The sequence below is a fragment of the Melopsittacus undulatus genome, chromosome 5 (genome assembly GCF_012275295.1).
Source record: "Melopsittacus undulatus isolate bMelUnd1 chromosome 5, bMelUnd1.mat.Z, whole genome shotgun sequence".
NCBI lineage: Eukaryota > Metazoa > Chordata > Aves > Psittaciformes > Psittaculidae > Melopsittacus > Melopsittacus undulatus.
In genome coordinates, this window is record NC_047531.1 from 56,805,187 (window position 1) to 57,361,829 (window position 556,643).

General features: G+C 41.3%; 5 protein-coding genes across 7 annotated transcripts; 2 read left to right on the plus strand and 3 right to left on the minus strand.

The window, feature by feature from the left end:
• Window positions 1-2,372: 2,372 nt before the first annotated feature.
• On the plus strand, window positions 2,373-450,483 carry CACNA1C (calcium voltage-gated channel subunit alpha1 C). The gene is made up of 51 exons (XM_013127834.3): window positions 2,373-2,661; window positions 29,081-29,404; window positions 33,041-33,144; window positions 247,773-247,912; window positions 255,295-255,434; window positions 275,987-276,148; window positions 277,886-278,082; window positions 298,168-298,271; window positions 304,672-304,844; window positions 327,788-327,878; window positions 337,513-337,539; window positions 339,650-339,810; window positions 340,603-340,828; window positions 350,192-350,399; window positions 351,210-351,330; window positions 353,295-353,409; window positions 354,510-354,630; window positions 354,758-354,827; window positions 363,029-363,161; window positions 364,807-364,936; window positions 368,510-368,569; window positions 368,706-368,765; window positions 372,187-372,293; window positions 373,804-373,891; window positions 375,047-375,154; window positions 375,840-375,892; window positions 376,000-376,146; window positions 377,040-377,241; window positions 377,697-377,855; window positions 380,682-380,792; window positions 397,810-397,893; window positions 398,525-398,608; window positions 417,738-417,770; window positions 420,751-420,879; window positions 424,387-424,452; window positions 427,555-427,646; window positions 428,444-428,609; window positions 429,478-429,605; window positions 431,260-431,356; window positions 433,489-433,591; window positions 436,210-436,311; window positions 437,675-437,802; window positions 438,952-439,086; window positions 439,732-440,084; window positions 441,384-441,410; window positions 442,740-442,868; window positions 443,250-443,359; window positions 445,361-445,464; window positions 448,148-448,471; window positions 448,740-448,872; window positions 449,102-450,483. Exons 1-51 carry the CDS (start codon window positions 2,613-2,615, stop codon window positions 449,131-449,133), a joined length of 6,450 nt encoding a protein of 2,149 aa, XP_012983288.2. The 5' UTR covers window positions 2,373-2,612; the 3' UTR covers window positions 449,134-450,483.
• A 7,277-nt stretch (window positions 450,484-457,760) lies between these two features.
• IL17RA (interleukin 17 receptor A) lies at window positions 457,761-480,964 on the plus strand. 3 transcript variants are annotated; one of them, XM_031044951.2, is made up of 13 exons: window positions 457,761-457,928; window positions 466,998-467,022; window positions 468,742-468,888; window positions 470,075-470,199; window positions 471,022-471,148; window positions 472,268-472,315; window positions 473,304-473,461; window positions 474,860-474,937; window positions 475,372-475,447; window positions 475,532-475,546; window positions 476,406-476,507; window positions 477,327-477,368; window positions 477,972-480,964. In XM_031044951.2, the coding sequence occupies exons 1-13, from the start codon at window positions 457,803-457,805 to the stop codon at window positions 479,483-479,485; spliced, it is 2,583 nt and encodes an 860-aa protein (XP_030900811.2). In that variant the 5' UTR covers window positions 457,761-457,802; the 3' UTR covers window positions 479,486-480,964. The 3 variants fall into 3 exon arrangements, with proteins under 3 accessions (XP_030900811.2, XP_030900812.2, XP_030900813.2); XM_031044952.2 differs by having other exon boundaries at window positions 477,975-480,964; XM_031044953.2 differs by lacking the exon at window positions 475,532-475,546.
• A 4,070-nt stretch (window positions 480,965-485,034) lies between these two features.
• Window positions 485,035-486,549, minus strand: TMEM121B (transmembrane protein 121B). The gene has a single exon (XM_005144411.2). The coding sequence runs from the start codon at window positions 486,547-486,549 to the stop codon at window positions 485,035-485,037; it is 1,515 nt and encodes a 504-aa protein (XP_005144468.2).
• A 7,458-nt stretch (window positions 486,550-494,007) lies between these two features.
• Window positions 494,008-502,806, minus strand: HDHD5 (haloacid dehalogenase like hydrolase domain containing 5). The gene is made up of 8 exons (XM_034063204.1): window positions 502,656-502,806; window positions 502,297-502,497; window positions 501,870-501,982; window positions 500,674-500,767; window positions 500,154-500,187; window positions 499,573-499,747; window positions 499,065-499,253; window positions 494,008-498,486 (listed from the first exon to the last, which is right to left on the minus strand). Exons 1-8 carry the CDS (start codon window positions 502,749-502,751, stop codon window positions 498,117-498,119), a joined length of 1,272 nt encoding a protein of 423 aa, XP_033919095.1. The 5' UTR covers window positions 502,752-502,806; the 3' UTR covers window positions 494,008-498,116.
• Window positions 502,807-509,791: 6,985 nt separating this feature from the next.
• On the minus strand, window positions 509,792-530,442 carry ADA2 (adenosine deaminase 2). The gene is made up of 10 exons (XM_005144364.3): window positions 530,276-530,442; window positions 528,895-529,220; window positions 525,807-526,032; window positions 518,848-519,058; window positions 515,802-515,929; window positions 514,590-514,680; window positions 514,183-514,291; window positions 513,038-513,195; window positions 512,042-512,244; window positions 509,792-510,875 (listed from the first exon to the last, which is right to left on the minus strand). Exons 2-10 carry the CDS (start codon window positions 529,205-529,207, stop codon window positions 510,767-510,769), a joined length of 1,548 nt encoding a protein of 515 aa, XP_005144421.2. The 5' UTR covers window positions 529,208-529,220; window positions 530,276-530,442; the 3' UTR covers window positions 509,792-510,766.
• Between the last annotated feature and the right edge of the window lie 26,201 nt (window positions 530,443-556,643).

Consider the following 556,643-nt stretch of genomic DNA (forward strand, 5'->3'; position numbering starts at 1 on the left):
GATAGCTTGTATATGTGGCTGCATAAGTATGTGAGCTGGCATAAAGCAAGGCTCTGTGGATGTTAACTATTTAACTAATACTGTATATAAATCCTTAACTAACTGAGAATGTGACCTGACAAGGTAGGAAGAAATATTTACAGGTGCCCCACTGGTGTTTGGTTTCTTACACAAATGATCAGAATACACTTAATTACATCTCTAGATATTATGTCCATGCAAGGGTGAATCATGCAACTCTTGGTTGACGCATGGCTGGAAAAATGGAGTTAGCACAATCCAAAATGGCAAGGATTTGTGGTCACAAGGAGAAAAAGAAAATGCATACTTACACAATAAATGTAGGCAGTGAAGGATTTCATTTTCAGTCCTTCTTAGAACAGTGAAGGAAGGACTTTTTTTTTTTTTAAGAAAAAGGAAGTTGAATTGAAAATGAAACCTAACATATTGCCATTCCACCTTTAGCAGTGACTTTGCTTGCTCTAAGCAAAACTTAAACAGGATGAGTGTATGTGACATTCTTAGAGAAAAAAATAAGCAATAGAGAACAGAGTATTTTAATTGCTCAGAGGAACTCTTTCTCCCAAGTCAGGAATAAAGCTGGGTCTCTACATGCTCTCAATGGCATTATGTTGTTGGTGGAGTACCCTTTGAATAGCATCTAAGGCAGAAGTTGTGATGATCAGCAGTTATTAGAAACCAAAATGGCCTTTCTTTAGCACAAGTGCTTTAGCTGCATCCAGTTCTTGTTAAGTGCTTTTATGTTTCTATTCCAGTTTTTCTTGTAGTTCCAAGTGAATGTGTTTTCTTGTTTCTTTACCTGAATCTGTTGGGTAGTGTTCTCTACTATATTTTGAGTTCCATCTGAGAGGCAGCTCATTCAAAGTGGCGGGAGGAATATCTCAGAAAGAGACAACTATCTGATCACCCCCTGAGATCCAGTTGTAGGGAAGGCATTAAGTTAGTTCGATTAGGGGTATTACCAACTTGAAATACTCTTTTTCTAGTTGGAATGGAAAACCACTTGAAAGGAAAGAACCACTGTGTTTTAAGTCCCACAAACAATATCACGTGATGTTAAATGGATCCTCTGTCATCATGAAAATTTACAGCCAGGGGTTTGCAGGCAGGACATGGCATTCTGGACACTCACCTCTGCATGCGCCAGAGTGGTTCAGTTGCTCAGGTTTTGGTAGTTCCTGCAGTTCCTGAGAGGTGGTTTTGAACCCTGCATCTCTTGTTTAACATGGCAGCTCGAAGAGTCCAGCTACGTTTAACATGTACTGAATTCAGTTCACATTTCATTTGGAAGGAGTCATTTTTGCTCTCTGTGGAGGCTTCAATTATAGAGGACCAAATGACAGGCGTAATTAAGGGAAGTGGTGGGATACCAGCAGAGCACTTTGGTGTTTCCACCAAGGATTTTGCAAATCCAAGCTTGATTAATCTGTTTAAACATCTGTGCATCCTCTCGTCTGTGCAACTTATCCCTGGGTATCTCTTTCCCTTCCACCGCCTGCCTGCTTGCCGTGCCCGGCTTTGCCTGCTCCTAAGGGGCCGGACCCAGCCGCAGCCCGCTCCACCGCTTCGTTACACGCTCGCACACGATGCCCCCCTGGTAGCGCTTCAGCCAACGACACCGCCCGCCTCAAAACGCCGCTCGCACTCGCATTCCGCGGCGGAACCGCAGGGCAGAGCCCACAGTACCGAGAAACCGGATCGAAGCGGGGCTGGGGAGCGGCGGCGGCGCCGGCTGCCGCGGGGTGCGCGGGGCTCTGCCACCGTGCCACCATGCCACCATGCCACCGTGCCGCCCCCCCCCCAGCAGTGCCGTGCCATGGGTCCTTCGGTCTGTCCCCCCACTTGTGGAGGCCGTCGGCTCCAGCCCGGCTCCTTGACGTCATGTCTGTGGCGCGGCCCCGGCAGGCGCAGTGAAGGCGGGCGGGTACCGCGTTAAACTTTCAGATCAAGTCCGGCGGCGGTTCCGAACGCCGCGCGCGGGGGGCTGCGTGCAGCCGCCGCCACCGCAGCTGGAACATCTGGAAGCGTTCAGTGTGTCTGTCTGTCGGCGAGAGGGAGAGAGCGGGGAGCGAGCGCGCTGAGGGAGGGGAGGGAGTAAGGGGCTGGGACTGTGCTCTCTTCCTCTGCAGAAACAGCTCTCTGCCAACACAACGCGCTCGGAATGGCTTTGAAGAGGAGGAGCAGCAGCGTTTGAACATCTCTCTTCCCCCCCCCCCTTTTTTTTCCTCCTTTTCTGACTCTTGTAGTTGGTGGATTTTAAAAAGACATTTAACCCTCAGAGGTTTGCCCTGGATGCTTTTGCTTTTCCTTTTTTTTTTTTTTTTTTCCCCCTCTCTCTCGTTTCCCCCCTTCCTGTTCTTTTTTATGGTTTAACAGCCAGAGGTGCTGTGCTAAATTCTTGGAAGGGGCCCGGATGTACTGAGGATGCATTGCAATTTCACTAAAGGAGGCAGTAGTGGAAAGGATCAGTTTTTGGTGTTTGATGCAATAATGGGAATCAGGTAATAATAAAAGGGGAAAATCTGCAGCTCCATTCTTCCGTGTATTTTACCAAGCCGATTTTCGGAGGGATTAATCTGGACTCGTTTTAAATGGTCAATGAAAACAAGAGGATGTACATCCCCGAAGAAAACCATCAAGGTAAGCCTGAGATTCACCTCTGAGGATTTAGCAACCATTCTCTCCCCTACCCTTTGTCCGTAATCTCTCGGCTCGGTTCAGCCGCTGCCCCAGCCAGCGGCAGAACGTAGGGCCGGGGCGGAGGACAGCCCTTGCCACCGCTTCCCATTCGGGGGACACAGCTCCCTTTAGCCAGTTGCGCTGCAGGAAGACCCCCGCAGCCCCTCAGGGAGCCAGGGGTTCATAGAAAACCCCGGCCAAAGAAAAGTTCCTTTGAGTCGCCGTCACTGCCTTCCAGGGCGGAGGGGCTGCGCGAAGCCGCCCGTGCCTCCGTGTCAGGGGCAGATTAATCGGTAGCGCTGCCAGGTTTATGGGATCTTTCCCAATTAATGCCCTCCCGATCCTCCTAACCCCCATCTGGGGACGGCTTCCTAAAACACCGGGAGAGGAGCCCTTCCCTTCTCTTACGCTATTTCTAATCTCTCACACGAGAGGGGAGAGGAAGGGGGAATTAGCTGTTTACACACACATACACCACACACGCTCACGTAACCGAGAGGATGAGGGACACCGGGAGGGCCTGCATTAAAATCAAAGTTGGGTTTTACTTGGGGCAGTGATGTCTCGACAAGCTCTTCTCAGGATCGCCCGCATCATGGATACCAACCCGTACTGCTGCTGCTGCCTCTGGGCATTAGCAAACGTCCCCCGCTATTCCCTGTAGTAAAACTTTGTCCAAACTCCAGAAGCCTCTCCCCCCACACCCCCGACCCAACCCCGATCTTCTGTCCCTGAAGTTATTTTTATCCTGTTACCTGCATGTTGTCCCCGCTCCCTCCCCAGCAGCCCTGCTGCACACACACGTCGGTGTTGCACAGCAGACAGAGCCATTTCCTCCCATCGGCAAGAGAGGAGCAGCACACCGGCGGGAAGCAGCCGCCCCCCTCTTCTCCCCAGAACCCCCTAGCCGAGCGCAGCTTCTTCTTTATTCCCCCATCCTGCCTCCTGCCCTGCCCTCCACGGCACCTCCCACCCTTGGCCGGGGCCCCTGCCCTCTGTGACCGGGCACCTGCACTGGGTGTGTATGGGGTCTCAGCCTCGGGCAGCTCCGCTGGTGCCCCCTGCCCTGAGCCTCTGGCAGGGGCAGCCGAGGGCGCAGCTGAGGAGGTGCGTTAGTGCTGTGACAGCCCGTAATGGTGGAGAGGCAGTGGAGACAACACCATCCTCCTTCCGATTTAATACAGATTAAAAAGAGAAAACCCCTGACACCCCAACAGCCCCCTCCCCTAGCCACTCTATCGAAATGAGGTGGGAGGGGAAAGGAAGCAGCCCCTGATGCAGAGTGCTCCTTCCAAGTGGGAGCGAGCCCGCAGCACATGTATTCAGCAGGCGTAATTGGGCTGCTCTTCCTGGACCAGAGCTGATAAAGTGGATGAAGAGCTCAGCCTCCATAGCAATATGCCAACACTATGGCAACCTAAATCCAGCTCCTTCCTTATCAGCTGCAGTGATTATATAATTGAAGGAACAGTTTTGCATCTGTCTCTTGATGTGGGTTGTCATTACTCCCAGGTGAAAGGGCAACTTCTAAAGCAAACAGAAAATCAGCCAGGTGGAAGAGTTCTATTCCCTGATAGTGCTCGGGCTGCCATTTATTTACAATCTATTTTGATTTTGTGCAAACAGTGCCTGAAAGGTTAAACTGATCAGTAATCGAGAAAACCTGGTGACAAGGAGGTGGGAGCAAACCAATCACAATGTGGAATGGAGTCGTTAAAGCAACCACAGAGTCTCAGTTGCAAGGTAGAGATAAAAAAGAAAAAGAGGATGGGTAGAAGGTAAAGCAAGATGTGTGATCTTGGCATTTTCCCTGTTGGGAAAACTGACTTGAATAAGTCCTTGTTCTTGCACACTTCTCAGTTGCTGGCAGCAAGGTGAACATTCCAGGTACTGCTGATACAAGGCAATATTTTTATATCTGTTCTTGAAATGTGACTGACAGAGCCAGGCCTTTGCCAGCAGTTGTTTTTTGCACATGTCCACTTTCAGTGAGCCTCTCATCAGCTAACCTGTACAGCATTTAGTACTATAGTCTAGGAGGCAGGGGAGCCACTTACTTAAAATAAAGAAATAGAGCATGCTAGAGGCCGTTTGTTAGGTAGTGAGGACTGTGAGGAAGAGAAATTGTATTTGAAAATGCTTTGTTGGCTTCTCAACTGCTGACTTGGGTAGGTTTGTAATACACGTGTTTTACTCTTTTGAATGTGACTTTGTCCACTGAAAGGCTTTCATCCTAAAGTAAGAATTTCTGATATTTTTTGAATGTTAAAATATAAGTCTACCGTGTTTTCATTGCAGTCTTCTGCTGCACAAAGCAAGGGGAGCTGATGATATTACTTGTTGATGCTGAGACACTTCTTAGCATTTATTTTTGCTACACAATAGAACATATTTTTGTAGCAATTAATTATTCATTATTACCATAGAGCATGTGTTTATCTAGAAAAACTTAAAAACCCACCCAACAAGAACCAGAAAAAAGCTTTCAAAACTACCTCCATCACGCTTAATGCACATGTGGGACTGGGTGGGATCCTAGATGGGCATCTTTAATGCGTTTCCCTCATAATATTTTGAAAACTCACTCTCTCATAATAGAAAATGGAAAATCAGTTTGCAAACCCACGTTTCACAGCTCTCTCAAGGGAGGGACCGGTGTGAGTCAACCCAGCCTGTGGTACTGCGAGTCTGAATCTCAAGCATAGCTTTAGCATCTAGTTGAATGTGGATGCTGGACATCCTGCTGGTTGGAGCGGTTTCGGGGTGATTTGATGACCAGCCAGGAAATGAAACGAATCCAGTAGCTTTGCCATGTTTTTTCAGTCCCGGGGGCTTCAGGGGGCCGGGAGGGTAGGTCCCAGTACTGCCTCTCCCGGGAGGTGGCACTGCGGGGCCGCTGAGCCCGGAGCCGTGCCGACGCTTCTCGGTCTGCCTCATTTGTCCCCTGCTCCTCAGGAGGACAGGCCAGATGTAGCACCAATAGATAAGTATCTACCCCAGAATAAAATTCATTAGGATTGAAGAGCCCCTGGTAGGTCACTTATTTCATATAGTACTGATCCTCTGAGTGAAAAGCCCTTTCTGATGCCGTGTCTGAACTATCCTTCCTTCAATTTCAGAGAATGCCTTTGGGCTTTGTCCTTATTGCATATTTTGAACAGATTTCTACCTGCTGCTTGTAGAAAAGAACCCCCTTGTGTATTTGTCAACCATAATTAGGTCTTCTTTCAACCTCCTTTCCTAACCTGCACATATTCTGTTCTTGAAATCTTCCCTGTAAGACACTCTTTTCATAGTCCTTGTAATCTTTTGTATCTGTTAAATCAGGAACTAATTAGTATATCCTTTATTTCTCAGAAGCCTATTGATAGTGAGAGGGTCAAGTCACAAGCATGGTCCCTAATGCATTTTCTGACCTGAAATGAGGGTCAAACCCACAAATACTCCCCTTAACTCTGCAGGTATAAATAAAGATGATTGTGTACACTTCACAGCTGATTTCAGTCGAAGGATTGAAATCTGTCTCGTGCTGTGCTACAAGACAAAACCATTGGAGATGTGGACTAGAATTTATTGGGTGTTTGCTTTAATTTTCTGCTCTATTTTCAGAATGCCACTTTTATTTCCTATAATTTCCTGGGGCAATACTTTAACATATAGGGGAAACCATGCTCTTTTCATGGTGACAAAGTGATCAGACCTAGTCTTCATTTTTGAGCATTTGTTTTTGTGCTCTCATTTTGCTATACATGTTTGTCAGAATAGGCATTAGTTGTGGGGCATAAAGAATACCTCTAAGTGGTTTGACACTTCAGGATTTTTTTTGTGAAAAAAATATCTGAATCACTGTTTTAAAAACACAGTGCTAAAATTCCAACCCTCACAGGTTTAGCAATAAATGCTTGTATTTATAACATATTATTTTCTTCCTCTAAGTACTTGGGACATTCAGTAAGTGTTGAGTGCTTCATTCAATATGAAATAGCAGTGTCATGTAAAAATAGTTAACAGAATGTTAAATAACTCCTTAAACATTCTAAGTAATATAGTGCACTGCATTTACTTGTGGAGAAGACTAGTAAAGTCTTTGGGAAAAGTGCTTAAGTGCATTCAACCTTTTTGTATCCTTAAAAGAATTATTTTAAGTATCCTGCTAAAGACATGGGATTTAAGGTATATACTCTTGAAAGCTTTTCTTTGAAATTCTCTTCAGTCATAGAGACCAGTTTGGGTTAGGTCATCATCGGTGTTCCTGCTGACTGGTTCTTCCTGAAGTCTGAGTTTCTGCCATTATGAACACTTACTTCTGAAGAGCCAAGCTGGTGCCCTCTCTGTAACCAAGGCACCCTTACAAATCCACTCATAGTTGCATCTCTGCTCCTGAATGTATTTTTAGGGTTACATCTGTGTAATTCACTGCAGCAGGTGTGACACATCCTTGCCACGTGGAATTAATTAGAATCATACAATAGAACTATAGAATCAGCTAGGTTGGAAAATGTCTTTAAGATCAAGTCCAACCATTAAAATAATTTATCCTACTAAGATATTTACTTTTAGTTATTTGTCTTAATCTTTTTGTTTTGTTTCCTCACTTTAGTTTAAAGAAAATGTCATATACCTGCAATATTACCATGTATGCTTAGGTTTGGCTTAGTTTCTTACTATTTTGTGGAAAATGGATTTACATCTATCCTTACAAAAGGATCAATCTGAATAGCAATCATTCTTAAATTTACTTTTTTGCCTGCCTGTGTACATGTGTGCGAATTGTCATCATGGCCATCTGACGTTAGAAACTGTCTTGTTTAACCCTTTCTGGGAATTAGTACAAGGAACAGTCACTGAAGTTCAGGAACAGCAAATATAAGATCTCTTTTGAGCAAATGTGCTGTATAAATTTATTGTCTATCAAACAACTTAACAGATGTGACCATGTACAGTAAAAGTCTCTTGAATGACTGAAAACAACAATAGGATCAACACTGAAGAAAGCTTTTTCCAATGGCAGAGATATGATTTACAAAACATGATATTATTAAATTGTTCAATTGCCTATTTTTTTTAAGACTGTAGAAAAACACGATATTTTTTGGTTTTGAGTCAATCTTTTCATCTAAAACACTATTTCTTATTTAGCTAATGGGGATGAGATGAATTTGAGAGGAAGTATACTAATTAAAATGCTTATTGCTGGAATTTGGCATCAACAATTTTAAGAAAAGACAACAATATTAAGCATTCAGACATACTGGTTGCCACCAAATACTTTTCATTTTGACACAGTTCATCTCTTACCTAATATAATATTGGCATGTTTTGTGTGTAATTTTACTAATGGAAGCTAAAAAATATATAAAATTATTATTTACTGTGTTTAATCATTTTTACTTTGCTGGAGTAAAAGCATTTAAGCTACCTGGGATTTTTTTTTCCTCATCCTGCCCTTTGTTTTTTATGCAAGAAGAAGTCAGTCAGTGCCGCGGAACGGACTGTCTCCACAAGTCAGTCTTCTGAGCAGAGAGTACGGTGATGGGCTTATGGTGCTTCTGCCAGAAAGCAAGTGTAGTTTTAGGTGTTAGCATGGTCATGCTGGGAGCTCTGAAATACAATGATGAAGTTGTATGATCCCAAGGGCACCTGTTGTTATTGCAAGGTTGTCATAGAATAAGTCAGGGTGCAGTCAATATTATATATAAATCTTGGCATGAAAGAGTCCTTTAAAGAGTTTCTGTCCGTTTCCATGGATGGGACATAATGATGAGAGTGATATAAAGATTACTCAGAGCCACATCCAGTCAAATCTTTAATGTCTCTGAGGACAGGGCTTCTGCTGGGCAGCCTGTTGCTGTATTTAACTACCCTTATGGTAAAAAGAAAAAACAAACTCCAAACAAAAAAATCAACACGTTTTTTCCTAGTATCTGCTCTGTATGTTGAAATCTGCATACTTAAAGATGGAGAGCTAATTTACATATGTCAGCCGGGAGCTAAGCTGCAACCATGTTTCTGTGTTTAATCGGACACTGTGGCTATCTGTTGAAACTTTGAGGTTGGAGACTTGAGGAGCTTTTGCCTCTGTGCAGCACACCTTTTTGAGTAGTTTTCTTGTTTTTATTATAGTTTGTATTGTAGGTGAGGTGAGGTAAGTCTGGAGTCTCAATTGCTCTTATAGGCACACTGAGTTCATAAGTGGGTTGTTTTCCTGCAGTGTGCTAGAACAGCTTTCTATTTTATTCTGTGGCTAGAGTCAGAGACCGGCACATGTAATAATGAGGTAATAGAAATCTATGAGTAGTTCAATGTTTAATGTTCCAATACATGTTAACATACCAGGTCAATAGATGAATCCTGCTATAATTTATAAACATTTAACTGAATCTGTAGGGCTTGAATCCAAACAAGATTAGGGTCCTAACTTGGATTTAGATTCTTCTTTTCCCAGTGGACCAAAGAAAATTGAGATAACTGTTAATGGATGTTCTCTGGTATGTTAGAAGCTTATGAAGAAGTGCTAACACTATATTTGTAGAAGACTTTGCAATTCTCTTTTTTTCTCTGTGTGTGAGAGAGGCTTTTTTTTAGTCCCAGTTATTAAATTCTAAATCTCAGTTGCTGTCTCAGCAGGCAAAACATTTAGAATCCATGAAAAGAGACCAGCAAGTTGAATCTCCTTCAGCAGCTGGGAGGAGTTATCCTGGTACCAGTTAAAGCCTTGCCTGTGGGAAGAAACAAAAAAAAAAAGGTTATTTAACCTGACACCTGTAAGGAAATAAAAGAAATCCTTAAGATTCATCAGTCTCCTGAGCTGGGCACTGACAAATTTAGCACAGTTAAGAGGGAGAGAAAATTTTCTGCTTTGATAAAAGACAGAAGATTAAAATAAAGTAAATCTTAAAGGTGATTGGAGACTTAATGGTTTTCAAACCAGACTGAGGAATGAGACCAAGAAATCTGGCTGTCTTTCCATCATGTGTATTAATCTTATGAGCCAATTATTTTAAGGAAAATATTGTCTGAGATCCATCTAACTTTAAAAGATGCTTTATCATATGTTTAAAATATGCTTCTCTAAATGGAACTGTTATTTGTCTTAAATTTCTCAGGTTTTCAGCCTATGATGTGGATGGTTGCCTTTGGGTATTTTGGAAAAAACAATTAAATATGACTGAACATGACATTATAATTACAAAGTAAATATGCTCTAATTAAGTAATTAACTCAACATTTCTTCCTAAAGGCATTGTAGGAACAAATTCATGTTACTGATCAGATTTCAGATTTTTTATTCCAAAGGAGGAGAAAAAAGATTTCTGTTCTTCAATGTGCTTGGCTAGATGTAAGACTTCTTAAGAATCTTCAGGTTTTGAAATTTAATATGTGGTTTTGATACATCAGATATTCCTTTAATGCTTTTTGTCAGATTAAATAGTCTTTAAATATACAAAAAAAGAACCTGTGTCTCTTTGCTTGTAAGTCAGTCCAACTCTGTTAGGTACCATCTATATCCTGCTTAATGCTTTATTGACCAAAAGAGTAATTCTGAAATTGAAACTTGTATGATATAGCTGTTAATAGTAAAATTCATGAATTTTAGATATAGAAATGCCACAGTGGACTGTGTGAGAAGCAAGGGAATCAGGTGAGTTCGGGAATTGAAATTGTTGTTTGTTGAAGATAGAAGAAAGACGTATCATTGCATTTAAATACATTGCATAGTGTATTGATGTTGAACTTTACGGTTAAATCTGATACAGATTGACAAATATCAGGAAGCTGAAAGTTAAGACTTAGATGCCGTGCCAAACTTTGCTGTGTTTCCTGTCTTTCATATCGTTCACAAAATAACTTTTTGCATGCAGACCCTGTATGTAAATCTTAGAAACCTGGATTTAGTTAAGTACAAAGGGGTCTGATTCTCTTGGGGTAAATTTAGCACATTGACAGCAAAGTTAGCAACTTAAGTCACATAAGCTCAAGTGCCTTCAAGAAAACAGAAGAAATCCATGATATTCATTAATTTCTTGAGTTGTAAACAAATATATATAGGGAGGAAAGCTTCACCTGTGTACTGAAATTCCTATGATGCTTAAATTGCCTATTGCTGATTTATAAATTATATAAATGCAGAGTGTTTCAGGTGTAATTTAAATTTGTATTGGTGTCTTTAGAGAAAAATAAAATATATTTAGAGAGCAAAAGTAGAAAGTGATCAGGTTTAATTGTGATTCAAATGGAACCTTTATGTGACTGGAGCAACAGGTGGGAGTGAGTTATACAATATTTTTATATCACTTTCACCTTAATGAAAATTGTAAGTGGAAAACCTGCGATTTGCAGACATCAGTCAGGTTTGGTCAGGCAGTGTCAAAACTTAGTTCTTCAGTTAGTGGATGGCTTGAATGATATAAATCTAATATCTTTTGCCTGCCAGATTCTCACTGGCTTTGGCTTAATTGCATAAATCCTGTGAGTGCAAAATGTTTGTTAGCAGGTGTTTGGTGGTGGTAGTCCTGTACCTAGCAGCATACTCTGGTGAGCTGAAACACATTTCTGCACAATTTGTGATTTGAGGGCAAATATAATGACATAGTGGTGACTGGAATATAGAGACTATCACTTGTCATTTGGCCATTATAACAAAAGTCAGAAATAATAGCAGTGTGTGAAATATTAAGATCAACATGGCTTGAAGACTTTTATCTGCTTAAAGGCAAAGGGTGTCAACAAAGATCATAAGAGATGAAAACTCGTGTCCTAATTCGCATGCAGTGCTAAAAGCTGTTATGCATGTCATAAAGTCAGTCAGAAAATAACTAGCAGTACTTGCTTCTGACAGTTCCTAAAAAAGTCAGGTATCAAGCTTCAGGAGAGTATGGAGCTCTACAGATGCTTGGCAGAATCTTTGGGAAGGTATCTAGCACACAGTCAAACCTGAAGTGCTTTATAAAGGATCATGTCTTAAAATGCAAGTAATTCAACAAAACATAGCAAGAAATTTTTAATGCTGATAATGCAATTTCTGTGACTTCCTATGACACATCATGCTTAGGCATCATCTTAGTGCTTTTAATTTGCAGTGTGAGTAATGCAGTATAGAACATTTCTGTCAATAGGTATGTATTTGACTAAATCTACATTCTTCTGTCTTAATGCAAAGCTTTTACTGAAATAAGTTTTCCTTCAGGTTTTACAGTACATACAGGTCAGCAGTTTTCTATCTGTTTTCCTAGGACTTACCATTCATATTGAGAACCTGGCTGTTGTCTTGCTATCCCTTGATTACGTTCTTATTTCGTCACAACAATTTTGGAATATGCATTTTTGAGATTTTTCTGTTGTGCTTTAAGGTGGTTTCTCCTGGGGAAAAATAATGCATAGAATACACAGCTAGATTTAACAGAATGTTGCTTAAGATTTTGGCATGCATGCTGTAGGGCCAAAGGATGTGTTATTTATGAGACATGGATGGAGAAACCCTATGTGGAGTCAATTCTACAAATATCAAAGGGCAGGAAATGTATTCTTACTGCATGCATCAGTGGTGTTTGATACTTCAAGAGGAATGTGGTGTAAGCTCATCCAGGTGGCTTAATATATTGGTGAATGTCAGTATTGAAATACTATTTTAAAATATCATTTAAAAATACAATTACCGTAGAAGATGGAAAGCCCCACTTGTCATCTTAGGATTTAAACATCTAGTTCATGTAGCTAGTTATTTTAATAACAGCAGTAGAAAGTATCTAAACCTGATTCTGCTGCTACAAAACACTGGACAAAGATTTGACAGATTGTCAGGTGCTATTTGAGAGATTAATGTAAAGACTAGAGTACAGACATTAGAGGATCAGACTGTATTTTAATTTATTTCTGTATTAGGATATAGGCTTCCAGAATGTCTGCCAAACCTCCACAAAGGTTGTGTTTCTTTCCTTTTGGAAGGCTGGCAAATAAATATTTTCTCTGAAGTTGCCTGGCCATTTTCTTACATACTTACGAGGTCATGATATCTGTATTTTGAGCAACTCCCAGTGTCAAAAACTCTATTGCTCGTCCCAATGTGCCAGGTCAATAGGATTGAAAAAATAATTTTCATTAACTATGTTCTGTGTGCTTATGTGAAGATACTACTCTCAGAGGTGCAGGCAAAGAAATTAATAAGACATTTAATTTTAGTGAGATGCATGTTATGAAATGGTATGTAGTTACTGATGCCATCAAGCCTGTAACAGACGTGGATATAGCAATACTGGGATGCTTGATCCATCTGTCTGGATGCCAACAAGAGAAAACAGCTGCTGCCCTAGTCCTCCTGATTTCACAAGCAGGTTTGAAACATGTGTTGTGGTCAGAACAACAGGTTGGTTTGTTGTAGAAGTCCAGCTGTGGTGATTAAGGGCAGGGCTCTTGATTGGTCCCTCCGTACAACTGTTGTCCCATGACTTGTATTATTCCTTTTCAGTTCTGATAGCTCTCATTTTCTCTGCCTATGTGCCTCCCCTCTCTGACCAGTCTTCTCCAGAATAAACAACCCACCCTTGGTTACCTTTTTTCCCCACTAGTCCCAACTTTTCTACATCCATAACCAGATTTGGTGTTTCTGGCATTGGTATTTTGTAAATCTGGCCTCATTTGGCATTCCTGACACAGTTACCCGGAGGCTGTTGGCCTTGCAGTACTCCCCAACAGGACTCCAGTACTTCCCTTCAACTAGCTATGAAGTTTGGTCATCTCTGACTCCTCTCCTTCTTAATGGTGTGTGAAATCTGGCCATTCCTTATAGTGCTACCTGTAATCCATGTCAGCATCTGACTATGTTGTCACATCTGGTAATTTCTCATGTCACATCCAGTAGCTTTCCATGTCTTGTTCAGTTATTCAGGCCAGGACTGAGTCATCTGCCTGCAGCCTTAATAAGTACTCTGAGTAGTTCTAAATACTAGGTCTAAACTTAACTCACCATGTGGGTGCTGTATATTAACAAGTAAAGGGGATTCTCTTCCTTGGAAGAGAAGGCGGAACTTTGGAAGAAAAGCCTGTGCTTGAAGAGTGGGCTAACAAGAACCTTATGAAGTTCAAGGACAAGTCTAAAGTCTGGCATGTGAGTAAACACAATCCAGGAGTGCAGGACAGGCTGGGATCTACCTGGCTGGGAGCAGCTCTCTAGAAAGGGATCTAAGGGTCCTGGTGGGGACAGTCTCAGTGTGAGTGAACAGTGTGCTTCTGCAACAAAGATAGCCAACAAAATGCGGGGTTACATCAACAAGAACATCACCAGCAGAGATAAAGAAGTCATTATCCCCCTCTACTCAGTTTCTGTCAGGCTACACCTGGAATAGAGTGTTCAGTTTCAGTCCCCGCTGTACAAAAAAGATGTGGGCAGGCTGGAGAGGGTCCAGAGAAGAGCCACAAAGATGATCAAAGGACTAGGAAGCCTGCCATGTGAGGAAAGGCTGAAAGAACTGGGTTTGTTCAGCCTAGAGAAAAGAAGGCTCAGGGGAGACTTTATCACCGTGTTCCAGTATTTAAAAGATGGTTATCTCTCTTTTTGCAAGGAATTGCATGGAAAAGACATGGGGTCATGAGTATAAGTTACTCCTGGTGAGATTCAGACTGGACTTAATAGGAAATTTTTTCACAATGAAAATAATCAGCCATTGGAATAATCTCCCCAGGGAAGAGTAGGTTACCCAACATAAGACACTTTTAACATTCAGCTGATTAGGCTGCTGGGGCAGATCATGTCTAGATCATGCTTTGCCAAGAAAGGTTGGACCAGATGATCCTTGAGGTCCTTTCCAACCTTGTATTCTATGATCCTTTGCACTTATATTTTTTCAATGGCAACCAGCAGTTTTATAGTTAGGGGAGACAATGGCCATGGAAGGAGACCAACATTACAGGTAACTGAAAATAAATAGATCAGGCAGGTTTGGTCAGAAATCTATAGGTTCATGAGGAGTCAGTGCAGAGATCTTGGTATGAATTTTGAATCAGATACTTTATCATCATGGTTGTGTGTTTTCACTCAGGTATGAATTGCAGAGATAAAGTGTTCTTCTCTTGAGTGTTACTATAATCAAATGTGAATCTAATAGAAAAGGGACTTCTGTCTGGTCTTTCTCTGGGACTGTACATATTAGTATGTGATGTGTACACAAGCGCACTTGGTGCTAATGGATAAGAGGAGTTATGCCTCTCTTCCTTCCAGTTCTATGCATACTTATCAGCAGGCACCTCCGGGCTTGAATAGCAACCTAGATATACAGGGACTTCTTTTTTTTTTTGTCTGCCATCTTTAAAGTATGTATATCAAGGGTATTTTTAATTTTGTTCTCAAATAGTAAAAAAAAAATGATCTATGCTCTGGAACCATTAGAATGTCTCTGAGATGTCTGCAGCTGCACTGTGCCTACACAGTTGTGTGTGTGTGTATAGGTAGAAGTATAATATGCTTAGTGGACCAGAATGAATAAGTGACTGCGGTTGGAAGGATCTGTGTTAAAGAAGATTTGGAAAGAAATAGAATAGTATGAAATGAAATAAAATAGTCTGTTTTCAGATTGTCATTTTCCATATAGCAAAAATAAACATTTGTCATGGATGTCATTTTACCTCACTGTGGTTGTTTAAATTGTCTAGTTGGAGCTAATCATCTACAGTTCATGTGTAGTCAGTGGAGAGGAAGGCAGCCATGGCTGCAGAACATTACAGATAACTAAAAGAGGTGAGGTGGGCTGCTTTTTTGGAGGAACTTCACTGTGCCTTAACTATATAGATAAAGAACTGATAACTAAGACTACATGTTGGATTTTACATTGCTGGAGCTAGGGAAGTGAGCTCTACTTTCTGCATGTGTGTTGATTTCTAATTCTTGTCAACAACAGAAGTATAATGTGGAGAAAGGAGTTATGTGTACCTATAGCAGGTTTTAGTAAGTCACCTATCTTCCAGGTGACCTGCGTGAATGAAAATACAATAAATGTATGCTTCCTGTCTGAATGTATGCCATTAAGAAAATAAATTGTTAAAGAAAAGCATGGCAATAAAAATAATACTTCAGGAAAAATCCCTGTTGGAAATTCACGGAAGCTGATTCTTGAAGAATATCCCAGTTTTTATCTGGGGTGAGAACAATTAAGTTTTCTCCAAATTATGTTTAGAGTGGAGAATATTGTGAACACAAAATAGGTGGCTTCCGGAAGGAGAGTTGGGGCTTTTCCAGGCAGTGTCGGAAGGATGGCAAGCATGCCAGAAGACACAGCATCAGTGAAACCATGCTCTAATCAGTTCAATCTGCTTCTCCTAACTAGTGTGCATGGTTAGCTGTGCTAGCTGGAATGTACAAAATGTACAAGGAAAGATTAATAGTTAAGTAATAGCAATGTAGGGAGAGTTCTCTGCAGTAACTCTTCTGTTTGTGTGTTTTGTGCTTTTTGGTGAACAAATACAGCATGCCTGATTTTGAAAGTGTCATTTTTGAACTATTGCAAACTTATACAGTAACAGGGTCCCAAAGAGAAGATAAATTGAGGTGCAGAATTCATTTGGTTTTGTGAATTTGGTAACTTTGTTCAACTGTGTATTATTGGCAAATATGCTGTGGCCTGCTAGAGCCTGGATTACCAGGCAAAGTGTGCTGGGTCCATGATTTCAGCCAGAGGGAGAGCATTTGTCCCTCCAGGATGCAGACAGAGGAGGAATAGAAAGGTATTTAATTCTGGTAGCATCAAGAGAAAAGGTTAACCCATCTCAGCAGGGCAAGTTTTTATCATTGTATATGAAGGGTGTCACACACTTTCTTTATACCTTTACAATCCCAACGAACATGCATCTTTTCAAAATTTCTTCCTGTCATTCCACAAGCAGGGACATGAAGTCTTTATGTATCATCCTGTTATCTCCTCAGAGCCTCTCTTCCCAGAATTTATAGCCTTGACTCTATCATGCTGCCCTTTGCATAAGCTATGTAGTGACCAAACCCTGCCATGGCCTGGAAGCAGGGCTGTGCTGCAGCAGCTACAGTATGTGGAACAACTATTATAGCTTCCCAAAGAGCATCAACAAGAAATTCTGCTCACAGAAATTGTCATGTGTGATGGGGTAGATGAGTTCAAAGTGATACTTCCCCTTCTTATGAGGTGCTGATAAAATAATTAAACTTTTTGAACTCAAATTTGAAAACTGAAGCTCAAAAATAGGAAACAACGGGATTTTTTTTCCCATGAAATATAACAGTTTTTTAAGATATAGTATTTTCCATCAGTGGCTTCCAGTTTAAACTTCCTATGCAAACCACAAACATATGTTATGATGCCTCTATGGAAAGCTCTTCTGTAATTTTGCATGGGGTTGTCTATGATGCTTTCTGTCATCATTTCACCATTTGCTGTTGAATGCTCTTTTACTGCCTGTGCCTGCTAATGATACAATGAGTCAAAGCTTGAGACATGAGAATGTTTCAGGAAATGTATAGATTTAAGTGGGAGTAATTTACTTAAAATAACGTAACTGGTTTTGTAGCACTACTTTTCTGATTGAACCATTGTGCTGCAAATAACTTGAAAAAAGACAACAATAGGCATTCCTACTCTATGTGAAAATCTTGTATTTATTACATTGCAGACCTCAATATGTTGTAAAAGATACCATTTTATAGAGGAATTTCTGACTGATGTTTTTTTAAATATCATCATAATTGCTTCATGTTTCCTACTGTCCTTGGGCTGTCTGTGGATAACAGAAGCCAAGCTGAAGGATCTCTCCCAGCAGTTTCTGCATCCTGCTGTTTGAGTATCATAAGGGACATTAGAAAAATACCCAGGCCTGAGCTGGGGAGGCAAAGTGGAGGTGACCCCTGACATTTCACATTTAAGTTTTCCACTGATTTGGCCTCCTCATTGTTAGCAGTGTGTAACTTCTTAGACATCTGAGTTTGCTTAGTTACAGCTACCAAATATATCATTTCATAAGGGTTATTCCAGTTAGCTGAAAGGGTCATGTGATGTCAAAAATCTTTTGCATGCTCATGTTTATAAATTCTGATAAATTTTTTTTTTGCTGTCTCTATATAAGACTAAATGATTCAGGTATATTTAGTGTCTCAATGTAATATATTATCCCATTCTATGTTTTCTTGTACTCCTTTTTCTTAGTTCTTTAAACTGTTTTATTCTTTTTGAGATGTGGAGTCTAGAACTGGGGCCTGTGATGTGTTCTGTAGCAATGCTCTGTACAGCCACATTACCTGAACTTTGAAGCTCGCACATAGATTGAAACTCATTGAGGTCTATGCTGTCTGTGTGTTAGTTCACTCTGACCATTAGTTAAAGCCAGACAGCTGGCTCTCAGGACTAAGCAGCTCAGTCATGAAAGAGGAGTTAACTTGCTTGTATGCCCTGCCTCCAGACAGGGAGGGCACAATTTCATGGCAAGCTCTGCAGGCAGTGAGAGATGCTTACTCCTTGTAAATAGGCTGGATGTTTTGGGGTTTTAAAGTGTTGGTTGGTTGGTTGTGGTTTGGTGGTGGTGGGTTTGGGTTTGTTTTTTTTTTACTCCTAGCAAGCAGAAGAAATGCAGAACCTCTAGACCAGTGTTCAAATGCTATCAGAGTAGATGGTTTGTAGAAAATCTCAGCTTTTTTGTGATGTGTATTCTATGAAGTCCAGAGAGCCCCAAAAATGGAACACACAAGCCTCAGCTTTCACTGTGTCTGATGTGATCTGATAACTGTCAGAAAGGTGGGTCTGGAGCAGTGGCTAGAGCACTGATGCAGTGGCAGTGCTAAAATACTGCCCACTGAGATCTAAGCAAGTGCTCTACAAACCTAGTGCGCATCTGCTCTTGCCACCTTTGCTCTGGTGTGTGTCAAATCAGTAATGATCAATTAATCTGCCTTTATATAAGCAGGATTCTTTATTTTTAGAAAGAATCTATAAAGACTATCTCAAACACTTGCCTGCATCCACTGCAGAAAAGGTCACAGAGAAGCTGGTTAACAACGTTTGGATAGACAACCAGTGACATAAGGACTATTTCAGGGTTATGTGTTACAATGTTCAACCTAAGATATAAGCCAGATGCTGTTTATTCTCCTACAGGTGCTTACAAAGATTGTCTCTTGCTAATTTTTCCCACCTTTTGTTGTCCCCTCCTTTTTTGCTACAGTTTCATTCTTCTGATTTAGTGCCTTATTTAGTTTGGAAATGCTCTTCACTGGCAGAGCAAGTCAAGAGTGCTTGTTTTTGCATCTGGATATTACACATGCTTAATATTCAGACTTGGAACATTCCCCAGGAGGATACCAGTAAATAAAAAAGAATGTCAGAGAAAAGTCTGCATGCTAGAGATAGAATATAGTACTTTAGATACCAAGCAACTCAGTAAAATGATTTTCTTCTATGCAAAGTGACTTTAAAAACATGACTCTAAATCTGTTACTGCTGCAGTGCCTCGAGATCACAAATGTCTGGTACGAGGAAAAGTGGTTTTATTATTTTTTTTTAAATTGCCTTTTAATATCACCCTGAAGTTGAAACAAGCACTGTTTTCCTTTGTTGTATAGCATGGTTTGTATTCATGTGGTTAGTAATTTTCTGTGGGTTTGCTTTAATGGAGGTTTGCAAGGGCTTCCTCCTTCTTGTCTTGCAGAGCACGTTGTATATTGAGCATCCTCTTGAGATTCTGTAGATGAAAGGAAACAGAAGGATAGGACTGAGGCAGCATTTTTTTTTGTCTTCTCTCAGTTTCAAATTTGCCTTTTTTTTTGCATGATCTCTTTCTAGCACCTTGCTGGTGCCAAGTTACAAAGAGTCCTCCCATTTGAATACTTTAATTTTGCCCCAAAATTATTCAGAGATAAGATACCATTAATTAGATGAGTGAAACTAGGAGAAACCCTTGACCTTACCTGTCGTTGTCTTAATCCTTAGGATTTGGCAAAACATTTTTATAGTCTGTTTTAAAACTTTCCTCTGCAGTTGCTTTTTCTGATCTTCTGTTGGTTTTACTTCAGGCAGCGGGGGGGGGGGGGGGGGGGGGTTGAGGAAGTAATTGCATTTTAAAAATGGGAAAAATGTGGTTTTTAGAACACTGAGATTAATAGGTGAAATCAAAGTCAATTTTGACACTTGAAGTATCTTTTAATATCTTTTCCTTTGAAACTGCCTGCATTTCAAGAAGGGAATGCATCTTTAATTTATTAGGATATTGCATGCCTAATCTAATATTGGGTAACTGCAGTTTAAAATAAATTCTAAGTCTTGCCTTTGTGAAAAACAATAAATAGTTTTTAGGTGATTGTTTTGTGTGAGTGCTAATGATATGGTTTATAGATGTCTGGCTTTCACAAAGTATTATGTAATAAGTACCTTTTTAAAATTGGGTATATACTATTCTCTTAAGCTATATACCCAATATCTGGGTTAACCCTGGATTTGGGTGCCTGCTGTGGTCAGTTCTTGCAACGCTACCCACAGACTCAAGAGACAGCAACAGTGGTGCAAGCCATGGTGCTGGAAAGCCAAAGGGGTTGTTGAAATTTGACCACTTTGGATGAGTGGGCTAAAAAGGAGGAGGGATGTGGACCAGATGACCTTCAGAGGTCCCTTTTAACTTAAGACATTGTATGATAATGTGGATTAACGACTTCTTGATGTGGGTATCACCAGTGAGAGGGAGGGCTAGCAGGGAGTACTTATGGCTTGTATAGAAGCTTAGATATCCACTCCTTTTATACACTTCCAAAGAACATTCCAACAAGCTCTGCCTGCTGTCTGGATTTGTGCAGCTGAACACTGACTCCACAAGCAGCAAGAAGAAGCAAAAAAACCTCATCCTCTAAGAATTTGCACTGTGTATTGTTTGTCAGGGCTGATCTCCATTTAGAGCTGGATGCTGAAGGGTTTGTTTTGTTTTGGTTTGTGTGTGTATGTGTCTATTTTTACTGAAATTCATATTGACTGTAACTCAGATACAGACCTATATAGAGATTCCTTTGTGCTTTCTAGTCATCAGCTGATGTACCTGGGAACACAGTGCTATTTGTGGCCTGAGAATACTATGAGTTGTAGAAGAATTGTGATTGATTTTTCTAGGATGATGTATCATTGAAATTGCAGGCTTTGAATTATTTAGATATCATACAGTTGCACATATTTTCCAAATTTTGTCATGTTTTGGGCCAAAAGCAGCTACAGAGTTGTTCTGTACCTTGTGCAGAAACACATGTGCATGTATATACTCCCCACACATAAGTGGAAGTCATTTCATCTCATTTAATCCACTTAAATTTCATGTGCAATTAAACTTATGTTTTAGATTACTTCTGTACAATCTGAAGAGAGATTGGCACTTCTAACAGCTGGTTTCACTTGTATTTCAAACATCTGTCTTAAGAATGGAAGAAATGGTCCTCTGCGCAGACCACAGGGGGAGCTTCAACAAGATCCCATTTTAAAAATGATTTGGGTAGGGTGAGGCAAATCACATTAACAACTTTGTATATTTGTTTTTGTCCCGTTCCGCATTCTCAGGTAAAGAATCTGGAGACCATCTATTACAGCATCTGATACATTTTAAACCTGTAAGAGTTTTATTTCTGTAAATAAGTTATATTTAGATTACTCACAAATAAGAAAATGATGAGTAGTTAAGTTGACAAGTTTTTCAGAAGGATCCAATCTATTGAGTTATGGTTAATCTCCAGAGGGATTTTGCTGAAGTTAAGGAAATTTTACTGAATATGTACTTGATCCTGGCATCTTTAATGATGTAACATTAAATTAGATAAACGGTGCAAAAATAACATGTTTGAACAAGAAAGCTTTCTCTTGGTGCCTCCATTTGAGGATCTGCGCCTGGAGTTTGTCCAAGAAGCACATTGTTCTTCCAAGAAACTCACTGTGACGTGTATACATATTGCTACAAAGGTTTTGTACTGATAGGTACCCTAAAATACTTTTAAAAGATGTATTAATGCCCTATACCATGATAAGTTCATCTATTGTTGCCACAAGTGAGGAACCTTGGTTTTTAATTTACATGCTATTTGGTATTAGAAAGGGCTTTGTGTTTTGTGTTCTGTGGCATATTGCATTATCACAGCAGAACCACCGTTTTATGCAAAAGCTCTTCCTAGCTGCTCCTTCAAATATGTGGTTAACTGAGTTCTTTCAGGATTATTTGAGATGAATGCAAATACTGGTATTAGTAAAAAGGATTTTTATGTCATCAGTCCTGTATTGCTATTTTGGAGTTTTAACAATGTTTCAGTGAGCTATCATTGAAGGAAAGTGTTGCTTGGCTTGATTTCCAAGAGCTTAACTTAGGTGCCACCAGAAACATGCCTCAAGAAATCAAGGAGTCTTTGTGGGTTTCTTTGTGTTTTCTGTTAGCTTGAAAGCCACAAGAAAATGCAAGTGCTTCAAAGGAAATTGGACTCTTAGCACCCCTCCTCCCCCAGTCTTAACAGATTTGTCTCTTAATAGAATTTGTAGTCCAGCTGAGTTGCATTATAGACTTCTCTGGCTCTCTTAGTATCTGTGTCAATTATCAATCCTTTAATATTAGACACTTGCCTTGGGGCTTAACATTTATGAGGTTCCATGCTTTTTTCTCTTCTTTCTCCTCTCTAAAAAAGAGACCTTACCTCCCAGACTAGTTCTCTTCAATCTATAGTTACAGGAGAGAAAATCAGAAACTAGATGGATTTTTGTGACTCTAAGGATTTTCGAGCTTGTGGCTCTTCTGAGCAAGATTTGACATGATGCATTTGTGGCGAAGTAGGTGTAACAGACTGTTGCTTTACTTTGTTTTGTTTCAGAATGTTAAAATAGAACTAAAGTTGTCCTTTTACTTCTCGAGATGAAACCTTCATGATAGCTTGTTATCACCTACTAATTAGAAGGGGAGGGATTCTATCATTTGTGTTATAGTAGACTGAACTGTAAAACCTCCAAATTGCCAGTAAATAAAAATATTATTTGCTTTTACTACAAGTATAGGATTGTGCCTTTTATTAAAAAAAAACTCCAATGCCACCTACCCTGCCCAAAAAAATCCAAACAACAACAACAAAAAATGCCAACCCCAAAAAACCCACCCAAACAAAAAAACTCAACCAAAACAAAAACCCACCCAAGCCCCTGAACTGTGTTTATTGAAAAACAGGGCATTTTCAAGCAGAAAAATAAGGGAAATGTTAGACATTTGTATCTCAGTGCCTAAATATTTTGCATGTGTAAGCACATAGGGAGGAAAGAGCTTATCAGGAAGCAATGGGTTTGCATCATGCTTTGAAAGAAAGTATTTTTACATGGAGAGAACCATACATGTGATAATTTCAAAGGAAGAGTCATCTCATGATTTATTCCAGTGTTGGTAGGGAATTATTACTGCTTGTATTCTTGTTGTGCCTTATTCATGAGCCAGGAATCTGTTGTGATGGATGCTCTACTAATATAGAATAAAAGTCTGTCCGTTTCTTAGAAAATTCAAAATCCAAATAGTGTTGGGAAAGTTATGACAACTTCCCGTGCAACGTCCATGGGTAATTTTCAAGTGTAAATATTTAACTTGGAGGAATTCAGTACTTGAAGTGAGAGGAGATTGTGCACTTGCTCTTTTCACTGAAACTGAGTTGCTTTTTTCACATTGCTAGTAGCTTATTGTGTCTTCTTGAGTTAATGGAATGCAGCAAAAAGGCCCTCTGTTGGAGGGGGAGATAAAGGAAAACAAAGATCTAGTAGCAAAATGAAGCGTGGTTCTTGAATAAGTTTTGGGGTTTTTTATTTGTTTAGATTTTAAAAAATGTTTAGTCTTAACTGTTGCAAACAAATTGTCTTAAATCCTGTATCTTTTATGTGTGTGTTCTGAAGCTCCAAAACAATTTACAGGAAAAATTCTTTAACTCTTATCTGGGGCTAACAGCTACACACTGTGTTTTAGTCTGACATGATGTTTAAAAGTGTATGTGTATATTATAAATTTTGTGATAGAAAAAGCCATAGTGCAGGTTGCAATCCAGCTTTCATTACAGCTCCTATCTCTACTTACAAATTACCTACAGAAAAATCTTCTTTTTGAAAAAAAAAGTAGTGTCACTTTAGCAGGTAGCTGTTAGAATTAATATTTTGTCAACTTAAAAAGGGCAAAACCAACCAAACAAAAACCACAAAGACCAGGGAAATAAGGAAAACCATCCTCTAAAGAAAACATGCTCTAAAGAAAGTGAATGCTATGTGCGTGCAGCACTGCATTCACTAGGGAAAATTTCCAGGGATGTCAACTAAAAAGTTAATAAAGATTTCTGGAAAAGACTTTTCTCCAGGACACCTGGTCTAAAAGACTTGGAGTGCGGGAGGTACTGCCAACAATCCAGGAAGTCAGTAGATGTGCTTCACTGTCTCTATGATTAGAAAGTGTTTTCAAAAACACATAATGAAGTTTTCTTACTGCAAAAACATCACTTCTGTTTATTCACTGTATGGTGACTCCTTTTCTGTTCTTTGAAATAAAACACACATTTAGAAATATATATTAAAACCATAAATATATATGTGCATATATATACAAATATATATATACACATACACACACTTGTGGGTGTAAAGAGCCTTTATCTTTGCGAGCAACAATCTAAGTTCTGGCATTCCCATTTCTGTCACTTTGCCTCATAGTTCATGTTTTCTAGGCCTTTGGTTGGTCTCCTTGCTCTCCTCTGAGGCTCAACTAAGCCATATTTTTCTTGACGTGTGGAACCTGAAACTGCCCTCTGTATTTCAGCAGAAGCCCAGCCAATGCTGAGCTGAAGAGAAGGATTACTTGCAGTGTTGCACAGATTTTACCCCTATTTATATACTACATTGCAATGATTGCATTTTGTGGGAAGAAAGCAGTATGACAGTATCAATTTCTGTTCTGTTGGGGATCCAGTATAACCCCCAAGGCTTTTCTGGAAATAATTTAGGCGGATGATTCATTTTGCTTAAACACTTTGCATTTGTCCCTGCTGAACTCCATTCTATTTTTAAGACTTTTTATCCAGTTTATGAAGTTCATTTTGAATTCAAATCCTGTCCTTCAGTGTATTTGCTTTACCTCCCAAATTCACAGCTACCTGCTTGTTTAATAACACCATTCACCATTTCATCGTCCAGGTCATTAATGAAAGCACAGAACAGAATTGGATCTGGAGCAGGCACTTGGATAGCTCCGTGTGTCACATCTTCCAATTTAGAGTGTGTACCAATAATAACTGCTCTCAGGCATCCGCTGGTTCTATACTCATGTTACAGCAATATTTTTCTTGCTCATATGTCCCTATCATCCTTGTGAAACTGTCATACAAGTCATAATAAAGTCGGGAGACATGGCACCTACAGCTTCCATCTTGCATGTGAATTCTGTTACCCTGCTCTGGAAGGAATTAGTTTTCTTTGCCACAGTGTATTCAGGACAGGTCAATGTCTGCTGTCCTCCAAGTACTGGCAGACATTTGTTTATTTTACTTACTTTAGATCTTTTTCTGGAGATGGAAGTTCAACTGGATTTAAATTTCTCCCTTTCCCACCTTTTTATGTGGGAAATCCATTCACACTTCCTCAGTCCTCTGAGGTCTCTCCTGTCTTCCATGAAGTCAAGCAGCAGCTAACAGCTTTGAGATTACTTCTGGAAGCTCTATAAATATTCTAGGGTATTCTGTGGAATGGTACCTAAGTAGCTGAAACCATGGACATTTTCTAAGTACTTCCTAGCTTGTTTCCCATTCACAGTTGGGGATTAATTGTGCTATTCACCTGCTCTTGAGGGATTTTTCTTTAGTAAAAATTGATGCAAAAAGGTCATGTAATACTTAAGCCTTTTTACAATCATCTGTCGAATGCTCTTTAATCTTTAAGGTCCCAACCCAAATCATTCTATGAGTCTATGAAATTTGTTCATATACATGGGCTTTTCTGTTTAATTTCTATTCAGATGCTTAAACTCATGAACCGTAGCACTGAAGTCCTGGAGAGAAAAGAGTTTTGTGCACCAGCTGGACAGAGTCAACAGTAAAAATTCTGCTAAAGGGTGATAAGGATTAGTAGGGTGATAATGCTGTGGATCACAGCGCTTAGTGAATTATTGCATTTGGGTGGGGGATGAATCTCCATTTCCCAGTTCTGGACAACTTCCAGCTTAATAACAGTATAAACAAATATGATTAAAGTGATTTAGGTATCCTGAAACTTTATTTCTATTAGGGAAATGGAGTGAAGTATTTTAACTGCTACACTGCAGAATGAAGACAGCAAATCCAGTAACTGCAGCTCTCTGGTTACAGCAAAGTTTTGTGGTGTGGGAGAAACAAATGCCACAGGTGATATTTAGCACAGTGCCTTGTAAATTCAGTGTGAACTGTATTCTGCTTGCTTCCTAGGAATTAACACTAAGCATTTAGATCACAGGGCAGAATTTCATTTGCCCTGAAACATTGGCTATGGTGTCTTTGAAAATATTTCACTCAGTTTTTGAATGTACTTTCTGTGAAGCTGTGAGCTTCACTCTGTAATTTAAGCTATAAAACTGCCAGTAGATCAAGTCATTTGTCACTGCCATTAGTTGTTTAGTACAGATAGAGTCCGCAGCCTCTGAGCTTCATAAAACAGACAGATCCTTATCAGTAATCAATATTTGTAATATTTGTTAATATAGATCTGTCACTACTGACTCATCTTTTGAAATGAATTTGGGACAAAGCACTTTACCATGAGCACCAGTCCCATAATAGAAGCAAAAGCAACAAAACCACTGTAAGTTGTATCCTTAAGTTTGCTGGCACATCAAGTCACAATGCACAGACTTGAATCCTCATATGAAACCTAGCTAATAAGCAATAATAATGAAGAAGCTTGACACATTCCCAAATTGCATAAAAGTCTTCATTAAGATGCAGCAGCTGTTTATTTCCAGGACCACATGGTCTAGTCAGCATGATAAGAACACAAGTGGTGATGGATCAGCAAGTTTGCTTTTACTGAAAAACACACACATCTTTCTTATCCACTCTAATGGGTCAGTATTAAAGAAGGGCTGGAGTTGGAGAATAATTAGAGTAATTTTCCATTTATTTGTCTTTCCAGCATGCCTCAGGCTAGGGAGGTCAAGTAGATGCTAAAGAGGAAAAACTGCATCTGAAACTGGTCTGAAAATAAATACATATCCCATGAGTAGAGCTGTGTACAATTTGCTTAGCCTTAGAAAACTAAGTTTGTCCGCCAGTTGATTGCCTGCTTCATCGAGGAAATCTGCTTAGGCTGAGCAATTCTAAAAGCTCTTTTTCTTCAGTTTCAAATTCTTAGGGGTGTGAATTAACTATTTCCCAATTTCTTGTTTCTTTCAGCTTTCCCTTTCACATATCAGAGTCATATTACTCACCAGCTTCTTTTGGCTGGTTTGCAACTAGGAGGGTTTTCAGTGAGCAGAGACAAGCTCTAGGTTTTCCTGCTCTGCAACGAAACTGTCAGCCTAGTAATCTTATGGCAATGCCTGACATAAAATAACATCTGACTATCATGTCCTTTCTTGTGATTGAGATGAATTTAAAAATCTTGTATGCTTTCTAGGTAGAGGCATATCCTGTTGCATTCTGTGTGTCAATGGAATTGTATTTATTCTACCTGCTTTAATTCATTTTAGTACAGTCATTGGTCATTGCTGTGATATCTTGGCACTGCACATGCAGCTATGAAATATTCATCTTGGGTAATTATTTCTGCTCAAGAGCAGCTTGCCAGTTCCCCAGTTTTGAATGTCTTTCATCTATTTTAAGGAAAACAGTGTCATGTGGTCTTCTGTTTGCTTTGCCTAGTAGTCCATAGGATTCCATCTGATCTATTTAGTAGAATCAGATTTCTATGCTAATCTGAAGTGGAACACCATAAATAGTAGACTTCGAGCTTGCTTTGAAATGTAAGGTGATCAAGCAAAGTACTGAGTTTATACTATCTGCTGTTTGCATGTACATTTTTTTCTGAAGCATAGTCTCTGCTGATCAGAAAACACAATCTTTTGACTGTGCAGTGTTTTGAAACTGAATTCTGTGAAGGAATAAGGTCTGGAAGTAGTCTGGCTTCCTTTAACCTGTATCTCAATGTATGGGCCATGGGCAAGTCCACAAAAAAAGTTCAGTAGCCTCTGAACTCTTACATGGCATACCTAAAAAGGAAGTTCTTTCTAATTAAAGTTTGCTGTTGTGACTTTGTGTAGATTTTATGTTGCACTTATCTAACATGGCTTACATTTTCTTCATACAATGAAGTGTTTGTGGCAAAATTAAGTTAGCCTTTCACAGGTTCTCATGTGTCTCAATTGAAGCATATTCCAAAGAGGAAGGGAATCTGAAGTTTAAAAATTCACTCATCTTGAAGTGATGGAAGTTTTAACTTGTACTGCTAAAAAAGCCTCATTGAAGAGGCACAGGTGACTTCACTGTCTTTACTGAAACAATGGAACAATTGCACTAGCTTGAAAGGGTGACTTTCATTTTCTGTACTGCTAAGACCTAAATATCAGCCACATGTCACCTGACATATATATCCTATTACTGTGTGTAGACAAAAGCGTATACTCCCTTAGTTTTGGGTAAAAGATGCACAAAGCTTGAGACTTCTAGGTCTTAGCAATCTTGTTAATACATGCCTTTTAGATGTGACTCCATTGATTTCAATAGTTCGGCTATCTTAAAATCAGCTTATAAGGAGTTAGTCACAGTTTCTAGGTATATTAGTTGGCCTAAACTGCTTGCATGGCATCCTATAGAGCACAAAAGCCACAAGCCCTTCCTTTGTGTTCCAGTTTCTGCTTCAGTGTACCTTCTAGTCAGGCTGTTCTTAGGCTTACTACAACAGCCTGCAAACAATACATACTGTTTGCAGAGAGAATTGCGGTCATTGTTAAAATTTCACTTTACCTTCAGGCATTATTGAAAACCTAAGTATTTTCATGACAGGACTTGAGAACTTCATTTGGGTTGTTTGCCAAATAATAGCATAGTGCTGCATGTCTGTGTAATAAAGTGATGAGAACTAACATCCCCTTTTGAGCTTTCAAGCAATCCAACTTGCAAAATTGGTGAATAAAAAAGGAAAGAGGACTGTTTCTTTTTAGTGAATCCCTGCAGATTGTGTTGATTGGAGGTGCTTCTAATAGCTAAATGCTTCTAATGTCTGTTGGGTCTTGTTGGGAGACCTGCAAGACAAATGATTATCCTGAACCCTAGTTCTTCATTTTACTGATACTTAAGATACTGATACTTGTGTTTTTAAAAACTGTTTATTTTTTATGCTGTTAAAAAGTGTCTGTATGAATTTCTATTTTTTATCTTTTCCTTTCATAGGTTCCAACTATGGGAGTCCCCGTCCAGCTCATGCCAACATGAATGCCAATGCAGCTGCAGGGCTTGCCCCAGAGCATATCCCTACTCCAGGGGCAGCTCTTTCCTGGCAAGCTGCAATTGATGCTGCCAGGCAAGCCAAACTGATGGGTAGTGCTGGCAATGCAACAATATCCACAGCTAGCTCCACGCAGAGGAAACGGCAACAGTACGGGAAACAGAAAAAACAGGGTACCACCACAGCTACACGTCCTCCCCGGGCACTGCTGTGTTTAACACTGAAAAATCCCATCCGGAGGGCATGCATCAACATCGTCGAATGGAAATATCCTTTTTGATGTTCTCATTTGGAAAACAGCAATTTATTTGTGCACATCAGGCGCTATTCATAAGTGTGAAGAAATCAATACATTAAGTTGAAAGGCACCACTGGGAACATAAAGTACATGAATAGTTTTTGATGTCTTAACTAAGATCATTTATGCTGGGGAAAAAAAAGAGTTTAGAGTTTAGGACTGAAGCCTTAACTGTACCCTGGTGTAAGAAACAGCTGGAAGTGTAAATGGTAAAGGTTAGGGGTTGAAATTTGCTTTTTAAAAACACATGGCCAAGGCTGAAATTGATGGGAAATATGCAAGGTGTCTGAGGCCACAACTGAAGTGACTTGATGAGATTGATAGCAGCTGCAGGCTTTCCATACCTCTTTTGCAGGCACTTAGAGGTGCCACCAGTTAAACAGCTGTGGTGTTTTGAATCATATGTTTTTTTTTGTTAAACACATGGCATCACACTTTCTACAGTATGGAGAAAAGAATGGGACAAAAGGAGGAGGAAAAAAAACCCAAACATGTAATACGACCATGAAACAGGGCTAAAGTCTGTTGATTATTTTGGAATTCCACTTAAACTAATAAGGCTCACTAATGTATGGTAAGAGATGCCAGTTATCTAGAAGCAGGGTAAAAGAAAGACAGTTGAAGTAGTCCTGCAACATGTACAAGTGCAGTATAGGGTCAGATCTAGTAGTCTGAACAAGAGACAGCCTGTCAGAGGTGATAGATAATCATCACTGACACAGAACTGCAGAATGTAAGGGTCAGGGCTGCTTCCCTGGAAAGTCAGCGGGAGTTTGGCCATTGGTTTAATTATGTGGAAGAAGAAAATCACCCAAGTCTGATCAAGCACCAGCTGGAATTTAAGAATTTGGTGTGAAACACAAGCTGAAATGCAGTACACCTGCCTTACTTCCCCAAAGGGAAACCGAGCCTTACCCTGAACAGTAATTGTCAGTAAATCAGAAGCTAATGGGCTTCTTCAGAAAATACAAAAGAGAAAACATGTTGTTAGGGATAGATAAGCACATCAAGGGAAGGCAGTACAGAACTTGGCAGTAGTTAATATGATAAAAAAATGAATGATGGCATTTAGGACAATGTGATAATATTGTTCCTTTCGGGGTCTGTTGGGACATTAGAAAGATGAAAACAGAATATGATTATTATGTCTTGCTGACACAGGCATATTTTCCAGATTAAGAATGTGTTAAAATGTTCCTGTCAGTTTCTAGATGTCCTTAAACTACCTGCCTGCCTATTCCTTTCTTCAGATGCTAATTTTTGATCCCTCTGATTAAGTTTGCGACTTTTTATCCCTTTGGACGTAGCTCTGGTATTTTAAGTGCAAGAAGATGGGTGATGACTAACAGGATGAAGTGAATATTGGTTCACTTGCCAGCACCCCAGTAACCACATGTCTTTAGGAAAAAGAGCAGAATGACATTTGATAAATGAATAAGATCGGCAATGAATGATGGGAATGATGTGCTGTAAAACAGGATACAGCACTGCTGGGATCAAGAGAGGACCAAACAATGCACTTAAAGCAATCCAAAGATGCTGATGATTGCATTTTATGGTTTTGTTTGCTTTTAGGTGAGTTGATGGAAGCATTTTTGTTTTCCATCAGAACCACTCATTGGACGTCTAGTGTTTATAAATGTGAAACACATCAATCACAAGTAACAATATAAAGAGTTGTGATGAAGTTTAATTATATTCTGTACTCTGACTTATCCTACTTGCTAAAAACTACTGAGAAAAGCTTAGTTTAATTTGCTGAACCATTCAAGTCTAAGCACAGTAGATATTAAATATCAAATGGTCCTTCTGCAATGTTTCTGATCCAAGCATTAAGAGCCTGAAGGTGCAACTGCACATAAGAAAAAGTGAAATGAATCAATTGCCTTATTTTGCAAAGATTTAGCTGTTTATTTAATTTTCTGCTCTGTGTGCATTGTATTTGTAGAGTTTACACCATTTTATTTTTACAGCACAAAAAGAAGTTGAAGAAAATATGCATAAACAGTGGTAAGTGAAAAAGATAACAATCCTGTCAAAACCAAGAAGTCTAGGAAAAAAGTTATTAAGAAAAGGAGAGCATATGGAAAGTCAGGTGTTTGTACTGTAAACGCTATATATACAGCCTGAACTTTTTGAGAAGACCCATGGGTATCACCCTCATCTGCTTTTCTTCCTCAGTATGGTCATATATCTCCTATTATTAATAGGTTTAAGCAGGGTAGTCTGGCAGTTTGGAATACTTGACTATTCCATATGTGAAATGTAGAAAGTATCTGAGCATACGCAGTGGCCAGGTGCCTGGGATTTGTGTATATCTTGCAGTTCATGCTGCTGCACATCCCGGTTTCCAGTTCTTTCTTGCTAAAACCTGCTGAGAACAGTAGTCTGCTGACCAGAATCATACATGCTGTGTTGACATTTGGCAGTGCTGCAAAGCCAGTCCCATGGTATATAAATTCATGCTCAAATGCACTCTGTGGCACAGGTTATGCTTGGCATTCTCCCTGTCCTGTCCTGCTTTTAATTCCCCTCCAGAGTACTGGTGAGTTTTCCCAGATCTAGCTTCCAGGATATTCTTGCAGGCAAGTAAACGTAGACAGGCTGTAAATCTGGTCCCTAGTCTGAGGTTGGAGGCACTTCACAACATTTAAGTTTAAGAAGTCCACAAAAGTAGATGAAATACAGTGCCAGCAAACTGGTCAGTAGGAAAATGTCTTTTGATCCCAATGGATGGTCAGTGGGGCATCAAGGCTGTGCAGGATTTGCTTGTTGAACATCCCATATGATTATGGTGTTTTCTCTAACAAAGTTGATGCTGGTCTGAAATGCCCTGGAATTGGTGCTACTTTCTCTGTCATAAGAATTCTTAGCTTCCTGTTGCACCTAATATACTGAGTAAGCACATTTGTTTTCCCTATGAATACTAAAGGATTTCCAAATTAAAAATAAATACTGCCTAAAATTATTCTTAAGCAAAACAAGCATACATGGCAATGTGCAGTATAAGCACATTTTGGGCAAAACTTTTTTCTTTTGCCTTAACAAAACTTATCAACATGTAAATGTCTTCTAACTGAATGTATGCATGTATTTCTTGGGCCCTTGCATTTAACTTTGAGATATCAGAGAAAGGCAAAGGGGGGAGGGGGGGGAGGGGGGGGAGAGAAATACAACACCAAAAAAAAACCACCCAAAACTTTGGCTAAATTTGTTTCAGGGTTTGTAAATGCAGATGGAAAAGACTGAGGGAAGCTAATTGTAAGACGAAAGATGACAGTCCTTCTAGAACAGGCTTCTGCTATTAAAAATAGTACAGCCACACTTGAAGGAAAATGGGGAAAATGCAATCTAAATAAATAAAGGAAGAAAAAACTTTTAAGAAATCTGTGTTTACTCTGGCACGCGACTGGCCTACACTGCTTTTGACATATTAGGAAGATTCTTGGCTGGGAGCTCCTAAAAGCACTTAAAAAGGCATATGTTTCTTTTCAGAATATAAGGGGCTTGGAATGTTTTCTTTAAACAGAATTTTTATAAATCTTTTTTTCTTTTTTATTTGTGTGTGCACATTTTGGAACAATTTCCTTAACTCCATTCCTCAGACCATTTGAAATAATTATTTTACTGACTATTTTTGCCAATTGTGTGGCCTTAGCTATCTATATCCCCTTTCCAGAAGATGATTCCAATGCCACCAATTCCAATCTGGTAAGTCCTTAATGGTGTTTAGTTTTACTATTTTGAAAGTCTTTTTTAGAACTCACCAGAGAGACTGTTGAAGATAGGGAACATGAATGTACCTACCAAAGATGAGAATGTAATACAGTAAAAGTTGGATTGGAGTGCTGTGTCTCCTCTTCTATGTTAGTATCCATTTCAGTTGAGCTGGCTTTAGAAAAGAATGTTCCAAAAATTGCGCGGGTGCTGTCTGTGATGTGATTTTGGTTAACAAATTTCTGCATGCTGCAAAAGTGCTTGGTAAGTTTTAAACTGCAGGTATTTGTGGAAGAAATCTTTTAATCAGGGATTATATGATGGATTTTGTCTTAAAGTGCCATTGTGAAATTGATCCTGTCCTTGCCTCAGGTGATACTTGAGAGCACAGCTTGATGACTAATTTCTAAGGAAATACCTTAATTCTTGCTTTTCAGAGACGTGTGTGGTTGGACACTGTTTGTTGGTTTGAGGTTCTTTTTTGTTTATTTGGGATTTGTTTTTTCTTCCCTGTTGTTGAGGAAAATAGCTTTTCCTCCATCACCATTGATGCAAATGTTGGTACTTTGGGATATAACTGTCTATATAAAAAGGCAAGAGTGTTTACTTTTGGCTTAGCATGAAGCCATAGCAAAAAATGCTGTTCAGTACAGACACAGCATAAACCAGTTCTGGAACACAATTCATTGAATTAGCAGAAAACATTATTCTTTCTCTCAAATATGTGAACAAATCTCCCATTTGTCTGGTTGGATCAGGATGAAAACTTTCTCCCAGAGTTTAAGAGTTGGGATGCTCCTTCCTGATTAAAATTTAGTGAGACATAAGAAATTTAAGAGCAACAAAGGAGGAAAACAAAAGCCATACTTCCAAAGTAGGGACAACTGGGGTGGCTGACAGACATTGTAATTAAAATGATCCATGCTGTTCTTGGAAGTCAGTCACTTGATTAAATATCTCTTGGAGTTACACAAAGCAAATTGCAAACTTCAGGACTTTGCTGGAATAGAACTTCTGTGTTAAAAAAGGGGATAAAAGATTTAATGCTTTTCCTCCATAACTCCTTAAAGAAGTTTAAAAATAGGAGCAGGAGGAGATAAGTGATTGTTAACTTTTAACTATTCTTTATATTGACAGGATATGTGATCTTGTCTTATTTCTCTTTTGCTGCTGTCTTTTTGTTACCTTGACTTAGTGATTACCAGTGATAAATTGTGATGTGTATATTTAAGACAATTCAGTATGGCACCTTTCAAAATGAGTATCTTTTAAAAAACACATTCAATTCAATCGATTCTGTGGTGATAAAAGACAGTATGTTCATTGCACGTTCTGACTTCCAAGGTTGGGATATGAAAACAGAGCAGAGTTGAAGTTTAGAGAACTGTTTAATTTGTCTTGAGTTTAATTCTGTGGGGGTATTTGTCTTACTTCAGTGAGGAGACTGCTGGCTTATACTGGGTTGGGAGTATATTCTTAATTGAATGAGGTTTGTTGAAACTGTTCTTCTATCAGAAAATATATGCACTTCTGTGAGCTGAATTGCTATTTTACATCTGTTTTCCAAGGCATCTTTTGCATCATTTGGTCAGTCTACCAAAACACTCATGTTATTTGTGAGTAGGAGTTTAAAAAGCCCAGCCAAGCAAGAATCATCATCTGAGGAAAGTTTAGAAATGTTATAGCAATGAAGGTGAGGAGGCGTTGTTAATTTATCTAAATAGCAGTTTCAGAGAAAGAGGGGGAGAAGAAAGTAAATGGGGAGTCTGCTTGACTACACATTGTTCTTTGGGTCTTAATGGAAAAAGTAATTAAAAATGGAAAATGAGATACTTAGTATTCCATGAAGAGGTTGTGCTAGTGGAATTAAGACTGCATATTATAGAGGAAACTCTGGACCTCCAACTGCCAAGTAGCCTTTGGTCCTGTGGTATTGTTAGTCCCTTGTTGTGGTTGTTTTGTGGGATTTGTGGTTTTGTTTGTTTGCTTTCTCAGGGTGATATGCATATATCTTGGCATGTATATACTGCTGTTTGGAAACACAGTTTTTGCGTATGTCTTATGCTGCATTCTGAAACTTTTTACAGAATTGTGAAGAGTTGTGTGTTGTGATGAGTGAATAAAGTACTGAGCAATAGGGAGGGGAAATGGAGGCAAATGGATGAAATAAGGGTGAAAAAATGTGTTAGTTGTGTTTTGGAATAGGATGAAAGCTTAGATGAAGTGCAGAGCTAAAAGGAACTTATTCCAGATGGTAAGAACTGCAGAAGAGTTGTTGTTGTACTCCCTTCTTGTTGTACTCACTTGTTTTTTGCTTTTATTTTTTTCCTACCTGTGAGTATGTGTTTTGCAATCAGATTTATTTTGCAGCCATGAGTCCTAAACCTCTAAAAGCTGAAAGAGGAAAGGAGGGCATGTCTTCAGTGTGTGCGCATAGGTTAATAGCATGCACAGTGCAAAAGTGTGAGTTTGCGAAAATGCATGCACAATCTTCCTATCTGTCCAGAAGAAATTTTCACTTGTGTAATTCTTGATTCATTTCCATTTTGCAGTTTAGTCCTTTTAGGGGTAAAGCTACCACAGAACCTCCCACATTCTGTTTCCTGAGCCATCCTTAACTTCCTGAGACATGAAGGAACTATCTACAGAAAACATGATGGATAGTAACTGTTTTACAAGGTCTGAAAGTGGCACAACAGTTTTTCAATAAGCTGCCACTTTTCCCTTAGGGTCTGACTATTCCTTCTCTAAGGTTTCATCATAACTTTTCAAACAATGTTTTCTTTGCAGGCTGAGGTAAAAATTCAGTCGCTTGTTTTTAACAGGGTAATGGAGTAGAAGGTAGTGAGAGAAGAGAAAGAAGTTTTGAACTGTGGGAGTTGCTTTTTTCCTTCTCTCTCTAAAAGCAGAAAATGACAGCTGAATAATGTTTTGATGAATAGTTTAATTTCACAGATGTGATCAGCCACTGGTCAAATAGGGCTTATTTATTGCTTTACAGAAGTCTTCACGAGAAACATGTCTCATTTACCTGTACAAAACCAGGAACCTATAGTCATATCTCCATCTTAATCAGCCTTGTCTTTAGGTGCAAGATCTATTCGATATGATGACACATTAGCATAGTACAATCAGTATAAGTATTGGAAATAAACACAGAAAAGTCCAATAAATTCCTTCCTTTTTGTGTTAGCAAGGAATTATGATTAGTTGTCATGTACTACAAGTTTAGGCCGAATAGCACTCAAATGTTCTGTATGGTTCACTGCAATTTGGTTTCCTGTAATAATAATACTTCCTGTAAATCCTTAAGCCATTTTTATCAAGTCTAGGGATGGTAACTTGGACTGTGAAGCACTTTCGTTTTTCAAATGCGCATTTATACTAACCTCCCGATTTCATATTTTTATGCTTACTGCAATGTTTTTGACACTGGCTATAAGAAAAATGCCAGAATAATATAATATAGTTGTAACATGCTTGAAATTGCTTCAGCAGTTTCTGTGTTTTACTTGTGCAATGTGTTCACTGGAAAACTGCTGAACTCTCACAAGTGAATGAGTTGTAGTAGGTGCAAAAAAGTTTTTGTAAGAGTGAACTCTGCTGAAACCTTTCTTAAATTTACAAGTAAAGCTCATGCAAAAACCAGTAATGTGTTCTCTTGATGCAGTCAGGAAAACTGGAGCTAGTTTGAAGGGAATTAAAGTTAGCCTGTGTGAGAGGCTGTAACTGATACAGAGGCTTTCTGCTTCTTATCCCTGCAAATTATGCATTAGAACAGAGATAACGTACATTTAGGAATAAAACTATGGACCGCCTAAGATAGGAAGCTGAGAGGAAAATGCTTCTGTCACTTTACTGGCAATTGCAAATGACATAAGCCTGGTCAATGTCACAGCATGACGATAACATAATGAGGTTAAGACCAAGGTTTACAACACGTTCTGTGGAAGGCAACTCGGTTGTTTATGCTTTAAATAAATAGCAGAAGATTCCTTGTTTTGTTTTGATAGCTCTGCTGTCCCTCCCTTGTCCTTATTGCAGGAAGGAAATCCTGTTTTATACTAGTTAAATTTAAAAAAAGATCCCTTGTGTTTATATGTGAGCTTATAAGGGATGTCACCTTCAGACTAATTTGTTAAACCTCAAATAGGGCCCTGTGAAAGGAAAAATGGGATTTCTACTTGCTTGTCTGTGTTTGTGGAAATGCCTGTCTACAGAAAGAAGGCTTGCCTTTCAGGAAGGTATGGCTGCTTTAGTAACTGGTGGTTATGGTAGCATCCAGTTGAGCAGATGATTCTTGTGCAAAAAAGAATAAAGTGTGTTTAATCTTTCTGCGTTTGCAACAGACTGACACAATAGGTGTGAATATGGCTTTATTATCTTTCTAGATACTGGCATAAAGAACTTCAGCATTTTTTTTTCTGTCAAAGATTTCTGGAGCCAGCATATTGAACAGTCTTATTTTTAATTGTGCAAAGTCAGAAAAGTGTTGTAGAGCAGAGTGGTGGTGAGGAGATCAGGAAAAACAGGGATGGCTTTTCTGGACAAGGATAAGGAAGAATACTGCACAGAAGCTTTTGATTCTCTTGTGTCACTGCTGTCATCCTCTTGTGTGACAGTTCCCAACTAGTAAGTGAATACAGTAATGAGATTTGTCAACGTCAGAGGTCAGGTACAGGGCAGGATAGAGGAGATACCCAGCTAATAAGCTGTGATAGGTTTATTAGCTTGGGCCTCATGCCAGTACTGCCACAGCTAGGGGAGGTTATGGAATTTGAAAAGTGGGGAGTAAGGGACAGGAGATGGAAGAGAGGTGCTGAAGAGGTTGGAAAGGGTATGGGATCAGGATGAGGAGAAGAAGAAAGGAGGTTGTTCCAAAAAATCCTTGAGGGCTTCCTCCAGAAAGATTGTGAATCTCTGACCTCTGTGATGCTAAGGAAATGGAAAATCATGGAATTCAGGCTCAACATTTCCAGAAGTCCTCCGAAGCCTTGCCTCTGGCACAGAGAGGCTGATACTCAGCATCTTTGGCAATAGTGAAGCACAGTGTGGAAGAATAAGCTTTATGTTTGAGAAGACAACATTCAGGCTGTCTGCTGGTTCTGCTGCTGACAAACTGTGTGGCCTTGGCTAAATTGCTGTCTCAGTTTTCCAATCTGTAAAGTGGGTTGGTCACTGCTCTCATGGTGAGATGTCCTAGTCAAATCCCAGCTTTCTGCTTCTCTTTATACCAGTGGTACCAGTGTCCTTACCCAGTTCGTGCTTGTTGTTGATCTCTTGATCTCCTCTGAGATCTCTTATGTCTCTGTGTCCTCATTTTTGTTGCTTTATAAAATTTATTATCTTTGCTTTGCCATGTAATTTTTCTCTTTTTCAGTCCAGTTTGTATCAGATCTCTTGCTTTTGGTTTCTGTTTTCTCTCCTCCATAGTGTTTTCATATGTTACTTGCCTGTTTTCTCATTTGATCTCAGTGCTATCCTTACTCAGGTTTGGCTCCCTGACCACTTCTGTTGTTAATTCTGGTCTTAAATTCCTTTCTACTCCAGATCTGGTCTCTGTAACCAAGTAACCCCTAAAATCTCCATGCTCTTTCCAGCTGCTTCTTTGTTATTTTCCACCTCCATTCTCAACACATCAGTCTCCCAGTCTGAGCCCGTCCCTGTTCTTTTAGCCCTTTTGGTTTTGAAGTCAGTATTGTCCTTCCCAATGTCTACCAGTGGTAGAAATACTGGGAGAGCAGACCAACAGAAAACTCACTTTCTTTATTCCAGCTTGATTCAGACCAGCTGAGAACAGCTATTACATAGGTCCTTGAAAGCTTTTGTAGCCCTTGCTAGCCTCTGTGGATGTGACACATACATTTTGTTTTGCAGAAGCTGTAAGATGCCTGATTAGTATTTGTAATAACAGTTTGGGTGTAAAGTCTTAGCGAGTCTCTGTGGAGCCTGTGCAGATGGAGGTTTTAGGAAGCCAATCTGGCTAAACTTAAATGGGTAGACAAGGCAAAAGATGCAGCTCTGACACAAAGGCCATTAATTTGGCAGATATATGGCCTTGTTGCAAATAGTATGATCACTAAAGAAAATAGTTGAAATGTATTTTTTAAATTGGGATCAATCAATGGATGGTGTTAAATTGTTTTGTTTGAAATAGTTCAAAAATATTCAGCCTGAAATAGAAACCAGCCTGGGAAACTGTAGGATTAACAGGTAAAGTCACAATTAAAAGGAGGTGAAAACAGTATCTTAATGGAAAATAGTGGGTAGCTTTAACAGAAATAGTGCTAGAGATTCACCTCCATTAATATCTTCCATATTAAGATGTGTCATAGTGTTTCACTGAATCAGTGAGATAATGTGAAATGGCATAATAGGCTTTTAAAATTAAAGAATAAATTATAAATAATGCTGTAATGTTATCAAGTACATTTACATTATGCAGTATATAATGTAATAAAGAGAAGAGGATAAAGAGATACAGACCACAGAGAAGAAGTAGGTTTCAGATAGGATTTGAAAGTGAATGATGTGCCTTTGAGGCAAAATTCAACTATTTGAAAAGGGCTGTCCTTGGTTTAGAGGAGTTGCAGAGAAAGGACCTTTCTCTGTAGACAAACAGCTACAAGATTGGTAGCAGAAATGGACATTCCTATTTGCTTACAGTAGGCCTAAGTTTTGTGTAAGTAGGACTATAAGTGTAAGTAAAAGAAAACAGCTATACAAACTAATCCAAATCCATGGAAATAGCAACTTGAAATTTGCAGGTTGTATGTTTCTGTGTGATTTTTGAAATTTTAACTATATGTTTTGGTTCTGATTGACAACTCGTTTATTGACTTAGTCCAAACATGAAGCCATTTATCCCATTTCTTTAGACAGCTCTGATTACCATTTTCCCTTTCTTTATGTGTAAGATTTCTAACTCGCTTATTAATTCTGTGTTAGCTTTTTTTTTTTGCAGGTGGTAATTATTCTTGTTTATCAAATTTCATGTTCACTTCCCCTCTTGTTCAGGAAAGACAGGAAAGATTTGGAAGCAGGACAAATAAGAGATTTTAAGTACTGTTGTTTTCACTGTCGTCTAATTTCCAAAATGACAGGTCCTTTTCCTGAGTCTTTTTGGTACAAGTATCCTTATCCCTCTGCAAATCTTTAGGATGGTAGACTTCTGTTCGTAAATTTAATGATGTTGGGAAATATGCATCTCTATCTATAAATTAAGTAGATGGATTTATATCCCATTGACTTCACTGGAGTTTACTTGACTTTCACCCAAATGCATCCTCTAATTTAGTGCATGCTATTGACAATCATTGGAACATTGGGCTTTGCAGACATCTACAAAATCACTGACTCTAAAGGCAATACTCCTGGTACTTGGGAAAAATAGAAAAAATCCCAACAACTTTTCATAATTCCGTTGGAAATAAAAGAATGGATGTGCTGCTTGCCAAGGGACAGAATTGCCCAAAGGGAAGAATATTTTGTATGTCTGTCAAAGTTTTGACTGGCTATTCCTCTGGAGGACAATTCTGATTTTTAATCTCCGTGTTTTTTATCTCCTAAAACATGAAGGCCTGTATTTCCTAGCAGCTCTTCAGTCCTGGCTGAATGACAAACAGCCTGTACTTCAAAGCAAGCAAAGACCATCCTTGAATTTCACTTTTGGGAAATGCTGGACAATTTATAAAGGAGTTTGTCTGCAACCCCATAAACAAAATCTCATTTCTTGTACAATAACTGTGAAGAGCCTATACTTATCAATGATATTTCTCTATGAAGTTCACCAGTTAGGGGAAGAGTTCTGGTAAGCAGCAGGAAAAAATTCATTAATATCTCCACAGTACACTACAGTTCTGGCAGATGCTGGAAAGTTGGCACAGCAGGTTATCTCCTTAAGACATCCTTTAGAGAGTTCTCGTTTACCTAAGCCAAGGCAGGAGAACTGGACCACTTCTGGACTGCAGAGGTTTGCTAACATTTTGCTTTAACCTTAGTAACATGTGATGGTCTGTGGGGCACTAAGGAATGCAGATTTTGCTTGGTTTAGACACTTTAATGATGTATACCTGTAAAGTTTTATACATGCATGATGCAAATTGATGTCTTGATGCTCATAGTGACTTCATCCATGCAGAACTTGGACTCTAATCATAGAATCATAGAATAGTTAGGATTGGAAAGGACCTCAAGATCATGAAGTTCCAACCCCCCTGCCATGGGCAGGGACACCTCACACTAAACCATATCACCCAAGGCTTATCCAACCTGGTCTTGAACACCATCAGGGATGGAGCATTCACTACCTCTCTGGGCAACCCATTCCAGTGCCTCACCACCCTCACAGTAAAGAATTTCTTCCTTATATCCAATCTAAACCTCTGCTGTTTAAGTTTCAACCATTACCCCTTGTCCTATCACTACAGTCCCTAATGAATAGTCCCTCATCAGCATCCCTGTAGGCCCCCTTCAGATACTGGAAGGCTGCTATGAGGTCTCCACGCAGCCTTCTCTTCTCCAGGCTGAACAGCCCCAACTTTCTCAGCCTGTCTTCATATGGGAGCTGCTCCAGTCCCCTGATCATGGCCCTCCTTTGGACTTGTTCCAACAGTTCCATGTCCTTTTTATGTTGAGGACACCAGAACTGCACACAATACTCCAAGTGAGGTCTCACGAGAGCAGAGTAGAGGTGCAGGATCACCTCCTTCGACCTGCTGGTCACGCTCCTTTTGATGCAGCCCAGGATACAGTTGGCTTTCTGGGCTGTGAGTGCACACTGCTGGCTCATGTTCATTTTCTCATTGACTAACACCCCCAAGTCCTTCTCTGCAGGACTATCATGAATTTCCTTTTTGCCCAACCTGTAGCTGTGCCTGGGATTGCTCCCACCCAGGTGTAGGACCTTGCACTTGGCATGGTTAAACTTCATGAGGTTGGCATCAGCCCACCTCACAAGTGTGTCAAGGTCCCTCTGGATGGCATTCCTTCCCTCTAGCGTATCAACAGAACCTCACAGCTTGGTGTCATCGGCAAACTTGCTGAGGGCACACTCAATTCCATTGTCCATGTCAGCGACAAAGATATTAAACAAGACCTGTCCCAACACTGATCCCTGAGGGACACCACCCGTTACTGGTCTCCAGCCAGACATTGAACCATTGACCACAACTCTTTGAGTGCGACCATCCAGCCAGTTCTTTATCCACCGAGTGGTCCACCTATCAGATTGATGACACTCCAATTTAGAGACAAGGATGTCATGTGGGACAGTGTCGAATGCTTTGCACAAGTCCAGGTAGATGACGTCAACTGCTCCACCCCTGTCCATTACTTTTGTAGCCCCGTCATAGAAGGCCACCAAATTGGTCAGGCAGGATTTTCCCCTAGTAATGCCCAAGAACATCTGGCCAAAGGAGCATACCTGCTCTTTGAAAACTGTTACCATCCTGTAGTAGCTGGCAGTACAGTTTCTTGTAAGTCTCTCAAACAGTGGTGTCAACATGTTTAGCCCCATGCACTATATTTGGGTAGCTGGGCTGGCAAGTGTGCAACTGTTTTTCAGGCTGTCCTTATAAACTTGCAGTGGTGGAGAGTTTGGGGTGTTGGAATTTTTCCTCTTCTGCTGGCTTGTTATTGTCTGTTTCTTGTAAAAATTATGCTTAGGTAGCTCATATTAGGAACTGAAGCAGTTATCTTTTGCATATGATTATTTTCATCTGGTATGTTGAAATGTTTTTCTATTTAGCAATAAAAGTGCTTAATCTCTTAGTGTTACTCTTTGATCTAAAGTGTAGTGAATGCTTTTCATGTGGACATTTTGAAAAGTTTTAGTTCTATTACATACCCTCAAATATAAAACATCACACAAAAGCAGAGCTTGCATGTTATTTTATTGTCATTATTATCTTTACCCATTGAATACCACTCACAATGCTGTTATCCTTGTGTGGCCTTATTGTTTGAGTCACTTTAAAACAAGAATCCCTGATTAAATGAGATTATACAGCCAAACATGAGGTCACAAAAGATTTTTAAAGATCTAGTTGCATAATTGTTTAACAGTCTAAACTTGTACTTAAAAAACAAAAACAGAAAGCCTCTCCTCATTATGGTCACCAAGATAATGTCTGAATCTGAACAAGAGGCACATCAATGACCTTCAGGAATAGTGGGCTGAGATGAAAGACTGCAAGATGAAATAACATTGGAGAGAATGAACAGCTCCTATTCACCTCCAGCTGTTTAAGCTAAATCACAACAATAACAAATGAAGATCTTAAGCACACATAAGATTTGTATTGCCATCGTGATGGGTTTGGGGGCATTTAACTATTAAGTTTTGTTCTTCTGTAGAAGGAGGAAACTGGATGCCTCTGCTCTTAAAAGCCACTGCTGTCCTTGCAACAAAGGGAAGAAAATACAGGATTCCAGCTTTCCAATGCTGTTAAATGTCTTGGGTACCTCCCGAATCCAAGAAACTACCTAAGCATTTGTTTGTGCGAATACCAAATAATCATGTGCAACCGTAGTAATGGAGAGGTACTATATTTTCATCTGGAGTTTTCTATAAATCAGTGCTGTATGTCGAAAGAGGGAGAACTGTAGATAAATTTGGCATCTGCATGTATATAGCTGAGCTGGATGTGCAGCTGTGGTGCAGCTTGTATCCTAATTTTTATAAGTCATTAATCAGCATTTATTCTTCCCTTATTCAACCTGAACACAGTTTTAACCAAAAGTCAAGTCACTGACTCTTTTTTAGTTAGCTCTTGTCTTATTTAACATTTTACTGTATCGTAATTCTCATTTGACAATTCTATAATTTTTATCCATCTCAGGGGTGTGATGTTTTCTTCCTGACGTAAATAACTTCTTGATAACTGTTCAAGCTCCAGCATTACCTTTTACTTCAATTAAATGTTTAACCCATTTAATAACACACTGAAAAATTACATTCCAGTTTCAGCCTCATTTTTATATTTGATATAAATATTAATGTCAAAATCTATTTTGTTTCCAGTTTTCATTGTCCCTGTGATAAAACCAGCACTGCTGCTGCTTCGTTTTTCTTTTGAAGCATCAGGATGCTGCATGCAAATACTTGACAATTCATAGGGGAAAAAGGAAGAGCAGATGAAGCAAAGCTGAATGTTTTAGCCTTTCAGAAATCATGAAATATGAGAATGTATTTGAGTCTTTAAGATTTTTTTGTTTGTTATTTTACTGAAATCTCATGGAGTGAAAGAAGAAGGGAGGAAACAAATGTATGACAAAATATATTTGTAAGTCTCAGAAGGTCTAATTCTGCAAAGTTTTGAGCATGTACATAGCAGTCACCTTACCGAGGATATGGCTATATGAGGGACATAGCATTTTAAAGGTTTAAAGGACAGGAGCTAGTCTAGGGAAAGTGCAATACAGTATTTGAGAGAAGTAAGTGCTGATACAACTGTGGAAATTTTTTTTATTATCTCTTGAAATAAATTCAGTGCTGGATGACAGCTCCATTTGGAAATGTTTACCTTTGCTTTCACATTTCAATACTGCATTGAAAAAGGATACTACAGAGGTATTGATTCCCCCTTTCAGAGGAAAAGAGATCACAGCTTGTACTCAGGCTGCTGCTCATGTACTTCTCTGTGCTGTTTATCTTGGTTACTCAAGTCATTTTCCATGCTAGGCAGGTAAGATTGTTGGGCTCTGGTATGAATCTGAAGGTATATATTAAAAGCAGTCTGTTCCTTGTGGTTCATTCTCCCCATCACCCACCATCAAGACCTAAACTAACATGGCTCCCAGTCTGTGTGCATGCCAGTGCTCTTCAATGAAATACAAATAAAGGTTTTATTGCATGATAACTTACTTAACTTACATGCTTTCTTAATTTTCTCAATAATAATTTCCAAAGAGGGATTTTTGAATCACTGGTTATTCAGTATGTCTTGGTTTTCTTGTTTTATTTTACTTTTTAAAGCCTCTGTTGAACTAATACACTGAAGCAGAACTTAAGAGTGTGGTTCCACCTATGCTAGGATCCACTTCTGAGACCTTTTTGGGGACCACAGTTATGGATGTTTCTGTGTGGTGCTCATAGTGGATGTGTAATTGTCAGAGGTAGGCTTTGTCCCTGTCATTCCCCACCTTCCACAAAAGTACACACTCATACTGACACAGACATTCAGGGTAACAAGCACCAGTCTGGAGGCTTCTCCCTTGTCTCTGTGTGCAGACACAGCAGCAGCTGTGTGTGTAGGAGGAGTGCCTCTTCCTTTTCCTTGCACCTTCCCTCCTGTCTGACTGGGATGGGTAGCGGGTCCATTTCACAGTCTGTGCAGGAAAGGAGGCTGTTCTGCTTTTGAAATAGTGGTAGAGCAGGTAAGGCCTTTCACTGTTCTCCCATGGGTGACTGTTATAAGCTTTGATCAGGAGAGTATTGAAAACTGCTTCTAATCAATGCATCTGCACATGCGGACAGAAGGCTGAAAGCAGCTAAATACAGTGATAACCATGTTGCCCTGTGTGCCTCTGTCTACGGAAACTGATGTGCATTCACTGTTCTAGCCCAGAAGACAAACTGGGCTCAGCAGATTCTTTGACCTTTTGAAAGCATGAAAATCCACAGGGAGCTGAAAATTATTCCTTTTTTTTAAAAATTTTTATTTTGTTTTGTTGAACTGCTTAAAATAAAGTGGCCTATGGCCTTTTGAAAGTATGTCTGACCCTGTGGGACTAGGGAGAGACCAAATGAAGTAGACTATAGCAGGACCCAGAGGTGAGCACAAACTTAAAGCTGTAGGCAAGCTCCATGGATCAGATGATATTGTAAGGTGGGAGGTGATGATTTCAAGTGTCTAGTCTTGTTTTCCACTGGTCATATAATTTCATGAAGTAATTCCTCCCTCAAGAAGAGGGAAGATGTGATTAGCATATGTGTAAGAACAACCTTAATTCTAATTTAAAGCTGCTTAAGAGTAATACAACCTGAAAATAGAATGCTTGAGGGTTTTTTTGTGTGTTTTTTTTTTCTTTCTTTGTTTGGGTTTTTGGTGGGGTTTTGGTGTTGTTTTTTTTTTCATTCCTCCATGCATTCTTCCACTACTACACAAATTTACAAGAAGAATGAAAACGTCTTTCCTGTCTTTGCACAAATTCTGATAGATTATGCTTGAGTTATGGCTTAATTGTCCCCATTATGAGGGCCACAACTTTTTCTCCATTTTCACTATTTCCTGATAACAATTCTTATGATTTTTCTTTTCTCCAGAAAGTGCTTATCAGCATCATCTTTGAAGGATGGGCATTGGAGGTAGATAAAGTTTTCAATAATATTGTCACTAGCACAGCACAGAAAGTTAGTAATTCTTCTCTGGTTCAGTTTTTTCTCCTTGGGCATCCTAGAATCTTATTAACTATCTTGTCCAAATCTTTGCCCTGATGCTTGTGTTTGACCTTGGAAATGATCTGGAAGCCACCTTAATGAACTGTTGCTCCCCAGTATATGTGTAATGACAGTTTAGTCAATTTAGCCTACATTACTTCATTCCAGACATATGCCTTTTTTCTGGCTATTTTGCTATGCTAAAACACTTTGTTCAGTAGTTCCCAATTCTCTGATAAATCCTCTTCACCTTGCATTGATTTAGCACAATTGGAAGCATTCAGGTTGATCTCGGTAAGCAAGTCTCACTTGCACAGTTTGCAAACAACATGTTGTTTCTTCTGCTGTTAGTGCTGTTGTTTCTCTAAATCTTCTTTCCATCTTACCTGATGGAGCCTCACATTGTATGCAAAGTAATTATGTAGTTAGTCTGTCCTGCTATCAGTACATAGTTTTTAATTGGACTAGAGAGCAAGAGAAAGTGACTGTGGGCTTTGAGTATGTTGTATTTACTTGCCATATTGAAACCTGTTACTTTAGATCCCTTGGTCTGAATCAGAAAAGCAAGAACTGAAAGCTTGTAAACAAATCCACATCTTGCTTCCGAAGACACAGATGAGAACATATTCTCCCTCATCATATGTAAGTGAGAAAAGTCGTGATGACTGTAAAGCAAACACTGAGGGGGAAATGGCTCACAGAATAGCGTACAAAAAAAAAGCACCAAATGAATTTTAAAAAACCCTCATGCTATATGTGGCCAACAAGGATTGTACAACAATTTGTTGAGACATTTAATGTCAGAAAAAGAAATTGCTTCTGCTTCAGGATATTGCCATTTTCTTCACAATAGTGCGATACTGTATAGAACCCAAAATGTTTTAGAATCTAATCTCATCATGTCCATCAAATGACCATGCTCGAGGTATTTATTGATGAGGTTGGATAAATCCTAGCTGAAGAGAACACCACTTGTCATGGAGTGAGTAAAATCCTGGGCATGATGCCAGGTTCTCGAGGCCAATTTTGCCTTGATGGTGTATAGTGATTTATACTTGTCTTTGCTTCCATCGCTGAGTGCTAGAGCAGGGAGAATGAAGGAAGGAGGAAAGCAAAGCATAATTTTCTCACAGGGATGTTATTTACTTAAAAATTAAAATCTTTTCATTACTTCATTGTTTTCTGAGAGGAAAAAAAATAGCCTACTGTCCTGGGTTCAGCTGCAGCTGAGTTACTGGCTGGCCTTAAACCACAGCACCTCCTGACTTTATTTGAAATTATATAGTCTGTGCATGAAATGGACATGATGGTTGTGATGGGACTCACCCTAAACACTTTCTTTTTAATGCTGAAATTCTCAATTCCATGACAATAGAAGGTAGTTTATGTTAAATAATCTTAGACTGGACCTCTGATAAAGATCTTGGTAGAATTTTTCTTGCTACTCAATGATATTTGTTTCAGTGAGCAATAGCTCATTTTGCAGTTGGTTTTCAGTGAATTGTAGAGAAGCCTATACACTTTAAACATGGAAGATGACCAACATGTAGAAGCCTTTTATGACTTTCAGTAAAGTCTTTTGTTTTGCTGGCTTATTAAAATTAATTGTTGCACTAGGGAGCTTACTGACCTGTGCCAGGAACAGGGGTTTGCACCTATGCCGTGTAGCCTCACAGCATTCCTGGACTAAAGTTGAGTCAGGAGAGAGAAATGACTCATTCTTTGTACCATTCCCCTCTGACATTACTTCATGAAAAATCAAGAGGTTTAGTCTGAAGTGTTGCTGTTGTGTAAGAAAACAGAAAGATTACATTAACTTTAGGGGAGAATGGAACAAGGAGGAAGAGAGGTCCATTGAGAGCTAATAAATAGAGAAACTGTGTCAGGCTGAGGAAATCCCTTGAGCTAAAAATAATTGAAGGCTAGGAGAGTATGTGGGAGAGGTACATGCATGTGCTTTTGTTGATCTTCCTTTGGCTTTTGATTATGGTCACTCTTGGAGGCACAGTACTGAGTTAGATGAGCCCATTTTTTGTGGGGTGGGGAAACCTGAAAACCAGAACTTTGGGATTCAACATTCAGAAAGGGTCCAAGACTTTGTTTTATGGTTGTGCAGCCAACCTTCTACTGGAATGGAAGGGAAGGAAAGAAAAGAAACCCATGTGTTTTAAATATCTGAGACTTATAAAATAGTTAGGGTTGGAAAGGACCTTAAGATCATCTAGTTCCAACCCCTCTGCCATAGGAAAGGACACTTCACCCTAGGCCATGTTGCCCAAGGCTCTGTCCAGCCTGGCCTGGAGCACTGCCAGGGATGGAGCATTTACCACTTCTTTGGGCAACCTGTTCCAGTGCCTCACCACCGTCACAGTAAAGAACTACTTCCTTATACCTAACTTGAACTTCACCTGTTTTGATTTGGAGCCATTATTCCTTGTTCTATCATTACAGTCCCTCATGAAGAGTTCCTTTCTGGAATCCCTGTAGGCCTCCTTCAGATACTGGAAGGCTGCAGAAACTGTCTTGTAAAGTCAGCAGTCTGTGCATTTTCAGAGAACCATAGAATGGTTTGGGTTGGAAGAGACCTTGAAGATTGTCTAGTTCCAACCTCCTGCCATACCTTTCACTAGACCAGGTTGCCCAAAGCCCCATCCAACCTGGTCTTTTAGTGAATTTGGTTTAACAGAGCATTCCTGTAAGTGAAGCTGAAGATTTGTGCCTTGTTATTGTGATTAAATCTGAGAAAAAAGGAAAGTTCAAGGTTGTCAGCTGAGAAGACTATCCTGAGACAGTAAAGTAAGAGCCACCAAACTTGGTTAGACATGTGAAAGTACACTTTTGCCTCAGACTGCTAATTTGTTGGCAATAAGATGTGGCTTCATATATATTGTGGACATAGATCCAAATGAATTTGGGAAATGAAATCTGAATGTGACTAGTAAAACTATTTATAGGGATTTTTCTTCTTTCACATCCATTCACATGGAAGAACTCTTCCCAAGAACATCACTTTAATTCCCAGTTACTGGTTTCTTAATTAGGCTGGTCATCAAAGATATGGCTTGTAAACCCAAAGCTCCAGAATCATTCCTTCCATGAGATAATACTGTCCAGGCATATATTAAATTGGCATTGCTAACAGCAAAACTAAATTCTGTGCTTTCCTGAATCTTTCAGATGCTGTTATGGATTGTCTGAAGGTGAAAGTTGTCTTCCTGTTATATAAAGTCTTCAGTTTGGGAGTTTAATAGTTGTGAAAGCATATTCGGGAAAAATTCTTCATCTTGGGATGGTACAGAAAGCTAGAGTGGTATTAAGCTGAGATTGCCATTTTAGCTAGAAATTGAGGGGTGTGAGGCAGATAATACAATATTGGCTTGTTCACAGTGATATAGCCCTCTATTCAAAATATCTTTTAAAATCTAATTCTGTTTTCACAATGCAGTTAAGCAAGAGAAATTGGAAATCTGTGAAGTGACACCACAAGTCCTGTGTTAGTCTTGACAATGTAGGGTCACAAAGAAGCTGGCAGCTCACCATCAGAATTGTGACACCTTTTCTATTCATGATGTCCTTCACCAGCTTTATTTCAAGGTGTTTTCAGTGGAGAGTCACATACAAGGACGATAAAAGAGATGGCAGGACCCAAGACATTTCAGTCTCTCTCCAAGGAAAACAGACCTAGCGGCACGGTCTAGATACTGACCCTATTTTCATGAATTCCCTAGCAAATTTGAGTCCAGATATAAGTGTCCCAGATATCAGAAAAATAGATCTCTCTAAGCCCTCAGAAGCCTTGTCTGAACAAAATCCTCTCAGTCTTTCCAGTAAAGTTCCTGATTAGGGAACTTAGAAGACCACTTACAGGGACAGGCTGATAGTTGTGTACAGTATCAACAGGTGCCAGCTCTAATCATGTAGGGGTATCCTACCCATTTTTACCAAGGTGTTTGCTTCCCTTTTAGTATCCTCACTTTCTAGGTAGAGGAAGCACAGCATCAGTTTGATGTTTTTTCCCAAGGTGACTTAACCAGCCAGTTTAGCAACTATGCAGAGGTGACAATGTAAGCCGTTCAAAACTGGCTACATATGAACTTTGAGGCATCTGCATTTATTCTATATTAGTAATGAAAAGGAATTTCTCTGGGCGGAGGAACTAGCCTGGGATGAGCTCTGTGGCATCTAGGTCAGTCTTTAAGTGCTGTCTGAATTGAAAGTCTGAATGCTGACTCTTTATGTTGGAAAATATCCTGCTGGTTTTGCATTTGTTTTTGGCATTTCTCAGATTCTCTAGGAAGACAGTTCAGCAAAATTATTCTGAAAGCCAATAAAAAGAAGCTGAAAATGTTTTGTAGGTTTTTTTAGCACATTAATATGTCACCAAGATGCCATTAGAATCCTGACATTGATGCATTTCCAAATCGAGATCCTTTTCTTTGTACACATGCTTCTCTTAAAATTTGCTGTTAAATTTGTTTTGTGCCGATAAGGTTTCTTTTACGGACCACTGGTAGTTTCTACTGATCTCCTGAGGATCTTAAAAGTAATCTAGTGAAACTTGGAATTGCAGTTCTGAATTTCTAAAGATGGGCAAAGCAAAATGGAGGTGTTACATAAGCTGTGTTGGATCTACTTGACTTCTAATTGGCCATTGTTCTCTGTGTCAGCAGATGTGGAGGCTGATTAGCATGAACCACTTTCTGGTTCAGTGAACTTCTGAGAAGTTCAGACTCACAACAGGACAGAACCGTAGGGACACACCACATAGGATCATGAGGCTACTGTAGTGACTCTTCAGGTAGCTAGACTCTCTTCTTGCATCTACCCTAGATTCAATCCCTATGTGAAAATATTGATGAAACTGCTTTTTATATGGCCTAGAAATCTGACCAAAACCTTTCTTGTTATTTCATTCCCATTTTCACAACTGTTCTGTGTATAGAACTGTCATGCAAAAATAATCATCCAGTCATAACTAATAAGGAGATGAGAGGTATGCTAATTGTTTTACCACATTTGCTTTCACTTCCAGTATTTGAGTTGGGTACTTGAATTCAGGACAGGCAGCAGATTCTGTTTGACACTCCTTCAAAAGAGGAATTTTAACAATATCAAGAGAAGGTTACAGAGCTCATAGAAGTATCACCTTTGAGGTGTTACAGTATTTTCCACTTGTAGATACAAGTGTATGTATCATGACAATGCCTTTGTCATTTTAAATAATAGTTAATCTAGTGATTCGAAGAAAAGCAGTTTGGTTCTATTAGGAACACTAATTACACACTTTTGAAAAGACTCTGATAGTACATAGGACAAAGCAGTTATAAGATGGTTATAAAAATCCTTGAGTTAAAACTTTCTGGTAAGTGCTTCAAACTGATAGCTCTAATTCAAGCAGCAGAAATAAATACAGTAAAAATATATATGATCTAAATATCACTTGTTGTAGGCTCTGAGAAGGCTCTAACACTGATAACCACTTTTTAAAAGGCTAATACCAAACTGCAGACCAAATGGTTAATATTTTTCTCTCCAAATTAAACTATGACATTAGCAGAAAAATATTCACTAGCAATATAGATGTGTGTTTGGTTTTTGAAAGAACTTTATTGGAAAACATTAGGAAATTATATTTACTAATATAAAGCTGTTTTTTTTAAGCAATGTGGAACTATAACAGATAAGACAGGATAACATGTAAATACTGATTTTTGAATTGGTGCCAACTGTAAGTTGGTTTGTTGTTTTTAAGTGATACTGATGCTTTCTGAAGCGCTGTGTCCCTTCTGTTAGGTAAACAAACATTTGTGGTATGGTTGTCGAGGTGTTAGTTGTGAAAATGTATCAGTGCTTGCAGTTTAGGCCAGCATGTTTGTGTGTGTTTGGAAGGGTGGAAGAAGGTCTCTGGTAATCACTGTTCAGATGCTTCTGACAAGGGTCATATTGGAGGAGTAGGTTTAATTTCATAGAATCATAGAATAGTTAGAGTTGGAAAGGACCTTAAGATCATCAAGTTTCAGCCCCCCTGCCATGGGCACTAAACCATGTCACCCAAGGCTCTGTCCAGAGTGGCCTTGAACACCACCAGGGATGGAGTATTTTCAGCTTCCCTGGGCAACCCATACCAGTACCTCACCACCCTAACAATAAAGAATTTCTTCCTTAGATCCAGTCTAAACCTCTGCTGTTTAAGTTTCAACCCATTACCCCTTGTCCTATCACTACAGTCCCTAATGAAGAGTCCCTCCCCATCATTCCTATAAGCCCCCTTCAGGTACTGGAAGGCTGCTATGAGGTCTCCATGCAGTCTTCTCTTCTCCAGGCTGAACAGCCCCAACTTTCTCAACCTGTCTTCCTACATAATATCAACAGCCTGGAGCTGATTCTCGACGCATTTTGTGTATCCTCATGAAAAAGTATCTTCAGTACAGATTTAGGTGATACTCTCTTTCTCAGGTTTGCTGTCTTGAGTTAGTGCAGCCACATAGTGAAACAACCCTTTACCTCCACAAAGCATTTTCATGAGTAGCATAGACTCGTGCATAGACTGATCTGTGCAATCTATGCCATTAGACTGCAGTAAAATCATTTAAGGAATCATAGGAGTATTAGTGGTAGGCCAGATCACATTGTGCTAGGCATTATAGAGAATAAAAGATGATCCCTGCCCCAAATCTTTCAGTATAGTTCTTCAAAGAAGCAATCTGGTGTAACACAGAGAGTTTTTTCAGTGCTAGGTTCTTTTCCCTGAATGTGAACAGAGGATGTATATATCAATACAAGCTGATATCTGAGTGAGTTTGAGTATCAAGAGCTGTCTTGAGGCAAGAGGCATATCATAGCAAGTGGCATATATCATGGTGAATTAATGCTTTCATGCCTTTTTTAAGAATGCGTAAGTTTACATAACGCTTTCAGTTTCTTAAGCTGTGCAAAGTTATGAAAATAGGAGGAGGGAGATTAGGACTACTCTGTCATAGCACTAAATTTGTCAGTATAATACTGACTGTTTCTTAAGTTATGTTTTCTTAAATGGTACAATGGGAAGGAGTCTGTGTCTTACATGTCTAGAAGCACAGTTAAGTACCATTGTCTTGCAAGTACATTACTTTTTAAAGAAGCATTGTCTTGAGCATGTAAGAATGTCACTGGATTTTTTTTTGTGCTGTATGAAATTAGTTTTGAATTTTGATAGCTATGTTTTCATGAAGGTAAGACAAAACGTATGGGGAAGAAAGCTCTAATAGAAAATATGCAACATTATTCCAGTGATCTTACAGTATTCTCAATAGAATAGCTTGTAAGCCATGTTTGTTTTGTGAAGAGAAAAATGATGCTAGTATTATATTCAGGCCACACTGAATGTTACTTTCCTTCTTTATTTTCTTCCTCACCGGAAGATGAATTCTGCAATACCTGATACCCCACAGTAACGTTTTGTGCCACATTTACCGCACGTCACATTTAAATCTAAGGCAGCTGACTGAGATTCGACAGATGGTGTTGCTTCCATGCACTGTTAAGCTTGTTGCTCCCGAGGTTCCAGCCAGTGGCGTGTGCAGGTGTTGCTTTATGTCTTACTGTGAATAAAGCTAGTTAGGGCTCTGAAATTGCTGTTACATACTTGTGGGACCCTCGTCTCCCATGTTCTCTCTATAATGTTTAGTATCCCAATTATCAACCATTCTGAAAGCTACCATATTACACATGACCGCTGGCTTGAAGTGAGCTTTGACAGAAATGGCCGTGTTTTCATTTTAGAACTTGCTTGTAATACTCTATATGATGGCTTGACTTCGCGAACGAAGATTTGGGAATGGCTTTACCCACACTTGCACGTGTGAGTAAACCCTTTGGGCCTGCACAGTGTTTTTAGCTGAGCCACAGCATGCTTGGAACTGGCCCCACCCTTTACACCTGAGGTTTATTTGCCAGGGCCCAGTGATCTTGGATGGTGACAGCAAAGTCTTCAGGTTATAGGCTTGGTTAGAGTCTCCTTCTCTTAGATGGATGGCCTTACAGGGCTAAACGAGCTCCATCTGCCTGGTTTGAAGTTACAGTTGTCCTTCTCCTAGGATGGTTGCCTGAAGGCTGGTGAGCCCATCCTGCCCATGGACACACTTTGTCTGACCCTTCAGCTGAGACCTGTCTGGCATGGAAGACCCTACTGGAGGTGTATGCCACCACCAGCATAGCTCCAAACCTCACAAGAACAGGCAAGCTCTTTCCCCACAACAAGGAGGTGTCCATGAAAGAGAATACTCCATATACTTATTCAGCATGTGTATGGGTAGAGCAACATGATAAGACTGAAGGAAAAAATGTCATTTACTTTACAGAAAAGGGGGAAGTAAACTTAAACTAAACCAATAAAATAACCCCCAAAACCATAAGATGGGATTTTGTCCCATCTTTACTAACCCTTTCCCTTTGCCTGGAATAAAAGTCATGAGACTCCACTATGTTACGTGGCTGGCAGATGTTCGGAACTTGTGTATCTAGCCCCATATCAGCTCAATGAAGAGAAGAGCATTCCCATTATAATTACCCAGTCCACTTCCTACAGATTTTCTGTTTAAATTTTCTATTCAGATTCTCCTTGTGCCCAAACCTCGTTAATTTTTGTGATTTGCTGTTTGAGCACTATCACAACTCAAGCTGATTAAGCACCAAGAATCATGGATATACCCACAGTATTTTGAAATTAATTCATGAATGTTTGGATGAGACTGTGTCCAAAGTGTTACACTTTTTAATTTACCAAAAAATTTCCCATATTACGGCGCTGGATTTAAAAATAATTCAGGAAAATGGTCTAGGTGGAGAGAAGGAACAATAGGCATGAGGGCAATGGTGTCTTGTTGTCTTCAGATACTTTACCAATGAATAAGATAAGCTGCATCTTTATTTTGTGGCCCTTCCAGTTTTGCTTTCCCCTCCCTTCCTCAAAATCTTACAGCAAATAGGATATATATGCTTTAAGTTCCACATCCTATTCCCAAAATCTAAAACTTAGGGGGAGATTTGTTACTGCCCACTTACATAGTATAAAACATGGATGTAGGACCGGGACAGGAGTAAGAGCTTTCTGCTAAATGCAGTGATTCAAATCAAATAAAAAAAAAATAATAATTCAACTTTAGTCACTGTACTGAGTCACTGTCCTGAAGACTTTATGTTCTGACACAGTAGTGGGTTAAGGGAGACTCTTCCATCTTTTCTTCATGCATGACAAGTCATTTGGAAGAACTGTGCAGCTGGCAGAGAAGAGGTGTGAGCATGTCTATCTCCTTGACATGCCTGACATTCTTCCAGCTACATTAGGTAAAATTAACTGATTGACTAGGGGCAACTTCTACTTTGTGCCAGGATAAGGAAGAACACCTTGAGCATCATTTATCTTAATTTTGTTTTCCATAGACTCTATAGTACGTAATTGTGTTAAGGGTAAACATACTTGTTAGCAATACAAGTATTTTTGTTTTCTTCACACCTAATTGTGTTCATAAATTTGTGAAATGTGTTTTTATAATGTTAAATTGTAGGATTTACTGATAAAATGACATGGTAGCTGGGCTTTAATGAAATAATGTAATGATTATCATTTTAATTGTACCACACACTTTGATATGAGAGGTTTGCCCATGGAAATCAGTGAAGTTCCTTGCATCTCTGTACTTTCCACATATTTACTTTCTTATCTCATTCAAAGGTATGATGGAGATTGTGTGTTTTCCTATGAAAATTCAGAAACTGGCTACTACCCAATATGTTATCAGACTAGAATCATGATTTGACTCTATTGGATATTACATGGTTTCTTAGATTAAGTTATTTTATTTTCTTCTCTGACTTCCTATGTGTTGTGTGGTGGAACTTTTTTCCTGTAGTTGTTATTGAAATTCTGTAGTATGAATATTGTTGTCTGATCTGGTACTTCAAAATTTGTATTCTTACTAAGCTCTTGGCTGTATATTGATATTAAGACCAATAAAGAAGAATATATCTATTTTTGTGTCCACACATGGTGCAATCTAAGAGCGATTTTTTTAACTTCAGAATGGGAACATGGGATTTTAAAAATGAGCACGGAGACTTGAGTGCTACTTCATGAGGGCATTGCAACTGCCACATTACATTGCCTGTCCACTGTCCTTCCTTTGGTAGAGGACTGTAATGGTGTCTGAATAGAAGAGTGGAAGAGGAAAAGCCATTATGATGTGCAAGCATATCTGAGAAGGAAAATATTTTTCCTCATACTGGTTGCTTTAGGCTCTAAAAGAAGTCTTATTCATGTGCATTCCTTTTAAAACCTCACTGAAGTTCTGATCTCCCTCATTAATTGTGGCAATGAATTCCAGTGTTGATATAAAAGCTTTTACTTATTTAGTCAGGCTTTTCTGCTTCACCCATCAAATTTTCTAGCTGTATCATGAAAAATAGAATCATAGAATCATAGAATAGTTAGGATTGGAAAGGACCTCAAGATCATCTAGTTCCAATCCCCTGCCACCAGCAGGGATACCTAACTAGAAGCAAAACTTGTCAAATAAACTTTGAAAAACAAACTTTCTTAAAAAAAAATAAGGAAAAAAAATTCTTTATTTATTCATCCTGGAAGTTATAGTAGGAGCTGTGTGCTCAACACTTTTGAATAAGCCACTGGTTTAGATGCCTAAGTATAGGCATAGAATGCTAACTTCAAGCACGCACTTTACAAATTCTTGGCTTTGGTTACAAATGTCAGTTAATACAGGTAATAGCAGAAGTATACCACATCATGCCAGAATCTAAATAATGAAAAGATCCGTATGATAATAGATTAAAATCTATTATGAAAGCATGAAAGAGTTATAAGTCTGTTAAGTGACTGAATAACACATGAGGACATATTTTAAAGAAATACTGTCTTCCAGTTGCTCCTGTCCATGCAGGTCCCAAAGGATGCCTCCCCATCTGCTGCTTTCAGCTGCCCATTACCTCTTTCTTTTCCCTGTGCTTATACTATTGCTGTCAGGATTACAACTTAATTGAAGAACTGGTTGAAGAGATGGAGATATTAGGGTGGTAACTATTTCTTAGTGATACTTAGTGATACCATCTCTTAATGATGGTAGTTTTTACCAGCTTATAATGGCAGAGATTCACAGACCAGTCCTCTGTACAGAGGGTTAGGAGTAATCTATTAAGTGAGAGAACTCTGATTTATTGCCAGAGGTGTTTGATATGGTGATCAATGGTTTTGTTATTGTAAGGCTTAAAGGAAAGTAGTTAAAATCTGGTTGAAAGTTAGATGGCAAAGAAAGAAAAATCTTAAACTAGAAAATCATCCTGGAGAAGGCCACTTAAATACATTTTGCTACCAAAGCAAATTGAATAACAAAATAAAGATACAAAGTTGGACACAATAAATCAATGAAGAGAATTAATTCATTAAAACCTAAAAAAACTTTAAAAATTGGAAATTCTGTCCAAATGCCATCAGCAGATTGGAGCACAAGTTATGACACAACCTCAAAATAATATTTATAAAAAGAAAGGAAAATAAATACAAACAATAAAGTGCTCTGAAGATTTGACATAAGGTAACTGACTATATAAACGGAGGCTTCTGCCCTAGTAGCAGATAACCTACAGAATCCTCTGTATTGCAGAAAATATTGAGGACATTGCTCATTTAAAAACATTTTTAAAGAGCGAAATTTAGTGTGGCCTCAACTGAAGATAAAAGCTTTGGAATAGAGTTTGTGTCTCTTTATATATTTGCAGTTTGATCTGCTCCTTGACAGGCTCAGGATTGTTTGGATTTTTTTTTGGATTGGGGTGACGGCAGCTTGCTGGTTTTTAATTATCTTTTCTTTAAGTACTTGTAGGTACTTAAATCAGAATATAGGGGGAAAAGAAAGCACTAGAATCCAATTATGTTCACAGAGGCATTTTGAACAGATGGACAACAACAGAGAAGTTTGGATCTATATTCCAAAATCTGGGATGATTTACGACATTATTTCCAGTCAGTCTCTAGATCTAAAGCATGAAAAGAAAGAGCAGATCTGGGTGAGGAAATGTCATGGATCCACCAAAACAACTGTGATCAAAGACTTGAATGTGAAAAATAAAAATTAAAATCCCCAAGCTGTTCAGACCCTGAATCTATTTAAGGACAGAATTGTTTAGAGACCTGAAGTCTGCTTTGACCATGTCTTTGGGTAGGAGGTTGGGTTGGATGACTTCCACAAGTCCCCTCCAACCTAGAATGGGTTTATAATTCTTTGATTCCTTCTGGTCTGTTTTACAGTAGGCACAGAGAGGTACATTTTACCTTGGACTTGTGCCAGATGAACTCAAAGGCACTGCAGCTTCCCTGGAAATGCCTCTTTGTATGGTACAACTCACCACATGTCAGTGTCCATCTTGGGGAGCATGCTGACTGGTATGCATGTCGGCAGTAGGCCTGATCCCCCCTCAGCAAGGCAGCAAAAGGTTGATAGGGTCACAAGATGGTTGGATGTACAGCCAAGAGCTGCAAAGATGCAAATGCTTCCAGGAATGGAGTAAGGATGGATGGGTTAGGATTTGGATTCCCATCCTACAGCAGATGCTTTGCAAGTGAACCACTGAGCACAAGCTCAGTAGGGATCCTGAATGCTATTTAATCTTCCTTTATTTGGGAATTAAGCATGAGGAGTAGTGTATCTGTAACTGTTAGTGTGTTCATCTATTATGGGTGTTGTATCTGTTTTTGAAGAGTAGGCCAAGATGAAATAATTTTCTTTTTTGAATAGTTGAGGTAAAAGTGTTTAAACTAGCCCTGGGTTTTTAATGACACTCTATGTTTGTCAGGACAATATCTAAATCTGCTTGAAACTTGGCTTGTTGTAGTCCGCTCTGCAATGTTCGGTGCCTAGCAACCATCATCAGGGCCAGTATTTTCATCCACTTTCCCTTTAAAGTGTTTTCCAGTTTCTTCTAGCTAGGGTATGAAATAAAAACAGCCTGAGAGACACTTACCTCTGTTTGTAATGGCAATAGCTGATTTTATGTACTTCAGGACAAGCTTTACCATGGTAGGAAGCTCTCCAAATCATTCTTTATTATTCTAATATTATGATTTTGAATCCTTGAATTTCATCTCCTGGAAAGCCTTCCTGTGCATGCAGTAGGAAGATGCAAAAATTTGTGTGCTCTATGTCACTTAGAAAAAATCACAGGTCATTTGGAAGGAAGAAGAGAAATCAAAAAAAATAGTGCAAAAGGGTTAATTTTTTCCAAAATTGTTCTTCAAATGTGTTATCAAGAAAAACATTCTTGAATGCTTTCTAAATAAGCAGACAGCTTGCAGATGCAGTTTTTCATCTCCATGCTGTGCAGACAATAATCCTATTTTCTCAGTATTAATAACTGCAGGGGCTTTAGGGGAAAGCCTAGTCTTGCAGCAGATGTTAAATGAAAACTGCATAGCCTAGACCTTATGTGCAAACTACTCTCTTTCTTTTCCAGGTTTCAGTTGGAAGGTATGTTTTTCAAGTATTGTCCTTTTCCTTCCTCTATTAGGAAGGTATTGTGCCTGCATTACTTGAACAGTGTCTTGTATATGTATTTGTAAGTGCCATTTGTCTGTTGCATAAGGCTGCTTTCCTGGATAATGGCTTAGCATGATTATTCCTCTTTGCAATAACGTAAAAGAAGGAAATAACAACTATATTTTTTGTTTTCTTTTAAATCAAGTAGCTGTAAAATTGATCATCCCCATTACTAGTTCTATCATTTAATTTCTTTACAGTATAATAGCTCAGCTATGGTATGCTGGAGCTTGTAGTTCCTATAGGCTCTGCAGAGGCAGTTCAGGCCATGATGCAGGACTCACAGTTCACTTGGACAATAGTGGTGCTTCCTTTAATGAAAACACAATTAAAACCAGGCAGGAGCCCCAGGACTGCTATAAGTTATTTAATTACAGTTTATGGAAAGCTGGTGAGATGAGATCATTTCTGCCTGTATGAGACTCTTAAGGTGATGAGCTACTTGTGAAGATGAAATGGTTTACAATACAAAATTAAAAAAGCACCAGTGTTGGAGCTAGGTGCTCAGAGGATGTAAACTGGTGTAACCCCACAGATTTCCGTGGGACTAGTTTGAAAACATGGCTGTCGCATTAAAAACAAACTTAACTGTAGGGAGAGTAGGAAGCAACCTACCTATAAGCTTCTCTTCTCTTGGCCTTTCCTTAGTTTCCTTTTCTACTTTCCTGCAGTCTTCCCACCTGTATAGTCTTTTTTCTTTAACAGCCATACCAAGGAACAAAATCTATTTGTGGAGTTACAATACATTTCAGGTCACTACTCAAAGACTGGTTGACATAGCAGAAACATAAGCTAAGGGTGTATTATCTGAGTCATATGAAGTACACTGAGTGAGAAAAGATCTTCTGCAAGTATTCTTTTGGATGGTGAGTGACCTTTGCCTGTGTAGTTTGTGTGGAGTTGGGGTTTCTTATCCAGTTACCTCACTTTCCTGAAATGTTGTACTCCAAATTGGAGTTCAGTGTTTCTTAGGCAAATTTAATGCTTACAGCTGTGAAATTAAATATTATGGATTAAAGTCTGTCTGTCTTATCCAATGAGAAATACATGTATGTTATCTCTCGCTGAGCCAGTGCTTGCTCTGTCTCATATGCACATACTCTATACTTGTCAGTATGTATTTTTAATTCATTTGGTACTTACTGCTGCTCAGTGACATCCCAGGTAAAATTATTAAATATTAAGCTTGGATATATGTCGGTAAAAGGTCATCTGGGACATTTGTTGTGTTTATTTCCTTTGAAGTACCAGTTCAGTTTCAGAAACACCTTCAAATGTTAAAAAACATTGATAAAGTTATAGCGAATTATATAAAATAAGCAATGATATTCCTTGGTTTGCTTGTGAACTTTAGTTTTGGAATGGCCTACTGTTCCAGTTTTGGCTGTAGAAGAAAAAGAATTTAATGGTATAGGGATAGGAGATCATTCCTTTTGCCAGCTCCATAATCTGTGTGTTCTTCAGTGCATGAGGAGCAAGGAGGTGAGCAGCATGATCATCAGCGTGTGCTTGTTAAAATGATGTGTGGAAGGAAAGTGGTTGACAGCAAATATGATCATATTTGCTGTTATATTTCTCTTCATATGCCAGCTTTTTAATTGGGACATCTAGATTGTTATAGTAGCCCGTTTATACAGAGATGGAGGAACAAAGGCAGCAAGTGAGATTTTTTTGTGATAGAAGCCTCATTTTTAAGACAGAACAACCATCAAGTGTGTCCTCTAACTCAGATCCAGCCTGGAGAAAGATGAGTTTCCAATACGTAGGTGGCATAAATGTCAGACTGGATTTTTCTGATTAACGCATGTGTCACCATGTGCACTTTTTATAGCAGTGTACACTACCAGTTTCTGCAGGAAGAGCTTCTAGGTTCAGAGTGGAATTTATAGTTAAGATGAGAAAACACACAACATGAAACAGCCACTGAGAACTCTAGGGCACTCACTTGATGGGGGTGATTCAGATTCATGTCTTTGAACAGCTCAGCGACTTAAATGGTATCTCCTCTGCCCAGCAAACATCCCATCTACCAGGTTACATGATCATTCTTGGCTTTTTACCTGTCAGAGAGACTCTTGGTGAACATAATAAAATACAGTGTGGAAAAACGGAGGGGGACTGAATCCATGTCCATGGCTGGGACAACCAATAGAGAGATGCAAAAGACTTTCAAGCCTGGTCTGTGATGAGTCAATCACTTATACATAATGAGGTATCTGCAACAGGAAACCTTGAGAGATAATAATTCTTTTATCTAGTTGCTAAGACATTCTTAAAAAATTGAAGATTCACATCTTTAAATAAGCAAAGATCTGTATTGGGATTTCCCAAAGCAAGATGAATACTGTAATCAGCTGCAGAGCTACTCGTTATGCAGTGGCTAAGGATACTCTATTTTTTTCTTCTAGAACACCATCATCCCTAAGAAGAATTTGTTTCACTTAATTTCAAACTCTTGATTAGGAAACTAGGGACCTATTTCATGCTTAGATTCAGTTCTTTGCGTCTAGATGGAGCATTACATAGTGCCTCTATGTTAAAGATAATAGGTGGCTCCATTCCCTTGATGTGTACGTTCTTCTATAGCTGGTGTTATGACCCTCTGTAGACAAAAGATGCACAACTATGTACCAGTCTACTTGTAGCTGGCTTCTCTTTGCAGTTCCCTTTATAAATGGTCAGAAAGAATGATGAAAGCCAGTAATAACTGCAATACTGTTCGCCTTACTAAACTACCCTCATTGTTTTGAAATGCCTCAAGTGTATAGCAACATCTATAACATTAAAAAATTCAGGAAAAGGGCCATATATGTTTCACTGGGATGTTTCAATTTCTCTAACCCTTATTTAATGAACTACACTAAACTAAGTGCTTAAAAGCCTTATAAATTGCTGCAAAGATTGTAAGTAGCCTTTTTGAACCCAAAGCAAACTAATGAGAAACATTGATTTAAAGGAACCAAATAACTTTGACTCAAATTAGTAATGAGACAAGAGAACATTTTATTGCTTCAATAGCTTGTGTGAAATGAATTGGTGGCCCCAGTCCAGTTTCTAGTAAATGTTTCGCTGCTACAGTAATAGTCTTTCTATAAATCATCGGTAGTGCCCACATCAGAAAAGTCACCGCTAATATTTGACCATAATTGGCTGAGTGAATATGTTCATGCAGGATTGTCCTCAATGCCTTTCAAAGGAGTTTCTCTTTGCTAATGTTAAGAAGTGTTGGCAAGGAGTTTGGGGGAGAAAGGAGAGGGTTTGTTGAGTGTTGCAGATATTCTTTGGGTTAAACTCCTTGATTTCTAATTCTGTAGAAGTTTTCTTTTTGTCCAAACTAAAATCCAATGAAAATGAAGTGGAGGAATATCAAGAAAGGCATTGAGCTGCATAGTCCTGACATTCTCCTGTTGTAATGGCTGATGTTTCAATTATTCTTATGCTGCTGCCTTTTCGTTAGATGGACAATAGTAGCAGTGCTAATTGTATTTCTGGGTGTTCACAGAGAATGTATTCTGCAATTCCTTACTTTGCTCTAACACTCACTGGTGCTTTCTCTGCTCTTAACCTGTTGTGTACTCTAAGAGTTGTTCCAAGTTGGCTGCTATTTTAAGTTTTTCTTATGAGACATGCTGTCTTGCCTGTTGTCCTTTGCTTGCCCTAGGGCATCTCCATAGTATGTTCCCCTTAATGGAAGCTAGTAAGATCTGCTTCATCAAGCTGCTAGTTTGTCAGCAAAAAAACCTCTTCAATGTCTTAAAAATCTGACATCTGTGTAACACTGCAGGTATAAGAGCCACGGGACTGTGTTATTAGAGCACGTAGGACAGCCATTACAAATAGGTGAATCAGTCCAGATAAAATTAGAACTGACTTTGTTCTTTACCAAGTCCTTGAACCAAACCTAGATCAGATTGTTTTTGAAATAATATCAAAAAATATCAAATCTATCTCAGATTTTTAATTTTAATCACTCATTCAGGACTCTGATACTTCTATTTTGTTGAGCTCTCAAAGTTAATCCATTTCTGTTCATTTTTATGCACCCTGCATATTCTTCCTTGTTCTAGTGATGGCCCTTTGTGCAAAATCTGCATCATAGAAGGGTAGCTATTCCAGCCAGACCAGACTTGGGAGGGACCAGAAAATTCCTCATGGAAAAATAAAATCAAACTAACCAAATACAATAAATCCAAAAACATTTCCCCACCTTTCCTCTTGAAAGAATTCCTTCTCTGTTAAAGGATGAGAGCTGTGGTAAAGGTTTGGGTAATCAACCGTTTGGTGTACTTAACAGAACCTCAAGCCTCCAGTGGTTTGACTGTCACTGTTCAGAGTTTAAAAAGGCTTTTCTTGCTAGAGTGTACTATGCATATGTAGTAGTCAGTCTCTTTTTTAGTGTGCTTCAGACACAGTGGCATGCTATTAGCATTAGCAGACAGTTCTCTTAAAGGTCAGATGAAGTCAGAGAAGCATATTCTTCAGTGATAAAATAAAGCCAGAGCTGACACTTCAACAGTGCCAAGGAAAATGCAGTCTCTCTTTGTGTGCAAGCATGCACATGCATCTCAATCAGAAAGCCAGTCTCTGCATTCTTATAGAACACCATAGTAACTTCATAAAAAGTAGAGTCCACACAGAAACATATTTACACTTGAAATGAGAATTATTTTTTTTTCTTGAAAAGCTAATAATATCAGTGATCTCTGTGCTGCAACTAGGAAACTATGGTTGCATTTATATAATCTTTCTGTTTATGACAGATTAAAATAATAAAATCATTGAAGATATCTGAAGACTAATTCATTAGGAAGGAGTTGAATAAAATCATAGTACTTTTTGTTTTGCCTCATGTTACTTTATTTTTATATGCTATTCAATATAATTAGTGAGTAAGACTTCAGAGTGGTGTAACAGACAATGCTAGGAATGGTACTTGGATTAGGTTATTTCATCATTTACTCTAAAAACATATTTAGTCTGATGGGGCAGTCAGGTAAACATTGAAACAAGCAGGAAAAAAGAATGGCCTAAAAGCACTCTTTTAACAGAAAATATTTAAAAGTTGGATTGTGGAAGGCTGTTCTCTCACTCAACACTACTGATCATGAAGTCCTAACTACAGTAAACCACAGCAGTCTAACTCAGTCAAGTCTACTGGGTTACACTATAGCCCATTATCTGGTTATGAGTTAAAAACTATAGGAGTCTCCTGCATTGTAGAAGAATGAAGCCTAGGAAGTGCACAGAACTGGACATGAATTGCTTACCACCTGTACAGATACATCAGTGGGGCATCAGAAGTAATCATGTGGTGGTTCTCACACTGGAGATAAGTTAGCATTGGTGTGCCCATTGACTGTTTAAACCAAAATTACTTTATTCTAAAGTTTGCTTATATTCCCTGGAGCAGTAGTTAATATTATTTGCATTATCATACAATCATAGAATCATTTAGGTTGGAAATGACCTTTAAGATCATAGAGTCCAACTGTTAACTAGCAGTGCCAAATCCATCACTAAAACATATTCCTAAGTGCCACATCTACACATATTTTAAATATCTCAAGGGATGGTGACTCAACCACTTTCCTGGGCAGCCTGTTCCAATGCTTGACAACCCTTTCAGTGGAGAAGATTTTCCTAATATCCAATCAAAACCTCCCCTGGTGCAACCTGAAGTCATTTTCTTTTGTCCTATTTCTTGTTACTTGGGAGAAGAGTTTGACATCCACCTCTCTCCATCCTCCTTTCAGATAGTTGAAGAGAACAATAAGGTCCCCCCTGAGCCTTCTCTTCACCAGAGTAAACACCTCAGTTCCCTCAGCCCTCAGCCATTCCTCATCACACTTGTGCTCCAGATCCTTCACCAGCTCCTTTGCCCTTCTCTGGCCCTATTCCATTACCTCAATGTCTCTCTTGTAGTGAGGGGCCCAGAGCTGAACACAGGGTTCCAGGTGTGGCCTCACCAGTGCCGAGTACAAGGGGGACAACCATTTCCCTAGTTCTGCTAGGCCACGCTATTTCTGGCACAAACCGGGATGCTGTTGGCCTTCTTGGCCACCTGGCCACATGCTGCTGGCTAATACTCAGCCAACTGTTGACCAGCAGCCCCAGGTCCTTTTCCTCCAGGCAGCTTTCCAGCCACTGTTCCCCAAGCTTATAGCATTGCATGGGATGGTTGTGACCACAGTGCAGGACCTGTCACTGGGCTCTGTTGGATGCGTGTTCTTCCTTTCACTCCCATCTAATATATTGGCAGATACTTATCTTCAGAAATTAAAGCTCCTTCCAAATAAGGCTAATCTTTGGAAACTAATGGGATTTGTAGTACATCAGTCTGTAGGAAGGTAACTGTCACATCACATCAACTGGCCATTTTCAAAGAATAAATTGTCTTCTTATGTATAACAAGACCTTCAACACTAAAAATGTAAAGATGCTAGCAAAGCTGGAGACAACATTGGTGTAAGTCCTTTGAATGCGTATCATTCCTACCTCTTGTTGTCGATGCCTCTTATCTCACATGCTTGTGACTTCCTCAGATAGCTTCAAACTCGTGATCTTCAGAGGTCTGCAGCTACCTATGACCCATTTGAATCACAACACAGAGTTGTTTGTTATGCTCCCTTTTCTGGTGCAGGTGCAATTGACTGAATGGGACAGAAGCACAGAGCTGCTCCAGCCCCTCCACCCTCTCTTCAGGCAAAATTCCATCAGGGTCCTTCCTCTTCCACAGCTCTAAGGTGTGCGAGATGATAGATACACACAGAAAAAGAGGGGTTGGGAACTGTAGTTACAAAAGCAGAGGAAATACTTCCATTCTAAATAATCTTTAGGTACATTATGAGAGAAGGCAAACGAGGTGTCTGAATATTTAGGGAATAGACAACTTTTTCTTTAATTCTTAGTATTCAGAATCTATGTGTTTCTTTGAGGCACCAAAATGGAAGGTGTTATTTCTTGGCTTCTTTTCATTAGGATGAGGTTTTTCATGAACATATAAGCTCATGTGATCCTAAAATTGCACTAAAGAGATGAACAAAATCCAAAACAATTAGATGTAATATTTTTGTGCTAATATATACCTGTGAAAATCATACCGTTCTCTGCAGCAGCAAAGCTTTTGTATAAAGGAAATCATTATCTAAGTATCTTTTCAGTGTGTCAGGAATTAAATATCTGTATGTTTAACTCCATTACGTAGGCAGTGAAGGACTAGAAATCAATTTTTCAATTTTTATTTCAGATTATTCCTATTTAATGGGTTTTATACCAAAGGTTTTAGAGTAATGTGTCATTTTCAGTTGCAATCACATATAGATAACAAATGCTAGAAACATTTCCTTTTTTTTTTGTCCTTTGGATGGCTTCTAGCAATGTTTCATGGTGTTTGCCATTTTCTGTGTGGTAAATATATTTACATATCTATATATATAGATATTTTGTGTGCTTTTGCTTTCTTGAGAGAGACTGTTCTAGCTAAGCAGCTTTCCTTCTTATGTAGGCATCTTTTGCACCAGCTCCTGAATTTGACCTTGGTTCACCTGTGCTGCTGCTTCATCTGACTAAATTTTGCTAGAATGTATCTGCTCACTTTGCCCTTTCTTTAGGGAAGGAAGCATTCACTTCATGTTAGGAATATTTCAGTTCATAGCCGTCATCGGTTTTGGATGGTGCCCATGTTCAGCACACACTGGATGACTCCTTTCTGTAAACATTCCGAGTAACAATAGTTTTCCTTCTCCCCCGTTCCCCCTCAAAATGGAACTAATGTGAGCTGCTTGTTATTTGGATGATACTGGAAGGGAGAGTATCATGAAGGTAAGTGTCATAGCTTTAGGAATGAAGATGCAACAAATAATGTGAAATAGATTATCTGAGGTGCTGATGTTCTAGTCATGTGGGAAAAGCCATTTCATAGAAACTGTCTTGTAATCTTCAGAAAGAATACGATCACAGCTGGAATATTCCTAGATCTTCCATCATCTCTGTCATCTCCTTAAAACTCAGGAAATAAGTTTCTTTCATTCAGGGCTCTTCTAGATGTGCCCTGAAAATGCAGAAAGCATATATGTGTCATCTAAATTTAATGAGATAGCAAGTATAATTAGAATGCTTAACATGCTTGTAGTTGCCAGTACATCATTAATCTAAGATGCAGTAGTGTGTGACCAGTTGATTTGGATGTAAGTGACCCAACAAAGTCTTTTAGTGGTTATGTCTTTGTGAATTCTTTTATGGAGTAGGAAATGAAGAAGACATACAGAGATCTCAAAATCTGATCTGGGAATTTAAACTTTATCTTCCTTTGGTGTCTTAAATTTAGTTAAGGAGCTGTCCTATTCCCATGGCAAAAGACCCACAAAACAGGAAATCATTTCCAGGATGGGTGTATCAATTAATCCTTTCTTCCTGTCAGACTTGAACATAATTGATTGGTTTGTAAACTTCTATTGGCTGTAGAGATCTGTTTCACCCTGGAAATTGCTCATTATATCCACAGTCCTTTTTACAGTATGTATTTTTCAAATTGTGTGGTCATTGATGGAAATACCTCTTGCCTTAATGTGGAATCTGTAGCTCTCTTATGATTTTATACTTAAGCATACTTTTGTTTAGAGACTAGCAGAGATATTGTGTTCTTTACACTTGATGATGCAGAACATACCCTGGCTTGTATACAGTGATTGGCACCAACCACATGTGAGGCAGGAGTTAATATCTGACTTGCAGGACTGTGCCTAGGAGATACGTGGCAGGTCTAACAAGCTCATGTCACACAAATGGAAACTTAAGGAATGCTGTTGCTACACTAAGAGGTAAAGCAACAAGCTTTTATTTTCAGGATAATTATGATAAACAAACATTTCTTGCTAGATGTACATACATATATTGACACAGAGCTAGTCAGAGCCCTAGATATCTACAACAAATTTTTATTAAACTATGAAAGTACCAAGAAGAAACCCACTTTGTTTAAAGGATAATTTAATGGTTTGTAACATTTCTGGGGAAATACTTTATCACACTGTTAAGCCTTGTTTTAAATTAGTATATGACTTTATATGGAAAAAGTAGGCATTTTTTTCATTCCTCATTACTACCCAAACAAGCACCACTTATTTTGAAGCAGAGAAGATAGTAACTGAGGCATGAATAGCAGTGTCTTCTACATAGAACTGTGAGATTTGTAGTGGTTGTCAATACTAGAGACCTTCAGCTGTAAAATGATGCCTATGTTAACAACAGCACAGTACCCTCTAAGAGCTTGTCAGATCAGTCATTCAGTTATTGGTTTATCAATACTGGCTACTGTAAGAGAAAGCTGTGTGCTGAATCATGGCTGAGGCTTTCTGCAAAGATCCTGTAGAGATTCTGCTGTGTGCTTCCTACTATCTCTCTTAAATAGTTGGTATAACCCCAGACAAACTCAGGAATACCATTATCCTCAGATAGATGGTTTAAGTTATGCCATTGTGCAAGGTCCTTGCTACAAGCCATGGTACCAGGTGGATGATAGAGACTGACCTGAGCAGAGGGTGAGCATCTTGGGGAAGTAAAAGATGCTCAGGTCTGTGAGTGCTGAGGAATGTTCAGCTGTTACGTACAAATGGTGACAGATTTACATCATTTTCACAGCTTATCCTAGTTAAACTGATGTCCATGTTTATCTTTAGAGCAGCAGAAATATAAATAGTATATCGTACACTTGGAGTGTCCCATTCAAATATCGTGGACAGCACAACTGATTTGGTTTTATATCTAAATAGAGTCCAAAATCCATTACATCTGCAATGTGACTTGAAGTAAGGTTTGCTGGTTTCTCAGGGGTTGAAGTAAATTGAATATTGGTCACAACTGAAGTGAGCTCATCTAATAGATGCTGTAACTTACAGATTTCCACCAAACCAGTTTGAATATGTTCTCCAGCATCCTCTTCCTTGTGAGCAATAATGGTGCTAATATCTCAAGGTCACTGATTTGGGACACAGGAGAAATGGGTTGAAGTTTTCTGCTCTTTCCTACCGGGAAACTGAGGCTGGATTTCAGTTGGAATGGTTCAACTGCTGGAAAAGTGCATCTCTGTCCATTGTAGCAAGCAGGTTAAACTCAGTTTTCCTCATCCCACAAGAGACTCTTAAACATGGGGCCCACATTTGTAGGCCAGGCCTACTGGGGTCTGGTGGAACTGCTCTGATAAAGAAAGGGAAGAGTGGCTTTGCTGGGAGGCTTGCCAGACTTGTCAAGGATGCTTTAAACTAGTTGTGTTGGGGGAGGGGAGCATCATTCTGTCCCAACACACCCAGTCAGTTGCCAGCACCTATAATAAATACTCTGAGCAATGTAATAATATTCTAGCTGCTCCAGCCACTGAGCTGGCTTCATTTGGAGCTCGGATCAGATGCCTCTATACAAATGCCCGTAGCATGGGGAATAAACAAGAGGAATTAGAGATGTGGGCACATCTACGGGGCTATGATGTGATAGGCATCACCAAAACATGGTGGGATGGCTCCTTTGACTGGAGTGTTGGAATGGAAGGTTATAGGCTTTTTAGAAAAGACAGGCCTGGTAGGAGGGGAGGGGGAGTTGCCCTTTATGTTAGTGATAGGCTGGAGAGTATGGAACTCTGTCTGGGGACAGGTGATCAGTTAACAGAAAGTTTGTGGGTCAGGGTTAAGAGGAAGTCGGTGATGGGACACATTACTGTGGGGATATGTTACAGACCGCCTGATCAAGAGGAACCTGTGGATGAAGAACTCTACAGACAAATAGGAAAAGACTCACGCTCGCAGGCCCTTGTTCTCATGGGGGACTTCAACCACCCTGACATGTGTTGGGGCAACGGTACGGCCCGGCACAAACAATCCAGGAGGTTTCTCGATTGTGTGGAAGACAACTTCCTTCTGCAAGCAATAAAGGAGCCGAGGAGGAGAGGTGCCCTGCTTGACCTCGTGCTCACCAACAGGGAAGGGCTCGTTGGAAATGTGACTCTCCAGGGAAGTCTTGGATGCAGTGATCACAAGATGGTCGAATTTGAGGTCCTCAAGACAGTGAGAAGAGTGTGCAGTAAGCTCACTGCCCTGCACTTCAAGAGAGCAGACTTTGGCCTCTTCAGGAACCTGCTTAGCAAGGTTCCATGGGATATAGCCCTAGAGTGCAAGGGGGCCCAAGACTCTTGGTTAACATTCAAGGATCACCTGCTACAAGCTCAGGAGTGTTGCATTCCGACTAGAAGGAAGTGCAGCAGGAGGGCCAGGAGACCCCCTTGGATGGATAAGGAGCTGCTGAGAAAAATTCACAGGAAAAAAGAGGCTTATAAAAGGTGGAAACAAGAACAGGTGGCCTGGGATGAAAACAGGGATGTTGTCAGGGTAGTTAGGGACGAAGTTAGGAAAGCTAAGGCCCAATTGGAGCTAAACTTGGCAAGGGATGTTAAAGATAATAGGAAGGGATTTTATAGGTATGTAGCGGCTAAAAAACAGACTAAGGACAATGTAGGCCCCCTCCGGAAACTTTCAGGAGAACTGGCTACACAGGACTTGGAGAAGGCTGAGGTTCTGAATGGCTTCTTTGCCTTGGTCTTCACTGGCAAAGGCTCTGACCGCAGCACCTGAGTCTTGGAAGGTGGACGCAGGGACTGTGAAAACCTAGACCTTGGGCCCACTGTACATGAGGATCTGGTTCGAGACCATCTTAAGAACCTGAATGTACACAAGTCCATGGGACCTGATGAAATCCATCCGCGGGTCCTGAAGGAGCTGGCGAATGAAGTTGCAAAGCCACTGGCCATCATATTTGACAAATCATGGCAGACAGGTGAAGTTCCTGATGACTGGAAAAAGGGAAATATAACCCCCATTTTCAAGAAGGGGAAAATGGATGACCCAGGGAATTACAGACCAGTCAGTCTCACCTCTGTGCCTGGCAAAATCTGGGAGCAGATTCTTTTGGAAGGCATGCTAGGGCACATGAAAAACAACAAGGTGCTTGGTGACAGCCAGCATGGCTTTACTAGGGGAAAATCCTGCCTGACCAATTTGGTGGCCTTCTATGACGGGGCTACAGAAGTGATGGACAGGGGTGGAGCAGTTGACATCATCTACTTGGACTTGTGCAAAGCGTTCGACACTGTCCCACATGACATCCTTGTCTCTAAATTGGAGTGTCATCAATTTGATAGGTGGACCACTCGGTGGATAAAGAACTGGCTGGATGGTCGCACTCAAAGAGTTGTGGTCAACGGTTCAGTGTCCAGCTGGAGACCAGTAACGAGTGGTGTCCCTCAGGGATCCGTGTTGGGACTGCTCTTGTTTAATATCTTTGTCGCTGACATGGACAATGGAATTGAGTGTGCCCTCAGCAAGTTTGCCGATGACACCAAGCTGTGTGGTTCAGTTGATACGCTAGAGGGAAGGAATGCCATTCAGAGGGACCTTGACACACTTGTGAGGTGGGCTGATGCCAACCTCATGAAGTTTAACCGTGCCAAGTGCAAGGTCCTACACCTGGGTGGGAGCAATCCCAGGCACAGCTACAGGTTGGGCAAAAAGGAAATTCATGATAGTCCTGCAGAGAAGGACTTGGGGGTGTTAGTCAATGAGAAAATGAACATGAGCCAGCAGTGTGCACTCACAGCCCAGAAAGCCAATCGTATCCTGGGCTGCATCAAAAGGAGCGTGACCAGCAGGTCGAAGGAGGTGATCCTGCACCTCTACTCTGCTCTTGTGAGACCTCACTTGGAGTATTGTGTGCAGTTCTGGTGTCCTCAACATAAAAAGGACATGGAACTGTTGGAACAAGTCCAAAGGAGGGCCATGATCAGGGGACTGGAGCAGCTCCCATATGAAGACAGGCTGAGAAAGTTGGGGCTGTTCAGCCTGGAGAAGAGAAGGCTGCCTGGAGACCTCATAGCAGCCTTCCAGTATCTGAAGGGGGCCTACAGGGATGCTGATGAGGGACTCTTCATTAGGGACTGTAGTGATAGGACAAGGGGTAATGGGTTTAAACTTAAACAGGGGAAGTTTAGGTTGGATATAAGGAGGAAGTTCTTTACTGTGAGGGTGATGAAGCACTGGAATGGGTTGCCCAGGGAGGTTGTGAATGCTCCATCCCTGGTGGTGTTCAAGACCAGGTTGGAGAGAGCCTTGGGTGACATGGTTTAGTGTGAGGTGTCCCTGCCCATGGCAGGGGGGTTGGAACTTGATGATCTTGAGGTCCTTTCCAATCCTAACTATTCTATGATTCTATGTTTTTCTGTCTCTGTTATTACTTACTCATACAAAATAGGACTATTACAACAGGAGACACTAGAAAGGAACAGCTGTTGCTAAGTCTTCAGCTGAGTTTAGACTATCTAGGATTAAAGTCCTTATTACCCTGGATGTGTGTAGGGGTTTTAGCTCTCACATTCTACATTTCAGAGGCATTCTTTGTCCAGTACCTACATGTATCTTACTGTATTCTGATTCTTTTAAAATAATAATAAAAACCCTGAAATATTTTGCTTTTTAATCAGTTTCTAAATCTTAAAATTCATGACATTTTATAACATTTCTGTCATTCTTTACAGCTGAATTGTTGCTTCCTGAAGAAAGAATATTTCACTTGAGTCAGGAAATACTCTTTATATAGTCTGTAGGGACCATTAGTGGACTATGGGTTATAGTTTACAAGTCACTGATTTCAGTTCTCATCATTGTAGACCTCTTATTGGTGCTACAGCTGGAGAATCAACAAGATGGAGAGCAGAACCAGTCAGAAAACAGTTAGGTACCTGAAATAACAGAAATGAAAGCAGGTAACACTGCAACAAGTGCTGTTAAAATAACACATTTTTCAGAAACTATAGCTGTTTAAAATGAGGCATTTACCACACAAAATAGATTTCTGATATAATGGATTTAGGAGAGTATTTTCAACTGTGCAGTTCCTTTCTTTTGAATTTGATGTATATAAACCAGAAATTTAAGAAGGAGGTTGTGGTCTGTTTTGCAAGGAAGGTCTTCAGACCTTCTTTTTGGCTTCATTCAAGACTCTGATGTGCAATATATTCAATGAGAAGAGGCTGTGTGACATATTCAATCTGTTGAAAAAACATTTGGAAGAGAGAGCTTTGTATTTATTTTTAACATACTAAAGAAAGTTTTGATAGAAAACTAGCAACATTCTTAATTGTATATTTATTTATTTTATACTGAATTATTAATCAAAGTGTTTAAAGGTAACAATAGAAACAAAATCCTTAATCACACTGGAAAAATCTTATCAAAGGAGCTGCAGCAGCATTTCAGTAATTTTAAAAGCTTTCCTGCCCTCCACCTTTTTATGGACTGCATTAATCACAGAATAGTTTGGCTTGAATGGGATCTTAAAGCTCATCCAGTTCCAACCCCCTGCCATGGGCAGGGACACCTTCTGCTAGACCAGGTTGCTCAAAGCCCTGTCCAGCCTGGCCTTGACACTTCCAGAAATGGGGCATCCACAGCTTCTCTGGGCAACCTGTGCCAGTTTCCCACCACTCTCATAGTGAATAAAATATCTTTCAGCCAAGTTTGTCCCATTTTTTAGTACATGTTCTTATTTACCTTTGTTCTATAAAGAAGGTGAAGTTCACATCCTCATAAAAGGACCAATGCAGAGCCATAGCTTGTTGAAAAGAAAAAGGCAAATAGCATGTTTTTGGTATAGAAGGGAAAGAGAAAAGGGGAAGAAAGATCGAATAGGAAAATATGGAATTTATGTTGGAAAAGACCTTTAAGATCTATTCCAACTGTTAATCCAATGCTGCCAATGCCACCACTAAACCATGTGCCACATCTACGTGTCTTTTAAATACCTTCTGGGTGTTAACTCAACCACTTCCCTGGGCAGCCTGTTCAAATGCTTGACAACCCTTTTGGTGAAGAAATTTTTCTTAATATGCAATCTAAACCTTCCATGGCACAACTTGATGCTGATTCCTTGTCTTCTATTGCTTCTTTCTTTGGAGAAAAAAAATAACACCCACCTCACTACAACCTCCTTTAAGGTAGTGTTATGGTCTCCCCTGAGCCTCCTTTTCTCTTGGCTAAACAACACAGAGTGTGTGTGACAACACCCACTTCTGTGAGTGGTGTATTGTATGACCTTGTGCAAAACACCTTTCAATTTCTGGTAACTGTATATCAATCTCTAGCTGATTTCCTCAAGGAAAAAAATATAATAAGAAAAGTTATACTGAATTAGAGATGAGTTTTGTGGTGAAAGAATAACACTATGAATGACAGCTCTTTGAACTGTGTTTTTTTGCACGGGTTCTTCAAGAAAAACTCAGAAGTGATAGCACTTTCTGTCAGTCTTCTTTTAATAAATTTTGAGTTTGTTGGCAAATTTTAATGAAAATTTGAATGTAGACAGAGATCTCGAAGGTGTTAAGTTCCTAAAACAATTATCAAAAGGGGTGGCTGACTAAAGGAGAGAAACCCTGTTAGTGGCCCCACTGAGAGAGTGACAGAAGCTCTGCCATTACCATCAAGTTTGGCAACAGCCAGTTGGGCAGTCAGCACCCAGTAAATGCTGACAAGTCTGGCAACCAGCACATGAACAGTACATCAGCAACGAGCATGTGTGGCTCCAAGCAAAATAATGCATTGCCTTGCCCAAACAAGGAAAGTCAACGAGTTTTAGAGCAAATGAGGAATATTGCTACTGGGAGATGGGGTAAAGGATCATTGAGAATAGAACGGAGAATTCATGTGAATATGGGGAGGAAGTAAAGGTGGTTTGTGGGTAGCTCATGTTGCAGATATCTGGGGAAATGTGGAATATCTAATATAAGTACAACAGAAGACATGGGTAGAGTTGAGCTTTTCCATGGAAGTGGAGGAGGCAGAAGATGCCTGGTGAAGTTGTGTTGGAACCTTGATTTTATCAGTTCTCCTGCCTCGGGATCCATTCGTTCCCTTTTATTGTGACAGGGGCATGTGTGTGTGCAGTGTTCCTCTTTTTAGGTAGAACTGACTATGGTAGAGGTTTTATGCTTGCATCTTATCATAAGAGTTCTCATCTCAAAGATGGATTTAAATTGTACAAGGTTTATTTTAAATATTGTGCATATTTGCAGACTCCATTATTGAGGAAGAAGATAATTTTCAGGTTTGACTATATTTTGCTTGTCTCATTCTAATTTTCTTTCAGGATTATAAGTTAGAGATCTGTGCTGTGTCAGAAACCTTTCAGAAGAATCAGAAATATCCATATTCAAGAACCTGATGTTCTTTGGATGCTGATCAACATCTGTTTTTTCATTTGTGTCTCTTATTAGTTGAAGTAAAAGGATGTGTCATGCTACCTTTATTTTCATTTTTTTTTAATCTTTGGGCTGTGCTTGGAAGTCAGTATTTAATTTATCATCTCATGTTGGTTTATTCCTCACATAAAGTCATAATTAAGGCTGATTATATCTTTTATTTTCTCCCCAAAAAGTAAGATGTTTCAGTTTAGATGACATATACATGAAACCTTGGGTAGAATTTCAACAAAAGAGGTATGGATTAGTGTAAATTAGTGCATACACAAAGTGTGGGAGATATGTGATCAAGTCCTTCATCTGCTGATCAAAAAAAAAAAAACCAAAAGAAATAAAAACTTCAAACACTTTTAAGATGTAAATTTGTTGTTTCCTGACAGCCTTACTAATATTCTGTATGGATAACAGTTTGTTGTTTGAAAGTGAGAAGCCTGTTTCAGTGAGATCATCTAGGATAATAAAAAATAATGAACAGTAGAAAATAGAGATCTCTGTGATCTTGTGTTCTTTGCCTTTCAAATGGTGTATCTAGTTTTCAAAATGCATTCATTCCTATGTAATAACACCCTGAATCATTTTGAGGAAAAATCCCTAAAGGGTGGACCACTGTGAGTGCTGCATAGAAACTAGGTTGAAGCAGTAGAGTGGAGAGACAGGAATGAGGCTGGCGGGTTTCCCGGCCTCTCTTACGAAGTAATTCTCAGAAGTGAAATGGTGCAGGACTGCTGCAGCAGATCAACAGGCTGATTTCTAGCCCTTTTTTGAGAGCTTCCCAAGAGGTGGTGATCACTCCTGAAGGACAAAGTTCTGTTCAGTTCTGTATATCTCTGAGGTAAAGCCATCCTTGCAAAGGGCCTATGAGATGACTGACATGAAATTAAAGATACCTTCTGGAGCTTTGCATGTTCATTATGCCCACTTTCTGGTTTCATAACTGACTTAGACCTGAAAACTTGAAAGACTCCTTAAATTGCAGTTCTTCTCAGAAATGTGACTTTGTTTAAAAAGAAAAAAGATGTGATAGGTTGTCATGTTTCTCTCTATATAACTTCAGATCAAATATATTTAGATTACAGATATTTTTGCTGTCAGCATTGCAGACTTAGCAAAGAAAGACAAGCCTGATTCTTTCCCACTTGTGCATCATCACCAGTAATATTCTGCAGCATAGATTTGACTCTCAATGAAACTTATACAAGCCCATTGTTTCAGTTTAGTTTTACTGTTCCATAAACTTCCAAATCTGGCACTTCAGTGGAAACTTACAGATTGATACATATGCCAAAAATGAACACGTCTGATCAACACATTTTTTCCTCATTGATAGAAAAAAGAAATCTAAAGAAGAACCTAAGGCAGTTAGCTGTAACAATGTTGTACAGCGAGTATTCATTTTGATAGAATTACTTTTATGGGCTGCTTTGTGGAGGAGAAACCAGAAAGAGATTTGTGAATCTTTCAGGTATATTCGAGTCAATTACAAGCTTTTTAGTGGAAATTAGATGCTATTCAATGATTCTAAGGGGGATTTTACCATCATTTTAGATTTAATTAGAGTTTAACTGTCAAAAAGCTTGTTCACACCAAAATGTGTGAACATGTGTGCATGTTCATTTAAAAAACATTTGAGATATGTACTTTTGGGTCAGAAGTTCTGCAAGGGGCAAGAGAAGAGGATACTGTAACTTACTGAATTAGTCACAACTGAGCAAAAGCATAAAAAGAGTTTAGTGAAGGAAAAGGACAAGCATGTCCTCATGGGAAGGCATTCTAGAATATCTATTTTATTTTAAATTGACTCTGCTGCTATACTCCATATAACTCCTGTACATACATAAATGCTGATGTTTTAAAGAGATTTGGTCTTCTAATGGCTAAGTACTCCTTTCTTCCTAAGAGTGTAAGAGATAGTCATGTTACTTAATTATTCAAACCAGAGAAAGTGAAGCAGGAGGTAATTCTAACACATTTAGAACAAAAAAATACTTCCTCCTATGATATAACACTTTTACAGTGCATTTAAGGTGAAGTTTTCTCAAACTGAACAATGCTCCAGCATAATTTGAGAGACGAGATCAGTGCATCCTCATTCTAGTGCTGCACAAGAATGAGATCTATGTTCTGATTTGGCTACAGGTGTCATTAGCAGTCCTTCCTCCAGTATGAAATCTCTACATTTTGGATTAATAGAGATGTTTGTTGTGACTTGCATGCTGCGTGGTGTGGGACTCCAACTAGATGCTTTCCCCCATTCCTGTCATTCATTATCTGAAAAGAAAGCTTTTATTTCTATTTTGCAGTGAAATAGGTTCATGTAATGGCAGGTTTTTATTTTTTTTCCTGGGATAGCTATTGTTTTAACTGTAATATCTAATGTAGATACAATAAAATAGTAAAAAAGGAAAAAACAGTAAGTATTATAATAGTATATTATAAAATAGTATAGCCTTCTTGAGGCTAGAAGGATATATACGGAATTGTTTGAATTTGAATGGTAGTTTCATGTCAGTATTCTGGAGATAAATTAATAATCACTTTTTCTTGAGTGTGTTCAGTTTAACTACTGCTCCTGGGCTGCAATTGTACTCCCTAAAAGATACTTGTGAATGTGTGACAGCCATTTGTGTCTAAAACACCAGGTTTTCTCTTCCATAGGAAATCCCAACATTTGAGTAGGAAATAATTTCAAGTTGAAATAGACATCCAATATTTTTGGAATGAAGACTCAAACTGCAGCAATCAATTCAGTGGTATCAATACATTTTGATTAATTTCTACTTTTATATTGTGCAATCTCACTAAGTATAATATATATATTATTTTTACATATACAATTACAATTAAGAGTTTAATATAAGAAGATTAATTGCTATGTTCAGCATATGAAGTGAAAACCTTTGACAATTTTATGTAAAATATGTGATTGATATCAACATGTCTGCAAAACATTGCAATTTTCATAAAATTATTTTTAAGCAAAAGAGAACTTTTCTGCTTTTGTTCTTTTTTGATTTTGTTTTGGTTTTGGGGGGCTTTTTTTGGTGTTTTTTTTGTTATTGCTGTTTTTTTTAAGCTTTAAAAGATACCAGAAGAAATGGAGTACAGAAGTGCTGCAGAAATAAAATAGGAAAGGCATGAGAACACTTGATGGTGGCTGTTCTCTTATTTTCCTTTAGCACTGTACATGTTAAAACTAGAAATAAGAGCTCACCTCTCCCTTCTGCTTCCTTCCACTGCCTCCCTTCCCTCCTTAACTGCCTTTGTGATACTAAATGGGAAAATCATGCTACAGCCTAACAGGTAGCCAGCCATTGCTGGGCTTTGCTCTGTGTATCTTAGGCAGTTTGGGTGTTGTTGAGAGATTTGCCATGGAAGACTAACTGAGGAAGCACTTCCCCCTAACTAGTTAAGCTCTGTGGAGGCAAATGGAGTCTCATGTGTGGCACAGAGAACAGAATGTCTTTATAAAGTCATGCTACTTCATGTTCCTCTTCAGGGGAGCTGCTAACTGGCACCTCCATATATGCAAGGACTTGGCTAAGCTCTAGTTATATTTTAGAAACAACATTAAGAAACTCAGAGAGTTCAAAATAAGTCCTTTGAAGTTCAGAAAACATTGTATCTCTGGAAACCATCCCTGGATGAGTATTTATATTTCCCAAGAGGATACAACAGGATAGGAAAATCAAGTCAGATTTTTTTAGTATTTGAGTTTGTGGCTTCCTTAAATGTTGTCACCATATTTGTAATTGCTTTGTGTTTTTATGGGAGTTGAAGCCCATCTGGACAAAAATCAATTTTTAGGCCAAAATCAGTATCGTTAAGACATGGTTATATTAAATGTTCTGTGTCTCTGGCTATGTTTGTATAAACTGACTTATCTGATATTCAGCAAGTCACAATGTATAAAATTCAGTGATGGGTGCCAGAACAAAGGGAGCAGGATAAGAATTATTCTTCTAACTAGAAGAGACATTTTAATTTCAAGTCCTTTTGCAAACAAAGACTGGTTACTAGCAAGAAATCCAGCTCACATTGTTTTGGCTTTCTTTGTATTGTTCCTGTTCATTTTTGGAGGTAATTTTCCACTCAGATTAGGCCTGTTTTTATTTAGTGCCTTTGTAGGGTGGCTGAAAATATGTTCTTAGAATATTCTTTCTAAAGTCACTGCTTCTTTATGTCACTGTTTGAAAAGTCCCTATGCACTAGGATGTTATTGCTGTTTCTCAAATGCACCATTCAACTATTAAGTGTTTATTGGGACATTTTCCACTTGCCATTGATTCCTAATATATATTGAAGGAGAAATATTATTTATTGAAAGATGGGGAATAAAAGGAAAAATGAGAGAATAATTTTCATAGTACAGCTGATGGGCTGTGTATTTCTAAACACTGGGTCATGTACAGCATAGAATTTAGGTGGAAATATTGTCTCAGGTGTTTGAGATAGAAGAAGACTGAATATTTTGATGAGATTTTCCTGCTGCTGAAACATACAGATTTCGCAACTTCAAGATGATTTAGAAATTCCCTTTTTGTTGCCAAGTTATTAATTTGAAGCAACAACGTTCAAAACCTACCAAATGTTTCATTTTAGCATTTTAAGCATTGAAAGTTTACATTATTTTAATCTGAAATTATTTTCCATTTCATAATTCCTTTTTGTTTTATGTCATTGCATTCTGTTTTCAGTTCATAAAAACAGAAGGAAAAAGAATCTTTCCTGGTAGAAAGATTAATGTTTCTTCAGATTTTCCTTACTTGAAATGGAGGAAAAAAAAAAAAGAAAATCCCTTTTATAGTTAACCCAAAGGAACTGTTTATTTTGCACATTGAAATGGGCTCAGACTCAGTATTTAATTTTTGTTGTTTAGCTTTTCTCTGAAAGGAGTCAGCTGGACAAGCAGTTTGTCCCAGTCCTGCTATATTTCTGCCATGGGATTATCTCTTGAAACCTGCAGGAGATGGTTCCCTGGAGTACAGTAGCACCAACCCATGTAGATCTTGGAGTCAATAACTGTAAGATACTACTGGCTATGATCAGACTTGATTTTGATATTTTAGTTTACAGGGTCTCATACAGCTTCTCTCCTCTAAAATACTTGCTCCCGGGAAGAAAGGTGCTGCAGATCTCTTTCTGTGTGACATGTGGTTAGGTTTTGGGTTGTTCTGGTCATGTATCCCTTTAGTGGCCAGGAGGAAGCAGTGAAGAACACATTTTATTTTCTTAGTTGCAACTTCTATTAATTTCTGTTGAAGAATTTTTCACTTTAACAGCCTCTCTTTCCTCAGTGATGAGTCTTTGCAATATTAGCTTTCATCAACCCTGTTGCCATTAGATGTGGCATATCTTATATTCCCATCATGTCTTCAATCTGAGAATGCCAAAGCCTAGTTGCACAATATTCTAAGCTGCAATTTCTCTTATTTTGTAGGTTCTATATGCCTAGGGAATGTTTATGGATGAAATGAAATCCATTTTTTTCTCATCCATTAACTACAGGACAGTTCCTGCACATACGATGTAAACCAGCAGAACTGCTGTGTCTTCTGACTCTGCTGATTTAGAGATTTTAAAGGGGTTAAGCCTTTTATCTGTCAGTTTCTTTGAATATTCAGAACGGTTTATCTCCTTCCCTGCTTTTTAGTCTCATGTTGTCATTGATTTGGAAAATCTTCCCACTGCCATGTTTTGGTTAGTTTTGTTGCTTATCAAAATGTGCTTATTTTAAAAGGTGATCAAAGCCTACGGAATATAAACACCCCGTAACTACCGAGATCTTGAGGGAGTTTTATTATTATTTTGCCTGTTACACATGAACATCTAGGAAAAAACCCCGACACCTTTATTTTTAGGCCTCGCTAATTCTCAGGCTTCTCTTAGTTGCAGGCTACCTGGCAACAGCTGATTGCCATGGCAACGGCGCGCTGATGAGCGAGGCTTAGCCTGTCTCTTCTGTCTCTGTCCTTCTGATAGATGGAGAGCTGCAGTAGCTTTATGGCCACTGAAGGGCATAGACCAACAGGCTGTTTGCTCACTCAAGACTCTGCAGCGTTGCCAGGGACCTCCTGTGTGCTGTAGAGGTGGAAGCAGAGGGAATGAAGGAAGGAAGGAGCTCATGGCCTGGGGTTCAGATTTTTGTTGGAAAATAGAAAGCTATTCCTGTTGAATTAATTTCTTCTTTTGAGTTACTATCCAGACTCTCAATATGGTTGTTATCTTTGTTCAGTTCACAACTGCAGTAGCGCTGGTAGCTGTGTTCCTTATCTGCTTACTGAAAATGCTTTGACTTTGCTCTGATTTTTCCTCTCAACCAGAGGCACCCAGCCCAATGCTAGAGCATGTCCTGATTACATTCAGTTCGTTCATGCCGTCTTGTACCTTCTTGTACAGTGCCTTCCATTATAGCTTCTGCAAGTCATTGGTGGCAGTTTTAGGGCTGAAGTTGTAAGCCAGAGAAGAATTTTGATCATTTAATGTAATGAGGTTAAACTAGCACAACAGAAAAGAGCTATTCATCCTTTTGTAAATTGCAGTAATACCTAATGCTAGTTCAGAGGTTAGATTTCTTACTACTGTTTGTGTTGATGCTACTGAACACTCAAAACATGAAATATATGGTTTTCTGATTTCTGTGACTTTCACATGAAAGTTTGCTAGAGAAAGCTGTTAGACCATTCTCTCCCTTGGATGTTAGGACACATTGCTAGCTTTAATCCCAGTTTTCAATTGCTCCAACTTCCATATATTGGTTTTAACTCAGTGGAATATGACTCAGGCCGAACCGCTTTTCTTTGCAAGTTTGATGCAAATTAGAAGTGATTGTCACCTTTGCATTAAAAAATGTTTTTATTGAACTTTTTCTCAATGCAGCTTGAGGAGGAGTGGGTGGTTCCTGCAGGGGAGCAACTGGCTGCCCAGCTGGTTTCAACATCAGAGATTCTGCTTTTATGACCATGGGATCCTCCTTAAGTAGCAAGGACTGCTAAGGAGAGATGAGATCCACCTTGCCTAGTAGGTCAAAAGCATCTTTGCCAACAGGCTGGCCAACTGGGTGAGAATTTTAGGATCAATAGGGTAAAGGAATCAAAATGCAATCAAGTGAGGAAGAGGTGGACTGAGTTCGTAAGCAAAGGGTGCATGGTTTTGCAGACAGTAAAGAGCTCTTAATCCATAATAAGATCCTTTCCAACCCTAACTGTTCTATGATTATATAATGCTGACGGGGGACCTCGTGAAGCCTATGCGAGCAATAAGGAAGTGCCTACAGGGCATTATTACAGGGACAGCTTTCATACACTTTCTGGGAAATCAGCATGACCAAATACATATCCAAAGAGTCTGTCTGCTAATGCAATAGTGCATGTAGAACAGTCATCAGGAGTTAGGTTTCAGGACTATGATCTCATCTGTATTGCAGAAATAGTGGGATAGTTTACACAAGAGTAGCACTTTAACAGATGCATACAAGCTCTTTAAGAAGGATGGGTTAGGACAAGAGGGGGGGTGTTACCTTTTGTGTGAGGGAGCACTGGGAGTGCACAGAGCTCTGCCTAGGAGCTATGTCTGACAGCTGGCAGCTTATAAGTTAGGGCTATAGGGAAAGCCACAGGTTTGGCCACCTTGCAGTAGGGGTCTGCAGCAGACCCTCTTATCAAGACTAAGAGGTTGCTTTGGTGGTCATCAGACAGCTTAAGCCTCACGTTCAAAGGTACTGGTCCTCATGTAGGACTTAAACCACTCCAATATCTTTTGGAAGGGTAATACAGGAGGCCACATGCAATCCAGGGATTTTCTGGAGTGTGTTGGTGATAACTAACTGCCAGAGGTGATCGAGGAGCTGACAAGAGGAGGACATTGATGCATCTCATACTTGCAAAACAGGAAGAACTAGTCAGGGACATTAAAGTTGGAGGCCACTTGGGTTGCAACAGCCATGAGGTGGTAGGACTTCAGGATTCTGAGAGGGAGCAAGACAAATAGCAGGATCACAACCCTGGATTTCAGGAAAGCAGACTTTTTTCTTGTGAGGAATTTGCTTTGAAGAATCTTATGGGAGACAGTCCTGGGGAGAAAAGGTATCCAAGAGAGCTGGTGGGTTTTTTCCCCAAGAATTGCCTCTTCTAATCTCAAGAATAGTTGATCTCTACACGCAGGAAATAGTAGGTGACTGGAGGCTTGGACAGATGAACGCAGAGCTCCTTTTTAAAAAAGAAAGCGTCCAATAGTAGAAACAGGGTCAAGGGACCCAGGAAGACTATAGAGGCACTGTCCAAGCATGAAGTGGTGGGGTTAGGCAAACCAAAGTCCAGCTAGAGCTGAATCCAGAAACAGATGTGAAAAGCAGCAAGAAGTGCTGCTTCCATACCAGTATATTACCTGTAAAAGGAAGAGGAGGATAAATGTGGACCTGCAGCTCGATATGGCTGGTTACAAAGGACAGGAAAAGACAAAGGTACTTGATGCTTTTTTTGCCTCAGTCTTTACTGGTAAGACTGCGCATCAGGAATCCCAGGCCTCTGAGACTGGTGGGAAAGTCTGGAGTGAAGTGGAAGAAGTAGGGAAGGATCAATTTAGGTAGTGTGTTGACAAAATACACATGCAAGTCTATAGGACCTGATGGGATGAATTCACAAGAGCTGAGGGAGCTGCCTCTGTCATTGTGAGACTCCTTTTGATTATTTTTGAAAGATAATCTCAGTAGAGGGATTGCTGAGGACTGGAATATGCTGTTTTTTCTCTCCTCTATAGTGAGGAAATGGATGGATATGCTAATAAGAACAGAAGGAAAAGTAAATTTAAGAATGCCCTGAAACTGGTAACCAGAAGCTGATTTTTCTCTTGATTTAAAAAAAAATCAGAACCTACTAAACAGTGTACAATCAAATTACCTACAGAAAAGCAGACTTCTTGTCTCGGAGAACTTGCTGGCTTCAAAACTTGATTTTCCTCACAGAAACTTCTGTGGGAACTGAAAGGCTACTGTCACCAGGACTCGTTTAAATACAATACCTGCTGGTTTGCTGTTCCTTTTGGGCTGATGTCAGTGTAACCAAATTGATCAATAAACAACGAATCATGAATTCTTTGAGGCAGTTCACTGCCTTTTTGCATGTGTAAGGGAGCTAAGAACAGATTTCCTTAGAGCAAAGGGGGCAGCTTAAGGCATGTGTGCTAATGGTCAGACACAGCAGGTACTAAGTTGCAGAGAGCAAGAGCCAGCACAAAGGCAGATCTAGGGCACCAGGCACCCTCTAAAAACATGTGTGAGGGAGAATGCCTCCCAGGGCCAGCTATCAGAACTCAGTGGGAAGCTTTGCCTAGTACTCATGAAGTGGGTGATAGCAATGTATCTTGGGTCCTGCTGAGTCTTCACCAGCATATTCAAGTATTCAACATCTTACCTAGGAAAGATACACTGTTCTTGGTAGGCAGTTCACTGGAGTTTCCCTTGAAATTTCTTATCTTGAAACCAAATTAGCATTTTTGGGAATTTTTTCTTATTTCTTTTTTTATTTGTGTTTTGTTTTTTTATATTTTCTAAATGCTACTATTTGTTAGCTGCTTTGAAGGATTTGATAGTGTAGAAGTGAAACGTTTTTCATTTTTACCAAACTAAACCCAAATGGACGGTATTAAAACCCAGATATACTTCCTGGCACGTCACTGTGAGGGCCTATTGTTGCCCATAAAAGCAGTGATTGATATGCTCACTTCCCTTATCTGTCAGTGGAATAGAATACTCTGTGACTGGTCTGGTATTTTAGTAACTGTAATCTTGTACCTTTGTAGCAGTAGTAAAATACCAAGTGCTAATGGTCAGTTCTGTACTTGAACTTAACTGAATTTCCTGGGTTGGTCCAAACTAAGGAAGTGATGAATTTGTACAATATATATCTTGACTTAGAAAATATTGGGGTTTTCTCATTTTGACATTCTTTTGGGGGGAATTTGAGCATGCAGGTACATACATGACAAGAAATTACGCGATCTAACATTTTTATCAATTATTTTGCTTTCTACAAAATTCATAATTCATTGGTGAAATTCTGTATTATGTGTGAAATATGTTGATGATTTCATGCATCTTAGAAGCAGCTGCACTTATTAATTTGGACTGAGTTTTTTAAAAAAAAAGACTTGCTATAAAGCTACAGATGAAATTCTGATTCTCACTGATTGAAAGTATTATGTTTAGCATCAGTGGGAGTAAAAACAAGTTCCTTGGTCTTGGTGGTCTCGGCATTGTTGAACCCTCGAATTGAATTATTTCCTAGCTCAAGATAGTGACCTACTTATGGAAAATTGCTTTTTTAAATAAAATGTGTAAAAGCAGTGAGTTATAGTAGATTCCTTAGCTATGTGATACAGCAGTTGTTAAAACCTCATTCCATCAGTAATTGATCTTTACGCTGAGTCTAGGTTTCACTGGCAGATTGCTGAGGTTCTCATGTAAGGATCTTTGGAAATAATACTAAATGAAAATTTTAAAAACATTTATTTATCACAAAAGTATTAAAAAGGTTCAATCAAATATTTATAAAAACATTATTTTTTATCAAAAAATTACAGTACAGTTTTGAGCTACTGGAGGGCCTTTGAAATCTTCCTTAATAGTTTTATGGTTTGTTGATCCTGTTCAAGCCACTGGAAATGTTAAGGTTATCTTATGTTAAAGACATATTTTACTCATTAGCTACTTCCAGGAGTCTTATAATTTTAACACTTAAAAGACAAGGTTGTGATTTTTGTTGCCTCTACTTCAGTTTCTACTCCAGAAATCAGCCTAAGCCCATTACACAAGGCTCGGGAACATTAGGGGTCTTTTTGGTATCTGTAGACGTGTTACTGGAAGCCTCAGCCAAACTTTGTAGCGGCAAAAATATGTCTCCTAATATTGAGAGGGAGGGAGCTATTGGAAAGAATACATAAACCAAAGAGAAACAAAAGAGAAGCCTCTAATCATTCAAATGCTTTTCCAGGATAAGAAGTTGGCAGCACTGGGCTGCATTGTGTTCATACTGATAAGATAGAAGATGACTGACACTTTTGGAAGATAGGGGGGGAAGGATAGGCTGCTGTGAGCTTTGCTGCAGAAACTTCTTTTAAAGTTGAGATTATTCATACAGGCAGCCATCATTATTTTTAGTATGTAACTCAGTTTTGGGAAGAGACTTTATGAATGTTCATGTGAGTTTTTTTCCAGATATAATTACTCTGCTGACATAGTAAACACTTTATTCTCTCAATAACATAATCTGTCCAACAAGCTGTCTGCAGAATGGAAGCTGCTTTAGAATACATCCAAACTACAACTCTTGTTACAATTGCAGCATTGTTGCAGGTGGCTGCTTGTAGTTCCTCATTCCTTTGGGAATAAAAGCCTTACAAATTTACAGAAATATACAGCTATTATGAATAGGAGCATGTTGCTGAGGGGAACAGGTAGGCTCCTAGAAATGTATTCAGAACTGTGACTTGTGACAGAGCCACAATTTGTTCTCTCTTGGCACCCCAGGTCTTGAAGCTGAATGCTTAAAAAGTAAGAAATGCTGCTTCTCTCTCATTCCGGTAGACCTGGCAGTACCTTCCTGTTATGAGTTTCCCCTGCCAGCTACATGGAGTTTACTACCAGTTCCTTCTGAATTTTGCTCTGTCCTGCTCTGTGTCTTATCCTGAAGTCTCTCGCCATAGCTGGGTATAAATGCAGCTTGCAGATACACAGCACTTCAAAACCAGGGGGAGCACTTAGGAGAGGGGAAGGGGATGGGAATGTTTTGGGCAGAATCAGAACCAGGAGTGCATTCCAATAGTAGCTTTGATAGTTTTCTTTAACTTCTCATCAACTTCCTCTAAGCCAGAAAAGCAGAAAACAAGGGGGTGATCTTTCTTATTCCTAATCCATTAAAGTCACTGGGAGTATAACTTGCCTAAAGAGAGAGCCGGTGGGTCTTTATGATTCACAGTGCTAAAACAAGGAATAAATACTGAAATTCTTTAGGAGAATGCATCTGTGTAACTCTTCATTGTAAATTACAGTTATGGAGGAGAGCCTGAATCCTTTCATTTTTAACTGTGAAGGGCTGACAGTGTGTTACATAACCTCAAAATATTGCCCTCACGCTTTCCTTGAGCATCTTACTTAAAATCCAAGAACAAAAGCATATGAAAACAAAGTGCTTTGCAGTGTTGTATCCTCTGTACTGTGTGCTCTGTAAGCATCATCTGGCTGGACTGAATATGCAATGCTGTATACTGTTGTTGTCAGAGATGCTTTTTTGCAATCAAAAACTTCCCCTTTCACAAGATGAAAAGATACTTTCTTAATGTTCATTACAGCGTATTAAGACATTAGTGCTCATACACTTTCAGTGCATTAGACAGAACATTGTCATTCTTTTTTCTCATCAGATGAAATAATCAGTTATCTGAAATTGCATTACCTTCAGATAAAAGAAGAATATGGGCTCAAGCTTTGACAATCAAGACTTGCTTTAGATAGTGCAGTTAACCACTTGAAATAGCAGTGAGACATCTGAGCCATTCTCATGTAGCAAACCAACAGAAGATGGTGATGCTTTTTACTTTTTCTACAACACTACAACAGTGTTTACTTTTTCTACAACACTACTAAGGCAAAGGTCAGTCTACTTGTGATAAACTTTGAAGTTGACTTTGCATTAATAGGTGAGACAGAGATGAGAAGCTGTTAAGAAAATTAAGAATATTGTATTTTCGTTCATTTTTAGATTTTACACAGAGCCACAGATGTTTGTAGCACTCTACAGGCAAATAAAACAACAGGTCCTGATACTGAGGAATTAAGACCACAGTGAAATTTTATCCAGTAAGGAATGACAGTATTCACAGGGAGATTAGAAGAAAATGTTTTCACAGGAATGAATTATCTTGAAATGTGTTTGCAACACACATTTTGAAGTCTGTCTAATAAAATGTCAAAGCAAAGCTATAGTTAATACTGTAAGATTGTAACTGGTGTCCCAGGATTAGGGTTGAGCTGAAGGTCATTGATGGAAAGATGCCTGAGAAATTTAGAACTATCAGGTATCTCAAGGTGGGAAGATGAAAGACAGGATCTGGAGTAAAGCTGCAAACAATGGGGAGGGCATGGTAGAAAAAAATTATTGTATTCTGGTAATTGCCAGAGGTTAAGACTCAGACTAACTGTATGTCTCTGAAATTTTAGTTCTGATTCCCATCCTAGGCTAAAGAAATTGATCTGTGTCTTAGTGCATGGTCCAAGGCTATTCCAAAACCCCATTCACTTCCACTGTCCTATGAAATAAGCATCTGTTTTCTTTCCCACTTCCTTGCAAGTGGAGAGACAGATAGTCTATCATACAGTGGTGGAAGTGACCAAGCAGTCAATGGTGGGAAGTAAAGAGCAGGAGACAGCAATGATCTGCTTTCAAGCAACGGAGCTTTTAAACCATTTAGGCTCTATGGAAATAAGCAAATTAAGCAAAGTGGGAGAGTTTTCTAGTAACAGCTTACTCAATTGTGGATTTTTCCAAATGTATTTTGAATCAATAGTCAAACTTCAGAAAGCACTTGTGGGGAAAAATGTCTGCTTTCCTTCAAGCAACTTGTAATGGCTTTTCTTTATGTGTCATAGAGGCAAACATGCGCAGTTTGGTTGGAGATGTTCAGTTGTGCCTTCCATGAATTTCATGATTAAACTGAACTTGCTACCTTTCCTTATGAAACAGAAGGACAGAGAATGTTTTCCAAGAGTTCGTGTTTTACCTGTTGCCCAGGAACAGAAATAAACTGTGTTCATATAAAAGAAAAATCTCTTCAGAGATCTGCTGTTTCTTAAGAAATATTGCTTCCTGTTTGATAACTGCAGTGCTGAATGTCTTTAAAGAGACTTCATGGTGATGTGTAGTTTGTTTATTCTTGCAAATCCAAATGCATGAAAATCAAAGATTGAATTGACGGCATATCTACATGACTTGTAGGGTATTTGAACTTGGACAAGAAAGAGTAGTATTATCAATTTGCAGAATTTTATGTACCACAAAATTGATAGTGTTTATCATCTGCTTAACATTAGCTCTATATTCAGATGAGGATGGGGAATGGAGTAATGAATGTATATTACAGATAAAATTATGAATTTAAGTGGATTTGAAAAGCATTGGAGACTGGCTATCATATGTAGTTTAGTCAAAATAAATTAATTCATCTGCTTTAGGGAGACGTAGTTAAGAGATGTGATTTTTTAGACACAGGTGTTGAACTGAAAAAAAACCCAACATTGTCATGATTTTCTTCTTAATGTATTTTGAACCCAAGAATCTTTAAATTTTGATATTATTTTATTGTTTTTAATCAGTCTGTCTAGAGATGCTCCTAAAGATGTTAGGTTTTAAAATAGCTAAAATTAGCTCAGAAAATTAAGCTTATCAAAGAGACAAAACAACATTGTTTCATTCCTACATAAATACATTTGGCATGTAAAATAATGGCTGAAATGCATACTTTGTGCTGCTGAGAGGTGTATTTAACTAAGAATAATCAAAGTCTGCCAAATCCATTTTATTGCATGATAACAAAGATAATCTCTGAGGAAGGTCATTCTCTTCATCCTCCACGTGCACAGGAAAACTGCTTTGCTGGCTCAGTCCTGATTTCCTTAATTAGTTTTGACTTGGTCATTATTTAAACAGAAACTTCACTAACTTTGCATTGGCTGAAGAAGGAATGAATAAAAATGTGGGAGGCTTCTTCATGGTCATTTAATATAATATATGTCTTGGGATTAAGAGAGAAATCCATTGGAAGAGATGATGTGGTTTTGAAGTAAAGAAAGTACAGTTAGCTATCACAGAGCATTCTCCACAACAGTTTGCATAATAATAAATAATTTACACTTCTATAGGTCCTTTAGTCAAGAATCATAAAGTTCTTTATGAAAAAGGCCACATATTATTATTATTATCCACACTTTGCAGATAAGAAACTGAATTAAATAGTATTTGAAGTGCATGTTGAAGGTCTCAAATACAGCAGGCATATCCAAGTTCACAAACAAGCTTCCTTTTTAAACTGTGAGACCATCCTGCCAATCCTTATGACACTTCTTTTTAGCACGTAAACTTTAGCAGACTGCAGTGAGATTCTTCTAAACTGACAACCGTTTGGGCTTTACGGTGTCTGTTCTTAATTATGCAAATTTACAGTCATTGCACAAACTGAGATTTTGGACTAGTTGGCAATTGTATATTTTCAAAGTGCTGCCGGGCAGTCATCAATGCTTTTGGATGACTGAACAGATTCACACTTGTGTGATTGGTTGACCTCTATATGTGAGCTACTGGGGCTTTTTTCTTTTCCCTCTTTACTGCCCTGATAGCTTTACTCACGAGTTTTTCAGTGCATGTTTTGTGAGTTTGTTATCTTTATGTACAATTTAATTTAGATAATATTTCAGTCACTAATTTCCACACAGAAAAAAATGCATAAATTCTACTTGTAAGAATGCCTGAAGCTGAATCTGTCACAAATAAATTAAATTCTTGCTGCACACTTTCACTGTCCTTCTGAACAATTGCACAGCACTGTATTTGAATGGACAATTTCAGATTTAAGTTCATGGTTCTGTATTAAAGACAGGAGATCTAACTTCCCAAACCAGCAAAAACAGGAGCCATAATTTAAGTCTAAGCTTCCTGATATACCTTATTTGAAGTCAGTGGGAATGCATGAGAGCAGATTAACTGTTCCTTCCCACCATTAGCAACCTTCAGCTCCACTCTCAGCTGAAAGCATGTTATATCTTTGGTTTACAATCTGCCAATTCTCTTCTGGTTGGTGGTTACTTACTGTAACTGTTTTATTGCCCTCAGGTCTCTTGCATTTGTCTTCCTTGTCCATTTAGCATCATAATATCTTTAAGGCAGGGACTGTCTCAGATGGGACAGTCAACGAGAAACTGAACATAACCTGGCAGTGTGTGCTCGCAGCCCAGAAAGCCAACTGTATCCTGGGCTGCATCAAAAGGAGTGTGAGCAGCAGGTCGAAGGAGGTGATCCTGCCCCTCTACTCTGCTCTCGTGAGGCTCCACTTGGAGTAATTGTGTGCAGTTCTGGTGTCCTCAACATAAAAAGGACACGGAACTGTTGGAACAAGTCCAGAGGAGGGCCACGAGGATGATTAGGGGACTGGAGCACCTCCCATATGAAGACAGGCTGAGAAAGTTGGGGCTGTTCAGCCTGGAGAAGAGAAGGCTGCATAGAGACCTCATAGCAGCCTTCCAGTATCTGAAGGGGGCCTGTAAGGATGCTGGGGAGGCACTCTTCATCTGGGACTGTAGTGATAGGCAAAGGGGTAACAGGTTCAAACTTAAAAAGTGGAAATTCAGGTTAGATATCAGGAAGTAGTTCTTTACTGTAAGGGTGATGAAGCACTGGAATGGGTTGCCCAATTAAGTTGTGAATGCTCCATCCCTGGCAGTGTTCAAGGCCAGGTTGGACAGAGCCTGGAGCGACATGGCCTCATGTGAGGCATAGCTGGCCATGTCAGGGGGGTTGAAACTGGCTTATCTGAGGGTACATCCCAACCCAAACAATTCTATGGTTCTCTGATGTAGAGATCTGATCTCTGAAGTGATGGAAATTGAATTTCCTTAAGCACTTTAAGTAGTAAAAAGATAATGCTTTAGGAAAAATAATATTTTCTGTATCTTAGCTGATGTGGAAAAGTATTATGCAGACTAGAACTGCAAAACCTACTCAAGAAAATACTTAAGCCCTTGCTTAAGTCTCTTTGTCAGACTGCTGCACAGGCCTAAAGTTAATAATATTCTTAAACACTCTTCTGTATCCAGTGCCTGAATTGTATTCTATTTCTGTGTCATTATTTTTTTCAAATGAAAACCTGCATTGAAATGCAAGTTTTCTTTACTATTATCCTTTGTTATTTGGTGAATTACATATAGAAGTCACTGGAGAAATAAAAGCCAAAAGGACAGGTAAAGTGGCATAATTGACAAACACAAAGAAAACCCCACTGAGACTAAATCTCATTAACATTGTTGTAGAACTGAACTCAGTAATCTCTTTTCTGATTTCCATTTTGCATAGGGAGACAGTTGTCATGTACATTAGTAGCAGAGAAGAATCCCAGCCATGCAGTTTAAGTATTTTCTTTTTAACCTTTAGAAGGTCTATTTATGCCCTGCATTGTTCACTTGTATGCAGCAAAGTAACAAAAAGGAAATCACTTCTTAAAACAATAAACTTCAAACAAGAATCCCTCCACATCACTGGGGAGGTTTCTGAAGCTGGGAAAAAACTTTGTTCTGAAGCCAAACTGAACTGCTTTTGACCTATGCATCTGTAATGGCACTTTGCTATTACCTTTGCTCTTAGTCTGTTAACTTTCTGAACTTCAAAAATAAACTTGATTTGCTATAGGCAGGCTGCATTATCCAGCCTCTTGATATAACCATGGTTGGTTAATCTGGGTTAGCTAATCTGATGGATGATGTAATTTGCAATGATACGATAGTGATTTGTTAGATGCTTCTCTGTCCAGCTGAATTGTGCTGCGCAAACAAGGTCCCAGTGGTTTGAAATGTTAAAACAAAATAGGTCAGTATGTAAAATACCAATGACACATCTGAATATCATCTGAATATACAGTTTATCACATAGATTTCAGTTCTCTGTATTCATGAATGTAAAATATAACATATACATGAAGTTTCCCCCAGATTTGTAAACACAAATCTCTTTGTCATTAGATGAGCATTAGCAGTCCGCATTCAATTCAGAGAGCAACCTGATCTTACATAAGATTAGGTTATTCTTAGTGAGTTTATGGCATCTGGGATTAGGCATTCTTTTTCATTCGTGGAAAACTGAAAAGAAACACTCATTCATCATCAGAGAGAATGGCTTCTGTGGAGCTGTATTATTATATAAACCTACCAGAAATTAATTCACAAAGGATGCCTGCAGAATACTGCAACAGGAAATGAGGACCAAGGAGACCTTCTGCACAGTTCTGTTGAATTAGTGGTGCCAGGAATCAAAACAACACACGTGTCTCCTTGTTTTCATGGGTAGAAATAGAGAATTTGCTGAACAGACCCTTAAGTTTCAATATGATCTCTCGCATCTTTTGTTTATCTGTTGCTATCTAGTTTACAGGTAGCGTGTTGAATTTGCTGCTATGGCAACTTAGGATCTGAAGCCAGCAGAAATATTTCTGTTTTGGAGATTTCCTTTTGCCATTACCATTCTCTCCATACTTCCACCAGATCCATATTCTGGAATTATATTAACAAATAAGTCAAAATAATCTAAAATTGTGTGTGTTTTTCCAAGTGAGAATTAACTAGGCCAAGAAAAAGGTGGATAGATTAGTCCAGACTGAGGAAGCTGAAGTGCAGAAATATGTGTTGTATGTCTCAAGTGATGTGTTGTTGTGACATTATTGGAAAACAATTCAAGCAGGGTCCTTTCAAAGGTCTGCAGGGAAAAGATGACACTAAGAGTTATATTTGCAAATCACAAGTTGTCAGTAGGGATTATATGGCACATGTCCCAAACGGCCAGGCTTACAGGATTGATTTGGACTGACCTTTATTAATACAATAACCTTAAAATCAACTTTGTTAGCACCTCCTTATTTGGTTCCCTTTCCTGGAAAAATAAGCAAGTATAGTTCACAGAGTTGTTTGTAAAATCTTATCCATTTCAAAAAAAAAAAGAAAAAAAAATGAACAAACTTGTTTAGGAGATGGAAGAAGGTCTGTTTTTTTATCCCAACCTAACTCATTCACAAGTAAAATCAGTTCCTTAAAAAACCCCTATATATATTTATACAATGACTCCCTGGAAGTTGATAAATATGAAGGATGAAACAAAACAGCAGCAAAACCATACAAAAAGGTACTAAAACACATCCCCTAAATCATTATATTTTAGGGGAGAACTGATGAAGAACAATCTTAACAATGTATTTAGTACTTGATAATTTAGAAATAGATGCTGATAAATTTAAAAATTATGATTTCCAGCACTGTATGCTCACATTAGCATGAAATTGAATCAGTCTTTTTCCTGCCTCTATTCTGTCTATATTCTCTACAACTAGATTCTCTTAGTCAGAAATAATCCCTGTCTCATAATGCTTTCCTTGCTGTTACACAAATCCTATCCCTCTTCACAGTGAGGTAGAATCTGCTCTAATTCTCATCTGGTGCTGGAATGTTTGCTGGAGGAAATAACCCAATTTTATTTTTCTTTCCTTTTTTTTAATAAACTCCCTAAGTTATATCTATAAGTTTCACATCAAGACAACTGCTACCCAATCATGACAGCTTCATTTATCTTTCTGAAGATCGTTATAGATATTATTTGATCTGGACTTCAGAAACAATTAGGAGAAATGGGCAGAAAAAGCTCTCTTCCGTGAGATGTTGCACCATTTAAAATATTAACTCATTCTGTACATGGAGAGGTCTTTCAAAGAAAAGAAAGATGCTCCTTCTAGAGCAGTAAGACAGGTGCTCATTTTCCATGTTAATGTCTATGCTTGCTTGAACAAAAATTTTAAACTTCCCTCTTCCGTTAGAATAGAATGAGTTATTTTCTACTTATCTAGATTTCTCTTACTGCCAAATTGAGCTTGGTTGAGCCATTCTTTTTTCAGTTGGAGAATCCATCTTTGTTACTACATACATAGATGTTAATTTGAAATTTTTACTTAAATTTATCAACATTTTTCTGGAAAAAAAATAAATATTTAATTCTAAAAACTTTAGCCACTTTTCAGAGATACTATGGTTGAAATGCCTCCTGTCTGGTGACTGGAGTCAGACCTACTCTTAGACAGTGATGTTTTTCCTGTGTAATGGAGATCATAATACCTGCCTGCCTCTTGTAGAAATTACGAGGGTGAACAAATTTATGTTCATGCCTTGCTAGGTGTTCTTACTAAAGCTAAATGCTGCCTGAGAATGAGAGTCCTGACCTTGAAATTAGATGTAGTACTGTTATAGGCAAAACCTGCCACAGAGCAAATGTGCCAACCCTCTATCACTTACCCAGCTGTTTTGCTAAATTGCAGTTCCTTTAAAATTACACTCTAATTCATCAATAATTCAGCAATGAAATCTTACGAAGAAAACACTAGATGCCATTTTAAATAGCTCCGCTATCAAATGGTAAGCTATTCAGAGAAGAGAGTGGGCATACTGCTGAGGTACTGTGTCTCTGTTACCCAGGGAAATTCAGTTAACATTAGAGAAAGCTACAACACAACAGGGCTCAGGAGATTGTTTTACAACAGACCTTTGGTAGACACATAACAGTATGACGGAAAGGAAGAGGAAAGCCTGTGGGGTAAATATATCGATGTGATCTTCTTGCAGCTTTGTAGGCTTATCTGGGTATTTAAAACACACACAAGAAAAGCAGATCAATGCATAAACCAGCGTATTGCGCATGAGCGCAGGGGCTGGCATCCCTCCACACTCTGCCAACGCTGCAATTAGTCAGTGTGTGCTAAACAGATGTGTGTGTGGTATCCCTTCAGATCAATGCGAGGCTTAACTCTTTCGGGATGGTTGGCACAGCACAGGGTCTAAGCAAGGGCCTTGGTTCTCTGTGATTATGTCCTGGTCTGTCCTATCTACCAAGTGCATCAACTCATTGTGCAAAATGCTGTAGCAGCAATGGTTGCAGCAATGTGTTTATTTTTCAGTTTTGCCATGGCAGGGTAATTTCAGTAGGATTTATGCTATCTTGGAAGTCTGTCTTCTCTCCTACTCCCTTTTTCTCTGCATGTGTTACTGTGTGACGAAACATTTCTAATTATGTATCTGGACACAGGCTCGTTTGTGCTATATCCATACATTAATGCTATAGTAACACTTAATGGGTGACACAGTGCATGTTAAATCATATCTAGACCAACTGGGTTAAATCATTGAAAATTATTTACTTTCTTAGGTAATTCACCTACCTTCCCTTTTTGGCTTGCACTGAAGTTCTGACAGGCTTTTAAGCATAAGTGTACTTTTGAAAAACATCCTAAAATACTGTAAATTTTCTTCTAATGTAAACATATTTGTGAGATTATCAGAGGATTTTGGTAAAAAATCCTGCATGTTTGTAGCTCCAGCCTTTTGTATTATGGAAGATGGAGAAGTTCTTTACTGTGAGGGTGGTGAGGCACTGGCACAGGTTGCCCAGAGAAGCTGTGGCTGCCCTATCCATGGCAGCATTCAAGGCCAGGTTGGATGGGGCTTTGAGCAGTCTGGTCTAGTGGAAGGTGTCCCTGCCCATGGGAGGGGGATTGGAACAGATGATCCTAAGGTCCCTTCCAACCCAAAGCATTCTGTGATTCTATGAAACCTTCTCACAAAAGTTTTCAGGAAATAGCTGAACCATGGAACCCACTCACAATTCCCTGCAACACTGCAAATCTGCCCCAAGGTGAAAGCTGCACTGCCAATGGCCTGTAGAGACCTGGGCATTCCCGTTTGAAATTTAAGGTCTTACAGAAAGCAAAGTCATAATTTCCAGTTTTGCTTGTGCTTCTTGTCCACTTGATCCTAGTGACACTGGTCTGTTGCCAGGAATATTTCCCTCTATGCTCTCCTAAACCACTCATTTTTTAAAAACTTATCTACCTCTTTTTCCCTTATTCTTCCCAGGGGATTTGCTTCTTGTTCCATACTTTAAAGAGAATATCCTTAGTGACCCTGGCCTGGGTAACAGCTGCATTTTTGGTTTACAGACCACCCTGTAGATCTGAAAAGAGCAGGTGCTATTTAGCTCTTGATGGGGAACACTGTTGCCTCAGTCTTGGGGCTGCTACCAATGTTAACTGTGGTTACTTGTATATGGTAATGCCTAAGAACAGGAGCCCCATCCTAGACTATCATTTTCATGACAACAGAATTAGAATAGTGATCTTATTTATAAAGCACTCTCAGTTTCTTGTTTTATTCTGTTTGTTGAAACAAGAAATTATTCATTTAAACATACAAATTCAGTGATACTAAATAAACAAGATAGTATTAAAATGCAAACAGATTAGAAACAAAGGCAGCATCTTACTATTCCTCTCTCTCCTGCACATTCATAGGCTCAGAAGGGAGGCCTGGAAAGATGTAACATTAATAAACATAAGGCCAGCAGCAATCATTAAATAAATATAATTTTAAAAATCCCCTTGATATTTAAATAATGCTGAAGGCTTTTGTTTAATAAAAAAATAGGTAGGAATATAAAACAAAATGGGTACTGTAGAGTAGTGAATTTCACTATCAAGAAGTCTGCTATGACAAAGTACAAAGACCAACTGCTTCAACAGGTACCCGTGGAATCCCTGGAACGAGGATGATGTCAAGTCAGTACAGAGGTTCCTATGTTATATATGTATGTATTATAGGTATATATATATGTATATGTTATATATATATATATATATATATATATTTCCATCTGGGCTTTTAAAACTTAGTGAGATCACCTTCAAGTCAAAATACCACTCTGAGCAGCCCACAGAAAGCACTCAGGGCAGACGAAATCTGACAGCTCTTTGCTGAGCAGAATTGCAGACAAGCTAATCCATTCTGAACAACCTGAAAGCTTTGGAGCTGCTCTGCAAATGCAGAATTACAGCACCTTCAGCCATGTGGTGACCAAAGCATGTGTTGATGATGTGAGGTTGCCATGGCATAAATAAGGCCACAGCATCTGCAAACTGTGCAACAGGAAAAACTTTTTCCATCATATATTCACATCTCTTTCCAGAGAGAGTGATAATTGATGTCGGGATGCAGCTCATTTGCTTTCAGCTCTGTGAAACATTGGAGGACCACAAAAGAGGGAGCCAGGAAAGGAAGTGGTAAATTGTCTAGTTACAAACTGAAGTGCTGGCCTGATATGTTCAAGTCTCCAGCAGCTTTAAAGAGAAGTAAACCTGTTTTGAGACATTCTGAGGCTTGTAGAGTGGGAGATAACTTTCCAGATACACACCATGTGAAGACTCTTGAGAGTTACAAGACTCAGAAGAAGCTTCTCGTTTAATCTAAATAGCTGATACATTTCAGAACAGCAGCTTGTGCAAAAATAGCAGAGCTAGGTTTAAAACAGAACAGGTTGACTGGCAATATCTATTTAGTCATAGCAGGACAGAGTTCAACTCAAGATAACTACCCAAGTATTTTCTGGGCTTATCAGGAAAGCTTTGCAGCTTGTTTGGCATTCTGGGATTCCACAGCTGTTTTCATAGCAGAACATCTGTAAACTATGTGCAGGCATAACTGTTTGAACATGGCTGTATGAATATCTGAATACATGGAAACTAGTGTCGAGATATAAATTGTAACTACTTCTGAAAATATAGTTCCTAGATATAGCACCACTTAGGAGTGGGATCTCCGTATACACATTCATTCTCTGCTGGAAAACCAAAGTAGTTTATATTATTCATTTCTCCGCATGTGAAAGATAAGTTGGAATGTTTTACAGCTACTGTGAGCTCCATATATAGTGGAAACTCAAAACTCTTCCAAATGAATATGTTGGTGGTATTCCTGGCATCATATAGGCAATAATTGATAATAAGGAGCATTTTTGCTCATAGATGGTGTGAATCCAGACCGTTCATTTATTATAGATCTTTTATATATAATTGACTTTTATTGTACCTACAAAATGGAAATGCATTAAAGAGCATCTCCATCTTGCTTATAAGACCAATAGCCAATTTTCTATTGTATCTTTTGAGAATTCATAATTGTCTTCCATTATTAGATGTTGGGAGTGTAAACAATTACATGAGATTATAAAAGGGTTTGGTTTTTTTTAATGCAAGTTATAGTGTAAACATCTAGGTGTTCGGTTGCTGCATCAGTATTTTCTGTATTTCCTTTTGCATTGAAGTTTGCTTTTGTAATCCCTATGTCTTGTTCAGTTCTGAATAATTTCTTAAAAAGTAAATTATTAGAAATGTAATAATTTCTAAATTTACAAATTATGTGGTACTCACAGTTTTTAATGAATCAGTAGGATATCAAGACACTCCAAAGGAGGGAATCACAATTTTTAATGTAGGATAGTTACTGTTCTGTAGCATCTGGAGACATCAGAACTCATAGTTTTCCTGGGTTTTGTCTTTTTGGCTTCCCCCACAAAAATTCCATTGCCAAGATTGCACTGCTATGCTTTGCAAAGACCTCACTTAGCTGAGCTATTCTACAAGACAAGAAACATTTATATCATCCTCCATACCAAAACCAGGTAGAAGAAGAACTTTCCCAAGGTATTTTTATTGAAATGCAGATTTCATACTATTCAGTCTATTTGGGTGCATGCAACAGTTCAGTTCTGTAGAGGTTTGCCTTGAGTATTTTATTTGGAATGACAGTGGCTTTCATTTCTGCCTGAGATTCATTACACAAATGGAGGTAATAATCATACTATATCCAACTTCACACTTATTCCTTAGATGTATTATCAACCAGAAGGCTAGGATGTAAGTCTTATATTAAGACTCATTCATCTCTGCTGGTTTTGAGGGACTAGTGATCTGTCAGTCCATCCTGTCTCTCCCAATGAATAGATCATCCAAGCTTTGGAGCTGTAGTAAAGTTACTCAAGTAGAAGATCAGATAATGTTTGGACAGCCACATGATACAACTTTGCTCTGAAGGTCTCAGCTGTAGGAAGGAACAAATTAGTTCAAATAAACCTTAAATTGGACTTGATGTGCCATAGAAACAGATCTTTGTCCCAAGGTACTTCACATTGTTGCTGTTGCTTTATAACATATGCTGAAGCATGCATTTTTGTCAGACTTCCCCTTCTTTCATTCCCCTCTTTCTCCCTTTGCATAGTAGCTGATTTTCATAGTAGTTATTAAGGCATGAGAAGGAAAGACTTTGTGCCCCATGATGGATGAGCCCATGCAGTATGCAAAGCACATGCTATATATCACACTTCCTCTCTTCCACTTTTCCTTGCTTCTGTAACAGTTTGGCCATATTTCATTACAGTTAATAACATGCTTTAAGTACAGCAGGCCCTGCTTGCATCAATAATAATACCTCCTTTTTTTGAAAGGGTGGTTTTAATACTAGCAAGTGGCTGCTCCTGTGATGTTTTCAATATGTTGCTAATCTGTAAGTACCTGCTCCTGTCAGTGGCTGAGGACCTCCTGTGTCCTGGGTAGTGTGCTTGGCTTCCATTGATTTCAGAAGAAGCTGAGGATAATCAGTGCCCTGCAGGACAGGCCATAAGTGAATGCTCCAGGCAATGGGGGCACAGAAGGGTAATCACAGTGCTAATGAAAGCAATAGGTGGCTGTCTGTGAAATATAGGTTTTTGCATTGAGTTTCTCTTGAGAGATTAAGAGAAGTTTTGCCTGAATTAAGTGTGCCTAAAAAGAAAAATAAAAGAAAAAAAAGAAGAGAGATTATTCATATTTCAAGTTTTTGTTCTGAAGCTGCCATGCTAGGGCTGCTCAAAGGAAAAGTCACTGGAGTTCTTAGACACAGAGGAAAGAATATTTTCCCACTGGCTAATAGCACAATTATTTTGGCTGAAATAAAAAATGCTGCTTTAGGGAGGATGAAAAATTTCTAGCTAGACAAGTGCATGTTATTAATGAGCAATGGAAAGAGTACTTTTTAATATGAAGCATTTAGGAGCCTTAAACTAGGTGTTGCTGGCCAGAGTATTGCCACTTCTGATAGCTCGTTTGTCCAATAGTAAAGAGCAAGTGGGGAAACAGTAGAATGATGTCAATCTAATACTGAAGAGAACATTTTTAGGATGGAACTAGAGGGTTAAATAGAGATAATGACAGGAAATCATAACAGGGTAATTTTAGACCTGAGTGGAATAGATTGTGGAACAGAGAAATGTTGGGAGCTCTATTGTTGACACATTTAAATATAGACTGGACAAAATGTTAATAAATGTACAATAGGGAGCAATTTGACATTGTGCTCAAGGAGATGGAATGGGTGTAGTAATGACTTTTAGAAAGGACTGTCAGATTTTGTAATACACTTTATTGTGAACTTTATCTCACTCTAAACATGTTTATATTTAACATAAACACAACAAAATTTGTCCTCTTTGTCAAAAGAAACGTTACTTTTGGGGGTTCAACTCAGTGTCCTTGGTTGTCCAGTAGGGCATATGGGGCTCTGCTGATTTGCACCTTGTGAGTGCACAGACAATGATAATATATCTTTTTGTACACTAAAGGCACTGATCTGTTCAGTTTTAATAAATCACTCAACAAGTAGCTCCACAGAATGGAATGCCATTCAAATATGGCCCTCTGAATAAAAAAAAACACTGAAACTGTGGAAGGGAGAAATGTTCATATGGAAGCAGTCAGCAGGATCTGTTAGATACTGGTCTTGATGTTTTCTGAACTTCCTGTCAGTATCCCACAGTCACAAATCACCAATCTTAAACTGCTAGAAAACAATCAACACTATTGAAAAGGTCACTTTTAGTTTGCAGGCAAGACAGTATGAGAGTGGTGGAGCTGCCGTCTAAGGAGAAGATACTATTTTTTATATGATTGAGTTGTGCTAATTTAATTTATCCTTTTAAACTCAAGCAAATCTTCAGAAAATTGTGTTTGCTTTAATATAACATGTTGAAAGATAATGGTCCTTGACATTGAAGTTGTAGGTCAAGTGTAAGAACTTAGAGTAAATCTAGGGAAAAGTACCTTTGCAATGACATATAAAAATAATTTGTATTTGGTACACTTCTTCATCCTGGAGGAGGTCCAGATATTTTGCAGCTGCCATGGATGTGGTAAGGTCTTCACTTCTCACTAACAGGAATTTATTGTTTGCAAATTGTTGGTATATAAGATATCCTTGACTTTCTGTAGGTACAGGAGAAGTCAGTCGTTGTCAGAGAGCTTGTATGTTAGTGATAAACATGGTGCAGGAAGGAAGACATGTTAAAATGAGATTGACTAGTCTTCAGGTTGTAACATAGCTGAGTAGAAGTATTTAATGTAAAAATCTTTTTAGAAAACATTTCTCCCTACTATATTTGCCTCAGCTTACTAAAATGATTTTAACTTTTAACAGGATATCCTTGTTACTTTTTGTCACTACTCTGACACTGCACTTCTCAGCACATCCTTCCTGCTACTCTCCTTCCTTCTGCTTGCCACTGAGCTGGCCTCTTGTTTTGGAGCTCTACCACAGGCCTTGTTGAGTGAGGAACATCACAGATTGTAAGTTAAAACGGAAAGTGAGGAGTTCGAAACAGATTAGACGTTATGCTCGCTATTTTAATGAACACAAGAATTCTGCTGCCATTCTGAAAAATTATGGCTTGGCTTTACAGTTGTATGAGTTCACAAGAGAGCTAGTAAATGAATTGACGACATTTGAGAGCTTTATGGCAAATCTAATGGAATTACCTTTCTATGATACTGTATGTTTTGAGATTCATAGACATGGTGCTGAGGAGGAAAATGTGTTCTCCTGTTCATATATAGCTTTTATTATCTCTAAATTATATATAGCAAAATTTATTTCATGCATTTCCTTCCTTTCTTAAAAGATTTGACAAGATTACACGGTAGAAAACAGAATCACAGAATCATTCAAACCTCCTTGAAATTCTGTATTTATCAACAAGAGAAGAAGACAGAGTAAATTTTATCAGAGGTGTGATAGCACAATTTTAACCCAAGAAGCAAAATGAAACCAAGCACTGACACCATTCAGTATTATACTTCCATGAACAGACAATCCTCTGAAGCAGGCTTGTGGAAAATTAACACTCTGTCTCTTAATTAATTTTTTCTCTTTACCTTTCTTATGGTCATACCTTTTAATGAGAGAATACAAGATGAGATCCTGTGCTTAAAAGTGATGGTACGGAAGAGTTTTTCCTTCTTTTAAACTGAGTTGAGCACTAAGACATGAGCTGCTCATGCTAAATGGAAAGCAGTGAATATTCAGCTTTTCTCAATTCTCAGGAAGTGAGCATCCCATGCCTCAATTCTGAAGCAGAAAGAACTTTTTTTTTGTGTTGAAAGGCCTTTGGATCTACAAACATTTAATCTATGGTCTCTCAAGCAGTCAAGGTTCCAGCTGCTGTCTGTTTGAGATAGTGGCTCTTCTAGGTATGTTTTCACCTGGCACATTTCAGTAGTGAGGGTTGAAGGAGGGTCTGCCTCACCAGTGTCATGCCTACATGGTATAATTGATGCACTGAGCCTATAAAGGCTTTTTTTTTTTTTTTTTTGTGAGGTTTGTGGGGATTTCTGCCTTGGTAAGCCTGTAGAGAGAGGGTATAGGGCAGGCAGTTTAACCTGCTCTTCAGCAAGTCCGATGGAGCTGAAAGTGAGTCTGTGAACATGTACTCCAGGGCTTTTGAGTCTTTCATAGGTTCACAGAAAGAGAAGGAGAAAGGTTTGAGGATGCCTGTAAGCTCAGGAACCATGACTGTCAAGTATGAAAGATTTGAATTTAGGAAAAAAACTGAGCAGTGAAGAGCAGTTCTGATCTCTGGAGGCATTACATAGGAAGAGGGAAAATGTTTGGAATTGGGTGAGTGTTGTTAGCTGTAGTTATGGAAGGGCAGGAAATTAGGGACAGCCTGAGTGCGTAGGACACTGTATTAGACAGGGCAAGACTGAATGAAAGGCTGTCTATTGCTAAATAGTGATTTCTGTAGCAGGAGCAGGAGCATAAGCAGATTGAGGGGAGAGTAGACAAGATTTAAAGTTGTGTTCTGTACTTTGCATTAATTCTAAAAATGTGTGAAAGCAGCTGTGTAGCAGCCAATTCTTTGTGTCACCTCCTGTTCACCTGCCCTAGAAATGCTTTTATTAAATGACCCAGATATATTAATAATACCACTTAAAAGTAAAGGGAGGGGGGGGGGAGAAAGGAACATATCTGTGTGTGAATTCCTTAGCTGAGAGGAGGAGGGGAGCAAACAAACTGACAATGGATACTCAGTTTTGGTTTTCTTTTTGATAGCATAATTGCCATTAGTACAATCTTATTTGAAAGAACTGCTGCTCTTGAGTACCTTGTGATAACAGGCTTTTTGTGGCACAGTGCTTAGACACAGCTTTGTTGCATTCATGTTTGCAGGCTGGTTGACACTCAGTTGAAGGAGACAGCCTCAGCCTGTCAGAGCAAAACCACTGTATCTTACTCTCATTTGCATTCTACATGCCATGTTTCAATTTTTCATCATTAAATAATAATTTGTAGCTATGTAGAATCTTTTATTAGGGATCTCAGAAAGCTTTATAAATATTGCATGAGTGAATGGAGCCTCGCAACATGCCTGTGAACTACGGCTAGGTAAGAGTCATTAGCTCTGTTTTATGCAGGAGCAAGATAGGACATTAAAGCATAGGCAAATTAAAGCTCTGAAATTTGCCCCCAGATTCTGAAAGCACTTTCATAGCAAAGCAGTCAACTCTTGAGCATGTATATTTGCAAAAGGCTTATATATGTACAACAGGTAACTTGAGTGCAGTTTCAAATAAAAACCTTTTCTTCAAGGTCATGTAACGAGCTTAATCAGAGCGAGGAAGAAAACTGATGTTTTAACTCTCCCTGTACTGTATTTTAAATATAGAGCTATTAATCCTCCTTGAAAGACTGAAATTACCAGGGAAGTTGATATATCCCAGTGAGGATTAATCCTACTCAGAGCTTCACGTAGGCTTCTCTGATTTGTTTTTTGTGTTTGCTAAATGTTTTTTTCTCACATTGTCTTTTCAGTTGGATTGTTCCCCGCTGAGTTAAAAATAAATGTCAAGTAATATGACTTAAAAAAAAAAAATCTGTGTGTTCCAGAGCAGCCTGCCTTCCCCAGGAAATACTAGACAATTAATAAAGCAGAATGAGGTTTTGCCTAGGGAGCCATCGTGAAATAAGAAGTGTGTATAAATACATGCACAAAGAAACACATACAAACCCATTAAAAGAGCATTTCATTTGGACAGGATCTACTTATCAATGTGGAAATTTATGAGGCACTGTAGAGCATGGACAAAAACAAATCATGGGGAGGATGCTATTTTGAAAGGTTGATGAAGTCTTCAGTGTAGTTTTTTTCTGCTGCAGCAGGAAGCATCATGAAGACCATGAAGCTGTTATTGGTTAAGTCAGTGCAGCAGAACTTCTGAAGCAGTTGTTTCCCCAGAAACATTTAGGAGGATGTTATAATTAATTTATATACTACCATTTCCATACTAGAAGAAATTTCTTCATGTCATGCAACTTGAGTGTCTCTCTCTGACAACCTTCAGTATCAGTTTTACCTTTTTCTGTGGTGTTCTGCTCTAATATCTGATTATGCTTAATATTAAGATATTTCCTTATTAGCTAATGAGATTTCTGGCTAAGAGTCAAAAACAGATTTTATGTATTGACTCTACAAGTTGCCTGTGTTGTTTCTATGTGATCGCTGCATATTATATGCCATGGACATTCATTTTCAGATTATCCATCCTTCTCTTAATCTTCTCCACCTGAAGGCTGGCAAGTATCCTAAAGTGAAGTTATCACAGCCATACCAGGTGGGAATAGGCTTCTTAAAAGAAAGACTCACCGACACAAATGTCAGACTGTTAAAAGGAATATTTCACTTCCTGAAATCTTAGGGATTACTAGTGGAAGAGGCAGTAAAAATCTTCTTTAAAGTGATTTGTGAATTATTAAATAAATTTCTTTCAAACTGCTTTATTACTCATAGGAATTGTATCAATCAGCAGTGAGAGCTAAATTACTAGATCAGTCAGAAAATATTGTTGCAGCTGAAGAATCAATGCTAATTGAATCATTAAGGCATTATTACATGAAACGCAAATAGCTCAGGATGATAACTCTTTGCTCTGTTTGATCTATAGTCTGCAAAAAAAGACATAATACCAACAATTGTAATTCTTAATTGTTCTTCTAAGCATCATATTTTCTCAATACACTTTTTTTCACTATTGTGCAATTTTGCTCGTAAATCTCTTACTAGTGAATTTTTAAAAAAACAAACCTCCCCTGACTTTAGATGAATGCAGTAAACATTTTCTCTGTAGTTTGAAGGTCAAACTTTCTTCAGATCTCTGATCCTTGCTTTCAGTGAAGTTCAGAGCTGGGGCCACTTTTTGCTTGAACTGTTTTTGTACTTTTGAGGAGCTTTCTCAGTGTTGCCTTCACTATATTGGCTGAAGCAAGGTTGGATCTGATGGAAACTTCTGACAATCTGTAATGTTAATTAAGGGAACTCACTGACTCTGTGTTTGTGATTTGTCCTGGTTCACTCTTCACCAATAGTCAGAAAAGTTTGCTGTTAATGCAGGAGATGAAGGATGTGGGTGCTGTCCCTATCTTTGAGTTTATCAGGCTCTTGTCAAACAGGATGAGCACTGATGGTGTGGTATCTTCTGCTTGCTGTCCAAGCCCTCTAACACATAAAGAACTGCAGCCAATTTGCTACATTTAGCTCTCTTGCTCTGAAACCTGATGAATGTTTGTCTGTCTTTTAGCTGTTGTAACATTGTTTTATCCTAGATAAAGCATAGTGACAGTAAGATCAACAGCCAATGGATTACATATATATATGTGGGTGACAGATAAAGCGAGTGTATGTGAGTGATGATGCATATGTGCTAATGTAGCAGTGGTGAGGATAGTATTTAGATGAAGGCTTGCTCTGGTAGATGGGAATAAGAGCATCTATGTGAGAAAGAACGTGTGTGAATATGTAGGTTAGAGTAGGTTTGAGATGGTGTTTTTGTTTTGCTCTTCCTACTCCTTCTTTTTTCCTTGAAGAAAACAACTTCAGGTTTAACATATGTGCTTGCAGTCACAGCAGGATTTTGATGTATGGGGTATGATTTTTCCCCACCTTGTCCCAGCAGTAAAACATGCATCTTGTGTGCCAAAGAAACCTAGAGTACTTCCAGCATCTTGATTTCTCATTCTTCTGGATCAGGAATATCATTTTAGCATATAAAATATGTTCTTGTGCAAATTAACATCTTCCACACTCGTCAAAGCTTTAGAGTAGTGTAAGTGTGTACATATGTGTGCATATAGTGATCAGATAAGAGTTGTATGGAGCTGGAAAAAAATAAGTCAGAGAATCACAGAACCCATGACATTCTGTAGTTCTGAAGTTTATTAGCTGCACTGGAAGATTACTGAATGAAAGAGCTTGGTGCCAACAAAAGGGTCAGAGCACAGCTTCTGAATCTGTGTTAATGTATTTTAATGGATAGAACAATATGGCTGTGTCACTTCTCTTTTCTGTCTTTTTTTTTTTATTTGGGGTTCTTTGGGTTTTTTTTTTTCCTTCTTCTTCTTTTCTCTTTTAAAGTAAAAATTCTGTTTTGTATTCATTTGGTGGCTCTGCCACAACCTATCCAGTCAGTTTGCTTCCCAGTCCAAGGTATCAGCTGGGAAATTTATGAAGTGCCTTTTTTAGTTTCTCTGCCCTTCCCATATTTCTGCTCTTCATCAGTGCCACAAGTGTGTGGTCACCAACTTCTGTAATCACAGGACTGTGGATGATCATCATCCCAGGCTGGTATAATGTGGTGTAAGGTGCAGTGGGGAGGCAGCAAAACATCATGCAATCATTTTCGTTCAAGTCAAAGGATATCCAAAGTTTTGTTTCTTTTCTTTTCTTTTTTCCTTTTCTATTTTTTTCCTTATTTCACTTCCATCACCCCAGTTCCCAGGCCTGTGTAATCCAAGATGACACAGTGTGATAGACATCCGTTCATATTTCATCCAAGATTAGTTCTTCATCACTCTTTGCAAAAGTTGGGTTTGTCTGTTTGGCAAATGAACATCTCTGTGTAAAGTCACCTCCATAGAGAAATAGAGCAATTCTTCTAAGTACCTTAGAATAATTTTAGGGGAGATGTTTCTGGGCATATCAGATAGTTAAGAAATAATTCCCTAGGCTGAAATTCAGCTGGAGTACCAGGCCGACAAACACACCCTGTGAATATATGGGGCTTGTTCGGAGAAACAGAGATTTGATAGCAAGCCTCCTGCTTCAAGTGTAGCCAAGTTCTAGTACTAATTCACTAACAATTCTTGCAGTTAATTTTTGCTTTGGATAATGTCAATTTTTTTCTTTGGATAATACCCATTCATAAGTGCTCTATTCCCACCTTATTCAGCTAGAGGTACCACTACATAATACTGTGAAAATTGTATGACTGAATTGAAAGATTCTCAGCCATTTGGGGCTAGTCCCTCTGTCTTGTGCATTTTTATTTTATTTTTTGGGGGCTTTCTAGTAAGGACTTGTCAGCAGTTTCTTTAGACCCCTGAAATTTATTCCATGGGGTCTGTGTAATCCTACTGAGGTTTATTCCAGGTTTTTAGCAGGGAGAGGATTTGACCTGTAAAGAGCAGAAACAACATTTAAAGGAAAAGAAAGTATCCTGAGATCTCTTTCAGGTTAGTTACAGGTGTAAAGCTCTAATGTACAGAAAAGTGAGGCCAAGGATAAAATGGAAAGAAAGTCCTGCTCCTGAATACTGAAGAGTCTAAACATAAGATAAACAACATCTAAAGATGTAGGAATCAACAAAGTATTTTCTATCATTGGTGATTGTGACAAATCACAAAGCTCAAGTTCCCTTTACAAGTATGATTACAAGTATGATTCAAGACCTTTTTTGCTCTAAAGATTTTTAATTTCTCTCATGAAAATAAGTATGTTCCCCAGTTGATTTTGAGAGGTTTTATTCCCTCCTGCTGTGCTCCATGTTTGGATAGCAGGGTTCAGAAATATTTTGCCTGTTTCTACGTGAAAATGAAAAACCAACTAAGAGGAGTGAGATGTGTTTATGAAGAACAATGAAAATAAGTACCTGTTTTGGAGGTACACCTTCACTCTATGCCCATTTTCCACATCTTGCACTTAGGCCCTTCTTAATATACATATGAGAGCTGCTGTGAGGATTCAAGCCGTACGCTCAGATAAAGCTGGAGATGGTTTTGCCTCCTAAAGTCTAACATTGTGAACTTAGTAGTCTTCCATTCTTCTTGCTACCTAGCCTCTGCTCAAAAGATGCATTATCTGTTGGTTCCTGCTCCGAGAGGCATTTAGTCTATGCAAATTTTTTGACACATATCTGGAGGATGGCTAGCAGAGGACATACAAATCTAAGAAATGTTCAGAACATAAAAAGGCTGCATATTTTTCTATTCCTGTTTTTACCCTGCTTTCCTAATTTTTCATTCTGTCTCGTGGTTCTCCTCCAAAACCAAATCTGGACATTTCTTCAATTTCTGAAATGCTTTGATTTTAAAGGCTTCTTCCAGCAAGTAGACTTAACTCCCTATAGTAAATCCTGAAGAAATTCTCAAAGAAAACAGGTGATTGAATTTTTTAGTATCAGATTCTCAGAATCTTGTGGACTACAAACAGACCATCTAGGCCATGCAAACCGAATCTCACCTGAATTTCAAATCTAGTTTCTAGGTAGTTTGAAAATAGCTGTTGAATTCACCCACCATTTTTATTTTGGATCAGCATCACTGTTACAGAGAGATAATAGGAAGCATTTGACTCTGCCTTTGTTTCCCATGACTGTCCCATTCTGTCTCCTGTAACCTGTGAGTGATCTGTTCAGCTTTGTCTTGTCTCCTCATAGTTGCAGCTGTATTAGAGCGGTGGAAGATGAGAGTTTGGTTTCTCTCTGTTCTGCACCCTACTTCCTTCCCAGGCTATGGATGTCAAAGGAAGACAGTAACACCTACATCTTGGGGCAGTGGTGCCTCTGCCACAATGAAGACACTCTTCTTCTCTACAGGCACCTGGAGTAGCTCAGGATAGAGGATAAAAGGAGAACAGACTGATGATATGAGATCTTGGAAGCAGTAGCATTTGGTTTAGTCACACCAATAGCTGAAAATGCAACCGATCTGCAAACTGTATCCTGAGTACCCTACCTTCTGCTGCTGTTTGCCCCCATCTACAGAGATCTGCCCAAGCACTCAAGTTAGTAGGGAGCTCCTTTGTCTTCGTACCTTGGGCCCAGCCCTCTGTGTGTATTTGTCTTTGTGGGCTCCCTCTCTCTGACCCTACTTCCTACATCCTTTTCCCAAGCTGAATATAGTGTGATATACTCTCTATGTCCCTGAATCTTGTTGGCAATCTTGGTATAGAGTATAGCAGCTCTCAGGGATCTCTAGCATGAGCCTGTTAGCTTTGATTTTTAAGGACTTGCACACTATATGGCATACAGCATGGTGCAGTTCTCTTCATCTCTGATTCCTGCAGCTCAGCCCCCTGGCTGGCTGGATGCTGGCCAGGGCAATTCTTTGCCTGCTGGTGGCTTCCTCATTTAAATACTGTTGTCAACAGCTTGGTGGTAGAGAAATAGTCCCAAAGTATTTACTGTAAGCTTTTCAAATCAGTTCTATTAATGCTTACTGTGAATTGATGAGCTTCTTTTTTTTCAGGATGGTACGACAGCACATCATATTGATGTTGGGACATTGAGATGCTTCATTATATAGAGCTGCATTTGCTATCTTTCTTGCTGAGTGTATATGTAGTTGGATATCGGTCACAATCCTCAAACTCTAATAGTTTTTGCTTTGCCTGAAAATGGATCCTGTGACAGTACTAATTAAAACTTACAGGTTTCAATAATTTAGGTACAGATTCTGCCTTCAGCTATATGTGTGCTTTTCACAAACAAGAGCTCTGTGTTTATTTTAGATCCATCTGTCCTCATCTTCCTTTGATTTTTCAGAAAGGCAACTGCCATTGAAATTCAGTGCAAAAAATACAGAAAAGAAAAATATAGAAACCTTCTTTCAAATTCAGCTCTGGATAAGGTCCTGAGTTTTACCCTTCTGATTCTACCAGAGCATGCCTTACGACGCTCAGCCCCTACAGTCCTGTCTCAGGAAAGATTCATATTTAGGCTTTAACACTCCTGAGCTATTTTGAAATCTAAAAGCACCTAAAATGGCTCAGGCAGAGTCTCCATTTCAGGATAATCATCCACGCATTTTGCATTCCTCCTCAGATTGTTTATGCTGAACATTCTCTTGATCTTGCTCGCTGCAGTGCCATCTTCTTCATAAGAAGTAATAAATCAAGCTTGTGGTGTTCTCTCCTTTGCCCCCCACCTTCAGTCCAAGGCCTGTGCAAGAGTGAGCAGATCCAGCTGTGGTGATGGTGCAGGAATGCCTGGAATCTCTCTGATCTGTTTCCAAGGAACAGTTCCCCATGGCATGGCCAGTAAGCAAGAAAACTTTCCTTTCCTTTGTAACAAAGCTGAAGCCCTTCCTCCATGCATGTTTTTCAATGTTTAGCTTCTAGCTGCAAGCAAGGAGTTGGGTCCTTTGTACCATAGAAGCTGACAGGGCATATATGTTACTAGTTGGCATCCTATGTAGGAAATACATCATAATGAAAGGTGGTGGCATTACCTCATGAATGAGAGTTGTTTTCTTTTACTGGCACAAATTCTGTTATCCACATGCATGCTTTACTCTATTTAATAGGAATTACCAGTGATGCTCAGGCAGTGCTCTTGATCTCTGAGCATTCATGAAAGGGGAGTGTGCAGTGAGGAAAAATGGCAGATGATACTTCGTATCCACTGCATTGAAGTCAGAACCTAATGCTGTGTTATACTCAAGGAGGGGAAAAAGACTGATTTTTGAATGTTCATCTGTACTTCTACTTGAAGTAAAATATTTGAGATAGATGATGGAAAATTCAACTGATATAATCAGAAGAAAATATAGGTCCAGACCCTAAGTAAATTTTAAAGATGTGATGAAAATGAGTCTTCTACACCTTTCATCATCCCAGATGGGGAGCTACTGAAGCCAGTGTTTTTTAAAACCACACTGTCTTTCTAATTATTTAACTATGTTTTAGAAGCTTTTCAGAGACCTGGTCATTGAAACATGTAGCACAGTGACACAAACATTTTCCTTAGTCCTCCTTTTAATAAAGGTGGCTCTGCTTTCCAGTTCTTCAAATTATCTATGATGTCCAGCAATTTGACTTCAAAACAAACTTCCCCAAGTACTTCCCTCTCTTTAATACATAAAGCTGTATCGCAAGCTTGTTAGGCTAACATTATTGCTTCTGCTTTAAGTATAAGGAGCGGAGTGATTAAGATGATTGGCCAAAGCTGCTGAGAACGTCTGTGGTAATGCTTCAAACAGGAAGAGATCTAGACTATCAATTTTAGTTTTCTTAAGTCTCTGATTGTCTCTGGCTTTAGAAGAATCTAAAAGGTAAAACTTGAAAAAAAAATTACTTGTTTTGTTTGAAAGAACTGCCAGTGAAATGAGGTTGCTCCTTTGTTTCAAATTGAAATTTTAATTGCATCTACAATTATAAAAACCCAGGACTATTTCAGGGTTTTCTCTTTTTCCTCGTTAGCTACTGAACAGTCTTTTTGACTAAGAAACAGAGGAAATGTGAGGAAAGGGAAAACTAAGGTTAGGAATTTGGTAGCAGGGATGGGTAACTCCCCGTACTTGCTCAGTGGGAAAAATCTAGGGGAAAAGTTTAAAGCTTAGGAAATTAAATATTTTTTCTTATTCAATTCACATTCTTCTGATAATGATAGAAAGTCTGAAAGTTTATTTTGGTGTTTTTCTTTGCTTATTTACTTGGTTTTTATTTTAACATTAAACTTTCTTTTCCTCAAAGAAAAGTTAATTTATAAAAAGCAGTTAAAAGGCAGTTAAATTCCCTCTTTCCAAAACAAACAAAAAAATTATTATAAATATAATTTTAAGGAAAATACTTTCTAAAAATAATTGCACTGAATAATATTACATTTTCAGGAAAAATAAGGGTTTTATTTTTAATCAAACTTTTTTTTTCTTTTAGCAGAAGTCTGAGGCATCTGTCAAAATTAAGTCAAGAAATTTGATTTTAAAGTTATCATTTTTGTTTCAGAGAATTAAAATTTTCACGAAGAATTGCTATCAGTATTTTGTGCAATATTAGGTGGATATATTGTTGAGGTTTAGCTTTGGTGAATAAATGTTCATACAATGAAAGAATGGTATATAAAAATGTTTAATTAAAAATCTTTCATTTAGCTGCATTAAAAGTATCATATCCATGAATTTATTTTTGTAATGGATATTTGAAATCAAGCATTTTTTAGGAGAGTGAATGACCAGAGAGTTTTACATAGGGAATTAGTTGTAAGTCTTTCCACTGCATCCACAAATGTACCTGTTACATTTGTGAGCCATAATGGGGTTTTCATATCTAAGCTCAACAGAGGAAACAGTAGATTAAATAAGTGATTCAAATTTGGGTAATATTGTCCACAAGCAATCTAGATTGAACATAGTGAATAATATACTTGTATTTGTGTTGAGTTTGGTAAATCAGTGCAATCCTAAGAAATACAAAATAATTAAACATATTTTATTCTTTTCAAAACAGATTTTATGTATTTTGAAATATAAAATTATAGGAAATATTTCATCCATGTTGAAATAATTTTTCAGCTTTTAGTTTTGGTGGAGGGAAAAGAAAAAAAGTAGTTTCTCATCAACCTGAAAAAAGATGTTTTCACCTAATGCCTAAGCAATAAAAAACCAAACCCACAACCAAACCAAAACAGCAACCATTTGTTTAGCTCTAAGAAGTCTGTTTCCCATATATTGGAAAAAATCCAAATTAGGATACAAGATACACAATGTAACTTCACTGTCCCCTGATACCTTTCTTTTCAAAGGTTGAAATTTGTTGAGATTTCCGTGTATACCCTTCCATGCTTTCTGCTTCCCTATGTAATTCTACATAGTTATACCTGTATGTGCCAAGGCAGCCTGTAGTAGGGGACCTAATGGCATTTAAACAAGTTTTTCATCCTGTCACATCCTCACTGTCTTCATTTGTTGCCTGTAGTGGCCAGTCAGAATTTCGTGGTAATGGCTGAGAATATCTTGCAGTAAAATTGACGGCTGCTCAACAGCACAAACCACATGAGCTGGATGAGACACTGTCTCATATTGATGGAAGTGGAAGGGCTATTGCACACCCATAAAAAAAATTGGGTTCTATTCAAGAGAAAGCAATGGTGGAACATACACATTAAGAGGCAATTAAAGACAGTGTCATTATAAACAATCTTCTTGTTGGATAGCTGACACAGCTCTGTGACTGTGACTTATCCCCTGAAGTTATGCTGAAAACCTGATTTTTCTGCTGCCAAAGGATAAAATGCCCTGGAATTTAGTCCATTGTATCTTATGTCTCAAATGCCAGCACCTGGCTGCCACCTCTTTCGTGATATTTGGAGTTCTGTGAATATGGGCTGTTCCAGATTCAAAAGCATGCCCCTCTCAGTGAGTGATAAAATAGTTCCCTGGGCTAGGTAATCTAAGTAGTTTTCTAGCGTTAAGGGTTTCATTTTACACACATGTAAAAATAATGTTGAATAAGAATTAATTAAAATGAGCTCACAATCATTTCCTGGAATTGGTGTGCTCATGCCACTGAAGTAGTGGAACACACAGCTTTGTATCTGGTCATGCATTTACATAGCTATCTGAGCCCACCTTCTCTCAGTTTGCTGAAAACAAAACCTGAGATGGGTAATGTAGAAGCCACATGTTCCCTTGTCATAATTTTTGATTTAATTTTGTCTATCTTAATTTACATCTTCATTTGAACAGGTATCTGTGAGATTACTTGTGTGGAGCTTCCAGACAGGGCAGAAAACCAGGTCCGGGTTCAATCTCTGACTGCTAAGGACTATGTACTTAAATATGGGTATCTCATGCGAATGTGACTGCTTATAATCACAAGAATTACTGCTAATTTCAAATGCACTTTTTAGTTCAGTAAGGAAGTCCTTCTGTTTCTGCTAGGAGAAAGGAAAATGTTTCATCAGGAAACAGAAAAATAGGGAAGGGTATGGAATAACAGCCTTTCCAAAAGTCCAAAAATAAACATTTCTCTTCACTCTGCTCTCAATAGGCATGTGCTCACACAAACTAGCACTCCTCTGGAGAGTTTAGCAAATGAGGACATTTTTTGTGGCAAGTTTATATTTTTTGCTGGCTTCTGCTTTGGCACCTGCTTGACCAGGCAATTTAAGCTCCTGTTTGAAAACCAGGGTTTCTCTGTTAACTGCATTGGAAATCGGAATCTCAGCAGGAATTTGTGATCCCAGACACTTTTAAACAGCCTTTGTTCTTCCAAGTATGTCCTGTTACCCCCTATAGAATTTAAGACATACAGAAACATCCTAAGCAATGACTTGTGCCATTTCACTGACTTCTATCACCACAAATAATAATAAAAGCAGTGAAATGAAAGCTGTAAAAAGCTGCTGCTTTGGCATAATAGCTTGGAAGTACTTTACCCATAGTTAGTGCGCACCTGGGGCACTCTCAGATAAACACCCCAAGCAGGGACCAGAATAAAAATATGCCCAAATGCATATCCAAAATCACCACTAAAGTATCTTTTACATTTTTAGGATCATGGCTACACTATGTGTGTGTTCCCCATGTCTGGAATATGTTGGATGTTGGTTATATTGTTATGATTTTCATCTTTCTGAGGGATTTAAAAAAGAAAAACAACAAAAAACCCTGGGTAAGGTAGTGAAGAGGAGGGATAATTTTTTATAGATAAACAGATAATGACTGAAATCAGTGCCTGGGATTTGGATCTCATATTTCCTTTATGTTTTACTTTTCAGTTATTTTGTAAGAATTAGGAGCGATTTCGGAAGAACTTAAGGAGAGCGTGGTTTCATTTGCTACTTTGAAGCAAGTCGTGTTGGTTCCTCACATCTAAAACTTTTACCTGGGGGTTGCCATCATTTGAGGCATCAGAGGAACATAAAAACCAAACTCAAAACTCAAGCCCAGCATTCAAAGAATGCAGTGATCTGTCTGGGGTGAAGAATAAGACTCCCATTCCCACAGAAGTACATTTTGGACACTGATAATAACTTGCATTGTTCCAGTTATTCATAAAGTTATCCAAATCTATTGCATATCTTTTCGCCTCCTCTTGTGATGAGTTTAATTCTCAAGTTTAGTATAGAAGGAATAAAAGAAAATCCTTGAAAGTTTCTTTCAAATTTACTGAATTTTAATTTTAAAAGGTACTACCTGTCTTTGCATTTCTACTTCAAAATACAGTAAGTTGAATTATAGATCTGGATCTGTTTGGGTCAGAGCTATACATCTGGACTAATAGGTTTACTTCCTTGAAGACTTGAATACTTTGTTTCATGCTTCTGTTTTCAGTGCCCTTTCTGTCTGCACTTTTGAACTGGTTTGTCTACCTTAAATTATTTTTAAATCTTAACTTTATAGTTCTAATTGAGAAACCAAATAGGTTATTTAATGCCCAGAGACATTTAAGCTTTTACAGATCTTTATTAGCGTTTGCTGTAAGACAGGCAAGTTAGCTGGAACCAAGGTGTAGCATAGTCTTTCACAGTTTGGTAGTCTCCTGTTTCACCTTGCTTTTTTCCTTCCTGGAAGGCCATGTTACAGTGTTAAGTGCAAATTTCAATATAGTGTTTTTGTAGTAATGGTTTTCAAGCAATTGTATTTTCCATATTGTACTTTGCTTAGTGATTTGCTTGTGCCCTATAATCAATCAGAATGACTCATATGTGTTGTATTGAGTATAGACTTGACTATGGCAAAACTGTTACTCTGAGAAGTTCAGTCCTTTTCTGTAAGTATATTTTCAGGCTTCTGCAAGTTATTTAATGAATCAAACAGAAGTGACTACCTGACTTACAGAATCTCTTCAGAGAGCATTCAAAGCCAACCTAAGGTCTACATATCACACCCACCCCACGTATAAAAGATCACATGAGAGATGGCAGTACAAGGGCTCAAGCTTTATGCTAGGCTTCTACACAAGGTATTCATCTCTCCTTCCCACTCAAAAGAAATCTTGTGCTAGCACTTCCAGTAGCCTGTTTAATGGCATTACTCCATATGAGTTAATTTTAAAAAATGTTTGTCTAAGGAGAGATGTGTTAAGCACTATATCATGTGAATTACGTTTTCCCCATCCTGCAAAATTACCACCAGTCTTTTGAGAATATCAGGATACCATTCACATAAGCTTTTGTCCATTCATAAAATCTGATAATGGAAGTCTTAACTAACATTTTAATATACAAATAAAGGGCCAATTTGACCTCGTTCTTTTAACCAAAACCAAAAAATACACGTTCACTTTCTTGCTGTAATTATTTCTAAACCAAAATAATTTAATAACTCTAAGGATAAAAAGACTTTTTCAAATAAAATATTTTTGATAGATACCTTTTTTTTTTTCACAGACATCTCTCTCGAAATATTTTGGCTTTTAGTAATTCCCAGGACCATAAATCACTTCCAAAACTCAGCCAAATAATTTAGCACTTACATACCGCAATGACAGCCCATCAGGGTTGAATGCCCTTAGCAAATATTACAACTTTGTTGTGCTGAAAAAAAATGGGAAGTTGGAAAACCAAAAGGGTTGAAAACTGTTGGATCCCAGACTGAGGAAAATAGTATTCCCATTAGCATTTTCAGGGACCATAACGGTTGGGCAGAATTTCAGGTTGTAGATGTATCTCTTTGGTGACCATAAAATGAGGTAGGACATATTTGTAAGATTTTGTATGCATCTCCTCAGATAGTACTTTTCAGCTGAAAAAATGGGACAAAAAAAGAGTCTACACTGTGACATACAAAATGATTGAACCATGCCTTACAATTAATGATGAGCCACAGGTTTCCCATGTGATAGGAATAAGTCCATGCAGGTATCAGAGTGCTCAGGCATAAGTCCCTCTTTTCATAGCTCTACACCTTTTCACATTCCATAGCAAATCCAGACTTATTCCCGTTATTCAACTATTTTTTCAGTGCTATTTGTTTATTTTTAATTATTCATGACAGCCAAAATGAAGGTGGCTCTATGCTATCATTTTGATACAGAGAAGCAGTGCAGTCTTGAAATGGGTCCTCTGATTGTCCCCACTTACCTCATCTTGGCACATTTCTCTTGTGTGTTGTTGATTCATGTTAAATAGGTTTTTCTCAGAAGAACTTCAACCAAAAACTCTGACCTGGGTATATATCCGGAGGGTTTAAAATCCTAAAGGGAGCATGGGGATCTGAACCAAGGATCAATCTGTAGAGTGCTTTATACCACATACATACTGTGGATGTTTTGATCCAGGAGAACAGATTAAATTTAATCTAAAGTAATAGTGGAACTTTATACATTGGAGATGTAGGGGCCTCAGTACCAACTGCTCTGACCTACTGATCCTCTTCTGTTGTGTTACAAAACATCCTCATGTAGACATAGCCAAAGAAAGCAGTGTTTGAACCAGCGGGTTTTCAGTTTTGTTGTAAAACCATCACCTGCCATTCTCTTTTGAATTCTTCTTTCTGCCTCAACCTGATGGGATATTGTACTGCATTCCAGAGCCACACTTAATAGCTGAAAATAGGGTATGCCACAGCAGATCAAAATGGGAAATATTGTCACAGAACAATAGTATTTTATGCTTTCAGCTCTGCAGGCAAAGAGCAGATACTAGCTGCCACTATGAAATAAAATTAAATGACATAAAATGCTAACCTGTCTTCCTAGTGGGAGTGCTCATTGGTAACAGGTAATTGCTAGTACTGCTCTGGAAGGTCGTTCAGGATTGAAACACAGATGCTCCCATCTTGTCCTTGGTGTAAGTACAGTTACAGCATGAAGAAAAGGCAGCCTGATTTAATGGGAGCCTGCTGCTACTGAAGACCCACTAAAGGAAATTCAGGATAATATGTTTCTGAGTGTTCTGCTACTATGAAAAGAAGATTAAAGGATAAGTGGCTTATACTGTTACATTGACTAGAGCCTACAAAACAAAGTGGCAGAATTTTTTTTGTTTGGCAGTTTTGATATGCTGTTTATCAGTAGTATGTGGCTTCCATTTGAGAATTATAGTATCAAAGAATAGATGGGAAAATGTATTTTCCCTGTAGGGAGGAATGTATTTCAGTGCAAGAAGTGGGAGAAATGTAGAAATCAGTATTCTAACTTGCGCTATGACTTCAGGTAAGTCATACTCTCCAGAATTTTCAAACAAAAGAGCCTGAAATTAGGTAGTTGCAATACTGAAGCTTGACTAACTAAATGAGAGAAATGAAGAAGGGTCAGAGCTCTGCTCATAGACAGAACATTCCTTCAGCTGTGGGGAATCCGCATCACTGAGGAGAACTTGTTGCATTCAGAAAAAAACTGTGGGTTTATGCTGTTGTCTGCTCAGGGAGGCCTTGTGAATCAGCTGTTTGAAAATCCTGTTATAAAAATGAAGCAAGTTTCCTATGTACGAGAGATGTGAAGAAATGCTAGCTTCTGAAATCAAGTAAGGAAAACTCTAATCCAGTTCTCTCCCCTAAAATTAATAGGGCTTTTATCAACCAGAGAGTTGAGGCACACCTAATTACCCCAAATCACTCATTATTTACTACATAAGTAAGGGGCAGCATGCACAACTGACCTGTGAATGATATTGCTAAAAAGCAATTTTTGATGTGCAACATCAAACTTCCTTTTGCTAGGATACAGGCATGTGATTTCTGTTTCTGTCTGCCTAGTTCTGCTCTGCTGGAATCTACTTATACATCCCTCAGTGTTTTCCTTTGGGGCCAAGGTAGATGCTTTCTGCTAAAACCCATACATGGACTCTTAAGATCTCTTTCTTTGAGATCCAAACATGTTTTTATTCTCCTACCAAAGATCTGAGAATACTTTTCCTGTCTCCCTTTCTGTCACCAGGAATATAAACATAGATCTACTTCTTAAAAGGCATATGAATTCTCTTCTTTTCCCCTTCTTTATGGACAAACTCAATGCTGAGTATAGTCTGGTGAGAATAGACCTAAAACTTCAAACAAAATTCTTATGGAAGCTACAGTTTTGTGTCTCTGTGGACAGCAGTGCTCTGACAAAATGGAAAGCGGCCCTTCCTGACTGTGTTCATGTGAACTAGAACATTCTTTCTACCTGGAGTTCTTGACCCATTTTTTCCTTGCTGTTCTGATGAGTCCTTAAGTCATCCTAAATATCTGACTGGGCCGATGTGCTGCAGGCTAATCAGAAGTTTAATCTCTAGGTTAAGGGCAGCATATAATTAAATGCTCATGCAATGTCAAAACACTGACAGTTACAAAATGCTCCAGCCAGTAGCTTTTTGGAGAGCAAGCAATGAGCAAAATTACTTCAATATGTAGAAGAAATTTAGATGTCCTGAGGGAATGCTAATTCAGAGAGGTAGTAATAGGGATTACTACTTGATTTATAATGTGGCTTGAAAGGAATCAACAAGACCAGACCTGCTGCCTGTGTGTGCACTTGGCCATACAGTCACAATTCAGAAAGGAAGACATTAACTGTCTATCTTACCTTAATGCTACCTTCTCCTCCTCTGACCTCTTCAGAAGCTCAGAGTCTGGTTGGATTTTTTTCTGTTTCTAATCAAACAACTTCTCTGTGACTTCATCTGTCCCTCCTGTTTCTACCTTGTACCTTATTTTGCTTCACCTGAGAACTTAGTTAATAATTTGGAGCTGTTGCCCCGGGTGCTACCATCTCCTGTCTGATAATGCTATACCTCACTTCAGTTTGTCTTCTTCTTTTTCTGTTCTGTAGAAACTGCACACATTAAGGTCTGGAAAAGTTTCTTTGTAGACGAATCTCCTGTCCTCTTTGCCACCCTGAAATCTTTTGCTCGGATGTATCATTCATACATAAGTTTTTCTCTAGTTTCCTTTCCATTCCCTCCTTGGCATCTTTCAGGCCCACTTAACCTCCAATTTGGAAAAGGAAATTGTGTTTTGGCACGTCAGCCTGGAAATACTGCTGACCCCTCGTTTAATATCAGCTGTCTGACATGCTCCATGCTCAGCTTTCTGCTTTGTTTTTTTGCTTTGCAATATTTCTTCTGCCACATTTTATGGAAGAGTCAGAAGATAGAAGGATAATCTGTGAGTCATTTGTGCAATGATGACTTGCAGATTTCCTTCTTTCCTTCCTATTTTTTTTTCCATCCCGTCAATCTTTCAGTTTCTTCTTTAAAAGGGGGAGAATTCATTTATAAAGTACATTGAATGCCACAGCTCTTATTGCAAAGCATTTTAAAAATACTATCAATACTTAGAGCAGGATTTCTCAACTTTCATCTGCAGGGCATATCTAAAGGATTTTTTCTTTTTGTCAGAAAACATAATCTTATCATGGAGATTTTAGAGCCCTATTCATGACAGCTCAGACAGGGAGATTATATACCCTTTGAACTCTGGTTCTCTGAATTGGAAACCGAGTGGAACTCTTTTGCTTGTGTGATTCTGCTTTCTCTTCTCCCACGCACAAACACCTTGTTTATACTACATTGGACCATGGAGATACTGTAATCTGATGATTTAGGATACTGAAAAATATTACATTTCTTATTTGGGACCTGGGATGTTTTATTGTGTAAGTGGGTGGATGAGTGGAGAGGTATAATTTAGTATATAGCTCTGGATACCCTTCTACTGAAATGACTAAGTATTCTGGAAGTCATCTTAAGTTTCTGACTGGGCTACACAGTTGTCTGGCTGTGTATATTTGTCAGTGACTGTCTAGGTGGAGAACAGAAACTCACAAAAGAGAAATGGGAGAGAACATGATATAGTTTTATTTTAATATATTTGCTCATAGTTTTTATTTGATTATATCTTTTGAATTATTTTGATCTGCCCATGAATTAGTTAGTGCCATACATTCTAATAAGTAGAATTTGTGTCACAGTTCAACAGTCATCGTTTGACTACAAGGCTTAACATTTTTAGTTTTTCCTCTTTGACATTTTTAGGGTAAATACATTGTTGCAATGGCTTGGGTTATTATGTAGTCAAAGCTGCTGTCAGGTAGAGCTACCCAGGCAGCTCACCCATGGCCCACAACCCAGCTCTGTGATTGTGTCACCTTCTGATTTCAGCTGTTTCTGTTGTTGCACATATATGCACGACTTCTACCATATGTGATCTGCAAAAGCCTTTTCTGTTCCTTTTAGAGTTTCTCACATAGTCTGCCTAATGGGTTTCACTTCTGACCTGAGTAATAGCTTTGCTATTTGAATCACAAGCCTTACTTGAAGAGATGTTGTCACTGCTGTTGACTCCTGCCAAACCCGATAATAGTTCACAGTCATAAAGAGTGCATCCCAAACCACACTTTCCTAGCAGAGCAATTCCCATCATGAATGTGGATTTGAGGCCATCTCTAAAACACTGAGTTTGTTAATAAATGGAGACTAAGATCAGACCATCACAGTTTTTTTCCCTTTCAGAAAACTGTCCCTTTTGGTCTTGTGATATTTAAGCAGAACAACAAATAGAAATACTTTCTGTCCTGATCAGTGTTTTTAAACATTGAGAAGAAGTTACAATCTTATTCTAGTTTCCTGCATATGTTTCATGCTACACAAATTCTGCATCTTCTTAAGAAATGCAGGAACAGATCTATGAACCCACAAATAATTGAAAAATGTAATTTAAAAAAAGGAAAGAAATTAATATAGTTATTAAAATAAGAGGGATTATTTGCAGATAATCTCAGAATTTAATATGTGCAGGTTCCTGGGTTCAATAAGGTAAAAAACTGAAAGAACTTGAAAACATGTATTGGGAGTTAAACACTATTAGGTGATTGATCGACTGACACTTTATCATTCTTCAAGAGAATACTGGAGCTTTCACAGCTCATAGAGCATAAATTTGAAAGGCTGCATGAGTCTTTAATATTTCTTTAAGAAAGCAAGCTATGAATAATAAAAGACACATTCAGCCTCCTATTTTGATTCATTTCTGAAATGTAATATATTTTATTAAATTCCATAATACATGTTGCTGTTGGAGTGAGTTACTTTTTTTATTTTATTATTTTATTTAACAGGCTAGGAGTATTAGTCACTATCATAAAAATGAAATGTGTAACTTCTAACTAAAGAAGCTTAGCATGTTTATGTAGCACATGCAAAAACACGTGTTTGCATGGAAAAAGTTGCTGAAAGCTGACCCCATACTGGGAGAATTGCTAATCTTCAAACAGAATCCTAAACAACTTAAAATGAACATTTTACTGCATGCATTTTTAAGGTCATCTCACATATTCTGAAACAGTATTTCATTCTACATTGGCAATGTGAATGGGCATGTTCCTCCAAAATGTTGTCTTCTTTTTTTTTCCCAAGGAATCTTCTTGTCCATACACCATGCTACATTTATTCCGTTTAGTATTTTCTCAAATGGAACACTTCAACTCCAGCCTTGCTTTTTTAGGTTTATTTGTTGGCTTTTTAATTGGTTACTCAACAAGGATATCTTGTCAAATGTCATTTACTTGTTTTTAGTACAGTATCAAAAGGATTCCCTCATTTAGAATTTCTATATTACCATAATCAAGTTATAACTATATCATTGTAATATACACTTAAGTCAGTTACATGTATATATATATATATACAGACATACGCTTTCAGAAGGAGTCAATTACACCTCATATCTCTTTTGTGTCAGAGCTACTAGTATGATCTGCAGCCTCACAAGACTGTTAGAAAATATGCCCATTATGATGGTTAGAAAATATTCCCATATGTTTGTTAGAAAATATGCCCATTATTGCTGCAATACCCACCTTGGGAATATCTCTCCACTTCAGTCACTTGGGTGTAGACAAACAGAGCAAGATGAGGGCCAGATTTGATACAGGTAGGTGCCTCTCAAGCAGGAACCAGACTCCAGTGAAACATTTCCTAGGGAGAGAAGAGAATCAAAACCCAAGTGTCAGCAAGCCAGCAGCAGTGAGAAACCTCTAGCTTAGAAACAAAACAAAGCACTTGTTTGTTGACTTCAGTAATATGATTATCCCAAAGTCATGTTGATGTGCAAGTCATCATTATGTCTTTGGGAAAAATGTGTTTCAGTTCATCTGCAAGGATAATCTGATTATTGTAACAATTTCTTCTAGCCTCACAGTACTGAGTGGAATCCTGGCTTTGACTGAAATTAGTGACAGAACTACTGAGTTAAACACAGGCTTCTTCATCTGAATGCGCTGTCTTTGTATACATTAACTATTCTAAAACCAGTTATGATTCCTTATGTTTCAAAGGTGGGATAGCTCAATTTATCATCTTTAAATATTTGATCAGTTTCAGATGAAGGGTACTTTGTACATGTGAAATATTATTCTTAATATTTAAGTGCACAATTTAAAAACATGTCTCATTTCCTTTTGTATTTGCTTAAATGAATGTGATGATAAAGTTTCTCTACAGCTGTAGTGAGCCTTCACTTACCACATCTTCCCATAGCATTCTGCTGCAGAAATTGGCTGTTCATGGCTTGGACAGGTATACTCTTGGCTGGGTAGAAAATGAGCTATATGGCAAAGCCAAAAGAGTTGTGGTGAATGAAGTTAAAACCCAGTTGGTGGGCAGCCACAAGTGGTGTTTCCCAGGGCCCTGTATTGGACCATTTCAGTTTAATATCTTTAGCAATGATTTGGATGAGGGGATTGAATGCACCCTCAGGAATTTTGCAAGTGATGCCAAGTTGGCTGGCAGTGTTGATCTGCTGGAGAATAGGAAATCTCTTCAGGGGGATCTGGATAGGCTGGATCAATGGGCTATGGCCACTTGTATGAATTTCAACAAGGCAAAATGTTGGGTCCTGCACTTGGGTCACAACAGCCCCATGCAAAGCTCCAGGTTTGAGGAACAGTGGCTGGGAAACTGCCCAGCAGAAAAGGACCTGGGGGTGCTGATTGATGGCCATTGAACATGAGCCAGCTTGTGCCCAGGTGGCCAAGAAAGCCAGCAGTATCCTGGCTTGTATCAGAAATAGCATAGCCAGCAGGGCGAGGGCAGTGATTATTCCCCTGTACTTGGCACTGGTGAGGCTGCGCTTTGAACACTATGTTCAGTTTTGGGCCCCTCACTGCAAAAATGTCATTGAGGTGCTGGAATGTGTCTAAGGAAGGGCAATGGAGCTGGTGAAGGGTCGATAGAACAGGTCTTATGAGAAGCAGCTGAGGGAACTGGGGTGGTTTAGCCTGAGAAAAGGAGGCTCAGGAGGAACCTTATCACTCCCTACAATTACATGAAAGAAACTTACAGTGAGGTGGGTGTTGGTCTCTTCTCCCAAGAAACAAGCAATGGGACTAGAAGAAATAACCTCAAGATGCACCAGGGAAGGTTTAGATAGGATATTAGGATAAATTTCTTCACTGAAACAGTTGTCAAGTATCAGAACAGGCTGCCCAGGGAAGTGGTTGAGTCACCAACCCTGAGGGTATTCAAAAGATGTGGCACTTAAAACCATGGTTTAATGATGGATTTGGCAGAGCTAGGTTAACAGCTGGACTCAATGGTCCTGAAGGTCTTTTTCAACCTAAGCGATTTTGTGATTCTCCTCCACTTGTTTTCATATTTTTGTGAACTGTATCTGTTTTTGAAGAAACTGTGTTCTGTGGTGTGTTGGGAAGTGTCTTGTGAAGTTATGAATCCAGGTGAAACCTCTGGATGTTACTGTACTATAATTGGCAAAACTGCATTTTAACAAATGTTTGGTCCCTTACTAACAAGGTTAATACTCCTGTTACATTTTTGACACAGTGTTTCTAAGAAACAAGCTAGATTTTTTCTTTTAGCTCTACAGCATAAATAAACTGAGTCAGAAAAATAAAAACGTGGCTGGTGAAGGGATCGTACTTGGTGATGGAGCTGCATTGTCAAATCCTGTTCCTGCTTTCAGGTTTAGGCTGATTTCCCTGGGCAGGCTGCAACAGGAGCTGTACCACCAGGGTTTTCCTTATAAATGGGAAGCACTCAGTTGATAATAATACTCTACTGGCTCGATGGTCTGCATCTGGATATTAAGCTAATTAAATTTGCCTGCCCAGCATTCAGGTTACAGTGGGTCTGGAGTTTGCTCCATGGCTTATCGCCTCTCTTAATGTTAGCACATTAAGACTGTCTTTAGATTTCTCACACTTCAATTGTATTCAAAGAGAGCTATTTATATGAAGCCCCAAAATGGATTTGTTTTCCAGTGCTTCTCCTTTGTTGCATATTAACATTTAATTAGCAAAAAAATTCTATTACCCCAGCACTGGAGATGAGAGTAGCTAAGGGACCTGCAAAATATAAAATTAGATGCACAGTCAACCTTTAATCTGGTCATAATGCTGTTACCTAAATAAATATTATAGCTCCTATGATAAGCTATAATTTGATTGATTTTGAAATGTTTATACCCAGGGTGTCTGGCACAACTTGTTTTTGTGAGAACGCTAAAGTCAGAATGTCTGAACTGAAGAGACAGCTACTCCTAACAAGCTTTATTTGGGGTTTTCTTCAGTTCAGAAGGGTTGGTCTGTAATGTCCTCTCTTTAGAATGGGAACTGAGCTGGGATCCAAGTTGAACTTAAACCAAGAAAAACAATTCTCTAAGCATACTTTAGTCACGTAAATGTTCTCATGGCTCTGGGGGCCATCTTTCAGCAGAATCTGTTTTTTGAAGGAATAGCAGGCTTTTCTGCTATGGTACTGGAAATTATGGGTACATAATTAAAAGGCACATGCAACACAGAAATATATAGGAAAATATATTCTTTTGTTCAGTTTTTGGTTTTGGGTTAGAGGTGTGAAGCCAAAGATCAGATGGATACAAAGATCAGATGGGATACATAAGGAATGGCAAACGAAAGGGCTCCTGGTATGCCTGTCCTTCTGTGGCTTCAAGGAGAGCTTTGCTATTTATTACAACTATTACCACAACAGTTAAAAAGGCTTTTGGTAACATGCCCGCTGCAAAATGTCTCAACTATGTTTTCCACTTAGTTTTTGTTGCTAAGTTCTGTTTCTATACGACATCTTTGTGTTTTGTTTTGTGTTATGATGTCTCAGCAGCAATATTTCATCATGGACAGTTATTTTGATACTCATATTAATATTGCAGTAGGCATGTCACACAACCCTCTATTTTAAATTTGGGCCTGCTATTAAAAATCGTGATTCAAGAACACATAGGAAGGTTGCTGGGATGTTATGTGATAAGGCAAGTATCTGAAATTTCCTGACAGCATATGGAATGTTTGATCCAGCTTAGAAAAGAGTGAAAATTGAGATATTAACTAAGATTTCTATTATGCTTGTCCATACAGCTTCCAATTTAGAAACTTTGTTATTCTGGTTTGAACTTGGAAGCTAAAATAGTTTCAAAATCACACAAGTAATTTATTTTGTAGTTAACAACAGAGTATCTCTTGAGAGGATTAGGTTTTGTGGCAGTTTCAAGAGCAGTTAATAAATGAAAGAGGATTTCTTTGGTTTGTATTAATATTTATTACAACAATTTATACAAACATTAACAAAAAAAAGTCTTCTGAATAACTTATGTTTTCCTTCAGAAAAATTTTACCAGTCCACATTTTTTCTTGGACAAAAAAGCAAACAAAGTATTTAATTTCAAGACTGTTTAATCTGAAACAAAGGATTTCATTGTGTTGAACTGAATAGGAATATCTTCCCTTTCAGATTACTTGCTGTTAATTTCCTGAGCTGGTTCAGTGAGTGCCTCACAAGAGAGGTAGTTGAGGTACCTGCTGCTTCCCTCCTCCTGTAGGGACTAGTTATGATCTGCAGCACACAGCCTGTTCTGGGGTTGTACATGAGTGTCCCTCATGGGAGATGCAGTCCTTAGAGCATGGCCTGTCATGTGGCTGACATGAAACACCAGAACACATCTAAGAAGCAATATGGCAGGTGGTTGCAAGAGCTCACACTGAACTTGAAGAAAGAGTTTTCAATGGATAGTGTAAAACAAATAGTTTCACAATTCCATACATTTTTTAACGTCTTCTAATCCATTTGGAACAATTGCTGGCAATGCTTAATTATTAAAGCCTTATCCTTCAGCATGTTTTACATACTAATGTGCCCTGAGAGGTGATTCTTGGTTGTCATTTTGGGTGGAGAAGTATGAAAAAATAAATGCAGAAGAGCCACATTTACTGGTATGAAATCTTGTGACACAGTCTGGAACACCTATTAGAAGACTATAAATATAATTCAGATTCCTTTGAGCACCATGCCTTGGCAGGTAGGCTGCTTCTGAAGCACACAATTGCTGTTAGTGTATTGATTTTTGTGGTTAGTTCAATGACTAGCTACTCTTGGGACTTTTCTCTTTCCTCGGATATTTGCCAACTTTATTTTTATTGTGTATTAATTAAGTTTTCCTATTTAGTCAGTTCTGTTTCTGGAACAGATCTCAAGCTCTTCCACTAGGCAACAGAAAGAAAGCCGATTCCCTCAGAATACATTTTTACTCTACATTTTAAAAGTTATTAGTTCTTGCCCAAAGTTAGGACTGCTGACCAAATACCAGAAATGCATTCAAGATTTGCTTAGGGGAGAAACCACTAGATATTCAAGTAAGAAAACACTTAGCATGGCTTGCCATACATTTTCCTGCTGTGTGCATTAACAACTATGAAAAGCTCACTGTTCATGACCCGAGTAACTCCATGTTTTCCATCTGTCATGCCATAGCGCTACTGGTATTAGTCATAGAAGATGTCCTGTGGTCCTCTTTAAAAAGGCCAAACTCACCTGCTGCAAGGACAGATGGGATTAGTAGGTCGCCTTATTTGGACACAGAGAGACAGATTTACAGAGAATATTTGACAGCTTCCAGCTGATCCCAACACCAGCCAGTTCAGGTACAATTATGCATAGCCTTCATGGCAAAACATCAGTGGAGACAAATAGAATGGCTCCTTTTCTACAGTATATGAACAGCTCAAATGCTTTCTGACTACTGTAGTATTCTTTGGTTATATATTTGTCAAATTTCCTTATCTTCAGTCCTGTATGCTTTTCACTGCTGTATTTCAATTTGTGCTGCCTGGGTTAACCATCCTGATTCCTGCTAGAACAACTTATTTTTTCCTTTTTTATTCTTTTTTTTCCTGGTTTAGTGCAGTGTCAACAGTGATTCTGTGTGTATCACTTTAAATTTCCAGTTCTCTTGCATGAGCTGTTGTTGAAGTTTGCATCATCATGGTGACCTGATTTCACCCTCAGTGGACTAAACTTATTTGCAAAACTAGAATTTGGGGACTGTATTCCTTTCCAAATAGGTAATTTGGAAAACAAGAACTTTTTCTGCTTCCGAAGTATTTAGGAAAAGGGGACCCAAGTGAGAAACTCCATAATGTACAGTCAAAAAGAAATTCTTTTTGTTCTTGTATATGTTATATAAAGATCAGATTTAATTTAGGTGTTTGGAATGAGATCATCCTTCAGGGTAGTTTAGAAACAATGTCTTTTTCTATGTTACAGCTCTCCAAATGTTCAAGTTGAGAAGAAACATCTGAAAGTGGACCACAGCTTTTCACTTTTCAGTCACTTTAACTGAGCAAAAGAAGTTGAGTTACTAGGCCTCCTTCTGAGTGAGGCAATTTAAATGCCTGTTAAAATAAATGAAGTAGACAGCAAGGTGGAGATATTCAAAACAAAGATTTGGAGTCCCAGAGTATGTGGCTTTGAAAGCCCTAGCCTAAAAATTGGCTAAACCAGCCAAACAAAACCAAAGAACAAAACAGAGGGAAAGGAAAACAATAGTGTAAGAACCTGGGAAGACCTTGTCCTTCAGGCTTCACCTTTATATTCCCAGCTTTCTTAACAGAATTTGTTTTTCCATTCAGATCAGTGCTACAGCAGGACAGTTGGTATTGGAGGTGAAGCAGGGTCCAGCGAGTCTTCTTCTGTCCCCTCCTCCTCTGGGGCCTCTTCCGGCTCATTCTCTCCCCCCTTGCTGTTTTTCCTAGCTGAGACCTGAGCTGTCGCATCGCAGGAGTTCCCTCAGTTTTCTATTACTAATTTGTATGTGGAGTCCTAATTACAATTTACCAAAATGTTTTTCCATTTTCTATCTATCATGTTCTAAGTCTATAAAAGAGTGGGTGAAAAGACTTGTCAGTAAGTCACACCTCTTCCATTTCTTAAGCTATATTTTTAGTTGACTGACTCAGATGGACTTTGCTGTCAGAACTTCATAAAAGCCTTACCCAGTTTGTGTATCTCTTTCCATGATCAGTCATTTTGAAGTCAGAATTTGAGCTCATGAGGGGATGTATCTGTATCCTCAACTTACTGATTAATTTCAACTTACGTGTTGTTTCAGTCTCCTGAAGTCTGAGGGTAGATTTCATGAAGCTGTGACTATGATATATTGTAACTTCACCAGCTGCGTCTTCCAACAGTTTCAGTAGTAAGAATTTACAGTATGTGACCTGATTGCTTCTGATATGTAACCTAAAATTTAGCTCTAAGTATATTGCATGTACAAATAAGTCTGTTGTCCTTGCAATGACAGTGAACTTCATTGATCAGATGGTTTTATCTAGGGAACTAAAAAGTTGAACATGTGATAAGATATGGACAAGGGATCAGTTGCAGCTCTTGTTTGCTTTCATCATTTCTCCATGTCTAGCACTTTTTATAATGCTGCTGGGTTTTCATTTTTAGTATTATGTGTCATTCTTCAATAATGCTCTATGTTACTGACAAACATCTGTAGTCTCTTCAGTAATTATACTAAAAATGCTTGCCTGCTTTCATATACCCACAACCACCCATGCATTCTTACACCCACCTGCATACAGCAAACACACCTACAAAAGCATGCACAGGATTCTTTTTGTGGGAGATTAAAGTGCTAGAAAGTCTTCCTTATCTTTATATGCCAATCATTCTGCATAATGGTGTGCCATCTTTTTCTAAGATGTGTTCTGAAGAGCTACTTCAAGTTGAAAGCCCATCTCTGAACACCCTGAAGGTGGGGAAAAACTCAGTTTCTGATCCGAAACTTTGCAGCTAATGTAGTCTTCAACACAAAGACTCAGGGTGGGGCTCTCGTGTGAGGAATTGCTGCTTCCTAGTGTATGTCAGTCTCAATTTAAGTCGCTTTCATTATGGTCAGAGTGCCTTAAATGTAAACATCCTTAACAGGAAACATTTCATTCCTCATTGATCTTTTCTGGCAGCTTGCTTCCTCCCTCCAGTGAAGAAGTGCACCTTTGGTTTGCTTGCCATACAGCTGGCTATTTCAAAACCAGTATTGACATTACTGAAGCCTTATGGAACCTGTCCACCAAGGGGAGTTAAGGCCTGATTGTTTCATGTCTTCTCAGCCCTTGTCACAAAGAGGAACAAAATGCTGATAGAGTGATTGCAAGGACAGACCTGATCCCAGCTGTCCTAAGAGATGATAAAAAGCACTTTGTAATATCACCATACTGGGTTTGTTTCTTTGATCTAGTCTTTTCACAGCCTCTCACAGAAGCCAGTGAAATTTCCCTTTTTTTCTCTCATTCTGACTTTGGTACCAAAGCTGTAGTAAATTTCTGCCTAAATCTATATTCTCTCTCCTATGTATACTTTTTTTGTGTGTTCTTATGTGTTAAGAGCTGCCTATTACTAGAGCCTTTGTGGTCATCTCTTCACAAGGTTTCTACAAGCACATCACTAGCTTTGATGTCCAGTAGAATATAAAAGTGCAAGTCCACTTGCCACCCTCCATTGCACAGTATGTAAAGTAGGAAAAGAACTGAAGATCAGGGTGAAGAAATTTCTGTCTTAATTTCTTTGATTCTTGGAATCATTGAAGGTCATTGGGGAGACCTCTGAAGGGGTGTGTTCCTTGCAAAACATGACTCATTTCTAAGTTGAGATGAACACAGGAGGTTTTGCTGATTTGGCCAATGCAGGTTGCTCTTGTAAGGGCAAATTGCCTCTGAGAATGGGCTCACAGGCTCCATCCAGGCTGGGGCAGGTGAAACTCATGCTGCTGAGCTGAGGATCAGAGGGCTGCCCAGGTGTTCTCCATTGACATTAGTTATGTGAAAGAGCCAGCCCTCCCTAGGGTAGTGTGGGATGTAATGGTGGGCTTTTTTCCTCTATGTAGAGATGAGGTTTTTTTTCCTCCTAAGACAGACATTTGGTAAACAGCAACTCCCAGCCTTCCTTGACCCCTCTACAGAAGCATTCATGTGAGTACAGCATTTGACTAGTAATCTCTGAGCTAGGGTGTTTTCTGTAGCCTGTATTCTTCTTATTGGGACTGCTGATGCTTTGCCTGTTAGCAGCCTTTGGTTGTTTGTGTGTCTCTGGTGTATATTTAGTTAATGGAAAGCTTATATTTTTCTTCCGTTATGTTTCATTTACGAGTATTTCTTTGTATAGGCTGCACAGTGAATGTTAACAGTACAGCCATTTGTGTATGCAATAAATGGGTGGGGGAGAGGATACTAATAAATATACTGCCTGATTTGCTGCAATCTAGTGACTGTCAGCCTTTGTTGAATAACACTTAGTATACTTGGTTGGAAGAACTGTGGCTGTCCAAAGGTAGTGCTAATAGGTACATCTGACCCAAAAATTATATTAGGAACTGCAGGGCGATATATGTAGTCTAGATGTTTTTAATTAAACTCTATTCAAAAGCTGAGTAGCTCATCAAAATGATGGGATGCAAGTTGTCAACTTGCCAGTCAATCTAAAAGGGTTTCCATCTAACAAAGTGGACCCATTTGAAAAATATGGTTTGTTGAAATCCAGCACCTTTGAATAATTACGTACTAAAAGTGTCTGCTCTGTGAAGCAGCACCACAATGGATGGAGTTGTGCCTGGCAAACTGAAGCTTCCTGAGTAATAGAGACTGTGAGACAAGTACAGTTTGTTCATTAGGACTGCTTGAGGGCAAAAGGCAAAGGGGGTGATAACACAGCAGCCTGAAGGTGCAGTACCACCCTTATGTGAATCTCCACTGATCTAAAGTTTGTTCACCCTGTGAACTTTGTGATTTCTCATTGACATCAGGGACTTTGTGCAGACACGAATGGGCAATTCATGATCATGACTACTGAATGTTGTAGTTGTGTTTCTTGTTAAGTGATCTGTATGAGTATGATTGTATTATAGATTTATGGCAATGGGTCCATTAGTACAGACTTTAATTGATCAGTTAATCTTAGAGCTAGTTCTGTACTCCTAGGCAAGTGAGCCCTAACTGATGTGTGCTTTGCCAATAAAAACAGCAGTGGGATGGAACTGTATAACTAAAGCATTTTTTACCAGTCTGTTTCACTCATGGTTGATTTTCTCTTGTGGCTGCAAATGTGCAGCCTTATTGGTCCACTTAAGTCCATGGTAACAACTCTCCTGTACATAAAACATGATGTTTAATTGTAACTATGTAATAACAGCCTTAGTCTAGGCATGGTACATGACTTGCTCCGTATGCAGTATTCTTCTCAAGGGCTATATTTTTACAGGGTTATAAATGTCAAATATTTAATGAAAGAGAGGGACAAAACCCCACTAAAGTAAACTGCATGGATGAGAATATCCATTTCAATCCAGCACCTAAGCTACAAATTCAGGTTGGAAAATCTGACAGGCACTGGTTCCCCAACTTAACTCAAAAAACTCAGCCCCTGCATTATTGATAGTGGGACTTGGGTTTATATGTCACCTATGTACATTTTAAACCTTCGTCTGAACTTTGTGAGTTATGATCCTTTTGAGTGAGTTGATAGTTGCTACAGAATAGACTCCAAAGGTAGGAGCTAACAAGGAGAAGGAAATCCTGGTGGAGTGAAGGTAATGGCAGAATCATTTTGGGTTTATATAGCCAAGGTCCCACTTACGATTTCTGTGCCAGGCTCTGCTTTTCTAGACTTAAGTATGTCCTTAACAACTATAGCCTTTTTATCTCCTGAAAACCATAGAAAACATGAGAGATTATAGCGGAAATCATGTTTGCGCCCATATCTATACCTGTAAATAATATCTTCTATTAAGAAAATAACTGTGATCTTTTCTTCTAATTCTGTCCCAATAGAATAACTGCAGGCACTGTACTGAGACCAGGTACTCTTCCTTAATCTTTGAAAAAAGAAAATAACAAGACAAAATACAGGAATAAGCAAACAACTGAGTAAAAGGCATTGCTTCTTTGCTAAGCATGTGATTAAGCTATGGACCTTGCTGTGTTAAGATATTGAGGCAAATGCTTTAGCCAGATTCTAGCAAAGCCTAGCTATTTATATAAATAGTAAGGATAATCCAGACGTATAATAGCTGCCATAAAATATAATGAGTTTAGGAATCAGAGTTAAAGACATGAGCAAGATTGCTACCTCATAATTTTACCTTAAGTCTTGCTACACTCACTGTTTTAAGAAAACCTCAAGTTTAAAGCCTGTTTAAAACTTCCTACTTCAAAAACATGTAAGATGTATGTTGCTGGTTCTCCTGGGCAGTGAAAACTAGAATTAGGATTAACAGAATGCTTACTTTCTAGTTTTAAAAAAAAAAAAAAAAAAAGGTGTTAAAAAGTCAGATACCTCCTGTACTCAAGGCCATGCTTCTTTGTGGAGCTGATCTGTAAGGTCTTGGTGGCATTGTGATTGAACAAAGACAGCTGCTTGTCTGTGGGGTAGTGTGGGGAAAGAAAACATTTAATTTGATAGCTCAGAGTTCTGTGAGCTGTACACAGGGACAGAAAGAAAAGCATAAGACCAGATTGGATGAAGCCTTGGGTGATATGGTTTAGTGTGAGGTGTTCCTGCCCATGGCAGGGGGGTTGGAACTAGATGATCTTGAGGTCCTTTCCAGCCCTAACTGTTCTATGATTCTATGATTTTCAGTTTGCTAATTGGGCTTTATGCAAAATAGTATTAAAGCTGGTTTACAGAGAAGTCTAAGAAATTGAAGAGTATAATTTCTGAATTTAATTGAGCCATTAGTAATTAAAAACACACTGTTCTGTCTTGCCTTTCCAGGGTTAAGGTTATTCATAGTCCCATGTTAACACTGGTATTCAGAATTCTGACCAATTTGATATATTTTATCTTAATGACACAACTCCAAGGAAGAGTAATACTGTCTACTCTGATAATCTCAAGAGGAAGGGGCCCTGAAAAATGTTGTTACAGGTAACTTGGAAGAAAAATAAAAGAGCAAAATGCCTGTTGTGAGATGGTAACAACTTTTGCTCTCAGTTTTTTATGTGAAGGGTATTCTCAGGTTTGCATTATCGTACTGTTCATTTTAGAGACAGCAGAGAAAATGAGCAGAGTTGCACAGAGAGGCTTTGGTGTAGTAGACAAATGTGTCTTTGATGTCCTTGATTTCTGACTGGCATTATAACTGCTGGACCTTCCTTCTTCTGCAACAATAAAAATACCAGCCCATTTTTAGGGCTTTGGTCTGAAAATGCCGCTGGGACAGTTTCAGGCCATTGGGAACATCTGAAAGATGTCAGCCCACTCAGCATAAGTTAGCTATAGCTATTACAGCTGTGCAAAGAATGAAATAAGGAACAAACCAGGAGCAGTATGTATAGAACTTTCCTTGGATCTGTTGTCCTCCTGCCTGTGTCAAGTAGGGATGAGTTATTTTCATTTTTTTTCCTATAAAAAAATACTGCCAGTATTTTTTAAATCCTGAAGGAGATTATTCGGAATGCTTAAGAAAGTTGTTTCAGTCTGTAACATTTGCAGCATACAACTTCATTGTGTAATATCGTTGGATCAGACGTCCTGTATTTACAATGAAATCAGATCCTTGTATGAATTATAATTCATGGCTGTAAGGAAGGTAGTTCTTCTGCTTTCCATGGTGTTGGAGAATTGTTATTATCTCCCAGAAGGGCCCAGAAGTGGCTGTGTAGGTACACAACAGCAGAGATCAAGGTGCATGTTGTTCTAGACCAGTGGCATTAGTGTCACAGTATGTTCCAAACTTGAAGAAATGCTGAATGGGTTGGGGGGGAGGGGGTGAGGAAGTTGGGATCACGGGGGTATGGAGAGGTTGAATATTGCAGGGCTTTTGTTTTGTTTGAGGATAACAGACAAATGAAAACAAAACTGTGGTTCAAGGATGATTTGTCAGCCTCTGAAGAGGTTCAGCTGCTCTTTCTTGCCTCTGACTATGCATTTCTGCCACATCTTTTGGGCCAGCACTTACTGTTTTGGCAGCTCTGTGGTGAGTCAGATCAGGCTGATAGCTGAACTTGTAGGAGAGCTGTGACTGGTTTTCAGTAGAGGTGATCCCTGCTAGGGTGAATAGGTAGGATCCAGGGATGTGGGACTGCAGATGAGGAGCTAGCTGGGCAGGACTCCCTCTTTGGATACCAGCAGGTACTTAGGTATTGGCATTATCTTCATGAATAGCAGCTTGAAAGCTACAGCATTTGACCTGTTTGTGACCATGAATTGCAGATCTTGTTAAGATTTTGCATGATAACCACTCTAACTTTAGAAAATGCATTCATTTTTCCAAATCACTCTTTTGGCTGGATACACTGTAACATATTATCTCTTAGTGTTTTTACAAATGATCTCTTTTCACCAAATTCAGGTGGGAGAGGCATCAGAAATGGGTGAATAATGTGCGTTTTGTTGTTTTGTTGGGGTTTTAATCTCTTCCCTGCTTGGGAGGTGTTGTGAAGCTAATGATTCAAGGATACTCAGAAACCCTTGAACCTAAAGCAGTGTAGGAAGATAAGAGAACCTCACTAAGGCACCTTCTGCTAATTTGCCCACAGGAAAACAATGGTTTCCCTGTGACTTAAAAAAAAAAAAAAAGTAATAGCAGAATGCTGCAGTGAGGTCTTTTATTACCTAAGACTTCATTGCTTTTAAAAATATGCCAAAGGACATTTACTATTACATTATGAAATATGATCGTAAATAACTAATGCTATAAATGACATTGGAAAATAAATTATCAAAGTACTTTGGGTGATGCATTGTGCTTGCCTTTGTGTTGGTGTTATTAATTTACTTAGTACCTAAGAAAATTCAGGAATTTTCCACCTGTTTCATAATGAAAGTCTGCGAAATGACAGTTTTGTATACAGAGACTGAAGGCTATAGTTTAGTCACAACAGTACTGCCACTGACTTCTGTGCCGTTGTACTTGGGCGTCAAGCTGACTCCTGAAAAAATAAGAACATTAGCAAAAATATGAAGAATGGAGTTTTGTGTGTTTCATAATGACCAGGTGAATAATATCAGATATCAAAACTTCGATAACCAATATCAAAACTTCTTTAATTCGAAAATACTGTATTATATGTATTGTAGGCTTGATTTTCATCTTTCTTGGATGAAACACATTTTAATGGCAAGCTGAAATATTCCATTCTGAAAATTAGTATTTTGATATCCTTTTTTATTCTTTCAACCATTGAGGTGTTATGGTTTGGGGGTTTTGTTTGTTTTCAATCCAGTCATTTGCAGAGTATTTTGCCATAAGCTGGTCTTATCTCTAACTTGTTTTACTCCTCCTCATTTCATGCAAACCAGAGTTGTATTTTTCATACATGGCTTACATGAAGGTGTACCTTACTCCTGGCCTTATACCTACATAATACATACTTTTCGTTTCTTGGAGGAAATATGAACAGAATGAGAGGACATCTGAAAATAAGTGAATTGGATACTAGTTTTCCCTTGTTTGTGTGTTCCTTAAGAAGCCAATTCCCATTTCAATAATATGTTGCAATTGGAAGATTAAAAGAAGATCTAGTGTCTTGAAAGAGACCATATATCATTTTAGTAGGCTAGAGATCAAATTTTGTAGTAATATCAAATTGCCTTTCACTTTAAGAAAGGATGGGCATTTAAAATAGCAGCAGGAACTAGAAGGCAGAATAGCTATTCACAGGTATACATACGTGCAGCCACATAGAATCTGATGTTGTCAGACATATTTTTGCTGAAAATGTTGGAGAATTTTTAAAATTAAAAACTTGTTCATTTCGAAACAAAGCAACAATTCGAAGATGTTTAATGTAAGTGTAGTTTAGAAACCTGGTAGTGACAGGATATTGGGTTTGGTTCTACTTAGTGGATTTTCTTTTTTTTTCTATCTTTTCTTTTTAGAAATACTTATGTCAGGTATTTAGATAACTGGGAACTTGCTAGCACCACCTATTGAATGATAAATCCTTCTTAAAATCATTGCTGTTAATGTCTGTACAAAAAAAAAGGCGTGTATTCATTTGAAGCTGACATATCTCTACACAGCTTTCAACAGGCCGTTTTGTTGAGTCTTTGTTTTAAATAAATGTAGTAATTTAACAATTGTTTACCAGAACTGAGAAATACTAGGGTTCCATTGCTGTAGTGTGAAGGCTCTCTTATGCTGAGAGTGCATCTAAAGCTGCTGATTGTTTAGAAAATCCTCAGGCTGCGCACACTAAAACTGTAGCTGTCACTTTGTGGGGACATGAGGAAGTACCTGGAGCTTGGTGCATCCATTATCTTTTGCCAAAAATTGCTTGTTGTTAAACTGTTTGTACTCATCTTCTCATAAAGAAAAGGTATTCAGACAGAAAGGACAAAACCACAAACCAGCCCCCTGGCCTGATCTGATTTCTTTGAAAAACCTTTATGCTGAACTAAAGCTTTAGCTTTCCAGTAACTATATTTAAAATACCGCTTTGCTTTTCACTTCTTATTTTAAAATAGATTATTTATCCTTCCATATACACGAACACAGCTGATATGAAAGGCATAAAGAACAGTTATTTCTTTCCAGTCCTACTCTCTTGTTTCTTCCCTATTAACATTATCTCCTTGGTAACACAACCCATGAATTGTGACAATGACATGCCAGTTACTGCAGTTTGTTTAGTGTCTTGCTACTTATATGTATTTTAATTTTGTCTGTGAGGTCCCACCCTAAGTGGTGAACTACTTAATTTATTTTCTTTCTCTGCCATCTTTCACGAGTATATTTTTTGTCTTCATTGATTCCATGTTTAACATGACCCCTGCCTCTGAAATGAATGACATTGAACTTAATTGAACCAGAGTTTCTGAAAAGGTTTTTTTCTTTTAGTCCTATTTTAGTATCTAAAAAAAAAATGTTCAGGTGCATCTTTTCAGTATATGAATACCTCATCCAAATGTATGTTTATGCATAAGCTTAACAAAAAAAAAAAAGACTTCTTTTTTCTGCTGCACTGTTCTTTTGAAAGAGGCTACTGACTTTTGTTTTGAATATTTGATGATGTGTATTCAGAATCCATCTGAGCCTCAAGTGTTACCACTGTTAATACCAATTATAGATAATGAGGTTTTCTCTTTTTCAGAAGGCTGATGTTTATATGTAATTTTTGGAAAACTATGGAGGTCTGCTTTATTTCTGCAATGTGTACATTCTGTATAGGGTCCTGACAGCTGACTAAAAACTAGTTAGTCATTTGGAATGGGATAATATTAAACTCTGAGCTCCTGTACTGACTTTGATACAGGTTATTTGAACTTGTTGCAGCTCCAAAGAGAGAACCCCTTTAATTTACTGGTCAGAATAAAAGTAAATTGCATCCTGAAGATCTTTGTTTCATCTATTAAAAAGTTATTAAATGGCTTCCCAAAGAAATACGAGGACATAGAAATTGCATAAAGACACTAAAATTCCCTCCATTTGGAATCAGCTCTGTTTTATGAAATACTTGTTTTTCATTGGTTCAGAATTTTCTAGTAATAAAAAACACTATATTGGTTAGTTGAAAATCAGCTTGGCTCTGCTAAGTATCTTAGTAGCTCCCTTCCTTTTATAGTAATGAGCATAGGCAGAGAGGCAGAGCTACTTTATTCCTGGTTCTGTGAAGCAGGAATGCTGGCTCCTGTGGCAGACACCTCTTTCCATGTGCCCTGTCCAGCTGTGCAAAGCAGAGATCTGAGGAGTGGCTTTGGATACCTCTGCAGTACAGTCTCAATGAGCTCACAAAATTACTGCTCATTAGCAGCAGTGCTGTCTTTAATCTATATTTTATAATAGAAAAAGGAGATAATAATGGAAGTAATCTTTTATAAGATACATAAATGTTAATATGCACAAAATGGAACTCTATCCAGTGCAGACTTCAGAAATGCAAAGTGTTAAAAATACATGGTAGTGAGTTGGAGATGTTGCAGAGGACAGTTTCTATAATTTAATGTGGAGATAATCCCGGTGAGATAACTGAGTATTGGCTGTGTTAGGGGAAAGAAATCTTGGCATGAATAACCTGCTAATAGGACTTGTATGTCTGGGGTGCTAAAGGTAGCTAACAACCTGCAACTCTGCATGTGTGGCTGTGCCTCTGCATGGGTACATGCACAAATGTGTGTGTCCTACTGACAGCTAAGGCATTGCAAATACAAGTGAATAAGCAAACTCCTTTTTTTTGTCATCAAGATTTGGTTATGTTGAGCTACTCTGTTTTTTTGTTTTTTTTGGTTGTTTTTTTTTCACCTGACTTACTCATTGGTGGTAAAACTGGCATTTGTATGTGAAGCATCAAAAAAATGCCAATAGTTTCTAGGTGAAGAAATCACTCCAACTCCAATGTTAAAAGGTTGGGAGTAGTGTTGTGAGTCTCAGCTGTCTGAGAGGTTGTTAGGTATTCATCCATGTAGAAATAAAGATATTGTAACTAAGGGTACAGTTTTGACAAGTTAAAGGCTTACGCCTTTATTTGCTTTGTCATTGTCAATACTCTCTGTGCCAGGTGGTGATAAGATTCTTTATTCCAGTAACTCATATGATTAACTCTGTGGACACTTCATTAAGAAATCCTTATTTCCCTAGTGAAATCAGTTTTAGTAAAATAGGCGGTTGCTTCCATTTAGTAAAACACTCAAAATATGGGTGCTTCAGTATGCAAATATAGTATTGAATTATCTTTATCCCTTGTGACTGGTGTGCTGGTCTAAGTGCATGGATAGTAGAGAAAATGGAAAAAGCAGGATTGCCAAAGAGAAGAAATAATGTTTAGGCTTTTTAATTGTTGCTCTGCCACACAGCTTAGAGAAGATTAATAAACCAGTCTGAGAGACAGGTATTTAAGTAAGCTAACATCCTGTGGATCTGCATTTCTAAATAGCTAGGGAGCACGACATTTCTGCTACAGCAAAGCTGGTAAAAGGAATGTCAGACTCTTCTCATAAAATTTTGTATAAACTCTGCTCATGCAACATGATGACTTGGAATTGACAAGAGCCAGAGTCTTTAATGTTTTGAGTAGGGTGCCCTAAATCTGTGCCAGTACTTCTCAGGAATGACTTGTGAATGGCATGGTGCTCTCACAAATAGGAAAGGAATGGGAGTGGCAAGAGTCATGTTAGCTGGGAGAAAAAGCAGTTGAGAATGTAATGTTGTGAAGTTGATTTTTGGATTGTATTTGCAAGTTTTCTGAACTCGTTTATTTCCTCTTGGTTGACATGTCTAAATTCTTAATGTCAATTGCCCACAATGGTGATGAAGAAGAGAAGGTGAAATTACCCTTGCTGTCAGCACAGAGCTCTGCTATTGACAGGAAGCATTTACCAGACGTATTTAAAGGTTGTTTGCTTTATCAGCCACACTGCCTGTGTTAAAAAAGAGATACTATAATCTTTCACACAAGCTAAAACTGACAAACATAAAGCCTTTGACGGAAACAGACACTGTTATTAGGTTACACATTCATAGCAGGATTTTCTTATTATGATATCACCTATTTCAAGAGCATAAAGACTGCCCAGACAGCAGGCTTAGATTACAGGCTTTACTCCACTCTCCCTGCCAGGGCAGGAAGGTGGTGTGCAGAACACAGCCTGAGGAGCTGGGGTTTGGCTAAGGAGAAGTGCTGATGTAATGTACTACTTTAGTACACCTTCTGGGTATGAGAAAAATCTGACCACTCATCTCTGTAGGAGCCCTTACCATGGTCTCTGTCTCTCTTTATTTTCCTCTTTTTTAGTTTCTGCTAAGAAATGAGTGTCCTCAAATTTCAGGAGACCCTTTTGGTACGAAACAATTTTGCTTTTTATGATTATTTGTAAGGGAAGTTATGAATCTGGTCTTCTGACTTCACGCATGCGAAAGACTTGTACTATACTGAGCTGTGATACTTTCAGAAGTCATCAGACTTGGTCTGTTTTATGCTGGGCTTAATTTTAAACCTCAGTGCAACCATTCAGGTTGAACTCTTAGGTATTATTGTTGAGGTCCTGAATTTGACCTCCATAATTTTGACCAAATACAATAAGAAATGACCCATGGACTTCGGTATCATGACTCAGGCAAACAGCATTATATCTATATATGAAGGATTTAACCTGCAAGCGCATTTAAATTTGGCAAGCTGTGTGTAATCGTGTATGTGTTATCCATGTAGATTTTGCGTATGTTTTTTTTTTTTTTTCATTACTCTGGAGGTGTTCAGATGAGTGAAAAAGACTTATCAAGGAGCCTGAGAGGATGAGCTTACAGGGGTACCATAAGATTATAGTTTGTATGAGTGGCAAGTGAAAGGGCTCATCCAGGTGTCAGGGAGGATTTAAAGACTATTAATGGGAATGAAGGAATTGGGTCAGACAATCTGCAGCCCAGGCAACAAGGGCAAGACATTTTGCTGCCTTCCAGCTTCAGAAACTATTCTAAAGGTAGTGCTTTTAAAACCAGGGATTTAATCCAGGCAATATAGTTACTGGCTTTCATCAGGAATCCCATCAGTATGAATGTGCAAACACGTTTTCTCTACAGAAATTGCACTGATGCTGGGTAAGAAAATACCTAATAAAAGGTGACAACAGGAGCTTCACAGGAACCTGCATATAAGACTACATATAAGGGATAATTCGGGTGAAGTCCAAAGTTGCATTAAAAAAAAGTTCAAAAAATTCAAAATACTTTTTTCCTTTTCTAGTTTTAAGATATTTCTAGCTTTGTGCATTAAAGCAATCCTAACTCCTGTTCAATCCTCTGTTTAGAAGAATTCCCTTGTTACACAGCTATGGTTGAACAGAATAAATTACCCAAGTTCACATCCTTCGTGGACTGAAATAATTACTTTTTGTAAATGTTTTAAATACAACCAGACAGTATCCTTTGGCTTACAAATATCCTCAGATTAACATCAGGACATGTCAAATAAATGCTCAAAATGTTTGGAAATTGCCATGAATAGTTTAAGATAGGCCAAGCCAGAAGCACGTTGCCCTGTGTATTGCAGGGAATGCAGGCAGGCCATCAGTTCTCTTGAGCAGAATAAGAAGCTATATAAGAACTTCCAAATTTTTCACTAGGCATAGCAAAATAAAATACTACACTGTTCACCTCTGCATTGACTACTGCTGCGTCAATGACAACTTTCTTGTTAGCTTCAAGTTAATACCAAATTAATGTGTGTCTTCCATTTGGATATCCTGAGTTGCTGGAGGCCTGTATGTAGAGATGAGTTTATGGCCCTCAGTGATACCTCAGAACTATTCACAAGCATAGGAGCTTTGCACATATATATGCCAATCGCATTCTAATTCAGGAAAGTAAATTTTCCTGCTTGGTTTTATTTGCTTTTTGGGGGGTGAAGTTAATGCTGCATACTGTAATAATTTCTACACTTAAGATGCTATGCAGCATTTGTTTCTGCTGGTGGTTTTGTCAGTCAAGATCTCTCTTGTGAGTGTGTACCCTTTCTGGGAAGGTCCCCCTACCCGTACCTCTTTTAGCAGAGAGCCTTGCAGTTCTCTTCTGCCTGGATTTGGTACAATACAGCTTCTGTTGCTCCATTTTCTGCATTTACCACCCTTCTATTCCCACTGTTCATAATATGCTTCTAAAATGAAGATTTTTATGAAGAAAAATTAAGTATAATGTAAGAGGAATATGTAAGTATAATGTAAGAGGAATAAATTAAGGTATTTATATACTTTGAGCTTTCCTGAGTTTCCTAAAGCTTCTTTACCCTTAGGAAGGGCACGTTTTTCAAGAATCCTCATGAAATGTCAGAGGACATTAGCCTGTTTCCTTGAATGTGTCTTGGAAATTGCTCTCTGCCAAGATCAAGCACTTTGCATGAAAACCTTACCACAACTTTTGTCACCTCTTCCCATGTATTTTGATAGCTGAGTAGTTGGGTTAGCTCCATACATGGTTAAACCATGACCACAGCCTTTGCATCTCAGGTACTTTTGGCGGTTATGATAATGAGGTTATCAACCTCCTTCCTGCCAGTGTGCAGCTCAGTTTGACTTCAGCTCCTCATGTAGGTAGCGTTAAGCCCTTTGCTCTACCCACTATTCACCCAGAGGTAATACATTTCAAGGAAGAAGCTAGTGATTTCTGGAAGTATGTTTTGTAAAGTAATTGAAAATCTTTTGCAGTAGAGGCTGCTGTTTACTCTGCAGCAAGTGTTACTACTAACATAAGGTATTAGAAAATAGTCTTCTCTTTCAAAACCCACTGGTAACTCTTCTGTTTGGGCATTACATCACACCAATTTTTATCCAATGTAATTGCAGTTTTCTAGGGCAATGTGAATCCCTCATGTTTGTTTTTTTGGTTTGTTTTTTTTTTTTTTTTTTACTTTTGGCTATGCTGTAAATCAGTTCTGTATGAACAGTACTTTCTGAAAGTATGCAAGATCTTCTGAGAATATCTATAAGCCCTCCTCTTCCCAGCATTATTAGTGAGGCTAGAAATAGAAACTAGGATGATGAGGAGTGTGGTCTACTAATGTCTTTCTCACTTTGAAAGTAGCCTGCTTTGATGAACTCTAGGTGAAGCTACATCTTAAAACTGTTTGGATATTGCAGTGGTTTGCAGGCAGGTAGGGCTTTTGTTATTTCTTTAATGAACATATTAGCCGTGTCCTCTTCAGTCCAAACTCTTGCTGGTTTTCAGATAAATTTGTACATAGTTTTTTTTGAAAAACCTTCTCTAGTTTGGGTCTATTGTTTAAGTTTTTTTAAAATAACATTTTTGTTGTTATAGTTAGAAATAGTATAAAGGGGGCAGGAACAAGTACGTAAAGGATTTTTTGCTTGCCAGACTTTCTTAGCTTTCTTATTTGTCTGTGTGCAAAGTAAAAAAACTACTTTTATCCCCCACAACTGGCGAGATGCAGGTCTATCTCAGATATTCAGAACTCAGAATTCAGAATTGTTTTGAGGGGATGTTAGTCCATTATATTTACAGATGAAAGATTAAGATCGATTGAGAACACTGACCTCTGGAATTATATGGGCTGCAGAATTTTGCTAAGTGATTTCCTCTATCAAGTCAGGCTCAAACTAGAATATGCCTTCTAGAAAAGGAGTCCATGCTTGATGTGTGACATCAAGGGGCAGAGAATCAATTGTGCCTCAGTAGTTTGCTTCAGTATTTTAGGTGGTTTTCTTCTCCCTTGGTTATTTAAGCTGTGGCACAGGGATTTGTGAAAGTCCAGAAGGGCTTTCCAGGGCAGTGGTTGGGTCCTCTGTTGAAATTTATACCAATCTAAAGCAATCATTTGTTTTTCCAGTTTCTGATCATTGTTCAGTTTTTCACCTGAAGGAGATGCGTTTGTCCCTGTAAGAATATTTGTAATATGACTTGTTTTCTTGACTAGGACCAATGTAACTAGAAACAATGGCTCCAAACGACACCCAAATTTTACATTGTGTCATTTGTCTGTATTTTGACAGCTTTTTTTTTACTTCTGATCTTGCTGCTTTTTTGTTGATATGATAACGTGTTTCCTTGGGCAAGAAACATCCTTTCATGTCCAGTAGCATCCTCTTAATCTAGCTTGCCGCATCTGGATAGCCATTAATTTGCTGAAGAAATACATGATCTTCTACTTACTCTCTCATTAATGTATACCTATTTCTCCAGGTGCAAAATGTATCCTTGGGGGGCTTATTTAACTTCACTGTGGTATGTTTTAGTAGGGTGTTTTCCCCATTATTTTGGGGTGACACCTCAGGTATTGAGGTGTAGATCTCTACCTAGGATTCTGTTTAAATACTTAGAAATATTGGTGTTTTCCAGACTGTTAGAAGGAGAAGAATAAAAACTTCAGGAAGTAGGCAAAACATACAAAGTCTTTAATGGGTTAAAGAATAGAGCTTCAAGAAATATTGTGTATTTGCTCACCAAAGTTTTTCAGACCTATTTTTAGTTGTTTGAACATGTTGACTCTTACATAAGATTCATTCAGAATATATAAACTATTCAGTAAATATTCCCAAATGTGAAAGAATCATATTTTCACCCATTTTGTTTCTGTCTTTCACATTCTAAAATAGACCATGGGAGCATTTCAGATATATTTCTGTAATAGCTACATGAAGTTCTAGCACTGATTCACAAGCATACATCACACATTAATAATGTTGCAGAGGGAAGTCAGGAGTTGGGCAAAGAGAAAGATGTTATTTGATATGTGTGCGTATATTTAAGTAATAATTAGGTGTGGTGCTCTTTTGTATCTGCTACACTGCAAAGCTATGGTTGTGCTGATGAAATTACAGTACAGATACTTGATCACCAAGTTACTCTATGGTGTATCAACCATAGATATATTTGTATGGGTTGTGGTAGCTGTTCTGGAATTCAGGTTTGACTACATAAAGCAAAGCTGACTTTTATCCAACTATCCAGAGAGGGGAAGGGGTTTCACTGGAACCCAACCTTATGATCCCAAGTTTCTGTGCTGCTGAGGAAAAAGAGAATCTGATTAAAATCTATTGAGGAGCTCTGATCTCAAGTGCAAGACTGGGCTTTATCTGTCTATGGCTGCAAGATGTTGAGGGTGCATTAATGGCACTTGACTTTGCACAAGTGTAGCCGCCTTCCGTATGTGGGCAAAGCTACAGCTTCTGAAAAAGGAACTTGTTTTTCCCCTGACCACTGAAAACTGCTGAACACTTAAAAGGGTATATTATGTTTTACTGAGTTTGCTGCTTCTTATCTCCTACTAATTTTAGGTGTAACTGCAGTATGATTATTCATGCTATTGCAGACCAAGACTACAAGACAACCAGGTGATTTGATCTGATGAGGTACGATTTCAGGGCCACAGATTTCACTCTATACCTTAATGGCATTTTATGTTTGAAACAGTGCAGTGTAATTAGGATTAACCTTGTCCAGTTAAAGAAATTTGTTGTGCTTTATTACTCATATGTAGCACTTTAAAGTGAATAGAAAAATATATTGACTTTTTTTTTTCTTTTTTTTTTAATGAAAAAATCCTCAGCAACACTATGGTGACAATCCCTAAAAAAGGGTGAAATAAATGCTTTGACACCTGTACCTCCAATTTGACAGTTATCTTCCCTAAATTCCACTGATCTGGAGCACTATGTGAGAGTCACTTCTGTCTCCAGAAAGAGAAAAGAGAAGCCATCTCAGATCCTGTACTACTTGTCTCATGTGCTGCTTCCTCCAGGCAGAATCAAGAGCTGGCCTGACATAAGTGTTTCCAAACACACACAGAATAAATAATAGGGAAAGGGAAGTGTTGGAGAGATTTAAAATATAACGAAAAAAGCTTTTCAGCCTTGCCAAGCTAAATGATTTTAAATAGTTTTCCTTTCAAGAACGAGAGTTCAAGACCAGCATTGCAAATAAGCAAATGTCTCTTGACTATTAACCCCTATTCCTACTCCTCTCTATTTGTGAAGGGGGCTATTACTTCTGCTGCTGCTCCCCCAGCCCACCCACTCGAATTACTCAATGCATAAATCCTGCTCTTGGAATTCTGTCTGTTTGCTGACCTGGTTCTGCAGGACATTGTGGAATATGGAAGAACCCGGAACTTAATTCCTCTTTCTTAAGGGAAATTGTCCTTGGCTAGGTTCACAGTATCTCCCAGATGTTGCAAGTGGTGGTCAGTAGGACTGTATTTCTCCCAAACATTCCCATAAAATAAATATACTTCACATGCCAAACTCAGAATCATAGAATAGTTAGGGATGGAAAGGACCTTAAGATCATCCAGTTCCACCCCATCTGCCATGGACAAGTACTCCTCACACTAAACCATGCCACCCAAGGCTTTGTCCAGCCTAGCTTTGAACACTGCCAGGGATGGAGCAGTCACAACTTCCTTGGGCACATACAGGATTTAATTAGTGCCACCACTAGGCCTGTAGGCCTGCAATTAGCTGTTTACATGAATACCAAGCACGATAAATCAACTGTTATAAGGTGAAACACAGCTCAGTGACTACTCCTTTATGTGCAAACAGGAGGGAAATCACTGATCATCTGCTATTGTGGGATTTAACAAAAATAATCTTATTCTTTCCTTGTTACCACCATAATTTTGACTTAGATACAGGGGATGGAGTGCTGCATGAAGAAAGCTGAAGTGCCAAGATATTTCATTTTGATTACGAAATCAAGACATGTTCAGTCTGTGGGCGGACACAATCAGAGATTACTTTAGGGTGTCACGACTGGGCAAAACCTACTAAAGCTTATTGTTCTAGTTCAACATCAGGGAGAGGGCTCACAAACTATTGGACATCCAGGAGATGAATGGACATAGCTAGGGATCCACACAATCCTAACAAGTAGTGTGTATTGCACAGAAGCAGCAAAATACGGGGTTTCCACAGAAAAGGAACACAGCAAATATTCCTGGGGAAAAAAAAAAAAAAAAAAGAGGTTAAAAATCTTAAGACTCAGAATAAAATAGCATCTAACGAAAGCAATAGAAAACAAATGTTGACAAAACCCAGGGCCTAGCACTGATTAACAAACATCAGCCTGCTTCTGAAAATCTACACGAGGAAACATGAGCTGCTGCGTGACTCACAATATGCATCAGATGTAGCAAGTTCCAAGCCCTTTTTGCTGGTGCTTGGAGATAAACCATTTCAGATTCTGGCAACAGCAATTTTAGAGTCACACCCTGCATAAAGGAGGTACTCCAGACAGCAGTCACCTTTTAGGGAAGATGCTGTGCCTTCAGCTGGCAGGATCTGCAGTTTGGGTTAAGGCTGAACAGTGACGCTTCTTCTGCGCTGTATGGTGACCTGTTGGGTGCATCCATGGGCAGGGTAATAAGAATAGAGGAAGCAACAGCCCCTTTAATATCTCTGCCAGCTCTGCTTGACCCTTCTGTGCCACCTGCTTCCACTGCAATAAAGAAACTATTCTTTGTAGATTTGGGGGGAAATTACAGACAATGTTGGGAGATTATAAAATGCATATTAAATATGTAAATATATATCTACACACAAATTTCTTGTCCTGAGGCGTTAGCAGTTTTTTACTAACATGTTTTCTCTTGGGGAAGGAGGGGAGAAACTACAGTTTTCTCATACCCCTTAATTTTTCTTTTTAGAATTCAAAATGACATTTCGTTTTATAGATTTAAGTTACTGAATCTATGTGCTTAAGGTCAATTTGATGTTAATCTTCATTCACCTGAATTGGTGTGATTGCTTCTGGGTGTTCCTATTCAAATCGTGCATGTCCCTGTTCTCTTCCCGTGTTAGTCTTTTCCTTGGGGCTCTCACTGTTGTGATACCCTTTGACCTTTCAGTGTGTTATGAGATTTGTATATTCCATGCAAACCAAAATTCTTTTATTCAAAGTATAGCTTTGAGTTTCAATTTGACATTAATGTCTAAATGAAAAATACTGGCATTTCTAGTAGAAATTTTCTGGTACTTCATGTTCTACAAAATATGCATGATGTTTTGGCTTCTTGACTGAGTTTTGGCACACTTCAATAAAAAACAATGCTGAAATATCAAATGACAGTACTGAACTTCCCATTTTTTTACTAGTTCTAGCCTTTGTTTACACTATTCCAGCCTTAGTGTACTCAGTCAGCTCTGCAGCATTATAGCAACCCAGTTTTCATACTAATCAACTCCATCAAGACTTCAGGATGTCAATAATAATTTATATATACTCCCACCAATCCTACTGAAACAGAAGGAAACATGCATTGCCCAACTAGTAGCAAGCAGATAGTAACAGATAACAAGTACTTGATAGTAATGGCAGGACAGCATCCTTAGTACAGTGTTATACCAGTAACATGAGCATGTGAGCAATTTATGCCACGTGATCTTTTCCATCAGAACATTTCGTAAATGTATCAGTTCAAATAGCTTTATCCACTTCACCCATCATAACTCTCAAAACCAAACTGCTGTTGCTTTACCTCCCCCCTTCCCCTTTGGTAAGAACAGCATCAGATTTTCTCTTCTGTGTCTGTGTGTTTGTGAACAAAAGGTTGCAGAGGTAAGCCTTCTATGCTGGAGTCATACAGTTTCTTGAATATATTTTCCTGAATATTTGCATGTTGTCAAATATTTCAGCCAAGGTCACCAATCTCTTCTTTAATTGCCAGTACTGGTTTTGGGAAATAAGTGTTCTGCCCAGATGGTGCTATTTGTGACTAGTACATTTTCTACCTTCCTAATTAGACTTGTAGTAGCAAAATGACATTCAGCTTCTAGGTCCCATGCAAAATACCCACAAGATACAGCTGGAATTGCAGTAAAATATGAGAAATTCATGTTGCATTCTCAGTTTCTATTGCATCTCTTTATATACTGTCAGTTTGACTGCAGCACAGTTGTAAAACTGAGATCCTCTCCTGTCATCTTTGTGCCATTTTATGAGTTTTAATTAAAACATAACTTTTCTGCAAACTGTGTTTTGATGCTAGTTCACAATTCAGTTGACCTAGCTGTAATATAGTAAGAGAGCAATTTGAAATAAACAAAACCCAAGGTAATATCTTCAAAAGGTTTTATTACTGATTGTCCATAAAATCAGCCTTACATAGAACAGTTGTCCAATAATCTAAGACACAAAAATTCAGCTGTTCCACTGATCCACTTAATGATTTTTCTGAATGATTGCTGAAATCTTAGTCTTTTAGTAGCCTTACCTGAGCCAACTGCAGAGCTAAGCACGAATGTCTCTGTAACCCACTGTACCCATTCGTACTTCCTTAGTCAGCTTGTATAGGGTAGGATTCAGCAGTCCATAGCTAAAATGAGATGAATCTATTTGACAGTAGATGTCTCAAATATCTAGTTGAATTTTGACTTGGAAATCTTTATTACTTGCAACCAACTTGGAATAAAGTATGATTGGCTAGCTTGCAGGCAGACCTATAGTAAAGATGGATCTTCTCTACCAGAAAGTTGGGAACCTCATGTGGTATTTCATATAATCTCTTATGAGAAAATGAAAGAATACTTTCTTCTGGAATAAAATAGGTATGATCACGTATGCCAGCAGGCCTGATTGCTGTTTTAAAGCACTTCCATTCAGCTTACTGAATTTTAATCAACAGAAACTGGGAATAGCCATTTGAGCAGAATACGTAATCTGAGCACTTCAGTATGTCTCAATGTGCCTGAGTAGTGTGCTGTCTGCTACTGCTGTTGCCATTTCTGTGCAACTTGGAGAGAGATTAAGAAAGAGAGGGCAGATGCCGCTTAGGGAAAGAGCACGTCATGACAGCAGCAAGCATTCTTGATGTCTCCAGTACTGGCAAAAGTGGTAGAGCTCTGCAGTGTTGTAGGAAGATGTATGTTTGGCAGCTGACTGTGCCTTTACATAGATGGGAATAGGCTTGGGAAGGGGTGATTAGGTTTCATGGGGAGTGATTGTGGATGGGGCAGGGGTGAGGAGGGGGAAAGGAATGGTCCTTAGATCTGCCCTCACGGGGGTGAAGTACCCTGCTGTATACTGCCAATGACAGTTACATAGTGGTCATTGCCTGGCCACTTTTTCCCATGTAAAAGAAACACTGTACTTCTAGAGAAAAGAGGTAGCTGGATGATTACAAGTATGTCAAGTATAAGCTTATCTCTCCAATAAATGAAACACAGAAAGTACTGACAGTTTCCTACAGTTGCTTCTTCCTGTTTCTGTGCTGTGGTTAGGTTTGTGTTTGGAAAGGTGGGGCTGCTTCCATTCAAATGACCTTTGGCTATTGCCTCAGTTTGCAGCCCTACGGATTGCTACAACAACCAGACCACTTGATGAAATTATCCCCTTTGGCTTCTGTTAAAAGGGGTGGACAGAAACTTTCTCTCCCATTTAACTATTGTTTTCCTTAAGCTGGTCATGGATTTCTGGCTCATTCTGCAGTTTGTGCTGTAGTTTCTTAAAGCATGCTGGTAATATTTTTAGTTTGTAGGGAAGTTTAGAAACAGTTAAGGGGCATAATTCAGCTGCAGGAGAATACGAAACCATAAAAGGTTTTTGTGGGTGTTGTAACAACAATCAACGTAATTGTGAGTATGTAGCCATAAACAGTATTTTGACTAAGTGCCAAGACTGAAAAACAGCCAACATAGCAAAGAATAAAGGAAGAATTTTCAAGAAAATGAAACATTTTTCTTATGCTACCTATTTGTGCAGCTACTTTTATAGACATTTTTCCTTTTGTTTCAAGATAGATTATAGTTATGACAGAAACATTATTTTACCTTCAACATCATCTCTTTTTAAGAGCTCTCTTCTACAACAGAACTTCCTTAACTACAGGCAGAATTGGAACAGAACTGGGCCATATGGACCTCATCTAGAATGATAATTGTCTCTTGAAAGAAAACGATGACTGAGGTCTTCAATGTTAGCAGCCTAATTCCACCTGGACTGAAGTGAGTTGGTGGTTTTCCCAGAGTTTTGTGCAAGAGGAACCTGGCTCCAGGTGAATGACAGTATGGGGATGAAGATGGAAGAGGGTGTGTTTTAATTTGCTGAGGGTTTTCTTTGCTTATCTTAGTGTTGTGGGGTTTTTTGGCAAAACTAAACTCTGCCTGCAGCTTAAGTGTCACATGTGTTTTTTAAAAGTATCTTATGTCATTTAATGTCAGTGTGTGACAGGATAAGCCTTTATATATGTCAGGTTTAGTGTGGTTTTATTTCCAAGTCCAGGTTAGTTTTTCTGAAGGGCTTAAATAGTAGACAAGATAATAGAGCTAACAGCATAGCTTTGAAATTCATTTTTTGATTACAAGTGATGGTTATTTCTGGAGACTGGGTAAAACTTAAGGTTTTAATGTAGGCAAGTTATTATTTTATTTTCTCAAAGTGGTTAGAAGATTAAGTATTTGAAGTTGAATTAGTGTTTAGTTTTTAAGTTGTTATCCAATATAATTAGCATATGCTGTACCATTTATAGGTAATATCACTGTCATGCTAACTGCAAGCAGTAGAACTACTAATTCTTTCAGTGCCTTCTCTTTGCTTTCTGCAAATGATAGAAATGCAGTTTGTACTTGTAATGAAAAAGTTTGGGAAGTGAAAGGTGTTTTGGACTAGCAAGCTGGAATACTGGCACAGGTTGCCCAGGGAGCTGGTGGATGTGCTATCCCTGTAGACATGCAAGGCCAGGCTGGATGTGTTTCTGGGCCACCTGATCTAGTTGAAGATGTCCCTGTTCATTGCAGATGAGTTGCAATAGATGACTAATTAGACTAGTTAGCCCCTTCCAACCCAAACTATTCTATGATCCTATGGTTGTTAAAAAGTGTATATGCCCTTTGTTCTTTGAAGTCAGTAAATACTGAAACATGTAACCATACCTTCTTATGTTAAAAATAGGATATAAGGAAGCTGCTTGTGTATCATTTAACCGTAGCCAGTTGTCTGGGGTGCAAAGGAAGGTCAATATGAAAGCTCTATAACAGCACCAAGCAATGTTACTAAAGAGTTCAGGATAAGAAGGTAAGGCTGAATACCATTTACAGCTGAAATTGCAGTAAGGATTTCAAAAGGCACCATGTGATCACCCGAGTGGAATTGTGCTGCCATATACAAAAAATATTGTCACCTCCTGAATCACAATTGCTAACTGTGCTCTTTGGAGGACTTCCATTGAGTAGGTGACCTGATAAAAAGCTTTCTGCAGCTCCTAAGACCTGGTTATATAGCCATGTCAGGTGGGGTGGCTGTAGGCTGTCAGTGCTACGCTGGGGTACTGGAGTCCCTAAAGCAGGGGAGGTGTGTATCAGCTTTGCAATAAAAATCCTTTGCAGTAGGATGTTGTAGGAGAGGTGGCAGTTGCCAGGACCCATGCACATGTCATGGTGGGCAATAGATAAGGAGCACTGAGTCAGTAAACAGTGCACACTTTTCCACTGAGTCTGTTCTGCTTGTAGCCTTCATAATTTAGTATTGTTAGTTTTGCAATTCCTACCCACATAATCAAAAGTAGTTTCTTTAACGCTGTAGAACATAATTATAGGCCTGACAGGCTCTGACAAGTTGGTGGAGACGTTTATTCTTGCAGCCGGCAGATGCGTAAATGATTTTGTATTGGAAAATGCTGCCTGTGAAATGTTCTGTCTTAGTCTCTGTTACTAAACCCAGATTCATAATGAAGTCTAGCATCAAATATTTATGTAAAATTACTTTAATCTGTAAATAGTTTTATCTATAAAAGATAAAAGCAGCTGAGAAAATTAGTCGGGGAGGGGGGTGGTGTCAGAAGTTTGTGTTACAAAACAGTGATGTGTTTCTTTTCTGGTCTCTTAAAATTGTTACCCAGCTGGCACTTTACAGAGAGAGAAGTTCACAATATCCATTGCTACATGAAGGATGCTCATGTTCTGATGTATTAATAGCACCATAACCTATCCCTCTTGGGGTCACTATTATTAAAATCCTCTCACAAGACTCATTTGGAAAAGCGGTATGCTTTATGTAATAACCATGAATCAGTCATAAATGAAACATTTTCCCACAGAGCTGTCCTAAAACCAGATTGGTTCTCATCAGGAAAATCCAAAATTGTTTACACTGACTTGTACCTGCATAGTCCTCTCTTATCTCCTGTTATCTTTGAAAACAAAACCAAGCAAGCAAGCCCTCATTTGCCATGAATCAGCTTCGAGTACTTGGGAAGCCACAAGGAAGAGAGGCATAACTTCAGCTATTTGAGCTATTACTTGTACATTTTGACTGAGTTTCTTTTAATTAGTTGAGTCATTTTTTGGCAACTTCAGTAGCTGATGGTTCATGCACAGCATGGTTGAGTCTGAAAGTGACTGCAGCCTGATCCTATAGAATTGCAAATTCCCCAATTATTTTGATAACAGCAAATCTCCATGGGTCCACTTTTTCTTTCTCACATGCTTCTCTGATGAAGGGCACTACAGAGGCTCTGCTTATCCCTACTATGAGTGATATATAAATGTCAACCACTGACTCTACTTACAACTTTGCTTTTCATAAGGTTTCTAAAAGTAATCCCTTCCTAGCCACTAATCTGACCTAGTTACTATAAACTGATTTCTCTAGGATGAAAGGGCCTGTCTTTCCTCTGGGACTACTGCAGTGGGACTCGCACAGCTTACTTAACGGGTTTTATACTCTCATATGTGACTGCGTAATTTGGAGAATTATCCACTGAAGTGTTTGTATAGCCTATGTAACTGTGATATCCGTACATCTCAAAAATATTTAAATAATGGTCTCAGTCATCATTCCTTTCTAGTTTGGAGAAAGGAAATGCTTGTTTCAATCACAGGAATTTGTTGTTGTTTGCTTATTTGTTTGTTTGTGCTTGTGGGTGGGGTGAAATTTATCAAGGGAAAGCTCAACAGAACAAAAGTAATTTGGTTCTGAAACTAATGAGAGTGTGATCAGTTTGATCAGTTTTCTCTCTTGTAAGTGTAATCTTACAAGATAGGCTTAGCTGCTTTGAAACTTGTGACATGGTTAGTTGATGTTTAATTGTGTCAATGAAAAGTAGATGTTGTAGGAAGGCTTGGGCAAGGGAAAGGAGTAGTTCTACTTTGGCCAGGAGTAACCCTAAGAAGATTTGTTTTTCTGAACAGGGAGCTTCGGCTCTGCATTCAGCAGTCCATTGGAATAGGAAGCAGAGTACTGCAGGAAAGTGCCTCTGATTTGTGCTTCCAACTACATAAATCTCCAAGATAAGCATGGCAGTGCCTACAGATATGTAGGCAATATTCTCTCTGATCCTGTTTCTTTCTAGGCATACACACAAATGGGCTTTCTTGCTACAGTGGCTATTTGGGTGATACCTTAAGAAATCCAGATGAGGCTAAATAAACCCTAGTTAGAAAATCTGAGGACAAAAGTCTTTGAGAGGAGAGAAAGAAAAAGCTGCTTCTTACCAGTGTTACTCAGTCTTGTGTAGGTTGTTCAGCTGTAGGTAGATACCATGCCTCCACATGCTGTTTTCATAGAGGCACTGAGAAAGCTGAGGGATGGTGCTGTTTACATGTGATAAAAAGGAGATTTAGGCTGTGGGTTGGCTCACAGTCTGCCAGCATGATAGTGTTTATCTCAGTGGCTCTCCCAGCAGCTTCATACAGACAGCGAGTAATGTGGAGGAAAGATGTGATTCTTGAGGACCCCTTTGATAAGTATTCTGGAAGTGAAAGGGCAACTCCTCAGACCTCTTCTGCCCAAGAGAAGCAGAAAATAATATTGCTGTTCACTGTTGTTCATTCTCTTCAGAAAAGCTTGTGAAGTAAACATGAGACATAGCGATTTCTTTATTGAAGTATTGGAAGGATTAATGCCATCAGGCTCTCTGCTACTGATCACTGCATTAGAAAGAAGCTGAAACCTCTTCTCCAGAACAGTAACTGTTTTGATTCTGGGGTCCTCCATATAGCACTCTTATTCCTATAGGTCTCATAATGCTTTCAGTAGAAAAATTTAGCCCCATGCTCAGCCAATGGAATTAATCCTGGCATATTCCTGCATACTGCAAGTTACCAGTAAAGAGGAAAGAGTTCCTTGGAATGTATAGGAAAAGGAGGCTTTCTTCTTTTCAGAAATAAAAAAAAATAATGGAGACTTTAAAGGAGAATTATAGAATATCACTTCTTGCCAACAGTGATAAAGTGTGTAACTGCCAGATTTACTCTAGATTACACGCACATTACAGAAAGATGTTTCTTTATGCTTTATGGCTGTATCTATTGGATATTTTGGAGTTCTTATATCTCTGTAGGCACTTGTGAATTAGCTTGTAATCCCCACCATTACTTGCAATATGCAGGTGATCCTTGTGTACTATACACTAGCCTCCCATGAGAATGCTTACTTACCATGCAAGTCCTTATTTCCTTTCAGAAACTAAAATATAATGATGTGGTCATTTCACTGAGCTCATGCTGTATGAAAATCATTCTAGAGTCTGACAGCAATCATCCCAAAGGCTTTCTCAGGGCTATCAAAATGTTTCCATTTCTGATGGGAGCTAAACCTCTTAATGTGATAAGAGACATTAAGAATATGAGAAGGCTCCAGCAGGTATTTAAAGCATTGAAAGGTTTGATTTTATAGTCTGTAATCACATATTTACAGTACTTCGTTACCGTAAATTAAAGGTGTGGTAGGCAAAGCAACAGCCACTTTCAATAGAAGTTGAGAGAGGGCTGCCTGCCTTGGCTGAGCAACAGACTATAGTGTTCAGAACAAGCTAGAAAAGACCTGTTTGTTCCACCTTCTGGGAAAAAAATAAAGGGAAAGAATTAGGGAAGAGAGAAAAGGAGGGCAGGGAGCAAGGGAAGGAAAAGGAGGAAGAGAATATGTATTATCTTGCCAAAGCTCCTGTTAAGATTCCATAATTGAATACAGAAGGTGAGGAAATGTAGAAGTTAAGTTCTCTATTATAACATCAAACTCCCTGCTCTGCATAGGCTGCATACTAACTTGCATCTTTCACTTTATTGCCAGTTATCCAAAACAAGACGTGTAGATAAGGTCAGATTACCTTAATATGGTTAATGTCTGTATTTCCTAGCAAAGGAATGTTTAATACTGAAAACGAGATTATAACATCCTGGACTTTTATATTTAATTTCCCAAAAGCAAATTTGAAAGAATTAAGTACAGAAAAGAATGTAAAAAGCTTTGCGGCATTAGTCCTGAGAAGTTGTACAATCATTTTGTCAACTCTGTAGTCTGTATGTCCACTATACATACAAGAGTACAACCAACCCAGAGATATATGAGTTACAATTTTATTTGCCTTTCAGCTACGGAAGTGCATTAGGGATTAATATACCTGGAAATCTGTTCATGCTTTTTGCTGTGGATGGTGGTTATCCATTCAGGATTAGGTCCTCCACTGCACTTGCTTAGGGCTTTTGGACATAACTACATTGTGCTATAGTTGCCAGTGTAAAAAGCTCCCAGCAGGACTAAATTATATCCCTGATAGCTGGGGAACCAAATAGCTGCTCTGGCATTCAAAAATTGTTGAAGTGAAGACAAGATGCATCTTTGATAGGAGAAGCAGGGAAGCTGATAATAGGAAACTAGCATGGAGCTATATAGCCCATTATGCTATTGTAAAGACAGTAGTTGCAAGCTTGGGATGCAGTAGCAGAAGAACAGGCTGCAAAAGAAATCATAGAACCCTTCAATCATACTGAGTATTGGTAAGACTTTAGATGAAACACTGAGGCTAGTCCTGGGTAGTACATATTAAGTTATGCATCAACTGTAGAGAGTGTAGAGGAAGAATGATCAAAGCATGACTTGCAGCTTAGGAATGTTTAGTCTAGAGAGAGGAAATGCAGACTAGATATTAGGAAAGAAATTTTGACAATAAGGATGGTGAAGCTTTGAAAAAAATATTGCCAAAGAAGGCTGTGGAGTCTCTTTCATTGGAAGTTTTCCAAGAAACTAAGGAAACATCTGTTAAAAATGATGTAAGTATATTTGATTCTCCTTTGGAACATAGAGAAGGAGTAAATTTTGCTTGAAGGGATGAAATAAACTAGCAATTTCCAAACTCTGGGTCTTGCTATGCTTAAACTCAAAGGATTGTTAAAGTGTTAACAGTGGCTACATCTAGCATTTGACCTTAAAGTTTCTGGCCCTTATTCACATAATTGTGGTGAGGAGATTTATAACCTAAAAGAGAATTGCACTTTTCAGAAGATGAAAAACATTGTAATAAATGACTTTTGAAGTTTCCACCTGGGCTTCTGACTCTGTGATCCCACAGAGCTGCTGCCAGAGCAATGCAAAGCAAAGTGGGCTGAGAATGTCTGAAATTCAGATTTCAGTTTAGGTGAATCTCTTACACTAATTTTTAATGGATAAAAATATATAATGGTCATTGCTGTCAAAATTAAGCTAAAAGGCTATAGGTTTTTTTTTTTGCTTTGGTTGTTTGTGGTTTTTTTTTAATAGCTACTCAAAATGTTTTTGCAGAAGGACATGCAAAAACATTAAAGTTTTCTCCTTCTGTAATTTATAAAATGGCCAGAAACATTAGGTCACCCCAGTGGACAAAGAATAATTATAAAATGTTCTACCTTACAGACACTTCTTTAAAGTGTAAGAAGAGCATGGCAAAATAAAGTGTTGAAAGCCTACCATGAATAAATCTTCCTTTTACTCTCAGTAATAGAGGAAGGCTGATAATTCTGAAGCTCAAACATAGCTGAAAACGTCTGTAGAGCACAAGAGTGAACCATGAGTTCATTTAGTGAAACAATGCCTAAGAGAGAACCACTTCTATACCTTAGGAAATGACCATGTATTTACATCATTAAACCTGTGGTTTACAGTAATGGGTCTGTTTCTAGCTTTTAATGTATGCACAGCAGAAGAAATACATCTTTCTGAGTTAAAACCATAAAAGAAGGAAAACTAAAAAATTATGCAGTATGACAAAAGCATACAATAATTTCAACTGAAAGGTTCCTCTCTAGGTCATCTTGCTCAACCGTAGAATCATAGAATAGTTAGGGTTGGAAAGGACCTTAAGATCAAGTCCCAACCCCCCCTGCCATGGGCAGGGACACCTCACATTAAACCATATCACCCAAGGCTTCATCCAACCTGGTCTTGAACACTGCCAGGGATGGAGCATTCACTGCCTCCCTGGGCAACCCATTCCAGTGCCTCACCACCCTGACAGTAAAGAATTTCTTCCTTATATCCAATCTAAACCTCTGCTGTTTAAGTTTCAACCCGTTACCCCTTGTCCTCTCACTACAGTCCCTAATGAATAGTCCCTCCCCAGCATCCCTGTAGGTCCCCTTCAGATACTGGAAGGCTGCTATGAGGTCTCCAGGCAGCCTTCTCTTCTCCAGGCTGAACAGCCCCAACTTTCTCAGCCTGTCTTCATGTAGGAAGTGCTCCAGTCCCCTGATCATCCTCATGGCCTCCTCTGGACTTGTTCCAACAGTTCCATGTCCTTTTTATGTTGAGGACACCAGAACTGCACACAATACTTCAAGTGAGGTCTCATGAGAGCAGAGTAGAGGGGCAGGATCACCTCCTTCGACCTGCTGGTCACACTTCTTTTGATGCAGCCCAGAATACAGTTTGGCTGCAAGCGCACACTGAAGCCGGCTCATGTTCGTTTTCTCATCGACCAACACCCCCAAGTCCTTCTCTGCTGTCTGCAAAGCTCAGAGGCTTCTTGCATTTAGGGTTTGAGTATATCCAAAGATGGATTTTTCACTGCCTCTCCAAATGCTTGATACAGTGCTTACTCACCCTTATTGTTTAAAAAATATAAAAATAAAAAAAAATAAATTTTTAAACTAATTTTTTTAATAAAAAAATAAAAATTAAAACATTTAAAAATTAGAACTTTTCTCACTATAATTTGCCTCCATTTGGTGGAGAGCCTGTTGTAGCCTTACATGTGCTGAATAGAGAGAAACGGCCACTTCCTTCTAATTTTTATTCCTCCAAATGTGACATCCAGATCACTTTGGTGTTAGTGATGTGATTCATACTGCTAATTAAACACCTGCCATGCCTGGTTGTGTGTCCAGGTGATGAGTAGAGGGCAGCTTCTAATTCTGTACTGCTCTTAATGTAATTGAGCAGTGTTCAGGGCTCCTTGTAAAGAGTTTCCTGTTTTTAGAGCCAGACATTAATGTCTAGTTGTCTCATTTTACCACAGGAAAAAAAACAACCATGATGCTGAGAATAAGCTTACATTCTTATTTCATGTTTAATAGTGTACAACTCATGTTTTACATGAAGTGCATGGATGCAGCTTCTGGTGTAGTCAGACTTGGAATTTAAGTTAGTTTTAATGCCCAGCAATGCAGGACTTGTTCTCTGCAGTTAAATTCATTGGGGTTAGGGCTTATTAACCCTTAGTACCTTTCATCTGGCTACTAGGATCTAGAAGACTCTACAGGTCGAAGCACAAAGATCAGATTCATGATTTTTTAGGACTTGAAGTGTTTGGATACACCATTATTATTTAGGCCAGTATATTTTTCAAGTGAGATTTTAAAATTATATTTTACCTTTTCCTATCCTTTCTCTACTCTGATTAAGAAATCTCTTGATTCCCCTCATGCTCCCCTTTTTCTTCTAAGCTTATTCTTTCTTTCCACACAAAAAAAATGCTGTGGCCTGTATCTTAGACATATTGGTTGAACATTGCTGTAGTCATTAAAAAGAATCATGGCTTGCTTTATATATATTGATACATAAAATACGACTGAGAATTCAGGAGAGATTTTGTATAGAGCTACAGATAAAATTTTCCTCTCTAGAGGAAAAAATACTCTACAAAAAGCTGACATGGATAAAACTGATTAATGAGTTCTTTTTTCATTTTAGCTTACTTTCTGTGTACCTATCATAAAGTATTTTTGCTTAGCACCTGTGTAAGATATTTATGTAAGCTCAGACACTTGTAGTGCCTATTTCAAACTTATCCTACGCAGAGAAGGAAAAACATGTAGTTCTAATTAAATCAAAATATAGAAAAAGCCCTCAGTTTTATTGCAGGATACTTTTATATCTAATCATAAGGCAGAACAAAGCTTTTTTTTCAAAACAATTATATACTTTTAAGTTTTTTTGTCACTGTTCTATTGCACCATTAACAGGAACATAGAACAAGTGAAGCATTATTGCGCAGCATGGCTAGGCTTGCTCTCTTTGTGTACTTGCATGTGCATGTGTGCAGGCAAATTCAATAATTAATTGCCTCTGGGACTTCGCCCAAGACAGTGATGGGTAAAAGTTTCTAGTAGATGTGCTGAAAAGGAGTTGGAGCAGGTGTAGAACTACAGAGGGCTTGTTCCAGGTGGAAGTACTTGTTGAAGTAGGACACATTGCTGGTGTCCAGATTGGTGCTGCCTTAAACGGAAGATTCATGTTTTTATCTCTGAAAGAGGAAAAAAAAACCTAATTTTTTTTTTGCCATCTCACTTCGTTATCACTCCAATGCTATAAAATGATGGTCCCAATAAAGATAGTAGAAGTTATTTTTAATGTCCTGGGTGTCCTGGTTTGAGCAGTAGCAGTCATTTTTCTCCTTCTTGGTAGCTGGTGCAGTGCTGTGTTTTGACTTTCAGGCTGGGAACAGTTGCTGATAGCAAGTATGTTTTGAGTTACTGCTCAAATGTTTGGTTTGTCCAAGGCCTTTTCTGAGCCTCATGCTCCGCCAGGGAGGAGGGGAAGCCAGGAGGAAGGAGAGACAGGACACCTGACCCAGGCTAACCAAAGAGGTATTCCATACCATAGCACGTCATGCCCAGGAGGTAACCGAGAGTTACCCAGAAGGGCTAAGAGCTCTGGGGGGATGGAGGAGGTATTGGTCGGTGCTCGGTCGGACAGGGTGGGGTGAGTTATGGGTCAGTGGCTGGTGAGATGTTGTATTCTCTTCACTTGTTATTGGCTTTATCATTATTATTTGTAGTAGTAGTAGCAGTAGTGATTTGTGTTGTGCCTTAGCTATTAAACTGTTCTTATCTCAACCTGTGGGGGCTACATTCTTTGGATTCTCTTTCCTAACTCTCTGGGAGTTGGGGGAGTGAGGGGGGGAGTGAGTTGATGAGCTGTGCAGTTTGGTTTTAAACCACAACACTGGGACATGGGAAATTCTCAGCTATTGAATATGGAAGTTCTGGTGTCTGGACTATAAATTGACTACATTTTATGTAGAACCTAGTTTATAGCTATCAAAACATGAACCCTTTTATATGTATTTGATTCTTGTCAAGAAGAGGTTCATTATTTCATAGGTACACGGTTTAATTTTCATTATGAAGGGTGTGCTTGACATAATTATGTCTGGTTTGTTTTTTTTTTGTAAAGGGTTTTTTTGGAAAATCATAGCTGCAAAACAGTCTAATTCTGTCATTATTTGCATCTGTACTCTAATACAGTGATAAATACAGCAAAGACTTCATTCTAGAGTGATTTTGTTGGTGGTAGTGGTTTTTTGGTTTGTTTTTTTTTTCTTTAGGTACAATTCCTTAAATATTAAAATATATTAAATATATTTGAAACCTATGTTCTAAAGTATGCTTAGCACTCGTCATCAACATGAGTTTTTCACACAGAACATAGGCTTTTGATACGATGAAGGGCCCAGGGCAAGTATACAATATCACAGACTACCTCATCATAAATCACAAAGAAGGTATCATTACTAGCCTAGCAAGTCTGGCCCTCGTTAAGATTGCCAGGAAGAAAGCTGTTTGGTGATAACTGTGACTGATACATGGATAGCGGTAGGGTAGGAACTGAAATGAGACCAAGAATTCAACTTATTTCTTCATAGTGATACCTCTTTAGGGAAATGCTTCCTAAGAAGTTAGGTCTCTTTGATACATGGTCCAGACATAGATGATGATAAGAAGTAGCTCAAGTTTCTTTTTCCAAGTACAGCATAAGTCATGTTGGCAGAATGATGGTGCTTCTTGCTGTTTCCAGTCCCCCATTTGTTTTCTGTGAATGGTCAAATAAGGGATTTCTGTGTACCTCTGCACCTGTTTCTTTTGTATCATCCTATCACTTCATTTGACCAATGTCAAATTGAAAAATTCGTTACTACCTGGCAACACCTAGAAATGCCTCCTCTTGTTTTCTTTGTTGTAATTTCAGAATCTTCTCAGAAAACGTAAGCTAGAGGGAGAGAAAGGAAAAAGAAGAATTATAAAGGAAAAAAAAAAACACCTGAAATATCAAGGTCATTTGGATACTAGCCCCCCTGGAAGTTTCAAAACCTGGCAGCATGCTCTCAAGTGTTAACAGGGATGAAGCCAGAATGAGCAAGCTTTAATTCCTGTATTTAATTTCTTGAGTCTCTGATAAAATTGTGGTTAATTCAGAAGGATTATAGTTTCAATCTAAATTCCATCTAAAGATGATGGAAAGCTGATGTCCTAGTCAACTGTGATGCTCTTTACAAATGTGTCATTATTGTCTAGTGTAGACCAACATTTTAAGAAAAAGCACCTTGGTTTTGTTATTTGTGACATAAATACAATTACTTCTGTTCTTGCCAAAGGTTCTATTTCCAAATAGCTGTCCACTTACATCTCTCAAGAGCCAGTTCAATGCTGCATTGAATAGAAGCAGTCTGTTAGTCAATCTTTGATAATTTTTGGCAGCCACATGGAGTTTTCAGCACTCTTTTACAAAGCATTGTTGCCTGTACTTGACAGAAGTTAAGAAAGTAGTTAAAAACAGGACTATTTGGGTTGTGGAACTTTCTTCTGACATTGAATTGCCTTTATCTCTGTCAATCTTATTTCATTTTTCATATTTCTATGGATTTTTTCCCCCACCTTTTCTTTAATACCTGTTTTACGGTTTGCCAGTTGCTCATATCTCGTTCTTTCTCTCAAGCCTAGCCTCCTTGAAAATGCTACTCTAGGGACCAGCAAAAGCGAGTTGTCAGATGCAGCATTATCTCTAGGTACAGCTGAAAAAATACTCCTCAAAACAACATAGAGTAACTATTTTGAAAAGAAGACTGCCCAATTGAGGCAGTTGAGCATAAGTGCAAGTATTTAGATAGGATATGAACAAGTTTAAAAGTGATTGGAGAATATTTTTCTGCTCTACAGGCTTTTGGGTTCTGTTGTTTTGGGGGTTTTATTTTTTGGTTGAGGATTTTATTTGGGATTTTTTAAGATTATTTCTTAAAACACAGAACCTGAATAAAGCACTACTGTATGTTGAATTCTGACAGTTTTTTTTAAGTCCCTTTTTCAAGCCTAAAATTTTGGTTCCTACCACAGGCATTTTGATAGAATTCTTTGGAAGTTACTGAACTTCTTATTTTTTCTTTGAAGATAGCAATTCTCTAAGCTTCCCATCATTAAGTTGAGCACTTGGATACTGCTTGGCATTGATAACGGTAGTTTCCAAGTAACCCATGTGGGCCATTTTATAAGATAGGAGAATGCAGCTAGTGTCAGGGATATTGATGTTGCTATGCAAGAAAACGTGCTGATGCAGATCATCAGAAGTTTGAGCTTTAGGAGTTCCTGCTGATCACATGCCCCAATTCTGTATTTTAACAGAATCCTTTCATCAGTTCAGAAGACAGTTGCACTTTCAATTCTGAGGAATTCTGTCATATAGGCAGGCCACTTTTTTATGAATGTAATTGAAATACATTACAAATTCATCATGCTGATGGATAAGTTAACTCTCAGTCTCAGCATCAATACCAGATTCAGGATAAAAGGCAATATGAGTAGTCTTTGTGTCTTTTATGATGATTTTTCTGTGGAAATTTTGCAGGATTGTGTTCAAGGTTATGATGTTTAATTTGCTTCTATACCTTCTATCACAACAATCATACCACTTTAAAAATGTTAGGAGCAAGATATGCAAATTTTATGGACAGATCATGTTTTTTGGTGCATTGCTGAAACCCATCCTTCTGATGAATTCAAGAATGGCTAACATAACACAAAACAAAGCCAAAAAAGAAAAGGCAAGCAACAATATTTCTAGTATGTTTAAGCATTGGAATGTGTATTCTGAGACCTGTAAAAAGGACTCAAGTTCAGTTGGTAGGCTAAGGTATCACTCCATGATAGTTCAGGCTGTCTTTCTTAAACATAATCGGGTTACTTCTAGGTATATAGGTGAGAAAGATACATGGTCATTGTTTCTTATACTCCAGAAACCTCCAGCCAGCTACTGTTCTGAAACAATGGCAGAGGCAATACGAGATCAAGGTTTTGAACAAAAATAATGAAATCCAAGTGAAGAAGCATAAGGCAAACACCTGTCACAGAATCACAGAATCCCAAGGGTTGGAAGGGACCTCGAGAGATCATCTAGTCCAACCCCCCTGCAAGAGCAGGGTAACCTAGAGTACATCACACAGGAACTTGTCCAGGCGGGCCTTGAATATCTCCAACATAGGAGACTCCACAACCTCCCTGGGCAACCTGTTCCAGTGCTCTGTCACTCTTACAGTAAAGAAGTTCTTCCTGATGTTAATGTGGAACCTCCTATGCTCCAATTTGCACCCATTGCCCCTTGTCCTATCACTGGGTATCACTATGTTCATGTTTCGCTGATTGCACATATTCACAGGAAATGCATTTATTTCTGCCTGTGTTCAGTTGAAGGGTCTGCAATTCCTATTTTTAGCACTATTGTTAATCTGAGATTTTTGACTATCCAATGAGTCAGAAGGTCTGACTGCCCAGAGATGCGTGAGTCAGACAGGCAGGAATAGTCTGTTCTTTAGGACACCAGGAGACATAGATTTACAAAGGAGGTTTCATACTTAGTGAACAATACAAGTGGAAACATTATATAAATAGAAAACCTTTTCCCCTTCACATTGGATTATTTTCCCAGGAAACTCTTGTCCCCAAATTGTTACTTACTACACTATTTTGTATATGAAAAGGGAGAGTTTGCCACCCTTCTTTTTCTTTTCATAGCTTCTGTCTATTGGTTAGCTAATGTATTTTGAGGACGCACAATCCTCTCACTGTGACATAGCTATTCCCACAGTAAAAGACAGAATATGTAAGAAGCCTAGAGAAGGCATGTGGGTCAGGGAGAAGAATTTCATAATCATTTAAATTTATCTTCTGAAATTTTCTCTCTGGGAAGGGCAAGTTCCATTAAACCTCAAGACACAGTCATCCTGCAATGTATTTCTGTTTTTATTTTCATACGCTAATAGGTGAACTTTGAGACTCTCCTCATGACAGTGGAAAACTGTTAACCACAGGGCTACATTATAACTTGTGATCTAGGTATGTAATAGTAGTCTGTAAAAGGATTAATACATGATGTGCAGCTCCAACCTCTGTAGAGTTTTTCTGAGGAAGGTGGAAACATCAAACCAGCTATAAAATTTTGGTGGATCTCTAGGTGGGAATCAGTTTTAATAGGTAAATGCAAGATACAAATCCACACTGGAATGCTTAGTAATGGAATAACAGTCCTTTGGCAGCTCAGCAGTTCAAGAATGAAACAAGAATTCTATTACACAAAGGTCATTGGTTTAAAAGCTGTCTAAATCACGAGAGACTAAAAGACATGGTGGTAATCAGGGTAAGAGATATTGATTGTCTTGGGCCTAATTAGACCAGATAGGAATACAAACAGCATCATCTGGCTGCCTTTTGGTCAATTTAGGAGAAAGCCATAGGGTAAAGATTCAAGCTACCTACTGTTTGAGTGAAGAAAGCACATGAATATCTAAAAATCCAGAAACTGTTTTCCACAATGAGTTAGTGATACAAAGAAAATGCGTTTTCTAATATCTCTATATTTAGAGAGGACTTTTGGAGACCTCTATGGGCTTCAAAGCTGAGTGAGAGCTTAGTGTGTTCTGAGTCTCCTTCAGATTTGGTTCAAGACAAACAAGTCCCATGAAGGGACTTAGACAGCTAAACATATTTAGAGAAATAGTGGCCTGTAAATGAAGCAGAACTGAATTAGATGAGTAGTAAAATAGTTCCAATTTTTTGGGGGGGGGGGGGGAAGGCAACTGGACTTTTATTTAACCTTTAGTTTGATGTCTGTAGTATTTGTTTCATTCATTAAGCTCTCCTAGAACTTGAAGTGGTGCATGGTTTCTTTCCAGCCAAGTATCTTCCACTTGACTAGAAGATTAGAGTAGAATAGAATAGTTCATTTAGAAGGGACCTACAGTAGTCATCTAGTCCAACTGCCTGACCACTTCAAGGCTGGCTAAAAGTTAAAGCTTATTGCTAGCAAGAATGAACTACCTTCATTCCTGGAGCTATCTTTTATTAATGTGTCTTGAAGAGCTACTTCTTTTTCTGCCCTATAGTCACTTGGGTGTTGTTTCCAACAGCATGGTTAGCTCTGCAACTGACAATGCAGAAACATCCAAACTGGAAAGCTGACTGAATAAGGACATTCTCTTGTAAACAGTAATGAGTACATCAGTTTTTCATTGCTGGAGGCATCAAGATGTATGACAAAATTCATCCAAGTTTAGTATTTTCCCACATAACAATAGCGAATACACATCCAGACTTCACTGGATATGGCTCATGTGAATTTCAGTTGTCTCTTCCCCCTCAACAAATGTTCTAGAAAGCATTGCCTTTGTCAAGAAGACTAATCAGAGCCAGTATTTTCACAAATATATTGCTGAGTGTGCTAAGTCAAACAGAAGAGTCTGTATTACAGTTACTGGTGCATGTCTGTATTGTTCCCCAAAAATGTAACTTTTATGCACTGTCATGCATACATGTATTGCCACATACTTGTTTAATGAATAGTGCCTTCAAAGACGGTAGTCATTTCAGTTCCTTGAGCCAAGGGATGCCAATTAAATAAAAGAAATTAGTTTTGCATAATTGAATGGTTATTTCTTCAAGTTAGTGATCAACCCATCTATCATCTCACCACAAATGAGTTCAGATTCCATTGAAATGAGATTGATAAAAGGAATATATAGAAGGTAAGTAGCGATAAAACAAACTAAGGTTTTAAACTTAAGAAGGATAGATTTAGATTAGATATTAAGAAGCTCTTTATTGTGAGGGTGGTGAGACACTGGAACAGGTTGTCCAGAGAAACTGTGGCTGCCCCATTCCCAAAAGTGTTCAAGGCCAGGCTGGACAGGGCTTTGAGCAACCTGGCATAGGTGGTGGTGTCCCTGCCCTGTCCCCCTGGAGGGGATTTGGAACTAGATGATGTTTAAGGTCCCTTTCATCCCAAAATATTCAGTGTAAGGTCCTACACCTGGGCAGGGGCAATCCCAAGCATGGCTACAGGTTGGGCAGAGAAGTGATTCAGAGCAGTTCTGTGCAGAAAGACCTGGGGGTGTTGGTTGATGAGAAACTGAACATGAACTATTCAGTGTGTGCTTACAGCCCAGAAATCAACTGTGGCCTGGGCTGCATCAAAAGAAGTGTGACTAGCAAAGCTATTTAAATCGCAAAAATCCTGAAGTCAAAGTCAAGCTTAAGTAAAAACAGTCATTAAAGCCAGGAAAACGATAAGAAATATTATTTGAAATTTATTTTGTTGATTCCATTTTGATGGACTCATATTTATCCCTAAACTTCATAAATTCATTAAATAAAACTAATAACTCTTCTAATAGTGAAATTTTGTTGACGAGAACATTTGGAAAAATAATAATTCAGATCCAGAGCTAAAATTAGCTTCAAATGTGATAATTTCAGGTAGAAGCAGAAATAATAAATTAACCTGCCATTGAGTGTATGGTTATAATTTTAATCCAGGTGATCTGGAAATAGAAGCAACTTGAGTTATTTTATAGTAGATGCCAGGATTTTTGAATTGAATTATGCAGATCAGCAAAAATAGTTAACCAGCAACCCTCAGATTTGTAATACACTAAACTGTTAAGGAAAGTGTAAATATTGTGATCTGTGTGGGGTACAATTTATAACAACTGCTCAATTTGTTGAATCAAATGTCTGTAATAATTCTCCGTACCACTGTAGATTTGGAAAAGCCATCAAACTGGTATTACTGTGTTTTTCAATACATCATGGGTGATTCCAAGATATATTTCCTTGCATAAAGGGATAATAATAATTTTGTTTATAGTTAAATAGAGAAACTTTTAGCATCTCTTCAAAAGAGCTGCATACTTCCATTAGCAAAGCAGTAATGAACAAGGTCTGAGGAAGTAGGAATGGTGAGTTCAGAAATGTGGTACTTTGGAAGAACTCTGTAAGAGCAGGAGATTGGAGGTGCAAAGGTGTTGGTTTATATCCCTGGACAAATGTTAACACTCATGATTTGGCATAACAGAAAACGTTAGAGGAGCACCATCTAGAAGGCCAGAAGATCTTGCATGTTGTGATTAGACTGTTTAGAGATAAATATTTATGGAAATGAGCCACCACTAGCCTGTGCTACACCCAGGTCAAGTCAACAGCATGGCCCCTTTGTTTCTGTGGGGGGAAGAATCCCTCTAAACCAAACAAGTTGCAAATGAACCAAAACTGGGCAGAGACCGTACAGGAGAGGTTAAAAGGGGAATGAACATGTTCAGACCAGGTCTGGAGAAATGAAAAATAAGGACATAGACTCCAACTCAGGAAGCTGAGGAGCGACTTTTGGTTAGGGTTAACTCTTCTTCCTTTGGGACTTCATCAGTTGGATCCTTTGGTCTGTCTGATCTAGTGGACATGTTCAATTCTAGTGGAGTCATTCAGTAGCAAGGAGCCTGAATCCATTTCAACACCCACAAGTTCCTTGGACAAAACTGTAACAATAGGAACCAATGTGTCTGCTGAAGAAAAAATGACCTAACAGATTATTTCCAAATGTTAGAGAAGTAGAGGTTTCCTTGCTATTAAATATTATCACTTACATCTCTTATGTGCATCAAGCATTACTTTGTGACAATCTGCAACTTGGAGATAATTCTTAAGTTTTATTCAAATTATATTACACACAGTATGAGTTACAGGGTTAGTAATCTTAGCTATCTAAAATGATTCTGTGGGAGGGATGGTTTTCAATTTAAGCCACATTTTTTCCTTTCCCCCCTTTCCCCTCCATTGTACAACAGTTAGCATCAAGTCCTAACAGACACATCAATGATTTGAGATAAAAAAATCTCATACTTTTCCTCCTGAATGTCCTGTGCTAATGCTCTTTAGAAATTTTTAGTTAACCTGATCTGGCAAAAGCATCTTCTGTAAGTTTCATTATCATTTGATTGATGACAACTTAGTCTTTAACTACAAAAGCATCTGCTTTCCATAGTTTCAACATAATGTGTAATTTCTTTTCCATGCTAAAGGAGATGAAAGATTTTAGAATTTACAGTTATGACCATTAATACTGTTTTCTTTTACTGGAGCTGCAATCTGTTACATGAGCAAAAGAAATTGTTGTTGAATTTCTCTCACAATCTGCTTGCCAAAAAGTTATAGTCTCCAGCTGGAGTTACTCCAGATTTTCACTAATATGGATAGAATTAGAGTGAATTGCAAATGTTTCAAGATGGAAAAATATCTTCAGATTTCCAACTTGAAATATAAGGTTCTGATTTTTATCTTTAATGATGAAGATTAGAAACACCCCTAGTAAAACTAGCAGAATTAACACTACTGAAAAGTCAGTACAAATTGGATTAGAATCAGGTGGAATAGAAATTATCCTTTCCTATCATATCCAAAATCTGGTTCAGGCTTAATTTATGCCTGGGCTAGGACCCAAGATCTTTCTCATGAATATATATGCCATGGGTTAAGGAAAGTAGAGGGTTTGTTCTTGATTGTTTGGCAGCAGCTACCTTGATCATGAGTAGTTGTCGTCAGTCAATTTTGTCCAAATAGGGCAATTTATATTGTATAGCAATCAATAAAATGATTATTTAATTGTTAATTGGAGAAAGTAAGATGGAAGCTGCAGGCAATAAGGAGAGATGTGAAAGAAGCATGTTCATAGTCAGTCCCCATAGAGAGGGAGTAAATAGAATCAACAAATATATAAGTATGCCTGTTGAAAGGAGTAGGATGAAAGCCTTTGGTTTTCAAAGCTGGATTGACTCATTACTGAGGTTGGCTCTATCACGGATGATGTAAAAATCAGAGTGAGATTTTATCCTATGTTTACTTCCATTCCCAATGCACAAGGGTAAATTGTAGCATTGTTTTTAAAGGAAAAATTTGTTGTAAGCCCTCATAAATATTAGCATGAAATAATTTCTAAAGCATTAAAATAATTTCATAGCAGAGCAATTTAGGATTATTTGATAAGGTGCTCTGATTCCAGAAAAGTCCTCTCTGCATTGATTGTTAGCAAGGCTTGAATTAACATTTCAGAAAAAGAAGAATCCTGAGGAAGAATTCATACATGATCTACTTATCTGCCATGTTTTATTTGAGCATCCACTTCAGTGATCTGAAAGTTTGCACACATTGTTCATAAATCCTGATAGCCACATGGTCTACATTTGTAGAAAGTTTGGTACCATATGGAGAAGATTTAATAGTGTGTGCTAAATGAATGATCTCATATGATATTTCATAACAAAAAACGTAAAACTTTTCCTGGTAGGGAAAGAAAAGCATTAGCCAAATGTCTCTTAGAATATCACTGCTTTTACTCCTGTCAGCAATTGCGTGCAACTTTTATCAAAGTCCTTTATTTGGGAAAATATTGGTGAAAACTCTAAGATTCTACTTAGTTTTCCTCCTTTTTTTTGCTTATCAATAAGAATAATTTTATCAAATGTCTAATTTTAATTAATATATTGACTTCCATGTCTGAAATTTGGAACATATTTATTATATGCTTTTGAAGTTAATGTGGTGTCTGGGAAGTTTCTGATTGGAGTTAGGGCAAAATTATTAAAGGAGCTTCTAAAGAGATAAACATTTATTTATTTTTTCCAATGAATGAGCTAGATACAGATATTTTAAAATCAACACACTTTAGTTGTCTAAAAGTTTGATTTAAACATGTTTAAATTTGTATTACAAGCAGAAAAGCTTGCTTGCCAGTTATATTATTAATCCACTAGATCATGCTGCCACTTAGCTCTGCTATTAAGAAACGTGTGTCTGTGTAGCCTCTCTGAAACCAGGCCTCCTGATGAGATAATGTATTAGGGAACAATGATGAGTTGTTACATAATGAAACCAAACTCCCTATAATCTATAGCTGTGCTGGTTAAACAGGGGAAAAAAAAAAACAACCCAATAAACAAAAGGCTGTTTAATCTATTCTTTTAAGAGATATTATTCTGTGCTTAGTTCCCCCTTTAAAAAGTATTCCTGGATCCCTGTTCCAAGGTCAAAGCCTACTGCATCTTGTGAAAGCCTAAATGTAAGAACGAACAGGCAACAAGTACATAAAAGGTCAAAATGTCAGAGAAAAGAGACCACAGTTTCAAAACATGCAGGTATCTGAAGATGCAGATATGTGCCTATGAGATTTTCTATAAAGTGCCTAAGCAGGTTAGGGCCTGGGAGATGTATGCCTGACTTGGTTAACTGTGTCTGAAAATCTTGCTTGGCTCTATTAACCCTTTTAGTGCTCTCAATAGCTTTGAAAATCTGGCTAAGGGAATTGAAAATCTGTTTTCTCTGTTCTAGAAACCTGGGAAGTCGCCTATGCCCTGGGTGGTGGAAATCACCGTAACTTCCCCAATGAGCAGATTTAGTTATCTGTCCTCCTGGTTTATAGGCATGTGTCCCATACTGTGCAGGCCGTTACAACAGCCTCAGGAAGAATTTGTGTTTTTGTAGTATCTGCTCAATGTGGTAAACCATTTTGTGAGATACATATACTGCCATATGCACCAAGAAACATAAAACCCCAAAATGGTTCAGGAACACTCAGCAAGTGTGGTACATACATGTATTTGCTTCCACTTGATCTGCCCTTAGCAATTCACAGGGAATCTAAAACCTGTTAAAACCAAGCTGTTCTTGCCTTGGCTCCCAGTCAGTCTAGGGAGAAGAGGCAATTGTATTCCTCCCTTTGGCTTTTCTAGTTCTGAGGTTGCTACCTGTTACAAATTAGTTCTTTTCCCTAGTTTCGTAAATCATGGAATCAATTCTGTGTTCCATTCTTAGCACAAACTTTTAGTTGTTGCTGTCTCCTTGTAACTGAAGGAGACTATCTGATTCATTTTTTTCTTTATTCACTAAAAAGACTAGGCACTGCCTGCTCCTGGTCCAGGAGAGCTCGTCAGGGATATCCTTTTATAAAAGGGAATTACATGGATGACATGAGTGCTTAATCATTAAACACAAAAGCCACTAAATAGGGAATGAAACCTTGAAGATAAAACAAAATCACTTTTTTCTTGGCCTTTCCATGAGTTTGCAAGTCAGCAAAATTAATGTTGGAACTGCAGAAGGCCTAGTGATAAGGCAAGCTTCAAAACCTCTCTTGCTGCTTCATTGTGCTACATTTCTCTAATGCTGAGTGTATGCTTTCTCATACAAATGTAACTGATCAAAGGAGACAGAAGGGAGAAGACAGAAAATAATCCAAAGCTGACCCTGCTTTATATAGGATTTTCTAGCAGATGTGGTTTGTAGTAAAGAGGACTAGAGAGAGAAAAAGAAACCATTTAGTAGCAGTCATTTTTAATGCATTAAGGTGGGGTGGAGACTATTGAAGTAATAACTATAAAATAGGGAAGAAAAAAAACCGACCAACCCAACCCAGAACAAAAAACCCACCACCAAACACAGAAAAAAGCACTTGATTTGTGAGGGTTGAATGTAATTATAAAAATTCTGATCAATTCTAGTCCTGAGATGGTAATCCTATTACCATAGATACAGAGGCCTGAAGCAAGAAGGTAACAAGAAGAATATATCTGTTCTTTTGCCCTATTCTTTTTTTTTTTTTTAAATCAAAACATGTGGCTTAAATGGGTCTTTGGTTGTTTATAATTAAATTTTCCTGAACAATGCAGGAGTTGGCCATTTCTCAACTGTCTGGGGCATCTGTTTTCACATACTTCAAATACAATAAAGATTTTTGTTCTGTGGGTTTTTTTTCTGTTTGGACTTCCTGTACAATAAAAGTAGGAATGGATATGAATTTATAATTGGATGTGCCTTTTGGATACAGACAGCTGGAATCAAAACTGCATGAACCAAATTTTGCCATTAGTTATTCTTAGATATATGGAACTTAAATTCTACAAGTATAGAAAACAGACAAAACTGTTCTTAATAATTCTGTGTAGAGCAGCTGTGTCTTCTAAGGTTTAGCAATCCTTAGTCAAAATAACCTGAGTTTAGTATTCTCTTCCAATGTCTTGCAGTCAAGCTTTCTCTTTGCTGTTTGTCATAAGGTTGGTGTCAAAATATGTGATTTGCTTTGGTTTTGGGTTTGTTGTTTTTTGCTGCGTTTTTTTTTTTTTCTCATTCCTCTTCTGGAACTTGAATTTCTTCAACTTTTCAATAAAACTGCAAGTTGCTTTGGTAACATGAAAAAGACCCATGAAGCTGGGATACTAGACCGTCAGCTATTCAAGGAGCTAAAAGCTCTTAAAATTTTGTTACACATAAGCTCATACTGACTTGGTGTCACAGACTCTTTGGAGTGTTTTTTCCTGCTGTTTTTCATAAACTTCTCCTAGTGCTTGGAAACAAAGGCTGGTCATTTTTTTCTCAGTAAAGGCATTTAGTATCAAGATGTTTATCTTCATTTTGTCAGTGAAATAGAGCTACATTTGTTGTCCATTTTGCAATAACTTTGAGTTTCTCATGTTAAATCAATGTGAGGAAAAACTGCCCCGTTACATGTAAAGCATTGCATCAGTACTGCAGGCTGCCTTTTCTCTTTCTGCTTCTGTAGAAGGTGATACTAAGTACAATCTTTATTTCTCATGTGATTCAGAAAATATGTGTTCTGAACAAAGCAACATAGCAACTGAGGAAAATGGCCAATAGCAGCACAATGCTACCACATAGCTGTCTGGGGGGTTGTGTTTGGGTTTTTTGTGTTTGGTTTTCTACATATTGGAAAAGGTAGTATTTATTACTGGATTGAAAGCAGCACTGAGGAAAAGGATTTGGGAGAGTTAGTTGGCAAAAGAGTCAGTATGAGCCAGCAGTGTGTGCTTGCAGCCCAGAAAGCCAAACGTATCCTGGGTCCCACCAAAAGAAGCATCAAGGAAGGTTATCCTGCACCTCTTGTCCACTCATGAGACACCCCGCTCCACTGCTGCATAAGTACCAGAGGAGGCTATGAAGATGCTAAGAGGGCTATGAAGACAAGCTGAGAGAGCCGGGGTTGTTCAGGCTGGAGAAAGGAAGGCTCGGGGATACCTTAGAGTAGCTTCTGGTACCTAAAGAGGGGGGCCTACAGGAAAGCTGCAGAGAGGGACTTTCCCCCTGACCTGTCACTACATGCTCTGGTAGAATGGTTTTAAACTGACAGAGTGGAGATTTTGATTAGACATAAGGAAGAAATTCTTCATTATGAGGGTCGTTAGATACTGGCACATAGAAGCTGTGGCTGCCCCATCCCTGGTAGTGTTCAAGGCCAGGATGGATGGGGCTTGGAGCAACCTGGTCTAGTGGGCAGGGGGGTTGGAACTGGATGATCTTTAAGATTCCTTCCAACACAAACCATTTTATGGATCTATGATTATTATGGTCAAGGCAAATCATCTTCAAAGGCACTTTAAAGTTTTAAAGTACTTGGTTTTGTGTTTTTCTGGAACTTCTCTCTTTTAATATTTACACCATTATTTGGACTATGGCTTCCAAAAGTAAATTTCAGACTCTAAAGAGATGATTTTTTTTTTTAGTTTGTTCCATCATAGCGATAAATTGCAAAGATTTGGGATGTACCTGTAGCACTTTACTCTCTGCAGCCCAACTTGCCAGTAGAACTACATAGCAGATTTCATTGTCTGTATTTCAGATATTTTATTTTTCTTCGCTCTTCTGACTTTTCCATGTGGAATTCTGTAACTTTAGGCAGTCTCTAGATAAAAAAAGTCATTTAGAGCCTTTTGGGACTCGGAGTTTTGTTTTGTGCTCTTTTTGGGTTTTGTTTTCTAAAATAGCAGGAAGCTGCTTTTCAAAGACAGATTATTTTCAGATAAACTCAGATCTTTTACAAGAAAAAAAAAAGCCAACAGAGTGTGCAGAGAAGATGCCCAACTAGATGGGCAAGTATATTTAGTTCTGGGCTATGGCAAATAGTTAAATATTGCTTGTATGAACTTTTTGTGGCTCCATGTATAATTAGTTGCTCTTTCAGTGTGAATTCACAGAAGGGATTGTCTTTAGAAACACAGCAATAGAATCACTTTTTGTTTTCAGCAGAACTGTGCTTTCCATTGTTTGAGAAAAAATAGATCACAGAAAGTTTTTTATGAGAGACTTTCTTTGGAGAAGGTAATTGGGCCAGGTATGACAGCTTTTTTCTCTCTTCTTTGCTTCACTTCCCTATTCCTTTTATTCCCCTTTAAATAGACATCATTGCACCAGCTCTGATTTGAAATTCCTTTTCATGATATGGAATTCCCCTAGGAACATAAACATCTCTGTCTAGGAGACTAGTCTATCAGGGTTAGATACTTTTTTTTACCACTTAAGTGTTTTTCTGAACTGATGGTTATCCCCCTCATATTTTGCATGATGTTTTAGCTCATTTCTCAGATTCACGAGCACTTCCACAGTTCTGAAAAGCCATGGAAAAATATGCCTATGTTGTATGTTTCTATGAAACTTATTTTGCTTGCGTAATGTTTGACTATAGTCCAGTGGGTGAAATTTAGTATGTGAATAGCATATTAAGAATGGTTACTATTCACTTTCATGTCTCAGTGCATGAGTCTTTCTGGCTATTTCTTTTTTCTTACAATCAGTTGTTGTAGTGCATTGCTCTGTTCACTGCTGTAAGACTTATTATATCATTATATTTGTATTCCTAAGCTAAACAAAAAAAAGAGCTAATGACTGATTCCAATCATTTGTCCTATCATTTTCCCAAATCAGTGAAAATCTCCCTGCCAGCATAAAATTATGCATTTTTTTGTTTGGTTTTTATATTAAATAATGGTACTTCAAAGTTTGGAGAAGTCAGGTAAGAGTCTGTCTAAGATAGTGTACGTAGCTTAAAGGATTATAGGAATTCCAAATAGTCCTGCCATGAAAGCAGTTTAGGGTATATAAGCCAATTTAGATAAGAGCTAACTGCAGTCCTCCCAGAAAACTCAGAGATCTTTTTGTAATTCCAAAACGTCCAGCCATTTTTTTGCCCTAATTTTTCCTATTTCTGCGCTTTGTGCAGAAACATCAATAAATTGTAATAAAGACTGTTCTGCAGACTCAAGGGATTATGATAAGTATCAGACTTCCTGAATGCCCGTCTGAACCTTGAAGGTGTTTGCAGTTTGCCCATGTCTAATTTCTGGGTGGCTCTGGAGGGAGCAGCTCAGGATGACAATTTTTCCATAGTAATGTATCTGGAGGTACTATTTTTTTCCATCAAAGAGGCCTTTAAGAAAGTTTTCTTCCCCTTTCTGGGACATCAGTTTGTGAAGCATTCCTTTGATTTTTCTGCCACAAGATGAAGGGAGGAAAAAGAAACCAGCCAAAAGCTTTGTCATTTCTTTTCTTTAGCTGATGCTACTCATTTGCTTGCTTAAAATGATGGTAGGGATTACGAATTCATAATACAGGGTCTGCCAGTTGCCCTTTCACTGTTGATACAGCTCTTAACGTGCATTTAGTGTAAACAGGTAAAATGTCAGGGTAGTTGAAAAGAAAAGAGCAGTAAAGTCAGTTAATTTGATGAAACACTACAGGGGAAATTCCACCCTTAGTCATACCTGACTGAGCTCCTGGCTGCGGTGGGAATTTGGGTGTAAATGGTGGCAGACCATACCTGGATGTATTTTGCTGAAAAGCTGAATGGTAGTAGCATCCTCTCAGAGGAGACTATAGTTACAGGCTGCTATGCTTGCAATCTCAAGGGAACACATTTCTGTATAATAACTTGGGAAACTGCCTCTTTCTAAGGAGGCAAGAGTGTTTTGACAGTAGCTTTTTTCCATGTTATTTTGAGGATTAGAATTGAAGTGTAGAAACTTGTAAGTAGCATAAATGTGAGTCTCCTGATTGGTCAAAAAATGGTGAAGTTTTGAGATGCGCTTTAGATGAGAACAAAAGTGCAGGTAATTTCTTTTTGGTTATTATTTGCCTATGCCAAAATGACAGCTGTTTAAAATGAAAATTTTGTGTCTTCAGAGTGAGTAATATTTTCATCCAGCGGTTCCTGACCATTAATTGGCATTGTATTTAGTTAGGAGAGGAAGATGTGACATTTTTTATTGTTGTTAATCTCTTTGTTGGTCATTTCTCGTGTGTCTGGAAAGCTGCCACTTCTAGAACATTCATAGTACACAAAGAACTCTCAGGCAATTCCCCACATAGCTATGGCAATTCAGGACGCAGGATATTTTCAGAAGAATATGTTTGACTTTACAAGATGATAAAGAAGAATGGGTAGCTATTTTCAGGGACAGGCATACTTCATCTATCTCCGTCTGTTATTCAGTTCTGAATCTCAAGAAATATAATCTATGTTACAAAATAAGACTTTGTTTCTGTAGGTTCATTAGTGAAGCACAGATCCATCCTCCCAGCCAATACTTCAATCTGTACTTCAGTCTGACATGTGCTTAAATCTCTCATTAATCATTTGACTTAAAACAAACTTAACTAGCATCCTAGACAGATAAAGGGAAAGCCACCCAGAATGAGAAATTACTTTTTTTATATAGTATTGGGGATGTAGTTACTCATAACAGAGGATAACCACTATCCCTGGAGTAACAGTGTACAAATCATTGAAATAAGACTGTTTAACCGTATTTAGGTCTTGTGTTTAAACCACTTGTCTCTCCTATGTAGAACCCCTTTGAAGAATCGGTTCTAACACCAAATATCTGTTCCATAATTTTAGTTTCAGTGAAGTGTGTAGAAAAACTTTTCTAAATAAATTGTGCAGCAAATACGAAGCAGAACAGAGTATCAGCTGGAGAGGCAAGTGCACTCTTAGCTTGTTTTTTCTGCTGGCTTCTTCTTTATAAGTCACCCCTGAAACATGCTGGGATTTTTTCGCTTTTGTTCTTGCTTCTCCTCGACAAGCTAGCTGGTTTGGCATCTTATAGTCATGAGTATTTTTAGCATCTCTTGAAAAACTTGGAGATGGATTCCTGCTGCCAGGGCTGTGTTCTCCAGTAGCTGCCATCAAAATATCCTCTCTCTGCTTCCTTGACACTCTTCACTCACCTGCTTTTTTTCTGTTTAATGTCCATAATATTTATCTCTTAGCAGTTGTTCCCTCTTGGGGGAAGGAGACCTCTGAATTCTAGCTTGTACTCTGGATGTCTTTTTCCCAGACTCTTGACTTGCTATTTCAATACCTGTCAAAAACTTTTAGGGGTGTATTTCCTTGATGATTGAACATGTTTACTGTAGTATTCACCTTGCATTTTTCTTGTGTAAGAGGTCCTTTTCTGTCTCTTTTTCTTTTTTTTTTTTGTGGTGCTGCAGGAATGTGCTTTACATTAATTCTGATAAATATCCTTAGTATCCTTTCCGTGTATTTAATACAATGGGATTTTTTTTAATTTTTTTTTAATTGCAGTATAGCTAGAAGAGGAATTGTCTTCTGAACAAAGACAGACCGTAAGGGTGTTTTTTTTAGACCTACCCAGTACATCTTCTCCTGATGCAATAGCTGCCTTATATAGAAACCTGATTTTGCTCACTTTAACTCGGAGAAAATGTTCTTAGTTATTACAGGCTGTTTATTAGAAATGGCAGGTTTTATATCAAAACTTGCAGAATGGTATCTTTCTGCCTGGGCTCTATCGTGACACTTGCTGGAAGCCTAAATTGGCTGTGCAGTACTTACTGCTGTGTTCCAGGAACATTTATCGCTGAAGCTTTTGCAAAGGTAAAAATTAGTTTGAAGTACAAACAAGTAAAAGGCAAATCTCAAAGCAAGTCAAGAGTGAGTTCACTTCAGTAGTTACCTGGAGTGCTGCGTGACTGCTGCTCCACCTGCCCAGTCTTCAGTCCACAAATGACCAGATATCCGTTTACAACTGGGTCAAATGAGGACAGTGTTCTACACAATTTCAGTAGAACTCTGCCACCTACATCCCTAAAATGAACAACATGTTCTTTATTTCTTCATAACATTTCTCACTTTCAAGGGCCAGACCCCCAAAATACATGAATTGGATTCAAACCAAATTTCTGAATTAGCAGACTTTTCTGGGAAGCATTCTAGGAAGCATGGGGGGACATTGCTGTTGATGTGAGCTCTCTTTACCTCAGTGTATGGAGACAGCATTGCAAACAGTGCATGTGGCACAGGCAGGTATTCCCCAGGTGTTGCTTAGCCTTTTGAGCATTACCCTAAAGAGTGTATTATTGTAGATTCACTACTTCTGCTGTGCCTGTCCACTTTCACTATTTCCTAGTCATGTGGGAAAGATTAAGCCATGTTATATTCCTTGCTCGCTAACCTGAAGCACAGCACCTACACACTGCACATTAGTCATTAGAGGATGGAGCAGCATCTTGGAAAATCCTGGTTTAATCAATAGTAGCTTCATGTCAGTAAGCTCTACATATCAAGTTTCACTGTAAGGAGCATGTTTGTGATGCAGTGCTTAAAACAAGGTGGGGGGGGGGGGGTGCAGGAAGGGGAAGGGGGTGCAGGAAAGGAAGAATTTAAATGCCTGCTGATGATATCTGGAAGTTTTCAGTCCACTGGTATCACAGAATCCTGTAAGGAGAGGGAAGAATCATTGCTCACTGAAGTGGGGAAACAGAGGCACAGGGAAGTCAAAGAGCTGACTGAGAATTTCCATTCTCACTGACCGGGGTATGCATGCAGTTGATGCTTGCTGCATCATGTCCAGCTGCCGTCATCACTTTATGATGTTTGCCTTAAATGTTTTCCTCAAGCCTTATTTATTCTCTTCTAGAAGCTTATTTCTTGTCCATTCCAAACTTGCAGTGATGTCAGAGTACAGGAGTACAGCACTGTGCCCTAGGGGAAGCTTAAGTTTAGAGCTGCTCAAACCCTTCTAATTCAGTAAATATATAAAAATTGAATTTCTTATGTACAAAGATAAGGCTTTTGATTTTCAAAAACACTCAAATGTACCTTGGTAATATCCCTCAGGTTTTCTTCTGTTTTGCTAAGAAAAAAGATATTAACTAATGTATCTTACATTTTAACAGTGCCTTTCTTTAAACAGAAACTAATTTAACTGAACTCAGTTAATTGGTTTAAAAAGATGAAGAAGCTCAACTAGGGTGTGCAGTCAGCTTTTCATAGCACATCCTGGAGTCAGTTACCATGGCACTGCAAAGGATTTTGGTCTCCATGGCAACCTCAGGTTGGCTTGTCCCACCTTTTATCTTATGCAGACTGAAAGCAGCAGCCTGTGGTATCTGAAGTTAATATGTCGAGGAGGAGGCCAATACATTACTCAAGAGGTGTTGGGTTGGTTTTTCTACCACCCCCCCCACCCCCCCCCCCCCCCCCCTGCTTTAAACTCAAGTAGTCTCTTAATTATTGGTCATCAGGGTGTGTATGGCTGTCTCTTCTGGCCATCAGTCCTCCCTCTTACTGGCAGCTTCAACTCTTGCGCTGTCTGTGACATGGCACTGGCAGGGCATTTTCCTGCTGCCTGGAGCAGGTCAGCCCAGCTTGTGGAGTGTTGTGGGTGGCCTTAACACATGAAGCAGGGCAGGAGAGAATAAGCACAAACTGGGGCATTGCGAAATTATCCTTCAAGTATACACTTCCTTCCTCAAATCACTCAGCGTGTAAGTGCTGGGCAGCTTCAGGAGGTGGAGCAGGTGTTCTCCTTTAACTTTCTGGCCTACCTGGTACAGGCAGGGGTGCATGCTTGTATAGGGGTTTTCTTGCTCATGTTTGTTTATCCCCTTTGAATCTAAGCAGGATACACCTTTAGGCATGGTTCTTAGATGAAGGATCTAGAGCACATGTCTTGTGAGGAATGGCTGAGGGAACTGGGGGTGTGTAGTGTGGAGAAGGTTCAGGGAGGTCCTTACCTGTCTCTACAACGGCCTGAAAGGAGGCTGTAGTGAGGTGGGGGTTGATCTCTTCTCCCAAGTAACAAGTGATAGAAGAGGAAATGGCTCAAGCTGTACCAGGGGAGATTTAGATTGGATGTTAGGAAAAATTTCTTCACCAAAAGGGTGATTGCAGGTTTCCTAGGGCAGTGCTGGAATCATCGTCCCTGAAAGTGTTCAAAAGATGTGTGGATGAGGCCTTCAGTGAATTGGTTTAGTGGTGGACTTGGCAGTCCTGGGCTAGATGTTGTACTTGATGACCTTAAAGGTCTTTTCCAACTTAGCTGATTCTATGATTAGTTACAGTTGGCTCTCTGTAGTTGTGAAATCTAGGGCTGGAGGGAAAAACTGCCTCCTTGCTCTTTGGGCCCAAGAACTGCCTGGCAAAGCAGATTTCAGGAACATGCAGTCTCAGCACTCCCCATCTCCCTTGCTCTCCCTGCCTTCACACACACTTCACAAGCATTTGGTAGCTCTCTGTGTTCAGGAAACTGTTGTTAGAGAAGAGAGAGTGATGTAGGAGGGCTCTGTAAAGACCACCTCTGTTCCTTCCTTGGGGCTGTCTTGCAAAATCATGCAGGTGGTGTTCAGGTCAGGTTGCTGGAAAACACAACAGAGTACCTGGAGCTGCAAAATAGGAGGAGTAACTGGCAGTCTAGTGCTCAGAGTGTCTTCAGTTGGGCTTTCATAAACTCACTACTACTATACCTTGAAATTGTAATTGTTGAGAGAGCAGACTGGTGGGAAAGACTGGCAATGGAGGCAGGAATTAAGGCAATATTCTTCTATCCCAGAACAGGCTGAAAACTCTTTATGTTGATCTGTTCATGAATTTTTTCATGCCCTCAGGGCAGAGCAGCAAATGCAATCAGAAGATAGCTGTTTCACAGTTGGGTATATGTGGTGTGAGGTGAAGGCTCTTCAGTCACACTGACTGGAAACAGCCAGTGCTTAACTCATGTTAAGTGATTTCTGAATGTTTTGTCTACCAGGAACTTCCTTCCTAATAATCTGTATGGAACTTTCCAACTGCCTGCTTTGAAAGCAGAACATACCATAGACAACAGAAGGAAGTAAGTTTTGCTTTTAATGATGCATAGACTGTCTTCATGTGAAACTGGCAGCCCTGGAAATCTTTAAGTAGCTGGTAGACAAATGAGCATTACAATACACTTAAAATGCCCTACATTTTTCACACATATTGTCTTGGGTTCATACAGCTGTTGGCACTGGGTTTGTGTGACAGGGTTTTGGTAGCAGGTGAACTACAGGAGTGGCTTTTGTGAGCTGCTAGAGGCTTCCCCTGTGTCTGGTAGACCCAGTGCCAGCCAGCTCTAAGACAGACCCACTGCTGGCCAAGGCTGAGCTCATCAGCGATGGTGGTAGCACCTCTGGGATAATGTATTTAAGAACAGGGGGGGGGGAATGCACAACTGTAGCTGAAGAGAGGAGTGAGAACATGCGAGAGACAGCTCTGCAGGCACCAAGGTCAGTGCAGAAGGAGGGGGAGGAGGTGCTCCAGGCACCAGATCAGATATTCCACTGCAGCCTGTGGTGCAGGCCATGGTGATGCAGCTGTGCCCCTGCAGTCCATGTTTGTCCACGGTGGAGCAGGGGATGCCCAAAGAAGACTGTGACCCCATGGGAAGTCCACACTGGAGCAGGCTTCCAGCAGGACCTGTGTCCTCATGGAGAGAGGAGCCCACACTGGCGCAGGTTTGCTGAAGGACTTGTGACCCTGGTGGGACCCACACTGAAGCAGTCTGTTCCTGAGGACTGCACCCCATGGAAGGGACCTGTGCTGGAGCAGTTCATGAAGAACTAAAGCCCATGAGAAGGACTCACATTGGAGTTCATGGAGGACTGTTCCCCTGTGGAAGAGACCCATGCTGGAGCAGGGGAAGAGTGTGAGGAGTCCTCCTCCTAAGGAGGAAGGATCGGCAGAAACAGTGCATGCTGAATTGACCACAACTCCCATTCCCCATCTCCCTGCACCGCTGGATTGTGGAGGGTGTACAGAAATTTGGAGTAAAGTTAAGCTGGGAAGAAGCAGGGCAGTGGGAATGAAGGTGTCTTTAAGATTGGTTTTATTTCTCATTATCCTATTCTGGTAACAAATTAAACTAATTTCCTCAAGTCGGGTCTGGTTTGCCTATTACTGTAATTGAATCATCTCGTTTTGTCCTTATCTTGACCCATGAGACTTCTGTTTTGTCTTCCCTGTCTGAGCAGGTGATGAAAAAACCTCAAGAGGCCCATAGATTTATGCAGGAGGCTTTTGTTAAACCTCATTTGGGCTATAGAGTTTTCTGCTCTTTTAATGTGTAAAGGAAAAACTTTCCCCTCAAATCAAATATTTTCTCCATTTTGCTTCTCGTTCAAGACCAATGGAATAAAAATCAGAGTCTATGGAATATTCTGGGGCCTTGAAATAGATTTATATTTCATATGGACACAGACTTTGGTTGGGTCTTATTTTATCATTTGTTCTTAACCTAATGATGAGGCCAAGAAGCAAAGTTTAGATCCAGTTTTGGAGGAGGAAAGTATATGTTTCACTGAAGACTGTGTTTGTGATGGTGTTAAGCTTTCTGGCTAAATTTAGAAAGTCTGTTTTAAGATTCAGGAATGACATTTTTGTATAAAGCGTTGAACATAAATCTGTATACTTTTAAATACATGGATTTCATTTAGAAATTTGACAGGCAGAATTGAAAACACTTAGGTGTAACAGCATGTGACCCTGTTAAGTACTGGGGAGAAAAGAATTAGCAAAGATGGCAACCAGATGCAGGAGCATGTTTTAGATTCATCCCAGCATCAGAAAGGAGTGCTTTCTTTCTCACCTGTGTGCTGGCTGTTGTGCACTGGAGTCGAGCAGGTTGCCTGCAACCCTCCCAAGCAGGCAGCTGCTGACAGCATCCCAGTCCTGCTGCCTTGGGAAGGCAGAGCTGTAAGGGCAAAGTTCTTGTTTACATTTCAGGCGTTGCTCTGCCCAGTACATTGAAAGGCAGAAATATGTGCATTTGTGAAAATCCCACAGCTTTTCAGGTTGACCATAACACTGGAAGTTTCCTTGTTTATTTTCCCATAGTATTTGTGTTTGAGAGAAACCTGTGACTGCTGTAAGAGGCAATTACTTGCTCTGACTGCAGTGGTTTTCATTGCTTAAAACAATGCTTAACAAGTGCATAACATCCCCCTACAGTGTTTTCGGGAATTGCTCTGTAGCAACAGAGGGAAGGAACAAGCTAAGGCAGAGCATACTCTGCCTTCTGCTTGACTTGAGATAAATGACAGTAATCACATAGACAGTAATCTGGCCTTTTCTGCTCTGCCCACCTGCTGCTGCTGTTGTCATGCTCTGCACTCTGCTGCCATCCTCCGTGGCAGTGGTGCCTCCAGCTTGGCACTGCTGGGAATAATTAGGGGTGGCAAAACTCTGCAGCTGCTATGTGGTGGTAAAGGGGGGGTGCAGGCGGGGGGGGGGGGGGTAAAGAGCTGGGCTGGAGCCAGCATAGCAAGAAATTAGCTGAGCTGTCATCCTTGCAAATAGTGAATTTTTAGCTTTAGGGTTAGCTGAGGGCATGAAAGGCAAGTTTTTCTATCTGTAAGTCTGACTGTTACCAGGGAGAACAGGGGGCATCATGAGAATGCCAGCCATAGCCAAAAGTGTACACTATGATAATGTAGCTCAGAGGGCAGGCCTTGGTATCTTTAAATATAGTTGTGATCATTTAAGGTTTCTCCTGCCCTTCACCGGGCAGCTCAGGGCTTCAGTGGAGTTGTCCAGAGCAGAAATCCTCTTGTGGACAACAGGCTGTATGAAAGGGCAGGCACTGTCTAGCTTTCAACACAGAAAAAGCACATCTTAAAATGCTTCAACACATCCCAGCTGTAGTTAATGAGAAAACAAAAGTTTTTCAGGAGTGTAGTATTTTTTTTAATGACTGCTAATGATGAATTTAACAATTCAAACCCTAGCTAATTGAAATTACTATTGGGATTAGGGAGACTAGTTAATGAGCGAGCTGGTAAAGAGAGTAAAGACTAGCAAGTTGTAGGGCTTTGAGGTCTTCCTGAGCTCTGAGTTCACAAGCTGAATGTTGATATGATGTTAGGGCTAAGAAGTGGCTTTTAACCATGCAGGGGTCAGGAGATGAGGCAGAACCTGTTTCTAGAGTCTCTCAAGTGCTCCTATTTATAGAATATATCAACACTCATACTAGGCTGCAGCATGTGAGGTCATTACTTTATCTGGACTAGCTCTTTTAGGCTGATCTTCTATAGTTAAGCATAAATAAGGATAGTTTTAAGAAATAAAAATAATTAGACGTGTTCTGTGGATGTATTAACCTACATTGGTTTGTGTGTATGCATGCATATATTTATATGTTTATATATATATATATATATACATACAAATGTACATACATAGTGTAAAATTGTACACTACCATGACAGTCTGATCGTTTTGGGCTGATTACTGAAACACATGTAACATAGAAAATTCCACCGTAGATGAGCTAGAATTAATCTTAAACTGCAAAATAAATAGAGAAAAGTAGTAGCTCTCTCTGTCTTTAATGAAAGGATGAACTTGTTTCTGTTTGAAGACTTCTGTCATGGAAGATGCTTAGGATCTGTCATAGGTGCCAGTGCCACAGATCTCTGTGGATGGTGGGTTTGAGTCCTCCCATAGTTTCCATTGCTTCCTTTTGGACTTTAATCAGTCCCTGTGTGGTATCCTGAAATGGGCACCCATACCTGCAGCCTCCAGCTGTTCAGTAGAATGGAGGAATAATTTTCCATGTTAACTTTTCTTACACATATCAATATTTCATTGTCAGTGACATTGTATATTTGGAAAGTAAGCTCAAAATAGGTTTCTTATTAGTTTGCACCTATTTTCATCTAAGTCTAGATTGCTACGTTTACAGAATTTGAGCACATTACATGCATTACTTAAAGTCAAGTTGTGCGACATCTACTATCTTTCCTCTCTCTCCATCAGGCCTTTTATCAGATCCTAAAAAGAGATTAGATTGGTGTGACATGATTTTTCTCACAACCAATCACTCCTGGATGTTTTTAACTGTCTTCCATGTAGTTACAAATGTTTCATAATTTGTTCCAGAAGTTGAAGCTAAACTGGCTGTTTCTAATTCTCTTCTCCTTTCATGTCTTAAAAACAAAAAAAAAAAAAAATCCACCCCAAAACTAAAGTGTAATACCTTACCCAGTCTTGATGAGGTCTCAGAATAACTGCCAAAAGCTCTAGGTTTTATCACCCAAACCTTTAGGTTTAGGCAGAGGATTAAGCTCATTAGGTCTGGGCAATTTGAATAACAACTGTATTTAACAAATACTTGTGAAGTCTGTGGAGTTTTTTTCCATTCAAAGCCTTAGATCTTGCTCTTTTGTGACTGGAACTAGATATGATAGCCATCTGATGAAAGCTTAGCTTTTGGGTGAACACCACAAAAAAGGGCATTAAACAACTTGACCTTTTTGACATCGTACATCAAGAACTTTTACTGCTTCATGGCAGACTACTCTTGAGCCTATCTTTATGTCTTTGTTGAATGATTTCTCAATGTTTCTTGCTGGTTATATCCAACTTTGTATCCTGGAAACTCCTAGTGAATAGCACTCTGTAATATAATGTAATTTTGCTGGGCTTTTGTACATTTGCTGGGTAATCTGACTTGGTTTTCACTGCTGTTCTGCTTCCTTCTCATGATTCAGTTCAATGAAGAGCTCACAGTCTAGTCAAGGTTACTATGTGACTTGCTTTTTGTCTGCAGTGAAACAGTTGTCATATAAGGCCATAAGAATTATTTCCTTAAAGAGACTCCATCTCTGTAATGCCTTTTTCTTTAGACCACCCCTCGAGGTCTTTCCTGACAAATCTCAAGCATGACCGAACCATGCTCCCTTGAGGTCCGTTCCTTTGACTTTCCTGTTTTGCTGCCTTCCTGTTCTAAGTTTTTTAAGAGTGCAAGAGTTAAGATCTCTGAATACTTTTAGCTTTTCCTGTAAGCAATGCCACCAGGGTTTTTTCCCTGTTTGTGTTTTTGTTTGTACAAGCCCCTTCAATTGTCCCAGATCTGATACACAAGAGAGTATTTTTTCACACTGCTGCCTTACTTAGGTGCCCAGTTCAGAGGTCAGTGTCTGTAGGCTCTTAGAATAGTTGATGGGAAGAGGTGGGGTACATACGTATGTGTGCGAGTTAGTTTGATTCACATGCCACTTCACCTCTTGCTCTGAGTTACCTTCTAGTAGGGCTCCTCTCCTATCTAGGGGATGTAAAGGGAGATAGAATACCTAATTTAGGCTTCATGTTTGGTGCTCAAATGTAGGTACTTTCCTTGCTTTCCCTCCCAAACTCCATTTTAGCCTTATGCTGTATCACAGTGTCTCTTTAAGAGAGAAATGGAGGACTTGCAAGGAAGAAATATGATCTGGGAAATCACTATGCACTGTGCACTTTTCTGTGTTCTGACTGATAAATTATTGTGTCTTCAGTGTGTTCTGGCATGCAGTGCAATTTGTCCATGTAGCAGTGATGATAGGTTGTCCTGAGCTAATAATCAAGACCCCTTTGTTTAGATTCCTCAGCCTTTTAGGGAAGTCTTAAAAACAGTTCTTATCTCTTTGTCAGTTTTTATTAACATTTTATCATAAATGGAGAACTCTTTTAGCCTTGAAGCTCTACTGTGATCATGTTAAGAGGCAATCTAAGAAAAGAAAAATAATCAGCACTGTTTGCAGTGACAGATTGTCTTTGTGCATTACAAGAGAATAGTTAATTGAATGTTGCAAAATGCTTAGAAAAAGAAAGCTGCCTTTCTCGTTGTACATCTGAGATCTTTGTGCCACCAGAAAGCAACAGTCTGGCATTGTCCAGGAGTTCCCTCAGACTTTCAGCATCAGTATATGATTTCACACTGTGTGTTTGTACCCTGTACCTAGGCATCTTCCTTCCCCTTTGCAATCAGGGTGCCAATATTCCAGCCTGGTACCCCACCTCCAAGTCTCCATCTTCTGTGACACTTCCTGACCACACAGCCTGAAAGGTTTCTTTCAAGTTAAAAACTGGCTGATGAGGTCATAGAGACAGTGTAATTAACTTGCAGGAAAAAAAATTAAGATAATTAACTTAGCTGTAAAGCTTTAAGCCTGCATTATTAGCTACTTAAATTTGATTATTTGCACTAGACCTCTTAATGGGTAGTATCTCATTCTGGAGGGACCAGTACTGTTATTTCATGGCAGAGGGGCTATTGATGGAGCAGGCTTGTTCCATGACTACCTGAAGGCAAAATTAAAGAAGGTTGAAGGTGTCTCCTCTGGAGTGTTTGTGACAATAGAATACTTTCCCTTTCTTGGCATGATGTGCAGCTCATCTGTGTCATCTCGCATTGCAAAATATAATTCAATTTAAGAAAGCTTTTTTTTTTATTAATGGTAGATGTGTTTAAGCTTAAAAATTCTCATGTTTTTTTGGGATTTGCTTCATCATGTTAGACCAACTTCATGGATATTCTTCAAGATCAATTTTAAGTAACCAGATTATTACAAAATCCATCCAATGTCTTTTTAAGTAACCAGTTTATTATAGAATCCATCCAATGTCTCACCTACCTAGTAATGCTAAAGAGGTTTTGGAACTGATTTCAGTGAAACTGGCCTTTCAGTTTATTAGGAGAGGCCAATTTAGCAAAAACATTTTTATTTTTCAATGTCTTAATCCTTTGGTTTTTTGTCAACAAAGCATAACCCAATGAGATTGATGACTGACTCTATGAAGCATTACAGCATGTACTGTACTACTAGTCCCACCATGGAACTAGTCATTAATATTTCCATGAAAACAACGTTTTTCAGAGCAAGTGGATTCATAAAACCGAACCAGTTCATGTGACGAGTTAGTTTTGGTTAATTTTTCAAGACAAATATTTGAGGTAGTGGAATTTTCCAAATTTGCAATACATCCATTTTGGCCTTTTTTAGACACAGAAATAGTGCTTTTTCTTTCAAAACGAGCTTTCCTTTACAAAGCTAAGCTAATTATCATTAACAACTTTATGAAACTAGAAAATGTAGTATTAAATCCTGAATGAATTTTCTTTTTAAATCTTTCTAGTCCTTTTGGGACAGTAAATTACATTTCCACATAGTCACAGATGATGCCTGCCACTGATCAGCATGGCAGATAGAAGCCGGTAGATTGAAACAAAATATACACCTTTTGGTTGGGAATTCATAGGAAGAAGTCTGCACTTTTTTTCTATTCAATTACATGATTTTGATAAAAAGAACAAGTCAGTGCACAACAAGATAAGTATGGTAGTGTTTTTACAGTGGTAGATCAGTCACCTGTTTAACACAGCTAGCAATATCTTCAGAAACAATCCTGACCCTTAAATCAAGAATTATGCTTTCCATAACTGCAGCACACAGACTCAAGAACCTTTTTATTCCTCATCCCAACTCTTTAATGATATTTTATGTGTGCTTTACGAGTGCTTATCAAGCTGTGGACTGAGGTAGTGTACTCTTATGTTAATATTCTGAAATATTCCCATGGGAGATCCAAATGAAGGGCTTATAGTCTGGAGTGTAGGTATCAGAAATATGTGCAAACGTTTACCGCAGAAAGTTCTTTTCTAAATGAACTAGGCTATCTTGAAGTAAACACCACAGCTGGGTTTTTCTATGCTTTCCAAGATCATGTACTTCTCAAGTAACATCTGCCAGAGCAAAGACTGACTTGAGTTTTCCAAAGCAATATATCTAGAAGATATAAGACATACTCTTTATCCCATCAAAAAATGGTTATTCAGCCTTGTATTTCCCTACCAGGGTATGATACCCACATTTTGTGTAAGGCACTTGTTACAGCTTCCTCATCTCAAGGCTTATCAGACTTCTGTGTTTTTATCCTCCCACCTAAAGCCTACTTGTTTATGTGCTCTTATTTTTCCTAATATAGAGCTAACTGAACTTACGTACTTACTATGTAGACGTTCGCTGTCTACTAGTCCTCCTTGTAGCATGCAGATCATTTGCCTTCTCTCTTCCAGATCAGTGCTGACCACTTATCCCCTCCCTTCAACCCAGGTACTTTATGCCTTGTGCTTATTTATGCTCTTTCTGTAGATTCACTTCTGATATATCTGGAAGTTCATAAGGGGATTTTTAGTAGCCTATGATAACTGAAGCAGAGATTCTCACAACATGTATGGAGAATGTCTCTTTCTGCCCTAACTAGCCAGACTCCTCCTTTCTCAGCATGTTTCTTAGCTCTAGGAGACCTCTGAGCAATGAAGTCAGATTCCAACCTGCTCAAGAGTCTTTGTGTTTCTATTGGCTTCTTGCATATCTCTTGGGCTCCATGACATTTAACATAAAGGCCCAATTTCTGACCTTTTTCTCTTGTCTGTATGTTCACCGCTGTTCACATCCCAGCATTTTGGAGGAAGTTTTTTTTCAGTCATCTTATCAAGAGGTGCATCAAGGTTTAATGGGTGCCCATTTTCCTGGGCCTGGGAGATGCACAACAGTATAGACATTTCTGTGTTCCAATGCACCCCATGGATTACAAATTACAGAGTTAATAAATTGTACTGGATGAATTCCTTAACTGTCCATGAGGTCTTAAGCCTGTAGGAGCCAAGACTGCTAATTATGTAGATAAAGGTCTAAATCTGTGTTCTGGAGCAATCACTGGGATTCTGAGGAACAATAAGGATCAGAACTGTGAAGAAAAAAAAGGGGAGGAAGAAGAGAAAACAACTATTGTGAAGTTCCATTTCAGCACAGTTGGAAGTCCTGGCTATGGTTTCTAGCTTCTTGCTCCCTCACTCATGCCAGAAAAGTTTGACTTGTAAAGTTTAGTCTGCATTTTCTTATCAGCTGTAGTACAATTGCACTAATCTTATGAAATTAAGACAAAATTGCAGCATCAATGACAGGTAACAAAAGGATGCACTAAGTTCCTAAGCCAGTGTTCTCTGTATTGCATTTTTTGTGTGTAGTATGGTATTGAGCTTCATACTGACCCACCAGCTACTCTTCATTGACACAGTGTAGTGCCTTCAGCAGTAACCTTGACAGTTACTGTTATGTGAGAAAACTGAAGTAATGTATGCTGTCTTTTTCCTTTCTCATCCTTGCCAGTTGTTCCGTTTAGTTGTTCTGTTATTCTTCATGCAACTTCATACAAGATGCTATGGACGTCGAGAATCATTGTGATATGGGCATGGACAGCACCAGATAAGGCTTTAAACCTTCATTAAGGGAACTGTGAAACCTGAGTAGGTGAAGTTGGAGTAAGGGGAAATCCAAGGGGAAATATGTTTAAAGCGAGGACATGGAATAATCCAGTAGAAGTAGGTTTTATTTTATTGGGGAAGATACTCATTCTGAAATCATGTGCAGACAGGAAAATAGACAGAGGAAGACCTGCTGCAGTTATGTACTTTAATACACAATAGCATGTGTGTTAACAGTGCTACTTGTGAGAGATTACTGAGGGGACCACACAACTTAGCATGTTCAAAAAGCATTTTGTCACAGCACTCTTGTTTCCAAGAGACATAAGATTAATTTAGAGGTAAGAGTCTGATACCGAAAAAAAATCAAGTCCCAGGTTTGCAGTTGCTTGGCTCTGTCTTCTAGGATAGGACATCTAACTTCCCTGAGCCTATGTTTAACCAGCCATAACTGAGAACAATTCTTACCTATTTTCCAGGCTGCTGAAATGTTTAATTAGTGTTTCAAAGTTGTTCTGGACTGTGCGGATACGAGGCACAGTAAAGTGGTGCTATTATTTCTTAACACTACATACATACCTTTTGTATTTTTGTATCTGTAAAAAAGTCTTTCTGCTGCAAGCTTTTGAAACCGCATAGCATTTTAGTCTATCATCGTATACTAACCTTCCAGCCAGAAAAAAAGAACTGAGCCAGACACTGAAACATTTGCAGACACTTTCTGGTAATTGTTGCACTTAATAGAAACTCCAGTTGCTTTAAGAGAAGTCTCAGTTTATGGCTGTGTTTGAATTTAACGTGCCATGAAACTATTCTGATGTGCACAGAGCCTGAAGCTTTTTGCTGTTCAAACCTTCCTCCATAAAGCTGAGAATCCTAATGAGAAATGAAGGCCTCAAGCTAAGGATCTCACAACAGGCTGTTGCCGTAAACAGAGCAGAAAATGCACCCCAAGGTGAGAAATCCTCCTTGAAGGATTACTCTGCTGTGGAGGTGTAGGAATGCCAGAGCTTCCTTTAATGACCAAATAGTTTGGAGCCAGGTAGATGTTTGGCAGCTGCTATTTGATGAAGAAGGAAAACCCCACAGCATTTGGAATATTTCTGCAGCAGTGCTCTGTGGTTGCTGCAGGAGCACCAAAGAAAAGCCCCTTTGCTATCAGAGCTTCTCATTCCTGGCAGTTTATTTATTCCTCCAACTCAGCAACCCTTTTTTCACATTAGACCAAAGGTGGTTGGATGTACTAGTTAATAACTTTTTGCCAAAGGAAGCCAGGTTAGTGTTAACTATGGTGTACTTCTGATATCAAGGAACATTTGAGATTAAGTTCTGAACTCCATTTAAGCAGGCATGTTGTGAGAGCCAACTCAAATGAAGAGCAACATGGGCAGCAGCACAGTAGTGTCCTTCCTCTGTCTTATAAGCAGTCAAAGTTTTTTTTAGGTGTTTGGGTTATTTTGGGTGCAATGCAGCAAATCTAGCCTAAATTCTTAGTTTATTAAGTTCCTTCACAAAGCTGGCCCTGGTGTATGCTAACTCATTTGTAGAGGAATGGCTGCTGCCAGCCAGGTGTGCTGATGTGGTCATGAACTGCCTATCTCAGCAATACCCACTCCGTGTTTTCCAGAGAAATTAGTGTGAGGTTTGCAGGCAGATTGAGAGTGAGAGACATAGATATAAAAGGCCTATTTATAATAACCTCTGTTACTCTGCACAATATAGTCTTGAAACAGAACTATATATATGTGATTTTTTAAATTCTGTAATATTGCTAGTTATGAACATACGGCTTCTCAAGGTGGTAGCAAAAAATGTGGACTGTGTACAGATCTAGTTAGTGCCAATACAGGGAGGGTGCAAAACTGCAAACGTAGCCAAGGTGCTTGCTGCTTTACATCAGAAACATTAGGAATCTTTGCTAAATAAAAAAGTTCAGCAAATTGGAATGTGTCTAAAAATATGCATAATTATGCACACAGATAAATATCTAAATTGGTGTGTACTAAATATCTATAAAAGATCTGGAGAGAATTATTTCATATCTGTGTTGATGTTGTTGCCAAGACTGAATGAACACAATAAATCTAACAATGCTCTCTGATCATTGTTGTAATCAAATTGAATGTAAGTATTTTGGCAGAGACTCTGACTTCTGTCAAAAATTGAGGCAAAAATATATTTGCTCTTTGAATGAAAAACAATTTCCATGTATGTCACCAAATTTAGCTACTTCAGGACATTTTTTCAGATTTAGGTGTATTTGTGCATTATGTCAGCTGCAGAACACTCAGTTCTCTTTAATAAATAAATGTGAATTATTTAACAGTTACTTGAATCTTTGTACACGTGCTCTATGTGCAAATTGCCTGCTCATTCTGTAATCTTCATTTCTTGCCACGTAGTAGTAGATCTGGGAGAAGAGAGTGCCATACGTACTTGTGTCTGGAAAAGGATTTGCAGTCTATTTTGATCACTTATTTTAGGGCTTATTTGTCCCATATACTCACGTGTTGTTTACTTCGAATGCAGATATCATAAGTAACAAAAAATGCTTAATGACTTTTTAGCTGATAAAAATTAAAATTATTAATGGTCATCTGCAGCCAGAGAGTATCCCTATACCCTAGATCAATCTCCCATTTTATCACAGTGCCAGTTCCAGAGCTGCTTCTTTAGACTCTGCACTGAGAATTTCCTCAGTCTGGCCTTGTGAATGTTTTTAGTATTTAGATGATTTAATTCAGCTGACCCACAACATATTATCTCCTCTTACATCCTTCTCTGGGTGTCTCTGTTGCTTGGCAGAGCAAGAAAGCTCATCAAAGACATTTGAATTCTTGTTGTCTGGTATAGCAGGCTTACTGCAAACAGAAAACAACATTTTCTCAAAGTTTGCAGATGTTTTTGACAAATATGTTCTCAAAAAAGAATACATTGCAAAAGTAAATTCAAATCCCTTTTCTTCTGTAAACTACTTCTAGTCCACAAGGAAAGTTTACAGTTACACTCTTGGTATTACCAGAGGCAGTGGAGTCTGTAGTAGTATCTTTGTCCTTCTGAGGAAAGAGGAGTAAATTCAGCAAATCGGATTGTCCATTAGTTGGGTGGGAGTTCAGTTTTAGAAACTGTTTTGGGGTTTTTTTTCAGCCTTTCTTTCATATAGGGAGTTTGGGGTTTGGGAGCTGGTAGTTTTGAATGCCTAAGTGTCATGAGTCACCTCATCATTGCTCTTGAACAGGGCGGTCTGGGCTGTTCAGGCATGTAGCTTGGCTGTCAGAAATCATCTTCACTTGTTAAGTCTGATCTAGTAGCAGGGCTTTCTTCTGGGTTTAGTGACAGAGTGACAACTTTCTGGAAATTCCCTGTAATATAGAGGATCCTTTTAGTTTGGTTACAAGATATAATAGAAGTTGTAGGAATTCCTTAGGAGGATCTTTGAGTTCATATGGACAAGGCTTCAGAGACTTGGCAAGGAGGATGGTCTGTTGAGAAACTTTAAAGTGAGTAACATGATGACCGAAAGGAATGAAAATTTCCATTTTCTGTTCAGCAATATGCATTTCTTAACAGCCATGGCATAGCAACACCGTAATTGAAGCTGGAAAATTGAAGCATTTCTTTTTTCGCCAGTTTTTGTAACATGAACAAGCACTTCCCTGTAGATGTGGAATGGATGCTGTAAACAATATTGCTGAATCACTTGGTAGGACGTTTCCAAGAGAAAATGAAGCAAACAATTTGATTATCCATCACTTAACAAGGGCAATGAAAAACTGTTGCTAATTTGGAATACAGTATGGAGAAATCACTGAGCTCTAGTAGCCCATTGGCTTTGTTAGCAACAAACACATAGCAGATGCCATGTTGTTTGTTATTGTTGACACCTTTAGAAAGCAGAGAATAGCAAACAGATTTTTCTCTGTACTAGTGGGATACAAAAACAGTCTTTTGCAAGGTTTATGATAGCGAAGTATGTATTTGGCACATATGAGATGAAAAAGGAATGTTCTTTATGTGTTATCACGGCTACCTCATTGAGAAATGCTGACAGGCATAGGGTGGAGTCTACAGTGTAAGCAGAAACAGAGGTAAGCATGTGAGCCTGGGTTGCGTGGAGGTGGTAGTTGAATAACTTTTAGGCAACTGCAGGAAAAGGGGCTTCTGGTTTTAAGCTTCAACAAGATGAGGCAGAAGTGGATGAACAGGTAGGGGCAATAAAACACTGGGCTGAAAAATGTGCAGGGAGAAAAAGGAAAAGTTGGGGCATCCTTAATTATTTGTATGACAGACTGTAGACTTCATTAGTAATTTTGCTTATTATTATATTCCTTGGAGAGAGGTTAAGATACATCATTGTTTAAAACCATGAAGTGCTGGATTAATCATGCAATCACTAGCCTCAGAAACATGTTACACAGGGCTGACCTACCTCTGCCAGTGTTCTCTTTCTTTCTCAGAAATTGTGCCATCATCTGTGCAAGACTTATTTTCCAGAGTATCCTGAAACGGGTGAGCAGCGAGGGTTTTGTTTCTTGTTTGATTAAGCTTACCCCTTTCTCTGGGCCCTTAAACACAGGCTGGCTCTCCATGGCATGTGGCAGCACACACACAACACATGACAGCATCATTACTGCTGAATTAAGAAATACTTGCTTTGATGTCAGAGAGCTTGAGCATGGATGTCTGTCCTTAGGTGAAAGGAAGAAAATTTAACTTACCAAAGCAAGATATTTTTATGTGCAACATGCAACTTGACCTGTGTTACAAATGGGCTAATAGGTTACTAAGAGAAGATTGGACTTGTATTTGAACAAAAATAGTGATCAATCTGGTTTGGATAAGATTACAAGCATGTCAGCTGCCTGTGTTTTAAAGACCTTTCAGCCAGTGCCAGAAAGAAATCACGCATGTATGCAGCTTGTCTACAGTACCAAGATATTCAAGGCTTTGTGGAGGTTGAGTACTTAGATTTGGATTTTCTATAGCTCTTTTATTGCATTTGCACATGGAATGCTGACCTTGTTGCTGGACATTTTCTGTCTGTATCTATTCAGTTGTTATCCTTGGGAAAGAAAGACTGAAAGCAAAGTTTAGGAATGTCACAGGTCTCCCTGACCACTAAGTCTCCTAGTGCTGCAGGCAAACCACAAAATAATCCATTTCACAAACGAGTCAAACCCCATCTTACAACAGTTTTCTCTTAATTGAAAGGCTGTCACAAAACCTCACATTTTTTTCTGTTTAGAAATCTTTTTTTCTAATTCCTGCTTGAAGCATAGACATGCAGTATTTCTTGAACCACTGTGTCCTTTTGGTTAAATAGGTCTTCTCTCCCCTAGCATTTACTGTGATTTGTGTATAGATGCCAATTATATTCCTCCAGTATAATGTAATTACTGGCTAGCCTCAGGTGAAGAGATTACATACCAAGCTTGCCCCAGCATTAGTGGAAATGCATTCCTTTACAAGAGAAAATAATGTATCCCTATAATTTGGAACTGTGTGTGAAAGAATTTGAAGCATTAAAACTTTCAGTGTTGATAAAGCCCATATTTATTTCATTCCTCTAATCAGAAGTGATGAGTCATTCTTCTGTGCAAACCCAGTCCTGTGGCCTGTCAGCAGCTTCTAGGAGTGAATAATTTCTGAAGAAATATTGTCACTTCTGTAGTGCTCTTTGTCTTGGCGAATCCAAAAGCAGTTTGCAAAATGATGTTTAAACTAGATAGGAAAATTATTTGCCCACTCCTGAAGCCAAGCCTTGTCTCTGTGGTGGGATGCAGTGGTTTCTTAGCAGAGCATTTTACTACCACCGTAAGAACAAATGAGGTAAAGATCAAGTTTATGTAAAACTTCTTATGTTCCGAACTTACATGTTGTGGAGGTGATGCTGGGATGGCCAATGTACGTGGTTTTTCACTGAGGCCTGGGAGGTTTCTTCCTTTTTGTCATTGTTTTTGTTTGTTAACTTTGCAGCTCCCTCATTCATGTCTGTCATCCATACTGGAGCAGGAAAAAGCCTTAATGGTAGCTCTGCATCTGCTTTCCTTTCCTTTTGATAAATTTAGGCTTTTTGATTAAGTGACAGATTTCATCACTTTTAGCAGTTGCTCTTTGACAAGGCAATTTATAGATGCATTGACATTATGTGATTAGGACAAGCACAGTAAATAACAAATGAGAATGATTTATTTTGAAATTTAAACATCCTCCTCCAAAATTCAATGTTCATGCTGTTTTCATACACAGAAATATATCTTATCTGTTTGCTGAGCAATCTAATAGTCGGTGCACCTTTCAAGGATAACTGCTGCCATGCAATAATGAACGCAAAAGACAAGATATTTAACATTACGGGGAAATTTGATCTGTTTTTCTGCAAAGCCTGAGTAACTAGATATAAGAAGGAAAAGTTAGAGTTCAAAAACTCTTTTGGTGTTTCCGTCTTGTACCAAATCAGCTGATAATTAAATGTTGTGCTCTGGTTAATCGACAGCAGTTCATGTCCAGCTAGCAATGTAACTATCTCAGATTCGTGGCTTACAGACTCTCACTGGATGTCTTGTCTGCCTCTGCACAGTTGGGTTAAGTACTAGTAATTGACACAGCTGCTGGAATTGGTTAGACATTTTTTGGAAGTATTTCACTTCTCAAAAAGTAATTTCAGCAAACTTCAAATGCTTGAAAGATGTGTGTTAACTTAGACAAAATAAATAAAATACAGAAAGAATAGAAGCAAAACATTCTAATATTTCATTTTCAGGATTTTAGAGCAGACTACTTTGATTTTTTCATTCTGAAACGTTTATTTTGTTTCCAATAACTACACTGATGTTACACAATATAAAACAAAAAAGAAATTTGAACAAAAGGGTTTAATTGCACTGATTTTTTTTCCCAGGTTTTTGTAGGAAGATTCAAAAGTTTTGGGGTTCCTTGCTTTTGTTGAGGATGTGGTTAAGTCCTGCAGACTAGGATGTCTCTGGGAGCTGCAGGTAACATGAGTGCTAGCTGCTGTGTAGTTGTGTACAGTCCCATGAGGACAGGATGGAGAATTACCAAGCTGAGTGAGGAAGTTTCTGGAGTTATGTGATGCTACAGCCACTTACATAATCATATTTGGATGTGACACCTTCTCTGGAGAAGCAGTAATACGAAGTATGCAGGTCTCAAAGTGGTACATTTTGACAGGTATGTTTTCAACCAAATGTTGAGAAGAACAGAAGAGCGACTTCAGTAGTAGATGTAGGTTGGTTTAACAAGCACAATCAGTAAATTGTCATGTACTGATGCCTGATAATGGAGTAGTTGCAGCTCTTGACACTGTCTTAACAGCTGCTGCTCCAGCTTGCAGGCTACCAGCCCAGGGCAAATAGTAAGATTTAGAAGCTCATTAAGTTCTAAAAAGCCTGAAGCCAAAACACACTTACCTATCTTATTGCCTTGTCTGGGAATATTCTGAGCAGATCCTGTCCGATTGAAGTGACTCGATCAAGTGTGTGATTTCTTTTCACTGATACTCATTTTGATTTTTCAGAGGTGAATGTTAGAGCAGTGTGCAGTTCCCATTTTGTAGTTGATTTTAAGAACAAATCTTGGGTCTTCTAATGCTTCACGAGATACTCCTGGAGGGCTTTTGTTTCTGTTCTCACTTTTATTTTATGTGTTCTACTAATTGCCTTAATTTTGAAAAAAGTCTGTCTGGTCTGTTAGTCTTCTGTGTTGGTTTGTCTCAGGCCGTTAAGCCTAAGATAAACAAACAGGTTTCATTATTTAATTTGATAAATGGGTGTGAATTTGAACAGGGGCTTGAATAGCAATAAAAGATTAATGGAAGACTGCTACCAGTCAAAATATAAGAGGCTTTCTGGTTTGTTTAAAGGTATGGTACTGGAACACTGAAATATCATGAAGAGACTGGCTATGAGATCACGTCCAAATGGCTGTACATGTTTGTCTGCAGACATCTACCAAGGTCACCCAGACTGCTGTTCATGGATCCAGGGTCCTACAATTCCAGTGTGTTTATGCTGATTCTTCAGGAACCTACTTACCAAGGTTCCATGGGCCAAGGTTCCATGGGTTATAGCTCTAGAGGGCAAGGGGGCCCAAGACTCGGTTAATATTCAAGGATCACCTGCTACAAGCTCAGGAGTGTTGCATCCCAACTAGAAGGAAGTGCAGCAGGAGGGCCAGGAGACCTCCTTGGATGGATAAGGAGCTGCTGAGAAAAATTCACAAGAAAAAAGAGGCTTATAAAAGGTGGAAGCAAGGACAGGTGACCTGGGGTGAATACAGGGATGTTGTCAGGGTAGTTAGGGACCAAATTAGGAAAGCTAAGGCCCAATTGGAGCTAAACTTGGCAAGGGATGCTAAAGATAATAGGAAGGGATTTTATAGGTATGTAGCGGCTAAAAAACAGACTAAGGACAATGTAGGCCCCCTCCGGAAACTTTCGGGAGAACTGGCTACACAGGACTTGGAGAAGGCTGAGGTTCTGAATGGGTTCTTTGCCTCGGTCTTCACTGGCAAAGGCTCTGACTGCAGCACCTGAGTCTTGGAAGGTGGACGCAGGGACTGTGAAAACCTAGACCTTGGGCCCACTGTACATGAGGATCTGGTTCGAAACCATCTTAAGAACCTGAATGTACACAAGTCCATGGGACCTGATGAAATCCATCCGCGGGTCCTGAAGGAGCTGGCGAATGAAGTTGCAAAGCCACTGGCCATCATATTTGAAAAATCATGGCAGTCAGGTGAAGTTCCTGATGACTGGAAAAAGGGAAATATAACCCCCATTTTCAAGAAGGGGAAAATGGATGACCCGGGGAATTACAGACCAGTCAGTCTCACCTCTGTGCCTGGCAAAATCTGGGAGCAGATTCTTTTGGAAGGCATGCTAGGGCACATGAAAAACAACAAGGTGCTTGGTGACAGCCAGCATGGCTTTACTAGGGGAAAATCCTGCCTGACCAATTTGGTGGCCTTCTATGACGGGGCTACAAAAGTGATGGACAGGGGGTGGAGCAGTTGACGTCATCTACTTGGACTTGTGCAAAGCGTTCGACACTGTCCCACATGACATCCTTGTCTCTAAATTGGAGTGTCATCAATTTGATAGGTGGACCACTCGGTGGATAAAGAACTGGCTGGATGGTCGCACTCAAAGAGTTGTGGTCAACGGTTCAGTGTCCAGCTGGAGACCAGTAACGAGTGGTGTCCCTCAGGGATTGGTGTTGGGACCGGTCTTGTTTAATATCTTTGTCGCTGACATGGACAATGGAACTGAGTGTGCCCTCAGCAAGTTTGCCGATGACACCAAGCTGTGAGGTTCTGTTGATACGCTGGAGGGAAGGAATGCCATTCAGAGGGACCTTGACACACCTGTGAGGTGGGCTGGTGCCAACCTCATGAAGTTTAACCATGACAAGTGCAAGGTCCTACACCTGGGTCAGAGCAATCCCAGGCACAGCTACAGGTTGGGCAAAAAGGAAATTCATGGTAGTCCTGCGGAGAAGGACTTGGGGGTGTTAGTCAATGAGAAAATGAACATGATCCAGCAGTGTGCACTCACAGCCCAGAAAGCCAACCGTATCCTGGGCTGCATCAAGAGGAGCGTGACCAGCAGGTCGAAGGAGGTGATCCTGCACCTCTACTCTGCTCTCGTGAGACCTCACTTGGAGTATTGTGTTCAGTTCTGGTGTCCTCAACGTAAAAAGGACATGGAACTGTTAGAACAAGTCCAGAGGAGGGCCACAAGGATGATCAGGGGACTGGAGCAGCTCCCATATGAAGACAGGCTGAGAAAGCTGGGGCTGTTCAGCCTGGAGAAGAGAAGGCTGCCTGGAGACCTCATAGCAGCCTTCCAGTATCTGAAGGGGGCCTACAGGGATGCTGATGAGGGACTTTTCATTAGGGACTGTAGTGATAGGACAAGGGGTAATGGTTGAAACTTAAACAGCAGAGGTTTAGACTGGATATAAGGAAGAAATTCTTTACTGTTAGGGTGGTGAGGTGCTGGAATGGGTTGCCCATGGAGGTTGTGAATGCTCCATCCCTGGCAGTGTTCAAGACCAGGTTGGATGAAGCCTTGGGTGATATGGTGTAGTGTGAGGTGTCCCTGCCCATGGCAGGGGGGTTGGAACTAGATGATCTTGAGGTCCTTTCCAATCCTAACTATTCTATGATTCTATGATTCTAATTGGATTAATTTCTTTATGAAATTTCTTGAGATTCCTGCTAATGATCAGTTCTTAAAATCATTTTTTGACTCCTAGATAGCTCCAGCTGGTACAAGACTGTCTCTCAGACAAAGTAATATTATCTCTTAGACCCTGTTCAGAGTACCTTTAGGTCTCTCCTTTTCAATCTTATTAATGCCCTCGATTTGCAGCCACAGAAGTGGGCAACAGAATTCATCCTTTTGTTACAGGAAAGGGCATGGTGCAGCCAGGAATTACTTTAATGAATACATGTAATTTCTATTGCTTGTGAAATAATACTTTCTATTATTGGAGTGTGAAGTCGTGGTATGGAAGATTGAAGTTCACTGTGAGTTTTAACTCTGATTTGCTGAAGGGGAAGGGAGAAACAAAACGTTGCAAATTAAGAAGTTCCCTGTTAGAAAAGAGGGGGGATTGATGGATAGCAATAGTTAATTAGATGGATAGTTTAAACCACAGATGTCAGGCTTCAGTAATGCTATTAAAGATGAAGTACCAATGAATGTTAGTAGCTGGCTTTCCCAGAGTTTGAATGCAAAGGATGGTGTTGACACTTGTCTCTTTCTTGTGATTTGATATTTTGTATCATAAAATATAAATTCCTGCCAAAAGCACCCTGCAAGACTTGGTGATTTTTAGGGAAGATCTATGTAGAGCCTTCCTTATGGATGCAGAGATGGGATGAGTCCACCTGCTGCCAGCAGTCAGCCAGCATGCCCTGCAGTGTTCTCGCAGCTTCTGACTCAACAGCTCAGCTAGATAATCCTTCCTCCCTGCTGATGTGAGGCTGTACCTAGCCTCATTGCTGTGACTGGATTTCAGCTAGGCTATGTGTCTTCAGGAATGCTTTTTCCTCTAGCACACACTTCACTGAACAACCCTTGTGTGCTCCAAGACATTTTGCAGACCCAGTATACTGAGCCGCAGGATAGATACAATGACCAAAAGCCCTCCAGTTCTAATTCATGGGCTGCAGCCCTTCTTCAGAGCTGGCATAGCCCTCCAGCTTGGAAATGTTCACCCCTCTAGGTTAAGCATGTGTTTATTCAAATTCTCAGGAAGCTGTGAGTTGAAGAATGCATTTCTGCCCTGGATTCTGTCTGCCTGTCTTCAGATTTTTCTTCTATGCTGCTGCTGTTGCTGTATGTGTTGGTTAGAGGCACTTAGGCACTGGGACATCCGTGCTTGAGAGGAAAGTGGGTGTATTGACAGAAGTACCAGGAGGTACTATGCATGCTGAATCCCGAGAGGCTGAAATTAAATCAAAATTACCACATGAGAGTAAATGAGTTGAAAGGGTCATGCTTTCCAAAAGGGTGTGCTACTTACAGAGCATGCATAAGGATTTCGTTTTAACTCTCTTCACGTCTCATTCCAATAAGCCTTTTTGCTTTGTGAAAACGCAATTAGTTACAGTTGTAAATATTACGTTTATAGTAAGCATAAATCATAAATCAATGAGTTTAAAAATCTGTGTAGTTGTGGAGTTCTGGTTCTATTGTTAGCAGTTGATTCTTTTCCCTTTAATCATCCCCCAGATTTAGACAAAATAAGAAATAAAATAAGGACATATGTAAATCTGGACCTTTCAATCCAAGTTCATTTTTGCTTTTGGCACTGACTTTTTAAAGTCAGATTTGAAGGTAGTTGCCAAAATGTAAAGAATGTCAGTGGATGAACATGTTTGCAGAGCAATGCATTCAAGCGCATATTTGCACATGAAGATGCTATAACTGTCTCTGCAGATATTAGGTAGGTGTAAACAAGTGACAGTTTCCGCACACATGAACAGAGAGCATTTACAGGTAGTGGAAAAAGTGTTTTTTCTGAAGGCTGTTAGGTAATGTGATCTAGGATATCTCCTTAAGACAGCATCATCTCTAAATTGAGTTTACATCTTCTGTCTCTATGAAAACCTAGTGAGAATTAACTTACTCCAGGTTTCTGGATCTTTTTGCCTCTGCTTTAAGAGTTTGTATTGAATACTTTTTTGTTTTCTCTGTTATCCTCTGTATTAAGTACCCTTGAGTGCTGCTGTCAACCACAGCAAGAGGGCTCTACCCTCCCCAGCTCTTGAGGAGAAGGAAGTCTCAGAGCAGAGCACAGGCAAAATTTGTGTTGGTTGCTAGATGAGAAGGCTGATCCCAGAGCCAAACCCAGTTCTTTCTCTTGGTTGCAACTCTTTCATCACTAATTAATAATCCCATGCACCTCATTTTCCCTACCACTGACTAGTTTTAAAATATGCTGTCATTTAAGAAGAGAGTCCGGGTTCTTGGGGAACTCCTTTCCAAATCTAGCTCTGCTGCAAAATTCCTAGGGCAGGTTGCAGTTGAAATCCTGATGGAGAGACTGAAGGTATTCAAGTTATGTTTTGAGTTTACCACTGCTGCTGCCCTCTGGCACAGTTTTTGTACACTGGCTTGGGCCCAGTAGATGTCAGCAGCAATTTCTCCAAAGTCATTAGGAATTACTGGTTGCCAGTAACTAACATTCAGTCCTTTTTCTGTAGATGCCTTGTACTGTATTTTTAAGAGGAACAGGATTGGGTAGTATTTGCATACAAAGTGAAAAGGACTAAAAGCTGCGTTGTGTGTGTTCTACACTGTCCCTACTCAAGATAGATCTTCTGATTTATAAGTGGAGAAACGTGTTTCTGACGTAACAGCCAGTTCTGAAAATATTATCTGAGAGCCAAGCTGGGCTCTTCTTGATTCAAGTAGAATGTATTGTTCTGAGACACAATTAGATCTTGATTAACAGTTTTATTGCTGGTGCTTAGGATACAGAGGAATGCAGTTTCTCTTCAGAATGCAAACAAATGTCCTTCTCTGTTGAATTTTAACAAAAATACTTCATTTGTACTCCTCCAATATTTTTTTACTATCATTATTTTTACTGCATTTCACTTTCAGGCAGCTGTTTTTCAAGGTACTTTGCTAGTCCAGCCAGTCTGAGGTATAAAGTGAGCCTCTCTGCAAACTGCTGTTACTGAAGACCTGATCACCTACAGCTTTGTTAATGTCAAATGAGATTTATAAGTGCTTATGGACCTTGTAATCAGGTCAGGGATATTTTTTTTTTTCTGTTTTCTACCTGAGGTGGTAGAAAGCTTGACTTGAACAAGCTTTCTCTGTTGTGGTCCTTAATTAGGCAGATTTCCTACTGTGGCTACAAGTGTCTAACCACCAAAGCCTTGGGACCTGGGGCTCAGTTTTAGGACGTAGCTGCAGGTTGCAGCTTCCTTCCCTATATAAAGAGCTGCTTGCCTTCTCTCCTCACATAGCAACATTCCCACAAGCCAAAATGCTTTTCTCAGTTTCTGTGCCTGCTTATGTTTGTATTGCCTGTCTCTTCATATTGGTGCAAAAAGAGGTAATCTGTAATTTGGGTAGCCAGCTGCATTCACTCACAGCTGAACTGTGGTTTTTAGAATTACGCTGCAATAAATTGCTGTGAGATTTCATAGATTCTTCAGGCAACTGAGATTTTTAGGTGGTTGGTTTGTTGGTTTGAAATACAACTAGGTAAGTTTGGCCTTGTTTACTGGCATTCTCAAACACACACATAGCAGTTTATCACCCATCAGGAAATGAACAGGTGCCAGTGAGGGTGATACACATACCTAGGGAGGGCTCTTACACGGTTTACTAGCAAAATAATGGTCAAAGCCAATATAAGTTGGGCTGTTGCAATATACAGGAATAAAAATTGCCCAAGGGAGCTGTGTAGGAACACTGTCTTTAGAATGGGGAGAATCCTTTTCATTCTTATTCTTCTTGGGGAGAAACACCAAGCTATAGTCGCATGTCATGTGTGGAAGATTCATTTTTCTTCCTGTCCCAGCTATTTCAAACGAGGAGTATTTTGAGCAAGCAGACATAAGCGTTAAGTGGGGCACACAGGTCTCTAATGATAACGTCTGTGAAACTGAGCATGCTAATTTAGCCCCAACAAAACAGGTTCAAATGTGAGTAGTTGTGGGTAGAGTATTTCAGTGGTAAAAGTATATCTTCAAATAAACTTCACTCATATCTTCAACAAATATGTTGGGTATTTCTTACTGGTTTATACAAGGACAGCAGGTTTATAGAAAGCCAATAAGCTGCATCTTACCACAACCATGTTTCTTGACTTCTGTGCAGCCAAAAGATAAACTTTATGCCCACGCAGATTTTTAAACTGTTACATGCATATGTAATGATTTCAAGAGATTTCCCATGAGTGTCTGATGTTTGTTTGGGTTTTATTTATATTGCCAGTAGTAGCTGACTAAAGCTATGCAAGTGTCTTCTGAGGAGCCTTGTCTTTTATGCACATACACATTTGTGTATGCATAACAATATGCTATTGATATTGTTTCATGTTCACATCGAACCTTGGTCTAGAAGCATTAAAAAATTAGATCATACTATAATTCTCCAAACTTTGAATAGAAGCATTGAATATTTCCAATGGATGTTTTTAAAGTGATTTAAAAATTGTGGATTGTTTTTCTTAGTAGTGCAAAAAAACACAATCAACTTTCCCAATCCCAAGAAAATCCAGATTCAGTTACCAGATCAGTAGCTGTAACTTCAGTTTTAGTATGCCACATACAGTTTGTCTCAGTAAGAGATTGTTTTCTCAGTAAGAGATTGTTTTGCAGATGGAAATGATTAACAATAAAATGTATTGTAATAAGGGAGTGTGCTAAGGTTGCATAAGTTAAAAAATGCACAGTAAAACCAGACTGTCATTTGCTCTCTCATGCAGCTAACCCAATAAAAAATGCCTGCTGTGGTGTGTCACATGAGCACCCATCCTCCCAGTTCTCTCCACTTCTCTCCTTTTCTTCAGTCTCCTTCCACTTCCACTCGTTTTCCTCTCATCCCTTGATCTGTCAGTTCTTCCAAATTGATGTTTGCATTTCCTATCTTAGCCTGTGTTCTTTTATTTCCACAGAAAATAGTATATTCGTTCTCTGGGGTTCTCTGAAAAGGGATGTGCAGGAAAAACAAATGCTTAGTATGATTCACCCCAAAGTGCAATCTATACCAACTAGGGGAGCAGTGCTGCTGTATGGAGTTCAGAATATGTATATGTTGATGTGATGACAGGCTTGAAGGTTGCCCTTTGTGTTTGATCTGGGAAATGTCCAGATAGAAGATGGATCAGTGCAGATGGCAGGCTCAGTTAATGATAAATTACACTTTTTCCTTCCTACTGAAGTCATAAGAAAAAAACTTCTCTTGCAACAGGAAAAAGGTAGGTATTAAGGCTGGAGCTAAAGAAGATCTCCTTTGCCTGTGCTAGTAGCAGCTGTTCCCTTATGCTTTGTTCAGGGTACCTGCTGAGAACAAGAGTGTGTACCACATACAGTGTATTGCATTACAGTAAGCCTGAAAAAGCCTTTTTGAGTTGGTTGCATTAGTGAGGGACATAAAAGTCTGTATGAAACTGCTCAGTGAAGTTTGTAGTTAACAGAAAGGATCAGTCCACTGAGGAGGTGGAAGGTACAAGAAATACATTTAGATTGCCTTCTCCCAGCTTACTTCATCAAGTGTGATTATCTGACTACCGTCTGTCTTGTTAACGATGCATAATAACAACTGTACAGAATAAAAAGTTAAGCTAGATTTCTCATTCAGGGAAGCATGAGTAGGATAAACACCCCAGCTTCTCCATGGAATTATTGTCCCTTGTTTCTAAAATCACAACTGTCATCAGGTGAGCATGTAGGACATAACTTTCCACCATTGTTTCTTATGCATGAAGTGAGAAAGACAAAGGATTATGTAAAACTAGAAAGTGATAGGGAAGGTTGAAAGCAGTCAGAACTCCTGGGATTCATCTGTGGAGCTCATTCATGCAGTATGTTGAGGAGATCGAGAGTTCACAGGGGTTTAAGAAGAGACCTGGCTCATTCACAGAGCAGAAAGCCACTAAAGGCCATTAGGAGCAAAGACAGTATTTGTGGCTCAGAAGGTCCCTTAGCTAAGACTGTAGTGCTGCAAGAAGTGCTCTGCAGAAGTACCACAGGAGGCTTGCCTTCATCCTGGACCCTTAGCTGTGCAGCCACTCTTGGCCACCATGAGAGTCAGGATAAAGGGCTAGACAGATCTTCCACTGAACTGCAGCCTAACGTGTTTGCTATATTTTATCTTGTCTTTTCTTTTCTAAGCTCAGCTTAGTGCTCTCAAGTATTACTCCTATTATAAGCAATATGTACCTACATTAAAAATGTGATAGTTGCTTTTGATTTGAGCTGACATTTTGATGGGTTGTCAACCTTCATATGGCAATGGCTACCAATTTCCACACAGTTCAGGCTGCTTTATTTCACAAGGGTGTTGGAGAATTAGAAGATCTGACTCTGTCACTCTTCCACATCATCCTGGTTCTCTCCTTTTCTCATTGGATGCTGGCTGTGCCCATGGTCTTTGGCTGTTTAAGCTTGGGCATGTTGTGCCATTTCAGGTACCAGTGGTATCTTGCCTAGCTTCCAGGAGAGCATGGCTCTCCTTTAGGTTCCGTGTCAGATATGTCATCCCAACATGGGTGCCTCAGGTAATTTAAGTTTTGCAGAATGTCTGTTCAGAAAACTGAAACCCATCCTTAGAACATATGTTTTTCTTGAGCGGTTTTTAGTACATCTGCATTGACTGTGTGCTTTGAATTCTTTATTTTCTTCCTTCCTTAATTCCCTTTATTATGCATACCCCCTTCTTTTTATATTTTGCCCTCCCTTACTAGTTTCTCCTTCATGTTGTTCTTTTCCTGAATTTCTCTTATTTTCACTTCCTATCAATGTCATCTTCTCTTCATGTCCTCCCTTTCCCCCAACTTTATTAATGTGGTTCTCCTCCCTTTTCCATCCATGCTGTTGTCATTCCATCAGAAAGGCATTTTGGTGTACAGGAGGCACCTTCAGTTTGTGTGCTGAAATAAGCATGTCAATTGTTTAGGGAGCTCTATGTGCACGTGCGAGACTGACACCTCCCAAGGAGCTGAATTACAGAACAAAAGAAAATCACTTCAGCTTTAATTGATTACTTTGGGCTTCTCTCATGCCCACTAGCTAAGCTGTAGTTGGGATAACTCATTAATGAAATCATCCTCCAATAATAACTGTGTGTATTGAATCAGCTGCATCTCTATACCTTTTCCTTCTGTCTGCCTTTTGTTTAGAGATGACTCAAATGCTGTAGCACTGGGGCTCTCTCTTCTGACTACCTAGCCAAGCATGTAGGCTCTTACATGGTGAAGGCTGCATGAGGTGTCTGTGTCAAATGTGCCTTCTCTTCAGACGCACCATAGGTGATATCAGGGCAGCCTGATCCTCGAGCAGTCAGGAACTCAAAGCTTCCTACAAGGCAGCTGCCCCTTCCTCGCTAGCCTCCCTTCACCCTGGGAACCACAATAGCAAAGCAGTTTCAAATCCACATCCCCAAAGAACAGGTTAAAATGTTGTTGAACTGTAAGAGTGAGTGAGTGTGTATGTAATCCCTCTTCAGCCACCCACTGCCCAAGCCCCAAAGGCAAAGTCTTAGATCTCCTTATATGGGGATCTTCTTTTCAGAAGAAAGTGGTCAGAAACAGAGCAGTGCCTGTGTTGAGCCTCTGTGTGTGCACAGTACTGTCACCTACTGCATTATGGCTCTGCACAGCTCAGTACAGACTTACTCCCAGGTATGGAAGGGGGGGGGGGGGGGGTCAGGCAGTTAAACTACTACTGCTTTTAGTAGTACATCACAATTACAAAGAAACCTGGTGTGCATCATCTTTAGCAGATTTTTGTCAGGACCAGTAGATGATTTCCCTGTTTAAATATATTATTATGGGTTTGCTGCACTAGCACTACTGCACAAAGTGATTGTTATATGCTTCTCTGATCCCCCCTTTCCCCCCTCCTCCCACCCCTTCTATTGCTATCCATGAATGGGCACACGCGTGTGTGTTTGTTGGAATACTCACACATACACTGAGCCCAGTAAAGCTGCCCTGCTCACTAACTCAAGGATATCTGAACATACAGGGGGCTTGGGATGATTATTTAAATTTCCTTATATGGGGATCTTTGTAAGTGTAGCTTTATGGTGATTCATGTTTTGGCCAAGGCTTGGCCTTGAGCCTTTTTCAGCTTTTTCATTATAAAAACTGTTGTATTTTGTTGGTGCAACTGTCAAATGATATCTGCCAAAGTCATACTTCATCTTCTTCCCCTCCTGCCTGCGTTGACCTGTGCACTGGTGGGGAGGAGGGAAGGAAAAAGCAAGCTAGAACACAGGGGTGGCTGGTGGGTGAAATTCAGACTGTGGGCCAGATATGCCCAGTCATTTTCTAGCATCCTTCCACAGAGAGACAATGACAAGCGGCTTCCATCTTCCCTGCCTGTCAGTTAAACCCTGTACCTTCTTGTTTAATTTCAGTGCTGCACCCAACAGAAGAAGGGCTGTGCTCTAGAGCCGTGGTCACACTCAGCCCTCTCTCCTATGACCCTGAGCCCTGTCCTGCTGCCTAGAGTGGCCCTAGGGTGCATCCTGGCAGGCAGCCACAAGCTGAGATGGAGTTTGGCTGTCCCAGTCAGGTCTGCACTGGAGGGAGGCTCCTGTGGCTGCACATTTACAATGTGTTCCTTTGGCTATTCATTTTCAGAGCGTTCATCTTGGAGTATCTGCAGGGAATACAAGCAGTGATACAGCCTGTCCTACAGGCTCAGCGTAGCCACTGCCTGGCCCCATAACATTGTGAAGAATATGTATATGAATGCACACGCTGTGGAGGGGAAACCGAGGATGAGCAAAATAGGAAGGAATCAAAAAGGAGCTGGCAAGCTGTGTGGCACACCCATTGCTTGCCCTGGGCTCTGGTGTGTTAATGACACCAACAGCTCAGATGCTTCTTTTTCTGTTTGTTTTATGCAGTAGGTGTAAACAATGCTGCTTCCTACATCCCTTGTCCTTTCAGCTTCCCTGTAAAAAGTGCCAAACTGAAGGAGAAGGCAGATTTTGCAGGGATCAGAAAACCTTTAAGCTCAAGGTCTGAGCTTCTTTCCCTGGGAGAAACTCACTCAGTGGGAGACCTCACTTCTCAAAGCAGAGAGAGAGCTATGAGGATGAGCTCTGAGCAAAATGCAGACACAGCATGGTTTAGACAACAAGAGGATCAGGGAGCCATGTCTGCCTGTGTGAGACAGGAAGGCATTCCTGCCTCTCAGGTGTGAAGGAGAGGAACTACAACCACGCTGGTGTTTTGACAGAAGCAGACACCACAGAAAGCCTTATCTTCTGGAAATGCATATGCCACAATGTGAGCCTGCAGCTGTAGAGTCACTGTGTCAGGTACCTACCAGCAATACGAGCACAGAACCACTTTGCCAATAGAGATACAGTCACTAGGTTTTATTTCCTATGTGAGGTTACAGTTGGATCCCATCTACTCTGTACTCCTTTTCCTTAGGATCCTGCATTAATTTTGCACTGCCTTAAGCTGCTGTTATTTCAGTAGTGTCCAGCAGTGGTACTTGCACAGCATCACATTTACCCTGGAGACTTAAACCCTGTATGAGAGCTGCAGGTGACTGCAGAGTGATCCAATGGGATCCAGCTGATGCTTTCCATTTCCATTGGTGATGCAATTGCTTCATCCCTTTAGAAGGACTTATATTAACTTCTGAGGGATTGGACTCTTCTCATCAGCCTGTGATCTCTGACATTACTAATATTGCAAAACCAGACTTGAGTAATCATTAGGTTTTTAAAGAAGATTTCCAAGTCTAGCTGCCTGGATTTTCTGCAGCTGCTGCTGATGCTGGCAAGAACCTTTAGCAGAATGGGACAGGGTTGACACCTAGCCATACATGCAAGCATGGTGTCTCTTCTCTTTAAGAATAAGTTTTTGGGAAGTGCTTTTAGCTACACTGTCTGTTTTTCAGCAGTACCAAGCAGAAGTATCATCATTTAAGGTCAGAAAAGTCTCAATTTTCTAGCAGGTATAAAAATCACCCAAATATTTCTAACACCTGAGTCAGAACATGCTTCATGCATTCATGCTTGGTCATGCATAACAGGTACAATCGTTCTACTTATACACCCTTCAGGCTGTAAGTTCCTGTTCATTTGAAAGATGCTGCTATTACTTTTACTATAGAAATATTTGTAATTCAGTTGTTATATTACATCAGTACACCTAAATCTCCATTCCAAAGGTGCTGTTATTACTTTTAATATTAAAAAATGTTTGTAATTAAGTTGTCACATTGCATCAATACAGTTAAATGTCTATTTCACCATGTGACTAGTTTAGAGCTGGACATCTCTTTCATTTTCTGTGATTGCTAGCATGCTTCTTGGTGTCTCTTATAGTTTAGATTTACCTAAAGTGTATTTTTTTTTAGAGAGAATCAAATGTGATCAATTCTTGCCTTCACCATTGTCTAGTTCTGGGCTCTGAGGAAGTAATGTAAGCTGCCATTTCTTGAGTGTGTTTTTGTCTCTGATTCCTTGTGGTTTATATCCTTCTAATGCAAAACAGATATATCTATTGAGTTCTCTTTCTCCATTGTCTCTTTGCCAAGATCTGCATATTTAGTTTTTTCTTAGTCTTTCCTTTTAATTCAGCTACAGTGAGTTTAGATGAAGTGATGTCAAACAGTATCCATTCAGCAATGTATAATACTTTCATAACTTGTAGGATCTCTAGCAAGAGAAGATAAATTAACCTTCACCATATTTGTGAGCTAGAAAATCTCATTTGAATGTTTTGTTTCACAATATCTAGTCAGAAGAGCCACAGTAAGAAAAAAATTCACGAAGTCATGCAACTTCTCTGGCTCTCAGTATGCAATATTTTTCCTATACAGCACTTTCAATTATTTGTCAAAAATCCTCCTAAATACCCAAAGCAATGGATCTTTTGAACTTTCTGTTAGAAGACTGCTTGATACCATACTAGAACTACTTGTAAAGACAAACTGACGCTTCAATGCAAATTTATCTTTTCTTAATTTAATGTCATTACTCCTAGGTTTACTACTTCTTGCACAACCCAAAATTCCTCTCCTTTCTTGGTGTTCATACCCTTCAAGTATTTGTCATTTCTTGTTACATTCTTTTTCTTCATTGCCTCTGAGCCAAGGTCTGTGTATTTCATTTTCTGAGTGTCTCCTTTTAAATCAGCCCCCGGATGTTCTTGTTTCTCCTCTGCTTCTGCATTAGCTACATTGTGTTTTAGTTAATGAGATGTCTCAAAGTGAATGAAATATCCCTGAGTGTTCTAGAAATAAAGACTTAAGTCTTACTGTTCTTTGATGTGCTGGCCCTAAACGCAAAGCTATTCTAATTCATCGGGTTGTGAGAAGGTCAAAAGATCCCTGAACCAATATGGGAACTCCCAGACACCCTGCTTGTTACAGGATTTCCCATATACATAAAATACCTTGTGCAATGTAATAAGGGACTCCTCATATTTTTTCCTCTGTTTCTGGGGAAGCCAGCACTTGCAGCTTGCAAAGGCTGCTAATGAATTAGTACAAATAAATTGTGCATGTAGAGCAAATCTGATGTGTTGAATTTAGTGTGGGGGCTTTCTCTGAACTCTCTGTCATGCTGTGGGAACATAGACTTGTCTGCACATGTCTGTCTGGAGTTGTAGAGGTGTTGAATCAGAGTTGTGTCATGGGCCACCAAAATCCTTAAGTCCTTATCCTCAGTGAGGCTGTGGTTACATTGCACACCTTGAGCTCTGAAGGTGTTTTCAATGTTATTAGAGGGACAGTGACATTCTTGCAAAGTATGTGAAAGAGAACCTGGCAGTGACATTTTTTGTACTGCAATCCACAGCACCAGATGATATCCTTGCAGCCAGTCAGTGACAGTGGCTAATGCCTCTGTATAGAGCTCATTTCAGTCTCATGTTTTCCAGTTGTGGTTACAGCTTTCAAAGCTACTTTTCTTCTGTCTTTCTTATTCTGATCTGAGTCATATTTTTAACCGCTTTTTAGTGTATAACCATGTCATTCTTTATTAATGGGCACTTTATTTTTTCTGGAACAATGATGATGATGTTAGGCAAGCAATGGACCAACATATCTCTCTGTAATTTTCCAGTAAGCTAGGTGTGCAAACTTGATGTAGTGCCAAAAACTGGATTTGTTTACTGCTGTACAGTCTGTTTTTGCTTTGGTTGATTTTGTTCCCATCGAGATGGAAATGAATTAATTCTGTGAGTAATATTTCCTGAGATGCTCTGTCAAATGCTTGTAATTCAGATATATCATGTATACTACATTCACTACAGCCACTAATTCCACAGTTCTGTAAAAGGCACTCAGGTTTTTGTGGTGATCTTTATTCTTTAGAAACTAGTACGGCTGAAAAAAAGTGTTCTATTACTCTGTAGATTAGAGCTGACTGACTGTGGTCTGCAAACCCTAGTTTTGTGTTTCATGTGGTCTACAAAGAATTGTCTGGTCTCAAAGTGCAGTCTCTTCCCCTAGACACTAAATTTCGTTACAGAGAGTTAGAGTACATTAAACACATTTCTTAATTGTAGCCATGTATATATAAGCTGTTCTTCTATTTGCTACAGGACTGTGATCACCAATAAAAGGGAAAGTAATCTCTGTAATAGCAAGAGGAAAGGGTGTTGTGTCTTAATTAGTTTGCATTAAACTGATGACCTCCCTCCAGAGCAGAATATACGCTCTGATAAGAAAGCTCAGCCTCTCTTTGATCTTTGAAGATCTACACAGGGAGCTATGAAGGACTCTTCTGCATCTTTTATACCATGGTTTTGCTGCAAGTCATTGCATTTCCAGTCCTCTTATGCACAGAGGAGCTTCTCTGTGTTGACAGGCTTACGTATTCTTCTTGGGGGACTGAGAGTAGAGAAAACTGTAACATTGACTGCTGTAGTGGCCTCCTGCTAACTGTTCTGGAGATACTTCTCTCCTTGACTTCTCCTTGCTGCATGCCTCCTGTTGTTCCCTGGTGAGATGTGGCTCTTGTCCCTGTGATTGTTGTTTCCTCTTTTATTTTAGACTTCCTATTTTGATCTGTTCCAGTTTGTAACTGTACAGAAGAAAACAGAGTAATCATCAGTGCAGCTACACAGCTTGTGCTTTACGTGTGTGTAAGTGCATTGCACACTGAAAGGGTTTCTTGCATTCATGTATTTTCCTGCCTTGCTGAGCAACCTGTGTTACGTACCCATCTCTCCAGTTACATGACTTCATTTGCTTCTTGCCATGGGCTCCATGCATCTTTCCCCACCCTTTCTCTTTCTATGTCTGCAGTTTTGTATCCCTGGTTTCCCTCAGAGGTTGTTCCTTTACTGTCTCCTTGCCTGTGGCTCCAAGCTTTCCTTCCTTCTGTACAGGGGCCCACAGCTTGTTTCTTCTTGTGTTCTCCATTCCTCAGCATGGAGAGGATCTTTTATGCTCCCAAATACTTCCTTGCTTCATACCATCTTCCTTTTTCCCTTGATCCCTTTTTGTCATGGAGACAACAGTGAAGCCTTGCAGAAAGTCAGTGTTATGATACCTAGATTGACCACCTCAGATACTGGAAGTTTTGCTTTCTCATACCTTTCTGCATGCTCTGGAAGTTTTTGACTGTGGGGTTGTTTGGGGTTTTTTTTTGTCATTTTGACAAAAAAGTTGCTCATCAAATTCTTACATTTCAAAGCATAAATATACTTTCTTTTCTCCACACCCTCTAATATTCACACGTACAGTAAATACTCCGTTTCACCCAAGCAGACAGGTTTGGTTGTTGTTTTTTTTTTTGCAAGGACTATCTCCTGCAGATGAATCAGGTAAGATTTGTTTTACTTTGTAATCCTTCATTTTCTTTGCTAAATATCCTTGCAAGAGCAGTCAGTGAAACTCACTGTTAATGTCAGTTCTTTAAATCTCTGTTTAGGAAAAATATCAATAAATTACTGACCTAGGAAAACTGTTGTAAAAATTAATGAGATGAGAAAAAAAAAACCCAAACTTATACCATGATGGTAAATGCTGGGACATGAAGAAAACTATTTCTTGGCATATCCTTGTCCTCCATTAATACCAATAATGCACAGATTCTTCCATGGGTGAAAACAGCTAAGATAGCCACATAAAGGATATCTTTATATGGCTCTGACCCAGTTAGCTGTCCTCTGCTAGGTACCAGGATGACTTTGTCTTATTTTTTGCCGGCCTATGTTTTTCTTAGTCAGTTTTTCACCTGCTGATATCTCTAATTTTATTATTGCTCCTGTTACTGCAATCCTAAGAGATTTATTTAGTGCGCAGTATCGTCCTCTCCTGTTGAAGTTCTAACCCCTGCCAAGGTCCGTCTGATGGAAAGAGCCATACTTCTCTGGTTTGTGTTTGGTTAGCACCTGCCCATTTACTTAAGCTCCATGGTTCAAAGTAACTGTATTTGTCTTCTTCTTTTGCACCAGAAAAATAGTTTCTTTAGTTATTTTTTTTTTATATACACCATTTTCTCCACTCTCCCCAACTTTCACGTTTTCATGCATGTATTTCACTGAGCTGTGACTTGCTAAGGAGCCAGTGAAGTAAGGAGATTCTAGACAGCTCTTCCAGCTGCCTGAAGCTGCAGAGAAAGATATTGTAATGATAGGGATGTGGTATTATGGGAAGGACAGTAAGGAGGCCTTCTGTGAGACAAAAGGGAGTGAAAAACTTAGTCAATAATTTGTTCTCAAAGCTGTAGTTAAAAAAGGACCTTGATTTTGCTTTGTGATATCTTAGAAGATACTTGTGCTACTATACGAGGGAGTTTCCCATCATGCTGGTCAGGATTTGGGGAGGTGTGAATAACTGATGCTTTCCAAAGTGCATGTAACTCTGGTCAAGCAACATCTGATATGGCCAAGTTGTTTCAGATAGATTGTGAAGGAGAAGGTCACACACTGTCTTTGGATCAGTCAAGTGGGAGTTAACTCTGCTCATGAAGTGTCCTAGATCTGTTTGAACAGTCCTGAGAAAATTCCCTCAGTTACAAGACTGACTGCATTCACCCAGCCACCTTGGGACAGCAAAAAGAGACACCGTGCCAGCATGTTCTGCCAAGCACAGCTGTTGGGGTCTGGTATCTCTTGTTGTGAGGCCTGACTTGGAGCCTTCCCAGGATTAAATTGCTGGCACTCACTGCATTAGCAATGAGCCAAAGGAAAGTCCAGGTTGTCTCTGCTTTGCATTGCTTTGTTTAGATCACCTGAGCTCCCTCCCTCCAAGTTGCACCTTTTCAGTTTAGAGACTCTGCATATTGCGTTTTGCTGTCCTTGCACTTGGTTATTCTGCCGTTCCTCCTGCTGACGTATCTGAAGGTCACAGATGAACATGCTACTCTCCATGTTGGTCACTTTCTGTCAGCAGGAGCTGTGATGATAAGCCAAGTTATTAGAAATAATCTTCCTGCCTGTTGGCTGTCTATTACAAAAATGTTGATGTGAGCGCATGTTTGTAATTGTAGAGAGAACAGACACGTATCTGTAGGCAGGCCACTGTGGGGAGTGAACTCATCCACTGTGATGGCACCAGAGAGTCAGTTCCGGAGGATTCAGACCCCCAACACACAATTTTTGCTACCAAAACCACCTGCTGAAGTTGGTAAGATAGTGTGGGTGCCTGCTTGTACAGAAGGTATTTCAGAAAATGTGACCACAGAATGGGAGACCAGAAGTTTCCAGCCTCCTGCTGGAAAGTCCTTAGGTTAAGTGGGGCTCTACAGTCCCTTCTTTTAGCCTTGAAAACCCACGTTTCAGCTGAAAACAAAGTAAACTTTAACCCCAAGACAAAACTCACTTTCAGAGTCTTGTACAAGATGCCTCAGCTTGTCAAATTGCACCTTTGACAAATGCACCAAATTTCTTGTCACTGCAAGTACTCGCTGTTCAGTGGGCAAATGACAGAACAATCTTTTCTGGTTCATTTTTACCCCATCTGGAAGCCATGATAACTTTAAATCCAGCTTCTTGCTTCCTTTGATGACTGAGTGTCCAGAATAGTCTATTTTGGAAAGATGAACCAAATAACCAAGCACTGCCCCTTTTTAATCTTCTTCCAATCCAGCAGCAGCAGTCCCCAAGTCACTGTGGCTAGCTGAATGATTTTCTCCAACCCTGTAATCTTCTAGTCCCAAATTAAATGGTTTTAATATCAATTTATGACAGACTGCTGCATTAAAAAGACTTCTATGGGCTGAGTGTCTTCTGTCCTTTTTTGTATGAGCTGTGAAGTGGGTGTACCTGTGACTGATTAAAATTTTGAAGTGCTTCCATTGCCCGCCTCAGAGAATGCCATTTGTCTCCTCCAGGCTCAGGCTGTTGTAATCTTTGAAGAGGAGAGATTGGCTTCAGAAGGAAAAGATTGATGCACTTACCTATAAACGTAACGTTTTCATCTCCACATGAAAAAAACTTGTACATTGTACATAGCAGGCTTCATCTGTGGCTTCGTGTATTTTCCAACTTGGGAATAACCCAAAATAATAAGTTCTTAACAAGTTCAATGCAAAAGTACAGAGAAATATTTTCTAGCATAACTGTCACAAAAAGCCTTGATTCAAAGGACTTTTGTTCTTTGGGGAATTGGAGGGAGAGAGGAAGCGCACTGGGCAGAATCCCAGTCCTCAGGGCATTCCTCAATGCATATCCATCCTTGTGTTCACTCCAGCAATAAACAAACAGTGAGGTCCAAGTATGCTTTGCACTGTTTGGGTCTAAATGGGTTTCCTGGTTCTTTCCAAACCCTATGATTTGATGCATATGATCTTTTCCTGGGAGCGAAATCCAGACTCAGGGACTGAGACAGTGCTTGTGACATGCTCTGATGTGGACAATAGGGGACCAGAAGTCTAAGGCATATTGCATAGTGCATTGTGATTTTGTTATAGCCCAGTGATCAGCCTGATGTTCTGGGTCTAGGCTGCTCTTCCATCCTGTCTTGATTGCAGCCCGTGGTTTGGAGGGTGCTTGGCTTCCTCCAGCTGCAGCATCTAAACCACTTGTGTTTGGGTCTTGCTTATCCTGTAGCTGATTTCATCATTACCAGTTGATGAGCCTTGAAGCCAAGATACAACCCTGCAGCCCTACTGCTTGGGCACAACTGAGGTCTTCTCTTGACATGACATTCTCTCTCCTCACTAAGAGGAGGGCTGTCTGTGAACAGCCTGGGATCAGCTGTACTGTTTGCTGGCCCACATAGTTGCAAATGCTCTATGGGTTGCAGCTTGCTTGTATGCACGTGAGTTTAGGGATGTTAGTGCATCCAGTATAATACCCCATTTCTGCTTATAGGCTTATTTTGCAGGGAAACATGCCATCTTAGTAAGTGAACAGTAACTTCTGATTAGACATCATAGGACCACATCTCTAATGCTACTGCCATGTGTGATTGTGTAATTTGAATCAAGGTGACTTTATTTGAGCCTAATTCACTTTTCAATCTCATTTCTATTTTGCATATTCTGGAGATGCATCTGTCCTCCCTTTCCTGCCCCAGTTTAAAAAAAAAAAAAACTTGTCATCCTATTTTGAACTTCTTTTTGCTACTAAGCACTGAATAGAAAAAAGAAAAAGGTTGATTTTTTAGTGCAGAAAAAAATGCCACACTTTTGAAACATGTGCTTAGTGTTTTCCCAAAAGACTAAGAAGAGAACTCCTTGGCTTTGTAAGCTTATTTGGAGGAAGGAAATAGAGTAAAAACATGGAGAATTTGACAAGATGGCTACTGAAGTATTAGGAAACATTCTAATTGTGAGGCTGCCTGGCTTGTAGGAGAGGCTTAGAAGAGAAATAATCTGTGCTCCATCTGTATAATATAAGCATATTAAAAGTAGACTGGACATTGCAGGGAGAATATGCTGTAGAGCTCAGTCTTATTTCTTCATCTCAACTGTTGATTCTTTTTCTGATTTTCCTTTCCATGCTGTTAGTAGCTTTGCTTCTGCCAAGAAGTGTGTGTCTGTGTGTGGTGTTAACCATCAAATGAGAAAAATGGGGTTCCTTCATGGCTAGGGGTGAGAAAATTGTAATATCTCTTTCTTTTCTCTGTTCATCTCTGAAGGCATTCCACCTCCCCTTGGTCCCTCATTCTCCTCTACTCTTGTCAACAATAGGAACAGAAACGCAAGTTTTATATATAGCATGTGTGGGGCCTCTGTGCTCAGCAAGTCATTCTCTTGAGGTTTTGAGGCTGGAAAACAATTGTTAAATAGAGGAACTGTGGAAGTTTCTCTGTCCTCGGATGCCAGTGTTAATATCTTTAAGAAATATTTGAGAGAAATCTGGAAATCTCAGGTCATAATGACTGTAATACCTGTGCTGGAACATGAGGGACATTGTGTCTATATTGATTAGACAGGATAAGAAACTTTCCTAATGAAGGTGAAGCTTTTAAAGTTTGCATCATGAAACATGAGGTTTTCCCTGCCTCTTGATTGCATACATATGGTGTAGAGAGAGAATCCACAACATTGTTTCTCCTGCTCCAAAGTGATTTTTTTCAAACGTGCAAGTAGTGTTACTGACCTAGGTTTCAATAGGCCTGCAGACACCAAGGGCTCTGCACGAGGCAAGGGTCATTACTTGATTCAAAGGAATCTTAAATTTTTGGGGGGTTTGCACCAACTCTGAACAAACCTCCCAACTGTAAGCTTGCAGCAGTCTTTTGTGGCTCTGCAATCTGGCCAACCCTTCAGTGAACATACCTCCAAATTACTGGCTGTATGCATGTGTAATTCACATACTTTAGCAGCTGTCGCAGTGCTGTAGATCTTGATGATATATGACCTCAAGAAGTTTGATGAAGTATTAGCCTTTAATATTCATTAGTCAGTTTGGATGTTCATATGACTGAGGGAAGACCAATTATCAATAATTAAGATTTTGAAAACGTACATAAATTTGATTTTTAAAGTGTTTGAGCAATAAAATATTGTTCATATGGCCAAGATATTAATTAACCATGAGATGCTGGAATGGACTCTGCTCTCAATTTGTAACTCCAAGTGCAAAAAAACCCAAAAATCATACTTATGAGAAGGCAGCAAAAGGACATGGAGGCTTGAGGCTCATACATCTAAGTTCACTGCACATGTCATTAATAAACTGTGAAGCTGTGAATGCAGTGATATGAATACCTGAAAGCAACTTTCTTCTCACATGATAGCAAGGTACTTGAAATTCACTGGAATGCTTTGATGATAGCCTCAAGGTTAAGGAAGGATGAAGTTGATGGCAGGTTATATTTAGCCCAGGTCCTTGACTCCAGGCCTTGCTCCCCTGCTGTTGCATCTGGACCCATCTCTAATGACCTTCAGTTCACATTGCAAGATGGATTTAGTTTTTGAGACCTTTGGACATAGGAATCACTTATAGATGACTCCTGGTGGACTGCAATGGATGCTGGTTGCATGCTTAACCTAATTTGCACATCTCACTAAATCTCACAATCTTACCTTGAGCTTCATGGTAGTTGACTATTTTGTGATAGCCCAGCGTTCTGCAGTTAAGTTGCTCTCAGCTTTGGTCTGAAGGATGATAAAATTCTAGCCTGCATAGTTTTTGTAGTGAAGTTTGAAAATGTGCAGTAAAACCTCAGAAACTATAAATCAAGGACTATAAACACAGTACAGTTCTTCTTAATAGGTCCTTACAAGGCAAAATCAGAATTCACATATTTATATGCTGTTAGTTATAAGTACTAGTTTGAAATACATGCAAAGTTCATAGAAAAACATACATTTGAAAAGAGTGCAAAATGGAGCATGAAAGATCTGATTTATAGTCTCCCTTAATCTTTGCTTGAAAAGGAACAAAATAAGGGGACACATTACAGGGCAGCTTTGTTTGTTTTAATAATAAATTCTCCTTCTTATCCATTAATGAAGCTGGAAGCAGTGCTACTGGAAACTGTTGGAACTGTGCTGGTTTTCTCACCATTGGAAATAGAAGTAAGCCTTTGGGAGGGAGCTGAGTTGTAAATATCCTACAGGCATCTCTTCTTTCTAGGTGCTCTCACATAAAATATGCTGGCAGGAGCAGGAACATGTTGTTTCTCTTATGCTGAGTCAATGCACTAAATGTTTTACTCCTCATTTTGCATTATCAGAGACTTAAAGCTTCTGTTGCTGTTTTCTAAGTGCTTTTATGGTGTGAGCTATGGGATATGGATGATGGAAGGGGTTCACCTGTGACAGAAGCCTTGCTCTGCTGACCCTGCAGCTGATGAATGGAAGTCTTAAAACCATGCTCAGTTAAGCTGGAGTGTCTGAGTAATGCGTGTCTTTCAAATGGAGATGTTGAGAAATGGAATAAAAGTCTGAGGAGGCCAAAGTCTGCATGCTATATTGTTTCTGCATCATTCTTCTCATTCCATGCTGCACCCTGTTAAGAAGGAAGGGAGGAGTGCCACGTGTAGGACCTGATCCTGAGACATTAATAGCAGTATTCAGAGGAACATCACGACCAGGCTCATGTGGTTTTCTTTATTCCTGCTTCATAGCCTGTGCATTTTTAAAAAGTGCCTTACTGGGATTGCTGAAATCTGATCACTTGCTGTTCATGGCAGAGCAGAACTGTAGCAGATACACTACTGCTGCCCTCTCAGGATCATGCTGAAAGGTAAGAGTTCAGTGACAGTGTCTGTGCCTCTATTGCTCTTTCTTTCACTCAAGCCTGCTGCTATTTTCTGGCAACCTGTCTTGTTTGTTAGTGTCAAGGGAATCAAGTAGAGCCTTCCTGTACATAAAGCTTCTCTTGGGCTTACAAGGTGAATCTTGACTTCCAAGTACAGCTGCTGCATACAGATCACGAAGACCATAGATGACCCATTTAGATGCTTGCTTTTGCTTATACCCTTGGAAGGGAAGGAAGGAGTTGGAAGCTGTTTTCATTGGCTTTGGTATCAGGCAGGTCAATTGAGTATTCTGCAAAGCCTTCAAAATGCAATGAGGCTTTCCATCTGTAACTAGTGTCCCTTTCTCAACTGCTCTTTCTACATTCTAATAAGCATATCCAGATCAGTTATACTAACAATGAGCCACCAAAAGCCTGAAGCTTACAGTCAGGGAAATTTACTTCCCCTTTCAGTGTGCAAAGATATAAGCAAATAATTATGTTTTTAATATTTGGTACCATCACCCATAAAAATAATAATCATAAATTTCCTGACACCAAAATCAAATTCAACCCACTTAATTACTAGCAAGTAAACAATGATTTTTCCTCCTTAAAATACCCAAACACGTTCATAAGTACCTAATTAAGCCACCATATAAATGATTATTCAATATAAAACAGTGATCGAGAGGCGGGCAGAGGAGGAAAAGCAGTGAAATCGTTACCGCAGACACACTTCTCTCTCCAAGGAAGCTAGTGAAATGTTACAGGAGAGATGATGGGTGGAAAATAATACGAACAGCAACAATAATTAACTTGGCAGCAATAATTAACTTGACAGTATCTGCAGTTTGAAGCCAACCAGTATATTTGTTTTGCTGAGAGAAGACCATATGTGAGAAGATATTTACCTCTTTCTCAGCATTTTTGCAGTGTGCTTTGCAGATGATGTTGGCAGAACAGGGGACTGGGTTGTATCCTCTGATAGCCTCAGGTCACTGTGTATAACTTAGGTAAATTACATAGGTCAGCGTTTTCACTGTTTAACGCCCAATTTTAAGCAACAGTTCTACATTTCTGCAGAGCTTTTCAGTGAGCCTGAATATCTACAGAAGAGCTACTCACAAGTACAGCCTTGCAGTGCTATTTTCTGCTCTAGACAAAGTAGTTGACCTCATTCAGTGTTGCTGTGGGCTGAGTGGCCCAAGTAAAACATCACTATGCCTGATGAGCCTTTGCTCATCTGTAGGGTAGGACAGAAGAAATCCTCAGCTTCTCTCCAGTCTTTATATAACTTGAGTAATCCTTGAGGTTATGAATGATTTTAACATTTTTATTAAAGTGGCCATTAGAGTGGAATTACAGTTTGATCTCTCTTCTGCAAATTGTTAAGAACTGGTTAAAAAAAAATGAATGTCTCAGCCTGGTGACTGGGTGTCAATGTTGAGCTTTTAATGACATCACTTCTAATATCCTGGCAAATCAGCAAACTTCTACCGAATGTAACTTTATATAGGCACATTTGCTCATTCAGGTACCTTGATACACCTAAAGAACAAGTGTTTTTTTTTGTAAGGAGCTTCAAAATGTTCTGTAATTTTAATTTTTGTATCCAAAGGCATACCAAAGTGTCATTCTTACATTTCTGCATCTTTTCTGTGTTTCCACTGCCCTTGTCACCTTGTATCTGAATATTGCCTTTTAGCTTCAAGACAGTAGTGTTTCTCTCCTCTTTACCTGCAGGAATCAGTCTGAGGGAATTTCAGTGTCTTTCTTCCATCATCTACTCCATGTAGATAATATCCTACAAAGATGTTCTGATTATTTCATGTTTCTTTTTTTTAGTTAAATAACAGTTAAAAATCAACAAGACTAAAAGGGCCATTTGTTAATAGTGCAAAGCAAAAGTTGGAAATGCTTTTCAACAGAATGAAAAATGTAAGTGCCTACTGCGTTATGGAGACAAATGTCCTTTAGTAATTGTATGAGTCAGATTAATTCTTTTCCAGTGTTGTAAACTAGTCTGCTTTATTCTTTTTCCTTTAGCAGATTGGTGGAGGGCATAGATCTATTGGTTGTCTTTGTTCCCTTAAATCTAATAAATTTTTATAAGGCTCTTCTGTATTTTGGTATTGAAGATGCTGCTGATTTTATGATTGCTTGTGATGTACTAAAGTGATAACATTTCTGGATAAGCATTGCAGACATGGGGTACAAGTTTTGTGCCCTTCAGGTGTCGTTTTCCAAGAAGCATGTTTTTCTGGAGCCTGTGGGCCTTGATAACTTGGATTGGGCAATAAATTGAAACGATATCTTCATTGCTGTGTGTTTTGGCTTTTCTGCCATGTCACTGAGATGTTTGTAATGTTGGAAGGGGAAATGTGTATTTTGTTTAGCAACTACTTAATAAGAAAACTACTTGATTGCTAAGGGAAAAAGCAGAAAGAAAATGGAAATGAGTCTTCGGGATGGGAAGTAGACTTGAGGGATTCCTGCAGAATTGATCAGTCTTTCCCAGTGCACCCAGCAAGCAATAGCTTTTGGGCAGCCAGGTGGATAACTGCCTTGAAGACCAGTGGTCTAGTGGACTGTTGCTGGAAATGACACGAGGGTAAATTGAAAAGAAGATGCATGTCTGTCACAAGTACAGTAATTATAAAACTTGGTGCACAAAGTACAAAACTTCCTTGCTTGGAAAACACAGCCCCGTTCATTTTCCTGCTGAGAACAGTGAGAGCTACTGAACAGCTCAGGAAATGTCAATAGGTGCTTCGCTGCAGACAGAAGTCAGAATGTGGACAGGTGGCTTTTAAAATATTGGCTCTGGTCTACTGTTGTGGCCATTGCAGCACTGATAACAGCATTGGGAAATGTGGCTGTGGTATTTTTGATTCTTCTCTGTTATGGGAATTGCCAGGGAGTCATTTTGTCCATAACACGGGTTGGAAGTTTAGCAGCTCTTGCCTCCAAAGGTCAGGAGGAGCTGCTGAGAATACTTTGCTCTCCATATTCCCTCTGTTCAAAAGCCTTGGCAAACAGTTGCATGATCTCATCACAACACTTCTCTGTAAATCAGAACTTGGACTGTGGGGCTTGTACTAGTGGTCTCTGTATGCTGTTGAAGAAGAACCAGAGCACCAATGATCTTCAGACCACTTGTTTTTCCATAGGCTGAATCTGGCTTTGTAGCTTATGCTTTCCTGATTCTGTCTTGTTTGGGCTTTTCATGCCTTCTTGTCAGCTTCTGATGTAACTTGTAAGGAATGTACTTTTCTTGTAGGTTTCCATTAAAATAATTAGTCTAGGGGTTACAAATGCTGTTACCATAGGGTGCTTGCAGTGTTTTATCAGTCACTTGGGAACTCTATAGAGTGTAACTGAAGTAAAAACTCCAAACCAAACAAACCCTTCTCCCTATTGCCAAAATAAAATAAAATAATAATAAAAAAAACCAAAATAAGCAAAAAACAAACCAACAGAAACCAAACAAGTATTCAAACAGTGTTGATAAAATAGGATGAAAATGGGAGAAGTCACAGGAAAGAGAAGAGGAAAGAGCCATCAAATGTGAGGGGAAAAAAACAAGAACTGAAGTAGCAAGCAATTAATTTGTAAAGCAGTTTCCAAGTTAAGCTCTGTTATGACTACTCATGCTGCAGTCCTCTATATTGCCTTGTATTCACATCAAGGGTCTCTGGAGGCAGAAAACCATCTCCTCAAAATAGGCATTTGTCCTCTGTGTTGCAGAATGCCATCGTCCTCTCTCATGCAAAGCTGTCTTGACTCCGTCCCTGTGGTAAATTGCCTTCAGGCCTTTCAAAACCACATTCAGCTGTCAAGTGCTTCTAGCAGAAGTTAGCCAAAAAGTGCTTTTTTTGTTGATATCACGTGTTCCTTACCTTCCTTTAAGTATCCTGAGTTCAAATATCCTTGCTTATATTAAGCACGTCTTATTTCTGTTTATTTCTTCCATCTTGCCTATGTAGCTTTGTCATTCATGGATAAGTTTCACAGCCAAGCAATCTTATTTAGTTTTTTATTGGTTTTGCTCATGAAAAAAGTAGTGGCTTTTAGAGCAGAGCCCTAAGGCAAAATTGTTTTCATCCACGTTTGTGCCCAACCACTGAATACAGTGCTGCGATCATCTGCTTCACCTTGAGACAGCTTGATTTCTTTCTGTGTGCTCTTTCGAAAGCTGTCTGCTATGTTGACTAGAGGTAAATGCTGTAGTGAGAGAGGGAAAGGAGAAAAAGTTATGTATTTTCATATAGGATGTCCCTTTCCTTATGCAATTGGAGGCAGATGTCAACACTTCTCAAACAGGCAGCAAAAGTAATGATTTGGTGCACAGATAATCCTCACATACTGAAGGAGTTTGAGACATATGGGAGCTAGGTATTTTTGAGAAAAAAAAAAATCTGAGGTATAGGAAGAGTGGCTACTTTAATATGAAATTACATACCATGAGAAGGAAGTTACCCTGAGCTTAAAGTGATAGAACTGAGAGGAGACCTGCAAGTCTAAATAATCTGAACTAAATAATCTGAATGTGAATTCTTCCTTCCTGCATCCTGGGAATCTGTTTTCTCATTGTGCTTTGGTTTAGTTTTTCTTTCTTCCACCTCATTTGCCTGTATAATTTTTGGTTTTCATTTTCTGGCCCTTCTAAGCATTAACATCCCAAATTAATATAGCACAATGTAAATATCATGCACCACTCTATTACCTAATAAACAAGTGTACATGTTAAATATTCGAACATGATTAAGCAACTTTGAACACATCCTGTGTCCTAGATCCTGCATGACTCATATGTCATGGCAATTAATAATCAATCAGCTATAATTGAGTAAAGCACAAAAAAAAAAGCTAATACCAAAAAGGAGGGGGCTTGTTTGTTTTTTTTAATACTACAGGGATTCTTTTCTGTTAATAAAAGAAAATAGATTGTTATATTGCCTCCATTTAAAGATCTGAGAATGCTCTGCATTCCTTGCAGGCAGATTGGGCGTATACAGAGGGATTAAGCAACTCTCCACAGGAATGCAGGCATGCTGGGCAGCGCTACAGCTTTTAAATTAGGCAAAGCCACTTAATAGCTCAGGGTACAAAGTAAAGAAAGTCTCACGAATCAAACAAATGCAGAACATGGGAATTTCTCTACTCGAGGTAGGCTGAGTTTTTCTGGCAGAAAATAGTCAAAACAGAGAGTGGCACTGGTAACTCATAAGGGAAAAGCTGTTGGGATGTTAATATCACCTCTTATTAAATTGTTCTGAAAGAAAAGTTTCCTAAGGAGTTGGGGTTTCAGGTTACGGAGCAATACAGGTGACATGGTATGTTTTTAGGTCTTCCTCAGAGGCTGAAAAATTCAGAGAATACATATAAGAGAAAGATGTATCCATTAAAATACATTGATGTTCACAGGCTTGTATGTGTGACAGCACATAATATTTTTCCTTCCGAAACAGGCTGAATTTCAAAGAGTGGAAATCAGAAATTGATAGTACCTGGTACTCTTGGGTTCTTTTGTCCTAAAAACCAGCATATTCTTAAACAGTTAAGAATAACTGCTAAAAATGCAGTGTTACTCTCAGAAATTACTGCCTGGTAAAACACAGCCCCATAAAGATTGTTTTAGAAGGCTGTAAAACTCCCCTTGGGAAAGTGCAGAGAAGGAGCTCTGGTGAGGGAAGGGCATTGCAGGCACAGCTGAGGCTGGAGCAGTGCCACGTTTTTCTGGAGACACACCAGTCTTCCTGGTGCACCTACCACCTGTTATTAAAGACCCTGACTTTATACCTTTCGGTTTTCCTTGTTCACACGGTAATGCCCCAGAGCACTAGCCTTACCAAAAGCCTACCAGTACAAATTTGTAAGGAGTGTGGTGAGCTTACATTAGGGAAGAATGCTTACTGTCAAGAGAAAGTCAATGTTATTTACTTTTATTTATGACCTACTCAGAATTTTATCTCCAATTTCCATTTTCATCAGTCTACCTGCAGTATGAATTCTTCTGATTGCTTTTAAGGAAGAGAGCTATGGCCTGAGCAGTGAGCTATACTATGTCTGTTTTATGGGAGAGACCTAGAGACATACATGTTGTTGTGCACTCAGTAGGTGTATTGTCTTTTTATATAATTGCGTTTTTTTCTGCATTTTAAACAGAAGAGGCCTACTGTATTGCTTTGTTGCTGTCCTGGAGAGTACATACTGTCAGACACTGTTCTAGTTGAGCTAAGTCACCATATTTCAAGGGATGTTTTGGTTCCACAGAGGAAAAGAAACATAGCAACAGGTAGGAGGAGCAGCAGATTGATGCACAGGGTCTAACTCAGATTCATTTGGATCCTGGCAATTGGTCCAAGTCAGGGTTTATAAATGGATTAGCAGAAATCTATTGTGCAAAAAAGTATTACAGCTCCCTCTCTGTTGAGTGTAAATGCAGTCTATCTCCAAGGTGCACTGCAGCCTTCTGCATGCCAGATGTGGATTAAACAGTAATTTAGCAAATGAAACTACATACCAGCTACAATACAATAAGCTCGTTATGTTATGATATACTGTGTTGTATTCTCCCTGCTCTTAACCAGTGTGTCAACAGAAGGCTGCTAGGCTGTTTTTTAATAGTTTTTTTGTTCAGACACAATGTGCTGGTTGAGAGTGAATTTTAGTGCTTCTTGTCACCATCGGCACTGCTGTTTGCATTTGTGATGACTTGGTATCATTTTGATGTTACAATGCAAATGTTACCAAAAAAATACGTGTTACTATAGCACTATATATCAGAATAGCTCACAGAATTTAGCCCAAAACACCTTTCTCAGATAAAAAAGTTTCTAACATTGCTTGGCATATGCACCTTATCTATGGCATAGAATAACAAAATACCCCCCCCCCCCCCCCCAGATTCCACCATCCCAGTCTTGATTTTGTCATGAGGTGGTAATCAGGTAGGTCCAATTTCCAAACTTGTCCCTCAGTTTTGAACAGCTTGTGCTTCGGAGATGGAGACCCAGACACATTTCCAGTTTCAGCTCAACCTCTGGAATTGCTGGAATACAAGGAGAAGAAAAGTGGAGTGCAAACAAAGCAACAAAAAAGAGACAAAAGGAAAGAAAGATGGCAGAAACAGAATGCAGGAGGTGGAGTGGAAGCAATTGAGTGGGACAGAGAGGGACAGGGATAGCAGTATCTCAGCTTTCATCCACCAGGAACTAATCAAAGATTTCTAAACATTTAGACAAGGTCTTTTGATGCTTGTCAGAGGTTCATCTTCTCTAAATTGCTATTAGCTCATTAGCTGGTTAAGTCAGCCAAGTCAGTGTGCCAAGCTCCTATCCCTAGAGGCTTCATCACTCCAATTAGTCAACAAACCACTTGGTGTCTGTGAAAATATAAAATCGAATCAGGTTGTCATTGTCCTAAAATGCGTACTTAGAAACCAGAAGATCTCAAATCTTCAAATACCTTTATCCTATGTATTTCTCAGTTTTCCCAGTTGTGAAATGGAGGCAGTTTCTCTTTTGCCCATGTGATATGATTTATATTTTATTTCATTCATTACTGTCTGTGAAGTCTATTGCAAGCCTTGGATGGAGACTGTGTTTCTTCAAGCTAGTAGTACAGCTGCTTTGAAGACTTCTCTGATCTATGAAAACCAGTATGTTCAGTGGCCTAAGCCAAATTCCCAGGAAATAAAATTCTCTGCTGCTTGTAGCAGGCAAACTTCAGCATTGCTCCAGAGACATAAGGAGTTCAGCAATCCACTAATCCCCAAATTTCTCTAAGTCCAGGATTAATTACAAATATGCTCAGCAAAGCTCATAGATTTCTGCTACAGGGGCTCTGTGGACCCAAAGCAAAAGAGATCAAAAGAAGACTAAACATTCACAAGGTCATGTTTCCAAATGCCCTTCAGAGGCAGATGGCACTGAGGAAGACAGACTTCTCCCACAAATATCACCATCCCAGATGAGAATTGGTCAGAATTATAATACCTGAGAGTCTTCTCAGAGAGGGGAAATTCCTTTTGCTGAATTTGGTCTCTACAATGTGGTCTTAGAAAATCATGAAACTGCACCATAAGAACAGCAAAACTTTCTCCATTCCAGTGCAATCACAATGATGTTTCTAAACTTGATCAGTCCTGATTCAGGAGAAGCCCGAATTCTGTTTCCCGTAAGAGAGCTATTGTGCTCCTTTCTCAAATTCTGACATATGGAGGCATTCCTGAAAATCCTAAACAACTAACAGATTTATTGTGCTGATCTGCATTAACTGCATGGTGTCAAAGACATTTTGTAAGGATTTTCACTCATGAATACAGAAGGACAGTCCCAGTCTTTCTGTCCAAAACCAATAGCCAACTTAGTGAGACAAACCTGCTGGATCTTGCAGCCAACAGACATCTGTTAGAGACTCGGGAATACAAAAGCTAGGGCTGGAAGATACGCTGGGAGGCCATTTAGTCATTCTGCCCCACAGGAAGTTTTAATCTCTTGTGTTTTAAGGTCTGTAACTTCCCAGGCAGCACTAGCACACCACTATGACCAATACCGGCATCCCAAGAAAAGGTTTCCTTAATGTCTCTCGTAAACCTTCTTTGTGCCAGTGTAAAGCCATTGCTTCCTGTCATATCCAAAGTGAATGCAGCCAAATAGGTTATTCAGCACCTCTCTGCAGCAGTCTATAGGCTTGTCTTGCCTTTTCTATGCTGAACAGCCTCACAACAGTCTTTCCTCTCAGATCGTTCTTCAGAAGATCCTCTTTGCTCTCTCCAGTCCCACTCTAGTCCCTCCATGTATTCCTTAATTCACAGAATTTCCACAGAACTTTCACCCCTGCTGTGTATAGCAGAAGGATTTTTTCTTGCGTCTTGTGGTTTGCACATTTGTTTACACATCCCAGCATGTTTGCTTTTTTTTATTTTGCAATAGCATGACATTGAGTCATATTCAGTCTGTGATTGACTATAACCCCGGGAGCCTTTTCTGGAGATCTGAAGCACTAAGGTGGTGAGACAAGCTTATCCCTGGCAATCTTGTCTTTTCAGTCAGCATTAGATGACTTGTAGGATAATTTAGCCCTGCTAGTTTCACATCTGGCAAGTTATGCGAGAGATTTTAATGTCAGTTCCTTTTGCTTAAACCATGACACTATGTGACAGCTCAACTAAACATAATACAGTACAGTAAATCTAATAGTATCAGTTTTTGGTAATTGGACTTTTCATGAAGGGAATGATTGCAGAAAGGAAGCTAAGAAAAATTATAATCTCTCTTAATTATTTAATTTTATGGTCTTTGCCATAGGCCAGCAGATTCATAGTCCTCCTTGCTTATTTTTCTCATCTTCTTGTGAAGACAAATTGAGTTTGAAACAAAGCAGAGTGAGACAGTATAGGAGAGTGAAACAAAGGACATGCAAGTGACAGACGTGACTGGAAGATAAGGTGTGGAAAATAGCTTGTGGAGTCACGCTCAGGGGATTGAGACAAATCCTTGTGATGTGCTATCTTACTAATGTTATTCTCCATCTTCATGAGTCCTGATGGTTCGTATAAGCATGGTTTGTTCTTTTTTTTTTTTAATCTCTTAACAACTTTAGAAGATTTCCGTTCAGACTGATTGACTAAAATGGGAAGTTTTCAGCAAAAGTTTGCAAAGATTACATCACGAGGTCCTTTTCCATCTGTAAAATATCCTATAAAAAAATCTAGGTTCCTGTGTTTGCTCTTGCAGTCTTTCAAGGGACCAGAATAAACTGGACTGAGTGATGCCTATTACCTGCAAAATTTGTTCTCCTTCTGTCTATTAGTTACTAACGCTACCAAAGATGGCCAAACAGAATGAAAGAGTATTATCAAAATCATTTTTCACTATTTGTTTGTTCCTTTCTAAACCCTTTTTGCTGTTCTGTAAATAATAGCAGCTTATTCCGTTTAATTATAGTTTTTAATCACTTCCACCACTGAGCTCAAACATTAGCACAACAGTGCCTTAGCGCAGTTTGCAGACAATTAAAAGAAAACAGTAAAATCCCCCAAATCTACGCAATTTGATTTAGTGTTACTATAGGAGAATATATCTGGTGTTAGTGGACCAAATCTTACTGTACTTACTCAAGTTTTACTCAGTTCTTTCTCATGCAGACTCTCTAGAAGTTGATGGAAATTATGACCAAATAGGGACTTCATTTAAAATCTAAAATCTGTTCCATAAGAGTTATTTTGAGTGTTTGTAAAATCTGTATTTTTATCCTTTTTTTTTAAGTGTGTCTAAGATTATTATACAATGCCTTTTAAAAGCTTTACCTGCAATAGCATATTGTTCATTTAAGTTATTACTTTTTGTAATGTTAAATATATAGTTTGGTGTGATGTTTCTGAATTTAATGTGGTAGACTTCAGTTAAACACAGTAATCACTGTATGTTTGACTGGGAGATAACAGTAGGATAGGCGAATATTTATCCTAAAATGGCATCCAAGAGTTCATCTAGCTCCTGCCACTTCTGCACTGGCAGCACTAATACAAAGCATGACCCAAAATGTACAGAAAAGAGAGTGGTTGGAATGGAGAGGTAAAAAGCCAGAAAATGTCATGGAATGACACTGAGCAGAGTCTGGGAGGCTATGAGGAGTATGTACTGAGCACAAGAAAACACTTATTCCCCACCAAAGTTCAAGTACAGACATCAGCTGTCTTTTATTTCTGTGGTGTGAGCTGGGACTTGGCCAGCAGCAAGGCAGAAGTGATGTGTTTACTGTGTTACAGATCAATCAGAACAACTAGTCAGGATGAAGAACTTGGAAGATATCCAGTGCAGGAGCCTATAACATTAATAGCATTAAAAATAATTTTCAGGCAGATCAATATGTATCCTGTTTGTTTAGAGCCTGAGGGTGATTGAAAAAAGAGGGAGCCTTGGGAACAGAGTAAGTGAAAACACAAAGTGTGTAACATCTTATTTTCATCAAGTGAACACAAAATCTTTGAAATCCAAGTCCATTTGGCACAACGCTTGCCAGCCCCGAGCAATAGACTGTCTGACGTAGGGGAAATCTGGCTGAGTTCTTAGAGATCATTTCACCGGGAGTGACCTCCTGAGCAACGGGCGTCATAAGGATTTGACTGTAACTGATGGAAGGGAATTCTGGTTGTGAGTGGGATTTAGTTATTTAGTTTTTATTTCAGAGAGGCCAGCTGAAACCTCATTTTCCCTTTAGATGGAGATCCCGCAGCCTGCAGCACTTGCAGGAGATAAAGCTGCCCCTGAAGCCTGGGAATGTAGAAGGAATATGCCTTTTTTGCAAACTAACCAAAACCTAATCAAGCTAAATCAAGTTAAACTAAAGAGCATTATAGGATCTTAATAAAATTTCTGACCTTTTGCTGTCCAGAGTCTAGTATTTTTCTTTGGTTTTGTTTTAAGTTTATCTACATGAGAATAAATAAATTCCATCTGAAAGTTTTGTCACAGTAAGACAAAGCATAGTAAGACATTGGCTGCATAGCTCACTATAAGTTTTTGCAGATTTTTCACTTGCAAAAAGTGGCATGGATGCAATGTTCATTCCTTATTAATTCCTGAATTTCATTAGAAAACGTTTTCCTTGGTTTTAATGTATTAAATGCATTAGTATGCATTAACTCATTTCAGAGCTGTTTCCCTTCTTTCCACTTTCCCTCCTGCTGATGTGCCTGTCAGACTGGTGGAAATTTAGGTATTGTCTGGGAAATTCCAATATTTTGAAACTTGGTTTTGTTTAATATTAGAATGAAAAGTTTGAAGCATTCTGTATGTAAGATTCCCCCTCTCCATTGTCCCTAAAAATTCTCTGAGAGTTTCACTGCAGGAATAACGAAGCATTATATTTAAACATTTTTATTGAGCAGAAATGTTTAACATTCCCAGATCCATGTGTTTGGCTTGCTTGAAGCAAATCCAAACATTTTGGTATGACATGACCTTGCATTATTCTGCACCCTTCCAAGGGCTGCTGTGGGTTTGTGAGGGTGATACAGCATCCTGCAGGGTGAGGTTACACCAGCTTGACAACTAACTGAATAGAAGGTAGTGGCATTGGCTGGATTCTTAGTTTGCTCCTTTATCCCTGCAATACACACACAGAGGAGGATGAAATGCATGCTTGTCTTACAAGAAATGAGAATACATGCCCCAGTTTGATGGGGGTGGAAGCAAGAGTCCAAATTATATTTTCCAGCTTCTTGTCTCTAGGTCTACTTCAACATATTTCAGTAGCCACTGCAGTGGTGGTTAGCAAAATGGGCAGTGGGAGTCAATCAAGGGGCAGAAGAACTGGCAAAGAATATCAGTAATCTGGGGTTTTTGTTTAGCCTAAATTGGCAAAACCTGCTAAAAACTAAAGCACTTTTATGCTTCTCCTTGCTCAGAAGAAATCTTGCTACTCTGCAGAGCTGCAGCCTTGTGAGCTTTATCTGTTTAAAATGAAGTCCATTTCTATTCTCTGGCTACTGCACAGGTCACAGTCATGTTTTTAATTACCAATTAGATTTCCATTACGGAAATAAAATGAGGTTTATGTGCCGGTTGTTAAAGGTCCTTATAGCTGCCTCATTGCACGTGCCCTGTCCATTCAAACAGCAAGCAAGCAAACAGAAACTTACTTAGGGCTAGTAAACAAAACCCCAAAACCTTTGCCCCACAAAGAATAAAGGTAGAGGCTGAGATGGAGAAGCTGCAAGGACTTTTCATTTTTTATTCCCTTCAGTTGTGCTTTTCCTGTCTGCCATGAGCAGTGTGAACAGAATGTTAAATATGCCCTTAAGTTACTCGTGGAAAGAAAAGGTCACAAATACTTATGCACTCTTTTTCTCTCGTGTGCACATGTGTAAACTGTGTGTTTGTATGAATGTCCACAGAGGGACCCCAACCCTAGAACATTGAATTGTGGGACTCATTTATTTGCTTAGCAATTTCAAGAGGAAGAGGTTATAAATAGTAATAAATTCAATATATTTATAAAGCATTCCCTGTCAGGCATCACTGCACTGCACAAACAATTATGAAAGAATTGTAGTAGATTAAAAACATAAATTGGAGCATCATAAAAATGCGCAAGAGTGATTGGATTAAAGTGCATTTGACAAATGTTTTAAAAGTGGGATTTTGATGAGCTCTTCTGGATGGTCAGAGAAAAGTCAGTGCTCAGTGGCCTATTAAAACAAAGATTCAGGGCCAGATTTCTGCAGGGGGTCTCTCGGGGCTCTCTAGTTCTTATCTCAGAAGCTGAGAGTAATTCACATAGGATCTTAATTGTGCTGGATGTGGTTATGGTTTCTGGAAGAGCCTGTGTTTGCTGACATCTGATCCCATGGTAGCTGCCCAAATACTTCTTTCTTTGGCTATTCTCATCTTTCCTGCTAGCCCTGTTCTCTTCTGTAAGACGTGGCCTATGCTGCAAGCTTGCATGAGAGAGGTGATGCCTCTCAGCTCAGTATGTGATGGTGCCTTCTTCAAATTGGTGTTCCCCCTGCAAGGTAATTTAGGGAAGGTTTCTAATTCTGAGAAGTTATAAAGAGGATAAAGAGAAATGGGGAATTCAGTCTGTAGACAATTACTGACTTACCCAGTAAGCAGATAATAACTTTCTATGTTAAAATTAGTAGGAAAATTCTTCCTGAATTAACTGTATGTTAGTCTAACCTGGCATGTACTAGAATTACTCCAAACTTTGTAGCATCAAATTTTTTTTTTAAATAAAATCTAAAAAAAAAAGTTTTCTGAGAGAAAAGATGCTTCATTAAATTAAGGGCATGGAATGCAACTCCTCCACACCCCTTATCCATGAGGGAATTGTAAAAGCCCTTGGCACACAGAAAGTCTTGTTATATTTCCAAAGGATCTCACTATCCACATTTTGAATTCTGTTGAAAATTCAGTCCTTCACTTTGGCAGCAGCCAGACACTTGGGATTCACCTTTGTTAAGCTTTCCTACCACTGGCTTTAAAATAATGTACTGAAAGCTCTGGTTGTGTAACAAGGATCAGATTCAAATGATACAATGAAAAGAGAAGAACTCTACACTTGTGACTTGAGGAAGCGGCCTGACAATAAAATAATAAGAACAGTTATTGCTGAGGTCATGTAGCTTTTGTTCCAAAAGCAAGCGTGCTTGTCTATTGTGCTCTAGATGATGCACTGTAAAGACCTTTTAGAAACTGCCCTAATGAGTCAATATTTAATTAAATAGTTTTGTTAGAATTCTTCGTGCTGAAGTAGGATATATATTTACTGTTCTGCCTGGCAACAAAATGCTTAATGTTTAGCACACTAGCATGGTCTTGAGCACAGAAAGGTTAGGTTAAGCTAGAGGGGATTGCTTTTTAATATTAATAAAAATGAAAAGTATTAATAAAATGGAGCACTGAAGTATTTTATAGCTGGTAGATTACATACATGATCAAGTCCAAACACCTGAGCATGGTTAGTAGCCAATTTCTGACTCATTTGTGTCATTCTGGGCGTTGGATGAGACACGATATGCCTTGTGATGATCTGTTAGATATAGCTGTCATACTGGGGCTACTCTGATTTAAATGGATACTTTTGGTACCCAGTCCTTAATCACAGGTTGGTAGACAGACAATTAACTGTGGTGTTACAAATGGCTGTGTTAATCTTGGAAGAAAACACTAGACTGCCTCACTATCTCTGAAATGACATAAAAGAAGCTAGTAAAAGTTTTCTCCTGGGTGTGAATTTAATTCCTAGTTATGGTAACAACACCTAGCCAGCTTTTAATTTCTATCCAGAGATCCTAAATGAGGCTGTCTTAGTCATAAAGCTTATGTTGTCTTCCTTAATGTTGCTTTCTCCTAGAAGGGTAGTCTCTTGTTGATCTGATAAGAATGTAAAGTGACAGTTCATTTCAATTTAATCGGAGTAGTGGACCAAAACAAAATAGGGTACAAAATTCTCTGCCTCTTCAGAACTGTTCAGTTTGGAACATTTGTACATGGCTGTTTGGATTATTTCAGTTTTTGGTCATGCCAAAGACAAACCAAGCCCATAAGAAGCATATTCTTTGTATTTAATTCATATATAGGCAAGATCTTATTGTTCTATTCAGTCAAAAAAAAAAAACAAATCTTGAGAAACAGCACTCAAGAGATTTCTGCTACTTCTAGCCAAAGACTGTAAAGAAAAAAAACTTAAATAGGTTAGACGTTATCTAATCGGCATCAGAGTCCAAATTTTGAGTCCAAGTGGATGCATAATCCCTTACATGAATCCAGAAAGGTGCATGCTTGACCATCTCTATTGTGGATAATAAGGTGTCCCACTGGAAAGCATTGTGTGGAAAGGAAATAGCAAGTTTGTTAGATTATTCTGAGGACTGGAGTTGTATGTAGAATGATAATATACGCATATTGTCTCAGAAAAAATATAGGTAGAAAGGGACTTCTGTGGATTGTCTAGTCCAAACTCCAACTCAAAACATGGCTGTGTTCAAAATTGAATCAAATGGCTGAGAATCTTCTCTAATATAAAGGTTTCAAAGTAATATTTCTCTCACAGTATGGGCCAAATGATAATGGCATGTCAACCCCTTCTGAAAAGTAGGATTCCTAATAGTTGCATTATTCTGCATAGCTGGAGCCTGTTTCTTTACCTAATATTAGTAAAACAAATGTAGTGGAATGATGGTAAATCAGAACAGTGATGCCATCATCATCTTTATTTTGGTTTGAGTGGATAAGGAACATATGGTTTACTGAAAGGGAAAATGTATTTCTGCAAGCTACCTAGCACAGGGGATGGACATCATTGTATCGTGGCTTTGTATTATAATTGAACTCTGTCTGACACAAAATGTAATTCCACTGAACTCAAACAAATTCAGCTTGATCCTTGCCAAAGAGAAAAAAATAAGGAGCTTAGACTAGATCCTGCAAAAGGTCTATGCATGAAGTATTCATTGATTTGCTAAGAAACTCTTGAATCTAAGTCATGTATTAGGTCTGTAATGGTTTAAGACTGTTAAAGTCCTCTCGTCATTTCATTGGAAGTTCTTTAAATGCATCGTGAGCATGTTATGAACTGTCATAAAGTACTGAAGGCTGGCTTGCACTATATTCTTGTTTTACAATTGCCTATTTCAGATTAGCAAGACTTCTGTCTTTGGTTTAGTTGTCTAGCCTTGGACACCTTTAAAGTAGCCGCATATGAGTGTATCTGTCAGTTACAGGTTATTAGTCAAAAGGTGGTATTTCTGCAGTGCTTGGTGTGAATTTAACTCTGTTCATTGTAATGCCTGATATACAGACACTGCCTTTGGTTGGAGTGGAGAGAAGGTAATGCTGGTGATATTTGGAAATCTAACCCTTTGAAAGCTGTTTGGACTGCTGTTTACCAGCACAATGGGTTATGTTTAGTTAAATGCCATTCATCCACTTCCTTCTTTGGCTTGTTTTATCCTTTCCAGGTAAAAGCAGTTTGTGTTCTTTTGCTCAATTTTTGGGAACATTTTTTTGGGCAATAGGTAGAAGAAGGGATCCTGTCTTTTTAGAACCAGCAGTAACAGCAAAAGGAGTTATGTTCAGCAATATGTTATCTTATCATCCCTTTCTATCTATCAAATTAACAGATACGGCTGTTTGTTTGTTCAATGGCAGTAATTTTAAGGAGAAAGAAAGAGTTAAAAAAATATCCAGGCATGTTCTCTTCTTTAAGTTTTATTCCCTAACGTGTTTGTGTACTATTTTCACACATACTTAGCTGAAAATGTCTCTTGAGTAACTGAGTACATTCAGAAAGAACCTACTGTCAACAAACCTATCTTAAAATCTGTTTTATTAAATTGAACCCTTAAGTGCATACATGTGGCTCTTCCTCACTGCAGGTCAAAGTTATTAATGCTAACAGGAACCTGTAGGTCAGCAAATTCACACAGTGAGGATATCCATATCTCTGATGTGATGATAACTTGTAGTCCAAAAACATGGAACCTTTTTTCATAACTTCTCTAGGCCATCTTTCCCAGCACTGTAGTTTAGTCTCCTTACTGCACATCAGAAAAGATAATTTTCCCTACTAGGAAAAAGTCTGAGTGCCTCCATTCTGACTTATATCTTCCAGAGCCTATTTTATTTACGTAGCTAATGCCAAAACATCCTATATGACAGAAACTCTTGAAATAGTGATGTTTTCCTTGGACTACTGAGTATTTGCATTACTGAATAAATGTATTCTATTATGTTTAAGGAAGCACTAGGGAATAATAATGCAGACACTGACATAACATTGACTAAGGTCAAACAGGCAGATTCATAAAGATTCTAGCTGTGCAGGGCTTGCAGCACGTTACTTCAAACGTATAAGCTCTAGTTTTTGAAACTTGGTTTGTTACAAACTGAGCAGAGTGCAAGCAGAGACAGATAGCAAAGTCTGATTTTTAGATCGTAAACTCTTAATACTGGGGTGTATGAGATACTAGGGCATGAGACTGTTATTTGAGCCTTGAATAACTCTTAGAAAGTAAATGTTACAACTAAGCAGTGTTACTGGGTGAATGAGGTTTGAAGAGTTAGGATCAAGATACAGTGAATCATCCTGAGGACCATTTCTCAGAAACAGCACTGGTCTACTCTTCTGCTGACAGAAGAAAAGCCTCACAGCACCCTGTAGTAATTTCCTTGGATTTACTGTTTTCAGACTCCTTTTATGAAGCTAAGATGTCATGAGGTAGTTTTAAAAATATAAACAAAAACAAACTGATGACATCTTTGGAAGGCACATGGGATTAGAGGGGTTTTGTACCTAATGCAGTAATCCTCTTTTGGAAGTATATCTTAGAGCCTTAACAGTAAGTTAATGTTTGTTTCTTTGTTAAGAGTAAGATGATGTACAGTTTGTTTCTTGGCAATGCTAAATGCTGGCTAATCTGTTAGCTAGGGTAACTGATGCTTATGTCCTATGTCGATGAAAAACAAAACAAACTCAGAAAAACAGTGGTAGAGTGAGTCCCAGAACATCTGTGTATGCTCCAGAGACTGGACAGTTTTTTAAGACTTTTGTCCTTCTTCATCTTCCACTCATATCTTTTTTTGTTTGAGGTTTTTTGTCTAATTTTGTTGGGTTTTTTTTTTTTTTTAGTATTTCAGCACTATTGCCTAAGCAGGAAGCTCCTGCTTTGTTAATTCCACAGTCTTCACTGTGCTTCGTGTGTGTCAGCCCCATCAGCATGGTTCCCATTTCTGAGACACACATTAAAAAATACTGTTTCCTCTTTCTTACAGCTCCATAACAAGTTCCTTCTCTTTTGATGCTGTGGTTTAGATTTGTCTTTCAAGGGGAGATGCTGTTGCTGTCTCTTTTCCCTCCCACAGAGGTAGTGGGCAGCTCTCTTGTCAGCAGGGAGCTCTCTCAGACAAAAATGCCAATATTTTTCTAGCTTGGTTTCCTTTAAAATGGCACCAGACTGCCTTCTTAGACAGGTAGCTTTACAGATACTTTGCAGTGCTATGTCACAGAATCACAGAATAGTTAGGGTTGGAAAAGACCTTAAGATCATCTAGTTCCAACCCCCCTGCCATTGGCAGGGACACCTCACACTAAACCATATCACCCAAGGCTCTGTCCAGCCTGGCCTTGAGCACTGCCAGGGATGGAGCATTCACAACTTCCCCGGGCAACCCATTTCAGTGCCTCACAACCCTTACAATAACGATCTTCCTCCTTATATCCAATTTAAACTTCATAGAATCACAGAATAGTTAGAGTTGGAAAGGACCTTAAGATCATCCAGTTCCATCTATGTAGCTTGGGAGCTTGAAACACTGGGACCCAGTCTGCCTAAACTGTGAGAACAAAGTTTCAGATTAGCAGCCAGAATTGCAGGTGCCCATTTAACAGAGGAAAATTAATAATTCTCTGGCTGCTGAGGGCAACAAGTCCTTCTCTTATTTCTCATCTGAGGTAGGGGGTGGTTGAGTAATTTCTGTGAGTTCATCTAGCAAGGGTGGCATCAGAACTGGGACTTTAATCCAGGTTTTATCCAGAACCTAGTTATGCTATGTCATTACTGAGTTATGCTGTGTTCATAAAAGCCCTTGAGTTTTATAGTATAAGGAGAAAAGAGAACAGAATTAATTAGTAAGCTTTTCAAATTCTTCTTGAGTCTAAGCAGGAGCAGCTTTCTGAAATGGCCTGGGAGTAGCTACACTGTTTAATCTCGGCAGCATTTTTCCTTCAGTTTTACATCCTGAAATCATTAATTTAAGTGTAGAGGATCATAAAGTCTCTCTCGTGTTCTCAGCATTCTGTATCTTGTGTTCATTTCAGAGGCTTTTATAGAGTTTTACTTTTTATGGCTCTTTCCACTTTAACCAGGGTATTTAAGGAATTTACTCAAACAGCTTATAGTTGTGTATGTAGACATTTATATATTTATATATATGCATGTGTGTGTGATATTTTGGCATATTATTACCTCAATAGCATGGTTCAACAAACAGCTTTATTATAATAACAAAACAGAAGTCTGTAGTCCCGTAGGCATCTATAGAAGCAAAAAGTTTTAAGGCTCCAAAACCCAATCAAATGGAACCTGTTAGTGTTTGAAATACTGACTGTTCCGTGCAATAATAAATATTAAAAAAAAAAAAAAAAGGTTGTTCCAGAATTTTCTCAAGTATTTACTTTCTTGGACCCTTGATAATGTTAGTATAGGTATTTTGGCAAAATTCATGCACTGGAAAGCTCTTCTGGCCAGGTAGGCCTGCACAACACTGCAGCCCCAGAGGAAGCACAGAGCCAGACAGAGCTGGCAGCAGTATTTGTCCGAGGGTGCCCAGAGGTCAAGGACAATGCGTGCTGTTAAATCACTAGGCACAGGATCAGTTTTAGGGCTTCCTCTTTAGATACTCTGCCAATCTGCTTCAAGTTGGACCTGGAGTTAACAAATGAGGGGGTGGTCTCCTCAACATCCCCTTGCTATCAGTGTCTGCTGCAACTGCTAGGAAAGGTTTTAAGGGAAGGTTGGTTTTTAGTGCCTACAGCATTTCACCGTGAGCCCATGTCTGTGTTTACTGAGTGGGATGTGAGGTGAATTGAGTGCACATGGCAGCCTCAACAGCAGTCTGAATGAGAAAGTGGTCTCAGGCCTACTGTGGCACTTTTGCAGGAGGGAAAGAAGGCTTGCCCGTAACTGTGGAAAGCCCTTGGTTGAAATAGGAAATGAAACCCATTAATGGGCTGGGCTGCAGCAAGAGAAACCTTTGTTTCCATCCTAAAAGTTGTTCATTTGTCCCTAGGGAAACCATGCCCATCCCAGGCACAACACTCCCTACTCCCATCCTCAACGCAGGGCATGTTCTTCCTTCGCAGAGCCCATTTTAACATTCCTCATCCTCTAAACAGTCTTTACCTTGTCTTTTCAGTGATAGGGCATTGCCTCCAAGGCAGAACTACTGTAAGCTATCTGTATGGGATGGGATCTAGCCTTGCACTATGCTGATAGAGGCATGGGCAGCACAAAGGTGCGGGGCAATCAGAAAGACACTGCATAGACGTTCCATCACACAGTTATTCTGTGGTTTGTTTTGGGTCTTTTTTGAAGAGGTTTCATGGCAGCTTGTCTTACTTTGCAAATGTATGCTTAGGTCTTGATTGTTTGGGTCTGCTTGACTACAATTTGTACATCGATTAGTACCCATTCAGTTCTCAGCAGCTGTTGAATGGGAAGGGCAGTTTCGTCCATACTAGGAGTGTGCAAGGCACTATGGAGCTCTTTTCTGAGACCAAGACTATGGCTGGACTTCTGGTTGTTAGCACTTAATGTGCTAATTCCTGTGCTAAATAAAATAATGCACTCGCTATTTGTAAAGCTGGGACATAGGAGTTGCCAGTCTTGTATGTTGTTTTCTTTTCTGAGTTCAAGGGGAGGGAAATCTTAGTGTGCTGACCTCTCTCCATGTGGGACAGTGAGGGGCAAATTCTGTGTTGTGGGCACATTATAAAGGTCTATGAAAAATGGATAACTACAGAATTATACTTTTTCTTTTTTAGGTATTCCCTGCAGTAAGTACTGGGGAATGTTGCAGTTATTGTGAAAGCATTGTCTGAGGGGAGAAGAGCAATATTTTAAAGCACAAACATGTGCCTGCTACTGTCAGATGGAATTTCTCAGTCATGTAAAATAGCCTGTTAGTGTAAACATGCAGATGAACTACAAATTGCCTTTTTTGATCAATGGTTTGCTAGTGAGTTGTTAATTACCTGGAGCTGAGAGGATGATGTTCAAATGAGCAGCTGTGAAGGAATGGTTGTTTTGTAATCCTGCACATTGTATATTGCGATATAGTGTGAAAGTGTCATACATTCATTCTAATGGACAGAAGAAAAGGGCAATTGCAGTTTGGAGTTGAAAAGAAAAATATAGTAGTAACCTGCCTGATTGCCTTTCTGTGTATGCTGTAACGTATGTCCAGAAATGCCTAGGATGCTTTAATTTGTATTTAACTCAGATTTTTATCTCTTTAATGTGAACTTCTATTCACTTTTGTAGTTTAACCTTATAGGGACCTTGTATCCTTTTGCTGTCATCTAGTTTTCATACACTTATTTCCCACTCAGCTTGCCACGCAGCACTTTGGTAGTGATTACCTAATACTGCAGTTTCCCTCCTACTTAGGTGGAGGTCCCTACCATTTCTGCATCACTGCTATTCTTATTCCACAGTGGGGAATAAGAGAAACCCCAGAAATTAGAAATGGTGAGCCTGTGTACTGACTCCAAAAACCTGCTTGCTTGTCCTGAATCACACTGTACTGTCACTGGAAGTAATTTTGTTTGGATATGCTTAATTGGAGCCTGGATTTCACAGGGACATGTACATTTCTCATTAAATGAATAAAAGCCCCTAGCATTAGTCATCCTGATCTCTAAATCATTTACCACTAATATTCAGCCTACCTGTTCCCTAGCAACAGAAAAGGGAATCCCAAAGAAGGCACAGTATGACACATGCATCAATCTCAGGTGGGCTTCTGTCTTTATTTCTATCTCTCTCTCTCTCAACAGTATTGCATCCAGCTATGTTTCCTCTTCAGAGGTAGAAAAGGACTGAATGCAGTTCATTCTGATAGCTGGTCATATTTGCCAACATGCTCTGTAGAGAGCTGAGTGCTAGAGCATGCTTGTTGACTTTCTCCCCATCTCCTTTACACAGGTTTGTGCAGTGGTCAGTCCCTGCCAAGGTGAGGGCAGCAAATTTCAGAGCCTAACCAGAATTTACTGCTGCTGTCCTGTCAAACTAGCTGCAGACAATGAAAGTGTAGGGAGAAAGGCCCTCTGGCAAGCCATGCATGTCAGGTGTACCCAAGTGGCGAGTCAGTGAGTTGGAAGCTGCATGGGTGGACTGTGACAGAAGAAAATGTCTTTATCCGTGGTTTGCCACTCACACTAACCGTTGTCTCTCTGTTTTCTTATATTCCACAGGAACGAGTGGAGTATCTCTTTCTCATAATTTTTACAGTGGAAGCATTTTTAAAAGTAATAGCATACGGACTTCTCTTTCACCCCAACGCTTACCTCCGCAATGGCTGGAATTTACTAGATTTTATAATTGTGGTAGTAGGGTGAGTATCAACATTTTTGTCACTGAATGCACTGACACATGGGGATACTGTCAACCTTTGGGAGCATGAGGGCGGGTGAACGTTTGGCACACTATGTATGGGTTAGAGGTTGCTGCTGTACATTATGGTCCTCCTATCACTGCCGTTTTAATGGTTTGCAGGACATGGAAATGAAATTGGTTTTGGGGAACAGGGATAAAAAGAGGAAGCAATGCAAGGCTGTCCAACTGGAAGAACTCCCTTTTTTTTTGTAAACCTGTGTGAATATTTACAAATAACATCTAGGTTGGATCCTTCAAGATTAGAGTTGGATACCAAAGAAATTCTGCCATCATGTGAACTTTTACTGATGTTTCTCATTCTCTTACAAACAAAAATAAGTTCTTCGGTTCAAATGCACTGCTCTGCTGGTGATTTCAACACTTTGATTCTGACCCTTTTAATGTTTTAACATTTTAAAAGTTTAATTTTACTAACTGTCACTTTGAGCTGCAACTTTTCCAATCCCCTTATATTTCTCTACATGTTTTTCAAGCTTGGCATTTAATTTATTTGAATAAAAGCAAAGTAAAACACCTTCTTCTTTTTCTACCTAAAGATAGGAGATAAGCAAGGGATTTGAATTGTGGTTGTTGAAGGGAAGAGGTGAAGGATAAACTACCCCTGAAGACAAAGAGAACAAGTATATCTTTGCCTGAGTAATTTGTCCCATCCTCCCACCACTCCATTGTTAAAGAATTTCATCGCCCACAAAAACTTGATTTCTTTTCACCTCTTTACCAAGGAAACCCTGCATCAGCTCCTAGGAGAAATGTCAAAAGGGACACTTTCAGTCGTCAAAGTCCCCTTGTAATTCCTGCTCAAAGTCCATCTAGCTTCTTGACCAGTTTTGTTGTGGCACCCCAAAATTACGTCAGCAAACTGATGTGTGCTGCGCAATCCCTCCCACTTTCTATCATTACAGGGAAAAGTGGGTGGAAAGAGAATTCCCAGTGAGGGGGAGGGAGGACAAGCTGGAACCTGTTCTTAGTCTCAAGACTTCTCTGCCTCCACATGGGCATAACACTTCTCCTTATGGCAGGGCTCCTTCGTTCCTATCCGCAGCTAGAGGATCCCAGAGAAAATTAGTAATTAGAAATTGGAAAATCCCCTGCCATTTGTGTCCAATACCATAGCTGGTTCTGCCTTTGAATGCCTTCAGATATATCACCTGCTTGGGAATTGCTGCATACATTTAAGAAAGATTGGAGAACAAAAGTCCTGTGAATGTGATCATTCCCTTTTCATTTTTATGAGAAAGAAACTTTTTGAAGAGAGGACACATTACCTCTTCTTCTTCCACTGGAATGTGAAAGAGCAGGGCTCCAGAAATCATAGGGCAGCATTATATCTAGTTTAAATAGTCTTTTGCAATTTTCCTACCAGGGCAGTTAATCAGCAAGATGATATGCAGACTGAAATTAATTCGCTTGCCAATGGCAGAAGCTGCAGCTCTCAGCTCTTCTATCTGCTCTTGCCTCCAGCAGCTCTCAGTCACTAGATGGGGAACGAAAACTGTAACTCAGGAGGGATTACATGAGTATAATAAACATGGCCAAGACCCCAAGGTCTCTGTTAAATAGTAACAATCTCAAGTGACAGATTCCATTTCAAGGCCAGATGGGTTCCTTTGATGTTTATCTGTTTAAACTCACTTGTACAGTACCACAGCCTAGGCTGGTGTGCTGCTTTTTCTCTCTACAACCCCTCTGCAAAATCTATGTGGTGATACCATCTGTTCCTGTTCTGCCCTGTCTTCCTTTCCATGGGGCTGTCTGAAATCCCCTAATGACATTATGTTTAAATTTCAGTGTATTTGAGTATTTTTCCAGGGAGGAAGTCCCATGGAAAAGGTTTAAAATAAATTTTAAAGAGAGAGAAAGGAAGAAGCAACAAAGTGCTGGTAACATTCCATGCGGTGCCTTTTTCTGCCCATTGGTGGAGCTGTTTGAGAAAGCTGAGTAATTTAGATACTGCTGTAGCACTGGGTAGAGGGGGTTTCTTTGGTATGTGGGGCAAAGTATGGTGTGGGACTCATACTGGAAGCCTCCAGTCCCAAAACAGCCATGGTAATTGCCATTTGTGCTTGTTCTGCCTTAGGAATAATCTTCATTTTCAGTGATTGTCCTTGCTACAGAAAAATTGGAAAGGCTGAGTGGGAAGTACTTCTTCAAGTTGGAAGTTAAAAGAGCAAAAAAAAAAGACGTGTTTTAGACCCTTTGTTTATTTCTAAACCTATCTAGTGCACACTGATTACCTGACATATCATGAAGAGAAAACACATCATGAAGAGATAACACATCACAGCTGGTGTCCTTTATGTAAAAGTACACAAGTCGATAGAGTAAGAGGATAATGGACATGTGTAAGATCAAGTATAAATTCTAGAGGGAAGTTTTGGTTTCCATAAAAAGCTTTTATGACAGCATGCCTCTATACTTACTTTCCCCTGCCTTCTGAAGATAGGTCTCTTGGTATCCAAAGGGATTTTATCATCAGTGATTCTAGCAAAGCCACAGGAATACACAGCAACAGCAGAGGGAAGCACTGAACACAACTGCTACATTTTCTAGAGAAAGGATGCACTTTAGACCTGTAAGCTTGTAACAGCTTATCATACTTGCAGTGTGGGAGATCTGCTTATTCATCAGCTAAGTCTTTTAAAGCTTGACTCTAGCTTATCTTTAAATAGCCTATGACACTGCTAAAGCAGCACCATTAAACGTTGCTTTGAAGAAAAATGTCTGTGTGAGGGTATCAATCAGAGGCTCTGTGGATAAGAACATTATTAGTTAGGAGCAGAGATCACACCCCTAAGCTGCCTAATGAGGCACAACCCACAAACACTAATGGTTAGTCAAATTGTTTCCTGTTTCCTCCAGTTTTACCATTCCTCTTTTGGAAAACATTAAAACTTTCAGATATAATAGTAATGTCCTTGAGTATTAGGCTGTTGGAGGAAATTTCTCTTGAGAGAAGCCTAACCTGACAATGTTGTATTAGAAGAATATCTGTCTTTCCTGGTAGTACTGTGGTTTGTCTGACAAGCACAATCATTCTGCAAGGACCCTCCAAGCTTCTGCCAGAAAAACAGGTATCGTAATTTGAAAGGAAGTCTTGCATGGGATGATAAGCAGTGAAGGCATCTGGAAAAGACCTGAAATTCAGAGCAGACTGGAAGATGTGGTCAGGGTATATGTCTTTCTATGAGGTGTTTCTAAAGGGCAGACCCAAACATTTTCCACTCAAATCGCAGGTGAACTGCAAACACTGTGAGGAGAAGAAACCCCCCACCTTTTTTATTACTATTTCATTAGACCTCTGAGGATTCTTTCAGCTGTGTTTTTCTGCTGTTTTTTTTTTGTTGTTGTTGGGTTTTGGTTTGGGTGGTTTTTTTTTTTTGTCTTAGAAATACCAGTCCCTCTATTTTCTTTTTATATTTTGGAGGTCCTTGACAAGTTCTTTTATGTTATAAAAATCAGTGTGCCCTGCCCACAGAGGAAGAGATGAAGAGCAGCTTACAGCCTTATCATGCTGCTGCTGGGGTCATCTAGCAAAGCAAAAACCTTCTTGATATTTCAGATGTCAAAAGAGAAACAGAAAAATAGAAGCAAAAAAAAAAGAAACTCTCTATACTTCACAAGTAAATGAGAAAGAAAAAACATGTGGGGTGTGTCCATACATGCACATGTGTGAAAGAAATTAATTTATTCGTTATGGTTCATGTCTGGCAGATGAATTTAATTTAGGAGTAGTCATGTCACAAGCGAGGTTCAGAAATCAAGACACTGTTAATTGTGCTTCGTCATTGGAAAGTACTATGTCAAATGAAAATGGGGCATGAATTTAGGCTGACAGAAAGTAGTTAGGTGGAGGAAAATAAGATCGATTTCTGTATTCCTTTTTTTTTTTTTTCTGCTGGTGAGATTTTCAGTGGCCACAAGAGATTAGCTCTCTTGCATTTTTATACTGTCCAAACTTTGGTTTGTCTGTCAGCACAGTGTTCTCTCATACTTTGCTTGGAACATGCATTTCAGCTAACTCACCTACTGAGCAGAAAATGAAAGAACTGCACCTCACTCCACCATGCCTACTGTAAGCTTTTCCCAGAGGTTTTCATCAAGGAGCAGATTTTGCCATATAAATATGGGTTGAAAGACTCTGAACTCATGTTTTATATTAGTAGCTTTACATCCCTCCAGGTTTTTTAGGTTTGGAAAACAATTAGCTGAAAAACTTAAGTCTGTAAAGCTCATAGAAGTAACAAATTGTACATGGCTTGTGAAGTTTTTTCCTAATAGAAGGTAATGGAAGGGGGGACCATCAGAAGCTTTGCATTTCTTCTCTGTGTTATCATTGGTGCTGTTTCTGAACAGGTTTTAACTCGTCCCCTGGATCATGATGAGTTACAGCAAAAATGCATGTGATAGCTGTAACCTCTGAGTCATCGATGTCAGCCCATGGTCTAACTCAGGAGGTGATAGGGACAATAAAGTAGGATTGCCAAAGTGTACTATAAATTTGAAGAGTGGAGTAGTGATTCAGTAGGCCAGGCTGAGAACAGTGTAGGCCCCAGTAAAAAAGGGAGAGAAATGAAATAAGTGAGAGAAATAAAAAGTTATATTGCATTAGTAAAAAGCAGGATTAGTACAAGGGGAGATACTAAGCCTAGAGTAAATGCATTAAAGGAGAATTAGCTGCAGTAATACAATTCAAGTTTAAATGTAGGTTTTTTAATGAGAAGCAGCAGGAATTACTGTGAATTACTCCTGAAGTACAGTAGTCAGATGACTGTGGGTACCTCAAGACAGCACATTTAGCATACAGTCAATGCTGGAGCATACAAAAAGGGCCAACTAGCCTGCAGGAGAGCTGCATTAATCTGGGAAGGCAGGTTCCAGCTCCAGTGGAGTGAGCTGTCCTACTGGTTGTATTTCTGCTTCTGAATTAATTTAGGACATGTATAGCTTTTCTTAAGATGTAGATCTCTAGGGCAGCCCATGGTTTGCTCATTGAATGAATGACAGGAGAAATGTCCTTGGTGCCAGCTGTCAAGAGCCAGTGTTTGGCCAGACATGGGGACAGTGATAATGGAGACCAGGATAATGAACCCTCAGACTTGCACAACTGCTGACTCAGAGCTCCTTGAGATTTCTTGTCTTCAGCATTGCAACAGAGCTGAAAAACAGCATAAGAAAGCTTTTGCAGTGAATTATTTTGCCTCCAGAGGATCCCAGGAGACTGGGACTGTTCTATAGGTATGTCACTCATCATCTAGCATGGGAATTCTGTTGACTACAAAGATATAAATGTTTGAATAAGAAATAAAGCACATTTCTAGAGCTTAATCACTAGCTTTCTGAAAATACATTAGGCCAAATTTGACCTACAGTGTTTCTATTATGAAGACCAGCAGAAAATTGCAACTGTATAATTTGTGTATACAGTCAAGAAATACATACATTAAAATAATTCATGTTCTTTTCATCAGCCCTTGTTTATCTCTCGCTGTGATATCTGTAGTCAACGCAGTATTTCTCATAAGCTCTGTTTTTGTCTTCTCTGCATCCTGCTTCTCAGTCTGCAACACCTACAAACTCAGCATCCAACCTCCCCACACACAGTTTTTCCCACGCTTGTTACCTAGCTGTTAAATCTTTCTGCAGTGCTTGAAGTTGAGGCTTTGAATAGATCCAGTTAGGAGTTCCTCAGTCACAGCTGACAAGTTTTATAAGACTCTTTGTATGAAATTAAAAAAAAACACCAACTCCTTAACAAACTGATTTTGCATTTGCAGTGCCCTAATCCACATTTTTGTGTGGATTTAGTGCTGGGGAAAAGTGTTGGCTTAGATGCTTCAGTAGAGGAATCCTCCTTTTTCTATCCATGGCAATCTCCCTGTGTTTGTGGCCAGCCCTATTGGTAAGATTTAATCGGAGACAGCAGGCACACTGGAGCTCCCTGTGAAGCAATCAGGCTGCTCAGCCCCTGTTTGCAGTTTGGGGCTCTGTGTGCTATATGCCAGTCAGGGTGCACAGACGAGATCCTGACAGAGGCACTGCAGACTGCAAAGTCTGAGGGAGAAATCAGCCAGTGCTGAATCGAGGCCACCCTACCCAGGCTGTTTCTGGCATCCTAGGCAGCTTCTTTCAAGTTACCTGTGATATCTCCCTGGCATGCTACGGGCCAAGGGGCCGCTGCCACTCCCAGGCAGAGTGGAAAAAAGCATTTTTTACTGGAACAGCTTTTAACCTCTGCTGAATTTGGCTGCATTCATGTTGATTACTTCAAGGCTGAAAGCAATGTCATTAGCAAATTCATGAGGAATCCGTCCTCCCCCAAAGGTACTAATGTTTTACCAGAAAAATGGAAACTGCTTCCTGAAAGCTAATTTATTATATCAAATCCTTATTAACATACAGGGTGAACCTTCAGCTCTTTAACAGAAGAACATATTCTTTTCTGCTTTGCACTGCCTTTTCAAATGTGTTCTGCGTGAGACATCTTCTCCTTAAAGTAGCTACTCCTACTAACCAAGATTAAACATTGAGTGGTGTAATAAAATATTCTAATAATAAGACTCCTACGGTTTGGCACTTTCTCTAGCCAATGCATCAAGGGATTTACAAATGGATACACAAGTACATAATCCGAGCATACTCTCTTATCTATTTGCACCTTGAAGGATCCCTGAGATTTACACAATGTTCTACCTGCAGTGACCTTGGTGAATCTTAAATCCTTGTGAAATGAGTGACAGGCAACTAACGACTGTATTAATTATGGAGATGATTTTTTTTTTCCTCAGAGGGGATTGTTGGTTAATAAAGTTGTGCCTTTTTACCTATCCACTCAACTCCCACTGAGTATGTCCAGACTGATAAGGGCAGCATGGAGCTTGCCTTCAAAATCTGACCCATGTGCTCTGCTTTTGGTGATCCTTTAAATTCAGCATAAGGCATTGCCAGAGTGGTCATTTTGAAGCACCTGGCATGCCCCAGCACCCAGGGCAGGGAGTGCACCTCCATGTGCCACCAGGTATGGTGGTTGCTGTGGTAATCTATAGCTGCTTGCAAGGAGCCATTAGGCTGAAGGAGGATCATGTCATGTTTATGTCTGTTCCAGAAACAAGTGTTTTGTAAGTGGTATAGACATTACCATTAGGCTACTGCAGATGGGAAAAGTCTGTCTCTTCTCCACCATATGTGAATATCGACTGAGATGTGTGACACTCTTCACAGGTCTGTGAGATAGTTTGGGTGATATGATGGTGATGATCTCTGTTCCTGTTTAGCCCAAGCCTTGCTGTCTGCCTACAGATTGTTTCCTCTTTCTTTTTGCAGGCTTTTTAGTGCAATTTTAGAACAAGCAACCAAAGCAGATGGGGGGAATTCAATAGGAGGAAAAGGTGCCGGATTTGATGTTAAAGCTCTGCGGGCTTTCCGAGTATTACGTCCGTTACGGCTGGTGTCTGGAGTTCCTAGTAAGTAACATCATTAGTTTTCTTTTATGTATGTGTGTGTTGTGGCATGGGGCAGGAATAGTTTGTGTAACAATTTTGAAGGTGGAGCTTGCTGCAGATTACTTTTTGGTGTGTGTGGAGACTTTTTTTTCAAGTTAATGTGTTCATAATAAATGTGATATTAATCCAATGACCAAACACGAGTTGAATGGGAATGGAAGTTTCATGGTATGTCAATCTGATTGTGCAACTTTTTTAAACAATGAAAGTGGGAGATTCAAGATTTTCATTATTACAAGCAAAGATCCTTTAAATAACTATGAAGTCACAGTGAATTGTTGGCATTATAAATACTTGACCTAGATGGAACTGCTGTATGGCCATTTGTGTTGGGTTTGGAGGGAGAATAGCTTTTTCATTAAAATTGTGTTTTCTTCTTTGCATGTGATGTTCTGATGAGGAGCACTGGGAACTATTTGGAACCAACAGGACAGAGGGCAATGGCACAGTCATGTTCTCTGCTAGTCTTATTTGCTTAAATTATTTGTAATGCCTCTGAGAAAGTCCTCAAGCAGCTTTTTATAGTCCAACATCCATTTTCTCATTTATAATGAAGATACGAGTAGCTGGAAGTCTGGTAATTCTGTTGTGGAGGTGGAACATGAACTTCACAATGTAATAGGATTTTATCATTTTGCTTGAGAGTTTGTTATAGATGGGACCCACTGACCCTTTGAAGAGAGGGTTAGTTGAAAGCTGTTATTGATTTCCATGTTTATAGCAGTGAGAGATGTGGTTAGCAGGAAAGGAGTTAATCTTTTCCAGAATAGCTGTGGAGAGAGCTTTGTTTATTTGGGGAGTTTGCTTATTTGGTGTCTTAAAGTACCTCTAACATTAGTCATTTGAAAACGAGTCAAGTTATCATAAACTCTGTAAGATGAGCTTAAAAATCATGATTTATTTCTTAGGTAAAAGAAATGTGAGGTTCTTTTGCTTCTTTTCTGACCCACTAGGTTATATTAGGGACATGTTTGCAGGCTTTTCTCAACACCCATAAAGGGTCGAAACTTTCTAAATGAAAGGTGAGAATCTCTGTAGGAGGAGGTGAAGCACTGATAGAACCAAAAAATACTGAGGCAATTGACAGCATAACTATTTGGTCTCACAAAGAGCCATGCTTGGTAACCAGTCTGCACGGCCTTAGCTTGTGCCCAACTTGGGGTTACTTTGGACACCAGTGAGTGAGTAGAAAATATTAAACAGTAAATGCAATTTATTAAGCAGCTGAGGACCTTTCCCTCTGATACAGAACTAACATCCAGTATTCATGCCACCTCTGTTAGGCATTACTGCAGTAGGTTGTTTCATGTAGATAGTTGTGTGTCATGTAATACCTTCAATCTATGCAGGAGGCAGCTCTGCTTTTGGACAGAATCTTCTCACAACAATTTTGTCTTTCTTTGTATTTTGTCTGTGGTCTTCAGCCTGCAGTGACATCCACTTAAGGTTTTGTTGCTCTTTCCTAGTCCTTCTCTAAGTCTTTTGATACTTCATGATTACATGTCCATTGTATGGTAGGGGAATGGTACTCAAATTTAAACAGCTATGAACTTGAGTGTCTGTGAGATGCTGCCTACGCTGGGACATGCTCTTAGAGTTGTTCTGACATAGGCTGAGCTTAACCATGCTTATAGTTCTTGCTGTTTTAGAGAACATGTGTTGCCTAAGTAAAAGGAGTTTTGTTACTACTGTTCAAGTCTCTTGACTAGTGCTCTTAGAGGACTAGATGAAGCTGAGCGAGCCAAATCTGACACAGTTCATAATTTTATATGCATACATGATCTTGATCTCAGCATAGACTATCTAATAGTACACTGGTGGGGGGGGGGGGGAGGGAATCATCAAGTATTTAATTTGAACCAGAATAGATCCAGGGAGTCTGATACATGCTAAAAAATATTTGATCTAGACAATGAAATGCCAGTCCAGTGTGAAGTAGGTGAACCATCAACTTTCTCTGACAGACATCCTTTATTAGTCTTTATGGTTCTGACTAGGGACATATTTATTGAACCAGGTTTCTTTGGGGCTGACATGGCTTTTAGAAAGCTTGCTGAGGTCTGTAACTAATACAGCCTCAATCTTCACTGGGCATTTATTAATTGTACAATGCCTGTTGATTAGCCTAGATAGATATTATCACATCCATATGTATTAGAGCGTAACTTTTCTCATGAGGCCTTTTAGATAAGATTGCCTAAGCTAACCATAAATAGTACACTACAGGATTACATTATTACATAATAATAAGTTTAGAGGTTTGGAAGTCAAATCTCCGGGTCCCATTAAAGTTCTGTCTGAGACATCGTAGACACCAGTGGGTGAGTTACCAATACTGAACTTGCTGTATTTTGCTATCCATAAAGAAATGCCTTTTGTTTCCTTTCCCTTCCAAAATATAGTAGACTTTTCTACTGCGATGAGACAAACTGCACAGATTTTACTAAAATGATGTGAATGTAACATGCACTGCAATTTATTTTCAGACTAAATTTATTATAGCAGACTCCATAAGTATACAAAAGTAGTATCTCACTAGTAAGAAGGGATCCTTTGGGGTCATTGGCAGACACCTTCTGCATGGAAATCCCAGCATCTGCAGCTTAATTTGGAGTCCACATCTAACAACCACTATTTGGGGCAAAAAAGGTGTAAAACATAATGATTGTTAGAAACTAAATTTATGAAGCATGTAATGAATTTTTGCATTAAAATATTAAACTCATTGGGATTGGGAAATAGGTTGTCTGAGGTGGATAGATTGGCTTTCAGCATGGAATAATTTTTTCTAAGTCAATTTTTTTCTCTCTGGCTCAATCTTAGGAAATAATCTAATTTAAGAAGGACATCTTTTTGTATGCACATTCTGCATTTAAAGACCTGTTTCAGAATACGAACAGTTTCAATGTACGTATGATTAGAAGTACGGGAAAAACATATGAGTTGTCCTCTAAAGTAAATTACTAGTGTCTGCATTTTGCAGATGGGGAGACTGAAGCAAAAGTTCAAGGTTTGACACTTTCAAAAGTGGCTTCTGATTCTGTCTCTCATTTGCTACCAGTGCTAGACACCCAAGTATATGAAAGCTTTAGATAGTCGGAGAGCTTTAGATAGACATTAGCCTCAGATATGAGAATGCTTTTTCTCCAAATCCATGCTTAGTTCCTTGGACTTAGCCGTCTTTTGTCAGAAATCGTCTCAGTGAAGAATTCAGGGACTGTGCAGCACAGGAAAAGGTTCATCTGCAAGCAAAGCTGGTTCACCCACAGGCAGATGAGCAGAGGTACTTTTGACAATCTTTGTAATGACTGAACTGTCCTAGGCCCCAGATTACTTTAGTCAAAATCAAAAGGGTTTGAGGTCATGAATTCAGCAAAGTCTGAAGACTACATCTGGATGACTGTCATGGGCAGATAAATATTTCATAATCTTTTATTCTTTGTGGTTATATGGACAATCACAAGACCACTTGTCATGAAGAAGGAAATAGACATTTTGTTTAAAAGATGACATGTCTCATCTCTTACCCATGGCTCAAAAACAATTGTAGCATCATGAAAGAAGCCTTCAAAGGCACTGAATTTAAGGTCTTTGTGTTCCCATTACACCTTCAAAAACTGGTGCTAAGTATTTACACATTTCCAAGGAGTGCAATAGGGATTGATTTGTTTTGATATGATTTTTATAATTTGAGTTCTTTTCTTGAAAACTTTTTTTGGAGTGAAAGGTACAGGTTTTGTTGTGACTATGTGAGGCGCATGGCAGAGCAGTAGATTAGATACATCCCACAGCTCTCATCCCAGTGATGACAGTTGCTTTGTGAACAAAATAAAATTTAAAAGGGATAATTAAGCAACTCTTTTTTGTTTTTGTTTTTGTTCTCCTAACTCTTTTTAAATTCTTACTGCTTCTGGAAAAACGATCCACTCCCAGCCTCTTTAGCCTGGCATTCTCTTGTAAATTAATGGTGAATATTTTGAAAAGCACATTTAGGCTTCGCAGTGGTAAGTCACTTTTAGAAATCAGGTATAAGTACTGTATAGCGTTGATACACAGGCAAGGCTTTACTGTTCAGCTATTCTGTTACTGTCCTCCTAACATAATTCTTGTAGTGCATACTTGTATTTTAGTTGCTGAAATAACTTTACTGCTGGTGTAATAATGCAGTCTCCTTGTAAAGAAAACTTCACTTGTGCATCAGAGCACCTATCTCAATGTGACATTAGGATCAATATGTTGGTTTGAGAAAGGAGAGAGAAGGGAAACAGTTCTCTAGGTGGATATAAGTAGACAAGTGCAAAATCAGCATGTACACCAAGACTTAATCACTTTAGGTAGCTGTTACCTGGTATCCTTTGGCAGGAATGTAAAGTATTGCAAAGCTTGGTAGGGACAGGATCAAGTGAGCCCTTTTGTGTTAAGAGGTTTCTATCGATCACTCTTCTATCACCATTTTACATTATTACATATTTTAAAACTTGCTTTAAGCATTTTGTGCTTGAGGAGGGCAAAAAGAAGCATACATTCAGCAATGAAGAAGCATGATCCAATAAAAAAGAAAAATCAGTTGTTTAAAAAGGGGCAATCAGTTACTCCTACTCATGCTAACTCATGCCTATTTAACTTATTAAATTCCATCTCTACCACCTTTATGCATGCAGCTCAATTATACCACCTCATACATTCTGTTCATCCTCTTTATGTTGTACTTTGTCTTCATGTAACTACATTGTTGCAGGAGTTATTGCCTATCTGATATCTGACAAACATTATTTATAAGCTCTTCCAGGTATCTTGAAAGCCATATAATTTGAGTAGACTGTGTGCCCCATACTTGTATTTTCAATGAGATCCCCTGCTGACCAGCCAGATGGACATGGGCAGAAGATTGTTACATTGTTACAAAAGCTAGAGAGGAGACTTGAGTGTTCCACCAGGACAAAAGCTTGCCATCTTTTTTCTTTTCTTTCCTTCTTTTTTTTTTAAAAAAAAAAAAAAAGAACCACAGAAAACTAAGCCTGTGATGTGTTCAAGCTTCACTTCAGTCTCCTAGCAGAAGAGATTTACTTAAAATAAGTCACTAGCACCAGTACTTACATGGTCTACTTGAGATGCAACGATTGCTTAACTCGGAGATGGAGGGTATGAGAAAGATATCCTAAGCCCTTCTCATGACAGTGCAATGTCTTTCTGTCAGTGAAACAACAGCATGTAACTGACTGAGTATATTTTTTGTTGTTGTTAAAATGAAGACGAGAATTTTCATGCATGAATGCCTAGAATTCCTTTGCACGTATTTAAGTCAGCTAACTAAAGCAACAATTTTTTATAACAATGCTGTTGCAGAAGTCCATGATTGCTCTGAGTTCATGTGAAAATTTAATATCTTCAGATAACATGAATAAAAAATTTAAACACTTCTAGATTTTGTTCCATCTGATTACAGTTAGTCCTCAACTGCCCTAAATGCTCTTCTCTATTGAAATTTACAATGATTCCTCAGTCTCAGCAATGTTTTCTACCCTGTATTTGTTTCAGTGTTTTCTCATTACCACAGTCATCTTCCAATTTTACCCCAAACTTTCTGGTATTAATCAGATTGTTTCTTTGAACTTTGGAATATGTAGGAAAGCATCCTGTCTTTACTTACAATATCCTGATAGATCTGAGCCATTCAGGTCTAAACATATGATTCCATATTCACCATACAGAGCAGTGAAGATGAGAAATAAAAAAAGCCCCTGAGGGCTCTATGGGAAGAGTAATGCATGAGGAAAGTTTTGCCTGTGAGAGATGCTGGACTGGCGAAGCCATCCAGCTGGGTTTGTTGTTAATTTGTGGTATTGCTGTAGGTGAAGCAAGGAAATCCCAGGGGTGATAAGACCAGATTTTTTTCTGTCTAGGTTTTGTTTGTGTGGGACACTGCCGAGTACATTGTGCATCAGTTTTTTGGAAGTAAGGAAAAAAAGGCTCTCAAATACTTACAAGGTGTTTAGGCTGTAGTCTGTATATTCCAGTGAAGATTGTTCTTAACTCTGACTGGTAATATTTCTTTTGTTTTCCTCCCCTTTTTTAAGGAATATGATCTAATTTAATAATTTCAAATCATAGTTTGTACAATCTCATAATTCAGAAACATCCCCCACTTAAAGAAAATGTGGGAGGAGTTCTATATCAAATAGAGAGTGACTTACAGAGTTTAAGACAGTAGGGATATGTCAGACTCACCATCCTCCTAACGTAAGACTAAGGAAATCCTCTATCTCATGTTTGATTTGAGGACTCTGAATTCCTTGTTGAATGATTTATTAAAAATGAGGCATTGATGCTTGTTGCCTATCAGAAGACCTCTTAGTGCTGTGAGCTAGAAACTAGTACTATACTGATGACATAGTCTTCAACTGTACCTGATTCAGGTCAGTTTAGGTGTACCTAACCAGAGGGGAACAGACATAATGTTTTCTCTCCTGTATAGTCCTTGCAAAGCTCAATTTGTCTAGAGGACAAATTGAACTCAGGTGTAATTGAAGCATCCTTGGAGCCACTCTACATGGTGTGTGGAAAAAGCTAGGACAGTAAATATGAATCAAGCACCATGCAGAGAGCCCAGTTCTTGCTGCAGGCACACTGCTCCTGAAACCTTAGGTTCTGCCTGTACCGTGAAAAGCAGGGAGAACGAAATGGTGATTTTTTTAAACTACCCTCAGATGTCCTCTCCCAGGGGAAATCTGCTGATCTCATTTGTAGTATCATGTCAGCTTGGCTGTGCCAAACACTTTACTGGAGGGTGAGAATGAGACCTAGAGCAATTTTACATGCTGTTAGTTATTTCTGTATCTCAGTGTGCATAAGTGACATTCGCCTTACTCCATCCTCAGCACCTGACTGGCCTTTTTTTTTCCTCCTCGGGTGGCCAACCTATGAAGGAGACATTCCCTTACTTTCCCGTCTCCCCCACCAGACTATTTACAGCATCACTTGAGAGTTCTGAAGATTTTGAATGGCCTTTGGATACCCTTGAGACCTGTCTGCTGATTGTGATGGGGATCACCATGTTGGCACACATAGAATCATAGAATAGTTAGGGTTGGAAAGGACCTTAATATCATCTAGTTCCAACCCCCCTGCCATGGGCAGGGGCACCTCACACTAAACCATATCACCCAAGGCTTCATTTTTTCCCCGAATGGAAGCAGAGTGACTGGCAATGCAGAGATAAACCCATCTGGGCTGCTGCACTGTGGCAAGATATTGTTGCCTGGGTGCAGAACCTGGTGATGAAGGTATGCTGTGTAGATACGCATGTACCTGAGAGTCTGGAAGCCTTGGAAAAGGAATTTGAACCATTCTTAGACAGGATGAAGGACAAAGCTCTAAAAAGCAAAATGTAAAAAGCTGCCAAGGGAACTGGATTAGGGGAGTTTCAGAGTAGAACTTCTGAAAGCTCCTGTGGTTGCTCTCCTGCTTGGGCTTGCCAGCTACTGAGACAACATAGCTCAAGCTATTGTGATGATTCCATTTTTCAGCCACTGAAATGAGCAGGCCCAATGCAGTTATTTAGCTTGCATTTGGGATTTATTTTTATTTAGTGCACAATCAAAATTTTGAACTGTAATTTCTCATTGTTTTCGGCACAGCCCAAGAAAATTATCACCACTTTATATAGCTGAGGAAAATATGTAATTGAGGTAATAAACGTAGAAAATTCAAGAAATCCAAAATGGCATCTTTTTTGAGAACCATGCGTGTTTGGAATATAGCAAAGATATATGAGCTGTTGCCTGCTGAATATGTTGAATTGCACATAGTAAATCTTAAGTTTTAAGCAAATGTAAACTGCTGGCTGGGTTCTTTTTTCAAAATGTGTATGCTTCTGGTAAAGTATAGTTGACAGTCGTATGTTCTGCACATGATTTGTGTTTATGCACTGGTGGAGATCGGGGTTTAAATTTACCCTCCTGATACATGTGAACTTATGGTATAAACAGCATACCAATGGAGAATTCTGGCTTGCATTCAGTGTGAGGAGATAGGAGAAGTGGCCTGATCAAAGATTCCAAAGTGTGAAAGGTCTGTGTGTAATACAAAAGATTATAGTAAGGTGGACGAGACAATATGCACTTGGTATTTTATTGTCACCAAATCTATAAAATAAAGATCATTGCCAAGAGAGGGAATTGCTGCAAATACATTTGGGCAAACTTTGGCTTCCAAATCTTAATTTTGCCTTAAATTTTGTTGTTGTTGCATTTAATAACATCAGCTTTTGCCAAGTTCAGTTCCTTTCTTTTCTCTTGAGCTCTAAAAGCTGTAGGAAACGTGCTCTCAGGCAGATTTCTTGTGTTCTCCTTCATTCTTGAACAAGACTTCTCAACCATCTGTACCATCTCTCCAGGACATACAGCACTGTGTGAGGACAAGTTGCACCACCTTTCCCATGTCATTGCCTAGCTGTTTTTAATCTCAAGAGGCGAATTTGTTTTGCTTTCATTACAAATGGGAAGGGAGTGGAGAAAAAAGAGGGAGAACAGTCTGAACCAAATGTCCTCATTAAGCTTATTTCTTCATAGTTAACTTAAAACTCTACACATGCTTGCAAGTCCTTTATTTACTTAGGTCACTGTTACTCAAGGGAGTAATTTTATTCCAGTGTAGCATCTCCCATAGGTAAAAATAATTCCCATGAGAAGGGCTTACACAATCAGGACCTAAAGCATGTTTCCTTGAGTGGTACAACTTGAAGAATGATGTAATTCATGGCAGGAGAGGTTAACTCAGCATAACTAAAAGGGATTTGTCTCAGTAAAGATTACTCATAGAGCTGCAGACTTCTTGTTGTAATAAAGATTTCTCTCATATTTAAGGAAAGCCAATGAAAACAGAGAAATATTTATTATTTGATCTTGGCTACATAGCTCTTTTAAAAATAGCATTAACTACGAATGTACCCAATAACTGTGTCAGCCTTTATCCTACCAATTACCATGCTTGCTGGCACGATTATTGAACATGTCTTCACAACAGAACAAAAATCCCAAAACCGTAATGTGGGACCACATCAGGATGTAGGCAGTTTTTCCAAATGAAGAAAACAAAGCCCACACTGACATCAAAGAGCAGACGTGAAGATAGTAAAAAGAAAAATTGGCTTAGTAAGAAGTTTTCAGAAGTGCTCTGAATGGATCAGACTTCCTTCCTAGCACTTGTTTTTTGTTCTTCAAGTAATGCTCAGAGTTCCCATTCAGAATGGACATAGGGCAAAGCTTAGGGAGACACCATGTCATTAAGATGCTTGTCTTAAAGTGTCTGAAAAATCTAAGAATACCATCTGCTGTCTCCTAAGAACAGGTTGCATTGTTGTTTAATATGCTTTTGTCTGGACCACGGAGGAGCAGAAGTATGTCTGCAGATTGTAGCTAACTGGTATCAGCAGGAGTATGTTTGGTTCACAGCTGCTCACTTGTAATTGTTGGCTGTTGCTGTCTCCATGATGGGTGGGTGAGCTAAGATATTGCTGTTACTGATCAAAATAGTAAGAATATGATCTATTCTGGTTTCTTCTTACATTCTCTCCCAGATTACATCTCTGCTGCATCTGAAGTCTTCCCAAGCTTACATCAAACATCATTTCATACTTTGATTCCAATTGGCTACATTTTGCAGTGCTTATTAAGATCTTGTAAGGAATGATTTGAAGTCCTTGTTCATTCTCTCTGAAGTGAATGCATGTCTATTGATTTGTTACTAAACTTCTGGGACTTTTTAACATGCCTGAATCTTTCTCATCCTGTCTTGAAGAGGTGACTAACACATGCTGGGTAACATTTGTCTCAGAAGTGGGACACAAGAAAGTCCGTGGAAGAATGTTTTGCTCAGGACACAGGGCAGTACATGGATACACCATTACTGGCATCATTTGAATTAATTCTGTTTGTCCTGGCCTTCCAAAAGCAGTGTTAGCTGCCTGTGGTAATCATGATTTTTCACAAAACATTATCAAAATACCAGCAAAGCACAGAGTAGCAGACCAGTCAGATTGTTCTCTCAACCAGTGAATACATTTGAAGTCTCCTGTTTAATCTCTAAATAATTACTTTTTTTCAATGATGATCTGAATTTGTAATAATATTGCATCTGTGCAAGCGCTATAGGAGAAAAAGACCAAAGTACGTTGAACCAAGAGGAGGCAAATATGAGGAAATGTATTTAAAAATTTCAGTGGCTACAGAAATCTATTTGAGATCTTCCTTCTTCTCCTTAATCTAGCTTCTCCAAAATCAGCTGTAGCCTTCTAAGTTATGTCTGCTTGATATTACTGTGCTAGTTGAGAACACAGGAATATTGGCTGGTATGAACAACTAATAAACTTTTCAATGCTTAAGATGTTCATTGATGGAACAAATAATTTGTTGATCTGATCATGGGGAAATATTGACCAAAGGTGAAATACATCCCACCTAACCTGCCCAGTCTCTTAACATTTCATCAGTTTGCTTTCTGCCAAAAAAAAAAGGAAGGAGATCAGACATTTTCTTAATTTCCTTTTTTCCCAGAAGCAAATCCAATTCCTGTTTAACACATGTAACAATAACCTATCCCATATGTGTTTTTCCCTTTTGTTGCAACTATTTTTTTCTGACTTGTCTGAATAGCTATGCTTCTTATTTTTTCAGTTTTAGATTATCTTCTTCTGGTTTGCCCTGCCACATCAATCACAATTCAGAAAACATCTGCTAGCCCTGTGCAAAGAATCTTTTTCTCAACTTTAGTAATGCTAAAGCAGCTCAACATTTCTACATTGAGAGCATTTTTTACTTGAAATAACGTGGAATAAAAGAAATTTTTAAAAAATTATTTTTGTCACTTTTTTCATAAGGCTTAATAAATTTTATTTTCTTTAGGAGTGGATTTATATAAATTAGATTTCATTATTAGATCACAAAACCTCCTCTCTAGATTTTCTTCAAGAGTCTCATCTTCTAATCTGATACCATTCTTGCAGAGGGCTCCCCTTTTTGAAGGCAGTAGTATGCACCTGGTGTGAGGACTGGAACTTATCAGATGCTATATATCTTAGAAGTATAATCTGCTGGGTTTTTTTTTTCTTTTGCATTATTGTTAACACATTAAACTAGCAGCCTGGATGATATTTCTGTCTTGGTTTGCATTGGCTGTTGAGTTTAGTGATTTTTAATTTTGTTTTCTGCAATAACTGTTGTTCCTTCTTGTTCAGCACATTCCTGCAATTGACATATTCTCATAGATTGTTGTTGTGTGTTGGTTTTTAATATGTATTGGAAGTTACCAAAAGATGAGTTCCTTTTAATCAGGTTTGATGTCTTGGTTGGAAATCAAACCAATATGTCCATGTATCCATACATGCTTTAACTGCATACAAGCTTTACAAAAGCCTGTTTTAAATCTAACAGTTCAATTGTTTATTATAAATAGCACCTAATGAAAGAATTTAGGGTTGAGTCTCACCCTTGCCCCTCACAATATAGGTAAAAATTTAAACTTGAACTTTAGCCTATCTTTTGCTTTTCACATTCCAGTGTTGAGATTGTTATTTCACTTAAGACCATTACTTTGGAGGGGGCCAAATTCCACTCAGATTTATATTAGTAGATTTCTGTTTCTGTAAAGAATTTAATTTAGCTGTTCAGTTTGCAGCAGGATGGCCTCATGATCCTCTCTTGACAGCTTATTATATGTAAAAAGAAATTAAAAATAAATAAATGTTTAGTTCCAATGCATTCCAGCAATACATACACACTCTGTACAAAAGAATTGTGCAAGTCATAAAGTCACAAAGAAAGTAAATATCAGTAAAGTACCATTCTTTAGTCTAACAAATACATCTTTTGAAAACTGCAACCATTAATTTTTCTGTCCAAACATAGTGGAGCTCCCTAGAGAGCTAAAGGAGGTTTTGCTTATTATATAAGAATGTATTTTTTACTCTAAAGCTACTTTATTTGATTCCTGCAAGCAGAGTTTTAAGTATAATCAAGTTTATAAAACTCAAAAGCAACAGTCTTGCTAGTGTGGAAAAGAAAAAAGCTGGAGCTTCAGGTATTCTGAGATTGGACTGATTAACCACTGAATAAATCAGTTCCTAAATTCAAACTCTTCTCTTAAAATTAAGAATCAAGATGATTCAGGTTTGTCTGACCATGTCTTTTCAAGGATTTTAGTGTTGTACCATGTATTTTCATTAACAGCATTTTTAGTATTTTAAAAAGAGAAAGAAAGACACTATTGTTGATTGCATTGATAAAGTTGTTTGTATCAAGACAGTAACACAGCAGTAATCACTCATTGTTTAATTCACATTAAATCTTTCATTACCTGATTAGGTAATGAAAAATAGTCCTGAAAATTTTATCAGTTATTTTGAAAATGTGATACTGTGTCTTGGTGGGTCTTAGTCCCAACTATGCCCATTAAATGTTATCCAAACTTAAGAGGTGAAGTGAGTTTTCTTCTCCAGAGCTATATGGCCTTGTTTGTCATATACAGTGCTACACTTCCACATAGATAGCTATCTAAAGAGAAAGTTTTAGGGTTTACCAGGTATTTTGTTGTACTTTTTCTACCATGAGAAGACAAAACAGTGTAGCTCATGGGTATGCCAGTTGATGGGCTTGGAGTACTTAACCTCACCAAGAAGAGCAGTTTCTGTCATCAATATATTTTTCTCCAAGTGCAACAATACTGTAATATTACTGTTCCTGGATGCACTTTAACATTTGCATGACCACTGTTAACATTTGTTACCCTGCTAGCTATTACCTTTTCTAAACCTATTCACAAATAATAAGTTAGAGAATCAGGAGAAATAGCTCAGACAACTGAAAGACTTTATAAGAGAGAAAGGACTATTTAGTAATGAACAAAAGGGACTAATATCTGCTTACCTGGGGAGCTATAAAAATAAACAGTAAAAAATAATGCTGTTATGACCCTGAGATTTGGGCAACTTTACAAAGGTGTTTGTAACCCAAAAAGTCATTAGTCCTCCGGTTGAATGCTGGTACACTCACAATTGAGACCCAGGTGCTTTGAGCCCATTTCTGTTACCTTGGTGCTTTAGCACTTCCAGGTGCCTTAGTTCTTTGTTTCAAAATCTACATCCTTAGGACACAGTAATGTGTGTAGTTATTCCTCAGAGCTGTATGCAAACAGCACTTGGCATTCTGAAACAAAGCTCTTTCATCATTGTCTCATTTCAGAGGTTACCTAACTATTGGTCTGAGGGGTGTTCATGTTCACTTGACCAGATTAAGGACAGTGCAGCATTTTGACACATTCCTATACAAGTTTTCTGATTGAATGCAGTGGCACAAGACTAGACCAAAATTTGTGCCTGTACTGGAGCTTGAAAGGCTGTTCTCTGTCACAGCTGCACTTGAGCATGGAGAAATTAAAACAAGAAGAAGTGTGATAGATCATTTCACCGAGAACTAGTGCAGTCTTCTGGCCAGGCTGCATAGCTCTGTAGGGAGATGAGCAAATAAAAGTTTTTCCTGTTTGTGATCCTTCACAGTGATCAAGTATAGATAAAACTTTTACAGTGAGTCCAACAACAGTTTTCTCAGAGAGTCCGTGATCATCCTGTCAGCAGAAAGATCAAAGTTAATTCCTGGTAAAGGGTGACAGCTGATCCTTGCTGGCCCAGGAACTGCCAGGGTTCTTCTTGCATGCTGTTTACCTGCCTTACTTTCAGCCCATCTTAGGAACGGCAGTGAATACTTCAACTCATTCTTCCCCCTCTCAGCATAAGACTACTTTATAGCACATTGTGGTCTTTGTTTGCAACAGCCTTAAATCTAACTTACTGAACTTCACTTGTGGTTTTGCTCAAAATAGTCTTTTCTTCTGTCACGCACAGTTTCCAGTAGGCAGCTAGTTGTGGCTTTTCTCTCCATTGTCCTTCTCTATCTGCAAGTCCCTGCATGGGAGGGACCACTACACCTTTGCAGTTTTATATTAAAAATCTGTAGATCTTGCCTGATGATTCAGCAGCTAAGCTAAGCTGAGCTGGTGAATGGCTGGAGAAAAAAGTTGAGCTTGTAGGAGCTACGTAACATATTGTGAATGGAAAGATGAGCAAGGTCTTCTAGTCAGCAAGCAACTTTTTAAGAAAGTGAATGCTTATGTACTTTGGAGAAAAAGCTATTATAAAAGGTAAAGCCTCCTAGGAGGGGAAAGGGATGCTTGTATGAGTGGTAGCAGAGGTTTCTTCCAGCAGAGAGGTAAAAAGCTTAAGTCCAGCGCATGCATTTATCCAGCCATCCTCCTTAGGCAGGCAAAAGATGGGCTCTATGGCCACCATGCTGAGGGGCAAGCTGTATTGTTTAGCTGTCTAAGTTAGGTCACTGTGAGAGGCAGAGGATACCGAAGATGAATTGCTTTCAAAGAGAAAAAAAAACCAGAATAAAAGGCTTGGTTTTGTTGTGGCTTTTGTTTTTTGTTTTTTTTTGTTTGTTTTTGTTCTGCTGTTCTTTTCTTGCCTCAAAGGATGAGGCAAGGGTGGTATTGAAAGACTTGACAAATATAAAACAATTGTGTTTGCATATACATGCTCGTTTGTATGAGTCTCCTTTTGTGTATGTGTGTGTATTTCAGTTTCAGATGTCAATGAAAACATGGTTTGAAAATGGAGGAATGAGAACATTGGGAGCAGATGCCAGAACTTTCTTTTTTCTATTCATTCGAGCACATGCTTTTGAATTGTATGTTTGTGTACGTTGAAATAGCACTACCTACTCCAAAATAGTAACTGCTCAGCTTGAAAAGTGTCTTTTCTAGTTTTTCTTTCACTTTAGCTACATTTCTGTTCTGTGTCGTGCCTTTCCTTCCTATTCTAAGACCTTTTCTATTATTCTTGAAATAGAAATGACATCTGCAGCCCCAGAACGTTGCACTACACCCACAGAACTTGCTTTATCTAGAAATTTGCCACTAATATTTTGAGACTCCAGCAAGACAGTAAGGACTGCCTCTCCAAATTTTTACTGTACAGCTGTCCTTAACCGAATGGTGCCATATGAGTTCCCTTTGCAATACCAGTGAAGAAAATCCTCAATGTTTTCCCTCACAAATCATTGCAGATGATCTTATCTAAGATATCTTCCCATGACTGTGGACCATTTTATGGTCGAAATGTCTGCTGTTTTCCAGGCTCCCTTTAAAATTGGAAAAACCTTTCATATTTATGATCTTTTTTTATTTTCTTAGCTAATGCCTATGTTTATTAAATGATAAATATTCACTTTGGAGAATATTCCTAGTTATATTGCTTGTGCTTTGGAAATGGAGATAACTGTAGTGGCAGTCCCCTAGTATAGCATCAGAAATAAATGTGATCTGTCGATAGGCCTAGCTGGTGGCTGGGCATGGTGCATAAACTCTACCGCCTGAGTGATTCCCAAAAGTGATATGACTCAGGCACTGTGCTGAGTCACAAATCCTCCCCTGCTTCCTCCTTGCTTGCAGAAAGTAGTAGTTTTCTTCTGAACTATATTAACAGAAAAATAATTAACTCCTACATCCTTGGCAGTGGCTTAAGTATGAAAATCTGTGTGTTTGTGTATGTATCAGGGAGGTGGAGGAGGGATGGATGGAGTTGAAAGTCCTTCCCTTTTCCTTTTAGTCCTGCTCATTCCCAGAAGGTCATTTGTATGAGACTGTGCCTGCTTATAACTCCTGGTTCAAACAGTGCCATGGTGTAGGCAGCTATAGCACTTCAAAACCAATGAAGGAGTAGACTTGGGGTACACTTTCTCTGAAGATCTGGGTTGCTGATATCATGAGGACAGGAAACCACCATGTCCAGCAAACCAAGTTTCATCCAAAATTGGAAACACATGAAAATGTAAGATAGGGCTGTGCTTGGAAAGCCCCAATATTTTTTTGTGAGACCAACCTAGCATTAGTTTCCTTGGATATGTTCCACAGCACAGCAATGCCAAGTGCATTTTAGCAGCTGGGTCTAGTGCACTTTTCTTTTTTGTGACATCTTTGCTGAGCATTGGTTGGAATCCAAAAAAGCTTGTAAGTACACAATGGGGTATGTAGGTAATCCCATTGCTTTAGGTGCAGACACTTTCATGCACAGAGATAAACATGTTCTTCAGTAACTGCCTGAATTGATGAGACAGCAACCAGCTCCTCTCATGATTGTCTTCCTGAGAGGAAAATGCAGCATCATATAATACCTCTAAAACACCTGCAGTATCCCTAACACTATATTTCCCCTAGCTTTGAAAAAGATCAATGTTGCTTGTTATAAGCTCTTTTCCTTCTTTCTTCCGTATTCCCTGTACTTCCCAATTGTGCCCTAAACCTTTGCATTGATGCGGTCAACTCTAGAGACTGAAAAGGGCTTGACCTGGTATAAAAAGCAATGTTGTTCTCATGTAATAAATATTTTAAACACTTCATCAGTGTAAATAAACGCTAAATTCTGTGAGCTCAGGGAGTGGCATTAATGTGTTTTGCTTACTGAAACATTTATGGAGCCAGTGTCAGCCAACAAAATGCAGCCAAGAGGGGTTTTTTTAAAGGTAAGTTGAAGTGCTTTCAAAATAAATACTGAGAGCTGTTTAAGATCTTCAATTATTAACAGAAGAAAAGTGTAGGCTGTAAAACTGCAAATAATCCCTTTTGTGGCACTCTCCCTAACCTCTGTGCAGTTACCTCTTTGTCCAGCCTGGAGTGAGCCCCTCAAGGCAGATGCTGTGCCTTCACAGATACTTGGAGAGTGTCTAGCACATGGAGAGAGTTTCCACAAATTACTAAGAATACCAAATATTTGTCAACCATTTATTTTTATATTTACTTGCCAGGATGTAATTCAGGGCTCTGTGTTTATGGTTGGCCAACAATGGCATTGCCAGCCTCTGTAAAGCAGTGTAAAAATGCAGCTCCTTGCTCTGCTGTGGGAAGGGAGTTATTGGCATCACCTTCTTTGAACCCAGGGGCCAGCTTTGCAGTCTGATAAGGTCACTGGGCATTCTGATTTAATTACAATTATAAGCTGCAAAGTTCATTGCTTGGAGTGCAAGCCTTACCTCCACAAGGGATAAAATGCCAAAGGTGTGCAGTGTACAATGGTGTATTGCAAAGAGCATCAGGCAAGTGGAAATGTAGTGCCCTTGTATTGTGAACACCCGTGTTGGATGATATCTGCGTTTTACAGTGTGCAAAGATTTAAGAGCATGAAAGAGTTGGGACAGAGAAGTTTCGTTTTTTGGGGTTTTAGAGGGTGGGGGGTGTGTGGTATAAGTTCAACTGGCTTTTTTTCCTCTGCACAGGGAAAAACATGTAAAAGTGTGTAAAAGGCATCACCACTGGTTAGAAAAAGTTTTGTGACTGCATGTAAGGGAATGGTTTGTCTTCATTTACCTTGATTAGAAGTGCATCTGATCATCCACAGACACTGCACCACTCAGATTTCAGAACACAGATTTTATGTGTTTTGAAGCATCCCTGTTTATTCCACCTACCCATGGCTCTCCCCAAGTCCTTTAATCCTTCTTTATCTGTTCTCCCTATTCTCTGCCCCTGCTACTACACCAACTTTTCTGATTGTCCAGGCCTGATTCCTCATGCCATTCCTTGCAACAGCTGTTCATGTTGCAAGTGGCTGCTTGAGCTGAGAATTTACTGTCTGCAGCTATATTGCAGCAATAAGCTTGACAACGATGTGGGGAGCATATGATGTTCATATAATCCTGTGCACTTCTACTACTAGCATTCATCCATTCTGAGAGGACATTTCTAAAGTTGCTGCATAGTTAGTGGTTTTAAACTTTTAGAAACTCTCTGAATACTTCAATGGTAATATATATGTATATTTATGTAATATATATATATGTAATACATATATGTAATATATGCAATGTAATATATGTAAGCTTGTTAATTAATGGAGTCATCTGAATTCAAAACCAGGCTGCCCTACCAGGGTACTGCACAGCACACACACACACGTTGATTCATGCTAGCAGTATGCAGTAGCTCATCTCTTCTTCAAAGTTTTGGTTTATTATCCTCTAGAAGCTTTTCTCTAATTAAGCTAGCTGAAGCTCCTGTAATCTTCTGGCGGTATGTGTTCCCTTGACTGTCTAAACACCTTGTCATCTCATGTTTATGGCACATGCCTTTGATTTCACAAGCACTGCTTTGTTAACACAAGGGGCATTGGTTTGTCCAGATACTATCTTCTCTGGACATCTGTAGTACACTGAAGCACTTTCATGGCATGGGTAGTAATGAAGCTACCTTTAAAAACCTTGTTCATCATTTTGTCTGTCTTAAGTACCCTCTCAAGAGCACTGGGTAGATCCTATAATGAATATTAAATCAATTAAGAATAACAGTAATTAAGGGCAAAATGCATAACACCTTGACTATAATTTGGATTAACAGGGCTCATAAAGTCACTAAAAATGGAGGCCTTTACTTGCTTTTGTGTAGATTTATTTGAAGCTACAAATAGTTCAGTCTGCAGAGTTTGATTTTTTTCAGCTTCAGAGCCATCTCTAGTCTTTTAACTTTCTTGTGTTGTACATTGGTTGGGAAAAGGTGGGACATTGTTGTAATTTTCTGCTGAATGTAACATTCTTGACTGCTGTGAAATACTGGGGTGATGTTCATGTGGAAAACAGTTCATTTTCTGTATGTATTTTGAATCAGTAGACTGAATAAGGTGAGCACCTAGGGGGAAAAGAATGACTGCCTTATGTAATCACAGCAGTATTTTTACCCCAGAGATAGTTTATTCAAAGTACCTAGAGGTAACTGAGTGAGCAGAACAGCTCACTCTTTTATTAGGATGAGTTTTGATCCTGTCAGTATTTTACTTCATATAAGGAAATTCCTTGTGAAAGAGAGAATGTTTCATGCTGAACATCACTCCCATTGGATAGTAACATGAACCATTAACAGATAACTGAACTGACTACAGACACCTGAAAAAAACACTGTGACCAGAGGGATGCTGGTAGTCAGTTTTGAATTACTGGCAATGAATGATCTTGCTGGCCTGGCAGCTGATGCCACTTTTGATTGTTTCTGCTGTGCTCCATGTGGCTGGGGAGCAAATGCAAAGTCTCAGCCTTAGCTGTGAATTGACAGGTGGATTGCCTACAAGTGAAAGTGTTTGTCAAGAGATGTGTCATCCTTATTAGAAGGTATTTAAATTAGTTAGGAAAAAGTAACAAAAATGAAAATCTAAGATCTTAGGTGATAGATTTAAAAAGTTAATAGTTATCACAAACTCTTGGCAGATCTGTAACAAGCATTTACAACTCATGAATCACATTTTTTCAAAAATCACAGCTAATATCAACTTCTCTAAGGAGATGACAGCATTTGCAGGAGACATTAATGGTTTCTGGCTCTCACTCATTGCAAAATCATGAGCTCGTAATTGTTCTGATCTGGCTATTTGTAGACTATAGAGTTCTAGAGGTCTCTCAATATTTCCAACATTATTAACTTGCCAGTGACAGTGGTTGCTATCACTGCCACCAGTCATAGTAACTTTAAGACCTTTGTAAATGCAAATCCTTGCTAAAGGCTGGCTTTGTTATTCTGGTTTTACAAATAAGGAGAAAGAGGCGAGAGAGGCCTACGAACCTGCAGCTTGAGTCAACTGCATCTGAGGGTACACTGCTTAGTGCTTGAGCAAACTCAGCTACAAGTTATCTTCCCTCACCCATTCTAAAACATTTGGGTCACTCATGATTAGGATTTATACCAGTCTCATGCCTTAATAACAGCCATGTAATAATATTTTGTTCATATCCCTTTCCAGGAACCTGGACAGCCTCTATTATATAATGATCCCTAAATCTTGTGGCAAAACCAGCACTGCTTGTTCTGACTCTCCCTCTGTTCAGACTGAAGTGAGGTAGATCTAGAGTGCAGGAAGATCCCAGCAGGGCTGGGAGCTCTCTGTCAGTATAGGTTTGGTGGTCCTTCAGCAGCTCAGGCTGTAGATGAGATGGCTTGACCCCTGGAAGAACACAGAATCAGATTAGGACATGACTTCAGTTTACCGTCTTTCCCCATGCTCTGGGATGCAGCTCTGTGGTGTCCCAGCACTTGCTTTCTTGCATGTCTCGCTGTTCTTATCCTGCTTAAGTTCTGACTGTTCTTCATTTTTCCCATGCTTTAACTCTCCTCAGTACTTTCCTGGGCATGACTTGTTTCTGGTTTTCAAGAACAGGCAAAATAGCTAATGTGCTTCCTCCCCAGTGTGGTGGTATTTCAGTGACAGGTACCTGTTTTACTTCAGTCTGTGATGCAGGATGCAATGGTAAATTTGTGAAATAGTGGGTGTTTTCTGGAGGGAGGTAATCTATAAATGTAAATCTTTACATCATCAAGGTATGAGTTCAAGTGAGGGGGGATGAAATAAAGATGACATTATTGTGCAATTTATAGCCTCTCTATTTTGTTCTCTTGCTTATAAGTGTTTCCTTCTGTTCTCTCTGCAGGTCTCCAGGTGGTTTTAAATTCAATTATCAAGGCCATGGTCCCTTTGTTGCATATTGCCCTGCTGGTGCTGTTTGTCATTATTATCTATGCCATCATTGGACTGGAGCTGTTCATGGGGAAGATGCATAAGACCTGCTATCATGTGCAAGGGGGACTGATAGGTAAGGGGAAAACTATATCATACACACAAAGATTTTCTTAGGGAGGTATTCCCCAAATATCTCAGAGCACTTGTGCTGTCTGTAAAGGCTATATGCAACCTGTCAATTCCTGCTGAACACAGTAGTGAACTTACTAATGTGGACCTTTGTCAGTACAAGCAGCCTGAGTTCTTTAACAAGATCCTTAAATAAGGATCTTTAAGTCTTTAACAAGGCTCGAGCAACACTAAAGTAGTGATGATTTCACCACTAAGCAGACTGAGCTACAAAGGAGGTGGCATCACAAACACATCTCCATTTTAAAGTAGTATCATTGTGAAAGATTACTGTATATTGTAAAGGAATTGAGGCCCATTACCTTTTTTTTTTAATCACAGGCTGTGACCATGAGTAGAAGTGCAGCTAGTATGAAAGCAAAATTATATTAATGGGAAGAATTTTTTTGCACCAAATCTATCAGGAAACAATTTTCAAATTTATATACAGAAAGAAATACTCAGATTTCAAAATAATTCAATTGTGTTATCACTCACTCATCTAACCATCTGCTCTTTTTCATTTGATTTACTGAACCTGAACAGCAGTAATTTCCCATGTGGTAGTGGGTGCCAGTGTCTAGGACCCGCTTCATCTTATAATCAAGAAAATATTGTAAAGCAGGAAATTGTTTCAGAAGTTCTATATTTTCTGCTTTTATAACACTGGCAGATCTCATTTTCTGGAAATGATACTAGAACTATAATGAATTGTCAGTCTGATTTACAACTTTAAAGTGTATATATCTTTCTCCATAGTGTGGAATTATTTATGTTACAGCATCTAAGTCTATTATTGCTGTTTCTGGCATGCTTTAATGATGAGAATGTGAAAATAAATTTTGGAAGATTGCATTTTTTTGCCATATAGGATGAGAAACAAACATAATTATCTGCTCCCACACACATACATACCTGCATCTGTTATAAATGTAGCACTAAACTCTGAAATCCATATATTTAAAAAGATGAAAAAATCTTCTTGCATAAATTTTTGTGATTATAAAATGGGGGGGGGGGGGGGTGTAGCATTTTTCATATACCAAAGCATTTAGGCAGGCTTGTTGTATGGGTTCTCTGATTTTTGGAAGCACCTGTATAGAATAAGGGCTATGTAATCAAGCTACAGTCTTAGAGAGCTCATCAGTGACACCTGGATACTGCTGAAATGCCACACAGCTTTTAAACTCTCAAAAGAATGGAGCTCCAGACACTCTCTGTTGTGATTTAGCAGTGGCCCAGGACTATAACAACCTATCTCCAGAGCACTGGAGCCTGTCTGCTGCAGAAGTTCAGCCTCCTTCACTGGAGTGCCAATCAGTGCTGCAGTTTCCTTCCAAGATTAACCCAGATGCCAAGTGACTGCAGTATGAAAACACGGGTCATATCATGCAGCCTACAGAAATGTAATAGACTTGATCTAATGTTCTCTTTCATGTTGAAGAGCATGATTTCTTCCTCATAGGACAATATGCTTGTCTAACTCAGTTTTGACTGTAAAATTTGAAAGCATATCCATTATTTTTGCAAACAGAAAGTGAAGCATAACAATTTCCTCTGTCTATTAAAATTAATACAGTTGCTTGTGTATTCCTAGATAAATCTGTCAAATTTGCTGCAAAATGTATTTCTTCAAATATCCTTCACTCACTCACGGCAATTAGTTCTCTTCATCTCTTTTTTCTCCCTCCTCTCCTTTAAGATACACCTGCAGAAGATGATCCATCTCCCTGCGCTCCCCAGTCTGCGCATGGGCGGCAATGTCAGAATGGCACGGAGTGTAAGGCAGGCTGGGAGGGACCTAAGCATGGCATTACCAACTTTGACAACTTTGCTTTTGCCATGCTGACAGTGTTCCAGTGCATCACGATGGAGGGCTGGACAGATGTATTGTACTGGGTACGTATCCGAAAATGATAAGGTGAAAGGCCTGCTCATGTGCTATGGCTATGGTGAAGCTTCAGGGCTTTTGAGCTTTCTTGCTTGTTTCTATATAGTGAAGGCATAGTTGCTAGCATGGAGCTTTAATTAATTCACTATATTAGTGGGTAAAATGGGAGGGTTTATGTGGTGCAGTTAAATCAAATGTAAATGTTGAGCTTCCAGTGATATTTTAATGTTGAAAGATGGCATGTGGTTTAACAGTTTTAAGATAATCAATGTACCTTTATTAAGCTGAATGTCATGTAAAGACCTTCTCTGCAGGAGTGAAATATCTCGTACATCTCCAGATTACCGATGTAGAAGTATTTGTGACAGAAACTGTGTGCTCTACCAATGGCATTAGTGTTACAAAGGTATTACGCTGATCGCTCTTAGGCTTTATAAAAAAGGCCTCACAAATCCCTTTTCATGTCAGCACTGCATCTGATTGTGATTTTTATCACAATAGTATTAGAATAAATTCTCAAAAGTTTTAAGTTGTTCTCAATCATGGTTGTATGTTTAGCTGAAACATGATACTATCTTTAAGCTAAACGCAGTCTCATCTTGCCCTTTACCCTAATTCTGGAAGTTAAATAGCTTTAGTTTCTACCTTGTAATTTCTGATGTGTTGGGAAATTCAGTGGCAATACAATTATACTATCGGAGTTCAAATCAGATTTAGCCTTCACCTGTAAACCAGATATAAACATGCTTCTTGATTCAGCTCTTGCCATCAACTTTTGCAGCAATTCACACACAGCTCAGTCACTCCCGTCTGTGTAAGGCTAACCCAGACTCTGACTGACTTTGAAGACTCGCATATTATGGCACTTGATTCTCCAAAATGGTAGGATGTGTTACAATGCATGATGGAATTTAACTCAAGAAGACCCCAAGTACACAAAAGGATAATCTGGACTGTGGCAACTTGCACTGTTAATCAACATCAGCTTTTCTCTTAAACATCAGCCTGAAGCTGTCTTCTACCCACCAGTGAGTTACAGTTTACAAGATTTCCCTTTGAAGATTTAGCTTATCTGCAATAGATAGTCTCTATGTGGAACAGCTAGAAGTTGTCTCTTTATCCTCATAAATTTAGATTAGAATTGTGACTCGAGCTTCTTTTTAATGCCTGAGGTAAGGGGCAGAGATCAAACCACAAGGGAAGTCTGGGTCTCAGAGCACAAAAAATGCCTTTACTTGAAAAGAGGGCATAGACTGATAAAATAATAAGGAAGAACAGAAGTCAGAAACATAACTGAGCAAAACTACTCCACAGCTCAACTATATATGATATGCTTGTCTTTTTATCACATTTAATTCACATTCCTTCAATCTTCATGTGATTGGGAGGATTTATAGGTAGTTCAGGGGAGACAGAAGAGAATAAAAGATACCAGAAACAAGCATGAAACATGAGAAGAATTTTGTCAGTGTACACTGCTTAGTGTCATAAAACCTAACCAAAAGTTGTCATTGTTTTCTCCAAAGGCACATGTAATGAAACACCCTGCCCATCCCCACACTTTTGGATCCAGGCATCATTTGCATGACGGGATGTGAATCGTTCAGAACTCAGTTATCAGTTACCTAATACAAGGAGACAAACCCTTATACTCAGTATTAAATGATTTTCTACCATGACCGCTACAGATGGTCTGATTTTTTTAAGGCATCCCTGCAGCAACCTGGATTTTAGCTGTGGGCCTTTGTTGGGTATTCAACCAGCTTTTTTCACTAATTTCCTGATCTGTTCTTTTACCTTTAGAGACAGTATGGTGAACTGAGACCTGAAATTAATGCCAGTTGATGGTCATTATTTTGGGGGGCATCTGTATAGTTAGCTTATTATATTATGGCTTTGATAAAATCATAAAATCGTAGAATAGTTAAAGTTGGAAAGGACCTTGAGATCATCTAGTCCCAACCCCCCTGCCATGATTAGGGACACCTCTCGCTAGACCATGTTGCCTAAGGCTCTGTCCAGCCTGGCCTTGAACACTACCAGGAATTTACTGCTTCCCTGGCCAACCCAATCCAGTGTCTCACCGCCCTCACAATAAAGAGCTTCTTCCTTATATCTAATCTGAACTTCCTCTGGTTTAATTTGAACCTATTACCCTTTGTCCTATTGCTACAGTCCTTTGCTTTGGAAATAAGAGAAATATTTGTTATCATTGGTTTTCAATTATTCCTACACAAGACTACAAAAGAGTTAGCCTTGCAGACAAGATTTCAGTAATTGAGGAGAAGGAAATTTAGTTTGTAAAGATAAAAACGTATCACCTATGTTTAAAGGCCATGAAACACAAAATTAGAGTAAATACCTGAGCAACTGAGCTGACAGGCACACTCAGTTAAGCTGTATTGTTGTCCCATAAGACCTTTTGCCTCTGTTTCATGTTGACTACATGGATAGAAGTCAACTGTGATCAGTGTTTGCCATATGGTAAAGAAGGTATTTGAGATGCAATGCGTATTTCCTTCTGCAGAGAGGTCTGTGCTACTCTGGGGGCAGATGTTGTTTGGGCAGTTACTATAGGGCACACTAATGAGAAACATTGTGGCTTTAATATTTATATGTAGAAACAGTCTCTGAACATTGACACTGTAATTTCATATGTGGGTATTTCAAACCTGATCAATTGTGGTTTATACTGTAAGCTTTATAGTCTATGTAAAAGGCATTCTACTTAAGCTAGCCACATCAAAAGTAAGATTATTTCTGGATAGTACATAGAAAAAATGCAACATTTCAATCTCTGAGAGTGAAGGACAAATTTTAGTAAGTGGAATAGGATAACCTATTTTAAACTTAGTGTGAGCCATTGTTTCTTTAGTGAAGCCTGACTCATTTATAACTCTACTCCCTGGCCTTTACCTTTTAAGCCAAGAAAGGTGGACTTGTCATAGACAACCCACTGGGGGCTGCATCTCCACAAGAGTGTAGAGATAGGAGGCTATTTTATTCTCAAGTAGATAACACTTCAAGAGATCTCCTGGATCCACATTGAGGTTCTGGAAATTAACACTTGCTTTGTTAGGAAATAAGTCTGCACAGTTAAATAAATTGGAAACGCAGGTCCTCTCTCTCTGACTACACCCTGAGAGTTGGTTGTCCATTTTACACTGAAAGGAAAGCACAGATTAAAGAAGAGTGTAAGAAAATGTTGTCTGCAAATCAGACAATTTTGCAGCTGAAAAATTTAGGTGATGACTTTCAGAGGTCATTCCTTAAACTTAAAGATGTAAAGTAATTAATATTAAAAGTGCTGAGCATTCAAAGTTCAAGCACACTGTCAGCCTTTTAGCTCCTCTGCAATTCAGGGTAGATACCAAGGTATGCAGGGAGTTTTCTTTGCTTCCTCCTTAAATCTGAAAAGAGCCTAAAGCTCAGCAGAACCACAGGTAAAGCTCTGTGCTGAATTAGTTGGCTGGAAATGTTTAGACAATGGAGCAATTCCCTTGGCCTGAACTTTTCTACAGGTGCTTTTCAATTATATCTTCCTATTTTCTGAAAGATAGCTTTTGAAAGGTACCTAGATCTCTGCTTTCCTCCCAGTGGGAATGGAGGGAGCTTAGCACATTTCAGCATGTTGCCCTGAAAAATATACTAGCAATTTTATGAAACCTAAGTCTGTCTTGTACCATACTTTGCAAGGTTAAACCTGCATGTTAGAAAGTTAGAAATCTGTATGACCTTCCACAAGCCTTGGACTCCTAATCCACTTAGTAGCTCTTCAAATTCTGTCTTGTTTTCTGCTTCCCTCTTCATGCTTCTCCGCATGCCTCCTTCAGCTTTTTGCCTCTGTAGTGAAGCCTGTCTCCTCTCTCAATGGAGTACTATTTTCCAGCCTGTGTTCCACATCTTCACAATAAGATAATGAGAAAAAGGAAAGCAATAAACTTTTATTCCTTAGAAAGATTTTACATCAATAAGATCAATACACTTTCCAATCTCCTCTCTTATGCAGTAGATAAGACTTGTGAGGTAGATTGGCATCTTTTGAAATGTGAAAAACATGTAAGGAAAACAGTTTGACACCGCTCTAGTGGCAGGTAGGATATTACTTACAAGGAGCCAAAATTTTAATGTGAAATAACTATATTGGACAGGATGAAAATCCATGAAAAACAACCTTATTGACTCTTTGCTGAAAAATTGATCTTTGTTGAAGGGAGTGTTAAGTGTTTATAGAAGCACATCTCCTACACTGCCTCAATCTTACAAGGTTTGCTTTGTCCCAGTAAAACTGCCAGGTGGCTTTATCTCATATGCATTCAGTTCACAGAATCATTTGAGTAGATAGGCACCTCTTATGATATGTCACATCATAGGTTTTCCTATGCATGGTTGAGAGATCAAGCTTATTATTCTCAAAACTCTCCTTAATGTATGATCATCCAGCATTAGCAGCTCGCTCCCTTGTGCAGGCACCAAGGCCCATTTCTGAAGACCTCTCAGTCTTGGAAACTTCAGCAGCAGATGCAAATCTAAATGTTACAAATTGAGTAATTTTGTATTTTGTAATCAGTCTCTGCTGCAGTCTGTTATTTCTTATTGTCTTGTTGACTGAGGAGCAAAATTAATCCCTGTGCATTTTGTAACATCCTGATTAAGTATTTGTAGACATTTGTTGCCTTCCCTTAATCTTTTTCTAATCTGAGTAGATTCACTTCTTTCAACCTTCCCTAATGGGGCTTCTTTTTAATTATTTTTAATCAGTTTGTTTCTGTCCTTCAGGGGACACTTTGCTTCTGAATTAAATACAGTTTGGACAGTGTCCTGTCTCTAGAAAGGCTTTCATCTTCATGTGAAATGTGCTTTCTGTAGCTGGAGCCTTATGACACTGCATGCAAATCTGCCTGCTGCAGCCTCAGTTTTGTGTACCTGGTCTCTCCACTCCCCTGCACCTAAGCTATTATATAAATAAAAGAAAAAAGAGTGCAGAGCAAGTGCAAAACACATCCATACATTGTTGCATTGGGCTGTTCACGTTGCTGGGTAGTGGAGAACCTGGTCCTGAGTTGTTCTGCATATAGTTTAGCCATTGGAGCTTGAATCCTAGGACTGAGTAATTTTACATGATTTATGTGCTTGATGTTTATTAATAATAAGCAGCCATAAGCCTGACATAATTTGTGAAGTATTGGCTTTGTCCCATGTGATTTGGAGCATGCTTCAGGATACTTGGTTGAGTATCTGAAAATAACATGCAGTGCCTCCAGGGACAGTTTACCTCAAGGCTTTAACTGTAAACTAAAGAGTGTGGTATTATTATAAATGGACTGAAGCCAGGTCTGGATGAGATCCAGGGCACTAACCTGTCCCTGGAAGAGATGTCTGAACTGGCACATGATAAGTTGACTCCCTCAAATTTAACCAAACAGTCCTTGATGGGCTTCTCAGCCCCTAGACAAGAAGATGTTTTAATAGTCTAAAACAGTGTGGCAGAGCCACCACAGTGCAGGTAAAGTCACAATGTAGTGAGACTGAATCAGTGAAACATTCAGAAGCATCACATTCCCAAGGGCAGCACAGAGTAACATATATAGATGCAGTGGGTTAAACAGGCTGTTCAGGAAGATCCTTCCATCTCTGAATGTGAGATCGTACTTAACATAAGAGTCACTAAATGAGCTTCAGACTGGAACTTACAGTAACCCTTATAATTCCCATCATGAAATCAAAACAGTACAAACTGGACAACCAATATAATTAATTTTGCTGACAGCATTGAAATATCTTGTGGGCTTTTCTTATCTCCCCACAGTGTGTTGCAGCCAAAGAGGAAGATGATGTGAGGCATACAGAGATATTGCCACAAAGTTGAAGACATTAAACGCAAAGCTGCAATCCCCAATTTTTTGCCAGCTGTGTTTTTCCTTCTAACCCTTTATTCTTGCAGCACTTAGGCTTGAATTAGTAAGGCTTTCCACACAAGAGAATGATCTGATTCTAAGAATATATCTGTCTACATGTTTCCATGGTGTTTATTCCCATCCGCCCCCACCCCTCCAAGAAAATGTTGGGCTTGTATTGTTGTAGGGTTGAGGTTTTTTAATCATCTTTTTGGCAGGGCTTTGTATGGATGAGAAAAATTTACAAAGAATATGCACGCAAGTATGAGCAACCCATCTGTGTAATTGCAGAGGTTATTTCTTCTCCATCTGTAACAGTGGTGGATAAGGGGAGAGGGCCAATAGTTCAGAGCACTGAAGGGCCACAGCATTAATGCCCTGAAAACACAGTGTCCACCCTTAATTTGCATAAATGCTGACCTACATCTGTTTTGGTTTTTCTCATTAACAACTGCATTGCAACTGTCCTAGCTGCCTGTATTGCTACCTTAAAAATGAGTAACAGTAGTGACTTGCTGATTGCCACCTGCCACAAAAACCTGCTGCTGAACATTTTTTCAATGCAAAATTGGCACTTATTGTGTGAAATGAAGTTTCCATGAACCCTTCAGAACTCAGCTTTGGACCTCTCAGTCCTCTTCCTTTATATGGAAAGAAACTCTCTATTAAAGATAAGCTGCTTTGGGTGGGTTATGGGGGGGTGTTAATGGAGACCCTCTGCCCAGTGCTCCTGCTTGGGAAGGACCTCTTTAATAGCCCTGTCTTTCTGTTGCCCTTTCTCTATTGTTTCTTCTATTCTTTCTTAGACTGTTTCCTAACTGCTACTGTCTAATCACCAGAGATCTTTCTTGTCTTTAATCTCCTATCTCAGAGCTATAAAATTAAGAGATTAGCTACTGAGCTAAATCATCCTATATGACTTGGGATTTTGAGTTCCTCGGTGAGTGCACTGCTTTGGGCCCTACTGCCAGTTTTTCAAGAACTGAAGATTGTTGCCTTCTGAAACAATTGTCTTCAGAGTTGTTAAGTTTAGACCCATATGCTTCAGACAAATTCACAAATAACAGATTTTGGTTCATTATCTAGACCCTGGAAAGAAAAAGACAGGGGCATACGACCAAGGTCAGAATGCAAGTGGTGGCTTTAGAACTTTTTGAAAAACTCATGTTTATTTTGAGTTTAATTTGTTTCAGCATCTTGTTAGCTAGACAAAGAGCAATGCCACTAAATCCTTACCAGTCTTACACTGAATACAAGTCTTTCCTGCCTTCAGAGCGAATCGGTCCACTAATGTTGGCTTTATTCATTGATTTGAGTGATTTCTGCCTGAATTGGGACTTAAGGACTCAGTATGATGGGTGGTCATGCATTATAAGTGTATAGTTTAGCTGCACCCATGGCCTCCTCTAGAACTGTTTCCTGCTAACTCCAGTCCTCTGAACTGCATCTAAATTGGAGTCCTAAAAGCAACATCTCCCTAAAGAGACCAGAAATAGAAAATTGAGAGTTCAGGACTCAGTCAGGGGAATATTTACCACAGAACATCCATACTGTGGGTTTTTAAAGCATATCTATATTAAATCAGTCCTGGACATCATGCTGATCTCATCTACTTGATGTTGCTGGTAAAACTCACAAAAAAAGGAGAAGGGGCAAGCTTGTCTGAAGATAGTGCAGTTGCACCTCATTAAGACTCTTTGAAAGTAATTTCTCCAGTGAACTTCTAATGCCCATACAATAACTGTGAGTGGCTAATGTGTGTGTATCAGATTAAGATATAGTTCTAGATGCTGTACCTTTTGAGAATTTTGATTTCACAAATGAAAGTCGGATTCATAATCTAAAACGTAGAACTGATTTCTAGGAATATCATAGATCAAGAACTGGCTACAAAGGAAACTGACTTAGATATTGACCAAGTGTAAAAAAAAGAATTGACAGTCATGCCTCCACTTAATAAAGAAGGTAGTGATTATCTACAGCTTACAGTACTGTTTTTCATTATTTTTAAGAACTTAATCGACTATGTAAATCAATGAACAGTATGTGCCTGCGTATTCTTGTGCATGCAGCAATCGGTGCTGTTCTAATATACTTGTGGTAGAATTTGCTATCAGTCTACACTGAGATAAATAGAAGCAGTTATAAAACAGCAGGACAGTAAAAGGGGCAGAAAATCCTTTCTGGATAATCAGCTGTGCAAATGTAAATAAGCAAAGCCAGGAAGGGATAGCCCAGAATTCTAAGATGAAATTAAATCTTTAGATTTGGAGACCCACCATCCTAGGGGATATTTTCATGCTTGAAATCAGCACTTTATTCTTTTGGAGTGAATTTCCAAAGCCTTTAAAAGATGAAAAGGTTTTTAAATAACTGAGCAGCAGTAAGAGATGAAATTGCTGCAATAGCTATAATGAAAGAACTATCAGCCCTGTGGCTCAATAGCCTTTGGGCTTTTGCATGACTTTCAAAGTCCTTTTAAAAGGGGAAAAAAAGCATACACACTTACATGGCAACCAAGCAACTCATGTAAAGCTCTCTGACTTTTGACTCTGGAGGCCTGAATTCAAATCCTGATTAAGTCACACAAGTCCCAGTAATTTCTGGAGGTCACTACTTTCCATTTCTGCAAATTGCAAATTCACCTAACAAGCTAATTCACTTATGTACTTGGTCACATGAGAGAATGGAGCACCTTTATGGGTGCTGTTACCTGTATAGGGACCTGACTTTGGCAGAACTCTGCAGATGGACCAATGACATGAATCTCCTATAACCACAGGCAAAAGTAATGTCATTGTTGATGTTAGCTGTTGAGGAGGGAAGAGGTAGGGAAAATGATCTGTCAGCCACTGAAGGAAAGCCCTGAAGATCTGCTCAGTCTGGACCTAGTGTCTTTAGGAGTGACCTAGGAAAAGAGCCCAACCAAACAACAATAACAACAAACTTTTAAGGGAATAGTTTAGAGAGAATTATTTAAATCCTCAAAGTGCAGCAGCTCCAGCACACTCTAGAATGTGAGTTTCTGTATCACTTGGCAATACGTTTTGGGTAATATGTTCTATGCTAACCTGAATTGAAATATATTTAATTACTTTTTTTTTCTTTTACATATTAAACCTGGAGAAAGAGAGTGAGGTGGCAATGCAGGAGGCTTATTTGAGGTCAGAATTTGTCTTTGATGTCAGGAATTCTCACTGTGTAACTAATGTTTTCAGTAGGAGTTCAGAATCCCTGTATTGCCAAACATATTGCAGATGTATGTAGCCCCCTCCAGCTTTCACAGAAAAATAGGTGTCATGGTTTGAGCAGTGGCTGTCATTTTTTCTCCTTCTTGTAGCTGGTGCAGTGCTGTGTTTTGACTTCTGGGCTGGGAGTGGTTGCTTGGTGGCGGGCATGTTTTGAGGGTGTTTTTGTTCAAAGCCTTTTCTGAGCACGTGCCCTGCCGGGGAGGAGGGGAGGCCGGGGGAAGGAGAGACAGGACACCTGACCCAGGCTGACCAATGAGGTATTCCATACCATAGCACGTGATGCCCAGGATGCAACTGGGAGAGAGGGCTGGAAGGGTGGAGCTCTGGAGGAAAATGGAGGAGGGAGCACATGGTGCTCAGCCAGGCAGGGTGGAGTGAGTTATGGGTCGGTGGCTGGTGGGGTGTTGTATTCTTTTCGCTTGTTATGGGCTGTATCATTATTATTTGTAGTAGTAATGGCAGCAGTGATTTTGTGTTATGCCTTAGCTATTAAACCGTTCTTATCTCAATCCATGGGGGCTACATTCTTTGGATTCTCTTTCCTAACTCTCCGGGAGTTGGGGGACTTGGTTTAAACCATGACAATATTTAAGTCCCACAGGAAAGCACAAAGAGTACAGGTGGGATGGGAAGAAGTGTAAATGGTGGCTTCCTGATCATTTCTGTTTTCCCTCCCCTAGTGAAATTGACTGTAGGAATTTCCCCATGGTACTTGCACAAACAAAATTTAACATGCTAGGATTTTATCAGCTAAATCTGCTTTTCAGATAGTTGATTTGCCATGGTAATCCATGTCCCTTTGGAACATTCCTAGTGCTAATAAAAGTTGCAACTTTGTGAAAACAAAACCCCGTGCCACTGCTGTTCTCTGTAAGTAAAGGGAGAGGTTAATTTTTTTTCCTCTATTTTGAAATGAAATGCCAGTAGCCTTTGCCATTAGTTGAAGTTGTACAGTAAACTTGTGTGATGGCCATTTAAAATTACAGATTTAATTAAGACAGTAGTAAACACACCCAAGTCAATATTAACCTCCTGTCCCTCCAGCAAGCACAGGCTGCAGTGCTGTAGAAGTCTGGGATCTGTAAGCATTTTCAACAGAAATAGCTTGCAGTGGAAAAACAGTTCAGCTCAATCATTGTGTGCCACAGACATTTTGACCTGCTGGCATTTGGATGCAAGTTTTAATTCTATTCCCATTCTCAGACAGAGACCTTATATTCCCCATAATAGCTCAATCTGTTAAAGAACAGCTGACTACAAAGAACAATGTGCACCCAACCTGAAAACAACTGAAATATGAATATAAAACTTTACTAAAGAATGAAATAATGTTGTGGACTTCAGTGATTATATATAGGGGGCTAAAAAACACAGTGGAAGGATTCAGTGACTGCATACCGTATCAGTAATCTGGGGTGAAAGGTGGTTAAAATTTGTTTGGGTTTTTTTTCTATGCCTCAGACTTTATACAGTCTTTCCCAGCTAAGAAAACGTGTATATCCTTGAAAAGGTGGGGCCAGTATTTGAGTGATGAAAATATGACTCAGTGCTGTTAAAAGAAATAAGTTTGGCAAATTCTACTGGTAACAGTCCACTTCCCGCATACTGTATGCAACAAAAAGCAAATACAGTTTGCTTCATATCTTTTATGTGTTCTTCATTGAAGGGAGTTCATATAATAGCAAAATGGCATTCCACTGTGACTGCATAATTTCAGAGATCAAACAGCTATTTTACAAGTTTGCACTTTGCTATCAAGCAGCTGACATGGTTGTAAGGCAGTGCTTCTATATCTCCGCTCTCACCTTGTTCTTGCACAGGTTGCGGCACTGTGGTAGGGCTCTTCTGCAGAGCTCCTGCTTTTACACAGTCTTCCCAAGAAGTCCAAGCCAGTCAAGGTGTATCTTCTGCAGGACTGTGGCCTCTGAGGTTGAGGCCAGCACTGCTTTCACTTGTCTTCTCTATCGTGCTGTACAGACAGGTCAGTCCTTCTCTTGTGAGAGAGATCAGGCAGCATAGCAATGAACTATAGCTATACCCAAAGGTTTTCTAGAATAAACAGTTCACCTGGATCAGAGCAGGTGTACTTGGGTGAGAACATCTACAGAAAATTCAACGTAGTCTTTGTCGGAAGAGCTGAAGAAGAGATCTCTGCAGACTCCCATTTTTCTCAAATCTGTCTGCCCCTTTTCTCTCTTCTGGACACACACTGCTGCAGTTTCTTTGATTCTTTCCAAGGATTCTCTGTCACAAATTAATCTCTTCCCTTGACGGCTTCTGTTGTCCTCATCAAGGCAGTCCTTTCTCAGATGATGGCTCCATTTAGCTCCTGCAGAGAGTACTGTACAAATTGCCAGTATTTCTAGCTCAGAGTGGAATTTTAATTTGCTCTTTCCATCATTACAGAGCATACAGAACAATTGGGGAATCAAGGTACACATAGGAATCTTATTATTCTTCCCACTGCCTACGTAGGATGAATCTTGCCTACACTATTTGCTTTGATCCTACAGTAACTGTACAGCAGAATAACCTGTCTAGAGCATCCTCTGCCCTGGTTCATGATGCCCTGTGCACTTCATCCAACTCTGTCTTACATTTCTCCTGAGGACATTCTGGAAAAAAAAAAAAAGAAAGGTTATAAAGGTCTGTGTATTCATATAGAATGCACATATGGAATTTATAAAATTCCATAACTGAGGTAACACAGTAAGAAGATACCTAAAAATAAGTGCTTGGAGAGAGCCACCAATCTTAAAATTTACCTTCTCCTTCAGTAGTTCAAAACAAAAGAAATGTAGTTGTCCAGCAGTTTTTAACAGGAGCAACTGATCAAGTGCTGCTCCTTTCTTTGAATGCCATCAGTTCAGACTGAAGCTGGGTTGAGCTCTCCAGTCTCTTCTTTTCATCCATCTGATGGTGCCAGCTAAAAAATGTGGAGCATTGCAGAACAGTAATGAGGAGCAACTGTGTCTTGGAGTCAAATTTGAAACTATTAGTATGTTGATGCTTAGAAAGAAATTCTACCCAGAATAATAGCAAAGGCATCTGGAGTCCTTTGCTTATTATGTTTTAAGTCCTTCAGAAGCAATTTTATCCCATTGTTCTTAAGTCCATAAAAGTAAGTTTGGTTTATTTTAGGTTTTCTATTTTTGCTTATTGCAAGGTTTGCAGTTTTGTATTTTTTTTACCCCATCTCTGTTCTTTCTCCTTGGGTCAGTTATGAGACCTTAAATTCCCACTCCTTATCACCTGTGTTAAAGACTCGGGAAGGCTGAAAGAGTATTTCAGGTTGATAAGATAAATGGTGATACTTGTGGTGATGCAATAGAATGTCTAGACTGAAATGCTTAAATCTTTTTTTAATTTTTTAGTCACCATGTACATTAAACTTCTGATTTTTTCCCAAGGAATTTCATAAAATGAGCTCCTTATCATATATTTCTCCCAGTCCTGTGCCCCATCCCATTCAAATAAAGCACTTATGCATATCACTTCATTTCTACTGGTAACAATAATGACAATTGACTTCAATGGAATTATTGACCATTAACTTTAATGAAATTATTCATATGCCTTAAATTTTGCACATACATGAGTACTGGATTAAAAACCAACCAAGCAAAGACAACTAATTAGATTTTAAATATTGAAGGATCTGCAAAGTGGAAGGCACTAAGTATAAATCCATCTTTTTAAGGATATGCAATGGGTAATAAGAAGTAGAATTATTTTCTTTCTCCTTCTGTGAATGAAGTCAGATGGATACATGCTATGTATAGACTTACTTGAGGTGTATGTGGAAACCAGACAGGAATTTCTCAAGTGAAAATGTGCTTTTTTCACGTCTGTATTGACATGACATGCAGCAGCCTCACACCATCCAGGCTCCAAACAAATCAGCAGATTGAGGATGTATAGGATTTCAGTGCTGAAGAAGAAATCCCATAGTTTGCACCACAGGTTGGAAAAAGTGCTTATGGAACCTAACATGCATAGAATGTCAATTTTAGTACTGTATCCCTTCTTACTGTAGCTTTAGTTCTGTTATACCTCATTGAAATCTTTCTGGACTTCTTTTAAGCATTTATGGTTCTGTGAAAAAATTAGAAAGTATGAATGAGTAATTTCCTTGTTAAAACAGTGTTAAGAACAGTGAGGCTTACAATAAGTTACAAAATGCATAATTAATATATTTATCACAACTATTACATTAAAAAGGAGCCAGTATAATATAAGAGGTGTGCTGTTTAGAGATCAGAGAAAAATAGTTTGCAGGATTTGTTTGGCTAACGAACAATACTTAATTTTTTGCATATTTAGGGGTTTGTTTGTGTCACAGTATTAATAGTCAGTCCAACTACCTACCTGTGGGTTATTTAAGAGCATAAGTGTTAAACAGGCAGTCTCAGATGTCTTATATCTCTATGGAGAAGAAGTTGAGAGAAAGCAAGGAGTCAAGCCTTCACATCACGAGTCCTCTGCCTGCTCTGGCTACTAGCAAAAGCCTTCAAGGCAAAGACTGCAAGTACTGCAAAGCCAAGGTGTTCTTAAGCCCAAATCAGCTGTGCAGTTGAGAAGTTAACCAGAGGAGAATGTTTCATTGAACAAATAGTTCATTTTTTGTTTGCAGATTATCCTCAAAAACATGCTATTGCCACTTACAGCTGTTAATTGTATGTTCTTGGGAACTGCCAGCAATATCCTTTTTCCCATTCCGGATGAATATTTTGTTCACCAGCTGTTTCTGCTGTTGTAGTGTACCTAGCATGAGGAAAAGTAGAAAAATAAATCTTTCAAAGTGTTGCTTCTTCACTGCACAAATTTATCCAGGCACCTTCTGGGAAATTCACCAGTGTTACACTGTTACGCTGATTTTATGATATCTGTTTTGTTCACTGACTTGTATGAATGCAAAGCATTTTAGTCAATCTGTAAAGTTTCAGAAACAAAGCAGAGTTTATCATGAAAGCAGCATAAAGATATAATGGAAACGAAAGAAATAATAGAAGGGTTGCTTTCCAACCCTAACCTGTGATTTTATGATTCTATGATCCTCTGTTTATTTCAATTGTTTTTGTAGCTGAGTTCTGACTAAAAAATTGTGAGGAAAGCATTTTTCCCCTCACAGTGCAAAAGTCTCCCATCCTATAAAAAATGTTTCTAGTGTTGTTTAAGCAGAGTTTAACGTAGTAGTTCCATGAGCATATGTGTGAATGAAATGCATTCATTCAGATATTCATGGGAAGAGAAGGAACAAGGGAATGGAAAAGGAAAATTCATGCTTTAATCCAAACCCCTTTACTTTGTAATTGATCAGTGATAAATATCTAAATCTCACATTAGTATATACATGGCCCTTTATGTATCCAAGGAGCCATTCCTGCAAGGCTACCATTAAATCTTTGATCTAAGCTGAGGAAATCACTTCCACACATCCTTAAAGTTATGAAGGTGCTGTTCCTGAAAAAGATGATTTCCAAAATGAAGGCTTCAAGCAGGAGGATATATTCAGTGACAATTGTTACCTTTTCTTTCTAATATCTCCAGCTCTCAATATTCTCCAATTTTATATAGTTACAAGAAAGATTTCATTTAAAGATCTTGCTATTGGCCATAACTGTTACATTTGGCTAGATCATTTCCTGAGGTAGAAAATTCCTCAGATAGGCTGCATAATATAGCATTTCTACACAAGATTTCCAAATTTACTGCCCTTTAATTTTATTGAGTACTCTCCTTCTCTCGATTATTGTTACTCTGTGAAAGGTTATATACTTCATTATAGAATACTTGAAACACTTGTCCTACATTTGAAAAACACTATCATGACATTCTATATTCATTAGAAATCAATTAGCAATTTATTCATGAAATAAGACTGTAGCCCTGGTGTCCTAGCTAACTTAGTTGCCATGATGCTGCAGCTCTCCAGTACTGTGTACTAAACAAGACAAACTTCAGCTTGCTGGTTTCCAGTGACAGCTGCTCTTCTGTGGTGCATTAAACTTTTCCTGTAACTTTCAGTTATTTATGAAAGACATTTGGCACAAAGTGTCAGGCTGTGGGTGTATGAACTATAAAGTCAGCAGAATTCAGTGAATTGTGTCTATCCCTCCCATTAAGTGACCGAAAGACCTCCACTATGTGCTTGGTGGTGTTCAGCCATGATTTTAATAGATTATATGCCTCTGATATTTGATTTGAAGTATGATGTCTGTGTAACAAATGAGATACTTGCAAAATGTGCCAGACTACTATTCCTGGGGTAAAACAAAACCCAAACTTGTAAACAAGTAAAGCATGCATATCTCCTGTGGCTTTATCAATATGACTTTCACCCGTGTCATCTGAAGAACCAGAAGGCGTAGGCACAAAGGTCTATTTATAAACAGACTTATTCTTTGGCCCCTACTGAAACTACTGGTTCTAATTGTGATCAGCCAACATCATAATTAAAAATCCTGGTGTTATTTCTAGGAGATTATTTGTATCATTGAAATAAGCCTTCTACTGGATGTTGAAATGCCGTAGTCATGGTAGCAATTAAGGATTGTTGGCAAAGGTAAAGCTCTTCCCCAGTACACAAGGTCCATCAGACCTCAAATATGCTGAAATACCCTCTTTTAGTCATGATGATGGGTGATATCTTTGACCTAGTGAGGCAAGGTTGTATCCCACTTTGCAGATTGGAAAGCTGAAGCATGGTGAGTCAAAATGATGTCTTCGTGGTGGCAGGGAGGGTATGTAGCAAATCATGAGAAGGGAACTAAAATCATTATCTCTGAGGTTTCTGAGGAACGATGCTTTAATGTTTAGAAATGTACCAGTTTTCTCACTCTTGAGAGTAGTGAGGTGTGAGTGTTAAGATGTGAACTGTGTAAGGTCAGGCAGCTTGACTCAGAAAGCAGAATTATTTCTTTAAATGGCAATTTGCAGATTCCCACCGATGCTGTGCTTCCAGCTGACCTAACAATTGTACTACATGTGCTTAATCAGGTTGCAATCACCTTGACTACTGTAGCCTAGACTATTATAATTTAGACCTACTCTGGCTGATAGTCTTTGTTCAGAACTGTAAATTTAGAAGATAATCCACCTTGTCTGTAGAGGTTCATATGGTCAATAGTAAACACCCAGGGAGAAGAAATGCACTCAGTGACCAGAGAGATGAACTGTGTGCCCTGAGTTGTACTGTCCTTCCTAGAGAGGTAACCTATAACCAAACCATTCTCTGTTCACTGTAGACAACAATGCAAAATAAATTTTGCAGACCTTATTTTCTGCAGTCCGTAGCATACAAATGGTACCACTCCTTCTGATCTTGTCATGACCTTCTGCAATTTCTCCACTTCAACAGCATAAATAGATATAAAAACAGCTCTACCACCAAAGTTACACTTTACACGAAAGCCTCCAGCTGCAGTCAACAGGACATGTGTATTCATATACACATGATTAATGGCTACATATTGGCAGAATTATGAGAAGCTTCCAGGATGCAGTTTCATTTGCACACAGGTGTAAGGTTTTTACTGGTAACTCTACGGGAGCATTGTGCTGTTGAGAGCAGTCTATCCTGGGCTTCTAGGATACTTTCATCTTGGAGGAAACATTTCCAGATATTTGGAAGGATGCAATCTCAGACAAGAATTCTGTTTCTTAAATGTTGATATATTGTTGTTACTGTTCTGAATAAGTCTATCTCTTCCCCTCAACCCCAAACTTCTGCCAAGCAGCCTGTATTTCTGCTTTTCTCCTCAAGATGTTTTTCAAGAGCAAATAGTAAGCTCACAGAGTACAATCTCTTTATCAAAGGGGGTTTTAAATCTCATTTAACAAATACATAATGTTATATCAATATATAACATACATTTCTGTCATCTGTGGCTCAGTCCCTCAATGTATAGAATAATCTCAACTTCTGCTAAAGAAAATGAGACATGAGAGCACCAAACATAGGGAGCACAGCAACAGAGAAACAGACTGCCAGATACTGATGGTTTCTGCACACTTGAGAAGCTATCACTGTCTCTGCCTCTCAGTTCCTCTGTTACATATACAACTGGGCAATAAAAAGGAGATGAAAAGCTGACCTCCTAAATGTTCAGTCTGAGAAGTCTCAAATACTCTGCTGTACCAGAATGCAGGTCTATTTTTCAGGATTCATTTGTGCTGATGCTGGCTGGTACAATTGTTATGCAATTGTGCAGGCATTAGGAAAAGCCAGAGTACACTATATGCTGATTCTATACTTTATCAGGCCACAGTGGAAGCTTCTTGCCATCTGGAAACTTCTTCATGGCAGTGTAGCACAACAGGCATCCTGACATGCACCTGAATTCTGTACCCAGCACCGTGGTGTTTGCTATTTAGGATTCACTTGTACCGCAGCTTTAAGTTTTACTTCTCCAGCTAACTTTCCCAGCTGACAAAAAGAAAAAACCTGTCTAAAGATAAATGCCAGAGAGATGAGGCTTTTTTATCACCATCTATCATAATTAGAGGGAAGTGGCGTCATCATTGTGCCTGCATTGGTAAATTCTTATGCCAGTTTTTCAGAATCATCCATACTCATTTTTTTGTGTGGATTGCTTTATATAGATAGTCACATTCTTTGTAGAAGAGAGAGAATATTAAGTCTCATTTCTTTACTTAATTCCAGCTTTGGCAGTTACATTTTGCCTGCCTGATTTTTCCACTGTGATTTCAGGTGAATGTTTGCTTCCATCTTTATATGCCATGATTTTTGTTCTCTCTAAAGCACTGATGTGTTTCACACCAGAGGTGTCTACTTTTTGGTCATGTGGGATGAAGTGTGGTTTGAAAACATAAAGAATATTTAGTATTATTTGTAAACTAACAGAACAAAAGTGTTAAAAGGGAAGCTAGATAATATGCTTAGGGAATGTTAGATGTTCAGGTACTTTTTCTGACCACCAAATGTATTAATCCTCTGAGGAAAGACCTGATGAACTGTTTTCACACAGGCAGATTTTTAGTTTAGTTTTTAATGAGTCTACTTCAGTTGCAGCTGAAGGAGCCCTGAGATAGAGTTCTGGATCGGCCCATTGACTGTGGACTCTTGCCAGACGAGGACTTTAGTGACTGTACTTTGAAAGAAAAACAGATGATGGGCTTTCATCCACAAAGAACTGCTTATATTAGTGTTATTCTCCTGCCTTGTCTTATTGAAGGTCTGAAATTACTTTCCTGAGTTGTTACGAATCTTGAGTCAGATCACTTCCCCTGAAGTGTGTCTCAGTGCCCATGCATGGAAAAATATTTCTTGTGTGATCACAACAGATGCTCAGGTTGCAGAGGAGAGGACAACATATGATAAGATTTTCAAAAGCATGGAAGACAAAGGAACTAGAATGCTTTATGCCTTCAGGTACTTGCAAGTCTGCAATTTATGTTTATCAATCATTTTAGTGCTCCTGAAAATGCTAACCACCATCTGTTTCTTTAATGATGCTATGTCTGGCTCAGGAGATGAGTGTTTATGAAAAGCAGGGAAGAAAGGACTCTGATATTTTGATACCGTCATGAAAGTAAGATTCTATTAAGGTATCTAGCAACTTTCCAAAATGTTGAACTTTGAAGAAGACTTCAAGTTAGATTGTGTTTATGTACAGATACTTTTAGAATTTATGCAGTATCGTATTATGTGCTAGAGTTGCTCTACACATAGTACAGATACTGGTGCTAAAGCAGTAGTCTGCCCAATTCATTTGCAGGTGCTTGTAGTACTGTAAAAGCCAGACCTACGCTTTTGTGATTCAGTTTGCAGTCTCAATTTCTCTGAGTAGTCAGTTGTGTAGGAATCAAATTTTGAAGGAAAGATTCATCCTTTAAGAAGATAAAGAAAGGTTGTGAGGAGGCTTTAGAAAACACTTGACCAGGTTAGAATATGGTGAGCCTTGAAAGGTCCTTCCTCAAAAGCATACAGCTACTGCCCTCAGTGTGGTAAACTGTGAAGATCACCAGAGCATTGTCAGGGAAATTTGCCCATAGTTACCACATGCTCCCTCTGAGGTACATGGGGAGCATACATGATCTGACAACACGCAGTGGCCATGCTTACCAAAACCTAGCAGTAGTTTCACTGTCAGCAAATAACATATGAATGTACAGTGATTAGAAGTTTAGGAATCATCAGATGGACCCTTGTGGTGTTGTAAGAAAACTCCAGAAAGTGACAGTCTATACATCTAAAAAAGTGCCAGTATGGCACATAGTTGGTTATATCTCAGCCTGTATTAATCACTGCCTGTAAGGAAACAGCTAGAGGAAAAATGCAATCAAAGGAGGGCTCACATCAGAGAGAACATACAGAAACACATGCTATGATTATGTGTAAACCAACCACAGGCTCTGTTTACAAACCTTTCCCTCTGTTCCTTTGCCTAATCGTTTCTGCTTTCCCTCTCTGTCTTCTAACTTTCCTTCGTCTTTCCAGATGCAGGACGCTATGGGCTATGAGTTACCATGGGTGTATTTTGTCAGTCTGGTCATCTTTGGATCCTTTTTCGTTCTAAATCTGGTTCTTGGTGTGTTGAGCGGGTAAGCTGACAGTTTTGGTGTCCTTTTTCCAATGCTGCAGGGCAAGACTCCATAATAAGGGCTCTTCCCTGTCACCAGGATTCTTTCAGGGGGATTAAAATCTGAATCCAAGGAAGCTTCACATCAGCTCTCAAGTATTTTGACAAAATGTTCAAACATTGCAAATGACGATACAGGTAAAAAAAAAGAGGTGTTATTCTCTGGCAAAGAAATTCAATCTCAGGACATTCAAAATCACTTTAATGTCAGCCTGTCATAAATTTCCAGAAAACTGGCTATTGAAAATCTTAACTGCTGGTGACTTGGGATCTCTTTGGCTGGAGCCTTGCAGTGCTCAGAATCTGAGCTTGTCTCACTAATTATCATTCCACTCTTCCAGGTCAATGATGCCATAGGAAGGGACTGGCCCTGGATCTATTTTGTTACACTAATCATCATAGGGTCATTTTTTGTACTTAACTTGGTTCTCGGTGTACTTAGCGGGTAAGCAGTACGAGGAAAACATTTTATTATTGTTTTTTTTTTTTTTAATTTGTATTTCTATTCCAACTCTCTGACTACAAAAGCAAGGGGCAGCAGTGGGTCAATCTCAGGAACCTTAATAGAAGGCCTAGGGTACTGCTGCACCAGTAGTAAAATACGGCATTCCTGCTGGCATGGAAGGAGTCTTTTGACTAAATTGAAGGGATGCAAGACAATTCTTTGCCTGTAACATGCTCCTCTACCTAAAGCCTCTACCTGTACTTTGTGGGAAGAGGACAAATCTATGCTCCCCTACGGGGGAAGCACAGCATTCACCAAAGAAGAAGGGGATTTTAGTAAAATTTCTGGAAGGTCAGCAGGACTGAAGGAGGAATGAGAGCATGAGACAAATCCCTTTGCATCTGTGGAATGAGATTCCTGCCAAATTATATCTTCTCACATGAGGAATGTTCACATTGCTTAGTATTTCTAAAGCACAGCCTAATGGGAGACTATTTTCTCTGGAGAGTGTCTTTGACACACTTCTTCAATTAGGCACATCTTCTCTATTGTGCAGTTACAAGCCTAGCATGATGCAGGGAGAAAAGATCATTTCCCTCTGACCTGTTCTAAGGATGAACAGAGAAGCAGGAGAAGTCCTTCTACTGTTTAGCATTCCTAAGACATCTAGACACTTAGCTGTATTTCAGTTCTGCAGTGTAACCCTCACTGCAAAGCACCATTTTAGTAGTTTTGATTAAAAACAATTTATATTGTCCCCAGTAATTACAAACTTTACCACCCCTGGGGAGCCACATAAATGAGAGGAATCCAGCCAGAAAACATCCCTCACAAGATTTTTATAAAAAGATCTCCTAGAATTAGGCTTCTAATTCCATATTTGGGCATGACTGGGTGTCTACAGGCATTCTATGTACATGGATAAATATGGTATGAGGACTTTTATGCATCCTCTTCTTCTTTGTTTCCAACATCCTGCCTTGTTTAATGAGCTCTAAATTAATTTGGTCAGAGCCTGTACCTGCTGTCTGAGTGGGCAGCCCATAAGTCCCTTGTTTTTTGATCATAAGAGAGGGAAAATGGTGTCTGAGCAAGAGAGGACTTGATGCCTCACAAAAATTATATCCTTAGTACTTGGGCCAACAGCATTAGAAGGGCAGTAGTGGGACTGGAGAAGATGATCCACTATTGACTATCCTCCAAAGAGACAGGTAATAGCAGATCTACAAGAGGTATTACTACTATCTTCATTACTCCACTGAAGGAGACATGCCGCAAAGACAGCTGCTGCGAAGAGAAGGGTTTCCAAGCAGTAATGGGAGAGGGGAAAAAAAACCAACCCAGTAATGAAATGTCAGGCAATAGTCTGGTTTTGGTTAGTCTGGAGAGTGATACTCTGGGTACAATTTTAAAGCATTTCTCCCAGTGGATACTCTGATCAGCGGGTAAGGATGTCAGCAGAAGTGGAGGATGATAACCAGCTGACAGAGGGAAAATGATCTGTTGTATCAGAGGTGCACTCAAAGACCATATAAGACAGTGGTTGAAGATTATATAGTATCTGATCGGAGAAACAGTGCCTGTGAGCCCAGCCCTGAGGAGTGCATGTTGTTGAAGCATTGCTAATTCAATTTATCTACATTTGGATTTGTCTCTGTACATAATTCAAAATTGAATCTTCTCTCTCTTGTTTTTCAACTCAAGAAAGTGTTTTGGGGCCTGGATCTTCCACCTCCTGACATACTGCAGGTAGATCACCGCAGTTAGTGGTAAAAGATGGAAACAATCTGTAGAGAGAACTGAAATCAAAGATGAAATTCACCTTGTTTAAGATGTGAGTCACTTTTTTCTGGCTGTGTTCACAGTGTTATGACAGCTGCACTGTTTCTGTAAAATTTTTTCCCAACTGGAGAAAAAGTAAAAAGAGTTTGCATCCATGAAAAAAAACACAGAAATTATGGGAGAAATGTTCTAAATTTTCTTTGAGCTAAATAAGCAGTTCTTAAACAATTAACTTTCTAAAACAGTTCTAAATTCTGCTGAGTTGCAAAAGTGTGTTCACTTTGCAGGTTCAGCTTTTTTTTAAACTTGCTATTGCTGTTATTCTGATCCAGTAGATCGGATTGCTATTAGATGATCCACCTGTCCTATGTTAGATAGAAAGCAGCATTCCCAGGCATCTTTTTTTTATCTATTCTGGGCATCTCTGATTTCTTCCTATTTATCTATTTCAGGAACTTCACCAAGCATGTCATGTAGACTTCGTCAGTGACAGATTAGCTTAGTTTTTGTAATCACATCTGAATACGTAAGTGTAATTAATTGTACTCACAAAGACACCTTGATTGAACCCGAGAAATCGTATGCTGAGTTCTGCTCTGCTTAAAGAACTCATTTGAACTCATTTGTAATTTGTTTTTCCTCAGGTATGTCATCCATTCATGGTCCTTCTGATAAATTTACCAGTCACACATGCTAAGCTAAATAGTATGACAGAGTATTCATGTATGGAGCTATAATCCTCTTTTTCTTTTGACTGAGTGTAATATAAATTTAATGTATTCCAAAGGAAATATCCAGTCAGCAAATCACACAGTAGACCTCCCCAAGCTCAGGCAAAAGGATTCCACATCATTGCTATGAGCAATGAAGCCCCTGTTAGAGGTCTCTTGATCATGCGTGTTGTCTGTTTCAGTCAATTACTGAGGAAAAATAATGGCTGCACACCTAAGCGTATAAATTCACATTTCTTCTATATTTTGTCTAGCAGTGATCCAAATCCCAGGACACAGGCCAAATAACCAGGTGCCTAAGGCAAATGAAGGGCTGGAGAATAGCCTTTTCTTCTGCTTTGAGAGGATCCTGGAAAACCCAGTTGGCTGCTTTTGATATTCTTAGTGCCAAGGAAGAGGTCAAAGTGAGTGGGAGGCTGGCTATAGTTTTAGCCCTTCTGGAGCTTTTTTTTTTTTTGTGACATTTCAGGACTTCTCCCTAGTCTTCTGTCCTCTCTTCCAACCCTTCACGTGCCTTGGTGTACTTCTCAGGGTGGATGAGGCTTAAGGTCTTGTACTACACCTTTATTAGTAGGCAAGAGTTTTGAACTGCTAGAATTCTGCTGGTTTGCTCACTTTCATTCCTCTAAGTGTGAAAAATCATACTGAGATCTGATATAGACAAGAATTACTTATATACCATCATTAGGATGGGCAAGAGAAATTGTCTTCTGGAAAAGAACAGTATAAAGAGCTGGGTGTTTAGATTTATGATATTGACCCACTCTAACCTCACACAGAGAAATCATCTCTCCAGAATGCTCTGCTTTTTGGTATTCCCATTGGTAGATGTATTTTATAATTTCTGGGAGAAATGAAGCAAACTGAATTCTGGTAAAAACAACCAGATTCACTGACTCTTAAACTAATGTTCTCTTGTTCACTGAAAAAAAAAAAAAACAGATTGCTCAGTATTTCTACAATCCTTTTGTCAATGTGTAATCCTGACATGATAGTGCAATCTTTTTTGAGAAGGCCACCTCAAGATGGGACTTCCATCAGAAAGCTTATTTGGTCCTTGGCCTCCCTGTTGAAACTACAGACAATGACCATTTATTGCCAGCTGTGATGGTGGCAAAGGTAATGTGCACACCTGCCTGCAGCAGGAACTGGACTGAGGTCATCAGCTCATTTCACATGGGATAGTGAATTACCACTGATAGTAATTCTTGATCATGAACAACATTTGTCTGAGTACAGGCTGGCATTCCACATGGGAAGTGGCTGGAATTGCATTAGCAATTTCCTGAGACAACTGTTCTCAATGGTTTAATGTTAGTAAAACATAGAAATTAAAGTAATTTAAATAAGCTGTCTTCTTTGGAGGGTCATCCATAGAGTATTGTACAAAGGAAAGAAACGTGCAGTTGCAGATTGTTTAGACTAGGCAATCACAGTATGTTCAGTTGTGCCATTAGAAAGCTACGTAACGAATTCACTCTTATGCAGATGGTCAGTGTAAAGGCATCATGTTAAAATCTCCCATTGGTTTAATCAGCTCTCTCCCTAGCCTGAGTCCCATTTGAGAGAAACAGTAAGAGGGGACTGAAAAGACCCAGACAGGCATGCAGCTTAGGTGCATCTAATAAACAATCACTTTCAGTGCACAGTAGGAATTTCATTTCTGTAAGTTGGGCTGTTCCATGATGTTTTCCACTTCTGTTTCTACAACAGAGCATTCCAAGTTATATCCATGCAAATATAAATGGTTCTCACTTGTAGCTGAAAGCTCAGCCCCTTTCAAAATTGGATCCATTTGTCTTAGGCTGTGAAATACCAGTTTAGGAGTCAACAATTGAAATATTGGGATTTGTTTTATCAGATAGGCTTAGTAATATAAACTTTTTCCAGTGCTTTTTTGAGAGAGTTAATTCATTAATTTGGATATGGCACTGTGTCAGACCCAGAGGAAAGATGTTACTGAAGCAGAAAATATAACTGCTGTTGATTGAATTTTTCTAAAATTCTTTGTAGAGTTTTTATTATTATTTGTAAAAGCTTAGGATCACAGAATGGTTTGGGTTGGAAGGGAGCTTAAAGATACCCAGTTCCAACTCCTGCCATGGGTCAGGACACCTTTCACTAGACCAGGTTGCTCAAAACCTCTTCCAACCTGACCTTATTTTTAAGGGGTTGTTTATTTTAGATTTTAAGTAGTAAAATATCACTCCCAGCATGAGAAAGTTTGATTTTTTTTTTCATCCTTGCCAAGCTTGTAATAACTGAGTCTGCCTTGTGGCTAAGTTTGGTCCCAGGGTTGACTGTGATCCAACAATACTCTTCCTCATTTCCACCTCCATTATTGCAGTCCCATGGGGATGGGCTGCACTCTCAGCAGTGTGACAGGGGTGAAGGTCACATAGGCATATTTTGTCACATTCTTTGGCTTGCAGTGAAGGAATCATTCTACTTTTGTTCTGCTGCACTGCTGGTTTTGTGCACAACTTATAATGTTGGAAGCACGATCCAAAGCCTGTGACAGTAATGGAGATCTTTCAGTGGATTGTAGACCAGACAGGAGGGAAGTACTTCACCATCACTGTTAGAAACTCATGTCTATCTTAGTTGCTTGAGGACACTTCACATGGCACTCATTAACATTTGGGTAAGATTTTCATCATCCTAATATTATTCCACCAAAGTAACTGTTATGTTTTCCATTTGGTTTTGCAGGAGCAAATGAATTTTATTCATTCGCTGCTGACAGTAATTAGCAATGGCAATGGATAATGCACTGGGAAAAAATTACTTCATCTCTCATTTCTAGAAACAGTAGGCCATGTTATCTGCTGTGTGTGCCTTATGTAGTGATCTGCTTCAGCAGATACAAGACTTAAGGCTTAAGTAGTTTTGGTCCAACACTTTTCACAATCATTTAGCTTACTTTTTAAAATACAAGCACGAAAACCTGGTTTAGAACCACAGGAGAGTCTAAAGAGAGGTAGGTCAGCATTTCTAGAAAAAAAAATAATGCAGTATGGGTGTCTGAAACAGAGAAAGAAACAGCACCACAGCCAAAAAGAAGACAAAGCAAGCACCCAGGTTCATAACTAAGCAACATGAAATTCTTGTTCTTGTACTCTGTGTATTAAGCTATATTCCCAGTAGTGGTCTTCCATAAAACTATCAACTTTCTGGTAGAATCTATTAGTTTTGTCTACCCATAAGTTATCACATTTGCCTGCCCAGGCTGATATTTGAAAAATATGTTTCATGTCAGACAGCAGCCCTGAACACTGAAAGTCTGCAATAAAACATTGAGGTCTGAGTTCCTAAACATATTATTCAGGACTATGGTTGAAATTGCACATAATTAAATGTGTACAGAATTGTGAGTACTGTTAATCACATTTACAATTAGCTCAATTTAATTGTGATTACATATAGAACAGAAAGATAGATTGAAACCTGGCTAAAAATTAGAGCCACCGTATCACTCTCCAGATGTCAGATTATTGTCAGGCAGTTCATCATTGAATTAAATTAACCATTATTCATATAGATATTTATGGATAACTGTTGGAGAATATGAAGTGGTGAAGAATATTAGAAAGTATATGGTTTTCTACATAAATGTTACATATGTGTTTTATTGTCAATCAGATGTTGAGAATCAAAGGATTAAAGCCAGATATACCTTTCTCCTTAATCATTTATTAAAATGTGGACACTCTATTTTATATGTGTATCTATCAAGGATACTCCATGTGTCTGTCTTTAAAGAATAGAGAAAGCTGGGTGTGCTATACAGGATGTGGAGACTTTTTAGTGGAAATCAGTCTAACACACTGTTTTTCAATTTCTTCCTTCCCTCTGCCTATGTCCTGCCCTTTCCTCCCTATTGCTAGGGAGTTTTCCAAAGAAAGAGAGAAGGCTAAAGCTCGGGGTGATTTCCAGAAGTTACGGGAAAAACAACAGCTAGAAGAGGATTTGAAGGGATACTTAGACTGGATAACTCAAGCAGAAGATATTGACCCAGAAAACGAAGATGAAGGCATGGATGAGGAGAAACCTCGAAACAGTAAGCAATTTTCTTCTGTTTCTTCCCTTCTGTGCTTTTAGCAAGAGAACCTGTTCCCACCTGCTGTACTGCTGAGATGGTTTATAAGTAAGAACAAGTTCTTCCTGAGACTCTCACTATGGTTGTACATTATTTCAGTTTAATGCCTGTTGGAAACTGTGAAAGGGAGAAATATATGTACAGTAATTAATATTGGTCTGCAGATCCTGTTTCTTGTCTGTGATACTGACATAAGTTCCCAGTATTTGACGGGAAAAAAAGTCAATAGTTGCTGTTACAGTCCACTATTGAGATAAGTTTTAAAATTTAAATCTGTTTCCTATTCATTTATTTGACTGCAGTTCAGTGTTGCAGGCAGTTTACACATGGTTAATTACTTTAAAAGCAAAGGTTTCTAGGCAAAGCAGTACTACTGTATGGGAGAAGGGCCAAATCAACCCTGCTCTACAGTAAGTGGGCCATCTGTAACTTCATTGAAATCAGTGAAATTGTGTTTGGTTATGCAAGGCAGGAATTAAGCTTTCAAACATTTCTTATAAGGGAATTATCTCTTATGTTCTGGAGTTGAGAAGGTTGTGCAAAGTGAGAATTCACCAACTATCTTGCCTTATTAGAAATCCTGAAGATGGAAGGGCTTGAAGAAAGCAGTGATTCTCTACATGTCATTACCTTCATTGAATTTTCTTCTTCGTCCTCCTCTTTGACCAGTGCAGCCTGTGTAATACTTCAGAAATACCTATCAGAAACATTTATCATTGCAGGCTGTGCACTTTGCAAATGTCAGATTTGGAACCTGTGGACAGTTACACAGTTAATGGGCACTGCCTGTACTTTTAGTTTTCATTACAGAAATGGGCATTTTCCTAGTTTGATTTTGGAAGAGAAGACAGGAAACATTTCCCCAGAGATCACTCTTCATACGAAACAAGAAAAATCCATGAGATGATCAAAAGAGAAGCATATATTTTAGTAAGAAGGTTGGACATGGGAAACTTGTGCCTATAGAGTAAAGCAAGATATGTATCAGATGTTCATGCTCTTTTGGGGAGTAAGCACTATTCCCCATTGTTGCTAGGAGATTCAAGTTCTTTCAGAAACAAAAGTACAACCTTTTTTACGTTAAGTTATACCCATGATACTGAGGTATCTGGGCTTGAAGAAGTCATGAAGGTGACCTGCTCAGAGTTTCCCCAAATCAGGTTATTTTGGTTTTTATGCTGGTGTCTTCATAACTTTCATTACCTCTTCATTACCTCAGTAATCACTCAGAAATTAATTTATTATTCTTGGTCAAAATTTGCTGCTCTGAGGCATATAATACATGGAATAAATGGAAGGTGATGTCTGATGATAGAAATTAATTTGTAGACTTAACTCCTTTATTTAAAAAAAAAAAATGAAAACCAAAAAACCACTACCGTAGTGGGCTCTGGTTCGTATACTTATGCGACATATGAGTGTGGAGGCAAGGGAACGGGTTGAACACAACTCTGCTAAAGTCACCAGGAGCCTTTCCCTTGACTTCAGTGGATTGGGTCAAGTTTATCACATTTCCTCTTTAGAGACTTGTCTGCTAAAGAAATGTGTAGCCGTAGTGGTAAGGTAAGGTGATGAGAACTTACCTTCCTTACTAGCAGATTTGAAATTTTTCTTTTTAAATTAACACAAAAATAATGCTGTTTTTGTAAAAGAGTTGTGGAATGTGCAAGGTGTAAATTCATTGCACATGGGGTCAATCCACATTTGAGCTGACAAGCTCCTTTATCAGGTGGTGATATTAAGAACTGAAAGATAATGTATCTTCAGCTTGCTTTCACTTCTTCCTGTTTAGTTTAATAATGTAAGTTTTGTAAGACACAGTTTATAGAAATTAGTCCTCTTATATCCAATAAGTTGTCTACAGTTTCTCACAATTGGCTATTATTGACAGAATTGCATACTGTTAGTAAACTAACGTGCTACCGATTTCTTTTCCAAACTGTTAGTAAATAGAGAGTCTTCAATGTCATTGGTTCCAAGTGTCAGGTCTAAGGGCAGTGGCTGCTGATTAGTCCCTTGTACACAACATGTTCTCTGTGACATTATGGCTTTGGGTCACATTATCCATTTTTGTTACATGACAGGCCAGGTTTGGGAACAGATGTTTGCAGTCCAGAGTGCCGAACAGTAGAATTACACCTCTGTTGAGAGGAATTGCTCAGGATGCAAAGGAAGGCTGTGGACTGATTTTGACTCTGTACTGGGGACTGTAGTCATGTGAACAAAAGTCTCTGCACAAGAGAATAGTAGAGACCAAGCAAACAGGTTACTCCATGAAGTTTTTTGCCTGTTCTTCTGACATATGTGCTCCATCTAGTGCAGGCTATTGATACTTGTGGCCTGCATCTATGAATGCCAAATTAATACTTCTAGCTTTGGTGTATTATCCAGTGTCTCCCCACTACAGGCTTTTCCAACTATGGAAGTAAAGGTTCTCTGTGCTGGCATTCTCTAGTGAGGAAGCACATAATCTGTGGGTACAGAAGGCAAAGAGCAACACTCCCCATTCCATCCCAAAGCAAGTGAAATACTTGGTTGCATACTTTCACTGAGCAGTTGTGGAGCTTGCACTCTGCCCTTCTGTTTTTCTTAAATTGCATTCATATTTTGCTGTACACTGTTGTATGTACTTTCACACTATTGCAGTTTATTGCTTAAACTCTGTTGTATTTTTTGATATTTCTGAGCTTCAGTCTTTACTCACACAACAGGTGGGAATGTATTTGCAAAGCCAAATAGCTTGTAAAAATCCTCTAACAAGATGTCATACTCACTTAATTGGTTGATATGCTTATCTGTCATGTATGTCACATGGGAAACTCCTGGTATACTTACTGTGCCTACCCATGTGATTCCACATCTTGCTTATCCTACTGCCTATGAATACACCTTTGGCAGAACCATCTCAACTCAGTCAGGTACTGTACACCAGTTTATTAACCACCTCTGACAAGTCCTACCAGTTCTCCTTAAGCTGAGTTACTGCAGTTTTACTGCTCTTAGGTCTTGAGAAGTCTGCTAGAAAATGGGTTGAATTAACACTGTGTAACAAAATCAAACCGAGAAGTAGAGCTCCTTTCCTTAATGGCTTCAGGTTGATATAATACCACAGAAAAGGTACCATGAGTGAAGTGACAGGGTATTTTGGTTGGTTTTGACTGGGGTTTTTTTGATATGTTATCCACTGTGTTGAATGTTTGGGCACTCATGCCAGCAGTCAATCACCAGTAGAGTTAAACTGATGAAAAAAGATGGTATGAAGTCTCTTCCAAAATAAGCTCGAAGTATAACGGACAGATGGCACAGTTGTAAATTCCTCAGGGATCCCTTTGGCATGAGTGCCCCCAAGACATTTGAATCTCACCTACTAGCAGTGCTGAGCTTGCATTGCCAAGGCTCCAGTGTCTTCCTTGTCTTCTTGTGTTTAGGTCCTGCTGAAAGAGCTCAGTTGCCTCATGTGAACCTTCAGTGTGTTTTTCTCTCAAATGCTCTTCAAAGCTTACTGCCTTCTGTCTCCAGTACACCTCCTGAAGTGTTACTCCACAGAAGTGTTGCTACCCCATCCAACACACTTTTTTCAGTGTTTAATTAATAAATAACGTTGATATTTAAGGTATCAGCACTGTGCCATTCAGATAACAGTCACTGAAGCGCATGGGGCAGTTCATACCTGCTTAAGTTGCCGGTTTAGTTGAGTAAACTTCAGGGGTTGCCTTTGTATCAGTTATATTGTACTGATGCTCAGGAGATGTGGACTGCTGACAGTAACTCACGCGATTACTTCAAAGAAGTCACATCAGTTTTTGCTTCCTCAGTTTCCCCTTGGAGTTTGCTTGGAGGTTTTGGTTTCTTTTGTTGTTTTGTTTTTTTTTTTTAGAAAAAATATCAGAAATGTTTAGAAGTTTAGTTAACAATTACTTATTAAACTAGAGTCTCAGCTAACATAAACTTGGAGATTCAGGAGTTTACACCATCTGGGCTCTGACCCAGGTAGTATACCTAAACTGGATCATCCCAAACACAGAGAACATATGTCTCTAGACTCTTCTCTGTCCTTAGCTGCAGAGGGAGGTTTTAGTGTCATCTTAGTCTGTAGAGAGGTCTGCCTGCCTGTCAGCATGGGAATTGCCTCCTGTAAAACAGAGAACACAAAGTGGAAGGGAAGCAAAATTCACTTCCATCCTAATTTGGTTTGACTGCCTGTGCCAGTCCTTAGGGCATCATCAGTCATATTTTGTATATGCCACTGATTTCCTGAAGCTGTCAAACTTTGCCCTAAGTCTCATTCGGTGTTTACAGCCCTTAATGAAATGGTCAACAAGTCCAGAGACTACAACACCAAGGATGTTAGTGGAGGAAAGGGTAAGAAAGGAAGATAAATGCAGACAGAGTCAGTCAATCTGTGCAGCCTTTAGCTGATGCTCTCCATAGCAGAGGTCTTGGCATTCTAAGGCAGTTTATTACCAGTCATCTCTCACATGTGCTGAAGGGCATTCACAGAGCAGGCTGAATTCATTCTCTGTGTTTTAGGAAGTACATGTTTAAGGCAGTTTTTCCTTGTTGTTTGCAAACATCATTTTGCCATTATGACAGATGTGAGGTGGGAAATGTGGAAAGGCTTCTGAGGGCTGTTTGAGTTGATGGTTTTCTTCTATGCTCTTTCCCTGGTGGGCCTTCTACACGGGAAGAAAACATTAATTTGACAGAGAAGAGAAACACATGTCATGGCACAAAACAGCTACTGAATTTCAAAATTACATGATAACAAAGAGAACCATCCCCTCTGTTGCCACAGTAACTGGGAATTTGCCCCTTTTATAATTCCTGAGTGTGGTCTGGAATGCATCTGTGTGGCTGTGCACAGAAGCAGGAAACCTCAATCCAACCCAGATTCTCCTCCTATTGAAATTAGTTGGCAAAACTCCCATTGACTGCACTAGGGTCAGGAAAAAGCTGTGAATGGGCAGGGAGAAGTAATTTGATGTTTCTGACTGCTCAGAATTTTGCCCTCCCTCTGTTTCTATTTCAGTTCTATTTGGTGCTGCCATCTGCAGTGTGAGTAGGACCACATTAATTAACAGAGTCCCTAAGAGTAGCAGAGCCTACTGCTTAGCTGCTAGGATCTGATAACAAAGACATTCTGTGATTCAAGACAAGTCATTCTTCCAGTTAAGTCATATCCAAGATAGTGCAGTAAATTCAAGATCTGATTTTCAGGTAGCTTTACAAAAATTTAAGTCTAATCAAACTCCAGCCTCTATTCTAATGGGACTGATGGCTGCAGATAATCAAGTTTTCATGTAACACATGAACAAGCACTACAAAACAATGTGTTGCCTATCAAAAACATATGTCAATACTTCAGATAATATATTAAACAATGAAAGGTGTGGGAGGGGAGTTGACTGTATGTGCAGATTTATGCCTCAGTTAAAGTGGCAATAGAAAGTGCCCAGCTGAAGACAAGTACAGAAATACAGTCAGCTTCCAAAATACATAAAACTCAAAGCTTTTTAAAAATAAATAGCCTGGAATCTCACCTTCAGAGCAATTATTGCAGTGTCTTGGTGACCTCTGGAAATGTTTGTTAACATCTGGGTTCACTGCCACTACGGAATCAACTGCAGCCAAACTTTTTGGTGAGCTACAGATTTTGTCTCACTCCTACAAACAGTGTTACTTGTGAAAAGTACTAGTTATGATGAGGTGTTAAAAAAGCATTTAATCACAGGATAATGAGGCTCCCAGAATTATTAGAAAATGGTTCTGAGACAGGGAGGAAGTTTTCAGCTGCAAAAGTAAAAGTTTTAGAAATTGGGTCCTCTTGGACCATTGCAACTTTCAGAAAAACTGTATTTTTCATGGAAACACTTTGTGCTTCTGAGCATCAGACCAGAATTGAGCACAGGAGAGCTGGTGATTCAAACATGAGAAGAGAAGGATTTGAGAACTCTAGAAATAGAAGCCTGAGTAATTTCAACCCAAACAGGGTTTTATTCCCAATTGCTCCAATAGCAGTTTGACTCTTACGTAACAGGGATAAAAGCGTGACCACCTTTCTCTGAAAGTTCAGGCTTTTTAGGACTTAGCTATCCAATTTCTCTCAACTTCCTTTTGCAAAAGCAACTTGTATACCACAAGAAGACTCTATTGATTGTAGAGAGCCTACGTACCAAATACTTTCCATTTAATTTAATGAAAGCTGTCACTAAATCCTTTGCAACCCTTTGGGAAAGTTAGCAGTTTGAAGCTGTTGGCTAGAGAGAGTTTTGTGTACAGATCTAATCAGGATGCCAAAATAAAAGAACGCCAACTTGTTCAATTTTTACATTTAGAAATTTCACATGTCAGCTTGCTCTGTGGCCTCCAAATCAAGTGCTTAGTGTACTGACAAGGCAGTAGCTTATTACTTTCAGCCTAAAAAATAGTATGGTGCTGTGGGATAATGTCTACGGTAGAAAGCACATAACAGGATTTTCAAAGACTTGGTTATAGGCTAAAGTTTCAGAGTGGTCTAAAAAATCTCTTGGTCTATTTTCTATGATGAAATTCATTGGGGAAGAGCACAGCCAGGGAAATAACATAGATGAGGAGGGGAAAATGAAAGTGTATTTGTGAGATGTCTATTTTAAATTCAGTCTTTACCATCCTTGCCTTAAAATTCAGGTCTTCTTACTCTGAGCAAAAAGATGGTGTATTGAGTTAATTTTGTCTCCTGTTGTACAGAATACACTTGAAACACTCTTGAACTTGTTAACTGCAAGTCAGTTCCCTCAGATTTTAGTTTTATCCTCAGAATTTGTCCCAAGGTATTTCACACACACATTAAAGGACATGGGCAGTTTCCCCTTGACAGACATGCACAGCTTGGTATTTTAGAGAAATCTTGCCTGCTGTCAAAAAGTAATTAGGAAAAAAAAACCAACAAAACAAAACAAAAAAACCCAAACCATAGGGTACTTGCATGGGATTTAAAATAATCTAAGCAAAAGCTGTAAAAGGCACAGGCTGAAAAATGAAACCTTTATCAGTTTAGTTCCTCCAATACCAGTTGGTGATTTGAGGATATTGTCATACGACCTGGTTGCATTTTGTTTTCCATGTGTAAATACAAAGAAATAAAAGCCAGTGTTGTAAAATGATTTATTACCTGTCAAAACCTCATCTAAAGATAAAGAAAGCACAATGTCATCTACTTTTATTATTGTCCACTGATGTGGAAAATAATCATCTGGCAACTAAGAAAAGATTTGCTGCAGTGCCAACAATTGTAGGCATTGCACAAGGGCACTTGATAGGTGTTTCACAAGGAGTTTAGTAGCTGTGATAGGTTTACTCCCTTTTACCTGGAGACAGAGGGACAGAAGTAGTAAAGAAGTGGGTTTTGGTGTTCTCTGCCCCACCAGTTCTATGCTTCCTCTAGGGAAGAAAAACTCCATGTATTCTATGGCAGAGGTTCCAAAACGTGGTTTATTCAGACAAGAGTAACAGCAACTCCCAGCTGTGTGCTGTTCCCAATGCATGCTCTGGAGAAAACAGTCCCAGTGGCATTTTTCTACCTTGCCATCTTTTGAAGTAGCTCATACACAATCTCCTAATATCAATACTATAGTTTGAGGAATACTTCCCAAAAGGCCTTTGTAAATGATAAGTCAGCTTTGTTTTTGTTGTGTGGTTGTTTTCTTCACAGAAAAGCTCAGGTTGCAAAATGCTGCATGGGTTTGTGCTACAGATGTCAAACTTGAGTCTATAATTAGCATGCTGCCTAGAAGAATCTTCTGGGAGATTAATTCTCTCATTGGGCTGAATTACTTCTGCAGTCCTTAGGCAAAAATCCTACTGAAGTTGCTGGGGATTTTGCCTGGGTAAGGAATTGGGCCCCAGTCTGTTTCATCTGAGGTCAGTAACAAAACATGCCAGTGTCAGCACTTGAAAATGTTGCCCAGTGTGCGGTCTTGATGAACCAGAGGCTTCTCTGATCACACATGACTTCAATATTGTGTAACAGTCATACACCAAATGAAGAGCATGAGATACTCAGGATCTGAAGTTACTTACAATACTGAATAGCCCAGATAGTACTGTTTGCCCAGTACATAATTCCATTGGCTAAAATGCAGTTGTATCTGGCATCAATTTCACTCACTGTCATTGCAGGCATCTGGCTTCCATAACTGTACTTCAGGAAATGTGGGATCAGACCCAGATAAACTTTTATATCCTAAAAAGGAAAAAAAGCATAGATTGAGAAAGAATAAGAAGGCATTTGGGAGGCTTCATAGTGACCTTGTAGGTAGCTGTGGTAGCAGAGCATCTAGGGCAATGATATTCAAGTAATATGGGTGATACTCAATTAAAGCTGCCATATGAAAGTGTCATTTTCATTGTTTAACCTTCTGCTTCCATTTTTGTCCTATATTCCATCAATGTCAACAAAACTGATGCCAACATTTGACTTTTTCCTCCTGGAATCAGACCAAAGCTGAGAGGAGACTTCCTTCCTGACTCTCTTCACATGTTGTTTTCTTCTTTTTTTGAGAGTGAAAAAGCAAGGAAGCAGTAGGGCCTTATCCTTGATTGTTTGTCTTTCCCCCCATTTCCAAGAGGAGGAAAGAGGAAATAGCAAAAAAGTAATTCTTTCAACGAAGTGAAATTAAAAACTTTGGGGTTTAAGTTATGCTTAGAAATGCTTCATATACAGCATTGGTTCTTTAAAATATGTATGCAGGTTAACATTTGGAGAGGGGAGTAATGTTGTTCTGGGCTCTTTTGTCTAATCTAAAGGAAAAGGCACAGGAAAGGTAAATGATGTTCTGAAGGTCACCAACTCCCTCAGTGCCAGAGTCTCTCATACCATTCTCTGCCCTCTAGATGAAAATTTTGACCTTAGATTGTACCATGTTAAGGCATTTACAAGTTTGATCCGGGTAGTTTTGAACTATTTTCTTTCACTGGGAATTCACCATAATCATCTCAATCACATTAATAGATACAATTTTCTTGTTCCCCAGAATGTATGCATGGTTCACTCTGCACATTAATCCACAGGTTTTATTTTATTAGAAATATAATTTAACAACCAGCTTTTATAAAAAAGCAGCATTTAGCTTCATTGTTCTTTGATTTCACAACTTCCCATTTTCTCTCTTTCTGGATGAAAAGAAGCCTTGATCATAAAACAGAAAGCAAGCAACCACCTGAAATCCTTCTTCCCATTCCTTCTCTGCTGATAGTTACTGCTGAGGGTAGGTAAACCCTGTCTAACTAAATGAAATGTAGAAGCAGTTTAGCTCAAGGCTGTGTTTAATGTCAAAGCACAGTATGGAGAAAACAAATTGTTTCCTATATCTGAATGAAGAGCTAAAGAAGAAAAAGCTGCTGGTATTCAGGAAGCCTCAGGACAAAGCTGTGACCAATGTTACAATATATAATACTGCAGTAATCTGTTCTAACATGACATCAGAAGGCCTGAGATTGTTTGGTGAAGTGAGAAAAACATTTCTAGAAAGTAGAGCAGAGTAACTCTTCACTTTGGGGAAGGTGGGACAAATTCAGGCATGTGTCTGGCTCGAGCTGCCAGTTTCTTGAGTGAGTGCTGGTGAACAGTGACAGCTCCAAGATAATTAACTGACTCTGAAAGGGTCACTGCAGTGAGCATCTACCAAATCTCCATGCCGCTGCCGCCACTTGTGCATGGAAGAAGGAAGGGCAGCATGAGAGCAAACTCCAAAACTGTGTTAGTTTCTGCCTTCAGGCTCAATTTTAATTCTTGCTCCCTCATGGACATCAAAAGCTACAGAAGTTGGGTAAGTTTCCAGGCTGCTATAGTTCACATCTGGGGAAAAAGCATCTTTGTACAAGATTCTTTATGAGTGAAAAGTTTTGTGATGATCTACGCAAGCTCTTACTCTCTTGTAGCTAAGGATCTGGCTTGTATGGTTCAGCTTACAGTTTTTTCCAGCTTCTCCCCTCACTCTTGTAACGTGGAGCGCAAACTTTACACTGAGAACTGCTAGAGCAGTGATGTGTGACCAGATACAGCATACAGAGGCTGACATTAATGTTGATAAGGCATTAAGTTTATCTACTATAAAAGCTATTTCCCTAGCAAAGACTGTCTGGTGAGATAATACTTCTGTTTTGCCTGCTGGAAGAGAGATGTCGAGTTGACGTAGAAATCCTCTTATAGTACTGTCATGTTAGAGATAAATATCTTTGCAGGTAAGGCTTTAGAAGGAATCCATTGTTTACGTAGCTGGGGAAGACACCTTTGTATAAATAAATTAATCTCCATCTGCCCTGTTGGGAAGTACTTCTTGAAGCTGTCAAGATTTATCAACTGACACTGTGATTTTACTTCTCAAGGAAAGATATTAGAGGGAACAGTCTGTGAGAAAACTGCCATTGCCATACCTTCTGACAGATAACATGCTTTATTTCCTGTGATTAGGGAGGCATAGAAGGCATTTGGTACCAGGATCTCCACAGATAATTTTAGGAAGAAATGCCACAAACCCTCAGGATACAGCAAGGCTGCTATTTTATTTTTTTAAGTAGATGCCAAGAGTGTGCTCTTAAATCTTTAAAAGAACACCTAAAGTGCTTTTAAAAACCTTGGAGTATTCAGCAGTTCCAGTGAAGTCAGTGAGAATGACCTGTGATCAATATTTGAAAACCAGTTATCATTGCAGATGTAGTCTTAAAAGCCTCTTCATTGATAAGAAAGTATTGGTGAGCAGGACTGATGGCAGCTGAAACTCTGAGGGTTTTTTAATCTAATGTACAGAACTGTCAGGAGAGTGGCTGTGGTATTCAGTAATAGAGGGACATGGAGCATGGGTTTGGAGTTAGAAATAACTGTTGGGGGTGAAATTACTTGTATTGCAGTAATGCCAGTGGAGATCAAAACCACAGTGTGTCTGGCACTGTATATACTCAAATTAAAAGTATATGTATGCACTTCCTTTCTACAGAAAACCAACGCTTGTATCGATAGGTTTAGCTGCCAAAACATTTTCATGTAATGTCAATTCAGATACTTCATGGTACTAAGATCTTCATTGTGGACTAACAGATCAAATATAGTACTCCTGTGGTATGATAGTTGGAAGGGCATATCCCGGGTGGGATGTCAAAAATGCCATCCAGTGCATCAGAAGAGGCAACTGACTGTGGTTACTCCAAAGACATGTAGAAAAAGTTCAGTACAACTAGAACCTTCAATATGTGTCTTGTAAGCTGAATGTCTTAAAAGTGTTCTTGGTAGATAGAAAAATGCAATAGGACCGATTACAGCAGAAATGGTTCCAATATGAGCTTTTTTCCCCCTCAGGCTAAGTGTGTATTCATCATGACCTGTTCACCTATCTCTTTTTCTTACCTTATGTATTTTATATTATAACTTGAAGATTCATGAGCAGGAAGATAAATATTGAGGCCTAGACCCTGTATTCTTTGGCCCAGACCAAGAGCTCTGTGTGGGAAGGGTTCAAACTGAGAATCCTCTAAGAGACCAGGACAGGCTGAGGGAGGCAGGAGTAGCATTAGCATTGCTCTCCCAGTGAAACTCGTATCTTCCACTTTCCCTGCCCCTGACTGCAAGGTAGCCTGAGTAGTCCATTGCTTTCTTAGATTGATTTGCAAGCAAGTACACAAGAATGCAAAGATAATATTATTCTGTTTTAAATGCAAATCGGGTTAGGAAGCTGCCCATCCTGTTGTGAAGGTAGTGCAATGGAGGTAGTGGCCATCCTGTTGTGAAGGAGCAGCTCAATGTGCCTGTAGCTGACAGGAGGTCTGCAGCACAGTGATATTCCTGTGACAGCGCTTGGTGACAAGGAGTCTGAGTGATATTACACAGCTGAACTAGTATTTATATTACCAGACTGATAGCCAGTGATGGCGTAGCTGAGAAAAACCAACAGCTGTGAATGGCACCCAGCCCTTTTCAGCGCTTTGGTGGGAAGCCTGGGAAGCTTGCAGTCCAGCACAAACTGCTAATAAGATAAAAAATCTCTTGTTTTATTTGCTCCTGGGAAAAAAAGCTGGTCTCTACATCCCAGTTATCTCATAAACGGCATCAAGCCTTGAGAGGTGGCGGGGGAAGTAAAATCTCTCCAACTGGGGAACTGAAAATAGCTGTGGCACTGAGTCTGCCTGCTGATTACAGCAGCTCTTCAGTTAGTAGGATTGTAGGGATAAGTCAACAGATAAGAGAATTGGCCTTTCAGGTTTTGAGGCTTAAATTCAAATTCAGGTTTAGGGCCCATGGGTGTTCATGGTGCTGCTCACATCTTCATTTCCATTTGCAGAGTTCATAGATGGCAGCATGATGCATCTCACTTCTCGTTGTGTACCTGAGGAAGGGCTACAATCAGATGTGTTCCTCTAAGTGCGAACTGTAGAGGTCTTATAGTGGGCCCGAGGATAGGTAACACGGGTGTCCTGGTTTGAGCCGTAGCAGTCATTTACTGGAAGTTAGAATGAGAATGTTACCTAATGAGAATTTTAACTATGTTAAAATGCACAGGCTGACGTGGCAGAAGGGTTAAGCGTCAGAACAAGGATGCAGTGGCAGAGCTGCGTGGATCCTCACAGATGTGTGGATCAAAATGTAAGTGTATTATCTAGCTGTTTGAAGAACCACGAGCAGAATAACAGGGCTATGCCAGGTCACGAATTACTTGTTTTAACACAGCTGTGTGAGGGAAGCTTGCATAACACCTGCCCACACTAAGCTTAGCTCAAGCTGTTATCAGTCCCTCAGTCTCCAGCATGCACATGCGAGGTATTTGCAAACTAGGAATCTATTATTTCAAGGTCATTATAAAATGCTTGTTTCTTTGGCTCAGCATAATTGACCTATTCTCAATGCCTTACTCAAGAGGTATAAAAGCTTTAATTACAGGTTTGACAAGCTGACTTTAAGGGCAAAACTTTTAACTTCAGTTCTTCGCTTTTCTGCACAGTAACACACAGCCTGCCCAGCTAGCATGTCTCATGCTTCTGACTCATATAATATTGTGATAATAGTGTCTAGTATCAGAGTAGTCATTATGTTAGCAAAAGTGTCTGAAAGAACACCACATGCAGGAGCAGCACACAAAATCACAAGCATTTTATTTACTAAGCACAGGAGAAATGTAGCAGACTAGGTTTTAAAAACAAAATTTTATGCACATTTCAGAATAGCAGAGGTGAGATCCATTTCAGCTCATGAAGCTGAATAGAATCTGTTCAGCGTGATACATGAATGCAACTACAGGGGTTTAGTGCTTTTACACAGCCGTGGCTCCAGAGTGACCTAGATCTTGAGTGTGTTGCTATACCTGTTAATCAGTGAACTGAATTGCTGGTTCAAACAATCCAGAATTACCATCAAGGAAGGCATCATCCAGAAACCTTCTCACACATCTCTCATGAATACTGCTATTAGAAAAGGAATGCACTTGCTGAGAACTGATCTTTGTCAGGCAGTGCCTGTGCAACAGGACAGCTCAGATGGACGGGGCCTTGCTGCTCTCTCTTCTTTATAATATTAATGCTTACATATTTTAAGTAAGTCACTCCTAAATTAAGTCTTTGCAGCCACAGGAAATGTACACTACTCTTCCAGCCTGCAGATTGGTTTTTCAGATGAAAGCATTCAGTCACTTGTTGTTCCCCACAGTCCCTTCACCTGTGGCCCAACCTCTGCCCAATTGCCCTGCCTGTCCTTTGAAATAATACAGTCCAATTTCCCCCTCACATTCACTATTCCTTTTTTTTCTGATGTTCTGCCAACAAGGGCCAGGCTCCAGTAGAACAGTTTCCTTCTTCTATACTAGATAAAGTCCTCAGAAAGAGGTACCTTCTCAGTCGCACAATTCCTGCCTAAGCTACCTGGCTGCAGCGTTGTATGAGCTCCTTCTGAGAAAGATGTCCACTGCAAGCCACCAGACTATGACTTCTCACCCCCTGCACTATCCAAACAGTCGCTGCTGTCTTGACATATCCTCTTATGTGCTCTATCTCACAAACTGTAGGCCACTTGCTGAGTTTAGGGCATCACCCACCTTGAAATGGCTTGCAACAAAGAGGAATGTCATAAAACAACTGCATCCCAGTCACTTTGAAGCTTTGCAATCTAGGTGGTGAGTATCACTCCCTGGAGAGTTTCTGATGATCTAAGCAGATCAAGTTGGAACTGGATTCTGTAATTTTTTTTTGCTTCTCCTGGGCTCTGCAGGGAAGATGGGTTCACAGGGCTGTGAACTCAGAGAACAAAGATGCTTTTGCTGAAGCAGAGATCTCATCAAAGTCACTGGTTCACCACCCAGGTGTATATTTGTATGGGTGGCCAGATGCAGAAGTTCCCCCATGCACAGGAATTTGAGGAAAAAAACACATGGCCTACTTTAATACATTTATGCTTGGAACTTATGTGCTGGTTATTTTCATTAATAATTATGCTAGTGAGCAAAGCATGAATAGCATCGTGATTATTAGAGGGACAAAAACAATTGAAGCAGGAGGGATTCTTTCTTTCAGATGTTGATTTTAATGTCTTGAAGGCACTTTCTTTGTGGTTAGTAATTTTGGTCATGATCAACGTTTGTATCACTTCCCAGCATATTATCTACAGTGTTTGTATCTCTCGTGCCTCCATTTCGAAGATGCCTGCCAGACAAGCCTGCAATAATAGAATCCTGCTGATTTTCAAGCGAGATGCTTCTGCTTTTGTCCGTGTATCATTTTGCACGGTAGATTCATATGGATTTGATAACACTGCTGCTTTGTCCTACCTTCTTCCACTAAAAATCATAAAGAATGAGAAAGAAATCTCTCAGAACCATTCAGAATGTGCTGCTGTGATTTGTTCACCATCACAAAATACTGCTGAAAGAGTCATACATCCTGAAATGTTTCAATTGTTTCTTTTTTTTTTAATTGAATTTCTTCAATTCAATTGTTCTGGGGAACCAGAGGGGTTGCTAAAAGCTATTAGACTGACACCAGCAACCTAGCTATAAACCCATGTCCTGACAAGTAAATGCCTTGCACTTTGGCACATCAGTTCTTGCTCTTTACAGTGCAAACAATACAACTCATTTATCAGCCAAGAAAACTAGTTTAGGATGTGATAGGAGGATCCAGATTCAGGAGAGAGACATCTTTTCATCTCTTCTGGTATCAGTTCTGTCACCCTGTGACCCAACCCATCTGTCCTCTTTCAGCCATAGGGGTTAAGAGTTACTTCCATTGCACTTGTAGTCAGATACTCTACAGTGAATGGACTCCTGTCACAGACTTAGGTATTTGCTCAGCAGTACAACCAGTTATCCAAGGAGACTGCGTTTCTTGCCTTTTTAGCAGAGACTTAGACTCGTTTCTGTAAAGGCTGCTTTTGGGTGAGTCCTACGTTCTGTGCTTACAACACATTTGGGATACCACAGCTTATGCAAAGAATACCTTTGCGCTTCAGGCAGGGATATGTGAAAAGAATTTTAAGTTCTTCCTTTCAAACACAGACTACAACATGTTTGAGGCTTGCAAAGGCTGTCTCTTGGCAAACCAGGAGCTTGACTGTGCCCATTACATGGTCCTCTGTGCAATGTGTTTTCCACTCAGGGGCTGAAATGAACAAGTATTTGTGGAACGAGGCACTTTACTGTCAATATTGCTATAAAAAGAAGAAAAATGGCAGCTGTGCAAAGCAGCTGAGGAGTTTGTTATACTAAAATAAGTCCCAGGAAGATTAATTAGTAGCAAGGTAATGCATTCATAGGTGTGCAGTAGTCTGCATATGGTAATGACAGATCTGTTAATCACATGCCTGCACATTTGATACATACTGTTCTTTCTTCTATTCCTCTTTGGGTATGGTATACATTTACTTAGCCTATGGCTATATCCTCTCAACATCATAGGATGTATATGTGCCTATGGTGACACTGGAAGGGGAGAAGGACATGTAAGAACTAGTCTTTTTATATAAGTATGTACATTGCAATTTATGTTGTAAAATGTATAATTTATTTGAGTGAGATGTTTGAAGATACAGTACTCTATCTCAATATTGGCAACATTCCTTCTTTCTGTAAAGGAAGTAAGGTTTACATTCAGTAAAACAGTGTTAAACTGCATCAGAGACAGTCCAAAGCCCAGCCTGGTTTTACTGTTATGACAGGTCTTGTTAGTCCATACTAGCTGCAGCACCTTTGCTGCTGGTTCACTGGTGCAAAGATCTTCCTATCAAAAGCCTTTTTCTGTTTGACTGAAGTGGATACAAGTGGCAATCACTTTATGGCTCTTTATTACTATCTTAGATTCTGTGGCTGACCTTGAAGGATAGTTTGAATCAAGCTCTCTCCTTGCAATGGCAGTCACTTGTACGTAGCACAAAATTAGGTTGTGCAAACTGTGTATATTACATGTATTTAGTGTAATATTGTGTATATAATACTTTCCATATATACACTCTCTGTATATGAGCATTGGTCTCTGAGCCCTCGGTAAACATTTTCCAAGTATTTTCCCAGTTTTTCTGATTTTTTTTTTTTTTTACTGTGCTGGTTTCATTGATGCATTCTGTCTGAGAGGTATGTAACCACCAAGATCCCACATATAGTTCAAGTTCCCTTTCCTCTTCTCCTGTAGAAGCTTTCCTATTCCAGAGCTCCATTTCAAAACAGAAAATGCAGGAGTCCCCCAGTTTTATCTAGTATATTTTCCTAACAAAATCAGGACATCTAGAGAAAACTAATCATTTACCTCTGCACAGTTTACTTTCTGCACACTGCTAGCATTTAGGAACATACTCATTGATTGTTCCCAAGACACTGTGTGCATGTAGCAGGATGAAAGCTGTATCCTATTTAAATTAATGAATAAAATAAATGAGTGCAGCATTTCCAAACCAAGCAATGAGAAGAGGAAAGCTAGGCAATATTCATGTATTAATTAAAATGAGAGCTCTTCACCAAAGAAAATATGAGGTGATTAATATTCTGACAGCTGCCATAGACTCATTCATGAAATGATGGGCATGAAAGGCATCATGGGAAGCAGGGCTTGTACTGGAGACAAAGTCATTCACTCGATGCATGTTTTGTTAAAGGAAGCAGCCTGGATATTGCAATTTATTCTTGTTGGGGAAAAAGAAATCTTAAATCCCAGCTGGAGAATTCACAGGACTTCTTTGCTCTTTAGATTTGCTTTATAGGTCTGCAGATTCCCACTTGGGAGACGTCAGCATCAGTAATAACTATAGTACTTAGTGCTTATTGTAATACATTTCATCAGCAGATCTCAGAGAGATTTGCAAGGTGAGTGCAGAGTTATAATCCCCCTTTTAGAGAAAAAGAATGGATGCATAGAAAGGCTTGGTTGTCTGACCACGGTAACAAAATAAAGTGGTGGAGTGATTTCAAGTCCTTCTGACCTCAAATGCCATCATGGGCAAAAGGTGGATTTAGACCCATGTCTTGCAAAGCAATTCAATACTAGTAGAAATTGGAGTGTTGAAGAAATTGGAGTCCAGTTGTGCATATTAGAAAACACAATCAACTGTATTGTTGCTTTTCTTAGTTTGAAAGCCACTACGGATCTTTATCAATATGAATGAACTGTTGGATAGTCACACTGTTTCAAGCCAGTTACCTAACCACCAGGATAAGGTAAATGCCCATCCTGTCCATACGGTATATATCAGTATAGCACTCAAAACCCGTGATAGGAAACTATCTTCCTGTGTAGTCTAACTCAGAGAGCAAAATCACAGACATGAAGTCAGGCAGTCTGAATAGTCTCTAACATACCCAGTTCTAGAGCTGATACCTAGATCTGCAAAGTCATGTAGTAATTTGTCCCATTAAAATCTGTGAGAAGTTTGTGCTTTGTCTATGTTTGTGGGACTGAGCACCCTTTGCCCAGGCACAGTTTTCTCTCGATCTTAAATTACAGAATCACAGAATCCCAGGGATTGGAAGGGACCTTGAAAGATCATCTAGTCCAACCCCCCCTGCAAGAGCAGGGTAACCTAGAGTACTGTCACAGTATTAAAGTGAGATTCAGCAACAATGATGGTAATGTTATATAATCCACAAATATGAATCTGAATAGACTTTTTCCACTGTCAAGATGACAGAAGTGTCATAAATGCAAGATGCAACAGTGATAATGATATTTCTGGACTGGGAGCAAATATTGCTCTCCAAGTGTGTAAAGGAAAAATTATTTCAAAGCTACACAGAAAGGTATTTGCTTGTGCCAGCTTTCTGTTTCAGTGGCTGACTGTCTTTTGGCAGCCTGCCATCTAATAATTCATTGCATGTCCATGGGGCATTTCAGTAGAGGAGGGACATATGTTAGTGCAAGAGTAGGGCTGGTATCAATGCTTAATGCCAGTGACATGAAACAAAGGCTCTCAAAGGGTCTTGCACATCTGTCTGTCTAGCCACTCACAGACTGCAGACTCTTTGTCCTTATTTCTGTCTGTTGGGTCTAAGAGATAGAACTGACATAACATGAAGCATTTTTCGATTTATTTTTAAGGAAGCTGCTACATAGCTTTTGTTGTTGGTTTAGCTGCTGCAGGAATTCTATATAAGTAATGTGAAAATTGAGTTTAGGTAGTCCAGGATAAAATGTCTACATTGAGAGATGAGCCACACTGTGCCAATATGTAAAGGCTTCAGAAACATTTGGAGAGAATATATAACCTTCTGGTCCTTATGGTTTCCACTCTGTTGAAACTATGAGATACTTGAATGTCTTCAAAAAGTTGTTTCTCTTACCTTTAACAAAAATACTATGCTACATTACCTAGAGAATCTGTGACTAATGGGCGATTTCATCAACCAGAGTCTATCATGGATGCAGTGCTAAATCCAAAATTCAGAAATGCCTTCTTACCTCTTTAACAACCTGATGTCACTTAAGATGGACAGGTGTGTAGGCAGAATTGTTCTTTACTGTCAAGAAGTCACCTATATGTACCTGTATACAACATCAGTTGGCAGTTGCATAGTATTCACAGGGATTGATCACTGCCTTGCCCATGCTGCAGTTTGGACACTGAAGCACCTTCAATGCAAAGTATGTGGAGATGGAAGATTTAATGGTCTGTTTGAAGGCCAGGAAGCAGGGAGGTGGGGTTCCTCTACATCTGACAGAACCAAGCCCCATGGGAATCTCCATTTGGGTTACAAGCAATGGACCTTTTGAAGCTGACAGGGAACCACTCCTCTAAGAGTGCATAAGCCCCTGAACACACATGGCACAGGACTTAAGGCACCAGGATTTCCACTGCTAAGTCTCTTTGTACTGAGGTGGGAGGAAATACGCATTTGTCTCTTGCCTTTGTCTTAGCTCCTGAAATTACAGGAAGAAAGTGGCCATTGAGATGGCTTAGCCTGTATAACACGGTCCTAAACATAACTCTGGTCTGGACTAGAGCCCACCATTTAGAAAAAAACATCTCTTCCTGATTAAAACATTCCTGTGGTGGATTTACCACCATCATTCTTGGTACATGGTTCCAGTAATTAATTACCCCAACTGTAAAAAATGACTGCCTTGTTTCTAGGCTGGAACCAGAGTGTGGGCACAAGGTCTGCGTCTCTGAGAACTGAGTCAGATAGGAAGGCCATCTGGGCAGTATTTGGTCTACTTCCTCTCCTATTCAGCCCCAATTTATACACAACCCTTCTGCAGCACCTTCTGTTTTCAGGATTTGTTAACTGACCTTAATGAACCTCACAGCATCTGCACAACCTGATATTGAAGGTGATGTGAGGTGCCAGGTAAAGTAAGTGATTGTCCCGCTGAGGTGTTAGGGAATACAGTCCTAATCCTCTGTCTGTCCTGACCTTTAAGTTCTGGCCATCATTTCTCTAATATTTGATACCATCTTAATACTTTTTATTGTCCTTAACATTTTCTGTCAGTGCAGTGTAATAAATGACTGTGAGCTAGTGCCAGCAAGCTAGCCAGAACCACAGGCAGTTTCTTCAGCCCATGTGCCACAGCACCTGCATCACTCACCTTGCTTAAATTTGGCTTTCAGCAGCAGTAAGATTAGGGAAGTGCAAAGTATCTTCTAAGACATCTCTGTGCACACACCTCTGATCTGTGTGGGCCAAGGACCTCTCTGCATAACAGGCAGAGGATCAACATTAATGCTGTGAAAAGCCACGCACCAGGAGGACATCAGAGGGTGAATGCTGAATCTAAACTCAAAGAGAAATTATGAGGCATACTCTAGGGGTATCTTAGTTTCAGTAAGGCAATGTACATCTGAGTGCTTGATGAAGGTTGTTAATCTCTAGAGATAAGGAAATACAGGGAAATGTGATTACCCCAACAACTTTCTGTTAGCAGCTCTGATAGTTTTGGGAAAGTTCCTACATATAGGAACAGTTTAGGAAGAAAGCAGATGAACCTCATTCAAAAATAGGATAGTCCAGATTCTGACCAGAAGGTTCAGGGAATAAACTGAGGACACATTGCAATTGCCTAGGTCTCATCAACTTCAATATGTTAAACAGTCAAACAAAAGGAGTTTTGCCATTGACATCACTAGAAAAAGGAGTTGATCTATAAACCCAAATTCAGCAACTTCATGTTCTCAGAAGCTAGATACAAAAAGAGCAGAAAGCCAGGAATAGTTATCCTCTGATGATCTGCTATGATATTTCATACTTCCGTATACCTTTGCCTTTCATTTTGTACTTTTAATTCACATGATGAAGTATTCAGACAGAAGTGAATGTCATGTGTAAGCTGAGTTCCTTGTTTTTTTCTTTTGCCTGTCACTGGCTGCATGTTCTCTGTTGATGTCTTGTTCCTGGTACTTGACACTGACCATCTTGTCTGTGAAAGGAAGCACTCCAGCTGGCTTGCCTGATGAGAAGAAAGGAAAGTTTGCTTGGTTTAGTCACTCCACAGAAACCCATGGTAATGTTCCACTGCACTCTGTGTCCACACTGCATATATCTGTGTGTTTGTGTGTCTGTACATTATACAAACTGACATATAATATAGCTTTGTATAATTCTGCATGTGCCTGCCTTGCTTTCTGTATTGCTTGTTCAGTGTCCTCTTCATGCACTCAAGATAATAAGCTGCTCTGCAAATCAATCTCTTGCTAATGTCTTCAAAATTGTTTTCCATTTGCAAATAAGCTCAAATATGTCTTGAAAGTGCCTTACCTCATCTTCAAAGATGACTTGTGAAATATTAGCCTTTTGGGTTTGGTTTTTTTTTTTTTGCTGAAGGACTCAGTCTGGACTGCAAGTTTGAATTACGAATGTTGTTTTTTCTTACACCTTACTTGACTGCTTCATGTGCATCAAAATATGAATTCAGTTGTTTGTCTTCCCAAATAAACAAGATTATTAAAATACATAGTCTTTGTAAAGGAACAGGCACCATTAGAGTACAGTGTTTAACAGTTATGTCAAGAGTGCCAAAGTCCATTATTTCATATGGTCCAAAGAACACAGCAGAAGACCTTCAGATTTCCTAAGACATATGCTGTAGGCTTGTGATTGTTGGGATAGGATGAAGGAAACATAGCTCACTTTGAGGGACATTTCTACCATCATGCTTTCAAAACAGGAACCCAGGACCTCTTTGGATAAACCTGCTGATATCTTTCTAGCCTCTGAAATAATGTGGTACCATGATCATTAAACATATGCCAAATTGAAATGCAGAAGCTATTTGTTCTACATTGTTTCCTTTTGTGCCAAAAACCTACAAACAGATATGTTCTTAGCTCTGAGTAATGTATTCTTACAGGCTATTAGAAGCCTCTCCAACAGCTAAATAGTGCATACTGTCAAGTCTTATCTCTTAGGTATCCAACTGCTAATACAGGTCATGTTCTGAAGTTTTACCAGGCATCTGAAAGATCTGTTTAACTCCTCCATCATTCAGTTTTAAGTATCATTTTTTCATTTGGTTTCTGTATTTGAAAAGGAGGGAGGAATGAAGAGGGCACATATTGGATCCTCTCCATTGTCCTAACTTCTGTTGAATGATTATATGTTTAGGAGTTATTAGCTCATACAGGAGTGGAGAGCGGCTGGTGGTCAGAAATGGTGATTTTTGTGTGTGTGTGTGTGTGAACTGTAGAGCAATTAAAATAGTGAGGCTTGATAACAGATAGAACACATGACAGGTCCTTGAATCCAAATAAGATAAGTTGGTGCCGAAGGTTCCGCTTTTGTAAAACCCGAGGAAACTGTGTCCAGATATTAGTTGGTGAGTGTCAGTATAAAATCTCTATCATAGTCCATATTTATTAGCTTCTTTGAATGGATTAAAGAGTCTGAATTCCCCTCTTGGCCTTACAGTCCAGTTTATAAGTGTAATGTTGAAACACATTAATGGTTGACATATGACATATGAACCACTGGTATTCTTTATGAGGTACTTGCTATCAGGCTAACAGAAGACATTTGTCTGAATACATGTCAATCGGGTACATTTTATTTCTATTCTAATCATTGCACAAGACTGGGGAGGGCAGTGAGGTGGCTGGGCTGGTGCAAGTAAAGGGGAATTTTTTTGTAAGTGTTCCATTGAATCATAAAAAAGCTTCTTGGCTTTGCCAAGTTCCCTAGTTTTCAATGGCTCTCATTCATAAAATTTCTAGGAACTGATTCTGAAAGAAAAAGGGCAGCTGCTTCCTCTCTTTTCTTTAGCATTTGAATGACCTGTGTATGTTTCTGAAGTCTACCTACCCAACCTGGCCTGTACATGGAGGCACTAGACTTGCTTAGCAAACTGCTTAATCCTCGGGAGCGGCAGCTGAGGGTCTTTTTATTAAGCTAGTTCCTTCACTCATATGACTCATTAATAGATATGCCAGGTTCTAATGACCAACCCTCTCTTTTTCTTCCTTTTGACTCTTACAGTGAGCATGCCCACCAGTGAGACCGAGTCAGTGAACACAGACAACGTCCCTGGAGCAGATATTGAAGGCGAAAACTGCGGTGCTAGGCTAGCGTGAGTACATCTACACAGATATATGTGTGTGGGGATTGGACTGAGGTTGGTGGGTTAAAGCCAGGGCAAATGTCAGCCTTTTTAAGGGGAAAAAAAAATCTCAATGGGTGAAAGGAGAGGGTGCAGAAGATCTGTTGATCCTAGTTCTTATCTTAATTGCAATGTAGACTTCCTCTGGACATTAATGAAGAGACTCTGGGTTTACATAGATGTAAATAAAGCACAGAATGCCCAGAATAAGCAGACCTGGGTTTGCACATTAGCTAAAAGAAAAATTTTGGTTTTTTTTAAATCTCCTTTTTGGTGACAGATCATTAAACCCAGAATATGTAGACCAAAGAGTGGAAATGACTGGTCTATTTACATTTCTTTAATGGTTCTTGTACACTTTACAGTGTCTTGTCATAGAAATACACGGCTGATACCTCCCATCCTGCAACCTGAATTACACCCTTCAAACATCGAACACAATACTGTAATGACAAAGAAATGCATCAGATAGGAGGGAGTAATGCCTCCTTGAAATTGCACCATTGTAGTTACTGGAGATGTCTAAGAATGTGTAAGATAATACTTTTGCAATACCATATGTTATGGTATACATTTTAGCATCACAGAGAGCAAGAATAGGCAAGAGGAGTAATTTCTTCCTTTTTGCATGACTTGTATAAGAACACACTTTCTGCTGGGGGGAAAATGTTAATCCCTCAAAATTTCTTTTAAATATGGGCTAAGCCTATCAGTGCTATAGCTTGTACTATGCTGGTGTATTTTGAGGTTCTGTACTGTCCTTAGGCATACCTTGAGCCCTTCAGTGTTTGTCAAATGCTCATCATAGGTACATAGGTAATTTTGTCAGACCTGTGGTCCAGCTGAGCCAGTGTTCAGGTCCTGACAGTGACAGGAGGGCAGATGCACAAGCCTTGCCATTTCATGTTTTCCAGTCCCTTTTGACTGCTTCCACATTTATGCTTACTACATAAGAGATGTTAGAGGGTACGCTTCTGTTTTTTGCCTTTAGTGGCTATTTATAGACCTGTCATCCATGGATTTGTCTGAACCCTTTAAGGCCTTTTACCCTCAAAATCTCCTGTGGCAACAAGTTCCAGAAGTTCACTACCTGCTGTGTAGTCAAGTACTTTCTCGTATCTGTTTTAAGCTGATTTACTACTACTTTTAGTCAACGTTCTCTCCTAATACTGTGAGATTTGGTGATCAACAGTTCCACATTCAGCTTATCTATCACTTTCATGACTTCGTCAACCTTGATTGTATCTCCCACACATACCCTTGGCCCTCTCCTCTACAAACTGAAGAGGGGGAGATCTTATCTACATTACAAGATGTGATATGTGGAATATGTTGTAAATTCAATCTGCTTTCCTGTTAGTGTCAGCCAGTGACTTACAAACCCCAGGAGAAATTGTGATAGCTTTCCTTCACCTGCCTGCTGTTGCCTACCTGCTAAGTCATTTAGTTTGGATTATGGACTCTTTTCTGAAGGAATCAGGCTACGCTTATTCATGGTGCTCAGGAAGTTGTAGCCCTTCCTTTAGCACCCCACCAAGTTGCTTGTGCTCTTGTTGCATTACAGGAAGCAGCAGCTGGATATGTGACCACTTCTTCCAGCTGGATCCAATTTGGAGAACCAACTTTATTCTGCAGTTATGGTTCCCAACACAATGGGTCCCCTGCTGCTACACAGTGCCAAAAACAATGGCAAATGTTACTGTAAAGTTTCATATATTTTTAATATTACAGCTTGCATTTATTTAATGTCCTTAGTCCCAGAGGATCCTAAAGCACTTTATGAACTGTAAATGCAGGGATTGTTTTCACATCATTAGAGTTCAGTCACCTTCAGGGTAAAATGGGACAGGTGTTTAAAAACAAAGGACACAAGTGTATAAGGAGATGTATGAAAGATAGCTTGTTTTGCACTGAAGCTGCCTAGGGAATTTTGGCAAGCAGAACATAATTATCTTGGCTGGAATGTGGCCAAGAGAGCTGAAGTTAAACCCAACTCTAAGCATAATCATGACTTAGAATGGAGTTTACTTAAAATAGCCCAACGTGCCAGCAGGAGAATAGCAGTACTGTGGTCTGGCATCATGATCACTATGCTACTGGCATTAGGAGAAGGAATAGCTACATCCAACATATTTCATGGAAGAAGATATAGGAGAATTACAAGAAAATAGAGCTTCATTAATTTTTCCCATGTTGGAAATGTTAAAACAGGGCCCCAAGTTTCACCAGGGCAGGACATGTAACATTCAGGGAGATAAAGCTTCCCTGCACCTTTCCACTTAATTTGAAAATGGGTGATGTATAGTAGGGGAATTGAAGTTTGTTATTGAGAAGGGTTTTTCACCCTTTATCCAAGGACAGTTAAAATCCTCAAGGCCTCACTCAGATTGCTTTTCATCTCTAAGAGATGGATAGGCTCCTTCATCCAAGAAAATGAATGGCTGTGTCATTGTATTTGAAATTCTGAGTGAGATACAAATTTTGCCAAGGCTTTCAACTTGTGTAAAATGCTTGTTTGAAACTTGTGTAGCTGCAAATCCCTTAGTTATGGGGAAATTCAGATTTGCCTTTGATTCTGAGGCTTGAAGTTCTTTCTGGTTTGTTTTGTTACTGAAACACACAGGCAGAGAGAGAAACCAACTTTCCTGGTTTCAAGAACTATTAAGTTGTCTTCTCACTGAGCCCTCATTTAAACCCCCATAGACCAACATTTCTGCTGGAACATATAAAACATAAGGAAGACTTTATTTGAATGAGTCTTTTCTTTTATTGGAATCTGACTAAGAGAATTGGAATTTGGCCCAGTGTTAGAGATAGAAATAATTCATGTGGGAAGTCAGTTAATCTTTTCAAGTAAGTTCCTCATCTGGTACTAGTGACTTTGAGTAAGCACTAATAATTATGGTCATGCCCCTGATTTACTATAGTTGAAGATTAGGCCTGGACTTTTGAGCAGTCATCTGCCCTCTGGATTCTGTTTTTACAGCTGAAATGGCTAAACAAGGTTTTTGCTTGACTGTTGAGTTTCATCTGTTGCACGTGAGACTTCATTATTACCAGCCTGCTAAAATCATCTAGCAGCCATGAGTCCCCATTGCCTTGCTATAAACACATTTTTTCCCAGAGGGCAGAGACTGCACTGGGCAAGCTGCAACCAGACATGACTGAAGCAACAGGGAGATTTCAAGTGAAAGGTAATATATTTATTTATTTAGTGGCGTTGGGCTTCTAGGGCATTTAACCATCCCAGCACTACCACCATAATTACAGGCTGAGCTTGCCATCAAATTGAACTCACAATAAAATGAAAAAATTACCCAGGAGACTGAAGGAAAAACCATTTTCATTGAAGATAATTCAGAATTACTGGCTGTTCTTTTTGTTCTTATAAAAAGCTGTAAAGCTTTGAAAGGCTGGGTCTGTGAATGACAGAAAGATCTGCATGAGAAGCCAGGCTCAAGCATGCCTTTTGGAAAAGGAGATCTTCCCTGACAGCCTTTCTCAGCTCCACAGAGACATATGCTATGTGAGATCAGGAAAGTATCTCTCAAACACAAGCTATCTCCTACTGATGAATTGTCTCAAAGAAGCTTTTATTTCTATAGTATCCATACTATAGAAACTGCCTTCATCAGCTGTGCTGTCTGGAGCAGTGCCAGTCTTCAAACCAGCAGGAGTTTCAGGAGGTATCTAAAATCTAATCTCTCCTTGTTTATTGTGTAAAGTTTCTTAGAACTAAAAACAAACCAAAACAAGTTCAAGGCCAGGTTGGACAAAGCCTTGGGTGACATGGTGTTGGGTGAAGCATCCCTGCCCATGGCAGGGCGGTTGGAACTAGATGATCTTAAAGTACTTTCCAACCCCAACTATTCTATGATTGTATGATTCTAACTCATTCGTAATCATGCCTGGTGTAATTCTGCTGCCATCAGGAGAGCTCTGGCCAGGAGTAGTTCCTTTCTAAAGATGGGTGTTAGCTTTACCAGGCATCTGAGTTTGAAAAAGGTTTTCTAGGGTTCCACAGGACATTGAAAATTATCCCACAACTTCCACAATATATCAACCTATCATGGTATTGCCTGGTGCTACACTGACATCTGCCCTGCAGTAGGAACACAACAGCTTTTAACCTCAAGGACAACATTTGGAAGTGGAAATGATCTTACGTCTGATGTGAATAACCTGTTGATTTGGGTACAAAGAAACATGTTTCCTCTGCAGCACACATCTGTGGGATAAACCCAGAGCTAGGAGCAGTGGGTTTCTATTCACAGGATATCCCTATACCCAGGACTTCTTAGTAGTGAGCAATTTCCCTGAGCCTCTGTGGTTACTGCTGTGCAGGACTTAGATTCCCGAGGACAGGCTATTGCTCATAATCAGTAGTAATATGTTCTGTGAGGGATGTCAGCATATATAATCTTCCAATATAACCAGAATGTTAATTTTCTAATACAGTCATACAGATCTGGGGTGCCACAATAGAGCTCGCTTTTATACATATGTATTAGCTAAAAAAAAGACCTTTGTGGAAACTAACGTTCCATAGAGCCTCAAGAGAAAAGTGAAGCACTTGAGCTCAAAGGGAAAGAGAAAATTAGCTGCTTTCATTGAAACAATAAGCCACTTGGCATTTTTACCTTGGCCAGGATTTCCATACTTATAGAGTACAGTTCAATTGCTTTTCCACCAAAGAGGGTTAAAACAATAAAACAGGATAAAACAAAGTGAATAACCTACCCTAGCTTTCCAACTGAAAACAGTGTGTCCTGAAAATATTATGAACAGTGGAAGCTTTCACTGGCAGCTGAACCATCAGTGATTTTCCCTTGGTGCTTTTCTGGCTTGGAGAATAATTCCTATGCAGTTCTTGTAATAATTAGCATAGGAACCAGTGGTAAAGGCAAAAGAGTCAGTTTAGTTTGCTTGTAGGTTCACTATAGTTGCTGCTGGTTTTCATCTAGTGAGATAACCTCCTTCTGTGGGGACCAAAGTCCCCATCACATCAGGAGCAATGGTAAGAAAAGTCTGCCAAAAGCTCTGAAACTGCTGCTGACTTCAGCAAGAAAACACACAAGATTGAACCTTATGTATCAGCCTCAGTTACTGCTCTCCGATTTATTATGAGCAAGGTGCTTTTGATATTCCCAGTCAGTTCTAGATACGTGTCTAAAGGACAATAGCATGCCCTTGTGGAGTACGAATTATCTTCCTACTATGGATTCTGTGACAGGCCTTGCCTGTGACTTGTCACAGGGAGAGCAAGATGATTCACTAAATGCTCAAGTGCTGGCCTATTTTCCTAGACTGTAATAAAGCCTGTTGAGCAGCAAACCAGCTCAATGTTAAGCTAGACAGATTCAGTTTTCTTAAAGTTGTCCTCTAGTTTCTCACTGCTTCTGGCCATCGTATACCTCTATCATAAACCCAGCATCACTCCAATCAGGTTGGCATGCTCCCCAGTGCTTCTGCAAGAAAGGCAAGAATGAAAAAGAGAAAGAGAGAAGGGGCATCACTGTGTAGACTCTGCTGAAATCCAGCAGTTGCCTCAGCAGGAGGATCTCAGTCCACATCAGAATGCAAGTTCTCCAGGGCTAGTCAGTCATCTGTTCTGTTTTGCTGAAATATTTTAATTAACTAAATGAAATGGGAAATGGTCACTGCATGTCCCTGTACAACTCCCCAGTGTTAATTGTGCTGTATAGAGGATAACAAGAAGAAGAGTGGAGGCCTGTTGCTTCAGTATGAATCAGAGGCACAGCTGAGAATAGAACTTAGCCCTGAGTCTTTATTAGGTTGAGAGATTATCAGGTACGTAGCATACATTCCTGGAAATGTCACTATAGTATATTCTTTTATCCCAATAATATGTGGAAAAAAGACCCTGTGGTGAGCATCTTCAGGTATACCAGCTTCCTGACTAGAAACAATGTGTCATCAGCAGGAATAGAGAGAAGGAAAAATTCTTGTGCTGCCCAGCTGCATGAGTGCACCATGTTGCACCAAAACAGTATCAATATTACACCAGGGGTGTGTTCTCACAGTTCTGAAATCTGTAGGATATGCATAGTGCAGCTCTTTGGATGTTTCCCAAAGCTGCATATATCCTAGAGGCATAGTAAGTAAATTTTTGTGTTACTGCTTTTCTGAGAGCTTTTATTCCTCATCAGTGGCCTCATCAGTGTTTACACAGTGTTTACAGATGAGTGACCTCATCAGTGTTTACAAATATGTAAAGGGTGGGTGTCAGGATGATGGAGATAGGCTTTTTTCAGTGATATCCAGTGATAGGACAAGGAGCAATGGGTGTAAACTGGAGCATAGGAGGTTCCATGTTAACATCAGGAAGAACTTCTTTACTGTAAGAGTGACAGAGCACTGGAACAGGTTGCCCAGGGAGGTTGTGGAGTCTCCTATGTTGGAGGTGTTCAAGGCCCGCCTGGACAAGTTCCTGTGTGATGTACTCTAGGTTACCCTGCTCTTGCAGGGGGGTTGGACTAGATGATCTTTCGAAGTCCCTTCCAACCCTTGGGATTCTGTGATTCTGTGATTCTGTGATATGCAAGGGGTTTTTTAAGTCAGTCGCCTCTAGGCAGGATCATACAGTGTAGTAGTTGTGACCGTCATGCCGGATAATCTCATGGTCATATTTATAATTTCTGTTCCCAGAAAACAACTGTAACACGACCTTTGTGTCATGCTTGGAGACCTACGAGATTTTTCCAGATTTGTTTGTTGTGTGTGCAATTACACAAAGTCCTCAATCCCTATTGTACAGGAGTGTCATATTCTTCACAAGCACATCGTTTCTCTTCTCTGGTGTCCACCATGAACAGAGAAATGAAGACTTTATCTCTCAGAATGTGGGAAATTTCACTAAATTCAAATTATGCTGAATATCCTGGGTTTCTGTTGATAAAATCTTTACATTTCCCTGTTGTATCTGTATGTGCTGCATAACTGAAAGGTTAGAAGAGTTTTAGGGAATTTAAATATAGCTGGTCAAAGAGTATGGGTCTGATCTTTGTCTTTCTAACATATAATCAGAGTTACGTGGTTCCTACAATAAAAATACTCAGTAGTGATCTTAAATGGGGTTTTGTATAAGCTCCTATAACATGATTTTAAACAATAATTTCACAATACATTCCAGAGCTGGATATAAATGGGGACACGCATTCTCCCAACGCCATAAAAGCCCCAGGATACCAGGGATGCAAGAGATCCACGTTTAAACTCAGCGAAGAATCTTGAACCCCTGGCAGCTGCCAGTATGGAGTATCACAAAAAGGCCATGGCAAGGGCTCTAATCCAGACTGTTCAACAGACTCTAATGATGCCATAAAAGGATTTTTATATTACATAGTTAATCCTGGTTCTGAAAGACAAAAGATTCTTGATCACAAGGGTCATTTGAAAACGTGTTTCAGATTTGGGCATGATGTTTTCAGAATTGCTTATTGTACAGCTTGCGTTTCCAAAATTCCACTTCAGTCTTGGATTCTGCATCTAAATATAAATCTCTTCCTCCTTCCTTGTCCTGTTCTATATATATAGCACACCCACATGTGATAAAGCCTTCTGCCATAGCAGTAAGGCAAGGTGCGGGAAGGCTGTAGCTAACCTGTGGGAGCACTGAATGCCAAGAGGCTGCTGTTCATAATGCTCCAAAGATATAATTATCACATGTGTGATGAGTACTACACCTGCCATATCTTTTTTGCTTGAATAAATAAAAAAAAATCCTTAAATGCCACACAACACCCTTACCGGCAAGTCATTAGCCATAGGGGTCACCAGAGGACTTCACGGTCCCTGTCCTTCACCTTCCACCAGGCAGGTTTTCCATGACATCTCTCTCGCTCTCTTTTCCTCTCCTCCCCTCAGCCTTTTCCTATGAAAGTCCTTGCCATCTCCTTTTCAGTGCCCAGCTTTCTCCTTCATTGTGATTTTTATTTCTTTCCCCATCTTGGTTTGAACCTTCTCTCCTGTTGTCTGTAAATCTGATCCATTACAGTTTGTAGGTAGCACATATGAAGCAAGAATTCTCTGTAAGAAGCTGGAATAGCTTAAACAGTAAGGGTATGCTTTGTAGGTGCTTCACTCATAATGCTTGTTAAAGTGCACTTTCTCACTGCAGCATAATTTAGCATTCTCTTCAGCCAGTGCATTATTTCTTCTTTATCAAGAGTTCTTGTGTGTGTCTGTAACTACACCGTGTCCTAGTCAAGCTGCCTGTGACACAGCAGAAATGATGTATTCAGTGCAAAGGTGTTTTTCTTTTTCTTTTTTGTCTTGGACCATCTGCTGTTGAAATGTTCCTATCACTGCAATCTCTTCCACATAAGGAAATTGACCTGATGCTGATTAGTTGTCTGTGACTGATGTCCTCAGAAAGGGACATGACCATTTTTAAGACCACTACAGTATTGTTACATGCTTTGAGAGTTACTTTTGTCCTGTGTCTGTTAACACAGTGAATACATTTTTAAGCCAGTACAGTAAGACCTTTGCCAACTGTTGTCAACAATGAATCACTTTCCTATCACAGAGGGAACCTTAAGAAATCCTTCAGCCCAGCAGAAATTTCTTGTTCGTAGTCACTCCCCAGATTCTCATTTCTTCTGTTACTGCTAGTAGATTTTGCAGCTTCCTAAATCACCTCTGACTCATGTCATTGCATCCACATACCTCTGTTTCTCCCTGTGCACCATTATTTAAGTACGAGGAAACAGACAAAGAGTCCAAAGGCCTTGCAGGACATGTGTCAATAGCCAGAGTTCAAAGGCCTTGTAGGACGTGTATAAAGGTCATGTTTAGAGAATTTGAGTCTATCTCTAACTTTGTTTGGGAGTTTGCATAAAAGGCTGAGATTACTTAGGTGAATACCTGCAAGTGCATAGAATTGGATATTTAAACACATATATGGTGGGAACATGGCCAAATTTTCATGAATGCTTAGTTCCTCAAATTTCATTGACAGCAACAGAATCTGTTATTGTTCAGGACCTTTTGAATTCATCCAATTTATATAGATTTTAACAGAAACAAAAAATGTTAATATCTAAGTTTCAAAATATCCACTTTTTTTTTTGTCTTTCAGTTGCTGGGAAAAAAAAAAAAAGAAACAAATAGCAAGCATTATTTTCCCCATGGTTTCATAATGAACTTACATTTCCTGAAGGGACAGGTGTGAAAGCAGCAAGTCTGGCTGTATAAATCAAATGTATTTTAATATAAGAAAAAAAAGAAACCTTAGTGACTAATTGAAAGAAGAACAATGCTTGAAAAATAAGTTGGGTAGCAGATGGATAGTGCCCCTAGCACTGGGCCAGCCTTTTACCCAAGAGAAAAGCTAGTTCACTCATGTCTGTAGGTGGTAGAATCCCATCATGGCATGACTACCTCCAAAAACCCCAAGATTTGTATATCAGGGAATTCTAGCCATTCCCAGTGCCTACACTGACTTGAAGGGGATTCAAGAGGAAAATTCCATTAAGAAATTAATAGAGTTTAATTTTGTTTCTTTCTGTTGCTATTTTTTTAAAAGCCTGGGATATATGGGACAGCTTCAGAGACTTTAATGGCAATTCTTATCTTTCAGGCATCGGATTTCAAAATCAAAGTTTAGGTAAGTAAAACTGACTTTTGCTTTTCCTCCTTTCCACGGATTTTGTTCCTTGCTTTGTGAAGTGTTTTACTCCTGCATGTGTGGGACGCAGTGTTGATTCTAGGAGATAGTGACAAACTTGTCAGATTTTAATCCGTCATCTACCAAAATTCGAGATCTTTTTTCTTAGTTTCATACTGAAATAAGGCACAGGGACTACTGACAGTATTTCACTCAGAAGTTCATATCTGATGCTACATACATATCTCAAGCCATAACATATAAAAGCAGAAGTTGTTCAACTGAATCTTTATACTACATCCATCAACATCAACCCTGTCAGCTCAAGGTTCTCTTTCCTACGTTTTTTGCACTACTCTGCTTTGCTTGATTGTAAATCTTCCAACTGGTGAGATTTGCACCTTAATTGTGAAATTCTCTGTTTCACCATTGGACATGTGGAGTTCTGGTGATGATTGTTCTGTTGATTTAAAACTTTTGAAAATGAGAAGCAATCCCCAGGTGGCTTACCTGTGGGTTTCCATTGGAAAGGCTGACTGAGCTCATGGAACTTGGCTATTGGGGTCCCAGTCCATTTCTGCCTCTTCAGTAGAAGCCCGGCTTCCTCCATAACTCTGAATTCAAAGTCAGTTTTGTAAAAAAATAAATTTATTTTCAGAATATCTAGGAAAAGTGAGCAACTGTGTCCTTCAGCTTACAGAAATAAGGGATAGTAATGTAAATTCAGGCATAACCTTATGCATACATACTGCCTATATGCATCCCTGTGCAGAGTTACATACATAATCACTTTCCTCCAGTGCATGGATTTATTTGTATGTAAGTGTAAGCACAAAAAAACACTTGTATCATCACATGACATGTGCACACACAGTTGTACACAAGTAGATACTAAAGTGTGTGGGATTAATAATGATTTAATAACAACATCAATGTCTAAGTGTCTTGCCCATTTTAAAAACTGAGATGATTTCTTGTCCCAAATCCACTGCAGAGCATGCAAACCTTATTGTTTGTGCTAGTTTAACTGGATGCCTTTATAAATTGCATAGCTGTAACAGCCTGGATTTGATTACCTGTTAAAATGTTGCAGAATTCTTGGCCAGTGTGCAATGTTCACATCACCTGGCTTTAGTTCGTATAGATGCTGAGCCCTGACCTCAAGCATGGCCATAATTCATCACTGGAAATAATGCATAAGAGAAGACCTAGCCAAGAAAATACCTTTCTTCCTGTAATGTACGTGTCTCTTTAGAGGCACACGCATGCACGCACGCACACATATGTATATAATATCTATATAAAACTATTAGATTTATTATACAGTGCAAGTGTTGCCTGGAAACTGGTTGCTATGCAAGTTAAATTCTGAAGAGTGGGAGGTGTGTAATTAGCTTTAAATATCTTCTGTGGTTAGTAATTACTCTCAGAAATCAGTGACACAAGGGGATGTGCTCATGGAAGGCAAACTTTCAAAGATCTGTTGATTAGCAAATGGTACCCTTAGTTCCAGGCATGAAGGTGAGAAATGCTGAGGTCCCCTAAGCTGTTTTTTGTCTGTTTGCTGGGATTTTTTTTGTTTCTGTTCAGAGTTAGCCCTTGTATCGGACTTACTCCTGAACACTGCTGAATGTTGGAAACATTCCATGGATTTTATTTGACCTCACTTCTCCAAGGACTTAATCCAAAGTTCTATAGTACCTAGTGGGTAGCTCTTCGTTGACTATCCTGAGCCTGGCCAAGGTCCCATTGCAGGCCACAAGCATTAAATACAAGAATTATAAATATTTTTATTGGAACTGGGCTAAAAAACCTCTTGGGGTAGCTATGATGGATATCTTAATCAGATTAAGGGATTGCTTGAAGAAATTTATTCATCCCTAAATGTTGCAAATTGTCTTAGGACTAGCTTTATTTCTATAGCTAAAGGAAGGATGATCATAGCTGTTGACTCAGATGAAAATGAAAGGACATTTCTCAGAGTGAACTTTAAAGTTATTCTCTGCCATTCTTGAACAATAAATCAAGACTAGAGTCTCTCTTGACAGAGATTTGCAATAGCCTAAGGATCCCTATCTGAAAAGAACTTTTCCTTTTCCAATTTTTCAAGTCGCTACTGGCGCCGGTGGAATAGATTCTGCAGAAGAAAGTGCCGTGCCGCTGTCAAGTCCAATGTTTTCTACTGGTTGGTGATATTCCTTGTGTTTCTCAACACCCTTACCATTGCCTCTGAACACTACAACCAGCCAGACTGGCTCACGGAGGTCCAAGGTGAGGAGAGGCTTATGGTTCTATTCATCATGCTCAGTGTCAAAAAAGGGGCTGAGGGTGGAGCTGATGCATTAGACCTCACAATGGTAGAAGGAGCATACACAGCTCCTAATAGTGTCTGTGAAGGATCTTAAATACAACAAAATATCTGCCTACAATGGCAGAAGTTTCAGGGAAAATGTTAGTTACTCATTTCCACCAGAAGCAGTGTTCCACTGGGTATATGTGAAATCCAGAGCTTACGCTAAATATATATTCACAGCAACTGGATTTCCAATTTATGGATAGCTATTGGGAGCCACAGGTTGTCCAGGGTTTTCCTGAAATGGCATTTATGATAAATTCTAGTTACAAAGGAGGTGAGGAAGAGCAATTTGTAAAGTTCTTCTGTCTGCAGAACAGTTGAATACTCACTGGAGGTGAGAGCAGCTGAAAGGCTTAATTAAGCAACAGTAGGTAGCACAGCAGCTCTTCTATTCCCACTCTCATCTGCAGATGACAAGTGTGATGGGAGGTTGTGCACAGGAAGGCATGTTCCTGCCTTGGAGGTTGTGTGGTTGTGTAATACATCACACCTGTATGTGCAATACATAAGAATTGCTGTAAGCATCTTTGTAAAGCAGTTCCGTTAATGAGATGCCCATGCTTTTGAAGTCCATTCTTTGACCCAAGCTTACATAAAGTTAACCTTTCAGACTGATCTCAGAATGTGTTTCTTATAGGCAAAAGCCAATGTTTAGCTGTGATAATCTTTTGACTGAGTTTTCTTAATCTGTTTCTGTTTTTCATGAGACACTGCCAACAAGGTGCTACTAGCTCTTTTCACGGCAGAGATGCTGCTGAAGATGTACAGCCTTGGTCTCCAGGCCTATTTTGTGTCCCTTTTCAATCGCTTTGACTGTTTCATTGTGTGTGGAGGAATCCTGGAAACGATTCTGGTTGAGACGAAGATCATGTCACCACTGGGCATTTCGGTGTTGAGATGTGTTCGACTCCTAAGAATATTTAAAATCACAAGGTACTAGTGTGTTTCTTTGGAGGTGAAAGAGGGTTACTCCTCAATGTACAACATACATAGGTACTCACATCCCTGTTTTCCACTTTTTCTACCATTAATTGCATAGTGAAAATGCTAGGTTGACAGTCCTCATCTTCTGAAGTCCGTGGAGGGCTGTACAGACTGGGTATCTCTGATGAGAGTGGTACAGATTGGTGAGGACTCTGGCACAGAGGGCTGGAGGCACTTGATACCATGCAGATTGTTAAACTGAAACCTGTCACGGTAATGTGATCTGCACTTGGGGTTTTACGGTTCTCTGCAAAAGACAAAGTAAAACAAAACAGCAGATAACCTTGCGACCTTCTCTTTTGCATTATGGTGACAGAGAGGAGCCTGAAAGGCTGCTTTGAGACAAAATAACATTTGACTGAGTAGCCATGCCAACTCCAGTAGACTCAACAGTGGCCTGAATGGGAGAAAGTGTCAACACCAGCAGCTATAAGCAAAGAATGTTGCCAGCCCTTCTTCAGAAAAGTCCAGCAGGAAGCAACAGCTTTATGAAGAATCCAGTCTTTTCTAAGTTCCAGTCTCCCGTCTTCCTTCTTCTTTTGTCTCCTCTGTCTGGATAAAGGCAGAGTGGTGTCTGTTAAACAGTTGCTGCTTCTCTAGTAAGGTATCTCCAAAACACCAGCTTGTTTGGCAGGCATCTTAAGGGGATGTTGTGGGACAGTTCAGCTCCTAGCTTACCCAGATGGGAGATCTTGGAACAGATCTATTGAAGTGCTCACCCAAAGCTGTGCAGTGTCTGCCTGTTCCCATGTGGCACCAGTCAGCACCTTATAAAAAACTTGACTGGGGTGGTGAAAGTGTGTTTTATGCAAGCTCAGCTGTGAAAATGTCCCTGCAATTGCTATGAACTCACCCAAAGGAAATTTCTGACAAATTTGAGATAAAAAAACACAGCTCATGAGAAAAACAAGACCAGAACTGGAAGACAGTCAAGATGGCAGAGCTGAGAGGCAGAAAAAACAAGACTTGGACTTGTGCATTGTACACGATTTACCCTTAAAGCTTCTGACCCTCAACTCTCTGGCAGGGTGGATGGTTTTCAGGATCAGATGGCAGAGAAAGAAAATCAGTTTACAGTCTCAGACAGAGAGGCCAGATCAAGCCCACAGCTATTAAAAAAGATAAATAAAAGGTGGTCTGTTTAGATTTGTGATCATAGAAGAGGGAAAAACATTCCTGCTAATAAGTTTCCAGCAAGAAAAGCATCTTTGACCTTTGAAAAATACTCAGGATCTCTGGTCTGGTGACTGTTTTTCCTGGATCTTTGGGTCTGAAAGCTATCACCACTGAGTCCCAGGCTTGGTTTCTGAGGAAAGCAGTAGCTGTTTCAGACATTGGGTAATCAGATACACCCAGGGCAACTTACCAATAGCTATAAAAGCTTAAGCTTCAACATAGCATCCTGGAGAGGTCACTGTTTTTTCAAGGCATTTCTCCACTCCTACACAAATATATAGTCTAGTGAAGAGAATTCTATAATAGAAAGGCAAACTCTGAAAGAATATAATTAATACTTCAGGAAGCTCGAGCTACTGGAGTACTTAAATATTCTTAAAGCTTCTGGCAGAGAGGTAATTCTGGAACCAGCTAGCAGTAGGACTAGTTATATTCATTCTGCAGCAGAACTAAAATGCAATTTTGCATGGAAGCAAATGTTACCTGGAATACATCTCCTGCAATTTGTGCATGGGTTTATGTGTAAAGCACAGAGCTGAGGAATAACTTATAAAGGATAATGTGTTAATCAGATTTTGCCTTCTTTCCTGTTCCTAAAATATTGGCAAGTACGTTGCAGTAGTCTCACATTTATCTGTGTTTTTTAATTATTCATGATTTTCTTCGTGAGTTTTCCCCTCTGTGGGTGCAGTTCACCCTCATGTGGAGGGCCCTAGCACAAGCCTCCAAAGCAGTATTTTAAGCCCACTCACGTCTTGCTGCAGGAGTGAATATTCTGGCATTAAAGCAAACCTTTTACCTCTGATATTCTCTAGTAAATACAATTTTTTCCCTTTTTCACTCAGCTCTAATAAATACAAAGAGGATTTATTGACATTACAAACACTGGTGGAATACACTACCTGAGTGCAGTCATAATACAGAAAGATACAATCCTAGAAAGCTGGGAAGGGTAAGAGGGATAATAGTGTAATGGTTTGTGTCAAATATGTATGCATAAACAGTGACATGGGGACGTACAGTGTAGATGGAAATAGTGACAATCAGTGGCAGTAAAAAGGCACAAAGCAGGTAGATTACTCTGGTGAGAGTATATAAGTACGTAGCCTGATCTTTATATCTTTTTGTGGATTTTCCATGGTAAACACCAAGCACAAGCAAATTCTGGGTGTGTCAAGACGATACATTTCTAGGAAAAACGCAAATATGGCTCCCTAATATAATAGAAACGAATGAAGACATCATCAGAGGAACAGTGTCGTTTTAGAAGCCACATTTAGAATGTCAAAAGCAAACATTTCTTCTGAAATTATAAATACTCTTCAGAATAATTTAGTCTTGCACATTAGACAAGCAAACAGAATCATCTGTTTGTCTTATTCTGACTAATTTTTACAGGGCTATGCAGAACATCTATTGCTAGGAGAAGACAAGTTATTGTCTCTTTATAATAGTCCTTTAGTTCTTTATAATAGTCCTTTAATGCTTTATAAGTCCCTATATTTAGTCCTTTATACTTAAAAAATAAATCAATTTATTTGCAACACCATATTTAAATCTTAATCAACATACTTAAAATTAGGTATTTCATACCTAATTCTGCCACAGTGACAGACAGGTATGTCACTGTTAAATGCAGGGAGGAGAGACAGGGCACCTTTTTTTGTACCTGCTTTCAAAGTGGTTTTATATTGGATGAGCAGTGTGGGCAGCTTTCCTACAATGAGATTGCCAGCTGTTGCTACTGTTTTAAGCTCTGCATCTGTGATTGCCAGTATCGTAAAGACATAGCAGAAAGTGATTGAGAGGAGAGGAAAGAGACTAAAAGAACATTAACTTCTAATCCAGTTCTGCAATTGATTTCTGTGTGAGATGTTGAACAACCCATTTAACTTCTCTGCATCATTCCTCCATTTCCAAACAGGGATCATAATCACATCCTACTCTCTGGGGTTTTTGCAGTGCCTCATTCACTGGTATCCTCAAGGGTCTGAGATTTGCAAGTGGGAGATGTTAAGAGGCAATTTCATTTCCCTATAAACCTGAGGCAGCAACAACACTTTCCCTTGTACTTCCCATTATATGCTGCCTGGTTCACAGAATCACAGAATCCCAAGGGTTGGAAGGGACCTCAAAAGATCATCTAATCCAACCCCCCCGCAAGAGCAGGGTAACCTAGAGTACATCACACAGGAACTTGTCCAGGCGGGCCTTGAATATCTCCAACGTAGGAGACTCCACAACCTCCCTGGGCAACCTGTTCCAGTGCTCTGTCACTCTTACAGTAAAGTTCTTCCTGATGTTAACATGGAACCTCCTATGCTCCAGTTTACACCCATTGCCCCTTGTCCTATCACTGGATATCACTGAAAAAAGCCTAGCTCCATCATCCTGACACCCACCCTTTACATATTTGTAAACACTGATGAGGTCACCCCTCAGTCTCCTCTTCTCCAAGCTAAAGAGACCCAGCTCCCTCAGCCTCTCCTCATAAGGGAGGTGTTCCACTTAATCATCTTTGTGGCTCTGCGCTGGACTCTTTCAAGCAATTCCCTGTCCTTCTTGAACTGAGGGGCCCAGAACTGGATGCAATATTCCAGACGCGGCCTCACCAAGGCAGAGTAGAGGGGGAGGAGAACCTCTCTTGCCCTACTAACCACACCCTTTCTAATGCATCCTAGGATGCCATTTGCCTTCTTGGCCACAAGGGCACATTGCTGGCTCATGGTCATCCTCCTATCCACCAGGACCCCCAGGTCCCTTTCCCCTTCACTCCTTTCCAGCAGGTCAACCCCCAACCTGTACTGGTACATGGGGTTGTTCTTCCCCAGGTGCAAGACTCTACACTTGCCCTTGTTGAATTTCATCAAGTTTCTCCCTGCCCAACTCTCCAGCCTGTCCAGGTCTCGCTGAATGGCAACACAGACTTCTGGTGTGTCAGCCACTCCTCCCAGTTTAGTGTCATCAGCAAACTTGCTGAGGGTACACTCAGTTCCCTCATCCAGGTCGTTGATGAAAATATTAAACAGCCCTGGTCCCAGCACTGACCCCTGAGGAGCTCCACTAGTCACAGACCTCCAGCTAGATTCTGCCCCATTGACCACAACTCTCTGCCTTCTTCCTTTCAACCAGTTATTGATCCACCTCAATACCTGATCATCAAGCCCACACTTTCTTAGCTTATCTATGAGGATGCTGTGGGAGACAGTATCAAATGCCTTACTGAAATCAAGAAAAACCACATCTACCACTCTACCATCCTCCCTCCACCTAGTCACTTCCTCATAGAAGGCTGTAAGGTTGGTCAAACATGACTTCCCCTTCATAAAACCATGCTGGCTGTTCTTAATAACCCCCTCATCCTTAATATGCCTAGAGATGGCATCAAGAATAAGTTGTTCCATCACCTTTCCAGGGACAGAGGTAAGGCTGACAGGTCTATAATTACCCGGTTCCTCCTTCTTGCCTTTCTTATAGACTGGTGTGACATTTGCCATCTTCCAATCCTCAGGCACCTCTCCCGTTTCCCACCATTTACCAAAGATTATGGAGAGTGGCCTAGCAATGACCTCCGCCAGCTCCCTCAGCACCCGTGGGTGCATTCCATCCGGATCCATTGATTTATATATGTCCAGATTGCATAGCTGATCCCTAACCCAATCCTCATCTACCAAAGCAAACTCCTCCTTTGTCCTGACTCCTTCTGGGGCTACAGGAATCTGGGGCCCCTGGGGAGAGTCTGCAGGAGTAAAGACAGAGGCAAAGAAAGCATTCAGCACTTCTGCCTTCTTTGTATCCTCTGTCTCCAGGGCACCCACCTCGTTCAACAGTGGGCCTATATTGCCTCTTGTGTTAGTTTTATTTGCTATGTATTTGAAGAAGCCCTTTCTATTGTCCTTAATCCAAGGAGGCCTTAGCTGTCCTAATTGCCTCCCTACATCCTCTAACAACTATCCTATATTCCTCCCAAGTGGCCAGCCCCTCTTTCCATAATCCATAGATTCTCCTTTTCCACTTGAGTTTGCCCAGTAGCTCCTTGTTTAACCACGTTGGTCTCCTAGATCCCTTACTTGATTTCCTACTCATTGGGATGCTCTGATCCTGAGCTTGGAAGAAGTGGTCCTTGAATGCTGACCAACTATCATGTGACCCTTTACTGCCTAGTACCCTTTCCCATGGGACTTCCCTTAGCAGTTGATTGAACAGGCCAGAGTTGGCCCTTCAGAAATCCAGAACTGTGGCCTTGCTAGATATCCTATTCCTCCCACACAGGATCCTAAACTCCACCATCTCATGGTCACTGCAGCCAAGGCTGCCATTGACTGTCACCACTTCAACCAAACCCTCCTTGTTGGTGAGTACTAAATCTAGCAGCGCTCCTCTCCTAGTTGGTTTGTCCACCATTTGCATTAAGAAGTTATTGTCAATGCACTGGAGGAACCTCCTAGACTGCGAATGATTGGCTGTGTGAGTCTTCCAGCAAATATCAAGGTAGTTAAAATCCCCCATGAGGACTAAGGCATGTAGTCGTGAGGCTACTTCCAGTTGCCTGTAGAAAGCCTCATCAACTCCTTCATCCTGATCAGGAGGTCTATAATAGACTCCCACAACTGTATCACCCGTACCAGTCTGTCCCTTAATTCGTACCCACAGACATTCCACTTTCTCCTCATCTGTCCCTGGGCAGAACTCAATACATTCTAGTCGCTCTCTCACATACAGAGCAACTCCACCACCTCGCTTTGCTGGCCTATCTTTCCTAAAAAGGACATAGCCATCTATGACAACATTCTAGTCATGTGAGCTGTCCCACCATGTCTCTGTAATTGCCACTAGGTCATAACCTTTAGACCACACACAGACTTCTAACTCCTCCTGTTTATTCCCCATGCTGCGTGCATTGGTGTACAGGCATTTCAGGGAGTGAGCAGAGCACGCTGATGGCACCCTTGGGAGGTGGGAGGCCTTCTGGCCTTCATTAATAGTAGGACAATACCTCACTAGTTCAGCTACGACCCCCTCACACTTTGAATCTAACCTGAAGCTCTGTGAGTGAGCTCTGCTAACTCTTGTCCTAGTACCCTTTTTCACCTGCGGGACAGGGTCTAAACTATCCTTTCCCACAAATGAAACAATAGATTGATAGTCCTCCCTAGTCTGCCATCCTTCAAGCCCTAGCATGTTTCTCTTGGGCTTGTCCCTAACAGGCTCAGTTAAATCCCCTCCCCCCTTCATATCTAGTTTAAAGCCCTGTCAATAAGCCCTGCTAAACCCTGCCCCAAAACCCTTTTCCCCCTCTGGGACTGGTGTATCCCACCTGCCACCAGCAAACCAGGTGTCTCATACAGCAGCCCATGATTGAAAAACCCAAAACCCTGCCTTTGGCACCAGTCACATAGCCATACATTAATCTGCAGACTCCTCCTATTTATCTCTTCATCCTTGCTTGTAACAGGTACAGAGACAAACACCACTTGTGCTCCAGACCCTTTAGCCAGCCGTCCCAGGGCCCTGAAGTCTCTCTTCATTGCCCTTGTCTGATTCCGTCCAGGAGTGCCATGATATTTGTTATAACTGTTTTTTCTTGTAGTGTATTAACCAAAGAGGACAAAGTAGTGAGACTGTTTCTTTGTCTGGGCTTCAACCATTCCTGACCTAAAAGCCTTGTGTTTTACTTGAGGGGGTGTTCATGTTAGTTTTGCAACCACCTAATGTGACAGATGGTAACCTCAGGTCAGGCTTCTAGGACAGTAAGATAAGGCAATTGTTATTTTCACGTCCTAGTCCAAGTCAAGACTTCCTTATCTTCTCCTTTTAATTTTTCTCTTTTTCTCCTGATTGGCTTGTTTACTTTTCTAATGGTGCTATATTTCTCACTAGCACTCAGTACACAGATAAAACAACACTAATCTTATCACCAGGTCATCTCAGTTAATTGCTTTAAGTCTGATAGTTACATAAGAATCTGAACATCAGGTACTGAGCCTTTTGTAAGAAATGCAGAGCTGATAGAAGTCTTTCAATTGGGCTCTGAGATAGCAAGGCATTATGTTTAAAGTGAGTCACTGAAACGATTTAGATGTGTAACAGCTTTACTGTATGCCTCTTAAGGGCACTGCTAGAAAGACCTAGAAATTGTCCTGGCTGACATTGGAGGACTTGGAAAGATATTCTGGCGCCCATTAATTTCTGATTTAAGGATGCTGAAATCAGTTGAGTTTCATCAGAAATGAATACCCTTTTCCTGTGTCGTTTTCCCTTCCTCCCAAAGTGTGAAAGTATGTGAATGTAAGCATAAACACAAATGCAGAGAGCTGTTACATTGCACATTCAGTGTGGATATTTGGTGGCACTGAGCCCACAGTTTCTATGCCCTTACCTTTGCTCTGTAGTTTTTCATTGCTCATCTCGTTAATTGCAGTTAAACTTTAAAGCATTCTGATTTTCTCTGAAGTGCTGAAGCTGGGCTGGAGGGAAAACATCACAGTTCTCTTTGAAGCTCAGCCCTTGGAGATGGACCAGTTGCTGATCTTCAGAGGACATTGTGGTGTCCCTCTGCAGATCAGATTGCTAGCCTTCATAATATGATTGGGCTGCTCAAGCATTCCTGCCTTCCATGGGACAAGAAAAGTCTTCTTTTTTGCACTTTAAAAAATATGAAAAAAAAATCCCATAATTTTAAAAATATGAAATTCACATTTGAAAAAATATAAATTTCATTGGGATTTTAAGAGCACCTCTCTGTAATGACTGCACTACCTTCAGAAAAAAATTGTATGTTGAAGCATCATGCTTCCTCGAAGGAGTGAGAGCACTAGATGGATCTGCCATCCTTCTCAAGTGGAACTTCTGCTCCAAGGAAAATATGGCTAGAAATTCAGAGTCTTATGAGGAAAGAAAGGTTAAGTGTTATGGGCTTTGGGAGAAGGGAGTGGAGGACATTGGCCATCGTGGAACCTCAAAGCATGGCAATAGGCCACAAGATATGGTGCTGGAAAGAAGACTTAGAGATCACAGGCAGTCATTACTGCATTGCCAGCCTGTGAAAACTGTTCGAGTTTGCTAGTAATGTGCATTCAAAATGAGGTGACCAGAAGCTGACATCTAACCTTCAGCCCAGTCAGAAAGATCTGTCAGACTGAAAACTGTATAAAAGAGAAGTGGTTGTGACCAGCTAAGCAGTAGATAGGACTGACTGAGCAGACGCTACAGCAAAGTGAAAGCTGCTTCATGGGCAGTGTGAATTCTTCAGCAATTTTGTCTAAAGCCTTTTTTGCAACACATGGCTACTCTGCAGGCTGGCAGAGAATGCAAGCAAACTGGCATGCAACAGAGCATGCTGCTGTCATCTCTTTGAACTCTGATGTGGGAAGGCAAGGGCAAGAAGATCCTTTTTGTGCATCGTACATCACTCTATCTAGGCACAATCTTGAATACACTGGAAGAATAGGTCTTAGCCACCGTTTCTCTTGAATTTAGTATAGAGGGTTTGAGACCCCAAAAAACAGCAGTGGTATGTATGCTCTTTCAAGAGCAAAGGAAACTCTAGACTTCATGCATAGAGTCCTGGAGTCTATTTTAGGATCCATATGAAAGGACATATAATACCTTTCCCATTCCTCTCAATATCAGGAAGCTTAGCAACCTCTGTTTGTGAGTGAGCCCAACCACACACACCAGATTTTGGACAAGTTTGTATTTACATCCAAACTGTTTCCCCATCTGCTCTTGTTAGTTATTACAGGCCATTCTCTGGAGTGAGGTATGCTGTCTGCCAAACATCTGTGAGTGTTGTAATGAGGTTGGTTAGAATGTAACTCACTGAAGCAGCAAGAACTAATCACCATATATTGATATAAGATTTGCAGAGTCTTAGATGGAGAGTGCTGCAATAATCTTCTGGGTGTGTGTATGGAGTGGGGGCAATTGTGTACGTACACGTGTGATAGTAAAATTACTCATTAGCTGCAGTAGGTCTCATTATCTTAGGGAAGCACATCAATGATTCACTGCTTAACAGGATATTTGGAAGTGCCTGCTTATATGCAGAAGGCAGCCTGAACCAAAATCCTGTGCAGTCCATGAGCACCTGTCTTGGATTTAAGGAGTTTTAACTGCCTCTATTTTCTCTCCCAGATACTGGAACTCCCTGAGTAACCTTGTGGCTTCACTCCTGAATTCAGTCCGCTCTATTGCCTCCCTGTTGTTGCTTCTCTTCCTCTTCATTATCATCTTCTCACTCCTGGGGATGCAGCTCTTTGGGGGGAAGTTTAACTTTGATGAGATGCAGACCAGGAGGAGTACTTTTGACAACTTCCCCCAGTCCCTCCTCACTGTGTTTCAGGTAAGGGCATGAATGGTCTCAGTGGAGCCAACACATTGTGTTTATGTGGGGCAAGACAGATAACAGATCCTTCACCCTTCCCCTGCAGCCTGACAGTCCCCGAGACTGGACATCAGGCTAACAGCTCCAAGTGCCATGCCATGCTGCCAGCACAGGGGTATTCCCTCCCAAAGTGGAGAATCAAAGCTAAAGCCCCTGTGTGTAGCAAAGCCAACAGGTCTTGGCAGGACAGGACAAGAGAAGAGCCATTGCCTTGTCCCAGAGCAGGACCTGCATGCCAAAAGCCCAGCCCTGCAGCTTTTCTCCCCCTTTCCATGGTCTTGGGGAACAAATCACAGCAACAGAAAAGTAATCAAATGGTGTTTAAGCCAACTGCAGTTTTGGGAGTGATCAGCCAAGAGCACCAGGATCATTTGACGTGCAAGGTTAAGGGGAGTGGCAGGGAAGGCTGTGCTCAGGGCTGTCTTCGGTGTGGTAGATTGTGCAGCCTGTTGAACCAACCAACACATGGGAGGGAAATGCCTGAGAGAGATGGGGGGGGCTTGAGCAGAATTGTCTGGGAGAACTGTTCGTCTTCAGCCATCATCTTCAAAGGGACGTCTGGGGGGTTTTACACTTTGAGCACAAGTGCTCTTTGCATTCTACTTGTTCTGGGAGTGTTTTAAATTTCCAGATGGACACAGACAGTCTCCAACCATCCTAGGGGTGGGGGTGTTCTCTAGGATAGTAGATATCTTTGTGTTAATGGGGTTTTCAAATTCTCTGTGTGGTCTAACACTGTATCCCTATTGGTGGGAATGTGTCATTTAGATCCTGACTGGGGAGGACTGGAATTCGGTGATGTATGATGGGATCATGGCTTATGGCGGCCCCTCTTTTCCAGGAATGTTGGTCTGTATTTACTTCATCATCCTCTTCATCTGTGGAAACTGTATCCTTTGATGCTACTCTCTTCTCCAAGTGGGGCTGAATTTGAACCCACCTTTTACTACTTTGTTATGTCAGAAAATAGTAAATTTCATACCTTACATTTTTACCTTTTCCCTAGGTCTGAATTTGGGTTTTGCACTGCAAAAGTTAAACAAGTTTGTTTAATTTTAGCAGGTGCTAAGGCATATAAACAGTTGTAAGAGCCAGCTACGTGCCAGTTCTGCATGCTAGCTTTTATTTAGTACCTTTATATGTTTAGTGTTTTTTAGATTCCCCTTAATTCTCTCATAGGGTTTTCTTTCCTGCTTTCTCCAGAAACTAATCTCTATGTGTACTCATTGCGCTTACTGCATATTTTTGCTTTAACTGCATTTTCAGTAATATATTCCATGCACTTTAATCCAAGACTTATGTGGAATAGAAATTTGTACAATCTACAATATGCTGTATACAAATGCTTTAATCGAAGTAACATATGCTTGACATAATTAACTTATGTGAGATCATACATTAATTCATGTATAAACTAACAGGAACCGTGTTACATTGCAGTTACTGCAATCTCTGTGTTCTCCAAACAGAGAATCTTGTGCTCTGTTATCTTCAGCCTGTGCTGGTGATAAGTAACATCAGTTCTCTCAGGCTTCAGGGTGAAGTGAGGGCACTGTTCATATCCTAGGAGATACAAAGCACATGCATGTTAAGGCTGTGGGTATCTTTTCATTGGAATTTGCATGTAACATAGAGATATGGTTCTGCTCTGTATCTCAGTTTGCTCCAAATTTGTTCATGTTTGAGTTCTGCTTCCCTAATAAATTTCCCTCCTGTATCAGAGGTGACATTTCTTTTTATACCAGTTGTCCTATAAAGCTTTTTGTACCAATTCTCCTGTGAAGCCTTGTAGTCTCAGCTGAGCTCTTCTGACCTTTCCTCATAATTCAGATCTCTCAAACCCCTTATTTGACATTTCAGGTGACCCACATGCCCTCTCTTCAAAGTGAGATGGTGCAATTCTACTTATCTGAAGGTTGAGGTAGGCAGTCTGCCTGACAGCTTAAAAAAACCTACAGTTTGGATCTCCTTGCAAGCTGCAGAGGAAAAATGTGAGCCAGCTCTACATGCTGGCTGACTTTGGAGCCATGAGACCTTGGAGCCCAGGGAGGTGGGGGATGGTTGTATTTACAGTCTAAGCCTTGAACGGGGGTTTTCTTAAAAGTTACCATGGTGTAGTAAGACCCATTCTCAAGAAATGTGTAAAAGAAGCTGATGTTCACATTTCTGACATGAGATCTGAACACCAACTAGCAAGATGAGAAGACAGTTGTGATTCCTTGCCCTCCAGCTACATAGGCATGACTGGCCATGCATGGACTCTCTGCTAGGAGGTGGCAGAGTTGTCAGTTCAGCCCTTCCATGACGAGGCTAAATGAATTGCCTGAGAAATGCTAGTGAGAGTGCTATGCTTGCTGTCCTTAAAATCCACTCATGTCTCTGGGAATATCTATAATAAGGTTATTTACCTCACATGCATAGGCCAAAACTGGAAAGCTCAGGTGTCTTATAGTATGAGGTTCATGAATGTAAGAGTGCCCTAATAAAAGTGACCTAAGCTGTCAAAGATGCAAAGCATTCAGCACTCCCTTTGTCTTATGTGAGATTTATTACACAAAGAGAGACTATTCTGGGAAACTGGAAACTCAAATGTAAGTCTGGACTTACATGTTTTATATCAGTCATGCTGTTGTGAAATTTTGGAAACCCCACACAGTGTGTTAGCTGTTTGGATGGAAGGTGTAGATTTGTGCATGCTGGATATGCAAGTCCTGAACATTTGTGTGAAATGGGAGTTTGGAATATCCAAGAGATCTGATGACAGGTTGCTAAAATCTTCCAATTAAGAAACCTTTGGTATAATGTTGTTTTGCAGTTTTCAAAGCCCGTTTTCTTTAAGTAGCACACAAACAGATATCCTGCTGAATGTATTTTTGGCCATTGCTGTGGACAACCTTGCTGATGCTGAGAGCTTAACATCTGCACAGAAAGAGGAGGAAGAGGAAAAAGAAAGGAAAAAGTTAGCTAGGTAAATCCATTTGCAAACACCTATCTATACTCATCAGCATGCTTTCCTGTGAGTAAAATTACACACATTATGCACACATATGTATATGCAATTAAATATGTGTGCATGTGGAACATGTATGTATAACTTCTCTGTGGGTATGTATATATTTTATATTTGTGATTAATGTAATTATATGTGGAATTATATAGATACATTTTTATGTAAAGGAATTTAAACTAAAGGACAAGAAGGTGTCATGAGCTGTGAGTCTCCACATTTGCAATGATGTGAGCAGATTAAAGAAAGTCCTAGTGACTGATGAGCTTTCAAACGCATCAGAAGAGAATGGGTGTGAAATTATGTCAATATTACAAACCCATTTGAATCTCCCTATTACCTTCTGAGTGCTTTGGACGACAAGCCATATTTTCAGACTTGTTCCCATGACAAGATTCAGCAGCTTCCTTCTTTTTTGATGCCACAGGCTATTCTTCTCTTGCCAGTTCTTTTAGTGTTTCTGCAGACTCTTAGGTGGCATGAGCTGAGTGTAGAGCTTCTCTAACATTCCCAGCTGCCAACAACAGGGAAGCCTCTCCTTACTGCTTATTTCTATTCACAGTCTTCCAGGCCACTTGGAGGGGATCTTTTGTGCAGATCTTTTTGGTTCATCCTGTATGCTAGTCAGCAGATTTCCCTGTCTTTTAGAGTACAGTGAGGGCAAAATTTTGTAGGCAACCTAGTGTAAGTGCCCAAGATATAGGTTGAAAATGATTCATGCCTTTGTCATTGTGTGAACAAAGAGATCTTTGCTGACAGACCTAGAATGCACATGTGTGCACACAGGCAAATGCTTCCCCACATATGCATGCATCCACCCACAGACACATGCCATTGAGATAGCGATAAAATAGAAAGATAATACGCAGAATTAGAGTAGTCTCTGCCTTTGCCTGCAGATCAGGACAAGGTGGAACCACTGGTATGTAAGCTGGACTCAGAATGGAGGTGCCAACCAGCTGTTTGTTCTCATGGTGTGTGCTGTACTACATAAAGCTCCTGAAAGGGAAACAGCTTTTTACCTTTGTAACTCATTGCTTTTCATCTTGTAAAATTGTTAGAACTGCTAGTCCTGAAAAGAAACAGGAAATAGAGAAAACAGCTGTGGAGGAGGAGACAAAGGAGGAGAAAATTGAGTTGAAATCGATCACTACTGATGGAGAATCCCCACCTGCTACCAAGGTAAGGTCTGGGGCCAGCCAGCACTCTTTGTGCAGTGATGGCATGAATGGCTTGAGTTTCTGATGGAATTAAAGCCTTCTGCCTTGTCTGATAAAGTCTTTGCTGCTTCTCCTTCCATTTCTGTCAGATCAACGTAGATGATTATCAGCCCAATGAAAATGAAGAAAAGAGTCCATACCCTACAACAGAAGCGCCAGGTATATGTCTTCTTTCTCTTATCCCTGTTTCAACAAAGAGAAACTCCAGTTACTAATGCATAAAGCCAAACTGTAGTAACAGTTATGCTGAACTTGTAGGGCTTTCATGATGGGACAGGATGATGTTCTTGCCTGTGTTTGCACAAGTGTGGACCTGGTCCTTTGCAGTGCCTATACTGAGTAATCATATTTGATTTGGTTCTCCAAATACAGAGTTTTACAGAGAACCAAATCAAATAATATGCAAATCTCTGTATACACATATGAGTTTGTTTTCAGTCTATTTTTTCAGTAGTCAGTGGTGAGAGGAGACTCACAGCAGATACTCATGGAAGACAAAGTGCTGAAAAGTGCTGAATCCCTTTTTGTACTTTTGCTAATCAAAAAAGACAGTGTGACTTATTAATATAATTCTAACGGCATAAGATCTCAGCCTAGAATTGGAAAAAATCAAGCTAGAGCATTAATTAGGCTAGGTTTTGAGTCAGTTGGACCTAATTAACTTTGTCTTCAGATGCTTAAAAGATCGGTTGAAGAAATCTCAGAACTTGGAGCAGTCTTTCAAGAGATTCTGAATGGGGGTAGGGATGGAGCAGAAGAATTGTAGGGTAGGCAGTTCAGCTTCCATTCTTGGAAAAGTGCTGGAACAAATGGTTACACAAACTATATGCAAGATAAGGAGATGACTAGCAGCCAGCACAGATTTGCCAAGAGCAAATCACATGAAACCACCTGTATTTTCTTCTAAAAGGGACTGACAAGACTTGTAGACAGGAAAAAAATAAAAAAGTTGATGTCAAATTCTTTATCTTTGCTAAGACAAATGATTGTTTCATACGTTGGCTAGAAAAACACTGTTTAGATGACTGGGAGAGACATTGCTGAGACCCTTTACATGGACAGTAGTGATGGCCCAAGTGAGGTTCTACAAGCCAAGGGCTTGTCCCAAGATCAGTTCGTTAATAATGACCTGAATAATGGAAGAGGAAATATGTTTATGACATTTGCAGGTGGCATGAAGCTAGGAAGGACAGGAAGCGTGCTAGGGGACAGCTTTAGAATGCAGAGAGCTCTTGAGGAACTGGATAAATGGTCTAAATAAAATTGAAAGTGCCAGGTTCTACACGTGGGCAGGAATAAACAGCTTGCAAATACAGGATCTCAGGTGACCTAGAGTTAGGTAATAGTCCTTGAGAAAAGAATCTGAATCCTGTTACCACAAGCTCAACAGGTGCCAAAAGCATTTTGCTCACTTTCAAAAAACCAAGCAAGTAGTGAGATTTATAACCAATGGAAACATGACCCTTTGTCCACTTACGGGTTTCTTCTAACTGGGCTATGAAAGCTACCCAGAGCAAAGCAGTAGTTTTATTCTGTTCACCATTGTTAAGATCTCAGCTGCAATATTGTATCTCATGTTTGGGTGCTCTGCTTAGGAGAAGTGGGGCTGAATTGAAAGGAGTTTAGGAGAGCATGGTGAAAACACTGCTAGCAGGAAGCAAGACCTAAGGTTGAAAGAATTGTGGTTGGTTGAGCTAGGAAAGCCAGGAGAAACATCTTCAAATGCATAAAAGCCTGTTAAAGGTAAGAGGGGAATTATCTCCATTTGAAGAAGTAACAGATTTAAGATCTCACACTAGGGGAGAGTTTTTTTAAAGGTGAGGCTAGAAAAGATCATGGAGGTGGTTATGTGTCGTGGTTTAAATCAAGTCCACACACAGCTCGTTCATTCACTCCCCCCCTTCGCTCCCCCAACTCCCGGAGAGTTAGGAAGGAGAATCCAAAGAATATAGCCCCCACGGATTGAGATAAGAACGGTTTAATAGCTAAGGCATAACACAAATCACTACTGCCATTACTACTACAAATAATAATGATAAAGCCAATAACAAGTGAAGAGAATACAACATCTCACCAGCCACCAACCCATAACTCACCCCACCCTGCCCAACCAAGCACCGACCGATACCTCCTCCATCCCCCCAGCCTTCAGCCCTTCCAGCCCTCTCTCCCAGTTGCATCCTGGGCATCATGTGCTATGGTATGGAATACCTCATTGGCTAGCCTGGGTCAGGTGTCCTGTCTCTCCTTCCCCCGGCCTCCCCTCCTCCCTGCAGAGCATGAGCTCAGAAAAGGCCTTAGGCAAAACAAACATTTGAGCAGTAACTCAAAACATGCTTGCTATCAGCAACTGTTCTCAGCCCGAAAGTCAAAACACAGCACTGCACCAGCTACCAAGAAGGAGAAAAATGACTGCTATTGCTCATACCAGGACATTACGGAAGCCCAGCATCACTGAATGTTGTTAAAAGGAGGTCAGAAAAATATCTGCCAGAAGAAGCTTAGATATAATGATTAGTTGATCCTGGCTTAGCAAAGGCATGAACCAGAGAGCCTTTTGTGATCTTTTCCTCCTCCTCTCTTCTACATTTCTACCATTGCATAATAGGCTGTAATAGATAATAAAACACATTCTCCTCTATCCTGTGATTCCTAGTAAATAAATGTCTGATAATAGTTTGATGTGATAGGGTAAAAAAGACACTACATTTTAAATAGATAGGCATGGGTTTTGGAAGAGCAAAAAGGAAAACTGTTCATTGCATTTGATTTTCAGTATGAAGAAATCCCTGGTTTTGCTATACTTATATTATTCCATATTTAGAACCCATTTATCAGGAATAGAATGTGGTTCTGACACCATACAGTACTGTTTTAGCATTGCCTCAGGCAAATCACTCTGCCTTTAATCTTCCCAGCACCTCTATAGGCACAGGCAGTTACTGGACACACATGCCCAGCTGTTAAGGGGCTTGTGGGAGACTTTAGTCAGAAGCATAAATTAAAACAGCTTGGTACAGTTTTGTTCCTGTTTCTCACCTGGCTTGGATTTGCAGATCATTACATTTTTTTCAAGCGAAGGTGCTGTTACCTGTATATCAAATTTAAGCCTACTGATAATAGAATTGTGTTTTAGTTACCTCCTGTGGATAGCTTAGAAATAGTCTGGCATTTGAATTATATAACGAAAACTACATCTACAGTCTGTGTCATAGACATTTTACCTGCAGCCATGCATGCAGATTAGAGTGCATAAAATTAAGTAAAAACACTTAACTCTTGCTTTTGGGTGCCAATCCCTGACTTACTGTATTTTTGAACAGAACCTAAAATTTGAATGGACAGTCAAGTTTTCTCCTGTCTCCTATTAGGAAGTAAAAAGGACAGCATCTTGGTTATCTGCTACTGACTGGTGCCATTTCTAAACAAGGTTGTTCCCTGAACTGTGTATCAGTTCTCTGTGAGGAGTGAAGTTGATCTCTAACAGCTCACAAAGTTACCTGACCACTTTTTTTCAGAGTTCATGGAAGTCAACCATAAGGCTTAGATACAGCAGAGTTTTGTAAATACATTGTTAATCAGATTTGCCATAGTCGTCTATTCTATTCTGCTGTAAAAATTTCAGAAACAACAAGGTCCTCTCAGAGCTGATGTGGCATGTCACATCCACCTTGTATAGCAGGGCTTTCCCCAAAATTATCATGCAATCCCCACATGTACCCCTGTCCAATTCCCTTGCGGCCAGCCCAGAACTCTTCTGCCAATTGCTGATCAGCTTAGCTGTGGTACCAGCAATGCTGGATGCTGTGCAGCCATATATGTCCCATCTGGGAATTCACCTTTTCTTGCCCACTTACATGTGTATCCATGTCATATCCTCTGTGCCTGGCAAAATCTGGGAGCAGATTCTTTTGGAAGGCATGCTAGGGCACATGAAAAAGAGAAATGTGCTTGGTGACAGTCAGCATGGCTTTACTAGGGGAAAATCCTGCCTGACCAATCTGGTGGCCTTCTATGATGGGGCTACAGAAGTGATGGACAGGGGTGGAGCAGTTGACGTCATCTACCTGGACTTGTGCAAAGCGTTCGACACTGTCCCACATGACATCCTTGTCTCTAAATTGGAGTGTCATCAATTTGATAGGTGGACCACTCGGTGGATAAAGAACTGGCTGGATGGTCGCACTCAAAGAGTTGTGGTCAACGGTTCAGTGTCCAGCTGGAGACCAGTAACGAGTGGTGTCCCTCAGGGATTGGTGTTGGGACCAGTCTTGTTTAATATCTTTGTCGCTGACATGGACAATGGAATTGAGTGTGCCCTCAGCAAGTTTGCCAATGACACCAAGCTGTGTGGTTCAGTTGATATGCTAGAGGGAAGGAATGCCATTCAGAGGGACCTTGACACACTTGTGAGGTGGGCTGATGCCAACCTCATGAAGTTTAACCATGCCACGTGCAAGGTCCTACACCTGGGTGGGAGCAATCCCAGGCACAGCTACAGGTTGGGCAAAAAGGAAATTCATGGTAGTCCTGCGGAGAAGGACTTGGGGGTGTTGGTCAATGAGAAAATGAACATGAGCCAGCAGTGTGCACTCACAGCCCAGAAAGCCAACCGTATCCTGGGCTGCATCAAGAGGAGTGTGACCAGCAAGTTGAAGGAGGTGATCCTGCCCCTCTACTCTGCTCTTGTGAGACCTCACTTGGAGTATTGTGTTCAGTTCTGGTGTCCTCAACGTAAAAAGGACATGGAACTGTTAGAACAAGTCCAGAGGAGGGCCACAAGGATGATCAGGGGACTGGAGCACCTCCCATATGAAGACAGGCTGAGAAAGTTGGGGCTGTTCAGCCTGGAGAGGAGAAGGCTGCGTGGAGACCTCATAGCAGCCTTCCAGTATCTGAAGGGGGCCTACAGGGATGCTGGGGAGGGACTCTTCATTAGGGTCTGTAGTGATAGGACAAGGGGTAATGGGTTGAAACTTAAACAGCAGAGGTTTAGACTGGATCTAAGGAAGAAATTCTTTACTGTTAGGGTGGTGAGGCACTGGAATGGGTTGCCCAGGGAGGTTGTGAATGCTCCATCTCTGGCAGTGTTCAAGACCAGGTTGGATGAAGCCTTGGGTGGCATGGTTTAGTGTGAGGTGTCCCTGCCCATGGCAGGGGGGGTTGGAACTAGATGATCTTGAGGTCCTTTCCAATCCTAACTATTCTATGATTCTATGATTTCAATTGTGCTTTGAGTAAAGCATCCCATTGCTTCTTAGATGCAGTCAACTGGTTCTACTGTTTTCTGTTTCTGATTTAAGCTGTTAATGCCTGTGACCATTCCATGGCTGTGTATCATTCCATCCTCTGAAAACATCCTTCATCCTGATACAGTGTTCAGAAACAATTTGAAATTATCACCTCATTTGTTTTCCCTTTACTCTTTCAACTTACCTCAGTTAGTCTCCCATTTCTTTCTGCTGCCTCAGCCAGTTTTCTCAGTAACCTCTTCTGACTCTGCTACACAGTGTTGCTCTTAGCTCCCAGGGTACTCTGTATACTTGCAGCATATCAGAACTTTGAAAGGAGAGATCTGGTTCCTCCAGAGATTTGTGCACACTAGAAGGATTATTATGATGATATGTTTATTATAGGAAGACGTGAAGCTGATCTTGTAGTCTAGTACAGAAACAGAGAAAGAATTCAAAATGTCAGATGGAAGGTAATAGCTTGGAGTGATGCATGGGAGCTTGATGGAAAGCAGTGTCTTTACACAAGAGTTCTGGTCTTTGTACAGTAAAAGAAAAAAACCCTGATCATTGAAATTCTCACTGATGCTGCACTGTAGCCTGTGTGTGCTTGTGGCTTCATGACCAAAGGATGTCACCATTCCAGTGAAGCATAATTCAAGATGACAGTCCCAGATTTGAATTTCCTTGAACTTCAGGAGAGTTCAAACCTAGATCTGAACTTAGCAGCTCTGAGTCATGTTTCTTTATGATTTCACAACAAGGTTGACTAGAAGGGTCACTTTTAAAACAGAAATATATTTGAGGCATAGAAAACAGTCAAAGAACATGTGGGTAGTGACCTGAGCTGAGACTGTAATCATGTTGTTCTTTGTGTATTTGGGCCTCAGTGTTTCCTTTCTTTTGTGCCCTAGACCCTACTTTAAATGAAAAATATTTAAAACATTATTCTTTATTTATGACTGAGGAACTGGATGCATTTTCCAGTCTGAAGGTATGTGGTTGCCAGAATCATTAATATGCTTCTTGCTCTATGGCAGAAACAAGAAAAAGATAAGAGAAACAATATTCTTTATGGTCTTCATGGGGCTGATCCTTCTGCTAAGAGTCCATTTGCCTTAGGCGTTGTACCATACTCATTTAAAAGTGTTTTTTTACGCATTCCTCAAGTAAAAGAAAAAGAAGATCTAATAGTGAAGGCAGAGAACAGGGACTTGGAGCACTGGTCTTTTTAACTAAGAGTCTCAAATATCCAACATGATCATTCTAGACTGTTGAAGAAGAAAAAGAACTTGCTTACGTTGCTTTTTGTCAGCCCACTCTGAAACCTGTAGATAAAAAGTGCAAGTGCAAAGTATTTTAGTAGTATATAAATATAAGTATTAACACCAATTTTACAAGTACAAAAGTACTTCTGAAATAGTGTTTCTTTAACTATTAAGGCCTGTAGAAGGAGTATTATGAATTATATTACAACAAAAAAAATTTAGCTGTTAAAAAATAGACTGGCTTTAAAAGTACAAACTCTAAGTACCAGTTCAAACATTTATGCAAAAATCTATCAAGCAAATCTGAGCTGAACTGTTGCTACCAAAAGTGTAAAGAAAGGATCCTATTTGCATGTAATAACAGCATGCATTGAAAGGCCACTTTTCTCCTGTCTCTGACATCTAGATTAGGATCTGTGCTGATACATCTGTTCTTTCTCATCTGCTCTTTCTCATGTGTCCATTACCAGATCAAGTACAGTACCTGACCCTAGAGGAACAGACTCTTCCTGGAATTTAGCTCACTCTAAGGACTCAAGATTAACCTTTTAACTATAGTTTCTTCTGAATCAGCTGCATCTAACCTGTCGGCCTCCTCTCTTAAATGATTTTTTCGTGTCTTGTTGATTAAGAGGATTAGAATCTTTAAAATCCTATTATACGATTTACAAAACAGCATCTAACTCCAGGTAGAGGAAATCCTCAAAGGTGGAAGATTCTCTTCCACATACTACTTAGCCCCCACCTCTGCTTGAGGGTACTCACTGGTCTGCACAGTGCCTGGAGATCTGCTCCATAGGCATCAGATTCAAGAGTCTCAGCCTTGCTTCCAGCTTTTCTGTCTTCCCCCACACTGCATTATGAAAGGGGACAACTTGAAGGATTTCTAATTGGTGTAAGTCAAAGTGCCTGTGCTCCATGTTTGCTCTGGGGCACATACATGCATGCATACGTGCGCTCAGCCAGACACCATCCCAGATGTGGCAGTGGCTCCGTGGAGAGCCTTACAAAGAGGAGAAAAACAGTTCTTGATAAACTGTTGGAATGGTCCGAATAAAATAAGATACAGTTCAATAAGGATGAAGTCAAAGTGCCACTCTTGGGAACAGTCAGCAGCACAAATGCAGAAGGGGGAGTGCCAGGTTAGGTAGCCATTCTGTGGTAAATAATCTGTGCTTTGTGCAAATCGGGAACTGATGGCACATTAATGCCGAAGTATAATGAAAAGAAGTGCCCATGAAGGACATTTAAACAGGAAGATAGTATTGCAATAAATAATCCAGCTGTCCTCTGCACCAGCAAAACCTCAACTGCAGGTGAATCCTTCACCTAATCTGGAGGAAAGTAGCAAGAATGGTCAGAGACGTAAGGAACACAGCGCTTCAGGAAAGACTGCTGTTGTTTTGATCTGGGAACCAGAAATCCTTACAGAGGCATAATAATGGTCCTCAAGTATGTAAAAGCTTTCTGCAAAAAGAAGGGAATTCTCTATTGTCTGTGTCCATGGAAAATTAGAAAATACATAATGGATTTAGACCACTGCGAATGGTTCAAGTCAGTCATTTGAAGATTTTTGTTTTTTTCAGAAGGGACAGTGAGGAATCTGAAGAGATTGTAGTGAGGATATTATGGGTTTACCAGCATTAATGGCTTCACAGAGAGTCTAGAGCAACGTGTACCGGGGCGAGCACTGGGCAGCAGATGCTGCCTTGGCAAAAGGAGATGGGCAAGGAACTTCAGGTTTTCATCATCCTATTTCAAGGAGTCTTATTTTTTAGCTGTGGTTATGACAGAGACACACCCCCCAGCAATCCAAAAGGGGATTGTATTTTGTATTAAAAGACAAAAATGCTTCTTGCAGCAGAGGAAGATGAGGAAGAACCGGAGATGCCTGTTGGCCCTCGGCCTCGCCCGATGTCTGAGCTGCACCTCAAGGAAAAGGCTGTGCCCATGCCTGATGCCAGTGCTTTTTTCATCTTCAGTCCTAACAACAGGTATTTAAGAGACTGCTTAGCTGGAACAAGGAAGCAGAGAGCAGATATCCCTTTCATGCTGGGCCTCAGAGGTTATGAAGTTCAGAGCTCCCTTTCAGCAGTTCATACCAGAGACCTCCTTGGACCAATATCTCTTTTAAAGGCCTTGGCATGAAATCCTCATGAAAGCATAACTGTAGGAAACCCCCTGACAATATTCAATGGGAGTTCATGGCACCTGCAAGGCTGATTGAAGACACAAACCATAAAACCTTCAGAAATAAGGGTCTCGAAGGCAAGTCAGTAGTTGGAATTCCCCAATATATTTAGGTCCAAATTGCAAGTAAGCCATCATGCAATCAGTCAAGCATGAGGTAGGAGCTTCCTGTCCTAATGGCTGCTCAAAATCCATTCCCAGTAGGGAGTTCATGTGTTTCTGCTCATTTCTACATGTCAAGAATGAGCACAGATGAAAAGGGAGGAGGAAGAGAGTCTGTAGCTCTGAGGGGAGACTGAGGATAATAATTCTTTTTCTTCCCCTGGGTTCCTTCAATGTGGATTCACATTGCCCCAACTGTCTATCCAACACATATGTGCAAGACCAGTTCTGAGAGTGAAGGGCTGAGAAATGACACAGAGGGATGTATCTTCCCAGGGGTGCAGAAATTAACTCATTGCCCTGTAGTCTATGTGGTACTGTGTATTCCAACATCTCCCTTGGGCACTTGGCTTCCAGTCACAGCCCCGAAGTAAAGCAGGGCTGTAAAAGCATAGCTTAATTTACATCCAGTCTTTCCACAGTGGGGTTTGTGCCATTCCTCCTTGGGTATGTACAGCAGGGAGGGACTGATGATGACTGGGACGCATGGACTCTAATGTCAGTTTTGCCACCCACCCACTGTCACTTTTTGAAGAGAAGTAAATTAACCTCTGCAATCATCTGTAAAATTGCTTTAATAGGGGCTTGGAGGCTTAACAGCCAAAAGCAGAGCTAAATGGATTAATGAAGTGTCTCTAGTATTATGCATAGCAGTGTTATGAGGTTTAACTCCTCCTGCCCTGATACCAACATATGGAAAGTGCTGCAATGGTCTCCAGTAAGCATGCTGCTGTTTGATGGAAGACTGCTACTTCTTTACCTGCTAGTTTACTACCAAGAGTGCCAAGCACTCTATATTTGGCTGATGTTCAACAGACACCCTGCATGGCATGATATCCTTTCAGAAGCCCTTTGCAGCCTGTCTTATATCTGTTTGGCCAGATCTATGCCCTGTAACCAAGGTAGATGCCCCATGATGGAATGGGTAATGGTTCTGTGAATGAAAGCAAAGAATATAATTTGGGGTTGGAAGGTTTCAGACCACATTTAAATCACAGAGGATTCTGTCAGGAGAGAACTGTTCTTCATTCAAATGCACTGAGCAGCCAATACCCACAGGCAGCCAATACCTCTGTGTGCATCACTGCATGACATGGAGAGTCAAGGCTGCCTGGCACCCATAACAGCTGCTGGGCCCATCATTCTCCCTGCTGCTGGGGCAGAGGGAAGGTGCTCTGCAGAGCAATCCTTCAGGGTCAGTCCTGCTGGCAAAAGAGGAGGGTGGAATTTTTCCCATGTCTTGCTATTCTTTGAGAAATGAAGTTGTGCCTCTCCTCTCTCTTTCAGGTTTCGTGTCCACTGCCATCGAATCGTTAATGATAACATTTTCACCAACCTGATCCTATTTTTCATCTTGCTCAGCAGCATCTCCCTGGCCGCTGAGGACCCTGTCCGACACCTCTCCTTTAGGAACCAAGTATGCTTCCCGTCCTCCTTCCCTCACTGTGTGTTAAAAGTGTGGTATGATCAGATTATGATTTGAAGCAAGGAAAGGCAGAAAAAGCTGCATCAGAGGCTTTAGGGGTAACTCCCTATCCTTTTTTAGGCTGTTGTGAGGGAACATGAGTGAGTGCATAATCTGGCCTCTAGTTCATTTTAGAAGCTTAGTTAGGGGAAGGAAGGGCAGCAGGCTAAAGTAAAATTATTGTTCACTGGAATTAGATATGGGCTGTTGAAACATTGATTGGGATACAGATAATTGTAATATGGAAGATTTGCAGGTTCCCTTTGGAACATGCCACATGATTTCTGTTGAACTAAAAAGTCCAGGGTCTGATTTTGATTTTGTTCACACTGGTGAAAATCGGGAGTAACACTCTTGAGCTTCATGCAGTCACTCTGGAGGACAATGGTGCTATCAAGGTTAGAATCAGACTATTTGAACACAAGTTGCAAAGCTATCATTAAATTTAAAGTAACCCTCAGAAAATATACTGTGCTCCTCTCCTCAGAAGTCTGAGGGAAGGAGAATAAGGCATTCAGCCCAGAGATACATTCTCACCTTCTTTCCTGCCCATTCTTATTAGCTTTTTGGAACATTCAGTGCTCCCTTAACTTTGCCAGTGGTTGTTCCCATTAATCTGGGATCACTGCAGAAATCAAGCAAGTCAGCAGTCATCTGCAAGACTTCTAATTTCTGCTTGTCTGCAGTGGTGTTTTGGTGTCTTTATGCCTGAAGAACTTGCTAGGCTTAAAGAGTGGGACAATTTTCTTTCTTGTTTAATAATAAAACCTTAATTTAACACTCAGTGTTCTACCTCTGTGAAATATCCCAACCTCAGCATGCATTTAAAGACACATGTGCACACAGAGAAGGTGTTAATGGAGATTTCTTCCTCAGCTTATCTAAGAGCTGCTTTGCATTTTGCCCTGAAAGAAGGTGCTAAATAATACAGTCAAATTTGTGTCGCCAATGACCAGTTTGTGCAGTTAAGTGTGCCCACAATGTAGGGATAAATGTATGTCAGTATGTATTAGCACTGCAGCATGATGTCAACTGGCATATGGGCTTCTGACATACCACAGAAGTTGCAGCAGAGAGATTTAAATGAGGGAAAAAAAAGTAGTCAAAGCTAGTTGTCCTGGATAAAAGAGCTGAAGGTTTGGGGCAAAGTGTTGTCTTGTGTATTTGAAGCCACTGATGTTGCATGAAAACTTGTGTTTAATTTTTGCAGGTACAGATGTTTAAAATGTATCATACAAGGGGACACTGACAAGATGTTTGGGTTGCAAATATGGTCTGCCTTTACACTTTGATAGTAGAACAGTAAGAATATGTCTTATTCTGTGGACACACAGAGGCCTGAGAGGGAAAGAAAGCAAGCTGAAAGCAAACTGTTTCTAACTTCACACTGGGTCAACAAAACCAGGCATTATGTGCCCAAGAACGACTACTGTGCAGACTACTGCTGCTGTTGACAGAAAGTGTCCTAGGGTAGGAAAACAGGAACAGATATCCCAGGAAGGGCTAGTGAAGAGGCTTGGACACTGCTTCTGTTCTAGGCAGGCTAGTGGCTATGTCTTTCTTGTGTCACACAGGGCTCAGGCAGCAGGTGTTTGGAAGTGCCTCCCCAGTCTGAACAAACAGCCTTTAAAGCTCAACCAGGTCCTAAGACTCTGTGTGTCCACAGTATTCTCCTGTTTCCACCTTGACAAGGTGCTTGTTCATTATAATATATCTGAAGTAGTTTCACATTTAGATAATAATAAATATGCCTGCTGTCAAGCGGTGTTGCCTGCACAGGTGGAGCAGTGATCATTTTCATTAGGCATGATCTCCTCTATAAAGGACATCTTTACTAGCTGCAGCTTTGGGGCCACCTTCACCGGTATGCTGTAGCTGCTTTGCAGTGCTTTAGTGATGTAAAGCAGCTGCAGGTGCAGCTTGATTATCCACTTTAATCAAGTTTATGACTGCTTTATGTTGGTGGAGTCATGCAAAGCAGCCTGAGAGTACCCATGAATTTGGCCCATTGATTATAAAATTATTCCTTTCATATAATAACCAAATGTCAGGACCTACATGCAAGGGGGCATTTCCAGCCATAATATGTGTAAATTAATATAGGATGCAATTGAGATCTGTCCATCCTTGAAATAGCCATTTTTTTAATTCTCTAAGTTGCAAAAATTGATGGAGCACAGGAAAGCCTCGAAGAAGTGAGAACAACTTGGGGTCAAAAACTGAGCAGTGACCTGAAAAATGTTAAGTTACACAGTAGCAGTAAGTGATACATCCCCCCACTTGACGTTCAGTGTCTGCAAATTAGTTCAGATTCAGATCATGCTTAAATACTGCTGTCTAAAATAACCCTGTAATTTGCAGTAGCTACCCTGTGGCATTCCAAGCTGTGAGAATTTAGCCAGTTATAAATCTGAGTTACGGTACAGGCATTGAAATACAACAAAGAGCTGTGGGATGGGAGAGGGCACTTTACTCCTGTATGTTTATTAGTATTTTAGCAGTAAAGGTTTAAATCTGACAAATGATCATTTTTCTACAACTTGCATATATTGACCTGCTCATGGTCAAGCAACAGTAAAAGAACAGCAATCCTAAGGTACAATACTTTTGATTTTCACCACTTATAGATAACACTAAAATGGCCTGGGATACTGGAATACACTGGAAGCAAAAATAGTTCAATTCTGGTCCCATCAGTCAATGAGGAAGTTCTCACTTTTCATTTTGTGAGATGTCCATTGATCAGCAGCAAAAGATGTTTCTGATACTTTGAAAATCACTTCACACTTCCAGACTTGCTGTTGCCTGTTGTGACACTCTAGGACCACTTTCTGTGTCACTATGCGTGCCACCAGTATCCCCATCACCAGGTCTAAGTTCATGGGAATGATGAGTGCCTTTCAGCTTGCCTGTTATCCAGGATGCCAATGGAAAGATGCAAGATCTAAGTTAGGCACCTTTAGCACATGACGATATTATGGGTGCAATACAAGAGCTGGGATTCTGTTCAATTGGCAGAGTCTTTGTTTTTCAGCCTAATCCAGGGCAAATCAGGATAGACAAAAAAAATAGCAAAAGCATGAATCTGAGGTTTGCTTTTCTTCCTTTGCGAGAAGCACAGAACAAGCCTGAATGGAAATTAATAAGAAGGAATGTCATGTTTTCCACTGGGAGACCGGGCTCCTTGTATTCTCAGTTTGGATGTGTATTTGGGAAAATCCTGGAATCGTCTGCTCTCTATCTGATTAAAAACAGAAAAAATCCTACAACAACAACCAGAAACTTATTTTGCCTCTAGAGTCCTCATGGGATTGTAACTCAGAAAAGATTTCATTAAATGTGCTGCTTGTCCCTGTGCCTGGACCTTCACTGCATTCAACAGGACTTCATTACAAAACCGTTTCCTATATAATCCTTGTCCCCTTGTTAAAAGGCATATGTATTTGATTTTGAACTGTGATTTCCCATGCAAGTGATCAGTCACTGATCTTCCCTCCCCAATCCTATTCCCTTTTGTTTTTACAGATTCTCTTTTATTTTGATATAGTTTTTACTGTCATTTTCACCATTGAAATTGCTCTGAAGGTAAAGTGCCCATCTTCTCTACCATTACTTGTTCACAAGCTTACTAGTTTTCTGCCACTGTCTGTTGCTAACACACACGCCTGTTTGTTCCTGGGTCACGCTCAGTACCACTAACCCAATTGTGCTTATTTTTCAGATCCTAGGCAATGCAGACTATGTCTTCACTAGTATCTTTACATTAGAAATTATTCTTAAGGTAACCAATCTGAGCAATACACTCGTTTTCCTCTTTCTCTCTTTTTCTCTTTCTCTCTTTGTCTTTCTCTCTTTCTTTCTTTGTTTCACTCTCTTTTTCTGTTGTTTTTTTTTTAAACCCCATTATTATCTCTACACAAAGGTTTATTTATCTTTTGATTTTAATGCTTTGGTAATTGCTTAAAAAGTCTTCTGTGAAATTTTTATATTCAAACTTATTCAGGGCCTATATTAAAAAAAAAGAAATAATACAAAGCTTTTTATGGGAATCACAATGAAAGGATGATCCTGTTGGGAAAAGTAAGAGGAGGCCAAGAAGGCAGCCATCACCCCATTAATAGCTCTCTACTCTGGCCAGTGTTCTGAAAACCGTATTTGTTCCCTGTACAAGGAACCCTGAGAGCACACACCTCCTCTTACACATGCTACAACTCATTCTGCACAACTCTTGAAGCTGGGCCAGAGAGTGGCCTATATATAACTGGGTGGTCAATAACCCTGTAAGGTTACAGGGTGCACAGTCAAGTAGGAGACAGGGAACTCAGTGCAGTAGCTCACTTTTTAGATGTGAAGAGGTAACCGAGAGTACAAGTCATTGAAACACCAAGGACTGTAGTTGCAAATGAAAAACTGCTGCATTGCCTGTTTGAAACCTGCCTTCCCGTTTCCCAAGAACATACTCTATACCAAGGGAAATGTGCAGAATAGTAGTTTAGCCTGGAAGAAAATAAAAATAGGCTGCCTTGTTCTTAACACTAATTTTCCCAAATTGGTAGGCTAATAATTTAAATAACAGTAATTGAGCAGAGATCTGGCTTTCTAAATGCTAGGTTCATTTGGCAGCTTGGTTTTTTCCTCAGCAAGCTAGTTCTAAGTGCTGGCAGGCAGTACCTTAGCGTTGCTCAGGTCCTCCAGTTCAAGACCCTAATAACAGTATCCATACTGAAGGCTGGCAAGCAGGGTGGCCCCTGAATATTTTTGTAGAGAAACATGCTTTTTTGATATGACTTAAAATCACCAAAGCCATAATGTTCTCCAAAGAGATGTACATGTTATGCCTCTGTGCAGTGTGCATCTCTGCCTACACAATAAACCTGAAAAAGCACATACCAAATGGCCTGTCAAAAAAGAAAAACATCTCAACAGCAACACTTAGAAATAAAACTATAGCCCAAGACACCTGTTTGAACCTAGAATTACTAATTCTGCCTCCACTGGAGCAAATAATAACACTTCTAATGAGTTCAGTGGAAGCAGAACCTAAGCAAACCCACTGGTGTATCGCTCTGTTTTCATCAGGAGAACGCATAAGAGGGGCCTTCCTTATGTCTTCCCATTAATTTCAGTGGGTTAATGTCACCACCCCTGGATATCCTCTGAGTTCAAATCGGAGAGAAGCAGAAGGACTACAATTGTTTAAGACATTCTTCTGTTCTTGTCCTGTCGGTTCCTGCTTCACAAGTTCCATGGGTTCTTCAGTGCATGTTTCTCTGCTGCTTTGAATTGTGTACAGTGTTTTGCACAACAGAAAAGTTAGCCTAAATGGTGGAAAATGAAAGAATCAAGGCTGTAGAGAAACAAGCTTCCTCTGACCTCATCTTACTGATGACACCTGCAAGCTTCACACTGCTATGGTGGAATCTGGTGAATGTTAGCAAGGTTTTTTTAATTGTCATCCTAAAAGCTAGTTCAGTGCCCCAGATGGGAGGCAGAGGTAGATTATAGACTCTTCGAGAGTCTCTTCTGAGATAACAACATCTCTCAGCAGGCTTGAGAGAAACACAGTTTGCATAGAACTTAAACTCAGCAGAGCTTCTCCTCCTGATTTCAATGGTGTCTCCTTTCTTTCAAGATTGCCATACAAAATCTAACCAGGCATCTTTACCACTTTTGTTATGGCAAAAACCCCTCCCCTCTTTCCCAATTGAATGTGTCTATAAGTATAAATTCTAAGCCAAGACCAGAGTTTATACTTCTTCCCCTTCTAAGTTCTGCCTGATTGATAGGCAGTTGCCTGGTATCATGGAAGTTTGGTGAAAAAATAATGTGATATACCATATTCCCTTCCACCCCTCCTCTGAATAAAGCTGTCCCAGGCAGGCATGGCTGGAAACCTCTAGCATGTATGCCATCCTGAGCCATTAGTAAGAGCCAGAAAACTCAATTTCTCATTCACACTTCTCTGCTGGAAGTCTGGCTAGAGCTCATCATTGAAGAACAGTCTCACGGTGTCTGCTTCGAGTTACTTTAGACATCTAACTTAGATGGGATTCAGAGGACCAAATTTAGCAGCCTGTGTTCCTAACCCAGGTAATGGAGGGACATTAGCTGTTGTGGGGATCGTGTTTCTTCAAAGCAGCTCCTTAGGTTGCTCACTGAGTCTAAGGTAGGTGGTACAGATACCCCCATCAGCTCACCCTCTTTAACCATGCCAGACTCATTTAATCACATTCGGTAAATGAGCTCAGCCTGAAATTCAAATTCTGACCTCAGAGGTGTTTAGGTCTGACATTCCAGGTGAGACCCATTTTTGTTCATTGTTTACATGGTCATTTAAACGAATTCTGGAGCTATGACATCCTCCTTAAAGCCAGCAGGTATTAAATACCCCTTCCTACTCAGATGGGGCAGAGTGTCCCTTGTAAAACATCTTTTCCCTCCTCTGCTGGGTGATGTTCATAATGATTACCTCCCCTAAGAAACCACTCTGTCTCAAAGAATCTTACCTTAGGCTTTGTGAGGAAAACCAAAGGGAAAGTGAAACTGCTTCTAGAATAAAAGTGGAAAAACCTGAATAGGGATAGGAAAAGGAATACAAGATTGAGCTGAACAGAAGGGGCAAACTGAAGAGAGCTGAAATTCTTCCTGTTAGTTCAGCTCCAAAGCATAGAATTCCTGAGGGATTCTGTTTTTAATTCACAGAGGGAAGAGAACTCAGCTGTCCATTGCAGCTGGTCTGAGCACTGAAAAGCATTACAAAAGAGCCCTTTTATTTTTATTATTCGATTTAGCTCAAGAGACCTTTATATAATACAAGCATCAAACCCACAAGTGTCCTCTGCCATTGAAGAAAAAGGAAAAACCATATGATTGCAAAGAGTAGTTTTTGCAAACAGTCACTCTGCTGCTTTGCTGATTCTAAACGTTATGTATTCTATGCACTCACAGTGTGTATTTTCCTCACTGAACCTAGTATTTGTTTTCCCTTGTTAGGTCTTTTATAGTTGTCTTAATGTTTTTTTCACTCTCTCTTCTTTCAATGGGGACTCAGCTTCTCCTTTGAGGTCTGGGGGTACATTGTCTGCTATGTTAGAAATTCTGCCCCTCCCTAGTTATATACATTGAGCACAACCAGATGTGTTTGGTTTCTGAACAGTTGCTAATGGCAAAGTATGTCTGTGTCTTCATGTGCCTTCCTGCAGATGACCGCATATGGGGCTTTCCTCCATAAAGGCTCCTTCTGCAGAAACTATTTCAACATCTTAGACCTCCTGGTGGTCAGCGTTTCTCTCATCTCCTTTGGGATCCAGTGAGTGAGCTATTTTCAACTGGCTGTTGTTTGGGGATTGCAGGGCTGGGTTGGGAAGTAACATCTGAGGCTCACTGTCTTACCTTGGTAAGACTTTTCTCACAAGCCTGGAAGTATTTCCTTCAGATGATTCAAGACCATTAATATTCATCCTCAAGAGGGGAGGTAATAATTGGGAAATTCTACTCTAACGACATGGAGGGGGTAACTTCCAGAAAGAGCAAATGAGAACTAGAAATGGTCCACGGGGAATCATGTTTCTTAGCTTTGTTCCAAAATGTCTTGATTCACTGTATCAGTTTAGGACAGTTGAGTTACTGTTCCCTCCTGGAGTTCTCATAACCTTTTTGGAAAATGGGCTGATAGTGTTTTGCTACTTCCTAAGATGCTGTGGGTCTTGGTCAATCAAAAACCATCAAGAGTTTGAAGAGCTGTGTGAAAATCTGCAGAGTACTGGTGGCAGTGACTGTTGATCTTGCTTCTGTTGCATCACACTGTGTTGGTTGATGGGTTAATTTGCTTAATAAGTTTATAGATTTACTTGACTGTATGGAACTTAATGTGTTTGTTAGATGGTTTTCTAAGTAGTATCCCACCCAATAAGAAATGAGCTCCCAGTTGTCACAGGTTAGCAGCTCACATATGTTATTGTCCAGAACTAAGTCAAATAGTCAAACAAGGATTTGTCAGGTCCATTAGGCTTTCCATCAAGGTTTTAAGAATGGCACAGTACTCATTTTGACCTGCTGTTTCTTTCTTACAAACCTAACTAGATTCTTAGTATGTTAGTAAAAGAAACTGTTCCCAAAATCAGTAAGGAAGGCCTGATGTTATACAGCATGGGAAAGCTTCTCAGTCAGGATTTTAGTCTCGGAAGATGCAGAGAGTACTGTTGTAGAAGATAATTGTGTTCAGTACTTACAATTAAGTACATAAGTTATCCTAGTCAATTCAGTGGGAGTTCCACATCTTTAAATTTATGTACACATTCAATTGATTTGCGGGATCAGAGGTCAAACACATTGCAGGATCTAACTCCAGGTGGATGGTATACCTTTAGTGCTGGATTCACCTGGAGTTTCCACTCTTCTACAAATATTTCAGTGGAGTGCTTCTTTGAACCTTATCTGAAAATATCTTGTATGACTACATCTTGGCTCAATTTGTGTATCATAGATATCTACAAAGTTTGGCAGCTTGCCCTGCTTTAAAAGAAAAACAATATACCCTGCCTATGCTCAGTTCCCTTCATTAAACAGCAAAGATGGTGAAAGCCAGGAGAATGTATACTGAGCCTGCTTAGATCACGAAGCAAGACCTACGAAGATAACACCAGAGGGTAGTTTCATTAGCCCTGAAGTGCGATAGCAAAGAGTTGACACTCTAACTATCCTGAGCAGTCAAAGGCTATGTAGGATTTCAAAAGAAAGAGTAGGTAAAATCCATCTGCCTTTGCAGCACACCCCCTATATTGGCTGTATCTCTCAAACCTTCTAATATTTGCTTCCAGGTCCAGTGCTATCAATGTGGTGAAGATCCTGCGTGTTCTGCGAGTCCTTAGACCACTGAGGGCCATTAACAGGGCCAAAGGACTAAAGGTTAGAAAAGTCCCAATGCGTTCTCTAAACTATAAATTCAAGTCATTTCAAGCTACAAGGACTTTTGCAGTGGTTTAGGTAGTGTTTCCTCAGAATCACAGAATGGTTGATGTTGGAAGGGACCTCCAGAGGTTGTCTTGTCCAACAACCCTGCTCAAGCATGGCCACCAAGAGTGGGTTGCCTGGGACCATGCCCAGATAGCTTTTGAATACCCCAAAGAGGGAGACTCCATGACTCTCTTAGTGACCTGTTCCAATGCTCAGTCGCTTCATAATAAAAAAGTGCTTTCCAATGTTCAGTTGAATTTCCTGTATTTCCTGTGTTTCAGTTTGTGCCCATTGCCTCTTGTCCCACCAGTGGGCACCACTGAAAAGACCCTGGCTCTGCTTTCTCTGTACCCTCCCTTCAGGTACTTATGTACATTGACAAGACTCCCTCTGAGCTTTCTCCTCTCCAGGCTGAATAGTCCCAGATCTCTCAGCCTTACCTCATGAGAGAGATGCTCCAGTACCTTAATCATCTTTGTGGCCCTTTGCTGGACTCCCTCCAGTACATCCATATCTCTCTTGTACTGAGGAGCCTAATTGGACACAGTACCTGTGTGCAAGCCTCACCACTCCTGAGCAGATGGGAAGAATCACCTCCTTCAGTCTGCTCAAAGTGTTCTGCCTGTTACAGTCCAGGACCCCACTCGTCTTTGCAGAGAGGGCTGATGTTCAACTTGGTATCCACCAGGACCCTAAAGTCTTTTTCTGCTAAGCTGCTTTCCAGCTGGGTATCTCACCCATCACCGCCGAGGTTAAATGATGTAGTTTGCTGGGATTACAGATGAGCTCACAAATCTATTTTAATATAGTCTTACTGTATTATATAAATTCCTTCCTGTGGGCTGGTGGTTGCCCAACTGGCCAAGCCAGTGCTGCTGAAAGTTTCAGAGAGCTGAACTCTGGTATTTTTCTGTCCCTTTCTGCCACTTCAGAGTACAGTGAGGAACAGAACAAGCTGGTATTCTCTCCTCTTTCATGAGACATTACTTAATGGGCAACTGTTAGTTGTAAATCTCTTAAATGTATTTTTAGTCTTGGGATTCTTCCTTAGCCAGAGGAGCCAGAACAATCCTGAAAGTTACTTTTGTCCCTATCTTCCATTTGCAGCATGTGGTCCAGTGTGTGTTTGTCGCCATCCGAACCATCGGAAACATTGTGATTGTCACCACTTTGCTGCAGTTCATGTTTGCCTGCATTGGAGTTCAGCTGTTTAAGGTAAAACCATTGGGCCCGTTCATTCATCCATTACACTGAGCTGTATTATGTGATGGGAAGAAAACTACCACCAAGAAGCCTGGGAAGGGGAGATGGAGTCTTGTGTGTGAAAGGCAAAACATTTGTGACACTGTCAGTGTTACTTAGGCTGCTACTACCAGCAGTTTCCCAAAACTGGACCAGACATATTCAGAACTCCTGCCCTTCATCTGTAATCATAAAAAATCATCAGTAACATCAGCAACCTTCTTTCCTAAAGAGCTCGTGGCATGACTTAGTGCCAGGGAGGTGAAAGGGGTATTTGCAGGCTGTCTACCTCCTTCTCATGGAGAGAGGGGCATGCCAGATAATCACAGGAGGTTATTCATTCACTTCCTTATGTCTGCTTTTATTTCTTTGCCCTTCACCACCCTTCTGTCAACAAGTGTTCTGCAGCACTCAGTAGTCACACACCTTAGGACATACACATAAAAGTGCTGCACAAGCACATGAAAGCCTGTGCTCTGAAGCACATAGATGCAGACAACTCTCAATGCAGTTTGCTCACATCTACCTGCAAAAGAGCATGTAATCATACTCACAGTTGGTTTAGCAAGTAGAAAACACGGTCTCTTTGCTACATTATCTGACTTAACCTTTGTGCTGTCAAGAAAATAAGCTTCATTCCTCTTTCTTTCTTTTCAAGGGCAAGCTGTACAGCTGCACTGATAGCTCCAAGCAGACAGAAGCAGAATGCAGGTGGGTCTGACCTTTCCCAGTTAGCCCCCTTCACTGGCCACCCACTCTCAGGGCCTTGTACTGGAAATGAAGTTCTACAATGTTCTCTCTCTGTTCTCCATCCACAGAGGGTACTACATTACATACAAGGATGGTGAAGTCAACCAGCCGATGATACAACCCCGGAGCTGGGAGAACAGCAAGTTTGACTTTGACAACGTCTTGACTGCCATGATGGCCCTCTTCACTGTCTCAACCTTTGAGGGCTGGCCAGAGTGAGTGCTTCTTGGACCAGTGCAGCAGTAGCAATATCCTCATTCATTTCAAAAGAGAAATTCAAATGCAGAGCATAGTCTTTCCCATTCTAAGTATTTAAATAAGTCTAAAGCATTAAACATAGCAGTAGTAGCAGCAGTCATTGTAGTATTATGTACTTTGTAAATTCCTCAGGGCCCAAAGGAATTGCTGTTTCTGTACTTGTAAACAGTGCACAACACTGTCTGCAGCTCTTAAAAAATGATTGCTAGTAGTAACCGTGATAGCAATCTTTGTTACAAATATTATGTATATAAATGGGTATAAAATGCCTGTCAGGCACTTACCAGTATTGCTGGGTGTTACAAGTTTCCTGATAGAGCCAGCAGGGCCATATGAAACACAGCAGTGCGATCTCTGTAATACGGGCAGAGGTGGGATGTCCTGCCAGGCTGTGCTGGCTGTGCCACAGGGTAAAGGATTCCCACAGCTTCACTCTGTCAGAGTGACAGGGGCATGCAGGGTACCAGGTGGGCTGACCCTGACCTGTGTTACAGGGTGATGCCAACAGCAATGTTAACAAATGCTAAAAGTGCTGCGATCCCCTTTTCTCACAAAAAGGAGCTGCCAACAACACAGACTCTCCTGTCTTCTGTTAACTTAAGGGCATGCTTCTGTTTTAAATTGTGATTGTTCAACTACAAAGAGATTTCACCCCTGAACAGGTTCAAGTGTGTAAAGTTAGCAAGAGCCATGCCTTCTCCTTTGCAAGAGTTTACACTCTGCACAGCTGTGAGTGAATTAATTTTGATACAACTAGAGGAAAGTCACAAAGTTAAACTTTATAACATCACCTATAAGGCCTCAAGGCAGTTGCAGATTTTCTCTGCATTGGGCTCCTGTTTGCTTTCAGGTTGCTGTATAGGTCCATTGATTCCCACATGGAGGATGTGGGACCCATCTATAATCACAGGGTTGAGATCTCCATCTTCTTTATTATCTACATCATCATCATTGCTTTCTTCATGATGAACATCTTCGTTGGTTTCGTCATCGTCACATTTCAGGAACAAGGAGAACAAGAGTACAAGAACTGTGAGCTGGACAAAAACCAGGTAATTTACAACAACTTGTCGCCACCAAAGATAGAGAGTACATTGAGGATAAGCATGTAAGAGATAAATACATAGAGGAACATGTGAAGACTGCCAACGAGATAAAACAATAAGCTGGCTTCACTGCCATCTTTCAGGAGTGAGGTAAAAGAAAAAGCCTTGCTGTAAGATTTGCTAAGGGATAACATTTACCTAAATATATGTGCTGTACCATTTGGTTCACTGACATTAGATGAGCATGACTAATTGACATTGTCTGGACAAAGTAAATGCATATGTAACTGTTCAATGGGTAGAATATGCACACTTGGATTGCAACCTGAAAGAAATGCTTTATACCAAGCATTTTCATTTCAGTAAAATGCTTGAAATGTATTTTTATTATGCTTGGAGGTAGCTGACCAGCCCTGTATTTTTTTTTTTTCATTTTTAAACCTACCCTGCCTCTTTCACAGCGCCAGTGTGTAGAATATGCCCTGAAAGCCCGGCCCCTGCGGAGATACATCCCTAAAAACCAGTACCAGTACAAAGTTTGGTATGTGGTCAACTCCACCTATTTTGAATACCTGATGTTCGTTCTGATCCTGCTGAACACCATCTGCCTGGCCATGCAAGTAAGTAAGCAATCATAAAATCCTGCAGGTAATGAATTATAAGACTTTGTCAGGGAAAATGTTGAAATCGCCAAGGTTGAGACCTACTTTCACCTTTACCCCGTGTTATTGAGGGAAAGGGGCAGGGACATGATAAAAAACTTTGTACCACGTTCATTCCTGATGACGTTTAGTTAAAATGAGGAATCTGCCTCTCATCCTCTTCCTGCTAATATCTGACACTTTAAACATTTCTGGTTTAACTCCTCAAAAACAAATGAGGAAAAGAACCTAACTGTTACATTACAGACCAGTGGCCACTATAATAACAAGCAACTTCTCAATTCTGACTTGTCTTCTATAAAATGCATCAATAAGCCTGGAATTGCTACTCACCTGAGAGCTGAATTTTAAATCTGGGTCTTTTCTGTGTTAAAAAGCAAATTTTTTGGCAAACAAAACAATCAAAGAAACTGGGGCTAGAGGGTAGGAAGACCCCAGTATCTCCTTTAATCTCTGTTAAGAACCATAGAAACTATCTAGAAAGAACCTCTAAGGCCCTATTATCCATCCCACCACCTTAAGGCAGCATCAGCTCCACCTAAGCATTTCTTGATAGGTGTTTGCCTAACTTGCTTCACTATTGATGCTGCTGATTGCCTTAATGTCCACTGTGCTGTGCATTCATTTTCCTTACTGTGCAAAGCTTTTCCAAAGATCTAATGTGAATCAATGAAAGAAACATTTACAATAGCAAATAGAGGTAATAGATTACCATGTGCAGGTGGAATGTTTGCACATTTTTCCAAGTCTGTTCTTACTTGGCTTGTTCCTTCCAGTCTGTCTCTGCACAAGGCCTTTCTCACCTCCCTTTCATTTTCAGTCAGTCCCAGACTTCACCTGCTAAGCCTATCACTGTGATCCCAGTTTCCTTCGCCACTTGAGCTCCCCTCTCTTCTACACTGCTTAAGAGCTAGTCTGCCTGTCACTCTCCTCCCTAAACCCTATACTTTCTCCTCACCCTGTCAGTCTATGAACTCTCTTTCCTGGCCTAGATAGTCCAGATCCAGACTCCTCAAGCAGTCATCCTCTTTTCCTCACTACATAGACTCAGTTGTAGTTACCCTTCCATGGATCTCCTTTTCAGTCTCTCTCTGCCCTTTCATAGATTCATAGAATAACTTGGATTGGAAGAGACCTTAAAGGTCATCTTTCGATTTGGCTGTCTGTTACACTTTGTTCCCTTGTCTAATTTGTACCTCCCCATGCACTCCCACACCAACTTCCCTTTTGATCTTAGCATCCCACTACTACATTTTCCCCTGGATCAACCCCATCCTGCCTCACTCCCAGCCTCCTCTCAAAACTAGCATCAGTTTCCTATCACTCAGTCTAAATCTACATTCATAGCCAATTTTCACCTTATTTTCTCTGTCTCCAGTCCAGTCTCACCAGGTTTCTTGACCTCCCTATTTTTAATTCATCTGGTCTAGTTCTTTCCTGTCCCCAGTGAAAAAGCTTCCTCTGCTGTCTTGCCTAAGGTACCAAAAAAGGAATGAAGTAGCCTAAGCACAAGAAAGTGCTCTTCTCTCAGCTAAACTATCTGCTGTCCTGCTGTCATGAAGCAATAGGAAGAGACTATAATGTTAACTCTGAAGCATGTTCAGTTGCTGTGACAATGCTGCACACATAGGGCAGGTGGAGCTAGAAGCTGTGAGATGTTTGTGAGATGCTGAGGAAGGCCAGCATCTCTGGAGGTTCTAGGACATCTATAGCCATCTTGAGAAAAGTGCATTTTTCCAAAGGCTTACACTGTGTCCAGATTTGGGTCAAACTTTGTAACAGACAGCAAACACAAAAGCCACATTCCAATGAAATTACAAGTTTTTAAGCAGAGTCCTGCAAGTACTAGAGTGTTTCAAGTAGAATGTTACAAAAAACATTAAAAACACCTCAACAATATATTTTTCCCTGGACTGGCTTTCAGCTGCAGATGATTTATTCTAACTGAAAGTCCTGTAAATATATCACCCTGAGCCAATGTAGAATATGAAAGTTCATGCCAGCTGTTTATCAAAGTTAAGCAATAAAGTTTATCAAAGTTAAGCAATTACCAGCAGAGCCTTATAATATGGACTGGAAGATGACCTTAGAATAAGGCAGTGCAATCAGTCTCAAGTATAATGATCTGGAAATAGGGAAACGAAGAGTGAGGTGGCAACATTTGCTGAAGACACTGCTTGAATTAATCAATAGCAGATGGAGAGTAACTTCATAAGACCTTAATAAAGTTAAGTGAACAGGCAGCATGATTGCAAATTTAATTCAGAGTTGACAACTGCAAGATAATGCATATTGGAAAGATATGATTTGAACTGCTCATGTACTTTGCAGAATCTTGAATTAAGTGTAATTACTTGGGGAATGGCTTGGTATCATTATGAACAACTCAGTGAAACCCCTGTTTACTGTGCAGTAGCAATCAAACAAGAAAGCAATCCGTATTAGGGAATGGTGAGATAACAAACACAATTGGAGACTGTCTTGTACCATTATGCAAATTTATAAGGAGGCCTCAGCTGGAGTTATGAGTGTGGTTTTGGTAGACACCACTCAAAGAGATTTTTGTATAAAGATAGGAGATCCAGAGGCAGATAGCAAAAATGGCTAGAGATAGTATGTGTAAAGGGAGATGGGAATTCTACATTGAAAAGATGGAGCATATTGGGGGTTTCTTTAGAGAACCTCAACACAAAGGGAGATCAGAAGGGGTTCTGTGGATTCCTAACTAGCTAAGCAAATTGATACGTCCATTCCTCACGCTTGTGCCGGGCTAATATTTTTCAGCACTACGGTCAGAGCTGCATGTTCAAGGAAGCCATGAATATCCTCAACATGCTCTTCACTGGCCTCTTCACTGTTGAGATGGTGCTGAAATTAATCGCCTTCAAACCCAAGGTAGGTGCTATAGGGGTAGAGTTTCCTGGCCTCTGTGTGTGTGTGCATGTGTGCGGGGCAGCTGTGAGGAGAAGGAGGAGGTGAAACTTTCTGATCTATTATCCCACCAATAACTGAGCTGGACAGTTGCTGTCTGGATTGGAGTCTCACATATATTTAATGAGTTTTTCACTGGAGAGGAGACACACTAAACCAAATAAAAATAATTAAAGGCCACACCTGCTAGGAGGGGAGGTTCCTAGTTCTCTGTTTTCATTAAGTTATAGCAGTGACACTACATTAAGGCCATAACATGTTTTCCATTCTCAATGTCATTCTAATGCTCTCTTTGACTTTCCAAATAAATTATAAATAGCATCCCATGATTAGTCTTCTGGCCCAAATGAAGTTAATCAAGCATGACTCATTTTGAGTTATGAGCTTTGGAAAAAAATGTTGCTTCTGGGAGGGCTACATTTCAGTGATGGTTTGACTTGCTTTAGTTTTGAATATAAGATTTCACTGATAATATTCAGTACCCCAGCAGTTCCTGTCTGAAGTATTGTCCTGTTCGTTGGGTCGTGGCATTTTGCTAGTATAGCAGCACCATGGGGTATGATTATAACCTACAGCCTCTTCCAACTAATTTGGCACAGCTGCTGCAGGACAAGGACTAAGATTCTGACCTCACATAATTTAAGATTACACAAGTCCTTCTTCTTTAAGTTTTAAGTTCAGGGTTGGGTCATAAGGAGCAGAATCCAGATACTTAATTACCAGTATCTCATACCATTTTATATATTCAATGATACCTTGGCACATGGGGTTGTATGTTGAAGGATACCTTGATACACTGGGGTTGACAAATACTATCTGAAGCATCGGTTATGACATTAGTAAAGATGAAACAGTCTGACAGTCATGCTTGTCCTTCATGTTAAACATTTAGAGGATCAATGAAGTTAAGAGCTTCTTCCAGCTCTAACCTAATGTCTTCCTCATCCTCAGCTCAGAAACTTTGCTGTCCAATTCTACTGAATTCGGTCTCACTTTTTCTTGTGAACTGTGTGTTGACTTTACTCCTACCCAACCTTCTCCACTTTCTAGCACCACTTCTTAGAAGAGTCGCATTTTTTTCTTCCTGAGACCAATATCACTATCCCATCTCAGATGTAGTTATCTTGAAAGTTAAGAGCATCTTACGCTGTCCTGGTGAAGAGCTGATTTATTTATTTATTATTATTTATTGGGGGATGTGTGAAATCTCAAACACTGTCTGGTAAATTTAGAAATATCATCATCTGTTTCAGAAGGGATTGTAATTTTCAGGAGGGACCCTTTCACTTCTGAGATGTCGCATTGTCTCTTAGCGAGCAAATTCTCTGGCACTTTGCAAAAGTATTACCTGCACACTATGTACCCAGAAATGTATCTCACAGGCTTTGTAATGTTCTGATTTCATAGTTCTGCTTCTCAGGAGATTGTTAACTTTGAGAAAGATGAGGTTGTCAGCAGAGTTTGTTCTGAGCATTTAGGGCAAAGGTTCTACCAGTTCAAATATTGAGCTCTGTAAATACCAAGGAACACTTTACTTGACATGGTTGTGTCTAACGAGTGAAGAATTGTCATTGATGATATTGATGGTCCTTTCTACTTCCTCTGTCTTACTTTACTGTGTCTAATCTCTGTTTCAAGTTTTGCTGCACAACCAAATATTAAACAAAATCAGCTGAGGGGTAAACATGTATCCTCCAGATAGCAATACATTGGGAACGGGTTGCCCAAGGCATTGTGGAATTTCTATAGTTTGAGGGTTTCAGATTAAGTTAGGGGAACCTCTCATTAGAAACACCTGAGGAATGTGTGATCTGCTTTTGGACAGTGGAATGGACTAGACTAGACATGATGCTCTTCTAAGCCCAGTTTTCCATGATCCTGTATTTTCCAACTAAATCCCCAGCTACTACACTATGGTAAAATTGAGAATATAAAAGAAGCTTTCATGGTGACCAGAGTAGTAGAGTCTTAATAAAGTCTTCTGAACTAAGGATCAGACAACAACCTCTGGCTGTGTCCTGCTCATCCTGAAAGAATAGCCAGCGAAAAGAATAAATCTGTTTCAAGTTGTAGTCTGGCACATACGCCAAAAACAGTACTAACTCTCAACTGCTATTTCAATGAAATCTCTTCAAGAAAATAGACAATTTTTTTTTAAAAATGGAGCCATGGGATTTACAGGGAATTAAAACAGGAATTAATTTATGAAAATAACCAATACAGCAACAGGACTTGCCTCCAGCTGCATTTGCAATGGATTATGTTGAGTACCAGTTCAGTGGCTCAAGTTTGAAAATCAGAATTCCTTGTGTAACTTGCCACTGTCTGCTCAGCTCATGGGTTTGACCAGCAGCCTTCATTCCCTGTTCCATATTGACTCAACTTGCTCTTCAAAGAAGGAAACCCCCTGTTCCAGATAGCCACTTGGACAGATGTGGGGCAATGCTGGGTGGCACAATCTGCCTCTCTTTAGGTTGCAGATTGGTACTGAAGCTGAACTTGCCCAGAGTATGTTCTGATGTGAGAGTCTCACAGCATGGAGTAAGTTGTTACCTCAGTCCTCGTTTGGCCAGACTTTGTGTCTTCCTGTCAGTCAAGGTATAAAAGCAAACTACATTTGCAGATAAAGGTTGTTCCCAGGAATACCAACTGGAAAAGTCCAAAAGGATTTAATTGTCACTTGAGTGAACTTTACTGCAGCACAGCCATCATCCTCTCCCCTCTAACCAATGAAGTCCCCCAGACAAAGAAACGAGATGCTAAGCAATATTAGTGTTTCCCAGATATGAGATGGAAAGATTAAATGCTCATGAGATCTCTGCCAAAGACAAGATTTGTCTGCTATTTCCTGAGCAATAAACTGCAAACCAGCCTTTGTTTAAGCTGCTTTCTCTCACTTTTCATTTGTGCCCAAACATCACTCTTTTCCATCTGAAGAGTATCCTCAAATGAGGCAGCTGTAGGATTTATAACTGACAACAAGAAAGCAGGAAACTTGGTTAACTGCAGGTGGTGTGTCCTCACCTTAGTGACAAGCCCCAGGAGAATGTGGCAGAGAAGAACTGAGCATGGAACTGAAGTGGGTAAAATTCTCTGTTTTCTCCAACATTGTGGTGCTTAACCCAAGAGTGTGTTCTGCAGCCAACCTTCAACTACACCAGGCAATGCAATAACTGACTTGTAACTCTGGAGCAGCTGCCGCGGAGCTCTCCCTTGTACAGGCACTTCCTAACAGCACCTTGGAATGAATGGTCTGCAGCAGCAACAGAAGATTGTGGTTTTCTCCATCTGTGCAAGGTAGAACAAGCTGCTGTTTATTCCTACCTTTACCAGAGAGAATTGCTAAGGTAACTGGGACAGATCCCTGAGGTACTCAGAGCTGCTGTCACTCAAGCTTCTTACAGAAGTCACCACAGGGATATGCCCATGCAGAACAGCTTTGGGGGAGCCTTATATACCGAGTTCCTGCTGCGGGCAGTGGTATGCCAATTGCTATTATATGCAGTAATATAACACACTACAGTGCTACCATTGTGTATTACATGTACAACAACAAAAAAGTGTGGCAGTCTCTGACTGAAAAGATTTTTTTCCTTTCTCCAGTTTTTGCTCCCATTCTGTGAGGAGACACATCCTTCTTCTTTGCTACTCTTAATAGTAAAGGTGAAAAAAACCCCATATGGTCAGTTGCACAGACATGAAGTAGGATCATGTGTGTGCTTGACTGCAAAGAATCATCATGGATAATCCAGCCCTGCATCTAGTGTTAAGAGCAAGGATTTACTTATTGAAAGGCCAGCTGCAGGAATAAAGAGCCAAGTCTCAGTCAGGGCTCTTCTCCTAACACTCATAGAAAGTATGTGAAGGAGGTAGAAAGACAAGGGCTTTCTTAACTAAACATACTGTTGAGATTGGTTGCTCTAGTCAGCAAGTCCCATTGATACCTGTCCCTTTTACTGGCCATTCTTCATGAACAGAAGAACAGAAGAATGTTGTTTAGGCTGCAGGAAGGCTAAGAGAGAAGAAGGGTGTTTTAGCTGGAGCAGCTGCTGCTGGTATAAATAAAGAATTCCAGGCAGGGACAAGGCCAGCCTCTAAGATCCCGTGTGTTTCTGTGTGGCACATTTTTTGAAGGAGAAGATCAGTTATCCCAGTTTTTTTTTGCAGGATAAATTTTGCAGGATCCAAGCACTGTGTAAGACAGCTCATCTGTGTCTGATGTGGTCTCAACAAGAGAGATTTGTGATGATTAACACTGCTGATAAAGAAAACCTCCAGTACATGCTCTGCATCTGCTTACAGGGTATTAATGTGCTGCTCTGTAGCAAAACTCCCAAATGGACCTGAGTGTTTGTCTTGGCTGATGCTCATAAACTGATTCAAGACTAGCTACTTCAAAGAGACAGACAGTCTAAACCTAATGCTGTTGAGCCAAGGACTTTTGCTGCTTTGTTTTTCTAATTTTACAAGTTCTCCAGCCAGTCTGGTGAGCTGCTTTCCGGTTCCTGCATGGAGCAAGCTGCTGCTGCTTCGTGCTTTTTCCAGAGAAAGCTACTAAAGGGAATGAGAGGTGCTGTGCTGGCTGGGATGCTCGCAGCTACACTGTCCAAGCTTCTTAAAGAAGAAATCTCCACAAGCATCAGTTCATGAAGGTCCAGCTGCTGTATAAAACCTGCCTCGGGTTTATGTTTGCAATTCAAAGACAGCAACTTAAAATTCCCATTCATATGAAGTTGCGCCATCTGTCAACATGCACGCTAACATGGCAATAGATATTCTTCAAGGGATTTCAGATCTTTCCAGGTCTATGGAATGGGCTGTTTTACTGATGGACCACATCTACTTTTTCTTTCATGAAGCATTTCATCTATCCCCTTACTAGCTCAAGCAGGACTAGTAATTGAAGAACTATGAATTTTCTACCACAGTCCTGTCATCTCAAACTAAGGAAGACATATCAGTAGAACTACTCCCATGCATAAAGTAAAACACATGTTCATATATTTTGTCAAATTCAGGTCTGCATTTGGAAAGGGAATCTTGGGGATTTCCTCTGTGGAATTATGGCTGTCACAGAAACTATAGATCACAAGTCTCTTCCATTTACCAGACACTGTCAGCACCTTTCTTCCCTGGGTATTTATGGATGCTACTTGTAAAGCAGCCCGTAATGCCATCTGTCCTGCCTCAGATAGTTAGTTCAGTCCCTCATTTATCACTGCTACTTTACTCTGAATTCATGCCACTCTTTAATGTCATTTCCATGTAGCAGAGTTCAGACTTCTATGCACTGTTTCAAATAAGTTTCACATTCAGCAGAAGGCAAATAATCCCATGTGATCCCAGGAAGAGATATGACCCTCTGAGTAGTAGAAATCATGAGTGTCACCCATGGTTATTTCTTAGTTTCCATTTACTCATGGATCTATGTGTCCTCAGTGTTTCTTTCTCTCTTGATGCAATTGCCCTTCTTTACTCCTCTTTAAGCTTCACTCAGTCAGCATTTATCATATTTGATGCACTGGTATCTCTTCTCAAACATGAAAAATTACTCATCTGTTTTTGTTTCCTTTTTACAACTCCATTTTTCCTGTGTTTATGCCTATAAACAGATCTTTGAGCAGTTTGCTCATGCTACTGCTTCATGCTACTTGCATTCTCCTTCTTCACCATTGCCATAATCTGTCATTCATTGATCAGGCTAGAGGCTTCAGCATTTTCACAAATAGCTGAAATTTATTTAAGATCTTTTCCCTTGCACCACAGAAACAATGTTGGTTAATTTTGAAGATCTAATGCTTTTGTGCTTGTTCATTCTAGTAGCTTTAGAAATACCTGTATAGCCTAGGATGCTGCCCTAGCATCATTTATCACTGTGTTTTATTTTTCCAGCTTATGCAGAGAAAGCAAAGTGAAGACTTTTGCACTCATACAAAAATGCCAGAAAACTGGTTACAATTGAATTTATTTTGTTCAGAGTGGAAAAACACTCCAGATCCATCCAACAGGCATAGGAATCACATTTAGTTAAAAGTCAGGATGAAATATGGTGGTAAAAATTAGTAGTTTAGTTTGTGTAAATGTGTAAGTGGGCCCATAGTGCAGGCAGCTGTCTCCGTTTCTTGGAGTTTGGCCTCACAATTCTGGTTGTCAAATGGCTCTTGCTTTGCAGATTTCTCTGCTTTGGAGGTTTTTAACCTAAGTGGTCATCTAATCGTTTCCTCTCCTTGACTTCAAGTATTACACTTTTGGTTTTGGAGGGGCAGCTGAGCCATCTACCCAGTGCAATAGGAAGGGCAGTCTTCCACCCTGCCTTTGGTTGGTACAAGTGCTTTAAAAAGCAAAAGAAGAGGTGAGAGAGCAAATATGTTTCAGATTCTGTGGGTGGGGAAAAAATATACTTCATTCAGTAAAAAGGAAAAGTGAGCTATACTTGATATTGAGTAAAAAATAGTGAGCTTGGAGAGAAGCAGGAATAGTCAGGTAAGAGAGTGTGTGAACTGAAGGAACTGAGAGACCTAAACAAACAGGAAGGACTATGTCCTGGGGGGCCAGAAGAGGGCGAAATAAAGTCTGGAGGGGAGAAAATAATGGAGAATGCGAATGGACAGAATATCCTTAAAGGCAAGAGGAATAAATAAGTAATGGAAAGAAAAAAAGAATTAAGACCCTGAAAGAGAAAAAAATATTAATAAATTAGAGAAAGAAATTATTACACAAAAGATATTGCAAGGAGAAATAAAACAGAACCAGGGCTAAAAAGAAAAGCAAGCAAGGAAAGGGATTTTTATAAAATTGAAAACTGAATTACAACCCATAGCTTTTAAGCTAATGAACATCTTTTTGTGCTTCTGCCTTCTATTGAAGTTCTCTGGCAGACATCCCAAGTCACCATGTTCAAATACATCAGTATCTCAGCTACAGAGCCTCCCTGGGTACTGTCTCATCAGAATAATTTGCAAGTTGTGTGCAGTGTGTTTTCCTACTTCTGTGGATGAAGCTCAGCCTCATTGCAAAATGCATCAGCATGTTACACCAGAAATTCTTTCCTTTTTCACCCCAATTTCCTTTTCTGGGTGAAGTCTGAATGTATTATATGGTTTTTTGTGTCTTCTGTACAGCGAGTAGCCCAGACAGAATTAATTTCAGCTGCTCCAACAAGCCCAGCTGCCATATGACCAGAAATCTCTGACATCTTTGTACTGCACGACCAGACACTGTGTTTTATGTGTGCAGTCAGTCTGAGAGTCTCAAGCAAGTGCTGAATCAGGCTCAAGGATTTTGGAAATACAATAGAAAAGGGAAGACATCTTAAGCCCTCATTAATCACTCCTCTGCTGTCTTTACTGTGATTATCTATCTGCCAGAAGTTTCATGCATTTTGCATAGCATACATATCATATGGAGATTTGACTGTAAGGACTTTCATGTCCACAGATTGGGGAGGAAGAATGAGCCTCTTTCTGCAAAATACTGTGTGTCAGAGCAGCATACTTAGGTGACTTTGATGTGAAGAAATACTTGGAATAATTATTCTAGACATGAATGGTCAAGTCATCCCAGTCCTTTATACCCATCAGTGGGTTGGAACAGAGAGTCATCAGGTAGACTTGCTTCTGGATGCTGCTTGCCTGACAGAATTTCTGTCTGCCCCATATGTCCAGGAGAAAGAAGAGAAAAGAGAGGCTAAGAAAGTAATAGAGGTTCTTGCAGCACAGCATGGGCCACAGCACTCTCACAACAGCTCAGCATTAAAACTTTCTCACAGAACATGGAAGGGCATCCAACTAGCCAAGGACTAAAGCAGCCGCTTTTGTTATTCCACACCTTAAACTGAAGCTGCTCAAGAGTCTGTGCTGCCAACATGTTACAAGGCAGTGATATTAGAAGAAAGAGGAACCACATCCTGATGTTTTAGAGTGCTGGCCCATTGAGTTGAACAGTACACCTGATGTAACTGTAGAGCCTTGAACAATAAATCTTCCAGCTAATACAGAAAAAGAGAATTTGCAACAGAATGCTCAGGAGTGAGGTTGTTTTAGCACAGTTTCCATAAATGAGGAGTTAGCAAGCAAGTAACTGCCTTCTCTGTCATGTGGAAGGAAGTACAGGGAATCCTCTTTGATACTTCTAGATTTCACCAAGTTCCTCACCAGGGAGGTGTGTGGGAGGAGAAGTCTGGCTATTCCCGACACTTTGAAGGAGAAGAAAGTAGTGCCAGACTAAAGTTTTTCTATTGTGCATATGCTTATATTCTGAGATGGCATAGGCGTGACTCCACCTAAACAAGTCATGCAGTGTGAAAAACATTTGGTAGGTGAATGTAACAGAAGCAACTAGGCAGATGATGAGAAATAGAATTTCACAGTAAATCCTAGCTCATACCTCTAATTGAATCTGGGTCAGGAAACATCAAAGTCTTCCTTCTGAACACTGGTTGACATCCTGTATGAAGTATCCTGGTCCCATTTCCTCATGGAAAATGTGTGTTGCAGAAAGGCACAAGCAGATCTCGATTGGTTTCTTCGTTGGTGCCCCCAGAGAAGAGGCCAAGAGTGAAATGTGTATACAGAACAAACTTCCCTCTTCATGCAGAAAAAATGTCCTTTCATGTTGTGGTTGCAGCAATTGGTGAGGGACAAAAAGGCTGTTTGATCTGCTGCTTCCTGTGTTACATTTGTTGTTTAAATGCAGGATGTTCTCCTCCCTGGAGGATGAGGCCAGCAATTTTCTGCACACAAATAGATCCTCTAATTACTATATAGAATGTGTGAAATTCCTAACACTGATCAGCCAGAGCTATGAATTCCTCCAGCTTTCTGAAGAATCAGTGGAGAATTCAGTAGGCAGCAAAAGCTGTTAAAGAAGCTGCATAAGAGCTTCAATGAGAGAGGACCTTCTCCTTCACAGCAAGCGTACCCGGAGAATTTGCATATTGCTGCAACATTGTGACAGATTTATTTTCAGTCTGGCACTTGGGGGTTTTAATGCCATTATAAATGATCAAAAATAATGATACGACTGCACAATGCAACAGTGTAGGAAGTACTGTATTAGCTATTGCACTTAATTATTTAATGCAGAAAATTATTCACACAGTGTTAAAAGCCCAGTGGGATGGTGAACTAGGGTCTCATTCACAACAGCATCGACAGCATCAGCAGCAGCATGTACAGGGCACAGTTCCAGGGAAAAGTGACTTGCTCTGGCTCTCGAAAGGAAAATCCCAACTCTCTATCACTTCATATGAGGTTGTTTGACAGGGTCAAGAGTTCTCACAGATGCGAGTCTTCTCTTCCTGTAAGAATGATACCAGATAGCAGACTATGATACAGCCCTAGTTAAGAACTGTTCCTCATGTTAGGAAGTTACATTTCCTCTGCCAGATGGTTACCTGGCTGAGGTCTAAGAGAGTTCATTTCTCTTCTATCATGAATCTGACTTTCGTGTAGGACCTTGGAAACTTTAGGTTTCTACATTTCTGCTTTCATGCATGTAAAATGAGAGTAACCGTTCTCTTTTGGAAAGTTGTGTTTGATGGATTATGTGAAAGTAAGCATTATTTTATTAACTAATCTGCATAAAATCAAGCCTTTTCTGAAAATGGAGATAACTTAGGAAAAAAAAATTAAGAAACCTATTGCTCAAACATACCAGCCTGTTTCTAGAAGATTGTGCCTTTCTTTGCAGTGAGTATTCATGCAGCAACCAATGTTCTCCCATGGTGCAGAGAAAGGGAAGCTATTCCAAATCCAGCTCCATATTCAGAATGCTTCTTCAGTCATTACTTGCTACTGGCTCATCCTCCCACAACAGTAAATGGCTCTTCATTATGAAAGATGCGTCACTTATGTTGAGTTTACTTCTTTTGCATCATTCTTTCCTGGGCTGGGATGTCAGTCCAACTTCAGAAGACAGACTGTTTTAAACATCTAAGCCCATCCTTTTGCTGTTTTCATAAGACTGGTTTGGGTTATTTCTTTCAAGAGTTATCTGTTGATTCTCATCAAGACCTGCTTTTTCTAGACCTTGCAAAGTCTTTGAGCGTTTACAGCTTTTTCCTAATGGAATTTGACAGCAAAATTCTCACAGAATGTATTCTGTGATAAATGATCTGTTCAGACATAGCAAGCCATCGCGTTCACTTTTCAGTCTTTCTGGTAAAACTGGTGCTGATTTTGTTTCTCTTTGCTGAGAACAAGTTTGGTTTCTGACTGCAGGGCAGTAATTGTTAAATAATTGCAATGTAATTACTGTTCATGAGGAAAAGGGCCCAACTCCTCACAGGGTATCACTGTGCCATGACATACCTGTAGGAAAGTCAGGAATGTTTATCTTACTTTTCTATGTCAACAACAGAACTTAAAGACAGCTTTCTGTTACTCTGCTTCTTTTTCAAGCATTTATATCAAGGAGGCCTTAGGAATTCTGAGGAATTACTCACCCTCCTTTTAGAGGCAGCTAAGAGCAGTCCAGTCAAAAAATGACAACAGAGTCAACTACTTGAATCATCCAGTTTCAGCATGTTTTACTGTTACGATTTCCTCAGACCTTCTCAACATATTGCCTTGAAATACAGTCTTTGCAACCTCTAAGAGATGCTTCCATGGTAAATGCTTCCATACTGCCTTTGTCATGCTTCTTTCCCAGTCTTTGGAAAACCTGGGACCATAATATTTCACTTCAAGCCTTCCACAAGGCTGAGTACTTATGTGCTACTAGCCACTCTACAGTAAATAAAATCTGGAGAGATGTAAGATAACTATGCCACCATGTAAGCGGGCATGGAAGAGCTCATGGGACCATCTAGAAATCACAGTTCTGGTGGAATGGAAGGGGTTTCAGTGAACTTTCAGTTCACAGAACAGGTATGACAAAGACTTTTCTAGGCATGTGCTTCCTGACATTATCAATTGTCAGTAGTTATGGAGAGCATACAAAAAAAAGAGTCTGTTGTGATACAAAATATTATATCATTCCAGCCTCTGTAAATGTTTAAGTTTGTCAAATGGTGGCTTGGGGACCTTGGTTCAGGCAACGGAGTTTTCTCCTGTTTTTCTGTGATTAGAGATGTTTGTCCACTAGAAGCACAAGTGAGATCCATAGATTGCTTTCGAACCTACAGGCTCTGAAAACAATAATCAGAAGGTGGTCACTTTTAGCCAGTGACCATGTACAGTAGCTTTATATCAGTGACCTAGAAATAAGCATTCCAAGTCACAGGGCCATTCAAGATTTTCAACTACTTTGTGTCAAGCAGTGTCCACTATTTCCTGGCAGGTCCTCAGACCCCAAGGGATACCTGTCTGCTCTCACATCCTTTTGTGAGAGAGAACATGAATGAGAGCGAGAAAGAATAAAGGAAAACATCAAAGCTATTGGTGTTATAAGAAGTTATAACACCTATCTTGATCTACAGCTTGATCTTGTCTTCTTATGGAATAAGCAGATTGAGGCAAGAGGCTTCTTCAGAACTGAGCAGACCTCTGAAATAGTCTGGGGAGCTGAAAAACTCCTCTCCTTACTCCCTGTCTATGGAAAGATTTGATGGAGCACCGGGGGCCTTGTGCAATTCCCTGCCGCAATGACTCATTCCAGTGACTGGTAGGTGAACTGCAGGGAGTCTGTGTCTCGGAATTAATCCATCAGTGGATGGGAGCTGATAGTGTGTAAATAGATGCTGTTTTCCTGCAGCCTGTCAGGAGCTCCAAGCAGCTACATCCTCCACTTTATTCCTTCTCTACTAGGTTCTGCTAATTTCCCTGATCGCTGTTATGGCTGAATGGTGTCTTGGCATAACAGAATCTGTATCTGACACAAATCTGGTGTCAGGAACTATTGTAACTTTCTTTGTAAGATTGTTCAGGATACATGTGGATCACTCAAATCTGCTGTGAGAAGGTATGCCAAGAGTCACAGCACTGTGTAAATGTCATTTGATTCAATACCATTTTCCAACTAAACCATCCTTTTGGCAAAATAACTTTCAGGGGAAGCCTTTTTTAAGAAGTCCGAGAGCTGACTCTCACAGCTCCAAATAGCCTGCAACATTTTCAGAAACAAATTCTCAAACCAAGCAACCCTCAGCTAAACTAGCAGTTCATCTCATTTTGTGAATTTCCAGCAAAGTCTGCTTTGGTGCCCTTTACAATCAGCAGGATTTTTTTTTTTTTTGCTAAGAAATCACACTTAATATCAGGGTATCAGCTCCTTTCTCTCCTTTCTATATACTCTTTTCAGCTGATTAAGGTTGAATCTTCTTTTCATTATTTAGGATACAGCTTTATTTTAGATAAGTGATAGCAAGGTTCTCCTGTAGTTCACTTTCCCTTTAGGCTGTGTAGTTACAAATATGTCTTCGTTTCTTCTCCTTGATGCTTCATTTCTCTATTCATGTATGCATGCATGCATGCATGTCTTTCTCTCTTTTCCTATGACACTGCAGTATCTTCTTCACTGGGGACCATCTGACCTACATTCAGATCCCACCCAGAATAGCCTTGACCCTTGCTGTGCTCTTTACCTTTAGACTTTTCTTTTAGAAGCATTTGTTAAATTTTGCCAGCCAATTCATAAGAGGTGGGAATGAAAACCTGGGACTAAGCACATAAGTAACTGAACATCAATTAACACAGAAGTGACCCTGCAGCTCCCACAGGGCTGGATGCTCAAAACCCAGCTGCTACTATAGCTGCTACTCAACAGCACCTTTCCCCTGAGGATTTCTGTGTTTCAGTGTAGATGCATTGCTCACCAGATACCACACGTTTTTATTATGGGCCCCAGGTGACTTTGAGTTCAGATCTTCAGGAGACTCCAGTGGACAATTTTCCCTGCTATTAATGAGTCTTCTTAGATACTGCAGTAGGATCTCATATTCACAGAAAGTAACAGAACTTCTGAACCCATTTCAAATCAATCCAGAGATTTCAATGGGTCAATAAGTACCAAAACAAACCCTAGCTTCTCTGACAGCTAATCTCAGCAACTAGGAAACCTAAAAATGATTGGCATACTCATTCTGATATGCTACCATATCTTGTCCCCTCACACAAATGAGATTCCATTCCAGTCAGCTACTGCATATTTATGCTCAACCTTTCATTAACTTATTGATCATGTGGTGGTACACTATCCTTTGCTACCTTTGGAGAAATAAAAAGTGGGGAAAAAATATGCTCTAATGGTGGGGCTGTTTCATGCTTCCTGAATATTCAGTCCAATCCTCCTGATCTCTTTCTGTCCTCCTTTCTCCCCAAAAGCTTCATGGATCTCCAAAGACATCCCACAAAAAAAGGGTGACTACCATTCCCCAGTAAGCCCCTGAGGCTGCCATTATGTGGCATGCAATTATGCAGCTAAATCAGGGTCAAGCGTCTCCCTTTAAGGGTAAAATATGGTATTACACTCTAAATTCCTGTACTGCAAAAACAAACAGTGCCATCAATTCATTTCCAGTCAGACCTCCACCCCCTTGGGAAAAATACACAGAACTTTCTGGTGGGAAAAACAATTTGGAAATACAACCTCTTTATTAGAGTGAAAGCTCTTCCTTCATTCAGCTTGTCTTTCATTAGCCACCCTGGTACACTCCAGTGAAGAATGTGCCTTGAAGAGGTACTCTGAGGTTGCAAGAGGCAAGTCCCAAAGGGGTTTAATCAGCTTTCGATATGTACTCGTAACTCCTGACACGGTTCTGAAGTCTGATCCAAAGCTGAGTGGCTACATAGCCATTTGTTGATATAAATATCTCCAAGGAGGGTGGCTTTTCAAGGAAAGTTTCCATTACCTTCCACACAAATGAAGCGTCTATCTTCTCTGTTTTCTTTGAGCTCTCTTACTGTGAATAATATCTTCCTATTTTTCACCCTTCTGTTTGAAACAGAGGGAACAGGTGAGGAGGAAAGAAAAGTTTCAAATTTCATGTGTTTTCTTAATTCAACACTGCCATATTGGATGTGGGGTTGAGTAAAACTGCATTCGTATCCATGGTTCCTCTCTGTCACTCATCTAAGAGGAACAGGAGGAAGATAAAAACTCTCTTAAGTCCACCTTAAAGCCACAAAGTAACAGACCACAGTAATGCTCTTTCTGTGATCCCAGATCAGACCTGATCATGACTTTAAAGCCAGAAGCTGGCTGATGAGACCCAGCAGAGCATCCCGTGAGAAAGAGCTGCATCACCAAAGTTAGCAGAGTGACTTCAAATGTGCTGTGATGTCACAAAGGTCCAAAGCAGCTATTGGTAATGGCAATAAAAAAGGGACCTTTTCTTTCTGGGCCTGAATCTCTCCTAAGATGTGCCAATGTTGTCAGTGCAGTGTCATTGCTTCCAGTTGAAGCTGCATTACTGCAACTGGGAGCAAAGTTTACTTCACTGGCTTCAGTGGTCATCTGAGGACAGGATTTGGTGCTACTTGTCACCTGCATTTTGTACCAAAAGCAAATGCTATTCCACCAGCAGCAGCGGCTGTACCGGTCTTTGTAAAGAAGTTGCTCAGTAAAAAGAAACTGAATTTGTTTGCATCAAAAGCATTCTTTGATGTATGATGCCAATCATAGTAAAAATAGCCACCTATCCATCACCACATATTTAAAACTAGATAGTCATCATTTTCATAGGCAAAATCTGAGCAACATGTTTTGGATCTTCACCCTTGCAGCTGCCCAAAAGAAAACTCTGTTTTTATGAAGTTGTTTGGGTTCCTGCTGAAATCCTTAATAGTTCCTAAACTATGCAATTTGAGAAGAAAGTGGAAGATAGCCGTGCTATCGAATGCATACATTCATTTGGCATGGGAGCAGTGCCTTTGCCTTCACCAGGACTGTGCATATGAACAGGGGCAGGAGGATTGGGTCTGTTGTCTTCTACTCTGTTCTCTTTGATCCTGCAAGCATACTGTCTGCCAAGGTCGCATCAGGCTGCAAAGGCACTTTTTGCAACTCTGTATGATCTGTGTCTGTCCTTTATTTATTCAAAATGTGTTTGCCTCTACAATTTAATCTGCTGTTCTCTCCCTCCCCTTCCTCTTGGTGAAGTCTAATTACAGTTTTATTCCAGGTCCATCTGGTTGCTAACGATGCTGGACATCACTGCTGAATTCATTCTAATATTTGTTGTGTATTTTCTAGGCTGGACGCTGAATAATAATATTCTCTGAATTTGCTTTTGCTCCTGTTTCCTTCTTCCCTGTTGTAGCTAATTGCATAGTAATGTGTAGCCATGGGATAATTACTTCTAACAGTGCAGATCTGCTAAGAGTTGCCTATTTCAGGCTGCAGAGTAAAGGGATTTTTTTTTGCTGGTTTGGAGAAGATTTCAAAGTGCACTCCACCAGTTCCCTTCACTGGGGTAGAACCAGCTGGGCAGTGGCTTTCTCTGCTTCATAGATTTTCTTTTTTTCTCCTGTCACAAGCATAATGCAGCTTATAAATGTGAGTCTCCAAGCATCCTGGAGGCAGTGTTTCAGTTCAGAAAGACACATTTTACCAGTGCCTGCTCCATCTGATGGTTGAACCCACAGTAATTCCAGGTTCCCAAGCCTGGCTTGTGCAGTGCCAGTGCTGGGATTTTTAGAGGGTTTTTTTTTCTTTTTTTTTTTCTTTTTCTTTTCTTTTTGCTTTCTGCAGCACTGCCTGGGAACACAGACTCACACTTTACCCATGACCTGACTCTCTGGCTAAGAATAGCAGTCGCAGTGCAACTTGGGTTCAGTCTCACTGGAGACATGCTGCAGCTGGGAAACAGGGAGGTCAGCTTAGCCCATGCTCACAAACCCAAATACATAAAAGGAGTATGGAGCATTTTGTATGTTCGCCTCCTTTAATACTGCAGAACAAGGGGAAGAGATTGGCTCAGGTGTTCAGTGGGCTAAGATACATTTTCTTCACTCATGATACTGTGTTGTACAGGAAGTTTATATACAGAAGCTCACGTCCTGGGCTGAACAGAACCTTTTCCAAACAGGTCCTGTATCCTTATAGCCTTCCCAGCCAAAAATCATGCAGGACAGGGACACTAAGCAGTGCTGATTATCTTCTCCTGAGCTCTGCTTAGGACAGTGAGATATTTGAGATAGCCTCCAAAATTATTCTGCACAGCAAAGCAAAAATATGAGTTTAACACTTGCTAGCGGATCTGTCATAGTTTGTCTAGGCAGCCAATGGCACAGTGGTTCTGTGGCACTATCTTTAGCATGAGTGAACACATGCTAAAGCCAGTTTTGCTCTTGTTCTTACCCCTTCCTAGCGGGGTGCACCAGGACAAGCTACATTCACACCTCAATTTTGTGGTGAGATGTGCTTTCAGAGTAACAGAAATGCCACTCCTGCCCTGTATTTTAAGCATTAGTAATAGAAGGGGTTAGGCTAATGGCTGTCATAATACTCAATATGGCTGGGTAAAGAGAAAGGTGACAAGCAGTGAGGTTTAGATAGCACATCCTCAGCTCTGCTGTGCCCTCTGCTCCATCATGACAGGGTACGATGCACTGCAGTGGGGCAGCCAGCCATTCACTCCTAATACCAGCACAGAGCATTGTATCTGGAGCATGGACTGGTGGATTAATATCCACACTGGCAGAAGGGGACCCATTTTTTGAGAGAACTCTTCCCACAGCCAAATCTAAGCCAGATTGGAAAAGTGCTGTGTTGTGAAGAATCAGTGTCTGGAGCAGCTGATCATGCAAGCCCTACTCCTATGAGCAGAGATGCTCAAAGTGATCTGTGTGGCTTCCCTTTGCCCCCTGTCTCAGAGTCGGAGGGGATGGGTAGCTGCCCTGAAATCACGTTAACTCAATAGGGACTGCTTACACAAGTCAGTGATGCCAGGACTGGGCTGAAGCTTGAGAGACAACAAGTAGACTTAAGAGGAAAGCCCCTTCACATATCAGGGCAGTAATTCTAATGGTAATTTTGAACTGTTTTTGTCTGTCTAACATTCCTTTTTAATCCCCATCCTGCCTGCCCCTTCCTTATGTAGGGTTACTTTAGTGATCCTTGGAATGTTTTTGACTTCCTCATCGTAATTGGCAGCATTATAGACGTCATTCTCAGTGAAACTAATGTGAGTATTACTCTACCCTCCCCAGGATACCACCACTTCCTCCTCCTCTACTGTTCCTTCTCTCTTTCTCTCTTTCTTTCTCTTTCTTTGTTTTTGTTTTCTGTTTTTTTTTCCTCTAGTCATGCTTTTATTGAACTTGCCGTCGTCCTTCTCCTTCTCCCAGGGAAAAAAAAAGGAGGGGGGGAAAATGCCTCCTTCTTTTTCACTTGTCATAGCTCGCCCCACAGCTGTGACTGGTGAAAGCGCACAGAGTTTGGGGTGTGTGTGCTTTTTTTCCCTCCAAAAGGTAGACATGCTTGAGTGTAACTTTCTGACTAACCAGGCTTTTGTTGATACCCTCCATCATGTGAAATGTTACAGAGGTTTGAGCAACCAATACTGTAGAGTGGTAAGAGACTATTTAATATGCCCACGTAACCTCTTTCTTTTCTTATTTTTTTTTCCTCTTCTCTCCCTCTTTCATGCTTTTGTTTTGTTTTTTATTTTATTTTATTTTACTTTTTACTTTTTTTCCCCTCTTTTCTCCCTTTCCCTCTCTCTTTCCCTTCTTTCTCCCTCTCTCTCTCTCTCATTCTTTCTTTCTCTTCCTTTCTCTCTCTCTTTCTCTCCTTGGCTTCTCTGCCACATGCAGCACTATTTCTGTGATGCATGGAATACATTTGACGCCTTGATTGTTGTGGGTAGCATTGTTGATATAGCAATCACCGAGGTGAACGTAAGTAGCTGGCGTCTGTCCATGATCGTGCCTGCTCTAACATTCACTCGTCTTTCCCGGGTTCTTTTTTTTTTTTTCCCCTCCCCCTTCCTCCTTTCTTTTGAGTTTGTTTTTGAAGCTTTTTGTTCAGTTTTGAAGCTCTCTTTTTTGAGTTTTTTTGTTTGTTTGTTTGTTTGTTTTCTTTTATTATGTTTTAATTTTTGGAACGACTTGAAGGACTTTTTGACTGTTGCATCATTTTCTTCCCTTCATAATCCGCCTGGCATGAATTAAACTGTATAGCAGGAAAAGTGATGGGAAACGTGGAGTGTAAGTGAAAAAGCTATTTGTGCCATGGGAAGCTACTAGAATAGTCCTAGGCCAGCACTTTGGTCTACTCAGTGTTATGCTTTGCTTCCCATGGCAGTTCAGTACTCTCCACCCCACAGAGAGCTAAAGGTCAGTTCTTTCGAGGTAGAACTGCGGGAACCAAACCAGGAATCCTTCCTGTGCCTCCTCAAACAAACTTCCTCCAAAAGAAATAAAGACCAAACCATCTGTGATTCCATGATCTCTGTTCAGAGGGACCTGCTTCTAATGTTCAGTTTCTAATTTGAAAGAAAAGATAAAATAAAAACAAAGCAGAAAGCTCAAAGAAAAATAAAGTGCCAGGGTTTCAATCCAAGTTTTGGGGTTTTCAACCCAGTTTGCTTCATCTCACAAATTCCACCAGCACAATTGACACTGGTTAGTGCCCATCTCAGCAAACAGGTGAAGGACTGAATGAGCCACGGAGACTGAAATGAGCAGCTGCTGTTCAAGGAATAAAACACTTCAGGCAAACTGCTTCCTCTGTGTTTTTGGAGATAGATGGATATAGCATTACAGGATAGACAGATAAAGGACAGGCAGGAAATAAACAGATTCCCACAAGAAAAACAACAAAGGACCACTGGGTTTATGAGCATGGACAAAAATTGCACTGCAAAATCAAGCTTAGCAAGGCCAAGAAAAAAGGAAAATTGAAATAAAATTGTTGTAAATATGTTAATGAAGGCAAATCAGTCATGTATTTTCAAAATCATGTAGCTGTGGAGTAAACATTCCAGCTTGGAATTGTGTACTGTAGAGGCAATCCGTCACAAGCAGAAAAGTGACAGCAGAGTCTTCACTCAATACTGACTGTGTTTAGGGGAAAATGTAGGCAACACTTTGAAAAAATAAAAATGCCTTACTTGGAACTTTCCAAACAAAATATCTAGGTTCTAATTTAATTTCTGTTTAACCTTGTTTTTTTTTCTTTTTTTTTCTGAAATAGGGACATTTATCCAAGTTGGAATACTTTGATTTAGAATAAATGAAATCTTTTAGTTAGTCTGTTTTCTATTTAGCTAGTCTATTTTCCTTGTCTTTGAAGAGAATGGAAGATAGTTTCTAACTGAAAATTTACTTTTATTTTGCATCTATTAAATGTGTTACTTTCTGGGCATACATAAAAAAAAAATCTCCCAGAATGTTGTAAACCATTTTGGTTACCCTTTTACTAAAGAGATATTAGGAATTTACTTTTTTAGAAAAGTAAATGGGGATCCTGGCAATAGCCTTCTGATTGTGGAAAAGTCAAATTTCATGGTAACAGAGGATGTAAGTACAGCTAACTGGAGGTGAATTATGCTAAACATCAACAAGACTTTCCTGACTGATGTATTTGGATCTGTACAGAAGTCATCTAAGGAGAAAGGCAGGAAATTCTTGTGTTTCCATAAATAAATGGAGGTCTACCATATTCAGAAACCCTGTACCAGGGGGGAAATCTAGTGTATCCTTTTGAAGAATTCACAGTAATTTCCTATAAATTAAAGAACTTTTTACATCAAGGGTTAAGGTACTTGATATACATCTCATTAAACTTTAGTCATCTGAGAGGACGACAGATAGTCACCCAAGCCTCTTCTCACTATTAGTGGAGTGAAGCGCACACCTCCCCAAGCCAACTGGTGCCTCTCTGCATGTGTCTATGACAGGAAAAATGTATTGCTCTTTGGAGTTGTCCATCCAGTGACTGGTGAGTGTCTAGATTTGTTAGGTTTGTCTAGACATCCAGTTCTCAGACACTTAATTTAAGTGGGATAAATAACATTCATTCTCAGCATGTTGTCAAGAAGGTCATGCTGCTGCTAACTGTGCTATGTTCTGACCTTCAGTCTCCAGGGCTATCTATACTGGGGTGCTTAATTACCATTGGCAAGGCTCCCTCTCTTTTCCATTCCCTGGCTAAATTCGAGTTCATGTCAGCCAAGGACCAGAATCCAGTTTTTGGTTATAGAAGTCTATGAAAAATGAGGGTGTGCCTCTGTACAAGCAACCATCACCTGTCTTAGTTGAGGAGGCAGCAGGAGTGGCCCTGGCTCTTATAGTAAGGGTTATGAAGATTATTGCACAATGGTCCCTCTGTTTCCTCTAAAGAATCCTTTCCTTCTATACAGTTTTACAGATCTCTGCACACGTCTTTTTATTACCCAGCATGTTTAAATCTTCTCTTTTTATCTAGGCAAGTCCTTTGCTACTAGTTTCAAATGTTTGTTACTAAAAACTTGCACAATCTTTTGATGCACTGATAAATGAGCAGCAGCTATGGATGAAATTTGTTCTGAAATGTTCTGAAATCCCTTTGCACTTATAACCTTTATTGAATAAGAGAATGTTTTGTATGTTGGTTTGTCCTGTCGGATTCCCTTCCTGCTAGCAGCACTTGGTATGTTACATCTGTAGCAAATGGGCTTTGGAAGTAGCAGCCCATCTTGGACGGACAGTTGTCATCTTCCCAAGCAGTGTGAGGCTGTTTATCAGATACACTTCTCCCCTTCTCCTCAGGAGCTTGTTGCTTTCTTGCTGTCTGTGGGTTTGAGCAAACCCTGCCTTGTGTTTCTGTACAAAGTCTTGTCTTGTTCCAAGAGATCTGGAATCTGAAAAAGAAAAATTAAACACTAAAATCCCAATACACTCCACTAATTGGAGATGTTTAGCCTGGTCAGGTGCAGGTAAGATGTTTCTACCCAGCTTCCTAGAAGCTGAAGGATGTTTGTGGTAGGATCTTGGAACGTGCTGCTCTTGTAGCTAAGGGATAGTTTTAATTGTGGTCAGTTAGGGAAGATGTCGACACCTGGCACAGGTTAGTTTGATATGTGGCCATGGACATATAAGCCTGAAATCTCTGAGGTTCACCAGATGTTTGTATTCAGGGAAGCATATCCAGCAGGTGCTGAGCTGCAATAGCTGTAGTTGCGGTGGGAACCCTGACCGGCAGGCTCCACAGTGTGTGTGTAGGTATGCGCTTGCATCTGTGTGGCTCCCTGTCCTGTGGGTTTTTTTCCTTTTGGCAATTAGTTTTGTTTTCTGAAAACGAATTTCACAGACCAACACCTTTGTTATGATATATATGAGTGTGCACAGGTGGGTCTTTGTGTGTGCAATCCACTGGTTGTAGTGTATATTCCTGAACATGTTTGGATGCCTGTGTATGGGCTTCAAATCCATGGGAGAGTGTACAGACATGAAATCTGTGTGTGAGAGAAAGTGTGTATGCAAGCATATATTTCATACACATTTGTGTTGTTGAACAGTTGTTGCTGGAGACACATGGGTTGCTGCGTATGTAACTGAGTCTATGAATAAGTTTTCTGAGCCCATGTGGCTATCTTACTGTGCAATTTGTGTGCTTATGGGTGGGTGTTTCTATCTGAGACCTTCCTGTATGTAGGCATGTTCATTTGCATGCCTGTGTGTGAGTGTATACTTGCATGGCAAGCTCAGCATATTTTTGTTAGCATGCCTATGCATTCAAAACCAGTGAGAAAGCATGTACTCATGAGGTAGGCTCCCAGATCACTTTCAGCATTTCTGAGTCCTTTAGGAAACCACCATTTAAAACATCTCCATGGTGTGGAGGTACATCAAGTGGTAAGTCGAATTGCATCAGATTAGGCCCACTCCCAAGTGAGCCCCACCAGCTCCACAAACACATGGAGAAGCAGCTCACACAACTGAGTGCAAAGGACATGAGGCAGGTTAAAATCTGGTGGGTTTGGAAGCTTCAGAGAGAGGCACAGTTTCTGCCAAATTCACTTCTAAATTGCCTTACGTTCAAGCTGCATTTTCAGAGCTTTGCTTCTCAGTAAGTGTTACAGCGATACCTTCCTAGCCAAAAAAATTAAGATTCTCTCAAAATTTCTGGAAATAGTCAATGATTCTATGTTGGGCCCCTCTTAAGCCACTTCTTAATTAAAGAGGGAGGGGAGAAATTTTTAATCTGCTATTAAAAAAGAGGGAGGCAGAGATCACATATAGAATCATAGAATAGTTGGGGTTGGAAAGGACCTTAAAATCATCTAGTTCCAACCCTCCTGCCATGGGCAGGGACACCTCACACTAAGCCTTGTCACCCAAGGCTTTGTCCAACCTGGCCTTGAATGTATGCCATGTGTCAACTCTATGACGAAAGTGATGTAATATATGGTGACTAGGAGATGGGACCTCTAGGTTGTATTCCTTGGACTTTGACTAGATCCCTGTACCTCCTTCTCCCCATCAGTAAATTGGAGATTGTTGTTATTCCTTATGTTAAGAAAGCATTGCCATCGGTGTTTACAAAACACTTGTAAGTTCCTCAGAAGAAACCATTAAGGTGGTAAAGATTACTACTAACTATTATAATGATAGGAAATAAAATATTAGAGGAGTCAAACAAAACCCAGCAAATTTGGAATACATTGTCCCAGAAGTAGCCCAAATCACAAGCTTGCACTTCCTTCCTTGACACAGAACACAGCCTGGAGTTGGGTGCCTGTTATCACCTCCTCCAGGCAAAGAAAGTTGCTCAATACTATTTCTTGTGTTTTATCAGAAAGGGAAATGAAATTCTATCTGTGCTCTGTGCTATGGTGTCACTGGGAAAGATGCTAACATAACTTCCTCCCTCTCAGAAGAGAAGTCAGAGAGAAAAGCTGACACCTGTCTGGTCCATAGGGTCCTTTTCTCTTCACCCTTTTCCCTGCTGGTGTCAGACCAAAGATGCACTGTGACTGAGTCTTCACTTGCCACCAAAGCAATACTTACAGCAATGCCCGCTGAGCTGGATGAGTCCCTCGGGCCAGCTGAGAGGTTGGCCCATCCAGCTGCAGTGGGCATTTCTTGGTGTGCAGATGTGTGAGTTACAGAGGCATGTTCAAGTGGCAGCATGTGTGTCTCCAGAGGCAAAGGTACCAGTGACAGTGGGAATGTCATGGGCTTCATTTTGTCTGTCTTGAAAGGATACTGGGGAGGGAGGGTTTACACATACTTGTGAGCCCGTCCGCAAGGGCTTCTGCCAGTGTGTCTGCATGTGTGAGTACCTCTTTGTTCATCAGCTATGTTTGGGAGTGCATGAGAATGGCTGAGCAAAACCATCTGGACTGGTATCCACCTAGCCTGTTCCGCTCAGTGACCATAATTGTATGTCTGAGTGTGTCTGTGAACACTACAGGAGATGCAGAGGAGGAGGACGAGGTACCCATGACAGGTATGCATTGTGATACAGCAGATGTGACAAGCTGGGGGAGTGTGCATGGATACGAGGTGAGAACTGTCAGAGACAGGGAATTAGTGACTTGCAGGCTTTTGTGAAATAACGGAGTATTTCCCTGTGTAAGTTGCCCTCCTGTTGTAGCAGTACAGGTTTTCCCAAGAGTGAGCACTGGCTTGAGGATTGGTGGAAATGGTGTGTTTTTTAATGGGAGAGATGACAGGAGGAGAAAAAAAGTGAAAATACAGTGTTTTGCATGGTCTGATCCATGGTGGCATCTGAGAGACACAGGACCCAGGTGCTTCAGGAAGTAGCACCACTATGAAGAAGGTTAGAGAAGCCCAAAGCCCATTTTATTGCATTACTGCCCCTAGGAAATGTTGGTCGGGTCTGTTGTGCACAGGACTGCTGGGCAGTGGTTTGGTGTTTGTTTATCAGATATTCAGGAGAGCTGAGTATATCTTGCCCTTCTGAAAGGTTTCCAAATTCTGGTATGAAGTCAGCAGGGATTTGCAGCTTGGTTGATTCCTGAATACTGATGCAGTAAGGTCAGAGAGATACCAAAGCATTCAGCTCCCAAGAATATTTGGAGACATGTATGGCGGGTTCTCCTTTAGTCTTTCTTTTGTTTCTGAAGTAAAGCAGCTCAGGCTTAAACCAGGCGCATGGAGCCTTTCCTTACAGTCATCTTGCTTTTGGTGTCAAGAGGCTTCATATGATTTGTCATGGGCTCCTGCTCCCATCCTTTGGAATATCTGACAGCCTATACTCAAGTCTCCCTCTCACCTTCTCCTGCACTTCTCCCTTTTAACCCACCTCCTGCCTTTCTTCCTTTTCTCCCTTGTTTTCCTCTCCCTCGTCTCCAGCCAAACTAAACCTCACAAGTTCATTTTCACCCTCAATCAATGTGTCTGAAGGCAGAGAACCGGTGGCTTAAATACTGCAGTCCTTCAGGCAGAACTGCCCCAGGGCACTTCATCTGCACAAGGACTGCAGCGGTCAGCCCCTGTGACAGTCCTATACACACACACCCCCCACAATGGGAGTAAGGATCAGTGGAAGGACGACATACATCTAGCCTGCACCTCAGTTGGGACTGGCATTCATCTCTGTCGCTGTGTCTGTCTCTCTGTCTCTGCCTGTCTGGTTCTCTCCGCTTCCATGCCCTTTGCTGCTCAGATTTTGGCCATCAGATGCCACTGGACACAAATCTTTGCAATTCCTAGAACTTGCGAGTTCATTTACTTAAACCTTCCGAAAGAGGCAGAAAACGTCTCCCTCCCTCTCCCCTTCTCTCTCTTTCTTTCTCAAGTGCCGTCTGAGTAGCAGAGGCCTCCAAATTATGTAGCAAAGGGCTGGAGAAGCACAGTGGCTTCTTTTGGCATCTTGTGTCGTCATACCCTTACTGCTGCCATCCTAGAAGTTGTGTGTAGTCCTGAGCTATCCCTTGTGTGCGTGTATATGTCTGTATATATGACTTGTTTTCTTTTTGGAAAAAATAATTATAAAACTCGGGGGGGAGGGGTGGATTTAATTTGCTTTTTCTAGTATCTGGTGGTGGTTTTATCGCTAGAATAATAATCCAGGTAATGCACTACGGTGGCCCCAGCTCCTGTATATGGGAAGCCACGTTGAAGCATGGTTGTGAGCTATAGCAGTGGAAAATGCTAGTGCTTTTTTTTGCCTTTGGTGAACATCAGGAGAGCTGCCCTGAACTGTTCCCCAAATTAGGCTTAGATCAATTTGAATTTGATCACTTCCTATGCTTAATCAATAATTTTAGTGCATGTTTTTTACCTTCTGTGGTGAGAAAGAAGTATGGTAAGTCTATCTGACCACAACCATGTTTGAACAAGGTTATTTTGGTTTTATTTATGTATATTTTTGTCATGAAAATGGGGCCTCTTCTTTTTTTTATCTTTCGGCTTAAAAATGTTGGTATTCTGAGTGCATTTCCAGAGCTCATAATGTGATTTGCTCATTCAAAGAGGTGATTTTGGTAACTGCACAACTTCTTCTGGAAGGAAATCTATATGAAATATGGGAAAACAGGAAAAAAGTGTGTATTTACACAGAAAAGGGGATAGTAAATGCAAATTACTCCTTCATCATCTTACCTGAGTATTTGAGCTATAACTGATGACTAGCAATATGACTGATGACTAGCACCAGAAAGAAGAAAGCATGTAGTTCCCACTTTGAAAGACTGTCCATACTCCCTAGTTTTGAGGAAATACCTCAAGGCTGTGATTTCCACAAAACTACTTGTTATGCTTAGCTTCCAAAATTATTCAAGGTGCATGGAATAATCAGAATGTATTTTAATGCAGGGAGATTTAAGAGTAGCCTAAAAGTAATTTTGCCTTACTGGATAAATTTAACCATGCACATTCTAGTTGATTAAAATACAAGAAATGGAAGATAAAGAATACAGAACAAATTTGTAAAAGGTAATTGTAAAAGCAGCAAAAAGAAAGCTAGATAGCCCTGTAGCTATAAGACTTGATGCACAAACCTGTCTGGAGTCCTGAGTGAAAATACTTAGAGCTGTCTCTAAAATGGTGGGGCACAGCATCTCACTGATTTTGCTGAGGAGTGGATAGTGTTTTAAATTACTGCAGGCTCCTACATATCCAAAACTTTGGTAGGTTTTAAGGCTTTTAGAGAAGAGTCCTGTTCTCGTATTTGACCACAAATTATTGTTACAATAACAATAATAGCTAATAGTAGAAATACAAAGTACCACAGGCCTTGTCCTGTGTTGGTTCATGGGTAAAATAAGTGTGTGAGGTAAATTTCAGTATAAAGAGCTCTTTAAAAAGCCTACAGCCAGAATTTTTTTACCAGTATTTTGTTTTTCTTGTCATTTTTCTATCACGTAACTCTCAAAGACAAAAATAAAAACAACCACATTATTCTGACATCAACATTTGTGATATAATATAGTCTATTTCATTTTCCTTATTATGTCAATGTTTTTTCACAAAGCTAGTTAAAACACCCAAAAGAAAAAATAATAAAAAGCATTAGAACTACCCTGAGCTGGTTATATTTTCCATTGGCTTGCTAGCCAGAAGAAATCATTCCTTTTGCCTAGCAAAAGCTTCTTTTAACTTTCCCTGAACTCTAACAGAGATTGTATCTTTACATGAATCCATAGAAAAATCCCTCGCTGATTCCTTAGATCATCTCAGAAAATACTAAAGTTAATTAATGATAGCTTTCTAAGCACAGTAAGTTAGATGGTCAAAAAAAAGCGCTCGAGTGAGTTCAAATCCAGCTAGTTCTGTCATTTAAGGCAATTCCTTGAAGCACTGAACAATGTTCTCTGGCATTTAATTCTCCTTTTTCTAAGACCTACTTTGCTGAGAATACCCAAGGAATTTTCCAGTGTCACTGTTCTCCGCCCACAGATTGCAGTAATAAAGGGTGCACAATCCCCTGTATTTCACTCGTTCAGTTTTGCTTCTATTCCTCATCCAAATTACAAGAGCTTTTAACACTGACCCTCCAAGACCTCACTGTGTGTACCATCTCATACTATTATGCATATTTAGAGGTTTGCTAACTGGCTCTAGATTGCACTGTCAGTTGCAATGAAAGTAATGAAGGTGATGGAAGAGGGGAAGACATACACAAGTATTTTACTTGTTTTCCTCTTTAACTTTCTCTGTTTCCCCATCTTCTTATCCCCAGTTTTGCTGAAATCTTGGATAGCAGAGATCATGTTTCCCATTCCCAGGAGCACTAGAAGTAGTTTTCAGTAGAGCAGTTATTAGGTCCCCTCTGACTCCTGTAGGGGTGATCTTTCCTGTTTGTCTCCAGCCAAGATGTCATCAGTCCAGGGAAAAGGCTGCTTCCCTTTATGAAGGTTTTTGTGCCAGGCATTCGGCAGCAGTTCAGCATGGTGATGGGTACAAACCCAAATGCGCAGACAAATCAAAATTTTTGAGGTTCCCACTCAATGAAGACCTGTTTGTGGGGGTTTTGCTGGTAGGCAAGGAATGTGGCCTTCCAGCCAGATTTCTAATCAAAGGTAAACACATACAAACTAATTTTACCCTTTCAAATATAGTCAATGTAGCACCTTCATTTAGCTTCTGCCCTGCTCCCTCTGCCCTCATATGTACCAGCCAGGCAATCATAAGGGATTTTTCTATTTCTCACTAGACAACTGCTTTTAAAATGGCTGTGCTCTTACATTCTCTCACTGGTCTGTTCTTTGTGGAGGCTGTTTGGCACAACATGCCAACAAAATGACTTCTGCTTCATATACTTCATAGACATCTGCTAAATGGGACCCATACCCTGCTGCATCCAGACAACCTTGCTGTAGAGACTGGATTGCTGTTTATGGTTAGCTGATTGATGGCCAAAAATGTCCTGGCTCTAATTGCTAGTAAAAGTGTTGGAGAGTAATGAGACATCGCAACTGGTCACATCCCAATTGTTCTCTCAAAATGCACTTTTAAACAGAGATACCAGTCAGTGGTGCTGTCTGCTGAGCCTTAGTGAGTGGAGAAAATCTGTTTCACCCAAATCAAGTGACAGCCTTTCCTAAGCTGAACAGACACTAAGGCAAATATGCCTCTGCAGTAAAGAAATACTTGTTAATAGAAAGGAACTAAAACAAATTAATATTTAGGGCTAGGGGATTTGAGGCTTAACTGTTTGCACAGACGTGAACATAGTAAATTACACACAGTGAGCAGTACATGTCATCCAAACTATCCCTACTACTTTGTTTTAACCAAAGAATTCAACTCAATAAGAATTTATTTTTGGGAAGAGGCATAGAACAAAAAAACCCTGTTGCTCAATAGCTTTGTAACAGGTATCTGCAGTTACATATGACCACCTCTAACTTGCTGTGATAATGCTGTGATTGGCATTCCAATCCCAGAATAGCTTATAGGCTTTATTGTATCTCATATTAACATACAGAAATCTAGTATGACTTTGTAGGCTGCACTCTTCCTGGAAACCTTCTGCATCAACATTTAATAACCTTCTACTTTAAAAGGCAATGAAAAGACACAGCCTGGGAGTTAAATAATAACAGCTACAAATCTCAAATTAAATGATCCATAACGAACTCTCTCTTTGGGCTTCTGGTATCTCTGGCTACCCTCCCTTCAGGAAATATTCATTACCCAAAGTTAACAGGGCCTGCTAGTTCACCTGTATCTACTTTCTCCTGCAACTCACAGTCCTGTTGAATTTGAACAAAGGTGGATTGGGTTTTCTCCTGTTTCCAATGGCATGTGCAGTTTCTTTCAGCACCTTCATCAAAGCATAAGATGGCTCATTCATCTTCACTCTGTCCCAAACCCTTTGGTCTTGCCAAGGGAAGGATCCTGGCACATGCATGCAGTCTTTGAGCTGGTGGATTGCCTACCTTCCTCCCTGGAAAAACCTGCTCATGATCTAATCTCCATCTGGCTGCATTAGTTCCCAGAAGAGTGGTTATTTTGCTGCACACCTGCTTCCGACCTTAACACCACCAGTACAATTCCCCACCAGTTATACAGGAGCTGCAAAAATGCTGCTGAAGGTTCCTTCGGGATTCATGTACTCCTGCCAATCACGTCACAGGAAATCCTTCATACTGAGCTCCCAGCAGACCTCTTCATCGATGGAGTCCAAAGGTCTCCAGCCTCCTTTCTGCCCTATACAGGTGAGACTGTCCAGAGAAGCCCCAGTAACACTAATACACAGAGGACACCAAGTTTCAGTCTTTTCTTCATTTTTTCTTCCTTATCCTTGTCCTACACCATGGAATCTTATCAGCTAATTAATAAGTAATTAACATAGCTGTAGAAGCACTCAAATGCTCAGTGCACTGAAGACAAGCACAGTCATGACAGAAGAAAGAGATGCTTCTAGGAGTTTACTTAATTCCTCAAATCATCAGTCCCCAGGGAAGACAAAGCCAGTAGGTGTTATTCACCCTCAGTACTAATGGGGTGTTGCAAGGTGTTGGAGACAAAGAATGCCTCTGCCTACTTATGGCTCAGGAAATTCATCTTGGAGAAAAACTCTGCTGCCATTATAATTTCCAAGATAGGCTGTGGGATGTTACAAGAAATTGAAAAATCAATACCTTATACAGCAAACATCGTGTTTTTTAAGTAACCAAGACTGATATGAATGCTTTATACAGTCCCTTTCTTCTTTTCCATTTCAAGATCAAAATCAGCGGTATGGTCTTAATACACAAGAACCTTATCAGGCCAGGCTGTGTCAGAGACCATCTCTCTCTCTGCAGCCTTCCAGAGCAGCTGTGCTTTCACAGCACTGCTACAGATAGGAAGCCAAGATGGTGGATTCATTTGGGTGTTTGGGATGGGAGAACCTGGATATGAAAAGAACTGGCATTTCGTGTGAGTCAAAACCAGATGTAGGCTGTGCTTTTTCAGAAAACCAGACTCCCTCTGTCCCTCCCAGCCAATGAAAAGAAAAAAAGAATAATAAGGATCAATGTAAGAGAGAACATAAATCTTCCTAAAGAGGTGGAGGAAAAGAAGACTGCCCTTTTCAGCACAGTGACAATTACACCCCTGGATTTGGTGTTTAAAAGCCATATTAACTTCATCATAGGAAAGGCAGTGAGGCACACTGGACTATTTAGAGACAACAATGAAAAAAACATTGGAATGGATGCTAATAGAGCTGAGCTGGAGACCTGTGAACTCTAAACTTCCACTCTTGCACTCTCTCTGTGCTGCTCAGTGGTCTGGTCTGTTACCAGGGTCATCCTTCTTAGTGTGCTTTGGGCTGGGACAGCCCCATTACCTCATCTGGGAGTCCTTGCCCTATGGATCAAGAACTGGTCAAGTGAAAATGCAAGTTGAATGAAGGAAGTCCACTTTGTCACATACAGCTCCTGACAGAGGTGTCCAAATGAGCAAAACCTCTCATCCACTGATACTCAAACAAGAAAACGCCTAAAATCACTCCACCTGTAAATCAAAAGTTCCTGCACACAAGTAGCCTTCAATGTTCATTTTCATGGCTTGGATTATCTTCAGAGCCTTCCTATCAAGATGTTCTAGGGCTTTTTTTGGTTACCTGTCCTACAAAACACAAATAATAAAACACAGGCAAGCTGCCCCTGCCTCCCAGGGTCAGACAGGTATTTGTACCTGAAGATAGTGTTTAATATGTATTTGCTTTTTAGGAGCCCCCCAGGCTTGATGAGTGTAAGTCATCATTTACCCAGAGTTAATGAGAAAGATTATTAAAACATCCTGAAAATTACGAATAATTTGCATAGATATACTTTACCAATTCTCCTGCTGCTCTGAAAGTCAGGGAAAAAATAGAGCTTTCAGCTCCGTAAAAAGTGACTCTTTCATTAATTGTCCAGTAATTGTCAAGCTAGGGTAATCTGCATAACCAAATTAAAGCAATTGGTTTGCCTTATATTTACCTTAAGCACTTAGAACTGTAAGATAACTGACAATTTCATGGATAGATATATATATGAAATTAATTAATAAGCTATTCAAATTTGTATTATTTGCATATTTGAAGCTAATTATAAAAGCAAGCTCTAGAATTTCAAAATCTTAGAATATAGGAAATGAAGGCAAAAAACGATAGCTGCAGGACTCATTTGCTTTAAAAGTTACCTTGATCTTATTAAATGCATTTGAAATAGGCTTTTTGCGTACAGTTATGCTAATATTTCCTCCATGATCTGAGATCATGTGGAATCTATGTGAAGTATAAATGCCTATATATTGCATTTGTATGAGCTGACACTTGATGTGTGTTGATCCACATGAGTTAGTGCAAGCAGAAATGTAATGGCAAACTCCATTGCAGCTGTCACATTTTTTATAATTCCCTGTATTACACCAAATAAAATTTTAATTCCCTAGTCCAAGAGGTTTCAGCCTCATAGAATCATGACTCATAGAATAGTTGGGTTGGAAAGGACCTTAAGCTTATCTAGTTCCATCTTCTGCAGATCTGTCTGAGGATTAACATATGACATTGCAGGGAAACAACTCAGGGCTTTTTCCAGGAAAATCAGCAAGGTGTTCACCATTTGCCCCAGTGAAAGCAGCATCATACACCATGATTCCCTGTTTTCTTGCAAGTTGGCACCTGTTTCTAATAGGCATTAAAACCAAACCTCAATTTATGAAAATAGTCAAAAAAGCCTCTGGTGCTTCACCCAGATTAGAGCTACAGGAAGGCTTGATTTTTTGTTTCAGAAAAGCCCCTGCTAACTTGTTTTTCTGGTTTAGGGTACAATAAAATTTTTAAATTGAAAAAATTTCAGTAAGATTTCATTCCAACAGAAATAACTGAGGAAAAGCGAGGCATTTGCTTAAGTAAAGTAAACCACTTTAATCTGGGATTTTTTTTATAGTTATATAATGTTTCTAATGGAACTGGAAACTCAGATTGAAATGTGTGAGAAAAAAAGTGAGATTTCTATCTCAGATTTCAGAAATGCTTTTTTCAAAATTGACATGTCCCCACAGAACATTTCACTTTGAGCATCAGCATTTTTCTAACAGAAAACATTTCTGTAGGGAAAAAAAAAAATCTGGCTAGTTTTGTTCAAAATATTCCCAGAAATTCTCAAAGAACTGTACACTTAATGAAAGAATGCAGAGTTTGAGCAACTTCACCGGCTATTATTATTATTGTTATTGTTATCCTGCTAATAGTTTGATTTCACTGTAAGGTATGGGGAATCTGAATTATGCCACCTGCAATCCAGCAGTATTCCCTGTCAGAGAAAGCAGATACATTTCTGCCTGGTTTTATAATAACTTCATGGACTTTGGTGGCAGGTGGATGATCTCTAGAGTTCTTGTGATTAAAACCACACACAGCAGTGGCAGACAGATGAGTCTGGAAGGGGTTGTGGTAACTCCCCAGTGTAACGGCAGGCTATTACCTGCCAGCAGCCAGGTTGATTTGAAACCCTGACTTTTTCCATCTCTCCGCAAAGATTTGTGTTACTCAGCTAGCCTCTTGAGGTCACTTTAGACTTTTGACGGGGGAGAGTCATGTCTTCTCTTTTATCATGTCTCTATGGCACTGATAAATTCTAAATCTCTTTTTCTGTTATATTATGGTGAATTCTTGTTCTTGAAGCTTGGGTCCTTACAAATCCCATCCCAGTATGATCCACATGTGTGAAAGAAAAATCTCCAGAACAGTAATGTTGTTGGCTTGCTGCTGCGTTATTTGTGTGCTCTGCATCCAGTAGTGGCCAAGCAGCTGAAACAGCCCTTCAGCTCTTTCTCACTCCCTGTAGCAACAAAATCAAATCACTGTTGCTCATAGGGTATCACTCAATGGAACTGCTTTTAATCCCCCTCAAAATCTTATCTGTGTTTGTACAATGAGCTCATTTTCCCAGAGCGTCTCTTTTCACCCTTCATTTTGTGCCCAAGAAGGTCACAGATGCAGTATGGTTAATGTAGACAGGACTCTTGGATGACCTCTACATACAAAGAACTTGAGTTAGAAAAGACTGATATTCTAGAACTGCAAAGGAGCTACACAGCCCTGTAGCCTACTCTGCTCAGGTGAACTCTACAGTGCAGACTCTCAGAAGCATCCTTCCAGCAGTTAGTAGAAAAAGGCAAGAAGGCAACACCTGTCACCCCTTTCCTCATAGAAGAAGGCTAATAGACCAATGGACAAGTTTCCAGCAGATATGGAGTACTCATAGGTACTTTCATTCTCCATATGTCAACAGCCATCAAGGAAACATCTTAGCAGACATCCATTACCAACAACCAACTACTGCAAGTGGTCTCCAAAGAGCTTCATTCACAAGCCATATTTTCCTTAGTGGAGATATGCCTTTATGGATTGTTTGTCACAAAAGGCAACATAAGCATCTAATTTGTTTTCTTCAGAAATATGAAGATACTCTGTCATACCATGGTGCCAAAATCTCAGAGATTTCCTTATCTCTTTTCAAACCTAGGGCTAACAGGCAAAATTAGAAGGCTGCCATTGTACCACTGCACTGGCTAAGGCAAGTCTGACTTACAAAGCAATAACAGCACTGAGCATTTGGCTGCTTAAATGTTGCCTAGATCAAGCCAGGCCAAAGTTCGACACAACATAAAGGTTGAATTCTGTCTTGCAAAAGGAGATTCCTCCCATTGAATGGAAGAAACCTTGTTGGAAGGAAAAAAGTTATCAGCAAGGAAGTTTCACTCCTCAAACATTGGACAAAAATCCATTTGGACTTTCTAGCAAAGACTGGATCCACTGAAAGAGCTGAACTCATCATCTTCGGTGTATCCTGTGGTGTACAAAAAAGATTACTACCATCCCAGTGCTGGTAATGGGAATGCCACCTGCCCATAGCATCATTTCAGTATCTCATTTAATTATCTCTCTAATGAATAAACCTGTCTTCTTTCCCAGAGACTTTCTTACCTGGGATCCTGAATTCATGATGGGTATAAACTGTGCCTTTCACTTTTGTGCCTGTAGGGACTTCAAGGACGCACACGGATTAGTAGCAACTAAAGCAATGCGTCTGTTTAAAATGTTGGTGCTCTGGTACACATTTAACGTAGTTAAATGAGAAAATATGCAGGCAACAATATTCCAGGGAGCTTTTCAGACATGCTTCAGGGTTCCCTTAGTCTTTATCCTACTGAATCTTTACTTTGGCTTCTATAATTGGCTTTTCTGTTTCTTGACCTCTTCTGCTCCTTAGCATCTCTATTACCTTTTTAAATATGGTGACATCAAGAAAAAGTACATACATAAATTGCTCAAGCAGTTTCATTGCCCTCATTCCCATTTAGTATCTTTGCACAGAAGCATCCTGCCTCAGACACTTCTCTTCCCACTTCGAGCAGTCTTCGTTCTACATCACTCTTAATATATCCCTGGACTTGTTTGCGATTTATGCTTCAGGTCCATCTTCTCTATGATGGAAATTGCACAGAGTAGCATCTCCTGACTGATCTCACTGTTACTGTTGTTTCCCTTTCTTATTCAGTTACATGCATGCTGTTTGTGCCCCAAATGACAAGAGCAGGGTAGAATACTTGAAGTTTCTTTGCAGGTTACACCACATGCAGAAGAGATGGCTGCAAGTAAAATAGGGTACAGCCAAGGCCACCTTCTGTTAAGCAGCATAGCTTCTCCAAACAGTCTTTCAAAGACATCAAACAGATGAGCATTTGATTCTACACATTGTTCTGAGGTTTGTAGAAATTAAATCCTGACACTGGCTTTAATTCCAAGTACCTATCACCATGCCTCCATCCTTGTGAACTGATGCAACTACTACATTCTCAGGTGCTGAGTGCCTATCCTTGTCCTAAAATTGGCATACCCCCCATCACTTGCAAGGTTGAAGATTCTTAGAAAATCTAGGAATAACTCTCTCAGCTCTGTAGTTAGGAATGGCCACACTTCAGAGTCACAGTAACAGGTTCTCAGGTATCTGTGGTCAGGTCCATACGGGGACCTTTTGGCACAAGTGGAAAATGGCAGGACTTGGCTCCTCTATGAAACCTTTCTGGACATCAGAAAATGTATTCAGCAACCCACAGCTGGGGGTTGATTTCCCCCTCATATACTCATGCACAAAATGCAGTATGCACAAGCATATCAGGAGCCTCAGCCCACAGTGCTACAGTTTGAATAATTGCCACTTGCCAGAATTAACAGAAACGTTCCTGTGCTGCTTTTTAGTCTTTACTGTAGGTAGTGATATAATGTGCTATTTGACCCCATCTTAAAACAGAAGCCAGGTAGCTCAGGGAATTAGGAGTAAGTCAACCTCTACTTCGCTTTCTTAGAAGTGCCAAAGATGCTCAGAACATTTGGTTTCTAGTTTTTCAAGGTGATGCCAAGTCCTTCCAGTTGAGCATCCTATATCAACAGTGGCTTATATAGTCATATCTTTTTTATACAGCTTTTTTTTATACTCTGTTATGTTACTGTTATCTGCACTTTCTGCTTAAATACTAACAATATCAAAATGACAATTAAGGTATAATGTTCCACAGTAACTTACATGGCTTCTTCAGCCAGTCAGTCACAGATACACCTGCACTGTCAGCCAGGAAGGATGGAGAATCATGAAAGGTGCTGAAAGTTTTTGGGCTTCCTTCAGTGAGTTTGAAGGGGCTCTGTATCCTCTATCAGGAACAGAGCAACCAGCAGAATAAAGTTCCTTCTATTGTTAGAAAAGATGATTTGCAAAACTAGAAAGAGGAAGGGGTATGGGACAGAGAAACTGCTGGAAAGGAGATGTTTGCCCAGCAACACAAAATGAAAATCTATGCCTGGTCTGTAAGAAGTGTCTCTGTGGGCATCGCTCCTTTATTTGGTATTCAAGTCAAGTTTTGTCTGTATGTGATCTGAAAACACAAGAGCAAACACATGAAAGAGGAGGATAAAAGCAAGGAAATCTGACGCTACCAAATCAATGTGTTAACCCAAAAGATTATTACGTGATTAGGTGTACCTTGGGTTTTCAATTGTTCTCATTTGCCTATATCACCAAACAGGCTGTGCATCCAAACTAGTTTTTATTTAGGTAACACAATACCTATTTGGGCTACTGCACTGTCCTTGGAGCACACTGCAGGAGCCCTCTGTGGCACTAGAGCTAAATTCTGCCATTGCAGAAAAACAAATACATCAGTTTCAGCTTTACTGATGTAATCACAGGAAGTAATGACAGGTTTGGCATATGGTAGAGGTTAGGCCTGAAGAATTATGCTACTATTGAAATAAAGCTGGTTTTATTTAACTCCCAATAAAACTGGTTTTATTTAATTTTAATTCTGCTTCTTACACCTAAGGGTATTTGCAGCCTTGGTGTTTTTTAGAATTGCTCTCAGTATTGGATATGGCCCCAGAAGTTAATCAAGGAACACCAGGTTGGTGTCTGCAGCAACTAGACTCTTCCAGACATGACCAGGGCTCAGCTCAGCTCAGCTTGGCTTCCAGGGAAACATCCATTGGGTTCCTGGAGCTTTGCTGTGAGGTGGGTGAAGGTACAGAAAGATAACCAGCTTTACCAACTTCCACAGCTGGTGGTGGGTGTTGTAGGGTTGCCAGTTGTTGATTAGACTGTCCCAACCCAGAACTACATGTGAAGGAATGGGGATATATAAATAGCATTGATTTAGCACTGGGGTATAATGGGCTTGTAAATCAGACTGATGGACTAGAAGCTGGCTGGTCCCTGTGCAGACATGGCCTGGATCTGAGCTGGGGAGCTAAATCAGCCCTTGTATTGAACTTGAGGGTAGTGATACAAGAAACATTTTAACAGTATCAGTGCCTCCCCTGCCTGGATACCAGGATGTCTAGCACCCAAGAGATACTAGGTGCAATTCACAGGTGGTGGTGGTGGATACAGCTTCCATCAAATCCAATGGGAGTTGTAGCCACTTCTTCCATGACCAGCTTTGATCCTAGGGAATTAGCCCAGCCTCTTGCGCATTTCTTTCAAACTCCCATTTGCCCTCTTCTACCATTTTGTTGCTCCTGTGTTAGCCAAGACCTAGTTTACTAGGGCTCTTGATTGGAGATTTATTACAGCTTATTTCTGTCTGCCTTTCTTTAAAGCCAGCTGAACATACCCAATGCTCTTCCTCTATGGTAAGACCGAAAATACAGACCACCCTCCCAGCTTCTGTGACACTCTTTCTAACACACTCCTTTATTCTCTGTGATCACAAGTTCTCTCTCCAAGCCCAGCCTAGTTATTTGTGCATGAAGCTGCCATGTCGTGTATTGGTGTGAGTCTGGTGTTCACATGAGCTGTGAATATGCTGCACATGTGTATTTCTTGTGCATCCTGAGCTTTCCTTCAGTCAAGTTAACTGTCGTTCTGCCTTCTAATGAATCACCAAGAGAGAACTAGACCTGGTAAGATTTCTTGTTAACAACAACCTATGTCACTATCAATGTGATGCTGAATGAGTCTGCAATGTGACTTCATGTCCAGGCCTCCAAACTAGAAAGGACTGGGACTCTGAAGTTCCTCTGCAGTGAGGTGACTCACTGTAACACTGGAGTTCGTACTTTGCATAAAAGAAGTTGTGCATCTGTGCACACAAACTCAGCTGCCTTGGTGTACAAGACAGTTCCCACAGCACCCCAGCAGAGCTGCAGTAACTCCAGTCTCTTCATTGGCTACCACTTTGCAGAACCTCCCTCCTCTGGCAAAGCTAAGCCTTCAGAAAGCTGGATGAAAGTCAGGAGAAAACAAGCAGGGCTACTCAAGCACCGGCTAATCTGTAGCCACCTCGTCTTAAAATGACTGTAATCTCCTGAGGCATCGCTGAATGTTTTTGGCTGAGTGGTTTGATGCCAGTAAGTTGCAGATTTGCGTCAGGGAGGAATTTTTCCTATTTCATCCGCTCTTTGCCTACTCCAGGACCCTAGGAAGACAGGGATAATTTTCTGCCTACAGTAGCTGCCTCTTCTTAGCAAGCAAAGATGAAGGAATGCTGAAACTTCTGTTCAGACCCACATCCCGAAGTGCTGCTGCCCAAAGGGCCAAGCTGACAAGAGCAGCAGCACGTAGAATAAGAAAATACTTTTTGGGAGGTTTTCAGGTCACAACCAAAGCAGTACAGCTGTCCACCCAACCTTCAAATTTGGGTCTCAACTCTTTTTTAGGTGGCATTGAAATTTACCTCCTTAGAGAAAGTGGAAGGGAGGCCATAGGACTTATGTAGGACTGGGAGAGTTGTGTGACCTTATAATTACCCCTCTGGGACTGCAGTGCTGAGAGAATTGAATGCTATGACTTTTGATTTCTTGGAGGCCACATTCCCTCCTTCACCTCAGAATAATTTCCTCCAGTTCACTAAAGTCATCCACCTGTTGTCCAAGTCAGAAAATGGGAGTGATGTGAGAGGTAGGGACCAGTCAGGCTTTTCCTTGACACAGCCTGTTCCCCTAATCTTTTTCACCTGGTTACCGCATGGGCAGCAAACAGGCAGTGAACGTCAGCCTCTGCTGCAGACCAGAGGAAGCTACCCAAAATATCCACCAGTGATTCACACCACAGGTAGACAGAAAAACTGCAGCTGGGGTGTAATCCTGAACTACTGCACATAAGTGCAAGTGGAGTTCACACACACTAGCAAGTAGCTACTGCCCCTGTGTACCCCCATGGCTGCTGGGGCCAACAGAGCTGAGCACTAGTCTGCTCATCCTGGGTTGGAAACAGGAGCACATACAGCGCAAAGGTACACATCCTCATCTGGTCATTTAATCCCATCCGGGCAATTCTATGCTTTGGGTTTTATCAGGAGTGGACAGGCAAGCAGCTGCTGTTTTCACTGCCTGGTGACAGGAAATCCCAAGGGTCTGTTCTCTCTTGGTTTACACAGTGGTGAGTAGTTAACAGCGGGGGTGATCTGCACTGTTTCTTCCTCCTAAATGTTGCTCTTTCAGTGGCGTTTAGACTCAAAACTGTGGCCTTTGCAGCCTGGGTGGAGACAGAGAGGGGGTTTCTGTGCACTTTGCTCCACGGCAGGTCAAGTGGCAGGGTGACACTATTATCTCCCCCTGTGACACGAGGTCACATTCCCACAGTGCTGCTACTGGAAACCACTGGCTCCACAGGCTTCACACAGCATTTTAGGGGGTTAATGAACTGGGAGACATGGCATTTTCTGTGCCTCACTCCACTCGAGCTGGGAAGCCTCCTCACTGAGGCCCAGGTGAGCCTGCAGCCATGGCAGCACTCAGATGTTGCCTTCACACACGTGGAGGCTGAGGAATGTCAGAGCTGGTTGCAAGGCCAAGGGAAAATGCGTAGGGACAAAGCAGATGCTGGGAGAAAAAAACAGGCCAGAGGAAAGACTATTTTAAAATACAGCTCCTTGAACAGTAGCAGTGAAGCCAAAATAAAATGTCTTTAGAAAAACAAAAGTCAGCGTGCAGACTGTGGGAAATACAAAGGGGTCATGAGAAATGCAAAAGGCCTGAACGCACAGCAGCAGAGCAAGCAACCATGGTCCAGCCCCCATGAAGCTTGGCCACAGCAGCAGCACAGCAATAGTGAAGCTGCCAGCAGTGCCAACAGCTGGGCAGGGGGCAGCTCATGCTGTGCCCCCATGGGGTTTTGCACCCCAGAGCAGACCTGGGACCTGCTACTGTTTCCCCCTAGAGCAAACAGCACATGGCCAATGCCCAGCATCAGATTCTCCAGAACTCCTGGCTGGAGTGTTTGCTAGGTAAAACATCTGAGACAGATCAAAGAGAAAGTATCTTTCTCCTCCAATACAATGACAAAGAAGAATTGCATCTTTCCAATGTGAGGAGGAAATGTAATAGGGAGGTTTATAGTATAAAATATCCTTAATCCCCAAAAGTCCAGGCAATATGAAGGGAGAGGCTGATGCCCTCAAAAGCCCCCATAGAGTAGCTCACCACCCTGGGAGAGAGGGCAGGCTTGACCAACCTCAACCCATCCCTGGGGTGCTGGGGCAGTGTAAGCCCAAGGAGCGGTACCAGGACAAGGAACAGTGCAGTGAGCTCTTGGCATAGCGCCCTCTGTGGCCCAGGGCCCCCATTACTCCCGTGCTGTTGTAACTCCTGCCTCTGTGCCAATGGCTTCCAGAACGCAGAGGAAAACTCTCGCATCTCAATCACCTTCTTCCGACTCTTCCGTGTGATGCGTCTTGTGAAGCTCCTGAGCCGAGGGGAGGGCATCCGGACGCTGCTTTGGACCTTCATCAAATCCTTCCAGGTATTCTTTCACTTTTTTCTAAGTAAGACCTAATTCCTTTTTATTTCCCCTTGGTGACCTCTCGGATTTTACCCAAGTCCCTAAGCTCAAAGGCTGCTTGTCAGAGCTGTGTGCACCAGTGACAGGTTGCACGAATGACAGTGAAGTAAATGGGGCTTGCAGGGAATGACAGCCCGGTATGAATTTATTCTTTACAGCATGAGTAATTAATTGAGACCTTCCTGAACAGCCTTGATAGTTCAGTTCAACTCAGTCACTGCCTGCCTGCATCCCTTCAATCTCCTCTTTCTTTTTATTTTAGCTGCATTTTATATTTGTTGTTTTAAGTGAAATGCACAGCTATGGGGAAGGCCTTGGTCTCCATTAGTTTTTATTTAAGCATTGTTTTGAGGATTTCCAGTGAGTATTAGAGGTAGAGGCCCCACGCTTTCATCCAGAAAAATTTCACCTTTTTGGCCCTGGTAACAATGCAAAGTTATTAAATTGCTGCTTTTGCCCTGAAGGCAGGTTGCATTTCAGTGGTACATAAAGTGTGAGAGTAGATAGGGGAAGGCGAAAGAGACCAAACTGGATAAAAATCATCACCTCTGTGAGGAAACAAACACCAAGAGATAGCCATTTGCTAGAAAAACTGCTTCCATACCAGCCCTTAACCTAGCCATGTATAGAAAAATGGTAGTTAGAGGTTAAACATAGCATATTCTTTCATTTTACAAGTGCTTGACCTGGATTTACTGGGCCAGCACAACCTGGATGTTAGCTGGGGCAGGTCCGAAGGAAGCATCAGGGAAAGATAGCATAGAAATGCAAATGGTAGTCAAAATATGAGAAAAGATGCAGGACACACCACTGGATAAAAGCATGAAAGGGTAACGTGCAACATGTAAGTCTTGAAACCGCAATCATATGTCCCTCAGACTGAGCCTTTAAATGGTTGATAGTATTTGTATTGACTTAAACGGGAAAGTGGCTGATCCACATTTTAAAACTTAAACCTCACCAACTGCATAACAAGCTGGAACCAAAGCGTGCAGTGCTGTGGGTCAGCACGACTTCTTTCTCTGTCAGCAGAAGTATTACATGTACACCAGGGATCAATCTGGACCTTTTCCACTGCAGCTCTCAGGTGGTCTTGGTAGCCAGACCACGAGGCTCATGCAGAGGACTCTCATTTTGCACACTCCTGGACTGCCAGAGGATCTAGTATTGCACATCATTTTTTCTGACATATCCATACCACAAATGACTTTTTCCATTGCTTACACGGTTGCTAACTTCCAGGTTGTTATTTGAGCAGCTCCAGTGGGAACTGTTTTGTCTGCATGCATAGAAATGATATTCCCTTGGCACAGCTCAACCATCCCTCATGCAGGGGACAGAGTCACACTTTCCAGTTCTTGCTTCTCCTCCCCTTGCCCCTGTGCCCCTCCAATTTCTTTAGCAATAGCTCACTCTTATTCTGAGCTCAGCTTGCCACAGCCCTTGGCTGGAGAGGATGAGATGGATGGGAAAGGGAGTTCCTGGTACTTCCCTCCAGTGACCTCCAGACCTTTTTGATTGGAGAGTTGCTTTTAGGCAGGGTTGTAGGGTGATGGGAGAAAGTATCAAGGGAGGCATCTTCCACAGCAGGGAGGGGGGAAGACTGAGCACTGCAAGCAAGTGCCTTTTCCATTGGAAGCTTTTAGCCATTTATAACATGGTATTCTCTGCCCAGAGCTCCTCCTCTTGCAACTACTGGGCGGCTCCTTTGGTAGCTATGAATAGCCACTGTGCAAAGCTCTTTACTCAGCCACTCCCACTGTCAAAATCTGGGATCCCCGCAGACTCTGTCTGGCACAAGCGCTTCTCTGTGTCCTCACATGCTTCCAGGAAGCGTCTGCTCACACAGGGCAGCCTAATAAGCAATGAACTGATGCTGAAGTTCACATCCCATTGTAACTACCAGTGCCCCATGAATGGCGCACAGTGCTTACAAGCTGGGGCACCGGTCAGAGGAGCGGGTGGTGGGAAAATGCTCAGCGGGGTTTCCGCCTGCAGAGATAGCAACAGGGCTCACGCAGGCGGGTGGGAGGAGTAGGAAGTAAGAGGGGTGCTGAGGGCAAGTCAAGGCCGTGGGAATCACAAGGACAAAGTGGTAGCCAAGGAAGGATGGAGGCAGAGGAGGACAGAGCAAGGAGAGTGAAATATGGGAGGTGCAGAGCTGAAGGAGCTGTGGGGAATAAGGGCTAGTGATGAGTAGGAAGGTGCATCAGTGGAGAACAGCAGGCAGAGCGGAAGAACATGGAAAGAAAGTGGAGGCCCAGAGGGCCATCCATGTTTGAAAGATAGGCTAACTGGTAAGGTTATGCACCTCCCATCCTATCTGGAGCACAGAACGTTTGGAGCCCAGTTCTGAGCTGGTGTATCTCCACTGCATTGTGGGGTAACCATACAGATTTGTCTGACCCCATAAAACACAGAAGAATCTGCTCTTGAGCCTCAATGTGACATTCTTTCAGGAGCTGAATTTTTGCCATTTTAATATTCAGCTCTTTGAGATTATTTCTGCAGATTTTAGTCAAATCTCCATAGTGGATAGTGAAAATTTTGCCTTGATTCTTCCTATAGGATTTAGCCCTGTTGAATTTAGGCATAAACTTAAAATGTGTGAATAATCTTATATTTTAAAAATAATAATCTTGTAGGCTTTTTATACTTTGTGAAATGGGGTGTTGAAAATCCTGATCAGGGACTTAACTCACATTTTAAGGATGAATTGCCTCTGAAGTAAAGTCTGGAAATCTCTGGTCTGAGCACTATATATTTCAAAGGCAACAGGGTATAAAATTCCTCCTCAAAAGCCTGAGCCTTTGAGGCCCCAAGCTGTGCCCTTGATTCCTGCTAGTGGTAGAGGAAACAGATAGCACTCAACACTTTGCTGGTTGTGCTGGCCACTTCCTTATGAGGCAGCTGTGCATATCAGGGCTCTGCATTTCCTCTTCAGCACCTGATCACAGACACTTAGTGAATTTCAGACAGCATCAGAGACACCTAACACTGAACAGGGAACAAAGCTGTTGCTGCTTTACATGCTTAGGATGGTACCAGCCATTGTAGTGGAAGCCTTGAATTCCAATCTTGGCAGCTGTTGCGTTGTTTCACCAGACTAGATCCATTAAAAAACATATTGCCATTAGTGCCAGAATAATACAGGTTGTGATAGTTTTCTCCTGTTGGTAAGCAGCTGTAGACACTGGTTTTCCCTCTCTTTCCTTGCTCCGTCAAGGGCAGGACTGACTTGAAGGTAGCAGAGCTGCACCATGACAAGAGGGAGCAGAATCAGAGCCTGCCTGACGGAAGGACAAGCAAATGTGGGCTTGGGGAGGCATCTAGTGGCCACTTGTCCAAATTACAGCTTCTGCTCAGTTTCCCAAAGCCAGGAGCATGGATCAGGCTCCAGTGTGCTGGGCTCGGTAGAGACACAGTGTTCTCTCTCTTTTCCTTTTTCTTTCTTTTTCTCATTTCTAGGCTCTCCCCTATGTGGCTCTTTTAATAGTGATGTTGTTCTTCATCTACGCCGTGATCGGGATGCAGGTAAGTGATGCTAAAGAGCTAAACTGTGTCTATTGTCTCCTGTTACGAGTTTTGGGAACTGACCTCTAAAGAAACTAGGTCAATGTGTGGTTATCGGGGCTTGCAAGGATGTTTTCACCCAGTAAGGTAAGCTAGCAGCTAACCTTGCTTGGAAAACATTGCCTGCCTATGTACTTCCAACAGGAGCAGAACACACTCCATTTTTTTAAAAAAAAAAAAAGAAAACACATTTAACGATAGAATGCAATATGCAAACAGTAAAAGGACCATGACTGCCCTTCACAGTCTCAAAGGACTACACAGCAGTGGTGGCAAAGGTGATTTACTGCTTGTTGGTTCAAAATAGTTGTTTCAGTGGACTTATGGCCATGCTACACTGAACAAACCCAAATTTTCTCTTGCACCGTTTTCTCACTGGCGTAACTTCCACTGAGTTGTAAAGAGCAGCTTTTGATTTATACCCATGAAGGTAAATTCAGGATCGGACCAAACAAGCCAACACTTTGTGTTTGTGCCAGTTCTTCAGGAAGCAGCATCAGTACAATACCTTATTCACGTCACAAAAAGAACTTGGAACTGGCATGAGCATTCACCTGTACAAGGAACAGTGGCTGCATACAGACCGTTGAAGAAAGCATATGATACAGGCACAGTCTGTGACAGTACCAACCTCATTTGCTGTGCTGCTTTTCAACCTAAGCTTCACTTTCCACTTCAGTGTTAACCAAAGATCTCTGACAAGTCAGCCATCTGGGACCAGAGACCAAAACACCAAAAGGCATGGCACAAACACTTCCAGAGATCTTCAGACATGACAGGCTTCTTAGTGTCACAATGCCTACAGAATTTGTAACAGAATTCATCTGCCCCCTGTGACCTTGCTTTAATTTGTTTCCTGTTATTATAATTACATATTTTCATAGACTCCATTACCTTGACCCAGATCAAAAAATAAAACTAGTCTGCTCTTGAATTATCCCAGGTTACCTCCATTGCCCCTAGTCATTACAGCTGCCATTTAGTCTACTAGGCTCATACTGCAAACTTGCCGATTTTGCCTTCAATACCTGCCTAACACAAATGGCCAAGATCATACAGATTAACCTGTGCTACATAGGAAATCACATGAGAGTATCACACTAGTGTTATGCAGCTACACAAAGCACTAAAAATAGATTCCAAGTACCCATGCAGATAGGGTCTACAACGATGGGGGCACTGCCAGGGCTAGACATTTTATTCTGTAATTCCCTTTTCTGTCAGCTAGCTCTGAGTTGGCTATTTAATGCCTGGTTTGTGTTCAAGCCTCTGTTTAAATCATCTCAGCAGCCTAGGATAGTACATCTGTCTTTCATATTGATCTAGGTTACTAGATCGCTTCCTGCCCTCCTGTTTTCCAATGAGAAAACCATTTTTCTCATCTTCCCTCTTTGCTTAGAGCCCATGGACCTGGTGATGTTATCATCACTTTTTTGTCCAAATGGCATCTCAGACATTCTGTATGCTGCTCTCTTGAACCTGCTGACACTCACAGTTTCCTCACATATAGGGACACGTAGGAAGGAAAATCCTTCCTCACTCCATTAAGCAGCTGCCTTGGAAGACTAGATGTACCAGCTCTGATGAAAATATAAGGATTTTCCACATAAAGGAGGCCTATCACTTTGTCTCAGCTGCTGCCCTGACTTGGAGCATTAACAGCTTTCAAGTTTTGCTACCTAATGTGCTCAAACGGAAAAACCCAAATTGATGCTGATGGATGAAGCCACCTATATCATGGCCCAGGAGGCACAGACTGGAGAGCCCATGGGAGAGGAACTTCTACCTACAGCTTCTCATAGGTGCCTAATACAAACCGCTTGTAGCAGCTGCCACCAGTGCCTTGTGTATGGGGGAAGCTGCAGGGTCAAAAGGAAAATTGAACTTCCAGCATGGGAAGTTCCCTTGCCTATGCTTGCCTGAAATGAAAAATATGGGCTGCCTCAGCTCAAACAGCCTCTGAGCATCCAAACTGTCCTCCTGCTCCTCCTCGGTGCAGCTGGGGCAGGGGAAGGCCCACACATCCCTGAGGAACCCCTGCAGAAAATATGCCATGTACGAACCCTCCCTCCCATCTGCTGTGGCCTCCCCACCATTGTCCCTGCTTCTCTTCACGTCATTGTTTCTCTTGGGGTGTTAATTATCAGTGACATTTGCTGGAAAAGGAGCTCCATGTTCTCTCAGAGCTGCTCTTTTCCTGCTGCTTGTTTTGACTACAAGATTACAGCTCTCAGTCCTTGAGATCTCTGTCACATTGCTCTTGATGGGGAATAAACAGCCCTGAGTGACTATGCTGTGCAGAGACCTTTCTGCCAAGCAGGGCTTGCTAAGCCCTCAGTCCTGGTGCTCAGAAGTATCAAAGCTATATAAGACTTCTCCAAAGAAGCCTGAAACTGTCCTGCACCAGGAGCTTCACACCTGAGAGCAGGCTCCTAAAAAGATTTGCTCATGGCTGCAGATAGTTGGTGCAGTTGGTGCAGGTTGGTTGGGCATGGAAGGAAGCTGTAATCCATCCTTGTCTGGGCAAATCTAGGTACCATCTTCACACTGATGCATTTTGGGGAAGAGGGGGTTATGTGAAATAAGGGAGGCTACTAGAAGGGCAGGCAAGATGATCCCCAGATCCAAGACAACATACGTTACACTGTTTTGGGGAGACCCAAGGCAGCCCACAGCGCTGCTCATCTTTTGCTATCATTTCCTCCTGGTGAAGACAGATAAACTTTTTCTTCTTTGTTACTGATTTCTTTCTTTCATCTGGACCCTCTCCACATATGAGTACCTGTTAAAAAAAGGCCCCATATCACATATTCATAATGTATGAAATGAAGAAGTCTTGTTTCAACAAAAGATGCCCGTTGTTACAAAATGAGTGCTTTCCCAGCAAGAAAGCACAAGCAAGGGGAGCAGCAGCAAACACGAAAGACCTGTGGAAATGGTTTTTCTAAGAGAAGAGCAGATTCTGTTAACTGTCAGGGCCAGGGTGGGGCCAAGAGCTGCAGGTGACAAGAGGTTTGGGGGGGTTTACAGGGCTAATCTGTAAAGACCTCTGCTTTCTGCCAGGTGTTTGGTAAAATTGCGCTGAACGATACCACAGAAATCAACCGCAACAACAACTTCCAGACCTTCCCCCAGGCAGTGCTGCTGCTTTTCAGGTGGGTGTCTGCCAGCTCTGGGTTGTGTCAGCCTGGGAGCATGATTCCTCTGCTCTTGGGCACAGCTTATCTCCTTCTACTGTGTCATGCTCATAGAGTGAGTAGCAACATGTTGTCCCTCAGCAGGGAAGCCTAGGAGCTATGTCAGATGACAGGAACAGCCCCTTAAGCCCTGTACACTGGCCAGCACTCAGTGCCTGGGAGGGCAGCAAGTCCTCCTGCTCAGAAAGTAGCCAGTTCTCAGTGCTATCAAATGTTGATACGCATCACAAACTCCTCCTTTCATTCAAATCCAGCCAGCATGTCTTCCAGCTTAATTTAGGAGGGAAAGGGACATGAACTCCCATTCAAGCTTTGGCATAGCCGTGTACCCGCACAGCTTAGCACATTATCCTTCTCCAGCTGTGACCAAGTGTGCCGGGGTCAGGGAAGGGTGCTGACAGGGTGGGGAGATGGCACAAATTCATCACCGTTTCCTCGTTTTCAAGGGTATTTTTTATGCAATCCATAGACATGTCACACACATCTCAATGACTCTGACTGGTTGGAACACAACACCCCCATACCCATATTGGCCAAAGCTATTTAAGAACAACACACTGATGATGGCAACAAAGCCAAAAAGAAGGTATGCCAGTGTATGTCAAAGCCCAGCCATCAGCCCAACTTGTTCTTAATTGACCTCAGTGGCAAAATTCCCATTAATATTCATGGGAGTGGGAGCAGGTTGCTTAATGTGCCAGTCCCTCTCACGTTGAAGGTCACTGCTGTCTTCTCTTGCCCTTTGCTGTGCCCAGGTGTGCCACCGGAGAGGCCTGGCAGGAAATCATGCTGGCATGTCTCCCGGATAAGAAGTGTGACCCAGAGTCAGAGCCAGCCAATTCCACTGAAGCCGATCACTCCTGTGGCAGCAGCTTCGCCGTCTTCTATTTCATCAGCTTCTACATGCTCTGTGCCTTTCTGGTGAGTCTGCTCCAGCAACTGAAACCTGTCCTCTGTCAGACTGCACAGTAGAAGAATGATCTCAATGAGGGAAAATCTCCCTGTGGGGTCTTTCCCAGCCTTTAAGTGACAACACCCCCCTTGGTCTCTGCCATTCCTGCCTCCCTCCTGCTCTGTGGGATGCTCAGCTCCCAAACCAAATCCTCTGTGCACTGCAAAGGATCTTCCCCCCCCCCTCCTTAATGAGAAAACCAAATTAGTGTGTTGTGGGCTGTGCTGAGGCTAGCAACGCCTCAGCCACACTTCCCACCTTCCCTCCTACCTTCCTTCTGGCTGCTGAGCAGGTTTTTCCTCCCCTGTCAGCAGCAATGACTGTGAGAATACACATATCCCACTTGCATCTGCTCCATGTTGGCAATGCGGCATTACTCAGAGCGACAGCACATGCTCTACAGCTGGCAACAGTGCGCAAAACTCTCCCAGTGAACAGCAGCAACATTTGAAAAGTTCTGGTGTTGGGCCAGAAGAAAGGGCTTTTATCTCAGCCCCACTGCCTTTAGAGGGTAAATCCCAGGTTCTCGCACCACTACCCTGTTCTGCTGGGCAAAGACACAGAGAAACAAAAAGCCATCACACCATGTCCAAGCATTCAGCAAATTTGGGCCTCATCCATTCAGTAGGAAGAAAAACAGGTGACCAGCTGAGGATATCCCATGTCTGGGATCTTCCCATTTAAACTGAGTGGCTGGCATTTGGGGGAACAGAGAACCCACCCACAACGGCTTCCTAGTTTTATGAGTCCAAACATAGCCCTTAAACAGAGAACACAGTAAAGTCTATTGTTTGCTACCTGTCTCATCCATCAAGTCATCTCTGTCCTTCTTTGCAGATCATCAATCTTTTTGTAGCTGTTATAATGGATAACTTTGATTACCTGACACGGGACTGGTCCATTTTAGGACCACACCACTTGGATGAGTTTAAAAGGATCTGGGCAGAGTACGACCCTGAAGCCAAGTAAGTAACCCAGCCTGAATATCAGGACTCCTCAGGAGAACAGGCCCATTATTTTCTGTTCTCTGACCCAGTGCAGTAAGTGCCATGTTCCTCCTGCAGGAACACTTCTTTTTCTGAAAAGAATCCTAAAATAGATACCTCCTTAGGGTATTGCTGGCAACTCCATAAGCCAGCTGTGCAGGGATACACACAGAAATCTCAATGTTACCTGGCAGGACATTGCTTCACTTTCAGTCAGGGGGAGATACAGAGGGAGGCCATAGAGAGAGATGGGGCAGCAGGAGACTAAGCAGAGGAGATTAGAGGGTGGGGTTATTGTTGTACCTGTTTGGGATATTGAGCTGTGACTCTTCTATTTGACCTCCTACTCACAGTAGAACTGCTGTGCTCAAATTTCCGTTTTGTCATATAGGCCCATCACAACCTGTATCTTCACATGGCTGCGGTACATTATCTGCGGGGTTATTCACATCAGCAGACTTGCAGGGATTTAAAGTTACACAAGAACAACTCATACGAGGGCTTAACTGACATTCAGTATTATATGCTCTGTTTAACACATGCTTAGGCTTAAAGTGCACTTAGATCCCTGTGGCATTACAGTACAGTTGACAATTGTAATTGCAAAGCCCCTTTCATTATGTAAAAACTGTGAAAGAGATCTTGGCGTGAACTAAAAGCAGATCTCTTTAGGAACATAGTGTCAAGATTAATTTGGGCTCAGGTTCCGCAATATGTGAGGCCATGTCACATTATCAGGGTGATACAGAAATTGAAACCCTTCTTCCCATCCATGGTGACTTCCCAGAGAGACTTTTAATATGGATAAGGGATAAGCACAGAATTCTAATAAATATACTGTTTGCTAACAAAACAGATGCTGCTATTTGTGCTTGTTTGAAGGCAAAACTGCAGGGACTGAAGCCATATAATAGAGAGCTGCTCAGTCCAGATGACATCCTGTTCCTCCGCATCTATAAATGGGAAGCTCTTTTTTCCCTCTTTCCCATCCACGTCCCAAGCTTGAAGCCCCACCTCTGGCCCTGGTTGCTCTCCTCCCTCCATGGGTGAATTCTTCTTTTGAAATGCCATTTACAGAACTTAAAAGAAACCCAACTGCTGCTGTGGAGGAAGTTTAGCACTTTGTTTTGCACTATCTCCAGTGACAGCCCAAAGCATAAACAAGTATCAAAAAAGAGTGGCTTGGAGCTATTTATATGGGAGGTAAAGCACCAGAAAAAAGGAGATCCTGTGCACCTCTGTGGCTGCTATAGCCCTAAGACCAACAAGTAAATAAGCAGCCATAGATTTTGATCAGGTCAGTGATGGCAGGACAACCCCAAATTGTCTATTCATGCACTAAGAAACTGCAACATTCAAAACACTGAAGTCCATTCTTGCAAGTACTGACTCATGTATGACTGACAGCTGGGTTTTCTGTACTAGTAGGAATTATACAAGTGCTGGGCAAATCCTAAGGAATGCACACTGCAAGAGGCCTGACATAATACTTGAAACTATGCCCAAACTAAAGGAGTGGCAGTGTGGAGCTGAAAAGATCTAGTGATACTTCCAGCTGCATCCACACTCTGAAAGCGGATCAGCAGCTCACCCCATGGTAAGGATGAGACCCTCACTGTGCTTTCTTCTTTAGGGGACGGATCAAACACTTGGATGTGGTGACGCTGCTCCGACGGATTCAGCCACCCCTGGGCTTTGGGAAGCTCTGCCCTCACCGGGTGGCTTGCAAAGTAAGGCACGCAGCAGCTTGGGGAAGGCTGGGAGGCACAGCAGCTAAATAGAATCATAGAATCATAGGATAGTTAGGATTGGAAAGGATCTTGAGATCATCCAGTTCCAACCCCCCTGCCATGGGCAGGGACACCCCACACTAAACCATATCACCCAAGGCTTCATCCAGCCTGGTCTTGAACACTGCCAGCGATGGAGCGTTCACTACCTCCCTGGGCAGCCCATTCCAGTACCTCACCATCCTAACAGTAAAGAATTTCTTCCTTATATCCAGTCTAAACCTCTGCTGTTTAAGTTTCAACCCATTACCCCTTGTCCTATCACTACAGTCCCTAATGAATAGTCCCTCCCCAGCATCCCTGTAGGCCCCCTTTAGATACTGGAAGGCTGCTATGAGGTCTCCACGCAGCCTTCTCTTCTCCAGGTTGAACAGCTCTAACTTTCTCAGCCTGTCTTCATACAGGAGGTGCTCCAGTCCCCTGATCATCCTCGTGGCCCTCCTCTGGACTTGTTCCAACAGTTCCATGTCCTTTTTATGTTGAGGACACCAGAACTGCACACAATACTCCAAGTGAGGTCTCACAAGAGCAGAATAGAGCCCATGGCGGTGTTTTTATAGCTAACCATGCGGCTCAGCCTGGGTGCCTCCATCTGGGCTGGAGGGTCACCAGCAGGCAGGTTTTCTGCTAATCAGAGACATCAGCACACTGCCAACCCTCTCTAGCTTAGGAGTGAGCATTCATGCTAACCACAGCTCTCAGATGTCAAGCACTGAATCAACCACACATGTTTGTGGTATCAAACACACATCCCAAGACAGGATCACGGCAGACAGAAATAACAGGGCAAGTAAAATATCTCTGAGATTTTCCTTTTGACTAAGCAGTGCACCAAAAGCCTAGTGTTATATCTCATTCTTGCTTAAGTAACTGAGATATTAAACAGCACGGTGAGCATGGTATTAAAATGCATGAAGGGCAAGGACATATTTTCTGTGAAAATCACGTGTTTCTTTAGTTGTGAGGCTCCATCTCTAAAAAGGACTCTCTAGTGAATAATGACATGTTTATAACCTTTACTTGAAGATCTTTGCTCATCTCCTTGCAAGTCCCAGAGTTCATATGTGAAACTTGCAATTGTTCTTTATTTTAGTGTCAGAGCAAAATACAAAGCCTGGGGCCTGTACACAGAAATATGTGACTTCTGTGGCCTATTTCCAATCCCTTTCAGTCTGCTGTCAAGCAGCTGTTTGTTGTCTCGATCTGGTTCAAACCCCTGTGACTGTGATTGCAGTGGTAGTGATGGAGAATGACACCCTTTACTCCAATTTGGTATTGAACCAGGCCTGTTGTGTGAAAGTGGCAGAAGAAACAGCTCAAACAAAATCAACCCCTGAAAGCATGCATTCAAACCAAGTCCCTGATGTCTCTTACCTCCTGAGAGATGGAAGATCTGGTGATTCTGCTACATCTGCCTCATACATATGTTGTCAGTCTCACTAAAATTCACCCTGCAGCTGCAGCAGTACTCAGCACTCACTCCCTGTCCTACATGGCTTTACAGAATTACTGCAGGGCAGCCTTGTTTTAGCAGGAGATGGGGAATAGCTGGATAAAGCAGAACAGCTTTCAGGTTTGGCTAATCCGCTTCTTTTCAAGCCTGTCACCTGAAAGATTCTTGCTCTTTGTTTATATACATTTGGACCAGACACAGCTTTAGTGCCGGCAGCTTTGCAAGTGCATTATGAGGTATGAAGAAACCAGTTTGCCCCTCATAAGTAAACAAGGTGTCATTTAAAAGCCAAATAGTTTGGGGACTGGAACAAATCTCTGTGTGATACACTGTGGGCAAATGCTCACTGGCTAGTGGGGAAAAGGAAGGCTAGAAAGTGATAGCCACACTGAAGAAAAGTATCTAGCAATGAGAGAGGGACCCCAGGGCAAAACCTCCATGGTTGGGACCACTGGTGGATGTGACAAATACTTTTGTAATTGTGTAATTAAGTCCACAGGCCATGGATGCTCACATAAGAAGGGTGGTGAGACTGGAAGGCATCATGAGGGCATAAGGAAGAGCGTTCTTCAGTCTGTCTGTTGGCAGTGTGATTGTTCTCTTTCTCCTTACTCCGCAGCGCCTTGTTTCAATGAATATGCCACTGAACAGTGATGGGACTGTCATGTTCAATGCCACTCTCTTTGCATTGGTCAGAACAGCACTGAGGATCAAGACAGAAGGTAAGAAGCTTGCTGACTGCAAAGGTACGAAGGTAGCTGAGTGGTGTTCATACTAAAGTGTGCTGAGCTGGAATACAACAATAAGAACATCTTGTGTAAAATGATCCCAGTTATTCACATGCAGCACATGGTACAAAAAACAATGTAAAGATGTTTGGAGGAATATCTTCTGGGGAGAAAACAGTGTTCACTGTTCCCTAGAAAGCTGGTGCTTCCCATGTTACCATCTCGGATTACTGATCATGTTTTTTTACAGTGGTCTCAAAATTAAGTTTTAGATCCATGTCTGCTCAAACAGCAACCACAGGAAGGAAAAAGGGCAAAGAAATCTCTCCTTGTACAAATTAGCTGCAGACCTGGGCCACTTTTTGACTGCTGTTGCCACTGATCTGCCAATCCAAGGGAGGCAAAAGAGGTTGGACTCAAGGGTCTCACCTCTCTAAAACTCCTCCTGTGCTTCCATTAGCATAAGTTAACATCACATTGTAGGGACAGTGATGCTGTAGGCCTAAAGACAGATGAGAAGCAAAGGAGCTGTTAACAGCTTTGCATAGACCAGCAGGTGTAGTTTGGGAAAGCAGACAAGATTTTGTGCTCAGCTTGTCCCCTTTGTTGCACTCTATCACCTGCTGTAATGAAAAATATTGTCCTGAGTCAAAACCTAGCTTCACATATTAGTGAGACACTCTATAAGAGTGTGTAGGTCTGTGATTCACAGCTGAACACCTGTGTCTCAGGAGTGGCTACATTTCAGGCACAGGAAGATAGAGACCAGCAGAAACCTAGTTTACTGTGCCAGGATTATACTGAGAGCTGAGCAAAAAAAAAAAAAAAAACCATGGTAAAATCAAAACAACATATTAAGGTCATGAATATTGTGCTAAACAAAGTTTGCCTGTAGCCAAAGAGGCTTTCCTGAAGAAAAAAGCCAACCACAATCCCTGTAGGGCTTCTTGTGTTTTAAAGACCCAAAAAGGACTCAATTTTCTTGCCTGTCTTTGTCTCAGTCTCTCAAAGTCATTGCCATTAAACTCCTGGGAGACCACCTAAGCCTCAAATTGCTTGCTTTCTTGCCTTAGCAAGATCTTCTAAGTGGTTAGTTAGGGCAGGAGTTTGGAATCAGCCATCCTGAGTGAGACTTCTGCCTTTGATGCTGTCCTCCTGTGTCATCCTCAGCAAGCCTCAGTGTCCCTGTCTTCACTGCATCCTGTTAAGAGCTACTGCCACGCAGAGCCCTGTGCAGCACACCAAGCCTTTATGCTGAGGAGCAATAAGGAAAGCTGCAGGAGGACATGACTGTGGTTCCATACTACCTAGAGAGACAAGAGAGATTCAATTATAAGGGGTTTGAATGTACATAAATTAAGAAATAAAATTGAAGGTGAACCACCTGGGAGGAAATGGCTACCTAGAAGGAAAGGATATAAGTCAAACCTGCTTCACTCACTCTCAGAGGGTAGTGTGGCTTGATTAATGTCTCATTTAGCTGAGAACCCCTTAGAGGAACATGTAAAGTCTAAGTTCAGACAGTTACATGAAAAGCTTCTTATAGCCTATGCTGTTCTTCAGAGAATAAACACAAATTTCCTGGGACAGTCCTCTGAGATGAATAGTGAAAAAGAAGGCCACGAGGATGATCAGGGGACTGGAGCACCTCCCATATGAAGACAGGCTGAGAAAGTTGGGGCTGTTCAGCCTGGAGAAGAGAAGGCTGCGTGGAGACCTCATAGCAGCCTTCCAGTATCTAAAGGGGGCCTACAGGGATGCTGGGGAGGGACTATTCATTAGGGACTGTAGTGATAGGACAAGGGGTAATGGGTTGAAACTTAAACAGCAGAGGTTTAGATTGGATCTAAGGAAGAAATTCTTTACTGTTAGGGTGGTGAGGCACTGGAATGGGTTGCCCAGGGAGGCTGTGAATGCTCCATCCCTGGCGGTGCTCAAGGCCAGGTTGGACAGAGCCTTGGGTGATACGGTTTAGTGTGAGGTGTCCCTGCCCACGGCAGGGGGATTGGAACTGGATGATCTCAAGATCCTTTCCAACCCTAACTATTCTATGATTCTATGCCTGAAAGTGCCTTGTCAGAGCACTGTGCAGACTCTCCAAGGCAGACTATTTGCACCATGTGAAGAACTTGGTATCTGCCAGGAGGCAGGGATTGCAACAGGTAATTCTTGGTAAGTGCTGCAATCAGGCACAGGCCTTCAAATTTTTAGGTGTATCTTTACTGGCAATTATTTGTGTTCCCCAAGCTGTAGTTTCCCATCAACTGACCTCTCCTCTCATCATAGTCAGTCTTCACTAGATCTCAATTAAAAATTAAGTGTTAAATGAGATTGGAATGAAGTAGCAGTATGGTTCTGCTGTTTCTGGCTTTTGCACACTATCACAATCAGTAACACTGTCACCTTCCTACCTCAAGATGACTATACATGTTTAGGAAGAAGACCTCTTGCTGTGAGGGGGCTTTAGCAATGGTGAAAGCATCTCTTAGCCCAAAACTTTCCACTACTGAAAAAGCTGTGGTGTTTACCTCCTAAGACTGCCATGCCAGACATTAAATTGCTCCTCTGCAGGGTCTGCTGAATCCCTGTCTCTGACGATTTTCACGCTGCAGGTAACCTGGAGCAAGCCAACGAAGAGCTGAGAGCAATAATTAAGAAAATCTGGAAGCGCACCAGTATGAAGCTGCTGGACCAGGTGGTGCCCCCCGCAGGTGGTGAGTGCAGGATCTTGTCCCAGTCTGAATCTGTCTCTCCCCACCTGATATGTTCTACTGCACCTCATGACCATGAAGTGGAATGTGGGGGGCAAGCTTTCTTCTACAAGTAGTTACCTGCATTTCATCAGGCTGAGATCTGTTTCTGCCTGTACTAACATGAATTTCATGTTCTCACTGCTAAGAAATGAGGCTTCTAACTGCATAAATAGGAGTTAGAAACCTTTATTCCTAGATCTTGCTCCAGTTTGATCATAGGCAATTGTCCTCCTGGTCATTATCTGGTGCCTGCTGGGGCAAAGGAGGCAGGCAGAACAAAGTAGCTCCAGGGACAATGGTGTGGACTTACACTCAAGAATGCAGCTGCACCTCATAAACCCTTCATATTTAGCAAAGCTACCTTTACTATGGATATAACTCTTTTTACCCACATAACTACTTTCTACTATGATACCTGTCAAAGACTAGTAGTGTACCTAGGGACATTTCTCAGTCAGCTGGAACTGGTGTAACAGATTGCTGTGGGTTTCTAAGCAGCATCCCTGGTAGGCTGTAATTTGCAGGCTTCTAGGCAACTCCTTTGCTGGGCTTCTTGGGACCCCAGATGCGTGGGCATCCAGTGTGGCCTTTGCTGACTTTCCAAGTAGCTGCAGGGGCTATAACACAAAACAGCATTTGATAGTTAACAGCTGCAGCCAGATCCTGCATCTTGCTCAGCCTTCTCTGAAGTCAGCAGACTATGTCTTACAACATTTCTGGTGCGTTTGGAGAAGGGGGAAGAGTTACCTGTATAGAAACTTGGCACACATTTTGTCTGACAGTTTGTATTGAGTGAGGATACAGCAGTGACTGCATTTCTGGGGATAGGTGATCATTTCGGCTCATTCACGTCCATGCTAGGCACAACCAGACAGAATTTCAATACAGAGAATGGCCAGATCATGTCTGGAATGGATGCTCAGTCAAATGCTGTTGGTGAGCCCAGACTATGTATTACCCTAGGTTGTCACGAGACAGAGCAGCATGCGTTGATTCAGATGGGAGGCTGCTGCTATAGCAAGGTATTATGTGGTTAACCAGTACCAGGGACAGCAAGGGTTAGAGGCCCTTCAGCATAAACAACATGCCACCAGAGCCAGTCTGTCCAAATACTACATGCACCTCTCTTCCGACTTACTTACAGCAAGCTCTGGCTGTGGAGCAATCCCTTCCTTCAGCCTGCATCCTGATGCCATAAAAACCAAAGCTGTACTGCGGTGCCTAGTGTTTCTGCTGTGAATTGCAAGGCTCACATCAGCAATTACGCTGTGTAAAAGCAGTTGCCTATTTAATTATGTTGGTTTTTTTTAATATCCCTTTGCAGACGATGAGGTGACCGTTGGGAAGTTCTATGCCACTTTCTTGATTCAGGAATATTTCCGGAAGTTCAAGAAACGTAAAGAACAGGGACTGGTGGGCAAGCCCTCCCAGCGCAACGCGCTCTCCTTACAGGTGACAAGCGGGCACAGAATGGACAGGGGTGGTACAGTAGAGGCATTAGACCCCACTTCCCTCTCAACCATGCTGGGGGTGGAATGGGCTATCCCTAGTGGAAAGGAGCTTGTAGACCCTTTGAACTACCACATCAGTCCTTTTGGATAAACATGCAGGTACCACATGCCACATCCCTTAGCTTTGGAGATGGAAAGCACAAGTGAGGTATATCCACAGTTTATCAATCTGCTGGTAATATCTGAAATGTGGATTTCTTTTAGAGAACTGGTATGAAGCATCCAGCAGACATATACTTATTAGCACATTCATTCTACGCTTTCTGAAGGGAGTTTCTATAGCAGCATCAGGGAGAGCATGATGCCAGGGGGAAAAATGAGTTAAAAAGCAAAAAGGCATACCTGTATGCCAGTGTGATCCAACAAATGGGAAATCAGGCTCTAAGACCTGGGATCTGTTCACCACTGTGCTACATGTTCACTGGGTGAACTACCAGGCTGTGTGAAAGAATGAGAAAGCCTCATTGAATGCTCAAGCAGCCCCATTTATGTCCCTCAAGGGTACTGTAAAGAAGAAGGGTGACTGGAGTTCCAGTAAGCTAAAAAGTGCTGTGGTGTAGGCTCAAATACAGATTGAGGTCTTGGCATACCCACAGCCTACCTTCCTGGATGGACTCCCTGGAATAGATTCCAGTCAGTGAGGGGTTTCAGAACTGTCTAGGTCCAGATGCCAGAAGGTTAGCTATTAAATCCATATTTAAGCTGCTGATTTAAAAGAAGATATTTTCAGAAGCACAGAGTCCATGGTTCAGCTGGAACTGTGGCTGCTCCAGGGCTTCTGGTTGTGGATCTGAGAACCCAAAGTTGAAAAAAGCATGTAGACTTGCTTAGTCAAGCCTGTGGGTTTATGACTATGTCCTGTTGTGATGAAGCCAGGGGACTAGCAATAAACATTCCTGGGTTGGATTGCTGTGAGTTTCACCCTCTCTAAGCTGGAGATGAAAGAACAGAATTTGTTGGTATTTTTCTGGGAGCTAAGGATGCTATGTTAAGTAAAAGGGCTTTGCAGTGCTTAGGAAAAAATAGAATTGCTTTTACCCCTCATAAAACCACTCGGAGATATGAAGCTCTATAGTTTGCTGTTTTGCAGGCTGGTCTGCGAACACTTCACGACATTGGGCCAGAGATCAGACGAGCGATCTCTGGAGACCTGACAGCTGAAGAAGAGCTAGACAAGGCCATGAAAGAAGCTGTGTCTGCTGCCTCTGAAGATGATATCTTCCGGGTAGGTACTCAGCAAGTTTGCAAGCTGAGGCTAGACCAGGAGCTGAGCTCAGAGTGCTACATTCTCTTTTATGCACTCTAGTTTTCAGCTTGGCCCTCTGACCCTACTAGAAACCGGAGTGGTGGAGTCAGGGTGCCAGATCCTGAGACCTTTACATGGGTTTTATCCCATTTGCTTCTCAGTGGAAGTTTCTTTCATAAAACCTGAGTAAATGCAGAATGAGAATGGCCAAAGTATCTGAAGAATAAACCAGTTCAGCCGTCTTACAGTCCACAGAAGAGCAGAAAGGCACACTTCAGATTTTTGTTCACTTCTCCTTTCAGTGGTACAAGTAGCATCCTTCCAAAAAAGTACAAGTAATCTAAATCTTCTCTTTCTTACTTCATTCCTATTTCTTATAATTATCTCCTCTGGTAATATTTCTTTTTCTTTGCCTTACCTATGCTCCTGGCCAGTCCTCTGAAATATGCTGGAAAGCCAAAGCTTTCATGGCTTGCATTTACCTTGTCTCTCTAGAAAAGAGAGCACTAGTGCACGCACACTTCGGCCCTTCTTTTTCCTCAAGAGCAGTCTAAGCAGGAAACACTAGGGTCCTTGCACATCTTCTCACTCACAAAGGGAAAATCCTTCCTTCTTTTCTGACAGAGAGCTGGAGGCTTGTTTGGAAATCATGTCAGCTATTACCAAAGTGATGGCAGGAGTGCGTTCCCTCAGACATTCACCACCCAGCGACCTTTGCACATCAATAAGTCTGGCAACAACCAGGGAGATACCGAGTCTCCATCTCATGAGAAGCTGGTAGACTCTACCTTCACTCCCAGCAGCTACTCATCTTCAGGCTCCAATGCCAACATCAACAATGCCAACAACACAGCCCTGTGCCGCTTCCCCAGCCCACCCAGCTACCCCAGCACTGTCAGCACAGTGGAAGGCCATGGGACCCCCTTGTCACCCACCATATGTGTACAGGAGGCTCCTTGGAAACTACCTTCCAAAAGGTAAGCTTCACAGCAGTGACTCAAGGGACCGGGTATAGAAACATGCATGCGGACACCAGAGCACTGCTGCCCAGCTGAAGTCACACACCAGACATTGCCCAGCCTGCAGCCTGGATTGAACCTGTGGGTCTCCACTTGTGCAAAAGCCCACCGTACAGCAGATGTGCACTGGCTGACCACTGCAAAACCACTGCACTCTTACTGACCAACACACTTGATTTTGTTGCAAATTATAATGAAAAAAAAACTTTGTAAGAACCAAAAGGAGCTTTATTTATCCCTCCTTCACCACAGGGAGGTGTTTCATCAACTGGTAACCAAGAAACTGCAGTTTACGTCTTAAGCACCCAATAAGGAGCTCTGTGGAAGTTAGTGGTTTTTCATTCAGTGGGTCATATCCCTCCAGAGGTCACCAAATGCATCCTGGGAGGAGGAAGGCAAGGTTTTCAGAAATGCAATGCTGTGCAAAGCAAATAAAATCCCCTTCTCTGGACAGCTTTCAGGATGTTTAAATACAGATGACAAGTATGAAAGGGGTATGATCTTTATCAGTGGGGGATATTTTTAACCCTTTCAGTAACAGGAACGAGCTGGACAATTTTTCTCAGTGCATAGAGTGGGCAAAATCCTGCCCCATCAAAGGACAGAATAAGAAAGTAAGAGGAAATTCAGTGGGTGCAAAATAGAGGATGGTCAGGAGGCTGGAGCACCTCCTGTATGAAGACAGGCTGAGAAAGTTGGGGCTGCTCAGCCTGGAGAAGAGCAGGCTGCGTGGAGACCTCATAGCAGCCTTCCAGTATCTGAAGGGGGCCTACAGGGATGCTGGTGAGGGACTATTCATTACAGATTGTAGTGACAGGACAAGGGGTGATGGGCTTAAACTTAAACGGGAAGTTCAGGTTAGATGTAAGGAAGAAGTTCTTTACTGTGAGGGGGGTGAGGCACTGGAACGGGTTGCCCAGAGCAGATGTGGATGCTCCATCCCTAGAAGTGTTCAAGGCCAGGTTAGACAAGACCTTGAGCAACCTGGTCTAGTGGAAAGTGTCCCAGCCCATGGAAGGGAGTTGGAACTGATGATCTTAAGGTCACTTCCAACCCAAACCATTTTATGATTCAATGAATTGCTCAAGTAAAGAGTCCAGTATTTTTATTACTTTGTGCCTTCCTGAGGGAGGCCACAGGAGTTGCACAGTATGTCTTACCACCTGCCCTCCCCCTTGCTGACTTGTGCTGATGTAATACTGCTAACATGGTGTTTTTTTTCTCTCCCTGCTTCCTTGGGCACCTTCCTTGAATTAGGACTCATTACTACGAAACACTGGGACGGTACGTGTTCTCCCTTATGCACTAATGCACTCTGGGTGTAAGATCCATTGTTCATCCATTGAAAGTCCAAATCTCCACTAATGCTGAATATGACCTTTTATTTTTGGTGTCAGCTGGGCTGAAAAAGAGTTAATGATCACCATGATATTTCCAGAAAACACTCCCAACTCAGGACTTTTCTGCCCACAGGCAGATACTGATGCGTAGTCTGTTTCTAGCTGGTTCCTAGATTTGGGGGGGTATTAGAGTTTCTAGCTGGGGTTACACATCTAGGTACTCTCTGATGACAGCACAGCAAAATATACCCTGTCATCTTAGTACAAAAATTCTTTATGGTTTTGGATAAACAGACTGTTGAACAGGGAGAGCTGCACTTTATGAGGTTTTACTTGCTTCCAATCCCAGCAGGAAGATCACTCTTGTCCTACAGGCTGTTTTATACCATCTGTATGCACATTTCTCCCAATGCTTTTTGCTTAAAGCATATGATAAAATAATGTTTCCTATCTAGTCCATGAAATATAAGAAAATCCCTGCCATACTGCTGTTTTCTGAAAATGCTAGTAACAGACTGACATTGGCTCCAATACCTCCATTTTGGTCTCTCGAAGATTCACACTACCTTCAGATTTCACTTTGCTCCTCAGAAAACACAAACTCAGAAGGAAGTGAAATATGAGGGCCAACAACTAAAAGAGAGGGACAAAGAGAAGGCAAACAGGGAATTAAAGGCTTTCACACTTCTGGGTTTGAATGGATCCTACTGAATTCAGTCGAAGCACTCTGCAGTCAGTGATGAGGAAAGGGACCAAAAATGAAAAAGACAGCAAGAAACAAGAGGGTGAACAGAAGGCAGAGGGCAGAGATGTGCATAGAAAGGGATTTGGGAGACAGAGAATAAGCCACAGAGCTGAGAGGGTTACTGTTAGTGTCCAGGAGACTTCTCTGAAATTTGTAGCCAAGGCTTTTGCAACAGGGGATAAAGCTGTATTTCCAGGGGCCCATCTCAAGTTTTACCTCAAGTTCAGCAAGGTATATCTTTGGAAATATAGTCAGTGTGATGTTGCACATCTATAGAGCACATGTAGTCATAAACGACAGTAATATTTGTCCAGCACTGACTTAAGAAGCTCTTCCTCTGAAAGAGGATAGAGCCAAAGGTTGTTGTTTTGTGTTTGTGAACTCTGCAGCTCTGTTCAGCCATTGATTTTTCTATGATTGCTCTTCAACATTATAATAAACTGAGACAGATGGAGCCTGTCATTCTTGTCTTTATAACAGGTTGTCTTTACCATCTCCGTATCTTGACTTGTCTTTTTTGCTCATTAGCTCCAGTTCCAGAGACAGCCAGCTGGCAATTGTTTGCCAAGAGGAAGTGTCTCAGGATGAGACGTATGATGAAAATTTGAATGAAGACATTGAGTACTGTAGTGAACCAAGTCTGCTCTCTACTGAAATGTGAGCTTTGCAGCTTTAGTCAAGGTGTTTGGGTGGTTCTTTGATTAAAGGGGAGAGGTGGGAAGAGGTTCTGGTTTTCTTCAAGTAACATTGAAAAGGGCATCTTTGACCCAGGATTTTCCTTCTCCTTTGAATGAAACATCTGGATCTACAGGGCCTTCTTCCATATTCACATCTACTACCTAACATTCCCTAATCACACATTTAGAGTATTCTCTGTCACATGGTCTCTTGTTACTGCTTCTGGACCAGTTACAGCTCAAAGCTAGCTTACTATTGCATCCATTTGACAGCATGATTTTCCTGGCTCCCCTGATGGAAAAGGAGTTATTCAGTCCAATATCAGCTGCTTTTCTAGATTCCCTCTGTTCTCCTTTCCAGGCTTGCATACCAAGATGATGAAAACAGACAACTTACTCCACCAGAAAACAACAAAGGAGAAGACAGCAGGCACTCTCCAAAGAAAGGATTTCTGTGCTCCTCAGCATTAGGTAACCCCCCAGCCTGATATGTGGGCTGTGCTCTGCTCTGCCTTGACTGAGTTCTCACATTTTGCTGGAGGAATCCCAACATGTGTGGGCACGGGTGCTGCTGTTTGCTGCATTTAGCTTGTGAGACCAGGAATCCCACAGCGTGCATATGATCCTGACCATGCACATGATTCTACTGATATTATGCTCAGTCAGTAGATGAACCTGTGGCTGTTTGGATAGTCCATGAGATCTGTTTGATTAAGCCTGTCTGTGAATTAGGGGAGTTTATTAGAGCACTGTAGACTCTCCAAACAGTCACCAAGGAATCACCAAATAGGCTAGCCTTGAGTGCACGATGTTCTGTTCTGTGTGCATTCAGCAGGGAGAAAGGGGAGGTTGTCTCTTTTGTCTGCTATAATGAATAGAGTCAATTTCAGATTAAGTTAATGCAATACAAATTTGCTTTCTGCTCTGATTATACCTGGAGATTTTCAAGTGCTTGGGTGCACAAGCTACACTCAGGTGAAATCCATGAGTCACAGGATTTTATAGAAGTATCAGAACAAATGTGAGAGTCTCAAAGAAAATGACTCTTTAATGTAGAATATTTTTCAGCCTTTTTCCTGAATCCTAGTGTGAAGAAAAAGAACATTTGGGGAAGAAACCAAGAAGAATCCCATATATAAAATATATTCTTACAACAAAATAACAGTGACAGGCTAGGTAGCGTAATGTTTAAAGTGAGGCTACTCTGTGCTCACTCAAATCCTTCTGGTTGCTTATAAAATGGATTATTTTAAAAGCATTTACCTTATTTCAAAGCTTAAAATATTAGGCTATGATAGTTCCTATATCTATCTGTGTGGCCAAATTTGTAGTCAGTTCTTGATACAGTGCTTCATTAACTACATTCCAGTGAATATTTATACAGTGGTGTCATACTCATCTTACTAGTTGTTTGGGGGTTTTTTCTATTGAAAGAGGAAATACTTTTTATCTGCATTGTAGTATTCATTCTCTGGGTTCTAACACATTTCCCTCAACCCCTAGAAGGCCTTTTCTCAACAAATCAATATCACAGACATTTACTTTTTTCAGAATTCTGATTTTCTTTCTTGCTTTCAAAAAATGTCAACAGGATCAAGAAGTCCACAAAATACTTTAGTACAGCATGCAGCTTGATCTTTAATACTGGATTTATTTGCCATTCTTCATAAGTAAAGCCTGTGCACTTATTCACAAACATGCTTTATAGTACTTTTAAATTCCCACATAGGGAGTACCTTTCTCATATTTACAGAAGTAAGTATCAGTTTTATAGCAAGTAAACAATGTGACTGCTTCTATAGTTCCCCCTAAAATCTATATGATTTTTTCCCTAAGAGAAGAAAGCTTTTTTCTCCTCCCTTCTTCCCAAATTTTGAAAATGCTTATTGTCCATATAAGCAGCATTCCATTCAGCAGTGAACTCAGCCACTGATTAATTCACTCCACTTGACCTTGCTATAGACACAGCCTCCTAAGCTGTGGTATGTCTGGCAGCTGAGGGACACAGATCACATGCAAGCAGGAGGTCAATGTCACCTGAGCAGCCTGACGTCCGCTCCTGCAAGTTATGTAGAGCCAGGCACAGCACCAGAGCCTCAGCTACCATTCTCAGTCCCGCTGAGGGCTTCACCTGAATCAGGGTTATGACAACACTTCCACTGCTTAGAAGGGAAATAGCTGCATTGTATCTGCTAGGGCAGTCTTTGAGGAGAGGAAAAATACAAATCATCATCCAAAATTTTGTCTTGCAGTTTGTCTGGGAGGTGGTGCTGGCTGGTCCGTGATGCCTGACTGCTTTTTTGTTAATACAAATGCTTTGGAAGGGGCAAAGTATTGGGGGAAAGTGGACACAGAATAAAATGTATATGACTTTGCCCTGTCTCCAATGGAACTGCTCTAAAAGAAGTTGAAACCAGTTTCCTGTAGTGTATTATGAGTGATGAACACAGTTGTGTGTGATTTCTGTTACAGGTCGAAGAGCATCTTTTCACTTAGAGTGTCTGAAAAGACAGAAAAACCAGGGTGCAGACGTCTCGCAGAAGACAGTTCTGCCTTTGCATCTGGTACATCATCAGGTACGCATTAATAACCACAGGGGGCCCAACAATTCAACCGATGCCTTACCATCTGCAGCCTCCTTGAATTCCAACCAACTTTTTAAAAACCATTGGGGATAGTTTCTCACCCATATCAAATGTCCAATTTTTAGAAAACTTATTTGCCATCATGCTCATTCCTGCTTTCAGGATTTTTATCATTCCCAAAAGAATGCTACAGGAATGTGTCCTTTGGAGTCAGAAAACTTACCATTTTCTGATGTCCATGAATGAGTAAAATAAAAAAGTAACTAAAAGATAAAAATACCTACCCAAATTGCATGCTGGAGTGCAATTACACTGCTTCTGATGATAGTATGCATATGAATAAAACATACAGGTTCTACTTTAAAGGCAACAACTAACTAATTAATCATTTTAAAACATAAACTAATTGCATCACATCTTAAGCCCTTTGTAAGTGCATTCAGCAGCCTAGCAAATGTATGCTAGATGTCACAGTCCAGAGTAGATTTGTGTGTTTTAGTTTAATGATGCCACTTTTTGTCACCATAAAAGAAACGATTAGAGATAGTAGTGCCAGCCTTGAAAGTGTGGTGTCCTGCTCTGTGTCGTTCCTGGCACAGGGCAGAACAGCCTTGCCACCTCCTTAGGCTGCCTCTGAGGCAGAAAATGACAGACAGCAGGGGCGGGAGGAGGGAGAAATCAGAGCAGAGGAGTGAGAGATGAGCATGCTTGAGGCTCTCTGGCTTTTCTTACCCCTGCTCCCAGCCAGTTATCTTTCAAGGATCAAGCTCCAGAAAACAGTGCTCTGCAGAGAGTTACAGCTCTGGCAGAGACAAGCAGCAAATGCATTGGGGCAGGAAGAAGTGGGCAGGAAACAGCCCTCCCGAGAGTTCCTGCCCTCCCATGGCAGGCTAGGCAGAGGGGACACAATCTTCCCACCCTCTCAGCCCACCCAGCTGGCAGAATCACCTCCCTCCAGCCTGTATAAAGAGGATGAAGCTATTTCACCCTTCTTCATCCCACCATGCCGCTCCAAACTGAGAGGGATGGGGCTTTATCAATCCCAATGTCACGCAGCCATATTGAAGGGCTCCTCTGAAATAATCATCTGGCCTTCAGCTGACAAGACTCAGCAGTGTTCATAAAGCTACAAATATGTTAGCCTCCAACAGTGCTTAAAATAAGAACATAAAGTGGAAAGGTTGCCTCTACTAAGCACTATGGATTTGGTTGCTGTGAATGCTTGAAGAGGTATTCTCACAAAATACTAATCTGTAAATATATGTAACTGAAGGTCAAAGCAGTCCCTAAGAGTTTCCCTCAGCTTCCTCAGAACCTTACATTTTAGCCAAAATGCCTTGTATATGTTTCAGCCAATAAGCTGAAAACCCAGTTTAGTTGTCCTACCTGACAGATCTATGGCCCTCCTTGAAGCCCTGGCAGTTTAAGAGATGTGCTGAGGCCATCATAGCCTGCTGAGCATGACTTATATACAGCATAATTTTTAAATGCTTTGTTCCTCACTGAAATCTGATAGATGTCTGATATCTAATTCCTGAGAAATTCAGTGAACCTTGTAGGTGACAATTCTTTTTTCATATGTCACTGGAACCATCAGTATAGCATGGTTATCAATTCCCAAAGATTTCAGTGGCAGATGGACTCAGCCTTACTTAACTTCAGCTATCTTCAGCTTAACTCTCTAATTTAAACTGATCAATTCAGTCCCATTACGCTTAGCAGAGGGAAAGAGCATCTCCAAACGGCAGGTCTTGTCTAAGTCTCATCCTCCACATAGCATTTTCAGGCAGGTATCAAAAAGAAGCAGGAGGCTTGTTGGTGTCTCTCTAAACAGTTAACTGAGGCTAAACATATAGCCTTCAGATAGCTGCATCTGGGTAATCCAAACAAGGATCCTCTGCAATACAATCCACATGCTTTTGTATTCCCTATGTATTAGTTCATTTGCTTATACTAGGCATCAGTGAGCTTTGTGAGATGACCTTATGATTCTGATTGTATTCCTTATGGAACAAGGCAGCAGTCACATGAATAAGGCATCAGATCAGCCCTGAGCAACAGCAGGCTTCTTGAGAAATTTGTTATAAAAGGAGTCTGGATGACTCATAGGTTGTGTATATGATTACAGGAAAGACTGGATGACTCGAAGTATAATCATCAGCTATTGATCCTCCCACCAACAGCAGATGACTTAAAATCCAGTGGTGGATTTTTCAGTTATTGCAAACTACAGACACATCTACAATTCGCATCTGGTACTGTTCAGGTTCCAGAGTAGACACTTAACAGATAACACAGCAATTGGCAGTAATAGCTAGGAGTATGGGTGGTGGCAGTGGTGGGAAAACAAATTGCTGTTTCACCCACTGGACAAGAGGTGGTGTTTTTGGCAAGGGTGTGGGGAGCAGGGCTGCATCTCTCCTGTCAGTGCAGTGGCTCCAAAGCTGAAGAACTGCAGTCACGAAAGTTTTCAAGATACACCATTTAAAGGAAAGCTTGCAAAATGAGTTCACAGCAAATACCCAAACCATTCCAGAAACTGGCAGCTCCCTTCGTGAGCCTTGAGGCCATCCAGGCCTTTCTCGGTTAGTTTCTGCAGAGCCTTCAGAATGACAGTTCCAGCCCTACTGCTAAGAGCAAGCTCTCACTTGTCGTGCTCCTCCTCTGTCCGCAGGCATTAGCAGTGGCCGGCCTCAGTCCCCTGCTCCAGCGAAGCCATTCCCCCACCATGTTCTCTCGGCTGTGTGCAACGCCTCCCGCTACACCCTGCAACCGTGGCTGGCCGCAACAGACCATCCCGACTCTGCGCCTGGACGGGGCAGAGTCCAGCGAGAAGCTCAACAGCAGCTTCCCTTCAGTACACTGCAGCTCTCAGTATCCTGACAACACCGGCTGTAGCAGCCCGAGGAGAGCCAGGCCAGTCTCCCTCACCGTCCCCAGCCAGACCGGAGGGAGCAGCAGGCAGTTTCATGGCAGTGCTAGCAGCCTGGTTGAAGCGGTAAGACTGCAGAGTTGAAAAAAACATGAGCAGTGTCAAGGCCTATTTGAAACACAACCCTGAGAAGAGCAGGGCAGCAGATACATTGCTGCCCACAATGCCAAGCATAGGAGAGCACATCTCCAAGCAGGGGTTAGCAGCGTGAATGAGAAGAGAAGGACCACTAGGGAAAATACTGGTAAAGGGGTTGTGTTAGAGGTGTGATAGGGTGGATGATGCAGGATACTAACTTCTGTCTTTGTCTCTGATTCCCTGCCTGCTTTTGAAGGTCTTGATTTCGGAAGGACTGATGCAGTTTGCTCAAGATCCAAAGTTCATTGAGGTCACAACCCAGGAGCTCGCAGACGCCTGTGACATGACGATAGAAGAGATGGAAAATGCAGCAGACAACATTCTCAATGGTAACAGCAAGCAGAGCCCCAATGGCAACCTCTTGCCTTTTGTTAACTGCAGGGACCCAGGGCAGGACAGTGCAGGAGAGGAAGAGGAAGAGGTGCAGAACCCGGATTGTAGAATAAGTCAGGAGGAGCTCAAGGACAGCAGGATTTATATCAGCAGCCTGTAGTTGCCAGGGCTGGAAGCGATGCTGGTTTTTTATTTGTTTCAATGTTCCTAATGGGTTTGTTTCAGAAGTGCCTCACTGTTCTCGTGACCTGGAGTAACCGGAACAGCGTTCTTCATTCATTTCTGTTGGGACGAGTCGCAGAGTTGGGTGGTGTAAGAAAGCTTTTCAGGAGCGGATATAACCCCAGCATGTGTCCATGAAGGAAGAGTGAGGAGGAGGAGGAAGAGGAGGAGAGCCAGCTCCCTCTTTTTTTCAGTCCCTGCACAAAGAACAGCTGCCTCCCAAGCGCATAGGGGAACCTCAGCTTCCTGTGGATGGCCCTAGCTAAAAGGACCCTGCGTCAAACGGGTGTCTTTCAACTTTGCTTGTAAAAATCATTTTGCACATATTCTGTATGAGTCTCACCGTCTCCATAAAGCCAAGGCCCTTTGATTCAGAAGGAGAGGAGGACTTCTTCTGCTGTGGATTCCCGTACGGCGAAGTGAGGAGGAAGCAGAAGAAGCCTGAGGGGCAGGTGGCAGTGCTGCCCAACCCTGCTAAAACTCCCAGGCAGCGGAATCTGCCAACCAGCCCAAGCTCAGGCAGCCGCTCCTGCCAACAAATCAGAGCTCGAGTAGTCACTTTCCAGCCAATCCGAGCTCAAGCAGTCTCCTGCCGACCAATCAGAGCTCTGACAGCCAGCCGTGCAAGCCAGTGTGAGAGCGGGGAGCAGGCTCTGCGGCGGGGCTGAGCCGACCGTCCCCGCACTTGCTGAGGTGGTGGTGGTGGGCTTGTGTAGATCTCTCCTTGTTTTGCAGTTTTATATTTCCTTGAAAGCATGTTGCAGTTTTTATTTTGACTATTATTTTAAATTTTTTGGAGGGAGAAGGGAGTGTTTACAAGGTTTTGTAATCACCTACCTTTTTGTTTTGGTTTCTTTTCACCTTTGCAAATGTTAAATTGGTTTGATCATGTTGTATTATTTAAACTGGGTTTTCTTTCTTCATTGAAATTTGGTAGAAGTATAATGATAGACAAGTTTTACCAACCATTATGTACACCAAGTATTTGTAATTTTATTTGCTAGCAATTGAAACCTCCTTTTTTGTTGTTGTTTTATAATTTAAAGATAGTAGGCAATGCACTTGATATAGTCTTGCACATTTGAGTGATTGATTTGGGTTCTTCTTAGTGCTAAGTATATCTGTGCGTGTGGGAGCAATACAGAGCGAGTGTGCGTGCGCGCGTGTGTAAGTGCATGCAGTTCTCCACATCCTGGTTTGAACTGCAGGAGATCTGTATCTGGGGCCATTTGAATGCAAAAACAAACCACTGTCTCTGCTTTTGAAAGGGGAACCAGTAACTTTGCATTTTCTGTTCCACAAGATATGCAAAAACAATGCAATAATATTAATTTTAAAATACAATTGTAAGTTGTGTTGGCATTAAAACTGTATAGAAAACAAAAATTGGGGGGGGGTGGGTGGGGAATAAACAAAAATACAAACCAGAAGGCGTTACGCTTCAATATATTCCTTGTGATGTTTTATTGCATTGATAATGTTTCTGTTGAAGAAACCGCTATACTTGAATTCAGGTCAGTTTCAGTATTTTTCAAATATTTTTTTAAAAATGAATTGCAGTTGTGCCAAGCAAAGATAATGAATTGAAATTAAGTTTGTTTAAGAAAAAAAAAAAAGAATCACTTCTTGTATATTTTGCTGCATGTCAAGTGAATCATTTCGTATTTGGAATGTGCCAAGCTTTACCTTTGAACTTTTAAGTGCTTTTCTACGTGTGGTTGGGGAAAGGGGTACTATTTTTTTCCTTTTTTAATTTGTACAATGAACAAAGTGTACCTGGTGTAAGTGTTCTGCAATCCACTGACAGGTTGAACGTTACTGATTTTGCATATCTTGTGTTCATTTTCCTTCTTCCTCACCCCCTTTAAACATGCACGATGACTTTATTGGTAGAGAATTTTTCTTCCCGAGACTGGGACATTTTCTTCAGGCTTTGTTCTCTTTCCTTTTGCTCAGTTTCTCTAAAGGTCTTGTCCCACTCAAGGGTGGCAAGAGCCCCAAGCCCATTTGGTAGATCTATTCTATGTACTCAGCTGGCACCAGCAATTCAAGGAGTGGGGGGAAAAGTCAGCTTTTAAATTTATTAAATAGCTAACCCAGATTGATTATAGCAGGATCGTGGGAAAATCAAATCTGCAAGAGGCCGAATCATTAGCAAAGTAAAGTTATCTAACTCTGGTCTGGGCTGAAAGCAGAGGCTAATGAGGGAGAGAGCTCTGGATCATTGCTTAGGAGAATTGCTGCAGTCTGGCCAAGATGCAGATGTGAAGTAGTTTTTTGATGTTCCTGTGCACTGTCCCATCCCTATTCCCAGACTTCAGTGGATAGGTCAGATTCTAAGTCACAAGACATCCAAGGGCACAGCATGTCCCAGCCATATTTCCCTATTAAGTGAGTGTAGACCTCTCTTGACTTTCCTCATACCGATATTTGACCCTAACCCATGAAAGAGGATGAAAAAAAAGGCAGGTACCATTAGATTTTATACAACTGGTTTTTGTTTAGACTGCTGCTGTTTTTATTCCCTTCTTGAGATGGTTCACAAACTTGCAGATCAGTGCTGAGATAGGAGGTGTAATGTGACTCAGAGCTAAACTTTCATTCAAATCCTGAGCTTCTGCAGATGTCTGAGAGCATCATTCATTGCGTATGCTGGTTACATTATTTTTGTAATGCCCTTTCTTTTGTTCTTGATTCTCTGGGGCATAAAACAGAAATAGCAAAGGGTATTTTTGACAGTGCACTTTTTTCAGTGTCATTTTGAACTGGCCAGTAACAGCTCAAGATACCTTGGGGAAAAAACACACCAAATCCTTTTAAAGTAGAGAAATATGAATCCATTTATACAACCACCTGGTATCAAAGTCCTAATTCAACCCTTTCCTGGAGAAAGCAACCAGCTGATGTGAGTTAATCTCATCCTTTCCATCCTTCATGCCTTTATCAAGATGGGCACACAAGCATGTCTCCCTTGAAGAGAGTGACAGTGCACTGCTAGTGCCAGTGTTCTCCAAAGCTATTTGAAAGGAAGTAATGCTGTGCCTGGCTGTTTCTGAAAATGAAATCAGGGTAAGGACTCCCTATCTCACTTTCCTCCACTAGAAAGTCCATCTGACCTTCTCAATGGGAGACAGAGGTGTTCTCTGCTCCTGAGAAACAAAGTACAAATCTAAATTAGTGGTGGCAGTTGGCTTGTTTGGATACTTGATAGCCCCATCAGCTTTTAGGCTTTTTTCTTGACAGAAAGGAAAATGGTGGAAAGGCTTATGCCCCACACATTCCCAGTGAAAGCTGCGACTGCCTCAGGAGTCAGAGCCTGCCATGACCAGGGAAAACCCTGGTCTCTGCTGGAAGACCCCTTAGGACCTGCAGAGTGGAAAACACGTGGCTAGCAGAGACTGTTGCAGTTTGAGGGGTAGGTGTTGGATGTAGTAATTGCTGGTGCCGGCTGTATAAATTCCTCTTCCTGGGGAGGGCAGCATTTTTTATTTATTTTTTCATTTGAGGTACTTCCAGTGTGCACATTGTGACAGGCCTGAGCCCAGACCTACTGCCTCCTTCAGGTGAAGTAGATGGTGGAAAGGCAGGCACAGGTTTAGTTCCTGGAATGTCCTTCTTTCGCTGTGTATGGGAGTGGATGGTGGGTATGATCACTGTGCTGTGGATGGAAGCTTTGAAGGAACTGATGGCTGAGAAGTGGCATGGAAGGAAAGAATGGGGAAAACGATCTGCTGTTTGCCACTAAGCATCTCTGACTTGCAAGAGTACGCTGCAGACTAAAGACGTTTCTTATAAAACAACAAACCTCCTCCTTGTATCACTCCTGCTCATTATTCCTGGCAGTACTGGGCCAGCCACACGGGGTGCATTTGTTTTTTTCCTCCTTATTTCTGTGTGGCTGACATCACGGGGAAGAAAGTGAAACTTGTGATCCAGAGCTGGAGTTTCATTATCCACAGACCTTTTCTGCATCACCTGCCTCTTCAGCTGGACATGTGAACGATGATGGTGTAGATGCTGCTGCTACTGCAGGGGTCCCAGCTGTTTTATTACCCTGCTCGCCACACCCCAGCGCGGAGGGACAGCCAGAGAGGCGCCATGTACAGAATCGCATCTATTTCTGCTTTGTTTTCTGACTCAGAACCCTGCCCCTGATGACTATGACAACAACAACAAAAAAAGGGCAAATGCATTTTTTACATTTCTTGATAATTTCCAAAGCAATGTATCATTGCTTTCTTTAGACTGACGCCAATATAACAGTTGTATGGGTCTCAGCCAGGCTCCTGTGTCTTTTCTACCTGATAGTTTCAGATTGCTGTACGAAATGTATGCGCGTTTGCACACAGACACAATCGTACAAGGTGACGGCACCACAAGCCCATGGGGTTGTCACCTATGTCACAGATGAAGTTGGAAGCCTTGCTTCATATGCATGGATGAGAACCCCAACCTGTTGGTTCAGTGAGCTGAAGTGAAGCAGCCCTACTGAGACAGAACTGAGTATCCTAAGATACATGCACAGTCCTGTTGTGACTGTCCCCATGGCAGGGGTGGGGTGGGGGACAGGAACACTGAATGATGAATTTGGAGCACAATAAAGTTGATAAAATAAGTAGAATCCAGTTGGGGTCTGCTGGTAGTGGTGAGGTTTTATCTGTTCCCATAATGAAAACTTTAGTGCATATAAAGAAAATATTCCAGGCTGTCATAAGCCCCAGTTCCCATCTTGCTAACATGAGGCTGGAGGGCATGAGGATGCAACAGAAGTGGAAAGCAGAACTGAGTCCAAAAAAGTTTTATTACATCTTTTCTCCATTTATTTTCTTCCCCAAAGAAGTCTAAGAAATATAAATTCCAAGCCACATAGGGTTTCTTTTTCTCTTCTTTTTAAATGTTGCAAAGTTCTCAAAGTTTTATCCTGGGTTAGCAAGCCCAGAGATCCAGAAAGTTTCCAATGGGATCTCAGTCCGTGGAGCTTTGCTCAATGTTGCTGCTTTGTTTCTGGATAGCTGAATCCACTATGACCTTGCTGCTAAGCACCCTGAGACGGTGCAGGCAGGGGCAGAAGCACAGCTAAGAGAGAGATGTCCTGTACTGCAGATAAACTGGGCTCCAACGCCTTTCAGAGAAGTCAGTAGCATCACACTGGAATGAAAAAAAGCCCACCTCTTCTGATATAAACGTTAGTGTTCTAGTTAAGTCCTCCATTCTTACCGTGCCCCTTACAAGGGGCTTGACATAACTGTTAACACTGGAGCATAAAAAACAGGCCTTCTTTAGGGGCACAGGGCTCGACTCAGTTGCCTAAATGTGGGCATCTACTGCCACTTGAGATCCCCTACAGTACTCTGTAGCAGCTGGTCCAGAAAGGCACGACTCTTCCCCAGGGCTGGTGCTACAGCTACTGGTCCCATCTGGATGGCAGAGATCTCAGGTGGCAGGAGACCATTAGGCAACTTAATCAAGTCCCTTCTAAAGGGCTAATAGAGAGGAGCAGCACCAATGGCTGGTGTAATAAGGGAATCATCATTAGCATTACCAAGGGCTTAGTTAGGCATGACTGGGAGCTGGTCTCCACACTCTCATGCTGTTGTTTTCCTACCCCACTTCATGCGGACAGCCTCCACTCCTACAGCCTGAAGTTCACTGCATTCTGCCCAGCCTTTATGTCAGGCCAGAGTAAGCGGCTGCATCCCAGGCCCAGCAGAGTGGGGCAAGCCCAGACAAGAGCAGGCAATACTCCACCCAACAACATGTGTTTTTTCTGCCAGCATTCAAACAGCCTCTTTCCAAGGCATTTTCCTATTCAAGACAGACCCAGAAACTCAGACACCATTCAGCAGACTCATCATTTGGACGATTAAATACCTGTGTTTTTCTGTTGCATTTTGCCCAGCCAGGCAAAATGCAAGTTCCTTCCCAAACAGGCTGTAATGCTTTCAGTATTTTAAGCATCCAAAGCCAGTCTGCTCCCATCGCAAACACCTAAGTAGATTGGCAGCCAATACTATCTAAACATCATCAACTTTATGATTGCTCATAGAAGTGATTGTTTCAGACTTATTCAGCCTTGACAGTTTGAATGTGGGAAGGTTTCAGAGGAGGAGCGAGATTGTAAATATCTCTTTGACAAACATTGCTGCATCACACACAAAAATAAAAGGGGGAGATACTTTAAAAACTGCCTTAAAAATCAATTCTGAATTATGAAATCTCCCTCCAAACAATTGCCGCTTGGTAGAGCAGGGGATAAGTTGCTTTGGGTGAATTCTGGCAAGAAGTGGTTGGCATCTAGTCCAGTTTCAGGAGTGAAAGGTTTTAGGAGCTGATCTTACACCCAGTCTGAACTCACATCAGTGCCAGTGACTGAGCACTGCAGGAGCAAAAGTACATAAGATCTGTGGGGTACCTCTATCTGGCCTGCAGCTGCATGGTTTGGGCCTGGCCTGGCAAGGTACTGCATACCTGTGTTTCCCGGTGACTTCAGGGAAGATGGGGTTCCTCAGCACCTCTTACATTCAGGCCCTGGAGCACCATTTCCTGCTCTGATCATCAGCTATAAATGTTGATAAATATAAGTGTTTTGCCTTCATTTGAATTGCCCAGAGCTGTAAAATGACCTCTCTCAAGTATAAATCAGTAAAGATATAAACCTCCTCTCCCACTCTTCCCTGCCCACCCTCCCTTGCACCTTCACCCAAGCCCTTTCCCATCTCAGTTCTTTACCTCCTTCCACAATTTTATATCTAGTTTTCATGAACCCACAGAAATGCTTTTGTAAATAATGCTGTACAGTTTGTAACCGTCATGTAAGCCTGTCATCAGTGCCAGAGTCCGTCTTGCCCTCTCGCACGTTTTAAAGTCAACAGAGGAAAGTTAGAGTGAATGGCCCGCCAGTGAGCTATAGGGTCATCTCTGTGTGGGACAAATGTATATTCCTGTAAGATTGCATTTTTATCTAAGGAATGATGTTATTTTAAAATTGCTAATAAATTTCTAAACAATGTCCAGATTTGTTTAATATTGTAAATGTTATCAGAACACCTCTGACATTGCTTCCTTCTCTCAGCAGAGGCTGAAAACTAAGGCAGCTTCCTGCAGCCCCTTCCTTCCCACCAGCAGTCCCACTGCCTTCAGTGGGTGTTTAAGGGGCTGCAGAAACATCTTGGACAGTCACAGCCTGCCCTGTCAAACAGTAACTTAGGAAATCTAGCCACTCTCTGTACTGTTGTCACTACAGCAATTCTGCTGTGTCTTGACGGCCAAAGTGTGACTCATGCATAACCATACACTTCACATTTTCTCCATAGGATTCTTTTTTACCAAGCATATGCAACAAGAAAATGAACGCCTGCAGCCTAAATACAACGTACTCAGTACATACATAAGCCATGAAGCTAATGGGAAGATAATAAGTAGCATACCATGCAGTTACTTTTCGATTGAACAAATTGTTCTACTGTGGTTATCAAGTAATTACTCTGCAATGCCAGCTGAGCAGTGTATTTCCTATCACAGCACCATAAATCATAGTGCACTCAGTCCAAGTATGTTGGTGTAAGACTGAGCAAAATAACACCTCAAGAAAACAGTGGTTTTCTTCAATTATGTGTGTATATATACATATATTCTCCCTGACTTGCATGCAAAAGTCAGAACCGCAGGCATTGCTGCTGCTGTTTATTAACACCACAAAATGGTAAAACCCAGAAGGCGATTAAACCCTGTGGATGTCATCAGCATGAGGCTTCGGAATGGCAGAAACCTCGTTATCTCCAGGCTCGGACCAGCCCTCAGTAAGACAGCTGTCACCACAAAACCACCCAAAACCGCTGTGTGTCAGTTGAAGCCCAGCAAACAGTTCAGCTTTGCCAAAGAGCTCACTGAGCTGGAAACCCAGCCAAGCTTCCTGTGGCTGGGCTACAGCTTTGTGTGAAAACCATGGCCGGTAACGGGTGAAAGCTGGGTGTGGGTGTGCTGTGGTGTGAAGAAGGGCGTGAAACCTGTAAGTGAAACCTATAAGGCAGCTGAAACGCCGTGATGATCACGAACAAGTAATAGGTTTGCACAGCCCTCGGTGAACTGCATGCATTTAGAACAGCCCCACGACAGGAAAAATACAATATACACATTTAATGCTTGTTACTGGGTAGTTGCAGACCACTGCTGATGTTGTTTTTTCATGCTTACGCTGTTTACCCGAAGCTGGAAGTGTGCACCGGGGAGTATGAGCACACACACCTCTCAAACCCCTCCGTTTACTCGTGAAAACGAAGAACTAATACAAACTCCGGGTAAAACCCGGTTCGGTTCCTTGGCCCCAACCTCTCCCCTCAGGGCCCTCTCCAGCGGGGCTGCAATTCCCGTCAGGAGTCACCCGGGGCTCAGAGTCAACAGGAAGAAGAGCGGCGAGGAGGCCGCTGCCTGTACCGAGCCCAGCCCAGCCCAGCCCAGCCCCTCTCCTCTCCGCTCCGCTCCCCTCCCCTCCCCATGGCCGCATCCTCCCAAACCCACACACCGAACCGACCCGTTGCCGCGGCGGGCAGACTTCGGGGGTGTCGCTGCCCTGCCCGTCGCTCCGCCCCACGGCAGCCCTAGCACCGCCTCGCCGCGGCGGCCCCGCCTCAGGTGAGGGCTGGTACCACCCCGCTCCCAGGTTGGAGCCCGGAAGCTGCGAGGCCGTGGTGGCAGCTGTCGGGCCATGGCGGGTTCGGAGCTGCGGTGGTGGCTGTCTCTGCTGCTCCTCTTCGCCTTCCACATCCGACCCAACGCCGTGGCCCTGCGGCTGCTGCTGAGTGCCGCGCCGCCCTTCACCTGCTCCCAGCCGGTAAGCATGGCGGAGTCGGGAAGCTCGGTGGTGCCGGCTGGCCGGCAAGCAGCGGGGCCTGGCACAGGGCTGGCGGCGTCCCCGCGGTGCTCGCAGCGGGCGGGACTCGGCCGCAAGGCTGGCGAGGCGGTGGATTCCCCCTTCCTACAGTGTCCCGCGCCGCCAGCGGCCGCTTACCCGCCGGTGTGCCGGGGGACGGGCACCGCGCGGCCCGGACAGGGAAGATGAGCCGGCCGGGAAGTCAGCATGAGGGAGCGGCTGTCCCGCTGTAGGGGTGCGGGACTCAGCGGGGTCTCCCTCTCCCAGGACGTGGATTGTCGGGCGGGGAGCCCGGGCCCCTTCGGCTCCCTCCCGGTCGAGGAAAGCAAGGGCTGTGGGGCAGGCAGGCCGGAACCGCCTCAGTCCCGGCCTTGGCCCTGCGTCCGCAGGCAAAGCCTCGGGCGGCTGAGCTCTGGCTCCTTCACTCCCTTCTCCGTCCGTCCATCGCGGAGCTGGCGGCGAGCGCCGGTCCGAAGCGGTGCCTGGAGGCGGGGGGAGCTGCCCGGGCAGGAGGTGGCCGCGGACGGGACTCCTCTGAGCTCTCGGCCCGAGGTCGGTGACCTCATCCGAATTCTGTACTGCTCGGATAACCCCGGGTCTCTGGCTTTGTACGGTTTGGGGCGGTTGATTGTGGTTGATGTGGGCTATATGTATCAAAGGAAGTGTATGTAGCGCTCAACTGCGTTAACTTCATGTTAAACCCTAATTCTAAATGCCGCAGAGTTAGCCTGGCCGTGTTGATGACTGCCAGGAAGCGCCAGTCACTGACATCTGTGAGGGACCGTGGCTGGAGCTGGGCTCGCTAAAACTGCCTGAAGTTACTGCACAGGATACGAGTCTTTGGTAATAGCTGAGGTTGCCTAATATCCTCAATGTTTTAACCTGTTCCTTGCAGCTGAGGATTTTTAGGAGGAAGCAGGGAATCTCTGCTGAAGGAGTAGGTAAACAAACATTACATGTACTTGAAATCTTGTAGGCAGGTTGCTGGTTGTCTTTTCTTCCTGGGGAGCCAGCCAGAGAGGAAATCTATAGATTAAGAGGTGCAGATGTGGTGTCTGTAAAAAGTGAACTAAGCAACCTGAGCTAACTTTGGCACCCCAGAGTATTAACAACTAACTGGTCTCTCTTCTTCTGGGGGTTGTTTTGGTTTTGTTTGGGGTATTTTGTTTGTTTAGTGGGGGTCTTTTGTTGTCTAAGACACATGTAAAGAATATATAGAAGGGTGAAGACATCTGGCTTTGCTTTTTGTTTCTGTTAGCAGCAGTGGTGTACGGATAAACAGGATAATGGGCAGCTGTCTTCTAAGCTAGACAGTTTTATATGTCATAATGCGCTCTCAGCAGTCTAGCGAAGCAGCCAGTCAGATGGGGCTGTAGACATACATCAGCCTAAATGTGTCCTTTGGGATGAAAGCTTCTATAATCTTTTCCTGAGCACATTTCCTAGCCTTTGTCTATGCTGCCTCCTTTCCTGATGTTTGATCTTACACTTACCTCTGTGTCACCTGACCTCTGCCCTGCTGCCTTCACTCCTATTTAAAAATACCCAAGAAAAAGGACCACTTCTGCAGTTTTACTTTAGGCTGGGCATTCTGGAGTCACAAAATGCAGAATCTTAGCAAAGGAGAAAGAGGACATTACAGTATTGCTTAGGCATTTAACACAACCATGGGTAGCCCAAACATTCAGTCACACAGAGCTTGAGAGTAATACCTTATAGAGTTTCTGTGAGTCCTTGGATGCTTGGGCTTTGACTGACTGACTGTCTTCTTGGCTCTACCTCTGGCTTTGTAGGGAACTTGAACCATGATAACATGGTGAGGGGTTCACCAGTAGACAAATGACTTTGACCGAGGAAATGTGTTGCTCACACTCTGTGTGTGTTTGTAGATCAGTGTATGTGTAAGCCTGCACTTCAGCTTTTTCTGTCAATAAGCCATTTTCTAAAATGCAATCAATATTATGAAAAATGAGTTGGCTTAAACCCACAAGCAGCCTCTTTAGAAGTAGTTGTGAAGATGCTGACACAACCAGGAAGAAGTACCATCAACTGAAGTTAGGACAGTTGAAAACAATATCCCCTTCCCTTTCTGTCAGTTGCACTGTTTTTGGAGGATGATTCAGTAACCCTTCCAATGAGTGACAGCAGCGTGGTTCAAAAAGGAAGCTGTTGCTGAGCACAGTTGGTGAGACCCACTTCCTTTTTAACCCACCACACTTTTGTGCTGTTGCTGAGCTTCAGCGTAGGTCAGAGCGAGCAACAGTGGGTTTTTTTAAGCAAGCTTCTCATGTGGTGGAGGCTGTTGTGAAGATGGAGTGGTGAAGGGAAAGTGTCATTGATATTGGTAGACACCTGTGAATTGTGAAAGTAAAATTAAAGGCTCGTTAACAGCTTATCCTATTAAAATGCCAACAAATGCACTTAATGGGCCTTATTCACCACCACTCTATCAAATCTGCTCAGCTGTAAGGCTCGATAGCACAGCTGCAAATATGGTTGCTTTTAGTAACTATTTGAATATGTCATCTGCAGGGAGGTAGGCTTCATGTTTTGTTGTTTTGGGGTTGCTTTTCTCCATACAGGGTAAAACAATGCCACAGCTTAAATATCCATCTTGTTGTTCGCCATCAAGTCTTTTATCACTGTGTGCAGTCACTGGGCCATAACTGTTTCGCTACATGGCATGCCTCGGTGTCCTGGAGGAATGCAGTGTTTATAATCCTGCTGTCTTTAAGGAGCTGGATAGGTGTACATAGTTTGGCTTTGAAATCTGTCTTGCTAGCTTGATGGATATTCACTAAATGTCTCTGGCAAAGAATGGACAAAACAGCTCTCATGAAGAGGAGCAATGGTGGTGCACCTGAGGGAGACTTTTCCTGGTCCATCTTGACAACTGTGCTTATGTTGCCTTGCTGTTGACTGATTTCTCTTATTCTTCCCTGTGGCATCTTTTTGCCATGGAGGATGTTACCATCAACCAGAGTCACACTTCGTGCTGCTAGAATGTTTCTGTACGTCTTGGCACAAAAAGGGTTAGTGATCATAACTACCAAAATTCAGCATAAAGAGGGTTAGGAATCAAAACTATGAAAATCTGATTTTTAAATGGATTTTTGTGATGAATCCTCAGCTTCTGAGTTTGGCTTTGATTTTGTTGAGAATGTATGTGATGGCAAGAGAAAGAACTTGGTGACTATAGAGAAAAAGCTTAAATAAAAACAATATTGTAAAAGATAGTTGTTTTTTATCAGCCTTAAACAAATAATCTTTCAGCAGTTATTCCTGTAACATGTTTATGCCCTGTTGATATCTGCTTCTTTTAACTAAGGAATCAGGAAATAGAAACTGCTGTAAAGTTCAAATCGGCCAAGCCTTGGAAGATACATGGAATGGCTCACAGGTGAGAGGTAGATTTTGGAAAGCTGGAGCCCTTCCTGTTCAGCAGCTGCTCTTTCATTTGAGTGCTGAGGAAAACTGGATGCTTGCCCAGCTCACAGCCATTTCTTACAAGTTATCACAGCATACTGCTGCAGAATCTTGACCTCCTGTTAATTTAATTGAATTATTATGACTGGTGCTGCTAATCAGTTTCCTGGTTTATTTCAGCTTCACATGATTCTCCACAGCATATGGTCTGTTCTTTCATGTCAAAAGCAAAATAACTCTTGAGGGGAAAAAAAAAAAGAAAAAGAGTGAAAGAAACAGTTGCTTAGCTTTCTGTGAAAATATGGCAAGTAAACATGAAGAGTTGACTGAGCCTGTCCTGCTAATACTAGTTTTGGGCATCATCTCAAAATCATCTTGTTCTCATTTATGCCTCCTATGTCTGTACTGTTGTTTGTTGGGCTTGAAAGGCAATAGGAAGCTGGTGAGAGGAGAGCATCTCAATTTAAGCTCATTCTGTAATAATGTGCAGAGCAGTCGCCTGTCTGCGGGCTCCATCTTCTGCTTTTCTGCAGAGTTCTCTTTCTTCTAAAATTTGCCTGCTTGTCTGTTGTGTGCAGACTGACACGTCTCGATTCTGTCAATGCTTCTTACACGCTTGTAGCTCTATGTGGGTGAACAGAAACAACCATCACTCTGATTTTATTTGTATTGTCTCATCTAAATTTGTTCTTGCTTAAGTAGGTAAAGTAGATTAAGTACTTCTGCTGACCACAGCTTTGTTAATGCACTCTGAATGAACCAGTGCATCAGATAAGGCTTTGGGCTGGTTGGACCTTACCCCTGGTGCTGAGGAGGTAGCTGGTGCAAATCTGGAAATAGTTGCCATATGGTACTGCAAAACCAGCTTGTTTGTGTTGGTTAGATTTTGCGCGCGGGGGGGGGGGGGGTGGTGTTGAGTATTCCTGGCTTTTGGGTGTCATTCTCTGGAGTTACACTGTCTTAGTATAAAAGTGTGCCCTCAGCTGCAGCCCAGTCAGTTCACCTGGGCAGCATCCAAAAAGGAAATGAGGGTTTTTATGGTGACTGCTTTCTAGGTATCCTTTGAGGTTGTTACATCTCAAGCCTGCCTTGTTGCTTTACCTTCTTCTGTTACCTTTGCTTCCTTATGCCGATAGTGATGCCTTCCCAGTTGGATGATTGTTCTTCTGGGCACTTTTTGCTGTTAGGTTATCCCTGTAGTGCTTTGGGGGCTGTGAAGGGAATAGACCAACAATTGAGTTGCTGCAGACTCCTGTGTGGTGGGAGGTTCTCCCTGCTCCCTCTGTGGTAAACCTGCTAAATTCTTGACCAAACGGTGGCAGCTTGAAACACTCCAACGCAGTCTGCTACACATAGAAAAAGGTTACTGGCATAGCAGGTAAACAGGCTAGTGTGTGATAGGAAGAAAACATTTGTAGACAGCCCCTTGAAAATCCTGAGTTAGGTTGGGAAGCAGTGACACAAACTATTGGTGTTTGTCCCTGTAGAAACCTAGTGTTGAAAGGTAAGAGATACCTTAATTGTCAAGTTTCAGTTCTGAATTCTGCTTAAGCTAACTGATAGTTCCTGATTAGGCTCTTATTTTCTTAATGAATGTCAGGTCACAGTCTCATGGATGCTGAGAACATCATTGTGAACACTTTACCTGAGAGAGTACATCTGGAGGAAGAGAGAATCCATTTATGCACTTTGTTGGTTCAATACTAATATTGGTCATAAAACAAAGAGGGGGAAATGCAGCACTTCTTCATTTAACATGTTTTATCTGCTAATAAACAGAAACACCAGCACTCAAATGAAAGCATATGTTGCTGCTCTTCAGGCAAATAATGCTGTATAATTTATATAAGGGTTTTATCATTATGCAGTTTACAGTAATTCCTGATAACTGCAACAGAACAAGGACAAAAAGACTCAGTAGTAAGTGATAGGTTTTAACAGAAATCATTAAATTGCAAGCAAAAAACCATGGTTAGTAGTCAGTTATTTTTGTTGCCTGTTACAAGTTCACCCAGCCAGCAGCTCAGCCCTACATAGTCGCTCACTCTACCTCAGAGGAATGGGGTGAGAATTGGAAGGGAAAGAGCAAGAGAATTTGTGGACTGAGATAAGGACAGCTTAATAGGTAAAACAAAAGCTGTGCATGCAAGGAAAGTAAAATAAGTAATTCATTCACTACTTTCCATCAGCAGGCAGATGTTGAGCTGTCATTAGGAAAGCAGGGATTTTTCATGTGCAGCGCTTACTTGGGAAAACAAATGCCATAACACTGCATGTCACCTCCTTCCTCCTCCTTTCCCCTGAGAGATCAGCATTGTATGGTCTGGGATATCCCTGTGGTCAGTTGGGGTCAGCTGTCCTGGCTGTGCCCCCTCCCACATTCTTGTGTCCCCCAACCTATCTGCTTGAGGGGAGTAGTACAAGAAATGTAAAAGGCCTTGATACTGTGTGAGCACTGTTCAGTAATAACTAAAGCATCCCTATGTTATCAGCACTCTTTTGTCATAGATCCAGAATACAGCATCGTGCCAGCTGCTGTGAAGAAAATTAACTTCATGCCAGGCAAAAATACGGGACCTGTTTGTGCAAGGGGCATTGTCAGGCTAAGAAATTTACCGAAGAAAGTCTGATTAAGCGTTTGAATTACATTAGGAGTAATTACATTTTGGGTTGCTTGGGGTTTTTACTATCTTAATGCTTATGCTTTTACATACTTTAGTTACAGTGGGACATGACCTGATTGGGTAGGTAGAAAGCTTTGTAACATTTCTATTAATTATACTTGTAGACAATTCTTCTTAAGTCTGATGGGATCTAAAATACTCAGTGGAAGATTTGTCTGTAGATTTGGCTGCAATAATTAGGTGCAGTATACTTGTGAAATTGCAGTTCAGATTAAATCATTATTTGTATTCAAATTGATCAAGTTGATTGGCCTGTTTGTGGCTGGTTTGAGCTTTTGAGCACAACAAAGATGAAAGTGTAAAGTACTTCTTACATGTCCTTACATATTGATGTTAAGTTTGTAGATTTATTTTGCTGTTGGTTATGTTAGAGCTCCTCTGCCCCATACAGAGCAGTGCTACAACAGCTTTTGGGGCTGCCTATCCCAAAACTTGCATCTAGCAAGACCCTGTTTGGGTGTTTCCCAAACAACCAACAAGCTGTAAATGCCACAGCCTAGCAGTGAGGCTAGGGATCCAACAGTGAGTTGAAAACTTTGAGATCCACGGCAAGAATAAGGAGGAGGATAAATGATTCCTGCAGGTGACCTAATCCCTGGAGATCAGGTGAGAAAGGAACAGAGTAGGAGAAGGCAAGGAAAGGTTAAGTGTGATGTGTTCATCCCACTTCCCTCCTCATATATAAAAAACCTGTTTAACAGTGAAAAGTAATCAGAATATTTGTTCTGACTATGGGATGTTGCCTTAGTCCTAACTTAGTGCACCAAATATTGTTTCATTTTGAAAAACAACGATGCTAGCTGGCTAGTCAGAAAACAGTTCTTCTCCAAAGTTCAGTTCTTAGGGAAAGTATTATATAGATTTGTGTGTACTTAGAAGTTAAGGGTGGCCAATAAGGCAGATTCCTTCCTTTGATTTAAATATTTCGTAAGTGATAATGAAGTTGGTCAATATTACACAAATTGGGTGTTGCACTGAATCTTCTTTTTAACACACCTGTATCTTGAGTACATTTGTAGTACTGCTTATAGGAGTATGGGTGTGTTTCTTGTGAAGGGTGCCTGTAGACCAGAGTTATACCTGTGTATTGTTTTGACTTGTGTAACAAAAGCCTGCAAGAGACTTTTAGGTTTTATGTTTTTGTATGAGCATGAGGAGCTTAATGCCAAATCTGCCTGCTTTTGCTCAAGGCTTATAGGAACACGGGTGCATTAGCTGAAATATGAGCATTAATGTCCAAGGCATTTTTTTTTCACAGTCAGTAGAACTCTGCTCACATGTGAAATCAGTTGTTTGGGACAACTTGTATGATACCAGACTTCACTGATTGCTTATACTTTGTATTTCTTTCAAATAATAGAAAGCATATTGATTGATGAGGTGTTTTGCCTTCACTAGAGCTTCTTTAAATGTAGGATACAGTTCTGCTCTGCTACAAGCAGACAAAAGCCAGCACAGCTGTGAAATAGCAGTGCCCACTTTCCTTCTCAGGCCTGGTGGTACATTCCCAGCCTCTCCCGTACGAAAAGGAGCAGAGGTGCAGAAAGACAGCAGCTCTGATTCACAGCTGACCTTTCTTCCTCTCCTTGAGTCAATTTCAGGCTGTAGCCAGGTTCCTGTGTGGTCACAGACATGCTTGTGCCAGCACAGGGCAGGCTGCAGTGCTGGGGTGTCAGTGAAGGGAGGTTTATGCTGTGCCTCTGGCAGTGATGCTGTCTAATGCTATGCTCAACTTTCCATGCCACGCTGTGGGGCATGTTCACTACCAGAAAGGCACAGTTGGCTTTTTGTAGCACCCGTCCCTGAAAATGTAAATACAAACTTGCATAGCCACAGCTACACCATTAATAAGCCCCAAATACACTTGGAGTTGACCTTAAATTGCAGAGAGATTAAAAGCCCTGCTGCCTTGCCTCCTCCAGTGGAATGAATTCTATAGTGGCAACAGTGTGACAATAATATCCAATTTTCTATGTCAAGGCATAGGAAATAAGTGGGAGGAAACCTACCCCTTATCTTGATTTACAAGTTCAGTGATTTTGCATCATGTTAACCAAGCGACCTTACATGCTTTTTTCTGGTGACCTTGGGGTCTTCCCCTATAAATGAAACATACCTGGGGAAACCAAGCAGAGCCCATGTAACTTCTTATTGCTTCTTTATATTCAAGGTGTCTTTATTCTGAAAGAGTTTAACACTGATTAATTATTTTTCCCCTCATAGATTGCCTCTCGAATTCATTATTAATTGATGTGATGTTTTGCCTTCATTAGGACTTGGGGGGAAGGAACAGTTTATGTGCTAGAAAATAAAATCACCATATCCTGCTTTCAAGCCTGGCATTTACCAAGTGTTGTCTTTTCCCTGCTTCTTATGTGCATCAGGAAAAAGGCCAGCCATAACTGATGCAGCCTTTCTGTTCAGGGATGCTCTGCAGCAGGCAGTGCAAAACCCAGTACTTCAGTGTCAAACCTAGCTGCACAGAGCTTGTGCTTCCAGTCAGATGGGCTTAGACCTTGCAGGCATTACCAGCGTGATCGCTGCTGGGTAGCGGTAACTTAAAGTAGTGGTGTTCAAACACTTCAGGGTGTATTTCATGTCACACTGGTTTCTATTTTCACAGTCCTGGATTTTGGCAGGATTTTACTATCATCATCTTGCATTTTTGCTTCTCCTCAATGTCTTTCCGTTATTGCAATTACTACTGTCACATACGCAGTTCAGGTGTGCACAGATTTGATAACCCTGTGCCCTTTGGTTTTCTGATTAACAACTTTGTATGATGCTTGCTGATGGTTGATTCTTCCAGTTTGTATGTGTTGTTCACTGACTCATTTTCTTCCTGCCACCAAGCAGAAGCAAATTGCTGTCAATCCAGTTTCTATTCTGAGAATAATATTCTTGTTTCTTTCCCCCACAGGATTTAAACTGCCTTGTAAGAAACAGTAAGTAAGATTTTCCTTCATTGTGGCTTTCTCATTAATCATACAGCAAGGTCTTCCATCTAGAACGGAGGGATAGGAAGTGAAGCACTGCTGTCAATTTCCATGCCTTGCTTTGGAACTTTTCAGTTTGATCCATAATCAGCTCTAGCTAAAAGAGGAATGGGAAGTTAAGTCTTTCTTAAGATAGACTTGTGGGGTGGGTGAAGCACAACCCAACTTGTTAAGTTTCTATTAAAAGCTGGTACATTTTTAAAGAATTGGGAATTTTAGGACAAGTTTTCAGTAGCGTTCATTACAAGCTATTGTATCTATGAGAGGACTTGATGAAAAGTTAAAGTATGAACTAGACTTAAAAGAGGGGTATAAAGCTGAAAGCAATTAATGTAAAGTACTGGGCATAAAGTCCAGTGAATTAACTTAATCTTTAAGGACTTTTCTAACCTAAATGATCCTATGGATTGGAAAAGGACTCTAGGGTTACTTTAAGTCCCTCTGAGGAAATATATTGGATGCATCAGGTGTATGGGGTCAAGTCTTAGCAATGACGTGCACAGGAAACACTTTAGTATAATTATGGGTAATGTTCTACATATGTCCATTTGATATGTAGGAAAGTCTGGATCTTTCTGCAGAACATCTTGTTCTGCCTTTGCAGTCGTTGTTACAAGCAGGCTCATGTCTGCCTCGGTGCTCAACCCTGTATTGTACTGTATTTTTGTAGCCATGCTTGCCAGATCAGGGAGATGACTATGCTGAAAATAACCAGGTTTTAAACTTTTTGTGCAGGAGAGGGATTGGGTAGGATTGGATTGGATCATATTTCAAACTGGGAGGTGGCCATTGGAATACAGCTTGAAAACACAGCTAAACCAAACTACAGCTCCACTGTTAAAATGTCACCTTATTTGAATATTTGGTTTAAATTCTGCCTAATTATTATTTTTCTGCTGTAAGGGAAAGGTTTTTCTCTTTTTAGTGCATGGTACACTCTTTTCTGAAAGGTACTTTAATCTTGCCAAATTTTCTATAGCTATTTTCTGGTAAATGAGCACTTGAGAATTGTCTATTTACTTCCTAAACCTAAAACCATGCTGCTACAAGAAGGAGTAGTGCCCATTTTCCACTGTTCCCATCAATGACCCAGCAAAAAAGACTGAAAGTGTATTTGGACAGAGGGGACTGACCATCCTATTTTTAGTATGCTCTGATAAATGTCTTACAAGGATCTAAGTAGATCATTTAGGAGAGGCATAAAAGCAGTTGTGGGAAACTGAACTTAGATGTATATTCAAATTAGAAGTGATTTTTTTAAACAAAGTAACTATTGGAACAATTTCCCTGAGTATCTGACAGACTTCTTACCATTGGAAGGCTGGAAATTAGTACTAGTCTTCTAACATCGGTCTGTTTCAACAGCAAGGTATGGGTTGCTGCAGAAGATACTGAGTAAACTTACTTGACCTGTTTAGCCTGACTATTGACTGTGATAATTGCTAATAGATTTTAAGGAAAAGGGGAAGTGTAACTAACTGGAATGAATTTAGAATATTACAGGCAATTTAGAAAGTACTTCTGTGCTGAAAACTGCCTTAACTGTGAAGCAGTCTGTCACTCGGTTTTGGCTTCTGAGTAACCCTGACCCAAAGGGCAGACCATAATTGCAGCTAAGCAGAGCTTCTTCAGCCCTATTCTAAATGGTGATTTTTATTTGCTGGACAGGTACCTGCATGGAGGTGAGCTGGCTGCAGGTTCGCACATGGACTCCTTCTGCTCCAAGCAGTCTTCATGTCTCTTCTGACATTTTCCATCAGATGGATGGAAAACTGCTCCCTGTGCTTCGGATAGAATGGAAGGTGGCCACTGATGGTAAATGCTGGTTTAATGTGAATATGGAGCAGAGGTTTTAGCTGTGATCTACTAACGACAGGGAGAACAGTTATGACTTGAAGTCTCTTACTGATTTAGTCATGAAAGCAGACCTCTGAATTTGGGAGGTTGGCTGCTTCATTTTGTTTGCTTTGGAAGGTGGTGGTTTGATTTTTCTTGATGACTGAATTGGGGCTTTGGGCGTGCTGGGTATTCAAGAGTTCAGAATGCTGCCACTAGTATGGGATAATGACATTTGAAATGGGAAAAGTAGATAAAAATGGAATCAAGTGGCCCACAACTTTACCACAGCACTGAGGGAGGAATGGAGGTTTGCACTGCAAGCATAGTGATAAATGCAGCAGTCACGTTCAGGGGAATTACATCTACAAACTGAAAAAATGGGAAGTAATTAGAGTGTGCAAATAAATTATGTACTGTTAATGCAGTACAAGTTCCTTCCATTTCAGCTAATCTGATCCTTGTAACTTAGCTTAGCTTTTTTTTACATGTCTCAATAAAGGAATAATTACCCCATTTCTGGAGCCTAAATGAGTAACTATAAAACAGGTTTTCTCCCTCTCCAGATATCTTTGAATGTTTCTTGGTGTATGATGTTTCCCTTCCATGTTCTTGTCCATGGCTTCACACTGACTCAAGGCAGAATTAAATGTGTTCATTTCTTCCTTCTGTGGGGCCTTGTCTGAGGCCTCTTTATCTCAGTATAGCTATTGTAGAAGCAGGTGTGACTTGGGGTAACCTAGTAATTTTGTGTAGGTATGGTTATAAACTTTCTCACTGGGACTGTCAGTACCAAAATTAAAGCATGTTTACTTTGGTGCACAAACTGCGTGAAGCAGCCTTAAGAGGCAGAGCTAGATACAACACTGGACTTGTGGAACTGCCAGGGTGTCTGAGTGAATGAAGTTGCCATCTACTCTGCCCTTTCATTTGCACAGATGGAGCTCTTGCCATGCAGGACAACCTTTAAGCTGAAAGTGCTGTTAGTCAACCCTGCATGCTCACTTCTCATGGCCAGTTATCTTTGTGTTAGGACCCCCAGCGCTTCAAAGAAGTAAGACTGTGACAAGACTAAACACAGTGGTAATCCCTGTGGGGGTTGCAACCTCTGCACACACAGATAACAGAAAAACAAAGATCTGTTTCTCTGTCCCTGTGCCTGCAGCTAGCATCCAGTATCTCCAAGGGGCAGAGCTGGCTGTGATGCAAGTGAACAGCAATCAACAGATCTGTGCCCAGTTTGATTTCCAGAACAACTTGACACTTCAGGTCCGTCCGGATGGAGGCCGGGTGAGTGCAAAGGGCTCTAACCTGCTTTTTTTAGTGCACGGATTTGTTTCTGCTCTCACTGTCATACAGCAAGGTTATCGATTAAAGCATACAGACTCTTAGAGTTGATGGAAACAAGCAAGATATTGGGCTTGAGACATGCTGTCATTTCCAGTTTGTTTTACACTTGTGTGTAACTGTGTACAAGCTGTTTCCTTGGTGTCTCTTTCGCTTTCCCATTCTTCAGGTTTTAAGAATTACTGCTTTCAGTGCCTAGCACTTGTCATCATTCAGGATATTGCTTAAAGTAAATAATTGTAGGAGGTTTTGCATTCTGTTTGGCAGCTGTGCCACTTCTAGCCTTTTTAACTCAACCTTTACTTCTACTTCTTTCTTGGACTCTCTTGATATAGTGGAAAGCACCAACCTTGAAGGTGGTCCTTCAGCTTACATACGTCTAGGAAACTCATCAGAAAAATGCTGAACATCCACAACTCCCCATATGAACAATCTGAGCTGCATGTTTTAGGCTAATCTTTCAGTTTAGAATGTAATTTAGTCAAAACTCCACAGAGTTGCTTGCCATAAGACTGTTGTATCAGATCAAAGATTCAAAGAAATAACTGTACATTCCTCATTCCAGACAGAAGGTTTTGGGACAAACCAAGCATTAATACATTTAATATACTAGATTTCCATTTTATTAATAGTCAAGCTTCAGAAAAAGTGTCATATGGGTTGAGGGAGCATAGTGGAACAAGTCAGCCAAGTTAGCTGTTGCTTGCAATGTCTTTATAGAAAAACCTTCTTGTTTAAGTCCTTGTGAATGTGTTTTGTTTTCAGTGGAATTTTACTTTTGACCGTTTTGAAGTGGAACCTGGCCAGACTTACCAAGTTACTGTCTACCACCTCCCCAAACTGGGGGTAGTTGGAGACTACAATTACAAGTCCACATCTCTCACAGTGCCTGGTAAGAGATGCCTAGTTTACTCTAGGTCTTGAGCTAAAGACTGTTCTGTGTGTATGTAAAAATTTTCCTATAACTAAAAAGAATTTTTGTTGTTTTCCCCAAAGATGTTGGGCATCTGCAGTGTCCTCTGGCTGTGCTGACCAGTTTGTAAATGTTTGGCACTCAATACAAAGCTTAAACTGTTCCTTAATTTTCTTTTTAACTTGTTTATAGTTGTCAACATGATTTTATAAAATGGCTCAGTTTGTGGTATGTCAGTCAATATGAGCTGGAAAATGAGAGGGAACACTTGGGTTTCAGCCCTCTTTCCCTTTCTTACACCTGGTCACTTAGAGAACTTCCCAGCTTTTATCCTCCGCTGTTCTTCAGAAACCTAATGCATTGTGTCAAGCTCAGCAGTTGCAGGGAGCTTTGCTGATTAGAGCTTACAGGGGCACTGTAAATATTCCACTGTTGAAAGTGGGAAATTTAAGATATGCAATGGGTTTTTTCAACTGTTTAAGTAGGGACTTGTTGCCTTTTCCTTTGTCCAAACTTGGAAGGAGAGACATAGTTTTAGCTGAGACTTGTAAATCCCACACTGCTAAATGTTAAGTATTGAACTCTGGGTTGGACTGGTGAAGGTCCCAGAGAGCAGGGCCAATCTGCTAAATGAAGCAAAGAGAATTATAAACTTGGAAAAGTATTTTAAGATCAAGAAAGATTCCAGCCTCATAGTTTTCCTGGGGCAGAGTGCTTTTGGAGGTATCTATTGCTGTGGCATGATAACAAGGCCCAGTGATCAATATGAAGTCTTAATTCTACTATGACCCTCTCTGCACAGGTCTTACATTGGCAAGGATTGTCAAATATTCTTGTTATAAGATTGTATGTTTTCAGTCTTATCAGTTATCTTTGTTCTGGAAAAAAGGAAGGCGGCACCATAACATCACGGGGAGTCTAGTTTATACATTGGAAACCAATACTATTCTGCAGCAATATTTTGCTACTGCATTGACAAAAGGTCGCCATGAATGAGGGTTTGGTTAGGTGATATCTGGCTTCTGATAAGAAAACAGGCTTTTTTTTCTAAATGGGAATACAGTGTTTCTGACTAGTCACTGGTGGTCTTTCTTGCAGATTGCAAGGACTCGCTGATGAAAAGAACCATCCCATGTATAAACACAGGTAAAAATATCTGAGCTAGATGTTGTGAATGAAGTTCCACAGCATCATGGAATGGTTTGGGTTGGAAGGGATCTTAAAGACTATCCAGCTCCAACCTCCCTGCAATGGGCAGGGATACCTTCCACTAGACCGGGTTGCTCAAAGCCTTGTCCAACCTGGCCTTGAACTCTGCCAGGGATGGGGCTGCCACAGCTTCTCTGGGCAACCTGTTCAGTGTCTTGCCACCCTCAGAATGAAAAGCTTCTTCCTAATGTCTAATCTAAATCTCTCCTGTCAGCTTAAAGTCATTTCCCCTTGTCGTGCCACTACATACACTTGTAAAAAACCCTCTCCAGATTTCTTGCAGTCCCCTTTAGGTACTGGAAGACTGTTAAAAGGTCTCCTGAGAGCCTTTTCTTCTCGAAGTTGAACAAGCCCAACTCTATCAGCTTGTTTAGTTTGAATTCCTTTAACTGAGTTGTTTTTGACTGGGTGGTTTTGCTTAGCATGGGAAGCTGAAGTTTCTGGAGCCTTAGGCCACAAGCAGCTAACTCTCACCTAGATAAAGCTGAACTTAATTTAAATCTGTGCTTAGTCATGTAAATGAAGGCCTTGAGACCAGTGCAAATTAGAAGATAAAGGAGTTGCATCTGTTAGCAAGGAGCAACAACCAGAGAGATAAAAAAACTAAATTATGGCCCCCCTCAAGACAACAGACAAACCTGGTGATGGATGAGGAGAACCAAAACTATTGGCCCAAGAGGCATGTGAACAGTATGTGAAGGTCAGGTGCATAAAAATGTAGGGGTATAAAACCCCAGGAATTTCTTTGTTCCTCCCCAGAAGCACCCAGTTGAGCTGTTCCTGTACCACTCAGTTATTATTTTTCTAAGAATCAGATGGCTGAGAGACATCTCATAGGATGGAGAATTTTCTTTAACATAGATATGGGTGCTCTGTTGAAATATTTCTGACAGTTGAGAAACTGGCATACCTGCACTATTTCCAGGCAGCTTGTGGGAGCCCAGGATCCAAGGTAAAAGTCTAGATGATACAACTCTGCTTGTGAGCTTTAACCCATGGATGGAGTCAGCCCGATACCAAATTCATGTGGCCAGTTTCCTGGATGAGAAGGAGTGTAAAATGATCACACGTGATTTCACTGAGGTAATTACCTTCCAAAATGATACCTTCTGTGGTATTTTAGAGGAACATTTCTTTAATGGTTGCTAAACAAGGACTTGCTGCCATAGAATCATAGAATAGTTTGGGTTGGAAAAGACCTTAAGATCATTTAGTTCCAACCCCCCTGCCATGGGCAGGGACACCTCGCACTAGACCGTGTCCCCCAAGGCTCTGTCCAGCCTGGCCTTGAACACTGCCAGGGATGGGATATCATGATGTAGAAAGTAAAACAAACGCACTTGATCAACAATTTGCAAGGAATTACTTTCACAGATTTTTAATTGCCTTTGGAAAGAGGAACTTTTGTTTCAGAAATTTGGATAAAAGATAAGAAGAGATTTTATAATGCATGGAGCAATCTGTAAACATCTGCAATCAAACCTGCAATTTGATAGGTGACTCTCTGGGCTCTATTACCTTTGTCAAGCTAATGCCAGTGGGGTAAGACTAAATAAATCAACCAAAATGGAGGTGCAAAATTTCAATAAATCATTTAAGTAGTTTATCAAATGTGATGGCAGCAGGGGAGGGTAATGAATTATTTTTTGTTTAGATCAAGAATGAGTGGGTTTATAACAGATGTTTCAGCCAAACTGAGAATAAATTCCTCTAGATCTTACAGCCTGTGTTGTTGAGAAGCTCAAAATAGATCCAGAGTTATCTTCTGACATAAGAAATGTTCCCCTTCAGGTATCCGAGGGAGGAAAAATGCTGACTGTTTGGTACCAGTCCCCATCCTTCCTTGTGGGAGGGCAGATATATTGGCATCCAGTTTGTTTAATCTTTCCATTCCTTTCACACTTAAAAACCTTCATATTGCATCCACTGATATGTACTACATTATGACTGACACAGCTGATGTGCATATTTCCTTGGTAGAGGGGAATATATGTCATTTTGGAGTATGTATTGGCTAGTTATTGTAAAGAATATTCTTAGATTGTGTACAGCAGGTAACAAGGGCAGCTTATTTGCCTGTTCCTAGTGTCAGAAGTAGCAGTGTTGACAGCAGTTTTAATAAGAGGAAGCTTGTTAATGCTTACACATTAAATAACTGAAGACATTTACATTGTTAAGAAAGTGTAAGTTTAAGTTAACATGTTCAGTTATACAGTGTGTATCCTTAATTGTTTCATGTTACCTGTGCAACTTTAGCCTTCAGTCTTAATTGTATTACTGGGTCTGTCATGCCGGATGCCTACAGTGATGGTGACCAGACCATTTATCTGTTTTGTTTTGTGGGCTTCTTGTTCCTCTCCTAAACAAAGAAGAAATTTCTGCTGCTTTGGACCATTCCATATTCTCATGTTGACTCATTCTTTTTTACTGCTTTCATTTAATTTTCTTCCTTTCCCTGTAACTTACACCTGATTTCTGCAGGGTGGACTACAACAGCAAGTGAATGTCACTATCAAAATAGAGAAAAACATAAAAGCTTGCTGCAACTATAAAATACAGGTAGGATCTCACCCTTTTCTCTGTGTCTTTCTGCCACCAGCAATGCAGTGAGTGGCTTAGGAATGTTATGGGGGTTTTGCAAAGTGTTTTGTTCTGAGATTTGCTAATCCTTAATTATCTGTATCAGGGAAATTATTGTGGCTGAGAGAACAATATTTTTATGTAGGTATTTTCTGTAGACAGTGGTTTTTTCCTTAGTATAGGGTTGCCAAATTGTGGACTGTGGAGGGGGAATGGCAAGTGTTTAACCTCAGGAGCTTGCTGCCTTCTTAATGTAGTGTAGAATCTTGATTGATGTTGTTTGCTGAAGGGAAATGGGAATTATGGGTCCTTGTGCTAAAGTATGGGGAATATTGAGGCAGGGGGAAGATAAAGTGGGGTACAAAATTGCTTTTGAGAATAGCTTCTGTTTTCTGAATTTATTTCAACTGCAGATTCAGCCATTTTTTGCAAACTGTGGCACAGACTGCCTGAGACACTCTGCTTTCATCCCATGTTCACCAGCTCCAAGTGAGAACTCCTTTTCTGTAAATTAGATTGCCATTGTCTTACAGATGAGAGCTGATCTTTTAATGTAACTCTTGTCTTTTGCAGGTACAGACCCATCAGGTAAGAAGTTCTTCCAATACACTGAAACTCCTTTTCTGCTGCTCTTTTGCTATCATATAGAATAACAAATGATCCTCCCTGGGAATGACCCAATGGGCAGGAAATGTCTCCTTGTTAACACTGAGCTCAGAATGAATTGTGTTAAAAGTTTCATGATTTCACAAGGCAAGTATTTGTATGCAGTGTGAACCTTAAAGAGGGATTTTTTTTTTTTTAGGCATACTTCACTTGCACAAAATTCTTTGAGAAACAGTTTTGACAAGAAGAGGCTTAATATAAAATACTTTCTGTCACTTTGCTCAGTGTTAAAAAATTTGCATAATATAAAACATCTTTGGAGATAATAGCTTGCATATATTAATTTTTGTGAATATCAGGATAAATCATGCGCATAGTGATTTGACATCTTTTTGTGGCTACAGTGACACCTGTAAGGAGTTAGTTTGCCCAAGATTTAGAAACACCTATAGACTGAAAATACATTATCCAAAATGGTAAGGGTTTTTTGGGGTTTTTTTTAGGTTAAGGTGGATTACATGAACAGGCAGGACATGGGAGGCATGCCTGTCAAAGCTGGGTAAAATCTGCTGTTTAGAGGAAGGTTATTGATCTGTGTTTTCAGTGTGCTGCACATATGGTTCTTTGTGGGACAAGTTTATGGTGTAGAGCATCATCATGAAAGCAGGAATTTGGCGTGAGAAGTGACTGTTATGTTGTAAGGGGGAAGCGCTGGACTATCTGTGGTTTTAGGCAGAGCCAGGATCCTTCTCTCTTGGCCCCTGCTGCTCAAGAAACTTCTGTTCTTTGGTGAAGCTCTGTTTGTTTATAGCAATGTCTGAGCACTATTTTTGTACTGCAGGCGATATGACTATATGGCTCTACTGGTGTATCACTGGGATCTGTGTGTTACTCGTGGGATCAGTCATAGCAGGTGTAATGTATATGACCAAAAAACAAGCAGGTAAGACTCATACCAGCTAGGAAGAAAGAAATCAATGTTAAAACTATTTTGTTCTACTTCTGTACCTATTCTTACTCCTATTTTCTTCCTTGCTATTCTGATGTATTGCCACTAAGGTAGTGTCTATGTAAACACTTTCTTCTGTTTTACATCACAGGACTTGTAACATCGTAATACCATCCCCATAATTAAGCAAAGTCTTCTTTGGGTTATGCGCTTATATACTCTATTTTCATAGCACTTCAGAGTTTATGAGGCAAAAAAGGAACATCATAGTTCAGTCCTTTGTTTCCTGCAGATTGCTACAGATATCTTTTCCATTTATTTTTCTGCTGTACTGCATAAGAGTTCTGCAGGGCAGAAGCTTCCTATTTGTCCAGACTGTAATCATTCCCCTGTCTCCCAAAATCTGTACAAAATTTATTTTTGTGCTATTTTGAGCTTAAATAATGTTATTCAATTAAGATGTAAGAAGGGAGACAGGGCACAGAGGTTGACATTGAGTGGGTTGGAAAACTGGGTACTTAAGGACTAATTCCTAGTCTTTTGTGCTGCAACCATGAAGCAGTTATCACATTGGAATTGTGCAACTTGCTGGTTGGTAAAAATGTAGTGAAATACATAGCAAAGTCTGCTGTAGAAGAGTCTTTATTCAATAATTATTTTTTTTATTATTAGGCTTCTCTCTCTCCATGGTTTTATCCCTGCATAGTTAAAGATTATGGGTTCTTTTTTAACTTACTGTTTGGAAGGTGTTGTCATTTTAAGGATATGATCTTATTTCATGGTTTCAGAACTGACAGTGACTTTCTCTTCCAGGGCACTGGCGAGGAAAATGCAACCACAATAATTTGCAGACTGGTAAGATGTTCTGTCTCTGTTTAATCAGTCACATGTAATGTATTCTGGAAGTCTCATATAGCTGTCCAGAAGGAGCTCTCATAGGCTCTACTACTCTATATGTGCTTCTCATAACCAAATGGTAGCCTTAGGATCTTCCTGTTGAGCTAAAACAAACTTTGTGTATGGAATTTGGAATAACATGTTTGCCAAATGGGAGTTAATAGCTTTGTAAAGTGGTGAGGCTTTTGATGCAGTTGATGCTGTACTGGCAAAAGAAACTCTATTAATCATCTAAGCCATCGCAATATCAGATTGTTTTGGGGTGGGTGCATTCTGCACTCCAGCAGGGAATATAGCTATATTTGCAAGCCTCTTGAATCTGGTGTGTTGTTTTTGTGTGGTGAAATTCCGTGAACTAATCAAGCATTATTATAAATCACAGTTTAGATTTTTATGTTAAATTTGTACAGTGAGATGTTGCCTGCATATGATGCCACAGTAGGTTGAGAACTGGTAGTTCCTATAATCTGTTGTTAATATTGTCCCTATGTTGGTTGCTGCTGACTTGCACCATTACAATTTTGGAAATACAGCTGAAATGAACATGCTTTTGTCTTTCAGCAGCACCATACACCGACCTTCCTCTGCCACCACTGAAGCCTCGAAAGGTTTGGATTGTGTACTCTGCTGATCACGTGCTGTATGTGGATGTGGTGCTGAAGTTTGCCGAGTTTCTGATGACAGTCTGTGGCACCGCTGTAGCCTTAGATCTGCTGGAAGATCATCAGATCTCAGAGTTAGGGCCATTACCCTGGCTTACTCGACAGAAGAAGGAAATGGAAGACCTGTCTTCTAAGATAATCATCTTATGCTCACGGGGCACTCAAGCCAAATGGCAGGCCATGCTTGGGAGTGAGCCTGTGTGTCTCAGGCAAGATCAGCAAAAGCCAGTGGGAGACCTGTTCACTCCAGCATTGAATCTGATCCTCCCAGATTTCAAGAAGCCAGCTTGTTTTGGAATGTATATAGTCTGCTATTTTGAGGGGATAAGTAGTGAGAAAGATATACCTGATCTGTTCAATGTCACATCCAGGTACCAACTGATGACCAAGTTTGAGGATATTTATTTTCGGATTCAGGATCTGGAGAAGTTTGAACCTGGACGCATCCATCGAATCCAGGAAATCACAGCTGAAAACTACATTGATACCCCTAGTGGGAGGAAGTTGAAAGAGGCAATACAAAAGTTCAAGAGTTGGCAGACTGAGCACCCAGACTGGTTTGAGAGTGAAACCATCTGCTTGGATAATGATGAAGAGTCTCTGTCCCTAAACAGGGAGAGCCAGGTGGATACCTTGCTAAATGAACCAGGTGGAATTGTGAAACACCAGCTGCACCTACGGGAGCCTGACCCTAACTGCTCCTATGTCATCAACCTCCACATGCATGAAGGTGAAAGTGGAGGCTATAAGCTGCAACCTCAGCTTAATCCATGTGGGGTTATGACTTCTCAGACTGCCGTCCTTCCTATGGATGAGACTCCTCTAGTTCAGATAGTAGAGCCACTCTCTTCCATGGAAGGTAGAAATATACTTGGCCTGCAAGCACTGAGTAATGAGGACTGTATGGAAGGAGTTCCTCTTCTGGAGACAAGCATTCCAATGAGGAATAATGTCATCCTCCATGATGACTCTGAAGTCTCAGCAATAGATGACCAGAATCCTGCAAACATCTCTGGTAACTTGAGACACCATCTGAATGGACTTATGTACTCTCTTTATCAGCAGAGTGTCATTCCTTCAGGGCCATTTCTCTGCCAAGAGGAGGCTGACAAGCAACACCAGTTGGTCTTTGATGACCAATGCAAAGACCAAAGGCAGTCAGTGCAGTCAGATCAGGGCTACATCTCTAGATGTTCTCCTTTGCCTCCTGATGACCTTGTGGAGGAGGAGGAGGAAGAAGAGGAAGAGGAGGATCAGGAAAACCAGGTGGTCTTCCATGAACTCTCTGCAGAGGTCTTAAACAGTCTAAAGAGCCTCCAGCAGCAGCTGTTTTTCCAGGACATTCAACGGAGCTCTGACTGGGAGTGTCCAGCTGAGGTGATGGCCATTGACCAGTCTTTAGAAGACTGTTAGGCTCTATCTGGAATCTGCTCCATTTGAAGTACCAGAATGGAATGTGGTACCATGCATAGGGCTGAAACTGTGTTTCCAGCACCATGCTTGTTCTCATAAATGACTTAACTGGTAGGCTCTTCCTGTCTGCTGCTAGGAGACAGGATTGCCCAGCAGACTGGTAATGCTGCTTCCAATAGCTGGAGAGAAGCAACAAATATTAGCCGCCTCTGTGAAGGAACAGGCAGTAGTTCTATTCCTTAGGGAAATGTATTTCATTGAATCCTCACTGATGGATGGCAGTGGCTAATCTACTCGTGCCTTCAAAATGCCCTACAGCTGTGCTGGTTCTATTGCACTGGATAAAAGTCATGGCCAGAGTTTGGAAAATAGCTTTAGATAACATGACAACATTTACATTGCCATTTTAATACACATCTTAAATAGTTTGATGTAAATACTGTGTTAAAGATGTGTGCCTTAAACTTTAGCTAGGTTAGGGCTGTCTCTACCTGGTTGTACATATATCTAGAGATTTTTAGTTTTGCCACTTGTTCATTTGCAACTGCGTTTCCATAGCCATTCAGAAATCAAATGCAGTAACTGAGCAGTAAGCAGTCTTCATAACTTCCTACCTTCCTACTGGGAAGAGTGTGCCTGAAAACAAACAATAGGAATAAGGGGAGAAAGAGGGGATAGTGGACCAAAAATTGGGATTTGGGCTTCTTATGCAATTATAGAAGATACACGGTTATAAGAAGAATCGGGCTGAATAGTTACTGAATGAGGAGAATCTGTTGTATTCTCTAATGCACTGCCTTTGGATATCTTAGCACCAGGAAGACTTGAACTGGAGATGTGGGTAGTGACACACAATTAAGGAAATGAAAGACTGTTCTGGAGAAGAAAAAAAGTGTAGCTTCAGCAGATGGTTTTGAGTGGAGATTATAACTGAGTTACGGGAGGCTGAGCTGAAATGAGTGTAAAATGTATTTATATAGGTATAAATTCAAGCGCAGATAGTTTAGGTTAACCATTGTGAAATACTTTATAGATGAAGGGTTCATCTTCCAGGAGCAGTGATGGTAACTGTATCAGTTCCAGTGGTTTTTAAAAATTGGGCTCAATACACCAGTAAAGCTTGTTATCTGTGAGTGATTGTATGTTGGCCCATGTAGTGCTGGCTGCGTGGCAAAGTAGTTGAGGCTGGTCTTTACCCTGTTTGTTATCACTGTGTCTGCAGTTCAGCCCACTGGGTAGCAGCCTGAGAGATGTAAATAGATCTAGGCCTTTCTCCTTTCAGACAAGCTTGTCATCATCCTGTCCTTACCAGTTTACTTGTGAAAAATTCTTAAGACTCTTTTATTTCAGCTTTTTAAAAATTTGGTATCTTGGAAGATAATCTGTATTATGTGTATTTTATAATTTTATTTGTTTATAACTTGTGATTTATTACTTAAATTAAAAAACAAGAATACTTTTTGGATATATTTACTCAAACACTTGTATGTGCTCAATTCCACCTAACTCCTGTTAGTATTCCTTGCAGAAATCTGAAGCAAATTGAGAGCCAGAACTGAACTGCCTCACAAGTGCCAAAGCATTTCTGCAAAGGGTTGTGGCTGTATCCAGTTGAGTTGGATACAGCTGAGGGCTGTCATGTGGGGAAGTGCATGCTCCTTCAAAATGGGTGTTAAAGAAGGGAAATCTCTGTCATTTCTGTGCAGGGCTGCCCTGTGAGGCAGGACTGTTCAGATAGCTTGGCTGTCTCTGCAGCCAGATACCTAGAAAGACTTAACAAAGGGATGGTCCCTGCATAGATCCAAACTGAAAACTGGGTGCCACTTTCATTTCCTATCTGTACAGGAGCTAACCCTCCAGGGGCTAAGCCAGGGGCAGCTGTGATCTGAACGTGTCTCCAGCGAGAACCCTGTTCTCAGAATAACTGTCATCTTGATGATCCCACTTCTTACAGTTTCTTTTCTCTTGCAGCAATTAACATGTAAATCTGATTTTTTTTTTTTTCTCCCAGGAGCCTTTTTCAAGTAGTATGAATTCCTATACGTCATTTAAATGGAAAGCTCAGAAATGTCATCTGGATTTTCTTGCCTTAGTCATTCCCTTCTCAAATAACTCCCATGCTGGTACAGCTTTTAGAATTCACTTTCACTTGCAAGAAGTTCAAGGGAAAAATTCAGATGCTATTTTGGTGATCCAAAGTGAAGAAATCAAATAATTTGAATGCATCTGTTGGTCCCTGAATGCAAAATTGAATACACCAGCAAGACTCAAAGGAGGGAAATAAAGAGCAAAATCACTCACAAGTTTCTAGTTTTATTTTAACAATCTTGCTTTTTAAAAAATACAAGTTCTGATTAATGGTAGGGGGATGCCAAGTGTCCACTGGCCACAGGCCTTCTCTCACTTCAGTTTCTCCTCCTGGGAGTAGTCATCTCTTGTGTCAGGATAGCAAACAGAGAGCAATAACATGCTAAATGGCTGAGTTGTGTTCAAAGGCTTGTAATGGAATCCCAAGGGGTGTTATGGCACAACATCATTTGGCAAAGTGTTACTGACCTGGAGCAATAATTTCAGTGCTGGCAGAATAAATGGTTGGCGTGCAAGGTGCATCAGGTGAGGTATTGTTTGCACTTAATGGTACCACTGTTAGTCTCTTCTGCAAACAGATCTATTATGAGGTGAAGGGTTTAAATAGAAGCGAGAGCTCAGTTACCAAAGGGAAGGGTATTCAAAAGGAGGAGCAGGCTTATAAACAGGACATTGAAGAGCTTTAAATGTTTCTCTGTAGTAAGTAATCAAGTGGCAGCAGAGCTGTCCTTTTCCTTGCAAGGGGGCTTCTGTACCACCAGTTACTACAGGAGCTTTACACTCTCCAAACAGCACATTCACTAACAACCTAGAGACCATGGCACTACAATGAACTGCCTTTTCTACAAAAGAATTATATGCAACAGAAGCATCATTTTGCAAGACCATCTGTCCCAGGCAACCTTTGCATCTACGGACAAATCTGAACTGTGATGTCCCTGTCAATTGTCTGTATATGCCATGGCTAGATAAACTTCAAATATGCCATTTTCTCAATAATGTCCTAACTGGAAAAGGCACTCACTGTTAAAACAGCAACTTTGTTAAGCACAATGAAAGGGTACTGAAGTAAGACCCAATCCTTTTGCTGTGATTCTTGTAGTATCTCAATTATGCTTACACTTCAATGTATTAGGGATTATCAATTTCGTGCTATCATGACCTCAGCCATAGGAGCAGCAAAACATAGTTATGGGTGAATAGCTTTTTTTTAACCCTTCACCTTGTTTGTGGTAAAGTTGTTTGGCTGGGTTTTTTTTGGTTTTGGGGGGTTTTCTTCAGCTGTTTGACTGAAGCATGGAGTACTCCTAGGTACAGGTATCATCTCATTCTCTCCTGAATAATACTGTAGTTTTTGCTGAGCTTTTACTATCTGAATGGTGAAAAAGGAAGGTGCAAGGAAACATCTGTACAAGCAAAATCTACCTGTGAGTACACCTCCTTCGGTCAGGAACTTAGCATCCCCTCGACATATCTCACATCACATAGGAAAAGTTCACAGTACCAAGTTTTACAATCACAGTCACTCACAGCACCAAGATTGTCCAGACAAAAAGAAGTTACTGAAGAAAAAGGCCACTGGCCAAAATTCACATAATTGCCCACATAAGGGCTCAGGTTAAAAATAAAGCACTGGTGGGAAAGTTAAGCCTGGCCTTTGCCAACTCTCCTTTTGGCAAGGGGAGAGCAGCAGCAAGTCACCTGTCCTATAGCTGCAGCTCTGAACAGAACAAGCACTATTGCCCCAGCTTTCCAAGGGGCTTTTCTAACTCAGCCACCAGGAGCTGGGGGAGAAGAGGCCCATGGCACCCCCACTTCTGCCTGGGGGAGCTGGAAGTTATCAGACTGTAAACATTTTGTTGTAGCAGTCCACTGGAGCAGGCAGTTGATCCAACCCTGTGAAATGGGAAGTGGGTTAGAGGCTCAGTCCCACTGAAGCCCAAGCCCTGAAGGGAAGAATGGATGTGTGTGCAGGAGAGGTCTGGGCTGTTCCTACAGTCCTGCTGTTAGCTCTGGGTAACGGTTGTGCTTTACTTCCCCTGCCTGTCAAGACAGCTTGAAAAAAAGGCTCAGGATGTGAAACTGGCATTTTCCCAATGGATGCAGCCTTGCCCAGATAACAAAATATAAACCTGGGAGGGGCAAAGTTCTTCTTCCAAATGTGGCCTCTGTGCTCCTGCTTCCATTGGGCTGGTTTCAGGAGCAGCTGTAGCCAGACAGAAGAGCAGGCCTTAACCCCCACCAAACGTTCATGGAGCTTAAAAACAAAGATAGCCGTATTTTTATGAGAGATTACTAACAGTTAACTTTTTCCCCACCTACCCTTACCAACATGCACATGGAGGACAGGATGTTGGTACACGGGCTGTCACCAAAGCTTGGGTGTCCTTGCTTTCTGCACTGAAATGCAAGGCTCACCACACCTGGTGCCCACCCCGAGCAGCACCAGCATCCTCTGCTATGCTGTTTGGGATGGGGCAGTTTGCAGGCTGAGCCCTGTCTCTGCACTCTCATGCAGACATGGAAGGGGGCCAGAGGAAATCTTTCTGGCCTTCCTGGCCTATGGAAAGGAAGACAGTACACTCTGCATAAAAGAAAACCAATGCTGATCCCATAAACATGCATATTCACAGAAATGAGAGCCCAAGCACCTGGGTGCTGCTGGCTGAAGCGAGCAGTAGGCTGCTGTAAACCCTGTTCTCACCAGAAGTAAATGTCTCAGTGGTAGTGAAATGGAGCCTAAGCCCCTGCATTATGTCCATGCTGGATTTGCGTGTTTCTTTAGCATGTGAAGTCAACATAAGATGGAAAAGGTTGAAGCACAGAGGTAGACGGTTTTGGCTTGGAGAAAGTGGCTCCTAGGCTTGAAATGACCAGATAGCTGGCATGCTCCCAGAGATTCTCCAGCTGGGAAACTCTATGCTGCTAGGAAAGAGAGGCAGCAGCTTTGCAAGACCTAGTGAAACCAAAGCGTGCTTCCTTTTGCCCTGCCCGCACCCCAAAGGCACGTCCCTGCTGGCCAGGGCCCTCTCGCATCTTGTTGGTGTGGTCAGCAGGAGTTCTTAATGGAGGGGACAAAATCCACCATTTGGTCCCTGTTTGTTGTGTAGGAGGGAAAGGAAAAACTAAACTTTTATGGTCAAAAGCAGCGCAATGTCCTGGCGGGGAGCGGGAGGGGAAGAGCGGGATCCCCCGAACAGCACGGAGGGGCAGGAGCACTAGGGGAGGACTCGACGTGAAGGGCAGGTGTGTTTTCCAGGGACAAGCGCCAGCCGTAGGCCCGTGCAGGCAGTCGGGTTTGCGCTGAGCTTCTGCTGCTGGATGTGTCCGCGGGACAGGGAGGAGAGCGAGAGCCCGGAGGGGCAGCCCGCGACCCCTTCCCCTGCTCGGCCACGGGAACCTGAGCAGGACCCCAGCGACACTGCGGGGAGCCCCTCTGGGGGCGGCGGCCCGGGGGAGGCTCAGCCCTGCGCGGTGACCGCCAAGGCGTTCACGTACCCGTGGGGGCCCACGTCGGCGTCGGAGAGCCCGTGGGCCAGCGGGGCGGCGGTGGCGGGAGCGGCAGCGCCGGGGCCGTACTTGACGGGCGGCGGGGCGGCGGCGGGGCGGAGGAGGCAGCAGGTCTCCAGCGCCTCCAGGCTGCGGCAGGCCAGGAAGAAGAGGTTCTTCAGCATGAAAAGGGAGAGCGGCTGCTGGTAGCGCAGAAGCAGGAGGCAGCGCAGCGCCAGGAGCGGGGCGTCCAGCAGCCCGGCGGGCAGCAGGAGGTGGAGGGCGAGGCGAGCGGCGCCGGGGGGGCGGGCGGCGCTGAGCTCGTACAGCCACAGCACCGGCGAGGCCAGGCAGAGGAAGTAGACGGCGATGAGGAGGTAGCGCAGCGGGGCGGGTAGCGGCGCCGGCCGCCCGGGCTGCAGCACCAGCTCCAGCAGGGAGAAGCTGTCGAGGAGGTCGAGGCAGGTGGCGACGAAAGCGGCGGCGGCGCGGTGCTGCGGCGGCGGCTGCGGCGGCAGGAGCAGCTGCCCAGCGCCCTCGGTGCCGATGGCCCGCAGCAGGCAGTACAGCAGCGGGGCGGAGAGCGCCAGCGTGATTCGGAAGCCGGTGGTGCCCAGCGGCAGGCGCAGCTCGATCAGCTCCAGGATGGAGGTGCCCAGGATCAGCGCCGCCTTGGGCGTGAAGGCGATGGAGTAGATGAGCCAGGCGAGGTGCGCGTAGGCAAAGTCGCCGCCGCGGGGGGGAACCCCGTCCCCCCGGCCCCCGGCCCCGCGCCCGCCGGGGGGGCCGTGCAGCAGCAGCGGGTGCGGCGGCGGCGGCCCGGGGGGCGGCGGGGGCCGCTCTCGGCGGCGCGCCCGGCTGTTGCGGCAGAAGAAGATGCCCCAGCCGGCCGCCAGCACCAGGTCGGTGGCGATCCAGCTGCACCAGTACAGGTCGGTGACGGCGATCAGGTAGAGGTCCAGCAGCGCGCCCTGCCCCAGCAGCAGCACCAGGGACAGCGCCTGGAAGCCCCAGCGCCGCCCGCCCGCCGCCCCGCCGGGCCCTAGCAGCGCCGCCGCCGCCGCCCCGCCACCCGCCGCCCCGCCGCCCGCCGCCGCCCCGTACAGCTCCGCCGCCGTCATGCTGCGGCCCGGGCTCCCGCCGCTGCTGCTGCTGCTGCTGCTGCTAGGGAGCGGCGAGGCGGCGGCAGGCGGCGGGGCGGCGGGCGGCGGCACCAGAGGCTTGCTGATGCTGATGCTGTCCTCCTCCTCCTCCTCCTCTTCTTCCTCCTCCTCCTCCTCGGTGCTGCTGCGGGGGCTGCAGGTGCGGCGGGCCCGCGCCGAGCCCGAGCTCGACCCCGAGCCCCGCCGGCTGCCGCTGCTGCTGAAGCCCCCCGGGAAGAGGGGCTGCCGGTCGGCGGCGTGCGGCAGCGGCGGCGGCGGCGGCGGCGGCTGGAAGGAGCCCGAGGAGGAGGAGACCGAGCGCTGGTTGGAGGCAGCGCGGTGCATGGTCCTCCCCGGCCCCCGAGCCGGCGCGCCGGGCCCGACGGCCGCGCCGCGGCCCCCGTCCCGCCCCCAGCCCGCCCCCCGCGCCGCCGCACCGGCAGCGGCAGCGGTGCGGAGACCCCGAGCGGCGGGAGCCGGCGGGCGCTGCGGGGGGGCCGGGGGCGGCGCTGAGCCGGAACCGCGGCAGCTGCCGGGGCCGGAGCGGGCGTCTCCGCTGGCGGCGGTGGCTGGGCTGGGGGGGGAGCGAGGGGGAGAGGAGCCCCCGGTTCTATCCCCGGGGCTGCGGCAGAGCCAGCTCTCGGGGGGCAAGGCCCGGCTGCCTCCTGATCCCCAACCCCCCGTGAATGAAGCCAGCCAGCCTTGGGCAATGCACCCATGGACATGCCACAGTCCCCAGCACCCACTGCAGAACATCAGAAGTACTTCAGGCTCCCCCAGTCTCTCCAGGCTGACTAAGACAATGGCCATTGGCTTGGCGCAGAGCCCTCCGTTGTGGCTCCTCATCTGTGGTGCTGGGCATTCAGCTGCCCGTACCTCTGGTAATTATACATCAAAGGAAGTGGCTTTTACCCCATCGATTTCCTGAGTCGAGCCAAGCCACACGCTGAGGACTCTGCCCAGCTTGCCATAGAATGGTTAGGGCTGGAAGGGGCCTTAAAGATCATCTGGATACTACCACCTACCATGGGAAAGGACACCTTCCACTAGACCAGTTTGCTCAATGCCCCGTCCAACCTGGCATTGAACACTACCAGGGATAGGACAACCTGTTCCAGTGCCTCAGCACCCTCAGAGGGAAGAATTTCTTCCTAATATCTAATCTGAATCTACCCTCTGTTGCTTTAAAGCCATTCCCCCTTGTCCTGTCACTACCTGCCCTTGTAAAAAGTTCCTCTCCAGATTTGTTGCAGCCTCTCTTTCGGCACTGGAAGCTGCTCTAAAGTCTTCCCAGAGCCTTCTCTTCCCCAGTCTGAACAAGCCCAACTCTTCCAAACTGTCTCATAGGAGAGGTGCTTCAGCCTTCTGATTGTCTCCAAGGCCTCCTCTGGACTTGCTTGAGCAGGTGCATGTAATGGAAAAGTGGCTTTAAATTGACATGAATAGCCCTAATGTTCCTGCTTCTACTGAAAGCACCAGTCAGGGCCTTTACTGACCTGCTAATAATGGCCTCGAATTGCACTTGGCTGTCTGGATCCGTCACAGCACCAGTACTAATGACTTCTTAGAACATTTCAAAGTGGTTTGGTGCTCAGTATCACCAGTCCCTCATGCCTAGCTGTGCTCACTGGTGTTAAGCCGGGTGCTGCTTGTCGATGACATGAAGTGTACTTAATGAGCTGTACCCAGAAATGCCTGTACTAGCTATCCTCCATGGTAAAGATCCAAAATAACTTGGCTTTTGAGAATGCTGCTCATCAACACATGGGGTTAAATGAAACCCAGATGCTCAGTACTGGGAAAGGACATCAGGAAAGCAGTGACAAGTGTCTAATAAGTGTTAGTGCAGGCCCCCTGAGGGGCCGTATTCCAGTAAATGTTATTGGCTGCTCTTGACAACAGGAGAAATCAGTCTGGGATACCAGGAGAATTCATGCTTAGGCCCAAACCAAAGAAATATTTGAGGAGAAGGGGAGAACTTGAGGTGGGTTGACACAAAGATTTCTTTAGACACATAGTAATGATCAAGGAGAAAAGCAGAGGAAGAAGAATCACAGCAAAATAATTACTGACAATGGGGACTGCAGTGAGGAAACAGATGAATCAGCTTTCTAAAAGCATGGTCAAGACAGAGGGGGGAAAAGATAACCGGAGGCTATAGAAGCTTTAATGTCATTATTTGGGCAGCACAGTACTGAACTGGTGCAACCTCTAAAGTGGAGTAGCGATATGCAGGCATTCCCATGGTCTTCCATGCTGGTTGCTATTCTGCTTTAAAGTCCATGCTGCTGCACCTGCTGCCAGAACCTGCATGGTTGTAGTCTGGGTCACAGCTAGGATGGGGAGCACCTAAATTCTGCTACACTTACATTGTGTTTTCAATGGTAGGACACGCTTGCCAAGACTCATCCTTGCATCAGTGCTATTTCTGTTCATTGCCTTCCTCTAACTCACTTCGTCACAGTACATAGCATCAGATGAGACTGAAGGGACACGTGCTGTTTTGTAGTCAAAGGGCCCTTTATCCCTAATTCTACATTTCACTTAGGAAATAGAAATCTTTCATTTTAAGAAGGTCATCAATAATAACATATTATAAGAAACACGAGTGTTCAGAAGAATGGTCTGGCCTCAGGGGCGGTGAATCGGCTGGTGTATCCTAGCCTGGTGCCAGGATAGAGGACACAAAACTTTACCCCAGGCACAACAGGCATGACACCTTGTGCAGGTACTCACAGAGGGACCCGGCTGCAGCAGGCAGCACCACTACCCTTGTCACTGTGGCAAGCACCACTGGGATTCAGAAGTTTAAGATCAGGTGAGTCCAAAGAGGGCTGTTGCCATTGGTGCTCCTGCAGGTGACTGCATGGCAGTCTGAGGATCTTGCACAGCAGGCCCCCGACAGCCCTGGACTGCACTGCCTGCATTTAGTCCAAGGCACTTGGCCCAGGTATCACAGCTCTGGCATCCCCTGGACCACATGGACCCCCTCCCCACAGCTCACATCCCATGTCAGTGCCTCGGAGGCACTACATTCTTCCCTCTGCATTGCTCGGTGCAGTGCCAGCCCACAGCCACCCAGCACTGGAAAACAGCAAGCTTTTGTGTGACAGAAGCAATGCAGCACTGCTCTCAGTGGAGCAGCTTAGTCTGAGGTTGTTCAAGATGCAAGAAGACAGTGAGCAGTAAGCTGCCTCTCCTTTCCTCGCCAGATTACGCTCCCATCATCTTTGCTTTGCTCTCCAGCCTTCCAAAGCATATGGGCTTTGTCGGGGCCAAAAGTTCTCTGCCACTGAGCACTGCGTGTTTTGCAGGCAAGTCTTTGGCATACTTGCCTGTGAAAAGAAAAACACAATTGCTTTGACTACAATTTTTGTACAACTCCACCAGCACCTTGCTTAGGGCTCTGCTGGGTGGCCTTTTTTACATTGGAGTGTGAGGCTTGAGGCCATGGCCAAGGAGGGTGTCTGCTGCCTGTGCTGTTCTTTCAGGTTTGAGCAGGGCCCATTGCCACCTCCCTTTGACTGGTGTTGAGAGTTGTCCAGTGAAGGATGGCCCAGGGTGGCAGCAAGGGTTTGGAATAACTGCTCATTTGGTTTCCATGGGTTAAATGTCAGTGTAATTGTGTGGGATCAAGGGTGAATCCACATTCTTACTTATAGGATCCTGGCCTTTATCTAAGGTGAGTACATTCACCTGAGCTCTCTCAGGGTAAGCCAATGCTTGTGTCACTGGCATGATTAATTTAGCTAGTCCCGAGGATTAGCTAAACCAGTCTTGCTCCTACCACATTCACCTATTCCACTGCAAGGAAATTTTTCCACTCCTACAAGAGGACATGGAGCAAAACCCAAGCATCCATCTGGGCTGCCCAGGGCAACAGCCCTCATACAGAGAGGGCTGGTCCTGCCCTGCCTGGGCTGCAGATGGTGATGGCTTTGCCTCGTTGGTTCCTGTGCTCCAGGTTTCTTGGGCAATGTGCTTTCCTGGGCACCGCAAGCTAGACACACTCACTTAGCTGCCCTGGCTGGCTGCCCACAGGCACTTCTGTGTTCTCTGTTTTCAGTCCAGAGGCTCATTTCACAAAGGTTTGGGAGTGTTTCTTGCCAGACTGATGAGGTGGGATGTCTGCCCCACCTGCTGGGGTAAGTGCAATAGGATGGGGGTCCCTGGGCTTTGGGAGGGATGGGCTAATAGCTCATCCCATTTCCACCTGGGGAAATGGGCTCTGACACACCACCCAGGTGATGTGGTGAGCTTAACCTAGGGGAAGGGGAGAAGTGAGGCACCTGTGTGTTACGTAGGTCTGCCTGGGCTAGCACGTACTTGGTGACAGGGCTTGCACCTCTTGTATCCTGGGGAATACAGGCCTGCTGGCATGGAGCTGTGTGAGTAGGGGAAGAAGAACCTTATGGAAATGGTTCTCCAGACACCAAAGGATCCCTGCTGAGTCTGGGAAGGTCTCTGCATCCAAGGTAGGCAGATGGGAACAGGGACCTGTGGCTACAGGGCAAGGGGGGCTATAAGCAGGGATAGGGGGGTATTGGGAAGGAAGGTGGGAGCTGAAGGGCTTTGTTGGGTTAGGCATGGGTTCCAGCAGGACAAATACTACCCAAACAAACAGGTGAGAATAAGGAAAGAGCTTATTTGTGGGGAAGGAAGCAGAAATTGTGCCTGTACCTTAAAGTGTGAGTGAGGGGAGAAATGTCTTCTACTTGAGAAAGCACTAAAGAGCTTTTTGTAGCACACTGTAGGATGCAATATGACAAGTCAATGCTTCCCAAGTGATACAGTTATTTAGCGCAATGTGCAGTCCTTGGAAGTGTTAGTGCTTAACCATTACTGTTAAAACTTTAAAAGGCTCAACTACAAATAGCTTCTACTCTTCAGCAGCTCCCATATGTTTTTGGCTTCTGTATGTATTTATGTGTATGCACAGATATGTGTGTGTATACATGTATTTAAAGACAAACAGCAGACAATAGGAGGTTTATGAAATAGTCACACTGAGTATCTAAAATGCTACCACTCTAGTTTACAATACTATTGGAAATAAGTAGTTTGCCATCAAAAATGCCCCTTTTGGGGGAAAGGCAACAGTTTCTTAAGAGTAGAGCTCAAAAGGAGACATAATAATGACTCAATTTCTTGGGTAAAGGGGGGAAAAAAAGAGGCAAATATATGCCTGGAAGACTAGAAACTAAATCCCTAATTATACCCTGCAGTAAGCTGTCAGAAACTGGCAGCAGTGGGAGGGAAGGAGGCAAAGCTGATCTCAGTGAGTTTGAGCATAATCTGCTCCAACCGTACTTAAAATGCCTTTTGTGTGGGAACCAGAAGGCTCTGGGATTCTCTGACACATGCTTTGTACTGCCCTTATCTAACCCATTCAAACAGGCAGGGTTGAAGTTACAGGCAGACACACAAGAGTTTCACCTGGCCAGCACCAAAATTGAAAGAGGCCTCAGTTTGTGTGCACCTCTGAATGCAGTCTTTGTAACTGAACTGCTGATCCAGTACTATGGTTTGGGGAATGCAGATACTCTTCAAAAGAGTATAAAAGTAACAATCTATTCCTTGTAATTAGATGTCAGCTGAAAGAGCTTTCAAGACCAGCATAAAATGCAAAGAGATTTTTTCTTTTTGTGCTTGTATCAGGGTAAGGACTTGGAGAGTGGAGATGATTCGGGGTTTGCTCTTAGCATTTTGTACTTGCTCAGTATTGGCACACTGTGTATGGGAACTGACCTTGAGGAGAAAGTTCTTAGTAGCTGAACTGCCTGAAAGGGAGAAGCAAGTTTATTACAGTGAATGAGAGAAAAGTGCTTTCTTGATGGAACAGTTTGGTTCCTTGAGAAGACACAGCTGTCTTGCTGGTGTGAGATTTTAAACTGTTGCAGATTTGATCTATAAAGGCCTTTAAGTGTGTAATTTTCATCAAATTGACTGTGTGGCTGCAAAAAAAATCCTTTCCGCTGCAGACTTGTGTGTTTAAAATTTAGGTTAGGTAGATTTGGTAAAAGAAAGGTTTGGGCACACCTCTGAAGGGCTAAGCCCTGTAGCAGAGTGAGCAGGTAACTACTTAGCTTGTGTTCTAGGTCCACCAGAACTCATAGATTAGGCAATTCTTAGGGCTTACTCTGGTAGGCAACTCCCATGCCATCCCACTGGGAGCAAACTCCAACCTGAACAGGGTTCTTGGTCCCTCCTTTTCGTCATTCCTTCTTCAGTGTTCCATGATGCCAATGTTTAACTCTGCTCCTTACGTTGGTTAAGGATTTGTGTGGGACTCTAGCTTCCAGCTTAGGCTGTCACCTACAAGGGACACCTTAACCTTAGGCTGCCCTTTTGCTCTGACAATAGTGTAGTGATTAAAAGCATGTATCTGAGAGGTTCAGGTTTTGGTCTTTCTGCCTAACTAAACCTTGATAAGCCCCATCTTAAGATTAGCTCCAGCTAGTGGAGTACTGGATACAAGTAGAAGGCTGGTTAATAATGCTTGTTATTATTATTTACTAGAGGTCAGGGACGTAGGCCACTTCTCCATGATGTAGAGTACAGTTCAATTCCTCTCTCTGCTGAGAATGGGAATTCTTGTCCAGTCCGTGCAAAACTGCTTTTACTGCTTTATCAATTGTTACTTTCAACATCAAGTTTTCAGTACTCTGAATTACGCTTGTTTTCCTGTCTAATGTGTCTCCTGTGAGCTTTTTAGATGGAAAACCTTTTAAAGGAATATAAGAACAATGCAAATGAATTAGTTGTTTCTAGATCATCAAAGCCAATGGCTTTCACCTAGTAGGATCTTTCATTTTCCATTTGCTGTAATTGGTGGAAACTTTTGGTTTTAATCTGAAAGTTTGCCTGTTAGTGTATCCCTCCTTAACTCCGCTCACCTTGTTTAGAAGGTACCAGGGCATGGCTCTCGTCAAGTAAGTTGGATTTCTTATATGATCACAAAGTGCTTATTTAACATAGAGCCAACCAAGCTTCTAGTGGTACAGATAAATTTCCATATGTCCTTAGGCTCATTCTTTATCTGCAATAGCAGATTAAGGTGATGGCATCTAGCTTGTGGCTTGCCTAGGTCAGATCACAAGTAACCCTAATGTGTCCTCCCGCCTTCCCCCCAAGCCCCACGCCACAGAGTAGGAATGGTCAAAGTTAAACTCATAGAACAGTTAGAGTTGGCAAGGACCTCAAGATCATCAAGTTCCAACCCCCCTGCCATGGGCAGGGACACCTCACACTAAACCATGTCACCCAAGGCTTCATCCAACCTGGTCTTGAACACTGCCAAGGATGGAACATTCAAAACTTCCCTTGGCAACCCATTCCAGTGCCTCATCACCCTCACAGTAAAGAACTTCTTCCTTATATCCAATCTAAACTTCCCCTGTTTAAATTTTAACCCATCACCCCTTGTTCTGTCACTACAGTCTCTAATGAAGAGTCCCTCCCCAGCATCCTTATAGCCCCCCTTCAGATACTGGAAGGCTGCTATGAGGTCTCCACGCAGCCTTCTCTTCTCCAGGCTGAACAGCCCCAACTTTCTCAGCCTGTCTTCATAGGTGAGGTGCTCCAGTCCCCTGATCACCCTCGTGGTCCATCTCACCTAATTATGGCAGATGCAGAGTTTACAAGGAATTACAGCTTGGCTCAGTCAAAAGAATTGCTGTAAGGGTATCTTTCAGGGTGGTTCCCTCAAAAATTGCTTGATGAACAGAATGAAAACCAGAATTTGTCCTACTAATCATCTAGGGCAAGGATGTGGAAGAGACCAGGATAAATACTCATGAAATGTTCACACAGCAAGTTAAAATTTATTTCAAAGAAAACATCTTTTATTATTTTATATATATATATACTAGATCAAAAGAGCAACTCTGGAACTAGGTTAAAATTAATATGAAATCTAAAATAATCACAGCTTGTGATTTCTCTGTATGATATGTAATCACTCTGCTACAGTGTGTGTGATATAATCCAAAACATTACCCATTTATTAGAGTGAAAAAAACACACCATCAGTAAGACTGGAAGAAAGGGGAAGGTAGTGTTACATGACCCTCTGAATGCCAGGTTAGTAGTTGCATGTGTCCTCTGGAATAAAGGAATTCTCTCTGGCACCATGATATTTCATGACATAAAAGCTCTCTGCTTCAGATCCAAAACAAGGTCTATCCCTCCTCCGGTTCCTCCCTGCTTTTCTCAGTTGCCTTACCTCGCTGCATATTCCCTTTAGGCTTGACTAACACCTATCCATCTGTGGAAGATGGGGTTGTTAGGATCAGGTCTTCACCTCGTTTGTTGTATAGAGCAGTGAACCGTATGAATACTAAGATACTGGGTCAGCAAGTGAAGACCCTTCTTCTGCTTGGTCCCATAATCTGCACACAAGTATGCTTGCTTCAAGTGAGGGAAATACAGCTTCAGAAATACCACTTCTGTGCAACACATGAGACAAAGGAAAAGTTCTGTTGCAGCCACACTTGAAGCTAATTCCAGAAACCTGCAATCCCACGAAAAAAGGACTTCACTGTATTCTAGCAACTACAGATGTCCATAAATGAACTGCAAGGTACCTAGAAGCCTACACAGCACTCTAGCACAAAACTTTAGAACAGAGGAGACCTGGCAAGCATTTTGTTTGTAGAATTCTTCCACAATCAAATCTGTACCAACAACAGCCAGAGAAGTTCACAGTGTCCAAGCAATTCCTAAGCAGTGACTTGGAAGAAATGTACTGTTCCAAGGAGCTGAGCAGGAGGAGAGGGGAAAGGTCTCAATGTTGCTCAGACCAAGGGCAGCCCATCTGATTTAGTAGTGCATAGATGAACAGCAGAGCCTTTTATGCAACCTTACTTGGTAAGAACTGGGGGAAGGGTACAGGATTCTTCTAGATTCCTCCTCCTCCTCCCTTCTGTCCAATTTCAACTTGCAAGCAAAGCATTTCTTAAATTCTGTATCACTGAAGTTCCTCCTACACATTTTTAAGGCTTCCAGAGCACTGTTTCAACACTAACATAGTGAAAAAAAAATCTGGAGCTAAAAGCAGATTTGGAATCTGAAGCATATTCACATCAGTCACTTCACCTCCACTGCCACTCCAAAGACAGAGATGCCTGGCTCACTCTCTGAGCAAATGCAAACCTCTTCCTTTCTTGAAGGAGGTGCTATCTCCTTCCTTTTGCAACCTACCTAATTTCTGGCTGAGATGTGGTGCCCATGCTGATATGAAATTACAAACTGCTTGTGATTTCTCACAATTCTTCTGCTTGTTCCTTCTACAAAGCTACTGCCATCACTAAGAAGCTGCCAGTGCACCTCGCTCCATTTGGGTTAGCTGATTTGGCAGAACTACACCCCTCAAGAAACGCTGGTTCAGCAGCACCCTGGTTTTGAGTAATTGGCACCAGAGTCTCAATATGTAAAAAGGAGCTCTTCACACACAGGTGGACGGATATTAGTATTTCTGCAGATAACTATTTCCTAAATTGAAGGTGTGGCTAGCAGCTACTGCCAGCAACCAGCTCTCTGAGGTCTATGTAATCATGGCCTACAAGATCATTTCCATGATCTAGACTATTAATTAATCCCATGAAAGTTAGCAAATACTGCAAGGAAGGTGAACATTCCTCTTTCTGAGCTGGATGGCACCACTGAAAAGTACGGCTGAGGGACACTGGACCTAGTTTACAAATAAATGGGGGTTCGACTTCCAGTTTAAGGTCTCGCACACTGGGTCCACAGCACAATTTTGACTATGATATGCTAAAAGCTAAAGCACCTTCCCTATATGTAAAATCCTTCCCTGTACTTACTCTTCTGGAAATTGGAGACAAGCCCTTGTCTTGTGCAAGGAGATGAAATGGCAATTTCTTTTTCTCTCTGGAGGAAGGCAGAGGATTCAAAACTAAGATCGTGTTCCTCATGTTACAGCTGCTTTTAGAAGCAGCCAAGCAATTTTTGTCCTGTTAAGACCAACAAGAATCCAGCTAGTACTAAGACAGAAAGAGACTGCTTCCTACTATAGATTTCACAGGAGGGAAATTCACCCAGAGAGGTTTTTTTCTGCTCCTATTCAGAAAATAAGGTATAAAGAAGCCACTGAGAAGGCCTTCTTTACCTGGGTCACTGACAGAACATCCAGTTCCCTCCATATGCAAAGCCTGGCATAAGAACAGATCCTCTGCAGTGTGATATTCCTAGGAAGGCACATCAGTATCAAGAGGACAGAGAGCTACTGAAGCAAAATGTCAGGGTGCATGGACGCTGAGATCTGAATTAAGAACAACTCAACCATCTTGTTTGTACCCTTTGTATGAAGGTGCCTGGTAAAGCAGGAGGGAAGGAAGAGGAGGCAAAGACTTATTTCTCATCTCTGTGCAGTGTGAGGAGAGTATAACTAGGAACACCAACTCAGTTGTGTTTCCCCCAAAGGCTTTCCATCATATACACAGACTGATTTATGCTTCTAAAATCACAGTGCTCCTCTGGAATTAAGACACTCCTTGTTGAGCAATATTGCTGAGCCAACTCCAAAACATGGAGTTTTTTCAAGCAATCCTTGCTTAGTTTCTTTGGACTGTCTAAGGACACACAGGTCTTGATCTTTCTCTGCATAGCCTGAACTAGAAGAACAGAAGCAGCAGACAGTGCACAATATGAAGATGCTCCTAGGCAGGCAAGTCCCAGCTGCTAATTTATGTTAGGGGGACTCTACCTGCAAGTTAAAGGAAGAGGAGGAAACAAGGATCAGGCTGTATGGGGTATCCCTGAGCTGCAAACCACATGAGAGAAGAGAGGAAGAAAGGAAATGAAGGATGGAGACGTATGTATTCTTAGAGATGAAGACTGGGAATTTAGGGCTTAGGTACCATCCTGGTATAATGATCCCTTCCTCAATCCTTGCATGTAAGGAAGGAGCAAAGGTGAGCTGTGACTCTTCATGGTTGGCCCTTGCTCCAAATAGGAGCCCCTCTTTGGGTGCTGTGCCAGCTGGAGCAGGGGGATGTTCCTTGCAAAGTTTGGGTCAGGATGGGTGCTGAAACAGCCTCTTGCTGCAACACTAAGTTCTGGGCAAAAACACTTCTGGAAATTCAGACTCCATGGTGGTTTCCTCTTCTATTGAGAGCAGGCTGCTGGCTCCCTAGCAGGATGTGAAAAGGCAGAAGTGTTCACAGAATGCTAAATAGGGGGAAAGGAACAATATAACTTTTCCTTCAGCACTGCAGCAAGTTGCTCTGACTACTGCAGCTTCCTTTGAGGGGCTGTGCCTCTTCATAGCTGCCAGTGAACTGCAAAATGGGACTTTGTTTCAGACTGACAGTGATGCAGTGGCAAATCCTCAAGCAAACAGAATTTGTTAAAAGTCCACAGGCACTTATTCTTCATAAGGAGAATGGTAAGACTTAAAGCCTTCCCTTGGCACAGTGCCACAACACGGCTTCTGGTGTGCTCACATCACAGACTGGACGAATAGTACATTGTACGAATGGTACATTGGCCGATGTTGGCTCCTTGCACAGGGAAAAGCTTCATCCTCAAACACATTGTGAGGAGGGTGGGCTTGCCTGATCTTCATGCACAAAGGGTGACAAAGAAAGAACTCTGATGGCTGAACAAAACTGGGATTACTGGGACAAGCCACCTTCTTATACCCTGTTTCCATTATGGCTCAATTACTGATGGCAGCAATGTATGTTCACAGTTGAAAGCCTGCTGGCACCTGGCAGGATTACAGATAAATTATAAATAAAAGCAAGGGGCTTTTAGTGCTGAAGCAGGGAGTTTTCTTTCATATTGCCTAGATTAGAAGATCACCCCAGGTCTCTCCCCATTCCTCCCTTCTTCCCTTTTCAGTACATAAAATCCCTGACAGCAGATCTTCAGTCACACCTGTCTTAACCCTAGCTCCAGTTCTCTTTCTTGAAAGCAAGCTGCACAGCATCATTCACATCCTGCACTATGTGAGATGCCTCCACCAGGCTGGGGTCAAAGCAGAAGTCCCGATGGCCATGGAACACTGACTCCATCGTGCACTCTTTTGTTTTAGTAGGGACATCTGCATTGTGGCGGTAGACCCCAGTGCAGACCAGAATCGACTCACAGCTCTCCACTGAATTGTTGCAGTCCTTCCTCAGCTTGAGGTGATCCTCAGTTTGGGAACTGGCTGTCTGCAGGCTCCTCTTCACCCCAGCTTGGACCTGGTTCTGGTGAGCTGACTTGAGGTAGTTGTTGTAGAGGTTTGCCCCATAGACATCAGACATAGGATTATCCCTGGATAAAGTCACAGTGTGAAACAGAAATGAGAAACTAGTCCATGCAATTCAATTTCAAGTCAATTTCAAGCTTTGGCAGACTAGGCTTAAGGCAGCACCAAAGGAGGAAGAGTCACAAGATATTGGGTAACATCAAGAGAATCACCCAGACTGGGCTAGGGAGTCCACCTGCTGGTGTGCCCTGTCCAGCTGTGGTGAAGGCCACATGCTTCATAAACATCTTTCAAAGGGGAAAAGACATGTCCAAAGCACCCACAGCAGTTTCAGTCATTACTGTAATATATTTCCTATGATACCAAAGTGTTTGGCTTAACTAGGGCTAATGATTCTACATCTGGTCTCTTAACTTTTTCTTAAATTCAGTCATACCACATGCACTCTGAATCCTATAGTAAACAGCTCTGCTAGGCTGACAGGGCCCTTCAAGTTATTAAAAGTGTAGAGTACAAAAATGTAATGGGCCTCTGTTCCAGGATGTGACTCTGCAGAGGCACCATAGGCATTTTGGTATAAAAAATGCTGGAGAGGTCAGTAAGCACCTCCCTAAGGAAAACAGCAGGGAAAACAGTCTCTTACCCAACTGCATAGAGGCGTCGGATGGGAGCCTTCCAGCCCTGTTTCTCTGCCTGCTCTTGAATCAAGTATGCAGCATAGCGGTAGGTGACTGTGCTGGGTTTGCCAATTAAAGCCTCATACTTCAGTTCCCGGCCCGTCACTTTCTTGTAGATGTTCTCTAAGCACAGAAGGAAAGTGCCATGTCCAATCCTGCTCCAGAAAGGAGGTAATCAGTATCTCCAGTCACACCACGGAAGTAGCAAACACTCCTCAGTAAGGAGGACCAGCTGCTGTAGCCAGGCTACTGCTTAAGCTGGTCATATTATCTACCCACACACACCTCCACATGCAGTGGTCTGGATTTTGCTTCTTGAAAGCTTAAGTCTTTGTTTCTCATGCAGTTTTCATATCTCTGCTGCTAATAATACCAAACAGTCAAACTCTAAACCAGTCAAATGCTAAAAAATGTAGTAAGAAAGATCACCTGCAGGAGAGATGTATGAAATAGGCTAAAATGAATGCTTTTCACCTGGGCATCTTGGCTTCAGCCATCCACAGGAGATCCATGTTGCAGGCAAGGACAGGCAGATGTGGGTATGGTATATCTTGAAGCTCTGAATCAGGGTTGCCATTGCTCAGGAGTACATCAGTAATAAGTTGCAAGCTTGTCTCCCACCTCACTGGCTCACCAAACAGAATCACCCCTGGAAGATTTCAAGAGATGCTTGGAAACTCACAGCACCCCTGTATAGGACCCACTACCAAAGCCACCTGCTAGCAAAACAACTCCTTTACTGGGATGCCCTGGCTAATACAGCTACCACTGGAACATGTCTGATGCTAGAGCTCCAGTCTGTATGTTACTGCATCATATGCATCACTTGTCCCAGATACTGGAGTATGGCACAGGGAAAAGCTGGCTTTGCTCTTATCAGGCTTGTGCTTCATGCTGCATGAGGACAGTGATGCTGCCTCCTGACTCTATCTTCTGAATAAGCTGCCTGTGGATACAGATTAACTGACAGCACACTGTTAGCACCCATACCAGCTGGCTTTGCCTTGCTGTTATTTCTGCTTGCTGTTCGTACGTAAACAAAGGCTATTGCTTACCTTCTATAGTGGGGAAGCCAATGGTTGGAGGAGGCTGCCAGGAAAAAAAACACAAGGCTAGGTTAGTAATGCAAAACCTAATGCCATCTCCAAAACAAACTATAAATGCTTCATTTGAACCTGCCAAGGCAGCCACATAAAGAGGAAGGACAAGGCCACCTGGAATCCCAAAGAAAGACTTTCACCACCCCCGCCCCCCATCCCAGATTGGATTTCACAGATTTTGCATTCCTGTCCTGGAGCTGGAGATGCCAACCAAACTAAACTTACTGCAAGGAATAGGAATGAAAGACAAGTATGGCATAAGAAAGGAGAGGGGAAAGTCACTGCCCTTCTTGCAGGAGCCAGCACCTGAAAGAGCAGAGAGATACTGGCTGCTCAGCGTAAGTCCTAGCCTCTTGCTTAAGTAAGTCACTAACAGCCAGCCACTCTGGGCCTTTGCAGCTTCTCCACCCCATGCTATACACTGTGAGCACCTCCGCAGCAGACCACTGTCTCTACTGATGTATCAGGAAATTACCAGCTCTTTTGGCCTCCGGCTCTGATCCACCATGTCTAACAGGGGATATGCCTTCCTGAGTGCCTCTATGGTGACCACATGCTTGAACCCCAGTCTATTTCAGAACATTAAGGAAAGTTGTGGAGACAGTTTGTTGGGTTTTGTTGAGGTTTTGGCAAAAGCGTTTACAGGATTAAGGAATACAAGTCCTAGTAATAAAGGAGTTATTTAATCTGGTAAAGCATAACCTTGTGGCCTTCAGTCAAACTGTATGCTGTGCTTCAACCTAGAGGTGGCCCTAAAAGTTACAAAAACACCCAGACTGGGGTGATTTAGTTTGTGATTAGCCATCCCTGGAATAAGACAAAGAGCAGAGGTAGATGTCTTTTGGGAGCCTTTTAAGGCCAGGGTTCTCATACTGGTGCGGTGCAGGGGACCGATCAGGCTTCTTGACTAGAAGCAGAACCTCTGAAGCTCTGGTCAGCTCAGCTAGTGAAAATAAAATGGTCTGTGCTGATAAAACTACATGAGTGAGGGATGAGTTGCATTTACTTGCAGAACTCCTCACCCTCAGCTGACCCTATTGACCTTGGGAAACTGAGACAGGCCAAGGTTTTGCAACAAAGGAAGTTAAATGTTAAGGACAGGGTGTGACCCTGTGTGCACAGGCTGAGATAAACCATGCAGGCAGTTCTGACCTCCTTGAAGACATGGGGTTAGTCAGAGTTGCTGTGTCCTAGCCTCAGCCAGGCAGTAGGCATCTGAGATTGACACACTGATTGTAAAGATACTTGAGTTCCTTCAAGGGCCTGTCAGATTCCTGGGGGAAAGCCTTAGCTGTGGGAGAGTTGGGAATGATCACTAATGTACTTTGCTATGAACGAATGGCAGGAGCACAATTTTATCTCAAAAGTGAGTGAGGACCAAAGCTGATAAAGTCCTTACAGTGACATCCCACGAACAGGAACAGCAATCAGGACAGGTGATCAGCGTAAGAAGCCAAACACTGACCAAGGACAGCTAGGAGGTGACCAAGATGGAGATCAACAGTTAGTGCCTTCGTTCAGGCCTCTCCTTGAGGGTGCCTCCCATAAGATATGACTGTGAGTCCTCTGTCTCCTTGTGCTTCTAAAAGCTGACGGAGCAAGCGCCAGGGGCAGGGTGGAAGCAGCAGCAAGACACACAGGGCACCCCAAGGCATGCACAGCAAAGGATACTCCTGGGCATTCTCCTCCACGGGTCCCTGGCCAGCCACCAGCATGCACTTGTGGTGGAACTGGCTGAAGAGGCGGAGAGGGCTATGGGCCAGGATCACCTGCTCCGGAGACACCTGCAGGAGGGAGGAGAGGCTGATGGGGGATCCGCTGGGAAGCTTTGCCCCCTTCTACTGTGGTCGGGTCGCTTCCCCTTCCCGTACTGCTGCCGGCCTTCCTCCATCCCTCGGACCAAGACAGGCTAGTCGCTCGGTGGTGCCACCACCCCCAGCTCTTCATCCCTCCTGGGGAGCTCCCTCCTCCTCCCGGTGCTCCCCTCCAAAACCGGGACAGCCGAACGGGGGAGCGGTGAAAAAGCCGCTCCCTAGGACCGTGAGGTCCCTGTGACCTGCCGGAGGAGCCGCCTCGCCCCCCTGCCCGCCGCCGTTACCTGCAGCCCCAGCGCATGGGACAGCTCTTGGGCCCTGGCCGATCTCAGGCAGTTGCCGGCGTTGGTGAGGAAGACGACGGGTACCCGGAGCCGCCCGCTGCTGTCCGCCAGCCTCTGGAAGGCCCGGCGAGCGGCGGGCACCACCTGGCTGCCCCGCACCAGCACCCCGTCCACGTCGAACAGGAACCCAAAGGCCGGAGGCTGCAAGGCGAGCGGACGGGACCGTCACCCACCGCCGGCAGCCCTTTCCTCTCCTCTCCCTCTCCCTGCCCCCGGCCCCCGCCCGCTGCGCCCTTCCCGGCCCACAGCAAGGACGCGGGCGTCGGGCCCGGCCTATGGCTCCCGGCGCCGCCGCTCACCCGGCCCCCGGAGCAGCGTCCGCGGGCGGGCGGCCCCAGAGGCCCTGCAGCGTGCAGCAGCCCCAGCCCGGCCCGCAGGCAGCCCCGCAGCGCCATGCCGCGCCGCTCCACCCGGCCAGGGACCGGTGCCGGGGCTCGTAGTTCCCGGACTACAGCTCCCAGCGAGGCGCGGGGTGCTGCGGGGCGGTACTGGGACGGGCGGAGCTTGGGAGGGGGCGCGGCAGAGGACTGAGCACCTCCACGCTGGAGTGCCCGCGGTTTGGGTTGGAGGCTTGGGGGGAGCTGTGAGAAGAGCTGTGGATGGCGTGTGTTGCAGAACCAGTGTTGGAAACAGGGCCGAGGCGGTGGGGCTTGGCACGGCAGAGGAACGAGGGGAAGCGGTGCGAGCAGCCCCGCGGTGGGAGAGGTGTGAAGAGACACTGATGAGGAGGGATCTGGGCAGGAGCAACCGAAAGGCTTAGGCCCCCCACAAAGCAATTTCACCGGTTTATCTAACTTATTCACAAAAGCAGAGTTTGGGGGCTTGGTTTTGTGAGGGCAACTGTGTGGTGCAGGCCTCAGGGATACAGAAGTGTCCCAGAATGTAGCCTGGTCTGAATTTCGGATGACTAAAACTTACTCTGCCCACAGTGCCCTTGTGAAGCCTCTTCATTGCAACTTTTTACCCCTGCCTTTGCACAGTCTTTCCTATGCAAATCCAAGCCTTGTGGGTTTTTTCATAGAGCCATAGAATGTTTTGTGTTGATAAGGGACCTTAAAAATCATCCAGTTCCAACAGCCTGTCATGGGTAGGGATGCCTTCTACTAGACCAGGTTGCTCAAAGGCCTGTCTAGCTTAGTCTCGAGCACTGCTAGGGATGGGGCAGCCACAGCTTCGCTGGGCAACCTGTGCCAGGGCCTCACTACCCTTATGGCGAAGAATTTCTTCTTAATATCTAATCTAAATCTACCGTCTTTCAGTTTAAAACCATTCCCATTGTCCTGTCACTACATGTGCTTGTAAAAAACCCCTCTGCAACTTTCCTGTAGTCCCCCTTCAGGTAATGGAAGGCAGCTCCAAGGTCTTCCCTGAGCCCTCTCTTCTCCAGTCCGAAGAAGGCTGATCTTTTCCCACAGATCGTAAAGCTTTCTAGAAATCTGGTTTTTTTCCTTGCTGCCTGATGGGCTGCGTCCCATGGGCTCCCTCTTTTCCTGTGGCATGGGACAGGAGTCTTGACACTGAATTCATCTGAGGCCCTTCCAGACCTGAGTAAAGCAAAAGGTTCATTTCACCTCCATGGAAATGAAACAGTGTTTGTTTGCTTTCTAGCTAGGCTTAAGATCTTCTGGCTCCCGTGATACGGCAGGTTTAACACATGACTTCAGACACCAATTACACAAACAGTGTAATTGGTTTTACGCTTTCATTGCCATGAACACCACCCTTAATTCATTTCTGACGCACTTTAACTCCCAGAGCCCTTTCTGCAGAGCTGTAAAAGCACTGGTAATGCAGGGCTGTGCATTTGTACAGATGGTTATTCCTCCTTAAGTGCCTTTGCTTTAACTGAATTATCTACCGTTTGTTTTACATAATTTCCTCAACTTGCCAGGATCTCTTTAATTTCTCAGAAGTGTCTGCAGCTCCTCCTGCTCAAATGAATGGCAAAATTCATGCTAGCATTGGAGACATTACTGAAAGTATTTAGTTCCTTGCAGAGCTGGGCTTCAGACCTGCTTTTGCTAGCACAAGGGACCGAGTTACAGCTACTTTGAAGTACACCTTTGCAACTAGTTGTGCTCCCATTTACAACCCAAGGACCTCCAACCCTCGTGTCCCTTGGCTGCCGATGAAAAATACAGTCAGAGAGAGAGGCAAAGACCTTCTGAAGTGAATGACAAAGGCAAGAACCTGGTCTTGAGCATTTTTCAGTGATCCACCAAGGTGGTTGCTCCTGGCACAGAAAATTGGTGATTGATTTACTGTGATTTCTGTCTGGACACTGGGCCAATGTGCATTTGCAGGCTTTTAATGATACAACCACTTACCAGCTGTTTGGGTTGTATCCTGGGATGTGGCCAGCAGATTGAGGGAGGTGATCCTTCCCCTCTTCTCTACCCTGATGAGGTCACATCTGGAGTTACTGTATGCAATTCTGGGTTCCTCAGTACAAGACAGACAAGGAGCTACTGGAGAGGGTCCAGCGGAGGGCCACAAGGATGATCAGGGGTCTGGAGCAACTCTCTTACACAGAGAGGTTGCAAGAGCTGGGCCTGTTTAGTCTAGAGAAGAAAAGACTGAGAGGGGACCTCATTAGTGAATATAAATATCTCAAAGGCAGGTGCCAGGAGGATGGTGCCAGACTCTTTTCAGTGGTGCCCAGCAACAGGACAAGGAACAGTGTCCATAAACTAAAACACAAAAAGTTTCACCTCTATATGAAGAACTTCTTTACACTGAGAGTGGGCAGAACACTAGAATGAGGTGTTTTCCCCGCGCCGTATCCAAACCTGCAAGCCGCCGTTCTCCCTTCTCACCCCCCGCACCCGGTAACGGTTGGATTTGGTGCTCTTAAAGCTCTTTCCCAACCTGTTTTAGAGTTCCATGGTGTGGTTGGTGTCAGCGGAGTCCAGCAGGGGGCACCTCCGCACCACGGCACGGGCGAGAGGGCGAGGGGCGGGGCGAAGGGAGGGGGCGCGGCTTCCGCCGCTCACCTGAGGGAGGAGGAGGTGGAGGAGATGGAGATGATGGTCTCACTAACCCCTTTCTCATGCTCTGCAGCGTTCTCCTGCCGCTGGTCAGAAAGCGTTGGGGTGGTCTGGGCAGCCACGGAGATGTGGCACCCAGCGAGAGTTGCTGTTGCCGGCCGGGGTGTACCCAGCGCTGAAGAGGAGCCCCCAAAGCGCGTGGAGGGCCCCAGCTAGCGTTCCCAGCGGGCTGGCAGAGCTGCCATGTTTATTTTTGCGAGGAAGGCTTGTCCAACAGCCTGAGGAGCTTATTTTTACACCAGCGGGGAGGGAGTGTGCCAGCAGCCTGGCTGCCGAACCCCCAGCACCAGCAGGCAGGCTTTAGCCTGACGTGCTGAATGCCCAATAGCGTAATTTTCCCTTCAAGAGCTGATACTTTCTCTGTTACTGAACTAGGAGCTTCCCATTTTGCGTGTTACACATGGCTGGACCTTAGGATTTCTTTTGCAGGCACATCTGGCAACAGCCATATCCCGTAATGCTCCAGAGATGGTCTGTCTGCCCTTCTCACACAAGCCCACAGGAGACTCCCTCTTCTTCCCCTGTCTGCACTGTGCTTGGATGTTTCCCCCACCCCCTTTCAGAGCTGCCTTTAAAGACAAGGAAAACAGGCAGTTGCCCGCAGCCTTCTCCCGTGGGTTCCTATGTAAACTTTGCAGCTCTATTTTCCCTGGACTCCTAGCCCTGTCATCACCCCCCTCTTCCTGACCTTCTAACATCCCTCTCTAAAGCAGCTGTACCTTCTGTCTCTTTTCTAAACCGCAGAGGCTCTAATGGCCTGAACCAACCCTTCCCCCTCAGTTTATCTCTCTCTGCTGCAGCCTGCTCATGGAATGACGGACAAGCTAAAGGTTGAGAAAATACAGTAAAATGCCTTTCTTATCCTGTAATGACCAAGGGGGCAGGACACGGCCTGATAAAAATGACAAGCCAGATGAATTGAGAGCCAGACCCTTCACCTGCCTATCCCTCAGCGGACAGAAAACACTTGACAGACCTTCCATGACTGCAACTGCTGCAAGCCTGGAAAGAAAGGAGTACTGAGCCAATTAGAGCTACAGGTTTCTGGCCAAAGAAATGTCCTACTACCTGTGAAGAGACTAACTCAGCAACTTATAGAGGAAAAAACCTGAAGAAGGCTGAACATCAGGAGCTGGTGGAAAATGCATCTGTATCCCTCTATTTTATGGCCAAAGGGCTTTGCTTAGCATCTGGCATCAGCGTAGTCCCACTGCAGTGATGGAGGCTCACATGATGTATAGATCCAGCTGCTCACTTGGGCCTATCTCTATTTTCAACCAGTTACCTCACTGCTTTGCTTTTATTGGCAAGATTTTTGACAGCAACCACTAGTGCTGGATCAGCCATTTCCTGCCAGTGAGTGACCAAGAGGCAAACATTTCATTTGCTAAATTGCCCCAAAGGCATCTGAACTGCTCCACAACAAAACACAGGCTAGACCTGTGTGCTGCAAACAAAGCTCCATCCACCTCTCTTTTAAACAAATTGAGCCTGAAGAGGCCACAGGGAGACAGATGGTGGAGATAACAGGCATTAGGTTTGGCATATTCCTATGGCTGCCTAAACTAACATCACAGAAACTTCTATAGATTTCCTTCTCTCCTTCCTTGTTCTAGAGTCCAGATGGAGACTGAAGTGGGGCCCTTTCTGTCCCTGCTCAAGCTCCCACCACACCTCTGGCTCCTTTCAGCTCTGCTTGTCCAAATACCACCTTCATCTCAGGTTTTCAAGTCCTTTGGCTGGCCCTTTCTTCCCATGCCCATCACCAGTACTTTGGGCAAAGAGCCTTGAGTTGTACCTCAAGGGAGTGAGCTGGTGCTTCACTAAGCACTTGCCAGCTTTGAAAAGAATGGGCTGGTCATGTAGTATTTACTGTTCTCCTTGTTTCCTTCTGTTAAAATCATGCTAAAAGCAGCTAAAATAATCTTCAGTAGTTTCTTTTACTTTCTCATGCTGTCACCATCATAGAGATGGTACAAAACTTTAACAAAAAAGGTAGCACAAGCAAATTGTTTCTGTTGAGTGGTCTCTGTCTGAAAACACAGCCCTAAGCTGGGTGCCACTACTGTGTGATTGGGGAAAGGGAGGATCTGTGTTGTGCCTCTGTCAGGTGGCTCAGGCTGACTCCACAGTATGTTAGCCCCATGGATCAAACTGTCCTTTGCAGCATGCTGTGAAGACACTTCAGACTCCCTGATAACTAAATCTGCTCCAGACTGAGGGGTGTGAAATGTCTCCCTCCGCTTCACATTCCAGATTAAAACCTCATATCAGATACAGGTATCCCCAGTTCTTCTTAACAGGAAAAAAAAAGGTGAAATAAACCCCACAAAACCCATTTAAAAATGTGAATATATATAATGTTCTGAAAGAAACAGGCAGTAGAGCCTGATTATATGTGATGCATTTGCCAGCAAATGTGAGCAGGGGCCAAGGTACTGAGGATAAGGAAAAAGATACCTGGATGGATTGATTTGCACAGCTAGAGTTTGAGATGTGAAGATGCTGAGTTTCCCAATTTGCATCTTTCTCCTAACTAAGGCCCACTCTATGGATAAGTTAATCCCCAGCAGTTAAGCAGGCTGGCCCTCCATCTGTCAGACTCGCTAAGGCTCCAAAAATTGTTAAAGCCCATCTACTGCCAGAGAACTCTTGGGAACACCCAGTCACTGAGGTGAGGCAAGGAAGGATCCAAGGAAGGATCCATGACTGGAGTCAGGCTTCTTCATGCAGTTCAGGCTCACATTTAAACCTATGGGATCAGGATGGAAAAAGTTTTGCTCTCTGACCACCCCTAAGATGGATGCCTTCAGCAGAAGCTGAGTCACAAATTCAAACACAGCTCCATAGAGCCAAGTTTCACCTTTCTGAGGGCTTGATCTGGAGATCACCTCAGACCTGTACCATTTTAACTCTGATTTCTGTGCTGTAATCCTAAACAGCATCACTTGCTGGTGGCTCCATGGGACACATCACATCATGGTTCCAAATGCAAAGTAGGTAAATGGCCAAGTACACAACAGGCTTCAAAGAAGGCAGGAACAAACTGGACACAACACATAAGCTTGTACCATCAAGTGTCACAAACAGAAGATCTAGCCCTGCTGCTAATGCGGACAAATGAGGAGGGAGGACTAGAGGTAACCAAAAGGACATCAGTGGCTCAAGCCCTCAAGAGATTATGTGCAGGAAGTCCTGAAATCTTTCCACTGTAGCAGAAAAAGAAAGAACATGGGTCAACCTGTGTTAAGGAAGTCAGCTCCTCCCACACTGGCTCTGTAATTATTAGCTTCACCTTGGCAGCAGAGAGGCTCACTTAAGGAAGAATCAGCTCATGGCAAATAAAAGATCCTAGTCTGTCCATGAGGAAAGCTGAAGGATTTCAAAGCTGAAGGATTGGAGAGCTCAGAGGGACATTGCTGTGGGTCACTGCTTAGCAGCCATTCCATCAGTTAGCAGTAGTTTTTCTCAGCACTAGAAACAAGGGATTTCTGAAGTCAGCATTTATACTCTGACCATGACAAAAGCCTACTTTGGGGACCCTAGACTGAGCTGTGTACACAACACCCATGGAGGAGGAAGCAAGGTGGCTCTACTTTCGTTCCTCCTCCAGCATAAAGCTGGTCCCAGGACCAAATCTGCATCAAGGCCCAAAAAAGACCAGCCTGTAAAGAGCAGATGCTGTTATTAGAGGAAGGTGTGGGCAGAGAGGGTTGGAGTAGAGGCAGCTGTGGCTGAAAAAGCCTTAGGGTGTGAGACACTCAACCCCCTTGGTCAGTGAAGTGTGCAACTGGGTTCTCACTTTCTGCTTCCTGTGGTTTGTGATGCTGGCTTCTGCAATATAGAAGCCTTTGGTTTTTCGTTATGGGGTTTGTAGTGTGGTTGCTGGGTTGTTTTTTTTTCCTGGGATAACTAGAGATGAGCTTGCAGGATGTGAAATGTGGGCACTTCAACACAGAAAGCATGGGCTGCACTGCCTGATCCACGTCTGTAGTAAGTATACTTGCCTCCTCCTTAAGGTGTTTTAGCCAAGGTCAGTAGAAATAAACACTATGGCCAGGCAGCTTGAGACAATTAGCAGCAAACATGAAGAGAGCAAATTTGCCCAAGCTGGTCTGATCAGGAAACAACAGTCCTCACAAGCCTGCAGCTCAGAGGAGGGAGATGTCTTCCTGCAGAAACTTTTGTGTTTTCTCCCTTGGCTGATGAAAACCAGCATAATTGTACTGAAGTCTGGGAGAGCTGCTGGCTGATCCTGGCTGTGTGCTTGTGCTATGTGTGCCAAAGGATTTTTCTGAATTTATTTATCATTCTTGATTAAGATTTCTTTCTCCCTGCAACTAGTTCTTCTCCTGATGTTTTTGATGATATTAAGAAAGGGAATCTGCTTATTCAGACACTATTTATTGTGTAGTTTCTGCAATACCTTTAGCTAAAGAGATGGAAACTACAAAGGTCCAAGAGAACACTGTGGTTATCCAGTGTGAGGGTAGTTCTCCACCAACGTGAAAATATATCTGACAGGCTGAATAAGGCGCATTTGCACTCTGAGTTAGGTGGAAAAAGCTGGTAGAAGAATAACCTGAAATTAAATGGTGTCTCCTATAAATGCAGAGGTCTGTGTTAACATGGCTCAGTGCAGGGGACAGTTTTAATTAAGTTGTATCTGGGAAGCCAGGGTGTTTTTTCTCAGCTGAAAAGTGGTTTCGTTTCCTTGTGACCAGAAGACAGGAAAAGATTTTGCAGTAAAAAAACCTGTCAGCAGCTGAGGCACCTCTTTTGAGCTTTGTGATCACCGTGCAACCAGGCTTAAATGTTCTGGGAGCAAGTTCCATCAGCTTGTTTCCAGCCATGGTAGGTCCTGAAATAGTAGACATCAGACCTATGACTGGTTCTTCGACCTGGCAGTGCTATTTTGGCAGCAGGCCCAGGGTTAAACATAACAAGAGCCGTTTTCAGTCCTTGCTCTCCTGAAGATCAGTGGCCCAAATGGTTGGATGTTTGTTTCCAGACAAGGTCTGCATTTTGTAATGATAAGGCAAAATTCAGAGATCCTCATGTTAGCAATCTCCTGCTAACGTTAATTAGAAAGCATGTTTTTCCTGAATAAGGATGTCAGGATTTGGTCATTGGCAATTTTTAACTGTTTTGACTATTTTGAGCAGGGTGTTCTTTCATTGTTGCTATAACTGCTCCCTTTTACCTCCAGCCCATGACTTTCACAGGATAGTGCAGCTCATTCTTAGTATTAAGCCCATGAAGCCCATTGCCAGGTCAGACTTTGAGGTTCATTCATCCCTCTTAGCAATAAGTCTGGCTGGCTCTGACGTGCCAAATACCTTCTGAGGTGAGTCTCCTGCTCTCTAAAGCTCATTTGAAAAGCTGTCAGAGAGGTCAGCCACAAACTGGTCCCATTTTTTCTGCCAGACCTCTTTGGCCTTGACTTTCTCATCGGGTAGCATGGCACTGTATCTGTGAGGAGCAGAAAAGTCAGTATCAGATAAGAGACAATGGGACAGCCATTTCCAGATCAGTAACCGAAATGAAAAGGCAGGAAGCAGTAACAGATTAACTCTTGCAGGACATGCCTACACCACACAGAGTAATGCAGTGTAAAGAGCCTTGAGCTCCTGCCAGCTGGGCTTATGCTGGGACAAGGCTGTATCAACAGCTACTGAGTCATAGAATCATAGAGTGGTTTGGATAGGAAGGGACCTTCAAAGGTCATCTAGTCCAACCCCCTGCAATGAGCAGGGACATCCTGAACTAGATCAGATTGCCCAGAATCCAGCCTGGCCTTGAACCCAGGAATGACACATCTACCACCTCTCTGGGCAGCCTGTGCCACTATTTTACCACTCTCATTGTAAAGAATTTCTTCCTCACATCCAGCCTTAATCTCCCCTCTTTTAGTTTAAAACCACTGCCCCATCACACCATAAGGACAAACAGCTCAGTCTGCATAAGCTGGACACACTGGGTAGCACCCAGTGACTAGTACAGCAGAGACAGCACTGCTTTCAGATGTGGCTGGGCTTGGGCCAGATGGGTAGGAAATGAGTATTTGTCATCTTCCCTGGCCATGTAGGGACTTGGGATTGATATGAGGATAGGCACAGGATTTGGCAAACAGACAAGAGCCTGGGAATGTGCAGAAAGACCCTGGGCACCATATGCAAACTATATGGGGACATTCAGAGCTGTCCAGATGAACAGAAAACGTGGTTAAACACACCCAAGCTACATGCTGGTAGATTGTTTTCCTTTGTTTCACCAGTGAGCCATGGCAAACACCAGAGCAAGTCAAATTTTGGCAGAAATAGACAAGTGATAAAAAGGCCTAAGACTTCACCCCTGCCCAGAACAATGTGCTGGAGGCAAGTTCACAAAGGATGAAAAGGGGGAATAAACTGAGACACTGAGTTAGAGAAAGGCACTTGAGGGCACAGACAGAGGAGCCTTTGGGGTCCCCTTGTCTCACCCTGGAGGAGACAGAGGAGACTTTGGATTAATGGAAGCCCAGTTCATGTGGCAGAGGAGACCCTGGGGGAAACCCCCGAATACAGTGGATTTCCAGGGAGCAAGCTGATAGCCCCCTTAGCATTACTGTAGCTAGATGAGAGAGGTGAGGAACTTACTTTATGGAGTTGAGTGCAAGTTGTTTTAAGGTCCTCAGGTCAGCATTCATCCCTCCGATGGCCATGAACACCTCATAGAAGTCATAGGAGACTCCTTTTGCCCCAAAGATAGGGGGATCATCGGGGCTGATCACAATGGGGTGCCCTTCAGCCATTAGGTTAGCTGCGGGGTGGCTCCGCAGATCAGCTACCAGCATCAGGACCTGGGCATGGAAGGGTGGGAGGTAACACCACATCAGGTTATTGCTGTAGCTGTGCTTGTATTGTGGCACTTATCAAACTGCTCTAGCTGCCTGTGTCAGCACGTAGTCATCAGGGAGGAGGAGCCTCCAGTGGGCTGTTCAGAGCATGCTAGGTGTTCTTCGAACTCCTGCAGGAGGAGCCTCTTTATCTCCTCTGACTACACAAGGAGATTGGTTTCTTAAATTGATCACCTAAACCAAGGCCAGTGGGATAAGTAACTTCTGCTTATTTGTAACAATTTGACTGTGAGGGCATCTAGGAGCTGGTATCAGAGTTCTCTCCCTCAAGGTTCACACTGGTACATCTACCCCAGAGCATCCTTTCTGCTGCACCCAGGGGACAATGGGCACCGTGCTAATGTGTTGCAAAAGAGTTCCCCCTGGTTATGAATTCTACAAAACTAAGTCTTCCAGTTACAACCCCAGCTTCTCAGCCTCTGGCCTTCCTGGCTTTGAAGTTGTTTTCCATTGTACCACATTAGGCACTTCCCTGGCTCTGGGGCACTTCCCTGGCACCTCCACTGGTGAGGACTGCTTTCCCAGATTCCTCTGGGTAGGAATTTAAATGATTCTGAGCTGACTGGCACTACCAGCCTTCTTACACACACAGCATGTGTCCACATAGCAGACTGCAGTGTAATGTGGTGCAAAGAAAATCTAGCCAGCCTGGATGCAACAAAATGTTTAGCTGCTCCCCAGCTCCCTGTTACCATGGTAAATCCCATTACACTGTCCCAGCCTAAGACCAGCATACCTGATTGGAGATGGGACAGACTTCTACAGGAATATCCTTCTTCAGAGACAAACTTTTGGCTACTGGATGTTTAATGAGGGCAAGTCCATGGCCAATCCGACTGGTATTCAGTAGCAGTGCATCCAGCACATTATTGTCCACAGAGGTGCCCTGCCAGTCTGAGCAAAGACAGGTAAGAATCACTGCAGTGTTGTGAGGAAATAAATCATCTCAGATAAGAAGTCTTCTCATAAAACTGCTAGATGATTTTGTTAATAAACATCACAGTTTTAAGGTGGGAGGGTTGCTCATGCTCTGAGTTCCCACTTTGCATTTTCAGTGAAACAGGGATCCAAATCTGCCCAGGATATTCCCCAGCATAGAGCTACCCACTCATCTCATCCGGCTTTAGATGTCCACAGTATTGCTCTTACAGCTAAGATAATCATGCTGGCCTGCACTGATAACCAATGGAGAAGAAGTAATAATTTCTGGGGAATAGCCTGTGCATTAGCATGAGATATACTATGCCTTAGAAGTGTTTGTTACTGTCTATGTCTGTAAAGGGAACCTGAAGTAACCAGTTCAGATGTAGCCATCTTCTCTGTAGATGTCAACATGCAGTAAGCATAACACACAAGGTAGGCACAACTGTCATGCAGGGTTAAGATAAACCCCACCTGTATGGGCTGAACAATATACTGCCAATAGGCATATTCTGCCCTAGGAATGAAAGGCAATGATCAGTTACTTTGATGAGTGTATTCAGATAAGGCTTGAGGCTGGTTCAGACATTCCTTCACCTTAAAATGTAAAATAATGGTTGATAAATTCTACTGCTGCTTTGGATAGGATGTGAGCACTGCTCTGAGTAGCAAATGGCTACCAGAATAACTCTTGCAGCATGACTCCATGTCACATACAGGTCAGAGATGTTGAGCCACATGATGCCTACGCTCAAGAGCAGGGAGCAGGCAGGGGAGGAACCATGTAGGAATGCTACAGCCAGCAAGCTGATATGGGGAGAAACATAGGGAAAACTGATTATATACACATGTGATAGACACACGCACTCTAGATACAGCCAGGCTTGCTGCTTCTGTGTTTTGCAAAACTTCACCTCTTGCCTCTGCAAACAATAACAAGCCTTGAGTCCTTATGCTTACCAGTCTCTCCAGCATGGAAAAAGTATGGCAAGTTGACCCCCAGGGAATATGGGATTGTCAGAGCATCCTTCAGGTCCCATAGGGAATGACCTTCATCTTCATCGCCAACCTGGAGGAAAGAGGAGAGGTATTTTTGAACATGCTTTGGAAGATTGTAGGACTTACAGCTATGTCACTGAGGTGCCAACTGTACTGAAATTTCAATGCTGTGGAGTAGAGAGATGATTCTTTCAGGGGGATGTTGTCAAGTACTCTCAACAAAATCCTTAGCTTGAAGACTTATGATTCATTTACACTGATTTCAGTACAGCAGCAGAGGATCTAGCTCTGGTACAAAACATATGCCATATTATACATATATTGCATCTCTAGGGGTTAACTTGAAGCTGCAGAAGAAATACAGTTACCAGGTCGAAGCCTGCCAGGGTGTCTGGGAAGTGGTCTCTGAGTGCCATGGCAGTGACAATGGCTTCTTCAATCTGGGAAACATTCAGCATCCTAAAGAGCAAGAGAGAGAAAGCAGTGCAGAGGCTCACTCCCACTGGCCTGCCTTCTCTGACTTTGAGTTGTGAAATGGGGCCCCCAGGGATATTTCCAAAATGCAAGTTGCTCCTGAATCTGACAACCAGCTTCAGGTCCCCACAGTAACAGCAGCAGAAAATGGATATTATGAAAGGAAACCCCTGAATGACCAGGAAATGCCTGGCTAGACCCTGCTGGCACTAGAGTTGAGGCATGTTTGTCTGACTCACTAGCTTTCCCATCTACCAAGCAAGGAATGTAAGAGCATGGAGAGAAAATGTTTAATTACTTTTTTCCTCTCCACTGTTTTGCTGGGAGGTGGGACAGCAGCTGCATTTCAGGAGAGTTTTAAGTTTAGATTTCTTTCAGCCTTGTCAGATTTAAACATCGTAGCGCATTTTGCAGACAGACTCCATCTATACCCAAGCTGGCCAGAGGCAAGCCAGCTCTGAACTGGAAACAGCATTCCGCTGAGCTGGAGTGAGTAAGTGCTGATGAGAGGTCTGTTATATTTGCTCAGGATCACCTCACATGACTTCATGGCATCTGGCTGACTTGGAGAACAGCCTTGTGCCTGCCTGTGAACAGCAGCATGAACATACCGTACAAAGGCTGCCGGGAGAACAGCTTTTGCAGGGTTCCATGAGGATCTCTGTAATACCAAGTGCCCATACTCAGGCACTGCTGTCACTGCTTCAGTTTCCACAGAGAGAGGGAGTACATCCAGGCTCAGAAGACAGCACGCAAGGCTGGGACACACACATGCAAGCAACCTTCCCCTTGCTCATTCCCACACGCAGGGCTCACAGATGCTTGTCTCTCCAGCACACACCATGAGCTAACCCAGCTCATGTTGCATGTACACTGACTTATATAGATGAATTCTCATCCTCAGCCTTTTACATGTGCCAGGGAATGCTTCGGGAGTCAACACCCCAGGTCTGACGACACAGACAAGCATTGCTAAACAACTGTGGCTCTTCAGCCCAGACCTCAGCATCACTTATCCCGGCTTGGACCCATCTGTCCCTACCACCACCTTTGCCATAGCACAGGCAGCCATGCACAGCCCCATTTTAGCTCTGCTCAGCCTTTACCTGTGTGCTGTAAATATGATCTTAGCTCCAATAAAGTCAGGGTGCTCCTTCACAAACTGCTTGGTCACTTCCCTATAGGTTGCCACAGACCATGACTTATTGTGCAGGGTGCCATCCAGTTCATACACCTGCAGAACAAGAAGTACATGGCAAGCAGAAGTTGGAAGAAGTGTTTTATTGGAGGGTGGGAAAAATGAAGAAAAGCTCAGGAGAACTAATGTGCTGCAGTCTATCAACAGGGCAGAAAAAGCCAGTTAAATCTGTGCAGAACATTTTCTTCTTGATGCCTTTACCAGATGGCAAGAACCAAGGAGTGGTTTTCCTCCTTCCTGTGTGATGCAAGAAAAAAGTTTCTACATGTTCAGACATGGCAAGCAAGTGCCCTTGAATACCCAGAGGAGACCATGACCTCTTACTCATGTCTATACCAAATGCTGGAGTGTCTTGTCCAGCTGTCTGGCGGCTCACACACACTTGGGGCTGCCTTGTGGCAGCAGTCTATCAGCCAAGGCAGCCCCAAGGCATGCAAAAGCTGAGCTCCATAAGCTACCAGCTGGGCTGCACTTCTGCTCCACTCTGCCAGAGGTTTGCTCTGTGACTTTGAGTCAGTTGTTCAGTCTTGCCATGCTTTCCCAGTTGTCTGGCTGCAAATGAGGAAAACCAATCCTTTTGGCATGCTGTGTCTCATCAACCTTGTGAGTTCCTCACTACCAGGGATGTATGCAGGGCTTGTGACCTGCACAGACCCTGTATATCCTGATTGATACTAACATACAAAGGCCCTGCCTGGAGTCCTCTAAATACGGTGGCTAAAATAATTCTGTTCTCTTATCCTTCTTGCCTTTTTTTTCTCTTTCACCCTTCTCCACCCTCCAAATGGTCCACTCCACATTCTTACTTCCCCTCTGGGGCTGCTTCTTGCAGTGATGACCCTTGCTAAGCCTCTCCGCCCTGTGGCATCCCCTTGCAGGCACCAGCAGCCGTGGTGCGGACACAGACGCTCAGAGGGAATTTTCCCCTGCTACAGCCCATGGGAATGTGAGACTTTACACAGCTGAGTTTGCAAACACAGCTGGGTTTGGGTGGCTTTTCCACAATGTTTGCTGTTACGCACTAAATCCTGACTTTCATTTACTTTACCTCAGGGGCCGCTTCTGGCAGGCTTTGCTGCGAGGCAAGCTTTTGCAGAGTTAGTCAGCACTGTTGTCCAGGCCTTGTGGAGGATCTCCAGCCGCAAAAGCATTTTGCTATTCCCATCACACCCTGCTCACCTTGAAGCATCTCACTTCCCTCTCATCCCCACCCCAGCCTAGCTGGCACTGCCCTTGTCTGCCAGCAGCCCAGCATGCTTGCAGCTCCTTGCAGCACTCAGTGTGGTTCTACCTACAGGCTGCCTGTACCTCGCAGCACATCAAGCTGCTGGGTGCGAGCAAGCCCAAGGGATCTGAAGGCTCCCACACCTGGAGCCAGCATCAGGGGCTGGATAGGAAAGAAATCTTCCCTACCAAGCCTCTCTTCAAAAGACATTACAATCGTGTCTAAGCGCCGCCAGTAAAGGCAGGGTATTTTCCAGTCAGGCCCATGCACTTGTATCTTTGCAGATACACTTGGTCCGGAAACCTGTGTGACATGAGGGTATGTCAGCTCTTGTACTATCTCATATCACAGGAATAACACTACTGTTATTTTCTCTTTCCAGGTCTTTTTCCACCTCAGAGACAATAGTGGCTGAGTTCAGAGCGGGTAGCTCATGACCAACACCCAGCAAGGTAAGATATGTATAAGCTTTGTGTTCTTCTCCCTCTCCTGTTTTTTTTTCTTTTCAGTACACCCTTCTTATCTCAGGCACAACAGAGTGCCAGTCTGCAGCCCTTACACTGAGACTTATTTTGCTATGGGGCCAGCCCAAGCCCCCACAGGGCAGGGTTAGCAGCCCCACTCCACAGCTGTTGGGATGGAGGCATGCACAAAGCCAGATCAGCCTCCAGACTTGTCACAGCATCTGCCTGTCTGTTGATGGGGTGGCTGTGGAAGCACAGACATCCATATGCAGCTGGCTGGGGCCCACCAGCCGCTGCATGCAAGGGCAGTGATTTAAGGAAGTTGGTGTCAGGCACACCTGGGAGTCAAGCCACCAGCAGGACACCAGCATGGCTGCTTTATCAGCTGGACACTGTGGTGCCAGCAGCAAGCTGCTACCTGTGTTCCCATATACAACCCACCACCACTAGCTGGTCCATCAGGTGCTCCAGATCGACCTTGCGCAGCAGCCTCATTCCACTTACAATGGGCTTTTAAGAACATGGAGGTAGATGTTGTAGTGAGTAGCAGCAGCATCCCTGATAAGTTTGTTTTGGTAAGATATCTGCCCCTCTGCCAGAGCTCCCACCCCCATGTGTGAACCCTTATAGCCAAAGATTGGTAGTGGGGTCTGCTGGTGCTTTGGAAGGCATGGGGGCAGCATGGGGTTGTAGGACAATCTGATCAGCTCCAGGTGACATGCAGGGAGAAAGGCCTGAGCTATTACTGGCAGATTTTAGTGGAAATGAAAGGAGCAGTACATACACAGCCAAAATTCTAAGTTGTCAGCAAACTGTGGGAGACTGTGCTTTGCCTATCAGTTTACTAGCCTGTTCAGAGAAATCATTCTGAAATAAGCTGTGGATTTAAAGTAACAGAATTATTCCACAATAAGTGTCTAGTCAAAACAGGAAATTATTCCAGAAAAGCTGCCACAGAACAGGTGATTCTAGTGCAGACAAACTTGAGATACATCTTCCCAAGCAGCCAGATTTTGACACAGCTCCCAGTCAGACTGTGCAATGGAGTTCGGTGCTGTTGCCACAGCAGGTGTCTTCCTTAACATCTCTCACTTTCAAGCCCTTGCCTATGCAAATCTCCAACAAAGAATATGATCAAGGTTTTCTAGCATCCTTAGAAGGGCAGGTATGCAAACATCCAAGAACTAAATTCAAGATGGGGCTTGAGAATAGTTATGGAGAAATAAGGGTTTAAAAGAATACTAGAGAAGCCAAAAAATACGTACTGGAGGCAGGATAGCTCTTATCTCAACGTACTGTACGTTATCTTCATAGAGCTCCAGCAGCCCCTGGTAGAAATAGGCCTTGAACACAGGTGCATAGCAGATAAGTCCAGAGGCAATGAGAAAGACTTCTTCAAATCTTTTCCAAATTAAAGTCTGAGAAGGATAGGTGAGCTCAGGGGCATCTGTCACCAGGGTCAAGTTTCTCAGCAAGCTGTAGAAAAGGGTATAGAGAAGAGGAAGAATGGGAAGCACAAACAAGACAGTTGGCTTTCAGCATGTAAAAAGCTGTTGGCTGGCAGTGGGGTGTTTGGTACAGGAGGAAATAGATTTCCTCCAAGATAGATGTGAGTATTATTGTCAGAGACCAAGCTTTGCAGATGTGGCACTCTCCCACCTGCATACTCTGTGGTGTAGCAGGGCAGCAGCTGTGCTGACGTAGCCACATTTTGTATGGGCAGGACCAAGAAAAGGTGTAAAGCCATTCCTGCCACAACAGCGGACCGACATTAACTCAGGGCCTGTTGGCATTGCTGTACAACAGGGATATCAGGGATAACAATGACATTCAGGTAATTTTTCTGCCACCTATGTTTACTCCTCTAATGGCTGGTACAGGTAATAGCTGACAGGTAAAAAGTCATGCACTATCTGTTGAGTTACAAGCAAGGTAAGACTAGATGTTCAAAACCCATCTTTACAAAAGAGTTACAAAAGCAAGTATGATGGTTTTGTATCAGAATTGCACTCTGCTACCTAGGGGTATCCTTAATCCAGAAGTAGACTAGCATATTACTCCTGGAGACAATATATTCTCCCAAACATCTTGAGTGCATGTAAAAAAGTTATGACACCCAACTTTCTGTTCACCACCTAAAAGCAGACTGAGTCTCCAGGAGATACCATGTACTGGGTGACCATCAACCTGTTTACTAAGCTTAGAACTTGCGCTGGTACCTTTTTTTGTCAAAATGCACCACCTAATACAAGCAGGGGGAAAATGTCTGTGAATCAGAAATCCTTTTTCCCTGGCAATGGAACACACCTGGTACCATGCCTGCCTTGTGAGGATGGCGTTGGATTGTCTGATGGGAAATGCCTGATAAGAATCACAGGTCTTGGCTTTTCCTTAGTGGGAAGGAAGCATATATATTTCTTCCATAGACTCAGCTGGTGTAGAAGCCTCTTTCAGAAATCCGAAGAGACAGCTGGTAGTTATATCAAGCAGAGTTTAAAGGAGCCCATAATTGCAAGATTATCTAGTTGTGGGTGACAGCTTGCATTTCGGACAGGGTAGGCATCTGTGCCACAATGCTGTCCTCTGACAAGCAAATAGTCTTCATCCCAGCTGAAGCCTTGCCCCTGGCAACAGCTCCCATCCCTCTGCTGATGGCCACCTGAAGAAGAGTTCATAATAAATTTCTCAGGCTTGTGGCAAAGTCTAAATGGCAATATGGGCGTGATTGACTTCATTCCTGGGTGGACAAACTGAAGCCATTGCAGCAAGCTACAGAGCCAGTTGCTTGAAGGCATGTGGGTTTACTAGCCTGGCCAGGCCTTATGCTTATCTAGTGATAGGGGCTAAGCAGGTTTAGATAGAAATACCTTCAACCATGCTTCATCTTTCATTGGAGCATAATGTTTCCCCTCAGTGACAGCTACTGATTTTAATAATGTTTCTTGTTTGATGCCTTGGCCCCCATCCTTGTGTAGTGTTCTGCTCTGTTATATGGGTGGTGTGGGTTTGATTTGTGCTCTTATTATCTTCTTCCAGGAGGCTTCTGTGGATGGAATTAAAAGCCTTCCTCCTACAGATGTAAAACGTGATCTGGTCCAAACTCATAAACTGACACATCCCAGGCAGGGACATCCCTTTTGAATCCGTCCATCCTGCCCACAAAACAGAGCCCAATCCCTCAGCATGTGCCTGTTCTTTCACTAAGGACACTCTTTCAGTGGCTGTAATTTCATTTCTTCTTCGCTCTGTTAATTTGAGACACTTGTGCCACATTAAGGATGAGATTTTAAATGCTTAACAGTCAGGGAAATTCAGACCTAAGGTTTCCACAGCAACTTCAGCTCTGCCTTCCTGTGCATTACAATAGGGCCCTTGGTGCCATTATTATCACAGGACACTGGGCAACCCCAGCTACTGTTCAGTAATCCATGCAACCAAAGGCAACCGAGCTGGACCATGGCAGGGGTAGGCAGTGGGGAGCACGCAGCAGTGGGAGAAACCACAGCATCACCCTAGAAACCAGGAATGCAGAAGCCAGGGGCATCCTGAAGGCTCGGATCCAGCCGCCGGGGCTGCGGTGGAGGCCAGCTGCCAGCGGAAAGGGTGTGCTGCAGCTCGGCGGGAGGGAAGAGGAGGTTTTGTGTGGGAAGAGCTGGGGAAAAAAGACTTTTCCACTCCTCTCCTGGCCGAAGGGCAGCTCCCCACCAGCCCTGCGCACCGGCAGAGAGCACCTGCCCAAAGCCAAGAGCCGAGTGGGGCTGTTCCCACCATCCCTTCAAGCACCGAGGGAAAAACCTCCCCGTGGATCAAAAGGCCGTGCAAGCCTGTTCTCGCCACCCTGCGCAGCTTCTTTTCAGATAAGGATGGGCGGTTGGTCGGGCTCCCACCTCTTTCTCCGCTTGTCCTGTGAGAACTCGGCTCCTCCAGCAGTCAGTGTGCACAGGGCTCCGCTCCCTGCCTTTAAATCTAGTTGTACAAACTTGTGGCTGTTTACTTAGCCTGTGCTCCTGGGCTAGAAACAGCAATAAATCCCCACGCTGCCCTGCTCCTAAAAGCACATAAATCAAATAGTGCTTTTTTTCATAATCCCCTTCCCTTTGAGACTGATTATTGATCCCTATAACTGTTGAAGATTTATTGCATAATAGTGATCCATCCTTGATAACTGGATAATCTCCTAAGGGTTCAGGGGCTTTGCCAGCAGCAGCTCATGCAGATGAAGCAAAGCTTCATAAATACATTTTTTGCTTCTTTTCTGGAATGGGCCAGTGATCAGGTGCAGACTGCAAATAGCCTTCCATGTCATGTCATATATGCGCTGAACAATGCTATTGCAATGCATATGCCCAAAGGGGCACAGCTAAAATGACCAGCTAAGAATTATTTCTTTTCAACTGTGGTTTTGCTTTCTGTTTTCCTGTTTTTTCCCCAACTGTCTTGCTTCCTTGGGCTGTATGATACAGAAGCAAGCAGTTTTGTTGCCTTGTCTTTAAAGGGATTATTTTTCCTGCTTCTTTTTCTGTTCTAGATGGGCAATTATAGCCCTCTCATCACCGTAGTATCTGAATGTCTTCCAGTGGTGCATTAAATAGTGTGACTAACATCTGTCACATGTGGTTCATTCGCTTTCTCTCTCTTTCGCATCCCCCTCTTCTTCTCCCCAAGGGGAGACTTGTAGAGGGAGCTGAGTGCTTTGTTTCTGTAGTGGATTTTCAGTCTCTTTTTTCATCTGTAATGCACACACTGCCCTATTTTTCTGTGAGATAAGGCAGTCGGAGGACACAGAGGGGAAGGTGATGGCAGTTCAGGCAGCCGCAAGTGCCCAGGGGAGTTGTCCGCGCAGCCTCGGCCATGGTGTCATCTCCCTCACAGATGACTTCATCCTGGTGATAGAGAGCTCTGCTGGGCCACTGGAGGATGTGCTGCCTGGCACAGCCTTAATCCTGGAGCTGCTGGTCAGGAAGGAGTCTGTGGTGGTATTTTACAGATATCTGGAATGTCAGTGCTGTTTCCCAAATATCTAGGGGCATGCTCTTGCTTTAGAAACAGTGGCCATTACATTGCATCTTGAGTAAATATTGGTATTCTCCTATATCATAATGTGAAATAGATATTAGGATTGTTCTTTTCTTTAAAGTCTCAAAGCAGCATTCCCTTTGTTTCTCTGCCTCCTGGCCTGTGATCTCCTGATTCTCATAGTAGCATCCTTTTGGAATCAGTAACAGAATACTCCAGGGTCTTGGCCCATAGGAGGTGTGTTTTGAATAGGAAAGATTAAGCCTTCTTTTGAGGGAAACAAACAAAAAGACTTCCTTCCAAAACACATATGCACATATGTATATGTATGCATATGTACCTAAAAATGCAAACAGCAAAATGTAATGCAGACACCTCTCTCCCTCACCCCTTCCTGGTCAGTATTACCACAATGTGAAAGAGGTGCAGCCTCTCAGAAATATTTCCATTGTTCCCTTCATGTTTGCTGATCCACCCTGTCTTGCATGAGAGCCCTTCCCTGCTGCCATATTCCCTTGATACTCCCTTGAAACCACCCAACTATCCATCCGTTCCTTCCTCTGACATCTGCTTTCTCTCAGCTTGTCAGTGCTCAAGGGCAAAGAGGAGCACAGGAAAGAGGTAGCCTGGGATGCACATGTTCAAGAGACTGGGAGAGTTTCCAGAATCTGAGAAGCAGAACAGATTGGGGCCTATTCCTGGCTAGAGACCTATTTCCAGACGGCCAAAAAACATTCCTAACCCCTAGAACTAGCACCCGGGGATTAGATGAAAATAGGAGGGGAAGCGCCTCAATGTGGTTGTTGTTCGTGTGTTTGCACATTACGTGCAATGACTCCTCTGCGATTTTGTGGTGATGAGCACAGAAGGGCAAGAAATGAAGGACAACATGTTCAAATGGGTAAGTCTAAGCACCCAGGATGCGAGAGATCCAAGTTTGTACTTGGCTTGGGCACACGTTTGCTAACGAAAATCACTAAATCACTTAATTGTTCTCTGCCTCAGTTTCCCCTCTGCTTTTGGGGAGACTTTTGTAGCAGGGTCTGTCTTGTGTCCCTGTGTAGTGTCTGCCACTCTGAATTCCTATTCCGACTTGTGGGTACTAGACGTTTTCAGACAACTAATAAAAAAAGAGAGGAATGTGATAACACTGCCTCTGAAAAGAAATCATGTTCCCAAACAGGAACACAGGGAACCAAATAATGCACACCCTTATAGGTGTATAGGGTGCTGTGGCCTCTAGCCTCAGCCAGAATTGGATGTCACACTATGGAAATACAACCAAAAACAAATACAACAAAGGGTTGCTTCTGAGCCAGTTTTGAAATACCCAGTGCTGTTGATTAGGCTTCAGGGAAGTGAAGCTGTTTCAAAATCCAGTCTCTTGCACATTCTTTATGGGTCTTCAGGTGGGGTTGAAAAAAGCTGGTGCTGTGGTCTTTCCCTCTTTATCACTCCCAGTAGAAGTATAAAGAAGATAATGGGAAACCAGTTTTCTCTTTCAAAGGCATACATAAGTGACTTCTCACTGGATCTGATTTCTTCCATCTCATGTCAGGGCAGCGGAGCCTCAGGATGTGGAAGATCAAAAGCCCAGGATCTGACATTACTTTCTCCGTTTCTGGACCTCCCATAGGAGACAAGTGCTGGGGCCCTGGAGAGTTAGCTCCCTCTGTCCTGCCCCTTGCTGTTGTTGGGGAGGGAAAGCAATACCATGCCAAAGATCTTGCAGCTCCTCAGCTTCCCAACCTGACCTTCTTCCCAGATCTGTAGGGCACAGAGCCCAAGCAGCTTCCATGTGGAGGGGATACCAGCTCCCTAAGAGTTCAAAGGTCTCTATTTAAGAGCAGACACCCTCACTGAAGAGCACTACAGTAAAACCCATCAAGTTTCACTTAGGAAATGCTATAATTAGGGTCACCCACGTCACCTTTATCTGACCCTCTCCTTGTGTGTCAGCATGGTGATAGTGTCTTTAATTACATGACACCCCATACTACTTTTTCCCATGGGACCTCAACCCCTGGAGCACTGTGGACAGTGGTGCCCTCTGAATGGACCACTACTCAATATTTTTCCCTGTCCTCATCACTCAGTGTCTGACTCCATGCATTATTTAGCATGCTCTTCCAGCCCCCTACATGCCATGCAGAACTACATGCTTCCTCCTAGCCTTTTCGGCAGGGCTTTGTCCCAGCATCAGTGGCTCTTGGATGGGGAGGTAGAGCTCTCTCTTCCTGCCACCACTGGCTGGAAGGGGGGATTCAGGCTTTTCCCACCCACCTGTGAGTGATTAAATGGTAGGGGGCTGCTGAGCAGTCAGCTAACACCTGGTCCTGATAAAAGGCAGCCAGCACTTACAATAGGAGCTGCCTTGAGGGAGGGGAACTCCTGCTTGTGAGTGAGTGATGCTGGGGGACCCATCTAAGGGGTGAGCTCCTAGAGAGCTATAGGAGGCTTCTCCTGTAAGGGGAGAATCACTGCTGAGTGCTGAGGGGGGAAGAGAGTACTAGGCACAGGATCTTTGTGTGGGGTTCACTGGTTCAACCTGTGCCCAAGCTGAGACCAAACCCCTTTTCTGAGGGCAAATTGCAGTTCCTGGTGCCTGAGGGTCCTGTTGGGAATGAGTGCCTCATGCTTTAGCATGGTAGCTACTAGTGAAGTTTCAAGGACAGTCCTCAGAAAACAAGCATGGTGTTTGGATGGTGAGGTTGGGTTGAATTTTCTTTTGGGTTATTTGAGGGTTTACTTGCTAGTGCAGTTACTAACATATGTGGTTTGCCCAACTACATATTCTGTATCAAGATAACAGTTTTACAAAAGATTTCTCTGATGTTGGGGTTCTCAGCTACCTGGCTTCTTCATCCTCTTATTTCATTGGATGAGATAGGGTCTTTCAGCATACATCCCTATCCCATGCTGGGAGTACATCCAGCAGGGGTGCTGAGGAGAGATGGGGGCAGATCACATGAATCTACTGAAGCTGTTGTCTTCAGTATGTCTGTGCAAAGGACCAGAGTGAGGGTGCACAGGAAACTTCAATTTTGAGGGTGTCCAACTCTCTCATACTTACTGCTGTAACATACAATACCTTGTGTTGCTATTTGTTGTATGCAACATGGAGTTCCCTGTTTCCAGAGCAGCGAGAAAATGAGGAAGCTGGATGATCAGAATGATCCTGCTGGCTGCACAATCCCTCTTCACTCACCTGTTATTAAACTCTGTCACGTTGCGCAGCTGTTTACGGTAAGTCTCCAGCAAAACCCACTGGGAGCACTGGGCTGGCACTGGGTGCGGAGGGTGAGGCTTGGAAAAGCGGAACCGAATGGTGCCCGTGTGGGTGAAGCAGATGTAGCAGTTGGGGAGGTAGGTGGCATTGTACACAAGCCAATCCACGCTCAGGATGGCGTGGTCATGCAGGTGTAAGGCAGCACCTGGTGGGAGGAAAAGTATATTCTAATGAGATAATGCAGCTGAGAAGGAACTGAGGTTTAATTTTTGAGTTTGAGTTTGCCCATCCAAGGGCATCTGGAAATGCTTCTAGATGTCTGCGAGTGACCTCTCCCAGCAGAGACTGCGCGGCTGCTCTGCCTCTCCCTTGCTGGGGGATGTGGCCCCCTCCACATCAAACAGAGGGCAGGCAGAGCGTGACAGCTCCCTGGGAGTGGAGGGAGGGCAGAAATCAATAGGGAGCTCTGCTGCTCCGCTGGGATGGAAAATGCTCTGCGTTATTAAAGGTCTCTCAGACAGACTTTGCTGTGAGCTGGCTCAGGCCCCACTGATTTAAAGAGGAACTCACACAGTAGGCAGCAGTTTACAAGGCATGCTAGCTGACTTGCAGACCTGAAACAAGCCTCTGTGTCTAAGCTGTTTGAATCCCTGCCTCAGTTCTTGCATCTAGTCTGTGTCTCTTCTTTAATCTCTTTGAAACTCTGGCATACACCAAAATCCCAGACCATGACACACCAGAGAATTGCACTCAGATGCAGAGTACCATCTACTTTTATGCCTTATCAAAAGCATGTTCACTTACAATGTACATCTGCTGATGGCCAGCATAAAAGACCTCTGGGGTGCTCTGTTATTGTGCAGTATGTTGGCAACTGCCAGTCTTCCTGACACCCTTTGCATGCTCACCTTCCTCCGCCCATCCTTTCATTTAGCTAAAATCTCTCCTTTTGCAGAGACTTCTTACAGTTCTGGTGCTTGAACTAAACTTCACTTTCATAAAGGGAAGATACTGTGAGAGCTGAAGTCTTACAGATATGTATTTTATTAGTCTAGGGGAGGGCTCATACTCAAAATTGCTTTGATGTCCTTAGGTGTAAAGGGAAAATATGAGTAGCGAAAGACTGGTGTGTATGTGACATTAGACAAATTTCAAGACTATAATTTGCAGTAGACTGATCTGATAAAGCCTATATGGCCTGGAATCCCCCACTACAGAGGGTCTGACTGTTAAGATACTGTGGTTTGCTGCTCTCAACTGAGCTAGTGTGACAGAATGGACATGCCACAGCTGCCTAGATCTGACCCTTCTCTTGCTGGCAATGCCACCCTCTTGCCTATGTGAGCAGCAGCAGAAATTACAATACAGTAATTCCCAAGGCCTGTGACTAAGACTGAGGTCTCTAAGACTAGGTCCTTCTCAATCTTGTCTCTAAAAACTTCTGGCTTTTGCAAAAATTCCAATAACCCATTTTAACATCTCCTGGATTGAAAAGTGTTATTTTTTTTGTCTGATTCCTCCTTGGTATCAAAGATGTCCTATTGGAGGTGAAGGGGGGAGAACTTTTCAATTCCTCACTGTTCAATTCAGTAATGATATGCCAATCATTTCTGGTAACAGATCAGGATGTTGCAAACCAGGGATCCTCGTCCTACACCAGAGTTTTGGGAGAGAGAAGCTGCAAAGTGAGAAACACGGCTCTTATCCATGTTCCCTTTGCAAATGAAAAATGCTCCTGTGGAGAAACTGATTCCCAAATCTTCCAAAGCAGGTCACCAACCTGTTTCCAGGCAGCTACATGGGCAAGACCATGGGGCTCTGGGTCAAAAAAGAACCCCCTGGAAGGGTGGGCATACTGTACAGAGTTACAGGAGTATTGACAGTGTTCACTGAAACTGTCTCATATCTCTAGTTAAAGAAGGCACCTTGTTTAGATTCTTCCATACTGAACTAGAGATGCAGAGGCAGAAATCAGAATCAAGGCTTTCCTCCAACGGCTTGCCTCTCTGACAAACTGTCAGCAGCTCAGGCACAAGGAGACATTAGGCTTCCTGCTACCCAGCCTAGCTGTTTTGTTTCACCATGGTTAAAAATATCCCCTCCCCTTTTCAACTGCAACTGGGACTACTGGGCTTTCAGATACTGCTGTGTTACAGCTGTTTGTTGGTGGATGCACAGGCTGGTTCAGTGAAGGTAATGGACGATGTCATAACCTCTAGCTAACTTAAAAGGGTCCAAATGCCTTTAAAACTGTGTGATGCAGAGTACAGAAACCCTCTTGATATAGGGCATGACAGCCCATCAGCACATAGCTTGCTGCACAACAGGAGAGAAATGACCTAGGGGTGGTGCAGACCCAGCTGTTTCCTGTGTGGTCAACCCATTTTGAGTCAGCCAAATGACATTTCTAAAGACAAAAGGAAAAATGCCTGCCCTTGTAAGCAGAGATCTCCTATTAGTGCACAGACCAGAGCCTAATTAAGAAAGATAAAGTGAGATACTATAGTAGTTTTTATAGCCTAATCAATACAGGCTTCCACTTGCATTTGAAAAGTAAAGAAACTTGCAGTATTGGAGGTAGCACCTTCCTCCTCTGATGCCCCCAGACTTTGCAGTAGACTTCCAGAACCAGCTGCAGAAAGACTTACTGGGGATACAGCATTTTTGGCTAAGACAAGCTTGATAACATGTCTGTAGTATGTGCATGTGAAAAAAGGAAAGGCCCTGGCTGGAGCATGCTGAGCAAATATGGATGTTTGTGATGTTTTGTTGTCTTTGCTTCCTCTGCCCCTTCTCCATGCTTCAAAGGCTGGAGGATCCATATTGTAAGTTATACCAAAACTACAATTGCTGGAAATGTGTATTCATCCAGTCCATCCCCCTCTTCCTCTCTCTCTGTGCCCTGTCCCCAAGCTCAGAGGCAGGGCTCTTCCTGGAATGGAGTGAGCACAATTAACAGCTCTCACAGGCTCGCCTGCCATATCTCATGCTTTGTCGCAGCTCTGCTGTAGAAAGCAAAAGGCAAGAGGAGGATGAGTAAGGCAAGCAAACCTTAGGCCAAGCCTACCTTTTGGCATGCGCTTTAAGATGCTGAACACCATGCTCTGCTCAATGAGGCCTTTTGCCCGAAAGAAGTGCATGCTTGGAGGAAACTGTCCTGTAGCTACTGCTGTTGCAATCTCCTTCTTCTTGAGGTTCACAAGCTTTGTACTGAGCTGCTGTTCCTGCCTAGTCAGCACCAAGTTGCCACCTGTCTGATGAGCTTTCTCCTCCTGCATTAGGGAGTCCCGGTCCTTCCAGAGTGGGATGGGAAGGCAAAGGGAAGCCAAATTCAGAAGAAGGTACACCAGCCTTATGGCTTGAGTAGGTGGATGCTTCATCCTGGAGCTGCGCCTAGGCAGGGGGAGAAGATGGAGCATTAGTGGAGGTCTGAATGTGACACCTTAGCAATGACCCATAGGTCCATCCTGCAGAAAGAGGGGGTAAGTGGATGCTCAGTGCTGGGGGGAGCATCAGGCACCGATGTCCTCTGTATTTAGGGCTATGCATTAGCATACTCCTCATGATGCTGATTGCACACAGCCAAGAGCACGGGCAGGTTGGAGATGAGATAATGCTCCTTGGATCAGGCTGGGAGCATGTCATGCAGATTTGCAGTATAGAGAAAGTCTAGCCCTGGTGTGAGGCGATAAGTGAGGTCAGGTCTATGACTCTCAAGCTGGGATGGAGTCCCCTCAGAATAAGAGGTGCTGGTGACACAATACTGGCTGTGCTGCTAGCATCCCAGGGAGGGAAGCAAGGAGTCATAGCACTTGAGGTGTGCTTCTAGCTTTTGCTTAGGTTAATCAGATCCTGATCAGCTACAGTCAAGAGAAGACCTTATTGCACCTTTATATTATATTTCAGCTATCACAGGGGCTAATTTACTGGCAGAAAACCCCACAGCTTCCTCTGCATTAACAGAGGGGCATCCTTTCCTTGCAGCCCCAGAAGAAAGAGGACAGAAGAGAGATTATGGGAATAGTAAGGAACTGCAAGGAGGGAGGCACATGTGAACTCTGAGAACTCTGCCATTCCCAAAAAGAGCACAGCTGCAATATAATCCTTTAACACCAGGCTTTAGTGACCTCCACACCAATCTCTCCAGACTGAAGCAGGCTGGAGAAAGGTTCAACATTTTGAAACTGTCCCCTGTGAATTACACAGTAAGTCCCTGCTTGTACATGTGTCTTCTGCTTCCAGCCTCTTCTCCACCTTGTTGGATCTAGTTGAGATCCACTAGATTGCCCTCAACCCCATCAGCGGGTCCCAGGAGACAAGGCATGCTGGGGCAGTAACATGCTGGGAGCACAGCAGGGCAGATGCAGCCCCACGTCAGGCCTGGCTCTAAACTTAAAGAAACATCCTAGAAGGCGCTGTCTTATCCCTGGTGAGACTGACTCACTTACTTTTTAACTTTTCTCCTCCTCCTTCTCCTTGCATGCAGAGCTCATCCAGCTGCCACCCCAGAGAGCAAGGAACAGTTATCTCTCACAAGCCGGCTCTGTTCCAGCAAAGATAAACAAGGCAGGATCCGTCCCAGCAGTGCAGAGCGAGGCACCCACCAGAGCAAGCAGTTTCTCTTCCTGTGCTGCTGCTCGGGCTTGCTCAGCTTTTATTTATCCTGTCCCTACTGCTTCATGAATATATAAATAGGAGGAGGAGGCAGGGGAGGTTATGAGAAAGGACACAGGCAGGCAGGCAGCTGCAGGGAGCTGGGCTGGGAGCTGGGCAGCCAAAGCAATGTGGTCACCTGTGGGAGCTCCTCCAGCTCCACATAGAATAGAGGTGCACCCTTTAATCCATCACTGACTGCCAGTGAGGGGAGCAGGGGCTTGTCTGCACAGCCCTCTCGTGTACTCTGATATGCAGATGCAGCTTTTCAATGTCTTGGAAGAAACACTTAGGGACATTTTCCAGTATGGGGAAACTCTTAAGCCCTGCTCAGGCTGTCCCAGGGATACACATGAGCTTGGGTGTCTAATCTGATCCATGCTTTTAATGCCAACAACACTGCAAGCTCTACTTGTTAATGTGTTTCATCTGAGACAACAGGAATTTGTCAAAGCAGTTTTAAATGACTGCCCAGTCTTTGCCAGCTGTGCAAACCAGGCAGATGTCAATTTAACCCACTGCATTGGGCACGCAGGTTTAAGCTTCTACCTGGAGAGTAAATCAGGTGTAATGGGATACAAACTGTTTTTTTTTTTAAATCATAACAAATATTGCAATTTCGCTGCTTTATTTTGCACAGTTGAATGGGCTGAGTTTTAAAGTGGTTTAAAACAGGTGTTCCAGAAACAGCTTCCAGTGGAGAGCAAAGTCCACTTGGTTTAATCAAAATTTTAATGATTTTAATTTTTTAATTAAAAAAAAAAGATCTGGTAAGCCAAGAGCTATTGAAAACAAGCGACAGCAGTCACCAAGATTGGTTTTGATGCAGAGAAAGTAGAATTTGGTCAATAATAAGATAAATTTCATTAGCCGGCACCACCGCAACAGATTGAAAGTGGATTGGGCAGGCCCCCTGAATATCCCAGCTGGACACCTGCCAGCTTTTCCTCCTCTCCTGGGCTCTTTGCTGTCACCAAGATCAGTCCCAGTATCCATGCAGGGATCAGTCAGGGTTTCCCCAAAGCATTCCAAGCCCCAACCAGGGCAATGTGTCTGGTGAGTGGCTGTGGCCCCTTGCCAGCTCCTCAGCAGGATGGGTGTTTTCTTCAGTCTCAAGATAATGCTGCTCCCAAAGGGAGCTCAGAGGTGTGGAATGATTTACCCAACTATATCATACAGCAACTATTAGTTGGTGAAAACAATCTGAGGATGGGAAGTGCGAGGAGGGATTGCATAGGGAAGCGCATGGAGTGGAAAAGGGATGGTTCAATATGGACAACGCATGGAGTGGAAAAGGGATGGTTCAATAGGGACAAGTGTTCCACTAAGTATCTTCAAGAGAACAATGTAAATGAGAGAAGGGAATTGCTTTAATTATCTCAGACTAGTAAAGCCTTTCATTAGGACCATAAAACCAAACTCAGGCTGGACAGTTAGAAAACCATCTCTGCAGTGAGCAACTGGGTGCTAGAGACAAGTTTGAAGGGAGGAGCATTAAGAGGGGCAAAATACTGTGTGGAGAACCTCAAATAGCAGCTCACAGCCAGGCAGGGTTCTTGAAAATGTCTACCAGAGGGCCTCTGAGATGTGCAGCACTGGTTCATCCTGTCAAATTGAGTTTGAAAAGCAAAAGCAAAGTCCAGTGCAAAACCACATCTGTAATGGGCCTTCTCCATGTAAGCAATCACAGCCATTGCCAGGAGAGCACTGTACAGATGCTACAAGGATTGTGCTAGGAAATAAGAAGGTGTTTGAGATGCTTTGCTCACTATTAAAATGTGGTCCAAGCTCTGAAATCAAAAATCATGAGGGGCCAGCACTGGTGAAATAAGACCACAGCTGCTTTTAGGCCAGATCTGTCTGGACATGGAGGGTGGAAGGAGAAGGGCAACCCAAGCAAGGGTATGATTGCCACTAGCCAGAAGTCCCATCTGTGGGAGGACATGGGTTCCTCTAGTGCCCGCAGGCATTCACAGCTCAGGTTTCTGAGCTCACTGGGAACTAGGGCATTCTGTAGGAAGGTTTGTTTTATATAAAGGACCAACAAGGAATGTTGTAGAAGTTATTTCCACACTGATGTATCTCCCAGCTAGTTTGAATTCTTGCTGAGAAGTAGGTAGCCTGCCTGGAGATTGTGTAATAGCTCCATGTGTCTGTCCACAAAACAGCCATTGCAGTTCCTGTCTGGTCTTGACTGGCTCCTGAAATAATCTTAAACTCCCTGGCTCCAATTCCACTTGCTGTTTAGTCAGGGCTGATAAGGGCACCGGTCATGCCCTATTCCATCAAATACCCCTGCTATTCCCTGTTTTCTTGGGTGGTTTCTAGACCATGCTGACCTCTTGGCTGCTGCCCTGTACCTAGCAGTGTTCAAAAGCCCTGTTTTAAAGCTATCATGATTATGTCTATAGAACCTGAATGCACGCCCTTTCCTTATGCCCAGCTGCACATCAGATGCATGTGAAGCTTTAAATAGCTGGTGACCGCTGTGTAGTTCTCTCAGTGAATTCCCCTTGGTTCAGTTTCAGTTCTGTATGTGAACCAGTTGTTTTCAAACTTTTCAAGCTTCTTGGAGGCAACATCACCTCCAGCACACTTCCCCACCTCTCCCCCCTGCATCTTCTCTGCTGCTGCAAGTTGGGTGTTTGCTCCCACCATTTAGTCCCTTGCAGCAGCAGCACAAAGGGGAGCATGGGCACAGTCCCCAGCAGTAAGGGTGCAGGAAGGAGGAAGGGCTGCAGAGGCAGCAACAGCGGGCTTGTGGACACATTTTTCACTTCATCTTTCGGCTTGACATTTCACACAGTGCTTTCAAGTGTCCTGCAAAGTCCATCTTTCTGCTGCAGTCTCTGCATGGAGGATCAGCTTGCTGTGTGCCACCCAGTCCCAAATTAAAACACTGCAGCATGTGCAGATGATAGCAAAAGCCACAGTAATGACAAATCCAGCAGAGGATAGACCTAGGGGTGGTGCAGACCCCTCTGACATTCTTATGTGGTCAACTCATTTTGAGTAAGACAAATCCAAACCAAGGAACACTACGTACAATACAGAAAGTTGGGGTAATGTTTAGTTTCTTAGCCTCTTTGAACAAGCTGAAGTCTAAGTCATGCTCTGGAAATACCACTGTGAGGCCAGGAAGAGAAGGTGAGAGCTGGGAAATGCATACTTTCTATGCCAGCTGCCTCATTTGTGAAATGGGATCAATTCCCTGCCTAGCTGCCTTGCTTGACAGTGGTGATTATTTATTGTACCTGCTGGTGAAATAGCCAAGCTCCCTGGGCCAGCGGCTAGATGGCTACAGTTTTAAAGCAAGTCTGCGTAACAGACATACTCTAGTTTTTAGAGAACTGTGAAGTGGGACAAAGGGCTGGAAGACAGCCACAGCAGTGAATGAGGGCAAGCTATGGAAAGCTTGCTCCTTGAACCTCTGTGCTAGGCCTGGGGGAGACCACAGTGCCAGTCCCTGCTCCAAAGTGGTCCTAGCCCCCCAGTTAATGCCTGTGAAATGCCTAGAAGGTATAAAAGTGCTATGTGCTACAAATTATAATTGAGTAGCCTGGCCCAGGATGTTTGGGATGATTAAAAACTCCCCACTGACCTGCTAAATAACCTTTGCTTTGCTCTGACTGGGCACAGGTTGGTATTTCACACACACACATTTTGTGCCCATTCAGGCAAAATATATGTGTCATTTACCAGCTAAGCAGGGAGGACAGTGGGAGCCCTGAAGCAGAGACAATGCAGGTCTGCCATGGGTCATGCTGGCAGCATTGCTCCCCAGCCTGCAGCCAAGCTCTGCTCATCCTCAAGGTGCTCCATTCCCCTTCAGAAACCCTCCCTTGCCTTAGCTGCCCAACCATGCCTCCCTGCATCTGTCCCTGCACTCCTCCTCAGCTACACTCATGGCAACCTGATGATTTAAAATGAATAAGACACTTGAGATGCTACAAGACCTGGAGCTGGTGACAAAGAGCCACAGAAAGAGCAAAATTCCCAGGTTAATGATGAATCACTCCAGGCAGCAGAGTCATTGATTTGCAATCATCGCCTGGCTCTCAGATGTAATAGCCGTGAATTCCTCTGACCAGAGACTGAGATGAGGTGCTTTGGGCTATTCCCAGCACATCTACAAAAATTCAAATCCATCTTGCTCACAAGAGCAGGGTTCCTAGCTCTGAGAGCCCAAAAGCTGCATCAGTTCTCACTCTCTAACTACAGTGGAGCTGGAGGTGCACACAGCCTGTCGCTGTGCTACTGCTGAGCTGGGATTGCAAATAAATCATAGAATACAATAGTTAGGGTGGAAAAGGTCCTTAGGATCATCTAGTTCCAATCCCCAAAATAAATAAGTCAAACTGCAGCATTTTGTTCAAAATCCTCTCCCCACCAGGGTTGTTCTCTATTGCTGTCACCCCACAGCGGAGGGCTGAGAAGGACAAAGCAAAGCAAGATGATGTGTATTGGCACCCTGTTGCTTTGGAAGCAAACAGCAGGCTGCCAAGGGCTCCCAGAGCAGGAACTGAGAGCCCTGGGTATTTGGGAAAGAGGCTTGGTGCCATCCAGAGCAAGTCTCAAACTGCCTCCCAGGTTTCTGTGCAGAGGTTCCCAGAGAATATTAGCAAAACCTCTAGTCTATTGTTTGTATTCTTGTGTTCTCTCCCTCTCCTACCTACTACGGGTAAAAATGAGAGCAAGCTAGGCAACTGAAATATCCTAGCTTATCAAGGGTATCTGACTCACTCCCTCTAGGGAATGACTTGAGGGACAGAAGAAACCCAGTGCCACACTGGAAAGAATTTTCTTGCTTTTTGCTAGTTGCACAGGGTTTCCTGCCTGACCTGCTGTGTCCGTCCATCACCAGGCTGCAGTGGCTCCCATGAATCAGTATGGTTTTGAGGGGGTTTTCTCTGGTAAAAAATCCTGTTCCGAAAAGCTGTATTGCATCTAAACATCCCCCCACACTCCCAGCCTCCTTACTCCACCCACCTGCCTTCCCCAATTAGAACCTAAAGCAAACTAAATCTCTTCCATAGTCCCTCCATCTCTGTCCTGGGAGTCCATCATACCTTTTTACAGAGGATCTGAGCTCATCCCTGGTCACTCTGCAGCTGTGAGCATCCCCATGACCTCTGTCAAGACACCCTGTGCCTCCACATCAGCCATCTCAGCTAGCTGTCTCTCCATTGCTCTGTATCTACATCACCCAGGTTGCTCCACTTGAAACCTGATCAGTAAGAAGTATGAGGCCTTGCAGTGGCACAGGACCATGGTTTCTCTCTCTGCCCCTAGAGTCTCACACGAGTCCCACCAAAAGACACATATACTACACTGCATCCCAAAGCTATGGCTCTATCTTATACCTTAAGGCCCCAGAAATGTTTTGGAAGAAACAACAGCAAAGGCTGGGGAGCACACCAGCAGCTACACCCAACCTTCAGCTGCTCAGAAGTCACCTCCTGTGTACAGTTTTATTTCCTCCTGTGCATGAGGCAAACAAGCCAGTATTTAGAACAGGCTTATATTACAAAATTAATGGTAGAGAGAAGCATTTGAGTTAAAAGTGTCTGTCTTGTAGCCAAGCTTCAACCTGCTTAGGCAAACCTCCAAACTTTATTAAAGCCTTGAGATGTCAAAACAAGGCTTCTGCCTCTCTCCCTTTACAGGTACCTCCATATACCATCACTGCAAATGCAGACACTGGCTTCAAGCCAGATAGCACTAGCAGCACTGCCAGCAAAACGTCATTCCCCCAAGCATTACCCAGCTTCTTAGGTAGGATTGTGCTCTGTGGGGATTTATACTGCTATCAAATCTAGCAGCACCTGAGCAACAGAGCTTAAAGCAAGGTAAAGGGTGCTCATCACAACAACAGCCACCTGCCCAGGGCACACACTCAACAGCAGAGCCCAGCCACTTGGAGTCCTTACAGAAACAGCTCTGGGCATTTCTGACATGCCTAGACTTGTTCATCCTGTTCTTCAGAGGCATTTCAGCCCAGCCCATAACACTTTGCCTTTTGTCCCCTGACACCTCCCAGCCTGTCCTGCAGGTAGTGATAGGTGCAATCTTACATCACTGCAGTGCCCCAAGAGGTGCTCTTTCACTAAAGAACCAGAGCACTATAGCAAGCAGAGAAGTCATCAATTCCCACTCCAACCTGGGTGACAAGAAAGGCATGAAGCACACAGTGTCATTTTTACAAGTCTTTCAGCAACAAGGTGCAGTATAGTCACTGACCTGACAAAGTGAGGCACAGACAAGAGGCTTCAAAGATATGATCTTGTAGGGTCTTCAAACCAAGCATGTCTTTTGGAAGTCGTGGGAATACAGCCACTTTTCAGCCCATCCTAGGAACAGATAGCTCAAGCCTGCCTTGTTCACTTTCAATTACAGTGAACAAGCTTTGGCTCTTGAACCTCACAGTCAGCTCTGAGAATGACTCCTGTGTGAATAATACACTGTAAAACACAGAGTGGGGAATGTGCCGCTAGATCTGTGGCATAACCTGAATCATCGGCTATGGGAGGAACAAGACTGCAGGGACCAGCCCCTCAGGCTTACCCAAGGATCCCACTCTGCACCTAGCATAGCCCCCTCCAGAGTGACATGCTAGGATCCCTGGGGAGCCATTATAACCATCTGCCTAAAATTCCTCATTCCCATGGCCTTGCTCACTTTGAGAGACAGCCTTCACGGCTCTAGCACACATCAAGTGTGTACACATGCAGGAACGCTGCCAATCACTGCTTTGCATTATAATATGTGGGAGCTGCTTCCTTTGTATTCTGCCTGATCGATATGTCCTCTGCAGACAGACAGCTCTATTTCCCACTGTGTTTTCGCTCTCTTGGTGACAGGGCAAAATCACAAGCAATGTCAGGGATACAGGCATCAATCAACATGTCCGCTGCGAGAAAGCAGCAAGGGCTGGCTGCTTCGTGGGAAAAGGTGAGCCTGGAGCTCAGGGTAACAGCAAGGCAGGCACAGGGCAGTGGCCACACTGGCAAAGGCACAGTCCCATAATACCCAAGCAAAAAGAGCAGAGCAAGTCTGGTAATGGTAACCAGGTTCAGCCAAGAGGCTGGGCAAGTCCATCATGAGGAGACAGATCTGAGGTCCACATAAACAGAGTATATGGCACAGGCATGGCTGCAGCACAGCTGGGGACCGAGTTCAAGAGCCTCAGGTTACCAGTGAGCAAGACAGGTCCTCACTGAGGGTCTTTAACAGAGTTTTCTCAGAGAGCTCTCTTAAGCATCAGGCACTTGCATGATTACCTAAGCCAACCCTGAGCCCAGGAGCCAAACCCCCAGGGGACATGCTCAGGGCCCTGACACTAGCTACCATGCTGTGTAAGCCTTCTCAAAGCAGGATTTAGATGCCAAGGATGAGTATTTTCTGCTGACAATCTCTAGACACAAACACCTTCACAATGCCCAAGGTAACAGCAGCAGGCATCTTAAAGTAAAAGATTCTTACCAGAAACCCCTCATCTGTGTTCCAGACTCTGCCTGGCTGGGACAAGCCTTTGTTATAATCTGTGTTCATACAGCAGTCAGTTCTGCTTCCTTGAACACCACCAAACCCCACCATAATACCACCTGAGGCAAATCATGCAGTAGTACCTGTGTACTGTGGTTTCACTGAGTCTTGCCTCTGACTTTTTTCCCCTCTTGCTTTTGGTCTGACAGCAAATGCCACTTAAGGCTGACTGCCATTTCTTTTCCACCATGGTGAGTTCTCTACCACTCTGAGCTCTAGTTTCCCTGCCCATCTGTGTAAGGCACCCTTTGCAGACATAAAGGCTGGGTATGACTTATGCTGCTTCCCCAGCAATTTGGGAAGGCCCAGGGCAGTAGAAGAAGGATGATTTGTAGCATTATAACCAAAGAGTGGTTTGTCAGCCCTTCTGTAGCAGTGCATCCCTTCTGCAGGAAACAATCAGTGTGGAAAGCTGATGTAAATAAAAGGGAACAAATAGAGAAAATGCCAACCGTGTAAAAATAACTGTATTTTAGCAAAGATTTGGAACAGTGCTGGGGACAGAAAGCAGTGCAGTGCCACATGCGTGCACAAACCTTCTTATGCTACAATAGTATTAGCAATTTCACTCTGGCGAGGGAGAACTATAAGCCAAGCTGAACTCCTAACTGACTTCAATGATTCTGATAGTTTCTCTTTATTCAGCCCATTGTGAGTTGGGCCTGAACCAGATCCAATCTGCATCTGTCTCAGGTGTTCAAAACCTGCCTCTGGGAGACAACAGGAAAGATGAAACACTCAGCATTCATGCTAGCCTCACCAGTTCTTGAGCAGAAGAGGGGGCTAGCAGCCACCCTTTCTGGACCAACATGGAGATGTATCGCAATACAGCAGTATGCTAGCTTCAAATACTTTGCTCTAGGCTTTGCATTCACCTCCTGCCCCAGCAAGATCCTACTGCAATACAAGAAATCAGGCTTCATAAAAGACAGAGAGGGCTGTGCCACAGGCACTGAGACACAGCCAGGCTGCAGCCTGCTGGAAGGGTCCACCTCTATGAGCGTGAAGAAGGAAGATCCAACAATCACATTTAGTCTGTGTACGTATGACTGTCTCTGAAACCGCTGGCCCGCCTTCTCCCTCCAACATCCCAGCCGAGATTACATTGCCAGTGCCGTGCTGATGTAAAGCTGTGATTGCCAGAACAGGGTCTGGTGCCAAAGGGATTTGCTGAGGCAGTCGGGCAGTCTGAAATGGAAATCAATCACTGAAGCTCAAGGAAGCACACCTTACAAAGCTCACCACTGGCTGTGCTGAGGAGGCAAGGTGTGTCTGGACTGTTGAAATGACACTATAATTAAAACTTAATAAAACCTGGCATTTATCAGTGAGTTGTATTTACTTTGTCTGAAGCCTTTTGAACAAATTAAAACTCCTCTCGGTCTTTTTCTGCCACGTTAAAAGCAACAAGGCATGAAACAGATCAATAACACTAGCCACATTGGCTCTTTGTTCGGGGCAGAAGAAAGCTTTGCTGTTGGAAAGCTTCAGCTGGCATGGCTTCAGCCAGCGAGACGCTGCCTCCTGGCCTCTGCCAGGGCCCCTGCTGGCAAGCCCCAAAAGAGATTGCCAGGGTACTTACATGGGCACATAAAGAATGCTCCCAAAACACTGCCGGGGACCAGCTGTCCCACTCCGGGGGACACTTCCAGGTTATTTGCATGAGCAGCTATAAATGTATGCCCCAGAGAGTGCTGCCAAGGCCCCTGCTGGCATGCAGCAGGGGCTGTGCCAGGGTACTCACCCAGGCACAAAGCAGTATGAGCCTCTGGGTGAGTCTGTCACAGACCCTATGCATGCTCATCGCACCCCTCTGAGGGTGCTTCATGGCACAGCCCCCAGCGGGATCATAAGCACCCAGGGCCCTGCATCCCAGCTGGATTCTGCTTCTGTGCCGGCTCCAGACCTGTAAAGCAGAAAGACTGCCAGACCTTGAGCTCTTTCCTTCCCTCACCCAGCTGCGTCCGTCTCTCTCCAGCCACACAACAGCTGAGCAGCTCAGCACTGTGCCACCTGCTACCCACCTCCAATATCTCCTTCTAAATCCTCTGTGCAGCCCCCCCAGGGACGCTCAGAGCTTTGCCCCTTCAGCTGCACACTCCTCCCGCAGGGCTCTGGTCCCCCATCAGCAGTGGGGCTCATCAAGCACCACGCAGCATCAGGGAAATGAGTGGGCACCCTGACAGAAAACTAAATATGCCCAGCTGAGACAGGGTGGGCAAGTCTGCCCCATGTGTGCCTCCTCCCCACACAGCCAGGCAGGGCAGGCAGCAACAGGCAGGAGGAAGGCACGGGGACAAACAGGATGCCTCAATCTTCATATGCTTTTGCGAATGCTCATGTGCTCTGGCTGCCAGCAGCCCTTCAGTGACTGCAGTTGGTAACGCACACTGCTGCCATAGCGTGGGCACCCTTCAGGATACTGAAAACAGGTAAAGCACTTTTAGAGAGAAAACATTCAGAAACTTTGTCTTTGGAAACGCCAGTGCTGCAGCACAGCCAAACCAGCATGTGGGAGAAGTTGGTTTCACCGAAAGGAAAAAGAAAGGTTGCTTATTTGAATCCCTCCTGAGCAGGTGGGAGAGAAAGAAAACTGATAAAGGAACTTTTCTTGTTTACAGGTAGTTAAGCTGTGGAACTCACTGCCCCATGACATTTGTTTAAGGCAAAGGATTTTTTGCAGCTTTTTACAAGTCCTTCCTGGAGGCATTACCCCTCAGCATCCCTTTAAGCTTGGGATGCACTCTGGACTAGTCATGATTACAGTGGGCATATTCAGTGCCCAGCAGTCTAAGTAGAAACAGAGGAACTGGTTTGTGTTGGACCACACTAACTTCTCTCTTCTAGCACTCTGCTTTTGCCAGGGGTCAGCATCATGGGAAGGAGCACAAAAACCTCCAGTAGGAAGGAGCAGGAAGACATCCTGACTGAGGAAACACTTCCCAGACTCCACAGGAGAAGGCTGAATTCAGCATTGGTAAGCAGGGCTTACGTCACTAGAAGCTTTTGTTACTTTAATTACAGCTTTTAGTATTGTCTGAAAAACTGTTTGAGATCTGCTGAACCCTTTTCTGAATCCTGCTAGGACCCCTGGGCTCCAGCCACACAGCAGAAGCAAATTCCACAGGTGAGATGTGAGCAGTGTGAAAAGATACTGCCTTTAGCTGTCCTGATATTGTTTCCAATGCAATTGAATATCTCTGTATTTCACACAATGAAACAGGGAGATAAGCTCCCAGTGAATCTTTTCAAGCTGCTCATTCTTTTATGGAGTTTTATCAAGCTGCAACCACAAAGGAGGAGGAAGAAAAAGACTGACTCAACCCTGACTGGGGAGGAAAATGCCTTTGTTTTTACTGTGGGGTTCTGCTTCCCATTTGCATTCAGAATTAAAAGTACTCCGTCTAGTGACAAAACTAATGCTTTTCCCCTTCCTGCGACTTGGTTTTGTCTGGTCTTGCAAAAGCAATGCCAGCATAGAAATTAATAGAAAGGGTTAGTGAGCAAAATCTGCCATGTTGATAAAGGCATACGAAGAGCAAACTCCACTAAAGCCTCAGGACTCCTCTTTAGTTTGTAGAGTTGCAAAACACAAAATATTCCTTGTTTAGTATATTGGGCCAACATGATCCAGAGCAACTGAGAGACAGATGTGGAACCCCATGATGCCAGTGCTACAGACCCTCCTTTCAAGCTAGAACAATGCTTTAAAATGAAAAATTCATTACCCGGATCTGAAAAGCAAATAAAGCTCAGCCTTTCCTAACCTTGACATTTTCCAGACTGCTGGCCAAATCCACGGGTAGGACACACGCACGCGCAGCTGCCCCAGCCTTCAAAGGGCAAGCTGGTCCACCAGAGAATGCCTTTCATATGTGACTTATCTCCTCTGAATGAGCTGTGACACCACTGAGTCCCAGCGTACAAGGTGCCATGCATCTACACTTCTAATTACTACAACCAGCGGTGGTAAAGGCTTTACGGCTCTGACTGTGCACTGTTCTGGTGTTGTCCCCAAAGAGACAAACCACAGAAAGACTGGGTGAAAGCAAAGTGCAACAATTAGTAAGTTAATTCACCAGAAGACCATTTGCATGTGCTATTGCCGATTACTGCTCCACTTAGCCATTGTGAGCTATTCTGGCAACCAGGGTCTGCTCGCTGACATAAGGCTATCCTAACACCATCCTCCTTGCTGTGTTTTGTCCCTCTCCTCCCCCGGTTCTGTCTGTAATGTGACAGTTTCTACCAAACAATGTTAGTACATTAGCCACTTTTCAAACGATCGTTTCCCCACTGGGTAGGCTCTCTTCAGAGCGAGAGGATGGAGACCGCAAGCCTCTCAGTTCCAAAGAGATTTTCTCTTCTCTGGTTAGTGGTATTCCCTGAGCCCTGCTGATGAAAGACACAGATGTGTCTGCAGAGGAACAGCTCTCAGTGCCTGCCTCATTCCCCAGAGCCCTCTTCAGCCAGTTTGATGTCTAAGTGGAAGGGAAGAAAATAAGCTGACAGTGGGGTTACCACCCAGATGATTTTCTGAATTGATTAGCTGCTTTTTCATAGGTCTCACAGCCATACAAACAGCAACCTCGCTGGATCTTGCAAGCTAAGTAATGACCTCAGCCAGGAGAGCTCTAGAGAAAGACCAGCCATAATGATGTGCTGCTCTCTAGGAAAGAAACAAAGGAAAAGCCAGGGGAAAACAACACGAAGGGAACTAAATAACAGCTAGAAAGAGGCAACGGAAATGCAGCTTGCAAGAGTGAGAGAAAAAATAAGCATCTTTTAGCAGCAGCTTTTTTCATTCCAATTTGTATGTAAAGAGCTGGGCAGGCAAGGAAAAGAGTTCAGACTACAACTTTTTGAGATTTAGCCTGTGAGCATGGGACAGGCTCATCAGCAGCTAAGGGCCTTCTTTGGGTGTGCTGTGATAGAGGTGATGTTGTAATAAAATCCAGACCCCTTTGTGCTGTCACGTGCTGGCCAGCCCAATGCCACACATGGAGCATTCAGCCGCACTGTCAATGACCCCCCTGCCAAGCAAAACTGAGCTGCATGGGGCAAGTGTTGTCCCTTAACATGGGGTCCTGCACCCCAAACCTTCCTGGCCATGAGGTTTTCATCTCAAGTGAGCACAGACATCCTGACAGTGGGTTTCTCTCTGGCCCTGGCACTTTGCCCCAGTACTGCCGGGGCAGGGCAAGCCCAGACCAGGCACAGGAGCTTGGAAGGGCAGGTGGCAGCCTCAGCCCTTCAGAGCCTGGCCTCAGTCCCCAGTGGGGTTGCAGGGCTGCCACACAGTGCAGGGGTGGGAATGGCAGGCAGTAGCCATGGCTTTGAGTGCACTCTGTCTGTCTGTCCAGAGTCTTGCACTCCAGTGGCAAAACCTCTCTGGTGTGCAGATGCGAGGGGCGAGGGTAGGGCTGCTGAGCCCAGTAGCCATACTGGGGCTTCCTCAGTTGCTTCCATCATTTCTGAGAGGAGGGACTTCTTCAGCATCCTCGGGCAACCCCAGTGGTGTGGATGCTGCATCACAGGCAAACAGTGGGTGAAGCTCTTTCTATAGGTGTTCCATGCAAAGTGTGAGCTTTGTGTGCCTCTGGGCAGAGACAGGTTTCAGCAAGGGCCACCACTGGCCAGGCCACGGGAGCCACCAAGACATGCTCTGCTCGACCCTGCAGAGATGATAAGTGACCTAAGAGGAGTGAGCTGTGGAAGTAGGGAAACATGTGCAGGACTCTGAAGGACTACACTAATTCAGATCAGATACTGAAAATCTATCTTTTAAGGGAAACAAATGGTCCACCCTCCCTAATTCTGTGCTCCTGACTCCTCCTCAAACCCCAGAATAGCGCAGATTAGAAAAGGGAGGGCAAAGAAGGGTGCTATGAAACCTCATCTCATTGCTCGTTCCCATCTGTGCTGTGTTAGTCCTGCCAGAGGTTTTTATCTGACAAAAAAAAAAGAGCTGGAAATCAACCCCACACATACTATATTCCCTCTGCAAGCACCCCATGCCTGGAAATACAGTCTGCTGCTCTCAGGGCCTCTAATTAGCTAAGCAAGGCAAGCATTCATTAGCCCCACCTGGGTCACTCTGCAACTGGGAAAGAGGAGCATTAACCCCCACATGCCTCCAGGATAGACAGGTGAGAGGCAGATTCATTCCATGTGGTTGCCTGTCCTGGCTGCAGGACCCCAGGTAGCCTGGTCGTGGAGAAGGATGGCTCTGGGGGGGTGGCTGGATGGCAGTGTGAGGAGGCTGGTTGTGCTCTCAGTGCTGCTCCACAGAGCCTGATCTCCCTGGAAGGTGCTATTAGCTTCAGCTTTGGAGGGGAACTTTTGGGAGGGGAAAAGATTTGTTATAGCACCACAAAGCACTGAGCTGCAATTTTGGCTGTTCTTATGCCAGAAGTGCTTAGCTGGTAGCATCTCTCAGAGTATATCTGCATGGGAATAAAGGGATGCTCTGGCACAATGGGTACAACCGCAGTGACAGAGTTTGGTTTGGCACTGATATGATGTTTCATAGCCATAACTTCAGAGTGCTAGGTAAAGCCAGCTGCCAACTTAATAATAATAATAACTTAAAAAGTCTTGGATGTGCTTTTGTTAAGGTTAGGGCCCAAGGGGTGAATTCCAAGATATTCCCTGTGCTATCATACAAGTATTTATCTCCTTCTACGTTAAAGCTTCTCTTGCATCAGATATTTTTCTTCAGGTATGATAGTGCATCAGGCCCCAGTCTAGAGCACAGGGTGTTTGGTACAAGGCATACATGTGGGACAAATCAATCACTGCCTCAGGCTGTTTGTAGCCTTTAGGTAAAGGCACTTATACACTGGATTCACTGAAATGGGCAGGCAGAGTAAGTTGGAGAATAGGAATAAGTGTGTGCTTCCTTGTTCAGTTAAGTTCTTCTTTATTTTTAGGAAATTGGTGCTAAACCATAGAAGGCATCTGTCTGAGCAAGGACGACAGAGAAACAGGAGCAACTGCTCTGCCTGCAGACAGGAGATGATGAAGAAGACTGAGCAGCAGTAAGTGCTGAAAAGAAAATCTGCCTCTGTCCTTCTCTCTCTGTTACAAAGAAACAGCATGGGGCACAGCAGCTGTGACAGCAGCAGCAGGAAAAGGTTGGAGAGAGCTTAAAATACTTCATGACTCTGACTGATCCTTGGGGCTGCAGAGAAGTTCTGCTTTCCCCTGGTTCCCCACCCTGCAGGTGGGAGGAAATTTGGGGCAGAGAAAGCCAGTGGTGAAGCCTGGCATGAAAGACACTCTTTCCAGGACTGGGAATTGTGCTGGGTATACTGAAAATAGCCTACCCTGCCTCTCATTCATCCTTTGCAATCAGGGCAGGACGGTCAGGAAGACTACCCTCTGTTCCACAACACAAATGATAGGATGACAACAAATCACTAAATCGGCAAGTGGGCAGTGCCTGCAGGTCACCCCCCAGGTACGGCTTGTGGACTGGTTTTGCCTGAGGATCTTTTGGCACCAGGCATTGGTCACCAACATGGAGATATTGGGAACAGATGTAACAGGCTGACAGCCATCAACCCAAGCTATCTAGCAGCCTTCTTGCTATAGCCAGCAAGAAAACATTCCTCTCAAACCCTGCCCTTTCTCATGCTGATTCAGATGAAAGGCCAGACAGTTGGCCTGAGCTGCTAGATAGGTCATTGCTCACCAGCTTTGAGATTTCCATGTGATTTCCTAAGCAGAAATGTTAAAAAGGGATAGTCCATATAATCTACATGTGTACATTCACAGATATGTGCTCATGCACACACAGGCCTCCTCACATTAATAGCACTGCAGGGATTTCTTGCCTATCCTAAGAATGCAGGCTATCGACAAAGACAATAAAGCCAAAGCATGGCTATTAGCAGTATGGAGTCTGCAATACCCAGTTAAGCAGATCTTGTAGCAAACAGTAGTTGGCAGTTCATTACAGCACTTGTTGCCTCCCTCCTTAGTTTTCCACCTATATCATCTGGGGGCATTCAACAAGTAAGCTTTCAATAAATTGCATATAGCCACAGTGTTAGCTACAAAGTATAGCTCTGTTAACAGATTCATTTCACAGGTAACAATCTTGAGGTGCAGTGGTCACACTAGCAACAGTTTGGAATGCTAAAACTGAGAGTGTTAAAAAAATGTTACTATTTATGCTAGTTCTTTCTCTTCTGTATTTTCTTCTCTACTGGATCAAATGAAACAGTTTGGCTGGGTTCTCTTTTATCTTAAGTCATCTTTACTTTTCTTTCTTCCCCAGTGTGGTCTTCAAAGTCGGGGTTGGGAAGGCTGCAGGGGAATTTCGGCTGTCAGTTTGGTTTATACTGAATAGCGCTATTGGTTTACAAATGTTTTGCTAAAGGATTTTTCCCTGGTTTTGCTTTCAACTTGATTCTACTTCAGAACAACAATACCCCTCTCTCACTGGAAAGATAAATCAGTTGAGAATAGTATTTGCTTTGAAACGGTGATGGTAAAATTGTGATAGATATTTAGAGATTCTATTTACAACAGAGAGGGGAGGGAGAGAAAAGCAAAAGTAGTGAAGTTTTGCCTCTCTAAGCAAAAAGACTCCCCAGGAAAAGGTGGCCTTATAAAGGCCCCTTTCTGAGGCCTTAGAAAGCTGGGCACACAGAACCAGAAATCTTTTAGGTGGTCTCCCCAGCCTAGAGCTCATTGGCAACAGGTACTTGTGGTCACAGGGCCAGTGGGAGAGCACAAGCTAAAGCTGAATGTTATACACTGTTGGACCTGGGAGGAAATGAGCTGGAAAAAGGCTCACCACTGCAAGATGCAGTGGCTGCTTAGGAGCTTGAATTAGAGAATGCCCAAAAGATTGTATATTGACATTCCAACCAAAAAGCTTGTTGAATAGGTCCCACCAAAAATCAGCTCTTCAGGTGCCTGCAGTGAACAATGCTTTATCCTCCATGGCATCATTCCCACTTCCAACAAACATAGGAAAGCACGGTTACAGTGAAACAGTATGTTGCTGCTTGTGCCCTTGTGCCAGCCAAGAGTGGAGACCGCTGCCATGAGGTGTGCCTACACAGTCAAATGAGAGTGACTCTGGCCAGCACAGGCACACCTACACTAGCTGCCAGCTCGCCAGCAGAGGAGGAGTAATAATAGCAGTGAGGATACTGTCACTGATGAACCAAACTGATACTTGAGTAGGCTGGTCACAGAATCACAGAATCCCGAGGGTTGGAAGGGACCTCGAAAGATCATCTCCTTTGTCCTGACTCCTTCTGGGGCTACAGGAATCTGGGGCCCCTGGGGAGAGTCTGCAGGAGTAAAGACAGAGGCAAAGAAAGCATTCAGCACCTCTGCCTTCTTTGTATCCTCTGTCTCCAGGGCACCCACCTCGTTCAACAGTGGGTCTATAATGCCTCTTGTGTTAGTTTTATTTGCTATGTATTTGAAGAAGCCCTTTCTATTGTCCTTAATCTGACTAGCAAGATTAATTTCCAAGGAGGCCTTAGCTGTCCTAATTGCCTCCCTACATCCTCTAACAACAGTCCTATATTCCTCCCAAGTGGCCAGCCCCTCTTTCCATAATCCATAGATTCTCCTTTTCCACTTGAGTTTGCCCAGTAGCTCCTTGTTTAACCACGTTGGTCTCCTAGATCCCTTACTTGATTTCCTACTCATTGGGATGCTCTGATCCTGAGCTAGGAAGAAGTGGTCCTTGAATGCTGACCAACTATCATGAGCCCCTTTACCACCTAGTACCCTTTCCCATGGGACTTCCCTTAGCAGTTGATTGAACAGGCCAAAGTTGGCCCTTCGGAAATCCAGAACTGTGGCCTTGCTAGATATCCTATTCCTCCCACACAGGATCCTAAACTCCACCATCTCATGGTCACTGCAGCCAAGGCTGCCATTGACCGTCACCACTTCAACCAAACCCTCCTTGTTGGTGAGTACTAAATCTAGCAGCGCTCCTCTCCTAGTTGGTTTGTCCACCATTTGCATTAAGAAGTTATCGTCAATGCACTGGAGAAACCTCCTAGACTGTGCATGATTGGCTGTGTGAGTCCACTTTGCGCTGAAGCCTACACTGCTGCCTCTTCATCACTGCTCTACATGTGCTGGCTTGGAGATATGCTCCCCATCCCATTTCACTCCAAACACAAGCAGGTGTTCTGTGGGAGGTGCCTGAGTGGGGTATCGCTCAATATGTGCACCCAAAAATTACCAGCCCAGATCCTGCCTCTTCACAATGCCCAGATCAAAGAACAGTGGACTCGAAGTATGGCTAGCAGCTAAGCGATAGTTCTTGACAGATTATACTCTTAAAAAGAAGGGTAGCTTTTGTTTCTCTGCTCTTTGTAGAGTCTCACCCAGAGGAGCAGCAGGATTGGCGTGATCTTGTAATATATGAACTACATGCCATAAATGTCCCAGCTGAGGTGGGTAAGAGAGCCCTTCCCTGACACATCTGCTGGGGAGGGGTTTCTCCTATCAAATTACTTCACAGAGAGCACATGCCTAAGCAGTGTGTCTGGGGAAGAGCAGGAATTGGAAGCCAAGTGCGCCAGGATGGGGTGATCTGCCCCATATACACATCTTGGGACATCAGAACTGTGTGCTGCCACTTTCCTGCATGGAGCTTGCAGGATCTGGAGACTTGTCTCTGGAGACTTTCCCCTGTCTGCTGAACAGAAGTACAAGACATGTTCCACCCAGAAGCACCTCCACAGTGAGTACTAACAAGCCGTTTCTTCTCCTACCAGCAGTACAGCTGCCTCTAACACAGACCTTACACAACAGGGCACATTTCACTAGGGAAGGGGAAGATTAATTTTTCCTCCATCTGAAGCTATCTGGAATTGCTTTGAGACAAGCAAAATTCAATTGCTTAGGTCGCAATGTGCCCAGAGTACATGTGCGCCAACACTTCCGGGGCATTTTTAACTACCAGGACTGTCTAGGACCTATATGCAATATTACATCTTAAAAGATAGAATTTCTGGAAACTCCATTGCCTTTCCCTTCCCAAATGCACATCTGCCTCCCAGCACTGTGCCGCACTTGGTTTAGTGATCCTAAATGGCTGGCTCTGATCCTGCTTTCCATGCTCTCCTGGCTCTCCTAACCCTAATCCTAACCCATGGAGTCCATGTGAGGCAGCATGCTTCATGCCACTGATGGGGACAACCCTACCTAAGCGTTCAGGGTGACAAGAGGCAGTGGGAGGATCTGCTATTTGCCCGATGTGCTGGCTGTCTGATTAAAGTTCCTCAACTCCCTCTGGCTCAGCTGTGACTCATTGCAGGTATTTGATCACATTTTCAGAGCAGGATTAATTACTGTTTATTGCTTGTTCACATAATGGACCAGTGTCACACACAGAATCATTTAGGTTGGAAGAGATCATTTAAGAATCCAACCATAAACCTGGCACTGCCTAGTCCACCACTAAACCATGTCCCTAAGTGCCACATTTGTGTGTCTTTTAAATACCTCCAGGGATGGTGACTCAGCCACTTCCCTGGGCAGCAGTTCCAATGCTTGACAACTGAATAGGTGAAGAATTTTTTCCTAATATCCCATCTAAACTTCCCCTGGTGCAACTTGAGGCCATTTTCTCTTGTCTTATCACTTGTTACTTGGAAGAAAAGACCAACACCCACCTTCTTCCATCTCCTTTCAGGTAATTGTAGAGTGATAAGGCCTCCCCTCTGCCTCCTCTTTTCCAGGCTAGATGACCCCCAGTTCCCTCAGCCACTCCTAAAGGCCCTTTCTTTGTTGGAGGAGGAAGGAGACATGCCCCATGACTTAGTGACCATTGCATCTAAATGAGAAGGTTAATAGCTTGCTCACTTCATATTTTAACCCCCAAGCCTTTTTTCCTCTCTAAATTGTAAAGCATAATGGTTTTTATTTCCATACAGCAGTTCCCTGGGGTGCTTTGTCCAAACATATAAATCAAAGCCTTGCTGCCACATTTTGGAGCACAGGGGCAGATTCTGCCCTCACCCAGAGCATAAAGTGGGATCAGCCCTACTGCTGCCAGTAAAGATACCCCATTTTGTCTGCGTATCAGACAGGTGAGGGAAAGATGGCCACTCAGATAACTGCCAGGGTAAGTGGGTGCTGGGTACTTCTGCAAGTCAGATTCTTTGTTTAGGTGTTTATCTACCACATTAACTGCAAGGAGCTGAGTTTTTTGATGCCATGGTCTAGCAGGGCAGACAGCATCAGAAGGCTAACGCAGACATACAACTCCTGGCATACATCCTCCTCTTCCCAGCAGGAAAATGAGGCTTAGACACAAGGATGAACCAGGAAGGCTGGATGTGGGAAACCCAAAACTTGAAAGCTATTAAGCACAGAAGAAAGAATAAATCAGCTGGCCCTTCTCCCTGCCAATGCAGGTCTTTCTCCATTACATATCTACTTGTATTTTCATCAAGTCACAGTTTAGAACAATTCAAGTGCTTCTACAGGAGTAACCATTCCACCACAGCCAGGCCTTTTGCAGCAGGATCCTCATCTTGGATTCAGAGGAAAGTGGAGGTGCATTAGCAGAGCTGTTTGGGGAGCTGGAAATTGAAGCCTAGAGCTTCCTCTGGCTGAGAGTGGGATCTATTTATCAGATCTCTGTTCAGGAGACTACAGTATCCCTCCTGCTTAATGCCTGACTGTAAGTAATGCTGGCAGCTTGTATTGACATTCTATTGGCATGGGAAACCCTTGAGCTGAGCCTCAAGTATTTGATGAGAGGTAGTAAATGAAAACCATCTGGAGAAGTCAATGGTTGACAGTGTTACTAATGGTGCAAGCAGGTCTTTTAGTTTCTGCACTGCTGGTGCAAACAGGACTAGTGACCAAGAGAGGTGATCAGCTGCTGTATTGTGTGGCCTAAATACATCACATAGCTTAAGTTCACATCTCTGCCTGCCTTTTCCAAGGTAGCTGTCATCCCTCAGCCAGCCGGACACCCCCACTTCAGCAGGCACAGCTACTGCAGAGGCTGGGGTGAGAAGGAGTGAAGACACCTTCTTGGCCCCACTGACAACATCTCAGGTCTGTTCTAATGTACATTTGGCACTAACAGAACTAGCTCTAAGGTCAAGGCTGTACCCCTGTGAAGAACAAGGCTTTCTCTTAAGTGGTCAGCAGAAAATGCTGAGTATTTTAAACTCCCTAGTTAAAAGCAGGACTGTTCTGGGAAAAGTCTGGAGATGACTAACGGGATTAGTCACTAGCTCTTTCCCTTTGAGGCTGGGCACTTAAAATCCCTTCACTCCTCAAATCTGCCAGCCATCCCCCACTTCAAGCTGCCTACAGTCACTTTTCTCTGAGTGCCTTGACATGCAAACAGGTTCTGAAAGTCTTTCATGGGCCTTGTTCTGATTGAAACCTGCCTGGATTATTTTTGCCAGAGGAAGTGATTCTAGCTGTTTGCCTTGCACTGGAACCAAAGATGAGTCTGAACCAGCTTAAACTGTGTTTGTGCTGAGTGACTTTAATTATACATGCTGAATTCAGCAAACCAGTACAAGTGCAGCTTAAACTAGCTCAAGAATAGTTACATTAGGGATCTGGAAATAAATATGTTTTGTAAAATGTTAGGAAAACTTTCCTCCAAGTAGGCCAGCCCTCATACCTAAGCCATTACTGGGAATGTCAACTACCTGCCTTTGGTATTTACAGGGAAACTGGATTAAATCTTTCCACCTCACCTAGAATAATAATGTTTAACTTGTGAGTAGCATTTTACAATTTCAAAGCAATAAACACTGAGATACCATAGTAATGAGAGCTGACAAGGCACTAGCATTAACTAATTAAGCCTCACAAGTTCCCGGAGGTATTTAAATATGACCATTCCCATTTTATGGATGAGGAAAATATAGATGAATTGATTTACTCAGAGGCACAGAGCAATTCAGTGGAAGAGCTGGAACCACAACTCAGTCCTGCTAATGTTTGGACTGCTGCTCAGCTCTCCATGAGGCTCTGTCTTATTTCTAGATCTGTGCATCAGTGTAACCTAGTATCCCATTCTTAGCAGGATTTAGAAATGAATTACTCTTAATTTCTGTTGACTGTTATGGAAGGAATGGGATTTTAATATCATCTCCCTACCCAAATGCTGCAGTGACAAGCAGAGTACTGGTGAGGTTGAAAAATGGATGCTGGTGAAGTCTCAACTAAGAATTCCACAGGAGCAATAGAAGCAGGATAAGCAACTAACAGGTGGGTGTCAAATGAAGTGTTGGAAAGGACTACATTAGCTTAAGCCATTCTGGGTCTTGCCTTTCTAACACCTGCCATGGCTGCAGTAACTGGTATGCACACAACCATATCATTTTTTAATTTGCATGGACTTAGTGGTTTACCTCCACACTGAATCTGACCTAGAAACCTCCATGGAGAGAACAGCTTTGGCACCAGTGCTGAACAGAAGCCCTCTTGCTCTGCACAGGTAAGCACTCAGCAGCACCTCTCATAGCTGTATGAGATCATTAGAGAATGATGATTCACATTCTGAATGATGATTGTGAATCATAGAATGGTTTGGGTTGGAAGGGACCTTAAAGCTCATCCAGTTCCCACCTCCCTGACACAGGCAGGAACACCTTCCTCTAGACCAGGTTGCTCAAAGCCCTGTCCAACCTGGCCTTGAACACTGCCAGGGATGGGCCAGCCACAGCTGTAGACAAGAAATCAAGTTTTCCCTCATATTGTGTCTGTAAGTCCAGACTAACTATGGAAGACTGGTTACAACAAAGAAAATTTCAGCTGCCCTGTCAGGGTTGTTTTGATGCCTCTAATCCCCATCTAAGAAGGTGTTGAACAGAGAACTGAATCGTTATGAGTTGTAAGCAAAATGGTCTTTTAATTCCCCTCAAGGAACATAGTTCTTCTCTCCTGGAGTGACTGATGGGGAGCTCTTCTGGCTATGGAGCACTGCCCTGCTGTGAAGCATCATCTGCATTTCATCTGGGGCTGTTCTCTTTGCCTGTGAGTGCCTGGCCTCCACAGCGCACTGCACCTGAGCCAAACCAGCTCAGGCTGTGGCGGTGAATCCCAATGAGCCTCTCGCTGGGTGTTCAGAGGCAGTCTATAGGAACCAGTGCTGGAGTGCACAGCATGTGTATCAGCACCATTGCTAACTGCTGGTCTGGAAACAATTAAAATATCTCGTTGTTTATGCCATAGCACTGATGCCTCTGGAATAGCTGTGGATGGCAAAAGTAGAGACAACAGACCTGGAGAGACATGAAAGCATTTGGGTTTGCCTGTGTCTCTGCTCAGCTTCCCAATGAGGTTTCCAGGGCAGATTGCTAGCTCTTCATTTTGTTTTGTGGCTGTGTGAGCTAGCCTGTGTCTGACTTGTCTCTGCCAGATGTATGGACCAGTGCTTGACAGCAGCAGTGAACATGACTGATCACAAACAAACACGAGCCTGGTGTGCCCGTCTCAGGGCTACTCTTTGGGGAAGATTTGGAAAGATCCAGATTCCCTGTCTTTAAATCCATTGCCACAAATTATCGTTCGCCTGTTGATTGCTCTCTAGGGGACAAAACATCAAGTTACAACCTGTGGTTTTCAGCCTCAATGGATTAAGAGCAGAAAATCTGTTGAGACCTAAGGCTTAGATCTGTTGGTTTGATAAGTAGTTCAGTAAAGCACACAGGAGAGAAGCCATGATAGAGGATGCTTTGCCACATTGATGCTAGCCAAATTCCCAGTAGATAAGCGCTTTTTGACTAAAGGAGCTGATGCAAGCTAGAAATGGCACAATATTGCTAATTTTCTGCCTAAATCAATGATAAATGTGTGTGACTGCTGTTATACTTCAAGGAGAGAGTGGCTACACTTCAGTAATGTGAAGTTACTTCTGCTTTCCAATGGTTTGCTATGCTGAAAACAGTGCTGTGAAATAAATACCTGGGATATTTCAAAGAGCATCCATAAGTTTTTCAGATACTAGGTCAGGTTTGCAGGAGTGATTACTTTCACATTAGGTTGTACACTGAACAACTCAAATGTGTACATCCAGGAGTCAAGCTAAACAGTTCACTGCACTTTGACAGTTGCTACCTCCACAGCCTCTCTCAGCATGTGAGAAATTAGTGAATATGCTCTGACCAAGCAACAGGTTCTTGAGCAAATGAGCCTCAGATCCATGTTGCCCATGGTACAGGCTGCAGGCATCACAGCAAGCCTCCTGGTTACTCAAAGGTAAAGGGAAATATCAGTGTCCCAGCTGAATCTGCAGCCCTGTTTATGTTAGCTAAAGTTTAAATGTTGCTGTATAGATCCATATACCCAGCTCCAGCAACAGACCTTGTGAAAGCTGGTTCACTGCAGCACAGTGCCAAAAAGGGAGAATGCCTTCTTTTTTCTTTAAATACTCCTGTTTCCATCTCCTGTCTCTCACACTTTTCAGCACTGTCCAGGCAGACCCTGTTCTCTCTCATGCCTCCACTCAGCAGCTGCTATCTGCGCCCACCCATCTCTTCCCCATCCATTCTCTGGCTCTGCTTTCTACTGACTCCCTCATCTTTTCTCTTGATAACTCAAATTTTCACATTGTTAGGTTACTCAGACCTCACATTTTGTACTTTCCTCATCTCACCTTCTTATTCAACCCTGCAGCCTCCCACTCACCAGCAGAGCCTCCTGTTTGCCCTTGCCTTCACCATGCATTTGTTCCTTTTTCTCTGTTCTGGATTTACCATCTCTTTCAGCCTCTCCCTACTCTTTCTCTTTCTTTCTCACAGCATTCCCGCTCCTTCCACTCCACAAGTGTTTGTGACTACAGACTTTTCCATACTCCTTCCTAATTAGGAAGATGTATAGATTCCTCCCCTTCCCACCTCTCACAGTATTTGCCAGTTTCTCTCATCCCTTGTGTCTGTCTCATCCTACATAGTCTCTTGACTGCACTGGTGTCCTCTATTCTAAATCTATTTTCCTCTCTTTCAGCATTTTCTGGTCAAAGAAACAGGATTCTTCTTGCCATTCCGCTCCTGTTGGTTTTCATGCATCTTATTTCAGCCCTTTCTTTTTGCACCACTGCTGTCTCTACTTATAAAATCACAACTAGTAGCTCAAAATAATTATCAAAATGCAGCATGTCTTTCTTCTCTCAGCTCTCCTGGTTCAGTTACAGGAAGCAAAGTTTCTCATCTTCTTTCACATCTCTTCTGTGATCCCTCCAGATGCATCCATGCCCCTAGCACCACCACTACCAAGAAAAAACTGTTCCATAATTTCCACTATATGTTCCTCAGTTTCCTTGACTTTTTGTCTGAGTCAGAGAGGCAGATCAATGGATTAGAAACGGACCCCTCAGTGCTAAGTACTCCACTTCAGTCTTCGCTCTGTTCAGGAAGGCTTTTCAATTGTGCTATGTAAACCACAAAATCTCTTCACTCAGAAGGCCTTGAAAAGGGAACAAGAAACTTGAAGATGGATCAAAATACAAAGAGTACTAGCAGGTAGAAGTGGCTTGGGATGAAAGTAGGAGGGTAAATCACAACTGCCTTCTGCTTCACCACTCAGAGAACAAAAAAAACCAAAGGCAGTGAGATTTGCTGGTGCTTGACTATTGAGGCAGGTCAACACATACAAGGGAGCAATAAAATTCAGACATGCTAGAAAAGGGAGCTGAAGCAATTCACACAATGAAATGCAAAAATTCTGTTTTGAAGACATAGTGGGTTTAATTTATTCTTCCTCTGAATTAGGAAAACCTGAACCTCCCAAAGCCCCATGCTTCTGAGAATGTGCTGCCAGTGAGAAGAGGGCTTGAGGTTTGGCTAGTGCTTCCGCAAATATTTTAGGGTCCTTGCAAGGGAAGCCTCCAGGTCTGCGGGTACCTAGCTTATAGAAACCTACTCAGTTGGGCTTCGGCTTGAAGCCATGAAGTGGAAATGCAAGGAAGTTAAGAGGGTTTTTTTAAAGATATCCTTGCTAAAGATAATATCATTTCAACTGCTGAGGAGCTGACCTGTACCTGTCAATAATCTATTCCTTTTCAGGGGCAGGCTACAGGAGATCTACCTGTCATCAACCTAATATTACATTTCAGCTTTGTCAAATTGGGCACATATTTCAGGTCTTTCCGGAGAAAGTGGAAAGCATTCCTCTCTTTTTCTTGTTTCCAGGTGAAACAATTTGTCATACAGAAATGGGACTTTCAAGCTCTGCATCTCCTACAACCTTTTTATTTTCTTTTGGCACTTTGAATTTGGCTTTTCTCAATGAAATAAGCTCAAAAATCAAGAAATGATCTCAAACAACAAAAACATGGGTCCATGATTTGATCCATCAGCCTCAGTTATTTCTCAGCGTGGATGTGCATGGTACAAGCACTCACGTTACAGCCAGGGAAAGGAAGGAAGGAAAAGAAACCACACAGAAGATAGTGGAGGAGTCTAAGTATGGAGGGCAATGAACAGTCAGGATTGGATATTGAGCTGAAAAATCAATAGGTAGCTGAAGTCTTACCAACAGCCTGGGGGGGGGGGGGAATGATTGAGGGGAAGAATACAGCATACTGGGAAAGGACACTGGTCAGAGCAGGCTTTGCTTGTGTTAGTTACAAATAGGAAACTCATAACTGAA

Excerpts from the sequence above, each read along its gene's own strand:
- CACNA1C (XM_013127834.3), top strand. The coding sequence starts at position 2,613 with ATGGTCAATGAAAACAAGAGGATGTACATCCCCGAAGAAAACCATCAA. Across the intron at positions 351,331-353,294 it reads CCTCTTCATCTGTGGAAACT|ATATCCTGCTGAATGTATTT; the intron begins GTATCCTTTGAT and ends GCACACAAACAG. Across the intron at positions 429,606-431,259 it reads GAGTACGACCCTGAAGCCAA|GGGACGGATCAAACACTTGG; the intron begins GTAAGTAACCCA and ends TTTCTTCTTTAG.
- IL17RA (XM_031044951.2), top strand. The coding sequence starts at position 457,803 with ATGGCGGGTTCGGAGCTGCGGTGGTGGCTGTCTCTGCTGCTCCTCTTC. Across the intron at positions 470,200-471,021 it reads TCCGTCCGGATGGAGGCCGG|TGGAATTTTACTTTTGACCG; the intron begins GTGAGTGCAAAG and ends TTTTGTTTTCAG. Across the intron at positions 477,369-477,971 it reads CCACAATAATTTGCAGACTG|CAGCACCATACACCGACCTT; the intron begins GTAAGATGTTCT and ends TTTGTCTTTCAG.
- TMEM121B (XM_005144411.2), bottom strand. The coding sequence starts at position 486,549 with ATGCACCGCGCTGCCTCCAACCAGCGCTCGGTCTCCTCCTCCTCGGGC.
- ADA2 (XM_005144364.3), bottom strand. The coding sequence starts at position 529,207 with ATGAAGCATCCACCTACTCAAGCCATAAGGCTGGTGTACCTTCTTCTG. Across the intron at positions 519,059-525,806 it reads GTGACAGAGTTTAATAACAG|CTTGCTGAGAAACTTGACCC; the intron begins GTGAGTGAAGAG and ends CCTTTTCTACAG. Across the intron at positions 513,196-514,182 it reads TTTCCATGCTGGAGAGACTG|ACTGGCAGGGCACCTCTGTG; the intron begins GTAAGCATAAGG and ends GTCTTTGCTCAG.
- HDHD5 (XM_034063204.1), bottom strand. The coding sequence starts at position 502,751 with ATGGCGCTGCGGGGCTGCCTGCGGGCCGGGCTGGGGCTGCTGCACGCT. Across the intron at positions 499,748-500,153 it reads TGGCTTCCCCACTATAGAAG|GGGTGATTCTGTTTGGTGAG; the intron begins GTAAGCAATAGC and ends GAAATCTTCCAG. Across the intron at positions 498,487-499,064 it reads CGACGCCTCTATGCAGTTGG|GGATAATCCTATGTCTGATG; the intron begins GTAAGAGACTGT and ends GACTTTATCCAG.